This window comes from Bos javanicus, chromosome 2, assembly GCF_032452875.1.
Source record: "Bos javanicus breed banteng chromosome 2, ARS-OSU_banteng_1.0, whole genome shotgun sequence".
Lineage (NCBI taxonomy): Eukaryota > Metazoa > Chordata > Mammalia > Artiodactyla > Bovidae > Bos > Bos javanicus.
In genome coordinates, this window is record NC_083869.1 from 25774305 (window position 1) to 26351020 (window position 576716).

The following is a 576716-nucleotide window of genomic DNA, read 5'->3' on the forward strand; positions in this document are numbered from 1 at the left end:
CTAGATCAGGGATTAAACCCTGCCCTTTGAAGTGAAAGCATGGAGTCCTAACCACTGGACCCCCAGGGAAGTCTCTCCTGACTCTTTTTTAGTCCATCAGAATTTCCAAATGTGTTACCATCTCCAATTGTTTGTATTAATTTAAGGTGTTTGTTTCCTCCAGACATATAAGGAGGCACTTTGATCCTGTTTTCAACTTACATCCTTCTAGGAAGGTTTGTAATAAATGACCAATCCTTTCACAGAACAGGAAACTTCATTAGCCTTAAAGACTTTGTCTCTTGCTGACCTCTCCTCAACTATCTTTATCCTGAATCAAATCTTTTGTTAATTCCACCCCCTACCCTGGTGTTACAGAAGGGTCCCCAAGGTAATTGGTGGTGACATCATTATTCTTCACTGTAGGTAGTCTACAGTGGGCTCCAAGTCCCTGGGGTAAGATGAGTCCCTAAATCTAGCGGTAAGAGGAAGACCCTCTCTATTGTAAAACGTTATGGGAATCTACAGAACTTAGAACCAATTTGCTGTGGCAGGGTTTCATATACTGGTGTTCGGCGAAATTCTTTTGATGTGTTAATAACATCCAGAGAAAAAAGCATTCTCTGGGTAATTAGTTTAATGAGATGGTGGGTTTTTTTGGTTTTTATTTTGGTTTTTTGCCTTTTTTTTTTTTTTTTTTTGCATAAGGTAGGAAGTCTCGGATGGAGATTTTATCAGTCTAATATACTCTGTCAGTCTCTCAGAGGGAAATTTCAAATGTATAGTCTTTTTCAAATTTTTTTAACAGGAAATTTCACTTATTTTCTTAGCATCATTTGAGAATTCTTAGAATATTAGATAATTCCTTTGTGATCTGGAAAATAGCTCCAAGTTAGAAAAAAAATGCCTTGTCCCTCCCCAGCTTAATTAAGAGTCAGCTAGCCTAAAATTCTAATGGAAAAAGCAAACAAATCTGTGAATTTTAACCAACTATATATCAAGAGAAAGGGTGATATGGTAAAAACTAAATAAAAGTAGAAGAACTTGTCATTAAAGTTGGAAAAGCAAATGTTGGAAAAAATATCCCATTATGGTATAACCCTGTCTTTTCAAACTACTTCTTTTCTCTCATTTAATAAGCAAGCTTAAGGCAAATAGCCTTAAAACAAACTAAAATGAATAAAAAGCAAAATACTTGGTCCTCGAAAGTGCCCTCTTTCCCTCTCCTCTGTGTGATTCTCTTTACCCACTGGCATCCACCTTCTAATTTTCAGCCATTGCCTAGTGTTGCTCAAACTGCTCTAGCAAATGGTGCCACATTCAAGGGGGGACTTTCTGGTTCCTGCCTTACTAGAGCAGAGGCTGCACTTGACACAGTTACTTCTCATCCCTTTTTTGAAACACTAGTACTTTCGCTCTCATACACTTCTTTCTCCTAGTTCTCCTAATCCATGGACTTCTTTGTATTTCTACCAGTGTGGATCCTCTAAAACCCTTGATATGCCCCAAGATCCTGCCCCCATCCCACTCCACATCCTCTCCCTGGGGAACCTCATCCACATTAATGGTCCTACCACCTACACGCTGACTAGCCCTAAACTTCCCACTTGGGCTTTGTGCTGGACAGACGCATCTAAATACCCTACAGGCATTTCAAAGTCTGTCTATACCTGAACTTATCGATTTTTCCTCTGTCCTAAATGTCACTGAGTGACCATGACCTTCATGTCATTAAATCCAACAGGAATTTTTCATTTCATCTTATTTGACCTTTCAGCCATATTTGACACTATTGATATTCCCTCATTCACCAGATACCTCTTGGTTTCTGTGGGTCTACTCCTTGTTGCTGTGACCCTATACCTTCCTGATTTTCATCCTATCTCTCCAGGTACCACTTTTTTTTTCCTTTTTCTTTTCTTTTTGACCACTTTTATTTCTCTACCTGAAATTTAAATATTAGAGTTACTCCAGATTCATTTCTGGGCTCTTGCATCAGCGAGTGGTCTATTGCTGCATAACTTCAAAATTTAGTGATGTAAACCTAAAAAATATTTTATTTATTCATGATTCTATAGGTGAGCAAATTGAGAGGCTTGGCTGAGGGGTTCTGCTGTTCTTGGCTGTGGTCACTCATGCAGTGATAGTCACGTGAGAGCAAACTCAGGCCTGGCTGATCTAATATGAACTTATGTGCATGTGTGTTGGTTAGCAATGGCTATTGGCTGAGCCTCCTTCTCATCATTTATCCTCAAGAAGGCTTAATCTAGACTTCCTAACATGGCAGCTTCAAGGGCAAGAGTGGAAGCTGCAAGGCCTCTTGATATCTAGATTCTGATTCTCCCAACATTACATTTCTTGTTTCCTGTTGGTTCAAGGAAGTCACAAGGCTGGTTCAGGCTTTAGAGATCTGGAAAAATAAATTCCACCTCTTAATGGGAGGCAACATCACATAAAGTCATGCAAACCCAGATGAGAGGAATACGCACCCCCTTTTTTTTTTTTATAACAATATACTCCAATCTCCTTCTTACTCTGTATTACAATCTCTGTATTCATTTCCTAACAGAGCTCATCCATTCATTTGGCTCATTGCCCATGGATATCACCATCAACACCCTAATATGTACGTCCTTCTCAGACCTTACCTCTAAACTGGTATAGCATATGCCTCCTTGATCTCTTCACTTGATATATCAATGATACTTCAAGCTCAGTAGCACTAAAAATATAGTAATAATTTTCCTCCAGAAATGTTTTCCTACTTCAGTGCTTCCTATCTTAGTGAGTATAGCCATTAACAAGGGGACTTCCTTGGTAGTCCAGTGGTTAAGAATCTGCTTGTCAGTGCAAGGGACATAAGTTTGATCCCTGGTCTGGGAAAATACCACATGCCAAGGAGCAACTAAGCCTGTGTGCCACAACTACTGAGCCCATGCTCTAGAGCCCACATGCTGCAACTGTTGGGCTTGCTTGCCATAGCTTCTGAAAGCCCATGCTCCCAGAGCCCGTGCTATGCAACAAGAGAAGACCTCTCAATGCAATTAGACAGTAGCCCATGTGTAGCAATGAAGATCTAGTATAGCCAAAAATACATACATAAATAAAAATTTCACCCATTTAAAAAAAACATTAGCAAGAGGCCTGGACAAATCTGTCTTTTTCATTCCCCATTTCTATTCCGTAACCAAGTTAAGTCACGTCATTTTGAATATCTCTTTACACCATGTACTTTTCTCCAGGTCCACTTCTACCACTTTAGACCACACTTTAGACCAAGCTGCCACTACCCTTTACTTGAATCTGGTCTTAGACAGTATGACAAGGCAGGAGCTAAAATCTACATAAAAATGGATTGCTACACAGTCTAGTAGTGCATTGTGATTACATTTCCTTTCCTGAACAGTCTAGTTTCTTTCTTTTTATTCTGTTGTTCATTATCTGCCTGTATCACATCTTTGAATTCTCAAAACTACTTGCTTGGTTAAATCCATAACCCTGGTTAAATCCAGTTCTCTACCTTCTTCCTGCCGGTATCAGCCCAGCAGACTGTGGCTAATGGAAAACACATGACTAGTTTCATTTTAAATTCATTATGGTTAACCTCAAGGGGGTCCTGAGTGTTGCCCTTACCATCATGCCACATGCCACATGTCCATCTGTTCTCCTCTCCTGCACCAGTGGTCTTCAAACTGTGGTTGCTTTCAAGAGGAAAACAGTTAAGGGAATTGGCTCCTGGATCCTTAACATCTGTCTGGACTCTTTCCCAAAATGTTTCTGCTTCTCCTCTCACTTTACAAAAAAAAGGCATACCCCTCACCCATCTTAAATCTCAGAAGTGACTGCCATGCTGTACAAGCCTTCTGGACCAAGTCAAAAGGGCAGTTGCTTTTTGTGATGGATCAAGTCCTCCTGAACATGGACTGTCTGTCTACCTCTGTTCTAAGTATATTCGGTTAAAGTGAAACCAACATTAGAAATGGGGTGTTCAGCCACACTGAAATGGTTTCAGTTGTGATACATCATAGAGTGGGGTGGTGTAAGTGATGACAGGTTTTGACCTAGTCTCCTCCACCCCCGGACTATTGTCAAGGTCACAAAGCATTCTTGGGGGGACTCCAGGAGAACAAAGAGGATTGGTGAAAAATACTGGATGCTAAAAATGGCTTTTAAAATGTATTTAATATTGGCAAATCTTTTTAGCTATTCTCAGTATTCATCCTTAGGGCCATGCCATTAGCTAGAAAGAAAAGAATCTGAACAGCAAATCAGTGTAAGTTAATAATGCTGATTCTTTACAGTGTAACCGGAATGATTTCTGGGACTACTAATTTTTAATAGATGCATTAGATAAAGGCCACAGATGAAACTTTTATGTGATTTCCTTCAGATTGGGTGAACATTATTAAATAATGTAGTTAGTATCTATTTTATTAAATCATATCATGAAATATTGATTTCAGTTACAGTTAATCCTCATCTTCTAAAATGTTAAATATTGTCTGCTGCTGCTGCTGCTGCTGCTAAGTCGCTTCAGTCATGTCTGACTCTGTGCGACCCCACAGACAGCAGCCCACCAGGCTCCCCCATCCCTGGGATTCTCCAGGCAAGAACACTGGAGTAGGCTGCAATTTGTCTACCTCCTATTAAAATAATGGTTGCTGGATTCAAATTTTTTTTCTAGCTGGGTATGCATTTCAATTTCATTAAACAAATAGGAAAAATGTAATTATGAAGTCTAAGGAAGTGGGGTTATTTCTAATTTTTATTTGAAATTTTTATTAAATTATTCTCAAAGGCAGAATGTTAGAGATCAATATATAAATATAGATGCTATTATTTAAATAAACAATAATAAGACTAGTTACCAATGGCAATTAGAAGTGATTAATAGCAGGCTAATTAAATAATATGTAGAAAAATGTAACAATATTTTAATAGTTCTTTTCCTTTGATATAGCACTTTATCTTTTTAAAAAACTCTATATTGGATATTTAAATTGTATAGGCTATGTTATTGTATATTCTTAAGATCTATAAATATATTTTAAAAGGAGAACATAAATACAAAGTACTAATTAAACAGATATTATCTGTTTTTAATGAACAGTAACAATGACATGTTTTCTTCTGTCTCATGATATAGTAGGTTATTTTTAATCTCCCTGTTTTCTTTTCCAGTAACATTTCTCTGAACTTCCTGTGGCCTTTAAGACATCCATTTTTTCTTTTATGTAGTGGTAAACCTGGATATAGTCAAATGTAAATTCATTCTGACTTGCAGCTCAGCTATTATCAAGTCCACATTATATATATTTATAGGCTGAATAGGATTTGCCAAGATTTACATTTGCACTCTCTGCTGAACCTACGGACAGGTGAGCAAACTCTAGTGTTTATGTGGACAAGATAGCAACAATCGTTTGTTTTGTGTTTTCTACAGTTTTATTAAAATCATAGAAATCAAGAAAATGATTTGAAACTCCATTTTCAAATGCAAATACCTAAGAGTGGATAAACTTTTTTTTATTGCTATTATTTGACTCCTTTCTGTATAGTGTAGAAAGCATGATCACAGGTAAGATTTGACAGAATGGACTCAACATGGTAAGCGGCTGATTGGGCTGATTAATGTCTCCCTAAAAGTCATGTCCACCTGGACCTGTGACTGAGACCTTATTTGAAAATAGGGTCAAGTTAAAAAGAGGTCATACTGGGGGTGGTGGTCCTCAATCCAATATAGCTAGTGTTCTTTTTAAATTTTTTTTTGACTTTTTAATACTGTCTACAAGAGATTATTTATTTATTTAAAAAAGTATTCTATTTCTTTTGGCTGCACTCCACAGCATGTAAAATCTAAGATTGAACCTGGTCCCCCTGCACAGGAAGTTCAGCATTTTAACCATTGGACCACTAGGAAAGTCTCTGTGACTGGTGTTCTTATAAGAAGGAAATTTGCACATAGACACAGAGAGAGAGAGAGAGGGAAGATGGCCATGGGGAGATGCAGGCAGAAACTGGAATGATGAAGCTACAAGCCAAGGAATGCCAAGGGTCACGAGAGCCACCAGAAACTGAGTGAGGCATAAAACAGATTCGTCCCTAGAACCTCAGAGGCAGCATGGTCCTGCTGACACCTCGATTTCAGACTTTTAGTCTCCAGAACCATGAAGAATGATTTTTTGCTTGTTTGTTTTAAACCACCTGGTTTGTGGGACATTGTTATTGCAGCCCTAGCAACATAATAGAGGCTAGCATACTTGTTCTCAAATTTCCCCACAGGACATTTTAGTTCCAACCTACGAATTAGTAAATGGTACTCTACTCAGTTCCACAGAGCCATAAAGGGAATGATATAATAACGCGTGATGGCCGTGTGGTATGCCCAAACTAATTCTGTGCTCACTGTTTTCCACTGAACATTGGAGTCTTTGGGAGACAACAGAACTGTTTGATTAATTCAGAGGGATTTCTCTGTCTAATCCCAGACTCATGGGCTTCAGTCTCCGTATGTCTCTCCCATCTCCTCCTCTGCCCTGTCCAATCCCAGACTCCTTTCTGCATACTGTACAGCATGCTCTGCTTTGGCTATTTCCCTCCCTAGTCTAGTTGTATGTGTCTTTCCTTCTATCATTAAAAGAACCCAGCCACTTAGCCCCTTGTTTCAGTGGTATCCGGGTCAATGCCAGTGATATTGCAGTTGTTCCCATCTTCAGGATCTGAACTTTCAAAAACATTGTCACAATATTCACAACATTAAAAATTACGGGGCAAGGAGAGGGTGGGACAAATTGAGAAAGTAGCACTGACATGTATACACTGCTGCTAAGTCACTTCAATTGTGTCCGACTCTGTGCGACCCCATAGATGGCAGCCCACCAGGCACCGCCGTCCCTGGGATTCTCCAGGCAAGAACACCGGAGTGGGCTGCCATTTCCTTCTCCAATGCATGAAAGTGAAAAGTGAAAGTGAAGTCGCTCAGTCGTGTCTGACTCCTAGCGACCCCATGGACCACAGCCCACCAGGCTCCTCCATCCATGGGATTCTCCAGGCAAGAGTACTGGAGTGGGGTGCCATTGCCTTTTCCGATGTATACACTATCATGTATAAAATAGATACCTAGCAGGAAGTGGCTGTGTGACACAGGGAGCCCAGGGTGCTCTCTGACAAACTAGAGGGGTGGACGGGTGGGTGGGGGAAGAGTTTCAAGAGGGAGGGGACATGTATATATAACTATGACTGATTTGTGTTGATGTACGACAGAGATCACAACATAGTAAAGCAATTATCCCCCAATAAAAACAACTTAAATTAGCACCATCTCTGCTACAAGGGATTGACTCCGTTTTAATGTTTGACTACCATCAGCTTTAGATCTCATCCTCCCTCTACCCCTCTGCCCTACAAGCAGCTAGCAAAGCCGGAGTGCTCTCTCCTTTGGTGCTGGCAGGAGATTAGAGACACACAAGCCCCTTCCAGAGAACCCTCACCCCACCCCTATCCCCTCACCACAATAAAAACCCCACCCCTATCCCCTCACCACAATAAAAACCCCACCCGTCCCCTCACCACAATAAAAACCCCACCCCTATCTCCTCACCACAATAAAAACCCCACCCCCTCCTCTTACCACAATAAAAACCCCAAGCCAGTATTATGTCTTCTGTACCAGCTCTCTCAAAGCATTCTAGACCTGCTTGAAAGGCCTGCCCTGCCCTGCCCTCCCCAGAGACCTCAGTGATATGAATAATCTTTTCACAGCCTCTTGCTGTGTGCATCAATATCAACATCTGACTGAACCAAATTTGGGGATGGTGATCTAGCCTGATTATTCAAGGTGGCCTCTGTAAATCTTAATTCAAAGCACCACAGTTAATTCATGAGTTCAGTTCAGTTCAGTCGCTCAGTCGTGTCCGACTCCTTGTGACCCCATGAATCGCAGCACGCCAGGCCTCCCTGTCCATCACCAACTCCCGGAGTTCACTCAGACTCACATCCATCGAGTCAGTGATGCCATCCAGCTATCTCATCCTCTGTCATCCCCTTTTCCTCCTGACCCCAATCCCTCCCAGCATCAGGGTCTTTTCCAATGAGTCAACTCTTCGCATCAGGTGGCCAAAGTACTAGAGTTTCAGCTTTAGCATCATTCCTTCCAAAGAAATCCCAGGGCTGATCTCCTTCAGAATGGACCGGTTGGATCTCCGTGCAGTCCAAGGGACTCTCAAGAGTCTTCAACACCACAGTTCAAAAGCATCAATTCTTGGGCGCTCAGCTTTCTTCACAGTCCAACTCTCACATCCATACATGACCACTGGAAAAACAATAGCCTCGACTAGACGGACTGGCCAAGTCAAACACAGACTGTCAATGCCTCAGTGCCATGATCACACACACTTTTATTTCACACTTAACTTACATCGCTCGAAATGAGGCAGCAATGCGTGATCCATTATTGTGAACCACAAATTGTGGTTGCCAACATCAGCGGTGAGGGGAAGATCAGTGACAGTGACTAAGGGCAGTTAGTTCATATTGTATCCATTTAACTCTATTAACAGCCTGGTTTTCAGTCCCTATATTTTGGCCACAGATTTTCTGTAACTTTTAGCCAAATGCACTCCTAACTGGTAGGATTATTTACTCATCATTATTCTCTCCATTTTCAGACATAATTCCCTGGGATCCTCTTTATGGCTCAGACAACAAAGACAGCTATTGAACATTTGTGTTAGTTAACTAAGTAAAGAAGATTTATGCAATTCTTTCTTGGGCCTAAAATTCTCCCAATTTAACTTTACCTCACTGTGATCATAGATTTGGTAATTTTAAAACTTAAATATATTAATCTTCTTCCATCTGGGTCAAGAGAGGAAAATGAAAATAAAACTTCCTAAGGCAAAGTAGGAGGAGATCAGCCCTGGGATTTCTTTGGAAGGAATGATGGTAAAGCTGAAACTCCAGTACTTTGGCCACCTCATGCGAAGAGTTGACTCATTGGAAAAGACTCTGATGCTGGGAGGGATTGGGGGCAGGAGGAGAAGGGGATGACAGAGGATGAGATGGCTGGATGGCATCACTGACTCGATGGACTTGAGTTTGAATGAACTCTGGGAGTTGGTAATGGACAGGGAGGCCTGGCGTGCTGCGATTCATGGGGTCGCAAGGAGTCGGACACGACTGAGTGACTGAACTGAACTGAACTGAAGGCAAAATAAGTAACTTCAAATTTAAAATAGTAAAATAGTAAAATAAACACAAGGTTTCTTTTTCCATTGTTTTCATTCACTCAGTCTGTCAACCATTTATTTGAAAGTCTTTGACATGACACACACTGATTCTGAGGTTGCAGTAGCCCCACCCCATGATTCTGCACTCATCACTGAAATCTAGAACTTTTTGCATCCTTGGGAGGGGCTTTCTAGGACACAAGATTTTCAGTTCTAAAACTGGGACCATTTCAATGAGAGACCTTAAACAAGAACTGCTTGGTTGAACACCATCTAATAACTGGCCAGCAGAAATAATCAGACATGATAATTATTCTTGTTGTTTTAAGACACTAAGTTTTGGGGTGATTTGTTATGCAGTGATAGAGAACTAAAACAGCAACTCAAACTGCCTACGTTGGGTCCCTGACCTTTTCCCTCAAACCTGTTCTTTTCATAGTCTTCCCTTCTCCTAATATGACAGCTCCTTTCCTTGGCTCCCTTTTTTCCCCTCTCACATCCTACTATTCAACAATCGCCTTGGTTTTACCTTCAAAATATATTGAGTCTGACCACTTCTCCTATCCTTCACTACTTCCATCCTACCACTGTTATCTCTTGCTTAGATGATTTCAATCATCTCCTGACTAGTTTCTCTACTTCCTCCCTTGCCTCTTTCAGTCTCTTTCCAACACAATATCCAGAGTGATTCTGTTAAAATGTACATGAGATCCTGTCACTCCATTGCTCAAAACTCTCTCAAGGTTTCCCATCTCTCCTATGATAAAAGCCAAAGTCCTTGCTGTGACTCACACAGCCCCACATGACCTACTCCCCGTCTCTTCTTTTGTTATTCCTCTCTAAGTCTCCCTCTTGGTCAGTCTGCTCCAGCCACATGAGCTTCCTTGCTCTTGTGCAAACACAATAAGAACATTCATGTCGTAGGGCTACGGGACATTCTGTCCCCTTTGCCTAGAATGTTGTTCTTTTCGCCAAGATGGTCATTTGTTTGGTTCCCTTGCTCTCTGGAGGCTGCCTTCTCACTGAGAAGGGCCCCGAGGCCCTCCCTGCTCAGAGCACCTAAAATTTCAGCCTTCCAGGCTCCTCCTACTCTCCTTCCTTGCTTTATTTCCCTTAGAGTACTTTTCATTATCCGCCATACCATACTTTCTACATATTTACATTGGTTATTGTTTGTCTCCCCACTGAAACGAAAGCTACATGAAGGCAAGGATTTCTGTTATGTTCACTGTGTTATCCTCAGAGCCTAGAGAACAGGACCTGGGACACAGCAAACTTTCAAGAAACTTATTGTTCAATGGATCGTCATCATAGTATACGCACTGTATATACCAATACTATTAATATATACATGCATGGCTTTTCAAATATAGAAGCAGCACTTAGGAAGATAACAGAAGGCAATCATGATTACAGAAGAGAATGCAAGTGCTATCAACCTTAAGGATGTGAGAGTGTGATGCAGCAGTTTGGAGATGAAAGGAGAAGTACAAAGAAGGGAAGGGATGCCAGTATCTTCATCCTGCAAAATATCAGAGACAAAGAGGTACTCTATCTGGTGGTTGGAAAAAGAAGTAAAGTCATGAGCACCAAATTGAGAATCAGAAGCAGAACTAAAAGAACTAAGAACAATGAATTCTTTATAGGAACATGGGAGATGCAAGTGATGATGTTAAGTCATCGCTGATGAGTCACTTGGCCTGATTTCCCTAGAACACAGAGCCTGAGGCAAAGCTTAAGGGCTAATCTTTTATTAGGAGGTACAACCCCTGGCCTGAGAGTTAGAAGGAAGACAAGACAGGGAAGGATTGGCAGCAAGTACAATGAGCTACTGCATTGGTGAATGATGAGTTACTGCACTGATGAATGATAAGTTACTACATTGATAAATGATGAGTTACTGCATTGACCACTGCTTCATAAAGTGCCATGAATAACCATAGCTGGTTCCTCAGCTGGTGACCACTCAGTCATAAAGAAGCTCTTCAGGCAGGCTGGTTGGTAATGTTGTGCCTGGAACAATCCATCAGAGGGAGAAGGGTAGAGAAATCGTACCTACAATCTGCCTTTGCTTTCTCTCTTCCACTGGTCGGAATCTGCTGCCTGGAGAGTTGACTCTCCCACGCATGCAGGCTGTGTCACTGGCCCCTGTAGGAGCCACTGGGGAAGCAGATCTGTGCATGTGGCCTGATGGCCTCCTGGGGTGGAAACAGCTCAGACTCAGCTGGTGACCACTGGGACGGCCTGGGCGGGGTGAGCTGAGAGATTGGGAGGAAGGTAAGGCTGAAGAAATCTGAGTAAATCCATATGATATATCTGATATAGTGCCCCAATCTGATAAATCAAGAGACACAGATACAAGCATTTTTTTTGGAGATAAGAAGGAAACTATGAGAAGAATAAAATCAGCAAAGAGTTAAAGTGGTTGCCTCTGGGACAGGGAAGAGGTTGGACAGTAGAATGTTGGTTATTATCATTATTAGCTTTTCTAGACAATTGTTTCATGCATGAATTACATTGACAAAAATTATTTTTTAATATCTCACAAACTCGGTTTTATTACTCCCTTTTCCCAAATTCTTCAATCATATTCCATTGCTTCTAGGACAGTTAAATGTGTTGAACAAACTTATTTCCAAAGGAAATATTGGTTCTCAGACACTGCAGGTTAATATTCTTGCTATCTGTATCATCTAAATTTCTTCTACTATGAATGTACTATTCAAATTCCAGGGTTTTGTACTAATCCTGCCATAGACACAGCATTTAAAGGAAAAAAAGTGCAACTGCCCATGTTGAGTTTCGGAGATTTCAGTTCTGAACTAAAGTCCCTGACTCTCAGGGGCCTGCAGGCCTCTCCAGCTCACTGTAAACTGTGCCTTCCTGCTTTCCACTCAAGCCATATTGGCCACCTTTTTGTTTCGTGGACCCCCCACTCTTCTTCCTCAGAGCTTTTGCATCAGAATGCTCCCTTCACTGACCACGACCCCCTCCCACCCCATCCCTCGACACATCTACTTCAGTCTTTACACTGAGCTTCAGGTATCCACATATCACCTACGTGATATTTGCCTTTTTTAGTTAATGCCAACTGTAGCACGCCAGGTTCCTGTCCATGGGATTTCCCAGGCAAGAACACTTGCCTGGAGTGGGTTGCCATTTCCTTCTCCAGGAGCTCTTCCAGACCCAGGGATTTAACCCGTGTCTCCTGTGTCTCCTGCATTGCAGGCAGATCTTTTACCACTAGTGCCACCTGGGAAGTTGGCATTTTAATCACCACCTTCCTTTAAACTGATACTTTGTTAAACATAAAGACATTTATTTTACAAGGAAACTTCAACTGCCAACAAAATGGGAAACCAATATCATCTGTCATAAATTGCAAAACTGTAAAATAAATATATAGTGAGGATAATAATGTATTTCTCTATCACTCAGTTCAGTTCAGTTCAGTCACTCAGTCGTGTCCGACTCTTTGTGACCCCATGAATCGCAGCACGCCAGGCCTCCCTGTCCATCACAAACTCCTGGACTTGACTCAGACTCACGTCCATCGAGTCAGTGATGCCATCCAGCTATCTCATCCTCTGTCATCCCCCTCTCCTCCTGCCCGCAATCCCTCTCAGCATCAGAGTCTTTTCCAATTAGTCAGCTCTTTGCATGAGGTGGCCAAAGTACTGGAGTTTCAGCTTTAGCATCATTGCCTCCAAAGAAATCCCAGGGCTGATTTCCTTCAGAATTGACTGGTTGGATCTCCTTGCAGTCCAAGGGACTCTCAAGAGTCTTCTCCAACACCACAGTTCAAAAGCATCAATTCTTCAGCGCTCAGCCTTCTTCACAGTCCAACTCTCACATCCATACATGACCACAGGAAAAACCATAGCCTTGACTAGACGAACATTTGTTGACAAAGAAATATCTCTGCTTTTTAATTTGCTATCTAATGGTCCATAGAACATGCTTTGCAACATGCTTTGCAACACCCTAGTTACTTGACTTTTTCTTCCTCATCTTTGAGTTATTAGCTTAAATAGTCCTTCCCCACCCTCCCAGCACCCCCTGCCCTCCCCGCCCCCCACCCCCCACCGCACCCCGGGGAAATCTAACAAGCTCCTGTGCTGTGCATCTTCCAGGCCATTGCTACATAACATTTAAGAGCCTACAATACCTGTGGTTATCTACCTGTGGGGTTGTTTTTAAATGGCTGCTTCTCCCACTGGACTTAAGCTTCGTGAGAATAAAACGTGTGTCAATTTCGCTCACCTCACATCTCCCTTATGTCTCCAGTGCGGAACCCATTGTTAACGCTTTAAAAAGACGTATGGGATGAATAAATCAGTACCTGTATGAGATTATCACTTGACATCAACCAACTTCCTGTTTGTTTTCATGCTCGCCAATCCATATTCTAATTGCGTGTCTCCAAACTCTTTCCGAAAGGAAGAAGAGGGTGGCCTGGGGTGGCAAGTCAGAGTTACCAAAAATGCTACAAAAGCATCTCCTACCCTGTGTGTCCTTGTGCAGAGCGACTTTGTCACCCTCCCATTACGAGATGAGTTTAATTCCCTCCCCTTGAATCTAGGTTAGACTTAGTGACTCACCTGAACCAGCACACGTGACTTCCAAGGCGGGTCAGAAAAGGCTTGCAGCTTTCACCTCTTTCTCTCAGTTCACTCACTGCCTGGCTGCGCCTCTCGGGACAAGCCGTCACAGAGCCCAGCCAATGGCTATAAAGAGCTGGGAAGAGCGCAGCCAATGGCTGTGAAGAGCTGTGAAGAGTCCAGCCAATGGTCGTGAAGAGCCCAAGCCAATTGGCTGCCAGACTCAGCTGAGCCCGATCTTCAAGTACCAGGGCTCGGTCATCAGGATGGTGAGTGAGGCAGCCTCTAGGAGCGTCCCACCCCCAACCATCGAAGTTTCCCAGGTGAGGCCCCAGATGTTGTGGATCAGAGCCAAGCCATCCTTATTTACCCTGTCTGAATTCCTGACCCACTGAATCTGTGAGCATAGTAAGATAACTGTTGTTTTATGCCATTAAGTTTTGGGGTGGTTTTTACGCAGCAGTAGATAATGAGAATAGAGTTTGGTACCTGAAAGTGGGATTCTCCCAAAACAAACCCCCAAACCACAACCCACTGGCTTTTGACTGGGAAGCTGGAAGAAGCTTGTGGAAACAAAGGAAAACCAATAAAATGAGAACAAGCAAAGGCTACTTATTCAAAACTTGAAAGGAGTCAGCCACCACCATTTGCATTTTGGCACACAGTCAAAGGCAGAGGAGTGGGACAGTTTGTAGTGGAAAAAGGGGGAAAACTTCAACTATGCCCTGGTTGGAGGCTGTTGGCATGGAGATATACTGTACACAGACTAATTAGAAGTGGAAAATCCTATGTGATTGGTTAGGATGAACATTTGGCTTTCACTGGTTGGTCCTAAATTGGAAGCAGGGATAAAAATTAGGGAAGCTGAAGTTATTAATCAAGTTCTGGTCATTTTGGGCCAAATGTTGCAAGAGATAGCTATTTACTTTTCTATAGTCTGTCTTATAGCAGGCTGGATTTCTGGGCTGGTTGCTGCTGCTGCTGCTGCTGCTAAGTCACTTCAGTCGTGTCCGACTCTGTGTGACCCCATAGATGGCAGCCCACCAGGCTCCCCCGTCCCTGGGATTCTCCAGGCAAGAACGCTGGATTGGGTTGCCATTTCCTTCTCCAATGCATGAAAGTGAAGTTGCTCAGTCGTGTCTGACTCTGCAACCCCATGGACTGCAGCCCACCAGGCTCCTCTGTCCATGGGAGTTTCCAGGCAAGAGTGCTGGAGTGGGTTGCCATTGCTTCTCTGGGCTGGTTGCTATAGTTAATAGGTTAGTTTCCTAGGCTGGCTGCTGCAGATTGTGGGTGAGAATTTTTATGTATTATCCGGCCCTTATCTGTTTGTATATTCAGTCTCTCAGTGTCTTGAGAGGTTTGTTAATGAAATCTGGATGAACCTTGAGAAGACTGTCAGTGAAAGCTAGAGAGATGAGGAGGAAATTGTTATTGGAAGGTGGAAAAAAGATGACCCTGCTAAGTTGTAGCAAGAGGTTTAGCAACATTATCACCTGTGATTAACATGAAAAATAGAAGATATAGCAAATGAACTAGTGGATCTGGCTAAGGAGATTTCCTGAAAGAATGCTGAAAGTGTCAACTGGTTTCTTTTACTTACTGATGACAAAATATAGCTATGCTTAATTTTGCAACAACATTTAGAGGAAGTATAAAGAGCTCCAGGCAGCCTTTCTAAGCAGCAAAGCATCCTCAGAGTTAGGAAAGGCCCTCAGTGTAAAGGTCAAATCAAGGGTGCAATCAGGAAAACAGTGTCTCAGAGTATAGAGGAAGCCAACAGTGTGACTTTATTTTTTTAAAGGCCTCGGGAAGATGTAAGATGGTGCCTCATGAACCATTTCAGACCGATAGATAATAGGCCTTTAAAGGACCTTAAGACTAGAAGACTCGTGTCTTTGGTCCACAAGTCTTCAGACTGCAAGGAACTGCAGTGACGAGACTGTCCCCACGAAAGACAGAGACACCTGAGAAACTGCTGTGCGGATCTCAGAACTGAAATCCTAAATCACAATGGACAGTTGTATTTTTCCCCTTAAAGATTGTATCTGAGGCAGTTTAATATTAAAATCATTAGTATTCAAAGAGGACATTTTCAATCACAGACGTAGACTGTATAGAGAGTGGCATTAAATTGTAGGGTTTATGCAGCACATGTGTCTTCTCAGTAGTGGTACTTTAGATGGATACAAAGTGAGGAAAATGTAAACAAGGACACAATTTACAGAGAAATCAAATAGACCTTATGAATAAACAGTACAGAAACTCTGATTTTTAAACCCTGAGCTGGGAAGGTACCTGGGATTGTTTAAACTCAAGTATAGAAGCTGGCCATTAGCCCTGCTCCAGTGAGGAGCTGGAAGTAAAATGAAATTAAGTTTAAACGTAGTAAAACTGTTGGTTTTCAGTCTATGTGTTTCTGTTTTTTTCTGTTTTCTAGAAAGCTTTCCCATTTCTAAGAGAAAGAGATGGTGGTGGTTTAGTCGCTAAATCGTGTCTGACTCTTATGACCCCTTGGACTGTAGCCCACCAGGCTCCTCTGTCCATGGGATTCTCCAGGCAAGAACACTGGAGTGGGTTGCCATTTCCTTCTCCAGGGATCTTCCCAACCCAGGAATTGAACCCATGTCTCCTGCATTGCAGGCAAATTCTTTCCTGACTGAGCTTAACCCACAGATGGAAGGATTGTAGCTAAGAGGCGAACTTACATGATCAAATCAAGGACGGCCTATTTTAATCACAGTCCTGTTTGTGGATTATGAATCTTTTCAGAATGCAACTAAGTTCTGTATCCACTGTCCAGGGGAAAATAAAGGTACAGAAAGAACTTGGTATACAGTACCCATTCATGGACCCCCATGTCCATGAATCTCTTGGCCAAATATATTAGGATAAATACAAACGACAGAATTCCATAAAGCAGTTAATGAACTTCATGTTCTATACTTTGAAATGGAAAAAGAAATATCTAAAGGGTTCAAGAAGTAGACCATAGCTGCATTTAAGTAATATAATCCTATTTATAAAAAAGCAAACATTTATATTATATATAAAACAACAGTAACAGATTTTTTTATTCTAAGTTATTTAACTTATATTATCAAATTTAATCCCCCTGCCTCAACAACCCTATAGAGCTTACCAGGTGGCACTAGTGATAAAGAATCTACCTGCCAATGCAGGAAAGTGAGTGAGTGAGTGAAGTCGCTCAGTCGTGTCCGACTCTTTGCGACCCCATGGACTGTAGCCTACAGGCTCCTCTGTCCATGGGATTCTCCAGGCAAGAATACTGGAGTGAGTTGCCATTTCCTTCTCCAGGGGATCTTCCCGACCCAGGGATTGAACCCAGATCTCTCGCATTGTAGACAGATGCTTTACCATCTGCGCCACCAGGGAAGTCCAAAAATTTTTGACTTTTAATTGTAAACTTTTCCTTAATAGCCAAAGCAGATTTCACCGTTAATAACGTCAGTGTTTCTCTAGGCCAATGCAGGAAACACAGGTTCAATCCCAGGGTTGATGAGATCCCCTAGAGAAGGAAATGGCAACCCATTCCAGTATTCTTGCCTAGAAAATTACAAGGACAAAGGAGCCTGGTGGGCTAGAGCGCAGAGGGTTGCAAAGACTCAGACACGACTGAGCATGTACACATGCCCAACAACCCTATAAATTAGGTACTATCATTATATCTATTTTGCAAATGAGGAAACCAAGTCTTGGGGAATTAAGTAGTTTTCCTGAAATTATATAGCTAGGTATGGGTACAGGCAGTTTCCAAACCCAGAAGGAGACACACACACACTCAAGCTAGAAGCCACATAGGTTAGGAACCTCTGGCATATTTAGCATCAAGGTCAGGGCCGGGAACGGTGCAGGAGATCAATAAAGATGTGTTGATTGAATGAAAGAACCGAAATATTAACAGTGGTTATCTATGAAGGGAAAGGATAAAGTGGCCCTTTTATTTTCTGCTCTGTTTTTTATTTGGATTTCTATATGTTGGTGAAACATTGTTAGTGTTTAATAAATAGCTATGTGCATCTTTATATTTTCCATCCCTCGTGCATACAGGTGTGTTTGTGAGACTCTCACCAAAGGTGAGATAATGTGTCTCCTTTAGTCTGAGGCAGATATGAGACAAGGATGACCGGGGACCATTCTTCAGGTTGGAGACTATGAGCTATCTAGCACTGCAGATAGAGGCTGCAGCTTTGTCTCCCTGTGTGATCTTGTAGGGTAAAGGAAGATGAATTTCAAGTTATTGTTTATGACTCCCTGAATTATCTTGTTGGTTTATTTGTCTATTGTATCTTTACTGCCCTACTAGAATATCAGTCTCCTAAGAGGAGAAAGCTTATCTATCCTGTTCACTGCTCTGTCTCTGACTGCCACATGAGAAAAGCCCTATAAATAGTGGAATAAATGAATCATTGAATGACTAAAGTCCTCTGGGTACCCAAGCATGGGCAAAGCTGGAAAGCAGTGATGGAGTTTTCCATAGCAACAGCCTAAGAGAATACCCTTTTGGGGGTGAGAACTCATTTTGAGGACTCCAGCAGACATAGGCTAGGAGGAGCTGGTAAGGTGACACCATGTGACATCTTTTAAAGCGATGTAATTCACAACTGCCACAGGAAGACTCAGCAGGAGCACTGCTAATGCCTGCCCCTGGAAGCACCATGTGATCCGTCAGGATACTGGTTATGGTTTAGTTACTGTAACAGACAGCAAATAACAACGGCTTAAACAAGATGGTTTATTTCTCTCTTAGAAGTCTAGCAGGTAGGCAGCCCAGGAAAGTTGGGCTGTTCTGCTTCAAGTGATGGTCTGCGGACTCCTATTCCTTCTGTTTTTTTATTTTTCCAAGGTCTTTTAGGATGTTGCCCTTATCTACATGACTGACCTGGAAGCCCACCACATATGCATTCCAGCCTCAGAAAAGGGGTAAAGAGGAAGGGGAGGACATGCAGCTTTCTTTTGAGGATGTTACTGAGAGTGGCATACATCACTCAGGCTCACATTCCATTGGTGGGAACTTAGTCATGTGGCTACACCTGACTACAAGGGAGGCTGTGATATGTCATCTCTAGATAGAGAGTCATATGCCTCCCTAAAACCTGGGCATTACTATAAGGAAGAAAGGAACGATGCATGCTGGGGGATAATTAGCAATCTCTCACCAGTGAGGAGGCATCACAGCTGATGCTGAGAAACTCTTTGTCCAAACCTTAATGGTCTATATATGTGATTCCATTATTTTTTTTATTATGTTTGACAAGCTGTGTCACAAGATATGATAGTCATCCTCTAAAATGGCCTCCAGGGATTCCCACCTCCTGGTATTCAAATCCTTATATAACCCCTTTCTCTTGAGTAGCCTTCTTAAAGTGAATAGAATGTTGATAGGCTGTACTTCTACTTCTTGAGGAGATTACAAAAGATTTACTTCCATCTTCCTAGCATATTTTTTTTTTAATTGCCTTTCCAGCTTGCATGTTTTGATGAAGGAAGTGGCCATGTTGGAGGGACTCATGTATTAAGAAACCGTGGGTCGTCTCCAGAATATAGCCAACAAAGAACCGAGGCCCTCAGTCCAACACCCCACAGAGAACTGAGTCCTGCCAGTAGTCACTTAAGTCTGGCAGTGTATCATTCCCTGGGCCAGCCTTCAGATGAGGCCCTGGTCCTGGCCAACACCTTGATTGCAGTCTTATGAGAGACCCTAAGCAGAGGCTACAACTAAGCTCTGCCTAGACTCCTGGTGCTCAGAATCTGTGAGATAATGTGTGTTGTTTCAAGCCTTTCAGACTGTGGTATTTGTTATGCAACAAAAGGTAACGAATACAGAGGAATCTTTGCCAAGACTGTTGCCAAATGCCCTGGATCTAGCCTCTCAGGACTGCCATGCCTGTTTCTTCTGAGGTATGGTCCGTCTGTATTCCTGTGGTGCTGGAGAAGATTCTTGAGAGTCCCTTAGGCAGTATGGGGATCAAACCAGTCAATTCTAAAGGAAATCAACCCTGAATATTCATTGGAAGGACTGACGCTGAAGCTGAAGCTCCAACTTTGGCCACCTGATGTGAAGAACTGACCCATTGGAAAAGACCCTGATGCTGAGAAAGACTGAAGGCAGGAGGAGAAGGGGACGACAGGATGAGATGGTTGGATGGCATCACCGACTCAATGGACACGAGTTTGCACAAACTCTGGGAGATGGTGAAGGACAGGGAAGCCTGGCGTACTGCAGTCCATGGGGTCACAAAGCGTCGGACATGATGGAGCAGCTGAATAAGACAAGATACCTGTTCCTCCTGAAGTATGGTCTTCCCATATCATCAGTCCCTCAGTCCTCCACATGACGTACATAACTATCAGCTCTTTTCCATCAGAGAGGCTCTCCTTTTCTGCTCAGCTCTGGCTTCCTCTACTCCTTACCCTTCTAGTTTTTTCTGTTTCCTTTGAATAGTCACTTAGCACAACCTTCTATATGAACTTAGATTTTGATAACAGTAGTCAGAAAGATGCAAGGGGTTGACTGCTAAGGCACTGGGAAGTTGAGATTGTCTCAGAGAAGGCAGGAGACCCAGGATACTGGGAGGGCAGAGGGAGCCAGTTAGAAGCCTCTGACAACTACCACCCTACCTCTGCCCAAACAGCTCAGGGTAGAGAGAGATCCTGGTGTCATCCCTGAGTCTTCTCCCACTCTTCATGATCCTTAACTCTGTCCTCCTTTTCTAGGCTGCTGGGTTTCCATTGAGTATACTTACTCATTAATGTATCATAGATAACCGTTGCTCCATTTGATCAGACATGCCCTCACCTATCTCCTCTGATAAATGAGAAGGTCAAACTGGATGATTTCAAAGTTCTCCTCCAACTCCAACGTGCTAAAATCTATCTAAGTACTGGTTGGGGGGATTTATCTGGTCACAGAGTGCACCCTTGATCTTTCAAGGTTCTGGGGAACTCCTTGGGAACATGCCATAGTCAGCATCAACCTAGCTTTCTGTTGTCATTCACTAAGTGTTCTCCTAAAGTACCCCAAATCAGTGATGGACAGTTCAGGTTTGGAGGCAGAGAAAGAGGCTCATTCACTGGAAAAAACTTTGAAGCTATTCTCATTTATGTTACAAGCTTCCCTTGAATTTATAATTCATAACATCTTTCTATAATTCCAAAGGTCAGAAATAAAATGTTTTTCAAAGAAATGCTTTGGTTTGAGAAACAGACCTGAGATGAGCCAAGAAAGATTTGGTGGAGAAGGAGAAGATGGGCTGAGGAGGATAGCAGAGAAGTCAGAGGAATTGAAGACTCTGGGTTTAGATAAATATCTAGGGATTCCATGGTGGCTCAGAGGTTAAAGCATCTGCCTGCAATGCGGGAGACCTGGGTTCTCTCCCTGGGTTGGGAAGATCCTCTGGAGAAGGAAATGGCAACCTACTCCAGTATTCTTGCCTGGAGAATCCCATGGACGGATGAGCCTGGTGGGCTATACAGTTCACGGGGTCACAAAGAGTCAGTCATGACTGAGCGAATAGTCTCTACATAAATATCTACAATTTCCTAAATTTTGGCCTCCATTGAGAAGCCCTAGGGCTCTGCACTTGCTTTAAAAAGGCTTTTTTTTTTTTTTTTAAGTAAAACAAAGGCTTGAAGCAACTGTGCTTGTGTTTTAGAAATGCCATCTTTGCATTTCTGCAGCATGGAGTGTACCTGTATTTTCCACTCATAGTGGTATAATTTATACATGCCCTATGATAATTAGTTATTAATCATCCAATGACACTAGAAAACAAAACTGCTTATTTAGCTGAGTATTCCTTTGAAGGAAACAGATGTTGTTAAAAGTCATTGTCCCACGTGTGGAGGAAAATTCCACTAATATATGGAATATGATTGGTGATTCAAAAATGTAAATCTTCTGTGTGTATTCAAATACTATGATAAAAGGACAATTGTCTACATAACTGTATACCATGCACAAAAGAATCACTCTACATACAATTAAGACTATTGCTGTCTTTTCATCAGGAGTTAGAAGATTGTCAATTGAGTCTCTCGACTGGGTGAGGGATTTCAGCCAAGTGGCCTGTCCATTCTCTATTTCCCCAGAATAGCTTGTGAGTGGTAGGCTTGAATTTGCTTATTTCCATAGATTAATCTTATGCATTATTAAAGGTACAATCTTCTAAACTGAAGTGAAGTAGCTCAGTCGTGTCCGACTCTTTGTGACTTCTAAACTGCTGCTGCTGCTGCTAAGTCGCTTCAGCCGTGTCTGACTCTGTGCAACCCCATAAACGGCAGCCCACCAGGCAAGAACACTGGAGTGGGTTGCCATTTCCTTCTCCAATGCATGAAAGTGAAAAGTGAAAGTGAAGTCGCTCAGTCGTGCCTGACTCTTAGCAACCCCATGGACTGGAGCCTACCAGGCTCCTCCGTCCATGGGATTTTCCAGGCAAGAGTACTGGAGTGGGGTGCCATTGCCTTCTCCAGACTTCTAAACTAGTGGTTCTCAAAGTTTAGCGTGCATTGCAATCACCTGCAGGACTTATTAAAACACATTTTTCTGGGTCCTTTCCCCAGAGTTTCTGATTTAGTTAACTTGGAACTGGACCCAAGAATCTGCATTTCTAACAAGTTCCCAAGTGATGCCAATGTTGCTGGTCTGGGGACCACACTGTCTTGAACTCTCAGCTCTATGTAAAAACCGAAATGATTTCCGAATGCTACAAGTGGAGTTTGTGGACTGTTTGTGAAAGCAGAAATATTTAAGGCATAAAATAATTTAATATTGTTTTACCTGCAGTAATTTAATTTATCTTTCCTTTGTGTTGTAATAGGAGGTTCATTAATTGCTTTTTACTTAGGCCTTGTATTACATTCATTTGTGTACATGTCTTATCTCCTTTATGATTGTGAGCTCTTTGAAGGATTGTGTTCATCTTTGAATCCTCAACGAACCTTAGTCATCAAATAAAAGGTGAATTGAATTTAGTTATGTATACATGTTTTGAATTTGTTTTGCCTGAGTTTTCTGCATCTAGTATTATAAATAACAAATAATGAATTAATTATGCAGCTCATATTCTTAATTATATATATCAACATAACTGACTTCAAGGGTATGATGTCTTTAAATTTAGTTCGGTCAAAGCTTGTAAATCTAAATAGTTATATTAACATAATTATTGAAAAGTTGCTTTTACTTTTCAGTTCTGTCACTGTACTATGAAATTTCCATACATATAAACAGGACTTGGCGATGTGCATTATGGTACAGCATTTATGAAGACTGACACCCCCAGAAATGTTATTGTCAAAAACCAACATTAAGAGCATGGAAATACATTCTGATAATACTCTGCAGAGAGGCTAACTGATTTACCCCAAATTACTTTGCTCCTCTTCAATGCCTTTAACTATATATTTTCAAAACCTGGATTTCTGAAAGCAGTTGCCAGAATCCCAGAAATACCCATACTACTGTTGTATCTTTAGTAGCCTTAATAAAATGTATTTGGATTTTTTAGTTTATAGATTTTAGATTTGAAGCATTTCAGCCTGAGAAGAGCCTGTAAAGATCCTCCAACTTCAACTTGTTGAGGTCCACGTCTCCCTGACTGCCTACTCATACTCAGCTTAGGTTTAAAAAGAAGAAACCATTAAAGAGAAGAACCAACCTGGGGTAAGGAAGGCACTTTCCAGGGGTCCATTCTAACTGAGAAAGTGATCAAGCCTTTTCCTTCAGCTTCTACACAGTGACCCTATTTCCACCCCTTTAGGAACGTCCTATCTAAACAGGATCTTCCAAATGTCTGTTATACCCCATGGTCCTGTTATTCCCTCTGATCTGCTTCCCTTTCCCCCACTTCAAGATCTCCATGCTACAGAAGCAAGGGGGCAGCTGCAGCCCCGCACCCAGCTTCCAGCTCCTAGCTGCTCAGGATGGGCAGGCCTGCTGTTCACAAGCCTGAATAACGACTCATGAAGGGAGTACTTTCTCCTTAGAAAACTCAGCAACCTTCTATTCCAAACCCAGACTCAGTATAAAACTGTCACCAGAATGACTTTTCTTGGCAGTTGTCTGTGGTACTATGGAGAGATGACATGAACTTCATCAAGGATCAAACAGAGGAGAATAAAGACTTTGAGAGAAAATGAAGTCTGCATTAAATATAAGAACATTAACAAGGAATAAAAACAGCCAAATGCTTATAGGTCCTTAGCTCAATAAATAAAGAGCTGTGTTTATAAATTTAGGTAATCGTCTTTTTAATGCTTTTTACTAATTAAAATTTATCCAACTGGGTATTAACTCAAACCATAATCCTCTACCATATTTGACAATTTTACTCTCAATTGTGATGGAAATACTTTTTCATCAATTGGAAGTAAAATGATGTTCACAAATCCACAGTAAACAGCAGTCATATACTGCAAAAATAAAACGTGATTTGAATCTATAAACAGAACTCTAAATTTCACTCACTCACATGTAAAATTTAGACCAAGGAATATAAACGTCTATTAAAAAGACAATAGGTTTTAAATAACTAGAGTTTAGAACCCTTCAAGTCCTGCATAATAGAGAACAAAATAAAATAATAGGCATAAATACACCAAGAAAAGGAAGAAAGACATATGACACAAAATGAGTTTCCATGCTAGAGATGGACACAGATATATCAAAGACATGTGGCAACCACAAGCAGAGACATACAGAATATAAGAATAAAACTTGCAAAGGCAGAAATAAGAGAAATAAGCTTTCATGGTACCTTACATAGAGTTTTAGGAAATTGCTACTGAACACTTTTCAAATTAAGACACGTTTTCCCAACTGTAAGCATAAATGAGGATTTACCTTTGATACTTGCCTTGTGAACTGGCTGAAATTAAGCTGAAGGCTAGATGTTTTTCACCCATGTTTCAGATTATGCTAAACACAAAATCATTAGAAAGCAACCACGCAACTGAACAGTTTAACCTTTTTTAACCTTGTATTAAACATTTTTAATACACTTATTTTTTAACCTTATATTAAAAAATCAGGTCACATCTAGATATAGCCTTAGACCTCAGAAAATTTTAGTATATTTTTGATGTTATGGTTTTGGCAAATAATGAAAAAATAGTTTTGCTATAAAACAAACTTTCATGTTACAGTAGGCAGACCAAATATCATGCTGAAACAACTTTTTGAGAACTGAAACCCTGCAGATTTTTCATATACAGACTTTCCCAACTTACGCTAGCTCGACACACAATATTTTGATTTTCTGATGGTGTGAAAGTGATACACATTCAGCAGATACCAAACTTCAGATTTTGATCTTTTCCTGGACTAGCAATACGCTGTAGGATGTTCCTGTGATGCTGGGCCGGGCAGTGAGCCACAGTTACCAGAGAGCCACACAGTCACCAGAGTAAACGAACAAAACGCAATCACCCTGTACCTATACAACCATTCTGCTGTTCACTTCAGTACAGGATTGAATAAACTGCATGAGACAATCAACACCGTATTATAAAATAGCCTTTGTGCTACATGATTTTGCCCAGTTGTAAGTACTCTGAGCATGTTTAAGGTAGCCTAAGCTAAGCTAGGTTAGGTGTATTCAACGCAATTTCAATTTATGATATTTTCAACTCATGATGAGTTTATAGGGAGGTAACCTCATTGTAAGTCAAGGAAGATCTGTATCCAACTAGGAACTTGATTTATTTCCCTGAATTGAATTTTGGTATTAGGTAGACAATCAAAATATATTAGTTAATATACTTTATTATGTGTTGTGCAGAAACTACTGCAGTTCACATGCATGGGTTGAATTATGAATTAAGTGTCAAATACCCTGTTAGGGATTATGCTTCAGCATAATTACTAAAGACATGGAAGGAGAAGTATATAAAGTCTAGAAAGGGAAGTCACCAAAATGTCAGCATGAAAATGAATACTATACCAATCATCACATGCAAATCTTCAATTGATAAAAAACTGTTAACAGTGAAACTGTGAAACTATTTTTAAAAAGTTTAAGATTGTCCATAACTGTTTGATTACCTCTTTGCTGAACAATATCACTTATTCATTATAGAAAGGACCATTATATAAGTTACAGTGTCCATAAATTAATTTGAACAATGCAGACTCTTTAAAAACAATCGAGGAGCAATTAACACAAGGATCTTTATGCAAAAATGTGCTGAGTCTGAACAACAGGGAAAAATTTACTGTTTACACATATATTGAATGCTACATGAATCAGGTTACCATTATAGTGGCCCAATAATGAAACCTGTCATTTTGGTGTATTAATCCAAATCTATGTCTCATTACCAACATTCACCTTTCTATTTAGATGTTTTCCTTATCCGTTCCTAGTTTATTAAACTATTTTGGCACATGTTTTCATTTCAAAGCTGCCCTTGATCTCATACTCTTTTAAGTTCCCCATTACACATTAGTATGACTTGCTTTGAGTGGCCCTCAATTTGGTACATTAGCAAAGCATAATTACATTTACCATAAAACAAAGCCTACGGTTTGAATTTGATTCCCCAATCGACGGTTTTCTAGTGAGATAGTGTTAGTTTATATAACTAGTCATGATTTAACGAGGTGAGCCAACACAAATAAAAGTAGTTCGCAATTTCTGAGCTCTGAACAACTTAGTAGGTGTTAATGTAGGCAAGTGACCGCTTTAGTGACATTCTGTGAAACTCTCACAGTAGAACCAAAACAAATGGGAAAGATGCTGCTTTAAACTGAATACCTACAGTCTAGAAGTATTAGAATAGAAATCGAGGGCAAATTGTGGTGAAAAACTGCCTTTTCTACAAATACTGTTTGACATAGGTTTCTGCCAGAAGCAATCTCATCAATATTAATTTTTCAAATAGGTATGTGTTATTAGGTTGACTTAAAGGAAAATATAGCAACATATACAACACAGTGAAAAGACTAGTACAATGCTGAATAATGCAGTTGTATTTTCTTTAACATAATTTACTTTCATTACCAAAACTATTCCAAGTTAGTGGTCAGCTAAAGGTAAATTTGCACAATTATCCCTCAAGAAAAGCAGAAAACTATAGAGTTGTTAACAAGTTCAGAAACATGTAACTCCAAATTACCTAAATTAGTAATAACTCAGTTTCTCCATGTTCTCATGTTTTCAAATAGTTCATTTATCAACTGTGTTAAATGTGACATGACTTAATCATGTCACACTTATTTTAGAATTTTCTGAAATATCTTTATATTATATTTGCATGCTACTAAAACAGTTGCTTAAAAAATGTCTATTGACACTTGAAGCCATCATTAACATAGTTTCTTCAATTGGTTTTTAAAACTCAGTTGAATTGGGTTCTGGGGTCTTTAAGTAAAGCCTTGAATCCAGTTGGTGGATTCAACTGGATTCAAACTTTCTTTTTGGATGATGGCTAAGTTCCACATAAAAAATAAATTTTAGTTTACATTAACAGTAATTTGCTTCTGAACTTTTAAATTTGAATTTCATTAAAATTTCTGCTAAGTGTGCTTAATTTACATAATTCACGCATATTTTCTTGCATACTGATGTATTTTAAAATAATTTTTGGAAGTCCTAAGTGGTTAATACCATAGTAGGTTGCAGTTCAATGAAACAAATAAAGCATGCAGCAGCAGTTCACATTTTAACAGCTTACATAATCTAATACATTTCTTCACTGTCCAATTTGTATTTCTGAGAATTTATTAGCTTATTTTTCAGTATAAACATGAAATGCTTTCCTACACTTGGATAATAATATCACATTATTGTGACTTCCTGGCTTCTACTTGAATAATGGCATAGAATTTTTTTCTAAAGTAATTGAAACAGATTTGCACTGAGAGGAAGGAACAGTCTTTCAGCTGTACCAAGTTAATCTAGAGCCTGTACTTTTACCAAGCTTTTAAAATTTGCAGGTTCAATTAAGTAAAAACAGAAGAAAGTGATCTTTCATCAGATGACTTCATTCTACTTTTTAAAGTTACAAATATTATATTTTTATATAAATTCCAAATATATTTTACCTTTCTCTTCACCATCACAAAGTTATAAGAAAACTGTCTTCAACACCTTATCTGTTTAGAGACTAAATTTCATACATTTTACCTTTTTTTTCTTAATGACAAAGTTAAAGTTATAAGGAAACTTTATCTTCAACACTTCATCTGTTTGAATGCTAAACAATCATAGCTGTCAATAAGCTAGTAGATTCACTACAGTATTGTCAGTTGTATTTCTTTACCAAGGGCATTCTCTTCCACATAAGAGAATCATTTCAAGCTTAAAGGAAGCCCTTGGTGTTTTTACTCTCTAACAAGGATTCCTCTTTTCCTACCATCTGCCAAAAAACCTTTTGGGCTCTGAAGTCAATCCCAGGGCATGGTTCAGGTGTGAGAGTTTCTGTACTTCTTCCTAGAAATGATTCTCAAGAATCTTGATGTAGATTAAGATCACACATTAGATGTATATTAGTGTTACTGTGCAGCATCTTTATTACTATCACTTGCAAACGTCATAGCCTTGAGAATTTAGGCAGCTCAAACTGCCCTTCCCAGGTAAAGAATTCCAATCTGTCATTAAATAATCCCCAAATCCCTAACAAGAGTAACTGGTTCTAAGACCTATTCCCATAATGATTTTAGTAGTTACTACCTTGTCCCAAATTACAAAGTAAAAAATGCTATTTCTTAGGAGTGTAAAAGTAATTTTCATCTCAATTATGTTGCTGGTTGAGTTTTACTTAATACATTAGTTCTCGGAGCACAACCCTCCTGCTTTTCAAGAACTTACCCCTAAGTTTGACTTCAAACAAAAGGCAAGGTAACACAGTGTGTTAACTGTGAAATCCTATCAATTTATATACACCTCTACTACCATGAAAAAAAAACTAGTCCCATGGAAATTTGGCATTAATGATACCAGTCAATTTAACACTGACAAAATTGAGAGCAATTTCTGTTCTTTGCTAATTCTAAGTCAGAAATTGAGGTTTCAGTTTCAGGTTAAAAACTCAAACAGTTGTAAACTTCACATTTAAATTTTCACATTTTAGAGACAGGTGAAAAACCTAGAGATGAGTATTTCTGGCTCCTCCCTGAGAAAAATCTTAGTCTACTGCAGTGATTGAAAAAATAAAGTCCCAAGACACAAAAGGGAGCTAAACTTCCAGGCCTAGGGAGAAATCCCAAAGTGGCTGCTGTGAAACAATACTGGTATGATTTCCACGGCAAAAGAATTAAGAGAACAAGCAAGACAAAGTTGTGTATCATGACGGGGCTGAAATACAGAGAGGCGGTTCTTTCCGGAGCAAAGACCCATCTGAAAAAGGGCCCCCAGTTACTCTGTAACTGTCCAGAATCTCATCTTGAACAGATCCTTGAGTTACTAGCACTTCTGCAGACCGCAGCATGGCCGGCTGCCAGGAGGAAGCCCAGTTTACCTGTGAACTCTGAGAGTACCAACAACCAGAAAGACACAGGCAATTCACCAGATAAAAAGATCGCGTACTATATGTACAGCAGGTATCAACTTTTAAAAGAAGCCCGACAGTCTCCGGTCAAGTCCTAAGGCCGCGCGAGAAACTCAAGGTGTGATGGGAAAATCTTACCCTAACCTCTTAACCACAAAACTGACCCTGCCCTCCTACTTTCCGCATCTTTGCGCCCAACTTACGTGCCCAGAACCTTCCAAACCAAAGAAGCCTCGGACATAGGCAGCCCACAGGAGCCTTCAAATTCCTGGCGAAACCTGACCGCTTTGTAAAGCCTCCCGGAAGAAGAAAAGATCAAGTGAGACCGGCTCAGCGGGGTCTTGCCGAGGTGACCCCGGAGTTAACGTATTTATTTTCACGCTGCAACTGCTGATTGCTTTACAGAGACAATTCATGCTGTAGCTCTGCATGGAGCTGAGGACAAAAGTAACATTTTAATTAATATTATAATTATTAAGAAAGCTATTAAATAACCTGTACAGAGCCCGGCCCAAGTCCTAGCAAAAAACTCTGAGCACTATTTCAAATCTCTCAAGGTCCTTCCGTTTTGATTTCAGTAGCGTCTGCTATACACAAAGGTCAGCCCAGGATGGGTCCCCCTAAATTCAGGTCTCCCAGATTGGGGGAAAATGGTTCAGAGCCTCTTTTTCCTGGCGCCGAGCTCTCAACTCTACCACCCCTGCTCCTCCTGGATACAGGGTCCCGTCCACAGGCCGGCCAGGGAGCTGGAGGCCTGGCGTCGCCCTGGGAGGCAGGCAAGCAGGAAGAGGCAAGTGCCTCTCTTAGGTCTCCCTTTGGCCGGCTGCCCACAGGCCACCCGCCTCCCCGCACCCGAACCTCCCCGAAGAGGTGCTGGGTAGGGAGCCCGAGGCAGGAGAGGTCTCGATTAGCCCCTAGATGGGCTTACAGGTCCCGCGGGTCCTCCCGCTTTACTCCGGCCTCAGCAACTTTGAGCTTCTTATTCTGGTGCGTCTTAACGTGCTTGGCGAGGTGGTCGCTGCGCATGAAGCGCTTGCCGCACTCGGGGCAGGCGAAGCGCTTCTCGCCCGTGTGAGTCCGCAGATGCCGCTGCAGCTCGTCCGAGCGCGTGAAGCTTTTACCGCAGAAGAGCCAGTTGCACACAAAGGGCCTCTCGCCCGTGTGCCAGCGCAGGTGCGCCTTCAGGTGCGACGTTTTGCCGTACACCTTGCCGCAGCCCGGCACGTGGCACACGTGCTGCTTCTTCTTGCCCGGCTCTGCCTCCGGGGCGCCGCCCGCCGCTTGGCAGTTGGGGCAGCGGCAGCGGCGGCACCTCCTGGCCGTGGCCGCCAGGGGGGCCTTGGTTTGCAGCAGCGCAGCGATTTGGCTCTGGTACTGCGCGAAGTCCGACGGGCCCAACACCAGGCCCCGCTGCAGCGCGGCGGCGGCAGCTGCAGCGGCGGCCGCCGTAGCGGGGAAGCGCGGCGCGTGGGGGCCCCCGGCGCAGGGGCCAGAGAGGCTGCCCCCTGGAACCCCCGAGGTTCCCGGACCGCTGCCGGCCTGCGGGATACTCCACCACGGGAGGTCGTCGGGGGCCGAGTTGGGGGACAGCTGGCGGCACGTGGGCGGCGGTGGCGGCGGCGGCGGGGGCAGCAAGTTGGAGTAGCCGGGGGGCAGCGCGGCCTGGGCCGCGTAGGGCACGTAGGCGGGCGCGCAGCTGGCGGGCAGCGCCGCCATGCTCGAGGGCAGCATCTTGACCGGCGAGAACTCGTAGGGGTACGAGGGGTCGGCAGGGGGTGTAAGCGGCAGCTCGTGCGCCGCCCCGAAGGACGGCTGCAGGTGCGATTTCTGTGGTGTCAGCCCCAGGCTGGGGTGCGGGGGCGGCAGTGCGCCGGGCGAGTGCGCTGGCATGTCAGCGGTCCACGGGTGAAAGAGCCTGGAGGGCGAGCCCAGCGCGGGGTCGTAGGACACCTGCAGGAAATCCGGGGGCGCCGTGGCGCCCGGCTGGCCGATACGGCTACAGGTGGCGGCTAGCAGCGCCAGGGGCGAATGCTTGCCCAGGTCCGGGGAGGCGCTGGGGGTGCGGTCCTGCATAGGCGGCGGCAGGGGAGGGCGGAGAAGAGACAAAAGGTTAAGCGCTCCAAGCGCGGTCTCCGGGTCGGCCCGCCTCCCGCACGCCGGCTGTAATACCGCCGCCCCTCCCCTGTCCCGGCAGTCCCTCCCCTGGCCGCCGCACCCTGCGCACGCACCCACCAGTTAGGGGAAACTTTTGGTGCCCTCGCTACCTGGATGCAGAAAGCGCGAGCGCTTCCTGTTAAACTACTTGGTGCAGAGAGTCGCTATCCAGTCTCAAAGGAAGCAGGCACAAAGTAGGAGGGGAGCGATCCGACGGGCCACTCCCGACTCCGCGGTCAGAAAGGGTCTGGAAACACCCACAGCCCGGCTGCTCATCTGCCTTCCCTCCCATGTTTTAAGCTCTCATTTCCACTCTACTCTCGCGCTCCTCCTCCGCCCGCCCCAGGAGGGCCCAGCGCTGTGAGCTGGGGCCGGTTTTCAGCCAGAGGCGCACCTCCGAACAACCCCCGCATACGCGCGTCCCTCCCCGCAGAGGCCACACTCTTGACACCAAGGTTGGGTGTGAAGTTGGTACGGGCACCCCTATGTCTCACTTCATTGGCACCCACCTAGCGGGATTCTCTTTGAAATTCAGGAGGCACAGAGTACCAGGAAAGATCCAGACACGGCCCTTCCCACCTTTCCCTCGCCCGCCTCCCAGCCCAGCCCTGACCTGTAGGAAGGCCTGTAGCGAGTCGTTCCGGAGGACGGCCACGGCGGCCATGGCTACGGCTTGCGGGCCGCTGGCTGCGGAGCAGGGCGCTGCTGAGGCATGGAGACCCGAGGGCGAGGACGAAGGGCCGCCTAGCGTCCCTTCCCGGCGCCCGCCCTGCGCGCTGGGGCCCTCCCTGCCCGCGCCCCTCGTCGCACCCCGCTCGCTCGCCCCGCGCGCGGTCTGAGCGCTTCAGGATCACCTCCAAGAATTTGATAAGGACTTTGCTGGGCCGCCAGCCAGTCAGAGGGAAGATTTATGGCTTTGAAGTTTGCCGCTACCCAATCATCAAAGAATAGCGGCTCTTTCAGAAGCGAAAGCAAATCCTTTGAATCCACAAAGCTCCTATGGTGTGTTTGTTGGTCTGGATAAAAGAACTGATTATTAGGGGGGATGGGAAGGGAGGAGATAAAGGCGGGACAATTAATGAAGTAATCACTATGTGGGAAATGTATATACACAAATAATTGGATTTTCCTGATCAAAGGGGGCCTTGCCGCCTGGAGACCCGCGCTTGGGTTGCTTGAGACACTCGATCCCCCTCTTTCCCCTACTCCCTTGCAATTAAAGATTTGCACCGAGGCAGCGCCCAAAGTGACAAAGTGTCTTTGTTATCTCCAGAGAAATCTGCCTTGGGCTTCCAGGCGCGGGACTTGGAGACGAAGATGAGGGTAATTCTCTTCTCCCAACGTACTTACACACCCTACAGCCGGACAGCAAACGCAGAGGCCCGAGCACATCCTCACTCCTAGCACACCTTGGACCCGAGGGAGTTCCCGGGGCTGGGCACGGGAAGCCCCGCGCCCCGCTGCCGCGTGCTCCCGCCTCCATCTCCAACCGGGCGGCAGCCGAGAGGCCGGCAGCTCTGTGACCCTGGGCGGGGCCGGGCGGCCGCCCAGGGCGCTGGATAGTAGCGCACACGCTCCAGTGCCTCCCGCCTCTCTTGCGACGTTCCTCCTGGCGATCTGGAAGTTCTCCGGCCACAACTTTTGCAAATAGTGAGCCTGGGAAAAACCCAAGCCGTGATTACCGCCAAAGCTAAGCTTGGCAGGACACCCAGGACAACCCGAGGGAAAAATATTTGCTATCTCGCTTTTCTCTCTCTGGGCAGGGCCCTGACCTCTATGAGGCCCCACTGAAACCCCCAGAGATACTAGAAATCCCCACCGCCGCGCTAAGGCCCACCAGGCGAGTGCGCCCTCTTGCAAGCTGCACACACCTGCAAGGAACTACCGGGAGAAAACAGTAAGGCGCGGGGGAGGAAGCCTGTAGATGCTGTCTTTGAGCAAACCAGAGGTTGTACGAGGGTGGCTCTCTAAGTGGAAAGAAAAGTCCATAAAAACTGTTGTTCCTGTCACCTTTGTAAAGAAAAAGTTCTTCAGTCTCGGGACACGCTTCCTTGGGCTCAGGAAAACGCTCCCCACAGTGTATACTCCCCCAAACCTTCGCTGCCAGCCATTGCCCGGCCCAGGAGGGACAGCTGGCCATCTGCCTGCCTCCGGCCCAGGAAGCGTCCTGCGGGGGACCGTCCGGACACCCAGATCTCATCCGGTAGGGCAGGCGGGGCTCCGCGGTGTCTTTACCGCGTTGGAAGGCATTAGAGGCCGGGAATAGCCGCTGAGGCCTCCCGCCGGCGGCCACGGTCCGTGTGACCGCTCAGCAGAGTGGGCCTCCTGGGCTGGGCCTACTCCGCTCCGCGTACAACCTCCGGGTACACCGCTTCCTCTCTGAGAGGCCGCAGACCGTGCAGGGATCCTCTGAACCATCTTGCATCCAGCCTTCCTGGGTACGGTTCTCCCGGTACCGCAGGAGACTTACATGAGAAGTCGGATGAAGTGGTCCAACTTGCCGTGCGGCGCCAGCGGTTAGCCCAACCAACACCAACTTCTGATTCGGAGTCTGGGCCGTGTATTGGTGCCCTCTGCACTCACATTGTATGCTGTGTGCTTAGTCGCTCACCTGTGTCTGACTCTTTGCGACCCCATGGACTGTAGCCCACCAGGCTCCTCTGTCCATGGGGATTCACCAGGCAAGAATATTGGATTGGGTTGCCATGTCCTCCTCCAGGGGATCCTCCCAACCCAGGGATCAAACCCAGGTCTTCAGCACCGCAGGCGGAGTCTTTACCGTCTGAGCCACGGGAAAGCCCAACACCAGGCCATCCTCCATGCCCAAAGCCAGCAAATAGAAACATCTTGCTGAAGAGGAATGGGCTGAATGCAGCCCAAATACTATGTTTGAGCACTTTGCAAGCCCTGTCCTTGCATGCCCGTCTTCTTTCCAACAAGGTGCCACCCAAGATCGGTGAGCAGTGACTGCACAGCTCGGCTGACACAGTCTGACTGCTGAAGAGGTGGTCCCAGTGCCCTGGGGGCCAGCAAAGAGAGGGGACTTAGTGTTTTGCTCCCGAGTCCGGGCAGACCTACATCTTTCCACAGGAGACCAGAAATCAATTACCTGCGAAACCTGGGACAGGAAGGAGCCCTTTCCCGCATACGTGTCAGAGGCCAGGGAGTCCTACGGTGCACACTCATGCAGGCACCTTTCCGCACTGTGGAAGCGGACCTGGTCCCTTAGTGTGCTTCCTTTTGAGCTACTGTAAGCTCTTCGACCTCCACTATGGATGCCTGGGGGGAGTGCTGCCCAGGCTGGGACAAGCAAGCTAGAGGCATTCTTATTTGCCAAATCTGATTGCTATTTAAACAAAAAGGCTGCTGCTGCTGCTGCTAAGTTGCTTCAGTCTTGTCCGACTCTGTGCGACCCCATAGACAGCAGCCCATCAGGCTCTGCCATCCCTGGGATTCTCCAGGCAAGAATACTGGAGTGGGTTGCCATTTCCTTCTCCATTGCCTGAAAGTGGAAAGTGAAAGTGAAGTCGCTCAGTCGCGACCAACTCCTAGAGACCCCATGGACTGCAGCCTACCAGGCTCCTCCATCCATGGGATTTTCTAGGCAAGAGTATGGAGTGGCTTGCCATTGCCTTCTCCAAACAAAGGCTAGAAAACCCAATTCACATCTCCATAGTTGTTACAGAAGAGAACCTTTTCTCCAAGATGCCCCATTAGCCAATAAACCTCCATCAATGGCCAGCAGGGAGAGAGTACTGACTTGGTGTTAATAGCTCTAACTCTGAAACTCTGAAGGCAGATTTCAAGATGCCACTTTTCAGTTGGTGACATTGGCCAGCAAGTTACTCAACTGCCTTGTACTTCGGTTTCCCAGTTTGTAAAATGGGGGTTATAGAACTGTTCACCATGTAGAGTCTTCATAGGCTTAAAAGAGGTAAATATATTCAAAGTCTTTAGGATACTGTGGATGTACAGTAGACCCTCGCGTGACTGAAGTCCTGGCTCTGGGCCTCCCCTCCATTTGTGAAAACCCTCGGGGATTCCAGCCCTCCCAGGCGCAAGCTGAAGTTTGGAGAGAGACTTTTACAAAGTGCTGTTTATCCGCTCTACCTTTGCACTCGGGGCTCCTGAAAAACTTATTCTTAATGAAGTAATGTTCGGTGCGTCCATTAAAAATGCAATGCCGGGAGATCAAAGTACAATATTTATTTTAGAAATTTGTTGCAATCACCAAGAGATACAGGTATCAAGGCCAAATGTCAGTTCCGTTACACAAAGCCCCGCGCCCGGGAAGAGCGTGTGGCTGCTCTGCCATAATGTAAAGAGACATCAAAGACCAAGCGCGCGGCAGAAGTGCGCAGATGGGAGGAGGGAGTGAGCCCGGGAGGGCCCGGCGAGCCCCAGACGGCTAGGGGGCTGCGGGGGCGGGGGTCAGTTCAAAGAAGTATCCGCTGGGGCGCGAGTTCGCAGGAGGGAAGATTTAATGGGCTTTCCTTTGTTGGTGGGTGTGTTTGTGCATGGAGGACCCAGGAACTCCTCTGTGGTCCTCCCGCCCGAGGGCGGAGGCGGGGGGGGGTGCAGGGCAGGGGTGGGAAGCGGTGAATGGGGAGCAAACTTTAACCGCGGCGGGGGGCGGGGAGGTTGAATACTAGCCTCGGGGCGGCGCCTGGTGCAGTGGAGCGGCTCTCGCAGCAGCTCTCCAAGCAGCAGGGTTCCCAGGCTGCGAAGTTTCCTGGCGGTTTCATCGAGGGAGGGCGGCGAGCGCTGACTGGGTGCCACCTGCGAGGAGAGGCGGGTAGGTGAACCCGCACAGGCATCCCTGCTATGGACGGACCTGCTGTGCTCGCTCCGGAATCTACTACAGAAAAACGTGTTTACTGAGAGCTCTGGGGTTGCAACTTCATGATGGGCCGGGTACCTCTCAGGCATTTTCTTTCAGCAAAGGGGACCCATGCCCCTGGGATCAATCCAACAGGTCTCCCATCTTCGGTTGACTTTAAAAAAAATCTATACATAATTTAGGTCATTTCAACAAATTCTTAATTCACTGGCTCTTTAGAGCAGGGTGTTGTTTGACTGCCCAGTCTCGCCTCCACTCTGCGAAAGGCTTTAACCTTGCAAGATTCTGCATTCACCTAGTTAATACAGTACCAATCGTTGCTTTATTAAAGGTGCTGGGAGGGGAGAGAGGGCAGAATTTTCCTGGTGGTAGTAGAGCAGAGTCGCAGGAGGATGCCTGTGCGTTTTCTTCAGCCATCTACAACTAAGCATTCTTAGAGCAGTTACTCGGCAGCCTTTTGAAGTCCTGCTAGAGCAGAAAGCTGCTATTGTTGTTTTCAACTCTCAACAGAAAAGGGATCAAACTTTGCCCCTTCAATTTAAAAGATTTTTTTTTTTTAATGGTTGGTGGGTGGGTGGGGATTTCAATCTGACACACTCTAAGTTAACTTTGAGGATTTGGAGAGCTTCTGCAGTTTAAACTGCAGATCAAATCACAGATGCCCTAATACTTGTGTCTGAAACAGGGCCTGGATCATTATTACAGCCAAGATGATTCAGTAACAAGGAATTACAATTCTAGGAATCTTTGGAAAACACAAGCTTAGTTTGAAAGTTTCTTGAACTGGAAACCTTGAATTAACTTTAAGCTTAAGTTTCAGTGGGCTTCCTGATAGCTCAGTTGGTAAAGAATCCACCTGCAATGCAGGAGACCCTGGTTTGGTTTCTGGGTTGGGAAGATCCCCTGGAGAAGCCATAGGCTATCCACTCCAGTGTTCTTGGGCTTCCATTGTGGCTCAGCTGGTAAAGAATCTGCCTGCAATGTGGGGGACCTGGATTCAATCTCTGGGTTGGGAAGATCCCCTGGAGAAGGGAAAGGCTACCCACTCCAGTATTCTGGCCTAGAGAATTCCATGAACTGTGAAGTCCCTAGGGTCACAACGAGTCAGACAGGACTGAGTGAATTTCACTTTCATTTTAAGCTTCAAATTTGGATCAGTATGTAATGGATGGATAAGTGGAATTCTAAATCTGGGAGGGATAATTTATCTCATCCAGTTAGACTCCTCCATTTGATGGCAGAAGGAAACAAGAGTTGCATAAGTGTGTCATGCCCGTACAGCGCTGTGAACTTCAGTAGATGCTTATTGGTGTTGGGTGGTAGAGAATTGTGTGTAACAGTGTCATCTGCCTAGTGGTTGGTGCTACAGAACACACAAATGCAGTAGGGACTCAAAGGAGAGCACTACTGAGGGCTTGAGTAGTTAAGGGAGGCTTATTAGGGAGCTGGCATTTGAAGGAGACTTTAAGGACCTATGGAATTTTAATTCATAGAAAAGAGAGGGTAAAGTACAGCAATGAAAGAGAACTCCCCTTCAGGGAGAAGCTGAATAACCATGAAAGATGAAATTCTACATCTTGGATTTGCTAGTGTAAACACAGTGGAGCCAGGTTAGAGAATTAAGGAATAGAGTTTGGCCCAGATGCTATATGTAGTAGGGCTTTAGTGTAGACTTCTTAGCAGGGGAATTACATAAATTCAATTCATTTATTAAATTTCCTGCTTTAGGAGGGTTGGCTTGCTGAGCACTTGGAAGGATAAATGCAGATGCAGTTATCTAAGTGTGAGATGGTAAAGCTGTAATCTGGGAACTAGTGTGGGTAGTGAAAGGATGACAAACATTTTAAAGGGAAAAAAAGCAAAACTTGATTGACAGGTTGGAATACGATGAAACAAAGGGAAAAATAAAGATCCCTCTCTTGACAAATTGTGCTGGGAGAACTGGATGTCCACATGTAAAAGAATGATGTTGGGCATTTTATTTACATCACACATAAAAAGTAAATGGATCATAGATCTAAATACAAGAGTTGAAGTATAAAAGTCATAGAAGAAAACATAGGATTAAGGCCTCATGACCTTGGGTTAGGCAACACCTTCTTAGATACACCAAAAGTATAAGTGGCAAAAGAAAAAATAAATTGGACTTTGTAAAAATTTATAACTTTGTGCTTCAAAGGATACTATCAAAACTGAAAAAACTCATAGAATAGGAGAAAACATTTACTGATGATGCATCTAATAAGAGACTTGTATCCATAATGTATAAAGAAATCTTACAACTCAACAATAGAAAACTAACACACTTTTTCAAAAGGCAAAGGATCTGAAGAGACTTTTCTCCAAAGTAGATATGCAAAAGGAAAATAAGCACATGAAAAGACGCTCAACAGCATTAGCCATCACTGAAATACAAGTCATTATTTGGCTTTCACAATAGCCAAAAGGTAGAAACAGCTCACATGTCTGTCAATTGATGAATGGATATACAAAACGTGTTACATTTATATGATGGAATATTATTCAGCTGTAAAAAGTCCGAAATACTGACACCTGTTACAACATGAATGAACTTTGAAAAGATTATATTATGTGGAAGAAACCAGTCACAAAAGATCATTTATAGTATGTTTCCATTTATATGAAATGTCTAGACTAGACAAATCCAGAGACAGAAAATATATTAGTGGTTGCCAGGCTCCGCGGGGTGGTGGGTAGGAAGAGGAGGGAATGATTGTTCTTGGACTGCTTTTTGCTTTTGGTGGGGGTGAAATATTCTAAGATTGTGGTGATGGTTGCACAACTCTGTGAATATACTAGAAACCACTTTAAATGGATGAATGGTATGATACATGGTTATATTTCAATAAAGCTGTTAAAAATTCAAAAGGAACCGAAAGCTTAGCCTGTGAAGCAGTAAGAATGGTTCAGTTGCTGATGAAAATGGGAGATTAAGGAAGACAGACAGACTGGTAGTACTGAATTCAGTTTGGGGCTGTTGAGTCTAAACTGTGAACTGGATGTTTGGGGGAAATGCTTGCAGAAAGCCAGAAGGGTGGAGAGTGGGCAGTGCAAGTGAGTGATAAGACTAGAGATAAGGAATTACAAACTTTTGAAAAGCAGTGATGGTGGAATAGGTGAGCTCACTGAAGTGAGTGGAGGTCAACCAGGTAGAGAAAAGCTATAGAATTTGTGAGGAAACTCCAATTAGAAGACGAACAGAGGGAGAAGCACCATCAAAGCAGCCATGGGAAAAAGAGTCAAGAAAGCCCAGAGAAAACAAAAAATGTACAGGTAGGAGAAGAGCAAGACCACTGGACATGACCAAAGGGGTAAAGAGCTAGAGGAAAGGGTAGTAAGAAAAAGAGTTCATCGGATTTAGGAGGAAACTTTTGAGGATCCATCTTCAGAGCTGAGGTGGGGATAGGAAGAGGATTATGAGTCTAAGCAGCGGCTGGATCCGACAGCAGGGTCAAGGCAAAGCGCTGCATTTGTGTTTTAGGGTATGGATAAAAGGAAATGTTAGAAAGAGGGCATGGTTGTAGGTGGAGAGCCTAGAGACTAGGGGCTTGCAGGAGAGATGTGAGGGCTTCCTTTAATGAGGAGCAGAGAGAGGTTAGCAAGTCTAACTGCAGGAAGGAACTTCTGCTGGGGGCCATGCCAAATGAAACTCAAGGGGAAGCTCCTTATTTATTCGTTTAAAGCACAAAGTATGCAGCAACATGGATGGACGTAGAGATTACCATACCAAGTGAAGTAAGCCAGGCAGAAAGACAAGTAATCATATAATGTTACATATATGTGGAATCAAAAAAAATGACACAAATGAACTTATTTACAAAACAGAAGCAGACACACAGACATAGAAAATAAAGTTATAGTTGCCAAAGGGAAAGAGGGGGAGGAATAAATTAGGAGTTTGGAATTAAAAGATACATATTTATATAAAATTAACAACAAGGACCTACTATATAGCATAAGGAACTGTATTCATATCTTATACTAACCCATAGCTAAGTCGCTAAGTCACTCAGTCGTGTCTGACTCTGTGCAACCCCATAGACGGCAGCCCACCAGGCTCCCCTGTCCCTGGGATTCTCCAGGCAAGAATACTGGAGTGGGTTGCCATTTCCTTCTCCAATGCATAAAAGAGAAAAGTGAAAGTGAAGTCGCTCAGTCTTGTTCAACTCTTAGCGACCCCATGGACTGCAGCCCACCAGGCTCCTCCATTCATGGATTTTCTAGGCAAGAGTACTGGAGTGGGGTGCCATTGCCCCATAGTACAATAGAAAAGAATCCGTAAAAGGATAAATGTGTATAAATATATATGTATGTATAGTTATTACACATCTGAAACTAACACTTTGTGTAAATTAGTTTCACATGTGCTGTGCTGAGTCACTCAGTCGTGTCTGACTCTTTGTAACCCCATACACTGCAGCCTGCTAGGCTCCTCTGTCCATGGTGATTCTCCAGGCAGGAATTCTGGAGTGGGTTGCCATGCCCTTCTCCAGAGGATCTTCCAACTCAGGGATCGAACCCAGGTCTCCCGGATTCTTTACTGTCTGAGCCACCAAGGAAGCCCATGAATACTGGAGTGGGTAGCCTATCCCTTCTCCAGGGGATCTTCCCAACCTAGTAATTGAACTGGGGTCTCCTGCATTGCAGGCGGGTTCTTTACCAGCTGAGCTACCAAGGAAGCCCAAATCAACCATACTTCAATTTTTTTTTAAAAAAGGTACGTGGTAAAGCCACTGCTGAGAGTGAAGGGGGTGGGGGAATTCCACACTAAAAGTGCTGTAGGAAATGATTCGCAGATCAGGTGACGCTTACACCTATCCGTGCCGGGCCTTGTCCTGTGTATTTACACACGATTAAGCCCTGCCTTGTAGTCCACTCTACTGGCACTTGGACTTCCTCAGACAAGAATGTGGCCCCTATCCTTACCCCTCCTATCTCGTAAGGAGATGGACAGTGCAGATGTCCTGCTGTGGGGGCTGTCATATGGGGCAGGAGGAGAAGTTTTGGGGTGCTACCTGCCTCTGTGGGAGGGAGGTCCCCACATAAACCTGCTGTTTTTTTTGAGGCATATAAAATTGCCTTGGGCTGTAAGCAAAAATATTGCTTTCAACAGCATGGCTATGAGTGATCTTTAAGTGCAGACAAGGCCCCCTTACACAAAACATCCTAGAAAAGATAGTACCTAGCTTCTTTTCTTAGAGGCTGGCATTGGTGGTACAGTGGTGAGCATAGCTGGCTTCCAAACTTCCTTTCTTAAGAATATCGTTTCCTATTTTAGTTTGTCTATTAACAGTCATGTTTTAAAATGACCCTGTGTTTTGATTTGTGACCATAATCACTTGATGCCAGGAGAAATAGTGGCACAGAGAAGTGCTAGGGCTGAGGCCATTGCAGGAGCTGGCAGAAGCTCAAGCTCCTTCTGCTCATCTCCCATCTTTCACGGCTCAGGGAACCCCGTCTGTATGAGTGCGGAGTCCGTGCACTCAGGCACAGTGGGGGATCCTGGACATAGAGAAGATGTGCCCTGCCTGGGGGGTCTGGAATCCAGTACTGAGGACAGAAGAACTCGCAGTGGAACCACAGTTGGGTCGTGGGACCCCGGGGAAGACATTGATGGCAGATGAAAGAACTGAGGCCCAGAGACGTGAGTGGTTGGCTTCCTGAGGTCACACAACACAGTGGAAAAACTGAGTGGTGCCTAAGTTGTTTCTCCAATGCTGATAGAAAATGGGACTATTGAACAATTTTCCTTGTCCTGTTATTTGTGGGATCATTTCCCCCCCCCCCCTTAAAACAGAAGAAAGTGATAAATCTTTCTGCTAAGCTACACAATAATTTTATACATAAATTTCTGGAAATTTGATCTGGACATAGCAAAAAATGAAAACATGCATTAATTGGATGCAGGTCTAATAAAGATTCTGTCTGCATAACAAGAAACAAAAAACTCTGGACTCTCTCTGTTTTTTAACCCTCTGAGTCTAGCCTCACCCTGGATGGAGGGGTGGGGGTAGCTCATGGGCTGGAAAAAAGGAGTGCTATGAGGTGGTGGGTTTGCAGCACGATCTCTCCGGCATGCTGGTAGTGGCCTCTGGGTGGTCACCGCCTGTGCCCTGTGTACCAGGCACTTTCACTTGCTGTGTGCGTATGTGGCCACGTCCTGGAGGCTCATACTGCTGCTGCCCATCACAGCGATGTGGGGTCTCATCAAATCTCTTACAACCCTATTTTATGGATGGGGGGAATGTGGCACAGAGGAGTTAAGTTATTTGCCCAGGATCCTACATCCTGTTACTGGATTTGGATCCAGGTAATGGAGAAGGCAATGGCAACCCACTCCAGTACTCTTGCCTGGAAAATCCCATGGACGGAGGGGCCAGGTAGGCTGCAGTCCATGGCATCGCTAGGAGTCAGACACGACTGAGAGACTTCACTTTCACGCATTGGAGAAGGAAATGGCAACCCACTCCAGTGTTCTTGCCTGGAGAATCCCAGGGACGGGGAGCCTGGTGGGCTGCCGTCTATGGGGTCACACAGAGTCGGACACGACTGAAGAGACTTAGCAGCAGCAGCAATGTTACTTCAGAGGGCATCCTTTTAACCTTCAGGATGGAGTGCCACCCTGAGGAATGCAAGTCTTTCTGTTATCAGAAAAGCAATGTATGTGTCTGTGGTTCTGTAGCGGTGGTATTTAACAAGAAACCTGGGTAATTTTTTAGCCACGTAACAAGGTGTTTGTTATTTGCCTCATGGTTAAAGTGTCAGACCCACATGAGATGTCTGCTCTCTGTGTCTCTCAAGGAGAAAGACAGTTTGACCTCAAGGAGGATAGTGTGGACCCATGACCTTTCCTTTCCTGGCTAGAGTACACTTCTCTCCCCTTACCCTCATCCCAAGCCACCAGGGGGCACACAGAATCAGCTATTTACCTTGGAAGGTTAAAGGCTCCAATTCTAAGGATATAAGTATTAGTCCAGTATCTTTAGGGGTCCAGCTGGGGATGGACTAACACAAACATCAGGTCTCCAAGTATCCCTAGTTCCATTTAAAAGATCAGCTCACCCATGGGGCTTTTGGTCTTGAGAAACAATACCCTTTTCTGTGGGTTCTAGGATCATGATTTGGTTTCAAGTAGGAACTGTTACCTTATCCTAGCCCTCCCCCTTCAGAATCACTCAGACCTAGTCATTCCCTTTGGGGACCCTCACTGATCCTTGTCTCCAATTGTTCTCTTCTCTCTCTTTTCCCTTTTCTTGGCTGCTCTCTTAAGTCTTTCTTGTTTATTATTTTCTAACAATTGCACTCATCTCTCATGCTAGTAAAGCAATGCTCAAAATTCTCCAAGCCAGGCTCCAGTAGTACTTGAACTGTGAACTTACAGATGTTCAAGCTGGATTTAGAAAAGGCAGAGGAACCAGAGAACAAATTGCCAACATCCATTGGATCGCTGAAAAAGCAAGAGAGTTCCAGAAAAACATCTACTTCTGCTTTATTGACCACGCCAAAGCCTTTGACTGTGTGGATCACAACAAACTGTTGAAAATTCTTAAAGAGAGATGGGAGTACCAGACCACCTGACCTGCCTCCTGAGAAATGTGTATGCAGGTAAGAAGCAACAGTTAGAACTGGACATGGAACAACAGATTGGTTCCAAATCAGGAAAGGAGTACGCCAAGGCTGTGTATTGTCACCCTGCTTATTTAACTTATATGCAGAGTACATCATGAGAAATGCTGGGCTGGATGAAGCACAAGCTGGAATCAAGATTGCCAGGAGAAATATCAATAACCTCAGATATGCAGATGACACCACCCTTATGGCAGAAAGTGAAGAAGAACTAAAGAGCCTCTTGATGAAAGTGAAAGAGGAGAGTGGAAAAGTTGGCTTAAAGCTCAATATTCAGAAAACTAAGATCATGGCATCTGGTCCCATCACTCATGGCAAATAGATGGGGAAATAGTGAGAGACTTTATTTTTGGGGGCTCCAAAATCACTGCAGATGGTGACTGCAGCCATGAAATTAAAAGACGCTTGCTCCTTGGAAGAAAAGCTATGACCAACCTAGATAAGCTTATTAAAAAGCAGAGACATTACTTTGCCAACAAAGGTCCGTCTAGTCAAGGCTATGGTTTTTCCAGTGGTCATGTATGAATGTGAGAGTTGGACTATAAAGAAAGCTGAGTGCTGGAAAATTGATACTTTAGAACTGTGGTGCTAAAGAAGACTCTTGAGAGTCCCTTGGACTGCAAGGAGATCAAACTGGTCAATCCTAAAGGAAACCAGTCCTGAATATTCATTGGAAGGACTGATGCTGAAGCTGAAATTCCACTACTCTGGCCACCTGATGAGAAGAACTGACTCATTGAAAAAGACCAAAATGCTAGGAAAGATTGAAGGCAGGAGGAGAAGGGGATGACAGAGGATGAGATGGTTGGATGGCATCACCAACTCAATGGACATGAGTCTGAGTAAACTCCGGGAGTTGGTGATGGATAGGGAGGCCTGGCGGGCCGTAGTCCGTGGGATCGCGAAGAGTCGGACACGAATGAGCAACTAAACTGAACTGAAGATTTCCCTAGGTTGCTAGTATATGAGGCTCTAAGACCTACACCAGGATTCATACTTACCTCTTGCTTACTGTATTGGTCAGGGTTCAGTTAAGTGAGTAGAATTAGTTCTACCTGATTTAAGCATAAAGGGACTTATTCCAAGGTTGCCAGTGTCTTACAGCTTGACTGGAGGGCTGAAGAAACAAAGTCTCAGCTGAGCTTTCAAGAATGACTCCCAAAGCAACACCACAGACCTGGGTGGACAAGGAAGCCACTGCCTCTTGCCAGGATCAGAAGGTGGTGGCATTAGAAAGCCGCCTGCCTATTGGGAAGCCAGTGACACCTGCCCAGCTTCAGAATTATGCCTGCTGCACTGTGATCTGTACCTTGTCTCTTGACAACTGTGTATGTAGGGCTGTGACATTAGGACCTCTGTTATAACTGGCATAGAAAAAACAAATATACCACAACTGTACTTACTGATAGAAGCAGCAGAAACACAGTTCCTGCCTCACAATTATGTACTTCTGTCTCCTAAATTTGGTATGCTGCATCTGAGTGGCTTAATCTAAATCACAGATCTGGAACCCTAGCTGCAAGAGAGTCTGGGAAATGTAGATTTTTAACTTTCTGACCTAGAAAGAAATTGGAGTAGCTACTAAGTGAGCCATTCCAAATATCTGCCATGTTTGCTGCTTATGAGGTTGCTTCACTTTGACTCCTGGTCTACATTCCCAGGTTCTCACCTCTTTTTCAGGGAATTGCCCAAGGACTGTTAATCTCTTTCTTCTCATTATAAGTACTAATTTCAGTTCAGTCACTCTGGTCCCGCTACAGTGGAGTTATGTCATTCAGCCAATATTTATTGAGTCCCTAACATGTGTGCTCCCTTTACCATTTCTTTACCTCATGACTCCCAAGTCCCTCTCCAGCTTTAACCTTGATCTTTCTCTAGAACTCCAGCCCATTATTAACTGACATCCTTGAGATTGCCTTAAGAATGTCCTGCCAGATCTCCAAAATAAATATATCCTCAGGAAACATCTCCCTGCTTTCCAAACCAACTCACTGTTCCAAGATTTCTGGTTGGTGGTGCTTAAACTGGTTCACATACAAACTCAACTGAACTCCTTCCTTCACTCCCCACTTCCATCACTGCTCATTGCATTTCCATGCTGTTATCCAATTCTTACTTCTTCCTTCTCCCACTTCCATTTTCCTGTTTGAAGCTTTCATTATCTTTCAGCTCCCTTTTCACAGCCTTTGTGGCAGACTATATTTTCCAGAGATGATCCCAGCAATATCTCTCATCCCACAATCTAACTGGCCTGAGCAACTCACTTACAACCAATAGGAGATGGCAGAAGTGACTTTCAAGGCTAGGTGTATAAAGGTCAAGTGACTTCCACCTAGATCTCTTGGAGTGCTTGCTTTCTAGATATTCCCTCCTTGGAATATTCCCTCTTGGAACCCAGCATGAGACCACCAAGCCACATAAGAGGCTCCCTATAGAGGCTCTGGTCAACAGTATCAGCTGAGGGCAGTCTCTGGGTCATCCCAGCCCAGGAGCCAACATGTAAGTGAAGAAGCCTGAGAGTGATTCCAGTTCCTAGATGTTTCAGTCAGCCTAGCTGAGGTCCAGACATTATGGAACAGAGGTGAGCCATCTTTTCTGTGCTCTGTCCAAATTCTTGACCCAGAAAATCCATGAGCACAGTGAAATGGCTTTTGTTTTACTTCACTAATTATAGGGTGGCTTGTCATATTGTAGAGCATTAGGTAAACAGTCCTCAAAGCCATGTTGCACATCATTTGGTGATTACCTTGCTAAAACACTGAGCAGCTCATATTTTCACTTTGCTCAGAAACCTGAAATGTCTCCCCACTGAATACGAAATTAATTGTATGTTTTCCAGGCTTGCATTCAAGGCACCACATAATTCTGAATCTTCTTGCCTTATTTTCCACTTTAACTCATTACCCACCTTTCATTCCAATCTTACCAGATAGTAACTCTTCACCTGGCCCTGCCTGAAGCTTTCCTACCTCAATGAATTTTCACAAGAACCAGCCTTTGTTTGGAATTTTAATTTTATATATCCAGCAAAGTCCTACCTTAAAGCCAGCTCAGATCTCTCATCCTCTAGGACTGTGCTGTACAGTATGGTAGCCAGTAGCAACCTGTGGCTATTTACATGTAAAGTTAAACTGATTAAAGTGAAAACTCCTTTTCTCAATCTTACTAGCCACATCCTATTGGACAGCACTTGCTCTAAGAAATCTCTCAGCTTTACCTTTTCCAATTAATTTCTCCTTTCCTATAGAATCTCCTTTCCTACAGAATTATTTATTTGGGTCTTTGTCATTGCTCACAGGCTTTCTCTAGTTGCACCAGGCCTCAGTAGCTGCAGCATGGGGGTTCAGTAGTTGTGACCCATGGGCCTAGCTGCTTTGTGGCATGTGAGATCCTCCTAGACGGGGGATCAAACCAGTGTCCCCTGCTTTGGAAGGCAGATTCTTAATCATTGAACCACCAGGGAATTCCCCACTATAGAATCTTGAACTGCTGTTAGCAATTTTGATCTGAATGACATTTTGAAGGTCGTATAATCCAATACCATAAAATTACAGATGTATTTTGGCTTTCCACTATTCTAGTGCATTGCTCTGTATACGGTAGGTGGGCTCAAACATTTCTTGAGTTGCAAGGAAGCAACAATGAATCTATCTGTCCTAAGGGGTTTGGGTTAAATGATCTCTTTCAACATTTTCCAGTAAAAGACTCAACAAACAACAAATCATATGTCTTTGACAATATATAATCTCCCCGGAGAGCTGCTTCTCAAATTACAAATGATTTGGGAGGAGGGTCTTTTGGGAGGGGCATCTAGGTATAGACTGTTAAATACTGTAGGGATTTAATTATTTAGGAATGTGTGTATGTTTTGTCTCAAAGGATGCCAATTTTTGCCCAGTCCTCATGACACCTTAACTTACATGTCAGCTCTACATACCACTGAACAAGGAGGAATTTCCTTCATGCCGTTCCTTCTTTGAACAAGGAGGACATGATAACAGATAATTACCAGACAGATGAAATTCCATTCAGTTTAAGTTTTTACCAGTCCTCAAGTTATTAAATTCATACAAATTAGACACATAAATCTATGGTGTTTCCAGTAGTCATGTATGGATGTAAGAGTTGGACTATAAGGAAAGCTGAGCACTGAAGAATTGATGCTTTTGAACCACATGTGGTGTTGGAGAAGACTCTTGAGAGTCCTTTGGACTGAAAGGAGATCAAATCAGTCAATCCTAAATGAAATCAGTCCTGAATATTCATTGGAAGGACTGATGCTGAAGCTGAAACTCCAACACTTTGGCCACCTCATGATAAGAGTTGACTCATTGGAAAAGACCCTGATGCTGAGAGGGATTGGGGGCAGGAGGAGAAGGGAACGACAGAGGATGAGATGACTGGATGGCATCACCGACTCAATGGACATGACTTTGAGTAAACTCCGGGAGTTGGTGATGGACAAGGAGGCCTGGCGTGCTGCAGTCCATGGGGTCACAAAGAGTCAGACACGACTGAGTGACTGAACAGAACTAAAAGCTAAACTCTAAAATCATATACTATGTAATAAGATACTTTTTCATGTGTGTGCTTATGTAGAGAGAGAGAGAGAGAAATTTTAAGTCTTATCATCTAAATTTTCACTCATATAATATAGCCTGCTAATGAGGGATGCAGTAAACTCACTGTGTTTAGAACACAGCCTTCCACAAGCCCCAGCAGAGCAAAGCTTTGATGATGTTTATGTATGACACTACGCGTTCATGTTAATAAGTATTGATTATTCCCATTTCCCTTCACTCATTATCATAGACTGAAACACCTATTAAACCTGGGACATTTTTGAGGTTAATATTAACTTAATCTCAACATTCAGTTTTAACCATAAAACCTGGACTCTGTACCAGAAGCAGTTTTTCAGTTACTCAATAACTTTATTTCAATCTGACAGTAATACATGGGGATCTATTTACCTGTTTCTGGAATAGATGATGAAAATTAGAGTATTGCTGCCTGTTGACGCCTTTGGACCACTCTCCTAACTTAGTCATCCCTTTAGAATAGTTATGATTTCACCCATCATGGCACTGTTTTATGCTTCTTTAGGTAGGATGGGTTTTTAAGATGCAGAAAGCATTACTTTTTCTTGATAGTTTAGAAAGGTGCCCTCAGGTCTTAGCACTATTCTGCAGCACTTTAGGGAGATGCTTTTGGGCCTGAGGCATCCCAGCGTGGTCCAGGGCAGGGAAGTCACCCTCCCCGACTCCTGCGTGCCTGGTGAGGGGAGGGCAGCCTTGTCCATCTTTACCAGTGAACCTCTGTCAAGTGGGCCATGCCCTGAGCTCCCATCCTAACACCAAGTCAAATAAAGTGAAAGTGCTAGTCGCTCAATCGTGTCTGACTCTTTGAGACTCCATGGTCTGTCCATGGAATTCTCTAGGCAAGAATACTGGAGTGGGTTGCCATTCCCTTCTCCAGAGGATTCTTCCTGACCCAGGGATTGAATTGAACCTGGGTCTCCTACATCGCAGGCACATTCTTTACCACCTGAGCTACCAAGGAAGCCCCAAGACAGGGTTTTAATAGCTTTCCAAATCATTTGCCCTCATCTCGGTATTATTCACCAGATAGCAACTTAAGAATACAATGGCTTAGATTTAAGTCTGGAAGGAAGAGCTATGTAAAATACCTGTGTATTTTGTTCTCCACAAACCTAATTAACAATTGATAAAAATATATATTGCTCTATTCTTTTGGCATAGCATACAGAGTTAACATTTTCTTCTAAGTAACTTCCCTGGTGGCTCAGATGGTAAAGAGCCTGCCTACAATGAAGGAGACCTGGGTTAGATACTTGGGACGGGAAGATCCCCTGGAGAAGGAAATGGCAACCTACTCCAATATTCTTACCTGAAGAATCCCATGGACAGAGGAGTCTGGTAGACTACAGTCCATGGTGTCTCGAAGAGTTGGACATGACTGAGTGACTAACACTTTCTTTTAAAAGAAACTTCACAGCACAGACATATGAAGTTCTTTAACCTTATTTCAGTTACAAAATAGTAACAAGTCCAGCCCTCTGTGCATGCACACAGCCATAGCTGTGTGATCCTGGGCAGAGCTCTTGACCACTCTAGGCCTCATTTTCTGCACTTGTGTGATAAGGGACTTTTTTTTTTTTTTTGCCTCTGCTTCTCTTTCTGTCTTGTTTCCAACACATAGTAATAAACTTTTTTTTGATATGTTAAATGTGAGGGCTTTTAAATAAGCTTAAATTGGGCAAAAATACATAACTAAAATTGACCATCTTAATCATTTTAAGTATACAGTTCAGTTGTGTTAAGTAGATTCATATTGTTGTGCAACCAGTCTTCAGAATATTTTAATCTTGCAAAACTAAAACTCTATACCCATTGAACAGCAACTCCCCATTTCCTCCGCATTTCCTTGGCAACCCCCATTCTACTTTCTCTGTGAATTTGCCTACTTTAGAGATCACATATGAGTGGAATCAAACAATATTTGTCTTTTTGTGACATAATGTCCTCAACTTTCATTCATGCTGTTGTGTGTATCAGATTTCCTTCATTTTTGAATCTGAAGCAATTACACTTTTAAACAAAGAAACAAACAAAAAAACCCCACCTATTCCTAATGATGGATAAGATTATAACCTTTTAGAGTAGAGATAGGCCTTGAAATTCAATCTATTATTTTACAGATGTGGATGCTGAGGCCCAGAGAAGTTAAGTGACTCATGCAAGGTCGCTCAGCAGTTTTGTGTAGGAGTCAGGGCCAGAGCTCAGTCTCCTGGGACTTTTAGACTAAGTACTTTCTCTACTATGGGGAATTTGCACGTGTACTCAGTCATGTCTGACTCTTTGCGACCCTATGGACTGTAGCCCACCAAGATCCTCTGTCCATGGAATTTTTCAGGCAAGAATACTGGAATGGGTTGCCATTTCCTCCTCCAGGGGATCTTTCCAACCCAGGGATTGAACCTGGGTCTCCTGCATTGGCAGGGAGATTCTTTACCACTGAGTCACTGGGGCTCCCACTGTAGGGGATGAGGGACTGCATTTCAGTATATTCTAAAAGAAAGGTTATGGGGTTTAAAATAGCATTATGTTTAAGCAGGGACTTTCCGGTGACTGAGACTCTGAGCTCCCAGTACATGGGGCCTGGGTTCCATCCCTGGTCAGGGAACTAGATCCCTCATGCTGCAACGAAGATTGAAGATGTGTGCTACAACTAAGACCTGGCACAACCAAATAAATAAATAAATAGCGTTAGGTAGAAGGGAAAATAGCATCAGTTGTGCTGGAAAACAAGGTGTGCATCTGGTAACATGGGGCAGAGCCACAGGAAGAGATTATGGTCTGTGAGGGATGGGAGAGAAGGAGGAGCAGGAAGATTGACATGGGAAGAGCAGGGGAAGGGAGGAGTGTGGGGAGAGAGAAGAGAGGGAGAGGGGAAGGAAGGAGAGGGGCCAGATGGGAGCTCAGTGATGGTCTAAGACCCAGGCTTTAGAAGAGGCTAGGGGATCCAAACTGCAAAGACTTCTGCGCTACAGCAGCCAAACCACTTTGACTTCAGGCCCACCACCTCGAATCAGCTAAGTTTAGTGAGAAATCACGGAGTTCTCGATTCCATGTCCCATAGTCACCTGTCGATGGATGCATCAAATATTTGAACATAGGACAAAGGCTTAAAGTCTCAAATTGCAAATACTTGGTTTGGGCAACTTGACTGACATGCTGTCCATGAAAGTATAATCAACCAATCCCTCAACAAGTGTAAGTGATTTTTATCAGAAACTTTCTAGTTTAAGGGCAGAGAGTGAGTGGAACAGACAAGTTGCTGGGATTGATAAAAAGGCAGGTATTAATGCAGGTGAGTGAAGGAAGGGGAAACCAGGAGTGGGGAGATTTGTGCATCTCTACCTGTGCTCAGCCTCAAATGCCTGCAGTTGTTATGGGCCTGGGTATTTGGAAGCAGGTCTGCCATGACTAGAACAATGAGTATGGACCCAGAGGTTCACAGGATTTATGAAGATTTTACTTTTTCAACCCAGTTAATTCCTTTCACAAGGAAGCTTTTCCCCAGGTGATTCATAAACAACGGATCAGGCAACATGTTCCATAATATCTATGTTTTCTAGATACCCAGAACGCTTTGGTGCACACCCTGGGAACTCTAATTGGATGTTCATTTATTCTGAGAGTCTTTGTTTTCCAAAAAATAATTCTTCAAAGACTTGTACAAGACAGCAGAAGCCACCTTCACGGTGGACACAATTTTCTTTCTCTCCCAGGCTCTGAATCCTGGCTGGCTAGAAAGCTACCGGGCTCATTTCCATATCAAACAAAGAGAAGGCAAGAAAATACTCCCCTGATCGACATAAAAAGACACATTACAGGAGATTGTCTAAGAACTTGTTTTTACAGCCAAAATTAGCAAATTATTCACAGTAATAGGTGAGTCGGATGACAATAGTGTTTAAGAGAACAAAGCCGCTCATCAGGACTCCGACCTCAAATCCGCCTCACGGCGGGTCCCCAGCTGCCAGAACATCTCTGTGCACAGACAGCCAAGAGGCTGTAAAAAAGAAAAAGAGGCAGACAGGAAGTCTGCCACTTACCCAGATGCAGCTACCAGAAAATGCGATCCAGGGCCCGCTCTCATAGCTGCTCAGAAGGCTCCGTGGGTGGCCACTGCGTTAATGTCGGGGCACACGTGGCTCCCATCTCGATAGGAGTTCCAGGGGAACCAGGGAGCTTCAGATGCCCCATATCCACTTCCTTTCTTGATCTGAAATTCTTTGGAAGTTTTGGAGACTTTCACTGGAAACCCGAGCTGCCAGCTGCCAAGTGTAAGTGCTTGATTTCCTGCACTTAATCAATACCAATTTAGGAACCCCTTGGAAAAGCTTAACGTACGCCGGGTTTCAGGGTGGTGGAAACACACTTGGCACCTTTCTGTGTGAGATCCGTCCCAGAGACAGCTCATCACCTGGTAAGTCAGTGTGGGCCATCTGGGACTCAGGAGCCTTCCTATGAGGCGGTGGGAAAAAGATTAAATAGACAGAGACTTGAAACTGTACCTGGGAACTGGGGCCTCCAGAAGGGGAGGAAAGTCTTAAGGCAGGACTCAGGATCCATCTGTGAGCACCTGGGTTAAGCCTTGCAGAGGCAACATCCCCAAGGAGCTCAGCCAAGTGAGCAAATTGGGAATTTAATGAAATCAAGCACTTATACTTGGCAGCTGGCAGCTCAGGTTTCCACTGAAAGTCTTCGAAACCTCCAAGAGCTTCAGATCGTCTAATTCCCCCCTGCTTTAGGACATCCCTTCCTCCCGTCATAATTAATGAGGATCTGTCTGTTGTCCTGCCTTTTGGGGACATGTCCTCTGCCAGGTGACAGCTAGAGCATCTCATAAACTTTCTCTTACATTCATTTAGGGCCTCTTGAAGATAACAGCTCAACTCAAAGAGTGCCTGCAACCATAGGATTCCAGGTACTGGCTCAAAGGTGCTCAACTCTGGCTGCAGGTAAGAATCATTTAGGAAAATTTTCATGACACTCAGGCCGCACCCAGACACACTAAATCAGAATCTGTGAGGCTCAGGCATTGGGATTTTAAAGAAATGTTTTATTTAAAAATAATTACAGCTTCATAAGACATTGCCAAAACAGTGCAGAGATGCCCCATGTACCCTTCATCCAGCTATTACCTAAGTATAACACATAAGACCAGAAAACGGACACCAGTCCAATGCGTACGAGTAGTTCTATGTCATTTGATCACATATGTAGATTAGTGTGACCCCAACAGCACTCATGATACAGAACCATTTCAGCTCCTCGGGCCTCCTTCCTGCTACCCTTCACAGCCACACCTAGCTGCTGCCCCTCGCCAACCAACCCTGGGAATCACTTATATGTTCTTCACCTAACTGTGTCTTTCTGAGAATGTTATATAAATGGAATCATACAGTATGTAACCTTCTGAGATGGGCTGTTTACTTGACATAATGCCTTTGAGTGGGAGCCATTCGAGAGGCGGCATGTATCAATAGTGTGTTCCTTTTTCCTGCTGAGCACTGTTGCATTGCATGGCTGTGACACAGTTTACCCACTCACTTCTTGATTATTTTCCATTTTTGATGATCACAAACAAGGCTTCTATAAACATTCATGTACAGGGTTTTGGAGGATATACGTTTTTATTTCTTTGGGATACATTTTTGTGAAACTTCAGGTCATTCCAGTGGGAAGCTGGGCTAAGAACTCTTGGACCAAGGAAAACTGAAGAAGTAGCTACCACATGTCTCAAACATTTGCAAGATACTCTGTGTGACGTTGCGCTGTGCGGTATGGGGTGTAGAGGAGAAATGAGAGCGCAGGTGCTGCAGTCAGACTGCCTGGGCTCAAATCCTGGCTTCACCACTTTATGCCTCAGTAGCTCACCTATAAAATGGGACAGTAAAACCAACTTCGTAGTTCTAGGGTGAGCATGCAGTGAATATTGTTCTGGACTGCATGTTGTGTAACCCCAAGTTCATACTTTGAAGCCCTAACTTTCCATGTGATGCTACCTGGAAGTGGACCTTTAGGAGACAATTAGGTTTAGATGAGGTTGTGAGGGTGGAGCCCCATGACAGTCTCTGCTATAGGAAGAGACCAGAGAACTTGCCCCGCACCCTCCCACCCAGCCTCATGAGGATGCAGCAGGACAGGGTCCCTCTGTAAACCAGGAAGAGTGCTCTTACCAGGAACAGAATTGGTCAGTGCCATGATCTTTGACTTGCTCAGACTTCCTACAGAGCTGTGAAAAATGAATTTCTGTTGTTTAACCTTCTCAGCCTATAGTATTCTGTTAAAACAGCCCAAGTTGAAGATAAATATAATTCATGTAGAGGACACATTAATAACTTAGTGCATGCTAGCACACAATTATTCTGCTGGGAACTGAATTTAGGTCATGTCAGTTCCTGGCTTAAAACTCCTCAAGGGCCTTTTGAACACCTCCCCTCAGGTCCTATGCACAAGCCTTAGTGAACTTTGCAGTGATATCTTGCTGTGGACTGCTGAGAGCTAACATGAGAGAGGGTGCTTCCTCCTGAGAGCCTTCCCAGGTCTGCCCCTTGCCGAGCTCTGCAACGCATTCGCTTTTTTATGACACTTCCTGTCAGACACTGGAATTGCCTCCACTGTATGTACACCATGGGCTCCTTGGTGGCTCCCTGGCACATGTCCTGCCTACCAATGAATCTCCAGTGCCTGACATGGTGCTTGTCAGTAGGTTGCCATTCAATGTATGTGGAATGAAAGAACAAATAAATGAACCAAGGGTCCTGTTACGGCATGTGGCAGGAAAGGACTGAGCCCCCAGTTTACTCTCTGAGAAGGTCCTGCTCCCCTGCTTATTCTGGGTGGTTGAGGTAAAGGCAGCCTGGGCAGAGCCTCTAGTCAGTCACTGACACTTGTGCTGGGAGTGTCAAGGCTGTGACGGTAACTGAGTGAGCCCTGGGAGTGAACATGCCAGGCTGGGAGGACGCAGACAGGGCTCCAACACCAGTATCATGATCATGAAGCTGTCAGAGCAGAAAGAGAAGGACAAACTGGGACTTAACGTTAGAAGAGGCAAGTTCAAGCTGCATGACTCGGAGTAAATCAAGTAACCTCTAGTGCCTGAGCTTATCTGGAAAATGAGGAAAATAATTGATGTTATACCTTAGGCCTGGAGCCAGACTGCCTGGGTGTGAATCCAGCTCTACCACTTACTGCTGTGTGACCACGGACACTTTACTTAACCTCTCTGTGCCTCATTTTTCTCATCTGTACCAGGGGGATAATAATAGCATCTACCTTATAGGGTTATAGTGACTAAAACAGTTCATAAATGTGAAGGGCTCAGAAAAATGCACAACTTACTGTTAATTAAAAATTTAAATATATATAAATAAATACAATGAGAATAAAGGATTATTGTGAGAATCCAATGAAAGGAAACTGAAGCCATGTTGCCTGTGATTCTGGCAAGGCTTTATGAAAAAGATTTTTGCTATTTTAGTCGACATTCAAAATTCCACATTCTGATAAGTATCCGGAAAATGGCCAAGCTGTAGCAGGGAGCCATTGGACACCGTGGACCCGATCTGCTCAGGAGGGGCCAGAAGTTGCTGCCATCTGATGTCCGTCTTGTGGCTGCATGGAAGGAGTTGGAGCTGTAAGTCCAGTTCCTAGTGGACAGGTGTTTGAAACCCAGAACTGTCCTTACAATCAGCACCTTGTTGAGTTCTCCGCAGACAGGCGAGGATTAAGTCGAGAGGAGACCAAATTACCCTTCCACCCAGAGCTGGTGGACCCAGCAGGCAGGGCTGAGGCTCACTGACCCAGAATGGGCAGTCAGAGCTGAATCCTTCGCTGTTGTCTACACTCTGCTTTGCAGAGAAACCTGAAGTTCTGGTCCCCAGAGCAGTCAATCCAACAACGTTCATAGATACTGTCATATTGACATTATACTTCCATCTGGCCATGGAGTTTCAAAGAACTAGATGCATCTCTTATTATCAAAAGAATAGTATAATTAATGCAAAGTTTTAGGCTCTGAATTCTGCTGTCAGAAATAAAGTCAAAAGAGCAGTGCCCTGGACATTAACTTTTCTTTACAAGTTTTTATTTCAGTCAAAGAAAATAGATTGCCAGGAAGGAAAGGAGTGTTGAAGTATCTTGTTTTTGTTTTCCTTTAGGAGTTCAATTTTAGTATTGATTTTTATTAATATACCGAGATTTTTCAGAACCTAACTGGAGTGTCGGAGAAGGCAATGGCACCCCACTCCAGTACTCTTGCCTGGAAAATCCCATGGATGGTGGAGCCTGGTGGGCTGCAGTCCATGGGGTCGCTGAGGGTCGGACATGACTCAGCGACTTCACTTTCACTTTTCAGTTTCATGCATTAGAGAAGGAATGGCAACCCACTCCAGTGTTCTTGCCTGGAGAATCCCAGGGATGGGGGAGCCTGGGGGGCTGCTGCCTCTGGCGTCACACAGAGTCGGACACGACTGAAGCGACTTAGCAGCAGCAGCAGCAGCAACTGGAGTGTATAGCCAAAATTAGCAATGTAATATGAAAAGATCTCTCTCTGAAATTTAAATAACCTAAGCATGTATGAGATTATTATACCTTTGGAAATCTCTCAAACGATCAAGAAATTACTTGTGATGAAACCGATGGTTCTTCTTGAACCAGCATTTGAACGTGTGACTAACACAGGCTGCTGCTGCTGCTGCTAAGTCACGTCAGTCGTGTCTAACTGTGCGACCCCATAGACGGCAGCCTACCAGGCTCCCCCATCCCTGGGATTCTCCAGGCAAGAACACTGCAGTGGGTTGCCATTTCCTTCTTCAATGCATGAAAGTGAAAAGTGAAAGTGAAGTCCCTTAGTCGTGTCTGACTCTTCGAGATCCTATGGACTGCAGCCCACCAGGCTCCTCTGTCCATGGGATTTTCCAGGCAAGAGTACTAAAGTGAACACAGGATGAGCAGTATAATTACCGGTGTTTTGCCTGCCCTGAGACAATGTTGTAAGGTCAGAGGTTTCTGGTGACATGAATATTGAAGACAATCTTGAAGAATGAAGCATTTGTCATGAGAAGGTGGTGCTCAGCCGGCCTGAAACAAGCATTCCTGCCTTCCAGGAAAACATATCCAGGGGGGAGAGGATAGCTGATGCTGCTAGTGCACCAGGCCATCTTAACTCCTTGCCCTCTCCCTTACGGGGGCCCTGTTTGGAGAGGGTACCTCGGCTCAGTCTCCTGGGCCCCGCTCTCAGAGACTGTGATTGGTGAGCTTGGACTGGAGCTTGGGGCTATGCAAACACTGAGCTTGGCCTGCCATGGTTGTAATGAGGTAGGTCTCGCCAGCACCTTGAGAAACCTGACTACCTTTCCTCTAACCCCTTGACTTCATCCTCCCCAGTCATCTTAAGTTGACCTTCTCAGAATTTGCATAGTAGGTTTTCCTATGGACAATAAACTGGGGGACTTCCCTGGAAGTCCTGTGGTTAAGACCCCAGGCTTCCAATGCAGGGGGCACAGGTTTGATTCCTGATCAGGAAACTAAGATCCCACATGTTGTATGGTGTGGCCAAAAAAAAAAAAAAATGGTATCCTGTTTCATAAATTTGTCTTCTGCAAGATTAGGTAGGCAGAGGTTTCAATTTATCTAAAAGCTTAGGAGTTCAGCAGAGGTGCACAAAGGTGTATCGGGTTGGGGAGCTGGAAAAGGAGGAGCTGGGGCCTTCCCTCTGTGTTTCATGGATTTTTGTGGCTTCACAAGAAGGAACAGCTCTTGACCTAAAATATTCTGCAAACTATTGGGTTATATTTTATCAGTCCTTCAGAGCCAGACCCTCCACACATAGACTGATTAAACTGAGCTGAGTTTCCAAGGATATTTTACCCGCTGATAAGTGGTGACCCCACATATCTCAGACCATTCTCGCAGGTTGCATCCCTATCAGGGGGTAATGGGTAAGAACTGTCTTAAGGTTCTTAAGGTTCCAGTAAGTCCATGCTAATGTTTACTTCCATCAGCAGAGCTTGAGAGTACACATTTCCTATAGTATTCTGACACTGAGAACTTGAAGAAAAAAACTGCCATTCTGAAAGTAAAAATGGTACTTTTTTTGTAATCTCTGTTTTATTCCTAGAGCTTACCCACTTTCCTATAGGTATCAGTTTGTACCTATAGGTGCCAATTTCCTATAGGTATCTTCTTTGTAAACTCCCTGTGCATGGTTTTCTTCATTTCTTTTTTTGGGTGGTGTTTTTTGTTTTCTTAGTAGTTTATGGGAGCTTGCTGTGGATATTGAAAGCAAGACTACAACGTCTTAGTGCATCATAGTAGTAAAGACATATTTGTTGAATGAAAAATGTAAGAATATTAGCCTTTATCATATATGCAACAGATGTTATTTCTAGCTTGCACTGGAATGTTAATATTTAAAAATATTTTTGTTGACAATTATGCACAATATAAAATATTTACCATTTTAACCATTTTAAGAGTTTAATGGCATTAAATATATTCATATTGTTGTGCAACCATTACTACTATCCACCTCCAGAACTTTGTCATCTTCCCAACTGAAATTCTGCACCCATGAAACAATAACTCCCCATTCTACCAGTGCAGTGGAACTTACTGAATGGTGTCTTTATATGAAGAGGCTTTAACTTTTTATGTAGTCAAACGCATTATTCTTTTTCCTTTAAGTTGCCTTAGATAATACATTTAGAAAGGTCCCCCCTTCCTAAAAACTATGGAAGCATTCATATGTATTTTCTCTTAGATTTTATAGTTTCTTTCTTTCTTTCCTTGCATTGAACTCTTTCTTTAATCTACCTAGAATTCTCCTTCAATAAAACACTAATGACTGCTGGGAGATAATTCTGCATGTGTCTCTTGTGTGGCTGCACGTCTTATGAGCTGAGGCACTGACTGCCTTTGTTCTGAATTATCTTTTCAAGGATGTTTGCATAGTGATCAGCCTGAGAAAACATGGACAGTGTTCCCTTAGGAGCAGAGGGTAGGTTAATAGGTTGTCCAATATGGTAAAGATAATGCCTCATTCAAGGCAGAGGTGAAGCAGGCTTATAACCCATTACAAAAAAATAGAGTTCCTTAAGTTCGGGGTTCCTCTCTGAATATACCCCACAATATGTACAAGTATCATCTGGTCCTCTTTGCTTGGCCCTGTGGGAACTGGGGGTCAGGGAAGCAGTGTAAGTGCTGATCTTCTGGCTATTGCTGTTGTACTTTGTCTCTGCCCCAGCACTCTCGTGTCTTTGGACAACATCCATGGAACTATGTGAGGCTAACTTGTTAGTCTGCAAGTGAATACAAATGTGAGACTGTCCCAGTTCTTGACAAAGAACGTTCTTTTCAATTTTTTCCAAAAGTTTAATTTTTCCAGCACTATTAATTGAATCATTTACCTAGTAATTTGAAATTTCAGCTTTATCCTTAAGAAATACATAATATTGGCTCAAATGGTAAAGAATCTGCCTGCAATGCAGGAGACCTGGGTTTGATCCCTGGGTTGGAAAGATCCCCTGGAGAAGGAAATGGCACCCCACTCCAGTATTCTTGCCTAGATAACTGCACGGACAGAGGAGCCTGTCAGGCTATGGTCCATGGGGTCGCAGAGTCAGACATGACTGAGTGATTAACACTTTCACACTTTATATACACCTGTGTTTATTTCATGTTTTACTTGCCTATTTCATTTTTAAAAATTTTGTGTAATCTGGTACCAGTAAAATTCTATTATTTTTTGGAAATTTGATAGCATACTTTAATATCTTTTTTCTTCTGTATTTTCCTTTTCCTTGTTTTCTTCTTTTTTCCCTCCCTGTCACCTTCAGTATTTTTTTTTTTTTCAGCTTTTGTATGAAATGAATAGTATCTATTTTGTGTACTGTTCTGTCTGGCACACAGCAAATATTTAATACATATCTTTTGAATGCTACTAATGAAACAGAACTATTTTGACAAGTATTCCATCCCTTTTGAGTGTTTGTAATTATATTAATATAGCAATTAAACTAGAAATAATTTAATTTTGCATGAACTTATAATTTGTTAACTAATTTGATACACTAGTGCTTTATTAAAATTAAAAAAAAATTTTTTTAAATTTTGTATTGGAGTATAACGAGTTAAAACAATGTTGTAAACTAGTCCTTTAAATGTTTAGAGTTTAACTGTTACTGATTATACAATTTAGGAAAAAAAAAATTACCTTCTTAGAAAATGCTTAATATAAACAGAATTCTTGCACTATTTTTTAAAAATTTCACAGTTTCCTGGATATTTGCAGGATTCTGAAATTAATGATGTTTCCTGACAACTCTAAGGAAGTTTATAAGTAAATATTTATTTATTACTTTTAAATGGACTTTATTATTTCATCACGTCTAGCTTTTCATTAGAATAAAATTTTGCTTTTGTTTTTGTTAGGAATGTTACAGTTACCTATCTCAGGAGATTGCTTAGAAAGAAAAATTATGTCATAGAGAGCATTTATTTATGGGAGAGCATTAAAGAAGAAGCATAAATATATGGACTTTGTCTATGACAAGAACTGCTACTTGGGTGTCATGGAGATTATTCCTAGGGTTGCTCCCTTTGCCATGGGTTTCTCTGCTGGTCACTGCTTGGGCCATAGCCACTGCCAGTGACCTCCCTGGCAACTGTGGCAGTGAGCTGGGCTGCCACGGCAGTGAGAGGCAGAGACCACGGCCAAGGCAGCATCCTCTGGATGCTTCCTTTGATGACAGACAGGGATCCTAACTCTGTTAACCCGAAGACATTTAAAATGGTAACTAGTCCCAGATTCTGCATTGTTCACTAATCCTATATCCCCTGTTGATTTGATGTTATTCAAAGAAAAATACGGAGAAGGCAATGGCATCCCACTCCAGTACTCTTGCTTGGAAAATCCCATGGATGGAGGAGCCTGGTAGGCTGCAGTCCATGGGGTCGCTGAGTCGGACACGACTAAGCGACTTCACTTTCACCTTTCACTTTCATGCATTGGAGGAGGAAATGGCAACCCACTCCGGTTTTCTTGCCTGGAGAATCCCAGGGACTGGGGAGCCTGGTGGGCTGCCGTCTATGGGGTCGCACAGAGTCGGACACGACTGAAGCGACTTAGCAGCAGCAGCAGCAGCAAAGAAAAATAGAAGTATAATACTCTCTAGAGAAACAGAGGAATTCTCCAGCACATTTAAAATCCATGAATTTCCTCATTCTTGTATTCACGAGGAACATTTCTACATTCTGGAAAATCTAGTGAATTGGTATCAGTATTTAAATTGATTTTGATACTTATAAGTGGCTTATAAGACAGAAATAAAGGTATTGAAATTTTTGAGGTAGGGACTGTAATTAAATAATAGAATCTACCCTCCAGTTATGAGATCAACCTGATTTTCAGATGCAGTGTTAATGCTTCTGTTTCTGTAAAGTAAAGCTCCATTTGGGTGTCTCAGCAGTAAGGAACCCACCTGCAATGCAGAAGACATGTGTTTGGTCCCTGGGTTGGGAAGGTCCCTGGAGGAGGGCATGGTGACCCACTCCGGTATTTTTGCCTGGAGAATCCCATGGACAGAGGAGCCTGGAGAGCTACAGTCCATGGGGTCACAAAGAGTTGGCCACCACTGAAGTAACTGAGCATGCATGCACAAAGTTCCATTTAAAATTGTTTTGCCTACTTGTTTACTCTCAATAATTTAGAAAAACACTCTGTGATGTATAAGGACAATGCATATAATTTCTGTATGATCATAGCTTAGTGAGGACCTTATGATGTCCATGTGAAACCAGTGATTAGAAAACGAAATAACAGAATGAAAAGCCAGAAGCTTTGCTAAGGCTTGCTAGGAAAAACATGTAATTGCTTCTCCCTCTCTTCCTTAGTGGTTTCTCATTGAAAGTTGAAGCCAAGTTTGTTCTCCCCCACATTTAATTGTCAGACTCATCTGCATCATTTAGATATGTATATATTTTTTTTAGTTGGTGGAGGTCTTTATGTTTATAGCATTTCTCTCCCTCTTTATACAGTGAAGAAGTTATGGGGTTATACCAACTCTAAAAGTGCAGGAATCTTTTCTGCCTTGTTTACCTCAGGGTCTCCAGCTCATAGTAGGTGCTCATTAAAAATGTATTGCCTGAATGGTGATCTGGTGTTACAGACTAGAGACAGTACCTCTAAGGAAGAACTGTAATTTACCTAGGGCATTTCACAAAGCATGATAATTGGGGAATTAGAAATGGTATTCTGTTAATTTGGGTGACTAGCTGGATAAGTGAACTTATCCAAGAGGATGGAACTAACTTATTCCAGGTAGAATTATTCACTGTACCTTTCTCCATCTCTTACCCCTTGCTAACTGTTTAGAAGCCACACATGATTAATAGTCACGAAAAGAGGCAAACAGGAAACTAAGTAAAAGAGATTTACTAAAATACAATGAATGTTGCATACGGTTTTAGACATCTAAAAATGTGTATCTCATTTCTGCCAATTTAATAAGAATTTATATTTTATTGTTGCAATTTATTTGACATAAACACTCTAGGATTCTGATAAGCCAGTGGACAAAATAAAGCTTTGTCAAATGAAAGTGACTGTTGCTCATCCAGGAATCATGGAAATTTGCAAAAAGAGTGTGTTTACGGCCAATCAGGGGAGACGCTTTGTAAATAAACTCTCCCATAATCGAGAGTTGCCATTTAGTGGGGAAGAGTGCCAATTTTACAAAATATTTTAGGCACAAAAGAAACTCTCTTAGGTCCTGTCCTGAAAATGACATGAACGTTGTTCCCGTTCCTAAGGTCTGGAGCTGGGCTCTCTTATTTACAAGACGTGATTAGGAGGAGTCTATGCCATTTTAGACTAATGACGTAAGTTGGAGGATATTCATTATGACCAAGTATTTACTGCTTATGAGCACTAATTTCTAATAAATGTTTAGTTTGCTTCTTTTTGTAATGCTGTGGATAGTTGCCTTAAGTGTTATTTGTGAATGAGCATTAAACACAATAACCAGGCAGCTCTTTTTTAAAGACCCAAATTAAAATCCCAGATAAAGACACAATCCTAGATAGATACTGATATAAAATACATTTTGCTGGTAGTTAGTCATCTAATTTGGCAGAGAGGAATTTGTTTCTGAACAAATTCCTTAAAAGATACAATGACAATAAGCTAGTTGACTAGATTTTTCCCCTTTAACTTTTCATTTACTACTTGGCAAAGACAATTTGGGACAGATTTCTTTATTTTCTCCTCTGGCCTAAAACAAAAAACCCCCACTTTCCAAACTGTTACCACCAAAGAGTTTATTAAATGGCTGAAAAAGACAGCTGGTCCCACCATCTGTTAAAATTTTTCAGGGGCCAAATAAAACAGGTTACACCTTTAGCCATGCCAAGTCTTGCAATACCCCCTTCCTCTCACAGCCTGGGGAGGGCTAATCTGAATTTCACGCTCTGATTTTGCTATTGCTAATGCTTGAGCTGCTTATGTGAGCTTCTCCTTGTTGCTTCTGTTACCTCTCTTTCTTACTTACAAAGCTATTCTCACATTTCAACGAAGCTTATTTGCCACCATTACCTTACACCTAGAGCTTCTATAGTTATACCCAACAACTAGAAGAGAATGCATAGACACCTAATTTCTGACTTTTCAAGCAAAAGGGGAGAGCCAAAAGTATGTTTCTGTTGTTTTGCAACCATTTTTCTATAAATGCTAATGGAGGTAATTCAGATTTTGGAACAAAGGCTTAGCTCACCACACATTGCAGGTGTGAGAGGGTTGAAACAAAAGAGATGCTAACCCTAATGGTATTTCTTGTCATTAACAATTCTTTGATGTTCACACTGGAGCCTCCCTTTTATCTTTTAGTTTTTCAGCCATCTTTGTTAACACGCAGCTCAATTGAATCTTTTTTTTTCCACCTCCCCCGGCCTTTAAAGACATCTGCAAAATGTTTATGCTAAGTTAGTTTCCACTGCATCTTTTAGTACCAAGGCAAAGTACGATGAGATAAAGCTTGTGAGGTTATTATTAAAACATCAGTAAGTTTCTATCATTAAGCTGAAGGGGAAGATCAATAAAAAGGGAGCACTTAATGTTACTTTAATAAGGATGAGTTTCCTGTAACAGGACTTGGGATTAACTTTAGTATTATAGAAGTTGGCTTTACAATAAGGACATTGCTGTGATGAGAAGAGTTTAATTTGCCTTTACCCAATTAAGCACTTTGCAAATACTCTGAATGTACTTGATCTATTATTTCCTGTTTTATCGAAAGCGTTCCTGATAGAGCATATTTTAAGATTATTTGACTATAGCTTTTCCTTCCTTCAAGATCAGTCCCTGGCAGACTGCCAGACTGTCTAAGGCCGGTTTCCCTCCGTCTGTCCTTCTGTCCATTTAGGATTGGAGGAGGGAGGAGGTGCGATGATAGAGAGTAGAAATGCAGCTCTAAGAAAAGTTTAACTTGCTTTGATGACAGCAAAAAAGTAGGGAACAGTCAACATTACATAATATACCCATAATATATCATCCTAAGCTATTCAGAGGCGGGATCTGCAGCTACCCAGTGGGTGCAAAGTAGAATCATATGTTTCACACCAAAATTGTTTGGCTGACCTTACTATTCGTTAGTACATTTTGCATTGTTTTGAATAAAGCAGTAATGTTTATTAATTGTGTCTTAATTAATTAATACAGCTTTTCTTTTAATTGCTGGACGAGACAAAACGTTTAACTACTTAACTGTTCAACCAGTATAAGTGCTGATCTCTCTGGACAGTTTGTTTTCACCCGAGGACTCATTTTTGGCAGATATTAATTTGGAGCTAGGTTAATACTACTGTTCACAACTATAATAAATGTGGCAGCTCCCTCAGCCTTTTATATATAGTTCAGCCCCAAATGTCAAATGCTAGGGAGCAGATAATAAGAAAAGATAAAATACAAATTAATGTTAACAATGTATCTATTTTATGATTTTCCTCTCATATTATTTAATAATTCTTAGCATTTATATGATGCTTTTCATCTTCAAAGCACTTTACAAATGTTAGCTAATTAACCACGAGGTAATGAGGCCTGGATAATAATGCTGCAGTACATTTTCTCTAGCTCAGACTATAAAGTAGAAATGGAGACGTATGTATTCATACATTAAAAAAACTAACAATAGGTGGTCTTAGAGATTTTTCTGAGTTCGAGACTCAGCCAGTTTATCTTCTATGTACAACTTATGTCTCTCTTTAAAATATCTTGGGCAACTCAGATGCTCATGAATTGTATTTCCCATCTGGCAGATGGTTGGCAAACTTGCTTTCATCTTAGCCTTGTCTGTTCTTATTCCTTGTTATTTTCACCTGGAGCTCTCTCCTCTTATCCAATAACAGAGAAAAGTCCAAAGGGAAGGACATTCACTATTAAGAATTAGGGACAAACAATCATCTGTTCTTCCCCCAATTTTCTATGTTCTTTTCCATATGTTTCCCATGTAGTTTTCAGCTTGTGGACTACACACTGAAACATTTGTGTTATTTTATACTTTAGTATAAGGCGCTAGTACAGGTATATTTCATTACTTTAGAATGGATGTATATTTGTGCTATGGACAGTCTGACTTTGTATAAGGCCTAAATTATATAGCTTTTCAAATGGTAAGCATACTTTATTCAATATAAAGTACTACTCTCTAATATAAAATGGACTCCAGTAAGGAAAACTGTTCCCAATAAAAGCACTGTAGTTCATAGCTGACTTCCATTAAAAACTAATAAACACACAGTTTTATGAGAATGGAGAATGAATGAATTACTGCACTCAGGCTCTGAGGACAGGTCTTATTTTCCTGAATCTTTAATATGGAAAAGCCACTAAAGCAAATAAGACTCTTCTTATTCATGAATAAGATCTTGAGAATTCAGAGGGAATTTTATTTGAACCACATAAAGTCTTATATATTCTAAGTCAGGGAAATTTAATTTAGCAAGCAGTTATCCTATTTGTTAAAGGTTTTCCACTCTTTTCCCTATGAATTACGGTATGGAGCTATGTCTACAGAGCCCAAACCCAAGACTGATAAATTGAGGTTTCAATCTGGGAACTCTGTCCTCCTGAGACTTGGGGAACATGCTGATGCTACTGGAAAAAGCCAAATAATGATGGGTGTGTCACAGACCACAATCGTCTGAAGGACAACTGAATTTTTTCACTTTTCAGTCTATTTCTGAAGTCCTGAAATCCAGTATCAGCCTGTCTGCCTTCACAGTAATAATAGATCACCAAAGAGAAGAATCAGTTGCTAAGATTCATTGAATCTGGTTCTATAAATGTCTTAGTGATATGGCCTCTTGACCAAACTAGCACTAGCTGACACAGTACACATAAAATGCACCATTATTGTAGGATTGGTTTCCCCAAAAACAAATGAATTATACATTTAACTTGCCATCACATAATGTGATCAACTGGAGCTTTCAATATGATGGTCATGGGGAAGTGTTTCTATTATGAATCATGACCTTGTCCCCAGCCTTTTATTCCTAAGGATACCCGTAGTGTGGTGTGTTATTTTGATGACTCCAGTCTTCAGATAGGGGTGGGGGAGAGGTCAGGTAGGACAAGAAGTGAAATCAAGACTAGTTTTTCACATCAGTGACAAAACCTACCCCCTTGTCTACTTGCTAGGGGAAAGGAGTGAACCCCAGTGAAAACAAGAACTGAACCAAGTTTTTTTATACTATTTCAATTAAATCTATCAAACATTTCCTTGCTGACTGATTTTGCTTCTGTTGAGAGGATCATCACCACATATAACAAGAAACTAACCTGATCCAAAATGCATAGGCTTGTCTGCAGTAGTTATTAAGTGTGTACTGACAGAAATACCCTGTGGAGGCCTTGTAGAACTTCAAACTCTTACAGTATTTAATAAGAATTATTTCTTGTTATATCTAGCTTGTAAGTATAAATAATGGGGAAAAGATGTGAATTTGCTAATAATTTTTTAAAGGTGCTAAGTCACCCAAACATATTAAATATGAACAGAATAAAGATGTTAGAATAGTAGTCAGTAACTGGAGAGACCTAGTGTACTGAATAGGTGCTTCAGTGGTTTGATGGTTGTTGATTGGCAGGATCCAAATCTGGAAGTGACTGTAGGATGCTGGATTTCAGGACATAAAGTCTTGGGATTTCATGCTGGTTCAGGAAAAGCCAAGGAAGCTACTGATTGAGGGTCCTTGGAAACCCAGGCGTAGGCCCCATGGAGGAGCCCAATGCCCTCACTGGACAGATGAAAAAACTACAGTTTTAAAGAGATTCTGTCCCAGCTCCTACCCTCTTTGTCCTCTTTGACCATGTTTTCTCCCCTCTTTTCTGAAGTGTGCTTGGTGAGCTGCTAAGCACCCCATTGTGCCTTCCTTCTTCCACAGTCAATGATCAGTTAGTTATCTATTTTATCAATAGTGTTTTTTAGCTTAGGTTCTAGCAGTCAGAACTACTGCCTATGGCTGCCTTTGCATAACACACCCCAGACTTTTTACTGCCTGTCAGTCTCCAAAAAGTTCGTTTTTCTTGGTTCCTTGCTTTAGTACCAGCTCTCAGAAGTTAGCACATCTGAGAAACTAATCACAACAGAAATGTAGATTGTGACAAGAGAGTTTAATGCACCCTTCTTTTGGATAAAAGATGGCTTAGGTGGTCTTCAAACAGAAGGCTCACCATCATCTTTCCCATTGTTTTGTTAATTTTCACCAAGAAATCCAGGATATCTCTGCAAATTCCTGCTGAGGCTATTCCACACTGCCTCCAGGCATTCAGTAATTTCATATTTCATAAGTTAATAGCTGTCTGAAGCTTCAAGTTTTTTTCAAATACTGCCCCATTGGACTGTGCTGAACATTTCCACACCTCAGTTTCCTGTAAAAATGCTACTAATGATGATGATAACATCTATCTAACAGATTACTGTGAAGATTAAATGGAGCATTAGGGGGTAAAGCCCAAGATTTGGCATATAACGGGTACTCAATACATGCCAGTTCAATTATTCTCAGATAAAGATTAAATGAAAGCATCGGGATATTATATATTAAACTGCATTTTGGCTATCTGTCCCAGGTGGATCGTCATTTAACTACCAATGTACCTTAAAGGACAGTGAAATGCAGGCTGCATGGCTCCTGGAAAGAACTTGCTTATAGGACTCTGATACATCTGGATTGCCTATTGCTCCTTCCTCCTAGCTCTCTGACCAGGGTCAGGTAACCTTTCTGAGCTTTCGGTTTATACTTTTCACCTACTTAACATAGCTGGTGTGAAGATTTGATAGGAGAACGCCAGTGAAATTGTGTTAAATAAATGCACTAAATATTTACATTTCAAAAATGGCTTTAGATGTCCTCGATTATATCTGTAAATATCTGTGAAGTTGTTGCCAGGCACTAGGTCTGGTATCAACATCTTATACATTTGGAGAGTTAGAGAAATATTTTTGGAAAGAAGAACATCTCTTTTCTAAGAGATATCTGTTCCGTGTACAAGTGAGGCAGATCTTAGACAGTATGACATAACCAGGAAGCCTGACAGTTTGGTACAAAGAGCCTAGAACACAGAATAAATTGACTTAGATTCTTTCCTCTACTCTGTCACTGCCTCCCTGTGTGACCCCAGGGCAAGTCCCTGGACCTCTGCTCTGTCATCTGTGAAAAGAGTAGATTGGCCTAGAGATTTTCTAAGTCTTAATAACTATCCCAAAATAGAACCTTTGTGCGTACAGGGCAGTGACATGTCATTTTTATGTCCCGAAGTCTAGCAAGTGACATTCAACTATCCGGTGATGTCAAGGAAGGTTAATTTGTAGAAATATTTTCTTGGCAAATCAAACCTCTTTTGTTGTTTTATTTTGTTCCCTTCCTTTTGTTTTGAACTGTATGTGGCTCAGTAAATCTACAAGAGTGTGTGAATGAAGAAAACATTCTGTGTGACTCAAAAGACTAGCATTCTTTGCTGGCTGGTTTGGAGAACAGTAAACAGTAGAGGTTTACGTAAGTGGGAAACATTATGCAACTAAATAAATAAGCACAGGCTCTCCCCAGGTTGTCACTGGTTCATGTAATGTCGCGTGTAAATGCACAAAATCCTTCTCTACCTTAACATAAGTTTATTACAATGAAAGCCTGATTTGACTGGGCACTTCAATAAAAATAGCCAAACTGGTGTTTACGCATAGCTGGGTCAGTCTTTCAACCAATTAGCCTGATCAATAACTAGTCTGACTTTATTGAGAGGTCCTCAATGGATCAAATGATTTAAACCACTGGGTCTTATTAGACACAGTCTTATTAGAGCAAGTCATGGATACAAATAAGAAAATATTTAAGAGGAAATATCTCAACATCCCTTTAAAATTTCTACTTCACACAAGGAAACCCTCCTGCGCTGTTGGTGGGAATGTAAACTGATACAACCACTATGGAGAACAGTCAGGAGGTTCCTTATAAAACTAAAAACATAGCTACTATATGACCCTGCAGTCCCACTCCTGGGCATATATCCAGAGAAAAACATGATCTGAAAGGATATATGCACCCCAGTATTCATTGCAGCACTATTTACAATAGCCAAGACATGGAAGCAACCTAAATGTCCACCGACAGAGGAATGGATAAGGAAAATGTGGCACATATATACAATGGAATATTTCTGCTAAGTGACTTCAGTCGTGTCTGACTCTATGCGACCCCATAGACGGCAGCCCATCAGGCTCTGCCATCCCTGGGATTCTCCAGGCAAGAACACTGGAGTGGGTTGCCATTTCCTTCTCCAATGCATGAAAGTGAAAAGTGAAAGGGAAGTTGCTCAGTCGTGTCCGACTCTTAGCGACCCCATGGACTGCAGCCTACCAGGCTTCTCCGTCCATGGGGTTTTCCAGGCAAGAGTACTGGAGTGGGGTGCCATTGCCTTCTTCGAATGGAATATTACTCAGCCATTGAAAATAATGAAATAATGCTATTTGCAGCAACATGGATGGACGTAGAGAGTGTCATACTGAGTGAAGTAAGTCAGACAGGGAAGGAAAAATATGATATGACATCACTTATATGGAATCTAAAAAGAAATGATACAAGTGAACTTACTTACAAAACAGAAAGAGACTCCCAGACTTAGAAAACCAACTTATTGTTGCTGGGGGAAAGGAATAGTTAGGGAGTCTGGAAACGTCATGTACATATTGCTATATTAAAAATGGATAACCAACAAGGACGTATTGTATAGCACATGAAACTCTACTCAATGTTATGTGCCAGGCTGGATGGAAGGGAGTTTTGGGGGGAAATGGATACATTTATATGCACGGCTGAGTCCCTTTGCTGTTCACCTGAAACTACCACAACATTGTCAATCAGCTATACCTCAATACAAAATAAAACATTTAAAGTCTGAAAAAAAAGCTTCTACTTCACACAAATTTGACTTAGGATGAAGACTATCATAATTCAATAATAGCTACATAGAAAAGGGGTCCCATATGTAAATAAAAAAGAAATCCCCCAAAATTTATTTTAGGAAATTGTCTCTGAACTTTGAAAAAGATTTTATATATATATATATATATATATATATATATATATATACACACATATATATATATATACACACACACATATATATACATACACACATATGTGTATGTATATATATATGATATAATAATCTCTTCCTCTTGAAGGTTATGTTACTTGTTATCAGGGAACTGGCATTAAATAACTTATGAAATCCCACAAAGCAACATTAACAGTATGAAAAACCAACACTCACAGCCCTGAACAAACCACTTTTCAATGACTGCTTTGATGTCTAGGGCAGTCTAGTTATTACAATGATTTTTCACTTTTGAACCTCACCTATTTCATTAATAAAAAACTAAATCTCTCCCATTTTCACTCTAAATCTCAATTCTACTCCTTCTCTGCAGTCTCTGATTGCTTCCATCCTAAAAATCTGGATAATCCTACAATCTTCTTGAATTAACTTTCTATCCTTTTCCTTCTTTTTCCTACTAAGCTTCTGGAGAAGTGGTCAGCTGCCACAGGAAACTAAAGTGACTGTCCCAGACATCCAGTTAATAAATTACAGAGCAGTTCCAGACCTTAACCTGTTTCTTCTGCATGGGGTCATCTTTAATTTATCCCTCCCTATCCCTTCCTTCCCTATCCCCTACCACTCAACACATAAATGACGTTTTTGCAGGAGGTATTGGTTTCATACCCTTTCTGCTCTCCTTCCATACTCTCACTCAGGTGCGTGCTCGTGTGCTAAGTCGCTTCAGTTGTGTCTGACTCTGTGCAACCCTATAGACTGTAGCTCTCCAGGCTCCTCTGTCCGTGGGATTCTCCAGGCAAGAATACTAGAGTGGGGTGCTATGCCCTTCTCCAAGGGATCTTCCAGATCCAGGGATCCAATACATGTTTCTTACATCTCCTGCATTGACAGGCGGGTTCTTTACCACTGACACCGCCTAGGCCTTTGCTGCCTTTTGCTGAACTAACACGTAAGACTTCCAGCTGATCTTGCTGCTCACTTCTCCCCTTTACACTACTGCCAACAAGCCTTTGCCAAATCCCAGCTCTGTTTATGGCATTTCTCTGAACAAAGTCTCCAGTGGTTTCTTTTTGCCAGTAGAGTACAGACTCCCTAGCACAACATTCAAAGTTCTCTATAATCAATGTCTCTAGTTTTACCTATTATATATGTTCTATGCACTAATCAAACCAGAAAAGAACCTGAATTTTCCTGCTGCTTCACTATTCAAGATTCAGGATGAATACTGATACCTTCATGAAACATTCCTTTAGGTTCTGTCCTCTAATATTACTACTCTGCCATTTCCTAATAAATATTTATCCATGTGTCACATTTTCCTTTCTATATTGTAAGCTCCTAGATCAGCTCAATAATAGTGTCTTGAAACAGTAATATCTGGAGGTTAGTCATGAGGTATAGAACAATCATTTATTTTTAATAATAGTTCAAATTTATTGAACTGTACACTTTAAAAGGGTGAATTATATGGTATGTGAAACTTATCTCAATAAAGCTGTCATAAAAATGGAAGTTCAAATACTAATATTTGTAAATAATTTAAAATCATTTACATAATTTTAAGCAGAGCACTGGGTTTCCCTATTGCTCAGATAGTAAAGAATCTGCCTGCAATGCAGGAGACCTGGATTCAATCCCTGGGTCAGGAAGATCCCCTGGAGAAGGGAATGGCAACCCAGTCCAGTATTCCAGCCTGGAGAATTCCATGGACAGAGGAGCCTGGTGGGCTATGGTCCATGGGGTTGCAAAGTGTCAGACACTCTTGAGTGACTAACACTTAAGTAGGAAAAGTTACAACAAAGCAAATAAAGCATTCACACATTTGTTCTATTTCTTGAGATCTCATTTGAAGTGAAGTGAAGTGAAGTGAAAGTCTCTCAGTCGTGTCCAACTGTCTTCAACCCCATGGACTCATCCACGGAATTCTCCAGGCCAGAATACTGGAGTGGGTAGCCTTTTCCTTCTCCAGGGGATCTTCCCAACCCAGGGATCGAACCCAGGTCTCCTGCATTGCAGGTGGATTCTTTACCAGCTGAGCCACAAGGGAAGCCCGAGATCTCATTTAAATGGCAGTAAAGAAGAACTGAAAAGAATAAATGCAAATTTGTCATGGGAATAAACTCAAAGACGGAATTGTCAAGGGAAATGATTTTAACATATTTCTGGAAGATGAAAAGTGGAAAAAGAAAGTATCTGCTTCCAGTCATTAAGAAATAGGTAATTCAAACTGCCTTTCTTTGAGGTCAAATAGTAAATTAAGAAAAAAAATTTAAAAATACCTAACTAAAGGCACTGGAAAGCTAGCAAGAGAGTAAAGAAATACTGAACCAAGGTCTAGGAGAAGACAGCAATTCTAAGAGGATAGCTCAGCACTGGGGGTAACTTTTTTTCTGGGAGACATTTGCCAATTCCAGAACAGACAACTAAGAAGAAGAAGCTGTTAGGTTGAGCAGTGTGGGGCCAATGGGACAAAAGTTGGACTCTTAAACATCTAACCTCCAACACATGCACACATACTCTGACTTGGATTGCAAAGAACTCCCCTCTAGCAGATAGGGAACCAGATGCAGCTGCTCTCACAGGGACTGCAGGTCCATTTCCAACTGTCCCAGACTCTGAAGTTGGATTAAAGTTGTCCTGATTTATTCATGCCCCAGCAAATATTACTGCCTTATGGAGGAAGAGAATACTATTCTGAGCCTCCAATTACCTTTACAAACAACTTTGTACATATAATTTCCATCATGAAATAAATAATAACTAAGACAGGAAGAAAATATGAATGAGAACCATATCTAGTAAAACTGTTGGAAACCAAAGAGAGGGAAAACCATAAAAGCAGCCATGGAAAAAGACAGATTACCTTCAAAAGAACAATTTGGCTAAAGCTGAGCTTTCAACAGATACAATGAGAACCAGAAGATAAAGTGTTGTCTTTAAAGTTCTAAGAGAGAAAAAAAAAATAAAGTTCTAAGAGAAAATAACTACCAATATAGCATTATACACTAATCAAAAATATCCTTCAAGAACTAAGGTCAAATAACGATATTTTCAGTTGAACAAAACCTTATAGCAGCAGACTCACACTAAAGGAAACTCTAGGCAGAAGGAATCAGATTCTAGAACAGAAGGTCAGAGATGTGGGAAAAAATGAACAGACATGAAAACAATAATAATGTCTTGTGGGATATAAAATACGTGTTAAATTAAGATACCTCATAACAGTGGGAATATAGTCAAGGAATATGATCAAAAGATAGATACTGTGAATAGTGTTTTAAGGTCCTTGGATTCTTGCATTATCTAAGAAGAGGGTATAAGTAGCATAAGTAATATTAGATTTTGATAAGTCAAGGGTACACACTGTAATTTCTTGGGTAACTATAAGAGTGTGTGTGTATATGCCTAATAACATAGCCTCAGAATGTAAAAAGAAAAAAATTGACAAAAATAAAAAGGAATAGGCAAATTCACAATCACAGAGGGAGATTGTAACATATTTCTCTTAACAACTAACAACTAACAGAAGCAGTCAAAAAATCAGTAAGAGTGGGAAGATGACAACTGTCAAACTTGAATTGCTGCTGCTGCTGCTGCCAAGTCACTTCAGTCATGTCCGACTCTGTGACCCCATAGACGGCAGCCACCAGGCTCCCCCATCCCTGGGATTCTCCAGGCAAGAACACTGGAGTGGGTTGCCATTTTCTTCTCCAATGCAGGAAAGTGAAAAGTGAAAGTGAAGTCGCTCAGTCGTGTCCGACTCTTAGGGACCCCATGGACTACAGCCCACCAGACTCCTCCTTCCATGGGATTTTCCAGGCAAGAGTACTGGAGTGGGGTGCCATTGCCTTCTCCGAAATTTGAACTACTGTGTATAAATTAAAGGCTGTAGAACACACCTAATTTTAAAGTATATATGGACTATTTATAAAAGTTTTATTCCAAAAATCATATGCTAAGCCATGGGCAGGAGGAGAAGGGGATGACAGAGGATGATGGTTGGATGGCATCACCGACTCAATGGACATGGGTTTGGGTAGACTCTGGGAGTTGGTGATAGATAGGGAGGCCTGGCGTGCTGTGGTTCGTGGGGTTACAAAGAGTTGGACATGACTGAGTGACTGAACTGAAAGTCTCAACAAATCATAGTAAATTAATTCTTTGGCCATAACACAATTAAGCTAGGTTCAAAAACAAAAAGAAGAGAAAATGCCTGTATGTTTAGAAATTAATAAATAAAATTCCAAAAATCTTATTTAAAAAAGATTATAAAAGGAATGAAAATGTTTTGAGCCCAACAGAAAAAAATGGGCTTCCTTGGTAGTTCAGCTGGTAAAGAATCTGCCTGCAATGCAGGAGACCCCGGTTCAATTCCTGGGACGGTAAAGAATCCAGTGCAATGTGGGAGACCTGGGTTTGATTCCTGGGTTGAATCCCTGGGTTGGGAAGATCCCAGAAGGGAATGGCTATCCACTCCAGTATTCTTGTCTGGACAATTCCATGGAAAGAGGAGCCTGGGAGGCTATAGTCCATGAGGTCGTAAAGAGCTGGACATGACAGAACAACTTTCACTTTCAATAATAAAAAATACTTGTATGTTGCTGCTAATTTTATACTTAGAGGGAAGTGATAGCTTAAATGAATATATTAGAAAGGAAGTCATAAAATTCTAAAAAGTTAGGAAAAATAACAGCAAATTATATCAAAGAAAAGATATAATAACTATAGCAGGAAAAGTTTGTAAAATAGAAATCAAATAGATACTAAAAAGGATGAACAAAATCAAAAGTTGTGTTCCTTAAAAGACTAATAAAATTGACAAACCTGAAAAGACTAGTCAAGGAAAAAGAGAGGGAACACAAGTTATCACAAATGAAAAAGTCGACCTTTACTGTAGATTCTACAATATAAAAAATATCTTAAGATAGTTTTTGAACAATTCTAAACAAATCTGAAAAATGTAGAAGAAATGGACAAATTCCTTGAAAAAGGAAACCTACCAAAACTGACAGAGAAAGAAATAGAAAATATGAATAGTCATTTAATAAAGAAATTTATTCCATAATTAATATTTTCCCTTATAAAAAATTGTAGGCACAAACAGCTCCCTTAGTAAATTAAAAAAAATTTTAAGAAGGGATTATTGTCATGCTTATACCAACTATTCCAAAGAAAGACAGATTGGATATTATGAGAATTAAAATTTTACATGCCAATTTTATCATGAGCAGAGCTATAAAAATTTTTTTAAAAAATGAACAAATCAAATGTAGCAATACGTAAAAGGATAATACAACCTGATAGAGTTGTATATAAGAATGCAGATTTATTCACATTAGAAAATCAGCATAACTCACTATTTATCAAAATAGAGGAGAAAATTCATAGGTAATTTAAATACACACAAAAACCAAGTATTTGATAAAATCAAACATCTCCTTATAAAGAAAAAACTCTCCTACATATAGAAGAGATAGCAATCATTTGGTAAAATACTGAAAGTTTTCCCTTTGAGATTGGGGAAAAAATAAGAGTCTTACTGTTAACCCTCCTAATTACTATTGTATTGGAAATCTTAGCCAGGTCAGTATGGCAGATTGATTATAAACATGATTCCATTTTCTGTCTCTCCATGTACCTATGCCTTTTGTGACATATCTGACTTTGAAGCATATCTCCCATCAAGAGATAGATTCTATTTATCCACCTCAAATCTGGGCTAGCCTTGTATTTTGCTTTGGTTTAAAGAATGTGGTGGAATTGACAATGTGCCAGTCCTTAAGAGGCATCTCTCTCTTTTGGAGACAGACACTGCCACTGGGGATAACAGCAAACTGAAGGATGAGACCACAGTGAATAGAACTAAGTTAGCCCACCTGTCCCTGCTGTGGCTCTAGATATGTAAGGAACCCAGCCAACATCAGTAAAGCTGCTTAGCTGACCTGCAGCTAATTTCAGATGCACAAGTGGGCCCTGGCAAGAACAGCTCAAATAACAGAAACATTCAGCTAACCCATAGACTTGTGAGAAATATGTGGTTGATTTGGGGGTTTACGGTGCAGCAATAACTAATTGAAACAGGCAGTGAGTCAAGAAAAAACAAAGTATAAATATTGAAAAGGAAGAAAAAGTCTATAATTATTTGCAGAGGGTCTAACTGTATATGCAGAAAATCCAAAAATATCCATAGACTTGTGAGAAATATATGGTTGATTTGGGTGGTTTACAGTGCAGCAATAACTAATTGAAACAGGCAGTGAGTCAAGAAAAAACAAAGTACAAATATTGAAAAGGAAGAAAAAATCTATAGTATTTGCAGAGTGTCTAACTTTATATGTAGAAAATCCAAAAATATCTACAGATACATTATTGGAATTAATGAGTAAATTTGGCCATGTTGATAGATCTCAAGTGCAAAATATCAATTGCATTTCCATATAAGGACAATGTCTTAGTCTGTTCAGTCTGCTATGGCAGAATACCATAGACTGGGTAGCTTAAACAACAGAAATTTCTCTCTCACAGTTCTGGAGGCTAGGAAGTCCAAGATTAGGGTGCTGACAGATTTGGTGTCTGGTGAGAGCCTGCTTCCTGATTCATAGGCAGCTACCTTTTCACTGTATCCTTACATGCAGAAGAGGCAAGCAAGCTCTCTGGGATATGTTTTATAAGGGCATTAATTCCATTTATGAGGGCTCTGTTCTCATGAAAGTGAAAGTGAAGGTCGCTCAGCCATGTCCAACTCTTTGACCCCATGGACTATACAGTCCAGGGAATTCTCCAGGCCAGAATACTATCCAGGAGTGGATAGCCTATCCCTTCTCCAGAGGATTTTCCTGACCCAGGAATCAAACTGGGGTCTCCTGCTTTGCAGGCGGATTCTTTACCAGCTGAGCTACCAGGGAAGCCTGACCTAATCACTTCTTAAAGGTCATGCCATCAAATAAATTGGGGATTAAGGTTTCAGCATACAAATTTTGTGGGGACATAAACATTTAGTCCATAGCAATCAACTAATAGAAATTTTTAAATAAAAATTACATATGGTACAAATTACATATGGTACATAGGAATACAACTGACAAAATATGTATAAGATTTCTCACATAAAACTCTAAACCATTATTGAGAGAAGAAATAAATAAGTAGAAGGATATATCATGTTCATGGATTGAAAAATCCAATATTGTATACATGATAATTCCTTCTAAACTGACTTATAGACTCAAGATAATTCCAAAGAAATCCCAACAGGTTTTATTTCCTCTAGAAGTTGACTAATTCTACAATATACAAAGGGACCAAACTAATCACAGGTGTTTTGGAGAAGAAAAACAATGTTGGAAGATTTGCTCTGCTATATACTAAGACCTATTATCAAAGTATGGCATTTAAGGTAAGGATAACAGATAGATCAATGGAACAGAATAGAGTATCTAGAAACAGGCTCATGAACACTTGGTTTATGTAAATAGTAGTAATTTAGAACAGCAGGAAAAGGATAGCCTTTTCCTTAAATGGGGCTGAGACAACTATCTATTACAGAAAACCTGAAAATTGACCCTTACTTTCCACCATCCACAAAGTCAATTCTGTGTGGGTTGAAGATCTAAATGTGAGAGGCAAAGCAATTAATGCTTCCTGAAGATACTAAAGATATCTTTATGACCTTGTTAAATAAAAGATTCTTAACAGGCTATAAAAGAGCACTAATCAAAAAGGAAAAGATTGATATGTTGTACTATGTTAAAGTGACAAACCTTTTTTCAATCAAAAGGCTTTTTAAGAAGAAGAAAGGGCAAGCCACCTAGTTGAGGAATTATTTGCAACACATATAACTAACAATGTGTAATACATTCTTCAAATTAAAGGAAAAATAGTCAATGAATAAAAAACAGACACGTAGCAAAAGGAGATATCTAAAGTGGCCATTAAACACATATAAATATTCTCCATATCATTATTAGTCAGCAATGTGTGAGCTATAATCACAGTAAGACCCTACTATATACTTGTCAGAGTGCTCATATGAAGAAGACTGATCACAGCAAGAGCTGGTGAGAATGCAGAACAATGGGAGTTTTCTTATACTACCAGCATGGCTAAATTGGTACATCACTTAGGAAAAAAGTTAGGCATCATCTCCTGAAGTGAGGGTATGTGTACCTTAGGATCCTGTAATTCTAATCCTAGGTATATAGCCAATAGAAAGGCATGCAAATATAAATAAGAGACATATACAATAATGTTGTGGTAGCAATTTGCAAAACAGACCCAGATTGGAAACAATTCATATTTGTCTATCAAAAGTAGAATGGCTAAATAAATTATGGCATAATTATATCCTGGAATACTATACAGTCATGAAAACGAATGAACTACATTTACATCCCATAACACAGATGAACTTCACAAATATAACATTGAATAAAAAGAACAAGGCCCTCTCAAATTACATACTACATGATTCCATTTATATACAGTTTCTCAAATCTATCTATAAAAGATAAAACCTAACTGTAGTGTTTAGGGATACATGTAAATGGTAAAACTATGATGAAGATCAAGAAGTATTTACCATAATGTCATGAGAGTGCTTCTCTTTGGGGAGGTAGGTGGGGGTGGTAGTGATTGGGAAGGAGGCTTCTAGGGTGCTGACAGTGTTCTGTTCCTGACTGTAGGAGTGGTTACATAGATACTCGCTTTCTGATGACTTATTGAGCTAAGCCTTCTGATTTGTGCCTATTTCTGTATATGTACTATATTTAAAAATTAAGTTTAGAAAGGAGATGGAGGCATATCTGCAGATGAACCAAAATGGAGGAAGAAACAGTAGCTCAGAACATGAACACCAATGGTTTCCATGAAGTTTTAAAACTACTGTTCTACTATTCTTGGAATTATTTCTATTTTGCCCAAGGATCATTATTCTATCTGTTTTGATATTATCCTTCAGTCCTCTGGTTTTCTTCATGCCAGGCATTCTCACAGAGCTACTATCTGAAGTCAATGGCACAAAAAATAGGTATTTAATTATATAATTTAAAGTTTAAAAGGTAATCAACAACAATTTAAACACAAAATTGTAAGCACTGGAAGAAGAGAGGGGTGAAGAAATTGACATAAATGCACATCTTTCATAGAGGGGAGAGTAGATATTGTCTAAAATGACAAATCAACATCAAAGCAAATTATTCAGAGACATGATGGAAACCATTAAAAGAATTAGAAATAATTTTTAAAAACGACTGCTTCTGGGAGAGGGACTAAGTTTGGGGCATCGAGAAGAAGAATGCTCTGGACTGTTTGACTTTTGCTTTGGTTTTGCTATATGCACATTACCTTCATAAATCTAGTAAGACATCTATGAGATTCCAGTTTGCATCATTCTCATCTAAAGATTTAAGAATGCTCTTTGAGTTTGTGGCATTATAACTAGTCAAAGAGTAACATCTGTAGTCTGTCTTCTCTATGCAGTGACTGATAATGAGCAGCATTTCTAAAGTACTGTCAGGAGCTATGATATTACCGAAGCAGTTATTCTGTGTGACCAGATATTTTAGAGCTTCTGAATTATGATTTTATAATTACTTCTATTTCCTTTTAAACTTTATTTATGGATATATTTTAATTAGAAACAAGCCTGTGTATACAATTGTACACAGACAAGTGGGAGATTACGATCATTTATATTCAACAGTTTGAACAGCTAACATTATCAAATCAAAAGTAGATGAATCAATGATGAAAGTGAAATTGCCAAAACTACTCATATTAATAATAATGTTAAAATCTATATATTCTATATACTATATTTTAAACAATAAAATAAAATGCATTTGTGTTTCTGCTCTATTTGCATACCTTATGAACATACATTTAGGGTGAAGATCTGGAAAAAAGATCAAGACTCATTTTTTAAACAGTAAAGTTTAACTATTGAATAATTGGCTCTATTTCTTTTTCTTGTAACATTACAATTTCTGAGATCTTTAAATACCTCATTTCATCATTTGTGTTTGTAAAATGCTTATTAGAACTCTCCCCTTTAAAACTTTGGTAACAATTATTTTTTCTATTTCCTCAAGTATATTTTTGTCAAAATTTAGGTACTCCCATGTGTACTATCTGCCAAATATGTTTAAAGTAGAAAGAATATAAAGAACATCTTTTCTAGAGAAAGGGTCTTATTGGATTTTCATATCACACAGCAGTCTCACATATTGTTTTGCACAGAGTAGTTACTCAAAAGAGTTTGTTGCATTGGATCACACTGAGTCATATATGGTATAATATGATTAAATAGGACTAGTCCAAGCTTCAGTGAAAAATCAGAGCTTATGGTATAAGAAAAGTGATCAATCCTGTATCACATATAATTGAAAGTAACTTCAGATATGTTTGTGTAACTAAGTCTCTCCACTCACTCAAGGTGGGCATGTCCTCCCTGTGCTGGGCACTGTGCTAGACTCTGTGGCCACAAAGATGGACGAGACAAGATACTTCCTCTGCAGCTACTCATGGCCCCATGGAAACAGTCAACCAGGGAATGGACAGCTACAAAATGATGTGACACGAATTCTGATGAGTCCAAATTTTCTTTCCAGTTCATTCCTTTCTTTTTACCGTCAAGGTGATGAAGGTGTCTTAGTAAGGTGGAATAAAGAAGCAAAGCTTTATCAGAATAACAACTAGCAGCAGAGGGGTTCATTTGCCTTAAAGGAAGAACCTGAAAGGTTCAGGCTTCTTCCCCTAAGCATGAAACATTATCCTGGCCTCAGAGACCTTGACTGTATCCTTCTGGGATGGGGGCACTCAGCAATGGAGCCCCAACACGGTGGTGAGGCGGGAAGGACAGAAAAGACCAGCAAAAGGAAAGAGGATGCAGTGCAGAGGTGAGGAGGAAAGGGACTCCTGGCTTTTCACAGGGGCAGATTCTGCATGGAACGATGTGGTAGGAAAAATAAAGAAATATCATGAGTGTCCTCAGGTGAGACTGTTACTCTCGTAGATGTTGGGGCATGAATTATGGGTATTGCTGTAGTGGAGGTGTGCTCATGTCCTACAGGGACTCAAGAGATAAGAAAAGGAGGGGTTGCCCAGCTCAGGCTACAGAGCAGATGTTACAGGGGGAGGGGAGAAGGTGATGGAGGTAGGAGAAAATGGTTTGGAATCTGAAAATTGTTCAGTAAGGCTCCAGCACAGACCACATCAAGATCAACCAAAGAAGTTGGTCCCATTGCACCTTTCTTATTAAATGACAGTCAGTGAATTACCATGATTGTTCTTACCCTCAACAGACTTGGGAGGCAGAAAGTATAGCTCAGTGCTGAGCAAAAGATGCCCCTTTTGAAGATGAAGAAAAAAAGAAAGGGTGGACTGAGTTGTCTTCCTCAGGGATAGAGTCCACAGGCGACAGAGATTTGTAATATTCATCTTCTCCATCAAGCACTTTGATTTGGCTGCAACAAAGGAAAGAGTTTCAGCAGAAAAAGAAAACAAGTGCAGCAGTCATCAATGGGGCAGCTAAAATTGTGTGAGTACCTGGAACAGGGCTGGGCCCTCACACTGGGTGGTGGGGCAGAGCTTAGTGTAGCTCAGGGCCTCCCAGCATGGAAACTGGGGTCTGATTCACAAAGCCTTTCACATCTGGGTCACACACTAATAACGGGTCCGATTTAGTGGTGTCTGGAAGTTGTGATCATATTGCAGTTTGATTTTTGTGAATTAACTTGTCTGGCTCCCTCTAGATGAGAAAGTTCCCCTCCTGACCATCTTTAGCTCTCAAACTACTACCAATTACCTATCTCATTGCTATTCTCAATAGAGACGCTAACAGTCACATCAGCCACAAACTCTGTAGTGGCTAATCATTGGGAGAAAATTTGCTCTGTGTACCTTTAAGGCTCAGGAGTAGAGGCATGTGGAGGAAGGAGTATTTGCACAACTGGGGTGCTCTGATTGTGAGAGAGTTTTATATAGCCCAATACATGTCTTGAATTATAAAGACAGTATAATTCCCTGGGATAATTATGAGAAATAACATTTACCTTTTGGTGGCAATTTCAGTCTTTTCAGACAGAATAGATTCAAGTTTTGTATACTTGCTACTGTGAAAAGTAGTTTCCAATGTCAATAATTGTGATGATATCCCCACTGTATATTTTTAGAAGCCTCTCTAGAAAGTTTTGCATTTTCTGAATATCACAAAGGACCCCGTCTGTTTACAGTTGCTTAGAACTAAGAAGACAGATATTTACCCAAGTTTTCTTGGCTTCCTCTTGCTCCCTTGATATTCTAGAGTTCCCTGTGGAGAGGGCCAAGAACACACAGTCAAAGCAAAGCAGCAAGTCGTTAATTTTTAATTCAAAGTGATTTTGTGTTGAATGCAAGCAGATGCTGATAATATCAGAAGTCACAGCATAATTTTTTTGATCAAAGGGCTCAAGTGAGCCTGATGAAGCATGCATCTTGCTCGTCTTTGATAAACCACATCAATTATTCACCGTGAAGGCAGACATCCTGACATGAAAGCAACAGATAAAGAGCCTAAGCACATGTTCAAGACGAGAGTATAAGAGAGTGGGGGTGGGGCTGGAGGGGCTGGAACAGGTATTAATAACAGAATTATTAACTGGAAACAAAGCCAGTGAAACCGCTTTATGGCCACTTTGAACTCACATTTAACTGGTTATAGTACATGGTGTCCTCAGGGCTACTCAACATTTTGGGCTCCTGACATCTTCGGCGAGGTGTTCGCTGCTTCTGTGCAAGACCATTTTCTGAATCTGCAACAGGATAGCAGAACTTTTCTGTCAACTATCTGAGGTATTGGGAAAATTAAGTGTAAAATTGCTCATCACATAAATGCATTTAGCAGAAACCCTGTCCTATTTTAACAGGCAAGTTAGAGCTTTGCTAATATCAGGAGAAATACGCCACACACACACACACACACACACACGGACTGCTAAGTGTAAACAAGGGCAGCTATCAGGGACTTTGCCTTCATCTTTCTTATCTGAGTCAGCAGTCAACAGTGACAGAAGGCAAATTGGTTTGTCCATGCTGGTGAAGTAGAGGTTGGTGGTCAGCCTTTGTAGAGTAGAGAATGCCCTCTTGGTGAGATAGTTAAGGCAATGAAGGCAATCTGGGGCAGTTTGTACCACGTCCTACAGTGAGAGTTCAAAGACATCTGGAGAACACACATTGCTGGGTAGATGAGAAACAAACCTTTTGGTGGGATACATTTTGGAGGCAAAGTGGCTTCAGCTAGTATTTTCTGAAATGCTTTGAACAATGCCACTGATCCATGCAGTCCCTGGAGGTAGTGTAAAGGAGAAGGGGAAAGGCTGATTGCTTGATTTCACAGAGCAGCCTCTCTGTCTTAGTCCTGATTTCAGAACCCTGGACCAAGGGTGCACTGGAGATTAAGAAGCCACGTGTACAACGAAGTCATGACTTATTTCTCTTCCAAGCAGGTGCTTTCTGTGAAACCTGCTATCCTTTTGTACTATATCTGAATCAGAATTCAGCAGTTCTAACTTCTTGCCAACACACACACAGACACAAACACACACACACACACACACACACACACACACACAGCTGCCATAAAATACTGCTCATGAGTGTCATGGTCTGGAGAAGAGATATCACTTTCCTCAACCAAGGATATGTATACCATAAACTAATTATTTATGAGAGTGATTTGCACTTGGAATCACAGTTTGATTTTATTAGAGATTCTTACTCTACAAGGAAATTCTAGGGGAATTTTCTAAGTGAAGAATGACTCAGCAAAGACCATTATGAAGAGCAAATTATCAGTTTCCTAAATATGAAGTTTTGCATTTTTTTTTTAACTGGAACACATCTATGTTTGAACATGACTATTAGAACCACACAGGGCTTTAGGAACTGTCTGTTCTAAATACCCATTTTTTCACAAAAGGAAACTGAGGCCCATAAATGCGGAATGGGTTTAAGTGGCATTCAGTTTAAGTGGCAGAGTAGAGACCCAACCCTAGATCTCCTACCTCCTATTCTAGCAGTTAAAAAACTATATCATGTTGTCTTAATACAAAATTCTTTTAAAAAGTCAAAGGTCTGCATAAAAGTAAGCTCCATGAAAAAATATTAATTAGCACAGCAGAATGATGGTGCTTGCAGAGGATTCCAGTAGCCTGGACAGACATCCCCATCCACTTCTTCAGGAGCTGTGCAGAGAACAGGACTCCAGCCTCTTGTACTAGCAGCAACCTCAGACTATAAGGAATCCAGAACTGAAATGGGTACTTTCTGATAGTTCCAACACACCTACCTCCATATGCTTTGCAAAGTCCATATTTTGTAATATGGTAGAACCTGAGGTTGTGAGGCTTTTACATTATACCTTCAGATTTATAGATTAATGAACAGAAGTGTTTAGAGTTAAGGTTGCTTGTTTTAAGCATGTACTGAAGATCTGACATCTATTCTCTTTTAGACTTTCTACTATTACAGAAATTCCAACCCTAGCACCTCAAAAGACTGATCTTAAATAGTTTTGAGATTCAGCTGAAGTTCAGCCCAGTTCAGTTGTTCTTTATGTAAAGATTACAATTGATCAGAAGCCTTTATTTATATTCTCCACTAGAAATGCTTAATACAAGATGTGGTTCTCAACTTTTGCTCCTGATGAACTTGGTGTACCATGGGTGGGTGTTCTTTTCCTGATCCTTATAAAGAATCAGTTATTGCATTGAATTTTCTCTTTTTAATATTTCCCATAAATTAAAACAAAATATTAATATCTGATACCATACTAGAATCTAGCATAAGTTGGTGTCTGATTTAGCATCAAATTTTAATTTTTATTATTTTAACTTTAATACCTCCATATTTTATGATGTTTTTCAAAACACTGGAACAGGTATTTTGCTATTGGAACAAAATTGAGTATTAGTGATATATGGTCAATCACAAGCAGCCAACTAAATTGAGAAACAAATTCAATTACTGCTGTTACAACAACTGGACAGCAGTGTGCAAAAATATCACTTAAATACAGAGCTTACAAATCATATTCTATATGTGAGGTAGTTTGCTTGATAACGTGGGGAAGACAAAGAGAAATAAGACAAGGTCCTTGCCTTCAGTCTAGTAGAGGACACCGTGCCTTAAGAGGTTAGTGACCTGCCTAAGGCCATAGCTATTGCTGCTGATCACAAATTAGTTCTTTTTAAATTCTATATCTTTTACTTTTCTCAATACAGTTCTTGATTCTCACAGGCCACAATAAATTCCAGATGTTATATAGTTAAACATTTTAAATAGCCCCATGAAAACTGTGGAAGGAAATGAAATAGACTACCTATCTTAACTGTGGAAGAAGATAATAGGGACAAGGATGGGTTCAATTATATTAAAGTAAAATATTCTATATGATGAACATTAACAAAACCTTAAGATGAAAGAAAGTGCAACAGAAAGATTAAAAACAAATTAAAATATAGAGACACGATATTATACATAATGTGGAAAGGCTGAGGAAGGACAAAGATGGTGGTGGTTTAGGCACTCAGTCATGTCTGACGCTTGTGACCCTATAGACTGTAGCTCTCCAGGCTCCTCTGTCCATGGAATTCTCCAGGCAAGAATACTGGAGTGGGTTGCCATTTCTTTCTCCAGGGTATCTTCCTGACCCAGGAGTTGAACCTGGGTTCCTGCATTGCAGGCAGATTCTGTACCAACTGAGCTAACAGATATACTTATACATGTTGAAATACAATTATGAAATGAGATACTGAAAAATATTCAGCCACCTTGACAAAGAGCTTCAGTTAAAACAATTACTACTGACTTTCTATTAGAATAAATTGAAAGGTCAAAAGACAATGTGGCAGTGGCCCTGGATACACAGATGAGTCTATAGGCTTCCCCTCTCCTGAAGTGACTTGACAATAGATAACAAAAGCTAAGCAACTTGTTTCAAGGACCATGTTCCAACAAAGTAAACTGAAAGAGAACAAAAAGACCACTTGTATGAAGATGGATGTAACACTTTCTTCAACAGAAAAAAGCTAGAATCATAATAAATATTTAATAATTGGGGAGAAATTACCGCTGAGATATAAATATGATGTCATGTCATGAAAGCACCAATGAGGATAAAAATGGCTATGATACTGATACATGAAAATTCAAAATTAAGAAAAAGACACAAAACACAAAATAGCATATGGTACACTGATTAAATCTATGTATGTATGCACTTTGAGAAGTTTGTCAAGATTTTTTTCCTTAAAAATTAAAAAAAAAATAATGGGGCATGTAGAACAAAAATTATTGTTTCTTTCAGTATATAAAGAAATTACAAGTGAGAAAGACTAAGTCTGTAAGTGGCAGAGTGGATGCACAAATCCCTGTCTTTTAGCCTTTGAGCCAATCAATTTGCCCATAAGAGATACAAAGCAACAGGATTATCTGGCAATTTCCTAGTTCATTTGACTAGTTTATGTAGATAAACTGGGCAATTTGAGTTTGAAGACATCCATTAGAATAGGAGTTATTTACTTTGGAGACAATGAAGTTCACATTCTGTAAGCAGCCAACTTCTGCCTCACATAAATACTTGTAAGCCAAGCCAAACTTCAGTTTGTAATACTTGGGGTTTTGTTTGTGTGTACATGCTCAGTCATGTCCTATGCTTTGTGGCCCCATGGACTTTAGCCAGCCCGGCTACTCTGTATAGAATTTTCCAGGCAAGAATACTGGAGTGGGTTGCCATGCCCTCCTCCAGGGGACACCTCCCTGACCCAGAGATTGAACCCGTGTCTCTTGCAGCTCCTACACTGGCATGTGGGTTCTTTACCACTAGCACCACCCGGGAAGCCCATACTCTGGGTGCCACCTATCTACTGTGCTTTTTAAAAGTATATTATATCATGAATACCGGTTTGCATTTAACATAGGTCTCTTTCCTTTTCAAGAATCTCTGTACATTTTTTCCCCCTGCACCTTTTCGATTTCATTTTTGAGATCTTGAACACACCCTTCTCTTCTGAGTTGTCACAGAACTCTATAATAAACTGGATATAAATCTGTCAGAAAATCCAAGAAATATGGAGGGAGTTTCAATAGCACCAGGAAATGCTAAGTCATGTCTGATTTAGGGAATACTCCTTATTATACGTGAACCATGGACTTCCAGATGTTCAAGCTGGTTTTAGAAAGGGCAGAGGAACCAGAGATCAAATTGCCAACATCCTTTGGATCATTGAAAAAGCAAGAGAGTTCCAGAAAAACATCTACTTCTGCTTTATTGACTATGCCAAAGCCTTTGACTGTGTGAATCACCACAAACTGGAAAATTCTGAAAGAGATGGGAATACCAGACCACCTGACCTGACTCTTGAGAAATGTGTATGCAGGTCAAGAAGCAACAGTTAGAACTGGACATGGAACAACAGATTGGTTCCAAATAGGGAAAGAAGTACATCAAGGCTGTATATTGTCACCTTGCTTATTTAACTTATATGCAGAGTACATCATGAGAAATGCTGGGCTGGATGAAGCACAAGGTGGAATCAAGATTGCCGGGAGAAATATCAATAACCTCAGATATGCAGATGACACCACCCTTATGGCAGAAAGCGAAGAAGAACTAAAGAGCCTCTTGATGAAAGTGAAAGAGGAGAGTGAAAAAGTTGGCTTCAAACTCAACATTCAGAAAACTAAGATCATGGCATCTGGTCCCATCTCTTCATGGCGAACAGATGGGGAAACAGTGGCAAACTTTATTTTTTGGGTCTCCAAAATCACGGCAGATGTTGACTGCAGCCATGAAACTAAAAGATGCTTGCTCCTTGGAGGAAAAGTTATGACCAACCTAGACAGCATATTAAAAAGCAGAGACATTACTTTGCCAACAAAGGTCCATCTAGTCAAAGCTATGGTTTTCCAGTAGTCATGTATGGATGCAGAGAAGGTAGCAACCCACTCCAGTACTCTTGCCTGGAAAATCCCATGGATGGAGGAGCCTGATAGGCTGCAGTCCATGGGGTCGTGAAGAGTCGGACATGACTGAGCAACTTCACTTTCACTTTTCACTTTCATGCACTGGAGAAGGAAATGGCAACCTACTCCAGTGTTCTTGCCTGGAGAATCCCAGGGACAGCAGAGCCTGGTGGGCTGCAGTCTACGGGTCACACAGAGTTGGACATGACTGAATCAATTTGGCAGCAGCGGCAGCAGCATATATAGATGTGAGAGTTGGACTATAAAGAAAGCTGAGTGCAGAAGAATTGATGCTTTTGAACTGTGGTGCTGGAGAAGACTCTTGAGAGTCCCTTGGACTGCAAGATCTAACCAGTCCATCCTAAGGGAAATCAGTCCTGACTATTCACTGGAAGGACTGATGTTGAAGCTGAAACTCCAATACTTTGGCCACCTGATGCAAAGAACTGACTCATTTGAAAAGACCCTGATGCTGGGAAAGATCGAAGGCAGGAGGGGAAGGGGGCAACTGGGGATGAGATGGTTGAATGGCATCACCGACTCAATGGACATGAGTTTGAGTAAACTCCAGGAGTTGGTGATGGAGAGGGAGGCCTGGAGTCCGTGGGGTCATAGTCCATGCTGCAGTTCATGGGGTCACAAAGAGTTGGACACGACTGAGTGCCTGAACTGAACTGAACTCCTTATTCCTTAATTCCAAGTCATTACATGGCATAACTGCACAATTGTTCAAGCCTGTGGTGAGAAACAAATGGCTGAATTCAGTTGATGGCTTTGTTCTGTAACTTTAAATGACCTGCTTGGGAATTTAATATTTCAATTTTCTTTACTGAACATGCAGGTATATTCTAACTAGAGTGGCTAGATCAAATACAGGGTACCTGCTTACATTTGAATTTCAGATAAGCAACTGATACCTTTTGAGTGTAAGTACAGTTCAGTCACTCAGTCGTGTCCGACTCTGTGCGACCCCATAGACGGCAGCCCACCAGGCTGCCCCGTCCCTGGGATTCTCCAGGCACGAACACTGGAGTGGGTTACCATTTCCTTCTCCAATGCATGGAAGTGAAAAGTGAAAGTGAAGTCGCTCAGTCGTAAACTCTTAGCGACCCCGTGGACTGCAGCCTACCAGGCTCCTCTGTCCATGGGATTTTCCAGGCAAGAGTACTGGAGTGGGGTGCCATTGTGAGTGTAAGTATATCCTGTGCAATATTCAGGACATATACTAAAAAGTGATTGATTATTTATCTGAAATTCAAATCTAGCCAGGTGTCCTATTTTCTCCTCTAAATCTGGCAACCCTAATTCAAACACAATTTTAAGTCACAAATGAGGCTTTTTGTTTTTCTCCTAGCATCTCAGAGATAAACAAGGACTTCCTCTGTTCTATTTGACTTGCTGAGCTAGAGCTGTTTTGGCTACAAATGCTCTTCCCAAACATTGACCCTAAGACTGTCTCCCTTTTTATCACCTAATCAGGATGTCCCAGTTCTGGTAAATTTCCTAGCATGGTTACAGCAAGGGAAAGACAACCACAGGGATGGCAGGATGGGTCATGCAGCCTGAATATTCTCTGGCTTGGTGGGACAGTACGGATTCCAAGTCTTGAGGAGTGGGCAGGCAGGGAGCAGGGTTCCAGGGAAAGCCAGACTTTTGCACCCTCCTTGAGGGCCTCAGCAGACATGGATACTTTCAGAGCAGTAGGACTGCTGGTTTGATTGCCATTTTGTGGATGAGGCATTTCCAGGCTTGCTTGCCAAGTAAAACATCCTCTTGAAGCAAACAGAATTTGGATTTACAGATGGCAAATCCTATATGAGGTTATGAGATACATTCTATTTAGGGTCATTTTCTTCACACTAAAGCAGATGTTAAGCTTTTAAAAGTACCAGTGTCCATATATAATGCAGAGAGCCCAGCTTGGTGTTCTGTGGTGACCTAGAGGGGTGGGATGGAAGGAGGGGAGGGAGGCTCAAGAGGAAGGGGATATATGTATAATGATGGCTGATTTGAGTTGTTGTACAGCAGAAACAAACACAACATTGTAAAGCAATTTTCCTCCAATTAAAAAATAAATTAAAAAATTACCAATGCCCAGATCAGGACCTACTACCCATTCATGGACTATAGCCCACCAGCTCCTCTGTCCATGAATTCTCCAGGCAAGAATACTGGAGTGGGTTGCCATGCCCTCCTCCAAGGGATGTTCACAACCCAGGCATCAAACCTGGGTCTCCTGCGTTGCAGGCAGATTGTTCACTGAGCCACCAGTCAAGCCCCATATCTGTATATAGATACGTATAGATACAGGTAGATAGACAGACAGACAGACAGACAGATAGATGGTGCTGGTGGTAGTTTAGTCACTAAGTTGAGTTTGACTCTTGGGACCCCAAGGACTGTAGCCTACCAGGCTCCTCTGTCCATGAGATTTCCCAGGTGGAAATACTGAAGTGAAGTGAAGTCGCTCAGTTGTGTCAGACTCTTTGTGAACCCATGGACTGTAGCCTCCCAGGCTCCTTTGTCCATGGGATTTTTCCAGGCAAGAATACTGGAGTGGGTTGCCATTTCCCTCTCCAGGAGCTCTTCCCAACCTGGGGATTGAACCCGGGTCTCCAGTTTTGTAGGCAGATGCTTTACTGTCTGAGCCAATACTGAAGTGGGTTGCCATTTTCTTCTCTAGGGGAAATCTTCCTGACCCAGGGATAGAACCTGTCTCTCCTGCATTGCAGATGGATTCTTTGCTGCTGAGTCACCAGGGAAGACCAGATGGATAGATAGACAGATTTAATTTCCTTAGATGGTTCTAATGTGCAGCATGGTTGACAGCCATGGTACTAGACCAATAGGAACCACATTGGCATAACGTGTTCAATGATTTGTACTACTTTAAAAACACAGTCTGTGGGGACTTCTCTGGTGGTGATTCAGTGGTTAAGATTCCTCACTCCCACTGCAGGGGGCATGGGTTCGATCCCTGCTTGGGGAACTAAGATTTCTCGTGCTGCTCGGGCACAGCCAAAAAAAAAAAAAGAATGCAGTCTATAGAGAATTGTATAATTATGAAGTCTGTGGAATTAGGGTTGCCAGACTTAGAAAAAGAAAAAAAAATATTTGTCTAGATTTGAATTTCAGGTAAACAACCAGTGTGTTGTAAACCACTGGCTCCTGATATGCTGTTGGACATGGGCTATGTCAGAGAAGCTCAGAGTCTTATAAGGAGTTGTTGTTCAGTTGCTCAGTCATGTCTGACTCTTTGCAACCCCATAGACTGCAGCATGCCAGGCTTCCCTGTCCTTCACCATCTCCTGGAGCTTGCTCAAACTCATCACTGAGTCGCTGATGCCATACAACCATCTCGTCCTCTGTCACTCCCTTCTCCTCCGGCCTTCAATCTTTCCCAGCATCAAGGTCTCTTCCAATGAGTTGGCTCTTCACATCAGGTGGCCAGAGTATTGGAGTTTCAGCTTCAGCATCAGTCCTTCCAATGAATATTCAGGACTGATTTCCTTTAGGATTGACAGGTTGGATCTCCGTGCAGCCCAAGGGACTCTCAAGAGTCTTCTCCACGTGGGAGAAGGTGAGGGTGGAATGATTTGAGAGAACAGCATTGAAATATGTATATTATCATATGTGAAATAGATCACCGGTCCAAGTTCGATGCATGAGACAGGGTGCTCAGGGCCGGTGCACTAGGATGACCCTGAGGGATGGGATGGGGAGGGAGGTGGGAGGGGGTTTCAGGATGGGGGACATGTACACCATGGCTGATTCATGTCAATGTATGGCAAAAACCACTACAATATTGTAAAGTAATTAGCCTCCAATTAAAATAAATACATGAATAAATAAATAAAAAAGAGAGTCTTCTCCAACACCATGGGTCAAAAGCTTCAATTCTTTGGGACTCAGCCTTCTTTATGGTCCAACTCTCACATCCATACATACTGAATACAGTAAGTATGTATGTACAGTAAGTATCCAGTATGTATGTACTGGCTACATACGTACCGGATACTTCTTTATGGGCCAACTCTCATATCCATACATACTGGATAGGGAGTCAAAGGGGAGAAATCATGCCTTGGAAGTTCAAATGTTCCATTTTAAGTCATGATATGGAGGATGATAATCTCTGTGGTTCAGCTCCCTGCTCTTATGTCTAGGGGTTCTGAAGGTCAGGGAGCTTGGGCCCCTCTGCTGGCCTCTGCTCAGAACCTGGGCTTGGACTCAGGTCTTTTGATTCGAACCCCATGGCCTAGGTCATGGCCTGTATTTTGATGCTTGTTCTTTAACTGAGACATTCTGACAAGCTTTCAGCTTACTACATCTAACTTCAGGGAAGACTAAGGAATTCAGTAGGTTTTTGTAAAACACACACACACACAACCAGAAAGAGAGATTTTCTCCTGGGGTGCATGTAATTCAGATCTTCCTTTCTAAGATGAAAGGAAAGCTACAAATTTTCCCAGTTGCCATGTTATGTCATGAACAATCTTCTTCAAAATTGCAAAATTGCTACAAAGAAAACACCCCTGAGTTACATTAGTGCCTGTGGAAGATGGTGCAGTTTTAAATTGTCTGTGTGGAATTTTCTCCTTATTAGTTAGGGAAGTGGTAATAACTTCTCCTGAAACTATTTCATAGCTCAGGGCTTGGCATACACTCACCAAATAATGAATGAATGGTGACTATTCATTATTCTTGTTAAGGCCTGTTCCATTTCTGTGGTCCACTCTTTGTTTCTGTCAATTGGGATATTGCCAAGGACTTTCTTATCCTAGGATACCTCTAGGGAACCTTAGTCTGCCAACAAGGAAGATGAAAATGGCCTTTAACAAACAAGATTCATGTGTAATTTTTTCTTAAAATCATTTCAATATTTTTTCTAGGAATATATATTCACCTTTTTTTAAAAAAAATTAGACATTCATATACTTTGTTACTACTTTTCCTCATACTTAACAGTAAAGTCATAAATATTTTTCCATTATTTAGCCTAATTTAAAAATAGTATCATACTTTGAGTTACATTTTTAAAGTAATGAATGAACATGATGTTCAAAGAAGTTAAGCAATGAAAACAAAACAAACAAACAAAAAAACAACAAAAAACCCTGATCCCATTGCCATAATAGCAGTAAATGTTGGAACATATTTCTTATCTGTCTTCCAGATTTATCTAAATGGCATTAATTCTAAAGTTGCATGCTATTTCTTTTTATGAATGAACTATAATTAACTTATACAATTTCTTGTTTTGGGCACAGAAGTTGCTTGCAATGTTTTTCAATAATAAGCAATGCTGCGGGGAACATACTCATAGTTTGAGCTTTGACAATTCACATTATTTTCTTAGGATAAGTCCCTAGAAGTGGAATTATTGGCCACAGATTATATATATTTTTAAAATTTACAAATTTTATTTCCAATTGCCTTCTAGGAAGTACGTAGCAAAATACACTTCTATCACCTGTACCTGAGATGACTTGTTTCTGAAGGCTTTCAGTATCATGGACCAGCATCTTGAAGAAAAAGCCTGACAATTCAATAGGTGAAAAAAATGGCGTATCATTTGTTTTGATCTGCATTTCATTAACTACTTGAGAGGGTGAATGCCTGCCCTTTCCTGCTGTCCATGGTTATCAGTCACCTGTGTTTTCAGGATTCCTCTTGAGCTGGTAGCAGCAACAAAGTTCAAAGGTCCTAGCTGGACCTTTGAGGAGCCAGTTGGACTTTAGAACCATGGACCCTGAGAAACCAGTTGCCTGTCTGGTGTAATGAAATGGTAGATGAAAGTTCCCATTGGCTAACAGGTGCGGAGATGCCTATTTTTAAAATTGCCATGTTGCAGGAAAGTATTTTTCAAACTTCTGTCATTCAGCTGCCACATAAACTTTTTTTTTGCTATATTCAAGACACCTGTACTGTTCTTTAATATTTTAAAAATCAACTTAATTTCTTTTTTTTAACTTAAATACACTTCTTTTAAAATGAAGCTTTACTCACTATTGTAAGTGGAAACTCACTATTGTAAGTGTTATTTGCCATAAATAGAAGAAAATCACAAAGTAAATTCAGTGAGAATAAAACAATATTATTACACCTGAGCTAGATTCTATTTCCCACAGAATGTTCTGGGCTTCTTAAAGTTTTGTTAAAAAGACAGGTGAGAAGAATTTAAGACATACTAATACCACTAAGACTTTCTCCTTAATCTGAAGAACTTAAAGTGAGAATTGTAAAAGGAATAACTTTCTTTTACACAATTCAATGTTATTTAAGGTCATAGCCACATACCATCTAAAATCAACGTGCAAACTATCAGAGATCTACATCCCACGCTTTAAGAAACATGAATGTTGCAGAAGAAAAAAGGCAGGGGAGTCAGAAAAACCTAAGTATGAATCCCAGCTCTAGGACTTGTTACAGGTCTGAACTTGCTGATGATGATCATGCAAGTAAGGCTGCAGTGAGATGGCATATAACATGGAAAGAGAAAGCATGGCAGCGGAGGCGGAGCGGGTACGCTTAAGGGGCTGCCATAATTTTTGGTACATGAAAGTGGTTCTCTGCCTTGTTTATACATTAGTATCACCTAAAGACCTTTTGAAAAGCACTAATGCCTCAGCCTCACCCCTGGAAATCCTAATTCAGTTGGTTAGGATTAGGTCTCTGGAATTGTTACTATTTTAAAAATGCCCCTCCCCCTTTCAGATGATTTTAATTTGTAGCCAGGATTGGAAAAGACCAGAGATTTAACTCTTTCCTAAGAGCTTAGGTTGATTTTGTGGATTTGTTAGCTGCCATCTTGAAAGTCAGCCCAGGATGAGAGGTTTTGCAAGGATAGAAGAAATTCTGGGAAGGGGAAGCATCTCCAATAGGGCCCTCAACGTCACCAAGCATTTTCTTTGCCCTGGAAGCTGCATCAAATGGCTTGAGCCCAAAGCAGACATTGATTTCCCTGGACACTGGGAAAATCACTTCTCTTATTCCAAAAGAAAAGTTTTGCTGATCATGGAAACATTATATCTGGTTTCCAGAAGTACAATGCTGCTCAGTACTCTTCTGGAAGTTTCTATATGAATGTGTGACAAAGCTGAAAAGCCATTTGAACCTAGTAAGACTTCCTTTAAAGCAAAACAAATGCAAGGCAAAAATCTCTGAGGTGTTAGGAGGCTTGAAACTGGTCAAAAATGTTTAAAAGGTACAAGCTTAGAATCAATTATACAGATTCCAGTGGGTTGTGTTACTTTTCCTTCTTTTTCTTTTACTTTGCACAGTGGTCAGAATGCTTATAACATGTCCCATCTCTCTGCTTTTAGGAGTTTTTAAACTGCTTATTTTGAGGTCTCACAGCATTCCTTTCCAGCCAGGTGTCTTCATGTGGGGATGACCCACTTCTTCTGTTCTATAACTTTGGTCCTGTAGGGGGACAGGAATTAAGGTGAAAATGGCCACCCAAACTGTGTCCAGTGGGTAAACAGCATTAATTCAGCTTTTTCAAAAATGTCAACATGAAAAAAATCCACAACCTGGATCTGCTGCTTAGCAGACCCACAGTGCCAGGCAGCAGGCTGGGAGATGTCATTTCTGGAGCTCCTAATGAGATGCAAATCACCTAGTGAACTACTCGGGTGCTGGGAAACAATGTCCTGGGTAAAAGCAGATAAAAATGGAACGAAGAATGTCTTTGAAGATTGGAACGACATTTTAAATGCTTGAGGATATGGGACACCAGATAGTGCTGGTTTTACTAAACTAATTGTGACGGGGTCTTTGATTCCTCATGGCAGGGGATTCTGGGCTGTTCCTCCCCAGCTCTGCCTGGCTCTCTAAATTGGGCACCTGGTTCCGGTTTCTGTTGTGAGTGTGCAAATGGCCAGTCAGCTGTACTGACACCAGCACTGGACTTGGGGTCAGAAGGCTTGGGCATAGTTCAAGTTCTGGGTGAATTGTCTACCTCCTCGGGCCGCCACGTTTTATCTGTAAAATGGAGTTGGACTAATACAGTGATTTTTTTTTTTTTCAACAGAGGATGGTGATGTGGGCTTGCCTGGAGATTCTGAGCTGTTCTCCATGGGGTCACGCTCCTTCCCAGTGTGTGAGCATCTGTGTACAGTGAAAGATGCACCTGATGGAGGTTTGTTGCATGAAACCAGTGTGAGAGCAGGTAAAGGCTGAGAACCATTAGCTGAGATGCTCTGTAAGGTCCTTGCCAACTTTAAGATGCTGTAACTACAGACTTCCTGCCATTTGGCCTCTTAGTACCTCATCTGAAAAATGGACATAAATGCTGTTGACCCTACTGGCTTGATGGAATTTAAAGATGATCAATCAAAATACATTCGGGGGGTTAAATTCTCCATAACTACACCAGAACTTCATTCTAACACAATTCAGTCATTTAAAATGCAATGCTGCACAAGGTGGCCTCATCTGAACACCTTTCTGGGTCATTTGGTTACTGATGGACTAAAAGACCGCATTTTAAGCTCACTTAGTCTTTCCCCAGATTTGAGCAAAACCTGCAATTTACAGATTAATGTCATACAGCTGTACAAACACTCACCCAGGTTCATAAATTCTACATTATTTTTACAAATAGAGAGAGCAGTCATTAGTATGAATGAGTTGGTCTGAGGGAGATTATACACACAAATGACTGACAGGTATGTGTGTACCTGTGGGAAACAGAGAGAATGTGAATAACAGAGGAAAAGAAATCACAGGTATGATTTTTGTTTGCATTAAACTAATGAGATGCAAAAGTGAAATCAATGTAGTATTAGTGGTGAAAAAATAGATTCCTCTCGTTATCTCAGTTTTAATCTCCAAAAACCCAATAAAATAGGACGTATCTGGGGGAGACAAGGTTAAATAGAAAATAATTACATTTGGGTTATTTTCCTATTTTGTGCTTCATGTTGGAAAAAAAATTCTTTGGTACACTGTAAATGAAATCTGATTCAACTATCCAGTAAACATTTAAAGATTTATAAAAATAGTGAGACTCAAAGCTCTCAGTTCTCTGCTCAGATTAAGAGTTCAGACTTCAGTTCTGTAGGGTCATACAAAATTACTTAATTTCTTTTGCTTGTTTTCTTACAGTTTGATATGAGGTTAACAAAAACCTCATATGGTTCATAGTGGTATGAACTCATAAACAAAATACTGATCTCTCATGCCCTCTACTTCCCTTTATTTTTATAGAAGGTTATTTTGTCATAAGCAGGTCATACAAGACCTGAGTTTGAGTTTCTCCACTGGACTCAAGATCTCTCAACAAATGAATATCATCAACTTTCTTCCCCTTTAAACCCCCCTTTTCTGAGTCACCTGACCAGTATAGCTACAAGCATGTTCCAACATGTTGCAGAAAAAAACAAGCCAAGTTTAACCAAAGTAAATACTTACAGCTATTATCAGCATACCTGAAATGGGTATCTCCTGGGTTATACAGTGATTTAGGCCTTAAGAAGGAAATTATCACCTTCCCTCAGGCTTCTTTTGGAGTGATTTTGTATACTGACACATATGAGTAGTTGTGATTACTAAATTTGACCAAAAGACACGTTCTGGTGTAATTTTAAGTTTCCAAACTAACATATTTCAGGGGATTCATATCAGGAGTCTTCAACTCTTGAACCTACAGGAAACACTCTTTCAGTGTTTCCTGGCTTATTCAAATGAAATTTTAGCAATCAGAAGCCTGGTAGCATTGATGTGACAATGTAGGGAGAACCATGTTAACAGGAGCTCTCCACTGGAGCGATCTTGGACGTGTGTGATGGTGAGAGGAAACGCGCCACTAGCTCTGGAAGGGCCGGAGCTCCTGGATGACTTGGCACCTTCGCACCTCCAGCTCTCACTGCCTCTCACCCTGCATGAGCCGGGGACCCAGCAGGGAGGGGTTAAATGGGTTGAGGAGCCAGTCCAGCTGGGGGTCATTAGCAATCAAGGACCAGCATTAAAAGGCAGCAGGAGACTAAGGGTCTCTGACAGGCTTGGCTCCGTGCACCATCTGGAAGAAAAGAGGCTGTCGAAGCTGGATTAAAAAAAAAAAAAAACTGTGTGGCGATCCCCTTCTTGAAGATACATGAACAGTGATATTATTTTCCAAGTGGGTCCTTCCTTTTTGAGAGCGGGGCCAAACAGCCACATTTCCAGGTCAATCCCTGGCCATAATGGACCAGTGGCTGGCACCTGGGGCTGGGCCAGCCCAGGAACCTATCTAATGGCTTGATAGTGGGTAGTGATCAGAACATCCGTGCTGGATAATGAGGTACTGGCATTGCGAAGCCTGAGTGAGGGGCAGACTTCATAGCAAATAACACATTTAACTGTATGTCTGTGCATTATAAACCAATCTATGACAAAAAAGAGAAAACCTGACAGCTTTACTTAGGATATTCCAAGTTGATCATTCAAGTTATAATTTTTGACACTACGAAAATTTAAAAACAAGCCAAGCTCACTTCTTAAGGTCATTCTTAGGCAATCTGTACAAAGAGGTAGCAAATACAGGCAGTCATAGATGTCATAATTGCATCTACGTGGTCACTGACAGTCACATTATTCACTAAGTTGCTTTTCTCTCTTTTTTTCACTTTTGGGTCCCTCCTCCCACTTCACCTTATCTATAAATAAGAAAGAATCAAATGTTTACAATACAGAATTGTATTTCTTTTGGTCACAGATTGTTGTAGGTTTACAGATAGATAAGCCTTATAACGTGATCCCTAAGATATATTACAAGACTAATTTAGAACAAGCTGCTAATCTCTTTGTAAGAATCATTAATATTATAGTTGAATTTCAAGAGGAATTTGCATCCCAAGTTCATTATTGTGTGATTCTAACACTGGTCTTCAGTATACCTTTAACCCTGATAACAAAGAAGGCAGTGCAATCAAGCAGACTCAGGGTTGTATTTGTTTTTACACGGTTGGATGTACTCTTCTGGAATTGTTAAGAATAAATAGTAGGTAAAATCATCCTCAAGAAGTTTTTGGCAAGTTTATAGATGCCTGGGAAAGGGAAAAGAAACAAGGAAGATCTAGGACACAGTAGTCTCTCAGATTTAGGGTCACCAGAGTGGAGTGGAGGGTCAGAGGGCACTGGCTGCTGATCCAGGCAATATACATAATTTGGAGAAGAAATCAAGGTGGTTGGCAGGCCAATAGAAACACAAGATTCTGAGAGTTGGGATTTGGATAATTTTTAGTCATCCTATCCTAAACTTTGGACAAATTTATATCCATTATTGGCTATCCTGTCAGAAGTACAAAGGTCCAGTCACACAGGACAGAGCTTATTTAAAAGGAGATATACAAATCTGCAGAGACAGAACATTGTAGATTCAAGGCATGGAGGAATTCTACACTTAAAGTTCTATAGCTGGGCTCATGCTGATTTGGACAGTTCCCATGGGAAGTTTTCTTAGATATATAAGTGTGACTACGTGAACGTGACTTCTAAACAATGGAAACTGAGCACTGATTAGGGTTATGGGTTCCTGGGAATGGATATGAGAAAGTTCTTTCAAATAAATTGTTTGGTAAAAACATCCAAACTTGATACAAACCTACTGCCAATCTCATACTAAAACTCCACAAAAGATCTGTCTACAGATTACTATTGTCTCTTTAGTGTGACATCTTTTATTTTATTGAAGGCAATAGAAGAAGACTTTTGCGCTCTTCGGCCTTGTCCTCTCCCATCCCTAGGAAGGAAGTCCTCAGAGAGGAAATACTGAACAACTGATTCCATTTCCAATCTGCAGAGTTCCCTTAGGCTCCCCTGTGCTTAATGCTCCCATTTTGTGCAACTGGCGAAGTTTTGCCACAATAGATATTATTCCAAGAGCTAGTTGTTGGATATTCCATTTTGCCAAGTGACTCTGGCCCTTGCTCTTTAAAAGGATAAAACAAACAAAGAAACAAAAAAACATAATCGTTTAACACATACGACTTGTTGATAGAATCTTTATTTAGACAAGTTTTCCCAATCTTGGGTTAAATGTCCTGCTTCTGTGTGATGTTACATAGGTTACTTTGAAACACAGCAGCCAAATTTCTGCTCCATAAAGATTAGGTGATATATCATCTAACTGCCAACAGAGCTAAGCTTCTAATTCTATTCATTCCAGAACATAGTTGGTTTGCAGTGCTGATGAGTTTACTGTGCTATTAACTGTGGTTGATCTGTAAATCCTCATGAAGGTTAGTAAAATCACAAACAATAAAATAGACTCAGTGAATTTTTCTGACCTCCAAGGTCTACAACTACTTGCTCCAGAGACTTTAGTCCCTATTCTGTGATAACACAGCTTTAAAGAGTATATTTCCAGCTTTGTCTCTACATACTGAGAATTACATGTTTGAGGCTCACAATATATAAATTGCTTAATAATTGGAACAAGCATCTCACATCAAAATATGCAATTCAGATTCTATCTACTACCTAAATACAAAATCCTTGAGAGGGCTGAGTTACGAAATTATTCAAACAGAAATATTTCTAAAAAGTTTTCAACTGATAAAAAATACTATACCCTGTTTCTTTTTCCTGGGTATGATTTAGTAATAATTAAGTATCAGGATATTTAGTGTAAATATCAATATGTTCTATGAAATAGAATAATATTTACACATGTATAGGGAAAGCAATTTTAATTTATTTGTGAGAACTACCATAGCTGGAAAAGGAATATCCAAAGGTACTTCATTTCTGCTCTTCAAGACCCACTGGGAGTTTTGTTTAAAACTTATAGAACAGTACTGACCACCTGATAGAGGGCAGTCAATTTCATCAACAGAACCTAGACACGTGTAATCAGAGATCTCTGCGTCAGCCTCCCCTTTTGAAAATTTGCTACATTCAGCCACAGAGCATGATGAATATATTGGAAATAAAAATTTCTAAGTGGATACTGGTTGTTTGCCTTAATATCTCCTCCCCTCTGCTCTGGTAAAAGAGCTTTATCTTTCCTGTGGGCAACATATTCCAGGAATGCGGATGTGGCTGCCTGCCCGTCCTCTGCCTCTTCCCCAGACCAGGCTGAACACACGGTCCAGGTCTGGTTCCAGGCCTGGGAGCCTGGAAGAGTGTCTCCTACAGAAACGAGTTCGTGGGTGGGCACACAGGCCACAGGGCTGGAGCTCCTCTAGGAGATCTGAGATAGGGCACTGGAGGAGAAAGAGCCCTTTGCTCTTTGAGATCTCAAGTCCTACCTAGTAGATATTGGCTCAGGGCTGGCAGTGGCCATTTTACTAACGTTGAAAGTGACACCCTGAAAGGCTGAGCAGCACCGAGAGAGGAAGACATAGACGGAGGCCTAATGACATTGTTTAAACCCTAATAAAGTGCTTTGTGGCGTAAGCTAGTTTGAGATGGGTTTCTGGTTCTTGGATCTAAATGAGTCCTTGCATAGTTCTTACAAACGAGTAACCTAAATAGTTATTGTCCTTCCTGCTAATTACCAGCATTGACACTCCAAACTGTACCCAATATGGAGCTCACTGGGTCCCTTTTTCAGGAACGCCTAAGTTTCTCAGATGGGTGTAGTCCATCACAGATTAGGTCATTAGGTCCTTCTGAGCCTCTAAAAAGTTAATACATGGAGGTTCCCAAAGAAATATCATGTATGGTGTGTGTGTGTGTATAGCATTTCATAATTTTAATATTAGCTAGGGGTGGAACAAGCTAAGTGTGCCAGTGTAATTTGTGAGGCATCCATTTCTTATTAATGAAGTAAACAGAGGCATTTATGAGGAAACATGAGCAAGGAACTCAGCAAGCACGTGGGCAATTTCCCACCTACATCAGACAAAACATGAAAGAGTAACTCTTAATTACAACCAAATATTAGCTGGCCCCAGGGAACTCATCATCCCATCTCAAGGTCTATATTTATGAAAATTTAAGCAATGTCTTAAAACATGTTAATTTGTTCTTTGTTTATTTCTTTCCCTGACAGATTAATTTATTCCAAGGGACTTTGGTTCTCAAGCGCTAATGTATCGATCGGGCCCATGTACGACATAACTAACAGCCTGGGGAGGAGATTTTGGTGGAAAACAAAAGTCTTTCTTGTAGTTTTCCTTAGGTAATTAACTTTGTATTTGTGGGCCCTGGAATGCTTCCAGTTTTCTTGGGATTTGCATCTCTGACTTTCAGATCAATGGTTAATTTCACAAGAGAGGCTAGGAGCATGGGGAGGGGAGGATGATAGAGAAAGGACTTCAGGCTCGAATAAGATGCTCAGAGTACATGGAGGCTATAAGAAAAGTTATGGGTTTTTTTTTTTTTCCCTTTACTGGGTGATGTCTTTCCAAGAGCTTCTATGTAAAGGGCATTTAGACATTAATAAGAACCTGCAGTACTGGCTCTGGAGAAGAGAAGGTGAGGAGCCTGTGAGGAATGCTATTTATCACTTATGGAAACATTTGTGAATTTTGGATCTTTCCATCTTATTTAATCTCACTGGGAAGTCTGAGCAATGCTTACCAAGTGCCATCGTTTTAACTTCTGTTAGTTGCTTACCAGTTACTTTGAGGCCCGTGAACTGTACTGAGAAGTCTGTGGAACTTACACACTATAAATACTTATATCTTGTATAAAGAGAAAGTACATAGCAAGTAAGACAAAGGATTAACCCTACACTCTGTTCCCTCACCAACATCATGCTTATAACTATATCACAAGACTAACTTAGCAGAATAGAAAGCCTCCAAAAATGAACCAGTCCCCAAATTTCAGGCAACTTCTTAAACATCCCTGGATTTTGTCTATAGGTTGTTTTAATGGTATACAAGTTTTTAAAAGTACATAAAAATCAGTGACCCCTAATCATTATTTCCCTTTCACTAATCTTTCAAATCAGCAAGCAGAGAGATTTCTGTCACTCTCTGAAATTCCTGATTTCTACGAGCTTTGTGCCTTTACCTAGAGCTTGCCATATACAACAAGCCTACATTATTATTTATAAAATGCTAAATACAAGTCAGAACTCTAAGGTACATATTCTGAGTAATATTGCTTTCACAAATGGGTTAAATGGCATAAACCTAGTCCTATGTACTACTAGGACACAGACCTGAAATTCAGGTACCTACTACTTAAAGCAGCTTCCTGGTGGCTCAGCGGTAAAGAACCCGCCTGCCAATGCAGAAGACTCAGGAGATGCAGGTTTCGATCCCTGAGTTGGGAAGATCCCCTGGGAAAGGAAATGGCAACTCGCTCCAGTGTTCTTGCCTGGAAAATTCCAAGGACAGAGGAACCTGGCGGGTTGCAGTACATGGAGTCGCAGAGTCAGACACGACTGAGCACACGTGCGTGCACATCAAGTGAAAGCAGTAGCTGCTCAGGATTACTGTCATAGGGTGTTACTTTTATCCCAAATATTCCTATTGCTACCCCTCAAGTGCTTCTCCCAGCAGAAAGATTCACATCCCTGCCCTGTTGAACTCAGGAATGGTTATGTGAGTTTTTTAGGCCCATGAAACACAAAAGGATGTGTGTATTTCTAGGTACAAGCTAGAAAGTGGTTCATTCAATTTCTGCCACCATCTCTACCAGCAATGATCTGGATGAAAACTGTTACAGTAGCCTGGGCCCCGGAGTGAAGATGACACAAAGCAAAGCCACAGCCAAGCCACAGTGGTACAGCATGAGTGAGAAATGAGCCTTTGTGGTTGTAACCCACTAAGATGTGCAGGGTGTTTGTTTCTGCAGCATAATCGAATCTATCCTGACACAACATCTTAAACTAGAGATAGACACTTCATTTAACTATTTGTTAGCTGGCATCTTATGAAATTGCCATTGGTTGTAATAAATGATCTAATAGAGCAATCTCATGTGATTCAGCTTATTATAATTGAGAAAAATTGTAATATAAATTTGTATTCATGACTGCTTTCCTTCTAAGCTGTAATTGCTTATTAAGAGCACAATTATTACTTTTATTTTCCTTTTATGAGGAATATCATAGCAAAGTCAGAAAATGGTGGGAATTTAAATATGCATTCCTAAATCCACAGCAATATCACTGATCAACTGAGCGTCTTCCATGTGTCAGGTCCTAGGGATGCATTGGTGAGCAAGACAGACATGATCCCCGTCTTCACGGAGAGTCCATTCATTCTAGTGGTGGAGTTCAACTCTAAACAGGTAGATTATTGCAAATGATCTCAAATGAAACAAATCATCCAAGACTTTGATGTCCGTGGAGGGAATCTGAATTTGAAGCCAATGGGAAGCTACTGAAGGAGAATGGGAAGAAAAAAGATATGCAACAGTTTACTTCTTTAATGAAAATCATTTTCTCTGGCTGGAGTAAGTGTGGAAGTAAGAAGACCAGTGAGGAGGTCAGAGGTGATGGCTATTTGGACGAGGCTGTGGTGGTGGTGAAGAGGTTGAGACAAAATCAAGAAACGTTGAAGTCAAAACAAAAACAGAACTTGCTAAAGGACTGGATGTAGAAGGTGAGGGAAAGGGCACAATCAAGAGAGGCTTCCTGATTGCTGGCTTGGGTCCTTGAATGGACGGTATGCCATGTACTGAAATAGGGAACACCCAGGGAAGACAGAGGCTTCCGAGGCTATGAGGAAATCAGGGGTTCGGTTTTGGATACGTGAAGCATGGGATGTCTACGAAACATCTGAGTGGACATGCTGAATGGGAAGCATGTGTGGAACGCAGAGAAACAATCTGGGCTGGACATAGGAACTGAAGAGTCATCAACACCTCAGCGGGATTTTAGGTTTGGGGAATAAATATAGATGAAGAAGAAAGATGATTATTGGATGCCTGAGGAACCCCAGCATTTAGAGGTTTTAGTAGGAAATCAAAGAGTAATCATGAGGCTGGGGGAAAGCCAGGAGAGTAACCTTCACAGACACTAAGAAAGGGGCTGGTTTATGAAGGCCGAGAGAAGAGAAATAGGAAAAGGACAGAGAAGCTCCCTTGGACCTAGCAAATCGGAGGTGTTCCAATGACTTGGGAGTGTGTTTCAGGGGAGTGATGAACCCAAGAAGTTCTGTAAGGGAGGAGATAAAGGCAATAAGTACCAAAGATGTTTTAATATTTGGGATTGACATATACACACTGCTGCTGCTGCTGCTAAGTTGCTTCAGTCGTGTCCGACTCTGTGCAACCCCACAGACGGCAGCCCATCAGGCTCCTCCGTCCCTGGGATTCTCCAGGCAAGAACACTGAAGTGGGTTGCCATTTCCTTCTCCAATGCATGAAAGTGGAAAGTGAAAGGGAAGTCGCTCAGTTGTGTCCGACTCTTCGCAACCCCATGGACTGCAGCCTACCAGGCTCCTCTGTCCATGGGAGTTTCCAGGCAAGAGTACTGGAGTGGGTTGCCAGTGCATATACACGCTGGTATATATAAAATAGATAAACAACGAGGACCTACTGTATAGCACAGGGAACTCTACTCAGTACTCTGTATGACCTACATGGGAAAATAAAAAGGAGTGGATCTATGTATGCATATAACCGATTCAGTTTGCTATATAGCAAAAACTAACACAACACTGTAAATCAACTATACTCCAGTAAAAAGGTTAAAAAAAAAAGTACATTTGCAAAATCTGAAACAGCAAAAACAATTGGCTAAGAAGTGGAACAGAGAAGAAGGGTGAGGGAAGAGAGTTCAGAATTAACTGTATTTGTTTTAAAAAGACTGTGGAAAACCCTGGAAATGATTGAGCTTATACCTAGAAGCTACCAGATTGTTTTCTACCATTAGCAGAAATGTAGGCTTGAGAACTAGCTAGCCAGTTATAACCCTGCACATCTGCAATACACGGCCACTCTCTGAAATACCATGTTCCTCAAGCACAGTCTCCTCCTCCACTTTCTTTTCCTATATTTACGGAAAATGCTGACCTAGCTGGATTCTGTATCTCTTGGTACAGTTCACTTTCCTCTTAGCTTAAGGGTTATTAGATGAGAGTAGAATTTCATTATACATTTTAGTCAAAACAATGTTTAATTAATATTTTTAATTGAAAAATTTACACACTTTAGGTATAGGACCAGACAAGCACAAAAGAGGACAGAATGACTAATTCCTCTCCAGACCCCTACCCCTTGCTCCAGAGGAATCACTGGCATTACAGTATTGTGTGAAATAGCCTATGTAGATACAATTAGAAAACAGTCACTTCTGCTGTTAGAGCAAAACCCAAACCCCCAAGCCCCTCAAATGTAGCATATTTCTACACTCTGTGCCTTGACTTTTCTCATATTTCAATATAATATGGAGACTGTTCTATAAGAATACATATGGATACAACTCACTTTTTGTGGCTTCCTAATATTACATTTTTTATGGTTGCACCATCATTTGTTAAGTTTCTATTGATGAAGATATAGGTTATTAGCATTTTAAAACCAGAAAAAAAAAAAGTCAAGTGATTACAGAAAACTTTGCCCCAGATTAATTAAACAGCTGTTATCCCCAATCCCAAAGAAGATTAGACTGGGAATAACTGATATTTCATATTTTGTGATAAGAAAGATAGTTGGTGTCCTCGTGACTTTTTCATTTATGATGTTTGGAGATGTCAGCAGCTTTAGCCTTTAAAAATAATAAGCATAAGTCATAGGAATACTAAGGAAAGAATGAATATGGAAGTTTTAAATCATTTAGGAAAAACACTCCTTTAGAGTAAAGAAACAGTATATGGGCTATCAAATGGCTTATGTAACAAGTACATGGTGTTTTATTTTCTTGAATAATAAACATGCTACTAGATTTTTTCAACTTGGCAAGGTTTTCTAAAGATACTTTCTTTCACACTTTATGTTACATGAACAATTAGTATTTTCAACTTCAAACAATAATGCTGCTTTTGGTTGAGGGGGAGGAGCAGTCTGAGAGTTCGGGATTGACACGTATACACTTCTATATTTCTAATAGATAACCAACAAGGACCTACTGTATAGCACAGGGAACTCTGCTCAATATTCTATAATAATCTAAATGGAAAAGAATTTGAAAAAGAATATATGCATGTATATGTATAACTGAATCACTTTGCTGTACACCTAAAATAACACAACATTGTTAATCGACTATGAACTGAAGTGAAGTCGCTCAGTCATGTCCGACTCTGTGCGACCCCATGAACTTAGCCCACCAGGCTCCTCCGTCCATGGGATTCTCCAGGCAAGAATACTGGAGTGGGTTGCCATTTCCTTCTCCAGGGGAATCTTCCCGACCCAGGGATCGAACCCAGGTCTCCTGCATTGCAGGCAGACACTTTAACCTCTGAGCCAGTGACCCCATGGACTGTAGCCTACCAGTCTCCTCCATCCATGGGATTTTCCAGGCAAGAGTACTGGAGTGGGTTGCCATTTCCTTCTCCAGGGGAATCTTCCCAACCCAGGGATCGAACCCAGGTCTCCTGCATTGCAGGCAGACGCTTTACCATCTGAGCCACCAGGGAAACCCTAATCAACTATGGTCTGATGCAAAATAAAAATTTTAAAAAATAAAAAAATTTAGACTCTGTCTGCCAGTGTAGGAGATGAGGGGTCAATCCCTGGGTCAGGGAGATCCTCTGGAGAAGGAAATGGCAACCCACTCCAGTATTCTTGCTCCTCCAGTAACCCCATGGACAGAAGAGCCTGGCAGGCTATTGTCCATGGCGTTGCAAAAGAGTGGGAAACAGACATAGCACCTAAACAACAAAATTAATGTATTATGGAAGTAAAGGGCTCAAATGCCCTCTCCTAGTATCATCACTGATTAGGAAGGTGTGTTTCAGGGGTTAGGGAGCTGGACATTTGTTTGAAAACACATAAAATAAGGTTTAGTTGTGAAGGTTTGGAAGTCATCTTAAAGATTTTGTCTTTTATCCTGTGAGCCTTGGAGAGGCACTGAGGTTTCTGATCAGGAACACGACACAGTACAGCTGTCCCTCAGCATCTGAGGGTGATCGGTTCCGGGATACCCCATGAACACCAAAATCCATGCATGCTCAAGTCCCTTATATAAAATGGCCCCTTGTATCTGTGGGTCCAACCAGTCCTCAGATACAGAGGGGAGGGCTGACTGTAATTGGTAGTAGTGTAATAGAATGAATTAGAGGAGAGGGAAAAGGGAAAATGGAAAAGGACACAGCAGGAGTCCAAGCTGAGGTGATGAAAACCTTGGCTAGAGTGAGAACAGATGAAACAAAATGTGAAAAGGACCTAAGAGTGAATCTTAACCTTTTTCTCTGTCCCAGCACCCCTGAGAAGTGAGACAAATCCCATTAATTAACATTGACTCACTCTACATTCAAAATTTTGTTATAAATGCAGCAGAAAACTCAATTAAAAGGCTAAACCATTAAAGCATGTCACAACAAATCATTAAAATATATAAACAAGGAAGTGAGTGTCTTTAGAGTTTTCTGTTGCTTACATTGAATGGGCTGCTTTTGCTTTTTTTTCCTGGTGCCTTTCATGAGCCATTGCTGTTATAAGGCAGGAAGGCAAGACCTCCAGGAAGAGAAGATAGCAATGATGGTTGATTCATGAACCTAATCATTTGTGCTAGGTAAATTCCAGATGGTTTAAGAATAAACACTTTAAGGATATTTATATTAAATCTAAATGTTAATGAAGTCTTTAAAATGATAAAAGATATGGGTGAATATATAATTGGGGTGGGAAAGAACTCTTTAAGTATTATACCAAAGGCAGATACTCTAAGGAAAATATTGAGTTGACTACATTAAAATGAGAAAAAAAATCATAAAAAACTTTTAACAGTGAAAGAGCAAACAAAAAAGAGAAAATATATAAAACACAAACAATAAAGTGGAAAATATTCACAACTTTTATATTTAACAACAGATCACTATGCATAACGTATAAACGTCTATCATAAATCTTTGCAAGGAAGGTATTTCCTACTCAGAGCTCTCTTCAGGGAATACAGCCCACTGGATAAACCTGAAATGCCTCTCCTTTGATGGAAAGGCAGTCATAGTTACCCAGAGTATGGCCAAAGGATGCTCCCAGTGTTAACAGAATTATATACCTTAGCTTGATATAGTCCATTCTGCTGATTGGTGAGGAGACAGGATAAATAAGAACACGATGGAGACGGGGTAGGTCTTATAAAAATGAAGAAAGGATGTGTGCAAACATCCTTTCTGGGTCATGTTCCTGATCAGAAAAAAATAGCAGAGAAATAGTAAATCTATTTTTCAAGCAACACAACACACTAAGAATGTGAAAGCATCTAAAACACAGAACCCAGCCTGCAGTAAGACACTTTACTAAAAGTGTACTGAATTTAAGCAAAGGCTTGACAAACTAGAGGCAGAGAGGAAGCTGCTGCTGCTGCTGCTTCTAAGTCGCTTCAGTCGTGTCCAACTCTGTGCGACTCCATAGACGGCAGCCCACCAGGCTCCCCCATCCCTGGGATTCTCCAGGCAAGAACACTGGAGTGGGTTGCCATTTCCTTCTCCAATGCAAGAAAGTAAAAGTGAAGTCGCTCAGTCGTGTCCGACTCTTAGCGACCCCATGGACTGCAGCCCACCAGGCTTCTCCGTCCATGGATTTTCCAGGCAAGAATACTGGAGTGGGTTGCCATTTCCTTCATCAATGTATGAAAGTGAAAAGTGAAAGGAAGCAGGCCCTCCCTTTAATAATAATTACAATAATAGCTAATTATATGATTATGACTTACTAGGTACCAGAGGCTTAGCTTAGGTCTGACATAGGTAATTTCATTTAATTCTCATAGCGACTCCTGAAAATTGGTACTATTACCCCCATTTTACAGATTGGGAAACCGAGACTCGGGAAACTGAAATGCCTTGCGTGGGTTCACGTAACTAGAAAATGGCCAGGGGATTAAAATTTGACACCAGAGCCCATGTTCTTACTACTACACTCTGGTCATTTCCTCACTGGCCATCTCTTATTACCAGGGATACCACATGTGGTCTGAATGGATCCAGGTTCTCAGCCTGCAGCCACAAACCCGGCTCTTGGTAGAAGGGCTGTAGTTCTGAATTTCCACATAGGATGGCTGAACTCCCCAAGTGCCATGAAGTATCAGGCTAGGCTAGGAGGCTGAGAGACTAAAAAAGGAAAAGCCACCACAAAAGAAATGGTCTCTCTAGGCCTTCTAGTTTTCAGTGACCAAGCTGCACCCTGTTTATTCAGATGGAGGCAGGCCCTGGTGCCAAGTGCTGGACGTTGCCGGGGAAGTTGTCCGTGTGGTCCTTTGATGTCCCATGCACCCCAGGAACATCCAGCGAAAACAGGGAGAGCTGCTTCGTGTTTATGCCTCTAAATAGAACCATTTGAGTATACAGACCAAAGATCTGGTCCAGGAGCGCTGCGTTTTCTCCAATAGGGTGATTCATTACTAATGTCTTCGTTTTGGACACTGCACTTGAATGTGAAGCCATATGCTTTAAATTAAAAGCACACTAAGCAAATCACAAGTTTCTCAAGATGGTGCTTAAAGTCTGTTTTGGCATCTGTTGGTTGCCAAAAGACCCATATGATCCTGTAATTAAACAACAAATATTTTCTGCAAAATCAATCACTTTAGCTGTCCCCAAATGCTATGATTACGTTTAGATGCTATGTTGAGAAATAAGTTGCACAACTAGACCTTTTTAGAATTGTTTGTTCTCTACTCCAGTACTGTGCTGATCTTTCTCTTAGCCATTTTATTCCAATTCATTATACCAAAATACAAAGCTTTTTAGTTCCAATAAACATCAGAGCCACAGAGCCAGAAATATTGGCAGCAGAACCACCACTAATAGATACTGCTATATCTACTTGGTCGGAAGAGTCCTTCACAATGCGGTTGGTACCAGAATGAGCTATGCATCTTGGCTGCAGTCATCAGAAACCAATTGAGATCATCTTAAGTAAAAAGGGGAATTCACTGGAAGGAAGTCAGGGACTCACAGAATGGATGGGCAGGTAGTGAACCCAGCCTGGTAGGATCTAGAGGCACTCTGGAGAGCCCGGGAGTGGAAAGAAGCATGACCACTGCTGTGTTGATGCCTCTGCCTCCTCTTTCCCATGTCCTTGCCTGGTTGGCTGGTATCCTGGGGGGCACCACCTTGGCAGGACCTCTTTTAAGGGTTGCTCCATGGCTGTTCTATAATAGAAGGCAGGATTGCTCATACTTTCCACCTAGATGGTAAGGAAATTACCCCCAAAAGATGGGGTTGCTGAGAGTCAACAATAGGCAGCCAAAAATTCTGGTACCACACTTCTAAAATGGAGGCCATTTTTAGGCCATGTTTTCCTACCTAAGCAGGAAAATGTGTGGATAGAAAACCAACTCTATGAGGTTCACAGACAATATAAAGGTAGGGTGAAACTTGAAAGTTATATCTCTCTGTCGTGTACAACTCTTTGCGACCCCATGGACTGTAGCCTACCAGGATCCTCCGTCCATGGGATCTTCCAGGCAAGAGTACTGGAGTGGGTTGCCATTTCCTTCTCCACGGGATCCTCCCGATTCAGGAATCAAACCCAGGTTTCCCGCATTGTAGGCAGATGCTTTACTGTCTGAGCCACCAAGGAAGACACAACACCTAATCAGCAGACACTGGCAAGCGAAAAAGATTCCTTCCGGAAAGAATTGAAGCTTTTTTCACAGGCTTATGACTGGTATCCTAGGGGGCATTTAGAGCCATTTAGAGCAATGGCTTCCTAGGCCTACTTCAGCTGGGAGGTTGCCTTCTACCACATGCTTCGTTTCTTATCCTCTTACAGGGCCTTCTCCATTCCAGAAGCAGTGAGGCAGGCGGGTAGCGGTAGTTGAAGGCAGAAGTGGAAAAAAGAACAGAGGAACGGATGCTTATTTAAAATGGCTTCTTCCCCCCTTGAATGTTATGGGTAGAAAGAAAACACATAATCAGAATTAAGGAATTTCATGGCCAAATTAAGGCCAATTAGGAATGTGCAGTAATGCTTAGGTATGTGGAACAGCTAGAAGCAGCGTTCTGCACGATTTACATTGTACTCTGAGGCCCAGCTAAACTTAGGTAAGACCTAGCTCAGATGAGGAGGGGCAGATGGAGAGCCCCAGGCTGGAACCAGTCAACAGAAGGCCCACCTAGGAGGTGAGACATGAGGGGCTGACGGGCCCACTCTCTCTCGGGGCTGGTACCAGAAGCAACAGCTTCTTGGGTGGGGGGCAGGGGTTAAGGGAGGGATACCTCTCAGAATGGTTGTGATGAAGCTTCTTAGACTATTTTCAGTATTTGAAAAAACCCAGCCGCATCAAAGACGGGCTAATTACAAACTCAAATTTCTTTCCTTTTGGCCTGAAATGAACTTCCTCAATGCAGTGCCATTGACTGTATCATGGTGGGTTAAGCCCGAATGGCAACCATTCCCATAATTAATAAAGTGGTGAAATTAATTTTACTAAATAAACTATATGCTTGGGAGAAGATAAAATTTCAAAATATATTATCCACAAGAGAAATAATAGTAGGTATTGTAAGTGACCAGACATGTTGGGAACACCTGCACTTGTGCATTTTGACTGCAAGTGTTTAGTTGCTCTGTTGTATCCAACTCTTTGCAGCCCCAAGGACTACAGCCTGCCAGGCTCCTCTGTCCAGGGGGATTCTCCAGGCACAAAAACTGGAGTGGTTTGCCATGCCCTCCTCCAGGTGTGACTGGAAAGGTCTCCACTAAAATGCAGCCAGGTTCAGGAAGCGTGATTTCATTAGGTATAGGGACCACAGGAGCCTCATTCATTCATTAGACTAGCTGAGAAAGGGGCAAGAATTGGTTGGGGTTACGAGTGAGAAGGGAGGCCTATGAAGGCCCAGATGGTATGTCCTTTGGAGCTGGGAGACCCTGAAACACCCTTGAGGCACTTAGAAAGCAACAGAAAACAAGGAGAAGTGGGCTGTGTTGGGTGGGGGCAGAGGTATAGGGCTAATAACAGCTTCTACCTCATCATCTAGTCTTGCCTGTCTCAAGCTGTACTGGACAGCTCACCTCTCCAGCGGCTATAAGCTTTCCACCTACCATCTGCCCATCTTTAGTTAAGGCAGCAGTGCAAGAACTACTGCCATTTTTTGAACACCTCCTATCCCCATGAGGGCTGGGCTGCCTGATTAGAATATATTATCTTTTGTCCTCCCCACAACTCTGTAAAATGGTGGTCATGGTTCCTACTTTACAGATGAAACTTGGGAGGGTAAGTGACTTGCCCAAGATCCCAAGGGCTAGTGAATATGGGAGCAGACAGCTCCAGAGCCCATGTCATTCTCTTGCACAGGTGTTCTGTAGATGGGGAATGGGGGCGGGTTGGCGGGGTACTTCCCTGACCTTGGGCTCCACACAACCCTCACAGCCGAGTCAACTGGGGCCAGTGAGGCTTTAATGATCATCTTCTGTGCCTGGTACTGGGCTGCCTTTGGCAAAATAGATAGAAAAGTAACAGATGAAGATGTGTAAGTGCAGTTTGGCCCTAAGGGTGTGTGTGCTGGGAGAGAGTGCATGGCCACGGGGTGGCCAAGAGCAACAGGGAAAAGCAAGGGGAAAGCTGCAAGAAGGAGGGGGTTGGAACATGGGTGGGGTTGGGTTTGCATATGAGGGGCTGGTCTTGGGGCACAGTTTACCTCAACACATCTGCCACTGGCTGGGGCATCAGGAGATGCTCGGGACCTGCCACCCACAGGGAAATAATCTTGTAGCACAAGTTAGCCATTTTGTTGTTTACTTCTGTGGTAAAGTCCCATTTGCTGTTAGATAATGTGTTCGATGTTTGTTAGCTGAGGTGATAGGAGCCACTTCAAGTCTGTTTACCCAGCACAGAAAACATTGGTTTACTTGACAGAATAGTCTGTGAGGAAGGGTTGGCTTTAGGTGTTCTGGGGGGCTCGCATCATCTAACCTGGATTTTCTCTCTCCTACTGTCTCCTGTATACCCAGTGACCCCGCTTTTCTCTGTCTCTAAACTCTGCTCCTCCCTAGGCATTGACCACACTCTTTTGTACAGCCTTTCTCTCCCTGGCAGGGATGGGGGAGTGACGATGCTGGAGGATGTGATCTGGGGGAGGGAGGCAGCCATATGTAAAAAATTACAAGTGGGCCTAACTTAGGGCATTTCTCCCACCCTGTGCCAGTCACAGTGGCTGAGGGGATACCTGAGATACCAGGCCTGGGTCACACAGTCCAAGTTTAGACCAGGAATTGGCATAATTTGCCTGAGAGCCTCATCAGAACCACATGAAGTGTATGTGTTGGGGAGCAATTTCCCAAAGGAAGGAAAGTGACAAGATCGGAAGTGGAGGAGAAGGAATGCTGACACTAACCATTGCTGGTTACAGTGTCATGAATATCACAGTGTACAAATTCAGAGAGCTCCATAAAATAATATGGATTCTCTAGGAAAAATGGGCTAACATCTCATGACACAGGAAAACCTCACAGATGCTCCTGACTAATGACTACCAGGGTGCACATCAGAGAGAACTGGGAAAAAAAATAACAGTGGAAAGCCAAGGCTGCATCATGTTCAAGTATATGGAGCTCATTATTTTAAGATGTGCAGTTCTCTTTTAATTATTTATGATACCTCACAGCATACTGTAAGTGGATCTCAGTATGTTTTGTGAGACTAATGACGTCGTCGGAGTCACAGACCTCACTTGGGTCTGTGTTCTCAGCTCTTGCTAAGAATTGGGAGAGAAGCAGGAAAGTTGATATTCAGATCTATTTATCTGCTTGGAGATGTACATTTTCTATGCTGGTGTGTGCAAGAGGCCATGGGCTTTGGAGTCAGTGGACTTAGAGAAACTCTCTGAACCTGGCTGAGGTACGTCAGGTCACCGAACCTCAGTTTTCTTCTTTGTAAAACAGAAATGTTAAGACTCTCATTAAAATTGGTGAGAGAGTCATTCATTACTATGTTCAAACAGTGATGAGCATCTAGCATGGCTGTGTGAAGGGCTCCAAGGATACAGCACTAAACAGCATGGACAGGATCCCTGACATCAGCGAAGGAGACCAATGAAAGGAAATAATATTCAAAAGACACCTGGCCCAGAGCCTGGTACACAGTAAGTGCTTAATAACTATGAATTATTTTCCCGCCAACCAACTCACGCATCTTGTCTTAATCCCCAAATGGTTGCAAATCTCTTAATTTCTCTGAGCCTCAGTTTTCTCATGGGTTTTTTGAGGGGTTTAGAGATATTCTAATATTTCATCTTGCTTTAAAATTCTGCAGATCTTTGGTTCTCTTTCCTTTTCACCCAGGGCACAGAAAATGGGGTTATTTAAGGGAACCTCCCTGGGGACTGTCACTTAAATCCTGCTTTAAAGGGCAGCTTTATTATTGTTGCCAAGCTGGCACCCACGCTATCAACCTGACCCCAGTGCGAAGCTTGCAGAGGTTTACACCCACCCATCTGAATCAGCCTCAATAAGCACCTCTATCAACATAAAGGCACATATGAGAGTGATTTTATAAGACATATAAGAGAGTGTGGTTATGACGGGGGCTTTCATTCAGATAGATTTGGCTGAAATCTCAGCACTAATAAGGAATTTTTGGACAAATGATTTAACCTCTTCATGCCTCATTTTCCATATGTGTAAATGAGAGGAGAAAAAAATCCACTTCAACAGGGTTATTGTGAGGATTGAATAAGATAATGTATGGGGGTGGTGCCTGGTGTGGAGTGTATTAGTAAATGGCATATACTACTTTGAGTTGAGAAGTGATTGGCTGTTAACTGCAAAATGGTAAATGTAAGGAACTTCTGCTGGAAAGTAAAGCACCTGCAGCTGGTTCTAAATTTGAACTATTAATCTTATTATGTTTTAAATGAGTGTAGTACATAATATTTGTGCATTCTGTTAATATATTTTTCTTTTAGCAGAAGGTTGGGGGAAGAGATATCATGAAAGTTAACTAGGAAGTGCAATGCTCACCTATGAAACAAGAGGGCTGGATTAGGTGACCTTGAAGATTCTTTTAAATTCTAAAGTTCTCGAATTCCAGGCTTTGCTAAAAAAAGTCTGTGGGGGAATTTGCCAAAAGGGGAAAAAAAATTCTTTGGTCCTGCTCTGCTTCACCCTCTCTTTCCATACTGGACTTGGCAAATAATGGCCACCAACCTCTCTTGTCATAACCTTATGTTTTCATAGAAAATCTGTTTTGTTCAGTGAAATGTGAAAGTATGGTTTACAACCATACTTTGATTTTTAATTTTTTATCTTAGAGAAAGTGGTTGGAACTCACTTAGCATAATCATGAGAAACAACAGAGGCCCTGTGTGCCTTTCACACAGAGATGAGAGTTCCCCTCCTGGGAATGAGGGTGAAGGTCTCAAATTGCAGGTGCATATTGACATTGAACAAGCCCCTAAATCCCCAGGAATCCTCTGGTGCTCAAAGGACAGCAATCAAAACCTAAACTAGTTATTGTGTCAATAGATTTTGCTAAGGCAAGGAAAAAATTATCGTGCCTGAGGCTATTGGAAAAAAAAGTTCCAAGTAAGGAGGAGAGGTAGTAAAATATCCAAAGGCTCAGCTTGGTGATGTTCACTTTTAAATGTTGAGAGCAAATGTGGTATTATGACAGTTTTCTTCTCTCAGCCCATTGTGACAGGACTCTGTGGCCTCTGAATATCGGGACATACTCTTTCAAGTTAATTTACTCAAAGATTCCACTACAAAATCGAAAGCCTGAGGGATGGCGAGCGTGAAGAGAGTGGTTCAGCCGAGTGTTTTCCCCAGCAGCACCCTAGAGGTCCTAATGGAGAGAAGCCAGGTGAATACTCCAGCCCACATCCCAGGAAATTCTAAATTTGGCATCAAAGTGCAGCACCTCCTCCCACTCTTCCGTTGTACATTTAAAAGAGAGCAGTGGATCATTTTTGTTCCCTCCAAATTCAGACAGATTTTCTTGGCTCGGTTCTATGTCTGTCCTTCACAGAGGTAAATATGCAGATGAAGAAAGATCTCTCAGGAAACGATTTTGTAGATTCAGAGAGATTTGAGGCAAACAAAACAAAAAGAAAGAAAGAAACAAACAGCCATATGGTGCATGACTTCTGATAATGGAAATGAAAATGTTTGAAAAAAAAGTTTGAAGACAGCAGTCTTAGCTGGTGCAAGGAGTGGAGCATTTGGGTCCTGGCCTTCTTGGACCTGGCTCCCTCATTACAGATGTATTAAAAATAAAATAAGTTAAAGTGGGGGTGGGCCAACTCTTATTCTCAAAGTAGATAAGTTAGGATAGAACTTTACAGGGAGAAAAAAAACCCCACCTTTTAATTTTTGAATCTTTGTCCTTTTATTCATAGGAAGCATTCACTCTCCTATGGCTTTTGGTTGTTTTCAGAGAAAGTAACTATACCAAGTATTCTGTTCTTGAAAGTAATTTCTTATCATGTATACACATATTTGGGCTTCCCTGGTGGCTCAGATGGTAAAGAATCTGCCTACAATGTAGGAGACCCAGGTTTGACCCCTGGCTTGGAAAGATCCCCTGCAGAAGGGAACGGCTACCCATTCTTGCCTGGAGAATTCCATGGACGGGGGCCTGGTGGGGTATGGTCCATGGGGTCGCAAAGAGTCAGACATGACTGAGCGACTTTGAGACAGAGAGAGATACATATAATTATATATATTTGTATATATGTATACTTCTATATTTATGTGTATGTTGTTTATATATGTATATATGTCTATGATGTAAAAATATATAATATATACATATGTGTATATATAGTATGTCTCTGTATATATATACACAGAGATGTGTGCATGTATGTGTGTGCATATGTATGTGTCTATATCTATCTATCTATATATATATATAAAATACTTTTCCAATGGATACTGGCAATTTGATCTCTGCCAAAAGTGTTACATATATATAACCACGAACCAGAGATCAAATTGCCAACATCTGTTGGATCATAGAAAAACCAACAGAGTTCCAGAAAAACATCTACTTCTGCTTTATTGACTATGCCAAAGACTTTGACTGTGTGGATCACAACAAACTGTGGAAAATTCTTTAAAAGATCAAATACCAGACCATTTTACCTGCCTCCTGAGAAATCTGTATGCAGGTCAAGAAGCAACAGTTAGAACCAGACATGGAATAACAGGCTGGTTCCAAATTGGGAAAGGAGTACGTCAAGGCTGTATATTGTCACCCTGCTTATTTAACTTATATGCAGAGTGTATCATGTGAAATGCCGAGTGGGATAAAGCACAAGCTGGAATCAAGATTGCTGGGAGAAATATCAATAACCTCAGATATGCAGATGACACCACCCTTATGGCAGAAAGCAAAGAAGAACTAAAGAGCCTCTTGATGAAAGTGAAAGAGAGTAAAAAAGCTGACTTAAAACTCAACATTCAAAAAACTAAGATCATGGCATCTGGCCCCATCACTTCATGGCAAATAGGTGGGGAAACAATGAAAACAGTGACAGACTATATTTTTTTGAGCTCCAAAATCAACTGCAGATGGTGACTGCAACCATGAAATTAAAAGATGCTTGCTCCTTGGAAGAAAAGCTATGACCAACCTAGAAAGCATATTAAAAAGCAGAGACATTACTTTGCCAACAAAGGTCCATCTAGTTGAAGCTATGGTTTTTCCAGTAGTCACGTATGGATATGAGAGTTGAAGTACAAAGAAAGCTGAGCGCCAAAGAATTGATGTTTTTGAACTGTGGTGTTGGAGAAGACTCTTGAGAGTCCCTTGGACTGCAAGGAGATCCAACCAGTCCATCCTAAAGGAGACCAGTCCTGAATATTCATTGGAAGGACTGATGCTGAAGCTGAACTCCAATACTTTGGCCACCTGATGCGAAGAACTGACTCATTGTAAAAGACCCCGATGCTGGGAAAGATTGAAGGCAGGAGGAGAAGTGGACAACAGAGGTTGAGATGGTTGGATGGCATCACTGACTTAATGGACATGAGTTTGAGCAAGCTCTGGGAGTTGGTGATGGACAGGAAAGCCTGGCATGCTGCAGTCTGTGGGTTGCAAAGAGTCAGACACGACTGAGCGACTGAACTGATAATAATTTTGCCTCTGAGATCACATAATTTAGACAGTGCTTGTGGTAAGAATATTAACTATAGGAAGCAATAAGTTTGAGGCATATTTTGACCAAGATAATACAGACATAAGTCCTCTATGGTTTTGTGTTTGGGAACAGTCGTTTTCTTTCCTTTACCTGTCTTGTGATTTCAACAAAAAAACAAAAACCCATACCATGCACTGTTGCAAAGGCAGGTGTGAAAAGTTATCCAAGTGTTCTCTGCTACAGTGGTTGATTTTTCTTTATCACAAAGTGTCCCTTCAGTAAAGGTGCTGCATTTCTTACTTTGCTGGCACTGGGAAGAGTTGGCAAGACAGAAAACTAACATATCCATTTATTAAAAATGAATTGAGTTCCAGAGATTTTACTTAAGTGTTGTTTACCCAAACTGTTAAATATTTGGATAATCAAGTGTCAAAGTAGCGGTTCCTGAAAGAATCATTTTTCATGAAGCTGCCAAAATATCTGATTTCAACATCAAAATTAATTTCTCAAAATTTTAGATTTAGTTTAAATCAAATTTAGGTTTGATTTGGAGCCATCGATAATTAAACTTTACGAGCACACAGCAGAGTCTCTGGTGCCTGGCAAAGTCTTCCGGGCCACTGAAACCAAAGCTTCCACCATGTGACCTTTATTTAGGGGCAGGTCTACTTTTCAATTAAGAACTTTTCATCTCACAGAAAATGAAAAATAATGAGCAATTTCTTTGAGTCACATATCTCTGTTGCCAGAAAAATAAAAGGCATCGAATTTTTCAGTTACACACATAACCAGGCACCATTTTTGCTTTTATGTAAAGTATCAATTCCACATGTAATTGCTGAATATTTTCTAAATTAAGAGCCCATGTGGTGAGCGGGTGCACACAAAAAAAGATAATCAGAAAAATCTCGGCATTAAAATATAGCCTGCAAGTAAAAACACATAAATCACTTTGGTGAGGCCCAGCCTGCTGTGAAAATGACAGCTCTCAGCCTCATATTTCTGTTGAGTCTAGTGCGGAGGAACCAAAAATCCACTGGGCCTGTGAACTTTAGGTCATAAGGTAAAGGCAACTGAAACAAATAGTACAGAGCACCAAGTCAAAGACCAAACCTGAGCTTATGATACAGTCTTATGATAGGGTCTGTGCCAGAAGGAGACCTGCATTCTAGTTTCTACTATTCATTCCACTGCTCACTAAATTCACTTCGCCAAAGGTGCCACTTTCCCAACTGAGGATAATAAAACCTCTTCTCCCTGCACCTATACCGTGTGATTTCTTAAAGTGATTTCCAACTCCAAGAGTTGTGACTTTACTTATTTCTTTGTTCAGCTGCTTGTTCAGAGGCTGTTGCTAATGAAGTCACAGCTGTAGGTTATCTGGGTCTGTTCCGTTGTTCACAAATGGTACCGCACCGGGTTATTGTTACCATCACAATAACCCAGTGTACGAGACAGCAAAAGAGACACTGATGTATAGAACAGTCTTATGGACTCTGTGGGAGAGGGAGAGGGTGGGAAGATTTGGGAGAATGACATTGAAACATGTAAAATATCATGTGAGAAACGAGTTGCCAGTCCAGGTTCGATACACGATACTGGATGCTTGGGGCTAGTGCACTGGGACGACCCAGAGGGATGGTATGGGGAGGGAGGAGGGAGGAGGGTTCAGGATGGGGAACACATGTATACCTGTGGCGGATTCATTTTGACATTTGGCAAAACTAATACAATTATGTAAAGTTTAAAAATAAAATAAAATAAAAAACAAACAAAAAACAAATGGTACCGCAGTGCTGGCTGGTCATCTCACAAATGTCACCAGAGGCAAGTCTGAGATCACAGCTGTGCCTGATGTGACCCTGTGTCTACTCCTGGAAAATCATGAAAGCGTTTGCAAAAGTGGAGGTGGCTTTACAAGAGCTCAAGGCCCTACAGTGTGGGGTGGGAGGGATGGGGGAAGAAGAGGGTAGTGGGGTTGAGAAGGTGAGCAGACTGCACAACCGCACTACTTCTTTCCACCCTGAGAAGCCTTCAAAGGTGACTGAGGTATAAGAACAGATACTCTTTTGGTCCCTCTTAGAAGAAAGATATGCTCAAGTAACTCCTGAAACTCTTTTTGACTCAGGACACAAAGAATCACTAGGGGTAACACATTATTCACCTGGGATGCATTATTCAGGCTAGTAGAAACATTTGTAACTTGAGGACATGCTGGAATTTATGTGCAAGACTTAGTTGTCAGGTTTCCTCTCTCTGCATGTCCCCAGAGCTATAGTCTTCAGCCTTGGCTGCACGTTAGAGTCACCTGGGGAACTTTCAAACAATCTTGATGGCCAGGCCACACCCCAGAACAATCATATCAGAATCTCTGCAGGTGAGATCCAGGCAGGTCAATATTTTTTTAAGTTCCCCTGGTGATTCCAACATGCAGCCAAGGTTGAGAAGTGCTGTATCAGAGGAATGACAGTCTGAAGCACGAACCCCGACTCAGGAGCTGAGAAGGACGGAAATGCTGTCAGTTACGCTGACTAGTACTACCTAGCGTCTATTGGAAAGTTATTTCAGTTTTCCTATTAAAGGCCAGAATCAAAGGCACACAACCGAAAAATAACTCATCAACAACTTGTTTGGTTGATGAAAATTTTGGAAGTTCTAAGTTGTTTTTTAACTTAAGCTTATTGTCTTCTCCCTTCGAAATATTTTAAGTATTAAGAATCACCTTACAGATCAATAAAAAGTCTTGTTCACTGTGTTAACAAATATGAAAGCTCCAAAACAAACCCTATGAGTATACCCCAGTGCCGACATAACCTTCTACCTAAAATTCAAGAGACACTTAAAGGAGAAAAAACCAGCAAAGATATTTGAAGAGAACTGTATTTCCTTAAAGGAATGGCAAGTGATACATTTTCCACATTAATTTATATCTGCCCTTCATCTCCACAGGCTCAATTAATAAAAGCTATGCATAAGTCATAGGAGAGATCATTAAATCAACCAGTTCACAGTGCTGACTAATTGGTAAATAAATACTTCATGAAAATGGTGATGGGTCTACAGATTCTGTTTTTCTTTTAAAAAGAAAAAATAACCATAAAAAAACTTTTAACTATGGCTTCGGTAGAGATAACCACACCTCATACACTTTGATTTTATAATACTGCTGAGTTTGTTGGAGGGAGTTATACCACAAAGATAAAGCCCCACAGGGTGGGCCACAATTCTGGGTGAAAAGTTTATAATTAAGTGACAAATTCAGATTTGTTTAATTAGCCAGATGCCCGGTAGCATGTACACGAGACATCCTAAATCTGGGTGTTACCACACTTTTGGTTTGGTCCAGTTGTTTGTCACTGCATGAACGTAACTAGAGACAGAGGAAGAGGAAACAAGGCAGGCACAGGAGAGGATGAAAACACATCTTTGCCAGGATCCCCTGAACACGAAGAGACACTTTGTAAATTAGCTTGCTATCTGAGGTTGTATTTATTTTTAAATCTTATAAGGTTCTGCTATATATGAAAATTCCTGGGTTGGGAAGATCCCCTGGAGGGGATCATGGCAACCCACTCCAGTATTCTTGCCTGGAGAATCCCTATGGACAGAGGAGCCTTGGTGGGCTGCAGAGAGTTGCAAAGAGTCAGAAACGACTGAGCAACTCAGCACAGCACAGCACATATGTGAAAATAACATCTTCAGAGAGAAACATTTTTCCCCTCACCATGAGACCTGGGCTTCCCTGATAGCTCAGTTGGTAAAGAATCTGCCTGCGATGCAGGAGACCCCGGTTTGATTCCTGGGTCGGGAAGATCCGCTGGAGAAGGGATGGGCTGCCCACCCCAGTATTCTTGGGCTTCCCTTGTGACTCAACTGGTAAGGAATCCGCCTGCAATGTGGGACATCTAGGTTCGATCCCTGGATTGGGAAGATCCCCTGGAGAAGGGAAAGGCTGCCCACTCCAGTATTCTTGCCTGGAGAATTCCATGGACTATATAATCCATGGGGTTGCAAAGAGTCAGATACGACTGAGCAACTTTCACTTATGAGACTTCAGTCTGAGGCCAGGCTGTACTACTTGATCACTGTGTGATTTTGGGCAAGATGCTAAACATCCTTCCCCATCTGGGGAGAATAATGGTACCTACTTATAGAGACATTATCTTATTTAAGATACTGTGTGAAAAACATTTTAACCAGGTATGGGCAGAGAAGAAAATGCTCATGAAACACTTATTATTGCTTTTATTTACTACCGGCTTACTACCTGTCTTGATTTTTCCTAGAGAAATTCAATTCTTACAGAAATAGATCCAACAGAGCAAAGACCCAGATTCAGATGTAAATACAGATCAATGATCCTTCATAAAATAAATGAAAATTCAGGAAATTGATACCTTGAGCTCTGACCTGTCATCCTCATCTCTCATGGAGATCTTGGATGTGGCCAAGGGAATGGTGAAAGCAAGCTTAGAAGGGATGCAGTGTTGCCACGGCCTGTGGAAAAAAGCTCAGGGAGAATGAACCTGACTGTTCACTGGGGGCCTCTGACTCAGGGGGACAGCAAGGCTGAGCTTCCCTCCATTGAGTCAGGATGCAGCGGGGCCCAGAGGTGGACCAGCGGGGACCTGTTCTCAAGAATCTATCAAGCTATTAGTGGAGACCAGAGTTAGCTAAACACAAATATGCTTAAACACCAAAATCAGAGCCCCTTGAGTTCCATCAGGACCTGGGGGTGGACTCTGCAGTGTGGCAGCAGTCCAGGGGCAGTGGGGTGACAGGAGTGGCCAGAGGGCCCGAGGCAAGGTTGGGCTCCTGGTGCTCTGGCCAAGGCTACTTTTGCATTTGTGGAGAGGGGTTATGTCTCCTTGCAAGCTGTGACTTTCACAGCCTTTGAAGTGAGCGTTTGCAGAAAAGGACCTGTCAACCTCTAGAGAGTAAGCTCAGGAGGGCATTCTGTGGGAGAGCGAAAGAAATAGTCCCATTTCCTCTTCCCTGGACCCCAAGAGAGAAAAGCCACAACTATGAAAGGTTTAAATATTGAATGTTTGAACATTGCTGAGCACTTATTTCAGTCTTCTGGGGGACCTCAAAGTCACAACTCTAGGTGGGATTTGTATTTTCTTAAAGAAAAAGATGAGAGAGAAAGAAATAAGTAGAGGAAGGAAAGAGAGGCAAAGAAGAAGAAGGAGAACTGGGAGTAAAAGCAAGAGGGTGAGGAAAACTGGAGAGTTCTCACCAGGCGCCGATTAGAGACTAGACAGTGATGTGTGTTGGAGACTAGCCAGGGATGTGTATTTAAAGGCAGCAATCCCAAGCGGGAGGGGAGGAGGGAGAAGTAGAAGAGGGATGGACTAGGAATTTGGGGTTGGTAAACTATTGCATTTAGAATGGATAAACAAGGTCCTACTGTATAGCACAGGGAACGATATTCAATATCCTGTGGTAAACCATAAAGCAAAGACTATAAAAAAGAATGTATATAAGTGTATATCACTTTGTTGTATAGCAGAGGTTGGCACAACATTGAAAATCAACTATATTTCAATAATAAGTAAATAAGTAAATAAACGCAGTGACCCCAGCAATGGGCCCAGAATTAAAGAGAAGAGTGGTGAAGTCATCCTTCCCCCAAAACAGTGCTTTTCCCCCAAGACTTCATTCTGTCCTGCACACATTTGTCTCCAAGCCTATATTGTTTTGTTTTCTTCCAAAGTCTAAGACAAGAAGTAGCAGTTGTCCACCAAACTTCCTATCTCCACCTGCAACCCTTCCCAAACTGTTTTCTCTGAGTAACATCAAACCTAGGAGCTCATGTTCCTTGCTTCCTGGGAATTTTCCAGACCTACTTACTAGTAGTGTGTCTCTCCAGATATCACCAACTTCAATCTGCTTACAGTCCTAGAACCTCTTCCTCACAAAGTTATGTAACATGAAAGAGCCTTTCCTTTGCCCCTGCAAAAGTTAAGTGGTTAGAAGGTAGTTTACAAATCAACTGGGTGTCTTACAACTGTACCCTATCCAACTTGAGGTTATCTTACATTGTGTGTGTGCCTGACTCTTTGTGACCCTGTGCACTGCAGCCCTCCAGGCTCCTCTGTCCACAGGATTCTCCAGGCAAGAATACTGCAGTGGGTTGCCATGCCCTCCTCTAGGGGATCTTCCCAACCCAGAGATTAAATTCATGTCTCTTATGTCTCCTGAACTGGCAGCTTCTTTACCAACAGTGTCACCTGGGAAGCCCGTATCTTAACGTTAGATTAAGATAAGTCTTGGCTTTCTGGGTTGTTTTCACTTGTTAATAATGACACATACCTTTCAGCTGCTTTCCAACACATATTTTTTAAGTTTTATTAAAATTGCCACAAAAGATTCTTACCTGAAAAGATAGCTTATTAACATATACCATCAAGAGCATAATGGTATTGTTGTATCTAAAGTAAACATTAGCTTTTGTAATAAATTAGATAGAAATTAAATTGCTTAGCCAAAATTGTGAGGGTTCAGCAAAACCCAAGCTTGCAGAGGAGGCTGTAGCCATCAGAAGGCCAAATGAGAGTTGGGCACAGCTTGGGATTCCTCCTTATAATCTGACCAGCAGCCCTTCCACTGCAGCCTCAATAAGCACACAGTATCGGTAGAAGCTGGGGGACTACAGTGTAAACACAGCTTCAAGACCAGTCTCCTAGCTGTTCTCCAAACAGCTTACAGTCCCTAATATCTGCCCATGTGGGGATTCCAGAGCCAGCACTGGCTATAGGTATCTGAGAAGCAGTGTTTGGAGTTTCCCATTTACTGAGGAGATGCAAAGAAGGAAGGAAATCCAACTGATTTTGTATTAAATCATTTAACAAACATTAATTAATATCTACCAGTGAGCAAGGAGCCCTACTAAGATGTCACAGAAAATGTCCAGAGTATAACATCCCAAATCCTTAGCCTGTTGACACGACCAGCCCTTTGCAGGTGGACTGAACTTCTTCCAGTCCTTCAAGTTTTGTGAATGTTCCCTGCTTTCCTTTTTCTCCCAGTTTTTTCATCATTTTTTTTTTTGCCTGAAACATACTTTCTGCTATATTGTATGAAACTAATTTCTTCTCATCCTTTAAATATAAGCTTAATTATAAGTTTTCTAGGGTAGTCTTCTCTGATCCTTGGGACAAGGCTATGTTAATTTTCTATTTGCTCCCATAGCCTCCTGAACTTCCCTTTTCACATAATCCCTTTCATGTTTTTCGCTGCTTAAATGTCTTTCTTCCTGTCTGTAAATTTCATGAGGTGGGAGCTCTCTGTCTTCTTTATAACTATGTGCCAATATCTTAAAACTTCATGCCTAGTACATAATTTGCTTCATGTTTATTATAAGAATTATTTAATTGAATATAATGTCCCCTGCCTAGAAGAAGTCCTCTCACAAGAGAGGGAGGAAAAGTACAGATAAATGCCAAAGTATATGTGTGTGTGTATATATTTAAAGTATACAAAATTAAAACCGGACAATAGCACAAAGAAAAAATTCCGAACCAAGGGTTGCCAGTTTCTGATTCTCCTAATATTGAGTAATATCACATGGATTTCAATTCCTCCCTATGGTCATTGTTACTGTTGTAGATATTTAGCCACTGCTCATGAGAATGAGTAAAAGGAACTCAGTCTCAATTTTGTTCCTCTATAGATTAAGTTTTAAAAAGTGTGTGTGTGTGTGTGTGTGTGTGTGTGTATTTCAGGGGCACAGTGTTCAGTCTTAGCTTTCTCTAAATAGGCAAGTTGTCTGCAGTATTACGACTATCAGTGAAGTGACATCACAGGAGCCTTGGCTGACCAAAAGCTCAACAGTAAGAAAGCACCCAAGAGCACTGTCAGGATTCTGCATATAAACCTCTGCAAAACATTTACATAAGTCACTGACTCCACAGAACTATGCTAAGCTCTGAGGAAAAACTACAAAACTATATTTAATGCTATAAAGCATTAGCAAGCAAAGGTCAGTGTATAAAAAATACATTATGATCAAATAGAATACCAAGATTTCAAGGATGGTTCAATGTTTTTATAGTCTTAGAAATGTGTAATGCTAATATACCACACTACCTAGAAAGTTAAAGAAAAGCTTTAGTTCTGTGATTCATCTAAATTGATGAAGAAATAGATTTTGACAAAATATGGTACTCTTACATGTTATCAAACTAGGAATAGAAGATAATTTCATAAAATTAATTTATTAAAAATTTACAGTAAATATCAAACTTAGCGGTGAAACTTTAGAGGCATTTTCATTAAGGTCAGGAAATACATAGTCATACTCATTAGTTCTGCTAATATCCAATCCTGTATTGAAGCTTCCAGAGAACATGATGGGGCAAGAAAAAAAAAAGAAGGCTATCAATGGAAACGAAGAGATAATTTTCCTCTTATATGTAGCATTGTTATAGGCTATATAGGAAGCCTGAGACAATCCATAAACTATTGAAACTAATAAGTGTCTGCTACTGCTAAGTCACTTCAGTCGTGTCCGACTCTGTGCACCCCATAGACGGAAGCCCACCAGGCTTCGGGATTCTCCAGGCAAGAACACTGGAGTGGGTAATAAGTATCTAGCAAGTTGATATTCAAAATCAACATACAAAAATCAACAGTGTTTCAGTTCCACTTATAATAATAACAACAGAAAATATAAGTGTGGCGGGCCATCTCCAAGATGATCCCAATGAACCCCCGCCCACAAACCCTGCCTTCCTGGTATTCCTGTGTAAGCAATAGGAGAACACATAAATAACAATGTATGACTTCCAAGGTTGGGCCATTTAAGATACTGTGGGTTCATCTTTTCCCTCTTGGATCACTTGTGGGTGGAAGCCAGTCACCGTGTCATGAGGACACTAGAACAGCCCTCAAAAGAGACCTATGTGATGAAGAAGTAAAGCCTCTTGACAACAGCCAGGAACTGAGGCTTCCTTCCAACAGCTGTCTTGGAAGCAGACCCTCTAGCCGTAATTAAGCTTTCATATGACTGCAGCCCTGGCTGATATCTTGACTTAAATCTCATAAATAAAAAATGCTAAGCTAGAATCACAGTTAAACTTCTGAACTCCTGGCCCTCAGAAACTGTTAGATAGTAAATGTTTGCTGTTCTAAGTAACTAAGTTTTAGGCTAATTAGGCAACAATAGATAAAGAAGTTTCAGAAAAATTTCAAAAATTAATATAAGAAAAGATATGAAGACATAGAAAATTATTTTTTAAAAATTATTAAATGACAAAAGACATTAAATAACTACAATATTCTTTACTAAAGGGGAGAAATTCTTTCCAATTTAAGCTACATATTCAGGGTAATGGAGAAGGCAATGGCACCCAACTCCAGTACTCTTGCCTGGAAAATCCCATGGACAGAGGAGCCTGGTAGGCTGCAGTCCATGGGGTCGCTAAGAGTCAGACATGACTGAGCGACTTCACTTTCACTTTTCACTTTCATGCATTGGAGAAGGAAATGGCAACCCACTCCAGTGTTCTTGCCTGGAGAATCCCAGGGACGGGGCAGCCTGGTGGGCTGTCATCTCTGGGGTCGCACAGAATCAGATATGACTGAAGCGACTTAGCAGCAGCATTCAGGGCAAAATCCCAAATCTATGTCCTTTGCAACTTGCTGCTGCTGCTGCTGCTGCTGCTGCTGCTAAGTCGCTTCAGTCGTGTCCGACTCTGTGCGACCCCAGAGACGGCAGGGCAGCAGGCTCCCCCGTCCCTGGGATTCTCAAGGCAAGAACACTGGAGTGGGGTTGTCATTTCCTTCTCCAATGCATGAAAGTGAAAAGTGAAAGTGAAGTCATTCAGTCGTGTCCAACTCCTAGCAACCCCATGGACTGCAGCCTACCAGGCTCTTCCATCCATGGGATTTTCCAGGCAAGAGTACTGGAGTGGGGTGCCATTGCCTTCTCCCCTGCAACTTGCTAAGCTAATCCTAAAATTTACATGGAAGATCAGAAGAGCAAGAATAAGAAAAATTTGAAGAATAACTCCAGGTGTGTGGAGCGGGATAGATAAGGCTTGTATCCCAGATATCAAAATTTATTACAAAGCTGTTCTAGCTTAACTAGAACATGGCATGGTATTGGCATAAGAATAGACAAATCAATGGAACAGAATAGAAAGCCCAGAAAGAGAGCTGGAATCTTGATTGATGTGATAGGCAGAATAATGCCCAATCCCCACCTCCAAAAGATACCTATATTCTAGTTTTTAGAATTTGTGAATATGCGGATTACATAGTAAAGGCGAATTAAGGGTACAGATGGAATTAAGATTGCTAATCAACTGACTTGACTTTAAAATAGGGAAAGTATCCTACATTAACTGAGTGAGCACAGTATAATCACAAGAGTCTTTAAAAATGGAAGTGAGAAGCAGAAGAGTCAGTGTCAGACAGATGGCATTGTGAGAAGGGCTTGGTCTGGCATTGCTGGTTTTTAAGATGGAGGAAAGAGGTAATGAGCCAGGGAATGCAGAAGGCATGCTTAAAATGGAAAAGCGAGGAAATGAATCTTCCCCCAGGACCTTCAGAAGGAATGAAGCTCTGCCTAGACTTTGATCTTAGCCTCCTAGGACCCATTTTGGACTTCTGACCTCAAGAATTTTAAGATAATAAATTTGCGTTGTTTTACACTACCAAATAGTGGTAATTTGTTACAGGAGTCATAGGAAATGAATATAATCTATGTTACAAGCCAGCAGGTAAAGAACGTACTAGTCTACCAGTGGAGTGAGACCAACTGGTTACCTATGTAAAAAAAAGAAAATCAGTTCCCTCTCTTATGTTATATACAAAAACAAATTTGAGGTAGAGTGAGTACCTACATGTGAAAAGCAAAATAGTAAAACTTTTAAGAGACATAAAGTTTAATATTTTTATGAGCTTGGAGAGGAAAGATTTCTTAAACAAGGCACAAAAAGCATGAGCCATAAAGAAAAGAAATTGGCAGAACTATATTAAAATTAAAATCATCTGTTCAGGAAAAGATACTATACATAAATACCGAAAACAAGACACAGACTAGGAGAATATATGTGCAATGCATCTAAGACACAAGAAATTAATATTCACAATATAGAAAAAAATTTTCCAAATCAATGAAAAAAAGGCAACCCATTGGAAAAACAAATGAAGGATATGAATAATTAGTTCATAAGAAAGAAATTCTAATGCCCATTAACATATGAGAAAGTGCTGATCTTTATTATCAGTCAGAGATGAGCAAAGAAAGCCATGCATTGTTGTATATCTGACTGGAAAGTTTTTTAAAAAAATCTGAAAATTCTAAGGATTGGTGAGGATATGGGAAAAAGGAAGAGTCATAGTCTTCTGGAATGAATACAAATCTGTAATCTGTTTTTGGAGAGAAATTTGGCAGTATTCTGAACATTATATGTGCATCCTGTGTGACCCAGATTCCTATTTAGGCAGGGATGCGCCCTTGTATATAAGGTGACGTGCACAAGAACATCTGTCATAGCATCCTTTGGAACAGTGAAAACTCATGAACAACCTCAATGCCAATGAAAAATACAATAGATGCTGTATTGCTTCCATGAATTAATAAAAGAGTGCCACATGTGTCAACATGGATAAACACTGGAAACATTTTAAGGAAAAAACTAAACTTGCAGCGTGATGAATACATTCTGCACTTGTAAGGCTTCAAAGACACACTATTTATAGCCAAGACATGGAAGCAACCTAAATGTCATCGACAGATGAATGGATAAAGAAGATGTGGTACATTTATACAATGGAATATTGTTCAGCCATTAGAAAGAATAAAAGAATGCCATTTGCAGCAACATGGATGAACCTAGACACTGTCATGCAGAGTGAAGGAAGTCAGAGCAGGAGAAATATTGTATGATACCCCTTACATGTGGAATCTAAAAAGAAATGACATACATGAACTTACAAAACAGAAAGAGACTCACAGACTTAGAGAACGAACTTTTGGTTGCCTGCACACACTGCTGTATTTAAAATCACACGGAATACATGGAATACTTGTAATGCCTTTCACACATGGAATACTTTTCAACATTATGTGGCAGCCTAGATGGGAAGGGAGCTTGGGGGAGAATGTATATGTACTGCTGGGTCTCTTTGTTGTTCACCTGATACTATCACAACATTGTTAATCAGCTATACCCCAATACAGAATAAAAAGCTTAAAAAATATATATACTATTTATGCTTTTGTATAGAGAAGCTTGTATAGGATCTGAAGCTTATACAATTGCAGGCGGTATCCTCACTAAGAAAAAGATTATAAATAAAAATTTTAAATATAAAATAGAATATAAAATTAGGTACAGAATTGAATATTAATTTTGAATAAGGAAAACACAACAAATCACACATTTTAAAAAGCTGACAAATATCTGGAATAATAAAATCCAGAAAAAACAACATAGTATGATTACTAGCTATTCAACACATCTTTATATAATACAACGTTTTCTTATATTTGTTAGCTTCATTCTCCTTGACTGCAATTAAAATTTTTTTTTAACTTTTAATTTTATGTTGGAGTTTAATAAACAAACAATGTTGTGACAGTTTCAGGTGGACAGCAAAGGGACTCAGCCATACAAACACATGAATTGATTCTCCCCCAAGCTCCCCTCCCATTCAGGCTGCCAGAGAACACTGAGCAGAGTTGCCTGTGCTATACAGTGGAATCTTGCTGGTTACCCACTTTAAATACAGCAGGGTAGACATATCAATCCTACACTCCCTATCTCTTCTCCACAGTCTTCACCACTTCCCACAACCATAAGTTCATTCTCTAAATCCGTGAGTTTCTGTTTTACAAATAAGTTATTTGGATCACTTCTTTTTAGATTCTGCATATAAGGGATGTTATATGATATTTCTCGTCTGTGTGACTTATTTCACTCAGTATGACAACTTCTAGGTCCATCCAAGTTGATTGCAATTTTGTAATAGATTTTTTTTTTATAGTGAGCGTTCAAAGACAATTCCATTTTTTTCTGGCATGGCTGATCAACGAATAAAAGACAAAAAAGGATCCTTTAGAAGATTCTTTAAGCATCACGACTCTAACTTCTGTCCTTGCACAGCAGAATGGCAATTTGACCTTTCTGGGCAGGGCTCCCAGGGCAGCCTGGAGCCTGGCCTCTGAGCAAGGAGCAGATTCTTCTCTGAGGTTGAGGGAAATCAACCGGGGACAATCTATCAGGGGCAGAACATTTCTGACTTCTGGGAGCTGGAAGGCTACAGAGGTAGTCTTGGCAGCCCCAGGGGTTTGAAAATTAGACTGACAAAGACAAATAGATAGGATGAAAACAAATTTATTTAATATAAATTGTATATGATACAGGAGCCTTCATTAGGAAATGAAGACCCAAAGAAATGATTAAGACTCAAAGAAATGGTTGACCCAAAGAAATGGTTATGCTAGCTGTGTTGAAGAGTAGAAAGATGTTCTAGGACAAAGGGACAAAGGTGAACTAAGTGTAGTAAACTAGGGGAAACTTAGCAAGGTGTGTTTAATCAGGTTGTTCTATGCATCCCTTCTCTTGGGATATAAGGATGCTCCTTTCCTCTGGGCATAGGTAGGAGGAAAATCTCATATGGGCGCTTTATGATGTGCTCTCATCACAAAAGGCAGGAAGTCCTTGCTGCACATGACGTTTCTGAAATTCCTTCAGCTTGAAATAGTCAGTTTGCCAGCATGTCGTAGTTTGGAGTAATGTGTCCTGAACCAAGTCACTACATGTTCAACAGAAGATTAATAACTTGTTAGGGTATGAAATGAAAATTCAGGATAGTGATGACTGTGGGGATAAGAGACAAGCGGTAGGATTGGGATAGGGTGAGGGAGGTTTCAACAGTATTTCAAATTAAAAAAAAAAAAGACTTGAAGCAAATAGGGTGAGATATTAAGACCACTTATGGGGCTATTTTCATGCTATTTTTCTTCTTTTCTGGATGTTTGAAAATATTTTATTACTTTATACATCTATAAAAATCAAAGCACCGACTGCTGGGGTTGTAACTGGCAGTGCCCCCTCCATGCTCAAATGACTTGAAAAGGTCTTGTCCAAAGAAAGGATATTGTTTAAAAAATGACAGATCTTTAAATTTGGTGATGCTTATTCTCCAGTCCTTTGCTGGTCATAGTTTCTCCGTTGTATTATACAACCAAGAAGCACATTTCATAGCCTTAATATGAATAGTTACTTCTATAGTGACATGCTGAGTAATTACATTCAATCCACAAACTTTTTGTTGCCTAGGATTTATGGACTAATTAGAATATGAATTTTTTAAAAAGAATAACTTGTTCCCCATAACATATAGAATTTCTATAATAAAGTCATTTCTCTAAGAAAGCGATAAGCTCTTTGGAGCTACTGCTAAAGATCCAAGGCTTCAGTAAGCTTTCCAGGCCCTCCCTGTAATGCTGCCAGCAGTCGGGGGAAAACACAATCCTGGGGGCTCTGTTCACTGAGACCATAGTATCTACTCTTTAAAGCAAGTTTCACAGGTGAACAATGTGAATATTTTAATAGTTAGTTCAGAGAATATGTGCAGATTGTGGATAATACAGCAAATATATTAATAGCCTAAGATATTTAATACATTTCAAACAAAGTATAAATTATGTAAAATGCAAATTTTAAGAGTAATTAAGAGTGTTCACTGTATTTACCTTAGGATGCTTTTGAGATCCTTTAACAGGAAATGTTTATTAAGTTTCCAATACTCTCTCACAGGGAATTACTTTTGATATTATTTGTTTAAAACAAAGTACTTCATAGCAACTCAGGAGAGGGTGAAACTTCAAATACAGAACAGCTGTTCTGTATTTAAAGTCCAGGCCAGCCCTTAATATTGTGTTTTTATAAAACAGATCTAATTAACATTAAGTTGCTTGGTCACCTTTTTGCCCATTCCTGCCTCTTCCCCTGAAACAAACCATGTTGAGTCACTAGAGGTTATAGCCCTAAGAGGGCACAGCAACCTTGTGTGTGGGAACCCACTTTCTCGCAGGCTGACAGCTTGGTTGTATTTGGGGGAGGGCACATGTACCTCCTGCTTCTTCATAACGAACCCTGGAGACTACCCCAAACAAGTATTGTTTATGCAACCTTGTTTACAGAGGATTTGGGCATAACATTAAATTTATCTCAAGTATTAAATGAGAAACACATATGGCATGCGTGCACGTGCACACGCACAGAGACATTCTCACATACCCTGCAGTTGTGGAACACTTTGCAGTTAGAGCAAAATCTTTCCTCTTCACATTCAATATCTGGAAATGCTTGAGGTTTGAGGAAAACATTTTCATTAAGTGTTTGATGTTGTGAAGGAGCTCCAGGCAGTGGAAGACTGCTTTGCTTCACATTTCAGAAGCTCCTCAGAATTTGGGAAGAGGAGCTAATGAAATATTTCCCTGTTTAAAGTCACAGGAAAATGAATCTTCTAAAAATTTAAGATATTCCATTTTAAAGTGCATAGTAATATAAACCACTACCTGAAAGCCATGATACTCCAAAGGGAAATAGGGACCCATCATCTCCTTGAAGAAATTCACATCCTAGTAATCTTCAACCCAATACTGATAAATGGGGTGCTGAGTCACAGATTACTAGAATTTATTCTTAAATCCAGAGACTGAAGAAACCTAGCTTTTATGTGTGAGCTAGCAATATTAAAGTGAAAACAAAAAAAAATATTTACTCTTCTGATACAAACCAATTAGCCCATATCTAGCTATCTATTTACCAATACATTCAACCAGCATTTATTGACTGCCTCTCAGGTTACAGATGTTATAAAAAAGGCCCCATTAGGCATCCAAACAAGAATGAGCTGTAAACTTTGCCCTCCAGGAGATTAAAGTCTAAAGGCAAAAACATTTTTCCCAGTGGATAATAAATCAGATAACAGGCCCATTCTATAATTTTTTATTACTTCCTAAATAAAATAGTTAGATATGAAATTTTTGCTTCTTATCCCCACAACTTCTACCTCTCCTAATCTGAAGGCCTTGGTCCCCAATAGAGGAGTGTTTCCACCTGGAGATATAACAGTGGTTCCACTGAATTGGAAGATGAGGCTGCCACTTGGCCCTTGCAGCTCTATATTTCACTGAACCAACGGGTTACCGAAAGGGATTACTGGATGGATTGATCTTGATTGTCAGCGAGGACTCGGGATGTTCTCCAGATACTGCTCAGTATTTCCATGTCCAACAGTAAAAGTTAATGGAAAACTACAGCAAGCAGAAATATGTAGAACTAGTGAAGATTCAGACCCTTTAAGAATGCGGTAAGCAAGCTGAAATCTTGTCTGAGAGATCACAGGGTAAGGAATAAGGATATTATAAGCATCAACCAAGGCATTAGGAGGGCTTCCCCACTTGGTAAAGAATCCACCTGCCTTTTGGGAGACCTGGGTTCCACCCCTGGGTTGGGAAGATCCCCTGGATGAGGGCATGGCAACCCCACTCCAGTATTCTTTCCTGGAGAATCTCCATGGACAGAAGAGCCTCGCGGGCTACAGTCCACGGGGTCCCAAAGAGTCAGACATGACTGAGCACAGCACAGCACAACACGTAGCTTTATGTTTTTTTCAGTTATAATACAAGGACTATAGCAGTTCTATGTATTTTCTTTTAGCCTTTCTTATGCACAAGTGTGTATACACAAGTACACTAATTTCTTTTTTCTTTTCTTCTTGTTCTCATACTATTAACCAATACCCTCAGTTTCACACAGTTTGTGATGGTGGGATGGGACCTGACAAAAATCACATTTCCTTTGCTATATGACTTCCTATTAGGCTCTGCCAACAGGAGGTGCTAGAGGGAGGCTGTGAGGCTGGACGGGGGAAGGTGAGGTTTGATTCCTCCTGTTTGCTCCTGTTCCAAACAACATTACCACAGCCAGGAATCTTCATCCTGGCAGCAATGCTTAATTCCAGCAGTCACAGTTGGTCCCAGCATGCAGTGTCCACACACTGCCAGAGCCAGCCTCACTGCCTCCCCTCAGATACCAGCACTGGCTGGACAGTGACCCTTCCCAGAGGTCTGGACTGCAGCTCTGGGAGGCTCCTCATCCAAGTCTAAATTCTAACAATATCAACATCTTTTGCTCCTCAAGCTTTAAGAGTGATAGCTGCTTCCTAAAGCTATTATCTCCAGGAAACTACAGGGTCTCTTTTGCCTTTTCAGTTCTCTAATACTGGTTACCAACCAAAGAGCTAAATTTTCCCAGTTAAAGTAACTGGTGTGGTTTCTGTCTCCTGACTGATAAACACTGTTATTTCTCCAATATCCTTTCCACCCTTTCAACTATACAGAGCAGTCCTGTCTGGGAAAGATTGACCCTGCTCCTGACCCAGAGATAGGCCCTAATTGGTCTAAGTCAGAGCAGCTTCATTCCCTTCTTTAGATGATTGGTGTATACAACTCAGGCCTCAGCCAATTAGCTCACAGCCATGGGGACTGGTTAGGCTAGTCCAGTAAAATTGTGGGAGGTGGAGGGTCTATCTCCATGGGAACAGGGCCTTGTTTAAATGTAAAATCTACAATTGCTGAAGCCATTTTGCCATCTTAAGAGAAACCAAAGAGAGAATGAAGTTAAACAAGGCAGGATGACAGAGTCAAGGGAATTTCAAAGAACAGAGCCTGAAGTCTTGAGCATGTCATGCCTCATGTACTCAGGACATTTCAATTAAGTGAGCCAATAAATCCTCTTTACTGTTTCAGCTATTTTGAGTTAGGTGTGCAATTACTTGACAGCAAAAGCCTGACAATGAAGTCATCTTATAATTAAACATATGTGTGACTATAAAGTCATGCTCAAAATTCTCCAAGCCAGGCTTCAGCAATACTTGAACCGTGAACTTCCAGATGTTCAAGCTGGTTTTGGAAAAGGCAGAGGAACCAGAGATCAAATTGCCAACATCCTCTGGATCATTGAAAAAGCAAGAGAGTTCCAGAAAAACATCTACTTCTGCTTTATTGACTATGTCAAAGCCTTTGACGGTGTGGATCACAATAAACTGTGGAAAATTCTTCAAGACATGGGAATACCAGACCACCTGACCTGCCTCTTGAGAAACCTATATGCAGGTCAGGAAGCAACAGTTAGAACTGGACATGGAACAACAGACTGGTTCCAAATAGGAAAAGGAGTACGTCAAGGCTGTATATTGTCACCCTGCTTATTTAAATTCTATGCTGAGTACATCATGAGAAACGCTGGGCTAGAAGAAGCACAAGCTGGAATCAAGATTGCCTGGAGAATATCAATCACCTCAGATATGCAGATGACACCACCCTCATGGCAGAAAGTGAAGAGGAACTGAAAAGCCTCTTGATGAAAATGAAAGCGGAGAGTGAAAAAGTTGGCTTAAGGCTCAACATTCAGAAAATGAAGATCATGGCATCTGGTCCCATCACTTCATGGAAAATAGATGGGAAAACAGTAGAAACAGTGTCAGACTTTATTTTTTTGGGCTCCAAAAATCACTGCAGATGGTGATTGCAGCCATTAAATTAAAAGATGCTTACTCCTTGGAAGGAAAATTATGACCAACCTGGATAGCATATGCAAAAGCAGAGACATTACTTTGCCAACAAAGGTCCGTCTAGTCAAGGCTATGGTTTTTCCAGTTGTCATGTATGGATGTGAGAGTTTGACTGTGAAGAAAGCTGAGCACCGAATAATTGATGCTTTTGAACTGTGGTGTTGGAGAAGTCTTTTGAGAGTCCCTTGGACTGCAAGGAGATCCAATCAGTCCATTCTAAAGGAGGTCAGTCCTGGGTGTTCATTGGAAGGACTGATGCTAAAGCTGAAACCAATACTTTGGCTACCTCATGCAAAGAGTTGACTCATTGGAAAAGACTCTGATTCTGGAAGGGATTGGGAGCAGGAGGAGAAGGGGATGACAGAGGATGAGATGGCTAGATGGCATCACCGACTTGATGGACATGAGTTTGAGTGAACTCCGGGAGTTGGTGATGGACAGGGTGGCCTGGCGTGCTGCAATTCATGGGGTCGCAAAGAGTTGGACATGACTGAGCGACTGAACTGAACTGAACTGAACTGAAAGGACCATACGGACTTATATTATGATACCGTTTTATATACATGCTTTGCATTAAGCACTCACAGAGCACGTAACCCAAATGGGAAGAATACAGTAAATACTGAAGAATGGCAAGTCTTTCACCTTTGTTTGGGTCCTGCAACTAGAGTTATCTTTTATAACCTGTCTTCTTCCCTCTGTACCTTAAACATTTAAAAAAAAAAATCTTTTTTTATCTGAATAGGATAAGTTTTTCTGAGTCTGTTTTTCATATCCATCAGGACATGGAAATATGTTTATTTTTAAATTTTTTTGGTTGGTATTTCTAATATCCTGGGGATAGGAATTCAGATTGATTAGAATACATACAAGTTCAAATGAATCAAAACCTGGAAACTAATTTCCATCAGCTTCGCCTTCAGCTTCTTATGCTAGCATGTTGACAGGCCAATCGGGAGGAAACGACCAGTGGCAGCCTGCTCTTATTTCTAGAAACCTGAGATCCTGAGGCTCCTTCAGGGCCCGCCTCTGCCTCCGACCTCCTATTTTTTTGGCCATTGAACCCATGCCCTCTGCAGTTCAAAATCAGAGTCCTAACCACTGAACTGCCAGGGAATTCCCTGTTCTCCTTCTTATACATTCTTAAACACTGTCAAAGCCTCAACCCTGGGCCTTTGACACTTTAGTGAGGAGAAAAGGCACCAGTAATAAAAATCACCCCTCATATTTGCATAGTGCTCTAATTTTCAAAATACTTTAGACAGATAATTTAAATTGGATACCAAACTTCCCAGAAGGTGAACGGGGGAGGTATTGCCACTTTATTGACATGGAAGACCAGGGCCATGACTGACTTATCCTGATTGACTTCTGTCCCCAGGCCAACCTAGCACGGTGACCTTGATGTAACTAGAGGTGATCAGGAAATACAGGCTAGTGAATGAAAATGAAAGACAAAGGAGCTTGGGCACAGTGACTCTCCCTACAACATTCTTAGGACTGCAGAGTTCAGTGGTGGAACTGGGACAGGAACAGAGAAGCTCGTCTGGAGGGGGCCGGCTTGGACATATTTGCATAGGGTAGGGCTGACGGTTAACCACCAAACCGAGCCTTCATCAACTGACTCATTTTCTGACAAAGCTGACTCCACAAACCTCCTTCCACATGTGGGACTCTCTCACGGAGAATTAGTAGGCCACCAGGCCTCTGGTGTTTTTGCACAATGGCCTACAGAATTGGCTATGGGATTAAAAACAAAAAGAAAGGAACCTCAAAGAAAAGGGAACTATACAAAATAAAAGTGACTTGGAGATTCGCTCCCCCCTGCCTCAAAAGAACAGATGTTCCCCCACCCACCCATGCCTCTATCTAATGGTGCCTAGGGAGGAAGTAGAAAGAGCACTGCTCCTGGGCTGGGGCCTGGAGCTGCTGACTGCCATGTATCTTGAGTGAGTTGTTACGTTTTGGGAGTCTTCACTTCCTTTTGTAAAATAAAAGGCTGGACTCTTCACACATCTCTAAGGACTCTTCCAGTCATGTGATTCTAGAGGGCATTGGGTATGGCAGAAAGGGTTTCTCTGTTCAAAACCTGCCCTTGCCACTTACCATTTGTCAAACTTGGACAAAGTCTCTCTTTAAAAAGAAATAATGCTTATTTTTTTCTTCCTATTGTTAAAGTATAATATATGTACTATAGAAAATGTAAAACATACAAGCAAGTATGTTAAGGAAGAAAATAAGGATCTCTCATAGTTCTGTTACCCAGAGGTAATCAGCTGTTTTAGGGTGTTTCTTTCAGTGACGTAAATTAGGGGTTGGCAAACTCTGACCCTCAGGCCAAATCTTGTCCACTGCTATTTTTTTAATGGTTGTGACCAAAGAGTGGTTTTTACATTTTCAAATGGTTGAAAAATTATCAAAAGAGTAATAAAATTTTGTGGCTAGTGAAAATTATATGAAATTCAAATATAGGTGTCTATAAAAAAATTTTATTGGAATATAATAATGCTGGTTAGCTTATGTACTGTCTTTTACTCAACAACAGCAGATCTTGTGCCCTGCCAAACCTAAAATATCTGGTTCATCACAGAAAATAGTTGCTAACCTTTGATGTAGATAAAATAAATATAAATATGTGGGTTTATGTATTACATTATGTATCTTATATCCTACTTTTTTCTCTTAACACTTAAATACAGACACTGGTCACTGTAAATATTCGTTGTAAACATGACTTGCTGCTGCTGCTACTGCTGCTAAGTCACTTCAGTCGTGTCCGACTCTGTGCGACCACATAGATGGCAGCCCACCAGGCTCCCCCGTCCCTGGGATTCTCCAGGCAAGAACACTGGAGTGGCTTGCCATTTCCTTCTCCAATGCATGACTTAATAGCTTCCTAATATTACATCATCATTTAAGATGTTGTTGGATATTTGGTTTATTAAAAATGTTTACTTATAATTTTCAGAAACATCCTTAGGCATAAATATTTGACCATATCTCTTATTATTTCCTAAAATTAGATTCCTAGAAGGGAGATGACTAGCATAAATTATATGGATAGTTATAGATACTCTAAAGAAATGCGGTATCAATTTGTACATCCATTATTCTCAGTGAGTGGGAGTGATCGTCTCTTAGTACCCTCCGAGTACCCATCATTAAAGGAGAGAGAGGGGAGATAAAAGGAGAGGAGGAAGGGGAGACAAAGAGAAAGGGGGAAGTTAACATTGAGATTAGGTGCAGGTCTACAAGCATAGCTCCTCTTCAATGATATGCTGGTGAGAGCTCTAGAACTACAAGGTTTGCTTTAAGGGTCAAAAAAGATGTGAAAGCATTTTGTAAATTGTTAAAGAAGGACCACTGTCTCATAATTACTATCATGAAAGCTACCTATCTGAAACAGCCAGCAGTTCACCGCAAGGGTGGAAAAGCCACTCACCATAACTGTCCTTGTTATGAGAGAATTGGGTCTTAACTTTACAAACAGTATTTCATCCCTGTGTTACATTCTTAAAATTAGATCCATGTGTTTCTTTTAATTAGTATTTGATACAGTATTAATATTCTTATTTATCTTCTGCATGCCATATGGATTAAATTCTCATTACCTTTGATCTTAATACTTTTAAAATATGTAAATCAGCAGACACCCTCTTTAAAGCAGTGTTTGCATCCCTGTCTATTATTGCCTTGGGCAAAAGGAAAATATCTGCATTGCAAAAAATCCCCAAATTGTGTTGAAATCTTGAAAACTATATATTACACGGGTCAATCTCAATAGATTAAATAATGGCCAACTGAAAATGAAGCCAATTAGAATTAAATATTGCTTAAACCTGATGAAGGTTAATGAGAGCCCCCCATGCATGCACATCATCAAGATGGTCACGTTTCAGGGTGAAACTGGTTAAGGCTTTGTGATTTACTTAACTTCAATAAACAGAACACAATAAAGATTTTCTGATTAACAAAGATCAGCATGCTATATTAAGTGCTTCAGTGTTCTGGGTGAAAGTCTTTTCGTTTGTTTTGAGCTATGGCAACTCACTTTACTTTCTTGGTCCTTAGTTTCTTTCACCATAAAATGGGGGTGATTAGGCTGTTGAATTCTAAGGCATATTCCAGCTCTAAGCACTAATTGGAAGTAATAACAGGGCTGTTATGTAACATATGTTAAAGGAACTTTAAACTTAACGGGGACTGTAGTTACTAATTAATTTAAGAACTGGAGAAGAAAAAGTGCACCTATGGTTGATTCATGGAAATTATCCTAAACAAGACCATTTATATATCCTTTTTAAGGCCATCCAGTCTTTTAGGAAGCTTTTTATTTAAAAATGTATTGTGAAATATATATTGGCACTATCTTTTCACCTCTTAACTTGAAATATTCTCCTAGCTATTGCTGGGATAGTTTTTCCTTCCCCTTCGAGCTTATTCAATTAATAGTATAAAATATTTTTAGGGAAACTTTGTGTCAATCAAAGGTCCATAATCTGCATGCCACAAATTATTCTTCTTATTTTATAAGGTTAATTTCCTTTTGTCAGCTGTTCATTTTACTTTGGAAAATAAAGTCTCCCAGGCTCATAATGGAGTTAAGAACCCTCTTTGGTCTGTAGGAGGACTAGAGTTCTTAGGTCCAGATGCAGTTCCTTCTGGAAGAGTGTAATCATGTGTACATTGTGAATTAATTGCCAAAATAGCCACTCTCTAATTTCTTGGACTTTGATCAACAAACATCCTATATCCTACTAGTTATTATATAACTCAGTTTGATTCTCAGTTCAGTAAAACTTTGCTGATACAACAGTCTACATACATATCTCCTAGAAGAAGTTGAATCTCTAGAATAACAAATATCTTCTATAGAGAGGGGGTTTTGCTTTAGAATTTACAATCCTTTAGAATTTACAATTTACAATATACAATCCAAACACACACACCTACACACACATACACACCTTTTGTTTGAGCCCTATTCCTGACTAGTAGCACACTGAGACCAACTTCAAGGTATAGCTGAATATCAAGTATGGAAGATTGGAGTTTATATGACAAATTACTGGAGGGATGAGGAATACCTAGAAGAAAATCAGTCATGACACAGATTAATTCTCATAACAGACTGACCTGGAAAAATGAGAACAGGCAGAGCTTCAGTTTTGTGAATTTGTTTCCCCACTTTACACTGTGAATTACACTGTGAATTTGTTTCCCAAATTTAGCCAAATATGCTTATGGATATTTATGCTTATCAAAAATCTGCCATGTTGCACCAGGGGGTGTCTTACATAAGTGGGTGCCAACCTTGGCCATGAGGCAGGGCCTGTTCCATTGCCAGGTGGAGAAAATGCCTTTGACAGCCTCCTCTACTCTTCCACCACCTGACCACCAAGTTTCATTTGTGCATTAAAGACAAACCGTTGTTTCAGACTTATTTCTCTAGCTTCAACTTATCATAACCTTAACAGCTGCCATTGAGACTCATTGCCTTAAAAAGTTATTGGAAAGGCATCACTTTTCTACAATGTGTTGAGGAAGAGCACAAGCCAGAATCTCTCTCCAGTAGTTTCTACCATGAATCAATCACCAGGCCCTTTTAGCTTCTCTATGGGAATCATTCTGTCTGTCATCACTTCAGAAGATGGCACTCTACAGCTCAGCACACAAGGCCCTTTCTGATCTGACAACTACTTCCCTCTATAGCTCATTTCCTACTGCTCCTCACAGCTTGGCCTAGGCTCCAGCACAACACTCCATCTGTTAGCCCTGAAGAATCATCTCAGGTTGCTCTTCTCCTGGAACCTTTCCTGAGTCCTAAATGCAAGTTGAATGCCCTAACTCTGGGTTCCCATTTCAACCTGTACAGAACAACATAATAACAGTTATCCCACCTGACAGGTATAAAACCATATTCATCCTTCTCTTTCTGTGGCTTATATCAAAGTAAATAATAAATGAGTGTTTATTTAAGAAATGAACAAATCTTTTAGTTGCTCTTGCTTAAAAATATCCACCAACATCTCCAATTCCTTTAGAAATTCGGTTTGGTTCGGTTCAGTTCAGTTCAGTCGCTCAGTAGTGTCCGACTGTTTGCAACACCAGGCCTCCCTGTCCATCACCAACTCCCAGAGCTCACCCAAACTCATGTGCATCGAGTCGGTGATGCCGTCCAGCCATCTCATCCTCTGTCGTCCCCTTCTCCTCCTGCCCCCAATCCCTCCCAGCATCAGGGTCTTTTCCAATGAGTCAACTCTTCATACGAGGTGGCCAAAGTATTGGAGTTTCAGCCTCAGCATCAGCCCTTTCAATGAACACCCAGGACTAGTCTCCTTTAGGATGGACTCGTTGGACCTCCTTGCAGTCCAAGGGACTCGCAAGAGTCTTCTCCAGCACCACACTCACTGCTAATGAAAGCCAGTTAGCCTGATAAATATAAGTGTTAACTATCTTGATAAATACAAGGTTATGTGAACAGCAGGCTTTTAGAAGGTAATCCTAAATTAGCAAGGGAGATGTTATTGGTGAGTCTTCCAGGATGATCAGATAGACTCATTTATTTCACAAAGATGAAGTCCCAACTGTGTTCCAAGTACCACGTTAGGGAACAACAATAGCAAAAGGCTTAAGGAGAAGGCTGTGAGAACTTCAGATTCCTGCCTATCATTCACAGATGGGTTGCTGGGGTGCTGATAATTTGTGAAATAAATGTTTATACAGATATCTGTGTGATAACTGAGAAACTGTCTGGGGCGCTGCAAAACTACAAAGAAAAAATTGCAAATAATCTAAAAACTAGCCCAGAATAAAACACAAATGGTTATTTCTTCAAGGACCAATAATCAGAATGGCCATTTGCTAAATAGAATCAGCCCTGCCAGTCATACAAGAATGATTAAGGAAAACCACCAAAAAGCAGGGTTAGGTATCCGCTACATTAGAAGTTTGTGTCCCCCCACCCTGATTCAACTGTTCATACACTGAAATCCTAATCCCTAGTGTGGTAGTATTTGGAGGTGGGGCCTTTGGGAGGTGATTAGGAGCCTTCAATGGGCCTTGTGCTCTTATTAGACCCAGGAGAGGTCCCTTACCACTTCTGCCACGTGAGGACACTCAAAAGACCCCTGTCTATGAACCAGGAAGTAGGCCCTCACCAGACACTGAATCTGCTGGCACCTTGATCGTGGACTTCTCAGCCTCCAAAACTGTAAGAAAGAGATATCTTCTGTTTAAGCCACCCAGCCTGTGGTATTTTTGTTATAGCAGCTGGAAGAGATGGAGGCAATGTGTAATGACACCAAGTGGAGTAATGTATTTGCTGTGGAAGATGATAGAGCGGTCCAGAGCCCAGGTTTTTCAGTGAGAAAAACCCATGTGGAATCTTGGCTCCTGGCTGTGGAGTGTGGGCAAGGCACCTAACCTTTTGGAACAGCAGTTTCCTTATCTGTGAAATGGAGATATTTTGCTATTTTGTTCACAAAGATCCAATTTAAAAAAGATTAATTTTAATTCAGAGTAACCCAAGGCTACCAAGCATAAAGGAAAGAGCTAAATAAAAAGGAAGACAGAAAATTAACTCAATTCCAATCCTTTAAACCAATTTTTTACATGCAATTTCTTTCCTTCAAACACCATTTTCATGCTCCTGTTACAGCAGCTGGGAGAAGTTGGTTTTCACTCCAAACTGGAAAACTCTTTTTCTTCAGCCAAGAACTTGTGTATGAGATCTAAATTTGATTTCACAATGTTTGAAACAATAGTTCTGGCAGCTCAGTACGTTAATCTTGGCTCTTCTCCCTGGATCATACCCGTGTCTGAGTCTCCTTAATCCTCTTCCAAATTAGTTAAATTAGGTTTAGGTGGATGAAGTATTTACCAAATACTCTCATCTTCAAATAATCCACATTACCTTATAATGAAAACATTGTTAAAAGAGCCAGATCCTGCAGGAAAAAAAAATTAGCAAAATAGCCTGAATTCTAGAATTTAGGGATTAAAAGAGCAAAATATTTTCCATGACTTTCAGTTTTCTATCATTCACAATTCAAAACTTGAAGTTTGAGAAGATAACCCGGTTTGGTTTTATAGAGTCTCTCTCTTTCAAGGTCCTAGGAAGGAAATGACTCCTCTGCTTATAAGTTAACACACAATTCAAGTGCAGCTTCATAACTTCCAGTGAAATATCCTTCAGAGGCTATTGGTGATGAAATGTGTATCTTCTTATACAACCATTTTTACCTAAGACATCAACCACATTAGTAAAGAGAAGAACATATTACTTGAACATTACTGGAAGTTGCATTTTTTTGTGGGGAATGTAAAAGAAAGACACTGACTTTAGCTAACTTTTGGAAAGATGGGTGAACAGCCATCAGAGAAAGCTAAATACAGACAAAAGGAAACAAAACTGGCATGCCAATATTCCTTGCAATAATATTCAGGTCCCAGCTAATGGGAAAATACAGGTATGATGATTAACAAACAAAACAGTGACATTCACAATTTTATGAATCACTAGTATTTTAAGCTTTTTTTTTTCCCCCTCTCCTCCAACCTCCCTTACCACCAAGGTTGAAAGAGAAAATGACAGACTGGATGTCTAAAAATATCTATGGATATTACACACCAACTTATCTAACAGGACACACATGCCACTGACTTCATTTTTTAGGCCTTGTCCCTGGCAATCCAACTTTTCAAAGAAACAGTTGGCTTCATCGGCTCTAGTATCATGACCATATTCCTACTATAGTAACTGCATTCTGGAATCAAAATATCAAAGTTTTTTGGTCCGTGGAATTTTCACAGCCTCCATTTATTGCCTTAACCTTAATACTCCAAGATCCAACTGAAACCCACTGTTGAGAGTCACTGAAACCTCACTGACAAGTAAAGGTATCTTAGGGAGGAAAGCCTATACCTTTGCAAATGTGGGGAGGCAGATCACATAATCAAACCTGGGAGCTGGATGTTTCAAAGAGCTATGGTTCTCATCTCTTTATTGAGCACAAAAAGATCCAAACAAAGTCACACAACAGCTAAACCAATGCCATCTGTGTGGAAATCATATTTTAAACACAAACAAAATCAAACGCTCCTTATGCCACCACTCCTGAACATTTGCTAGAATGTTGCTGAGTATTTATTGTTAGAGTGTCAGTGTGGTCAAGTGAAGCAAGCAAAAAAAAAAAACAACAAACCCAACAAGAAGTCCCCTGAACTCCTCCAGGGCCTTCTTCCACACTCTGCCCTTATATACCAAGGATGCTGTCTTGTTTAACTATCACCATAAGCTGAAGATAACTTAGAATTAGGTGAGATGGTGGAGAAGGCAATGGCACCCCACTCCAGTACTCTTGCCTGGAAAATCCCATGGATGGAGGAGCCTGGTGGGCTGCAGTCCATGGGGTCGCTACGAGTCTGACACGACTGAGCGACTTCACTTTCACTTTTCACTTTCATGCACTGGAGAAGGAAATAGCAACCCAGTCCAGTGTTCTTGCGTGGAGAATCCCAGGGATGGTGGAGCCTTGTGGGCTGCCGTCTATGGGGTCACACAGAGTCGGACACAACTGAAGCAATTTAGCACCAAATATGTGCATGACTCTTCATCATTCCATTGCTAAATCTCATTGAGCTTTTCACAGTTTAGATCTGTGTAAGGACAGAAATGGTATGGACCTAACAGAAGCAGAAGATATTAAGAAGAGGTGGCAAGAATACATAGAAGAACTGTATAAAAAGATCTACATGACCAAGATAATCACGATGGTGTGATCACTCTCTTAGAGCCAGACATCCTGGAATGTGAAGTCCAGTGGGCCTTAGAAAGCATCACTATGAACAAAGCTAGTGGAGGTAATGGAATTCCAGTTGAGCTATTTCAAATCCTGAAAGATGCTGTGAAAGTGCTGCACTCAATATGCCAGCAAATTTGGAAAACTCAGCAGTGGCCACAGGACTGGAAAAGGTCAGTTTTCATTCCAATCCCAAAGAAAGGCAATGCCAAAGAATGCTCAAACTACCGCACAATTGCACTCATCTCACACGCTAGCAAAGTGATGCTCAAAATTCTCCAAGCCAGGCTTCAGCAATACGTGAACCGTGAACTTCCAGATGTTCAAGCTGGTTTTAGAAAAGGCAGAGGAACCGGAGATCAAATTGCCAACATCCACTGGATCATGGAAAAAGCAAGAGAGTTCCAGAAAAACATCTATTTCTGCTTTATTGACTATGCCAAAGCCTTTGACGGTGTGGATCACAATAAACTGTAGAAAATTCTTCAAGAGATGGGAATACCAGACCACCTGACCTGCTTCTTGAGAAATTTGTATGCAGGTCAGGAAGCAACAGTTAGAACTGGACATGGAACAACAGACTGGTTCCAAATAGGAAAAGGAGTACATCAAAGCTATATATTGCTACTCTGCTTATTTAACTTATATGCAAAGTACATCATGAGAAACGCTGGGCTGGAAGAAGCACAAGCTGGAATCAAGATTGCTGGGAGAAATATCAATAGCCTCAGATATGCAGATGACACCAGCCTCATGGCAGAAAGTGAAGAAGAACTCAAAAGCCTCTTGATGAAAGTGAAAGCGGAGAGTGAAAAAGTTGGCTTAAAGCTCAACATTCAGAAAACGAAGATCATGGCATCTGGTCCCATCACTTCATGGGAAATAGATGGGGAAACAGTGTCAGATTTTATTTTGGGGGCTCCAAAATCACTGCGGATGGTGATTGCAGCCATTAAATTAAAAGACGCTTACTCCTTGGAAGGAAAGTTATGACCAACCTAGATAGCATATTCAAAAGCAGAGACATTACTTTGCCAACAAAGGTCCATCTAGTCAAGGCTATGGTTTTTCCTGTGGTCATGTATGGATGTGAGAGTTGGACTGTGAAGAAAGCTGAGCACCAAAGAATTGATGCTTTTGAACTGTGGTGTTGAAGAAGACTCCTGAGAGTCCCTTGGACTGCAAGCAGATCCAACCAGTCCCTCCTAAAGGAGATCAGTCCTGGGTGTTCATTGGAAGGGGTGATGGTGAAGGTGAAACTCCAGTACTTTGGCCACCTCATGCGAAGAGTTGACTCATTGGAAAAGACTCTAATGCTGGGAGGGATTGGGGGCAGGAGGAGAAGGGGATGACAGAGGATGAGATGGCTGGATGGCATCACCAACACAATGCATATGAGTTTGAGTGAACTCCGGGAGTTGGTGATGGACAGGGAGGCCTGGCGTGCTGGGATTCATGGGGTCACAAAGAGTCGGACACGACAGAGCGACTGAACTGAACTGAAGACTACTTAAGACCCTAATTTCCAAACACTTGTAATTATTTCTGTTCCCCATAAGAAGCAGTAAAAGGTATGGCTTTCTTCACAGTGGCATTCACTTTGTGACTCGGGCTCTGTGTTGTTCTTTTCCATTGGACTTTCTGCCTGGAGGCATCTCAGCATCCACTCAGCAAGTCAAATCATTCCTTTCCAACTTCAGCCAAAGGCCCCAAACAAAACATCTTATGCTGATCAGAAGTGAAGCTCAGTGGTTTATTCTTCAGTCTCTGATTGGATCTGTATCCTGTTAACTTTCTTAAACCTTTCATTACATGACTTTATATGAACAAAGCAATGTCACACTTTCAGGTCCAAAGAGTTTCAAATATTTCTATAAGTCCCATTCTTTGAATCTCCCACAATCTTCACTAGCATCACCTAAAATTCATTGGTAGGGGAGAAATTTAACATTTTCAGTTGTGAAACTTAGAGAAATTTACAAAGATCTTATTGAAATTCTTATTAATTTCATTAACACTCATCTAGTTTTGATTTTGGCATCAGAATGACAGTTTCAGTAGAAATATATTGTAATTATTATTGTTGTTGTTCAGTTGTTAAGTCATGTCCAACTCTTTGTGACCCCATGAACTGTGGCCCACCGTCCTCTATCCTCCACTACCTCCGGGTATTTGCTCCCATTCATGTCCATTGAGTTGGTGATGCTCTCTAACCATCTTGTATGCTATCTAACCATATAAATATATAATCGTATTATAATAATAAGCTTATAACTAAACATTAGGTTAATAACTGAAATCATTCCCTCTTCATCCTGCATTGCATCATTTTATTTTTGCTCTTAGAGTCTCTGGAAAGACAACATTCTCTTCAGGACAATGAATGCAGTTCAAATTTTTGTTTTAACTGAAGGTTGCTTGCAAAAATTCTATAATCTGTTTCCTACAGGCCACTGGGTTGAGTTCTCATTTAAAAATATGACAATATTAAAGGTTAGATGGCTGACGAATATCTGTGCTAAAGTTCTAGGGCTCTAAGTGTGTGACTCAGGCAGAGAAGGCTGTATTTCTTCATCAGGTCACTGCCCTCCTCTCAAACCTGGACTCAATCATGCTGAGATGTGAGGACTGCATGCACTCTACTAATCTTCCTGACTTCTAGGAGGTACCAGTGAGACAGCAGGACACTAATCAGAAACATCTGAGCTTCAGAATGATACAGAGAGGATTTACGTACTGAGAATGAGACCCTTTTCAAAATGCCAAACCCATTCACACTTGGTGTATAATTTTTTAAAAATTGAGCTTTCTTTTGCTGGCATGATCTGATAATACCATAGATTCCCATACTTTGAATAAGTTTGGTGCAGATAATGTTAATGCTGTGGAAAAAATTAAGATTTTTCTCACCAGCCACTCATAGCTTTCCCCATAAAATGGGTAATAATATTTAGTTTCTGGGGTAAGCAGAACTTAGAAAAATTCAAATGATGGAATTCTAGCCATAATGCCTATTCAAAATGAACCTAAAATGTAAGCTTTATTTTCTTTAGTTGTCTATACAATTTACATGGTAAAAATTCTCAAGTATTACAATCAGTAAAATAATAATGCCATAGCCATTTTCTAAAGCTCATTTTTTCTTAGATACCATGTTATGCACATAAACTGAATTTTCTAGTCAAAGTCCTTCTAACTCAGCAGCATTACTTCATCCTTCCCTTTGTAGCTTAAACAGTGAAGAACAAGTCTCTCAACCTATTTTAGATACTTTCTTACATTAAGTGATTTAAGCATATTCTTTTGGGAATTTCTGAGAAAATAATGCAACCTGCAGAAGTTTCTATTTCAACATATTTTCATCATAAAAATCCAAGAGTATTTTAATGTGCTATAACCTGCTGATATGAAGTCCAATATTTCAAACTGTCTTCACTGATTACTCTAGTCAAATTCTTTTGCAACAAAGGTTAGGGGATTTTTCAGGTGTGTTATGGGAAAAGTGTTTGAGGAAAGGAGGAGAAAAGACTTTAAAGTAAGCTACACCCTCCTTTCAGCAGGGCCTGAGATCATCTCTCCAGACTATGCAAATTTTTCTAAAATGATTATGCTTGTCAATCAGATGACCCAGTTTAGTTTTTCTCTCAGTCAAAGCACTGCATAAGCTAAATAAACCACCGAGCAACCTGATTTGGTCTACCTTGCTCCCTACAGATTTTTCCAAGGCTCACTACTAATCTCTTTCTCCAGCCTTGTTTGGAGACCACATTCATTTTCATAGCTGATTTGTACAAGAAAGAAAAGAAAGGAAAGACAGACAAACAGAAAGAAATCTCATCCCTAAAGTCTCCCACTGTTCTTGACAGATGGCTGTGTCCTGTTTCCTAAGCTCTAGTCCACGGTTACCAACGTTGACCAGAAATATTTACAACATGAGACTAAAACGCAAGATGCTCTTTTAGACAAAATTCATTTTCCCCTAAAGTGTCTACCCATCTGAATCAATTTATCATTTAATAAACACTTATTCAGCACCTACTGTGTGCTAGGTACCATGTCAAGCACTTTCTTATTTCTCATCTATCAAAATTCTCAGAGTGACCAAGAATTAACATCATTGGGTTCTTTTTTATACTTCAATACAACTAGCCACAGAATAGTATAAATTGCTTCCAATGCGCTTGTCCAATTACGTACAGAGAATAAGTTTATGGTGCAGGTGTTTCTGAGTCAAATGATATATTGGCAGATTTGTCCTCAAAGAGGGTGTTGCCCTGACACAAACAATTCTATGAGTGCCCTTGTTTCCTTGCTTTCCTGACAGCCCAGGTATTATCTTTTTTTAAAAAAATCATAGCTTGGGGCTCCCCTGCTGGCTCAGATGTTAAAGAATCTGCCTGCAATGTGGGGGCCTGGGTTCGATCCCTGGGTCAAGAAGATCTGATGGAGAAGGGAAGGGCAACCCACTCCAGTATTCTTGCCTGGAGAATTGCATGGACAGAGGAGCCTGGCAGGCTACAGTCCATGGGATTGTAGAGTCAGATACAGATGAGTGACTAACACTTTCATTTTCATTTGTAAAGCAAAAAAGAAATTTTCATTTTTTTGTATTAAATTTGAAGCTGAACATTTGCATAGAGTCCTAGGTCATTTGTATTTTTTTTTCCTTTTATGAACTTCCCTTTAAAGCTCTTGATCAATTCTTTCTAAAGAGGTGTTTGTTTTTTCCTTCAGTTTGAGGTGCTGATGGGCAGTTTGAGGGTATAAATCCTATTATTAATACTAGAATACTAATAATCCTACTATTAATACTAGGCTCTGGTCATTTCAGTGGATATTAAAGCAAAAGGAGACCTAGAGAATTAAAATACTCAAGAAAAACTGCAGCAGAATCTTGGCTAATGTGATAATGAAATCAATTCTCTCATGCTATCATAAATGCTTTGTAATATAATTTTAATAGTTATATATTATTCCATAATATATGGGTTTCACTAGTGTCTGCAATGCAGGAGACCTGGGTTTGATCCCTGGGTCGGGAAGATCCCTTGGAGAAGGGAATGGCTACCCACTCCAGTATTCTTGTCTGGAGAATTCTATGGACAGAGGAGCCTGGTGGGCTATAGTCCATGGGGTACAGTGGTATCAAATTTATTTAATTGTTCTCATAACTTTTTCTAGACTTTAAAAAGGCAGATTATGAGTAAATTATTGGGATAAAGGATCTGACCATTTTTAGAAGTCCCTCAATATACACTGAAAAATATTTCTGTGTAAAAATTGTTCCTTTATACTTCTACCAGCATTCTAAAAGTGTGTCTTTTCCATTGCTCTCATTTCTCGACTCTACCATAAGAAGTAGCTTCACTTTGTTTGAACAAACTGTTTCCACAAAACATACTTGAATATCTGTCTTAGAATTTTATTTGTTGTTATTGTTCAGTCTCTAAGTTGTGTCCAGCTCTTTGCAACCCCATGGACTGCAGCATGCCAGGCTCCCCTGTCCTTCACTATCTCCCAGAGCTTGCTCAGATTCATGTCCATTGAGTTGGTTGTGCTATCAAACCATCTTGTCCTCTTCCACCCTCTTCTCCATTTGCCTTCAATCTTTCCCAGCATCAGAGTCTTTTTCAATGAGTTGGCTCTTTGCATCAAGTGGCCAAAGTATTGGAGCTTCAGCTTCAGCATCAGCCCTTCCGATGAATAATCAGGGTTGATTTCTTTAAGGATTGACTGGTTTGATCTTCTTGCAGTTCAAGGAACTCTCAAGAGTCTTCTCCTACACCACAGTTAATTCTTTGGCACTCAGCCTTCTAAAGGTCCAACTCTCACATCCATACATGACTAATGGAAAAACTATAGCTTTGACTAGATGGACCTTTGTTAGCAAAGTGATATCTCTGCTTTTTAATATGCTGTCTAGGTTTGTTATAGCTTTCCTTCCAAGGAGCAAGCTGGATTTTATAACCATCTCTTATAAGTGGCCTCTTTCCTGCAGGCCTTGGTATTCCATGAAGAGAGATCCAAGGCTAAATCTGATCATTAAGGAGGGACTATTTTATTCATATGACTTGAAAATTCCCCAGTTCAGAAACCAGCAAGAAACTCTGTCCTTAGCATATGTGCCTGAGATGATTAAAGTCTATATTGGGTAGGCACTACTGGTTGTCTACTCAACATTCATTCTTGCTTGCTTCTTTCCCAACAGAATGCTTTTTCATAGGGGCAACAAACTGATTAACTCAAATTTCTTTTAGGTTCTCCTGCAGATAAAGGAGGGCCCTGAGAAGTAAACAAAAGGCATTTCATAGGGCCTCCAGGAAAATCCTTTTTGTCCTTTCACAAAGAATGCAGCTGTGATGGCTGTAGCTCCAGCAGCCATCTTGAGATCATAAAAAGCCAAGAGAATTGCAGAGGCATGGCCTTGCCTGACATTCTTGATCTCTTCAGTCAATATAAAAAACTGCATACCCCCAGAGTTCTGGTGGCATGAAGAAAATGAACATTTATCTGTTGAAGTCACTGTATTGCAGTCTGTTTATTTGAATACAGAACAATTCCTAACTAAGGCACTGTTTTAAAAAATATATTCCAGAGAAGTGTTTTCATCTTTCATCTGTCAAAGGGAGTGAACTTATTAGGAATGTGAATTTATTAGTAACTGAAGTTATATTGGGTACTTTTAAGTGGTGCAGCATTTCTTCCCAGCATATCCATTCTCCATCTATGTCTACCACAGTTTCTGACCCAGAAACTGACCTGTATGGAGTACTTTGTCTTCCCAGTGGCTTGGCCAATAAGGGGTCCTAACAGGACATAAAGGAAGGAAGAAAGTGAGCAAAGAGAGATAAAATACTTTCTCTTATTCCACAGCTCCCTTCCTGTCAGGTTGTTGTGTGTTGACAACATTCTTTTTTTTTTTTTTTTAATTGAAGGATAATTATAATATTGTGTTGGTTTCTGCCATAAATGAACACAGAGCAGTCATAGGTATATATATATATATATATATATATATATATATGTCCCCTCCCTCTTGAGCCTTCCTCCCACCTCCCATCCCATCCTACCCCTCTAGGTGGTCACAGAGCCCTGGTTTGAGTTCTCTGAGTCATATAGCAAATTCCAACTGGCTACGGGCTTCCCAGGTGGCGCAAGTGGTAAAGAACCACCTGCCAATGCAAGAGACTTAAGAGATGTGGGTTCAATCTCTAGGTCGGGAAGATCTCCTGGAGAAGGGAATAGCAACCCATTCCAGTATTCTTGCCTGGAGAATCCCATGGACAGAGGAGCCTGGTGAGCTATAGTCCATGGAGTCACAAAGAGTTGGACACGACTCAGGTGACTTACCATGCATCTGTTTTACATGTTAGTGTATGTTTCCATGCTACTCTCCATTAGTCCTACCCTATTCTTCCTACCTGCCGCCCCCACCCCCGTGTCCATAAGTCTGCCCTCTATGTCTGCATCTCCATGTCTGCATCTCCATTGCTGTCCTGCAAATAGTACCTTCAGTACCATCTTTCTAGATTCCATATATATGTATTAATATACGATATTTGTTTTCCTCTTTCTGTCTTACTTCACTCTGTATAATAGGCTCTAGGTTTATCCACCTCATTAGCACTGACTCAAATGCATTCCTTTTTATGGCTGAATTAGTATTCTATTGTATATATATGCCACAGCTTCTTTATCCTTTCATCTGTCAATGGACATCTAGGTTGCTTCCATGTCCTAGCTATTGTATATAGTGCTGTAATGAACCTTGGCCTACACGTGACTTTTTCAGTCTTGGTCTTCTTGGGGTATATGCCCAGTAGTAGGAATGTTGGGTCATATGGTAGTTTTATTCCTAGTTTTTAAAGAAATTTCGATGCTGTCTTCCATAGCGGCTGTATCAATTTACATTCCCACCAAAAGTGCAAGAGGGTTCCCTTTTCTCCACACCATCTCCAGCATTTATTGTTTGTAAAATTTTTTGATGATGGCCATTCTGACTGGTGTGAGGTGATATCTCATTGCAGTTTTGATTTGCATTTCTCTAATAATGAGTGATGTCCTTTCATGTGTTTATTAGCCAACTGTATGTCTTCTTTGGAGAAATGTCTGTTTAAGTCTTTTGCCCACTTTTTAATTGGGTTGTTTGTTTTTCTGGTATTGAGTTGCATAAGCTGCTTGTATATTTTGGAAATTAATCCTTTGTCAGTTGTTTCATTTGCTTTATTTTCTCCCATTCTGAGGGTTGTCTTTTCACCTTGTTTATAGTTTCCTTTGCTGTATGAAAGCTTTTAAGTTTAATCAGGTCCCACTTGTTTATTTTTGTTTTTATTTCCATTACTCAAGGAGGTGTGTCATGGAGGACCTTGTTGTGATTTATGTCATAGAGTGTTCTGCCTATATTCTCCTCTAAGAGTTTTATGGTTTCCAGTCTTACATTTTGGTCTTTAACCCATTTTGAGTTTACTTTTGTATATGGTAATTAGGAAGTATTCTAATTTCATTCTTTTACATGTAGCTGACCAGTTTCCCTAGCACCACTTATTAAAGAGACTATCTTTGCCCTATTGTATATTTTGCCTCATTTGTCAAAGATACGGTGCCCATAGGTATGTGAGTTAATCTCTGGGCTTTCTATCTTATTCCATTGGTCTATATTTCTGTTTTGGTGCCAGTACCATACTGTGCTGACTGTGTTCTTGACTGAAAGTCATCTTTCTTCTCAAGACCCCTCTACTCACATGGTTCTTTCCTTCTGGGTTCCAGATGCCATGTCCTTTCCTTACCTTTTAGGTATATATGCTAACAGCGCCACTCTCACTAGCCCCCAGGGTACGATAGTATCCTATATAGTTTCCTTACATTCTACCCATAACCTTTTATTATAAAATAATCCCTTGATTTAACAATTCTCAATCTATCCTAATTTGACTGTACAATCTATTTCCTGCAGGGATGCTGTCTGATATGTTTCTTATTATACACATACATGCATGTATCTATCTATCTATACACACACACACACACACACTCATATATACACACACATGTATAGACTCACACCTTCAGGCCTCCATGTCAAGGTAAAGAGCACTAACTGTAATAGGATAGGCAAGAAAACACTGTTAGGTGGTGAGTAGACTCAAAGGAAGTATGTAAAATGTTACAATAGTGAATCACAATCATTTTCTGAAAAATATTTTCTAAAATGCAGACATTGCAATCATTTTACTACCTGGGGGGAAGATGTCAAGACTCTGTCAACACACATACCTCGTTACCAACTCACATATCTTCTCTTTACAGAATTATATAACTTTTAGGGAATTCTGGCATGACTTGATCAAATCTATTCACTTTTTAGTGAGGGCTAACCGACTGCCTAAAATCAAGTCAAACACCTCGTCTCTAGACATTTGATCAGGTTTGTTGTTATAATTGGGGGATTTTATGAGGTTTTGTTTTGTTTTATCTGTATCTCGATTTTTTTCTAAATTCTATCTAGTTATAATTCAGCCTTCGATGAAAGAGAAAAACCAACAGCAGTTTTAAAACTCTAAAATACAACATATGAGATTCCTGGGACCATTAATATTTTTACAAAATTAGTGGCCTAAGAAGTCAAAGCAGGGTAGCATCTAAGTTCAGACTGATATTAATGAGAACCAAGAAGAAACTGCTTTCAAGGACAGCATAAATACTAATATATGTTGTGTATAAATTATCTGAGCATTTACAAGTGGCTCAGAAAATATTAATCCCATTTTGTAGGGAGTTCAAAGTAAAAAGCAAAATAATTTTTTCTCAATCTTTAAGTTCCAACTTCCAGTCTAAAATTCTAAGAATTTTCCTTCTCTATGAAGCATGGAAAATTGAACAATAGCTAAGTAATATTTTTTAATTAAAAAAAGAGTTAAGGTGATGGAGAAATAAATGAGGTTCAATATTTTAGTCTTTTCAAGAATTCTGAGGTTTAAAAAATTTTTTTTTAAAGGGATCAGTGTTTTTTTATTTTAATGAAGAAGGAAAATACTATAGCAACCTGCCTTGGCATTTTTGAGAACTAGGTAGCTCTATCTTTTTTGGATTGCATGTGTGTCTTCTAGTCCCAAGACCTTAGATCTTGGCATTAATAATGTCTTGGATGTGGTCATAGCTTTTAAAGGTTATTTGATGAATTACAGAATGAACGGCTCCAAAGAGAAAGCTATAACAATCTACAAATAGTTGAAGAACTAAACCCGGAAAAAGAAGTAACTTTTTTTTTTTTTTCTTGTTCAGTTATTGGGAAACAGGAAGAGAAGTCCTTCTATCAAGCTTTCTAACTATAAAATTGATAGTCTTCAAAGTTAGTCAGCTACTTTCACCAGTACAGATTCTTAACCTGGGATGAAGACCCCGATGGGACTATGAAGATGACTGGGGAGAGCCTGGCATTATGCACAAAATAGTATAGCTGTGCATTTGCCCATTTTTCTGGAATCAGGGGATGTGGATTACATTAGTTTCTCAGAGGGGCTCTGGATATAAAAAGGTCTGCAAAAGAATGTGTGAAATCAGCCTGCATGACCATGTGTCAGGAGTGCTACAGAGAAGATAATCACTCTAAGCTCAATGTTTATAATTCAATGGTTACAGATAATGTAAGCAGAACTTTAATGCAGTGTGTGTTCAATCCTCTAATCACTCAGTCATTATTTATAGGTTGTCCTTCAGATGGGTTAATTTGCTCAGAGTGGTGGGTTGGAGGGAACATCTATTTTAACTTCCCCTTTATGGGGCAAGATAATGTGATGTACTTTTTCCCAACGCTTTCCCACAGAATTTGTTTGGTAGAAGCTGCAACATGAAGTGGGTTCACCATTAATAAACTGAATGAGAGGATGCAGTCTAGAACAAAGAATGGCAGCCCACAACAGATGAGAAGAACCTGGTCCCCAGATGGCAACCGAAGTTGAAAATCAGAGCGCAGAGTGCAAGTGTGAGGCTGGGAGCTGAACTGCTCTGAGCATGGATAAATATAGCAGTGAAGGACAAACAGAATGGACACTTTGTAATTTGACCCTTGGAGATCTGGAGAGGATCCTAGGATGCTCTGTCCCCGGCTCATACCCCAAACATTCAGACCCTGGGTAATGAACTAGCATGCGAACTGTCCTTTTGGAGGACAAATCAGTTAAGAGCTGAAACAAGCCTCGAGCTCTTTGCACTTATCTGATTTCTACACAAAGGCAGAATTTGGCATTTAAAGCCCACTGGGAGAGCCCAGCCATTGTATCCTGGCATCAAAACTTCTCCTTTGAAATTAGGATAGTGTGTAACTCATCCCTCAAGAGCTTTGCAGATCTCTTGCATTTGTTTCTGGGGCCTGTTTGAATTTGTTCTTTTAAAGAGGCTGCTTAGAGAAATTCCCGGCACCAATGTAATGAAAAGGGATATCATTAATTTCTTCCTTTAAAAAGGAAGGGTCCCTTTGGGACCACTGATCGCCATGTATATTAGGTTAGACAAATCCAGCCTAATATCTGGGTAGACTGGCTGTTCTAATTGCTGACTGCCAAGCAGCCTAACGGACCTTCTGCATAGTGGAGAACGAAAACGGGGTTTTGAGACAGAGGGAGCTCTCAGAATCCCTTATACCATTTAGGTGGATTAATGAAACATAACTCTTTCCCAATACACAAATTGCCAGACAAAGAAAATATCAACAAATTAGTCCAACTCGTTTTAAATGTGGTAAAGTTTCAAGGTGATAAACTCTTCAGACTTGTGGTGGCAATGGGAAAAAACCAAGTGCAGTTTTAGAAACCAGCACACTCTGTAAGACTTGGCAATTTGAGCAGAAGAAAGGAAGGAAGGAGTTGTTAACTTGAAATTAAGTACTCAGAAGGATTATCTGAGGAGTGGGGAAAACGCAGTGGCAACAGCTAAACATTTATTAGGTGCTTTACACATGTCAGGCTCTGTCTTCATGCATTAAGCCCATAATCTGGAGTCAAACTATGGTATTTAGGACGCACACTTAGGGGGTGACCTCTAGGGAGGAGGAGAATCATAATCAGGAAAGGGTATCAGAAGGCTTCTGAGATGCTGGCAAGTTCTGTTTTCTGACCTCAGGTGTAATTGTATAGAGACTTCATAATAATTCATTACACTGTCCATCTCTTTTATAAACCTTTTTTCTTTTTTTTCTGTCAGCATGTTACATTTCAGAATTTTAAAAGGTATCTGATGTCTCAGTGGGTAAAGAATCTGTCTGCATTGCAGGAGACACAGGTTTGATCCCTGGTTCAGGAAGATGCCCTGGAAGAAGAAATGGCAACCCATTCCAGTATTCCTGCCTGAAAAACCCCATGGACAGAGGAGCCTGGCAGGCTACAGTCCAAGGGGTTGCAAAGAGTCAGACATGACTGAGCAACTAAGCATTCACACACATTAAAACAACCTCAATGTTACATCTCTCATGTGAGAGCCTTTCCTGGTGTGAAAAGGGAACAGGCAGAGAGGCAGTCCTAAGATGACAGAGGAATAGGATGGGGAGACCACTTTCTCCCCCACATATTCATCAAAAGAACATTTAAACGCCAAGTAAATTCCACAAAACAACTTCTGAATGCCGGCAGAGGACATCAGGCACCCAGAAAAGCAGCCCATTGTCTTCGAAAGGAGGTAGGAAAAATATAAAAGACAAAAAAAGGAACAGGCAGAGGGCCAGAGATATCCTTCTCCATTCTATCTGGTCAGTTCCTGATCCCCTTCAGTTCTCAGCTTTGATGTCAGCCCACTGACCCTTCTCTGCTCCCACAAGATCACAAGGGTACCCCTGTCAGAGCATAGCTCCAGGGGCCACTCTTATTAATATCCTGGCCAGAGATCTGCTTTCAGGTTTACTTGTCTATTTCTCCCTTAGAATGTAAACCCACGAGACAATCTTGGCTGTTGCTCCATTATATACCACTGGCACCCAACACAGCACCCACCACCACTTAATAACCGCTCAGTAAACACCAGCTGACTGAATACTTGAATCAATGAGTAGTAAAGGTGCACTTCATGCTCCCCCACCCCTCTTTGAACTTAAACCAACAATTTCTCCCTTGCTAAATTCAGTTTTTACTGAAAGAAGACAGCCCCAGAGTCTTCCTGCGGCAAGTTTAAGTAACTAGGAGTTCTAATTACTTTAAAGAGTCAGATAAAAATGAAAAGAGAGAAAAACCTTACCATGGTTCTGCACACAGTCATATAACCACAGATTCCACCCCCCACCCCCCGCCCCACTTATGTAATTTTGGACTATGTCTTTCTTGCCTCCCTGTAACACTTAGAATTGATTACATTTAATATAAGGAACACATTTGTGTCATGGTCCTTACACGCTCAACTACTGAACAACCAATCACCTTGTTCCTCTTAGGCTGTTTCATTTTGAACAACCAATCACCTTGTTCCTCTTAGGCTGTTTCATTTTCTTAGGGAGTAGGTACTATCCCGAGAGGTTTATTTAAAAAATTTTTTCTCCTTGATTACGTGCATAAAAAAATTCATTACTGCTCCACAAAACACACTGCTGAGAGAATGAAAAGACAAGCTCCAGACCGGGAGGAATATTTGCAGAACACATCTCTCACAAAGGACTGGTACTGAAATATACAAAGAACTGGTACACCCTCAAATAAGAAAGCAAACAGCACAATTTAAAAACGGGCAAAAGATCTGAACGGACACTTCACCAAAGAAGTTATACAGATAGCAAATGAGCATATGAAAAGATGTTCCACATCAGGGAAACAAAAATTAAAACAACAATGAGATACCACTACATACCTATTTAAACAGCAAAAAGCCAGAACACTGACAACACCGAATGCTGGTAAGGATGAAGAACAACAGGAACTTTCATTCACTGCTGGTAGGAATGCAAAACGGTGCAGCACTTTGGAAGAGAGTTTGGCAGTTTCTTATAAAAGTAAACATACACTCTTACCATATAATCTAGCAACCACACATTTTGGTATTAACACAAAGGACTTGAAAAACTTATGTCTACACAAAAACCTGTACAAAAATGTTTATAACAGCTTTCTTCATAATTGCCAAAACCTGGAAGCAACCAAGACATCCATCAGTAGGTGAATGGATGAACAAACTGTGATACATCCATATAACAGATTATTTTCAGCAATAAAAAGAAATAAACTGTCAAGCCACATAAAGACATGGAGGAACCTTAAATACATATTGCTAATGGAAAGAAGTCAATACGGAAAGGCTAAATACTGTCTGATTCCAACTATACAACATTCTGGAAATGGTAAAACTATGTGAAAGTGAAAGTCGCTTCCAGTTCTTTGGACTGGAAAATACAGTCCTTGGACTTCTCTAGGCCAGAATACTGGAGTGGGTAGCCTTTCCCTTCTCCAGGGGATCTTCCTGACCCAGGAATTGAACTGGGGTCTCCTGCATTGCAGGCAGATTCTTTACCAACTGAGCTATCAGGGAAGCCAAAATTAACAGTTGCCAGGAGCTTAAGGTAAGAGAGAGAGGGATGAATAGATGGAGCGCAAGGGATTATTAGGCAAATAAAACTATTCTGTTTGATATTGCAATGGTGGATACATGTCATTATATATTTTTCAAAACTCACACACTGTACAATGCAAAGACTGAACTGTCATGTAAATTATGGACTTTGTTAATAATAATATATCAATACTGGCTCATCACTGTAGCAAGCAAGTCACTCTAATGCAAGATGTTAATAATAGGGGAAAATGGGGAGAGAGGGAAAGGTGAGGAGAGTAAATGGGAACTTGCTACTTCGCACTCAATTTTTCTAAAAACCCAAAACTACTAGAGAAAGCTATTAATTTAAAAAAACTAATAAAATTTATTACTCCCAATCTTGGAAAACAAACAAAAGTAAATAGAAGAAAAATCACTCCATTCCTACTACACAACTGTGTGTTTCATTTTAAAGTTGAAAAGAATCCTTTAAAATGAAACAAAGGAGCCAGCCAAGGTTAACAATGAGTTTATGCAGTTTCAAATACATAAAGTAAGAAAAGAATGTAAAAATAAAATTCCTCTTGGCACATTTTACAGCCACGCCATCAACATCAAATTCTGGAAGCCAAGCACCCTAACTTGACTCACTCCCTCCACCCCTCCCCACCCTGCTTGTTTGGCAGCTGTGCTCCTGATGTCCTGGGTCAATGCCAGAATCTAACTTGGCATTGGCAAAGAGTGCATCCTGACCTAATGCACTCAGGAAAGCACCAGAAAAGTTCCTACTGATCTTCCTCAGATACATTTACATTAACAATCTAAGCAGAAATAATGTCCCAAAACTATGCAACTTTGTAACATGCTTTAATGAGCTGCAGGAATGAGAACATGCTGTCACAGGGCTTTCCCTGAGGTACATGACCATAAGAACTGTGGCTGACAAATGACCTCCATATCTTCTACCCACCAGCCCTCAAAGGGCAGCCACTTTTCCCTCTAGCCTCAACTCCTGCAATGGAGACAGGATCTCGACAATTCAGCTGGCTGAGGGGTGGATGGTGCCAACCTATGTGGACTGCATCCTTTCTTCCTTATCATCATCACCTCCAAATTTCTGGGAAAATGGTCTGTCAAGGAATCTTTGCCTCTTGCTAGGTATTCTGCACAGTTCCTATAGAAAGCCACAATTTTGCACAGAGGCCTCAGTCGGCGTAAACTGCCATGAACAGCAACTGATGACCCAAGCACTCTGCATTCTCCAAAATTATGAAATTAAGCAAGACAAAACCAAACAACAGCCAGACAAGATCTAGTAAGAATGAGGAAAGTCTTTTAAAGGAAAGGTGTGTGATTAACATAAATGGCACTAGGTTAGAAATCAAATTTGGGTTTAAGAGAACTATAATTTCTCCCCTTTTTACTTCTATTTATCTGCCCATTTATCTGTCCTCATGCTTTCAATTCTTTTGCAAAAAGCCAGGTAACAAACTTTACGGCAATGACATATGTATTAGAGATACATGCACATATTCAGATCTGGTAGAGTTTGGAGCAGTTTTGCCTTGTGGGAGGCTGGCAGAGGTAGTAGAGTTTATAAAAGACAAAAGTCTTTTAAAGGCAGTAATTCCTAATAATTTTATAAATTGAGACACTTTTAAAAGTCTGGGACACTCCCTTCATCCTCCTCTACAGCAAAGTGACAAGTGACTGTAACTTTGTTCTGGACAATTTCCTGACAATTCAATGAGACCACTTGAGATAAATATGGACACTCAATATGTTACCAAACTTGCTTTGGAAAATGACAGCTGCAAAGACCAAGCTGTTATAATTGCATTTGTCTCTTAAGTGTCTTATTTCACTGCCTGGCCTGTGTTTGGTATACAGTAAGTGTTCAATAAGTGTTTGTTAAGTGAAAGAATAAAAAAGCATCTATATAAAGTTTACTTTTTCTGATTCAATGTAATGTCATAGAGATAGGGGATGTGGTTCTCAAAAGGTAGCATTGTATAACCCGGGAATGTGATAAAAATGCAAATCCCTCCTCTCCTGTACCCCACACAAAACTGGAAACTATGGAATGGACCAGTAATTTGTATTTTAACAATCACTCAGGTGATACTAACACTTACTGAAGTCTGAGAATCACCAATTTAAAAAGGATCCTTTAAGAAAGATTACCTCCCACACTGCTGCTACTGCTGCTGCTAAGTCACTTCAGCGTGTCTGACTCTGTGCGACCCCACAGACAGCAGCCCACCAGGCTCCGCCTTCCCTGGGATTCTCCAGGCAAGAACACTGGAGTGGGTTGCCATTTCCTTCTCCAATGCATGAAAGTGAAAAGTGAAAGGGAAGTTGCTCAGTCGTGTCCGACTCTTCATGGACTCATGGACTGCAGCCTACCAGGCTCCTCCGTCCATGGGACTCTCCAGGCAAGAGTACTAGAGTGGGGTGCCATCGCCTTCTCTGAACCTCCCACACTAAAGGTTAAGAATTCCACACCAATAGTACCTTCACTATTGCACTGAGAAAAGTCCTGAGACCGAGGCGTCATGATGAGAGTTTATGGTGAATTCTGTGGCACCCAGGCAAGAAGAAAAGATGGATCAGCATTATGGGAGTCAAAAAGAGCAGGGATTCGAGGCTTGAGAGATTATTAGTGGTCTCCAAGTCTTGTATGTGGCTTTCTGTCGTGGCCCTGGATGTTGGAACGGGGAGGCCCAGTAGCCTTGCCTCCATAGGGTCTGGCTCCCACGTGCTTTCCCAACAGGGATTATGTTGCCTTTGAGTCTCTGTTGTAGGAACATGCTCTCCCTGTCAAATGGGTGACATCTGAGCCCTTTACGATCACAGTGGTTGTGGTTTGGCAAGCTGCTTGCATCCCCTTCCAAACACAGGCAGCAGTGTGAGCTGTAGCAGAGTGTAGCATAAATCTAAGGCTCAGTTTTGCCTGATACAATGATCTAATTAAAAGTTAGTTTTCACCAGTCAAGTTCAACTTCCAATATTATTATAGGGTGACCAACTTGTCCTAGTTTGCTTGGGAAAATTCCAAAAAATCCACATCTTGGAAAACCTTCAGTCCTAAGAAAATTGAGATGTTTGGTCACCCTAATGATTTGGGGTTCCAAGGATAAAAACACAGCCCAAGTTTGCTTTCTGATAGCTGAACTTCTGCCAAGACCAATAAAATTTAGTAATAAGCAGTGAGAAAGGCAGGAAAATAAGAGTAGATGGCATTAGAGAAGTACTGGGTGAAAGAAAATGTGTATGACTTGCTCAGCAAACCTGAAGACGATATGGAACCAGATCACTGAATTCTAAAGCCACTTTGATGGGGACTCTACCATACCCCGACACTGCAAGCTGCCAGAGGCACCCCCCTGGGGAGGCTAGTATAATACCACCTCTCCCTGGCTCCCTGAAAATGTACTAGACTCCATTTTAAAAAGCCATATAGCTAAAGTTACTCTTAGCAAATGCAATGACTTTTTTTTACCTTCCAAAAGAAGTATGAATAATTTATACCACTCGTAGACAAGAAGATAACCAAGGGCAGGACTACCTAATGTCAGTGAGGTATCACAGGCCCTGACAATGAAGGCCCTTGAATAAGTAGGTCACAAACTTAGTAGCGTACACTTTACACTAAGAAAATACGGATAAAATACTTAGTATGTGCCCAAAGTCGATAGTACATCTGTGGCAGTTCCCTTTCTTTCTTTCACTGGGATTTCCTCACACCCTCAACTCAGATTCCCTTTGTTAAAATATAGAAAAAACAATTAAAGTTTGGTTTTTATACCACCACAAGGAGAAAAAGAGAGAAGGCAAAAGGAAGGTATGTTATAAAAAATGAGCACATTAGCAATAGCAGGAAATAACAGCTTTGTGTTGAGAGAGAAGAAAGTTAAAATAAACAGGTGCATTAACTAAAAATCATAACAGTTGAGAGTCATCTATTTTAAGGGTAGATGACTCGGTGGTAAAGAATCTATCCACCAATGCAGGAGACATAGGAGACTAAGATTCGATCTCTAGGTCAGGAAGATCCCCTGGAGAAGGAAATGGCAACCCACTCCAGTATGCTTGCCTGAAATTCCATGGACAGAGGAGCCCGGTGGGCTATAGTCCATGGGGTCGCAGAGAGTTGGACATGACTGAGTGAGCACACGAGGTGGTCCCATTTCACAATGATCTCCAAGGAGCTCTGCATTAGCACCAGTGTGAACTGTTACTAATAATCATGTCCCAAGACATTGTGAGTAAGGAGAACTGTGTCCAATACACTCAATATGAAAGGGGAGTCATAGTTTTAGAAAGTTCCAGCTGTCTGGAATATGTAACTTAATAGAATATCTCATTTCATTGATGATGTCTACCGTCTCTCCTCAAACCAGTGGTTTCCATTTCACCCTTGCTACTCAAAATGTGGACCCTGGGTCAACACCATGGCACCACCTAGAAGCTCTTTAACACTGCAGAATCTCAGGAGCCACCCAGACCTGCTGAATCAGAACACTCTTTTTAACCAGATTCTCAGGGTTTGGTAGGACATGCATCACCTGGCTCCTTACCTTCTGTGATTCTCTTTCTTGCTCTCTCAGGTCCAGTCACCCAGGTTTCCTTCTACTCCTCCTGTACTCCACACTGTCTCCTCAGGGCATTTGCCTCAGCGGTTCCCTCTGCTTGTAATGTTCTCCTCACGCCCTCTCTGTGCAGTGCTCTCTGACCACCCCGTTTAAAAGTTAACCATCCTCCATCCTCGTCCTCCATGCTTACCACCCCCGATCTCCCTTGCTGTACTTTTTCCCCTATAATACTTCACCTTTCTAACATCCCACACAACTGATTTAGGATTACGCTTATTGCTTATTGTCCCTTTGATGAATGGAGAAGGCGATGGCATCCCACTCCAGTACTCTTGCCTGGAAAATCCCATGGACGGAGGAGCCTGGTGGGCTGCAGTCCATGGGGTCTCGAAGAGTCGGACACGACTGAGCGACTTCCTTTCACTTTTCACTTTCATGCATTGGAGAAGGAAATGGCAACCCACTCCAGTGTTCTTGCCTGGAGAATCCCAGGGATGGGGGAGCCTGGTGGGCTGCCATCTCTGGGGTCACACAGAGTCGGACACGACTGAAGTGACTTAGCAGCAGCAGCAGCATGAAACTGGGACTTTTTGACTGTGTTGTTCCTTGATGTCACACGTGACCAGAACAGTGCCCATGAAGTGTGGTCTACAGGCTGACTCTCGCCTCTGGTCTCAACTGGATCACTGAAGAAACTTAGAGTAGTTTAAGTTAGAGTAAGAAATTTAGAAAATTATAAATCAATTTGATATTGACACAATGCCTAAATGGGTGATTATTTACCTAGTAATTCATTTCACTGTATTTTACAAAAATATCAGACTGTGCAATTTGAAAATGAAAACATCCAATTCCAATTTTTTTTTTTTTTCCCAATTTGGTCTTTTTAAAAATAGTTTGAGAAGCACTGGCCCAGGAAAGTTCCTGGCACTTAGTAAGTGTTAATAATTGTTTGCTGAAGAAATAAAGAGAAGAACAAATGCCTGAAGAATAAACTTTTACATAGTAAAGGACTGCTGCAGTCCACGGTGTCGCAAAGAGTTGGATACAACTGAGCAACTGAACTGAGTAAAGGCGAATCAGGTTTGTATCTATGCCTGTCAGTCCAATTAAATAATTTCTGCCTGGATTAGTGGCAACGTGATTCATGTTTTGCACTTCCTCGATATACTGTGCTTTCCTGTCCCATGTGAAAAATATAAGGCTCAAATGATCAATGAAGGAAATTTCTGAGACTCCCTGAATAACTGACTGAAGATAGCCTTTGTCCAAGCCCCACATCTGGACACTTTTTTGCCTGGCTGTTCTGAGCAAAGCTGGCCTGATTAAGTAACTTTAGATTTATTCCCTGCTTTCCCCTACCCTCACCTCCCTCACATCTCTTTATAAAACAATGCAGTTAGCACTCACTGAAAGTTAGAAGGCAAGCTTGTTGGATGTTAGTGTTTTCTTAAAACTGAAAAGGTCATAATATTCTCAGGCTTCTATAGAATCATGGATTGCAATAATGGATCATTTAAGGCAATGAATTGAACACAAAGGTATAACCGGGTAAAATGTCTCCTACAGAGTAAATACACTCATTTCTGCAGCTTATCACTGTGAACATATAACTAAAACTGGAAATCTTTTGTTCTTCAGCCATCTTTGTTGGCTTCTAAGGTCAAGAGGAATATGGTTTATAAAATGCTTTTTCCTGCCCAAACTTTCCTTCCCTCTCCCCCTGTTCAAAACAATAACAACAAAATGAAATGGCTTGGATTTTTTAAACTTGTCCCACTGGTATGCTATACCTCTTTGGGGGTGTTAAGAGACCACGGACAGAGGAGTCTGGCGGGGCACTGTCCATGGGGTCACAAAGAGTCAGACATGACTGAGCGACTAAGCACAGCACAAGAGACCTTTATTTTGTTCCAGGATTGTTAGAAGTACAGTTTAAAACTTCTCTGACTCATTTACTTGAGCTTTATTTCATTCTTGCTTCCACTATATCCTATCACAGTTGTGAATGCTTAAGAATTCAATTTGGGGACCTAGGCTAGTTTGCAAGGACAGAATTCGGAAATGAAAAGACATGGTTCTAGAGGGTTTAAAATCTAGTAGATGCATGTAAATAACTGTAATACAAGGAAGGACGTGATAAGTACTAAAGGAAAGTCAAAGCACTCAGAGGGAGCCATGGTGGACTCTGAAGAACGGAGGGGACCTTGAGAATGAACAGTGAGGCAGAGGAAACAGCATGAACAAAATCACGGAGGAGAGAAAGGACACACTTGGCATGCGTGGAGGACAGAGAGTAGTTTGGTATGCCAAAGCACAAAATGAGGAAGAGACACCAGTGAAGACAGAGCTAGAAAGGAAGACAGGAAGAGTTAGAACAGAGACAGCCTTGTATGTTGTGCCAAGAAGCTTAAAGTTGATGCTAGAACAACAGGGAGCCCCTGGAGATTATGGTGGAAGAGAAAGTTATGATTAGGGAATGCTTTAGAAGAGCTCCTCAGATACCCAGGCATGAGGCAAGTTGAGAGAGGAAAAGAAGCAGGAAGACCACTTAGGATACAGTTTACAAGAGTTTAAGGAGAACTCATGGTGATGGTGGCAAACCAAACAGAGAAACCTCTAGATGGGAAGGAAGGAGCAATAGTGACAGGAGATACATATGAACATTTGCAGCAACTTATTAATAAGTTTGACTTTTGCGGACACTTATCTAAAGGCAGGGAAAGATGATTATAATCCAACATGTCTCTTCGGTAGTTAATTCAAAATGCAATATATTTTTACTCCTCCTAAACGATACCACCAAAACTTGATGCCTCAAAATAAGAACTTTATTTCTCGACCCGTTTTTCATATTTAACTTTGCATTTGTATAATGTCAATAGCATAAGTACCATTGCAACACCTGACATAACAGTGTACCGTTATGATGAGCCAGACACCATGCTGTGCCCTTTACTTCTACTAGCTTATTTAATCCTCAATACAACCTTTTGGCTATGAATTACCATTTCCCTCATCTTACATGTGTAAGTCCTGAGGTAAGGAATTGTTACATAAAGCTAGGTAACAGGAAAGCAGAGATTTGCATCCAGGCAGATCTGACTCCATAGGCAGAATCTGTGCCTTTGGCTATTCAATCATGCTTTAAAAATTTCTTTTTACACGTATTTTAAAGTAGAATGCTAGAAGAGAACAAAGACCAGATGGAACAAAGAAAACAAATAACAAGATGACTGCTATAAACCAAAGTATGTCAACAGTCACATTAGATGTAAATGGTCTAAACATCCAAATTAAAAGGTAGAGATTATCTGTTTGGATAGTGAAAAATGCCAACCAAATTCTTGCATAATAGATTCTATTCTACCATGTGATCTTTTTCCTCAATTTCCATTTTTGCACCACTCTTCCCCTTACCTCAGTGTGGCCTTATTCCTGAATATTACCTGGCTGTGAGGAAATTAGTCCATTGGACAGATTTATCATTTTCTGCATGTTCATTTAAAAGGTTCTGCCATAATACACGAATCCTCTCTCATCTCTCTTGAAGAGTTAAATTTCATATGGACTGAAGGTCCTAACACATATATCACACATTCTCTACTTCATATTTTACCATTTTATCACTGAAACAGACTAAGAAGAAACTTTGAGAAGTCTAAGAAACTACTATATATTGCAGAAAAATAAATGAGATCAACAGTAAAGGCACAGTAGTTTCTTAGTATTCGTATTTTAAGTTGAAAAGATTTCTTCCTTGGGAATGATCCAAATGTGTTTAGTATTTTCTGGTTCATAAATATTTCTTATGATCTTGCTTCTAGTTTATCTTCCAGAAGTATTGATTATAGCTACTCATAACACCCCAAACTGACTTTTACCATATTCTGTAGCAAGAATTTAGAAAGGGGGCAAAAAATACCATTTTCCATGAGTGTGGCAAGATGTCTGTATTCTTGCTAAAAGAATAGCCATGTTGCCAAAAGGGCAGAACTACTCTCTAAATCCATATTCTTTACCACGCCCTAGATTTTGACTCTGAACTATTTGCTTCGGTCAGTTGTCTATCTCCCCTGTTGTTGTTGTTGTTAATATGGAATGCTTTGCAAATTTGCATGCCGTCCTTGTGCAGGGGCTGTGCTAATCTTTGTACCTTTCCAAACTTAGTATACATGCTGTTGAAGTGAGCACAAGAAAGTTTTAAAGGAGTTTCTTAATTTAGGCTTCTTACAAGTAAAGGGAAAAGTATGATCTTTGATATTCATTTTTTTTTCCTTTAGAAAAAGTAAACTTAAGTGGCACAGATAGGTAGTAAACTGCTACTTTTAATGAAAGTTTTGTTTCCAGTCTTTAAGGCTTTCTATATCTGAATGTTCTGCTAACATTAGCCCATACTAGTATCAGAGTACTGCCTTCTACACAGCCTGTCTAAACAACTCATTAAAAAGTACACAAGCGTGCAAATAGTAGAAATAGCTTACAATTCAAAATGTTCTTCTTACCAGATTTTGCAGGGGCTCCCCTCGAAGGACTCAGTCCTGGGCAATCTGGAGCAGTATGGCATGTCTGAAAAGACAGAATCAGGCCCAGAAACTGAGCGCTTCAGAAAGACCCAGTAAAATAATTATTACTTTTATCCTCTGATGAGTCAGCCTTGAGAACTCGGCTTCCATTTAACTAAGGGACCCTGAACTTCAATCATACTAGGGAAAAATTTAAGTATATTGGGGTCATGTGGTGAGTTGCTCATGCCTTACAGTAGAATTGAGTGGAGGTCCTCTCCTTGGGGGCAATTAGCTGCAAAGTCTCAACACCTTTGCCTCATCCATTTATTTCTTCCTCTGAACAAGCCAACCTAGCCCCCTTGTAAATTAATTATAGTCCGTATAAAAAACAGCTTGTGCTGATTTTCTCTTATACTTAATTTTTATCCCTGAGAAAGAAAAAAGAAAACCTATAGGAAGGTATTAATCTACTTAACATTTCTAAGTACATCATCCAAAGGATTTTGTTTTTTTAATCTTACATATGCTCAGCAGAGTTACTGGCAAAAACTGTACATTTTCTTCATTTCATCCTTTCAACATCAAATAGTAGGCAGCAAAAATTGGATCAGACTTCAAAGCCTGCTGTGGGCTCCAAGTCACAGAGAGACGCCTCCATTTCACATATTGAATTCGAGCAGGATATCAAAGTGCTACCAAAGAACCTCAGGTCCTTACTCAAAAAGAGGCTCTAACATCTGTAGAGAGTGGAGTGCACAGACAAACCACCTCAGGGATCAGCTAGCATTGACTCTCAGCAGCAAATTTCCAGGCTTTTGATTCTCTCTTCGCTGTACCTCCCTGCCTCTCTGCTGAACCAAAATTCTTAAGCAAGCTGGGCTTTTGTCTCAAAGCCTTCAAAATATCACTAACAGTTCATGTCTGGATGGCTTGACCAAGCAGCCACAGACAGGCACCATGACCACAGACTAGGACGAGTCTGTAATAAGGATAGACAGTTACTTCAGAGTCAAGGATGTCCAGCTACCTTATTTGAGTGTCCTGCGAAGACATCACACCCTTTGGAAGAACTCTGGGCTTGTGAATGCCTAAAAATAAAAATATAATAATAATTATTATAATAATATTTTTAGAAGGCTTGAAAAAAAAAAAAAACTTACAGAGGATTGCTTTCCTCCAAAGATGGATCAGAACAAACTCTCATTCAGCATCTGTTGCTTTCCATTCCAATCCTTGGTTAGGAGAACATGGTCAACTTAAGGAAATGTATCCTATCAGGTGCTGCTCAAGTCAGCCTGAGATCCTAAGACCCAAGACCCTGCCCGTTTAAAGTTGTGTGATCTAATCTACTTTACTGCTGGGTGTTCACAAACATTACCAAGTAGCCAACCATGATGCTAAGGCTGAACCTCCAATCCAGCACCTTAATCACATTGTTAAATAATTCAAAATAGATCCTGTAGTCAAATAAGTCTGGGGAATGCTAAGCTGTGTGTAGTTTAAGAGGTTTCCTTATTGCAGAATGATCTTTGACAATATGCATTTAAGGATTTCTAAAATGGGGTGTGTGAGGGAGGGGGAGAATTCAGTTCCCTAAACTACTTTGAGCAAGAAATTTAAAAAGTGATAATTAACATCTATTTAAATACTATTGTTTCATGGAGCAAAGTTTGGAAAAATCAACTTATATAAAAAATCCAGAAATTGGAACACATGGTATAAAGTGAGATGAGGGACTTCCTTGGCAGGCCAGTGATTGAGACTCTGCACTTCCATTGCAGGGGGCATGGGTTAGATTCCTAATTGGGGAATGAAGATCTCGTATGATGCACATTATAGCCAAAAAATGGTAGAAATTATTTTTTAAAAAATGTTTTAAGAGTGTGATGATTATAATTTACTCACTGCTAAAACCGACTCTCACAATTCCTTTCAGATGGAAGCCAGGAGTATGGAAAGCACTGACTAGGCGAAGGGAAGTCTGGGTAACTAAGTCCTGCTTCAAAATCCATCCTCTCTCTCTGGGTGTTTCTGTCCCTCTTACACATACACACAGGCATGCACATTTACACACATTCGATTGGGTAAATTTCTATGGTATTCTGGGTTCTAGTTTTCCTCATCTATAAAATGAGGGGATTGAAATAAACTATTCCTAAGAGTTGACTCATTGGAAAAGACTCTGATGCTGGGAGGGATTGGGGGCAGGAGAAGAAGTGGACGACAGGATGAGATGGCTGGATGGCATCACTGACTCGATGGATGTGAGTCTGAGTGAACTCTGGGAGTTGGTGATGGACAGGGAGGCCTGGCGTGCTGCAATTCATGGGGTCGCAAAGAGTCGGACATGACTGAGCGATTGAACTGAACTGAACTGAAGAACTCTCCTAGTTCTATATTAAAAAACTGTTTATTTAAGCTGAGCATTTCATTTTCTGAATTTCTGTGAATGGTTCATTAGTATTACCTTCAAAATGCATCTATATATAGATTATAAGCAATGTATGTAAGAGCTCAGTCATATCCAACTCTTTGCCACCATATGGGCTGTAGCCTGCCAGGCTTCTCTGTTCATGCAATTTTTCAGGTAAGAATACAGGAGTAGGTGGCGATTTCCTACTCCAGGTTATAAGCAATATACCCATCTAAAAATATCACATCAATATCTGTGGAGAGGAGACTCTGCTGATATATTTATTTGTATATATATTTGTTTGTCATATGTCTCCCACTATGGAATGTTAGCTTCCAAGCAGGTAGGGACACAGTCTGCTTTATTATATACTCTGTATCAACACTTAACCCTGTACCTAGTACACTATAAGTGCTCAATAAATATTTCACAAGTTGAATGAATAAAATGATGACTAGTGGACTCCCAAAATATGGACCATGAAGAATACCCTTTACATTAAAATTGAATTAACTAGCAATTATATAGTTTTCATATTTTAAAAATGTGTTTATATATCTAATAAGGATTTCACAATCATTTGAGCTAAGTGCTTTAATTGCCTATATTATACAGATGAAGAAACTATAGATCAGAGAGGTTAAGAGGTCTGCCCAGGGATTATGGCACATACCTGGCAGAGCTAAGACACTGAGCCCTGTTAGTCTGATTCCAAATACTCTGCTCTCCCTCTGAAGAATGACCCCCATGCCCTTGGCCCATGGAACTCATTCCTGTCAGCTTAGGCAGGTCGCAGTGGCAGTGGGACACCTATAGAGAGGTGGATTCAGGTCTTCCAGGAGTCCTGGTGGGCTCTGGAGAAAATCTAAGGAAGATAATTTGGCTGTTGAATTACCAAGGGGTCTCTAATTTCTGCCTTTCCTGCCCCAACAAAAGAATGAAACCTTTTAACTCCTCTAGTTTGCAAGGATTTTCAGGACCCAAAGGTCAGTGCACATACCTTCCAACAATACACTGAGGGTTGGCTCATCAGTTTGACTACTTTGTCATACAAATCTTTGGGAGGATCTAACGCATCTCAATATAATTTTTACATGTGTTACTTGGTTTTAAAAGGCAAAGGTAGAATGAGTAGTGTCCAAAGGCAAACAGATTAGAAAATACTTGATTAAACAAAGTTAAGCAGGTTTCTTTCCTAAGAAGATTTCCAGAATCTTTAACTTAATAATATGCACAATGAAACCTCAACAGTAGGAGAGAACAGGCAGCATTTCCCAGACATTATCTTGACAGTGGAAGCCTCCCTTCACTGGGGCATGTTGAGGCCCTGGTTCTTACAACACATCTTAGAAAACAGTAATCTGAGCAGTCCTTATTTGAAACAACTTTTGCCTTAAAAGAAAGAAAGAAAAAAAAAAGGATATAAGTCACTTTTCTTTAAAGTCTATAACTGCTTCAACTCTTTTGTAGCAATTTTATCAGATATCTTGTCATTTGCCTCAGGGACTTGAGCCTGGCAGCAAATGGATAACACTTTGCAAGTTGTCATCACCAAAACACAGTCAATACTTATTAGCTGCGTATGTGCCACCAGACCATGGTCAAACATGGATACATGGTTATCCCATCTAATACTTCCAACAACCATGTGGATTAGTTCTATTTTTATACCCATTTTACAGATGAGGGAATTAAGGATCCAGAAGCTAGTGACTCCCTGGTGGCTCAGCTGGTAAAGAATCCACCTGCAATGCGAGAAACCTGGCCTCAATCCCTGGGTTGGGAAGATCCCCTGGAGAAGGGAAAGGCTACCCACTTCAGCATTCTGGCCTGGAGTATAGTCCATGGGGTTGCAAAGGGTCGGACACAACTGAGCAATTTTCACTTTCAAGCTAATGACTTGTTTAAATGTCATAACTAGTAAACAGTGCAGCATAAAACCTGCCTACATAAAAAGGAGACTCCAAAGGGAAATCACTGATTCAGATACAAACTATCAATTGCTGATAAAATGTTAGACAAATGGTTGATGGTGAATAGGACGTGCAATATGGTGCCAAAGCACCACCATACAGATTCCTTCTTTAGGTCACAAGGAGAGTAAGGGAACTGCATACTGGATATTTATACCACCTCAATTCAGTGCCAATCTTAGCACCACTGATGCCCACACAACACTGTCTTGTGACGTGAGACAGTATGAAATATTCAACATCACCCAGGATACTTATATTTTTTCATTTAGTTAAAAACTTAACTTTAATCAAAGCTTTTAGATCTAATGTATAGTTTATCTAAAACACATAGTATAGAGGGGGAAAACTAGGACTGCAAAAAATCAAGCAGGCAAATATAGAAGATGAGTTATTTTATGGGATGACTGGTTCATTCTTCTAACAAATCAGTGTCATGAAAAAGGGGAGTCTTGTATGTGAATAGAGATTTAGGGGACATAACAACTTGATATAATGTAATGTCCTACATTAGATCCTGACTTGGACAAACAGGTATAAAGGACCATTCTTCAAACATCTAGGAAATTTTTATTGGTATTAGATGATAATAACAAATTATTTATTTTAAAGCATGGTATTATTTTGAACCTGTAGGAGAAATTTTTTGAAATAACATATTGTTCTCAGCCTCTGTTAGAAATCTGATGCTAAATGACAGAAGCAGTCCATTTGGTTATCAAAGGGCGGTGAATAGGAGGTAGTTGTCTCTCTGGAAATGATCCACTGCATATTTCCAGGGCTCCTGTAGCCTCTCAGAAGCCATGACTGAGGTCTCAAGCAGATTGCCTCAAGGGCTTGGCCACTCCGCTGCTTTATTGCAGTCAATTCATTGAATTGTGGGTTCTCGGGGAGATGAAAACTCTGTCACCATTGAAAACCCTTCTGCTCGGTCTCTCCCTTGAATAAGCCCCCAAATAAACTCAAATCTAATTCTCTTTTCTTAAACCAATCCCAGTGCAACAGGATGAGGGGCAGGGTGAAGGCTGGCTCTCGAGCACATGGCTACTGAGAATGCCATAGCATCTCTGCTGTGCAGCAAAGATCCATGAGGCCAGCTGGCTTTGTCATGCTGGGCTGGCAGCACTAGGGGAAGTCACCTTGGTCCAAAACTGGGTCTCAGCTTTGCAGCCTCCAAAAATTAGTCTGCCAGTTCTTTGAGGGGTAATGTATTTTCGGGAGCTGAGTTGTACTAACCAAACTCAAAACAGTCATATTTGAAAAGTAGAATGCTATTGTGTGACTTTACAGTGAGTACAATAATCTGGACCAAACTTTCCCCCTAACTAATTCGTTGTTATACTCTGCAGACCAAATTACACATTAGAAGGAAAACAGAGGAAGCAGGGTGCTCTTTGAGGATCTGACCAATCAGGCTGGTCTTATAACTGGACTTTTTTAACTTTAGGGTTAGAATCAGTCACTTTTTTTCTTAGACAGGAATAGAGACATGCTGGCTATCCTTTGATTTGCCATTTTCTAGATTTCATTTAAATTTCTTTGTGCAGTTTTTATTAATTTTGATAAAACTTGCAAGATTGTATCTTATCTTTTATCAATTATAATGTAGAATGGTTTCTAGAACTGAGAAACCCACTAGTTGTTCACTAATGAGACAATTAGTCATTCACTTACAAGCACATTCTATTTTAAAGCAGCTTATTTTGAAATTAAGGTTACTCAACCTTAATTTCTGCAATCTCTAAATAAGATGGCAGTTATTCATTGTGGGTAGATTTTTCTTAGCTTCCTACCGTCTTCAGATTTGGGAATAGTTCCTGGAAACTCTTGTCTTACTTGGTAGCCCTGGGAGAAAGGCTAATCAGAATAACCAAGCAAATTTGTTCCTGCCTCTTTGACAACTCTGAAAAAAAACCTTTTGTACATGGAGTTTTTAATATGAAGAGGTCAATTTCTTTTTTCTAAGAAGCAGCAATCAATCCACCCTGCCAAAGTTATGCTCAGACTAAGATATTTTAACACAGTAGGAGACCCATGAATCTTGAGGGAGGCACGCTTCAGGCAAATAAGTCAAACAATTTTCCTTCTGGAAGTTATTACTATGAAAGATAATAGAAAACATAAACACCTTGAGAAATGGTTTCAGTAAGTTCAAGTTCTAAAGATAAATTAAGACATTTAAGGGATGGTATCAGAGAAGAGGACACTGCCCTTTGTAAAAGATCCCATGCTAACCTGAGTGCTAACAAGGCTTCTATGTGAGCTGGCCATAGGCTGAACCCAAATGGCAACTCAAGAATTATTGTTTAGTTCTTATATGGAATGTGAACATTCAAAGGGCTGAGGGTATAAATGTGAAACAATATCCAGATCTGAATCTACCAGCATTGTATCAACTATGTATTAACTCTTTCCTGAATTATATCAGCTCGGTGTCATTGCATATTCTTACTGCTTGCTGTTGCTAAGTCGCTTCAGTTGTGTCCAACTCTGTGCGACCCCATAGACGGCAGCCCACCAGGCTCCCCCGTCCCTGGGATTCTCCAGGCAAGAACACTGGAGTGGGTTGCCATTTCCTTCTCCAATGCATGAAAGTGAAAAGTGAAAGTGAAGTCGCTCAGTCGTGTCCGACTCTCAGCGACCCGATGGACTGCAGCCTTCCGGCCTCCTCCATCCATGGGATTTTCCAGGCAAGAGTATTGGAGTGGGGTGCCACTGCCTTCTCCGATTCTTACTGCTTACATTTATTTAAATAGCTTTGAAAGCACAGAAGACTGGAGGATAATGTTTTAAGAACACAAATTATTAAGTTGGAAGACACCCAGAGTGTATAAGTTAATGCATGTTTATTACAAAAACTGGGAAGTTAATATTTCTAGAATGCTATGTTGTTTTCTATTCACCACCACCACCACAATAAATATTTGCCAAGCACATGCTAAATCTCCCCAGGGTTGTATTCATATTTCTGTGCTTTTATCTGCAATGTCATCTTCTCCCTTGACCACCTGGCCATTGCATCCTTACCCTTTAGCTCTGGCGTTGGCTCCTCTGAAGAGTCTTTCCTGCCCCATCCCCACCCCGGCTACCTCTCCCACTTGGGGCAGAGTTGGAGGTCCTTGGTGTATTTCCACAGTCTACTGAGCATAACCATACTGAAAACTTGGTTCTGTAACTGACTTATCTGGTACTACATCCTGACCAATTAAAAATGTCTGAAAATCATCTACTGAAGGTGAGCTTTATCAAATTTTGATCAAGGGAGAGAAAGCAAAGAGCAAGCACCATAATATTCTTGGCTTTTGAGATATCAGAGCTGTTCCTATTGCTGTGCTCATCAGTTTTATCTTTTCTTCTCTAGTTTTTATTTGATGAAAATGCTCTCAACTCCCAAGTGGTCTGAATATTCACCAATCACTAATCAATGAAAATGAAGCAATATCTGACTTTCTCCCCAAAGTAAATGACTAAACGAACTGGTGGCAAAATGTTTCCTTTTTTCCCTCTTTCTGATTAAAAATATATATTCACTGTTGTACTGTATAAAATATAGATATTCAAGGAGAAGAAAATAAAGAAATGGAAGAATATCTGCACCCAGATATAATATCTTGCTTCACATATTTTCAGATGCTTTTCTATGTATATAATATACATTAAAAAATAATGGCTCATGATATATTTGCCATTATAACTTACTTTTTGTATTATGAGCATCTTCCCACATATGTATGTGGAATACAATATAACATTTATGTAGTATACACCTATGTCATATTTATGGCTGTACAATACTACATAATTGGTTGGTATCACAAGTGATGTAAGTAATCTCTTATTTTTGGATATTTGTTTCCAGTTTTATGACATTATAAATGTGCTCAGTTAGTCATGTCTGACTTTTTGTGATCTCATGGACTGTAGCCTACCAGGCTCCTCTGTCCATGGGTCCTCCCAGGCAAGAATACTGGAGTGGGTTGCCATTTCCTACTCCAGGGAATCTTCCCAATCTAGTTATTGACCCTGCATCTCTTTTGTCTCTGGCATTGGCAGATGGATTCTTTACCACTAGAACCACCTGGTAAATAATGGGTCATTAAGGATATGTGCATATAGTTATGAGTATATCCAATTTAATTTCCAAAATTTTTCCAATTTTTAATTAGGATAAATTTAATTTAAAGCTATTAGCTTAAATGATGAACAAATTTTCTATTTTAAAGCTTTTGAATTGTATCATCAAATTCTCCTTTAAAAAGTAACAAAAATTAACATTCATAACTATAAAAGTATGAAAGGCCCCACTTGCCATATCATCAACACTGGGTATTATCAGTATTTTTCATCTTTGCTTACTTCTTACGTAAAAAAAAAAAATTTAACTCATTTTTATTTTAATTGACATTTCTTGATTCTGAAAAGGGAAAACATTATTCCTGGGGTTTAATATATGATATGAAGGAAATACAAAAAGCATAGGAGAAATGAAAAGAGTAATCATACAAAATAAGATCACCACTATAGTAGGAAAAAAGGAAACATAAAGGAATGATCACAGCTTTTGTATTTTTTTTTTCCATTGGGTTTGCTACTTGGTAACTTTTCTGTTTTGAATGCATGCACTGTATCTTACCCCAAGTAAGTATCATTACTCAATAAGTTGAATATGCAAATTATGCTTAAGTATATGGATATTTGTTTGCTCTTGGACACATTCTAAATTTTAGAACATGGCTCAAGGAGAAATTCATAAAAGGGCTCAAAAAGGCTGACAAATGTTTCATGATGCCGTTGCTCCAAGTTAGCACTACTAGTTTATGTACTTATGCTAATTTCCCAAATCCCACTGAGCCCTTTACATTTGATCATATTTGTCTGCCTCATTGCTTTTCCCCAACCATGAGTCCATACAACCTTAATTTGCCACTTCTGTATCCTCATTTCTTTAATTTTTTTCTCCTTTACTATTTTATTACAGGCAGCTATCACTGTGTAAAGTCAAATGTAAGAGCAGAAGATTTTCTTCATTCTGCTGAGAATTCTTGTCTTATTGGGGGAAAAAAAAAGGACACTCAACACTCAACATAAAACTGACTTCAGTTCTTTGTTAGCAACCACGGGAGCCATGAGAAAATCTGACCTCAGGCTTGGGGATGGAGTTAAGACAGAGTAGTGAGGAAGAACACATGACCCAGAGGGCTGTAGTGCCACGGGCTGAGGGCCCCAGCACAGCCAGAAAAGCTGACCATTCAGTCACCACATCTACATGAGCAATATAGAGCCTACCAGGGTCTCCACTTCACAGCTCAAGCTTAGGTTTTTTGAGGAGCCCGCTCTGGAGGCACCTAGATCTGCATATACAAATCCAGATCCCATGGACGCAGAGCCTGTGGTCTCAGTCTGCAGTGCCATTTTGTTACTGGACTATTCCAGATATTCACTCAATCATATCTGGGATCTTAATAAATGACACCTGGGGTGACAAACATCTAACTATAAAAAACATGCTGCTGCTGCTAAGTTGCTTCAGTCATGTCTGACTCCAAGCGACCCCATGGACTGCAGCCCACCAGGCTCCTCCATCCATGGGATTTTCCAGGCAAGAGTACTGGAGTGGGGTGCCATTGCCTTCTCCAAAACAAAACATGCTGGGGGCAAATTAAATTAAACTAGGTCTGGAGATAACTCTTAAACCCTGACCTGCTGACATTTTACTCACCTTACGTCTGTGGGCTAATATTAAGATTATAAACATTTATGCCACACTCAAGGCTGCAATTTGGTGGCAAGCTTTGAGATTCTGTATGATTGTAAGAACAATAGATACATTGACAATATAAGGTCCTGAATAGCCTCTCAGGCGTCACTTATTTGTTCCACAAATATTTATTGAGCCCCTTTATCTCCTACTGTTTTGGGGGATACAAAAGTGAACAGGAAATCTAAGATGCCTCTGCTCCTAAGAACCTATATTTCTAGCAGGGAAAGTATACAATAAATGAAAAAATAAGTAAATATGTTAGTATGTTAAACAGAAGAGCCAAAGAAGAAAATTAAAGCAAAGAAGGGGTAAAAGAAGTGTTGGAGGCAGGGTCTGCAATTTTAGATTAAGTGGGTACAGAAGGTGATATATAAGTAAAAGATCTTAGTAAATAAATATATTTCCATTGTGGTTCAGACAGTAAAGAGTCTGCCTGCAGTGTGGAAGACCTGGGTTCGATCCCTGGGTCGGGAAGATCTCCTAAAGAAGGGAATGGCAACCCACTCCAGTATTCTTGCCTGGAGAATTTCATGGATAGAGGAGTCTGGCGGGCTACAGTCCATGGGGTCACAAATAATCAGACATGACTGAGTGCCTAACACTACTAAATAAAAGAGAATTCACATCTTTGAAAGTGTTATCAATAAAAAACTCCTAATGGGTAAAAAAACTTTATATGTTATGGTACCTTGGGGCTGGAGGACTGATGTAAACACTTGGTAAAAGTTTAGCAACACACTTTATGATGTGTGTGTGTGTATTATATATATATATCCATGATATATATACACATATTCATGATACATTAGTTCCAAAGCACTTAGGCTAGTGTTGTTATATAAAATATAGGACACCCAGTTAAATTTGAATTCCAGGTACAAGATGAATAGTTCTTTTACTATAAAAATTTTCAAATACTTCATGGGACATACTTATGTTAAAAAGCAATCTGTTTTTTACATAAAATTAAAATATCAGTGGGTATCCTGTATCTTTATCTGCCAAATATGGCAAGTCTAACTTGGGCAAATCAGCCACTCAGCTTCTTCATCAGCAAAACATAAATAAAAAGTCTTGCCAAACTGGGGCAAAAGGATTAACTTGTCCTTTCTGGCAGAATAAAATAAAAATATAACAGGGTTTAAAAAGGGTTAAACTGAGACATGTATATGGTTAGAATTTAGAAATAAAACACACACTCAGTAACGTGTTATACTTATTGCAGTTCTGCAAGACAAGTCCCTGTACATGGACACTTCAGGCTGCACAGGATAGAGAATGACAGTGACAAGTATCTGGCATGGCTTTCATCCTGTCACCTTCCTCTCTCCTTTGGGTGGGGTCATAGGTAACTTGTGGGTTAAGTTACAGGCTTAGCACTTTAAAGACTTGTAGAGGCAAAGCAAACTTCAGAGACCATTCACTACACTTTTTTTCACATTGTAAGTGGGGAAACTGAGGCCCAGGGGCTGATATAACATGTTCAAGTGAGTTAGAGGGAGAACGGGTCTAACAGCCACATTCGTTGGATGATGCTCTTGTCAGCAGTGCAGCCCTCAAAGATACTATTCAGTCCCGTTTTCCTCCCTTAGTTCTGAAAGCAGTGCTCCGTTTGCGGAAAGAAAAGCAAGAAGCACTGAAACGCAGAGCAGGATGAGCATGGCTTGAAGGGATGGGACCCACAGACAGATGAGGAGGGGGCATAAGAAACGCTATTTAGGAAGTGTTGAAAAATGAGGTGAAAAAGTCCAAGATTGTGTGTGGTGGGTGCTGACTGGTCAGTGAGGTCACAGTGGAGCTCAAGGACAGATACCTGGCGGTGCCATGTTGATGTGGTCAGAGATGCAGGTGTGGATGGAGAGGGATCAGTTTCTAAAGAGAAAGTGGCTGATGGACTGCCCTGTCTAGAAGAGGGATGTAGTACTGCCTTTTTTTTTTTCATTTTAGCATTTTAATTTAACTCAACTTCATATTTAGAAAGAAGACACAAGAATAGTGTATGGAGTTCTGTATATTCCTCAGCAGATTCTCCAGATATTAGAACGTGCACATTTGCTTTATCCTCTCTTTGTGTCTCTGACTTTCTTTTGGTACATGTATACTGATAATACACACATACAAATACATAAACTTTTTTCTGAATCATCTAAGAGTCAGTTGTACCTGATACTCCTTTACCCCTAAATACTTAAGTGTGTATTTCTTAAAAGCAAGGGTATTCTCCTATATGACTATAGCACAACGCTCAAAGTCAGGAAATTAATATTACTACAATGCTATTACCCAATGTATAGATTACGTTCAGATTTTGCCAATTGTCTCAATGTCTTCCATAGAAAAAGAAAATTTTGGATGGTACATTGTATTCATTTGTCATGTTCCTTAATCTCCTTTCACCTGGAACACTTCCTCAGCCACACTTGGCATTTGATTTTGAAGCCCACGGGTCAGTCATTTTGGAAGAAGGCCTTTTGTTTGGTTTGTCTGCTGTTTCTTCATGATTAAATTCAAGTTATGCACATTTTGCTGGAAAGCCACTGAAGTGGTGCTGTTTTCGGTGCATCCTCTCAGGAGGCACGTGCTGTCAACTGTCTGATTATTGGTGATACTAACTTGCATCACTTGGTTAAGGTGGTGTCCACCACGTTTCTCCCACTGTGCTTTTGAAACTAATAAACATCTTATGAAGATTTTTTCTAAAACACTGTTACCCCTTAAGCTTTCACCTATTTGTTTTAGCATCTGTGGAAGATTCCTGCCTGAAACAATGATTATTTTGATAGCTGCCAATGGTGATTTTCTGTCTTCATCATTCTTTTTACATGTGTTTCACATTTGACTGTTTCTTTCTTCCTTCCCCACCTCCCTCACTTCCTCCCCTACCTCCCTTCCTTCCTCTGCCTCCTTTGTTCCTTCATTTCCTCCTTCCTTCTATCCATGTGGATTCATGAATTCTTACTTTATCCAATGTATTATATTCTTTTATCATTATTTACTTTGATAGTGAAGTTGTCCTCCATTTGGCTTAATTTTAATGGGTTGGGAGTAACAGACTTCAAAACAAGGACTTCAGAAAGGAATGTATAATACTAAGGAGTACATAAAGAAAGGTGAATTCCTCCAAAAAAACAATAACTCTCCTTATTACTACTATTTATGAGTGCTTTTGGGCATCAGATGAGATGCCGTGTGATTTGTGTAAGTTGTCTCATTTAACTTTCATGACCCTGTAAGGTTGTCATTATGTCAATTTTACATTCCATTTAAAGATAAGGAGACAGACTCTGAGAAAATAAGTAAGTTCATCAAGATCTTACCCTTAGTAGTAGCAAGTCTAGTGGACTCCAGGGTCCCTGCTCTCAACCACTAGGCAACCCTACAAATAGGGGTGGAAACCTTCAGGAAAGGAAAAGGTCTTAGAAGCAAGGCTGCACTGTTCCTGTGGGCAGCTGGACATTAGTACCAGGATTTGCAGAGTCATCTAAGCTTTTTGTATTTTTACAAATGGGGCAATAATTGCCTACAATTCTGTCATTAGTGTAGAAACTTCCCTAACCTGCATTGTGAAAAGCATCTAACCCTGCCTAAAATCCAGGGAGGAAAGCATAAAGGACTCATTTGTGCCAATGTCAGCTGACACAGATCCAGAAAGACATGAGTTGGCCAAGTCACCAAAGGAAGCATTCCCATGGGTCGAGACAAGTGAAACCCGAATTTAGGCAGAGAAGAGACAACTGAGGGAACAGTAGAGTAGGGATTCTGAAGAAATTCAGTATCTATTCATCTCTTGAGATCCCAAGTGAAGACAGGGCTGTGTAGCTCTCCCGCCAAGGCTAACATACAAGATCCTTCTTCCTGCAACAGTATTAGCATCTCTATCACCATCACACCACTTTTATTATTATATTTCAGATCCTATGAAAATATAAGTTTGGGTGAAATAAACATATTACCTGCTAGTGAAACTAATTCAAACAACCATTTTGCCCTAGAGAGAAAAGCACAATTGAATCTGAGAATAGCATCCTTACCCTCCCAGGAGGAAGAAACTAAAAATAAAAGACAACAAGGTGCTTCCTGCCAGTTGGTAAATCCAATAAGCAAAGAAGATGCCTCAACCTGGCACTGGGCAGTTAACAGTCAGCCTGACTCCCTCCATTGGAGAATGGCCATGTGGTTCTCAGAGCTAACAGCTGCCAAGCAGAACCTCTCAGATTAACCCATAGGTGGTGTTGAACCACTTCCCATTAAGATATTTGCAAAGCAAACAAAAATGATAGCCCCATTCTGAGTGCTGGGAGCCGGCCAGGAGCTCTAGCTGTTCTTGTTGACACAAAGAGCTCTCCAGGGAGGGTCTGGGCCAGAGTGTGGAAGGCCACTCCTGCCTGCCTCTCCAGACTGTGTTGATCTTAAGCCATTAGAATCTCGGTATCAGGGGCTGTTTATTATCTAATTTCCCAATCACAGCAGTTGCTGGAGCTTTGTTTCACCAGAACTCTCTACTTCTCTGTCTCCCTGACCTACACCATTCATGAGGGAAAGAAAAAATTCAACTCTCCTCCTGTTATGTCTACTCATTAAGGAGACAAGTCTGAGAAGTTACTAAGATGCATACGGAGAGTGTGGCATCGCCACTGTCAACAGCTTCTGTGGCAAACACTTGTTAGGGTTCCTTCTGAATTTAAAGTAACCATAGCAATGCTAATGGGAAATATGCTTGCATATTTGTGTCCTACAGGTAGGAGCAAGCTGCTGTTTAATTCACAAAATACACTTAGAGCTGAAACACTAATATTTTTTCCTTCTAATCCAGAGGGTAAAATGAAATAAGGTTTAAAAGGCTGTGGACACATGCAAAATTAATCTTCTTTCAACCTGGAGGATTATAGTCTCAGTTTTTTTAACTGTTCATAAACAATTGCTTTCACATAGAATTCATTTTTATACAAATATTGTTTCCTACAATATTTTCAACTTTAGCAAGTTTTCTTTTCTCAAGTTTCTTTTCTTTCAAAATAGCCTCCATATGCAAAGGTGAAAATGAAACGAAAGTTGCTCAGTTGTGTCTGACTCTTTGCGACCCCAATTCTCCAGGCCAGAACACTGGAGTGGGTAGCCTATCCCTTCTCCAGCAGATCTTCCCAACCATGGAATTGAACTGGGGTCTCCTGCATTGCAAGTGAATTCTTTACCAACCGAGCTATCAGGGAAGCCCCATATGCAAACGTATTTTTTTTGTCAAAAACTCATTCTGAGCTTGAATTGAACAAAGGTCTTGATGAGGATACAAGCAAAAGTTGACACCAGAAATGTGCTGAATTTCTAGAATTTCCTAAACTCATGGAATGAGTAATGCAGGAAGGGAACAAGGGATGGCAAAATGGTCAGAAGAATTTGTCAGATTTTGTCATTACTGGAAATTGTCCTAAAGTTGTCCTTTAGGTTAGAAATCAGAATGTTAGAGGTATTAATTCTATAGCGAGAGAGACAAAGAAAGAGAGATTGAGAGAGAAAGAAGGAAAGGGAGACAGATAGAGGTTGAGATTTCTTTAGAAAAAGTACAGGCATTATCATACTAAAAAAAAAAAAAAAGGCTTTTTTAAAAAAAAGAAGAGAACTGCTTGACATTTACAGTATACAGTTAGAAAGCAGCTTTTTAGACTTTTGAAAATATCTTTTAGTTTTAGATGATGTTTCTCCAACTGTTGCTGGACCCAAGCTCTCTGTAAATGTGCAAGTTTTCCAGACAGAGAGTGAATCTAACACTACAGGCCAACTTTGCTGAACTCAAGACATTGTTTGCTAATGTTCTTATCATTTGCTGATGGCAAATATGTTTAGGGACAGATTAAGTCTGTCCACGGGTGATCACGTTAAAGATGTTGCTGGGGTGGTAGAGTAACGTCGTCTATCTGTAAGATGTGTTGGACATATCGGAAACTAGCTCTCATGCCAAACTGTCTAAATTGTTTCTGGACACGCTCTTGTCTTTGTCTGAGGTACCAGACACAAAAACATTGCCTTGAAGTGTGGGTCTCACACAGGGGTAGAGGTGGCCAGAGAACCCAAGTCAGACATGCATTCTAACATCATTTCTGCTTAACTTTATTACATGCTGGCTCCTGGCAACTGATATCTTTAAGATATCAACCATAGATGGCTACCTGCCAATAACTAGGCTTCTAAAGAAAACACACAATTAAGCATCTTTCCAAACTCAGGGCTTATTTTTGAGCTAGGAAAGTATATCCACTACAGAATAGTTACATAGTGTTAACAGCATCTCCCTTTATTTATATCGTTAGCACTGTTGACTTTTGAGAAAGTCAGCTTCCTACCTTATCAAAAATTAATTATTGTGTTCAAGCTAAACTCAAGATAAATAGGAAACATTTCTTAAGTAAAAGTAATGAAAGTTAGCTTTAGATCTAACAGAAATAAAAATTCAAGGAGCGTATATTCATTCGTCCATTCATCCATTCATTTTATTTTATGCGTATAATAGCTGAAGATTTTAGATTCTAGATTCAGTGAGTCGTACAGAAATAAATGACAGTTTCAGTGCTGGAGTTTATTATCTCATGTAGAATATAGTAATAATGGCTAACATTTCTGTGTACTTACTACATTCTAGGTAGTCTTTTAAAATTTTCCTATGGCTCATTCTCACAATAGCCATATAAGATAGGTACCATTATCAGAAATTTGTTTAACTTGCCCAAGTGACAAGTGTGTAACTTGTCACTGAGCTACTTGGACACAGACCCAGGTGAGAAGAGAAAACAATCTGTCTCCAGAATCTGTAGCCTAAGTTGTTTCCTCTACCTTCACAGAGCCCCTAATACACATGGGCAGGAATCAGATGCTGGTGGGGTCAGGCCATGAACTAAGCAGGACTGTGAGTTACTCTCAATGGAACATAGCCTCTACTCAGTTCTAAGTGGTTGCTGCTAGATACTCCAGCTTTCAGGAGCTATCAGAATTCTGAGTTGTGATATGAAATATTTCTATTTTTATATATTAGAAACATTGAGAATTTCAAAGATATTGTTCAGGTTAAAGAAAATATGTCTGCAGACCATATTCTATCCAATGACTGTGGGTGTGCATCTTTTAGCTTATAGAATAATGTCCATAATATCATGCAGCTTTTAAGGTCTCCCATATCCAGTTCCCATCTGCCTGATTCCGTATCATAGTTCTCCCTGCATCACAGCACTCCTACCCACACTCAGTCCTTATCCCACTGGACATCTCTCCCCAGAGCCATACCCCGCCCAACACCCCCCGTACATCCTGCCTCTGGGCCAGGGCTCACTCTATTCTGCCACCTAGGCTACTTTTCTCCTGGCTCTAGTCTGCTTCAAAGCACTGCACCATGAGATGCCTCATGGGTGAGACCTTGAAGGATGGTTAAATACCAACAGGTAAAGAAAGAACTGGCAAGGGAATTCTATTCAGAAGGAACAGCATGAAAAACTACACAGAAATAGGAAAACAAAAGATTTTGAAAACCATCAAACAATTCCAAATATTTTAAAAGGTTTTTGGCCCTGAGAATCTGATCCTATAAACAGAACTCTGATTACTGACATCCTGGACATCCACAGTCCTTCTAAAAGAGTTCTTTGCATAAGGATCACTGATGATTTAAGGTTTGCTGAAACAGTTCCGATAAATATTTATGTACAGCCATAAGCAAATCCACAAGGAAAAATATAATTCAAAACAGACTTTTTGTTGAAGATCCTTGCAGCTGGTGATAAGGTTTCTGGCTTCAAAAAGGTTTTGAAAATACACGTGATCAATTACTATTTTAAACATCTAGAAACTCTAAGAAGGTGCTAACAATCACGGAAACTCTGAAAGTTATCATTTGAGGGTGTTGCCAATGAAACCTAGCTATATTGACAAGGGTGAGTCTTGGGCCCAAAATCAACCTCAGATTTATTCCTGAGGTAAGAACCAGGAACACAGAAAAGAAAATTTGGCTCTCAGTGTCAAGCTGAGAGTGAGCATTGTTCTAAAGTACTGGAATCCTCAGTACTTATTTTAGATCACAGCGCTAGAGCTAAACCAGAGGTCTTAACTTTTCATATAATGGTAGCTTTGCAGGAAACTTTTACATACTACTATTACTACTATTATTGCTACTACTTCTATCACCACGATCAACAATAGCTTGCCATCATCTTTTATCAGGCATTTATTATGTCTAGAACTGTGCTAATGCCTTTGTATAGATTACATCTAATCTTGTATAGATCTAATCTCAGATAACTTATTTTTAATTTTTTATTAATTGATATTGGAGTATAGTTGCTTTACAATGTTGTGTTAGTTTCTGCTGTACAGCAAAATGATTTAGTTATACGTACACATATATCCACTTTTTCTTAGATTCCCTTCCCATCTAGGTCACCAAAGAGCATTGAGTAGAGTTCCCTGTGATATATAGTAGGTTCTCATCAGTTGCTGCTGCTGCTGCTAAGTCACTTCAGTCGTGTCCGACTCTGTGTGACCCCATAGACGGCAGCCCACCAGGCTCCCCCGTCCCTGGGATTCTCCAGGCAAGAACACTGGAGTGGGTTGCCATTTCCTTCTCCAATGCATGAAAGTGAAAAGAGAAAGTGAAGTCGCTCAGTCATGTCCGACTCCTAGAGGCCCCATGGACTGCAGCCTACCAGGCTCCTCCGTCCATGGGATTTTCCAGGCAGGAGTACTGGAGTGGGGTGCCATTGCCTTCTCCGTCTCATCAGTTACATATTTTATATACAGTAGTGTATGTATGTCAATCCCAATTTATCCCACTCTCTTCCCCCTTGCTAATGATGTTTGTTTTCTACATCTGTGACTCTGTTTATGCTTTACAAATAAGGTCATCTATACCATTTTTCTAGATTCCATATATAAGTGATATTATACAATTATTTGTCTTTCTCTTTTTAACTTACTTCTGTATGACAATCTCTAGGTCCATCCATGTCTTATTTCATTCCTTTTTGGCTGAGTAATATTTCATTGTATATATGTACCACATTTTCTTTATCCATTTCTGTGTTGATGGACATTTAGGTTGCTTCCATGGCCTGGCTATTATAAATAGTGCTGCAGTGAATATCAGTCTGAATGCATCCTTTTGAATTGTGGTTTTCTCCAGATACATGTCCAGGAGTAGAGTTGCTGGATCATATGGTAGCTCTTTTTAGTTTTTAAAGGAACCTCTATACTGTTCTCCATACTGGCTATACCAATTTATATGTCCACCAACAGTGTAGGCGGGTTTCCTTTTTGCCACACCCTCTCCAGAACTTACTGCTTGTAGATTTTTTTGATTATGGCCATTCTGACTGGTATGAGGTCATATCTTGTAGTTTTGATTTTAATTTCTCTAATACTTAGTGATGTTGAGCATCTTTTTCTATGTTTTTGGCCATTTGTCTATCTTCTTTGGAGAAATGTCTATTGAGATCTTTGGCCCATTTTTTGATCGGATTGTTTGTTTTTTTGATATTGAGCTGCATGAGCCATTTGTATATTTTGGAGATTAATCCCTTGTCAGTTGCTTTGTTTGCAAATATTTTCTCCCATTCCAAGGGTTGTCTTGTTTTATTATGGTTTCTTTAGCTGTACAAAAGCTTTTAAGTTTAATTAGGTCCCATTTGTTTATTTTTGTTTTTATTTTCATTACTCTAGGCAGTGGATTGAAAAGTATCTTGCTTCAATTTATGTCCATAAGAGTTCTGTTTAGATTTTCCTGTAAGAGTTTTGTCATAGTATCCAGCCTTAGATTTAGGACTTTAATCCATTTTGAGTTTATTTTTGTGTATGATGTTGGGGAGTATTCTAATTCCATTCTTTTACATGTAGCTGTTCAGTTTTCCCAGCATCACTTCTTGAAAAGATTGTGTTTTGTTTTGTTTTGTCCCCTCTGTTGTGCACTAGGTGGCCATAGCTATGTGGGTTTATCTCTGGGCTCTCTATCCTGTTCTGTTGATCTGTATTTCTGTTTTTGTGCCAGTACCATACTGTCTCGATTACTGTAGCTTTGTAGTAATCAAGATTGCTTTGATTATTTGGAGTCTTTCGTTTTTCCATACAAGTTGTAAAAATTTTTGTTCTAGTTCTATGAAAAATGCCATTGGTAATTTGATAGGTATTACACTGAATTGTAGATTGTTTTAGATGGTATAGTCATTTTGACAATGTTGATTCCTTCTGTCCAAGAACATGGCAAGTCTCTCCATCTGCTTGTTTTATCTTTGATTTCTGTCATCAGTATCATAGTTTTCTGAGTACAGGTCCTTTGCCTCCTTGCTGCTACTGCTGCTGCTAAGTTGCTTCAGTCGTGTCCGACTCTGTGCGACCCCAGAGACGGCAGCCTACCAGGCTCCCCCGTCCCTGGGATTCTCCAGGCAAGAACACTGGAGTGGCTTGCCATTTCCTTAGGTAAGTTTATTCACAGGTATTTTATTCTTTTTAATGTGATGTTAAATGGGATTGTTTCCTTAACCTCTCTTTCTGATCTTTCATTGTTAGTGTATAGAAATACAAGAGATTTCTGTGTATCAATTTTGTATCCTACATTTTTTACCAAATATATAGAAGAGCTCTTGTAGTTTTCTGGTAGCATCATTATATGTATAGTATCATGTCCTCTGCAAACAATAACAGTTTTACTTGTTTTCCAATTTGGATTCTTTTATTTCTTTTTCTACTCTAATAGCTGTGACTAAGATTTCTAAAACTATGTTGAGTCTGCTGCTGCTGCTAAGTCACTTCAGTCATGTCCGACTCTGTGTGACCCCATAGACGGCAGCCCACCAGGCTCCCCGTCCCTGGGATTCTCCAGGCAAGAACACTGGAGTGGGTTGCCATTTCCTTCTCCAGTGCATGAGAGTAAAAAGTAAAAGTGAAGTCGCTCAGTCATGTCCGACCCTCAGTGACCCCATGGATTGCAGCCTACCAAGGCTCCTCTGTCCATGGGATTTTCCAGGCAGGAGTACTGGAGTGGGGTGCCATTGCCTTCTCTTGAGTCTAACATGTCTAAAACTATGTTGAATAAAAGTGGCAAGAGTGGACATCCTTGTCTAGTTCCTGATCTTCGAGAAAATGCTTTCAGCTTTTCACCATTGAGTATGATGTTAGCTATAGGTTTGCCATATACGATCCCTATTATGTTGAGGTAGTCAGTCAGTTCAGTTGCTCAGTCGTGTCTGACTCTTTGCGACCCCATGAACTGCAGCACGCCAGGCCTCCCTGTCCATCACCAACTCCCGGAGTTCACTCAAACTCATGTCCATTGAGTCGGTGATGCCATCCAACCATCTCATCCTCTGTCGTCCCCTTCTCCTCCTGCCCTCAATCTTTTCCAGCATCAGGGTTTTTTCAAATGAGTCAGCTCTCTGCATCAGGGTTTTTTCAAATGAGTCAACTCCTGCCCAAAGTATTGGAGTTTCAGCTTCAACATCAGTCCTTCCAGTGAACACCCAGGACTGGTCTCCCTCTAAGCCCAGTTTCTGGAGCGGTTTTTTTTTTGTCGTTGTTGTTGTTCATAAATGGGTGTTGGATTTTGTCAAAAGCTTTTTCTGAATCTGTTGAGATAATCATGTGGTTTTTACTTTTCAATTTGTTAATGTGGTATAGGGGAAGGGGACAACAGAGGATGAGATAGTTGGATGGTATCACCAACTCAATGGACATGAGTTTGAGTAAACTATGGGAGTTGGTGATGGACAGGGAGGCCTGGTGTGCTGCAGTCCATGGGGTCACAGAGAGTCGGACACAACTGAGCAACTGAACTGAACTGAACTGAACTGAACTGAATGTGGTTTATCATATTGATTGACTGTGTATATTGAAGAATCCTTGCATCCCTGGGATAAGTCCCACTTGATCAGAGTGCATGAAAAGTATTATAAACTTATTACAGGACAGACCTATCTACTCGATTGTGTCAGTGGGGCATGTGTGTGTATGCTCAGTTGTGTCCAATTCTTTGTGACCCCATGGATTGCAGCTCGCCAGGCTCCTCTGTCCTTGGAATTTTCCTGGTAAGAATACTGAAGTGGGTTGCCATTTCCTACTCCAGGGGATCTTTCCATCCCAGGGATCAAACCTGTATCCCCTGCTCTGGTACGCAGATTCTTTATCGCTGACCCACCAGGGAAGCCCTCCCTGTCAAACCGTGTTTAACTTAATGAACAAATTTGACTTATGAATGTGCTCTCAGAATGGAACTCGTTTGTATGCAGGGGACCTACTGTAGCTAAACTAAGATTCAATCCCAGGTCTGTTACTTGATTTTCTACTGGAAGAAGGTAACCCATAGCATCATAAGCATGTCATAAAAGAAGGCCACCACCCCTAGCTCCTCTCACACCTGCTGATATTTCTCCCCTGGTGTCATGGGGAGGTGGGGGTGTCTCTTAATATGTTAGTGCAATAACTTGGCCACAGGGGCAGGAAATGTGCACTAGCCCCCTGCGTGAGTGAAATGAAAGTGGAAGGAAAATTAGCATGGGAATTGAAGGGTGGGAGAGGAAAGGTGGGAAAGGGGACCTCCTCCAGATACTGACATGGAAAGAAAAGTTTTGTTTTGTTGAATCTTCTTAGCACTGCCACATATTTCTACAAGGACCCCCCACACAGTCTGTCAAGATATGTGGCAATCTGTACTTCACAGCCCACAGGAAAATCTGGCCCACAGTCAGCCCTGATGGGAAGGCTGTTGCTCTGGCTCATCAATTCTGAGGTCAGCCCAATTGGCTTCAAGCCCCGGGCCGTAAGGATGACAAACGGGAGAAATATGAGTCCATTTTCCCCTCTTGCAAAGTGCCAGCTCCCCTCGGGCTGTCTGAGTCATGAAGTTTCAGTCTCTCTTGAGCCTGAAGTGGCCAACAACGAAGCAGCTTCTCTGGGGGTGTGTTACAAGCTGCTGGGTAAAAACATCTGCACCAGCATGGTCAATCTGCTGCCTCCCTCAAAGGGGCTTCTTTTTACACAACAACAGGCTAGCTGTGCTAAAGAATGTCAAATAAAAGCCTTGTGAGAGCTTTGCCATACGCAGGCCAAATTAAATTAAGGGGCATAATCCTCGCTATTGTACTTATCAGCATTAAAATGGAGGATTACCATCATGGGAACAAAGCCCCATGGCATAAAAGACTACTTCCATTCTGTCATTCACTGTACACAGTTACAGGCTTACACAGGAAGTGGAACAGAGGAGCACCGGGCCAACCACTGACTTGGACTTGCAACATGAGGTTTCTTTCTCCCCAGCCAAGTGAGCCCCGCCCCACCACGTACCCATGGGAACACCTTTCCCATGAGGCCAGAAGCTTTCTCCCAAGGTTGAGACCTGGAATTTTCTCCACCAATCACAGGCTGAGAGTTTGTTGCCCATCAGAATTTACTCCTTAGCTGGTTGTGATTCAAGATTTGTTGCAATGACAAATAGAGAATATAGAATTAAAAAAAAAAAATACAAAAAACCCTGGGCTAGGCATTTGGAGCTGGGAGAGGCAGCAGAATGTACTGGCTAAAAACATGGGCTCTGGAGTTAGAGCTGAGTTCAAATCTTGACTCTGTCACTTTGCTGACAAGGTAACATCAACAGCAAGTCCCTTGTACTCTCTAAATGTCAGAATTTCTATAATATGCGCCTCTCCCACAGGATTAATATGAGGATTAAAAAGAATCATTCATGCGAAATCCTTAACACAGTGCCTAGGAAGTTGTTGCTGCTAAGTCACTTCAGTCGTGTCCGACTCTGTGTGACCCCATAGACGGCAACCCACCAGGCTCCCCCATCCCCGGGATTCTCCAGGCAAGAACACTGGAGGGGTTGCCATTTCTTTCTCCAATGCATGAAAGTGAAAAGTGAAAGTGAAGTCGCTTAGTCGTGTCCGACTCCTAGAGACCCCATGGACTGCAGCCTACCAGGCTCCTCTGTCCATGGGATTTTCCAGGCAAGAGTGCTGGAGTGGGGTGCCATTGCCTTCTCTGAGGAAGTTGTTAATGAATATCAAATATTAGTTGTTACTATTATTGTTAGAGACAGAAAATCCAGACTCAAACCCTAGACCTGCCATTTATTCTCTGTGACAGTGAGGGAACCCCATGCTAGCCGACTGGGGCAGGAGCAGGTAAATCTGATGCCTCCAACCCAGTAGTGGCCTCCAGTCCAGCATTTGAGAGCTGATTGAGTAGCCATCCCTGTATTCATCTGACTCATAGAGAACATCATGCAAAAGACTGGTGTGTGCATTCTGTGAGATAACTGTGAGGAAGACTCGCCACTGCCATAAATGTTGGGTGAGTCAGAACAATGTCCTCAACATGTCCTTGTCATTCTAGTCTCACAGTGTTTATTCTTATGTCTGGGTCTTCCTTATAAACTCTTCCTTCTGATTTTGCCTTCCCTCCATCATTCCCTGAATGTATCTGTTCTGTCGCTACCTCTTTAGGATTCTTCTAGAACACTTTATGGGTTGCTTCTCTAACCCCTTTATTCTTTGCTTACTTTCTTCTGCAGAAGCTGAAAATGCTCACCTTTCCAGCTTCCCTCGCTGGACTCTTCTCCCCTGCAGAGCCACCTCTGCAAATTTCATCTGATAAGATGTGAGAGGAGTGTCCTGGGGACTTCTAGGAAAGGTCTCCCTCATGACCAACAGGGAGAGACTCCTGACGATAGGCCTTCTCCATCCATCTCTTCCTTCCTTCTTTGGACAATGCCATGTGAACAAGGGATCCTTAGCATGCTGCTTCAGCTAACTTGTGCTTCTAAGTTCTGATGTGCTGGGATACAGCGGCAAAGTAATGGAAGGAGTCTGTGTCCACATATCTGAGTGGCCAGCCCAGCACTGGAACTTCTGATTTCAGACCTGTTACCCTGAGGGGTCCTTGAATCTGCTGAGTTTTGTTACTTGCTGCTGGGAGAGTCACCACTGGCATGACCCAGCTCTCTCCTCATTATGCCCCGCCTGACTGCCTCAAGACTTCTTTCCTTTCAATCCCTGGGTTGATCCACAGGGCATTGAGGTAAACATCAAATACAGAGAGAAAGATGGGCTCCCACCTTCCCTAGGGCACGGATGACCTGAAACACTATCTGATGAATTATTCTGAATCCTGTTGTTGCCACCACCACTTAAAGATTGAGGGAGAACATTCCTTTCATAAAAATATGAGTTCTGAGGAGTGGTCTTGGAAGTCAGCCTGACAAATTTATTGAGACCCATTGCATGTACTAGAAACAAGAAGGAAAATTTGGCCCTTGCCCTTGAGAAGCTGAACTGCTGGCACATGGTCAACCACAACACCAGACAAAACATGGGGAGCCACAGAGAGTAATATACCAAAGTGGTCCGAGGACCCAGTCTGTCAATGTTATCACTCACAATGTCATAAAGAGTTTGTGTCAGAATACAAATCAGTTCAATTAGTTACCAAGTATCTTGTTTCGTTTGGCTGAGACTATACATGGGGGAGGGGGAGCAAGACTTCCTTGAAGAAACAGTAGCTTGATGTACATTAGGACACAACCTCATTTTCTTATGAACCAGCCCTTTGAGTAGTACAGTCATAAATGGACCATGATGGTTCAAGGAGTGTTAAAGAGAATTAAGGACTCTGTAGAGAAGAGAGATATGATGTTGTATCTTGATGAAATAGGTAAGAGCTGAACTGAAAGGAGAGGGCAGACAGAACAGAAGGAGATGCACTTGTAGGAACAATATGAAGTCTGACTCCAGGAAGCCAGAGGGTGCATAAAGGGTCACGCAGGAGCTGAGTCTAGAGGACAAACTGGAGTGAGATAGAGAGAGGCTTGCAAAAGCAGACTGAGGAGTCTGAACCTCTTTTGGTCTGAAATAGGAAGCCACTAAAGTTCTTTGAGAAGTCAGAATATGCTTTAAGACAATTGATAAGGTGTTAGAAATGAAAGCTGATATATACAGAGGAGAGAGTGGAGAGAAACAGATAATGGTAGGTCTGGGCTAGGGAAGGATGCTAAACAAGTGATTGGAGGTGGGGTTAAGTGAGATGTAGGGATCAAAAATGAGCACCAGGTTTGAAGACCAGGTCACAGGAGAATGTGTGTAGCACTCATGGAAGTGGTGAGGTCTGGTGAGCTGGTGGAGGTCCTTTGGTGGGCTTTTCTGTTGAGGCTCTGGTGTATAGATCAGGAAATCTACGGGCAGCAGGAGGTGGGTGTAGTAGGGTGGAGCTCAGAACAAGAGACCTGAGAATCATGCTGTCTCAGCTGAGAGTTGGTACCAGAATACACTAGTGAGAGAGGCTATCACCCAGGGAGAAGTGAAGAAAGAAGAGAGTCAAGCACTTGGAGAACTGCCTGTATTTCAAGGTGTGTGGAAGAGGAGCAGGATAAAGACGGAGGACATCTGGGAGAAAGAAGCTGAAGACCATGGTGCTGCCGAAACCATGGACGAGCACAATTCATAGAAACCATGGTCCATGGCACCAAGTGTTGCACAAACTGATGAATACAAGGCTCTCTTAGCTGGGAGCTAAGCTTCCCAAGACTGTTTGAGGGATGTGGTGAGGGCACAGATGATTTCGGGTTTAGAGAGGCAGGGGTTGGTGAGGGAATGAGGCAACCAAGCTGGAAGTCAGTCTGAGGAAGTCTGAGGTATAAAAGTAAGAAGAGGGAGGGACAGGGCCCAGGGAAGACTTTTGTTACATGGAAGAGGAATCAGCAAATGGGGAAGAGGCAGCAGAGGGAGAAAGATGTGAAAGCCAAGGCTTGTCTGCCTGATGGTGGCAGGACCTGGAGAGCAGGAACATCACAGAGGTGAGCCAGGGAGAGCTCACCTGGGTGAGCAAAGGAAGAATGGACAGCTGAATAGAAGGAGCAGTTCTAAGGTAGAGGGAAGGGAAGTGGGCATTGCTCACAGCACAGCCCTGATATTCTGAGTAAAGCTGGTCATCAGTGGAGGTTGATGGGAGTCAGGCTGGGGCTGGAGCCATTTCCCAAACTATATTCATTGACTTGCCCAAGATCACAGGGCTGGAAAATGCTAGCTTTAGGATCAGAACCCAAGTCTTCCACCTGCCAAGTTCACTGGTCTTTCTGCTGAAAGAAATTTTGAACTTTGTTCAAAATATGAGAGCATCTCTAATATGAGATACTAGGCCTACAATATTTCATCAAGTACCCTTATATGAGCTATTCTGACTATTAAGTACAATCTGCCCTCCATTTCTATGGGTTTTGTGCAAATCCAAGGTTGGTTGAATTTGTGGTTGTGAAACCCATGGATGTGGAGGGCAAACTGTACCACAACATTCTGTATGTAAAGGACTTGAGCAACAGCAAAGTTTGGTATCTGTGGGGGCTCCTGGAACCATTCCCTGTGGTTACTGAGAGACAACCACAAATTACTTTAAAAGCAGCTCAAGCAATTTGAGACTGCTAGAGAAGTACTGAGGATTTAATTTGTCAAGTTTCAAATAAGATGTCTCAAAAAATTAAGATTTTTAGAAGTTACAAATTAAGACCACCTCTTTTTCCAAAAAGATACAATGAATTTTCTAATGGCCTGCTTACTTCCTCAAAATCCTGGAGTAAACTTTTAATGAAAATGATATACCCTTTTTGCATTAGCTTAAGCCCACAGTTTTTTGTCCTTTTAGGCTAGTCAGTTCTTTGGTGGGCGGGAGCTGTCTTGCGCACTGTAGACTGGGCAGCAGCATCCCTGGCCTCGATCCACTAGACATCCTTCACACAAACCCCCTGTGAAGAGTTGTGACAACCACACATGTCCTCAGAAGGAGAGCGGGAGGGGGCAAAAGTGCCCCCAGTTGAGAACCACTGTTTTAACCTACTGAGGCCAAATACAGGTTTCACTACGAGGAGAACCCACAAGAAGGTTGTAACCAGATTGCCCTGTAGATCAAAGACTTTTGCCCACAGACTAATGAACTTCTGACATGGGGGAATCTGGTGGGCAACACTTTTTGGCTCCACTCTCTCCAACTCACCAAAATAACACAGAGTGAGAAATACTTTTGCTTCATTGTCTGTTGGAATAAAATCTTACAGATAAGACTCACCAATTTTTCTCAGTGACAGGAGAGGTGCTTGAAGCCTCTGCATGGCCATTGCTGGATTCTGCTTGTGGGCTGCTTTTATGATTGCCAGAGCCCCTCAGAACTAAGAGAAAACAAACAAGTGCTTAGAGACTGAGGATAAATTCAGAGGCAGGCAGGGTTTGATTTCAGTAGCCATCTATTCTCTCTGCAGCACCTTGCTGCCTGTCATGCTACTCCCTGACTTTCTGTAACCTTTGTCTAGGACACATCATCAAAAGTGACTTCTTCCATGATGACAGGCCTTACTTTGTCCTCAGTCCCAGCTGACAAACTGGATAAAATAACTCATCTTGTAGGAAAACAAGCCACCTGTCTATGACAATAGATATAAAGAGTAGACAGGTTGGAGGCCCCAAGGTGAGGAAGTTGGTGAGCAGAACACATGAGCTGGAGTGGTGTGGTGCTGGACAGTCTTAGGAGTCCAGCTTCCAGTCCTGGCTGGGCTGGGCAGAGCTGCCTGTGGGTGAGGATGGTGGTCAAGAAATACCTTCACAATGTGTGTAAGCAAGTGAAAGTGTTAGTCACTCAGCCATGTCTGATCCTTTGCAACGCTATGGACTGTAGCCTGCCAGGCTCCTCTGTCCATGGGATTCTCCAGGCAAGAATACTGGAGTGGGTATCCATTCCCTTCTCCAGGGGATCTTCCCAACCCAGGGACTAAACCCAAGTCTCCTGCACTGCAGGCAGATTCTCTACCATCAGACAATGTGGGTAGGATTACTACAACTAGTGATTCATTTCAGGAGGAACTCAGTTCTGTACTGTGATTGAAGACAGCTCACTGAAGAGTTTCTCAAGAGTGAGAGTGACAAGTACAATTCCTCCTTTTATGACCAGGGCAGCTGTGACTAACTAACCATTGCCTTCTTCTCTTGAACTTTCATTCAGCTTCAAGTTCCTTTCTAACACAATGTTTCATGTCAGGGGTTCTCAAGGTGTTGGCCCCACATTATCACAGCTAATCAAAAACACATCACAGAAAATGTCAACATCACCTAAAAACTTGTTAGAAAATAAAATTCTTGGGCCTCACCCTGACCTAAATGAATCAGAAAGTCTGGGGGTGGAGGCTGGCAATCTGTGTTTTTAACCGGCTCTTGAGGTAATCAGGATTGATGTTGAGGTCTGGAAGACACTGCTTCAGATCAACAATTCTTAATCTTGACTGTACATTAGAATCACCCAGTAAGATTTTAAATATGCCTGAACCCAACTCCCAGAGATTCTGATACTGGTCTGGTGTGGAGTTGGCATCATTTTTAAAAAGCTCCCTAGATAATTTTAAGGTGTGGCCAGGGTTGAGAACCATAGTTACACATCATTACCACCAATCCATTAGGGTCAGAAGGAGACTCTGTACCTATTTACTCTCCTTATTTTAGATCATCTAGAAAGAGCCAAACCAAAATACAACCAATGAAGATAATCTACACATTTTTCAATTGTGACATAGTGTGGAAGGTGCATAAAATAGTGAAGGTTTCTGTTATAATGATGGAAAATATAACATGATAAAAATGGAGTGCATTAAAAGAAATATGGGGGAGGCAGTCCTAAGATGGCAGAGGAATAGGATGGGGAGACCACTTTCTCCCCCACAAATTCATCAAAAGAACATTTAAACGCTGAGTAAATTCCACAAAACAACTTCTGAATGCCAGCAGAGGACATCAGGCACCCAGAAAAGCAGCCCATTGTCTTCAAAAAGAGATGTTTTATCAATGGTACTGTATAGAAGGAGAAGTCTTGAGACTACTGTAAAAATAAGACTGAATACCAGAAGCAGGAGGCTTAAGTCCAAATCCTGAGAACATCAGAGAACTCCTGACTCCATGGAACATTAATCGATAGGAGGTCATCAAATGCCTCCATACCTACACTGAAACCAAGCACCACCCAAGGGCCAACAAGTTCCAGAGCAAGACATACCACGCAAATTCTCCAGCAACACAGGAACACAGCCCTGAGCTTCAATATACAGGCTGCCCAAAGTTACTCCAAAACCATTGACATCTCATAACTCATTACTGGACACATCATTGCACTCCAGAGAGAATAAATCCAGCTCCACCCACCAGAACACCGACACAAGCTTCCCTAACCAAGAAACCTTAACAAGCCACCGATACAACCCCACCCACAGCAAGGAAACTCCACAATAAAGAGAACTCCACAAACCGCCAGAATATAGAAAGGCCACCCCAAACACAGCAATATAAACAAGATGAAGAGACAGAGGAATACCCAGCAGGTAAAGGAACAGGATAAATGCCCAGCAAACCAAACAAAAGAGGAAGAGATAGGGAATCTACCTGATAAAGAATTCCAAATAATGATAGTGAAAATGATCCAAAATCTTGAAATAAAAATGGAATCACAGATAAATAGCCTGGAGACAAGGATTGAGAAGATGCAAGAAAGGTTTAACATTGACCTAGAAGAAATAAAAAAGAGTCAATATATAATGAATAATGCAATAAATGAGATCAAAAACACTCTGGAGGCAACAAATAGTAGAATAACAGAGGCAGAAGATAGGATTAGTGAAGTAGAAGATAGAATGATAGAAATAAATGATTCAGAGGGGAAAAAAGAAAAATGAATTAAAAGAAATGAGGACAATCTCAGAGACCTCCAGGACAATGTTAAACGCCTGAACATTCGAATCATAGGAGTCCCAGAAGAAGAAGACAAAAAGAAAGACCATGAGAAAATATTTGAGGAGATAATAGTTGAAAACTTCCCTAAAATGGGGAAGGAAATAATCACCCAAGTCCAAGAAACCCAGAGTCCCAAACAGGATAAATCCAAGGCAAAACACCCCAAGACACATATTAATCAAATTAACAAAGATCAAACACAAAGAACAAATATTAAAAGCAGCAAGGGAAAAACAACAAATAACACACAAGGGGATTCCCATAAGGATAGCAGCTGATCTTTCAATAGAAACTCTTCAGACCAGGAGGGAATGGCAAGACATACTTAAAGTGATGAAAGAAAATAACCTACAGCCCAGATTACTGTACCAAGCAAGGATCTCATTCAAATATGAAGGAGAAATCAAAAGCTTTTCAGACAAGCAAAAGCTGAGAGAATTCAGCACCACCAAACCAGCTCTCCAACAAATGCTAAAGGATATTCTCTAGACAGGAAACACAAAAAGTGTATAAACCTGGACCCAAAACAATAAAGTAAATGGCAACGGGATCATACTTATCAATAATTACCTTAAATGTAAATGGGTCGAATGCCCCAACCAAAAGACAAAGACTGGCTGAATGGATACAAAAACAAGACCCCTATATATGTTGTCTACAAGAGACCCACCTTAAAACAAGGGACACATACACACTGAAAGTGAAGAGGTGGAAAAAGATATTGCATGCAAATAGAGACCAAAAGAAAGCAGGAGTAGCAATACTCATATCAGATAAAATAGACTATAAAACAAAGACTGTGAAAAGAGACAAAGAAGGACACTACATAATGATCAAAGGATCAATCCAAGAAGATATAACAATTATAAATATATATGTACCCAACATAGGATCACTGCAATATGTAAGACAAATGCTAACAAGTATGAAAGGGGAAATTAACAATAACACAATAATAGTGGGAGACTTTAATACCCCACTCACACCTATGGATAGATCAACTAAACAGAAAATTAACAAATAAACACAAACTTTAAATGATACAATAGACCAGTTAGACCTAATTGATATCTATAGGACATTTCACCCCAAAACAATGAATTTCACCTTTTTCTCAAGCGCACATGGAACCTTCTCCAGGATAGATCACATCCTGGGCCATAAATCTAGCCTTGGTAAATTCAAAAAAATTGAAATCATTCCAAGCATCTTTTCTGACCATAATGCAGTAAGATTAGATCTTAATTACAGGAGAAAAACTATTAAAAATTCCAACATATGGAGGCTGAACAACACGCTGCTGAATAACCAACAAATCACAGAAGAAATCAAAAAAGAAATAAAAATATGCATAGAAACGAATGAAAATGAAAACACAACAACCCAAAACCTGTGGGACACGGTAAAAGCAGTGCTAAGGGGAAAGTTCATAGCAATACAGGCATACCTCAAGAAACAAGAAAAAAGTCAAATAAGTAACCTAATTCTACACCTAAAGCAACTAGAAAAGGAAGAAATGAAGAACCCCAGGGTTAGTAGAAGGAAAGAAATCTTAAAAATTAGAGCAGAAATAAATGCAAAAGAAACAAAAGAGACCATAGCAAAAATCAACAAAGCCAAAAGCTGGTTCTTTGAAAGGATAAATAAAATTGACAAACCATTAGCCAGACTCATCAAGAAACAAAGGGAGAAAAATCAAATCAATAAAATTAGAAATGAAAATGGAGAGATCACAACAGAAAACACAGAAATACAAAGGATCATAAGAGACTACTATCAGCAATTATATGCCAATAAAATGGACAACGTGGAAGAAATGGACAAATTCTTGGAAAAGTACAACTTTCCAAAACTGAACGAGGAAGAAATAGACAATCTTAACAGACCCACCACAAGCACGGAAATTGAAACTGTAATCAGAAATCTTCAAGCAAGCAAAAGGCCAGGTAGATAGCTTCATAGCTGATTTCTACCAAAAATTTAGAGAAGAGCTAACACCTATCCTACTTAAACTCTTCCAGAAAATTGCAGAGGAAGGTAAACTTCCAAACTCATTCTATGAGGCCACCATCACCTTAATACCAAAACCTGACAAAGATGCCACAAAAAAAGAAAACTACAGGCCAATATCACTGATGAACATAGATGCAAAAATCCTTAACAATATTCTAGCAATCAGAATCCAACAACACATTAAAAAGATCATACACCGTGACCAAGTGGGCTTTATCCCAGGGATGCAAGGATTCTTCAGTATCCGCAAATCAATCAATGTAATTCACCACATTAACAAATTGAAAAATAAAAGCCATATGATTATCTCAATAGATGCAGAGAAAGCCTTTGACAAAATTCAACATCCATTTATGATAAAAACTCTCCAGAAAGCAGGAATAGAAAGAAAATACCTCAACATAATAAAAGGTATATATGACAAACCCACAGCAAACATTATCCTCAATGGTGAAAAATTGAAAGCATTTCCCCTAAAGTCAGGAACAAGACAAGGGTGCCCAATTTCACCACTACTATTCAACATAGTTCTGGAAGTTTTGGCCACAGCAATCAGAGCAGAAAAAGAAATAAAAGGAATCCAAATTGGAAAAGAAGAAGTAAAAACTGTTTGCAGATGACATGATCCTCTACATAGAAAACCCTAAAGACTTCACCAGAAAATAACTAGAGCTAATCAATGAATATAGTAAAGTTTCAGGATATAAAATCAACACACAGAAATCCCTTGCATTCCTATACACTAATAATGAGAAAATAGAGAAATTAAGGAAACAATTCCATTCACCATTGCAATAAAAAGAATAAAATACTTAGGAATACATCTACCTGAAGAAACAAAAGACCTGTCTATAGAAAACTATAGAACATTGATGAAAGAAATCAAAGAGGACACTAATAGATGGAGAAATATACCATGTTCATGGATCGGAAGAATCAATATAGTGAAAATGAGTATACTACCCAAAGCAAGCTATAGATTCAATGCAATCCCTATCAAGCTACCAATGGTATTTCTCACAGAGCTAGAACAAATGATTTCACAATTTGTATGGAAATACAAAAAACCTCGAATAGCCAAAGTAATCTTGAGGAAGAAGAATGGAACTGGAGAAATCAACCTGCCTGACTTCAGGCTCTACTACAAAGCCACAATCATCAAGACAGTATGGTACTGGCACAAAGACAGAAATATAGATCAATGGAGCAAATAGAAAGCCCAGAGATAAACCCACACACCTATGGACACCTTATCTTTGACAAAGGAGGCAAGAATATACAATGGAGAAAAGACAATCTCTTTAACAAATGGTACTGGGAAAATTGGTCGATCACTTGTAAAAGAATGAAAGTAGAACACTTTCTAACACCATACACAAAAATAAACTCAAAATGGACTAAAGATCTAAACCTAAGACCAGAAACTATAAAACTCCCTTAGAGGAGAACATAGGCAAAACACTCTCCAACATAAATCACAGCAGGATCCTCTATGACCCACCTCCCAGAATATTGGAAATAAAAGCAAAAATAAACAAATGGGACCTAATTAAAATTAAAAGCTTCTGCACAACAAAAGAAACTACAAGCAAGGTGAAAAGTCAGCCTTCAGAATGGGAGAAAATAATAGCAAATGAAGCAACTGACAAACAACTAATCTCAAAAATATATAAGCAACTCCTGCAGCTCAATTCCAGAAAAATAAATGACCCAATCAAAAAATGGGCCAAAGAACTAAATAGACATTTCTCTAAAGAAGACATACAGATGGATAACAAACACATGAAAAGATGCTCAACATCACTCATTATCAGAGAAATGCAAATTAAAACCACAAAGGTTCATTTCACGCCATTTCACACCAGTCAGAATGGCTGCGATCCAAAAGTCTACAAGCAATAAATGCTGGAGAGGGTGTGGAGAAAAGGGAACCCTCTTACACTGTTGATGGTAATGCAAACTAGTACAGCCACTATGGAGAACAGTGTGGAGATTCCTTAAAAAACTGGAAATAGAACTGCCTTATGACCCAGCAATCCCACTGCTGGGCATACACACTGAGGAAACTAGAATTGAAAGAGACACGTGTACCCCAATGTTCATCGCAGCACTGTTTATAATAGCCAGAACATGGAAGCAACCTAGATGTCCATCAGCAGATGAATGGATAAGAAAGCTGTGGTATATATTACACAATGGAGTATTACTCAGCCATTAAAAAGAATACATTTGAATCAGTTCTAATGAAGTGGATGAAACTGGAGCCTATTATACAGAGTGAAGTAAGCCAGAAAGAAAAACACCAATACAGTATGCTAACACATATATATGGAATTTAGAAAGATGGTAACGATAACCCTGTATGTGAGAGAGAAAAACAGACACAGATGTATAGAATACTCTTTTAGACTCTGTGGGAGAGGGAGAGGGTGGGATGATTTGGGAGAATGGCATTGAAACATGTATAATATCATATGAGAAATGAATCGCCAGTCCAGGTTCGATGCAGGACACACGATGCTTGGGGCTGGTGCACTGGGATGATCCAGAGCGATGGTATGGGGAGGAAAGTGGGAGGGGGGTTCAGGATTGGGAACACGTGTACACCCGTGGCAGATTCATGTTGATGTATGGCAAAACCAATACAATATTGTAAAGTAATTAGCCTCCAATTAAAATAAATAAATTTAAATTAAAAATAAATAAATAAAAGACATATGGAAATCAATTGTTTTTGTTTTGTCTATTCTGTGAAGAGAATGCTCTGATTTTATATTATTTGTTTGGTTCCTTAGGCATATTTATCTCTTGTGTAGCAGTAATGTGATTTTTTTTCACTATCGGTGGTAGATAAGACCATCTGTTGTTATTATTATTGCTATAAACACCAAAAGGATAAAAAGAAAATTTTATATGGAACATTATTACATTTTTATTATTATATACATACACTCACATGCAAACACACATTATGACCAAACCATGAAACAACAATATTAAAAGAAGTGGGAAGCAGAAATCAAGAAAAATAGCTGCAGCCTTTTAGAATTTCACGAACTGATCCCCTCTCCTCCCTTCCCTGCCTTCTCTTGATTGATCAACTCCTCAGATTAGAGGACCAGGCAGGCTTCCCCCTCCTGGAGATATTAAACATTGTTTGACCCAAGCTCACTTGTAATACCATGAGAAGCAATATAAAAGTGAGAAATGATATGAAAAGAAAAAAAGAGAAGCCCACTTTAGGGACAAAAATATCTATTTCCTTGTTAAGAAGGAAAATCAACAGAAATCATTTTTAATCTTGTTCTCTGGCCCAATTCAGCAGCACCAAGGGCTACCACTCCCTGACCAAAGCACAGATGGTCTTGTCCACATAGGAGGTTGACGTTGTTGCTGTCTGCATCTATTTTGAGATCCTCAGTATGAAAATGAGAGATAGCAGTTTAATAGCAATTCAGAGAGAAAGAAGCACAAGCAAAGCGAGGACGACCATTAACCCCATTTGGTTTGGGCTCTCCTTATGAAGGTGCTGTGTCCACCGCCAGGGAGAGGGGAGGCAGTGACGCCTTTGTCTGACACTTAGCAAACGCCCCCAGTTACTCTGCCCAGGCTTCCAATAAAAACACATAGAATTTCTGATCATGTAATTAAAGGGAAAACTCATTCCTGCTTCTTATTCACTTGCACTTCAGTCATCAAAATATTGATTTCTGAGAGTTATTTGAAGTTTAAAAGCCAAATAGAAAGGTACAGAATATTCTTATTGAAGATTAGACGAAGTCTGCTCCTCTGTCCTGCAGCTTTGTCAGAAGAGCAGCGACAAGGATTTGAGTCGAAGAGATGAACTTAAATCAGAAATGTTGTACACCTGACACAAATATAATGTTGTAGGTCAATTATACCTCAACTTTTAAAGTTCTTGAAAAAGTTGGCTTAAAGCTCAACATTCAGAAAACTAGGATCATGGTATCTGGTCCTATCACTTCATGGGAAATAGATGGGGAAACAGTGGAAACAGTGTCAGACTTTGTTTTTTTGGGCTCCAAAATCACTGAAGATGGTGATTGCAGCCATGAAATTAAAAGACGCTTATACTTCTTGGAAGGAAAGTTATGACCAACCTAGATAGCATATTAAAAAGCAGAGATATTACTTTGCCAACAAGGGTCTGTCTAGTCAAGGCTATGGTTTTTCCAGTGGTCATGTATGGATGTGAGAGTTGGACTGTGAAGAAAGCTGAGCGCCGAAGAATTGATGCTTTTGAACTGTGGTGTTGGAGAAGACTCTTGAGAGTCCCTTGGACTGCAAGGAGAGCCAACCAGTCCATCCTAAAGGAGATTAGTCCTGAGTATTCACTGGAAGGACTGATGTTGAAGCTGAAACTCCAATACTTTGGCCACCTGATGTGAAGAACTGACTCATTTGAAAAGACCCTGATGCTGGGAAAGATTGAAGGTGGGAGGAGAAGGGGATGACAGAGGATGAGATGGTTGGATGGCATTACCGACTCAATGGACATGAGTTTGAGTAAACTCCGGGAGTTGGTGATGGACAGGGAGGCCTGGCGTGCTGCAGTCCATGGGACGCAAAGAGTTGGACATGACTGAGCAACTGAACTGAACTGAATGTTCATAGCAGCACTACTCACAAAGCCATAACATAAAAACATTGAAATAAAATGAAAGAGCATTTGATCATCAGGAGAAAAAAAAAAAGAAAACAACATAGCAGGTGTTGTAAAAATGCCTTTGGGGTCACTCAGGCAACAAATGAGGTTTGTGGAGAACCAGAAGATGCACACCCAATTTGAAAACATTTGGGTTCAATGTTTTCTGTTAAAAAAAAAAAAAAAAGTTGGTCTGGCCAAACAAACCATACCTGTGTGTTGATTACAACAGGAAGACCTCCTGTTTCTGACATCTGCTAGGGAGAACGGATCTAGACTGTAGGTCTGTAACATCTAGACAGCCTTCTTTTGAAACTGAAGTGTCTCCCTGTCTCACCTCCAAGCCTCCTCAAGTTCAAGAAATACTGCTGCTCCTGGGGCTCCCCCTCTTCTCTTTTTTCCCTCTCCCTAACCTCCTTGCCCCGAGGTGAGGCTTCAGTTGTGCATTTTCTTGAAACCTAGGCTGGGTTGCAGATTCCAAAGAAGCAGGAAGCACCTGGACCTCACTGCTGGGCCTGGAGTTACACTGTACCTCCAAGCTCTATGGTGAGATTCAGGGCAACTCAGCCTCACATTTCATACATGTGAGCATCAGCATTAAAGGTCGTATTTTAAAAATCATAGCTGCTTCTTCAAGCAGAAGTTCAGGGACCTTCAAACTGAAAAAAAATGGAAGATTCTAATATCTTTTAAATGTTTGAAAACCATTGATCTAGTCCAATTCTCTCATTATACAATGATGGTAATTAATGGAAGGCTTAGACTAGATACTCAAGTCTTAACTTCTTGTCTACAGTGTTCCTTCCCCCTATGGATGTGCTCAATGTATCAGTGTCAGGATCATAGAAAGATAGTCCTGAGAAGCTAAACTTTCAAAAGGTCTTAAGGTAAATAAGATAGAAACATGTCAGTGTCTGCTCCAAGATGAACTGAAGGGAGGCAGTTGGCAAGAGCTGCCACTGGCCCATCTTCCCCAGTGAACAGGTAACTGGGCACCCAGACAGCTGCAGAGGTGTTGAGCACCAGAGATAAGGGGCTCCCCTGCAAGACTGCCCCTGAACCTAATCAGCTGTCACCTGTAGAAAAAAAAAAGAGTGCCAGACAGAGGGATCACATCAGGTGATCATTTCCAGCTCTGGAATCTTCTCTGGAGAGTCCATAAATAAAGGACACCCATCCCAAACTTCTAATGACCTCACCTTTGTGGTCGCCAGGCTCGCTGGAGAACTGACCCTGTGCAGTTCCACTGTGACCCCCTGTGATGGTGGGCTGTGGATCACTGCTTTGGTCTGAAGGGCACCCTGTGGAATGAAACAAAACAGCATCTTTTCAAGGTTATGCCCTCCACCTGGATGAATTACCAAAGTGGAGGATACAGCATTGCTAGGGACATCCACATTTTTCTTATGGTTTGAGGCTCTGAGGTGATGAATCTCAGCCATGGATTTGGAGCTTATTTTGAAGAGTTAACACAGGGTGGTTGCGAAAGGGCACCAGTATAGGGAACAGGAGACTTAGTAACTCTCCTGGCCGGACTCTCTACCAGCTTGGCGACATGGGGGAGGTTGGGTAACCTGTCTCATTGATTGCATTGGTTAAATAGGGAGTTGGGTGACCGAGGTCATGAGTGCAGCAGGTGGGGGTTCCAGATGTGACAGCTGGACAGCATTCCCATTACCTTTCAGCGGTGCCACCTGAAGAGAAAAAGAGGGATGAGGCCTCCTCTGTCTCTCATGTCTACCATGGGGCAGGCCTCTCTCTATTCCTTTTGTCTTTCAGTCCTGTTCACTGACCTTTGTGGGTCCATGGTCAATTATGCTGTCATGGAAAAGACAGACTACACGCTATCTTTAGTGGCGGAACATCACCAGTGCAGTTTTTCATAGTCCAGTTAGCATACTTCAGTAACTACAGTTAACTTACTGCAAGGAGATCCAACCAGTCCATCCTAAAGGAGATGAGTCCTAAAAGAGATCAGTCCTGGGTGTTCATTAGAAGGACTGATGTTGAAGCTGAAACTCCAATACTGTGGCCACCTGATGCGAAGAGCTGGCTCATTTGAAAAGACCCTGATGCTGGGAAAGATGGAGGGTTAGGGTAGGAGGAGAAGGGGATGACAGAGGATGAGATGGTTGGATGGCATCACTGACTCAATGGACATGAGTTTGGGTGAACTCTGGGAGTTGGTGATGGACAGGGAGGCCTGGTATGCTGTAGTTCATGCGGTCGCAAAGAGTCGGACACAACTGAGCAACTGAACTGAACTGAACTAGCTTACTTCACAGTGATAAACATCTAAAGACTTCTCTACCAAGACCACTAATGGCTTGGGTGAGAAAGTGCTGCAGGGATGTTCCTGGCTGTCCCAGGTCTTCTTCCATGCTCCATGACCCACAAAGTCACAATGGGTTGAAAATGTTCCTACATCTCAGACCACCTCAGGTACCTAGAGAAGCCAGGTTCTTTCCAAATAGACCCCTTGGCTTTAGAAGCAACTGTCCTGCCAGCGGGGCCCTCCTCTCCACAGCAGGCTCCTCCCTGAGGTTTCAACCCTAACTCTGTCCTGTCTCCTTCCTCCCTGGCCTGTGATCCACAGGCTGTTTGCTTTCATCTTGCACTGCTTCCTAACTCAGGCTGTTTCTAATTCTGCCAAAACTGCTTCTAGACATATCATACTAGAATATTTGGGACTTTCTCCTTTTTTATTTCCTCAGATGTGTTTCTTTCTATCCTGTCTCTCTCCCTCCTCCTGGATGGCTCCCCTCCCTTAAGCATGGCCCTCCTGGTGGCACCATGTCTCTCCATTCCTTGCAGGCAGCCCATAAGTATTCTGTGATAAGTAATGCAGGCTGCCTTGGACCACATTTAAACAGGCACACAGAGTCCCTGTCCTCATGGAGCTTGCGTTCTGACACAGAGACTGAGCATACAAAGAGATGTTTACCCTGCACCTCAGAATGTAACCTTCTTTGGAAATAGGGTGTATACATATATAATTGGTTTAAAATAAGGTCCTGTTGGATTAAGGCGGGTCTTAAACCCAATCATCAGTATTCTTATAAGATGGCCATGTTAAGACACAGGACATGTTAAGGCCATGTTAGGATACACTCTCTCTCGGGGGAGACCTGGGTTCAATCCCTGGGTCTGGAAGATCCCCTGGAGAAGGGATAGGCTACCCACTCCAGTATTCTTGGGCTTCCCTGGTGGTTCAGATGGTAAAGAATCCTCCTGCAATGTGGGAGACCTGGGTTCAGTCCCTGGGTTGGGAAGATCCCCTGGAGAAGGGAATGGCTGCCTATTGTCCTAAGCTCTTTACAAAAATTAATTCATTTACTCCTACAGGAACTCTCAAAGATAGAGACCACTATCATTCCCATTTTACAACTAAGGAGAGGCACAGGGAGCTTAAACGGTTTTCCCAAGAAAATCACACACAGCTGGAGGCTGGCAGAGTCAGAATTCAAACTCATGCAGTTTTGCCCTGAAGTCTGAATTCCTAAATATTACAGGGTGTAGCCCATTTATTTAAACATTTAAAAATCATTAACCCTCACTGTCTTAGTAATGGAAATAAAAATTCAGACTTTATTTCATTCACGTGCCTGGGCCTTTTAGAGTCCCACAGCTCAGCTGCTGCAGGAGGTCGCTCTGGCGTTGCCTGGTGTTTGATGACCCACCTAGAGGACAGACCCAGGCACTGCTTCCAGCAGGGACACTGTCTGGGTAGGTCTCCTGGCTGGTGATCTTCGCCTGCTGAGCCTTCCTCACCATGGACCTGGCACAGAGGGTGCTCACAGACGAGGTGCAGAGACCCAGGCTTCCCCTCCTCACTGCTGCTGGCCAGTGGAACGAGAAGCCCGTGTGGTTTCTGGCTGGAGTTACAGCTGGTCAGTAGCCGTTTTACTGGAATTTAAAGAGGCCAACTTGTGGGAGGGCCAACAAGCAAATGCCACCAAAAGCAGCCCAAAGTCGAATTCTTTTCTTAAAGGGCAGAATCTCATTGACACAATTTTTTTTCCCCCTACAGCTGTATCACAAAGCCTGGCCTCCGCCTCTACCACACAAAACAAATCTAGTAATTTTAGGCCTATGAGCATTTTCCACTCTGATTCTTCACTACTTAATTTCAAATTAATCAAACTTTGACAGAGTTCAAAGAAAGTCTCGTCTGGTAACCACTTTCTCTAACTTGGAGGCTAAGGAGGGAGGCCTTCCTCTCCCCTGGAGATGAGCTTCCTGCCTGTCCTGGAGCATCACTGAGGAATTCCTCTTCCCTTCAGGCATCTAGGGACAGTAGCTCTCCTGTCTCCTGACTCCCAGCAGCCTTAGGTTGGATTCACTTCTTATAATTTATGCCCTGCTTGCTTCCAAAAAGGATTGAGGCAGGGACGCGTCACAGATCATTCTCTCCTTGTGACTGTGTTAGCTGGACCTGGCTTAGTCCTCTTTTCAAGCCTGTAGTAGGCCAGGTTTCATCTGAGACTGTCCCCCTCCCTTGTTAAAATCTATATTTTTAGAGCAATTTTAGGTTCACAGCAAAATGAGGGGAAGGTAGAGATGTCCCATATACCCTTTGCCCCCACACATACTCAGCCTCCCCAGTTATCAACATCCCTCATCAACTGTACATTTGTTATAACTGATGAACCCACACTGACACATCATACTTACCCCAGATCCATAGTTTACATTACAGTTCGCTCTTGATGCTATAAATTTTATGAGTTTGGACTTTATAATGACACATATCCATCATTATGGCGCCACACAGAGTGTTGTCAATGGCCCTAAAAATCCTCTGTGTTCTACCTATTTGTCCTTCCTCACAGCCCCTCACCCCTTGACAACTATTGATCTTTTTACTGTCTCCATAATTTTGCCTTCTCCAGAATGTCATATAGTTGGGATCACATAGTGTGTATTCTTTTCAAATTGGCTTCTTTCACTTAGTAAAATGCATTTGAGATTCCTTCATGTCCTTGTGTGTTAGTCACTCGGTCGTGTCTGGCTCTTCGTGACCCCACGGGGTGTAGCCCACCAGGCTCCTCTGTCCATGGAATTCTCCAGGCAAGAGTACTGGAGTGGGTTTGCATTTCCTTCTCCAGCTTCATGTCTTTAGTGGCTTGATAGCTCACTTCTTTTTAGCACTGAAGACTATTCCATTGTGTGGACATGTCATGGCTTATCCATTTACCTACAGAAGGACATCTTTTTTGCTTCCAAGACTGGTAATTATAAATAAAGTTGTCTTAAACAAACATTCCTGTACAGGTTTTTGTGTGGACATACATTTTCAGCTCCTTTGGGTAAATACTAAGGAGAATGACTACTGGATTACATAGTATGTTTAGTTTTATAAAAAATTGCCACATTCTCTTCCAAAGTAACCGCATCATTTTGCATTCTCACCAGCAGTGAGAGTTCGTATTGCTCCACATTCTCACCAGCATTTGGTGCTGTTTGTGTTCCAGATTTTGGCTATTCTAATATGTGAACAGTGGTATCTCGTTGATGTCTTAATTTTATTTCCCTGATGATATATGATGTAGAGCATCCAACTGTCTTTCCATCTTTTGAAGGAAAAAAATCAGTATTTTTATGTAGTTTATGTGAGCACTCAAAAAGCATCCAGCAGAGTGTTCTGAATGACAGGATGTTCAAAATACATTTTGAGGGAAGGGCAGGAGATCAGGAGTTATGCAGTCTGAATTGCAGGGAGGTTTCTTAGCCACAATCTGTAAAATGAGGTAAAATCTCTAACCTCCTTCTCAGCGTTACTATGATATTATAGAAATAAGGAGATTGGAAGTCCTTTGTGTGAATGTATGAATTTTAAAACTGCTGTGCAAAAAGTATAAGATGTTGTAAAAATAAGTATTTCTATTGGTTAGTCAAGAAAGAAGCAACTCCTACCTCCAGTATCATTCTGTCTTCTTATAAAACAAAGTTATTTACTTTGCTCTAAATTTTTCTTAAAATGACAAAGCTCTGAATGTTTATAGTAGCTTTATTCATCATCACAGGAACTGGAAACAAATGTCCTTCAGCTGGTAAATGGATATAATTGTGGCACATCCGCAGACCAGGATTCTGCTCAGCAATGAAAAAGAACAAACTGCTGATAATGGAGCAACACTGACGACTCTCCAAAGCGTGAGGCTAAGTGAAAGAAGTCAGAGCCAAATATCTACATACTATATGCTTTACTTACACGGTGTTTTAGAAAACATAAAATGACAGGGACAGGAAAACCAGTATGGTCACCAGAAGCTGGGGGTGCGGAAGGGATGGACAACAGCAAGGGCATGAATGAACTCTTTGGAAATGTCTTTTTCTTGATTGTGTTGGGGGTTACCTGACTATATGTGATCATCCAATTTTCTCAAACTGAGTTTCACTATATGTAAATTATACCTCAATAAATCTGACTTTAAAAAATTTACCAAATTAAAAAACAAAAAGGGTAAAGCCTCCTTCTCCCCAAACTGGATTGTTTCTGGACAGGAGGATACAATTGCTTCTAACCCACTAGGAGGAGAGTCTGGGGGAAGAGCCTTGCTGTCAACGAGGGACACTTCACAAAACGTTTGCATCACTGACCATAGCTGGTTTTGACACTAAGCAGTTGGCTCAAAGTCTATGAAATTAGCAGGCTGTGGTTGCTTATACATCTCACCCATCACAACTTTATTGACGAGAATGGCTACCAGCTGTCACCTCTGCCTCCGCCTCTGTGCTTGGTGATTCAGACTGCGTGGCCACAGCAAATCAAGCCATGATCCTGCTATGGCTCTTCGTGTTGGGGTTTGAACTCCTGGCCAAATGGCTGTTGCTCAGCTGTTATGCTGCCAATCACCTGTCACTGAGGGTTAAATGTGATAGGCTTACCCATATCTTCCAACTCTTCAGACATCTCAAAGGCAACTTGCCTTCCACAGCAGGAGGCAGCAGTCTTAGTGATATTCAACTCCTGGATTTTAGAATTCCTGACTTCTGGAGGGCAGAGTACAGAGGAAACTTGCTATTTTACAGAACAAGCTGCAGAAGGGCCTCAAACCCATGAGTGGGAAAAATGATGTCAGGAGCATATCACCTAAGTCATAACAATTTTGAGATCACTGGAAAATGTATCCACACAAATGAACCATACTCTTGGCATAATGGATCATAGCTCATTACAAAAAGAAAGCTGCCTGAAATCTTTCACATACTATTGCTGTGTTTTAATTTTTCCCTGTCAGATAGGCAAAGACATAAGATTCAGAAAATTCTCTCTTTTATAAAGGTTTTGTTATAACTGTATTTGAGATCTGACATGCACTATCTTTTTTTACTTCCGTATAAATTTTATTTATTTTTTTATTTTTTTAAATTTTATTTTATTTTTAAACTTTACATAATTGTATTAGTTTTGCCAAATATCAAAATGAATCCGCCACAGGTATACATGTGTTCCCCATCCTGAACCCTCCTCCCTCCTCCCTCCCCATACCATCCCTCTGGGTCGTCCCAGTGCACTAGCCCCAAGCATCCAGTATCGTGCGTGCATCGAACCTGGACTGGCATCTTGCTTCATACATGATATTTTACATGTTTCAATGCCATTCTCCCAAATCTTCCCACCCTCTCCCTCTCCCATAGAGTCCATAAGACTGTTCTATACATCAGTGTCTCTTTTGCTGTCTTTCCTCCAAAAGTGAGAGAAATAGTTTCATCTTTCTGAAGTTACAAAATTATTATTCTAATCATAGAAGAGTATTTCACAGACTCATTTTCTTCTCCCTCAAGTAACTTCATACTTAGGAAGTGGGGACAGAGAGGAAATTGACACTTACTGAATAGCTGCCATGTGCCAGGTCCCATGCGGGATACTTTGTGTAAATTACCTGCTATGATCTTCACAACAGTCCTGAGAATTAGACCTTAATGAGTCCCATTTTGTAGCTAAGGAAACTAAGGTTCAGAAGTTAAGCAATTTCCCCTAAACCATATGACAAACCAGGTGGTACAGCCAGGATTTTAAGTAATTTTGACTCCAAAGTCCACATGCTTAGGATGGTATATAAAACTCTCCCCAAAGCTTTGACTGGTGCCATATCCAAGATGGAAATCAATGTTAGAGCTGGTCTACTAAAAAGAGCATTGGGTGAAGACTCAGAACAGGGCTCTGATATTTGTCATTAAGCTTATGTAACACATAAGGGGAGACAACTTATGTAGACTCTCTGTGCTTCTGTTTGATCTGTTTGGGGAGAAAACAAAATCTGCTTTTCTACACACAGAAGTCTTTTGAGGGAAAAAGTTCAATAATTCTTGTCACAGCACAGTTAATTTTCCTATAAGGTTTCTTTACTATTACTTGGACAGAGTCCTCAAACTAATAAGGGTTTCATAAAATGTGACATCACATTTTATGATTCTATGTGAAAAAAATGAAATACATAAATGCAATTCAAGAGTGTTGTTGACATCATTATTAATCAATTATTGACTACAATGCTGCTTCACTCAATGTTGAGGTGGTAAAGATACCATCTGAAGAACTGCCTTTTTGCAGCCAGATTCTGGAGCTCTACATGAAGTCCGTAAGGGAGGAAATGATTCCCACCCAAAGAGGTTCTATCCATGGGTTTACTCTGAAATTTAATCTTGAGTCCTGTGATGCCAACCACTGCACCAAAGTTTCATCTTCAGCATTTCCATGCCGTGTCAGTATGATATCAGGAAAAAGCAGACCTCAGTTCCACACTGGCTTTGCAGCTTCTTCTCTAACTGTTAATTAGGTTAACAGTACTTTACCTGCTGGGTGTTTAATTCTAACATGGGCAATAATTTGATTTCAGAACAAAGGACATTCCTTTGCATCACAAGTTACTTTATGGTAAGAATTTTACTGCTTGTGCCCAGTGAGGTTTGGCAGAGCCCATTTCTTGACAGAAATCTCGAGGCTAAGGCCAGACTCTGTCTCTGCTATACACCACTTCCCTGAAGCCATGTTTCTGGAGCTCTCTGTATGTCCTGACCCAGCTCACAGACAAGGCACATTTTCCCAAAGTAAATCACAATCCTTAACCATCACCCCCCAAAACATTCTCCTTCTCTAAGAAGTTATACCTGTGGTTATCAGAAACCAGTTGCAGACCTTTACCTACAAAGAGTCAGAGAAGGTCAGACAGTGCAAGTAGACTCTGCAGGACCCTCACATTGCCTGAAAGGCACCTTCCTTCAGTTAATCAGAGCTTGGAAGACAGTGGAGCTAGCGTGAGCTCTCCATTCACCTCAAGCTCAGGTGCACCAGTTAATTCCTTCCCCTAGATGTTGTTTTACTCTTGTGTGGAAATGGCCTGAAATACCAGGAATGGAGAGGCAGCTGGCTCCTGCCAAGAAGAGTTTGGAACTTTTCTTCCCTCACATTTTGAGAAATCACATGTTTTGTGCAAAACAACCAGGAATATTTCCAAAAGACAGAAACAGAACGAGTGAAGAAACAATGGAATAGGGTGGAATGATAGAGATGCATAAAGGAGCATGCTTGTTTTCCTCCTATCTGTCCAAAGTGGATATTTTCCCTCACTGGGTACATTCATTTGACTTTCCTCTACTGTTTGACTTGTGATCAACAATGTGCTTATGCACAGATTCATCAAACTGAAAAACATCTGCCTAATCATTTTTACCTTCAAGAAGCTTGGGCCATTTCAATGTATTATTGTTGGTTGTTTAGTCACTAAGTCATGTCTGACTCTTTTGCAATCCCATGGACTGTAGCCCACCAGGATCCTCTGTCCATGGGATTTCCCAGGCAAGAATACTGGAGTGGGTTGGCATTTCCTTCTCTGGGGGATTTTCCTGACCCAGGGATTGAACCCATATATCCTGCATTGGCAGGCAGATTCTTTACTACTGAGGCACCAGGGGAAGCCATTTCAAAGTATATCCTCAGCTATATATCACAATGATTTTGACTCTTTGGTGTTTAATAGAATTCCCTTCCAAGGAGTGCTGACATAATATAGAGTACTTGATTATACAAACAGCGTCCATTTGAGGGAAGCATGTTTTTTAATCCTCTGTGTTGAAGATGAAAAATCTGAAGCCCCAAACTAAATCCCATTGTTCACCTTGAGAGTAGCTCCAGCATAAAGCAGTTACTTAAACAGTAGTTGAATAAGTGAATGAAATAAAGACATTTCCTAATTTGAAATATAGTTGTTCTGTGCACCTAGGGATATTTCTGGGAATCTAGTTCTAGGAAATTATTGCAACAACCCAGTCATTGCCAACCCACCAACAATGCTAAAGGAATCAACCTTTCAAAATTAGAAAAGACTAGGAGGAAGGCTTACCCTGAGAGAGGTTTAAAAGTTCAGGCGTTTTAAGTATTACAACTTGGTTCTGCCATGATGTGGGGTCAGACTTTTAAAAGAAGTTAACCTGGAGAAGGGGGAGAGCCTGTCTGGATTCTATGCTTGCTTTCCTCTTTGGAAACTACATTTAAAGCAATTCCCATTGGCTGGCGTCACATGATGTGCCCAGGGGTTCCAGCTGCAGCTGGTTTAAAATGCCTGCTCACAGGCTCAAGCAAGAGGGCCTCTCAGCCTTGGCAGGACTGAGGATGCCGTTCCAAAAGCCACTCCCCTCAGAAGGCATTAGAAGGAGAAATGGCAATAGATTTTAGTGCTGTTATCCCTTGTAGGACCAAGGAGGGGAGTAAGTAGGAAGCTAATCAGATAACAGAGAGAAAGAGAAAACAATTTCCAAAGCACTGAAGCAAGTAGATGAGAAAGTGCTATAAACCAATGGGCTCTTCCTGCTCCTGGAGGGCTAGGGGAAGAGAGGCTGCAAGAGCCAGCTCCTCCTGGAGACACCCTTTGAAGTTCCTTCCCAGTCCCTCAGGCTCCGCTGTCACTGAGGGCTTCTCCCCTGTGAGATGAGGAGCCTGGCACTTTGCTCTTGCTTGAAAAACAGATCTTGAGTTAGAGGGGTAATTTTTAAAAATTGTGCTTTCAAAAACTTAGAGAATGAGACATTGTAGACCTTTAAAAAAAATTCCCTGCAGGTTGTTTGTTTTGATAGTATTTACTGAGGAACGTATGCAATTTTAGTTGACAAAATCTAGTTATATCCATTCTCTGAAAGTTAAGAATTCATTAAGAAAAAACAACAACAATACATTAGTGATGGGTGACAACTATTGGTTTTTACTTCTACTATCCCATCTATCCAAACAGGAATATGTTTGCAGTTATTTTTCTGATTAAAAAAGTACATATTTTTAATTGTTTTGTTATGTTTTCCCATAGCAAGAGCCTATTATCAGCATTAATCAAAAATAAACACACACACACAAAAATAATAATAAAAACACAATAAAGCATGCCACTTCTCACCAAGGTGACACTTGAAGTCGTTTCCCTCTCCTTGAAAAAAGAAACTGAGGAAGGCCATTTTTGCCCAGATCCTCAGCAGGCTCTCTGCCTGTGAACCCACATCTCACAAAGGCCCTTTCTTGCCGGCACAATGTTCCGCACACAGGAAATGTGTGTGCATGTGCCTAGCATGTTCCCCCGTTTGTTTTCTTTTCCAGCATTGCTCACTGGCTGGTGAACAGTTCAGGCCCACAGAGAGCTTGAGACCACCAGCTCATGTATTTGAAAGGCATCTGTTTATTTTGAAAATGCAAATGTGGCCTACCTCAAAGACTGACAGGCAGGAAAATACCAGGGAGCAAAGGGAGAGGTATCCAGTCTGGAGCCCTGTCCCTCCCTCGATCACGCCCGCTGAGATCACTCGCCATCAGAACCACTTGAACAGCTCCGGGAGTCTGAGCGAACGGCCCACATTTCAAACGAGCAGGCTCGTCTCTCCCAAGTCTAGCCCGGCGGATCATAGCTCACCTGATTTAAAGTACTGATTGAGTCATTTCCAAAAGTACCCTGGGACTTGGAGATGGTGGTGCCCAGGCCAAGTACTGCCTGGAGGAGGGCCCCTAACACTGACACCAGTCTCCTAACAGCCAAAGCCCTGTCCTGGGGACAGATTCCTGGAGAAAGCCCGGGAAGGTTAATACCCTGACTTTGATCTCTGTCAAGGCATACCAGCAAGAATTAATTTACATTTCAGATGAAAAAGGTTGACAGCATGAAAAGGCATCTTGTTTCTGGTATGTGAATGTGCCGTAATAGATCGGGAATTCTGAAAGGAAGTTCTGAGGAAGCTAAAGGGATAAGCCGAGCGGCTGCTTTTATTGGGAAGAAGATGAAAGGAAAACAAATTTCAATATGCGCCGCTCTGTAGCAACATGTAGGCCAAATGCTTCCTAAATTTCAAGGGCTATTCTTTCAAAAACTATGTAACATAGCGTTGCAGCATGATTTAAACAAGCAAAAAAAAAAAAAAAGACAATAGGCCAGAACTTGAAATATAAACCAAACACATTGAAGAGTCTACATTTCAAATGAAATGATCTGTTGAAAAAATAATAAATTAGAGAATAACCGTAGAAAATACCCAGAAAAGGTTATGTTGTGATAGCATCCCTAAGCCACTTCTGCAGGCTTCAAAAGTAAGAGTACCCCTATATTTGGAGTTTGTTCTACTTGAAATGTCCCAGGGACATGAAGAGCTTGTAAGGAGAGGATTATACTTTAGGAAGAGCACACCCCAAAACAGAGACATTGGAATGAGCTGTCTTGCTTTTAGATCAACACTGCCTTTGAATCGAAAGATAAGGAGAACATTTTCAAGTAAAAGTAATCTGCCCATAAAATTGCAAATGTCATTACCCTATCTGAGTATCTTTACCACTTACACAAAACCAGCCCCTCAACTCCTGTCCATGATGTTGGCTGAAGGGCAATGAGACATTGCCCGCCCTTGCTCTGGCTGTCACACTCTCCTGCCAAGAGGGTGAGGTGGTGTCAGTACCACCCTCAATAACTACATGCCCACCCAAGCCCATGGGGACTCAGAAGCTCCCAATACCACTTGATATGCAGGACACTGGCTGCCAGGCTAAGAAGGAGGGTGTTTCCAAGGTTTAAAAAAAAAAGAAGCTACTTAAAGAAATGTGTTCTCTCCAGTCCCATGAAACAAAAGGACCCTTTCATAGTGTACCCACCCCACAGGTGCTGCGCTGAAAAGATGCAGCCGAGCGTCCTGATATAATGAAGCCACTCACCTGTCTGTTCTTATGCATTTTCTTATGTCTGTTCTTATGCATGTGGCAATAACAGAGTCCAAAAGGGAGCCATCTAAAGATGATTTTCAGAGAGGGAAAATTTGATTTATGATCCTACACACTTTATGATAAGGGAATCAACAATAGATAAGCTCAAAGTTTATATTTGAAGATACATGTTAGGTTTTGAGCCAAACAGTGTGATCAGTCCAGTATCTTCTCTTGGTGTGGGCGAGGGTAAGGGGAACTGTGTGTGTGTGTGTGTGTGTGTGTGTGTGTGTGTTGGACAGTGGGGAGGAAGAGAGAAAATGCATTTTGAGTTGTTTTACTTGTTGCAACTAGAGCTGGATCATTCTTCCTGATGCTTTGACGCTGTGGAGCTTAGAATTCCTAGGGGATGGTGTTAAAAGTTGCACTCTGGGGTTGAAATGACACTCTTTCCTCCCAAACATTTTGTTTTTGGATAAAGTTGTCTGGCCTTACAGGGCCAGAGAGTTCTGAGAAGTGCCTCAAGAAGCCAGGCTCTGAGTAGAGATCTCCTCGAAAGGGGTGCAGTTGTTTCCCTTAAAAGTTTGTTCCAAGTGTGGCAGTATCTGAAATCCTCTCTCTCTGCTGCAAGTCCGCTGGCCTGGTCACGTCTCTCTCGTTCTGTCTCTGATATCTTGTGCTCTCAGAGCCCGGGTGTGTCTGCTCTGGGGCCTGTCTCTTCCAAAGCCTCAATTAGGCACATGCAGCTTCAAAAGACAGAGGGAGCTGAGCCCCACAGCCCCTGGGGATACTGCCCTTTGCAGAAGAACAGAGTGACCTGGGAGCCAGAGCTTGAGGTGCTCAGGCAGCTACAAGCTGAGCCACAGCATGCTAACCCCAGGGGGCCCAGAGGACCACTGCAGTCACACACAGGCCTGGGTGTGGGAAACACAGTTTGCCAGGCAAGTACCTGAATTAGTCCTATCTCTGTGCTATGAAGAGATAGGCTGAGCATATAGTTAGAGAATTCCAAGGTTGGAAGACCTTTCAGACCTTTCTAGCCAATGTTCTTGTTTGCAGACAAGGGACAGGTGACTCCAGGAGAGGAAGGGAATTGCTCAGTTGGCAGTATGTAAAATGGACTCTATCCAAACTGGCTGTGAATAAATGCTGACTCGACTTCTGACTGGCTGTGTGACTATGGACAAGTTATTTCACTTCTCTGTGCCTTGTTTCCCCCTGTATAAAATTGGGAATACAAGAGAACCAACTTGGAGCATCCTTAGCCAAGGTCTGGCATGCAGCCAGTGCTCTCAATCATCACATGGACGGGGGTGAATCAGAACAAGCACTAGACCCACTAGAACTCTTGACTCCTCTTCCAGTGCTCCTGAATTATTAACCTTTCAGCTTTTTGAAACTCATATGAACTTAATCACAGAAGATTTCCAAGTGGATGCTATGAAAATGATGTTTTAATTACCTGCGTGAATATGAACAGCAGACTCACTCCTTCTGTTGCTTATTTTCTTAAATTTCCTCCGAGCATCATATCCTCTCCAGGCTAAAAATATAAAACCATGTGCTAGGAATGAGATTAATTTAAGAATGTGCCAGAGAATTGATATAAGCTGTTTCCCTCCAATCCTCTACCCCTCTCCTCCTCCCCACTGCTTTCTCACTGAACAAAATAAGCAGAGCTACGTGAGTGATGGTGGGGAAGAGGGGCCTCTCTGTACTCTCAGCTCGGCCTCCAAGATGCTTTTGAGAAGGAGTCATTTTGGTTCAGGCAGTGAATTTCTGCAACCTCTGGATTCCACTTAGGAATCACTTGGAGCCCTGTGCAGGTGAGGTGGGTCCCTGTCATTCCAACCCATGGAGGAAGCTCTGCCTTCAGGACTTGAGGGGTAGGAGAGGACTGGAATGGCCTGACTCACTCTGTATTTTTTATTGGGAGAAAGGTATAAAACATGAAAGTTGAAGGAGAGAAAAATAAATAATAATGATTAGTAGCATCACATTTGCGTTTGGTGAGGGGAGACTATGTAAAGAACTGTGTTCAGGGAGGGAATGCGTGACGGAAAGGGAAAATGCGTGGGAAATGAATGAAGAGAAGAGAAAGGGAGCCTGGGGCAAGGGGCAGGGTGTTGAGTCCTTCAGAGCGCTAGGCACTGAGCTGCCACCAGCAGCATGACCAGCTCTCCTTTTCACTTCCTCCCTGAGCGCTACAGCTCTCCATGTCACTGAATGAGGTCATGGAGTCCATGTGGACGTTATGATTCTGGGTTATGAGAACACAAAGGAAATCATCTGCTGTGCTCAAGACCTGGGACAACTGCCTGCAGTAGCACAGGAGCTCAGACACTGTTTGTGACACAAATGACACATGTGTGTGCAAAGAGGCACTGACAGGGCTGGGTGTAGGACAGAGCCTAGTGATAAGCTGCCTTGGTTTACAAGCTCTGTCTGAGCCAGGAAAGCCTCCTAGATGTGACAGTAGCAGTTCTGAGGCTGAAAACCTGGTAATGGACATGAAGTGTGCATGAGGTGGGTCATCTGGGAGCTGGGGCACATGTCTGTGTGATTGGGGTTTTACATCCACCCAGTGCTACTGCCTCTATCTTGCCGTGGGTAAGGATGGCTCGTTTGCTTATCTGGAGGTCAGAGACTGTGGCAGTCTTGCTCACAGCTATACCCCCAGCACCAAGCACAAGGCCTGGCCTGCAGTAGATACTTGATAAATATTTGCTGAAGGCAAGGGGGAGGGAAGAAAAGGCACCACTGAGAAGAACAAACGGTGAGTGGCCTCAAGCACTTAATGAAATGCCAAGATTCAGGGATGTTTACCTGACTGGATGGCAACAGCCCCCTTCTCTCTCTTCTCTCTGACTCTTCTGTATCTCCTGGCTCCCAGCCACCCCTTGGCATAGGCCTGCAGCACAACCACTCTGCCTATGACTTCCCGCAGCAGCAAATTTAACTGCTCAACATGATAATACTTGAGAAAAACCTGAAATAAGACATCAGTTTTAGCATTACATATAGGCTCCCAAGGGCTCCTCTGGTGCTCAGGGGTAAAGAAGTGTGTTAGTCTCTTAGCTGTGTCTGACTCTTTGCTACCCCATGGACTGTAGCCCACCAGACTCCTCTGTCCGTGGGATTCTCCACGCAAGAATACTGGAGTGGGTAGCCATTCCTTTCTCCAGGAGATCTTCCTGACTCAAGGATCAAAACTGGGTTTCCTACATTGCAGGTGGATTCTTTACTGTCTGAGCCACCAGGTTCAGATAAACCCTGCCAGTGATTCTTCAGTGGTAAAGAAACCACCTCCCCATACAGGAGATGTGGGTTCTCCCCTGGAGAAGGAAACAGCAACCCACTCCAGTATTCTTGCCTGGGAAGTCCCATGGACAGAGGAGTGTGGCGGACTACAGTTCATGGGGTTGCAAAAGAGTCAGACACGACTGAGCGACTAAAAAACAAGAATAATGGACTCCCACAAAGAAATTCACTCTGCTCCAACAAATTAACATAAATATTAAAACATCATCTAAATAAAGTTTACAGTGACTTGATTTATGCTAACATTACTGATTTCTTAGAAGCAAATACGATTAATTCCCCTTGTAGGGTCGAGCCAATATGGGACTATTAATATACACAGATGATGAAGTTAACAGCGTTTTAGGAGATCCTAAATGTTCTCTAGGCCTCAGTTCTGCCATGAGTTCCATTTTCTCAGCTTCCTCTTTTCCCCCTCAGCTCTGATGGAGGTGTTAAACCAGAAAAACTGACCAGGGCCGACAGAAGTTCTGAGGGAGGGGGGCTTGAATGGGCCACAGTGATCTGATTTCTGCTGAAGAGCAGCAGCATTGCCATCCACACTCAGGCTGAGGCTGGCATTGTAGGGCAATTCAGAAGGGACCACAAAAACCTGAAATCTTGTAGGAATATGATGTTCCCCCAAATGAAAAGCTAGACATGATGAGACTACTAATCAGAGTGGGCAGTAAACAACATGAGTCTAAGGAAAAAAGGACAAAAGTATAAAAGATACTCATTATTGTCATTAACATGATTTGTGTATTTGCCTGCAGTGCTGGGATAAGCAGCACTGAAAAAAAGGACATTTAAAAATGAGCTCAAAGATCTCATTCTAGAAATGTTAAATGGTTCTCAAACTACACGCAGAACAGGAAAGAAACTCTCCTCTTTTGGCCTCTGAGATCCTGGGACTCCGGACCCAAGACCAGCAAAGATCACTGTTGGGTTGGGGTCTTGTCTGGTAAGTTGCAAAACTTACAGAGCTATTCAAATCACTGATAAGAGACCGAGGTACACAGCAGAGCATCTCAAGTGACAATCTAAACAACAAAGAAAGAACTACCTTTGTTTTTCCCAGCAGCCAGTGATCTAATCTGGACTTCTCCAAGATAGCGATGCAACTCTCTTTGCTAGCAAGAGGTGTTTGATGTGCTCTGAATGCCAAGTAATAATACCTACAAAACAGAACAGTGAAATAAAGCATTTTTAGTCACCATTTGATTCAGCATCATAGAGTTGCTCTGGGCCCATTGACATGCCTTGTTTTTCAATATCAAATATTTGTTGAGCATCAATAATAGTGTACTAGGTAGTGGAAGACACACAATTCATGCTTATTAGCACTTATCTACTTTCATATTTTCTGCTACATGTATTTTCCTTTTAGTATTGCTTATAATTCACATTCAAAGCATACTTGGCATCTTTTACATGCAAAATCAAAGTATGTAATCCTTTAAAAAACTGAAGTTTAGACAGCTCTCCCAGCAAAAGTTACCATTTTAAATGTATTACTCTTTTAAAAATAATTTGTCATCTCACTGTATGAATTTGGCTCTGCTTTGAAAATTCCATCTGAAGCAATGTGTAGAGAGCAAAAATGATCACAGCCTGACACTACTGATTTTGTCTGTTAAGCTCTGTGTCTCTTTCAAGGTAAAAAGTGGGTATGTTTTCTTGAGACAATCACCAAAACCACATTTGTCTTCCTAAATTACTCATTTTAATAAACTTCTGTACTTTCAGATGAAAGAGTTTCTGGGTAGATTCAAAGAACATGACCAGATTATATATATATATGTAAGTTTGTATATGTGTGTATGTCCATACGTATGTCTATATACATGTATATGCATATATATGTACATGATGTTGAATATATTATCTTTTTAGAAAACTTTATCTTAGCTTTTCTTTTAAAAACTTTCAAGCATCTTTCCTCTGCTCCATGTTGCCATCTGTAATTAAATTCAACCACTTGGAAGTATTTCCTTGTCAGAGGATTTTCCTGTCATTGCTCAGACAAGGGTGATCTGTTATTTTAGAATTGCTTTAAAATGTAGAGCCATTTATACTTTTTAAGAAAATCACCAAAATATAAAATATGTCCTTTCCTCTCACCAAATATTCCCATGCTTTCTGTTTATGGAAAGATAAACACACTTGATTAGCACTTGAGCCATTTAACTTTATCTTTGTGCTACAAGATTGTTTTACAAGTTAGGATCGAATGCTGATTTTGCCGAAAACATTTGCATTCAGAGATTCTGAGAATGTTTCTAAGACTCTGAGTCTCTGTTTCCACCTGTGAGGAAGAGAAGCAGTTTTCTCTCAGAACCCCTGAATGGTGGCCAGGACCATGCTAGGTCGTCTGGCCAAGCCCAGGAACCTGTTCAGAGTAAATGTTCCTGGAGCTAGGTGGGAGGAGGGACAGCCAGGAGTCAGGCTGAGGTCTGGGCAGTTCATGGCATCAGCACAGATTCTTTAGCCCTAGTTTCTCAAGGACTGTAATTCCAATCATAGGCTCTTGGATTTGGCTTGGGCTAAAGCAAGAAGATTGTGTACTAGAGTGCATGGGGGTGGTAGAAATAGATGGCAAATCTCTATGGAGTGAACATCTTGGGAAAGGTAAAGTACAGATAGCTTAAGATGTAAAAGTCATTGATAAAAGCAGGACTTCCCTACTCTCTTTTCCTTTAGTCCCGGCCATTTATAAAATGGGATATATATTATAAATAACATACGGCATGATTATATGTTTATAATATGATTAAGGGCTTACTTCCCTGGTGGCTCAGACGGTAAAGCATCTGCCTACAATGCAGGAGACCCGGGTTCAATCCCTGGGTCGGGAAGATCTCCTGGAGAAGGAAATGGCAACCCACTCCAGTATTCTTGCCTGGAAAATACCATGGATGGAGAAGCCTAGTAGGCTACAGTCCATAGGGTCGCAAAGAGTTGAACATGACTGAGCGACTTCACTTTCACTTTGGCCTTAATCAGACAGGCTTGCTCAGGCTGATTGCTCAATACTGTTAGTGATGAAATATTTAAAGATAATCTAATGAATGACCAGAACTATGCAGTATATGAGATTACAAGATATGTTCTAACTATCCGTTCAAGGATTTATCCTTGTTTTGGGGGCATCCATGGATGCTTCTTAGCCATTTCTAAATAGACAGAATATATCTTGAATTAATATAAATATTATAAATTAACTTTGATTTTTAGCACTTCAATTCAAATCTCTTATTATGATAATAACATTCATATATAGCTTTTAGTTCAGAAAGAGATGGATAACAGTACAGTCAAGATGTGAAGATTTCAAAAAACATTAAGGGAGCATTCAAGTGATATGTCTGCAGTAGTCAGTTCAGAGAGGTATCAGTGCAGTGTGTTTTCTCCACAGAGTATTCTAATAGATAATACGGTTAAAAACAAAACAAGACAAATAAGCACTTTGGCTGAGTTTCTGTATGCTTAAACGCTTCAATATAAGGGCAAAAATGAAATGAAAGGCATGAAGATAAAAGGCCTGCCACCAAGGGGACATCTTTTTGAGAAGATCCATTCCACCCCCTTCTTGAAGCAGCTTGATGAGTTAAATAAGCAGGAGACAATGCAATAGCAAAATAATACATGTAAAGATTTGTCTTGAGGGTCTGAGTACTTGAGAACATTGTAAAGACCAGTTCTATCTCTCTATTCAAGAGTTCTGCCCTGAGCTGTTCACCAGTTCTGCCCTGAGCTGTCTCTGATAGGTAGAATTCATCTCTCAGATTGGAGTTTGAGCCCTGAGTTAAGAGTGAGAAGGTCTTTCATCTCTAACCATAGGTAAGTCACTTGTATCTGAATTTTCAAAGGGAGCAATGGGAACCAGATAAGTGGTTCTTAGCTCTTAGGTGAGGGGGAGCGTGGTGGAAGACTCTATGAAAATCTGGTAAAAGCTATAAACATTTTTTCTTAGGAAAATGCTCTTGATATAACATATTGCATACAGTATCAAGGGTTCCACATAGTTCGTGTTGGCCCTCCAACGACCTAAGAGCCCTTCCCTATTTCAGAGCTCTACAGAAAGTGATAAATTTTACAATACTTTATCTTATTAAAACATATAAGTTATTAAAAGAGTAAATATCCAGTTGAAAAATCTCTATCCAAAAATGTTCTTTAGTTTTCTGCCTAAAATGTTTTATTGTATGAAATACAAATTTTTCAAGGAAGAGTTTTTAAACTAGTTAAACTAGAGGTACCAGTTACTACATAACAAAAAACTTCAAAACTTAATGGGTTAAAGAGTAGACATTTATTGTCTAACAGTTTGTGAGGGTCAGGAATTTAGGAGCAGCTTATCTGGGGATTTCTGGCTCAGGGTCTTACATGAGACTACAGTCAAGATGTTGGCCAGGGCTTCAGTCATCTAAAGGCTTGAGGATCTATTTTCAAGATGGTGCTACCACAAGGCTAATGGTAAAAAGCCTTAGTTTCTTTCTGGCTATTGACAGGATGCTTCTCAGTTCCATGCTACATGGGCCTCTTCAGAGGACTATTTCAGTATCTTCATAACAGAAGATGGTCTCTACCAGAACAACGGATCCCAGAGAAAAAGCAAGAAGGAATCTGTAATGCCTTTTATGACTGAGGCTTAGAAGTGATACACCATCACTTCTTCCATATTCTTCTATTCATTAGAAGCAAGTCTCAAAGTCCAGACTACATTTAATGAGAGAATTTAAGTTTTACCTCTTAAAGGGATTTAAGTATCAAGTAATTTGTGGCCATATCTTTAAACCACTGCAAAGAATCTCTCTGAATCATCAACTCTTATCAAAAAATGCACAAATACAATAAAATAAGTTAAAAGTAAAAGTAAAAGACATACCATACTAATACTAGTCAAATTAAAACTGGACTGGTTATATTAATATAAACAAAGTAGATTTCAGAGCAAATAAATATTATGAGGGATAAAGAAGTTTATTTCATAGTGATAAAGAGGTCAATCCATTAAAAAAATTAAACATTCTAAGCATTTTTTCACTTAATAACACAGCTTGAAAATACATGAGCCTAAAAGTATTAATGCTGCAGGTGCTAATACTGTTAATTGTGTCTTGTTAATAATACACAATTATAGTCAAGAGAATTCAGTACCCTCTTCCAGTAATTGATAGGACAAGTAGACCAAAGAAAAAGAATCATCAAGGATATGCAAGGTTTGAATAACCAACCTAACCTAACTGACATTTATAGAAAATTCCAGCTAAAAATAATAGAACACATTTTCTTTTCAATTACGTATGAAACATCTACCACAATAGGCTATATTCTGGGCAAAAAACCCCATGACTTAGTCATACAAGGTACATTCTCTGACCATAGCAGAATTAAATTAGAAGTCAACAAGATACCTGGAAAATTCCCAAATATTTATGAACAGACTTCCATGGAAAAATAACCCATGTATCAAAGAAGAAATCAAAAGAGAAATCAGATTGATCAAATGAACATGAAAACACAACCTGTCAAAAATTTGTCAGATACTGCAAAAGTAGTAGTATTTAGACATATATACCATTAAACACCTATAACAAAAAAGAAGAATGGTCTCAAATACATGAGTTCAACCTCTAACATACATTAGGAAAAGAACAAATAAAACCCAAGATCAGCAGAAGAAAGGAAATAAAGATCATGGTGAAAAATCATTGAAATAAAGAAGAGACACTGAATGAAATTGAAAAGTGTTATTTGAGAAGGTTAATGAAACTGGTAAACCTTTAGCCATATAGGTTAGGAAAAGGAAAGCAAACAAAGGTATGAGATTAGTGATATTCTATAGATTCTACAAATATTAAAAATACAATAAGGGAATATTAGAAACAACTTTGGGGGCCTCCCAGGTGGGCCTAGTGGTAAAGAATCTGCTGCCAATGCAGTAGATATAAGAGACGTGGGTTTGATCCTTGGGTCAGGAAGATCCCCTGGAGGAGAGCACAGCAACCCACTCCAGTATTCTTGCCTGGACAATCCCATGGAAGGAGGTGTCTGGTGGACTATAGTCCATAGGGTCACAAAGAGTCAGGGTCACGACTGGAGTGACTTAGCATACACGCACAAACTTTATGTCATGCTAACGAGATAAAAGTGAAAAAACATATGATCTTACTAAATGAGGAAAAGGATTTGACAAAATCCAATATCCAACACTAATTTAAAAAAAAAAAAAAAAGAAACTTTTCAACAAGCTCAATTCAAGGGAATTTCCTCAATCTGAAAAAATAAAGTATCTATGAAGACCCTACAGCTAACACCACATTTAATGGTGGAAGACTGAATACTATTCCCCTAAGCTTAGGAAAAAATAAAGGATATCCATCATTACCACTTCAATTCAGCATTGTAAAAGTTCCAGCCATTGCAAACAAGAGAAAGAAATAAAAGGTATCTCTATAAGAATGGAATAAGTAGAACTGTCTTAATTTGAAGATGACACATTATCTATGTAGAAAATCCCATGGAATGTATGAAACAAACAAACAAAAATCCTACCAGAGCTAATAAGTGAATTTAGTAAAGTTGTAGGCTACAGATCAAAACCAAGAGCATGGCATCCGGCCCCATCACTTCATGGCAAATAGATGGGGGAAAAATGGTAACAGTAACAGACTTTATTTTCTTGGGCTCCAAAATCACTGCAGATGGTGACTGCAGCCATGAAATTAAAAGACACATGCTCTTTAGAAGAAAAGTTATGACAAACCCAGACAGCATATTAAAAAGCAGACACATTACTTTGCCAACAATGGTCCGTATGGTCAAAGCTATGGTTTTCCAGTAGTCGTGTACAGATGTGAGAGTTGGACCATAAAGAAGGCTGAGTGCTGAAGAATTGATGCTTTACAACTGAGGTGCTGGAGAAGACTCTTGAGAGTCTCTTGGACAGCAAGGAGATCAAACCAGTCAATCCTAAAGGAAATCAACCCTGAATACTCGTTGGAAGGACTAGTGTTGAAGCTGAAGCTCCACTACTTTGGCCACCTGATGAGCCAACTCATTGGAAAAGATCCTCATGCTGGGAAAGATTGAAAGCAGGAAGAAAAGGGGGGAGCAGAAGAAGAGATGGTTCAATAGCATCACTGACTCAGTCAACATGAGTTTGTGCAAACTGGGAGATAGTGAGGGACAGGGAAGCCCGTCATGCTGCAATCCATGACATAGCAAAGAGTCAGATGAGACTGAGCAAGAGAACAACAACAACAAAAGGCCACAGATCAATATACAAAAATTATTATACTTCTATATACTAAAAACAAAAAGTAAAACTGAAAAACTATATCATTTATAACATTTACAAATGTGAAATACAATAGTGATAAATCTGACAATAAGTGCCATTTCTTCAGTCTTTGAAGACAACAGCCAGAGTTCTACACAGTAGAGGGCCAGGGTAGATCTGAAAGGAACAGTGTATAGCATCTTTGTGTTTCTGTTGTATACAGGTGACTTGGAGATTCAGCTTTTTTTTTTTTTAACTTTGGTCTTTTTTTCAAATATTGTTTAATAAAGTTTAATTAGCTTCAGAAAAAAAAAAATAAAAAGACCTGTTCACGGAAAATCATAAAACATCAGCTAAGAAAAATTAAAGACCTAAATAGATGGAGAGAGATATTATATTTCTGAGTCAGAAGATTTAATATTGTTAATATTCAAGTAAAGCACATTGGAGAAGGAAATGGCAACCCACTCCAGTGTTCTTGCCTGGAGAATCCCAGGGACGGGGGAGCCTGGTGGGCTGCCGTCTATGGGATCGCACAGAGTCGGACATGACTGAAGCAACTTAGCAGCAGCAGCAGCGGCAGCAAAGCACATTACCCTTCATAATGCAGTGAGCTTCATCCAATCAGTTGAAAGCCTTAAAAGTCTGTGGTCCCCTGAGAAGGAATTTTATCACCATGCTGCCTTTGGACACAAGACTACATCAACTCCCGCTGGAATTTCTAGCCTGCAGATTTCTAACTTGCCAGCCCCCACAACTACCTGAGCTGATTACGTAAATCAATTTCTCCTTGAGAGAGAGACAAATCTGTATCTGTATGTATAAATACACACACATCCTATTGGTCGGGTTCTCTGGTGAAATCTAATATAGTCCCAGTTCCTTTTTGCTGTTATTTAAACATGGAGTGGAGATGGAGCCAACTGTGGTGGTAAACTTCCTACTAATGGTAGAGGCAAGTAATGAGTTTGGTAGGTTGTTTTTTAGTAACTTCCTTTCCTCTCTCTCATTTCTTCCCCCTTTGTCACTGAACTCCCCAAGTTTCCCACAGATGTTGGGTTTGTGTACCACACACTGGGGGTCCAGGACATTCAAATCCAGCTGTTCCTCCACATGTTCACATACAGATCTTCCCTGTCCTGTGTCAAAACTCTCCGTGCCTGGGCATTGTTGCAGGGCCATCTGTGCAGGGGATTAGCTGGCTCATCTAATAAACATTTAGATCCTGAAGGGAATTTAGACTCGTCAATAAAAATTCTTACTTTGTTTAGAGGAGAAAGCCTGGGAGAAAGCCAGAGAGCCAGAGCAACTGGCTTCAAGGCCACAAACCTAGAATAAGAGCTGAGGCTTTGCCTGGTCTTCTAATCCCAAGTTCAGGCTTCTTTATACTCATCTAACCTGTGTTTACTCTTAGCTATTATAATATACACAGGTAGTATCATTGTCTCTCTAACAGGGACCTTTGATCCTTCAGCACTTTCCAGCTAACTGGAGTGTCTACAGTGATCTGGAATATTGGGACTTGACTTAGAAGTGTTTATTACCTACATCTGAACATCAGCTGTCAGGCACTCCTTGATACATGATCCAAATAATACTCTATTTGCACTAGTGTATCAGTAAGGTGTTGCTGTTTCAATGGAAAACTACATTGTCTTCAGCGTATTCTCCAGGATTATCAGATTCTAGCCCTGGTTCATCTTCTTTGAGCTATTTTGCAACTCTTTCTAAATTGTAGGTAACTGATAGATACATAAATTCTGTCCATTCTGGTGTTAATTTTAATTGACTTCTTCTCTGCTGTGGAAAAACCACTGGTGTTTCTATTCATGATTCATCTTAACATTCCTTTACTTTATATAAGCCTGTGCTGGTTTGACTTTTCCTTTGAACTGATTATAGCATCTGTCTGGTTCCCTCATATCATATAAATAAAATAAATTCTTTAAACACATTCACTTTTATATCTGTATGTAAGTCATGATTTTATTTTATGAAAATTATCTTTAAACAAGAGGAAGAAAGAAGTCGAGAAATTCAGGCTATGGAGTTTCGACCCAAAGGAGCACAAACACATGAGCAAGTGGAGGCAGGAAGTCCTCATACCTTGGCAGACCCAGTGCTACCAAGCAGTCCTAAAAGGTCTCGTGTGCTCAGAAATACTGCCACTCTTCCACCTCTGAAATGCAAATACTGGTTAGTGCAATAGGTTCATTTTGGGACTTACTGAAAAAAATAGTTATTTTCCAAAGTGATCACACCAATTTATAGCCTCACCAGTGGAGTACAAGAGTCCAGCTGCCCTCTATCCATGGCAACCCTGGAGATTGTCAGACTTACTGATTACTGCCAAAATAGGTATGAAGTGGTATTTCATTGTGGTTTTAATTTGTATTTCCTTAATTACTCATGTGGTTGAAATTTTCCTCTTGTTTTCAACAGTCTTCTGACAATGACATCTTCTAACAATATATATAATGAATTTAATTCTTCTAGTTTTTCCTAATGATTATCCATATGGCTAGAATGGGAAAGGAAAAGAGGAGGAAAAAACCCCCCAAAACACTAAGAGTATCTAATTTAGGTAAAAATTATATTAGCATTGGCGATCACTTACTTTTTGTTATGCCTGACATTTTTAATCTGTACCTCTTACCTTAATCATTCTCCTCCTGCATCTTTATGTTGTTTGGGAAGGATGTGCCTCCTTTAAAGATGCTTTTGAAATCCCAACCTATACTGAATGAGCTCTGCTTTTCATCCCTCTGGTTTGAATTTTGCTCTCAAAGGCAAGCAAAACATCTATATTCTAAATGAAGATGTGCACTAAGTCAATAGTGAGTTATTTTAAAAATGGTTAATTATACAAACAATTTTATTTTCCTTTTGAAAGAAAAAAAAAAACTTTAAACAAGCAACTTCCTTTACGAAGAGTCATTCATTCTGTATAGTGTCAGAGCTCTGATACAACCGTGTTATTACTGTTCATCACTTTCTAAATTTCACTGACTCTTCATCCCCTCTCTACTCATTTGTTTGGGCTTCCCAGGTGGCTCTAGTGGTAAAGAACCCCCCTGCAATGCAGGAGTTGTAAGAGAGGCAGGTTTGATCCCTGGGTTGGGAAGATCCCCTGGAGGAGGGCATGGCAACCCACTCCAGTATTCTTGCCTGCAGAATCCCCATGGACAGAGGAGCCTGGCGGGTTACAGTCCATAGGGTCGCAAAGAGTCGGACATGACTGAAGTGACTGAGCACGCACTACTCATTTGTTCATTAAATAAAACTTCATTTAGGACCTATTAATGTACTAGATACTGATGGAAGAGCTGGAATGACATGAGCGAGCAAAGCAGACAATTTCCCCACCCTCACAAAGCTTCCATTCTAGTGGGGGAGACAAACATTAACAAGTACACAAAGGACATCATTTTGAGTAGGGACAAGGACTGTGAAGAATAGCAAAACAGGGCAGAGGGGTTCATTAGTATATTGGGGGATATTTTGGGCAGGCAGCCTTTAGCAACCAGGATGGGGAGGGAACTCAAACCATGTTATCTTGGGAAATGGTGAAGACTTTGGGGGCTTCAAACTTAGAAACAAAAAATTTAACAGGGTCTTATATGGGAGGAAAAAGTTTTCTTTGACTCTCTTAGGGTCCCTCCCTGTTGGGGTCTGAGAATTAGACTTTCACAGACAGATTCACAGAAGAAAAGCATTCAAATCTATTCACACAAGTTTTATGTAACACAGGAGCCTTCATAAGGAAGACATGAAGAAATGGTTAGATGTGAGTGTTTTTATGCTGGGTGTGATGAAAGAGTGGAGAGGTGTGGAAATGTGTAATAAGACAGGGGATGAGCTAAGTATAGTAAACTGGGAGAAACTTAGCAAGGCCTGTCCAGATTCTGCTCTGTGTCCCTTTGTCTTTATTGATAAGGATGTTTATTTCCTCTGGGTCTAACAAGGGCACCTTTCACAAGACAGTTTTTTTGGTAAGGTACTCAAATATGTTTCAAATTTTAATAAGATTCTCTATCAGTGCGTTAGTTGCTCAGTGGTGACCAGCTCTTTCTCTATACATTTATTTACTATAAATATCCATTTACATATAATAATATACATTTATTTACTAATGAAAATTGAAATAGCACATCAAAATTTTTATTACAGTTCAAATTTTTGAAAACCAGATAATTTAGTTAATATACCTTTCTCTAATTATGCTCTGGCCACACTACCCAATGTTTTCTTTACATTCCTTCCATATAAGTTAATCTGTTTCAGATTCTTGATATTGGGTTTCATCTTACCGACTTCAGACTTTTAAAACAATGTGCATGCTTAGTCATTCAGTCATGCTCAACTTTTGCCACCCCATGGTCTATAGCCCCCCAGGCTCCTCCGTCCATGGGTTTCTCCAGGCAAAAATACTGGAGTGGATTGCCATTTCTTTCTCCAGGGGATCTTCCTGACTCAGGGACTGAACCTGCATTTACTGCGTCTTTTGCACTGGCAAGCAAATTCTTTACCACTAAGCCATCCGGGAAGCCCCAAAACAGGTGATCAGTTCAGCTCAATTCAGTCACTCAGTGATACTTGAGACCTATTAGTGCTTCTTTGTGTCAAATCAAGAAGTGGAACTAAAATATCTTCAAGTCACCCAAATGCAAGTTTCTGTATCAATGTAGAAAAGAGATGTAAGAAGAAAAGACATCACAGACCTTATATCACAGGTATTACAATATTGGTACCCAGTCTGTCCTAGTGTAGAGCAGCTTTCCCAGGCTGCTTAATAATGATCCTAAAATTACTAGCAAGAAAAAAACAGTACAAGAACAAAGTTTCTGGCTCAACTGACTCTATGTCATAATTATTCTCCGTGAGCATATGCTCAGAAGGACCTCTATGTACAGGCAAAAATGACAGCTACATTTAAATCTTTCCAGAGATTCAGTCTCAACTACCTTCTGCCAAAGTTCTCTCTGAGTTAGAGGAGATTGGTTCCCATAGTACTATTTCATGATCTGAATCATCCTTTCTATCCTTTCTTTCTGAGCAGTTAACAATGTCCTCATTCTTCTCCTCCTATAGAGTATGCCTTTACTAAGTCTCTGTCCATCCTACTGAGGTGGATATTTTGGTAGAAGAGAAGAGAATTTGGTACTAGAGTTGAGAGGCGAGTAACTAAGTTTCTTTATAAACATTTCAGAGACAGGTTAAGAGGCAGCTGAAACTTCTTGGAAATTTTCTTTGACAGACATGTGAGGAGGCTCCAGGGTCCAGGTGGGGTTGAGCACCGATGAGTCCATTGGAAGTCTAGTCACAGTTTGAAGATTCTCCTAGATTTTTGAGGTCCAGTAGAAGGTGATGCTTCAGTTTAGTTCAGTTGAGCCACTCAGTCACATCTAACTCTTTGCAACCCCATGGACCACAGCATGCCAGGCTTCCCTGTCCATCACCAACTCCCAGAGTTTGCTCAAACTCATGTCCATTGAGTCGGTGATGCCATCCAACTATCTCATCCTCTGTCATCCCATTCTCCTCCTGCCTTCAATCCTTCCCAGCATCAGGTTCTTTTACAATGAGTAAGTTCTTCACATCAAGTGGTCAATGTATTGGAGCTTCAGCTTCAGCATCAGTCCTTGCAATGAATATTCAAGACTGATTTCCTTTAGGATTGACTAGTTTGATCTCCTTACAGTCTAAGCGATCTCAAGAGTCTTCTCCAACACCACCATTCAAAAGCATAAATTCTTATGTGTTCAGCCTTCTTTATGGTCCAACTCTCACATCCATACATGACTACTGGAAAAACCATAGCTTTGACTAGATAGATGGACCTTTGTGAGCAAAGTAATGTCTCTGCTCTTTAGTATGCTGTCTAGGTTGTTCATAGCTTTTCTTTAAAGGAGCACATGTCTTTTAATTTCATGGCTGTAGTCACGATCTGCAGTGATTTTGGAGCCCCCCCCCCCCAAAATAAAATCTGTCATCATTTCCACTGTTTCTCCATCTATTTGCCATGAAGTGATGGGACCGGATACCATGATCTTAGTTTTCTGAATGCTGAGTTTTAAGCCAACTTTTTCACTCTCCTCTTTCACTTTCATCAAGAGACTCTTTAGTTCTTCTTCGCTTACTTCCAGAAGGGTCATGTCATCTGCATATCTGAGGTTATTGATATTTCTCCTGGCAATCTTGATTCCAGTTTGTGCTTCATCCAGCCCAGCATTTCTCATGATATACTTTGCATAGAAGTTAAATAAGCAGGGTGACAATATACAGCCTTGTTGTATATTCCCGATTTGGAACCAGTCTGTTTTTCCATGTCCGGTTCTAACTATTGCTTCTTGACCTGCATACGGATTTCTCAGGAGGCAGGTAAGGTGGTCTGGTATTCCCATCTCTTTAAAAGCTTTCCACAGTTTGTTGTGATCCACACAGTCAAAGGCTTTGGCATAGTCAATAAAGCAGAAGTAGATATTTTTCTGGAACTCTCTTGCTTTTTTGATGATCCAACAGATGTTGGCAATTTGATCTCTGGTTCCTCTGCCTTTTCTAAATCCAGCTTGAACACCTGGAAGTTCTTGGTTTACATACTGTTGAAGCCTCGCATAGAGAATTTTGAGCATTACTTTGCTAGTGTGTGAGATGAGTGCAACTGTGCAGTAGTTTGAACATTCTTTGGCATTGCCTTTCTTAGGGATTGGAATGAAAACTAACCTTTTTCCGTCCTGTGGCCACTGCTGAGTCTTTCCTTTCCTGGCATATTGAGTGCAACTGTTTCATAGCATCGTCTTTTAAGATTTGAAATAGCTCAGCTGGAATTCCATCATCTCCACTAGCGATGTTTGTCGTGATGCTTCCTAAGGCCCACTTGACTTCACACTCCAAGATGTCTGGCTCTAGGTGAGAGATCACACCATTGTGGTTATGTGGGTCATTAAGATCTTTTTTGCATTGTTCTTCTGCGTATTTTGCCACCTTTTCTTAATATCTTCTGCTTCAGTTAGATGATGCTTGCTGCTGCTGCTGCTACTAAGTCTCTTCAGTCATGTCCAACTCTGTGCAACCCCATGGATGGCAGCCCACCAGGCTCTGCCGTCCCTGGGATTCTCCAGGCAAGAACACTGGAGTGAGTTGCCATTTCCTTCTCCAATGCATGAAAGTGAAAAGTGAAAGTGAATTCACTCAGTTGTGTCCGACTCTTCGCAACCCCATGTACTGCAGCCCACCAGGCTCCTCCATCCATGGGATTTTCCAGGCCAGAGTACTGGAGTGGGTTGCATTGCCTTCTCTGAGGCGATGCTTAGGACTCTCAAATTGCTACAAACTAGCAAGGAAGAACTATAGACCTGGGAAAGAGCAAGAAAAATCTAAACTCTTAATTGTGGTAAGAGAAAAATCTCACACAAGACAGTTCTGTGGCTTACTTCATGGAAGGTCAGGAAGTCCTTTCTACAGACACCATTTCTCAAATTCTTTCAGTTGAAAATATTCAGTATGCCATGTGTCATAGTTTAGGGTAGTACGGCCTGAACTCAGGCCCTTAAATTGTCAGACCACCTTCACCAGATCCATGTGGAGATTTCATAAAAGATGTGGATTCCTGGGCCAGACTCCAGATACAAAATCAGAATCTCTGGGTCAGGGCTCAAGATCTCTATTTTAACAAGCTAGATGCTTACTCCTTGGAAGGAAAGTTATGACCAACCTAGATAGCATATTCAAAAGCAGAGACATTACTTTGCCAACAAAGGTTCGTCTAGTCAAGGCTATGGTTTTTCCTGTGGTCAAGTATGGATGTGAGAGTTGGACTGTGAAGAAGGCTGAGCACCGAAGAATTGATGCTTTTGAACTGTGGTGTTGGAGAAGATTCTTGAGAGTCCCTTGGACTGCAAGGAGATCCAACCAGTCCATTCTGTAGGAGATCAGCCCTGGAATTTCTTTGGAAGGAATGATGCTAAAGCTGAAACTCCAGTACTTTGGCCACCTTATGCGAAGAGTTGACTCACTGGAAAAGACTGTGTGCTGGGAGGGACTAGGGGCAAGAGGAGAAGGGGACGATAGAGGATGAGATGGCTGGATGGCATCACTGACTTGATGGATGTGAGTCTCAGTGAACTCCGGGAGTTGGTGATGGACAGGGAGGCCTGGAGTGCTGCAATTCATGGGGTCGCAAAGAGTCAGACACGACTGAGCGACTGATCTGATCTGATCTGATCTGATGGAGATTTTGATACATGGTAGAGTTTGAGAGGAGAAGGCAATGGCACCCCACTCCAGTACTCTTGCCTGGAAAATCCCATGGACGGAGGAGCCTGGTAGGCTGCAGTCCATGGGGTCGCTAAGAGTCGGACACGACTGAGCAACTTCACTTTCACTTTTCACTTTCATGCATTGGAGAAGGAAATGGCAGCCCACTCCAGTGTTCTTGCCTGGAGAATCCCAGGGAAGGGGAGCCTGGTGGGCTGCCATCTATGGGGTCGCACAGAGTCGGACACGGCTGAAGCGACTTAGCAGCAGCAGCAGAGTTTGAGAATTCAGGGGACCATAATAGCTGACTTAAGTTTAAGTGGAGAACACAGCTGATTTGTTGTCTTACATCCAGAGAGAAGAACTTGGATGGCTGCATAGGAGTCTCCTGAAGGCTAATTGTGGTCAAGGTTAGGAAGGACATGGTTGTGATCAAACATCTGAAAACATTTACCCTCAGGAGCCAGAGAGTAAATTCTCAGACCCAGAGTTATTCAGGAGGAAGCAGACTGACAAGGCCAAGCACATTGCCAAAGAAATTCTAGTTTTAAGGTATGTACTTGAATTGAATGACCCTTTAAGAATCCTTCCAATAGAGTCTATGTTGAATTGTCACCTGGCCTATAGAACTACTTCTGGGATTTTAGAACTGATGTCTACCCTTAACCCAGTACTGCTACTGTCACAAATCCTGGGTTATTGTTATTACCTTTGGTAAGTTGGAAGTCTCGTACAGTAGCAACATTACCTGGAAACTTGCACATACACCTCCCCACTGAAGCAGAGACTCTAGGGCTCAGCAATCTGTGTTTGAACAGATTAGCCCTCCAGGATAGTCTCATGTGGGAGAAAGTTGAAATATCACTGATTTGGAGAAACAGAATCCTATGGAAGTCAGGTGGTTTGCCTAAGGTGATCCAGTCTAGCTGAGGAAAGAAACCTGGCTCCTATAACTGTCATCTTTTTTCTTTTTTAGGCTCAAATGACCTTCTGGAGCACATTGTTTTTTCCTGGAAAGGGCAACCGTTTAAAATCTACCCTAAAGACATACTCACACATGTTTAACATTTAGGATTATTTATGGAGCCTTGCTGGCAAACACGGAGAAGGCAATGGCACCCCACTCCAGTACTTTTGCCTGGAAAATCCCATGGATGGAGGAACCTGGTAGGCTGTAGTCCATGGGGTCGCTAGAGTCGGACACGACTGAGCGACTTCACTTTCACTTTTCACTTTCATGCATTGGAGAAGGAAATGGCAACCCACTCCAGTGTTCTTGCTTGGAGAATCCCAGGGACAGGGAAGCCTGGTGGGCTGCCGTCTATGGGGTCGCAGAGAGTCGGACACGACTGATGCAACTTAGCAGCAGCAGCAGCAGTTGGCAAACAATTGGACACAATGTCAATATCCACAAGGAGAGGAATGGCTAAATAAATGTCATAGATTTCAATGATAAAGTTAAAAGGAATCTGTCCGAGCTATAGAACACCATGGATTTATCTCTAATACCTATTGTTAAATAGGAAAGCAAGTTGCCAAATGGTATAAAGTGTGATTCAAGTTAAGCTGAAAATTTAGGGGTTTTTCTTTTCTCAGTTCGTTTTTCTCCTGGTATTTGTGTGTGGGAGGGGGGTGGGTGTATTCTGAAAGGGTAAAACTACCCTGAAAATAGTAATGGCTACTCTAGAGAGGGGACATAATGTGGATACTGGGAAATGGAATTAGAGATGCAGGAAGAAAGACTTTATCCTAACATACAATATTTTAAACTTTTAAAGAAAAAGGTATTCATATACTATTTTTACAATTTGAAAATTAAATTTCAAATATTAAGTAAAAATTGTTATGATTTCATTACAATGGGCCCAAATCCTGGTCAAATATTGATTTGACCAGGTTTGATTAATATCTCCTCTATCTAAGTAGAAACATTCTTAATCATATGGCAAAAGAGTATCAATTCTTTTCATATTTTAAAATATCCCCTGAGGAACCCTAAATTTCTATCAGTGACCACCCAGATCGTCTACTCAGACACCCAAAATACAGGACAATTATCTAAACAATTCAATCCATAAAAATAATTTTCTATATTATCTAATAATATAGATAATAGAGGAAACTGAGCTATTTTGGCCTGGATAATTTGGTAATTATCCCCAATTGTCCATTTCCCTTTAGTGTGTATAAAAATCCAGATTTAGTTTATTAACTTCTTTCCCATATTTACCATAAGTCCCTTTTATTTTAATTTTTTCCCTTCATGTTTTGCCTTTAATAAAGAGAGAACAGCTGGCCACCATCTGCTACCAAAAAAAAAAGTCATTATACCCATTATATCCTTAGGAAGACTCTTCAAATTTGGCCTTGCGATAAAAGTCACATTGATCTCTGTTACTAGACTGTGGAAGTCCTGAGATTGTAAATTCTAATTCAGTATTACTATAGCACTTGGTGCACACAATAGGTGCTTAATAAATGTTTCTGATGCTGTTGCTGTCTCCTAATCCAGCTCTAAATGGGAGGCTTTCTAAAGAAAAAAGAACAGAATTAGAGATTGTGTACGAGTTTATTCACAAATTAATTTGTAATAGAAAGTTAAAATTTAAACTGATCATTCTATTTCACCACTAGTAAAATTATTAATTTTTTTTTCTGCCTGAATTCTACTGACTTTGCAATGATTATTTGGATGTGTTCAACTGTGTCATTTATGTATTTTAAGGATGGGCTTTGAAACCAGACTGATTCTCATTTCACGTCCTGACTGTACCGTACACTATCTGTGTGATGACTTTAACCAGTTTCCTCATCTGTAAAACTGGAATAATTTCATCTATTTGGGGGCTAGTGGTAAATGTAGGATGCATATGTAAAGCACTGACAGGAAGCCTGGCTTAAGCAAGTGGTCAATAAATGCCCCTCTCCCCTTTCTTCTCTTCCTTTCTTTGACAAAAATGCATTTTTCTCCTCTTCAACTCAAATGTCTATGACAAAGCAGCTAGCAATCTTTCCTCTGAGTCATCCCTAAAACAAGGTTTTTAGGGTTGGGCTGATACGTACCATAAAGTGAACAGAACACACTAGAACAAGAATGACTGAGAGGTCAGTTGACGGACTGGGCAGTGGTTTGCAAGAGCACCATATGAAAGGGAACTACAAAGCCCCGTCTGGGCTCTGGAGGAAATGTGCCTTGACTGAGAAGCCAGGTCTGCAGCTGGGGCTGCAGAGTCAGTGGCGCTCATTTGCCATCTCTGTGCCAGGAGGTTTCCTTTCATACTCCTCCTCTTCTTCCCTTTGTTAATTATTTTCTTCATTATTTTTTCTTTCTGCTACTTCATCATTATCATCCAACAGAAGCCAGTTCACTGGAAATTTGTTTTAAGGAATCTCCAAGCAGGAACATAGAGTTTTAATTTAGCCTCTGATTTTCATAGAATAAGCTGGGCAGCCAATCTAGAAGTCTAGGGTGGCAGTCTTTTCAACTGCAGTGATACTGTCTAACATCTTTATAGCATCTTTCTTCTGGTTTTCCTTTATTATTTCTTTATATACTGTTTACATAGCTGTTCCCAGTGTTTCTTTTTCTACTTGGGTTCCTCCCTATCACTGAATTAGCTCATGAGGCTGCACACAGAGCAGACACTAAGGGAAGCAAGAAAGATAGCCTGGGCTTATTACTGCTGCTACTCAGTATCTTTGGAGACCAGTGAGACTGATATTACTTCTTGTATCCACTTTTTAAATCACTACTATAGATTTTAGGCTGAATTTTGCAGCGCTTTCAGCTATAGAGATGATTTTTCTGACTAGATAAGAGACAGCTGTCAGCAGTGTGGGCTTTATGAGAAAGGCAGGACCTTACAGGAATGAATTTTGGGATTCTAAATCATCTACAGGCAAGTTGGGAAGGATCGTCAGGCCAAGCAAGGCCAATTTGAATCCATACTGCATGCTAAGAATGCAGAGGTGGTCACAGAAATTCTCTTCGGTCTAGAGTAACCTGGAGAGTTATTGATATTGCCACTTTCTTGAGATGGGACCTTGGGAAAGCTACTTCATCTTTCTGGCCTCAACCTTCTCATCTGTGAAATGGAAGAGTTGGACCAGGCCATCACTTAGAGTCTTTTAATGACATTATAAAAGGGACTTTTAGAATGCTTTTTGTTGATTGTATTAATCAAAGTTTTAACAATGGTAATATAAGAGTTAAGAGAGAAAAAAAGTCATCCAAAGTCTCACCTACATAAAACACATCAACACACCCAGTTAGGGACCAGTAAGCAACTCACTCTCTCAAACAAAAAACAAGGGTGGGAATGACAGGACACAAGAACAGCAGTATTCTAGATCCCGCCCAGAGAATGCTACCATGCAGCTGCTGCCCCAGAAGGTGTAATAAATGCAGAGACTGTTCACGTAAGCATGTAATATGTTTTACTCACAATGCTGAAGCAGTCCATTATCCTCCTTAAGCATTATCTCTTAACATGTCCCTCACAACTATGTAAATCATTTGCATTGACTGATGCACTGAGAATTCTGTTCACTGAGTTGTAGATATATTAGCTCACCTAAATGGCACATTTCAATCTATTTCATGTCAGGTTCTCACCTGTGTGATTGCAAGTGAAAAGAAAAAATTAAAAACCCAGTGAATCACCATCCTAGCTCCTGGAGGATTTGTGTTTTCTTATTCACTGCCAACTACCCAGAGAAGAAAGTAGCAGCTTTATTCTTTGAAAACTGAAAATTTGGATTTCAGTCTTTCTTGAGATGTCTGGATTCTTCTGTGATCCTGATTTCTCTCTCAACTCCTGTCCTGTGAGCTAGAACTAACCCTGGGGCTCTATAAGGAAATGTCAAGGACCTTGTCCTCATAGGTGAAGTTTTCACAGGGTAACTGATAATAGTTCAGTTCAAGAGCTAAAAGAATTTGCTGCAGGCTTAAAACTGCAAACATCCCTCTCCATGACAATGGAATTAAACGGTCCTCAGTATCTTGCCACTTTCTACTCAGGCACTTCTGAATTTTTAATTCTAAAACTACAATCCTGAGGAAGAACCTAGGTAGCAAGAAGTAAGAAATGAGTGGGTTGTGAAGACGTGAAATTATTTATTCAAATTCATCCAGCCGCTTAGTCATTCATCCACTCCTTTATTTAATTAATAAACATTAGATTTCTTTTCTGTGACAAGCATTATTAGTGGCTCACCCATTTCCATTCCCACTTCTTCCTAGCTCACAGAGAACCAATTTTTCTTTGGGTCATGATGCGCCCAGCCCCAGTCCTGGTCCTCACTTTCTAAGCCCATCTTTGTAGCTAGAAAGGGTCATTTGACTCAGTTCAGGCCAATGAGAGGTTATGTGAAGTGGTTTCTGGGGAAATGTTTTCTTTCCCAATAAAAGCTGGACAAATGTGACTGACTTAGCCATTCATCCTGCCCCTTCCCTTTCTTCCAGCCTTGAATGCAGACATAGTGCCTGGAGAGGAAGTAGCCACACTGTGGCCATGAGACACTAAGCCAATCCACGCACTAAAGATGGTAAAAAGGAATTAAAGGAGGTCAGAAGATATTCAGGGCTCTGATGACATCACTGAACAGCTAATCTAACATTAAAAATACCTTACCTATCAATTTCTTTTTGTGAGAAACCAATAAACAAACAAATCTCTTTGGCAATAGTTCTCAATATGGGCAATTTTGCTCCCCAGGGGACATTTGCCAATATTTGGAGACAAGTTTTATTGTCACTACTTGGAATGCAAGCTATTGGTATCTTAATAGGTAGAAGCCAGGGATACTGTTATACATCTTATAAGGCACAGGGATACCTTCTGCAACAAAGAATTACCTGGTCCAAAATGTCAGCAGTGCTGAGACTGAGAAACTCTGGGTTAAGCCACCAAAAATATTTGCTTGCTTGTTATTCATAGTCAAATGCATTGCTGACTGATAAGAGTCCTTTAACTGGGAAATATTAAATATACACCATGGGCCAGTCATCATATAATACAAGACACTAGAGATTTAAAAAATGAGTACAAAGTCAAGGATCAAAGTCCAAATATGAAAGATTTGAAAACCAAGGTTAATTCCAAATATGTATGGATGCCTAGAGTTCCTCCAGACCATCCACTGGAAAAAATATCTGGATCTCAAAGGATTGCTCTAGAACCTGAGAAAGTCAATTGGTCAACTCTGGAGATGTCCACAGTGTAGACTTTTATGGCTCTTCTCTCTCAGAGTAAAAACTGAAATAGAACGAAGGCTTTGTTAAGGAAATATTAAATCATAGCAATAATTTTGCAGTATAAAAGGGAAGAAGCAGCTTTCTTGAGCAAACTAGTTACTAAAGACTATGTTAGAGCACAAAGAGAGGCCAGGAGAGAGACTCTGACAAAGAAAAGTGACATCCAACATAGTCCCACATGGGACAAGACTATCATGACCTATACTGATGAGGATCAGAGAAAAGTGTCCAAAATGCTAGAAGATGAACTCAAACTAGGCCAGAACAGATTGAGTTTTTTTTAATCCCTTGGTTAAGTAGAGCTGGAAACTGTTATCAGAAACCTGCTGTATGGTAGAGCTGTGGTTCAAAAAACAAATACCTTCCCAAACAAAAAGCAGACTATGCTTAGCTTAACTTAGTAAACTGTATATAGTTCTCATTCCAGTGTTAACATTGTTATTATCAACAAAAGTTATATTCGTCTTAGAAAATTTCTAAACTAAAGACATCCTCCAGGGACTTCCCTGATGGATCTAGTGGCTAAGACTCCATGCTTCCAATGAAGGGGGCCTGAGTCTGAGCTCTGGTCAGGGAGCTAGATCCCACATGCCACAACATGCTCCAACTAAGACCAGGTGCAGTTAAATACATAAATAATAAGTAAAACAAACAAACAAACGAACAAAAACTCCTCTAGCTATCCATGTTGGGGTGGGCTTTTCTGTACTGTTACAGTTGATTCCAAGATATGGCATGGTCAAACAAGGGGTAATGAATGCTTATTCTTTTAGCCTATCCATCTTTCTCCTCTCCTTCCTTTAACAGAGCCCCTCAGACCATGGTTCACATAGGGCAGACCTCCATCCCCTGGCACTTGGCTGAAGACTCTACCAATTAAACACCAGCAGGTGACCCAAGGTGGGACAACAAGAGTGTTCCTTGAATGGGAAGTCTCAGGAACTTGCTTGCGGCTGACGTTGCTAAACCTTTAGGATGCTTCCTACAGAAGCTTCCAGGGACCATCTTTGTGAACACATGGCAAAGAACTGCCTACCTGACAAAAAACTCAAAAGAGGGACAGCAAAGTTGGTGAAAAGAAAAGACAATGGCTTGGTAAAATTGCTGAATGCCCTGGATCCAGACATATCTTTGAACTTTCTAGTTATGTAGCCACTATATCATCCCCTTTTAAATTTTGCTTCAACTCATTTGAGCTTCAGTCACTTGTTATTAAAAGATTCCTGACTAATACACCGGGTAAGCAGCCTTCTTTTACAGGCTATTGCCTTAATAGGGCATATGCTGTGCTGGTTAGGGAGCTCTAACTGATTCTTTCTTTTCTGGAATGTGAGCCGAGAGGTGAGAAGATGAGAAAAGAGGCTAGAAATCCAGGCAGAAGCCAGACAGAGAATCTTCCTTGTCCTGTGAAGTTTGTCTTTTCTTTGGGGGTGGTGCAGGGGGGGTGGGAGGCGGGGAAGATCAGTGTTTATTGTAGAGAGAAGTAAGACAAATTAGTTTAAATGCTACTTTTTTTAGTGTATTAAACTCTAATAATTCAAGCTGGGTTAGAGACTTTTTATTAACTTATTACGGTTTCTTACCTTTTCTTGACAAAGAGCTACTTAGCACTTACCTGAACTCTTATGCTCTAACAATCTAGATGCTACTTTTTACAATGCAAGCCAAACTTAACCTCAACAAAGCCAGCTCCTGTCATGCATTTTAAAACTGCGAGGGCCAGAGTCAACCAAGAGGTGATAAAAGAAGGTAGTAATGAAGAGGAAGGAATAAGAGTTTGCTTCAATTCAGTAAATATTTATTAAACACCTAATGTGTATCAGGCACAGTGCTGGCCAGTACAGATACGAAGTGAGCTGGAAAACACCCCTGGCTCCCAGGTGGTGAATGTCAAGGCAAGATCCCAGCAGCCAGTTTCCACCTCACTGTAGTAAGCGCTACTAGTGAAGCTCATCACAGTCTCCAAACCTAGCCTGGGGGGAGCAAGGAGGAGATAGTGCCTGTTCAAAGTCTGAAGGAGTAAGCAGAGGTTAGACGGGTTAACCTTTCAGGTTAACCTGAAAACAGCAATCACAGAAAACCAACCAGGCTGATCACGTGGACCACAGTCTTGTCTAACTCAAGGAAACTATGAGCCAGGCCACGTACGGCCACCCAAGACGGACGGGTCACAGTGGAGAGTTATGACAAAATGTGGTCCGCTGGAGAAGGGAATGGTAAACCACTTCAGTATTCTTGCCTTGAGAACCCCATGAACAGTATGCAAAGGCAAAATGATAGGATACTGAAAGCGAAACTCCCCAAGTCAGTAGGTGCCCAATATGCTACTGGATATTAGTGGAGAAATAACTCCAGAAAGAATGAAGGGATGGACCAAAGCAAAACCAAAACCCAGTTGTGGATGTGACTGGTGATGAAAGTAAAGTCCAATGCTGTAAAGAGCAATATTTCATAGGAACCTGGAATGTTAGGTCCATGAAATAAGGCAAATTGGAAATGGTCAAATGAGTGATAGCAAGAGTGAACATCGACATTTTAGGAATCAGCGAACTGAAATGGACTGGAATGGGTGAATTTAATGGTCAGATGACCATTATATCTACTACTGTGGGCAAGAATCTCTTAGAAGAAATGGAGTAGCCATCATAGTAAAAAAAAGAGTCTGAAATGCAGTACTTGGATGCAATCTCAAAAATGACAGAATGATCTCTGTTCGTTTCCAAGGCAAACCATTCAATGTCACAGTAATCCAAGTCTATGCCTCAACCAGTAATGCTGAAGAAGCTGAGGTTGAATGGCTCTATGAAGATCTACAAGACCTTTTAGAACTAACACCCGAAAAGATGTCCTTTTCATTATAGGGGACTGGAATGCAAACGTAGGAAGTCAAAAGACAGCTGGAGTAACAGGCAAATTTGGTCTTGGAATAAAGAATGAAGCAGGGCAAAGGCTAATAGAGTTTTGCCAAGAAAATGCACTGGTCATAGCAAACACCATCTTCCAACAACACAAGAGAAGATTCTACACATGGACATCACCAGATGGTCAATACCAAAATCAGACTGATTATATTCTTTGCAGCCAAAGATGGAGAAGTTATATACAGGCAGCAAAAACAAGACTGGGAGCTGACCGTGGCACAGACCATGAACTCCTTTTGCCAAATTCAGACTTAAATTGAAGAAAGTAGGGAAAACCAATAAACTATTCAGGTATGACTTAAATCAAATCTCTTACAATTATACAGTGGAAGTGAGAAATATAGATTCAAGGGATTAGATCTAATAGAGTGCCTGAAGAACTACACATGGAGATTCCTGACATTGTACAGGAGGCAGGGATCAAGACCATCCCCAAGGAAAAGAAATGCAAAAAGGCAAAATGGTTGTCTGAGGAGGCCTTACAAATAGCTGTGAAAAGAAGAGAAGCAAAATGCGAAGGAGGAAAAGAAAGATATTCCCATTTGAATGCAGAGTTCCAAAGATTAGCAAGGAGAGATAAGAAAGGCTTCTGGTGATCAATGCAAAGAAATACAAGAAAACGATAAAATGGGAAGGACTAGAGATCTCTTCAAGAAAAATAAGATACCAAGAGAATATTTCATGCAAAGATGAGCACAATAAAGGACATAAATGGTATGGACCTAACAGAAGCAGAGGAGAAGGCAATGGCACCCCACTCCAGTACTCTTGCCTGGAAAATCCCATGGATGGAGGAGCCTGATGGGCTGCAGTCCATGGGATTGCTAAAGAATCAGACACGACTGAGCAACTTCACTTTCACTTTTCACTTTCATGCGTTGGAGAAGGAAATGGCAACCCACTCCAGTGTTCTTGCCTGGAGAATCCCAGGGACAGCAGAGCCTGGTGGGCTGCCATCTATGGGGTCACACAGAGTCGGACACGACTGAAGCGACTTAGCAGCAGCAGCAACAGAAGCAGAAGATATTAAGAAGAGGTGGCAAGAATATACAGAACTATACAAAAAAGATCTTAATGACCCAGATAATCATGATGGTGTGATCACTCACCTAGAGCCAGACATCTTGGAGGATGAAATCAAGTGGGCCTTAGGAAGCATCACTATGAACACAGCTAGTGGAGGTGATGGAATTCCAGTTGAGCTATTTCAAATCCTAAAAGATGATGCTGTGAAAGTGCTGCACTCAATATGCTAGCAAATACGGAGAACTCAGCAGCAGCCACAGGACTGGAAAATGTCAGTTTTCATTCCAATCCCAAAGAAACGCAATGCCAAAGAATGCTCAAACTATTGCACAATTGCATTCATCTCACACGCTAGTAAACTAATGCTCAAAATTCTCCAAGCCAGGCTTCAACAGTACGTGAACCGTGAACTTCCAGATAGTCAAGCTGGATTTAGAAAAGGCCACAGGAAGCAGAGATCAAATTTCCAACATCTGTTGGATCATCGAAAAAGCAAGAGAGTTCCAGAAAAACATCTACTTCTGCTTTATTGACTACGCCAAACCTTTGAGTGTGTGGATCACAACAAACTTTGGAAAACTCCTAAAGAGATGGGAATACCAGACCACCTTATCTGCCTCCTGCCTCCTGAGAAATCTGTATGCAGGTCAAGAAGCAATAGTTAGAACCGGACATGGAAAAACAGATTGGTTCCAAATCAGGAAAGGAGTATGTCAAGGCTATATATTGTCACCCTGCTTATTTAACTTATATGCAGAGTACATCATGCGAAATGCTGCGCTGGATGAAGCACAAGCTGGAATCAAGATTGCTGGGAGAAATATCAATAACCTCAGATATGCAGATGACACAATCCTTATGGCAGAAAGTGAAGAGGAACTGAAGAGCCTCTTGATGAAAGTGAAGTGGAGAGGGAAAAAGTTGGCCTAAAACTCAACATTCAGAAAACTAAGATCATGGCATCTGGCCCCATCACTTTATGGCAAATAGATGGGGAAACAGTGGAAACAGTGACAGATTTTATTTCTGGGGGCTCCAGAATCACTGAAGATGGTGACTGCAGCCATGAAATTAAAAGACGCTTGCTCCTTGGAAGAAAAGTTATGACCAACCTAGACAGCATATTAAAAAAGCATAGACATTACTTTGCCAACAAAGGTCTGTCTAGTCAAGGCTATGGTTTTTCCAGTGGTCATGTATGGATGTGAGAGTTTGACTGTGAAGAAAGCTGAGCGCCGAAGAATTGATACTTTTGAAGTTGGTGTTGAGAAGACTTGAGAATCTTGAGAGTCCCTTGGACAGCAAGGAGATCCAACCAGTCCATCCTAAAGGAAATCAGTCTTGAATATTCATTGGAAGGACTGGTGTTGAAGCTGAAACTACAATCCTTTGGCCGCCTGATGCGAAGAACTGACTCATTTGAAAAGACCTTAATGCTGGGAAAGATTGAAGGTGGGAGGAGAAGGTGATGACAGAGGCTGAGATGGTTGGATGGCATCACTAACTCAGTGGATATGAATCTGAGTAAACTCCAGGATTTGGTGATGGACAGGGAGGCCTGGCATGCTGCAGCCCATGGGGTCACAAAGAGTTGGACATGACTGAGCAACTGAACTGAACTGAACTGAACTAGCCTGTTTAAGTTAATTGACCAAGTACTTGGAAAAGGGGCATTCAGGCAACATAACATGAACATAACATGACCAAAAGCATAGGAGTATGGAACAACGTGGGGTGTTTATGAAACTCTAAGTAGTCTGGATTTTGCGGAAGTATGAGCTGAGAGGTGGGAAGACAAGAGAAGAGATTGGAAAGGTGGCTGGGGTTCAGATCAGGGAGATTTCCCCTTATCAGGCCAAGGGGCTGAGGCTCATCCAGTGAGGTTTGAATGGTCATTTCAACTAAGGATTTTAAGTAAGGGAGCAACATGATTGGATAAGAGTTTTAGTTAAATTGTATTCTGGTGGTTCTTTGGAGAAGAGAAAAGGCAGGAAGTCCATTTAGGAAGCTAAGTCAAAAGAGTAGACAAAAGAGCCTCTAGAGGTTTGAAATAGATTTTGATCAATGGACTAGAATTGAGAATTCAGAAATAATTTATGACCAGTTTATGGTCAACTGATTTTTAACAAGAATGCCAAGACAATTTAACAGGAGAAAGAATAGTCTTTTCAACAAACAATGCTAGGAAAGCTTGGTATCCGTATATAATAGAAATGAATGTAGTTGAACCTATATGTACCTCACATCATACATAAAGATAGTTCAAAATGCACTATTGATCTAAATATAAGGCCTAAAACCATAAAATTCTTAGAAGAAAACATAGGAATATAGCTTCATGACCTTGAATTAAGCAATAATTTCTTAGATATAACACCAAAAGCATGACTAACAAAAGAAAACAGAAAAATTGGGCTTCATCAAAATGTAAAAATATTAATGCTTGAAAAGATACCATCAAGAATTGAAAAGACAATTCCAAAGAAAAAGAAAAAGAAAACTGAAAATAGTATATCTGATAAGGGCTAGTATCCAGAATATATAAAAATCAACAATTAAATGGGTAAAGGATCTGAATAAACATTTCTTTGGATGAAATATTATAAATGATCAGTAAGCATATGAGAAGATGCTCAGATTAGATAGCAGTGAGTTGCACAACTCATGAATATACTAAAACCATAGAATTGTGCACTTTAGAAGGTGATTTTATCATATATGAATTATATCTCAAGCTGTTGCTATTATTATTAAAAGACCTTGGGAGAAAGGATGGGAGATTAATAAAGCCTTGGGAGAAGGGATCAGGAAATTCCCAAAGGAATCTTTTTGATAAACCTTAGCTGGTAAAGTTGACAGGACTTTTGATGGACTTTTTGAAGAGAATGAGAAGATAGAGGTTACACCTAGCTTTCTGAAGGACAGGAAGTAGAGGAATAGAAGGAAGAAGGAGAAGATACCAGGGCACCATGGGTTTCTCATGCAATCATGAGAAAATTGGAAGTTGCTAATGAAAGAGAATGCTCAAACTACCACACAATTGCACTCATTTCACACGCTAGTAAAGTAATGCTCAAAATTCTCCAAGCCAGGCTTCAGCAATATGTGAACCATGAACTTCCAGATGTTCAAGCTGGTTTTAGAAAAGGTAGAGGAGCCAGAGATCAAATTGCCAACATCCGCTGGATCATGGAAAAAGCAAGAGAGTTCCAGAAAAACATCTATTTCTGCTTTATTGACCATGCCAAAGCCTTTGACAGTGTGGATCACAATAAACTGTGGAAAATTCTGAAAGAGATGGGAATACAAGACCACCTGACCTGCCTCTTGAGAAACCTATATGCAGGTCAGGAAGCAACAGTTAGAACTGGACATGGAACAACAGACTGGTTCCAAATAGGAAAAGGAGTACGTCAAGGCTGTATATTGTCACCCTGCTTATTTAACTTCTATGCAGAGTACATCATGAGAAACGCTGGGCTGGAAGAAGCACAAGCTGGAATCAAGACTGCCAGGAGAAATATCAATAACCTCAGGTATGCAGATGACACCACCCTTATGGCAGAAAGTAAAGAGGAACTAAAAAGCCTCTTGGTGAAAGTGAAAGAGGAGAGTGAAAAAGTTGGCTTAAAACTGAACATTCAGAAAACGAAGATCATGGCATCTGGTCCCATCACTTCATGGGAAATAGATGGGGAAACAGTGGAAACAGTGGCAGACTTTATTTTTGGGGGCTCCAAAATCACTGCAGATGGTGACTGCAACCATGAAATTAAAAGACGCTTACTCCTTGGAAGGAAAGTTATGACCAAACTATATAGCATATTCAAAAGCAGAGACATTACTTTGCCAACAAAGGTCCATCTAGTCATAGCTATGGTTTTTCCATTAGTCATGTATGGATGTGAGAGTTGGACTGTGAAGAAAGCTGAGCGCTGAAGAATTGATGCTTTTGAACTGGGGTGTTGGAGAAGACTCTTGAGAGTCCCTTGGACTGCAAGGAGGCCCAACCTGTCCATTCTGAAGACGATCAGCCCTGGGATTTCTTTGGAAGGAATGATGCTAAAGCTGAAACTCCAGTACTTTGGCCACCTTATGCGAAGAGTTAACTCATTGGAAAAGACTCTGATGCTGGGAGGGATTGGGGGCAGGAGGAGACAGGTACGACAGAGGATGAAATGGCTGAATGGCATCACCGACTTGATGGACGTGAGTTTGAGTGAACTCCGGGAGTTGGTGATGGACAGGGAGGCCTGGCGTGCTGCAATTCATGGGGTCGCAAAGAGTCGGACATGACTGAGCGACTAAACTGAACTGAACTGAATGACCGAGAAGATGGCAAAAGTTTCACTTTGTTCAACAGACACTGATTTAACAATTATTATGAACTGAGTCCTGGGAGATGCAGTTCTCCGTCCTGTGAGCTAAACCAGGAGAGGTGGGCCTTTCTGGAAAACTTAGAGGCTAAGGTCCAGGAATCCACATGTAATCTCTGAAAATCTTTAGGATGTGGACTCTGTGTATTCCTGATTTCTTATCATGCAGATGATGAAACATCCTCTATGGAAATATTAGGTTACTTGCCAAATACTCTATCTAAGAGGAGACTAGAACTTCAATCTTATCACTAAATTATACTATTTTCTACAATAGTTTAGTAAACAAACTATAAGACTTTGAACTGAATATGCTGTACTATCCTTTAGACATTTGCCAGAACACATCCAAGTATGTGCATCATACACGTGTGTCTCAGAGCAGACCTTCTGCTGGACCATGCTTCAGAGTCCACTGACCATGAAGCCAACAAGCATTCACAGATCTTTCCTGTGATAGCTCAACAGTAGGACTTCCAGGAGGTCTCAGCTGCCTGCCCAGTACTGTCAGGCAGCCTTCTTCAAGCCTGCCTGAGAATAGATGAATGCTTCCGACCCACCTGGCCCCACTCTTGAGAGGGTGTTGAAAATAGCCCTTTTCTTAAAGGTGCCACGAGTAGAAAACTGGAAGGGCATTTCTAAGTCATTTTGCCAGGAAATTCAAGGATGAGAAGGCAAGGAAACATTTTAGCTTTGGCCAAGTCTGCAGACGTGGGTGACTTGGGAAAGTCCTTCCTCATTTTCGAACCAGACAACATAATCCTCAAAACACTGCCTTTCAGGTGTGTGCAAGTCAGGATTTCAGTCCCGAGTGCTAGAAAACACAAAAGGTAAAGAGTAACACTAAACAAGTCTTTATCTTTTATTTACTGCCACCTGATAAGCCCTGCCTTTGATTGTTTTGTCTGCATATTTCCTGCTAAGAGTTTACAAAACAGCACTCCTGAACAGGAAGATAAGAGGCGCCCCTATTTGTTGAATAACATCAAGGGGGGAAACTGCTAACTCATCCATTTTGTTGTTAAGTTGCTCAAAAGGATCAAAATACCAATTAACTTGCTGGCTCAGAAATCTCTGATACCCTCAGATTTACTGACATTTTGAAACTCCTGTTCATACTTGCCTACTGGCTTTCTGATTACGAACAAAGAAGTGCCAATCTGTTTAGCATTTGACCTGTTTTCTTAAATATTTTTTATGTATTCAACTCTTGGTAGCTAAAAATACTTGACTAGTCACATTCATGAGCTAAAATCATCTTTTTTTTTGTTTGTTCCACCTCCAAATTTAAGATGAAAAAAGAGGCTCAAAAATACTTCCTTTTAAAAAGCCATTTCATTCTTATTTTTAATTTAACAGCTCTCATTGCCAAAAGCTCTTTTTGCTCTTTCATCTGCATGGAATTTAGTGGCGTTGGGAAGATCCAATGAAGTGACCTGCCGTATTAGGATCCATTCTTCCCTGAGGAAAAGTTGGAAAAATGACCTTGGGCAGAAGTTTCAGCACGGTGGTGAAAAGAAACTAAAGATGGTTGGTGGGGTACAGCAGATTTTATAATAATTTTAATTTTCCTCTCTGGATATTCTCAGATAATAATGCTTCTCAGAGATTCTCTGTTGTTATTCTTATTTCTTCACAGAAAGTTTTGAGAAAATTCTACCTATAATCACATGTATATGTAAGACATACCTACGGCAGCTGTTCAGAAAAGAGCAACATTTCACTCTTAGGTAAAGGCAGTTTCTGGGTTTAGGAAGCTCTACAGCAATTTCTGCAACAAACTTTTATTGAATGGAGTAGACTGAAGAGATTAAAACTGTGGCTGTTGTAGCCAGACTCCTTGGGTTCAAATTTTGGTCCTATCATTTATTAGCATTGGACTTTGGTAAAATCACTTACTTTCCTTCTGTGCTTCAATTTCCTCATCTGTAAAATGGGGATAATAATAAAGCCTAGCTTATGGGGCTGCTGTATGGATCAAAAGGATATTACACATTTGGGACATTTTCGGTGCTATGTAGATGTTAGCTATCCTATTAAATCGTGCCAGATCCTGACAAAGGAGTGGGTGTTGTGTGCATTTACATTTGCCAGAATCTTGAGCCATTCATGGAAGAATACTTCCATTACAGCAAAAAAAAAAAAATCTGGAGATTTTGAAACCTAAGGTTTATATATATGTTTATATATAACACATATTATATATATGTTTATCTATAACACAAAAATACCTATAGACATTTGTATTTTTCAGATGTGATAAGAAGGGGGGCTTCCCTAGTGGCTCAGACAGTAAAGAATTTGCCTGGAATGCACGTGAACCAGATTCAATCCCTGGGTCAGGAAGATCCTGTGGAAGAGGGCATAGCACCCAACTAAAGTATTCTTGCCTGGAAAATCCAATGGACAGAAGAGCCTGGCAGACTACAGTCCACCAGCTCGCAAAGAGCCAGGCAGACCACTTTACCAGCATCCTGAGAAATCTGTATGCAGGTCAAGAAGCAACAGTTAGAGCCGGACATGGAACAACAGACTGGTTCCAAATTGGGACAGGAGTACATCAAAGCTGTGTATTGTCACCCTGCTTATTTAACTTATATGCAGAGTACATCATGGAAAATGCCAGGCTGGATGAAGCACAAGATGGAATCAAGATTGCCAGGAGAAATATCAATAACCTCAGATATATAGATGACATCACTCTTATGGCAGAAAGTGAAGAGGAACTGAAGGTCCTCTTGATGAAAGTGAAAGAGGAAAGTGAAAGAACTGGCGTAAAGCTCAACATTCAGACTAAGATCATGGCATCTGGTCCCATCAGTTCATGGCAAATAGATGGGGAAACAATGGAAACAATGACAGACTTTAAATCAAAATTGTGGGCTCCAAAATCACTGCAGATGGTGACTGCAGCCATGAAATCAAAAGGCGCTTGCTCCTTGGGAGAAAAGCTATGACAAACCTAGACAGCATATTAAAAAGCAGAGACATTACTTTGTCCACAAAGGTCCATCTAGTCAAAGCTATGGTTTTTCCAGGAGTCATGTATGGATGTGAGAGTTGGACCATAAAGAAAGCTGAGTGCCCCCCCCCAAAAAAGAAAGCTGAGTGCCAAAGAATTGATGCTTTTGAACTGTGGTATTGGAGAAGACTCTTGGGAGTCCCTTGGACTGCAAGGAGATCAAACCAGTCAGTCCTAAAGGAAATCAGTCCTGAATATTCATTGGAAAGACTGATGATGAAGTAGAAGCTCCCATACTTTGGCCATTTGATGCAAAGAACTGACCATTGTAAAAGACCCTGATGCTGGGAAAGATGGAAGGCAGGAGGAGAAGGGGATGACAGAAGATGAGATGGTTGGATGGCATCACTGACTTGATGGACATGAGTTTGAGCAAGCTCCAGGAGTTGGTGTTGGACAAGGAAGCCTGGCATGCTGCAGTCCATGGGGTGGCAAAGAGTTGGACACAACTGAGTGACTGGATTGAACTGATCAGAAGGGAGCTTAATTTGTCTTCCAGACGACTGTAATTCAGTTGGAGTACAACAGAAACAACATTTAAGCAAGTAAATGGCAGCTGGAAAGTCTTCCCTGGTGGTTCAGTGGTAAAGAATCCACCTGCCAATGCAGGAGACGATGGCTCCACCACTGAGTTGGGAAAATCTCCTGAACTAGGAAATGGCAACCCACTCTAGTATTCTCGCATGGGAAATCCCATGGACAGAGGAGCCTGGCAGAGTCCACGGGGTTCCAAAAGAGTCGAACACAACTTAACGACTAAAGAACAAACTAGCCAATCATGTGTTTGGAGGCAAGAGGGCTGGGGATGATCCCAGGGTACAGAATAGCTTTGGCACAGTTGTGTTTAATATAATGTATTTCCCAAAATACCAGCCTGACCTTTTCACAAACTCCTCGAAGAGGATGCGGTGAGAATACCCCTGCTGGCGGATGCTGACTGTCTCTAGGATGCCCGTGGAGCGGAGCTGGGCCCGCACTTTGTCTGTGGAGAACTTCAGGGCCTCTCGGTCATCATTGGGCTTGATGCAGCGTACAAAGTGGGGCTGTCCCACCACCATTTTAGAGAGCAGATCCATCAGAGAATACTACCAGGGGAAAAAATGCACAAGAAGTGAGGTTACCAAAATCATAATGGATAATTACAACAGTGGCTGGCCCAGGCTTCCAGGGCAGTTTGTCACCTTGTAAACAACTCATGGAACCTTTGAGGCTAAACAAGAATTCAGCAAAAAGAAATAACAATATAAGTTCTGACTTATATTGTTCTGTACTTATAGCTGCCTGTGGATTTTCTTTAAACATTACCTAGGGCCAAGCAATATCCCACTTGGCAGAAACTCATCCATCTAAGAATTTGCTTAGATGATCCCATAACTCTGTTGCCAGAACTAGCTTGTCTCTGATATTTCACGGTGATGCTCCATCAACTGTATCTGTAATTTCACAGGTCCAGCTTTCAGGGAAGGGGTCAGTGGCCTCCTTAACCTAACAATCACCAGAAAGTCTAAAGCAAAATGAGAAGAATAAAGAGGGCAAAGAAAACAAGAAAACTGGACGGTAAAAGGAGATTCTAATGAAGATAAATTAACATACACCAAATGGCTGTGTAGAGAGCAGAAAGAGCACATGGAAAACTAGGGGTGCTCTCTGTTTCTCACAGACATTCACAGCAGCAGTTCTTCTTTTGGACATGTCTTTGGGGCAATTACAAGCCACACATAAAATCAGTCCCATTATTTCATAATTTTACCTGCTACTGATCCAAAATGGTGTTAACCTAGCTTGGCAATGCGCCATTTTTTTAGCATTTGGGGACTAGTATTTTGAGGACACCCAATTGTTTGTTATGGATATACTTCTGAAAAGTGCATGCCAATGGCTTCTTCTGCTGAAAGAGGGACTCTAGGATCTTGAGGATAACCTTATAGTTAGAGCCTTCAAATCCCATACATGCAGAAACTAGGAGAGTATAATCAAACCACTAAGGGGATCAGGATAAGAAATAAATGGCAATTAGAAATGTCCAACCATAAGTGATGAAACAGGGGCTGAAAACCTACCTGTTGGAGAAGCTGTAGCAGGCATCACTACATTGATGGAACGCTGGACCCAAAGACCTCTAGGTCCCTACAATCCATACAGAGGCCCATTCTAGTCTACCTCTAAAGCACAGGTCAGACTTCTTGGCTCTAGGTCCTTCTTGAACCCACTAGCTTTGGGTGGAACCTTCTTTCCATGATGCTGGCTCCCAGGCCCACCTCCAGCCTGCCTGGCAACTCCAGCTCATGATCCACTTGACTTACTATCCCTGCCAAGTCCCTTACTTTGGCAACCCCACCTTACAACCTTATGTTGTTGTCCCTGGTTTCAGTAGTTCTGTCTTTGGACTACCAGCATCTCCATCGTGAAGTTGCCTGGACCTCAGTTCCCCATGGTCAGTGATCTCTAATGGGTTCCCAATTGCAGTGCTTCATAATTTGAAAATAAACAAATCTGTGCAAATCAGTACAAAGTCACAGTCTCTTATCTTTCCTCTCTAATGCGCATTTGACAGAGTCCTTATGGAGACAACATTTTTACTCAAAAGAGTCATTCACCAGGTAAAAATATCAGGAATTGGGGTAACAGAGATGGGAAATAATTGTGCTCAGGCAAATGGCTCTTGCAATGGGTCAATTCAGTCTAGGAAAATAAAGTTGAAGCTAAGACATATTTTCTCATGAACTTGATAAGCCTCCTTCTGGAATTTTATTAACTACTTTACTTCTCAGTAAATATGCTGGGAAAGTGGCTGACTCCAGTAGCTTTCAGGCCAAGAAGCAGCTGAAACACTAACAGAATCAGCACATTCAGTGGACTATGTGCCAGTGGCAGAGGGCCCTCTGTAGACACTTGCGGTCTCACGCTGTACTCAAGGGTGGGTTCCCTGTTATAATTCTCCTTTCCCTACACCTCCATCTTTCCTAACTGACTCTGAGCTTTGCTCTTGTTTCAGTGACTCTGTGGTATCTAGGCCTCTTGTGCGAAGGGCTGACTCATCTTTTCTGAAAACAGGCAGAGAAGAGATCAAGAAGACTCCTTACCCGAAAGTAAGAAGCCATGGTTTGCCCCTTCATGTTGGTGGTTTCTTCCGGATGCCGTATCACCTCCAGAGTGTCCACCTGGAACATAAGCAGAGACAGTGGTTTGGGTATAGAGACAGCTTATTTTCTGACATTTCCCAAAATGTGAAAGGCTATTTGATCAAATACCTGAGGGGCCTTGATGTTTATGATGTAATAGTACATACTATAGTACATACTCATTTAAAGACATCTTAAAGAAAAACAGAATTTACACCGTTCTACTTATTTGACAACGACCACACTCTGTGATATACTATATGGTCTCAGTACAAACCCCAACCATGTTCTTTCTGTATTTCTCCACATTCTACTGGGCCCTTATTTAGTTCTCCAAAAATGTCATATGAGACCATGCTATTTTTAAAAAGAAAACTGGGTAATAACATATGAAGCTGGGCAATTTCAAAGTGAAAGTGAAGCCACTCAGTTGTGTCCGACTCTTTGTGACCCCATGGACTGTAGCCTACCAGGCTCCTCAGTCCATGGAATTTTCCAGACATGAATACTGGAGTGGGTTGCCATTTCCTTCTCCAGTGGATCTTCCTGACCCAGGGATCAAACCCGGGTCTCCCACATTGCAGGCAGACACTTTACTGTCTGAGCTGTGAAAGTCGCTCAGGCATGTCTGACTCTGCGACCCCCATGGACAATACAGTCCATGGAATTCTCTAGGCCAGAATACTAGAGTGGGTAGCCTTTCCCTTCTGCAGGGGATCTTCCCAACCTGGAGAATTTTGGCCTGGAGGATTCAATGGACTGTATCATCCATGGGGTCGCAAAGAGTTGGACAAGACTGAGCGGCTTTCACTTGCACTGTAATTACAAAAACACAGACCCAAAGCCCAGGTTGCACCACAAGAGAATTAGTGAAATCCTAACTGCCTTCCTGCTATCAGACTCTGACCCTGCAACATCCCTCCTGCTGCCCACAGTTCCCACGTGTTCACTGTGGACCAGAGCTTAGAGTACACCTGTTCCCAAGCATCTGCCCCAAATACCGGGGCTGACTGGAAGAATTTATGAATGAAAACCACGGTAGCAAACAATTGCAGGCACCCTGTATTCCATCATTTTATCTCAATGATAAAATGCCTGCTTCTGCACACACAGAGCTGTTTGGTTTGCAGAGCATATGAGCAGCGTCTCAGCACCAGCCTCCGTGGTAGCCTCCCATCTGCTCGGAACAGGTGGCAGGGGTATGAAGCAGGAACATTTGAACTGGAAGACGCTGCTGTCAGCACGCGTGTTCCACTCAGTGGACTGCTGCCCGGGCAGCTACCTCCCCGCAGGGTGAGGATGTCTGCAGCCTTGTTCAACAACAGTGAGAAGAGGCTACTTAGAAGGGACGGGGCCATGGGAGGTGGCTGAATAACGAGACTTATTCGAGGGGCATTTAGGAAACTGTTTGCAAAACTGAAGAAAACGCTTCAACTGGCTTGTATAAAGAAAACAGGTATGTTTAAGAAGGGGAATAAACAAGGAACTAAGTTTTCAAACTAGAAAAGCAACCTAAATAGTGAGCAGGAATCTGAGAGTGTCTCTGAGCAAAGTGCCATGAGCGGGGGGCAGTGCAGCTTTCTTTCTCTAGGCTGCAGACTGGATCTGTTCCCAGAGCCATCGTTTCATCTGGATGTAGCTGAGCAACAGTATAACTGCCTGTAGCTGTTTTTGTTTTTTTAATGAGAAAGGAGGAAATGACAGCTCTGTGTTGAAAAGGAAGGTTGCTCTCACATAGAAAAGAAAAAACACAACATACCCACCCCACCTGCATAGGTCCGATGGCGCTACCTGCAGGGACCACACGGAAGCTTCCTTCCCTATCTCACCCTCACTAGGAGGACACAGCTCAGCATTGGTGAGATTTGGGGAAAGCTAATTTGGACTGAAGCAAGGAGGATCTTGGCTACGGTCTGCCTTTGGCCAAACTGTAAATTCTGACAGTTTTCCTAAACATTCTTTCTCCTTATTTTCTTTCTCCCCACCCGACTTTCATACACACACACAACTTTTGAGAATTTTTCCACTATTTCTTTTTATTCAGAGATCCTCCCTGAAGAACCACAGCTTGCTTTGAACTCTGCTTTTCCTCCTTCATTTCCCTCCCTTTTTATTCAAATTAGCTGGCTAGTGCCAGCCCCCCAGGCTCTAATCCACTGTGAAAGGGCATCTGGGAAACTCATCCATATTTCTCTTATTAGTAGAATTTACCTGTTACCCTTCTTCAGAACATACAGCAGACCCTTGGCATTTGAGAATTTTAACAGTTTAGTGATTAGGAAAATCTTTGATGTATATTAATTCTGCTAAGATATAACTTTAAAAGTGTGATATATACTGTTTTCAAGATCAGTACCCATTCCCTGTAGCAAGTTGGAAAAATATAGAATGAAGCACCAGTTTGCAATCCAAGATACAGGGCTGGAAGTATTATTAACTTCCCAAAGCCTGTTATTTAAAAACCACTGCTGTGCGCACACACACACATGAGGTCAGTCAGTTCCCTTTCCTTTATTGCATGTTTGATTCAGTTTTAGTAATCACCCAGCATGACTTCAAGTTCTGCTCTTTTACTCACATACAGTGTAACTCTTGGGTAGTAAAAACCTATTCTCCTACATATAACTTGGAAATGTTAATGCATGTCTATAGTTCACCACCTACATATCTAGTACTATATTTTAAAGAACAAATAACATACGATTGCGGTTCCTTCTGATTTTAGAATTTGGAAAGGTCTTGGGTTGGTCAAGGGTCTCTTGGATTGGCAAAGGGTATTTGCATAGTTATGAAGTTCCCCTGTACATGGAATGGATCTAAAAGAGGGACTTGCACTTTGGACAAGGGACATACCAGAAGTTGCCTCTCTTGAACTTTTAAAGTAGGAGGACTTTGTCTGCATTGGGCCTGCCATGAACTCTGTGCTGTGCTGTGCTAAGTTGCGTCCAACTTTGTGACCCTATGGACTGGCTCCTCTGTCCATGGGATTTTCCAGGCAAGAATACTGGAGTGGGTTCCATGCCTTCCCTCCAGGGGATCTTCCTGAGGGATAGAACCTGCATCTCCAGCGGCTCCTGCATTGCAGGCAGTTTCTTTACTGCCGAGTCACCAGGGAAGCCCACCATGAACTCTGCTGCTGCTGCTAAGTCACTTCAGTCGTGTCTGACTCTGTGCGACCCCATAGACGGCAGCCTACCAGGCTCCCCCGTCCCTGGGATTCTCCAGGCAAGAACACTGGAGTGGGTTGCCATTTCCTTCTCCAATGCATGACAGTGAAAAGTGAAAATGAAGTCGCTCAGTCGTGTCTGACTCCTAGCAACCCCATGGACTGCAGCCTACCAGGCTCCTCCGTCCATGGGATTTTCCAAGTAAGAGTACTGGAGTGGGGTGCCATTGCCTTCTCCGACCATGAACTCTACAGAACAGCAAAAAACTCAAAGCCAAAAGAAATGCAAAGGTTATTGTCTAAATTAAGAGCTTGTCTTTCTGAACTGATTTCGTTAATAGTTAAAGCTAAGTGTTAGTCGTTCAGTCACGTCAACTCTTTCGGACCCCATGGACTGTAGCCCACCAGGCTCCTCTGTCCATAGGATTCTCCAGGCAAGAATACTGGAATGGGTTGCCATTCCCTTCTCCAGGGGATCTCATCTACCCAGGAATAGAAACTAAGTATCCTGCATTGCAGGTTGATTCTTTACCATCTGAGCTACCCAGGAAGCCCCCAAGCAATGGTTTTAATTTAAAAAATAAAGTTTCTTAGAAATGATCCAGAAAGTAGATTCTGTTGAAGCCATCATCTAGCAAACTGTTCTTTCCAAAGGCAGGGATTTCACAACAACAACAACAAAGTCTTTTCTGTAGATTCTTATAAATTTTTACCTCAGATAGGAGAAGAAAGGTTGGGAGAGCTTCCAAGGCTCAGGGGGTTTGTGCTATAGGGCCCAGGGCTTGGAATTGTACACACTTGGTTCAAATTCTGGCTCCTGTGCTTAATAGCTATGTGGACTTTGACTTATTACCTTTCCAAAGTCTGTGTGATTTAAAAACCACTGTCTTGCACATTCGCACACACAGAAAAGGTCAGTCAGTTCCCCTTCCTTTATTACCATGTTTGATTCGGTTTTAGTTTAGTAATGCGTGGGGTTGCAAAGAGTCGGACATGACTTAGCAACTGAACAACAATAATCAATATTAAGGATGCTGGGTTTTTATTTCACGGAATAAGGTGAGTACTGAGCAACTTCACTTTCACTTTTCACTTTTATGCATTGGAGAAGGAAATGGCAACCCACTCCAGTGTTCTTGCCTGGAGAATCCCAGAGACAGGGCAGCCTGGTAGGCTGCTGTCTATGGGGTCACACAGAGTCGGACACGACTGAGCAACTTCACTTTCACTTTTTACTCTCCTGCATTGGAGAAGGAAATGGCAACCCACTCCAGTGTTCTTGCCTGGAGAATCCCAGGGACAAGGGAGCCTGGTGGACTGCCGTCTATGGGGTCGCACAGAGTCGGACACGACTAAAGTGACTTAGCAGCAAGGTGAGTACTAGCTCCCATGCAACATAGGAAGGAAATATTTTTATTTATTGGCAGAGAAAATACTTCCAATGAAACCAATTTCAAAATGATCAGTATAACCAATATTCTGGATAAAAACATCGTCTGTCTAACCCAGTATACCCTTCTTCTACACCATCAATTGATATAACCATATAAGCCAACTGGAGCTAATCAAGCTTGCTTTGTCAAGAAAGTCCACATGACAAATGTCCTGCCTGATTCCTTGTGAGTGGTGCTAGTTAGTCTTCAAAATAGTCATGAATAAGCTTTACAGTTTGTGGTACAGACTCCAGGCCCATAGGAAATGAGCAAGCTTCCGTATACATATGGACTACACACATGGAATTTTAGATGGTTATCAAAACATGAGTAATAAAACATTTATTGTTTCCAATGTGAAATCACTATACTAAACACTTTGCCTACATTATGTCAATGAATTCTCAAAAGGCCACTATGAGGTAAACATCATTGTTACTACTATTCTACATATAAGGAAGTTAACGCTCAAAGATTTTAGGTAAATTTCCAAGAGTCTTGCAGCCAGTAACTGGCCATGCCTAAGTCTGAACCCAGTTCTGATTCCAAAACCTACTCCTTAAACATAATATAATGCCTTTATATGTGATTTGTTATAAGTTATAAAAATCAGTCTGAAAGCACGGTATTATTAAAAAGATTTGCCTCATCTGTCAACTAAATTTACTCTAGGATAAAGACACAGCTTCCAAAAAGCCTTGAAAACCATCTACATCTCAGTAATAAATGAAAAACTGGAGGAATTTTTTCCTTTGGTCTCAGTAAGTACCTACGATTTGCATCTCCAAACCTCAGAAGTGTTTATACTTAGCCTCCTGACAAAGCCTTTGGTCAAGAATTTTTACTGCTATCAAGTGAGGCATCCATCTCTTAAGGAAAAAGCCCCTGCAGCATCACTCCCCTCAAAAGTCTCCATGGCGCTGAATGAGGAAGCAAGGCTGGTGCGGACACCAGCCCAGGGTGGGGGTGCTGAATGTGGTGGAGGCTAGCTTCCGGCAGGGCCACCTCTTCTACTTTTTCTTGGATAAGGCAGAGAGGAATTGGTGGAGCTTTTTATTGCTGTTGTTACCCTCATATTTTCTGATGCCTTAATTAGAATTTTCAACTCATCTTCTCTCCAAGGGAAAATAAATCTCTAGTCATTTTCATCTCACCTATATATATATACATTGTAGTGATGTAAATACACGCCACACACTGGAGGGCACACTTCTCACATAGGCAGTGCAGGGAAGGAGATAACAATGTGTGGATAGGGAGTGTGGAAGGCAGAGGAATAGGTCCTAGAAGAATCCAGAGGTCAAAACATCAAACTGAGCAAAGGAGGGCAATATGGGCTGACATCGAATAGTACACAAGAGACTCTCATTTTTTTTTTTTTTTTTGGTCATGATCCTTTTTAGAAGGAGTCTCAGTTAATCAGTTCAGTGGCTCAGTCATGTCCGACTCTTTGCGACCCCAATGACTGCAGCACGCCAGGCCTCCCTGTCCATCACCAACTCCTGGAGCTTATTCAAACTCATGTCCATTGAGTCAGTGATGCCATCCAACCATCTCATCCTCTGTCATCCCCTTCTCTCGCCTTCCATCTTTCCCAGCATCAGGGTCTTTTACAATGAGTCAGTTCTTCACATCAGGTGGCCAAAGTATTGGAGAAGGAGTCTGGTGGAAGCCAATGACTCAAAAAAAAAACAAAAAAAAAAAACCACACATATGGTTGATCCTCATCATTTGTGGATCTATATTGGTGAATTTGCCTACTTGCTGAAATGTACTTTTAATCTCCAAATCAATCAATGCTCACATGCTTTCATGGTCACTGACAGACATGCAGAGTGGTAGAAACTGATACACGGATGTGCATGCTCCCAGCTGAGGTTGAACAAAGTGACACTCTCTCTGTCTTCCTGTTCCAGCTCTCACACCATAAACAAGTATCTTTTTCAAGGTGTACTTAAGTGCCAGAATTTTTCCTTTTTTTGTGCTTTTGACTGGTGATTATACTGTTCAAAATAGCACCTAATCACAGGACTGAAGTCCTATTGAGAGTTCCTAAGAGTAAGAAGGCTCTGATGTGCCTGTTGGAACATATTTGTGTGTTAGTTTAGCTTCACTCAGGCATGAGTCACAGTGCTGCTGGCCTTGAGTTCAATGACACAAATACTGTATTTTAAATAATGTTTATACAAAGAAATACAGCATATAGTTAATTATTTATAAGAAGTATCTACAGTGGACCCTTCAGCCACAGAGGTTTGAACTACATGGATCCACTTACATGCAGATTTTTTTCAATAGTAAATACAGCACTACTACACAATCTATGGCTTATTGAATCTGCATCTGTAGGACTGTGGATACAGAGAGTCCACTGTAAAGTTATTAGTGGATTTTTGACTGTATGGAGGGTTGGTGTCCCTAACCTCCGTGTTCTTCAAGGGTCACCTGCATTAAATATAATGTTTTTAAAGAGAAACACACACAATACAGGTTATATATTAATCAGTTGACAACAGTATTGTGACCAGAGGCTTGCAGGAGCCTAACCATGTACTTCTAGAAGCAATGCTTCAAGATTTGCTGATTCAGCATTCACAGAAGCCGCATAGAACATAACTTTTGTGAATAATGAGGATCAAGTGCATTGAACTCAAACAACATTTACATATAATGTCTCATTATATGTACATACATTTACTCTCAGAACCACTGAAACCCCTCTGTAAACCTGACCTAGGGTCCCACATAACTCATGTTAAATAGCCCTAATATCCTGCCACAAATGCACATGGTTGAAAAGTGGAATATTCTATAGGATTGTGCTAACAATGTGGATGTAAGAATTACTGCTAACAAAGATGATCTGAATCCTTACTATGTGCAGGTCTTTTATTCTCAGAGGAAGTGAGTATAGATATGTATGTCTGTATCAATTTGGGGGTAATATTCATGAATTATATGTGGTTATATTGATTATTCTTTATCAAATGAATCATTTAATATTCAGTATAAACAAAGGGTAAGAAAATTGAGAGACATGACCCCTGTTTATTATCCCCTCAACTTTCAGATCATTATTTCTTGTTGCTAGTGTACACAATGAATATTAAGCAGCCATTCCTTGAGATTTGGGCTAAACATTAGCAGGAAGAATGCAACAGTTAAAAATATTTTACAACCGGACATTTAGCAACTTGTCTAACACCCTCTTTGCATGGATAAGTGCATCACTCATTTTTCAGAGAGCAAAGCGGAGTAATAGGAGGGGGCTTGGTTTCTTTCTTCCCTGCTGACTCCTTTCATTATCCTACTCTACATTGGTGATAGCTTCAAGAAAAAGTGGAATGTCTGCACTTCTTCCTGTGGCTGTGGATGTGCACGTGTGCTAAGTTGCTTTAGTCGTGTTTGACTCTGCAACGCCATGGATCAAAGCCCACCAGGCTTCTCTATCCATGGGATTCTCAAGGCAAGAATCCTGGAGTGGGTTGCCATGCCCTCCTGCAGGGGATCTTCCTAACCCAGGGATTGAACCTGCTTTTCTTACATCTCCTGCACTGGGAGGTGGGTTCTTTTCCACTCGCATCACCTGGGAAGCCCTTATATCTTCCCAGATGGACTTTGTTTTCAAGTGTCATTGTTCTATAAACTTAAGTAGTATTTCTGAGAATCAGGTAAAGGGGTCTGCATATGCCATGTGGCATGAGGATTATTTTGAACTGAAGACATATAAGTAACAACAGTTGCAAGAAGAAGCTTTTATGAACTCCCCTTATCTGCCTAAAAGCAAAGCCTCCAAAAATAATTCAACTGTCATAAATCCCCTCCCTGGGAGCTTTGCAATCAGAGAAGATTGATTCCTATCACCAGAGATGAGAGGTCAGCACTGGGGTAAGAAATTACCGAAATAGATAGTGTCATATAAAACTGTTATACTTTCCATTTATTTTCCTAACGACCATTTATTTTTCCCAAAAGTCACTGATTGTCCCAGAAGTGTCCTTCTTCCTCTCTTCATCTCCTATTAAGATGGTATAGAAACCTCAAAATCTAACGGGCCCTTAGAGTCACTATTTTGGTGAACCTCTGTATGTATCATTAAAATATGTTTTTTTTCTCTTGCTAATCTGTCAGTTCAAGTTGAATTCAGTCATCAAACACTGAACTTAAGAGGGTAGAGGAAAAAAATTTTTCCCCTGACACAGGATTGTAAAGGATTCCATGATGATGTTTCAAATCTCTTAACCCCAAATTCCTAAATGCCTCAGTCTCTATTCTAGACTTCCTGGGTAGTGGGTCAGATAAAGGAAACTAATCCTGCCCACCTAGGATGATCCCTAGGGTGGGAACATCTTGTGGTCCACAGTACTTTGGGTATAAACCTACAACTCACCTTGAGTCTCCCAGAACTGAAATGCGGAGGCAAAGATCTTGAGGCTGCTGTTATCCTGGCTCTTGTCTGGGCCAAGTTACCTATGCAAAGAAGACAAAAAATTAAGGCAAAGGAAAAGTTAAAGAATAGTATGATAAGTAATTTTTCCCTTTGTGTCCCTGTGTTTTTCAGAATGTTCTAAATGATCTGCCCTGAACTTGAAACATTTGGAAAAATTTTGAAATTCAATTATATAAATTATAAGTAAAATATAATATTTATAAGCTATAATTTGTAATATAAATTAAATTTATATTAGTTTAATAAGCAAATAAGAAAGCACAAAGTCTCCCATTCACTTAACAAGCTAGTGCTTAGTCGCTCAGTCGTGTCTGCTTCTTTGTGACCCATGGACTGTAGACTGCCTGGTTCCTCTGCCTGTGGGATTCTCCAGGCTGGAATATCAGAGTGGGTTGCCATGTCCCCCTCCAGGGGATCTTCCCAACCCAGGGATCAAACTAGAGATTGAAGGAAATTACTATAACATAAGAGAACCATATATGAAAATCCCATAACTCATGCACTCAACAGTGAAAAATTGGAAGTTTTTCCTCTAAGATTAGGAACAAGACAAGAATGTCCACTCTCACCACTTCTATTCAACATAATACTGGCAGCCCTAGCTAGGTCAGTTAGGCAAGAAATAGAAATTAAAGGCATCCAAATTGTAAAGTAAGAAGTAAAATTATCTCCATTCACAGATGACATCATCTTACATATAGAAAACCCTAAAGATCATACACATGCACTAGCAAATGAATTCAAAGTTGTAGGATATAAAATCAATATATAAAAAGTTAGTGGCATTTATATACACTAACAATGAAAATCTGAAAAGGGAGTTAAGAAAACAGTTCCATTTACAATGGCATCAATAGGAATAAAATACTTAGGAGTAAACTTAACCAAGGAGGTGAAAATTTATACACTGAAAACTATACAATACTCCTCAAAGAAACCAACAAAGGCACAAATAAATGGAAAGCTATTCCATTGTGAGGGAGAAAAAAATATACTTTTTCCTCTACCTGTTAGGGGAAGCACACTGATTGAAACCGCCCACCCTGGCCAGGCACCATAGTAACCATTTGCAAGAGTTGTTTTATCACAGGAGGTCCTGGTAAGGAACAGGAAACTAATAAGCCTCCACCAACCAGAAAAGTTTGAGAAAGGTCAAAAGGAGACACCACCTGTCCGCCCACCTCCCAGAATCCTTCTCTCTGGCATCCATCTTGGCTGAACAAGGCGTGTACCACCAGGAAGAACTCTGAGTCAGAACAATTGGCTAAGGACAACCCAGAAACTAAACCCATCACCATAAAACCCGAGACTGCAAGCCATGTGGCAGAGCTGTTCTCCTGGGTTCCCTTACCCTACTCCTCTCCACCCAGGTGCCCTTTCCCAATAAAATCTCTTGCTTTGTCAGCAGATGCGTCTCCTCGGACAATTCATTTCCGAGTGTTAACAAGAGCCCAGTTTCGGGCCCTGGAAGGGGTCCCCTTTCCTACAAAATACCCACCTTAGGTTCATTGGCTGGGGCCCTACAAATTAGACTGACAGAGGATAGAGTAGCAAGAGAAAAACAATCAGAAGTTTACTAATGCATGCATTGCACATATATATAGGATTACTCAGTGATGAGTAATTCAAAGGGGTGGTTAGAACTTGGATTTATATAGATATTAACAAAAGAACAATAAATTGATAAAGAAGTGAAAGACAAAGAAAAAGAACTTTGAGTTTCCAGGGGTGGGAAATTATGGTAAGGGTAGATATATAAGGAAGGGCTTCCCTGGTGGCTCAGTGGTAAAGAACCCACCTGCCAATGCAGGAGATGTGGGTTCTATCTTTGGGTCGAGAAGATACTCTGGAGAAGGAAATGGCAACCCACTCCATTCTTGCCTGGAAAATCCCATGGATTTTCCATGGACTGTGGTGGGTTACAGTCCATGAAGTCGCAAAAGAGCTGGACACAATTTAGCCATTAAACAACAAAAAATACATAGGGAAGCTATTATAAGATAAAGGCTAATTTATTATATAGATTCCTCTAATGGTGCTGTCTCTGAGTTGATAGGGTCTAGAGTTGTCTCTGGTGATTAACTTCTGCCTTTTTTGGTAGAGAGGAAAGGGTGCACATTTTTACAAATGTATGCCCTGCTTTTGGGCAAATGCAGGGAAAGCAGAGAACTTTTCTTATATCTGCTGCTTTTCAATTGCTTTCAGCTTAAAATAATTCTTATGGCAAACTGGCATATTTTGGGGTGGCATATTCTGTTACCCTGGATTGTGTTCATGGATTAGAAGGCTTAATATTGTTACAATGTCCACACCACCCAAAGAGAGCTACAAATTCAGTGCAATCCCCATCAAAATCTCAATGACATTTGGACAAATAGAAAAAAATCCTAAAATTCATATGGAACCCCAAAGGACTCCAAAACAATCTTCAGAAGGAAAAGAAAAAACTGAAGGCCTTATATGTCCTAATTTCAAAATACATTACAAAGCTATAGTAGTTGAAATAGTCTGGCAAAACAATAGTGACATGAAGATAAACATATAGACCAATGGAACAGAACAGAGAGCCCAGAAATAGACCCATGCACATATAGTCAAATAATCTTTGATATGGGTATTAAGACTACACAATGGGGAAAGGATTATCTCTTCAACAAATGGTGCTGTGAATACTGGGCATTTACATGCAAAAGAATGAAACTGAAACCCTATCTTATACCATACTCGAAGATCAACTCATAATAAAGACTTAAACGTAAGACCAGAAACTATATAAGCATAGGGGAAAGCCAATAATCGGTCTGGACAATTATTTCTCAGGTACGACACCAAAAGCACAGGCAAAAAAAGCAAAAATGGACAATTGGGACTGTGTATCAACAGGGGAAAAAGATGGGAGAAAACCATCTATCTCGTAAGAGGTTACTTTCCAAAATGTATAAAGAACTCCTACAACTCAACTCTTTGCGACCCCATGGACTATATAGTCCATGGAATTCTCTAGGCCAGAATACTAGAGTGGGCAGCCTTTCCCTCCTCCAGGGGATCTTCCCAGCCCAGGGATCGAACCCAGGTGTCCCACATTGCAGGCAGATTCTTTACCAGCTGAGCGACAAGGGAAGCCCTATAACTCAGCAGCAAAAAATAAAATAAGCTGATTTAAAAATGGGCAAAGAACTTGAATATACATGCCTGCAAAGATGACATACAAATGGCCTGAAGGTATATGAAAAGATTCTTAGTATCACTAACAAGGTAATGTAAATCAAAGCCACAATGAGATATCACCTCATACTTGTTCGAGTGGAGATTATAAATGAAGAGGAATAAAATATCTCCCTTTGGCATACTGATTATTTTAAGTTGTTATTTTTGAGAAACGTAGACACACATGAGGCTCTGAAAACTGAGCCGAAATTACCCTTTTGTAAGAAAACTTTACAAGAGGAATGAATCTCCATATGTAAAGGTGTCTCCCTCTCCCTACTGGAAAGAAAAGGATGACTACATGATTTTCAGGGCTGTTATGGGCACTGGATGAAATAATTCATGAAAAGCATTATAAACACAGCTCTGGTACAAGGAAAGTGCTCACTTCGTGTTACTAGCATTGATGATGATGATTTGCTGTGAACAGTTCACATGGTCTCAGTAGAGGGCAAGAGAACAGGGACTTGTACTAATTTGCTACTGTGAACCCTGGTTTGTAAAAAAAAAAAATTAATGAAAGACGAGAAAAAATGATAAGGCAACTCCACTTTGAACGTCCATCTCTTAGCCTCTCTGATTTCTGCTGCTTTTTGCCTTTGAAGGGTCTGAGTGGCCTGCTGGAACTCTCTTCTCCCTTCCTCTCCACCCACCCTTCATCTCCTCTCTCATACTTAGCCCCCCAAACCAAGAGATCTGTTTTACCTAAAATGTCATTTGATTGTGTAGCAAAATAAAAAGTTGTCAGTGGAAGGAGAAGCTGCAATTTGTGCATTTGCAAGACACTAAAGATTTCAAAGTTTTTAGCAAGTCTAGCACAAAGATGTCCAAATGTTTTCTCTGGCGATATCTTCAGAGGCTAAACTGTGATTAATAGCCCAGAAAGAATCCTTTGAAGCAGGATTGGTGACATCAAAGTCGTAATCCAGGGGTGGCAGGAGCTTTATAATGAGTGGGAAGCATTTTAACACATTTCAAAGGATTTACAGCATGAATAAACAATAGACCTCAGCAGATGTGCCACACACACCTTTCAGAAACATAACCTATAAGAAGTTTCCATTTTAATTTAAATGTAAATACAGTGTTCACACTTCTTTCAAATGTTAAGCATCCTCAGTGCTTCACCCCCCAGTCTCTTTGGCTAAGGATGCCTCACTGCTCCAGAGCACCCTCCTGTGACTCACTGACATATCGGAGAGGGAAAAAATGGAAGTCAGAGGCATTGGATGGAATTTGTATCCTATGTGGGAACTGGGTTAGGAAAGAATCTAAAATGGAGCTTGCAATGATCCCAGATAATTTCTCTGCTTCCAACTTAAAGCGAAAGAGACAAGTGGTCTGAAGACAGAGCTGAAACTTTTAAAAGATGGCAATTTCCTGCCTGCTTCAGAGGATTTTCAGCTCTTGGAAAGCAACCAGCACCCAGGATTTCAGCTGCCTCTTAAGAGTTGCCCGAGATGATGGGTTGCGGTTTTAAATAATCAGGCTTGAAATTTGACTTCCCTCTGCTGCCCCCTCTGGGTTTAAAGGATTGGTTGCAGGGTTCTGGTGGTGACTGCTGGTGGGCATTTGTTTAGGAAATTTTCCTGTTTCAATTTTGCATAACACAAGAAATAGGCTAATAAGCTAATAAATGATTGCAAAGAAATGCTGAAAAGTAAAAGGCTGGTGTCAATTGCTGCCCGAAAAGGAGTTGCAAAGAAAACATCAGCTCTTTTTTTTTGCCAGATTAAGTTATGTGAGTACACCTGAGAACTACTATGTGTACCCTGCAGTCAGTGTGGGTGAAAGTGAAAGTTGCTCAGTCGTGTCCAACTCTTTGCGACCTCAAGGACTGCAAGCCTGCCAGGTTTCTCTGTCCATGGAATTCTCCAGGCAAGAATACTGGAGTGGGTGGCCGTTTCCTTCTCCAGAGGATCTTCCTAACCCAGGGATTGAACCCAGGTCTACCACATTGCAGGTGGATTCTTTACTGTCAAGCTACCACGGAAGCCAAGTTTGAATACTGAAAACCAAAATCACACCTTTCTGTCTAAATGAGAATGACCTTGTGCTATTCCTGTCCCCATTAACATGAATTTCTTTTCCAGGAGTCTCCTGTCCAGACAAATGGTTTGATTGTTCATTACAAGAATTTCCCCAAAGACCCAAGACCCATCAACTCTTTATGAAAAATGTCCATTGTTTAAACTCCATGGTTCTGTGAATTCCTTGTTTCAAATTCACACATTGCTGTTTCCATCAATCATGGGCTGGTTATATTGTATGTGATCCTTGTTATTGCTGTTCAATACCTTAGTCGTGTCCAACTGTTTGTGACTCCATGGACTGCAGCACACTAAGCCTCCCTGTCCCTCACCATCTCCCAAAGTTTGCCTAAGTTCCTGTTCATTGCATCAGTGATGCTATCCAGCCCTTTCATCCTCTGACACCCTCTTCTTCTGCCCTCAATCTGTCCCAGCATCAGGGACTTTTCCAATGAGTCAGCTGTTCATATCAGATGACCAAAATACTGGAGCTTCAGCATCAGTCTTTCCAATGAATATTCAGGGTTGATTTCCCTTAAGATTGATTAGTTTGATCTCCTCGCTTTCCAAGAGACTTTCAGGAGTCTTCTCCAGCACCACAGTTTGAAGGCATCAATTCTTTGGTGCTCTGCCTTCTTTATGGTCTGGCTCTCACAACTGTACATGATTACATGGAAGGACCATAGCCTTGACTGTACAGACCTTTGTCAGCAGAGTAATGTGTCTGCTTTTCAACATACTGTCTAGGTTTATCATAGCGTTCCTGCCTAGAAGCAATCACCTTCTGATTTCATGACTGCAGTCACCATCTGCAGTGATTTTAGAGCCCAAGAAGAAGAAATTTGTCACTACTTTCACTTTTTCCCCTTCTATTTGCCATGAAGTCATGGGGCCAGATGCCATGATCTTAGTTTTTTTAATATTTAGTTTTAAGCCAGCTCTTTCACTCTCCCCCTTCACTCCTCATCAAGAATTTCTTTCATTCCTCTCCACTTACTCATGTGATCCTTATGCAGTTCTAATTAAGCCCTCTCACTTCGACTCATCTTAAATCAAACTTGACCTCTCAACAAATTCTGACCCAGCCTTTCCTTCTCCAAGACACTGTCAAAGCTTTGAGAGATGGTGGTCTCCCTTTCTGTGGGGAGCAACGAACTCTACTTTGTCTAATTATAACAGGCAGGGTGAGTAATGTTTAGGGGGTCAGCTTGGGACAGACTTATGCAGGGGTGAGGCTTGGAGTAAATGAAATGTTCTCATTTTAGTTAATAACACTGTAATCAATAAAAATGCAAGGGGTTAAATTCAGTAGTTGTATAAAACATACTAGAGTATTTTGTATGTTTTTTTAAAAACCACTTAGATAATGATCTATCCTATAAGTCTATATAACAAGAACTTGTTTCAGATTTGATACACTGAGATAACTTAAAATAGTGACAAGAAAATGACACAGTTGTAGGAGGAGGAGAGAGAAAGGGTAATGTTAGATTATGTTCTGCAGATTTCACTCTCTCCTGGCCTTTATCTATGGCTTTGAGTGTTAATATCAATAAACGGACAAGGGGGAGGTGGAAGAGTTCCCAGTCTACTTAATCTCTCAAGAAAAGAACACAGGTAATTTATGTATATATGGAAGTGGCTGTAGTTTTGTGGAGAGAAGAAATAAAGAGATCAGCCTGTACTCTTAGCTGTTCTAATGAAGAAAGATACGCACATACAGCAAATGTTCTCTTCTGAATGCACAACCTAGACTTTACCATGTATGTGGGAAATTTCATGCCCAAAGGGAACCTTTCCCCGTTTCTGCGTTCACTGGCATTTGTCTGGAAATTTAAGGAATTTCTGCACAATGAACACCTTTACACTATCTGCTTGAAGGAAGCCAAACCAAGGTTTCCACTGATTTTTTTTTTTTCCATTTAAAATGAGAACTACAGCTTTAAAGATTTGTGGCCCAGAGATTCTAAAATTGTATAGCTGAGGAAAAACTAATAACTCCTTTCCTCTTTAAGTTTGAAAACTCATAAACAGGATGTCATCTCAGCAAACAACTGCATCAAATCATCAGAACGTGTCGAGGAGGCAACCAGACTTCCCTTCAACTCAGTCTATAGTGGAGCTGAGGCTTCCTGCTTCCTGCAGTTTACTGCCACATGGGTGGAAACTGCCAGTTCAGCCTATCTTAATAAAGACAGAGCTAGTTAAGAAAAGCCCTGGGTATTGTCTGCCTTCCCCACATGTTTCACTTGGAGTTTGCTTGGAAATACCATGACTGCCAAGTGGCATGACATGTGTTCACAAAAGTGCTGGAACCTAGACAGTTGATACCTATCCATGAAGACTTAAGCCACTGAGAAAAGCATGACATTCACAGATGCATACCTGCCAGTACTCACACACATAAGGATCATTTATTTCCGTCTCAGAGCAACATCCATATGCAGCAGAGTGGTTTTGAGTCCAATAAAGCCTAGTCTTGGACAAAACTGTAATTTAGCCAAAGGATATATTCGAAGTCCCATACACGGCATTTCACATCCCTATTCCCACTTCTGAAGGTCAAAATGGCTTTAATGCTGTGTCTCTTCCCTATCCCAACAACCAGTTTTCCTATTTCCTTGCCCCACCCTGGAAATCTCCCTAGCAGACCTTCTCCATACTCCCATTGAAGCTCCCCTGTCTATGTTCTAAACCTTCATGTTACTATTCTTCCCTGACAACTAATCCAGGTCCACTTTCCTCATGGTTGGATAAATGTGTTATTTCACATAGGTGAGATGTTTGCATATGAAGGGGAGCAGAATTTGTCATCCCAAAATATGCCTCTCTAGCATAAGTATTATTTCAGGCTAATTATTTTTAAGAAATAGTCATCATAGGAGAGGCTCTGAAAACTGAGTAGAAATGACCCTTTTGTAAAGAATTTTGGAGGGAGAAAACATGGAAAAGGAAGACTTTATTAAGACATCATAAGTTACTGGTGGGACCATAGACAAAAGCTTAGCTAATTTTGCTCTTCCAGGGGCCTTATGTAGCTACTCATCCAACCATGTGGCCAAAGGTGAATGGTTTGGATACAAGCCACTATGGGACTTACATTTGTTAGTTACTACAGGGGGCCGAGTCTTGAGTAAAATCCCTTGTGGGTCAGGTTGTTGCAATACAGGGAACTCACATTTCACAGTCTAAGGCTAAATGACAAGGCAAGAGAGAATAAACTGATTACTAAATAATAAAAAATATTTTACATAATATAAAATAGGGATATAATTATATTTTTATATAATATTATATTTTATATAATATAAAATAGGATAAAAAATCCCTCCCTAGAAGCTCTGCTCAACACAACTTATCTATTGATGGTGGGTCAGTTATGGATTTCTCTATGTAAAGTATAACATTATGTTTTCAATTAAGTCTGAAAAAGCCACCCAGTGTTTCAGAAAACAAGAGGCTGGTAACTTCACATGTTGCAGGATGATGACTGAGTGCTTGAAATTATAAGTGCTTATTTAGTTCTCCCTCTTTAGCCTGGAAGCAATGAAAAGAATGCTAGACTCATAACTGAGAAACCTGAATTCTTATCCCAAGCCTATCTCTGACTTTAGATCACTTCTAGTCTCTATGACTCAACAGTATGACACCTCAAATGAGAAGTCTGAGTAGATGAGCAGTCCTCCACTTGTGTGTGCTGCAGCATTTTGCCATGGCACTCATGGAACAAATCCTCTGTGCTATGCAGCTGAATCTAGATCACTGTCTGCTAATGTGCTATAAGAGGGGTAGACTCTTGAGAGATGGGACTACAAGGGATAGTGTAATGTTTACCTGGTACCAAAAAAAGATTGCATGACATCTGGGGCCAGGGCATGTGAAAACTTTACCTAGGCTGTAAATCAGAGAGCTGGTCAGTCAGGGCAGTAAACAATATTGATCAAAAGCAACATCAAGGGGAAAATTCACAAATGATACATCTGATAATGGACTATTATCCAAAATATACAAAGAACTCTTGAAATTCTACAATGAGAAAACAAACAACCTGATTTTAAAATGGGCCGAATACTTTAACAGAAACCTCACTAAAGAAGATACACAGATGGCAAATAAGCATATGAAAAGATGCTCCACATTATAGATCATCAGGGAAATGCAAATTAAAATGAGATACCATTATACACCTACTAAAATAGCCAAAATCCAGAACACTGACATCATTAAATGCTGCCAAGGATGTAGAGCAACAGAAACTCTCATTCATTGCTTATGGGAATACAAAATGGGGCAGCTACTTTGGAAGACAGATTGGTGGCTTCTTATAAAAATAAACATACTCTTACATATGATCAGCAATTATGTTCCTTGGTATTTACCCAAAGGAGTTGAAAACATGTTCACACAGAAATTTGTTGCCAAAAATTGGAAGTAACCAAGATGTCAGTAGGTGAATGGAAAAACAAACTGAGTTATATCTAAGACAATGGATTATTTCGTTCTTAAAAAAGAGCTATGAAATCATGAAACGACTTGGAAGAACTTTAAATCTGTATTACTAAGTGAAAAAAGTCATCTGAAAAGGCTAGATATTATATTATTCCAAATGGAAAATGTATTATGCCAAATAGGAAAGGCAAAACTATGCAGACAATAAAAAGATCATGGGTTCAGGGAAGAAATTAATATAGTAAATGAACTGGAGTAAAAAAGGTTAAGGAGTGTTGGGTTTGCATTCAGGTCTGAAAGTCTATTTATGGTTGTGAAATAAATTTTAAGAGACTGCTGAGTTAGGGAAAACAAGAGAGAACAAAACAAAGGGGATAAAGCTAAAGTCTACGTGATGTATTATTTCCTAGCAATCTGGCAAGCAACAGGAGAGGGGAGGATGGCGATGATAGTGCACGTGTCTGTGCTCAGCAGACTCTCTGTGACCCCACGGACTGTAGCCTGCCAGGCTTCTCTGTCCATCGGATTTTCCAGGCAAGAACACTGGAGTGGGTTGTCATTTCCTTCTCCAGGGGATCTTCCCAACCCAGGGATCAAAACTGTGTCTCTGCATTGGCAGGCAGATTCTTTACTGAGCTCCTGGGAAGCCCAGCTTAGATAAATTGAGGAAGCTTAAGTAATGATTTGACAGAGGCGAGGATATTTAATTTGCTAACTCTCTCTTCACAGCTGATCACCATGAGAAACAAACCCTGGCTCTGTTTCTGGGGTCTCTTTCCAGTTACTCCTCCACTTCCTTTGCTTTTTTGGCGAAAGTGAGCTTATTCAGATCTCTAACTTGCATATCACTCTTCTACATAATACATGAGAGAGGGGATAGAGGTATAATATTTTGCTCCCCCCAATGATGTTTTAAAGATTAAGTAATTCAAGGTGATAGGGACAGAGTAAAGGAAGAAAGTAGGTGATTAAACTGAAAAAGTACAGGAGACCCCTGTAAATTAAAGATCATCCCAGAAAGCAGGTTTGCTTAGCAATAAAACCATGTGACAGAAACATGAGACACACCCCCAAAACAGTGAAACAATGGTGGAATGAGATGTGCATCCTGCCCAGTGAGCTCAGCAAGTGAATGATTCCTCGCACATGCTTCTCCTCATTCACTAAAAACAAAAATACAGGAAAAGGTAGTATTATATTAAAACCTGAAATGATTTATCATAGTTTAGTATGTTACTGCCTTTTGGTCTATTTCTGTGGCAGCATGACAGTTTCCGTTTGACCATATAGGGACAAAAAAACTCCCTTTCCCAATGTGGAGGAGTGGTTTATGACAGAAACTTGATGTCTACTCAAGAAAGATACAGAATACGGTCTTTCCAACCCTCCCCATTTTTCCTTTGATTATAAAAATGTAGCCACTAAGTTCTCAGGGAAGCACTGCCTTGCCTGCCTGCTTGCATCTCTTACAAGTGTCCTACACTAATATACTCCTTCCTTGCCTGTCACTCTAACTCTCACTGATTATTTCTACACCAAGACAGAAAATCCTTTGTTTCACTAAGCCCTGAAACACATTCTGTGATTTCAAAGGTGCTTATCTTCAGCATCGTCATAATATGTATTCTCCAAATGAAAAATTATGCTTCTTTCAGTTTGGATATTAGCAAATACCAGTCATTTTGAAAAGCTGATTGCTAATATGAATGCAACCATCATTTATATAAGTCATTTTTTTTTTTTTTGATTGAGACTATAGGTATTCAACTTTTGGTCTATAGGTATTCAAGTCCAGTTTTCTCACTTACCAATTATTTTGCTTTCTTTCAAGGAATGACTATTATCACCTAACACCTTTTCAAAGACCTACTCTAAACATTCAGGTGCAGAACTTGGAGAAAAACTGTAGCTGCTTAAAATTCCAGAAAATAAGGAGAGGCAAACTGAGAAAGACACACTCTATAGGCAACAAAGCTTATAACAGGCCTACCTGGCCAGTGTGACTTGTGTCTAAGCTACAGTGCTTGTTTTCTAGACACCAACACATACATATTTCTCACTCTCTTCTTTTGCTCTCCTTCCTCTCTATTTCAAATTTTTGTTCGTTTTTACAATTCATAAAATGGCACTGACCAAAAAGATTCTTCTACTGAATCTGATATGTGTCATAGTGCTGAAGGATGAAGTTTATGTAAGTTTTATTTTTTAAGTACAGGCATTGTTTTTTCTTTTTTTTTTATTGACTATGCCAAAGCCTTTGACTGTGTAGACCACAACAAACTCTGGTAAATTCTTAATGAGATGGGAATACCAGACCACCTGACCTGCCTCTTGAGAAATCTGTATGCAGGTCAGGAAGCAACAGTTAGAACTGGACATGGAACAACAGACTGGTTCCAAATAGGAAAAGGAGTACATCAAGGCTGTATATTGTCACCCTGCTTATTTAACTTCTATGCAGAGTACATCATGAGAAATGCTGGGCTGGATGAAGCACAAGCTGGAATCAAGATTGCCGGGAGAAATATCAATAACCTCAGATATGCAGATGACACCACCCTTATGGCAGAAAGTGAAGAAGAACTAAAGAGCCTCTTGATGAAAGTGAAAGTGGAGAGTGAAAAAGTTGGCTTAAAGCTCAACATTCAGAAAACGAAGATCATGGCATCTGGTCTCATCACTTCATGGGAAATAGATGGAGAAACAGTGGAAACAGTGTCAGACTTTATTTTTTTGGGCTCCAAAATCACTGCAGATGGTGACTGAAGCCATGAAATTAAAAGACGCTTGCTCCTTGGAAGAAAAGTTATGATCAACCTAGACAGCATATTAAAAAGCAGAGACATTACTTTGCCAACAAAGGTCCGTCTAGTCAAAGCTACAGTTTTTCCAGTAGTCATGTATGGATGTGAGACTATAAAGAAAGCTGAGCACCAAAGAAGTGATGCTTTTGAACTGTGGTGTTGGAGAAAACTCTTGAGAGTCCCCTGGACTGCAAGGAGATCCAACGAGTCCATTCTAAAGGAAATCAGTCCTGAATATTCTTTGGAGATACTGATGCTGAAGCTGAGACTCCAATACTCTGGCCACCTGATGCAAAGAGCTGACTCATTTGAAAAGACCCTGATGCTGGGAAAGATTGAAGGCAGGAGGAGAAGGGGATGACAGAGGATGAGATGGTTGCATTGCATCACCGACCCAATGGACATAAGTTTGAGTAAACTCCAGGAGTTGGTGATGGACAGGGAGGCTTGGCATGCTGCAATCCATGTGGTCGCAAAGAGTTGGACACAACTGAGGGACTGAACTGAACTGAACTGATTGCTGTTTCTGAGAACTTGGCTTTATGAAACTGTGACACAGCATTCAGAATAACTGTTGATGTCCAAATCTCCCTTAATTAAAATCTTATCCTATTCTCTGATAAAGGAACTCTACAAGCATCACAATTCTGTACTAATTCTAAAGGCTTCAGGTAGTCAGTGGGTATGTGTCTGAGTCCTTTTAAGTCAATGCAAATATTTTACCTTATATTGGTATTTGTCTTTAGAAATGGCTTTTTTCCTTATACCAGTTACAAGATCTCTGAAGCCAGGCACTAAATATTTCTATTCTCATTCATTAATTCAAAAATTATTTCTTCAGCACCTTCTACAAGACTTGTGAAGAGCTCTACAAATGTGTGTGTGTGGTTAGTTGCTCAGTTGTATCCTCTGCAACCCTATGGACTGTAGCTTGCCAGGTTCCTCTGTTCATGGAATTCTCCAGGCAAGAATACTGGAATGGGTTGCCATTCTCTTCTCCAGGGGAGCTTCCCGACCAGGGATCAAACTGAGGTCTCCCACATTGTGGGCAGATTCTTTACTGTCTGAGCCACCAGGGAAGCCCACTCTACAAATAGTAGGTGCTAAAAAAAAAAAGTTTATTGAACATGGTATAATTCACTGGAACTACATTTCAAATGATTCCTACCCTTGCCTTATAGGTGGATCATATCTACTACCTCTTGGCAAACTTCAGTATCACAGATTCTTCTTTCAGTCATCCAAAAAGAAACACTCATTATTCCAAAGAAATAGCAATTGACTGTGAACCATTTTACACAGTTAGTAGAGCACCATAGATGAGCAGAAAATGTCTCATCAAAGCCAAAAATGTTCCTTGATGTGACACTGAAAGCTACCCATGAATCTAATTAATTAATTTAATTAATCTAATTAAAACACTGTCTGTGACTCCTCACTGGAGTCTAAGCTCCCTTAGGGCAGGCACTAAGTCCATTCTATTTACTACTCTAGACCTGGTACTTAGCACAATTTACCTAGCATGTAGTAGACACCCAGTTAATATATGTGAATGAATGAGTGAATATGTGTGGCCTTACATTTATTTAACATGACATCCAATGCCCTTTTAGGAGTAGGCCGCAGCTCACCTCACTTCCCTCCACGTACCCTGAATTTTATGCTGCTCTCTGGCCATGGCACACTCCCTTCATATTTCAGAATCTTTGCTCAAACTATTGGAGCCCCAGATTGCAGAGGTGAAGTGGTTAAGACCGTGAGTGCTAGGGTCGAACCACCTGGGATTTTTCTCAGCTCTGTCACTTACTTGGTAGGAAGGCTTGAATGAGTTACTTACCTTCTTAATATTTGGATTTCATCATCCAGAAGGCTGGATGAACATTTATTGAGTTTTGGGAATAGAGTGTTTCTGTTAAATTTACAGTGAATAGAGTTTCAGTGGTGAGTGGAGATGCAGATGTTGCTGGTATAGGGGATTTGATTAGAGCCACATGGAACCCCTAGAAGCCCTACTCGGCCAAGAGTTTTAGTTTAAGCTAAATCACTTGACTCAGTGGTCATCTCTTCAGCATATATTTTGAGATTTACAAAATGTTATTAACTAGAGGTTATGGCTAATCAGAGTTTTATAGACTATACAATTTTCTATTCCCTAGAACCTTATTAAATGTTGGATTGGATGACTAGAAAAGAAAATAAACTGAGGATGTAAGATTTGAGGGTTTATTTTATTCTTTCCTGTTTATATTCTTAGGATACTATTTTCAAAACAGAGAAATCACAAACACTCAACAGAAAGAAAGAGAAAAGGGAAGGAAGGAGGAAAGGAAGGAAAGAAGGAAGGAGGACTCATAGTACTATATAATTTTATTTATTGTCTTTTTAAAAAATCGATCAGAGATAAGGAAATATATGTAGAAATCCACTTATTTTGCTCTATATTCGCCTCTCTGCTCTGGATCAGAAAAGAGTTAATAATATTTAAATACTAACATTTATTGCATGCTAAATCACTTCAGTCATGTCCAGCTCTTTGTGATCCTATAGACTGTAACCTGCTAGGCTCTTCTGTTCCTGGGATGCTCCAGGCAAGAACACTGGAGTGGGTTGCTGTGCCCTCCTCCAGGGGATCTTTCCAACCCAGGGATAGAAACTGCATCTCTTACATCTCCTGTATTGGCAGGTGGGTTCTATACTACAAGCTTCACCTAGGAAAATACTACTAACATTTATTAAATGCTTACAGTGTAGTAGGCACTATGGTAAATGTGTAGAATGAAGTATTTAATACAACATTGTGAGCCATGTCCCCAGTTCACTAAGAAAGAAAATGGTGGCAGAGTATACAGGCCTATGGCCAAAGGTCAGATGCCCACCGTGCAAAGCATGGAGCAGTGATGCTGAGAGAGCCCATCAACTAGGATGGCCTAATTATAGATTTTGTGGTTATTTCAGGGTTTCTGGTCATATTCAAGGAAGACCACTGAGTAACTGAGGGGCCTGCTGCCTGGCCAAACTGATTGAACCCAATTGATTTTAGATGATGTCTGAATTTTTTAGTCATTTACACACCAAACTAGGTCAACTGCACACAGTTTCCATTGATTACCCAGCAATCATTATCCTTGTGACTAAGCCAAATCTAATCATCTGGAAAACAGTTGATCTGGGTTTTATGTAACTTGAACTGTCCTTATGAAATGTAAAGAATGGAACCACTCTACTAAATGCTCCTTCCCCACTTCCAACTCTCCAGTAAAGTTAAGTGACATTTTATTTAGTTTACTGACATCTCACATGTGCAAGCCAGTAAAGTTCACAATTGTTTCTCCACACAGCTGTGGTTTACAGCTTCTCTTCGCACACAACATGCTGGCACCAGAGCAAAATGATTAACTTTTATATGCTTCTAACATATGGACCAGACTGTTAGAAGCTGGTATTGTGTTCTAAAGAGAAAAATACAGTTTTTATTAACATGACCCAAATTCCTGGGAAAAAAGCATTAAGTTGTGATCCATTTCTAAGCAGGGAGATTATAATTATGATGGCTCTGTTTCTAACTCACTTGATTTGGAGTGCCTCGAGTTATCTTACAGTAAGTTGAGGGGTGAGGGAAGATGACCTGAAAGCCCCATTATAAAGAGATTTTGAATTAATAAACTATAAATGGCCTTGAGACTTTTCCTCAATATGAGCTATGAAATAAATGCAAAGAACCTTTCATCTTAAATGGGAACATATTTCTTCTCTATGAATGAGAAGGAATGCTGGTGAGAGAAGCAGAATTTGTTTTTCTTGCATTTTTGACCATTTGAAAAATCAAAGCTACCATATTTGCTGTACTTCCCAAGATCATTAAAGAAATAAAATGGCCCTAAATTGTACTTCCACTTAAAACTAAAATGTGCATTCACTGTCACAAGTGGGAGCTATGAGAGAAGTAGTATATTAAAATAGACTGAGGAAAGATAGTGGATCTGATTCACAACAGATACTTTCCCAATATTAGAGCCATTATATTATAACTCATCAGAGAAGGTTATTTTAGTTTTTGTTTTTCAAGGACATAGTAGGAACAGGGTCCCTAGAGCTAGGAAAGTATGAGAAACTTTTGGAAATGGATTTAAGAGCCACACTGGAAGATTGCCCTGGAAAAGAAAGACTCAGGGAGAAAATTTTCCGAACAGCATTGCCTCATTGAGTGCCACTTGACTCTTGATCCTCAAGATGCTTTTTGAAGCATCTTACTGGTTTCAGAAGATCTATACATGCGAGCCATCTCTCGGTATTTCTGCAATAAAGACACTTATTGGAATTTCATACTTAGTATTCCCCACACTTTCTACCATGGAAATTTCTTCACATCACACCTCATCACATCTCACAAACCTAAGTTTTATGAAACACATGTTGGAAAACATCGCTCTTGATGCTGATAATATGGGACCTTTCTATCTCGGCAAAGAGAGCCACGGGAACTTTTAACAGGCTTGTGCTGGAGCTCTGCAAATCCAGAACAATGACTTTTCTCACACACTGGGAAATAGGCTGAAGTATGAATGTAATAAAATATTACTTTATGAAGAAAGAAGTATTTATTTTCTTTGGAAGGACGAGCAAGAAGAAGGGCTCTTTGGCATTTCTTCAGTTCTCTTTGAGGGCAGAAATGAGGCGCATCTGTGGCCAGGGCAGCAGCTCTCTGAAGCCATGTTATTCAATGTAGTGGCTGCAGTACATGTGAACTGTGTGGCTCGTCCGAAATGATATGCACCATGAGCGAAAAATACACACCAGACTTCAAAGACTTAGTAAAACAGAAAAAGTAAGGCATCTCAATAATTTTATATTGATTACAATGTTGAATGATAATATTTTGATATCATGAGTAAAGATATATTAGTAAAATTAATGTTTTCTGTGCTGTAGACTAAATGTTTGTGTCCCCCGTCCCCTACACACACAAATTCATACACTAAGTCCGGGCCTCTAATGTGATGATATTTGGCGGTAGGGCCTTTGGGAGTTAATTAGGTGATTCGCAGAAGCAGAGCCCTCATCAATAAGATCTGTTTCCTCATAAAAGAGGCCCTAGAGAGTTCCTTCACCTCTTCGGCCATCTGAAGACACAGTGAGAAGACAGCCAACTATGAACCAGGACATGGTCCCTCGTCAATCATAAACTCTGTTGGTGGCTTGATCTTAGACTTTTCACCCTCTGGAACTGTGAGAACTAAATTTCTGCTGTTTATTAGCCACCCAGTCTCTAATATTTTGTTATAGCAGCCCAAATGGACTAAGGCATGTTTCTTTTTACTTTTTAAAATGTGGCTCCTGTAACATTTTCTTTCCCACTAGACAGCATGGTGCAATAGACCAAAGAACAGAAGAGAGCCCAGTGAGAGCTTTCAAACCACAGTGAAAAAAAGGGAAGTTGCTCAGTTGTGTCCAACTCTTTGCAACCCCATGGACTATAGCCCACCAGGCTCCTCCGTCCATGGGATTTTCCAGGCAAGAATACTGGAGTGGGTTGCCATTTCCTTCTCCAGGAGATCTACCTGACCCAGGACTGAACCCAGGTCTCCCTCATTGTAGGCAGACTCTTTACCGCCTGAGCCACCAGGGAAGTCAAACCACAGTAACTGCAGACAAAATCTGGCCACGGAGTCACTAGAGGTTGGTCTGTTTGATCTTAAGCTTCCTTCTAATAGAGAGGTTCTTCTTCATGCAAAGCTTTCACTTTGCAGATGGGAAGCTTGTTCAGAGAACTGAATTAAACCCAGTGGATGCAAAGTACCAACTCAGGTGGAGCTCAGCTTGTCTACTGACTTACAATCCATGGCTTGTTACTCCATCACAGCTGCCGCTGCTGCTGCTGCTAAGTCACTTCAGTTGTGTTTGACTCTGTGTGACCCCAGAGATGGCACCCCACCAGGCTCCGCCGTCCCTGGGATTCTCCAGGCAAGAACACTGGAGTGGGTTGCCATTTCCTTCTCCAAAGCATGAAAGTGAAAAGTGAAAGTGAAGTCGCTCAGTTGTGTCCAACTCTTCGTGACCCATGGACTGCAGCCTACCAGGCTCCTCCATCCATGGAATTTTTCCAGGCAACAGTACTGGAGTTGGGTGCCATTGCCTTCTCCACACAGCTGATAGGGTAGAACAAACTGCAGGTAGACTTTTTAAAAGGAAAGAAAATTTTAAGCTGCTTACATGTGAACAAAGAGACAAATGAATAAACAAGCAAAAAGAAAAACAGTACTTGGAGAATACAACTCAAAACCTGAAGGCATTCAGGGAAAAGGAAAACAAAAGAATTTCAAGAGATGCTCTCTTCCTCCCACAGCCATACCACACACCCATTTTGTCCTCAACAAGTCTAACAAAGACAACCAGTGATTCTTCTAGACGAGGGCTGAAAACCATTAACAAAGGGAGATGTAGGAAGGTGTCAAGTCTCTCCTGGGATGGTTCAGCTGCTGCCAGGACCCTCTGTAAAGGGTAGAAGGGGACACTGTTCCTCATGGAAACTGACAGCAGAGGCCTTCTGTTCTCCAGCCGGCTGCAGCAGCAATAGAAGGGAGTGTGACTTCACACGCACCCAGAGTCCCCAGGGCAGCGAGGTTTCTAAGAGAAAACATGGATCTCGTGCTTCCCAGCAAAGTACACTCTGTGCTTTAGGCATGAGTGTGCTGCTTGCTTCTGAGAAAGCCCTACCCTGCCCACTCCACATAAGGAAAGGGGCTGGCAATCAATCTCAGATGCTGGATGTAACTACAAGTCTATCTGCACTTCTCTAGAACCTGAGTCCTGACAGGGCATCACATTTGTCTCTCCAGATTCCAAATCCAGAGCTCTAGATGGAGCTCTGAATTTCACAACTTGTTAAAACAAATCTCTCACGTTGGTGGGCTCCCTGTCAGCACCATAAATCAGGACGACACACACATTTCTGATGTGTTTCAAGTGCTCTCAAGACCATGAGGGAAATCCGTTCTCAAAGTACACTCCCTGCCTGAACAGACAGACTCTCGTGAGCATCTCCCATGTGCCCAGCACCTCTCTAGGAGCTAGAAAGAGGAGTCTACTAAATGGACAAAATCCTATCCTCATGAAACTTACACCCAGGGATTTCAGTGTACTGGGGATAAACAAGAAACAGCTCCACTTTTCCCTGTTACGTCCCCATCCATGCTGTTACCTCTCCTTTCTTTGAGGATGGCAGCTCCCTTAACTATATTTTAGCTCCATGTCACAGATTTTCTGTTATTAGAGATTACTTTTGGACTTGAAGATTCCTTCTTATTTGTTTTTGACCTTTAAAATCACCTCAAGTCAAAGCTTTTTTTCCCACTGCCCCTTTCCCTCCAGGCTGGATACCTCCAGGACTTGAAGGAGGCCTGTCTCCCATAAGTCTGCTCTGAACTGGCTGCTCTGGTGTGGGAGGAGGGATGAAGGAAAGGAGAGCGGGCAGAGATCTCTTTCTCTGACTGGGTGAGGCTGTAAACTCTCTCTGGGTAAACAGAATAGTCCCTGGGCTTTGTAGGAAAAAGTGGTGGCCTCACATGCCCCCTGGTAAGGGGGCTAATATGAAACAGCTCCTACAACAATTAGTGATTCTACTGCTGCTGCTGCTACTAAGTCACTTCAGTCGTGTCTGACTCTGTGCGACCCTATAGACGGCAGCCCACCAGGCTCCTCTGTCCATGCGATTTTCCAGGCAAGAGTACTGGAGTGGGTTGCCATTGCCTTCTCCAATTAGTGATCTGCTATGGGCTAAATTGTTGGCACCCCACTCCAGTACTCTTGCCTGGAAAACCCCATGGATGGAGGAGCCTGGTGGGCTGCAGTCCATGGTGTCGCTAAGAGTCAAAACATCACTGAGTGACTTCACTTTCACTTTTCACTTTCATGCATTGGAGAAGGACATGGTAACCCACTCCAGTGTTCTTGCCTGGAGAATCCCAGGGACGGGGAGCCTGGTGGGCTGCCGTCTATGGGGTCGCACAGGGTCGGACATGACTGAAGCAACTTAGCAGCAGCGGCATGGGCTAAATTGTAGCCTCCCTCCTGCACACTGAGTTCATATGTTCAAGTCCTAACGCTCAGTCCCTCGGAAGGTGACCACCTTTGGACATAGAACCTTTAAAAGGTGATTCAGGGCAAATGAAGTCATACAGGTAGGTCTCAATCCAAGATGACCAGCATCCTTATAAGAGGACACAGACAATGTACACACAGACCAAGGCGTGACCATGTGAGAGCCCTGAGAAGGCAGAAAACTACAAGCCAAAGAGAGAGGTCTCAGAAGAAACCAAACCTGCACACATCTTGATCGTGAACGTCTACCCTCCATAATTGTGAGACAGTACCTTTAAGTCATGTTTTGTCTGTGGTGCCCCATTATGTCAGCCCTAGGAAACTAACACAGATTAGAAGTCAAGAATTGGATTTTACCTTTAGATTTTCTACCGTGCAGGAGTTAGTGAGTTATTTGACAAATATTTACTAGGACTCACTATGCATTAGGAAAGGAGGGTAGGGGGCAGGTCATAGAAGAGAGACAGACAAGATTATGTCAGCTCCTGATGGAGACAGTTAAACAGGGTGTCATGACAGAGTGGGTGGGGAAGCAGGGGGCTATCATCCATTGGGTAGACAGAGGAGGCCTCTCTTTGGCAGTGACGTTTAAGCTAAATTCTGGATCACAAGGATAGATCTGTAAAGATCTGGGCAAAGAATGTCCCAGGCAGAGTGAGCAGCGGGTGCTGAGTCAGGAAAAGGCTTGGACTGTCTGAGGAACAGAATGAAGGCAGAGAGGGAGGGAAAGAGTTCAAGAAGATGGGGACTTTACGTTAAGAGTTTCAGGTAAGCAAAGGAGTCTGGATTTTATTTTAGGTGTGATGAGGAGCCATGGGAGGCTTTAAGCAGGGCGGTGACATCATCACATTTCTATTCCTAGAAAGATGACTGTTTAGCTGTCAGGCTGGGTGAGGAGAGAGCAGAAGCAGAATTTGGTTAGGAGATGCAGGAGAGAGGGGCTGTAGAGGCACCGCCTTGCTCTCTGACTTCATCTTCACCTGACATTCTCTGTGTGACTCTGTCCAAATTTTCCTTTTTAATAAGGACACCAGTCATACTGGCATAGGGCCCATCTTGGTGACTCCATTTTACCTCAATTGCTTCTGCAAGGGCCCTATTTCCAAACAGAGTCACATCCTGATGAACTAGGAGTTTGGATTTCAACATACATATTTTTGGGGAGGGAGACACAATTCAACCCATAACAAGCAGTCAAAAAGACAGAAGATACTATGTTGATGAGGATGACCACATTAAGAGAATAAATAGCTGATGCAGAAGAGAGGAGGAATAACTGCGGGATGAAAGCCCTTGTGAAGGTGAGGAAGGGAATGAAGAGGCAAACAGAGAGTCGCTTGTAATGACAGTAAGGATGGTTCAGTCATTTAGATTAGCAGGAAAACAAAATGGGAACAGACGCAGGAAGATGGGTAGATTTGGTTCAACCATCCATTCATTTACTCAGCAAATACATAGAGAGTGGCTACCATATACTAGGTATTGCTAAAACTTTGAAGAGACAGTAATGGACAAACCAGACAAAATTCCTGCTATCTAGATACTTACTTTATACTGGAGGAAGACAGACAATAAACAAGTAAATTATATCTAGTAAGTTAGGTCGTGATAAGTGCTAAGGAAAAAGATAAAACAGGAAATGGATTTATAAGTATTCAGTAGGTTGAAATTTTTTACCAAGGTAGCCAGGGAAAGTAGATTTTGAGAAAAGACCTGAAGAAAGTGCAATGGGTATGGGTATGTCTTGGGGGAAATATCCACACAGAGGGGATAGCAAGTGAAAGGGCACCTACATAATAACCACAGCCAGCACCATACTTAACGGTGAAAGAGTGGATGCTCTACCCCAAGATCCAGAACAAAGCAAGATGTTTCCTCTCACCCCTTCCATCCAGCTATATACTGAAAGTCATAGCCAGTCAAACAAGGCAAGAAAAAGAAATGAATGGTGTAAGATTGGAAAGAAAAATAAAAAAGGGTTCTCATTAACAGATAACATGACTGTCTATGTAGAAACCCCAAGAAATCTGCAAAAACAAAATCAAACAGAACTCCTAGAACTAACAAGTGAGTTTAGCAAGATCCTTTAAGACAAGGTCAATCCACAAAATCCTATGGTAGAATAGAACAATGCTGCTGCTGCTGCTGCTAAGTCGCTTCAGTCGTGTCCGACTCTGTGCGACCCCATAGATGACAGCCCACCAGGCTCCCCCGTCCCTGGGATTCTCCAGGCAAGAACACTGCAGTGGGTTGCCATTTCCTTCTCCAATGCATGAAAGTGAAAAGTGAAAGTAAAGTCTCTCAGTCGTGTCTGACTCTTAGTGACCCCATGGACTGCAGCCTACCAGGCTCCTCCATCCATGGGATTTTCCAGGCAAGAGTACTGGAGTGGGGTGCCGTTGCCTTCTCCGAATAGAACAATACTAGTTCCCAAAACTGAAATACTGAGATATAAATCTAACAAAACATGTACAAGATCTGCATGTGAAAACAAAATACTAATTAAAGAAATCAAAGAGAATCCAAATAAACAGACATGGTGTGTTCATAGACTGAAAGACTCATTGTAGTAAACATAAAAATTCTTCCTGAATTGACCCATAGATTTCATGCAACAGCAATCAGAATCCCAGTAGGCCTTTCTATAGATATAGATAAGCTGTTTTTAAAGTTTACATGTAAAGACAAACAAACTGGAATAGCCAAAAAGTTTTTGAAAAAGAAGAATAAATCCGAGGCAATCACACTATGTGCTCCTAAGATTTACTGTAAAGCTATGAGTGAAGACATTGTGGCATCCATGAGTTAGACACATACCAATGAAACAGACCCCCACACATAACCAATTGGTTTTCGACAAATGTAAAAGCAATCAGTGGAGAAGACAGTCATTTCAATAAATGGTTTTGGAATAACTAGACATATTTATGAAAAAAAAAAAACAAGTCTCTATCTCACACCTTATATATAAAATAACTCATGCTAGATCTAAACGTAGAATGTGAAAGTATTTATTGAGCATCTGTTCACACAGAGCTCCACATAGACTCCTTGGGGCACCCTGGTTCTCTCTAATTAGTCTTTAACACCCTATTTAAGTTTTCCTTTCTCACCCTAAAGCTGTCCCTGCAGAAGTCCACCTTGCCCCCCACCCTGAGCATTTCGGATCAGCATCAGGAGCCCACTATTGTTCTTCCATTTGCTTCCCCTTCCCTGTTGGCTCAGCTGGTAAAGAATCCACCTGCAATGCGGGAGACCTGGGTTCAATCCCAGGGTTGGGAAGATCCCCCGGAGAAGCGAACAGCTACCCACTCTGGTATTCTGGCCTGGACACAACTGAGCAACTTTCGCTTCATTTCACTTCTCTCTCTGCCCCGAGTCCTTTCCTTTTTGTCCTGTTCACTTATTCACCCCCCGCCACCTCTCCTCATTTCCAGGGCTATACACCCTGGTGCAGAATGCCTCATTACACCAGACTGTTCAATTTTCTCTAGTCTATTAGGGGGGGCGGAAAATCTCTTCCAAGAAGCCTTTCTTAGTTAAGAGAACTCTTTCCCTACTCTGACTCATGATATTTCCATGACTTTTCCTTCTATTTTTACCTGTATAGATACAGTGCCTATATGCACCCCCCATATATTGCTGCACACAGGATGTTGTGCATCCTTTATACATTTTAGGACTTAGCACTCTTTCTCTGTCAGCCTATTCTGGCTGGGATTTTCTTTTATTCCTTCTAAAAAGCACCTATGCATAGCACCATATCTATTAATAGAAAGATGATAAATATATATTATCGGTTGACTGAGATGCACTCCCAAATTAGAAGAAAAAGGCAGGTCTCTGTTCGAGGAGGAAATGAGTCAGCAGGGCTCCCGAACAGGGTTGGCTTATTCGGGCCTTCCTCCATTTCAGGAAGGGCCAAGCACTGTCCACGTCTGTGACTTGGAACTTTGTCACCTAGAGTCAGCTCATCTTGCCAGACTCATACGCTGAACTGCCAGAATGGAAAAAGAGCCAGAAGTGGAAAATGAGAACTCTGAGAGATGGTTACAAAAAGGCATCCCCTTACGACCTTAATGCTGTTAATTTGGGGAGTTACAGAATCAGGATCAGGCAATTCACAGCAAGGATTTCAGCAGGGTATTACAAAGCTCTGCAGATACAATGGGGGGGCTCGTCTTGTCCCCTCTCCAAATTATAAGGGGAGCCAATGAAGTCAAGATAGAATTTACCATTGATTTTTACTTGCATATTCCAAGAGAGGAAACCTCAGAACCCTCAGAGAGAAGACAACAGTACAAAAAAACTCAGTTCCAGATTTTGAAGCAAAACCAGACTCTGAGGCTCAGAGAATAACTCTCTAGTTTTACTCTTGTTTTTTTTTTTTCCCCTAGCTTCTCCAAAGTTCCTAATTCTTTTAAAACCCCAAACTCCCATTTGAAAATCAAAATTCATGATTCAAAGACAGAAATGGATTTTTCAAGTTCTTTTTGAAACCTCCTCTTCTCTTTCCTCCCCTGAGCCTTTTGAACTTTTCTCTAGTTTACTTGTAGCAAGTGGAATATTCCCCAAACAGGAAAATAGGCCATGAAACCATGTTATAACATCTTTCCTTTTAATGTTTTTCTACCTGGATCATTAGTTTGAAAAGTCCCAGCTGAAGGGTTGGAAAGCAGTGTTGCTGCCACAACAAATTTTCACATATAAAGTCTTCAGAGAATTTCTTATCAAAAGGAAGGATTACAAAGAAAATTTTATCACGTCTGAAGTGGCCAAAGAGTGGTTGCAAAAGCAAAGAGGGGAAGAGACAGGATCCTTACTGACTATAGCTGCCTGTTTATCTGATGGTCACTGGGCATCTCAGAACGAGAAGGCACCCATCAGGCAGAGGTGATTCCACACCAGGCACAGCTCGGTGCCCACAGAAACAGCTGCTGGGAAGGGCACTGCAGCAACCTGGGAGGAGCTGAGGACCCTGAACCTCATGATCTCATGCTCCATGTTTTATAACCTTTTCAGTGAACAGGAAGGTGGGTGCAGGAGAAAGGAAAATGCCAACTGGAGTACTCTCTCTGATTTTATATTATAGTTTTACACAAACACACCCAGAGGTTAACCCTCTTAACCTTGATAAGAGATTAAACCAAGTGCTGATACTTCTGTTTGAAATACACTAATGAAGGGATTGTCACCCGCCCAGCAGTCCTGGGAGAGGAGGCATTTTAAGATACCATCTCTTGGCTCAGAGGTTAAAGCATCTGCCTACAATGCGGGAAACCCAGGTTGGATCTCTGGGTCGGGAAGATCCCCTGGAGAAGGAAATGGTAACCAACTCCAGTATTCCTGCCTGGAGAATCCCAGGGACGGAGAAGCCTGGTAGGCTATAGTCCACAGGGTCCCAAAGAGTTGGACACGACTGAGCGACTTCACTTTCACTTTCTCTATCCTTTGGGGGAAACAAGTATTATTATGAAATTGATTGCATGTGTAAAAAAGTATCCAAAATATAAACGTACAGCATAATGAATATTATAAAGCCAATATCCATGTAGTCACCACCAAGACCAGGAACCAGAGTATTGCCAAACTCCCCTTGGCAGTCTCTCTTCTTGAAACTGAGGAGCCAAACGCTGGACCTCTTTTTAAAGTTTGGGGTTAATAGCCTCCAAGGCTTCCAATCTTTGACCTTTCTCCTTCCTCTCTGTAGTTCATCCCCTAAAAGAAATTCGTAAAGTAATTGCCCATAATATCTATGCTCATTGAACTAATGCCCCCTTTAAGTGTTTCAAGCAGGATAAATAAAAATTTAAATGACCAAGAAAATAGTTTCTCACGCACTGAAAATACTAGCATATTTTCTTGCAAGGGAAGCTCCCTGGTAGCTCCATCAGTAAAGAATCTGCCTACAATGTGAGGGACCCAGGTTTGATTCCTGGGTCAGGAAGATCCTCTGGAGAAGGGAATAGCAAACCACTCTAGTATTCTTGCCTGGAAAATTCCATGAATAGAGGAGCCTGGTGAGCTACAGTCCATGGGGTTCAAAGAGTCGGACACAACTGAACGACTAACACATATATATTCTCTTGCAAAATGCTAGGATGTGTGGGATCTCGCTTCCAGCCCCAATGCTGAGATGGACAGCCACACTGCCCTTCCTAAAGGGTATGTGCTGGAAATAAACGTTTGTATTTTTAGCAAACACAATACAACCTTTTCTGTCCAGTTGGGTTTTTCTACTTTCAAGGGATGTAATATAGTAAAACCAGAAAGTATAGAATGTGACACTTTTAAACTTTAGAAGCTTAATTAACGTTCAGACTTTCAACAGAGGATATACAATCTCTTTAAAACTGAGATTTGAAGGCAAATATTGTCATAATGAGATAAATTAGTGCTCAATTCTAGGTAGAAAGTGAAGGTAAAAGAAAGTTCCAGTTGCTTTTAGGGCAAAGCCACATTATATCCCAATTTACCGCCTATACAGTGCCTTATTTATTAGCAACTCTTCAATGAATGTTTGTTGATTGAAGGTATTTTTTCCATGAATAATTTCAGAAAAAGAAAACAGAATCGTGCTTACTAAACTTTTCATAATTATACTCAAAATGTGGAGAAAAGCAAAGCTAAGGATTTCAAAAGAAATTATTATGCATAATATACAACTCAAAAATACAAGGAAGCTTGTCAGGAAAACATGTTTGTTCTCGTCTCAGTTCTCTCTTTTGTTTCCTCCAGGTGCTGTAGGGTGCAGTTTCAAGGCAAGATTCAGAAGGTTATAAGACAGGAGGAAAGTTGTTTCAGAGAAAAGCAAAAAGAAGCAGAGGATATCTCTTTGTTTTTGTTCCTCCCCAGCTTTTAGGGGATCACGGGCAGCAGTGGCTGCTGCAGAGCATGACTTCTGGCACAGCGCCACCCAGTGGCCAAGACTTGAACTTGTTTTTATTTTGCCAAAGATTGAAAAATTTGAAATTCCAAAATTGTCAATGGATTTGACAAGTCATTACTCTTATATACAGGAGGGTATAAATGCTAGCTAACAAGTCACTTGGATATATTTTATTTCAAAGAGGATGTCTCCTATTAAAAAATGGCTGCCTCTTTGACTCTGCAGAGTCACCTAGTGAGCATACCCCTCAGTCTCTGGTGAGGGAGCCCCAGCTCAGCCCACAGCTGCCCACTCTCCCAGAAGTTGATAATAAAACCAAATCCTGGCTGTTTCCAAGGGAGGTCTGGAGAAGAAGCTGGAGGGCAGCCTTCGGGGGGGCACTCTACTATTCTTAAGGGAGCATGTTTAAAAAAAGTTAAAAGCTGGTTTCAAAGTAAAGATGAAGCAAAGGTTGTAGACTGTGACTTTTTTCTTAAGTAAGCTTTTCTTTCCTGTGCACGTTGCTAAAATTCAGACCTGGCAACCACTCTTTTAGCTTGCATAGGCTCCGAGCTAGACACAATGCCAATGATCAGACAAGGGACACGAAAAGAAAAAGAAATTATGAACAATGATAGAGAGGTTCTCTGCCTCCTTTTTTAAAAGTAGCTGTTTCCAGACATAGCCTCAAAAACATAAGGCCCTTGAGAGGAGAGCTATGGGAAGCTCAAGTCTGTTGCCCAGCCAACAGCAGCAGAATCCCAGATAAATCAAAGGCACGTGACCCAGTTAGAACCCATTGGGTAAAACAGTAAAGACTAGGATGGTCCATCTTTTGGCCTCCTAATCTTGAATGAGGCCCGACTTAACAACTACACAGAAGCTGACTCTAAGGAGACAAAGGCTGTGAATATAGGCCAGTGACACATCTGTTCCAAGTTGGTTAGAAACAGTGGTGGGCTTAGTCGATGACTAAGTGGGAAGTTGGACCAGGTAACTTTTCAGGACTGCCTGACTGGATGACTGATTGGCCCCAGTCCCATTACTTGAAATCATACATAAATAGAAATAATCTTCTCAATAATTCTAGGTAAACCAAGACCATCCTAAAGCATTTAGCATGAACCAATGGCACCCCACTCCAGTACTCTTGCCTGGAAAATCCCATGGACAGAGGAGCCTGGTAGGCTGCAGTCCGTGGGGTTGCTAGGAATCAGATACGACTGAACGACTTCACTTTCACTTTTCACTTCCATGCATTGGAGAAGGAAATGGCAACCCACTCCAGTATTCTTGCCTGGAGGATCCCAGGGATAGGGGAGCCTGGTGGGCTGCCATCTGTGGGGTCACACATAGTTGGATACGACTGAAGTGACTTAGCAGCAGCATGGGCTTCCTTTGTAGCTCAGTCGGTTAAGAATCTGCCTGCAGTGCAGGAGACCTGGGTTCGATCCCTGGGTTGGGAAGATCCCCTGGAGAAGTAAATGGCAACCCACTCCAATATCCTTGCCTGGAAAATCTCATGGACAGAGGAGCCTGGTGGGCTGCAGTCCATGGGGTCACAAAGAGTCGGGCATGACTGAGCGACTAACACTTACTTACTTATGATAATATAAACTATGGGCTTCCCTGGTGGTGCTAGTGGTAAAGAATCCGCCTGCCAATTCAGGAGACATAAGAGACATAGGTTCAAATCCTGTGTCAGGAAGATCCCTTGGAGGAGGGCATGGCAACCCACTCCAGTATTCTTGCCTGGAGAAGTCCATGGATAAGGGAGCCTAGAGGGCTATGGTCCATGGGGTCACAAAGAGTTGGACATGACTGAGTGACTGAGTGCATAATAATACATGTTTTTATTTTTATTTTTTTTATTGGCCACACAATGTGGCTTGCAGGATTATAGTTCCCTACCCAGGGATCAAACCCGTGCCCACTGCAGGAGAAGCATGGAGCCCTGACCACTGCACCGCCAGGAAAGTCCCAACATGCACTTCTATAAATGGAAGAATGAAAGGAATCATGCAGAGAAAATGAGAAGTCTAAAAACTGATGCTATGGAAAGTGCGTGTGTACACACATGTATATATAGGCTGATGCTGTGCAGTAAATGCAAAAGAAATAATCATTTTCTTTTTCTTGAACTCAGGTGAATAGACTTTTACCCCTGCTCAAATTTCAAAATGTTAGTAGCACTGCCCTGGTGGTATTTAGACATGAACGAGAAAACCCCAGCAAGGCTTGTAGAAGCATGAGGCAGGCCTAGGGCTGTCAGAGACGTTACAAGTACCCAATTTGTTGTTGTTGTTGTTGATTGTTGTCTTTTTAAAATTTTTAATTTATTCTTTGTGGTCATGCCACATTGCATGAAGGATCTTAGTTCCCTGACCAGTGGCATCATGGTGTCCCAACCACTGGACCACCAGGGAAGTCCCTCCAGTACCTGTTTTAGTCAAAGGGATTGAGAAGAGTTGCTGGAGAAGCTGGTTTTCTGATGCCCTCAGTATGACCACCACATCAGCAGGGAGAGTGTCTCTGTTTTTCTCAAGAACCCCAGAAGCATCATATAATACCTGCAACATAAAGAGCAAATCACAAGTGAGCCAATACTGTCCCCATCACAGTGTTGCCAGGCAACACTGGCATTGCCTGAGGTCAGTCATTAATCGATCTCTGTATAGAATTCATCTTTACATAGCCATGCTTTTAAACCTAGGCCACCAGATAAGGGGGACAATTGAAATTTTTGAGAGGCCAGTTTATCTTAACTCCTTGTTCAACTATTCTTTGATGAAGAGAGTCCTATCAAAGATAAATCACTTCAGAATAATTATATTGGCCACTCACAATATGAGAAGCATCCATCTGATGAGGTTAACACTGCTATTGCCTCCATTTCACTGTGGGCAAACAGAAGCTTAGAGAGAGGCTGAATCATGTGGCCACGGCCACACATGTCACCAGGGTGGGCAGGCATCCCAGCCCGGGCAGATTGGCTCCATGCCTATACACATTTCACCCTCGCTGCTTCCCAAGGTGCTTGTGGCACCTGAGTGGTGGCTCAGGGGCTCTGAGCATTCTTGGTTCTCAGGGCAAAGAACATTTAGATCAGAGACTTTTTAAGGGATGCTCCAAAGAAATGAATTCAAGAAAGGACACAGAGCCCAGAAGGAAAAAGATCTTTTCTTTTTCCTTTTAAAATTAAGAAAGAACAAGAGGGAAGAAGAGTGGTAATTAGAAAATAGGTGTAAAAGGACAGAGATGGGAAGAGAGGTGCAAAGAAGGGGACGAGAATGGAAGGCAGGAGAGAGGAGAAGAATGGGGACCGGGGATCAGGGTGGATGTCTTGTGCAGTCAGCCTCCAACACTAGGGTAAATGAAGTTTTTAGGAGGGAAAACTGGATTGCAATTTCTAGCCAAGATCCAAGATAGATGCTGTCATGTATTATGTGAAGACAAAAACAATCTCTTCACTTACATTAAATTGCCTTTCAAACAACATTCAGTCAGGCAAAATTAATTTCCATGCCATAATATGAATGTGAAAAATAATTTCAACAAATCTTAAATCAACAATATAACCCAGAATGCCTTTTATTGAACTCCTACCCATTTTCTGGGCCCAGGGCCTCAGCAGACCCTGCCGGAACCAATTAGCCATAATTCACATGGCTCCTTAGAGAGTAACATGAGCAATGAATTGTTGGCTACAGGAGGAGGGGATTTCCTGAATCACTCACTAACCTCGTTCAGGAACTTGAAACTGAGACTGAAGAATAATGGATGAAAAGTGAAAATTTCAGTTAATGTTGTAAAACCTTAACATCTGGATGATGAAGTGAATTTCCCCCCCTTTTTATCTAGACACTTTTGGTGCCCTGTAGACATATGCTTGTGCTACAAAGTGCTAAAAATTGAGCCCCACTGTGATATTAACCCTCCTTCGTTGCCTACACATCTCCAAATTACTTTTGAATGTGAGCATTCACCACTAAACGCTGCAAAAGCCATCATGTTTTCTCCCTGGAGAGCTGTCACTTCTAGGCCAAACCTCAGGTGAGAAGCAGATGGCAGCTCTGTGGGCCACCCCAGTGAGAAATTGCTTTTTTGCCAGGGGCTACTTTCCATGAGCAATACCACTGAGAAGATTTAAGAATTATGATTAGGTATTCAAGAAGAATTAAAAGGAGAAAGAAATCTGCAAGCAATTTCATGAATGCCACAAACAGAGTACTGTGGACCCTTGTTCCTTGTCAAAATTCAGATTTAATAACTCACCTTTCCAGCATAGTGCTGAATGCCAAAGCACAGCTCCATTCCTTTGGGCCTCCAGAAGTATTTGCATCGAAGATTATCTTCAAATTTATCTGTGTGGATTTTCATGTTTAAAAGTTACAATGGGAACTCTTTGGTCCTTTAGACAAAAATACGCTCCTCAAATCATGACGACTCAGAATAAGGAACTTCAGAGTAGCCTGAAATTATTCTTATTTGTACAGTGATGGAGAAAGATCCCCTCCCCACCCCCCTACATGATGGGCATTTACATTCAAGTTCTCATCTAGCTGTTTCATGTTGTCTTTTGTGTCAAGCTGATCTCGATGATACCATGTTCTTCTCTGAGAACTCCAAGAATAAACACTGATGACACCAGAAAACCAACCAATTAGCTTTAGAACCATGAAGATACTCCATGGAAGGCAAATAATCCTGGTTTATATTCCTCTTGACAACTTGCGACAATTTTATAGCTAAAAGGAAGTCAAAGGTGGCACTCTCAACTCCTAGAAGCGAATCTCTTCCACAAATCAATTTTCCATCTGGGAAAAAGGCTTGAAACTTCCTCTCCATCCCTCTCCAGATAATGTTGCTGCTGTGGTCAAGGATGGCCTACTCTGTGTGAGGAACCGTGCTAAGCAGTAAAGGGATGCAGCAGTCGGACTTTGTTGCCCAAGGATCTCACAGAGTGAGAGATGGGTCACACGCAACGCTGAAGACTGATGAGGAGGAGGAGATGGAGAGGTATGGGGGTAAGTACAGAGGACTCCAAATGCTAGAAGGAGATGTTTTACCATCACTCCACAGACAGTGGTAATTTAATGAAAAGGTAGCTTTACAAAAACTGTATTAGGTGGGATGTCCAGCATAAAATATGAGCCAGGAAGCCAGAACATCAGCAGGGCTTCTATACAAAGTTGTACTAAAAATGGCTGGAGGTCCAGATAGAGATATGAGAGAAGGGCATGAAAAAGGAGGGGTATCAAGTGTTGGTCATGGAAAATAAGGGGAACAGAAGGTGTAAAAATGATACTGACATAGGGTAAAGGTAATTTGCTTTACAGGAACAGGAAAGTGAGGAGAGTTTGAGAAATGGTGACGGGTTTGCTTTAACACACAAATCCTACCAGGATGTGTTCTGAATATTTCAATTTATTAAAAGCAGAGTCTCTATTTTCACAATCGCCAGGTAGCCAAAATACACAGGAAGGATTCCATAAACCATTTGATGATATGAGCCAAATAGCCAAGTTCTCTTCTGCACATAAGTATGCCTTTTCTAAAAGGTACCTACCAACTAGGGTCTGGTCCGTTGCCTGAGGAAACCGGCTTTCCTCATCCAGAAGCGCAAGCAGTCCCAGGGGTTTCTGGAGGAACATATCCAGGAGGGGGCGATTGTTCTCGTACTCCACGGGGGTAGCGTCAATGCCCTCGTTCTGATACTCCATCTGGAAGGAAATGGATCGTGAATCACTCCAGCCCAGTACTGGCCTAGGTACCACCAGGCTGCATGCACTTTCTCTGTCTGGCAACACTGAACAGGGTCTGTTTTATGTGAGTAGGACAAGGCTTTTCTGCATCCAGCACTGTTGAAGCTCAGGATTTAAGACTGACCTATAGGGAGCCTATGGCAGGTGGTAAGGTTGGCAACAGAACCTTGGCTCTCTGTCTCTCTCTGTCTCTCAGACATGTACTTGGTAACTTAAATTGAGAAGCTGATGTAGAAAGGAAGGGAAGCTGAAAATTTTTTATTCTGGTGACAAGTTTGGTTGAAACCAGGAGGAAAGCAGATTTCTGTCTTCTGCAAAGGAATCATCTTGAACTAAAAAAAAAACTAAAAAGAACTCCAGATTTCCTGGGAAAATAAATGGAAGTAAACTGGATTGAAACAAGGTCTGTTTTGTACAAGATGGGTGGGGGAGGAGTGCATTGTGGATTTGTCCAGTTTCCATGATAAAACCAATATCGGTGTTTTTAGTCCATGACTTTGTCTTTATCTAACTTAGCAGTTTAATGGGTTCCTTGCTCTTGCATTAAAACAAGGAGTTTAGTCAGAATGTTTAGTTTTTACAACTATATACTCTCTCTTCATACAGGAGAGTCTTGGGGTTGGGTTCAGGTCGAGGTGGAGGATAAGGGCCCCAGACCTTGGGTCCGCTAGCTTTACATCCTGTTTTATTTGCCATTAGACTCATGGGGGGGAAGATTTCCATGTTGAGAAAACCAAGAACGTATCTTACTCCTCGCGGAAGATACCAATCCACTTCTGGTGGGGTCTAATATGCAGGAGACAGGGGATTCATATGGTCAGTGAGAGAGTTGGAAACCAAGAACCTTATCCTGAGTTCCAGATCATCCGGTATCATTTGGGACGTGATCACAAATATTTTTAGTTAAATAAAGCAGAAGAGAATGCAGCATTTTGGGCAATGCATATGAATCAGTTTGGAAACAGCATTTAAATAATTGGCTTGTCATCAGCTTCACTCAAGGGAGGAAATGTACCTTTCCACAGAAATCAAGACCTCTTTTTATCAAACTACATTTAGATTGTCGAGTTATTTTGACAGGACTGCCTCATCAGTGGTTTTTCTTTGGAGTCTTTGACCTGTTAACCTCACTAACAAGGTTTCTGCTTCAAACTCTGGGCAGCCTGCAGGCACGTTCCCCACCACGTCCAGGGCCTTCAGAGTTCACTGTTACCTGCTCGAGAGCAAAAACATGCTGATTGAAATAGTACTGAATTTGCTCATTGGCGATGTTTATGCAGAGCTGCTCAAATGAATTTCTCTGAAAGTTTTCGAATCCAAAAATGTCCAAGATCCCCACATTCATACCATCGTCTGCAGTACTGCATGAGAGAGAAGAATAAAACCTTTTAGAGAAGGAAACAGCAGTCTCAGGGCAGTGAGACTGACTATATTTTTATCTACACATGTAGCTACTCAGGGCAAGCGGCATCCTGCCGCCTTTCAGAAAGGAACAGTCTCTGTGTTAAACAGTTGGTTTCCTAAGCCTTTCAACAGTACCTCCAACTTCTCTTATTTTAAGCAGCAAAATTTCAAATTTTCCTCAGAAACTCCATCTATAGAGAGATTAAAGAGGAGCCACCCTATTTGAAGGGGTTGGACCTGCTGCTCATTTATTCTTCTACTTTCTCACCCACAAGGCTTAGTTAGAAGAAGACTCTAGAATTCGATACTGTCAGTTCCTCCACAATCTAGAAAACACTAATGCTTAGCACAGATAAAGCTGTAGAAGTAGCAATACTGTGAGATTTCTGTGCTTTAACACTTCTCATGAAATGTCTCAGTTGATTCTAAAAACAGCAGCAGGAGGAGGATATTATTCTCATTTTACAGATGAGGAAACTATGACTTAGGATATGCACAGATGAAGCTATGGAGTCCGGATGCAAACCCAGTTTGCCCAGCTCCCAGCTAAGCTTGTTCTTTTAAACACCATAATGCAGTGGCTCTGTAATCATGAGCCTCTCCGGTGTAAATACACCATCTTTTAAAGGAGATGCCCTGAGATCTTCATTAAAGAAAACCCAAGAGAAGACCAAATGCTTCCTCTTGGAAATTCTAGGAGACACTGGGGTCAATGACAGCCCTCCTCAAGGTCTCTGCCCATCGGGGAACTTGCCATATGTTTTTGTCTGGCTGCAGGAGCGTGTTGATGCGATTTACAATCCAGCTGAAAAGCCTCCCGTACAGGCCTTTCGACATGGCGTCTCTGACGTCCGAGGCCCTGTCCACAGTGTTGGCGCGGATGATGGTCTCACCCCGAGTGACCACACAGTGTGAGGTGAGAGCCTCCTGGAGCTCTTCAGGGCTGATGCAGAGAACCGAGGCAGCTAGAAGAGAGGGTGAGGATAATGCTGGAGGAGGTAGACATCCACTGTCCAGCCAGCCAGCCAGCCAGCCAGTTAGCCAGCATTCATTCAACATCAGCCATGTGCCAGGCTGTATCTGCAGAACTTCAGAGCCAAGGATAAACATGTGGGGCCCTGAACCCCAAGAAGAACCTAGACTAATGCAGTGCCTCCCAAACAGTTTTGAAAGCTCTTTACATGTGTTAGATGAAAAAAATGTGGAAGGAGATGGTCTTTGACCAAATTAGTTGGAGCAACTGTTGAAGACTATAGTCTGCTCTCAGAAAATCACAAAGCACATTAGCATAGTTAAGTGCTACAGTTTAACACAAGAGATGTTATTTAAATAAATTTTTTTTCTAACTCAGGAATCTTATTCTTTGTGCCACTATTATTACTTGTGGAAATTTTAAAATAAATAGGTGCATGTGTTATCCCCTCCAGATAATGATTCAGTGAATTCACAGTGAGGTCTAACCTCTCATATCTTTTCCAAAAATTTGTAGATGATTTTTAAAAGCAGCCACTGGTGAGAATCACTGCCCAAAGTTACCTGCCATGGACTTTTCAGAAGAATGTCTACGTACTTGCCACTTATGAGATGAACGCTGATGTTCTACAAGATATTCTCTGGGAAATACTGGTTAGTGAAAACACCCAGAGACAGTTAAGGACCAGCACATTATATCTTTGAGTCTTGAAAAACTACCCAAGTAAAAGTATTTGGCAACACAATGCACACGAATCAAATAATTACCATTTTCCAAGGCTTCTGCATTGGGCACCTCACTTTTGTCAGTTTGATGCTGAGAGGAAATAGCTGCAAACTCAATATTTCCAATATTCAAAATCCCAGATAATATACTGTACACTGAGTGCACCTCCTGAAAAGGACATCAAGAATCATGTTTGGTCCTTGCCAATCAAACCAATAAACTTACCAGCACTGTGGTAGAAACCACTAGTCCACCCACATCCATCTCCACCCCACTGTCCTGGGCATACAAACAATGTCCAAGCCTTCCTTGCACTTAGGCCATGTAACTAAATTCTTAACAAAGGAACAGGCAGAATGAGGTGGGCCATTTCTGGGCTTTCCTTATAGAAGGGAGCATGCCTCCTTCAAGACTTTTTTTCCCTTACTGCTGGATGGAACTCCCAACAACCCACCTTAAATCATGCCATTGATTAGAATGCTGAGACCAATGACTCGATGGAACAGAGATGTTCTACAGTCTGAACCTCTTGCCTTGGAATGCTTACATTAGAGGGAACTGTTCTTTGTTCTTTAAGACACTTTTAGCCTTTCAGTTCAGTTCAGTTCAGTCGCTCAGTCGTGTCGGACTCTTTGTGACCCCATGAATCGCAGCACACCAGGCCTCCCTGTCCATCACCAACTCCCGGAGTTCACTCAGACTCATGTCCATCGAGTCAGTGATGCCATCCAGCCATCTCATCCTCTGTCATCCCCTTCTCCTCCTGATCCCAATCCCTCCCAGCATCAGAGTCTTTTCCAATGAGTCAACTCTTCCCATGAGGTGGCCAAAGTACTGGAGTTTCAGCTTTAGCATCATTCCTTCCAAAGAACACCCAGGGCTGATCTCCTTCAGAATGGACTGGTTGGATCTCCTTGCAGTCCAAGGGACTCTCAAGAGTCTTCTCCAACACCACAGTTCAAAAGCATCAATTCTTCAGCGCTCGGCCTTCTTCACAGTCCAACTCTCACATCCATACATGACCACAGGAAAAACCATAGCCACCCTAGCTAATACCAGCTCCCAAATTCAAGTATGGGTCTTTCTTCAAGACAAGAGTAGAGATGTTTCCTTATCATCTTGAATATAGCTTATATGAAATAGTTGGAGGGCATTCACTGATGTTTCATTAGAACATCGGAAGTTAAATTATAGAGTATATAGTTATGAATGAGGTCAAAGCATTTTGAAAGACTCACTAGAAATTACCTGTCATGTTTTACTACAATAAGAAATAAACGTCTGGTCTTCATAACCATTTCTGACACAAGAGTTTCTACAACTCTAGGACTTTTTGAGTGATAGATAGAGCCAAGAAGGGTGTCCTTTGTTCATCACAATAAGCCCCTTTCATCCACATCTGAGTTTGTGCTAAGGAGGAGACTCTTGGGGGATGGGTGTGCTGGTTGTCAGAGGAACCAACGATGTGATTAAAGGGTTGGAAATCTTAGCTGGACTCCAGACTTCAAGGAGGGCACAGGGCTTGAGATCGAATTAATCATCAATAGGCAATGACTTGATCAGGCATGCCTAGGTAACAGAGCCTCCACTAAACCCCCTAACAGACCAGGTTTGGAGAACTTCTGGGTTGGCAAATGCATGAAGGTGAAAAGAGGAGGTGGTGCCTCCTCTTCTAAGACCTTGCCCTATAAATCTCTTCCACTTGTCTGTTCCTCGGTTGCATCCTTTATAATAAACCAGGAATATTAAGCGAACTGCTTTCCTGAGTTCTATGAATCCTTCTAGCAAATTATTGAACTTGAAGAGGAGGGTCTTGGGAACTCTCTATTTACAGGCTGTCCATTAGAAATAGGAAAACTTGGGAGTTGTAACTGGTATCTGAGGTTGGGGCAGTCCTGTGGGAGTAGGCCCCTAACTTGTATAATTTGAAGCTAACTTGAGGTAGACAAGTGTCAGAATTGAACTGAACTGTAGGAGAACTGGTTAGTATGGGGAAGAAAACTCTACATTTTTGGTAAGAATAGAAATGATGTGTGATGATCTAAGTCCTAATTTTATATTGAAGGTGGAATACATAAGAATAATTAATGGTAAAAAAAAAAAGTACAATTATTTGTTTAAATATTTGCATTTCCTATAGGTGAGAAATGAAATATATAGCCAGGAAATCCCTGTATCTTATGCTTATAGATAAAGTACTTTGACTAAAAATACTCAGGCTGGGCACTTGATTGAGTACTATACATAGCAACAAACCAATAAAAACTGTCATTAGACCATTGATAAAGCATTGCCTCTGAATTGAGCCTTTTCTGCAAACACTGCTCAGTAAAGCCAAAAAACTGAACATGGACCATAATAGTGACATCTGCTGGATACCTGATAATGCTACAAAGACAAATGAGGATTTTAAACTAGGCTTCCACGATAGAAAAATACTGTTCTTCAAACTCCTAAATCAAAGGCAAGATGTCATGTTTCTGACTTCAAGAATCACTGTTTTAATCACACAACTTAAGAGTGGCTAAGGAGAACACCTACGAAATGGGTTTTCTGGGACTAGCGTGGATTTAACATGACAGAACCTCATTACTTTGATCAATACAGCGTTAGGCTTGTAGAATGCATCCAGAGAATCCCCACAGAAGCAGATCCCAGAGAGTAAAACAGAGACTCCACAGCAGTGAGTTCTATATCTATTATTTCTATACATAGTTATCTCAAGAGCTTATGTAAAACTCTCAATATTTCCTCTAATTATAACACACATACACACACCATGTATAAGCATACAAGCTATGAAACCTCCCAAAATAAGGCATCCAGACATTTCACCACTAGGATGACCATCCACAAAGGAAATGACAAGGACCACACCCTCGAGACCAGCATCTAACCCTGTGTGTCTTTGACAATATTCTTTCCAGCATGCCGCTCAGAGATTTCCTCTTTCAAAGAGAAAAACTACCTATATATTTCAGCTTTGAACTTTGGGTTCAAGCACTGAGCAAAAGACCGAAGTTAAAAGCAGATTGGGTCTCCTTCCTTGGTTCAGAGAAGGGGACTTGAGAAAGGGTGCCCAATGCTCCCCTCGTTATGGAGGTATTAGCCTTACAGTGCTGCCTGTGCAGTTTCCAGCCTATTCCCTTTGACTCTTCAGTCCCACTGTTGGGCCAATTAGTTCTTCCTTTCTGGCCTAGGAACCTACATCCATTCCTGTATTTAGGTCAAAACATTATTCATCTAATGGTAGAATTCAATCAGTGATGTGTCCACCTGTGTGATTACTCCTCTCCCCCCAATATGCAATCCAATGCCTCTTCTGTTCTCTTCATAGCCAGCCTAGGAAGGACTTTTCACCTTCCTCACCTTGCTCATTTCCTCTTGCCTGGTATTCCTGCCTTTCCTGAAGAATCTTGCTATCTGATTGCCATTGATGGTTGTTCAGTTGCTAAGTCGTGTCCAACTGTTTGTGACTCCGTGGACTGCAGCATGCCAGGCTTCCTTCCGGTCCTGCACTACCTCCCGGAGTTTGAGCTAACTCATGTCCATTGAGTCAGTGATGCAATCTAACCATCTCATCCTCCGCTGCCCCCTTCTCCTTTTGCCTTCAATCTTTCCCGGCATCAGGGTCTTTTCCAATAAGTCAGCTCTTCACATCAGGTGGCCAAAGTATTGGAGATTTAGCTTCAGCATCAGTCCTTCCAATGAGTACTCAGGGTTGATTTCCTTTAGGATTAATTAGCTACCTACTCTATCTTTTTATTTCTTACCATTTTCCAACTTTCTATATCATAAAATGGAGTCAGCTCACTCAGGATAGGAACAGTTAGCAAGAAGATGAACAATTCCTACAACTGGGTTTCCCAGTTCACTGCTGATGAGTATGAATTTGGTTTCACCACCAATCAGCACAAGTGGGAAAGTGTTTATCTACCAAAGCCCCATGCAGGATGTATGACCTTGGCTTCTTTTTCTCTTTTTCTCAAAAGACACTTCTTCCACTGAGGCAGATATTCTGTCTGTAAAGAAGAGGCTAAGTGGAAAGTTGAGAAGAATCCTGGTTTCCCCGTTCAGTTCAGTTCAGTTGCTCAGTCATGTCTGACTCTGCAGCTCCATGGATAGCAGCACTCCAGTCATCCCAGTCCATCACCAACTCCTGGAGCCCACTCAAACTCATGTCCATCGTGCCGGTGCTGCCATCCAAATAGCTCATCCTCTGTCATGCCCTTCTCATCCCACCTTCAATCTTTCCCAGCATCAGGGTCTTTTCCAAAAAGTTGGTTCTTTGCATCAGGTGGCCAAAAGATTGGAGTTTCAGCTTCAGCATTGCATCAGTCCTTCCAATGAATATTCAGGACTGATTTCCTTTAGGATGGACCCCTTGGATCTCCTTGCTGTCCAGGAGACTCTCAAAAGTCTACTCCAACACTGCAGTTCAAAAGCATCAATTCTTCAGGGCTCAGCTTTCTTCACAGTCCAACTCTCACATCCATACCTGACCACTGGAAAAACCATATCCTTGACGAGACGGACCTTTGTTGGCAAAGTAATGTCTCTGCTTTTTAGTATGCTGTCTAGGTTGGTCATAATTTTCCTTCCAAGGAGCAAGCATCTTTTAATTTCAAGACAGCAGTCACCATTTGCAGTGATTTTGGAGCCCCCCAAAATAAATTCTGACACTGTTTGCACTGTTTCCCCATCTATTTGCCATGAAGTGATGGGACTGGATGCCATGATCTTAGTTTTCTGAATGCTGAGTTTTAAGCCAACTTTTTCACTCTTGTCTTTCACTTTCATCAAGAGACTCTTTAGTTCTTCTTTGCTTTCTGCAAGAAGGGTCGTATCATCTGCATATCTGAGGTTATTGATATTTCTCCCGGCAATCTTGATTCCAGCTTGTGCTTCATCCAGCCCAGCATTTCTCATGATGTACTCTGCATAGAAGTTAAATAAGCAGGGTGACAATATACAGCCTTGTCATACTCCTTTCCAGATTTGGAACCAGTCTGTTGTTCCATGTCCAGTTCTAACAATTGCTTCTTAACTTGCATACAGATTTCTCAAGAGGCAGGTCAGGTGGTCTGGTATTCCCATCTCTTTCAGAATTTTCCACAGTTTTTTGTGATCCACATAGTCAAAGGCTTTGGCATAGTCAATAAAGCAGAAATAGATGTTTCTCTGTAACTCTTTTGCTTTTTTGATGATCCAGAGGATGTTGGCAACTGATCTCTGGTTCCTCTCTGCCTTTTCTAAATGCAGCTTGAACATCCAGAAGTTCACGGTTCATGTACTGTTGAAGTCTGGCTTGCAGAATTATGAGCATTACTTTGCTAGAGTGTGAGATGAATGCAATTGTGTGGTAGTTTGGGCATTCTTTGGCATTGCCTTTCTTTGGGATTGGAATGAAAACTGACCTTTCCCAGTCCTGTGGCCACTGCTGAATTTTCCAGATTTGCTGGCCTATTGAGTGCAGCACTTTCACAGCATCATCTTTTAGGATTTGATATAGCTTATGTCTTTAGTTTTTCACCAGTTGTGTGTTTTTTTTGCCCAAAGCTCTGCATTAGGCCCAGCTGACAAGCATTCTTCCTTACAGGCTCTTTACTCAGTTTCCTTTTCAGAGGCTCCCAACATTCATAACTTTAAAGTCAATGGTTGGTTTAAAAAAAAATTTTGTTTTGCATGTCAATCATACATGAAAAAAGAATTTTTTTTAAGTCAATGATAAGTCCTATTGTCTGTCATTAAGGCACTGGAAATCTCAACACCCTCAATTAACACTTTAATATGTACCCCTCCAGTCTATCCTCAGCAGTATTCTCCCAATTTATGATCTGTTTTGAAGAAAGGGAAAAAAATATTCCATAATCTCAAAGGCTTCTCCGTAACCTCTTCATCAAGGGATCTGCAATAAATGTCCAATTTTGACCTTCACAGATAACCTGCCAGAAAAGCCTTCATGTACTTTTAAATATAAACATACCTAAAACTCAATTTATTTAATATGTTACGGTAGTTCATATACCATTGAAGCCAGGCTTCAGGAATATGTGAACAGTGAACTTTTAGATGTTCAAGCTGGTTTTAGAAAAGGCAGAGGAACCAGAGATCAAATTGCCAACATTCGCTAGATCATCAAAAAAGCAAGCCAGTTCCAGAAAAACATCTACTTCTGCTTTATTGACTATGCCAAAGCCTTTGACTGTGTGGATCACAATAAACTGTGGAAAATTCTGAAAGAGATGGGAATACTGGACCACCTGACCTGCCTCTTGAGAAATTTGTATGCAGGTCAGGAAGCAACAGTTAGAACTGGACATGGAACAACAGACTGGTTCCAAATAGGAAAAGGAGTATGTCAAGGCTGTATATTGTGACCCTGCTTATTTAACTTCTATGCAGAGTACATCATGAGAAACGCTGGGCTGGAGGAAGCACAAGCTGGAATCAAGATTGCTGGAAAAAATATCAATAACCTCAGATATGCAGATACCACCATTACCACCATTATGGCAGAAAGTGAAGAAAAACTAAAGAGCCTCTTGATGAAAGTAAAAGAGGAGAGTGAAAAAGTTGGGTTAAAGCTCAAGATTAAGAAAACGAAGATCATGGCATCTGGTCCCATCACTTCATGGGAAATAGATGGGGAAGCAGTGGAAACAGTGTTCAGACTTTATTTTTGGGGGCTCCAAAATCACTGCAGATGGTGATTGCAGCCATGAAATTAAAAGACGCTTAACTCCTTGGAAGGAAAGTTATGACCAACCTAGACAGCATATTAAAAAGCAGAGATATTACTTTGCCAACAAAGGTACGTCTCGTCAAGGCTATGGTTTTTCCAGTGGTCATGTATGGATGTGAGAGTTTGACTGTGAAGAAAGCTGAGAGCTGAAGAATTCATGCTCTTGAACTGTAGTGTTGGAGAAGACTCTTGAGAGTCCCTTGGACTGCAAGAAGATCCAACCTGTCCATCCTAAAGCAGACCAGTCCTGGGTGTTCATTGGAAGGAATGATGCTGAGTCTGAAACTCCAATACTTTGGCCACCTCATGCGAAGAGTTGACTCATTGGAAGAGACCCTGATGCTGGGAGGGATTGGGGGCAGGAGGAGAAGGGGACGACAGAGGATGAGATGGTTGGATGGCAACACCGACTCGATGGACGTGAGTTTGGGTGAACTCCGAGTGTTGGTGATGGACAGGGAGGCCTGGTGTGCTGTGATTCATGGAGTCGCAAAGAGTCGGACACGACTGAGCAACTGAACTGAACTGAACTGGATTCATATACCAGTAAGACAAGCATAATATTAAACAAAAATAGTATGGTTTAATCCAAAAATAAGACTAGAAAAGCACAGTTCATTACAGGGTTTTAGGTATAACCCCGCCCCAGCTGCCCGCAGGGATTTCATTGTTACTGGAAGACTCTCTACCAGTGAAGTTTCTTTACAATAAACCTAGGTTCAAGGGTTCTTTCAGATATTTTTGGCTCTAAGGGTTTGGGAAAAATTGAAGGGCTTCCTGCAGGGAATTAGTGACACTGTAAGAAAGGACAGCGACCATAATTTTTATTAAATTGACCAGTTCATTCAAGCTCTGTCTAGAAATATCCCTAAGAAAAACTTAAGAGAAAGTTTTGTTACATCAGTTGTTTAGCATCTGCTTCCTGACTACAGTCAATTAAGTCTTTCTGAATTTAGTCAAACTACTTTTGGAAAACTCAGCAGTGGCCACAGGACTGGAAAAGTCAGTTTTCATTCTAATCACAAAGAAAAACGATGCCAAAGAATGCTCAAACTACCACGCAAATGCATTCATCTCACACGCTAGTAAAGTAATGCTCAAAATTCTCCAAGCCAGGCTTCAGCAATACGTGAACCATGAACTTCCAGATGTTCAAGCTGGTTTTAGAAAAGGCAGAGGAACCAGAGATCAAATTGCCAACATCCACTGGATCATCGAAAAAGCAAGAGAGTTCCAGAAAAACATCTATTTCTGCTTTATTGATTATGCCAAAGCCTTTGACTGTGTGGATCACAATAAACTGTGGAAAATTCTTCAAGAGAGGGGAATACCAGACCACCTGACCTGCCTCTTGACAAACCTATATGCAGGTCAGGAAGCAACAGTTAGAACTGGACATGGAACAACAGACTGGTTCCAATAGGAAAAGGAGTACGTCAGGGCTGTATATTGTCACCCTGTTTATTTAAGTTCTATGCAGAGTACATCATGAGAAACGCTGGGCTGGAGGAAGCACAAGCCGGAATCAAGATTGCTGGGAGAAATATCAATAACCTCTGATATGCAGATGACACCACCCTTATGGCAGAAAGTGAAGAGGAACTCAAAAGCCTCTTGATGAAAGTGAAAGAGGAGAGTGAAAAAGTTGGCTTAATGCTCAACATTTCAGAAAACTAATATCATGGCATCTGGTCTCTCTACTTCATGGGAAATACATGGGGAAACAGTGGAAACAGTGTCAGACTTTATTTTTGGGGCTCCAAAATCACTGCAGATGGTGATTGCAGCCATGAAATTAAAAGATGCTTACTCCTTGGAAGGAAAGTTATGAGCAACCTAGATAGCATATTCAAAAGCAGAGACATTATTTTGCCAACAAAGGTCTGTCTAGTCAAGGCTATGGTTTTTCCAGTGGTCATGCATGGATGTGAGAGTTGGACTGTGAAGAAGGCTGAGCACCGAAGAATTGATGCTTTTGAACTGTGGTGTTGGAGAAGACTCCTGAGAGTCCCTTGGACTGCAAGGAGATCCAACCAGTCCATTCTGAAGGAGATCAGCCCTGGGTGTTCTTTGGAAGGAATGATGCTAAAGCTGAAACTCCAGTACTTTGGCCACCTCATGCGAAGAGTTGACTCATTGGAAAAGACTCTGATGCTGGGAGGGATTGGGGGCAGGAGGAGAAGGGGACGACAGAGGATGAGATGGCTGGATGGCATCACTGACTCGATGGACATGAGTTTGAGTGAACTCTGGGAGTTGGTGATGGACAGGGAGGCCTGGTGTGCTGCGATTCATGGGGTCACAAAGGGTCGGACATGACTGAGTGACTGAGCTGAACTGAACTGAACTGAACTTTGAGTTTACAAACATAAAGCAAACTAAGTTAATTCAGCAAAATAGGTTGTCTATAGAGATACAGACAAAGATACAACAAAAGAAATCAGGATAAGAAAGATCCAGCCTCTTCCTTCCATTTCCAGGACTGCTGACATAAACTGTGTTTATTTCCAGCATGAATTAACATAGAACATAATGAATATACACACACATACATATAATCACAGTCTGATTATTCATTTAACAGTCCAGACCAGACATAAACTAAAAATATTTACTACCTTTTGTGTTTATTTTCATAGCTGTTCATGCAATCATTCATTCATTTCTACTAAACTTTATTCCCATAGGAGTTAGGGATGGCTTACTTCAAGGATATATACTTAGCACATTTAGTTTCTTTTGTTTTTAATTTTCTTATCTTAAAACATCATCTGTTTTATTATTATGTCTACCATTAAGACAGGGCTGATATAATAGCCTTTCCTTTAGAATTGGCATCAATCTTTCCACAGTATTCTACAACCATTGTTGTACTTATTAGAAGCAAAATATTATGAACCCTATGAATGACTTTTCTGTTGTTCCTGTGCCCTTTTAAGAAAGTATGCCCTTAACACTTCAGCATGAGCCAGGTGACCTTAAATGGCTCTACTGTCAAGCTTTGACTCTTCTGGTGATGCATCTTTGATAACAACCAGCTCTATAAATTAACAACCACAAAGGTCCTTTAATAATACTGGAACCTGTTTAATTGCTCTCCTCTACGAAGCCAAGGGAAATATATTTCTATTTGTATCTGACCTTTGGGATTTTCTGCTGTCAGTTTAAAGTCTGTGGGAGGCTGACAGAAAAATTTAACAGCTAGCTAGAAAGAAGAAATGTATTATTATAACTAAAATCAACCAAGCTGGGGAGGAAAGGGCTGGCCAAACTCCTAGGATTACAAAAGCAATATTTTATCCAGAGTGGCTGTCCCAAGCTAACTCAAGTGTCTTGTAATCTAATCCCTGAAGATTTAAACATTTTCACTTATCTCCTAATCATTCACCTCCTTTGTTGGAAAGGCAAAAGAATCTGTATATTTTACAAATTTGATGGCAAAAAGCCCAGAAACTATGACACAAATGTATCACAGAGTATTATTTGAGCCTAGGGTAATAAATATTTTCTGTCACCCCTGGTATATATTTAATAGAGACAGCCTGTATCTAGTATGATAAAGGCAATATAATACTTAGAACTATAGCTAATAATTGCAATTCTGCACCATGGAGAAGAAAGTGACTGCAAGAAAATTGAAAAGGTTTAATTTGTCTGAGGTACAAGCAACTACTTACACAAATATATTCCTGTGGCTTGGGGGTAACCTCCACATTCTTATTCTCCTACTAGACAATTCACTCTAATGTTTGGAACAACCCCAGCTCAGAAAAGGGCAGTGTTGTTTTGGTGTTTGTTATCAAAGCTGGAGTGAATTGATGACAGAGGTAACAGTTCACAGGTATTTGGCATTTATAAAAGTACTTCTACATCATTTTTTTGTTTTTATTTTTAGTACTTCTACTTTAATGTTCCCCTTGGGTTTTACTAAAATGCAGATTTTGATTTATCTGTTCTTGGTTAGACCTGAGGATCTGCATTTCTAACAAGCTCTTAGGTGATGACAATGTTTCTGGTCCTTGGGTCACACTTTTAAGTAGCAAGACCTTATAACATGACCAGCATGGCATTTGAAAAGCATGGGTACTGCCCCAAGTTGGAACTTTCAGGTCTTCATTCTCATTGACCCAAGAATATGAACACTTGAGTTTCTTTTTGTCCTGGCAATCACTTACCTTGTCAGTGAATCCTATAATCCTGAAGCAATGCTGAATTGCTTCAAACTGTCTTCTGTAAGACTCCTTGGAAGTTATGTCATGCATCACCCTTCCAGTTTCATCAGCTAGGTACCTACATGGAGTACAACCACACAGAATGAGTACTGACTTGGCAAATGGCATCCCAAATACCAGAGTATCATTGGGCTCCCTCTTTGCAAGATTATTTCCTTACAGTCTAATATTGTGATGAAATAATGGTGCGCATGGCTAAGCAAAATGGCTGCAATTGAGTTTTTACGCTTTCTAGAAAATGCAAAGGGAAATAAAGTTCCTGCCATCTCATGTGGGCATTTTGGCTAAAGAGACTGTGTGTCCAGTTAGGAGAACAGCTCCATTTCCAAGTTTTGTCAATTGCTAATTGTATATTCATTACAAATTAACAACTAAAACCCCTGACACTTACCTAGGAGGCTTTTCCTCAGGAAGTCGGAACTCAGAAAGTTTCTTCTGGTGATAAAGACCAGCATAAATATAGTAAAATATGTGAAAATTTTTCTCTCCTCTGGAAAAAAGTAGGGACAGGACATGGTTAATAACGTATTCTGGGCTTCTCTACTCGATGGCTTTTCCCTTCCATGCAAAATATTATACTGTAGCCAATTTGCGTTCATAGGCAATTAATATGCTACATTTCTGGAGAAGAAAATGGCAGAATACTCCAGTATTCTTGCCTGGAAAATCCCATAGACGGAGGAGCTTTGCAGGCTACAGTCCATAGGGTTGCAAAGAGTCAGACACCACTGAGCACACAGTACAATATGATACATCCCAAATACAGAATAGCAATAGGGATAGGATTAGGATAGCAATTTCCACAGTGTCACACTATAAAGCACATTTATGTTTATACAGAAGACTTTAGAGAATGGAATATTTATAGGAGGTAACAGCTCAGGTTACTTACGTTTAGAGATCTTTCTATTCCAGACCACATAACTGTGCATCTGTGTCACACATCTTGTTTGAAGCCCATGTTGCATCAGAGACAGTGATATCCAACTTACAAAGATCACCCAAACTCCCTACTTCACTGAAGCCCAAGACAAGAAGCAGCTCACCAGTAGTACAGCAAGTTAGGGAAGGGAACTGGTCCTAGAACTAAGGTCTCCACTGTCTCAAACTTGTATTCTTTCAAATACAATCCAAAAATGGCATGCACCGGTATACCTAGTCTTGTGGAAGGTACCTGTTTTTAGGCCACTCTGGCCAGGGTGGGTGCTGCTGGACTGTGGTCTGTGTGGTCTGTGGACTGCAGTCAGCTTATGATGAGACAAGAAGCTGGAAAGTCTGTGTCCAGACATTTCATAGTAAGTGGTATTTCTATGATATCTGAGAGTATGATAATTTTTCTGGTAATACACTTCAATTACATTTTACAAAAATAAAATCACAATTTATCATGAACTATTAAAAAAAACAAACTAGTCTTTCAATAAAGGTAGTTTGAAAAGTCCTTCTCTCTATCCTTACTTTTCTTTGGAGGTCAGAATCTTCTGTTGATGCCCTAGGATTTTCACAAATCCTCACCTTGGCCAATGTAGCTCTGTGGAAAGAAATCTTATCTTCCTTTTACTCCTTGTCCCTGTCTGTGACATGGGCCCCACTCTTTTCTTCAGTTTCTCCTGGATATTATCCTGGATATTCTGGCCTTCCTCTACTTGATTATTCTATCCAAGCTCACCTGGTACATTCTTATCTCTACCAGCCATTCCTCAGCTATTTGTTCACTCAACTAATGAACTTTCTGAGTGCCAAGTATGGCAGGCACTGCACCAGATGCCAGGGATACAGGACAGAGGATTCCTGCTCTCTGGAGCTTCCTTCTAGTGATGGACAGAGATGAATCAGTATGAAAACTGGTGATAAGGACTTTGAAAGAAACAATCAAAGGGCTGAAACAAACAACATTCACGGATGAGGGTCACTTGTGCCCAGTGAAGGGAAGGACTCTCAAAGGAAATACCATGAAAATCAAACTTTAAAGTGTGAGAAAGGAGTGGAAGGAGCTACAGGGAGAAGACGGAAAGCATTTCAAGGAGGCGGAGCAGCACGTACACGAAGCCTCTGAGCATGATATCCATGTAGGGACCAAAAGTCTGCTGGTTGAGAAGCCGGTAGACAGGTGGGCAGGGCCAGCCCACACAGGCCTTATCAGGCTATAATGAAGATTTTGTTGATTATGCAAATAGAATTCTTTGAAGTGTTTGAAACTGTAAATGTGAGACTAGATTGTAAGAAGTTAACATGGATGCAAGGAGACCAATTAGGAGGACTTGGTGAGAGAATCCTACTACGTGCCAGAGAAGAGCAGAACCAGAAAGATCAGATGACCAGGACTTACACAAGTCCCACCTTCTTCTCATCCAATGTCTTCAGTTTGTTTTACCCACCAGTGGGCTGCGGTTCATGGGGTCGCCAAGAGTCGGACACGACTGAGCGACTTTACTTTCACTTTTCACTTTCACGCATTGGAGAAGGAAATGGCAGCCCACTCCAGTGTTCTTGCCTGGAGAATCCCAGGGATTGGGGAGCCTGGTGGGCTGCCATCTATGGGGTTGCATAGAGTCGGACACCACTGAAGCGACTTAGCAGCAGCAGCAGCTATCATATTGACTAAAATTAACAGCAATAATAAGTTATGGGTTGCTGCTGCTGCTGCTAAGTCGCTTCAGTCGTGTCCGACTCTATGCAACCCCATAGATGGCAGCCCACCAGGCTCCCCCATCGCTGGGATTCTCCAGGCAAGAACACTGGAGTGGGCTGCCATTTCCTTCTCCAATGCGTGAAAGTGAAAAGTGAAAGTGAAGTCGCTCAGTCTTGTCCGACTCTGAGCGACCCCATGGACTGCAGCCTACCAGGCTCCTCCGTCCATGGGATTTTCCAGACAAGAGTACTGGAGTGGGGTGCCATCGCCTTCTCTGAGTTATGGGTTATTAGGTGCCAATTATTCTATATTTGGCAAAAATCACATATAATCGAATTCTCATAACAGCCCTGTGAGGTTGGCTTTGAAAGTGAAAGTATTAGCCGCTCAGTCATGTCTGACTCTTTGCAACCCAATGGACTATAGCCCACCAGGCTCCTCTGTCTATGGAATTTTCCAGACAAGAATACTGGGGTGGGTAGCCATTCCCTTCTCCAGGGGATCTTCCAGACCCAGAGATTGAACCTGGGTCTCCTGTATTGAAGGTGGATTCTTAACCATCTGAACCACAAGGAAAGTAAGGTATAAGGGTAGTTCTATTAATAAGTGACAGAGCTGTGTTTTAGAACTCTCCTTACATTTTCCTTGTAAAAGACCACTTTACATGTGAACACAGAAAACTACAATTTCCATTCTGTCAGAGGTAGTTTCCTGAACTTTAAAATAACCCTAATTTAGAAAGAAAGAAGCAGGGCACCTCATAAAAATTAATCAAGACACCACAGGGAAGCTAAAAATGACTGATTCTATCCTTTCATGCATTTGTTTAATTTTCAAGTCAGTCCCTATTTTGTGAGGGAACTGCAGGTATCTGATAAAAGAAGATGCTGGGGTTCTGAACCTAAAACAAGTCCTGTGGGTTCTACTTGCACAACCTCTCTCAGATTCATCAGCTCCCCTGCTTCCCCATCTCCACTGCTACCCCCTCAGTTCAGGCTAACAGTCTCTCTCAGGTTGATTTGAAAACAGCCTCCTAGTGGTCTCAGTGTAACAGTACTTCTTGTATCGTCTCCAATCCATTTGCTCCACTGAAGCCAGAGCCATCATCTCATCATAACAAAATGCAAGTTGGGTTTTGTGACTCCCCTTCTTCAAAACATTAAATGGCTTCTTTTTACCTTTAGAATAAGGTTCAGAAGAATTGTCTTTAGAATAAGGTTCCTCAATCTGGCTCCAAAGCCCTGCATGATCCGGCCTCAGTCTTGTCTTTGCTCCTCTCTTCCCCCACCCCTCCACTCCTGTCCCCATCTCATCTCCTTGGCTGACTTCTAGTGATCCTCAGGGCTCAGATTAAATGTCTCTCACACAGGAAACCCTCTCCTCCTAGGCTAGGCTATTGCCCTTTCACCTGTTCTACTTTCAGAGTGCCTTACATTGCTTGCTGGTACCTACCACAATTGTTATGCATTAAGCTTATTTTTTTTTTGCTTAATGCCTGTGACCCTTCCCGCACCTATCCCTCTCTCATCCCCGATCTACTCCAAGCTCCAAGAATACTAGGACCTTGTCTATTGTGTTTACTCTTGCAAACCCAACAGAGAATATAACACTGGCATGCAGCAGGAATTCAATAGATAGTAAATGCATAAATGGAGCCATGCTCCTGAGGAAGTCTGATGTCCTCTAATAGTAATAATAATAGGAAGAGAGGCTAACTCTCTGATAACATGTACCAACCCAGGCACTTTTAAAAGTTCTTTTACATAAACAAACTCACTAATTTTCATGGCAAACTCATGAGGTAGGCTCTAGGAGCATTTTCATTTCACAGATGAGGCTCAGAGAGGTTAGGTGATGAGAGCGTTAATTCTTAGGTAGCTTGATAAGGAGTCAGGGGCCCTTGAGGTGGAGAAAGGGATAAACCTTTTTTCTGTATTGTTTTGTCTTAATCACATAAGACGTTTTTTCTTAAACTCTGAGTTATTATAACAACAATCTTTAAGACTTTCTTTAAGCCCAGAGCTAATGATTACACATTAAAACAACTCATCTTGCTCAAAGTTATGTTTTTCCTTAAGCTCTGTACTAATGATTATATTGGAGAAGGCAATGGCACCCCACTCCAGTACTCTTGCCTGGAAAATCCCATGGATGGAGGAGCCTGGTAGGCAGCAGTCCATGGGGTCGCACAGAGTCGGACAAGACTGAGCGACTTCACTTTCACTTTTCCCTTTCATGCATTGAAGAAGGAAATGGCAACCCACTCCAGTGTTCTTGTCTGGAGAATCCCAGGGATGGGGAAGCCTGGTGGGCTGCTGTCTATGGGGTCGCACAGAGTCGGACACGACTGAAGTGACTTAGCAGCAATGATTATATAAGAACAATGTATCTTGCTCAAGGACATGTTTCTCCTTCTTAACAAGAATCTTCTGACTAATCTTGTTATCTTAAGATGTATGTTGTGGGAGTGGGTCTGGTAAAAGTATATAAGGACTTGATAAGACTAGTGGGTCACTCTCTGTCCCCCTTCTGATGTCTATGTCAGAAGCTTTCTTTGTCCTTTTTCACTGTAATAAAACTTCTGCCACACAAAAGCTCTGCGTGATCAAGACTGGTCCCTGAAAGTGAAAATGAAAGTGGCTTAGTCATGTCTGACTCTTTGCGACCCCATAGACTGTATAGTCCCTGGAATTGTCCAGGCCAGAATACTGGAGTGGGTAGCCTTTCCATTCTCCAGGGGATCTTCCCAACCCAGGGATCAAACCCAGGTCTCCCACATTGTGGGCAGATTCTTTACCAGCTGGGCCACAAGGGAAGCCTGAGAATACTGGAGTGGGTAGCCTATCCCTTCTCCAGCAGATCTTCCCGACCCAGGAATCGAAGCGGGGTCTCCTGCATTGCAGGCAGATTCTTTACCAACTGAGCTACTGCTGCTGCTGCTGCTGCTAAGTTGCTTCAGTGGTGTCCAACTCTGTGCAACCCCATAGACAGCAGCCCACCAGGCTCCCCTGTCCCTGGGATTCCCCAGGCAAGAACACTGGAGTGGGTTGCCATTTCCTTCTCCAATGCATGAAAGGGAAAAGTGAAAGTGAAGTCACTCAGTCGTGCCCGACTCTTTGCGACCGCATGGACTGCAGCCCACCAGGCTCCTCCGTCCATGGGATATTCCAGGCAACAGTACTGGAGTGGGTTGCCATTGCCTTCTCCGACCAACTGAGCTATGAGGGCTAAATCTTCTTTGGAGATCATGAATCTGACATCGTTCTCCATAAGCTATCAGTGACATACCCAAGGTCACACAGTAAATGTCAGAGACAGCCTTGAACCAAGAACAGTCCATGCTATTGACCACTACTGCTATGCTGCTTTTTTTTTTTTTTTTCTTTTTTGCCGCACCATGCAGCTTGTGGGATCTCAGTTCCCCAACCAGGGATTGAACCCTCAGCAGTGAGAGCCAGAATCCTAACCACCGGACTGCCAGGCAAGTTCCTATACTGCTCTTCTTAAAACAAAATAACTTTTTCCTCTCTCAAACTAGGGGAAACTTAATATATGGAATATTCTCAGTGCTTTTTTTTTTTTTAATAGACAAGCTCAATTTTAAGGGAACTAGTAATTTATAAAAGTAACTGCATATTGTTAAATTCTACCTGGTATAACCAACTCCAGGGAATGGGCATATCTATCCCAAAGTAATCCCAATCCAGCCCTTTCTATTGTGCTTGTAAATATCTTTTAGGTTAGAAATCACCATGTATCCTTTCCTTAAATAGTTTCTTGCCTTAGGGGAGGCTGAGGGTAGGAATGGGGCAGGGACACTAAGAACAAAGAATGGAATGTAGCCATAAAAATTCCCAGAGCCTCCTGTCTATGCTGCAGCATAAAACCAGAGTGAGAAAATAGGGCACGTACACTGCCTGTTTTATAACTCTGGATTTTTCAAGGAGATATTCAGAGATTCTTGCTCCCATCACAGCTCCAGTTGGTGTAAACATCATTTCCAGATATTTTCCAAAACGGCTGGAATTGTCATTGATGGCAGTGCATGCATTTCCAAAGGCTTCCACCAGAGAGTTGACTTGCAGAATTTTTTCTCTCAAGGTCTGATTATCTGCCTGTGCCAAACAGAGAACAGTCCAGTGGAGTCTCCAGAAACATTACTCCAGTAGAGTTGCCACACACCCCTTCCCGTCCATAAAAATCACATTTATCTTTTTGGGAAAAAACTCCATTTGGGAAATTAGCATCAACCACCAGCACTGTTTTCTCAGATAAGCATCTCCCCAGGTGCATGTGTCAGATGAGGCTAGATTAGGTCAGTTTTTATGACCAGCCACACTTCTCTAAGTCCTTGACAGATAAAATGCCTAGAGTTTAGAAAGAATTTTAGAGAGATTCCATCACTTTTCTCAGTTATTCATTATAATATTCAATAAACCTCCTCTGTAAAAAAATACTTAAATTTGTTCTTAGTCTCATAATACACTGCTTATAAGTAATTGCTAGGCTATTTTTACAGCCATATCTTCAATGTCCATTTCACCAAGCTAAAAATTTCTATTTCCCTCAACTTTTGCTCAAAGATTTCTACTTTCCAATCCTTTAATCATCTTAGTGACTCCCCTGCTCCTGCTCCTGGTGTTTAACCACTTTTACTACTTAATGGCTAACTGTATTATACTGAGAACAAGAAAAACTAATTGCCAAATCTAGTAAATTCGTGCTGGCATTATTTTCTTCACTACATGAAAGGAGGAGGACATGCTGACATCTTACAAGGCCTAGCAATCAGGAGGCGAGCATAATAAAGATGGAATGTTTCTATGTACCCCTAATAAAATCCAGTATTTCCATCATTTTAGAAATATGCAGTAACTCTGAAGGGACTTCAAGCCACAATACAGAAAGCAGGTCATCATTACCTTTCCCAAGAAAGTCAAATGCTGAACGATCAGGTGGGCACTTTCCGTCTTCCCAGAGCCACTTTCTCCGCTGATGACAACGCACTGATACAGAAAATGAAGTGTCGGTGAACAATTCATAGCACAGTAACCATCCTGTGTGTTCAGCTATGGTTTTCATATAACATCCACCACTGTTCACCTTAACTCTTCACTGAGCAATACATCTTAGGGATCTTTCCATTTCAGTACACTGAGAGCTTCTTTAACCTTTTTAGTCTTTTGTGGCTCCTTTGTACAGATGTACCATAGTCTATTTAACCAGTCAGAATGGATACTTGAGTTTTTCCCTATGTCACTACAAACAATACTGCAATGAACAGCCCTATGGATAGGTCATTATATTTATGCAGGTTCATTTGTAGAATAAATTCCCAGAAATGGGATTATTGGACCGAAAGGTAAACACATTCATAAGTTTGATAGATTACACCAAATGGCTTTCCTAAGGGCTGTATGACAGTGCCTACCCTCCTGCAGCATCACCACCTGGGTATGTTGGATTTCTGCTATTCTGATAGGCAAAACACTGTATCTCGGTAGAGTTTTAATCTGCACTTTTATTATGAGTGAGATTGGCCATCTTTTCATAAGTTTAATGTCATTCATATTTTCCTTTTTTGTGCCCAGTCTATATATCCTTTGCCTTCTTTTAAAAATATTATTGGTCTTTCTATCAGTTTTTTCTAGGAGCTCTTTATGTATAAAGGAGATTAGTGGGTGTGGTATAATAAAAAACATATATTGGGTCTTTGCCTCTGGTTCCTGACTCTGAGCTCCTAAACTTTTGGAATGTCCTGAATGATAGAACTGGTGGAGCATCCTTTGTTATTCACAAACAAGTCCCTTTCAAGCAAATATAACTGCTAACCAAGTGGTTCAAGGTGGAGCCCAAGATAGCTTCAAGATGGGAGCTGATCACCAAAAAAGACCGAAAAAGATTTAGGGGGAGGGAACTTTCAGCTTTACCATTCCAGCTTCTGGAGAGGAGAAAAGGGCTAGAGACTGACTGAGTCATAAAATCTCTTGAACAATGAGATTCAGAGAGCTTCCAGTATGAATATGTTGCAGGCCTGGGAGGGGCCTGTGCCTAGAGAATGCATAGAACCTTTGCACCATTTTCTCTCCTATATCTTGCCCTAAGCATCTCTTCCATTTGGCTGTTTCTGAGTTGTGTCCTTTATAAAAACCCAGTAAACACAAGTATTTTTCTGAGTTCTGTGAGTCATTCTAGTGAATTATCAAACCTCAGGGGGATTCTGGGAATCCCTAAATTTGTAGTCAGCCAGGCAGAAGAGTGGGTAGCCTAGGCACCCCATTCACAACTGGCGTTGAAGTACAGGTGGTCCTGTGGACTGAGCCCCGAACCTGTGAGGTCTGTGCTAAATCTGGATAGCTAGTATCAGAATTGAATGGAACTGAATTGTTAGACATCCGGTTGGCATTAGGGAATTGCAGAATTGGCTAGTGTTGGTAGAGACACAACATTTGGTGCCAGAAGTGGTGTCAGAAAAAAGATAACACAGTGGGATAACTTTGTAACTTGAAAAACACATATATCTCCCTTCATTTACTCCTGTCTATGAATTCTGTGGACATTTCACAAATCTCTGGGAAAGGTAATAATTTGGAGAAGCCAAGTTTCTAACCCATAGTTAATCCATGTATTCCATTTTATAATTTGCACTATTTCAAGTGTTCCTCAACAAATCCAAAACTGGATTTCACAGGTCTCAGGAAATTTATACATTGTGCTTCTCTCATAAAAATTTCTCATGAAATTAGACTGTTTCTATTTCAAACAGAATAAACACACCAGGGAAAAAATACATATTAAAAGTAAAGGAAGGGCCAAAGGTTGGATATGCCACCACTGTGAACTGGAGGTCCAGACAGTTACAATTTATGGGTGAGCTTTGTGTTAATAGCATTGAGTTTAAGATTTGTACAGTTTTTACCCAATTCATCACAATTTCTTAGCAGCTAAACAGTGCGGTACGTGACCATTATCAGCCTGTGTGCAGTATTTCATACAAAAAGGACTGGACCGTGAACTTTCTGAAACCTTCCTAGGAAAGAACTTAATTTCTGTCATTCTCCATCTTGTTTTTATTATAGTCATTACCATGTCATCAGTTTTGTGTTAGCTCTATGTTCTCATATTAGAATTATCTTATTATATTTTAGGGATTCCCTGATAGCTCAGTTGGAAAAGAACATGCCTGCAATGCAGGAGACCCCAGTTCAATACCTGGGTCAGGAGGATCTGCTGGAGAAGGGATAGGCTACCCACACCAGTATTCTTAGGCTTCCCTTGTGGCTCAGCTGGTAAAGAATCTGCCTGCAATGTGGGAGACCTGAGTTCGATCCTTGGGTTGGGAAAATCCCCTGGAAAATGGAAAGGCTACCTACTCCAGTATTCTGGCCTAGATAATTCCATGGACTCTACAGTCCATGGGGTGGCAAAGAGTTGGACATGACTGAGCGAATTTCACCTTCTATTATATTTTACCAGGGAAAATGAGTGTATTTGAGGAGGATGTCTCACATTTCTTGAAAAGGGTTTCTACATTCACTTGTTCCTCTAGTTTATCACTACTCCTGTCCCACTGAGCTACTATTTCATTGCCTATTTCCTTGAGTCAGTATCAGCAACCAGAATGGCAAGTTTTTAGGAAAACTCAAGAGCTCCAAAGGAGGACAGAAAACATCCTACTGTGGGACTTGGTGGGGAAGGACAGTTAAGTTCTTACCTGATCTTTGCTGAAAGTAACCATGCATTGATAAGCAGCATCTGCTGATGCAAATATGTGGGGGGGATTTGAGGCACGTTTCACTCCATGATACAGTCTAGAAAACTGAAAAACATTAATTTAAAGAACTCTTCTAATGTCCTAATACCCTTTGCCCATAAAACCAAAGCTGTGTCACTTTTCAGGGGAACTGTGGCATCAGAGAGGCTGTAGAGCAGAGTCTCTGGAGTCTACAGGCCTGACTTCAAATCCCAGTTCTTCACTTACTGGCTCCATAGCTTGTTCAAGGACACTAACTTCACTATGTGAAGTCTCCTCATCTGCCAAATAGGCTTACTAACAGTACCCATCATGCAGGGTCATGAGAAATATCCAAGGCAACCCAATGCCCGGTATACAGTAAACGCTAATTTAACGTTAGCTGTTATCATTACATCTTAACTTAAAAGTCACCCCCAAAGTGTACGAATTTTGTTGCACTATTATTTTCAGTTTGGGGTATGTCCACCCATGGTATTTTATTCTCACTTTTTCTCCCTTTTCATTTTTCCTTGAGATTTCAAATTTCCTGTTAAGGAGCCACATGCTCAAAAACATTCCTTACCTGTGGAGAGTATATGCTTAGATTCTGGAAGGGGTTTAAGGCAATTAAGATATCTCCAACATATGTGTAAATAAGTAAATCCACATAACGCTTCTGCAGCTGATGAATAATTGTATCCTAAGAAGAGGATAAATAGTACCGAGAGTAAGCATTATTTCTAGTCAAGGGAGAGATATTAAAAATAACAACAAGTGTATTCTTACAAGAATAATTTTCTCCAAAAGATTAAAATAGTCCATTTAAATTATACCCTATTGATTAGGACCCTAATGATCCTAAATGCAGATATTTGCCTTGAAAGAAGAAAAAAATTAGGAATATACTATTTAAAAGAATTCAGCCCATTTAGGACTTGCTAAAAAACACTGACGTATCTGACAAGAGTTTTGTTATTATTAAAAAACTGTTTGACCCCATCCAAATGTTCTATTCAGAATGCGATTTAATAGGCCATTCCTATTAATAAAGTACAGATAAATTGTAACTTCATTTTTCAAAGCATTACACTTAAAATTTATGTGGTGGGAATGTAGAATTGAACACTTTTATATCACACTTTAGTGATTCATACATTGCATTTAAGGGTCCCCAGAGTTAGAAACAGCAGAAGCAGGCCCAATGCAATTAACAGCTCTATTAAACATGCATATTTTAAATGGGGATTATCACAATTTTCAAATTTGGAATTCAAGCTATATTAGCTTCACTATTTCCCTAAATGAAGCTCTTCTTTATGAAGAACAAACAACTGTCTTAATTTAAGGGTTAAATTGCACTGTTCTATAAACAGAAAATACTTTCAGCTGATATAAAAACATCTTTTAAGCCTGGAATATAAAAGCCTTCAAGGGAAAACTCCAAATCCTTTTCTCTTCACCATTTAGGACATTTAGGGGACTATAAATGAACACAGAACAACACGGGATCATAGTCACAGCAGCCAAACATCCTTGAGTTTCATCCCAGGGCTACACAAACCAAGTCTCAAGTGACCTTAGGAGAACATGGTCTACGACAGAAAGATCAGACCAGTCGTGTGAAACAAATGTCCTTGGTGAAAATTGCCTATTAAATATTTAGTACCTCATCCAGGACCTCCATATTGACCAAGTCATCCTCAAGGCAGTATTTTTCAGCATCTTCCACATGATAGGGTCTTTTGGTGTGCATCCTTTCATGCCTAGAGTTTATCCAGAGAATATTAGTACTAAGGCAGTAAAAAATATATCAGAAACTAGGCCACAAGAACAATTCAGCCACTGTCTTATCACACAACACGTTCAGAGACTTCAGAGAAGGGATAGGAAGAGCAAGCCTAGTCCAAGCCCTCAGCCCTCTCTCATCACTGCAGAAATTCCAGAGGAAAGGGGTGCTCCAGCATTCAAGCCTTCAGCTGCGGTGAGGAGCACTGCCAAATGGGCCCATATAATACTCATATCTGCTTTTCTTAAATGCCAACCACAGTACTTCCTCACATTATTTTCTGTTCAGCATCAGACACATAATTCTCATTAAGGTACTTCCCTTGAGGTCCCCTCTTGCTTCCACCATCACCACTCCCCATTTTCTGGGGAATTTTTAAAGCTACAGAAAACTTTAGAGAATAATATAGCAAATACAAATGAATCAAGAAACACTCATATTTTATCTTGTTTGTTTTAAATCCCTTTGTGACCCACTCCACTTTATTCAGTTCAGTTCAGTCACTCAGTCGTGTTTGACTCTTTGCGACCCCATGAATCGTACCATGCCAGGCCTCCCTGTCCATCACCATCTCCTGGAGTTCACTCAAACTCATGTCCATCAAGTCAATGATGCCATCCAGCCATCTCATCCTCTGTCACCCCATTCTCCTCCTGCCCCCAATCCCTCTCAGCATCAGAGTCTTTTTCAACGAGTCAACTCTTAGCATGATGTGGCCAAAGTATTGGAGTTTCAGCTTTAGCATCATTCCTTCCAAAGAACACCCAGGGCTGATATCCTTTAGAATGGATTGGTTGGATCTCCTAGCAGACCAAGGGACTCTCAAGAGTCTTCTCCAACACCACAGTTCAAAAGCATCAATTCTTCAGCACTCAGCTTTCTTCACAGTCCAACTCTCACATCCATACATGACCACTGGAGAAACCATAGCCTTGACTAAACAGACTTTTGTTGGCAAAGTAATCTCTCTGCTCTTGAATATGCTATCTAGGTTGGTCATAACTTTTCTTCCAAGGAGTAAGCGTCTTTTAATTTCATGGCTGCAATCACCATCTGCAGTGATTTTGGAGCCGAAAAAGATAAAGTCTGTTTCCACTGTTTCCCCATCCATTTCCCATGAAGTGATGGGACCAGATGCCATGATCTTTGTTTTCTGACTGTTGAGCTTTAAGCCAACTTTTTCACTCTCCTCTTTCACTTTCATCAAGAGGCTTTTGAGTTCCTCTTCACTTTCTGCCATAAGGGTGGTGTCATCTGCATATCTGAGGTTATTGATGTTTCTCCCGGCAATCTTGATTCCAGTTTGTCCTTCTTCCAGCCCAGCGTTTCTCATGATGTACTCTGCATAGAAGTTAAATAAGCAGGGTGACAATACACAGCCTTGACGTACTCCTTTTCCTATTTGGAAAATAGGAAATTTGGAACCCGTCTGTTGTTCCATGTCCAGTTCTAACTGTTGCTTCCTGACCTGCATACAGGTTTCTCAAGAGGCAGGTCAGGTGGTCTGATATTCCCATCTCTTTCAGAATTTTCCAGAGTTTGTTGTGCTCTTCACAATCAAAGGCTTTGGCATAGTCAATAAAGCAGAAGTAGATGTTTTTTTGGAACTCTCTTGCTTTTTCCATGATCCAGCGGATGTTGGTAATTTGATCTCTGGTTCCTCTGCCTTTTCTAAATCCAGCTTGAACATCTGGAAGTTCACAGTTCACATACTGTTGAAGCCTGACTTAAGAGAATTTTGAGCATTACTTTACTAGTGTGTGAGATGAATGCAATTGTGTGGTAGTTTGGGCATTCTTTGGCATTGCCTTTCTTTGGGATTGGAATGAAAACTGACCTTGTCCAGTCCTGTGGCCACTGCCAAATTTTCCAAATTGTTGGCATATTGAGTACAGCACTTTCACAGCATCATCTTTTAGGATTTGAAATAGCTCAACTGGAATTCCATCACCTCCACTAACTTTGTTTGTGGTGATGCTTCCTAAGACCCACTTGACTTCACATTCCAGGATGTCTGACTCTAGGTTGGTGATCACACCATTGTGATTATCTTGGTCGTGAAGATCTTTTTTGTACAGTTCTTCTGTGTATTCTTGCCACCTCTTCTTAATATCTTCTGCTACTGTTAGGTCCATACCATTTCTGTCCTTTATCGAGCCCATCTTTGCATGAAATGTTCCCTTGGTATCTCTAATTTTCTTGAAGAGATCTCTAGACTTTCCCATTCTGTTGTTTTCCTCTATTTCTTTGCATTGATCGCTGAGGAAGGCTTTCTTATCTCTTCTTGCTAGTCTTTGAAACTCTACATTCAGATGCCTTTATCTTTCCTTTTGTCCTTTGCTTTTCACTTCTCTTCTTTTCACAGCTATTTGTAAGGCCTCCCCAGACAGCCATTTTGCTTTTTTTGCATTTCTTTTCTATGGGTATGGTCTTGATCCCTGTCTCCTGTACAATGTCACGAACCTCCGTCCATAGTTCATCAGGCACTCTATCAGATCTAGTCCCTTAAATCTATTTCTCACTTCCACTGTATAAACATAAGGGATTTAATTTAGGTCCTACCTGAATGGTCTAGTGGTTTTCCCTACTTTCTTCAATTTAAGTCTGAATTTGGCAATAAGGAGCTCCTGATCTGAGCCACAGTCAGCTCCCAGTCTTGTTTTTGCTGACTGTATAGAGCTTCTCCATCTTGGCTGCAAAGAATATAATCAATCTGATTTTGATGTTGACCATCTGGTGATGTCCATGTGTAGAGTCTTCTCTTGTGTTGTTGGAAGAGGGTGTTTGCTATGACCAGTGCATTCTCTTAGCAAAACTCTATTAGCCTTTGCCCTGCTTCATTCCGCATTCCAAGGCCAAATTTGCCTGTTACTCCAGGTGTTTCTTGACTTCCTACTTTCGCATTCCAGTCCCCTATAATGAAAAGGACATCTTTTTGGGTGTTAGTTCTAAAAGGTCTTGTAGGTCTTCATAGAACTGTTCAACTTCAGCTTCTTCAGCATTACTGGTTGGGGCATAGACTTGGATTACTGTGATATTGAATGGTTTGCCTTGGAAACGAACAGAGATCATTCTGTTGTTTTTGAGATTGCATCCAAGTACTGCATTTCGGACTCTCTTGATGACCATGATGGCTATTCCATTTCTTCTGAGGGATTCCTGTCCACAGTAGTAGATATAATGGTCATCTGAGTTAATTCACCCATTCCAGTCCATTTTAGTTCGCTGATTCCTAGAATGTCGACGTTCATTCTTGCCATCTCCTGTTTGACCACTTCCAATTTGCCTTGATTCATGGACCTAACATTCCAGGTTCCTATGCAATATTGCTCTTTACAGCATCGGACCTTGCTTCTATCACCAGTCACATCCACAACTGGGTATTGTTTTTGCTTTGGCTCCACCCTTCATTCTTTCTGGAGTTATTTCTCCACTGATCTCCAGTAGCATATTGGGCACCTACTGACCTGGGGAGTTCCTCTTTCAGTATCCTATCATTTTGCCTTTTCATGCTGTTCATGGGGTTCTCAAGGCAAGAATACTGAAGTGGTTTGCCATTCCCTTCTCCAGTGGACCACATTCTGTCAGACCTCTCCACCATGCCTGCCCATCTTGGGTGGCCCCACAGGGCATGGCTTAGTTTCATTGAGTTAGACAAGGCTGTGGTCCTAGTGTGATTAGATTGACTAGTTTTCTGTGAGTATGGTTTCAGTGTGTCTGCCCTCTGATGCCCTCTGTACCAATTTCTTTACCCAGTCTTATATTGATCCACATTTAGGCTGATTCCAGCTTTTTACTATTATAAACAAAACAGCACTCAGTATCTTTATCTGCATCCCCTTGCATATATTTGTGAGATTTTCTCTAGGGGCTGTTGCTCCCCAGGCATTTAAAAACTTCCTGCCTATTAAATTAGAAGTTACTTCCTGATCCCTATTAGTGATAGATTTGAAGAAGGAATATTTTAAGCAGGTATTAGTCATCTCTAGTACTAGAATCAACTTTTCTGCTAATTCATATAAAGCTCCAAAGTGGATGAAACTTAATTTTACTTAGTAAAATCAAATTTATAACCTAAGCATTTAAAAATTGTTATTAAACAGAACAGTTTATTCATCTCTATTCTATCATATTAGTGATATGAAAGAAAAATAGGTTTGGAAAACGGCTTTTTATAAAAACTCAGAGCTGCTTCTATCTAGCCACTTTGCTAAATAAAAAAGCAAGAAGGTCCATATTTCTGGCCAAATCCTCTTCACATAAAACCCAATCAGTTTTTTCCCTTAAAGTTCATCATAAAACCAAATACTGTAACATATTTTTAGTAAACTAATTAAATTCTCATCATATTAAATTCAGCTAGTTTATATCCTTCCTAAACTTATAGCTTGCAATCATATGAAATAGGTTATGTTAGAGTTTATTTCAAGCATCTTTTAACAAAGAAAGTCAGGAATTTAATAACAAAGAAAGTCAGCCCTGGTTCCAGAATAAGGACTCTCCATTCTCTCCCCGTACTGAATGCAAGTAAATATGTTGGATACAATGCATGATATTCTCAAAGGTACGTGGTAACAGGCTGACTGAGAGAATCAGAATTCAAAATATCATTGAATAAAATGGCAAGTTTCCTAGGAATTTTTTTTCTTCCAGTAACTCCTGACCTGAACTTGAAGTCAGCCTGATCTGCATACAGGGATGTCAATCTTCACACTGTGTGGCATTTTTATAACCAACTAAAAATGGAAGCACTGACAAACCTCAGTTGCAGTATCACAAATAAATAAACTCTACTACAAAGTCCTGACTTTAACTATGAACATGTACAACGCAATATTGAAGGACTGAAACTATTATCTTCTGAACTCGTAGAGTTAATCTATATACCAATCTATCTGTCTCACAGATTTAACCTCCAGGAATTATGCAGATGTTATCTGCAAATATGAGCTTGATTCTCATAAAATCTCCAGTAATATTTTATAAACAAGAAAAACCTTTTAAAAGATTTAACCTGCTGTCCTTAGCAGTGTATGACCTTTTCTCATGTGTATAAGCAATTAACTTTGGGAGCAATTATTTGCTCCCAAAATTGAAACTAGCAATCTAGAAGTTGATGTAGATGTAAGGTTTTCCACTCTGATAAAGGCCACTTCATTTTCTCAACCAGGGGAAAAAAAATATGCCAGCCATATCTCTATCTTCCTCAACTAGTGTTCCTCTGAAACTGCTACCTGCTTCATTTTCCTGCTTTGGATACTGGAAAGGTTTGGAGAGAATAAAGAGAAAAAATTATTTACTCCAATTTTTATATTTTAAAATTGACATTACCCTAGATTACATGTTTATTCAAAGTGTTACACGGTTTTATATTTATGCATTTTTAGTTGAAGTTATTCAAAATAAATTTGGTTTAATTTTTCTACAGTTTTCTAGAGTTAAATAATTTGTTGTCACTGGTTAACAGATGACACCACCCTTATGGCAGAAAACAAAGAAAACTAAAGAGCCTCTTGATGAAAGTGAAAGATGAGAGTGAAAAAGTTGGCTTAAAACTCAACATTCAGAAAACTAAGATCATGGCATCCGGTCCCATAACTTCACGGCAAACAGATGGGAAAACGGTGGAAACAGAGACAGACTATTTTTGGGGGCTCCAAAATGACTGCAGATGGCGACCGCAGCCATGAAATTAAAAGATGCTTGCTCCTTGGAAGAAAAGCTATGACCAACCTAGACAGCATACTAAAAAGCAGAAACATAACTTGGCCAACAAAGGTCTGTCTAGTCAAAGCCATGGTTTTTCCAGTAGTCATGTATGGATGTGAGAGTTGGACTATAAAGAAAGCTCAGTGCTGAAGAATTGATGCTTTTGAACTGTGGTGTTGGAGAAGACTCTTGAGAGTCCCTTACACTGCAAGGAGACCCAACCAGTCCATCCTAAAGGAAATCAATCCTGGATATTCATTGGAAGGACTAATGCTGAAGCTGAAACTCCAATACTTTGGCTACTTGACGCATAGAACTGACTCATTTGAAAAGACCCTGATGCTGGGAAAGATTGAAGGTGGGAGGAGGAGACTACAGAGGATGAGATGGCTGGATGGCATCACTGACTCAATGGACATGAGTTTGAATAAACTCCAGGAATTGGCAATGGACAGGGAAGCCTGGCGTGCTGCAGTCCGTGGGGTCACAAAGAGTCGGACACAACTGAGCAACTGAACTGAACTGTCAACTTAAAATTTCCTTTAAATTCACATGCTCCACCTAGTGCCTTATTTGAGAATAGCATCTATTATCAGTTGTTGAACACTTCCTTATTTAATGTGAACATTACAGATTTCCAACTGTATCCAACTCTGGATCTAGTATTCCAAAGCTTAGAGGGATGGAGAGATAGATAAATGGTGGATAAAGTAAACAAAGGGCTTCCCTGGTGGCTCAGACAGTAAAGCATCTGCCTGCAATGCAGGAGGCCTGGGTTCAATCCCTGGGTCGGGAAGATCCCCTGGAGAAGGAAATGGCAACCCACTCCAGTACTTTTGCCTGGAAAATTCCACAGATGGAGGAGCCTGGTAGATCACAGTCCATGGGATTGCAAAGAGTCAAACACGACTGAGCAACTTCACTAAAGTAAGCAAAAAGTATTCTATTAAACTAAGAGTTATGGTAAGGAATTACAGTTTTGATGATTTAGAAGACATTTGCAAAATTCAGTTTTTTGCCAGATTTTCTATTAGTTTTTATGAAGCCCTAAGCACATTGTCTGCCACGCCTGGATTTCCAGATAAATGGAGTTTGGGGGTTAAAGCTTACAGAAGATGAGACTCAAAGCTCTGGTTTAGGCTGGTTCTCAGAGTTTGGGTTTTGTGTGGTAGTGGGGGAGGTAGTGGTGAGTAGGGTTGACCTAAGAATTCAGGGTTCAAGAAAAGAGGAAACTGGTATCTGAGTCCCCAACTCAAGTAAGGTGGGAATGAGTGAAAGTCTGAAACATCAAGTCTAAGAAAATAATCACTGGATCTGAAGAGTGGGTGAGACAGAGCCAGAGGTGGAGCCTAGGAGCTCCTCTAAAACAAGAGTGGGCACAGATGGAACACAGGATAGAGGGATTTTTTGGAATGCCTTGCTGCTGCTGCTGCTAAGTCACTTCAGCCATGTCCGACTCTGTGTGACCCCATAGACGGCAGCCCACCAGGCTCCCCCGTCCCTGGGATTCTCCAGGCAAGAACACTGGAGTGGGTTGCCATTTCCTTCTCCAGTGCATGAAAGTGATAAGTGAAAGTGAAGTCGCTCAGTCGTGTCCGACTCCTCGCGACCCCATGGACTGCAGCCCACCAGGCTCCTCCTTTCATGGGATTTTCCAGGCAAGGGTACTGGAGTGGGGTGCCATTGGAATGCCTTAGGTCCAGTTTATGAGGAGGAAAGGAGCTGTAGAGGGTATGAAGCTGACTCAGACACTGAGAGAATAAACCCTGGAGTGCTGTTGCCATCACTATAGCTTAATCTCTATATCTGTATTAGGTTAAAACCATTTCTGTGAGTTCTTTTTAATGTCTCATCACTGACCTGTGGACTTCTTTATTTGAGCTGTTGGCCCTATGAATAATATTGATCATATAAGACATATTATGTCCCAAAGTGACTATTTAAACCCTTAGCCTGTTCCTGTCCATCAGCTCTGCCTGTGGAAGCAGTAACTTCAATGTAGGTAGGTCTAACAGGGCAGCAAGAGCTTCACATAGGTGTGGCAGGATACATTCTTCCCTCCACCCCGACTATGTAAAAGAACAAAGAGATAGAAGGAAGGCCTCTAAATTATAACTGAAGAGTAGGAATGAAACAAAATCTTTTAGCCTAATAATGACAAGGGAATGTGCTAATTAGAGGTTAAACTCTGCATTGAAAAATGCCTGATTGTCTTTTAGACAGCTGCCCTGTGACAAGAGGACCACTGGGAAGGCCACCTCTACCTCCACCCCTCCACACTTAGGATCAGAGCCCTACCCTCCACCCGAGAGAGGAGCCAGTAGAGGCGAAAAATGACTAACCCGCTTATCAGATTCCAGATAAGTAAGTAAAATCTGTTGGGCATGGAGAAGAAAATGAGTAAGGGAGAGGCTTGGAATCACAGGTGGTGGTCCTCAAGAGTCTAAGACAAAGATTCTGTGGCTATATACAAAGCTTAGAGACATGCTGACAATTTGGATACATTTAGAGAAACCTTTCCTTTATCATCACATTCAGTGGCTCTCATATAGTACGGAAAACGTTACTCAAAGTGGGGATAGAGTACTATTACTCCAACAAAGACAGGGATGTTGAATATTTCTTCCAAGTCATTATTTCCATTTCAGTATATCTCCTGATAACAGGACAGATGAAAGAAACTTTTGACTATAATTATTTAATCATGGACCTAGCATGAGAAAAATAATGGCAGACCATCTAGGTGTACCATTATTTTTTGGTACACCTGGAGGGCATGGTAACCCACTCCAGTACTCTTGCCTGGAGAATCCCCACAGAGAGAGGAACCTGGCGGGCTACAGTCCATGGGGTCACAAAGAGTCGAAAACGACTGAGTGACTAAGCACATCTAGGTGTAACTTCATCCTGTTGTTTAGTTGCTAAGTTGTGTCTGACTCTTTCGTGACTCAACAGGAAACAGGAGATGGCAAGAGTGAGCATCGACATTTTAGAAATCGGTGAACTAAAATGGACTGGAATGGGTGAATTTAACTCAGATGACCATTATATCTTCTACTGTGGGCAAGAATCCCTTAGAGGAAATGGAGTAGCTATCATAGTTAAAAAAAAAAAAAAAAAAAAAGAGTCTGATGCAGTACTTGGATGCAATCTCAAAAACAACAGAATGATCTCTGTTTCCAAGGCAAATCATTCAATATCACAGTAATCCAAGTCTATGCTCCGACCAGTAATGATGAAGAAGCTGAAGTTGAACAGTTCTATGAAGACTGACAATCTAAAACTAACCCAAAAGAGATGTCTTTATCATTATAGGGGACTGGAATGCAAAAGTAGGAAGTCAAGAGACAAGCTGGAGTAACGGGCAAATTTGGCCTTGGAGTACAGAATGAAGCAGGGCAAAGGCTAATAGAGTTTCGCCAAGAGAAAGCACTCGTCATAGCAAACACCCTCTTCCAAAAACACAAGAGAAGACTCTACACATGGACATCACCAAATGGTCAATACCAAAATCAGATTGACTGTATTCTTTACAGCCAAAGATGGAGAAGTTCTATACAGGCAGCAAAAACAAGACCAGGAGCTGACTATAGCACAGACCATGAGTTCCGTATTGCCAAATTCAGACTTAAATGGAAGAAAGTAGGGAAAACCACTAGATCATTCAGGTATGACCTAAATCAAATCCCTTACGATTATACAGTAGAAGTGACAAATAGATTCAAGGGATTAGATTTGATAGACAGAGTGCCTGAAGAAATATGAACAGAGGTTCATGACATTGTACAGGAGGCAGGGATCAAGACCATCCCCAAGAAAAAGAAATGCAAAACGGTAAAATGGTTGTCTGAGGAGGCCTTACAAATAGCTGTGAATAGAAGTAAAAGGCAAAGGAGAAAAGGAAAGATATACCCACTTGAAAGCAGAGTTCCAAAGAATGGCAAGGAGAGATAAGAAAACCTTCCTCAGCAATCAATGCAAAGAAATAGAGGAAAACAATAGAATGGGAAAGTCTAGAGATCTCTTCAAGAAAATTAGAGATACCAAGGGAACATTTCATGTAAAGAGGGCACAATAAAGGACAGAAATGGTATGGACCTAACAGAAGCAGAAGATATTAAGAAGAGATGGCAAGAATACACAGAAGAACTGTACAAAAAAGATCTTCACGACCCAGATAATCACGATGGTGTGATCACCAACCTAGAGTCAGACATCCTGGAATGTGAAGTCAGGTGGGCCTTAGGAAGTATCACCACAAACAAAGTTAGTGGAGGTGATGGAATTCCAGTTGAGCTATTTCAAATCCTAAAAGATGATGCTGTGAAAGTGCTGTACTCAATATGCCAGCAAATTTGGAAAACTTGGCAGTGGCCACAGGACTGGACAAGGTCAGTTTTCATTCCAGGCCCAAAGAAAGGCAATGCCAAAGAATGCCCAAACTACCACACAATTGTATTCATCTCACACACTAGTAAAGTAATGCTCAAAATTCTCTAAGTCAGGCTTCAACAGTATGTGAACTGTGAACTTCCAGATGTTCAAGCTGGATTTAGAAAAGGCAGAGGAACCAGAGATCAAATTGCCAACATCCGCTGGATCATGGAAAAAGCAAGAGAGTTCCAGAAAAACATCTATTTCTGCTTTATTGACTATGCCAAAGCCTTTGATTGTGAAGAGCACAACAAATTCTGGAAAATTCTGAAAGAGATGGAAATACCAGACCACCTGACCTGCCTCTTGAGAAACCTGTATGCAGGTCAGGAAGCAACAGTTAGAACTGGACATGGAACAACAGACTGGTTCCAAATAGGAAAAGGAGTACGTCAAGGCTGTATATTGTCATCCTGCTTATTTAACTTATATGCAGAGTACATCATGAGAAACACTGGGCTGGAGGAAGCACAAGCTGGAATCAAGATTGCCAGGAGAAATATCAATAACCTCAGATATGCAGATGACACCACCCTTATGGCAGAAAGTGCAGAAGAACTAAGAGTCTCTTAATGAAAGTGAAAGACGAGAGTGAAAAAGTTGGCTTAAAACTGAACATTCAGAAAACTAAGATAATGGTATCCAATCCCAACACTTCATGGCAAATAGATGGGGAAACAGTGGAAGCAGTGAGAGAATTTATTTTGGCTGAAGGAGATCAGCCCTGGGATTTCTTTGGAAGGAATGATGCTAAAGCTGAAACTCCAATCCTTTGGCCACCTGATGGGAAGAACTGACTCATCTGAAAAGACCCTGATGCTAGAAAAGATTAAAGGCAGGAGGAGAATGGGATGACAGAGAATGGGATGGCTGAATGGCATCACTGACTCAATGGACATGAGTCTGAATAAACTCCAGGAGTTGGTGATGGACAGGGAGGCCTGGCGTGCTGCAGTCCATGGGATAGCAAAGAGTTGGACATGACTGAGCAAGTGAACTGAGCTGAACTGGACTACAGCCCACCATGATCCTCTGTCCACCTGATTTCCCAGGCAACAGTACTGGAGTGGGTTGTCATTTCCTTCTCCAGGGGATATTCCTGGCCCAGGGATGGAAGCCGAGTCTCCTGCCTGGCAGGCGGATTCTTTATCACTGAGTCATCTGGGAAGCCTAATACCATCCTACTGAGAGCCAAATATGAATGAAGTTACCACCTAGATAACTTTAAGTACATTAGTCTATCTTGATCTGAAATTTAAGCTTATATGTATCAAATAAACATTATAATACAAAGATTAAAAATACAAGAATTAATTGGGGGGAAATCTCTAAAGTATCACCCTATTTTTTCATTTAAACATAGTTTTGACCGTAATTCCAATAAATCAGCATCTTATCAATTATATTAAATTAATTTGACATAGCTACCTTCTCCAGGCAGTAAGAATCAGTGACAGCAGCAGAAACTTAAACATCAATTCACTTAGTTATAGACAGACAGAGACAGATATGCTGTTCAGTCATGTCCGACTCTTTGCGACCCCATGGACTGCAGCCTGGCAGGCTTCCCTGTCCTTCACCATCTCCCAAAGCTTGCTCAAACTCATGTCCATTGAGTTGGTGATGCCATCCAACCATCTCATCCTCCTTCCCCTCCTGCCTTCAATCTTTTCCACCATTAGGGTCTTTTCTAATAAGTTGGCTCTTCAAGTCAGGTGGAAAAGTATTGGAGCTTCAGCATCAGTCCTTCCAATGAATATTCAGGACTGATTTCCTTTAGGATTGACTTGTTTGATCTCCTTGCAGTCCAAGGGAGTCTCAAGAGTCACAGTTCAAAAGCATCAATTCTTTGGCGCTCAGCCTTCTTTATGGTATGGATTTGTTTCTTGTCTGTTAGGAAAATCCTTAACCTTCTATATGTCAATCATCTTCAGCACTTGATGAAGTAATCATTCAAAATTCGTCATTTACACAGGAGTTCAAGAAACCAACAGTGTGTGTGTGTGTGTGTGTGTGTGTGTGTGTGTGTGTGTATTGGGGCGTTACATGTTTACAGGTAATAAAGGAAGCAAGTGAGCAAGACTTACTGGAAAAAGCTCAGCAGTTAAGCAGTGAAGTAAATATCTGTTTTTAAAGGTCATTGCTGCTGTTTGAAAAGAAATCAGAAAAGCTGAGGTCATTGTTTTAATCATTGTTTTAAAGCCTTAGGCAAATTGCAAGAGTATAATCAAAATCCATTAAACAGAGCAGGAAACAACCAGCAACTTAATTGCTCTACCAAGTAATACTTGGTAGTAGACCCTTGGCATTTGAGGGTTTAACATTTGTGGTTTCAGCTAATCCCAAACCACCCACTGGGGAAGGAACAGCAGGCTGGATTTTGCAATTTTCCTGAGGCCAGAAGCTGAATCCACAATGGGAGGCTGGGAGGTGGGAGAGGGTCAGGTCACAGCACAGCCAACCATTGGTTTCCCTGCCTCCACGGCCACTGTAGACAGTGGTTTTTACTCTTCTCCCACTAACCCTTGTGAAGTGCTTTTTTAAAAATTCATATCTTCTCTAACTTTGATAGTGATAGGACACACCAGATGATATTGATGAATTCAGGGATTTCCAAAAGTGATTTGGGGAAAAAGTCCTTTTGAAAGTCAAAGAAATGGGAGCTGATGTAAGGGAAATGGCCAAATTGTTTCACAGTATCCCTGACAGGTTAAGTAAAAATGTAACTCTAAACTGTTGTTCATGGAATATCAGGGTTATTTAACCTCCTTCAAGAGAGAGTCAGCTTTGGGTACATAACCTCTCTACTGTTCCTGAATTCAACATATGCTACAGCAAAATTATAAATTACTGGAAAAACTTAAATTCCAACAGTTTCACTCATTTAATCAGCATCAAGAATTGGTATCAAATCTCAGATAGTACAACATAATGTGAAAAGGGAATGGATCAGTCTAGCTGTCCCCCCAAACTGTACCATTCAGAAGAGAATGCTTAGACCAGGAGACAGCACCTGGGACCTCACCATTTAAGCCCTTTTTTTATTCTGTGAATGAAAAATACTGCCTGCCTTATCCTTGAACAAAGGATGTTGCAGCCATCAGGCCATCACATTACAACCTCACTGATGGTGAGCTCTGAGGGAATTCAGGATGGAAACTGGATGCCTGATGCCCACCATTGAGCAGTCAACTGCTCCACCCACCCTGAATGGTGCACCCCGAGGAGACGCAGGATGGGAAAGCACAGGATGCTGGCCCCAGATAGCTAAGGTGCATATCAAAGGAATGATTCCAGGGAGCCCACAATCTTGTATCTTCCCATACATAGAGAGGCACTAAATTCCTTAACTTGAGATATCTGGTTTTCTTTAATTAACTGTAATCTTTGGATGTTCTGACCATTTGGTCTTCATTGCAAAAAAAAAAAAAGAAAAAAAAAAACTTCTATGTATCCTGGACCCCCACCTTGCCTCTTTGGAGCAGTTCTCCAGAGTTATCTGAGATGTTGTATCCCAGGCTTAAGTTCTCAGTTGTGTCCACCAAGTAAAGCATAACTCTCAATTTTTAGGTTGTACATTTTTTTTCAGTTGACAATATATAGTACAGCTTCTGCTCTATTGTGAATAAGCCCCCCATGATTCCTAACCTCACTCCTGAATACTCATCTATTTCCTCATCACAGCTGAAATGGACCATTTCCCTATAACATTCCTGTTCGCCCCTACCCCACCTTCCATCCACTTACAGTGAGGGAATAGGGGAAAGGAGCTTCCTCCTTGCTCCCCTCTGCCTTTTCCCATCCATTGTTCTCCCTGACCAGTCTCTCTCCTTGAAAAAGTTCACATCACACTCTTAAGTCATCTTCTCCAGCACTTGGCCCCCATTTGCCTTTCTCTCTCACTCCTTCTCCTGATACCAGGCTTCGGTTTTCCCATACCCTACCAATCACTCCTTGTTCTACTCTTTCCCTTCTTCTCACTACTGCACTTGACTAGTCTTTTGCAGACCTGCCCCACTTCTAGGTATTAAACACATTGTTCTTGCCTTGATTTGAATTTTAAAAATTCGGAAGTCAACACTTTCTTATCACTGAGACAAGAGCTGGGACTTTATTGGGGGCGGGGGCTCCAAAATCACTGCAGATGGTGACTGCAGCCTTGAAATTAAAAGATGCTTGCTCTTTGGAAGAAAAGTTATGACCAACCTAGACCGCTTATTAAAAAGCAGAGACATTACTTTGCCAACAAAGGTCTGTTTAGTCAAAGCTATGGTTTTTCCAATGGTCATGTATGGATATGAGAGTTGGACAATAAAGAAAGCTGAGTGCTGAAGAACTGATGCTTTTGAACTGCTTTTTGAACTGTTGGAGAAGACTCTTGAGAGTCCCTTGGACAGCAAAGAAATCCAACCAGTCTGTCCTAAGGAAATCAGTCCTGAATATTAATTGGAAGGACCAATGCTGAAGCTAAAACTCCAATACTTTGGCCACTTGACGCATAGAACTGACTCATTTGAAAAGACCCTGATGCTGGGAAAGATTGAAGGCAGGAGGAGAAGGGGATGACAGAGGATGAGATGGTTGGATGGCATCACCGACTCAATGGACATGAGTTTGAGTAAACTCCGGGAGTTGGTGATGGTCAGGGAGGCCTGACGTGCTGCAGTCCATGGGGTCGCAAAGAGTCAGACACGACTGAGTGGCCAAACTGAACCAATCACTTTGTTAATTCTTTTCACATTGTGATTTCAAGAGTCTTCTTTGTTGATTCTTTAAAAATTTTTATTTCTCCTCTACTGAAGCTGTCCACAATTGTGCTGTGACTAGTTCCCAGTAATCTCTCAAAGGTTCCTGAGAACTCAGTTCTACAATCTCTTTTCTCACCATCCTTTCACTGCATCTGCTCTCTGTCTTCATTGTAACCACCAGTCCCCTGACCCAGACGCATGTTCAAAGTCAATAAACCGCTCTGGCTTCACTTTTCTTCCACACTCCCAAAAGGCCTCGGGGATACACTCCTACTCAGATTCTTTTGCCCCCATGTCCACCCATAATGTCCATCCAACCCAGTCTCCAACCTGAAGACCACAGTATCTTCTTTGTCTCCTCCAGCTCCTGTGGCTAAGAATTGCGAGAGACGATAGATGGAAAAGGTGACAGTGTTAATGGTACAATTTTACGGAGGTTCTAATGCCAAATGGTCTCCTGAATGCTCTGCATGCATTATCTTAGACACTGATTAATTCCACTAAAATACATTGCTATTTGATGAAGTTCCACCTGGGTTTTCTGTGCTATTGAGTAATAGTTACATCCATCTTTAATAAACTCTTTATCATATTTGTCATATTGGCTATTTCAAAGATTTAACACTTCCCTGGAGTCCACAGCCCATTCCCAACTTTGAGACCACTTTGCTTACTTTTTTGGAAAGCTAAAGGCCATACAACATCAATGTCCTCATAGCATCTCCTCTTCCCCCTGCCCTTCATATTTTCTGGGTATCACAACCTTTCTGTGTCCTTCCCAACCTAGATGTGTTTTCTAAGGTCAGTCTTTCTCTTAGATGCTTAATTCTCCTCCCTTGTGCTTCCTCTGTTACCTTCTCTGTTTTCAGTGCCTCCTTCCTTAGACGATCCTTCCCTCACCTATCCAAGTTCTTCCCCATTCTGCCTTCTGCCTTCTCTGCCTTCTGCTCCACAGCCCCCTGAAAATACCAACTTTTCTCTCCTCTCGGGAAAGTACTAAAGTGGATAGAACATTCCCTGCCTTTGCAGGAACAGTAAAATATGTCCACCCTATAGGCTATAGTTCTCATTTCTCTACATTAACTCTCAAAACTAAACAAGTCTGTGCTGCTGAGGGGCCCAGTACTGTCTGGACTATTGAAGAACACTTCTTTGGGCAGAAAGCTAGAACCTTTGTGTGAATCTGTAAGTACACAGCATAGCATGGGCTGTGTAGGGCATCTGATAGGATATGAAGAGGAAAAAAAGCCTTTTCACTGGTCTTTGTTTCTCAGTGTCTTGCAGTTTCTATTTGATTGAAGTCTGAAGCAGGGTAAGGAGCCCAATTCAGGCAGACACTGTAACACTTCTCTCTTCCCTAATCTCTCTCCAATTCACCACTAAGTCCTGATGATACTATCATCATACTATAAGGTTGGGGCAAAATTAATTGCGGCTTTGCATTGCTGAAGTTTGCCATTTTATATTCAAATACATTCTTAAAGAAATGTGGTTAGGTTATACATCATTTAAATGCATATTTCTTACTTTTTTTTTTTTCTTTGCTAATGACATTACTTGCTATCTATATTTATTTTAGACTGGGGAAATGATGTTAGACAAAAAGAAAACTCAAGTGATTTTCTTATTCAAGTTCAAAATGGGTCGTAAAGCAGCAAAGACAACTTGCAACATCAACAATGCATTTAGCCCAGGAACTGCTGATGAACATACACTGCAGTGGTGGGTTAATAAGTTTTGCAAAGGAGACGAGAGCCTTGAAGATGAGGAGCGCAGTGGTCAGCCACAGGAAGTTCGCAATGACCAACTGAGAGCAATCATCAAAGCTAATCCTCTTACAGCTACGTGAGAAGTTGCTGAAGAACTTCAACATCGACCACTGTATGGTCATTGTGCATTTGAAGCAAATTGGAAAGGTGAGAAAGCTTGACAAGTGGGTGCCTCATGAGCTGACCAGGAATCAAAAAAATCATCATTTTGAAGTGTCGTCTTCACTTATTCTACAAAACATCAACAAACCATTTCTCTATTGGATTGTGATATGTGACAGAAAGAGGATTTCATGATGACCAGCTTAGTGACAGGACTGAGAAGAAGCTCCAAAGTACTTCCCAAAGCTAAACTTGTACCCCCAAAAAAAGGTCATGGTCACTGGTGGTCTGCTGCTGGTCTGATCCCCTACAGCTTCCTGAATCCTGACAAAACCATTACATCTGAGAAGTATACTCAGCAAATCAAGGAGATGCACTGAAAACTGCAATGCCTGCAGCCGGCACTGGTCACCAGAGAGAGGCCAATTCTGCACAACATCTGACCATACATCACACAACCAACGCTTCGCAAGTTGAATAAATTGGGCTACGAAGTTTTTCATCATCCACCATTTCACCTGACCTCTCACCAACCCACTACCACTTCTTTAAGCATCTGGACAACTTTTTTTGCAGGGAAAATGCTTCTACAACCATCAGGACTCAGAAAATAGCTTTCTAAGAGTTCATCAAATCCCAAAGCAGATTTTTATGCTCCAGGAATATAAAACTTATTTTTCATTGGCAAAAGTGTGTTGACTATAATGGTTCCTGTTTTGATTAATAAAGATGTGTTTTAGCCTAGTTATAATGATTTAAAATTCATGGTCCAAAATTTCAATTATGTTTGCACCAAACTAATATCTTCTGTTATTTACAGTTGCCACAATCTGCTCTCATTTGCCCTCCTAGTTCCAACTCTGTCCAACTCCATTCCATCACTGCCATCAGAATGGTCTTCCTCAAGCACATCCCTTCTTGAAATCCTTCTGCTGCTCCCCAGTGCCTAAGAACACATCCAGGCTCCTTAGCCCATCTTGCCCTGGCCCCTGTCTCCTTGCACCCCCTTCCCCCAAGTTCCAGTGATACCAACCAACTGTTCACCAAATCCCGTAAGCTCTCTTCAGCCTCTGTGTCTTTGCCCTCTGCTCATCCTTCTCCTCCATGTGGAATAACTGTGTTCTGTTTGTTCTTCAGGATGGTTCAAGGATCACCTTCCCAACAGTTTCTAGGTTGTTCCTTTCCCAAGTACTCTGGGAAGTACCCCAGGAAACCTTCTATCCAGGTACTTTTCATGCTGAGCTGTTCTCATCTGATTCTTGTCTATTACACACACTGGACTATTAGCTCTTTATCAGGAACTGTATCTGATTTCCCTTGTAGTTCCTCTGTTTGGCAGAGGGCTTGACACATATACACACATAAATGTCTCTGGAATGAATAAATTAGATTTTAAATAAGAGACAGAAATTTGTATTTGTAACATTTAATACCTCTGTACTGTTTATTCTCATGATGTGGTTTGGTAAGTAAATAGAGATGAATTTCCACAGATTAAGGCCAAAAGAAATGGAGGACTCTGAATTAAACAAATCTCAAATGTATTCAACTACAACTACTGCTAACAATGACTGAGTTATCAACTATCATCGTTATCAGAGTTATTTAACTCCGTTATCAACATTAACTATTTTTTAATGTATTGACTCAACTCTCAAAATAATCTCCATTTCACAGATAAAGAAATTTTGGAACAGAAAGATTTAATAACTTGTCTGTAAGTGGTTGAGCTGGGATTCAAACCTGGCAGAGTCAGGTTTTTTTTTAAACCACTGCATTGTACCACCTGCTGTGTGACCAAAACTGTGCAGAAAAAAAAGTAAATTGGGTACTTGCCTCACTCATCTATGCACTTACCCCACTTATTCTTTGCTTTTTCCACCTTAACTTGGAAACTCACAACTTTAAATATATTGAATTAACAGCATCAAACATTATCTAAGAATTTTTCTGGACTTAACAAACACCTATGTAGCCAGCTCCCTGCCATTTGCTAAGAGGAAGTAATAATATAGGCTAGGTCGTAAGATGTGTCAATTACATGCATTATGTTTCCTTTAGAATTAGTTTTACTTTCTCCTAAAGAAGTGCCTGCTTAAAGTTTTGACACCTATTTGTGAGGTTGTATTTTTTTAGTGACTTTTTCAAAGAAACATACACTTCTGAGTGAAATTTTAGATTACAAAGACCCTGAGAGAAGGGTCTTTGACCCTATGAGGCCTTTGACATCAAAAGAATTAACACACATAAAGAGAAATTAGAGGGGGAGGGGAGAGAGCCTGGAGCCCTGGCTTTCTATGGCAAATGGAGAAAAATTTTTAAAAAGAGGACACACATCTGGACATGCAAAATCAAACAAAAGTACAAAGCTGAATCATTTTGCAACTAAGTTTCAGAAACTGCTCTGGAGCAAATCAGAAGAAACAAGAAGACACCTGACTCAATGTAAAGTATTTAAATGCAGGGTTTGTTTCTCCCTTGGTTTGTACTTTATTTTAATCTTCATTTCTCATGGCGGTTTTGCGTGTGTGTGTGTGTGTGTGTGTGTGTGTGTGTAAAGGTGAGTGGTAGAGGAGTGGTGGCTGGCATAGGAACAAAAGCAGAAGAAGAAAAGATTTCAGTTCCCTGAGGCTTGAACACAAATTCTACTGCTTCAAAAGGTACCAAGTGACAAGAATTTCTCTACACTGTAGGCAAGCCATAGAAACAGAAATTGCAGTGGAAAAAGGAAAAGAGTAGGAAAAAATTTGTTTTGAGCTATCAAAAAGGGAACCTGGTGGTGGGGGGGAAAAAATCAGCAAGATATAGTCACCTTGAAACTATGCCTCTAGCTTCCAGAGTTCTGATGCTTTTTGATTTGTAAACAGTTTTCTGCAGAATACATGAATATTTCCAGAACTTGTGACTTGTGATATTTTAGTTTCTTCACCTCCAGTCCTGTGAATGTTCTTTTAATAATAATGGATTAGAGCTTATCTGCATCCTGGCTAGTTTTATAAAACCAAGTAATTGCTGAGCTGGGGAAGTAGCTTTATTCGCATTTAATATTTTAAAAGAGAAATTCTGCCACCCTCTGGACAGAAACCAAACATCTATTTCTTAGAGACTACCACAGAATACTGTCTTAAGGAACTGCCTTTAAAAATAAACATTTTTTTAAAAAATCTACGCTACAAAAGTAGAGGAGGGAGGAATCACAGTTACTTTAGATAGCATAGACAATATCTGGAGGAAAAACTCATATAAAAATACTAAATTGCTCCTAAGGAATTTTTAACAAAAGGAAATGGGCTCAAAGCACTTTAGAGAAAAAATCTTCAGTGTTGAACTCATAATCTTTCCAAAACCACTTTATAGCCTACACGTCTGCTTTCCAGCCTGCAACAGCCAAGTAAAGATTTCTCACACAATCTCAGCCATGGCTGGTTTCACCCAGTTTTCATTATTGGTGGAATTTTTAAAAATCTACATTTATATTAAATATATATGTGTGTTGGGTTTTAACTAGAATACTAGGACAGAGTGAGATTTCAGCCACTCTGAGACAAATTAGCCATAACAGCACAAATGGGCAGCTAGTTTCTGAAGCTTTGCTGTTGTCATCTACTGCACATGGAGTACTTAATGTCATGTAAATGAACTCAGAAATGCAGGGATGTGATAATTACCAGTAATAATGCTGGGTAAATCAAAACACATGACATGCCATTTTTTATAAATAACCAGAGAGAGAGAAAGCAGAAAAATGCTGAGGACCATACCTGGTTTTAACAACAGGATTTAGATGCTTCTGGTCTTGGAGGACCTTAGCCAGCTGCTTCTGCAGAAACAAAAGCTTTCCGTGGACTCCTTTAATAAATGGGTGGTCGAGGAGATGTGTGACCGAAGGTCGCTTTTCAAAATCTTTAATGAGACACCTGTTCACAAAAATCAACAAACAGTCCAAGTATTATCTGAGACACCTGGCTTCTCTGTAAATATGGGAGAGAGGAGAAAAAGCTCATTTATAAAACCTGATCACTAACCTTACATAGCTGTTTATTCATAGGTAGCAGAACATAGAGAAAAATATTCTCTACCAGTCAAACTAATCAAAATATCAGAAATATATTTTGTATGCTTTAAATATGTATTGAAAACACAATCAATTTAATTTGAAATATTCAAAATACTGAAAAGATAGATTGGTCAGACTACAATTTCATTACAAAAAAATGTTTACAATGGAGTCAAGTTGATTAGTCTATCTACTTTATTTTAGAAGCATATAAAATTATACATTATCATTTAAATGAAATCCTAGTATATGAAATGTCCAGTATTTGGTGGTTGGGGAAATGCATTTCGGAGTTTGCAAGGACAGAAATGAATCATAAAGAAATCTTCACAGAGAAGATTCAATCCCTTGATTTCTAATATCTTCTGAAGAAGCAGAAAAACCTCAGAACAGGAAGTGACTACAATATAATTCAGATGAATTGGAATGGAATTATTCAAACAGGGAACAAAAAGTCCATTCAAAATGGTAAAAACTGGGTTGTATTTAAACTCCTCTGTGGTTAATTGGTTAAAACTGCATGGTTGTAACCACTTTCTGCTTCAGATTCAATGCCCTTTTCAAAGAAAACAATGATTCAGTACATTTTGCTGTGTGCTGTATGTTATTAAAGATGATTCTGACACAGGAAATTTCTAGTGAAATTGAATCTGATGAATACCCCTCCAATTACCATCGTATTTCCATTCTGAGTAGCTGCCCTTGACAGGAGAAAGAAATTTCAACATCCACACTTTTAAGTTATCAGTCCTTAGCTCACACTGGAGACTTAGGGTAAACAGTGGATGTCTTTCTGCCCACTCCATAAAATAAACGTTTTCAGTTTCCCCAATAGTGACGTGCTAGCAACATGTGAAACACAACATACTTAAAATAATGAAATGCACTGACAAATGGTAAAATGTTCAGCCTCACCTTGAGCATCTTTTCAAAACATTTAAGAAGACACACTCCTCAACTGTTGGTTTTATTAAAAGGCCTTAATCTTTGTACTTCAAACCACTTTTGTATCCCTTGACTTCAGGTCCTGAAAGATACTTGGTAAATTTCCCAGTTATTTGGTTTTAGACTTGATTCAGAGGATTTCCTATCTATTGGTACTGGAGCTTTCAACTAGAAAAGCCAAAAGAACCCAGACTATCTCCATTCTGCTGCCTGCACAACTATAAATACCACCTCTGTCTTGCTATGGGAAGAAATCAATCATTTGACTTTTATAGGTCCAGGAGCCTTTTGTATTTATTATTTTTCTTATAAAATAAAAATCAGTGCCCAAGCCTGAAAAATACTCTGTTCATATTTTTAAATCAACAGTCTTCCTGGGATTCCACGTATATTCATTTATATATAATTATGTGACTACCAAAGGAAAATAAATGCTAATAATTCCCTAAGCACCTGGGAAGAAGGAATTTCTGGATAGTTTATATGGTCAGTAATACAGGTGTATGGCTTCATCATCTTGGCTTGAGGGATGGTGTATGAAAACTCCCAAAATAAGAACAGTCTGTGTTCTCTGAGAGTTCCTACTGAAGACGGACATGGTGGCTTCATACCACCACCCCTACCCAACCTGGATGGGAAACCAGACACTGCTGGGACCCCTAGCTAAGCCGGCCCAAGGATATTGTGAGGGTGCATTACATCTGTCTCCCATCACCAAACAGCCATACCTCCTGTACTCAAGTATATGCCCAAACATGGGGAATGCAATTCCTTAATAGATTTTCCCACCATATTAATTCATTTTGCTTTCTGAGCAACTCTCAACTGCTTGTTGACTAGCCAGTACTTAAATAGAAAACTCAAGGAGGCAAAAAGTGAGAGGCACACAATTAGTAGAAAATTTACAGCAGGCAAATGGAAAAATGAGCAGGAGCTGCTTCTGTCTTCTCCTTCGGATAGGTGCCTTGGAACAGTGTTCCAGGTACTCAAAGCTTTTTGGACAGGGCTTGAGACAGACCAGGAAATCCATATTCCACCCTTATGAAAATAGGTATCTACTGGATTCTGGAGATGCAATTAAAGGTGCTATAATATCTTTCAGAATTTTAGCATCCACTGGAAGAACAAGGTTGCAAACAAGGTTACAAGATCCTTTGGCATTTTGGAGAGGATTTCTCTCTGGATCACAGGGGGAATAAGAGGAATGAGGATAAATAATTTAGTGAGATAATCAGACAAGGGAGAAATTAACAAGTGGATCTGTGGTCTCTTGGGAGATTCAAAAAATATAAAGATGGTAGGCATTCTACACTTTGAGGGAAAGACCAAAAGGATCTATTTGTTAGTTCTCTCAGGAAGGCCCAAGTGGGCTGAATGTCATACCATTGGGTCAGCAAAACTGAAACTGAGTGTGTATGGGAAGAATGCTAAGCAGAGGTGCGACATTCCAACTGCATCGGAGGGTTTTTAGGAGAAGGACAGGAAGACCTTGAGGGTAGGGCCTTATTCTAAAACACTCTTGCATACTCTTTTCTCATGGGGAGCAAATAGCCAGGATGAAATGGACTTATTATTTTACTGATAAATAAAAGAAAGTTCTGTCTTAGGAACAGATATGGCTGGAAGTCAAACATTACTAGATATCAATCAGGTCGTTGAAATCATATCATTTCATTTGTTCAGCAAACATTTATTACACAACCAGAATTAGTCAAAATAGATTAATTCATAAAAAAATGATGACCCTTTTCCTCGAAGATCTACAATGTGATTTTAAAGATGGAAGGACAAGAGGAACATAGAAAACAGGAGAAACCAGTGTTTGATTATTTAGAATGAAAAGGTCACAAAAAAGCATAGGGTTTTGGAGCTAAAGGACCAAGATTTTCTATTCTAACCCCTCTTTTACAAGGTAAGGAAGTTGAGGTCAAGTCCTGATAGTGATGAGACCAATTCCCTGGCTCCCACAAGAGAACCCCTCCTACTTTGCAGTGTGTTGTTAAAACGGCACAGGCACAATGTGCAGACCAATGCTAAGTTATGGCAGGTGGGGGGAGCAGTCAGGTAAGCCTAGTGGAGAGAATGAGAATTGAGCTGAATTTGGGGAGAAGTTTTGGAACTAAATTGAACTCAATTCAGGGAGAAGATATAGAAGACATTTCCAGTTTGGGAAACTGGATCAGCAATGCAAGAAGCCAGATTAGGCAAGCTGTGTAGCTAGGAACTCAGGAGGCCACCAGAATGTTGACATTCACCTCCTAAGCTGCCTTCTTCGAATATCTAAGAACAATTCTTTGCTTTAGTCCTTTTTCCAACTTTAACTTGGGAATATTCTTTATTGTTTAAGATGTTGCAATTTTGTGCCCCAAACCCATAACACTATGCTTGTCAGCTTATCATTCTGTCTTATTCTCCTTTCAGGCAGGGATTTAGTGGATTGATATAGAGTTGACAGTCAAGACCCATAAGAACTCCTGACAGCTTCCATGACCTTTTTTACAGCATAATTAAATCCTCTAACGATGTGGAGAACAAACATGGAAAACTAAGGAAGTTATAATATGTTTATTCATTTCAGGATTTCTTATTAAATCAGGAATTGCAAATTCCAGATGCAGAATATTTTCTCCCAGCCTGGGATTCAACAGTTTTTATAAGAACATGCATAAAACATTGACTTCTGTGTGGGAATATAGGGGCTGGCCAATGTGAGGTAAGTTGAGTGAAACACTAGACTCATGAGACATTCCACTGAAAAATGAAACTAGTCTTCTGGTCAAAAGGTTGGGAAACACTGGTGATTCCCTAAATCAAGTAAATCTGGAGTTTCATAGTGCATATGAGCATATTAAATGTTCTTAGAAGTATGGAGGTAAAGAAAATTCAATTTTGTTTAGGTTCATGTTTCCAAACTTACTCGGCCACAGATCCTTTTTTTGTATCAATGGAACCAGGGCCCTGTAAATGACATCCTTGAAAGCTCCATTGTGAGAAATCAGTACCAAACTTTTGCAAATAACAGCTGAGTCTTCATCTCAGCTGATTGAGGGGAGACACTCAGAGCCCCTAATTTTCACCAGCATGTTTGAGATACATGTAGGCTGCATTTCTGCAGAAGACAGGGTCTTCTGGGGACCTGGGGAAATACATTCTCTAAAATAACTTCTTCCCAGAATCTTTGACTCTGGAAAAAAGAAATTGAACAAGGACTAGATTTAGAAAATATTGCTTTTTTCCCCCAAAATCGTAAGTAATTTTTTCTTTCAGTTCCAGATGTTTTAAAACTCTTTTTTAAAAATCTGGACTTATGTGTGGTTATCTCTGTGCTAAGATACAAAACAAAAGAATAAAAAATTAAAACTACCACGAGATGTATTAGCTGGATTTACAAAGCCATGGAAGGTGGTTTAGAATATGATAGAAAAGTCTGCCAGAAGAAAAAGGAAGCAAACTTCAGCCCTGAAAGAAATTAATCCATTACCTAATTTGAAATTCTAGTACCTTCCATCATGTATTCTTGGCTGAAGATTAATTCTCAGAATTCATTAGTGTCACCACATTAAACACAGGTTGTTGCAGCCATTTGCTGCAATCTCCCAGCCTGGCTTCTGCCAGAATCAGGGGGAAAATAAAGAGCCATTTCTTAACAAGAAACAAGGTCAGACTTCTGTGTCGGGCTCTGGAGCTGGCAGTGCTTGTGTTCCTTTTGCTCCCAAACGATCACACTGTTGAGATGTACCTGCCTGGCCGCTGTAAACTGGCATTTCATAACCAAAAAATCAGATGCCTTCAAGAGGGAGCTATTTATTAAGAGTCACTAATGGATGTTTACTGATAACTATGCTTGATAAAAGCAGCTAAAAAGTCAAAAACTAAAAATACTGGTGAACTTGGAGAGAAAAGCAGGAGAGGGAGCAACTGTATTCTACATGTTGGGACAAAAGTAGATGAAAACTTGAGATTCATGTCTCTTTTCATTTCTTTTTTAGTATGCTGTCTTTTATACTTTCTGCTGTTTTCTTGTGGGTTTGCTACTTAGTTTGTTAAGTGTTTCCGTTGTTACCGAGTAGCTGAACCTTCTTGATCTGAGCAAGCATTTCCCTGCCCCGTGATGCACTGCATCTGCAGTTTGTATCATTGGCAGACAGAAGCCTGAGTGAAAAAGAGGCCTCTGCATGAAAAGAAGAAATCCTCCAGAGGGTATACTAATTATAGGTTAAATATCAGAGCCCATGGTGCTGTCCTGGAAGGAAATTTCCATTTTGGAAGACAAGATTATGACAATCACAGGCATTTCCCCAATATGACTAATGCCTCAAAAGAAGGCAGGCTGAGAAACTTGACACTGTATATGTAGCAAAACCAAATCTCATTTGGTGAAAGACTTAGCTCCATTTCAGTTTTCATGTTCAGTCTGCAAATATTGCACATGGTAGTGAATTGAAATCATACACTAAGTTCACACATTGGGTAGGGAAGTAGGGTCCTAACCTGAAACAGAGAAGAGAGGACCAGAAGTCTGTTTCTCAGCGAGGCTGATCTAGGGTTATCAATCAGAGAAATCAGTCAGTATTTGCCAAAAAAAAAAAAAAAAAAAGCCCTCAGAAGGTAGGTTGGAGGGTTTTAAAACAGGAAGCTCAGTCCTTATTATGAGATGGGTAATGGGGTAATTTTGTTTAGGTTCATGTTTCCAAACTTACTCGGCCACAGATCCTTTTTTGTATCAATGGAACCAGGGCCCTGTAAATGACATCCTTGAAAGCTCCATTGTGAGAAATCAGTACCAAACTTTTGCAAATAACAGCTGAGTCTTCATCTCAGCTGATTGAGGGGAGACACTCAGAGCCCCTAATTTTGGCAAAGTAGGAGAGAAGTTGCAGAGTGGCAGGACCACAGGGCAGCTGGCATCTTGCCTGAGGTCACTAGGGTGAGAAGGCAGGAACAGAGTTAGAAAGATGAGTAAGTCAGCGCCACCTTTAGACAAAGTCATCAGCACCAAAGGTCCAGAGTAAGTTCAAGGGAACACAGGAAGGAAAGAGAAATGGAAGAACATGACATGTGCATCATGGCAGCTGGAGAGAGTCCTAAAGCAAAAGGAGGGTCCAGGATAGGAGGGTGGCCTGAGGGCAGAGAGCCACCATGTGTAACCTGGAATGACCCAGGATTGTGCCCTGCATGACACCTGTGAACACAACTACCTCTTCATGTTACCTTTATGTTTCTGATCCCAGAATCAATAGTAAATAGTTAGAAAAGTCCAGACGGACTCATTGTATTCTTAGGGAAGGTAATTAGTAACAGAAATTCTAGATCCTCAAGCATAGCTTGTCTGGCAGACAAGTTGAGGGCCACAGCCAGGAAGGACTGAGGGAAGAAGAATTTACTACACCACAAAAGAATGAGTAAAAGTGCAAGAGGCAAAGTGAGGAGAAGAACCAAAAGGAACCAGGCCAGAGCAGAGGAACAAGGCAAGATGGGGCTCAGGGGACACCGAAGCTGAGGAGAAGCCAAAGGAGAGGATGGCAGAGGTGCAGTCTTATTACCATTGTTATCGCCACTCTTTCTTCTGTCTCAGTTGTGCTTTCCACATTGCAAAGACTGGGGATGAGCACACCCTCTAATGTTGTCACCAAAGAAGACCCCCGTGTCCATGTCTTAGAACTAAGGCTGTCTTAAGGACTGAAACCAGAGGGCCCAAGTCACCACCTTCTCACTCCTCTTTTTCTTTCTTTCTTTCTTCCTTGATTGGGAAAAGTACTGATACTTTGCAATTAAACAGCTATTTCTCCAGGTAACTCTGGCCATGTGGTTTAGTCAGGGTGTTGGAAAAAAATGAACCATTACTCCATCGCACAGCTCCAGCAAGTTTATTGGACAATTAATCCATATTCAGATCCCACCATCTGGTTCAAAGGGTTGGGGAAGGGGTAGTCCCTGGAGATGGGAGTCCTCTGATGGCTCCATCTCTCAGGCCGTGGCTTCCCAAGGATCTGGGAGTTGGCTGTTGCTGCAAGTGCTGCTGAACTTCCCCTGCAGCAGCCAAGCCACTGCCTTTGGGACCTCTGTGAGGGGCTGAGGTTGGCCACAGGTCAGCCCTAGACTCAGCCAGGAAACCAGATGTGGGCCTTGGCTTCTGTGAAGAGGTTTTTGCTTCAGGTGGAAATTAAGGTAATGCTTAAAGCAGGTCAGGAAGATGAGGAACAAAGAGGGAAGTGATGGCTGAGCCCAGAAGGAAGTGTGGTTATGTAATTGTGGGTGAGTCAGAGCAAAAAGTTCATTTTAAAATGATATTAACCTTTAATTATTAATATAACTAGATTCATATAACACATTTATTATTATATAGAAACTATTATTAATCTTAAAATATTTAAAATAGTCTGTTGATTTATTTAAATGACAGTATACTTAATCACTCTTACTCAAGCATGACACATGTACTCACTCATTTAAAAAAATTGGGGTGCCAATCATTGGAGCAGTAATATATAAAGGTTAAAATCAGGGGTTAGGATCAAACCTAACTACTTCATATAAGTACATGATGATACACAAGTTAATTCTCTGGGCCACAGTTTCTCCATCTGTAAAACTGTAATAAAGTCATTGTAGGGAGTGAATGAGATGATCAATGTTCAGTGCCTAGTACATAGTAAGCACTCAATAAATGCCAGCTCTGTGGGCCAGCCACTGTACTAGGTGGTGGGGATACAGTCAGTCGGTTCACTGGAGGAAGATAGCATGGCATATGCATGCATAAAATGGCATATCCAGTTCCAAGTAGGATGAGTGCTATAAAAAAAAAGGTTAAAGTGCAACGGCTCCTTGAGTCAGATTTGAATAACACGTGCCCATTAATTACCTACTTTTTCTCAATGTGATTCCCACCACTCAGGATAAAATTACTATTTGATAGATGTCCTGATCAGAACTTTCAGAGTTCTGGGGGAACAAAGAATTTTAGGCCCTGACAATTCAGCAAAAGCAAAGAACTTTGGCATTTTCAAGTTCAAGCCTTTGGGCACTCCTATTTTTGAATGTCTGGCTAATTTCTTTGATTCAAAAATCAATTTCCATTTTGACAAACCGTTATGGTCTGCTTCTTAGTCCAGGTTTAAGTGCCAGGGAATATATGAATTCTAATCTTTCCCTTGATCCTACTTGCCATGTTGACTGGAATTAAATCCATAATTCTTATTTGTATGCATTTTTTCCTAGGAAGGGGAGGCAATGGACAGTACCCAGCCATTCCCTATGAGAAAAGAATAACCAGTTTCACAGTACATGACCATTACAGGTAGGACTACTCCAGGACTGGAGTGGGGAGGCTAGGAGAGTGCAGAATAAATAGAAGATATATGCCTCCCCCCAAAATTTATTTTCTGGGATAACTCCAAACTTACACATATGAAACATTTAGAGATCCAAGTGGGATTAAATTCATTGATTCATTCAAACACTTACTAGGTATTTACTGTGAATGGCACTGCACCAAGTATTTCGAAGAAAAGATCCCTGGAGTGAGATGTCAACTTTTACGGAACTTAAAAACAAGCAATAGGATATAGACATCAATAACAAGAATTCAAGGCTAAAAAGTGTAACCACTAGAGTGGTTCAAATGAAGTAAACAATTCTAGTTAGGTAAACAGTGTTTCACTGGAGAAGTGGTATTTAGGTCTTAAATTAGGAAAGCAATATTGACCGGAAATACAAGAGAGGAGCATTCTAGTGCAGAACACAGTAGGAATGGAAGCCCATCCGCTCATATGGGGAACAGAGTAGAATAGGATAATACAATTGTAATATAGATGGGGTGAGACCAGGAACATCTTATGCAGATCCTAGAAGATCATACCATTGAGCTTGAGTTTTCTTTCTTAGTCACATTGAAGTGGCTTTTTTGAACAGCAAGATAACACAATTACTTTAAAAAACAAACTGGAACTATACTAGAAAGTAAATTAGAGGGAGGGAAGTAGGCAGGGAAGGGATCCATTTAGGAAACATACAGTCTGAATTAAAGAAATGAGAAGGGAAAAATGATGACTGTAGCTGTGGAACTTGAAGGCAAGTCAAGAGTATGGAAAGAAAAAACAAAGAACCATCAATGGAATCTTAGACCAAGTTAAATCTAAGGACAGACCTGTAGCTAAATCTTTGTGAACATAACAATCTACTTTTTACCTTCACTATCCAATTACAATCTCTCTTGATGAAAACCAAAGATCTTAAGTTACCAATTCAATGGTCTCTCCCCATTCTATTCTCTATTCACTGATGATCACCACTGACTTGCTCCTCCTTGAAATATTCTCTTTCCTTGCCTGCAATGATGCCACATTTTTTAGTTATTCTCTTACTTCTCCCTGACCACTTTTGCTCATTTATTTTCACTACCAGGTGGAATAAAATGACAAGGTAGAGGAGAGAGGGTCTAGAAAGACAAGCCCAAAATGAGGAAGAATGGAAGTAGAATATCAGCCTTTATGCCCACAGGCTTGGAACTTGCTGCTAAACAAACTCTGGCTTTACCTGATGGATAAAATGACCCAAATAGAGTATTTATTTGCATCCTATGGAGAAGGCCATTTCTACTCTCACAATTCCAAATAAGTCTACAGATTCCACTGCAAATAAGTGAATTTAACTACAGTGCACCTGTCTAGCACAAAGTGAAAATTAAAAGTGTAAGAAAAGCAGCAAATACTACTCCATAAAATTTACAGTTAATTGCTGCAAATGACTTTTATAATAGCCATAATGAGACATAATTTACATACCATAGAGTTCACTCATTTAAAGTATACAATTCAAATAGTTTTAGCATATTCACAGTTTTGTAACCACTAATAATCAATTTTTAGAACATTTTCATTGTCCCCAAAAGAAGCTCTATATCCTTTAGCAGTCACTCCCAATTTCCCTTCAACCTCCTTAGTCCCAGGTGACTACTAACCTACTTCCTGTTTATATGGATTGCCTAGTCTGGACATTTCATATAATATGTGTGGTCTTTTGTAACTGGCTTCATTCATTCAGCAAAATATTTTCAAAGTTCATCCATGTTGTAGCATGTATCAACACAATATTCCTTTTTATTGATAAATAATGCTCCATATAAGGATATATCATAACTTGTCTATCCATTCATCATCTGAGGGACATTTGGGTTGCTTCTACTTTTTGACTATTATGAATAATGCTTCTATGAACATTTGGGTACAAGTTTTTATGTGGACATATGTTTTCATTCCTCCTAGGTGTGTATACCTAGGAGTGGAATTGCTGGGTCATATGATAACTTACTTTGCCAACAAAGGTCCGTCTAGTCAAGGCTATGGTTTTTCCAGTGGTCATGTATGGATGTGAGAGTTGGACTATAAAGAAAGCTGAGCCCTGAAGATTGATGCTTTTGAATTGTGGTGTTGGAGAAGACTCTTGAGAGTCCCTTGGACTGCAAGGAGATCCAACCAGTCCATTTTAAAGGAGATCAGTCCTGAGTGTTCACTGGAAGGACTGATGCTAAAGCTGAAACTCCAATACTTTGGCCACCTCATATAAAGATTTGACTCATTGGAAAAGACTCTGATGCTGGGAGGGATTGGGGGCAGGAGGAGAAGGGGACGACAGAGGATGAGATGGCATCACTGCCTCAATGGACATGAGTTTGAGTGAACTCTGGGAGTTGGTGATGGACAGGGAGGCCTGGTGTGCTGCAATTCATGGGGTCGCAAAGAGTCGGACACGACTGAGCGACTGAACTGAACTGAAATGATGATAACTTTATGTTTAAGCTTCTGAGGAACACAAGACTATTTTCCAAAGGGACTGCATCATTTTAAATTCCCACAATCAGATACAATTTATTTTGAATATTTCATCTTGCTCTAGAAATAATTTAAGGCATCTCACAACAGCATGTGTTTAAATAAATAAAGGTACTTGCAATAAGGCAAGATAAAAATAATTAAAAGCAGAAGAGAAAAACAAAACAAAGGGGAAATTAGGGAATGAAAATAGGAATTAGAATACCAAATAAACTACTTTGTTAGAGGTGGCCACAGATTTGGTTCCAGGCTCTCAAGCAGTCAGTGTGAATGGGAAATGCAGTCTGTTCTCTATTTTTAAAATCCATTATATAAAAACAGACCAGCTGCTTGAAGAAGGATGATGAAGATGATGTTGCTGTTGACTGGTAAGGAGACTAGAGATTTACAACTTTACAGGGTTTTCACAGAAATGACTTCATATAACATAATGAATATTATTTCCCTTTAGTAAACATGGCCATGGGTTTCATAGGGCTGTTTCATATATCAATAACATGTTTAATCCCAACTGATATCTTGTATCAAAGAACCATCAAGTAAAAACATTCTCCCTGGGTGGCCAAGGAAACACAGAGTTCTCTGATCTTAATCTAGGCTTTATATCTACTAGCAACTAGGTGAATTTTTGTACAGTTAAGTCCCTTGATTTAGCACATGCTGAACGCAGCATCCAGATGCTGACATCCATCAAGGAAAAGAAAGGCAAGGTGCCAAGCTACCATGTGCTGTTCATTGCAAAGAATGGAAAGAAGATGGCTTAAAAAGTTTAGCCTATGAATCAAAAGCAACTCAAAAGTCAGGAGGGGAGATTGGGAGAGGTGGGAAAAGGACTGGAACATCACATCAGTTCAATTCAATTGCTCAGTTGTGTTTGACTCTTCGCGAGCCCAGGAACTGCAGCACGCCAGGCTTCCCTGTCCATCACCAACTCCCAGAGCTTGCTCAAACTCATGTCCATTGAGTCAGTGACGCCATCCAACCATCTCATCCTCTGTCATCCTTTTCTCTTCCTGCCTTCAATCTTTGGCAGCATCAGGGTCTTTTCCAATGAATCAGCTCTTTGCATCAAGTGGCCAAAGGATTGGAGTTTCAGCTTCAGCATCAGTCCTTCCAAAGAATATTCAGGACTGTTTTCCTTTAGTATTGATTGGTTTGATCTCCTTACAGTCCAAGAGACTCTCAAGAGTCTTTTCCAACACCACAGTTCAAAATCATCAATTCTTCGGCACTCAGCTTTCTTTTAGTCCAACTCTCACATCCATACATGACTACTGGAAAAACCATAGCTTTGACTATAAGGACCTTTGTAGGCAAAGTAATGTCTCTGCTTTTTAGTATACTGTCTAGGTAAGTCATAGCTTTTCTTCCAAGGAACAAGCGTCTTTTAATTTCAAGACTGCAGTCACCATCTGCAATCATTTTGGAGCTCAAGAAAATAGTCTCTCACTGTTTCCATTGTTTCCCCATCTATTTGTCATGAAGAGATGGGACCAGATGCCATGATCTTAGTTTTCTGAATGTTGAGCTTTAAGCCAGCTTTTTCACTCTCCTCTTTCACTTTCATCAAGAGGCTCTTTCATTCCTCTTTGCTTTCTGCCATAAGGGTGGTGTCATCTGCATATCTGAGGTTTTGATATTTCTCCTGGCAATCTTGATTCCAGCTTGTGCTTCATCCAGGCTAGCATTTCGCATGATGTACTCTGCATAAGTTAAATCAGCAGGGTGACAATATACAGCCTTGGCGTACTCCTTTCCCACTTTGGAGCCAGTTTGTTGTTCCATGTCCGGTTCTAACTGTTGCTTCTTTACCTGCATACAGATTTCTCAGGAAGCAGGTAAGGTATTCCCATCTCTTTAAGAATTTTCCACAGTTTGCTGTGATCCACACAGTCAAAGGCTTTATTTCATAAAGCAGGTAAGGTATTCCCATCTCTTTAAGAATTTTCCACAGTTTGCTGTGATCCACACAGTCAAAGGCTTTATTTCATAAGTGACATGAAAACAATAGGAAAGTCACATTTGCCTCTTAAATGATGGCAATAATGATTCCAACTAAAATTTCAGGCCATAGTATATAGTGGAAGTGGGAGGAGGATTAGATTAAGAAGAAAGATAATGGCCTAGTTCAGTGGTCTCGCTGGCATTGTGTCTACCCATATTTAGTGCCCTTTCTTTTACATGGTAAAATTTTGGTAATTTGGTTCTTTTGGTAAATATTTAAACTGACTAAATACTTCTCTGGCTGATTGCCAATTGTATGAATATTATTGATGATATTCAGTCAATTTGGGGGAAAAAAGCTAAATCAGGTTTTCATTAACAACCTAAAGTGAAAGTGAAAGTTGCGCAGTCGTGTCCGACTTTTTGCAACCCCCATGGAATTCTCCAAGCCAGACTACTGGAGTGGGTAGCTTTTCACTTCTCCAGGGGATGTTCCCAACCCAGGGATTGAACCCAGGTCTCCCTCATTACAGGCGGATTCTTTACCAGCTGAGCCACAAGGGAAAGCCCAACCTAATTGCTACTGAAAAATCTGGAGAAAATACTGTCAGATAAAAAGTAGTTGTATGAGATTTCCCTGGCAGTCCAATGGTTAAGACCTCTGTGCTTGCACTGCAGGGGGCAGGGCTGATCCCTGGCTGGGGAACCACAATCCCGCATGCCTTGCAGCAAGGCCAAAAAAAAAAAGTAGTTGTAAATGTCACGCAAATGAGGATTTTGCACAGCTACTGGCTGCCTGGGTTCCTGTTTGTGAGGATACAAACAACTAGCAACCCTGTCTTCTGCCATCCCTCTGCCCAGCTTCTGACAAAAAAGAACCTTCCAAGGCGATGAACTACAAAGCCAAAGAGATGGCTCCTTTTGCTTTTGGGAGAGACAGTTCTTCCTGAGGAAGTGGTCACCCAAGGAAGCCAGTTAGTGTTGTGCCTCTGTGTTTAGACCAAAAAATGAACACCAGGGAGGCCAGTACAGAGTCTTGTTCAAGCACTAAATTTTTGTATGATAAAATAGTTTTCTTTTTTAGGCAAGCGAAATCAACTGTCAAGGAGAGCCTGGGGAGTCCTTAAGGCCCCTGCATTAACATGAAGGAGCAGAACAGCTCCATCTATTACATCAAAGCCTCATCAGAGACCCTAATCCTTTCTGAAAGGAACTCTCAGGCAGCCAAGCCTTTAATTTGATGCATAATGGGCCCTCTAATTAACCCTTGCAAAGCAAAGCATAGACACACAGACACTGCAGGGAACAAATGTTCTTGGGGGTTGATAAAGAAAGTGGGGGTGGGTAGTGTGGATAGCTTCTGCTCCCACTGTTAGTGATCTAAGTCCATGCATATGTTTCTAAATGGTTAGCTTTCTGTTTTCCTTTTTAATTTTCCTTCTTCTCTCTACAGGGAATGTGTCACTTGCCTGCTCTGTACTGGTGTGTCCTGAGCTTCAAGCCACTCTAACTCAGTGACAGGCATAGACAGGTGATGCAGAATGACTGTGTCGCTAAATATATTCATAGCAGCAAATCAGTGACATGATAGGCTATTTCAGGCCATTTACTCACCCACCCTGCTCTAGGACAAACTACTTGTGCTCAAAAAAGAAAAAAAAAAAGTAAAAAGAGTAGGAACATATGCCTGAGGGGAAGAGAGAAGGAAGAGAGAGTAACAGCTCTAGTATTTCTCTGATGTGTTCTAATTCAACAGAAGATGTCTAGATTTAAAACGCCGTTGATCCTCCTCGTGGAATCCTATTACTGGATGGAGACAACTGTATACTATGTTGCCAAGGACAGGTAACAGGTTAGATGGGTCATGGGTTTCACACTAGTGTGCATTAATAAATCACATACATATTAGACTTCCGGCTCATTTTATCAGATAATGAAATGAATGATTGAATGTATGACACAGTGGTCAATTATCATGTGGATGATATAAATTCTATTGTGCTGAAGACATTTATCTGTGAATCGATCTGGCTTTTCCAGCAAGGATCATAAATTACTAGCCTTCCATAACCATATGATAAATACTCTAATAACAGAATGCCACCAACTCCTGGTTTCCCAATAAATTTCTACATGGTTTCAGTTAGAGAAGTAATGCAGAGAATCTGGGTTTTCTAAATCTTTATTCTGTTGTCAAAATTATATATAGTATGAAGACCATGGAGAAAAGCCTGTCTTTCCCAAACAAACAGCAGTATGCTAAAGTCAGCAAGCGCAAGCTCCCTACATATTACTGTTGTATTTTCAAGGATTTTGTGAACTGACTGATATTATATTGGTATCTTGAAATTGGTCATGGTAGGAGTCCTTTTTACCATGGAAATCAGTAAAATCAATGAATACAAATCAACCCCCTACCCCCACTCACTCAGTTGTTAAGTATCACTGCTTGTGGACTAGAGATCCTGGGGAAAGCTATCTGATAATTCAACAGCACAATTCAATAATTTACATAGGTAGAAATCTCTTTTTAGCACCTTTTCCCTCTAATTCTTTTTTTCTCATTTCCTGTCCTGTTGGATTAATAAAATTTTCTATAAACCTCTTTTTTCCTTCTGTTGATTTAGAAACTAGACAACTTTATTAACATTATCGTGCATGTTTAACATATTTGCTTAACTATAAATTTTCCAGTAGTTTTATCCTCACTTTGAGCACAAGAACCTATGCATGCCATAATCATGCTTTAAACACTGCCTGCCAGTTTTGTGACTGTTTAGTTTTTACATGTTTTAGCCCAAATAGTTCTCCCTCTTAGAGTTAATAGTTACTTATATCACTCCTTCAGATTGTTCCATGAAGTCAATTTCATTTCAACTGAATTTGTTTCATTTGTTGTTTTGGTGGGTTGTCTTCTTAGCCTTAGGTTTCTTTACATGTTTTGAAATATCAGTTGGCAGGCTCACTTTGAGGAGGAGAAGGGTTTTGTTTTCCTTCTCATTTCCTCTGTGTCCACCCCCATAGACTAATAACTGTAGGGCTGTGTCTTTTCTGGGTTTCTAGCCCCAGTCTACATTGTAGAATGGCATTTTGTGCTCCTGTTCCGTGATTGCATTAGGTACACAGAAGAGCCCATCCCTGTGGCAGCAGAAGATATAGATCCAGCTGCCTACATATCCTTCTACCTCCTTGAGTCAGAAGCTGGCTAACAGCCATCATCCCAGGGAACAGTCAGCACCACCTCAGGTGATGGAGAACAACAAGGAAGAAACTGCCACAATACAGAATCATATGGCCCCTCCCCTGCCCCATTCTTTTCCCAGACTCTTTTTATCAGTCCTGGAGAACCATCCAAACACTGCTTCAAGCAGAAGTCCAAATGAATTGCTTGAAGCCCTCTTAGTCCCTTTATTCACAGGAACCAAACTCCCAGACACCACTACTTGCTTTTGATCCTAGGAGACTGTGACTTCAGCCCAGCAGAGCACTTCTTGGTTTTATCCATTCCAATCTGTCATAATATTTAGAGTCCTTCCTTTCCTCCCTACCACTATGTTTTTGGCCTTTTCTTTTTTCATGTGGCCTGTCATTGTTACCTGTTTGGAAAAGCACAAACTTGAAAAGTCCCCTTGACAGAAAGTCTCTTGCATCTTAAGGCAAAAAATCCTTAAATATCAAAATTGAATAATTTCTTAACACTATCCTAAATTATCTTTTTAGTTACACCTATAGATAAGAAGAATGTATTAAGCTATTAACATATGTGGCCAAGATTAACATCTATCTGTGAGATGTGCCCCTGATTTTATTTTATGTGGAGGAAGCAAAGTTTAGGTCATAGGCCACAAACTCCCCCACTTCCATTTTCATCCATCACACATTTGTATTCCCCTAAGCAGCCTTAGTGAGGCAATGTTTATATTAAAAGGAAAATTTCTGAATCTGTGGGACACAGTGAAAGCTATTCTAGTGGGAAGAGGGAAGTTTATAGCAAGACAGGCCTATTTCAATAAACAAGAAAAATCTTGAATAAAAAACCAAACCTACCATCTAATGGAATTAGAAAAAGAACAAGCAAAGACCAAAGTCAGCAGAAGGAAAGAATAATAAAGATCAGAGAGGAAATAAAGGGGGATTCTACCAAAAGGGCAAAGTTTCAAAGGGGAATTCTACCAAAAAAAAAAAAAAAAAAGAAGAGCTAATCCTATATGCAGATGACACCACCCTTATGGCAGAAAGTGAAGAGGAACTAAAAAGCCTCTTGATGAAAGTGAAAGTGGAGAGTGAAAAAGTTGGCTTAAAGCTCAACATTCAGAAAATGAAGATCATGGCATCTGGTCCCATCACTTCATGGGAAATAGATGGGGAAACAGTGGAAATAGTGTCAGACTTTATTTTTTGGGGCTCCAAAATCACTGCAGATGGTGACTGCAGCCATGAAATTAAAAGACGCTTACTCCTTGGAAGGAAAGTTATGACCAAACTAGATAGCATATTCAAAATCAGAGACATTACTTTGCCAACAAAGGTTCGTCCACTCAAGGTTATGGTTTTTCCTGTGGTCATGTATGGATGTGAGAGTTGGACTGTGAAGAAGGCTGAGCGCCAAAGAATTGATGCTTTTGAACTGTGGTGTTGGAGAAGACTCTTGAGAGTCCCTTGGACTGCAAGGAGATCCAACCAGTCCATTCTGAAGGAGATCAGCCCTGGGATTTCTTTGGAAGGAATGATGTTAAAGCTGAAACTCTAGTACTTTGGCCACCTCATGCGAAGAGTTGACTCATTGGAAAAGACTCTGATGCTGGGAGGGATTGGGGGCAGGAGGAGAAGGGGATGACAGAGGATGAGATGGCTGGATGGCATCACTGACTCGATGGACGTGAGTCTGGGTGAACTCCGGGAGTTTGTGATGGACAAGGAGGCCTGGCGTGCTGCGATTCATGGGGTCACAAAGAGTCGGACACGACTGAGCGACTGAACTGAACTGAACTGAATCCTGTATTTCTCAAACAATTCCAGAAAACTGAAGAAGATGGAACAAAAACTCCGAATTTATTCTATGAGGCCACCATTACCCTGATACTGAAACCAGACAAAGATACTACAAAAAAAGAGAAAATTGCAGTTCAATATCTCTAATTAGAAATCTTCAACAAAATCTTATGAATCAAATTCAACAGTATATAAAAAGAACCCTGCATCATGATTAAGTGATTTATTCCAGGGATTCAATGTTCACAAATTAATGTGATACACCACATTAACAAAAGAAAGTATAAAAATCACATGGTTATCTCAGTAGACACAGAAAAAGCATTTGACAAAACCCAACATTCATTCATGATTAAAAAAAACACAAAAAGCCCTCAGCAAAGCTGGTATAGTAGGAAAACATACGTCAACATAAGAAAGGTCATTTAAAACAAACCCACAGGTAACATCATACCTAATGTGAAAAGCTGAAAGCCATTCCTTTCAGGAACAAGACAAGGATACCCGTTCTCACCACCACTATTTGACACAGTATTGGAAGTCCTAGCCACAACAATTAGACAAAAATAAATAAATAAAAGACATCCAAACTGGAAGGGAAAAAGTAGAAATGTCACTACTTGCAGATGACATGATATTATATATAGAAAATTCCCAAAATAAAATTAGTTCTCTTGTAGCTCAGTTGGTAAAGAACCTGCTGCAATGCAGGAAACCTGGGTTTGATCCCTGGGTCAGGAAGATTCCCTGGAGAAGGAAAAGACAACCCAATCCAGTATTCTTGCTTGGAGAATCCCATGGACAGAGGGGCCTGGCAGCTACAGTTCATGGGGTCGTGAGAGCTGGACCTGACTTAGCAACTAAACCACCACCACACAAATAATAAACTACCAGAAAGAGAAAGCAAGGAAACAGATTTAAAAATCACATCAAAGAGAATAAAATGCCCTGGAATAAAATTAATCGAGGAGGTGAAAGACCTGTACTCTGAAAACTACAAAGCAGTGATGAGGTAAATTGAAGGTGACACAAAGATATCCCATGTTCTTGGGCTGAAGAATTACTATTGTTAAAATATCCATACTACCCAAAGAAACCTACAGATTTAATGCAATCCCTATCAAAAAACCCAAGGAATTTTTCACTAGAACTAGAATAAATAATCCTAAAATTAATACAGAGTACTCAAAGACCCTGTATTGAGAAAGCAGTCTTGAGAAAAAAAGGACAAAGCTGAAGCCATCAGATTCCTTGACATAAGAAAAGGTATGGTAATCAAAACAGCATGGTACTGGCACAAAAACAGACACATTGATCAATAGAGCAAAATAGAGAGGACAGGAATAAACTCATGCATATATGGTCAACTAATCTAAGGCAAAGAATATACAATGGTGGAGACAGTCTTTTCAATTAGTGGTGCTGGGAAGACTGGCCCGTTAAAAGTGAAGAAATAGATACTAGAACATTTTCTCATATCATATATAAAAATAAATTAAAATTTATTTTAATTTATTATTTTAATTTATTTAAAATAAATAAAACTAAAATTAAAGAGCTAAATGTAAGACCAGAAATCATAAGACTCCTAGAAGAGAATATAGGCAGAACACTCTTTGACATAAATTGTAGCAGTATTTTCTTTGGATCTGTCTCTTAAGGCAAAAATAAAGAAAAGAGACCTAATTAAACTTAAAACATTTTGCACAGCAAAGGAAATACTCAACAAAATGAAAGGACAATCTATGGAATAGTAGAAAGTGTTTGCAAATGATATGACCAACAAGGGGTTAATATTTGAAACATATAAACAGTTCATACAACTCAGTTTTTAAAAAAGGCCTCAGTAAAAATGGGCGGAAGATCTGAATAGATATTTGGCCAAAGATATATACAGATGGCCAATAGGCACAGAAAACGATGCTCTACATTGCCAATCACCAGAGAAATGCAAATAAGTACAATGAGATATCACTTCACACCTGTCAAAATGTCTATCATCAAAAAGTCTACAAACAACAAATGGTGAAGATGGAAAGGGAACTCCAGTACACTACTGATGGGAAAGGAAGTTGGTGCAGCCATGGTGGAAAACAATATGGTGGTTCTTCAAACACCAAAAAATAGAACTCCCATTTGATATGATCCAGCAATTCCGCTCCTGGATACACATCTGAAGAAAATTTGAATTAAAACATTAATTCAAAAAGGTCCATGCACTCCAAAGTTCAGAGCAGTATAATTTACAATAGCTAATATAAGAAATCAACCTACATGTCCATCAACTGATGTGTGGATAAAGAAGATGTGGTATATATAGATATACAATGAAATATTACTAAGCCGTAAAAAATAATTAAATTCTGCCTTTCACAACAATGTGGATGGATCTAGTGGGAATTATGCTTAGTGAAATAAGTCAGACTGGGAAAGACAAATACTCTATGTTATCACTTACATGTGGAATCTAATAAAAAAAAATGTCTGCATATTAAAAAGAAACAGACTCACAGATACAGAGAACAAAGTAGAGGTTACCAGTGGGAAGAGGAAAGGGGGAAGGTGGCAAGATAGGGGTGTGGAATTAAGAAATACAAACTCTCATATATAAAATAAATAACCAACAAGGACATATTATACAGCACAGGGAAATAGAGCCATTATTTTGTAATAACTTTAAATGAAGTACAGTCTATAAAAAACTGAATCACTGTGTTATATATCTGAAACCTATATAATACTGTAAATCAACGACATGGTGGCAGTGGCGGTGGTGGTGGCGCTCTGTCATGTCTGACTCTTTGTGACCCTATGGACTGTAGCCTGCCGGGCTCCTCTGTCCATGGCACTTTCCAGGCAATACTGGAGAGGGTTGCCATTTCCTACTTCAGGGGGTCCTCCCAAACCAGGAATTGAACCCAAGTGTCTTGCATCTCCAACACTAGCAGGCAGATTCTTTACCACTGTACCACCTAGGGAGCCCATACATCAATTTAAAATAACAGAAAAGAAAGGAAATTGCCAGCTCTGTAGAATGTCATGTCACTGATCATGGTCCTGAAACATCACGTGCTATGAGAACATAGCTTTTTCTCTTAATCCTGGGTTCAGAAATGGCTCCTCTTCAACGTCTCCTGGACTTCTGAACCAAGTGATGAAGGATGTATGGTGGGAATAGCAGCAGTGGATTGGGGTCAGGGGAAAGGGAATAGGTGAAATGGAGAGGAGCGGGCAGAAGTTGTTGGAGGGTAATAACCACTAAGAGTGCTGGGGAAGGGATTTGTTTTGATGTTATTTCCATATATTCAAAGCAACCAAAACAAACAAAAAATAATCCACAGGCAACTATGTAGTTGTCATCATTCACTTTTACCAATCCTATCATGTTTCTAACTGTTGCAATTTTATTTTTGCTCTGGGAAAGTATATGTATGTTGTTTGTTGCTGTTAGTCATTCAGTTGTGTCCAACTCTTTGCGACCCCATGGACTGTAGCCTACCAGGCTCCTCTGTCCATGGGATTTTCCAGGGAGAATACTGGAGTGGGTTGTCATTTCCTTCTCCAGGGAATCTTTCTGACTCAGGGATCCAGACCATGTTTCCTGCATTGCAGGTGGATTCTTTACCACCGAGCCACCAGGGAAGCCCATATGTACGTTAGGAGAGTGAATCTGACTACCTTTTACACCTCTCATAATCTTCCTAATGTTATATTTTTGGCTAGAAGAGACTGTTCAAAGATTATGAGTCATAACATCCAACTTCTAACCAGGTCCATCATATGCTGTGCATAATTTTGAAGATAGCACCTCCTCTCTAGGGTTCTTGTTTCTTCAGAAGGAACTGATGTTTATGATTCCTGCCATGTGCTAGAAACTGAGCCAGATATTGAGGATACAAAACAGAAAGACATTCTCTGCTCCCAAGGTACTCAAAATGTGAGTGGGGAGATAGACACACAAACCAATAATTTCCGAATGGCTTGACCTGCTGCTCTCCCTTCCTTATTATGAAGATCTGTCAAAGGTACCATGCTGACATGAAAGCATGAAGGAAAGGGGACCTAATTCAAGTTAAGGAGGCAGGGGATGGCCCACTTATTCAACTTTGCTAGAAAATGCAAAGAGTATGGAAGAGAAAATGCTATTGCATAGACAGTCTATTCTGAATGGCTCAGTGTACTGAAGAGCCTTGGTGTATTCTTTCAGTAATGCAAAGCCACAGTATGATTGAGAGGAGGGCATGACTTGAGCAGTTTGGGGGTTTGGAAAGATGCTGACTTATGAGGGATGGTTTCCAATGACTGCAGTTGTAGAACCAAGGAGAGTAGCATGGAAGCTCTTGCCCGATTATAGCACAAAGCTGAGTCATCACCTAGGAACACCAGAGACCTGTATGATGGAATATTCTGGGCACCCATAAGAAGCCAGATAGCAAAACTACCAGCCTAAGTTGGGAGGAGATAGGGGAAACCACATATCCTATACTATAGTTAGTGCTCTCACCTCCAGAGGCTCTGGGTGCTTTGGCCATGGATATGAGGTGGACAAAAGACCATGTCCAAACACTCCTAACTTATATGGGTACAGGGGAAGAAGAAGCGTGATTTTGACAGGCATTCAACAGTCTGGTCACCCTTGGTACCATGTATGGAATGACAAGGGAAAGTACAGGAGAAATCTGAGCAGCCAGACATGGGTCCTCTTCATATCTCCACGTGGAAAAAGGTGTGTGTGGGGGCAGTGGGGTGGCTGTTGACATTCTACCTCAAAAACATACATACAGTATCATTCAGCCATAAAAAAGTAATGAAATACTGATATATGCTACAACATGAACGAATCTCAAAAACACACAGAAGGTCACCTGTAGTATGATTTCATTTATATGAAATATCCAGACTAGGTAAATTCATCAAGAAAGCAGAAGTAGAAAGTAGATTAGTATCAGCCAGGGGCTAGAGGGGAGGAGGAAATAGAGAGTAACTTCTTGGTGGGTACAGGGCTTCCTTTGTAATAATTAAAATGTTTTGGAACTAGGTGTAAGTGGTGGTTGCACAACATTGTGTATGTACCAAATGCCACTGAATTATTCACTCTAAAGTGGTTAATATTATGTTATGTGAATTTCACATCCATTAAACACACACACACGCTGCAGCATCATGAGACTCAGAAGAGATATTGTACTATGATGCAGAACTGGGTTTGAATTTTAGTTCTGCCAGTTTCTAGTAGGTCCAGCTGCGAGAGCACAGGCTGGTCACTGAATCCCTAAGGTGCTCAGCCCTGGATCTGAGTAGTGACCTGCCTCATATGGCAGCAGTGAGGAGTCACAGAAACAGCGCATGTAAAATCCACTTCACTGTGACACATGACAAGCTTTAAATAATTCCTCATGATTAATGTCTGTGCTTCTCACATACACAATTCCAAATTTATTCAACTAATTTTATTTTAACTCTCAAGTATCTTTTATGCTATATCTTATTTAGTTGAGGGTAAACTTTCTTTGCTTTGGAATGAGTTTTGCCAAGAACAAAGATTTTCACATAGCAGAGACCCTGGTCATAATTAAAAAGATCTACAGTGGTACAAGTTACCCAGTTCAGGTTCACAGCAAATATCACTAAGCGATCATGATCCTCTATCCTGGATGTAGCCTCTGAATCCTTCTAACACAGCATTCTAAAAAGGTGATCTGGTGGTTAGTGCTGGGATGCAGGATGACACCAACTGGTCATCTCTTTCTATTGTAAGTTGTTCCTCTCAGAGAAGCACATGTGACTATGAAATCTTAGAGCAAAAAGTATATTTGGTTCTTGAAGTTCTCAATAAAGGCCAGCAAATCATTGACAAGTACAAAAACATCCCTCTTTTACTATTGGTCAATAGGCTTGGGAAGAGGAATTTAACACAAACCCTTAACATTTGAGACATTTTTTTTTAAAAAAGGAAAGGGAAAAAAGGGAGGAAGGAAAGTAAAGGAAGAAAATACACTATGACTCTGTGGTGTAATACTAATACTTGAGGTTGTGCTGAGGTTGTGGGTACTAAAGGATTTTACACTATCCTCACTGGTAGATGGGTAGACATTGCTATCCTCATCCACAACTTAGGAAGCAGAGGCCTGGAGAGAACAAATGACTTGAAGACATTGAACCACAAAGCCAAGCTTCCCTGGTGGCTCAGATGGTAAAGAATCTGCCTGCAATGCAGGAGACCCGGGTTCCATCCCTGGGTCAGAAAGACACCCTGGAGAAGGGCATAGCAACCCACTCCAGTATTCTTGCCTGGAGAATTCCATGGACAGAGGAGCCTGGTGGGCTACAGTCCGTGGGGTCACAAAGAGTTGGACACGACTGAGTGACTAACACTTTCACTTGACTTTCAACCACCAAGTCATGGGCTATATTGGTTTCCTAGGGCTGCTGTAACAAAGTACCACAAACTGATATTTATTCTCTCACAGTTCTGGAGCCTAGAAGTCTGAGATCAAGATTTAAGATAGGTAGAGCCATGCTGCCTCTGAAGGTGCTAGAGAAGGATCTACTCAAGCCTCTTTTGTAGCTGACGGTGGTTCCTTGCCTTGTGGCAGCATAGCTCCAATCTTCACATGGCATTTTCTCTGGCTGTGTCTGAATTCAAATTCCCCCTTTTAAAGGTCACTCTTTGTGACCCATGGACTGTAGCCTGCCAGGCTCTTCTGTCCATGGAATTCTCCAGGCAAGAATACTGGAGTGGGTTGCCATGCCCTCCTCCAGGGGATCTTCCCGACCCTGGGATGGAACCCAGTTCTCCCACATTTCAGGCAGATTCTTTACCATCTGAGCCACCAGGGAATTTCACTAGTTACACCAAATTAGGCATCCACCCTACTATAATATGATTTCATCTCAACTAATTACAGGTACAATGTCCCTATTTCCAAATAAGGTCACATTCTGAGATATGGAGAGTTGGGACTTCAACATATAAAATTTTAGGAGCACCATTCAACCCATATCACGGGATGATCAAGGCCACGTTTACTGCACCTGTGTGAGGAAGACTGCCTGAGTCTAAGAGTTTAAGTTTTGGGCCTCCACTGAAAGCAAGAATTCTCACTATTCACTAAAATATCAGTTCAGTTCAGTTTAGTCGCTCAGTTGTGTCTGACTCCTTGTGACTCCATGAATTGCAGCATGCCAGGGGTCCCTGGTCCATCACCAACTCCCAGAGTTCACTCAAACTCATGTCCATCAAGTCGGTGATGCCATCCAGCCATCTCATCCTCTGTCGTCCCCTTTTCCTCCTGCCCCCAAGCCCTCCCAGCATCAGAGTCTTTTCCAATGAGTCAACTCTTCGCGTGAGGTGGCCAAAGTACTGGAGTTTCAGCTTTAGCATCAGTCCTTCCAAAGAACACCCAAGACTGATCTCCTTTAGAATGGACTGGTTGGATCTCCTTGCAGTCCAAGGGACTCTCAAGAGTCTTCTCCAACACCATAGTTCAAAAGCATCAATTCTTTAGCGCTCAGCTTTCTTCACAGTCCAATTCTCACATCCATACATGACCACTAGAAAAACCATAGCCTTGATTAGACAGACCTTTGTTGGCAAAGTAATGTCTCTGCTTTTGAATATGCTATCTAGGTTGGTCATAACTTTCCTTCCAAGGAGTAAGCATCTTTTAATTTCATGACTGCAATCACCATCTGCAGTGATTTTGGAGCCCCCAAAAATAAAGTCTGACACTGTTTCCACTGTTTCCCCATCTATTTCCCATGAAGTGATGGGACCAGATGCCATGATCTTAGTTTTCTGAATGTTGAGTTTTAAGCCAACTTCTTCATTCTCCACTTTCACTTTCATCAAGAGGCTTTTTAGTTCCTCTTCACTTTCTGCCACAAGGGTGGTATCATCTGTATATCTGAGGTTATTGATATTTCTCCCGGCAATCTTGATTCCACCTTGTGCTTCTTCCAGCCCAGTGTTTCTCATGATGTACTCAGCATAGAAGTTAAATAAGAAGGGTGACAATATACAGCCTTGACATACTCCTTTCCATATTTGGAACCAGTCTGTTGTTCCATGTCCAGTTCTAACTGTTGCTTCCTAACCTGCATATAGGTTTCTCAAGAGGCAGGTCAGGTGGTCTGGTATTCCCATCTCTTTCAGAATTTTCCACAGTTTATTGTGATCCACACAGTCAAAGGCTTTGGCATAGTCAATAAAGCAGAAATAGATGTTTTTCTGGAACTCTCTGGCTTTTTCCATGATCCAGCGGATGTTGGCAATTTGATCTCTGGTTCCTCTGCCTTTTCTAAAACCAGCTTGAACATCTGGAAGTTCAGGTTCAGGTATTGCTGGAGCCTGGCTTGGAGAATTTTGAGCATTACTTTACTAGCGTGTGAGATGAGTGTAATTGTGCAGTAGTTTGAGCATTCTTTGGCATTGCTTTCTTTAGGATTGGAATGAAAACTGACCTTTTCCAGTCCTGTGGCCACTGCCGAGTTTTCCAAATTTGCTGGCATATTGAGAGTAGCACTTTCACAGCATCATCTTTCAGGATTTGAAATAGCTCAACTGGAATTCCATCACTAAAATATAGAACACTTTAAATAAAATTCTTCTTTCCAAAAGCCAATCAATAGTCCTTCACATAAAAAATCAATTATGGGATATTTCCCCCCACTCATTAACCTAGTATGATAGCTGTATCACACACTTGATCAAGTTTCAAATAAAAATACTGAGGGGTCACCAGAAGTCACACACATACCTAGAAGGAGATGAAAGATCAAAAGTATCTATGATGACTTACCGTTTTTAAAATCACTGTTATAAATTTTGAATCCACTTAAAAACAAACAACAACAAAAACCAGCCCTTTCTTCATCACCCTCAAAGGGTGATATCTGCTATTTTTAACCCTGCCAGAAATTATCAGTAGGCTGGAAGAATGTAGTACTACGACATGAGCCTTCATTTCCATTTCTAATTAAAACACTTACTGATCCCAACCCAGATGTGTTTTTTTCACTATAGCCAGTGGAAACTTCACAATGGAAACTATAGTGTCCTCAGAATGGAGGAGCAAGCAGGCAAGAATCTGGGGCTTAGCATCAAACTGGAAGACCATCACAGCCCTTGGGAGAAGACCCAGGAAGGGTATCAACCAGGCCACTCCATTTTCCCATCTTATCCTTACAATCTCATCTCTCCCAGCCCACAGGTCAGCCTTGGTGGGGGTCACGATTGGCTTTCCTCAACATCCACCACCTGGATCTACTTCCTGACTCTCTCATCTGTTGGCATCATTGTTGTTGTGAGTTACAAAATTCATTGTGACCACTTACATTTGCTGAACTTTCAGTCTGTACCTCACTTCTTTCAACACTCCATAAAGAACCTAATTGTGGATTACTACCTGTCTACATGCTCTTCACGAGCCATAAGGATAGCACCTTGGTACCAACATGAGCCTGTGGCTGCCCTGTTCAAGGACTGCATTTCTTATCTTCCTTTGTAGCTATATGTGGCTACATGATAAATTGCAGTTAACAATATATCATATGGATTTGCCAGAAAGTCTTCTTCAAGAAAGGAAACTTTCATTTTTATCTCCTTCCATCTGCCCATAAATGTTGGAGCTACAGCAGCTATCTTGGTCCATGAGGGAATGGAAACAACACTTACTGGGCAGCACGAGGGCAGGAGTCTGGGTGGGTGCCACGTGCCCTGCCAGACCAGCAGTACATGCAAGTTTTAACACCCAGCTTACTTTATGTGAAAAGAAATAAAAATCTACCTTATTTAAGCCACTGTTATTTGGGATTTTCTTTCACAGCAGTCTTAATCTCAAGTGGTTAAGTGCTAACTAGAACTCCCATTTTACAGATAAAGAAACTGAGGCTCAGAGAGGTTAAGTAACCTGTTCAAGGTGAAAATTCTCAGTGGCAATGCTAGACTACAACCTGATTTCAGACGCTAAGCTCTTAATCTCTCCAACATATATTCTCTAAAAGACCCTTCCCCATGCTAAAAATAGTGGCATCCTGTTTAACTCTTCCCTGTCTGTAGCATTTGTCTCCTCCCATGGCTTCCCTGATAGCTCAGTTGGTAAAGAATCTGCCTGCGATGCAGGAGACCCTGGTTTGATTCCTGGGTTGGGAAGATCTGCTGGAGATGGGATAGGCTACCCACTCCAGTATTCTTGGGCTTCCCTTGTGGCTCAGCTGGTAAAGGATCTGCCTGCAATGCAGGAGACCTGGCTTCGATCCCTGGGTTGGGAAGATCCCCTGAAGAAGGGAAAGTCTACCCATTCCAGTATTCAGTCCTGGAGAATTCCAAGGACTGTATAGTTCATGGGGTGGCAAAGAGTCAGACATGACTGAGCAACTTTCACTTCACTTCACAGACAGGTGCCATGCACTGTGGGTTCTGCCTTCCAGGGTCCTGGCAACTATTTCCTGTCCCACTGCTCCCTACTTATGTAGAAACACATGGCCGGCTGCAGCGGAGACAGAAGTGCTCAGCCTGTACGAGGTATGCCCTGGGATGTGGGGGGAGCTAAGGTTGTCTGCGCTTCAAGCACTGTGACTCCTGCTAGGGCTGGTTCCCCCAGGCTGAGCTTGAAGGGGCTGCACCCTTGAGAAGGGAGCTGAGGAGTGTGTGTGTGTGTGTGCGTCCTGAGCTGTGGAAGTCGGCAAGCTGAAGTCTAAATAAACAGAAATTGGACAACAGATTCCAGAGGTGTCAAAAATGAGGTCATTGACACTCTCTTTTTTCCTAAACTAGAGGTTTCACACATATATTACTGAACCTACTAGTACAGAGGCAAAGAAACAAAAAGAAAAATAATATCCCTCCCCGCTTCTCACAAATGCCCAACTCTCCAGAGAGTGGTGATGTCTTCATCTTGATGTGGTAAGAAGTATATGCAAGTGCATACAGACCCAGCTTGGTTCTTCTCCACTGTCTCCTCTTAGAGTTGTACCTGATTTTAAGACTAGTTTTCCTATTAGAATCCACTGGGGGATTGGACAGTTCTGCTTTTGTTTCTTGGCCAGGAATTACTTGATCCTGAAAGTCTTGTGAGAAGAACAGAATCAACCACACATCCCACGATGGCAGGGAAAAGGAAGGAGCCAGTGACACTTTCAAAAGTCAGTTTCAGAACGGTGATATGGCCAATTACGAAACATAAAAATAATAGCCACTGTTGGCTGGGCACAAATGCACATGAAGCAAGTCTTCTTGGGGTTGAAATTCCAGCTCTACTCCTTAACAGCTGTGGTCTTGGGACATGGCCTCTTTTGACCTCACTTTCTATTAAATAGGGATAATATTAGAACTACTTTACAGAACTGTGAGGATTAAGCAAAGTATATGACATGTAGGTCATATCTGAATGGTCTAGTGGTTTTCCCTACTTTCTTCAATTTAAGTCTGAATCAAATCCCTTATGATTATATAGTGGAAGTGACAAATAGATTCAAGGAATTAGATCTGATAGAGTGCCTGAAGAACTATGGACGGAAGTTCCTGACATTGTACAGAAGGCAGTGATCAAGACCATCCCCATGGAAAAGAAATGCAAAAAAGCAAAATGGTTGTCTGAGGAGGCCTTACACATAGCTGTGAATAGGAGAGAAGCAAAAGGCAAAGGAGAAAAGGAAAGATATACCCATTTGAATGCAGAGTTCCAAAGAATAGCAAGGAGAGATAAGGTTTCCTCAGCGATCAATGTAAAGAAATAGAGGAAAACAATAGAATGGGAAAGTCTAGAGATCTCTTCAAGGAACTTAGAGATACCAAGGGAACATTTCATGCAAAGATGGGCACAATAAAGGACAGAAAAGGTATGGACCTAACAGAAGCAGAAGATATTAAGAAGAGGTGGCAAGAATACATAGAAGAACTATACAAAAAAGATCTTCATGACCCAGATAAGCACGATAGTGTGATCACAACCTAGAGCCAGACATCCTGGAATGTGAAATCAAGTGGGCCTTGGAAAGCATCAGTACGAACAAAGCTAGTGGAGGTGATGGAATTCCAGTTGACCTATTTCAAATCCTAAAAGATGATGCTGTGAAAGTGTTGCACTCAATATGCCAGCAAATTTGGAAAAGTCAGTAGTGGCCATAGACTGGAAAAGGTCAGTTTTCATTCCAATCCCAAAGAAAGGTAATGCAAAAGAATACTCAAACTACTGCACAATTGCACTCATCTTACACATTAGCAAAGTAATGCTCAAAATTCTCCAAGCCAGGCTTCAACAGTACATGAACCGTGAACTTCCAGATGTTCAAGCTGGATTTAGGAACCAGAGATCAAATTACCACCATCCGTTAGATCATCGAAAAAGCAAGAGAGTTCCAGAAAAATATCTACTTCTGTTTTATTGACTATGCCAAAGCCTTTGATTGTGTGGGCCACAACAAATTCTGGAAAATTCTGAAAGAGATGGGAATACCAGACCACCTGACCTGCCTCTTGAGAAATCTGTATACAGGTCAGGAAGCAACAGTTAGAACTGGACATAGAACAACAGACTGGTTCCAAATAGAGAAAGAAGTATGTCAAGGCTGTATATTGTCATCCTGCTTATTTAACGAATATACAGAGTACGTCATGAGAAACGCCAGGCTGGATGAAGCACAAGCTGGAATCAAGATTGCTGGGAGAAATATCAATAACCTCAGATATGCAGATGACATCACCCTTATGGCAGAAAATGAAGAACTAAAAATTCTCTTGATGAAAGTGAAAGAGGAGAATGAAAAAGTTGGCTTAAAGCTCAAAGTTCAGAAAACTAAGATCTAGCATCTGGTCCCATCACTTCTTGGCAAATAGATGGGGAAACAGTGGAAATAGTGAGAGACTTTATTTTTGGGGGCTCCAGAATCACTGCAGATGGTGACTGCAGCCATGAAATTAAAAGATGCTTGCTCCTTGGAAGAAAAGTTATGACCAACCCAGACAGCATATTAAAAAGCAGAGACATTATTTTACCAACAAAGGTCTGCTTAGTCAAAGCTATTGTTTTTCCAGTAGTTATGTATGGATGTGAGAGTTGGACTATAAAGAAAGCTGAGCACCGTGAACAAATGATGCTTTTGAACTGTGGTGTTGGAGAAGACTCTTGAGAGTCCCTTGCACTGCAAGGAGATCTAACCAGTCCATTCTAAAGGAAATCAGTCCTGAATATTCAGTGGAAGAACTGATGCTGAAGCTGAAACTCCAATACTTTGGCCACCTGAAGCATAGAACTGACTCATTGGAAAAGACCCTGATGGTGGGAAAGACTGAAGACAGGAGAGAAGGGGACGAGAGAGGATGCAATGGCTAGATGGCGTCACCAACTCAATGGACATGAGTTTGAATAAACTCTGGGAGTTGGCAATGGGAGGCCTGGTGTGCTGCAGTCCATGGGGTTGCAAAGAGTCAGACACGACTGATTGACTGCACTGAGTGAACTGATGATGTGTAGGGAACAGAGCCTGGCATGAGTAAGAGCTATATATGTTAGTTATTATTATAATTATCTTCCAGGTTCTACATATACATTATATAATGTCACCCTTACAGTAACCTTCTGAGACAGGTATTCTCAGCCCCAATTTGACAACTGAATACCAAGGATCAGAGAGGTTAAATACTTTCCCCAGGGTTACAGAGCTATTAAGTGACACTGCTGGATAGCACACACTGCTCTCCCATGGCTGCCTTGTCTTGATGATGAGCCCAGCTGCACTTGGGGAAGGGCTGAGAATGAAAGGACATGGACAGATGTGTGAGCCATGCCACCATCTCTCCACCCCTAGCCCATGCACACAGCTCACTGCCGACTATCACTTGTCTATTTCAACTGCAGATTCTTTTTGATGTACGTTATGAAACTCAAGCATGTGTTTTCTTTTTTTGAATAAATGGTATAGATGGTAAATTCAGACTAACCTTATCTAAAAGTCATCTAACAAAAAAAAATCTACAAACAATAAATGCTGGAGACAGCGTGGACAAAAGGGAATCCTCTTACACTGTTGGTGGGAATGTAAATTAGTATAATCACTATGGAGAACAGTATGGAGTTTCCTTAAGAAACTAAAAATATTGCTGGATCAATCCCACACCTGGACATATATCTGAAGAAAGCCATAATTTGAAAGGATGCATGTACCTGGATGTTCACTGTGGCACTATTTACAATAGCCAGGACATGGAAACAACCTAAATATCCATCAGCAGGGGAACGGATAAAAGAGATGTAGTGTGTGTGTGTGTGTGTGTGTGTGTGTGTCTATAGACACACACACACACATACTCAGCCACAAAAAGGAATGAAATAATGCCATTTGCAGCAACACGTGTGGACCTAGAGATTGTCACATAGAGTGAAGTAAGTCAGAAAGAGAAAGACAAATATTGCATAGTATCGCTTACATGTGGATCTAGAAAAATAGTGCAGATGAACTTATTCGCAAAGCAGAAATAGAGTCACAGATGTAGAAAACAAACTTATGGTTACCAAGAGAGAAGGTAAGGGGTGGGATGGATTCGGAGACTGAAATGGATACATATACACTACCTTACATAAAATGGACAATGGATGAGAACATACTGCCTAGCACGGGGACCTCTCCTCAGTGCTCTGTGGGGACCTAAATGGGAAGGGAATCTAAGACAGAGTGTATGTACTCTTTCATATATATATATATATATATATATATATATATATATAAAAACTGAATCACTGGCATGAGTAAGAGCTATATATGATATATATATAAAACTGAATCACTTTGGTGTACAGCAGAAACTAACACAACATTACAAAGAAACTATACTCCAAAAAAATTAATAAAAAAATTAAAAGTCACTTAACATAATATGCTACAAGCACTAATATGAAATCTATGACATATGCTACAGACTTGGTCTCTTACAAGTTCCAAGTGCATTTGTTGGGAAATAAACAGAATATTCTGACAAGAGTCTGGGGCACCTACTTTACCATGCCATTTGCTTATTTTGGATTAGGCTGAACTCCTCATTGCCACAGTTCTCAGGACAACAGTATATTTCAGGCATGTGCAGATATTACACTGTGTTTCAAACTTCAAGTCACACTAAGGTTTGTACCATGAGAAAAGCAGATTTTATCAGCTGAGTTTACAGGTGGAGTATAAGTGAGATTGAATCGGGCCCTTGGTGTTTTTAGATGATCTATTAGGTAATCAAAATTAGATGCTCTTCAGGGAGATATAACCTTGAAACACACAGCTTTATTCTTCTCATGAAGGGGAAAAAAAAATCTCAGTTTTTCAAAATGAGAAAGAAGTTGGGTTGCATTTATAAATATATTGATCAATATGTTTAGAGAGGACAGGAGAATTGGGAGTTTTTTAAATTAGAATTTTTTTAACTTCTCCATCAGTTTTTATTAATTCACTAATTCCCTATAGCTCAAGAGATGCTAATTAATTCAAGAAACCATAATGCTAATCATTGGCTAAATAAATCTAAAATGGAAAGAGTCTGTCACCAGAGATACCACTGCTCATTTTAATTAGAATTACCAATTCGTGAAGTAATATAAATAAAGGTTATTGTATCCTTCTACTCAGGCGATATTAACCCTGTGCATAGCCACCTGAGAATCCATCAGGACTTAAAAAGCCAAGAATATTTGTGGAACCTTATCAGTCTCTGAGTTAGGATATTTATCATTCCAAGAGTGCTGTTCACTGATACTATAAAGCCATGTGGAATTAAGCTGCCTTGAAATGCAAAATGGAGAATGGCGAAGGGCTGAGAATTGTTGCCTTGGAGGGAGTACAATTGATGTCAAGAAATTAACCATTCCAAAATGATTACCTTTACAAACATTCAGGCCTAGAGAAAAGCAGATGTTCCAGGTCTGAGTTTCAATTTTTAAGGAATAAATTTATGTAAATGCCCATTTGTTTTAGTAGTTTTGTAGCTCAGAGTGATCTCACCTTGTTAACATTCAGTGCAACTGTTTATAGCCATCTGAATGTCATTTGCAGGGATAGGAAAGGTTGCCTCAGCATTTCATAACTACATGGCAGGCATGACCACGATGCTCACTCCGGGAAACCACCTGCACGCTTAGCTACTCAAGCCAGCCAGCCCTGGAAAGAGGTGTGTGCGTGGGCAATCATGTGGTTCAAGTCATCAATGAGCCTGAAGCTGAATAGTCATAGTACTCTTGGCGGATTTGCCCTTGACTAAGAGAAATCCATCTTTATTGTCTCACTAATCGGCTCAAAAGACATTGATGATGAAGTCCTAAATCTAATTTCTAATAAAACCCCAAAAGTTTCAGAGGCAAATGAAAAAGCACAGCTCACAGATACCTTTTGACCAAAGGTTGGTAAAGAATTTTTGTAGATTAGTCCAAAGACCTGATATTGGTTTGAACTAAAAAGAGAAGTGACGTCCTTCAGAACCAAAGAGAACCTGGTAAAGGAAAATTATTATCATCTTATCAAAAGGCTACTTCTGAATGGAGCTTCCAGACAAAATAGAAATCTGTCTGGGACTTCAACCAGATAACCTTGTTATGCAAATAGCTTTAGCCAAAGGGTAAAGGGCTGATAATGAAATCGCTACAAAGCCAGCTGCACATTACAAAAGTGACAAAAAACATCAGGCAGGGTCCTAGCATCTGGATAAAAAGCAGTGCAGAATTCATGTGAGCATCATGTTTAATTTATCATAACTAAGCTGTCAGGAGTCACGCTTTGGCAAATGCTTAGCTAACACACGTAAATGAGTCAATTATCACTAACGACCAAAGGTTCAAAACCAAACAGGCTGATGTTTCTTTTTTTTTAACCCTCAAAATAGGTTTACTAATAGGATTTCAGAATTTAAAATCTCTTCTGCTGTCTCCAAATTAAGAAGAATGCTGGAAACATATCTAAAAACACTAAGCTACTTCCTGACACTTATAGCCTGCCTCTGCTCCCACCCCAGCACTTATTGCACTTGCTCTCGCTCTCGCTCTCTCTCTCTCTCTCTCTCTCACACACACACACACACACACACACACACACACACACACAGAGTCCCCTGTCTACATAGCTGTGATCACTGGGCTGCAGCCTGACCAATTCCTTCAGATCCCTGCAGCAACAATGAGAAGCCATGAGGTCCTTTGATGAATGGTGACCATCATGGACCAAGAAAGACTTAAATTATTGAATTGACGCTGATATGGCTCAGCAGTTACATGAGAACCAGGTATTAAAGATTTTAAAACTTAAATTTTTCTAGTCCTATTTATTCTTTAGAAAGAACTAGTTTAGTTTACTTTAAATCAAGGCACCGTGGCTCCATCCACAATGGAAGTTGAAGAAATTATCTAGATAATTCAGGCTAAAAAAATTTACCAGATAACCCTCTTCCCACCTCAGTTTCAGCAATAACGAAAAGTTTATGATCTGAAGATCTTAATCCTTCATAGTTTTCCCTTTTCCTTCCCAAGATGAGTAAGGTAAGGCTCTCTCTTTAAATAGACATTTCTAACCCAGTGAGTATCTTTGTTTACATTTAATTAGAGATTTGAATAAATAGAATGAAATAGAAAATTAAAATCGCATTTGGTAGGCTGGTTCCTAATAACCAAAGGGTAATACTTTGGAATAGTAAATAGTTTTCTACCTAAAGATATAAAATACAATAATTGTTCCTAATCTTGACAGTAATATTCCTAAAAATTTTGTAAAAGGAAAATTCATGGTTAAAAAAATCTCAGATGTTATGGGGAAAATAGAATTGAGGGACTGAGGTCAGGAAAGAATCTATGAACACCTATAACATATAATATTTTCACTAATAAAACCAGTAAGGACAAGTCATTAAATAAAGATAATACTGATCACATTTTTCCATATCTTAAATTAGTAATAAAGCACACTATCACTTAATTTCTCTTTACCTTCACTGGTTCTTTAGAACCTTTTCAGACTCTCTCTCCTCTGCCATTTCAATAAGATGCTTTTGCTATGTAGCTGACGTATGCATACTAAAGGCACTGTTTACTGTGTTGAGTCCTCCGTTCTAGTACCAACATTTTTCTAAGTCTAAAGCAACTCAGAATGAGCACATATAGAATTCTCAGAGTTGGGGAAAACTTAACCAGATTTAAATGGGAATATAATGGGATCTGCCATAAAGAAAAATCAATAGTAGAGGGGAATTTCTATACTATATTTAATCCTGAAAGCCACAACCCTATCATCAATTACGTACCTTTATTCCCACATCTATCCATTAAATACTGTGCTTACTTTAAGAACACAAACATACTCTTGAAGCCAAAACTTTGGTAAGTCAAGTCACATTTTAGAGGCATGCTGCCATCTATGGGGTCGCACAGAGTTGGACACTACTGAAGTGACTTAGCAGTAGCAGTGTTTGGTATAGGAAAGTGTATTTGTGAGTATGTGATGTGGTTTTCTAGGTCAACAGTTTTGAGAAGGTCAGTCAAGGGCATCTGTGTGAAGCAATGGAATGAAAAGGAAAACTCTGGAGTCAGCTTTTGCCAGCAAAATCATGAGAACCCTAACTCCTGGGTTTCTTTCTCTGGGGTCATCTGAAATGTGTTTCCAGCCACCAGGATGTCTGTAGCTCTCCAGTGCCTTCCACCTCTTCGTTTGGCTTCCAAATATCAGGAAGTGGCTCTTCCTCTGCTCCTCTGAGAGCATCATCCCTTCTGCTATATCTGTTGTTCCTCTCAACACTGCCCACTATCACCACCCTTGACTTGCGGCTGCTTTTGCATTCTACAGTCACTGCAGAAACATCAGAGTGGGGACCAGAGAGGCAAGAAAATGTTCTCCATCCCTGGCCCTGAATTTCATGGTCACATTCCAACACAGCCATCCTTAGAGTTGTGGAATTCTTAGACCTCTTTACCCCTCCTCCCTTCTGAGGATGATAGCAAAAAGCTAGCAGGGATTGACTGGACAAACAATTTCAGGGACTTGAATTATACTGTATTTGAAATGAAAATGAAATACAGGTTCACAGCTCTTTATACAAAACCCTTGGGGCCAAATATGTTTTAGAATTCAGAATTTTATCAAATTGTAGAAAAGTAAATCAGTGCATTTACTGTATGTTATATAATATCCCAGCAGGATCTGGGGCAGCACACTGTAATCAAACACATTAATATATCTGCAGCAATTCACATGAATATTCACACTGAGTAGGACAAATAATGGCTATAAATAGCCTCACTTCAGTTTAGGTTGTGTGTTGCCACCAAATCAGTTCACATAAAGTCAGGGCTTGCAGCTAAATGACTCAAACACAAAAAACTTCTATTTTTCAGAGCTCTTTGGGTTTTGGAATTGTGAACAAGGGATTGTACTGTGCTTAAGTAAGGCGATCAAGAGACCCAGCTTGCTTCCTTGCACTGTCTTTGTGGAAGCTAAGTCTGCACATAGGCATAAGTTAGAGAAATTTGTATTGACCCTTTCCTTCTTCCTATTTATCAGCTATTTTGGTCACATCTTTTCTCCCTCCATTACCCTTGAGCCCCTTGTTTGATACACTAGATGCTGAGGGCACCGCTATAGCTTATAATCACCTTGTCTAGATTCCTGCCCCCCACAGTTCACCAGGCCCCTTTACATAGACCGCTCCAACACTGAGCACCTTCCCCAGATTCAGGACTAGTGTGGTTTCTCCGTCAGGCGACAGCACTCAGTCCCCATCCTATTGGTGCTACTGTTGGTTCTGCTCCTGTCTTCAGTTCAGTTCGGTTCAGTTGCTCAGTCGTGTCCGACTCTTCGCGACCCCATGAATCCCAGCACGCCAGGCCTCCCTGTCCATCACCAACTCCCAGAGTTCACTCAGACTCACGTCCATCGAGTCAGTGATGCCATCCAGCCATCTCATCCTCTGTCGTCCTCTTCTCCTCTTGCCCCCAATCCCTCCCAGCATCAGAGTCTTTTCCAATGAGTCAACTCTTGGCATGAGGTGGCCAAAGTACTGGAGTTTCAGCTTTAGCATCATTCCTTCCAAAGAACACCCAGGGCTGATCTCCTTCAGAATGGACTGGTTGGATCTCCTTGCAGTCCAAGGGACTCTCAAGAGTCTTCTCCAACACCACAGTTCAAAAGCATCAATTCTTCGGCACTCAGCCTTCTTCACAGTCCAACTCTCACATCCATACCTGACCATAGGAAAAACCATAGCCTTAACTAGATGTACCTTTGTTGGTAAAGTAATGTCTCTGCTTTTCAATATGCTATCTAGGTTGGTCATAACCTTTCTTCCCAGGAGTAAGCGTCTTTTAATTTCATGGCTGCAGTCACCATCTGCAGTGATTTTCTAGCCCCAAAAAATAAAGTCTGACACTGTTTCCACTGTTTCTCCATCTATTTCCCATGAAGCGATGGGACCAGATGCCATGATCTTCGTTTTCTGAATGTTGAGCTTTAAGCCAGCTTTTTCACTCTCCTCTTTCACTCTCATCAAGAGGCTTTTTAGTTCCTCTTCACTTTCTGCCATAAGGGTGGTGTCATCTGCATATCTGAGGTTATTGATATTTCTCCTGGCAATCTTGATTCCAGCTTGTGCTTCTTCCAGCCCAGTGTTTCTCATGATGTACTCTGCATATAAGTTAAATAAACAGGGTGACAATACACAGCCTTGATGTACTCCTTTTCCTATTTGGAACCAGTCTGTTGTTCCATGTCCAGTTCTAACTGTTGCTTCCTGACCTGCATATAGGTTTCTCAAGAGGCAGGTCAGGTGGTCTGGTATTCCCGTCCCATGCAATACTGCCTAGTTCCTGGTAACACAGTTCCCACCAGGCACATTATCCATCAATTGGGTTTTCATCTTGTTCTCCACGCTCTGAGCCCTGGCTGGGGCTTCTCACCTGGGTGCCTCAGGCCCAAGATCTCACTTTGCCTCTCAATCATCTTGGAAGCTGGAGCCCTGCTCCTAGACCACAGATCCTAAAGCAAAGCCTAAATTCCAAGCTGCAAAATCTCTGCTGAAGGCTGCCATCTTCTGTCTCCCCTCTGGCTCAAGTGTGAGTGTCAGATGTTTATATGGAGTCCCCTCTCTTATTAAACAAGACACTTTGGCAATATTTTCCCCAGGACAGAGTAGTCAGAAAATGTGACACATATGATCAGGAGGTCTGATTATAACCAAGAGTCAAATGGAATTCCGTATTTTTCAAATCTGCAGAAGCACTGTCTATCATTTACCAGAACAAATTCTGTGCCATGATGCGCTAGAGGCATAACAACATCTAGCACCAAATCAATCCCACAGCTTGGATTCCTCCAATCACTGCCCAAGGTCTTGCTGGATGAACACTTTTTCGTGGAAGAAATACTCACTGTGAAATGAAGTGGTTGAATTCTTCACACCATTTTTCCGGATGAAGTAAAGTAGGTGGAGGATTTCTGAAAAACAAAAACATTTTTCTTACAAAAAAATTGTTTTGTTAAAAGCAAAATATCAACTTATCTTTACTGATATTGTTCTAAATAGCTCTGATAAAATCTAGGCTTATTTATTTCTGGGTAGGAGTCATTTATCAGTGGTAAATTATAAAGTACCAATCCCTATTTGTTTAGTGGCTCATTTCCATTGACTGAAGGCCTACTATGTCACAGCTTTCTGCAGGACCTCTGAAGGTTACACAGATCAGGAATATCCCTCAGGGAGTGGACACTATTGAACGGTGAGGCAAGCACATAGCCACTATAACTGAGAGCTGAGTATTATTGGTGCCATAAGAAAGTTATAAGCCAAGTGCTATGAGCTTGAGAGAAGACTTTTAATTTTACAGGATTTTCAGATTATTATGATCCATTTGAATTAATTACATGATACATTTAAAGTATACTTATAAATTCACTGGTCACATTTTAAAAAATTTTTCCTATATGTCAACCTTGACAATAGGCACCGGAGAAAGCAAAACAGCTAAGACAAGGTTCCAGACCCTGAGAAGTTCCCGGGTAATGAAGAGGACAGACACCTAATGCAACTGGAGTTAGGTGTACACCTAAGTACTGGAGGTCCCAAGAGAACTAGAGAACTACAGAAAGACTCCGGGAACCAGACCACTTCCTGGTGAGAAGGCAGGAAAAGGAAAATGTCAAAACCCTGCATTTGGCTGAATATTTACCCAAAGAGGATCAATTTTAAAACAGAAGTGACATTACCTTTAACTGATAAGAATGTTTTTTTTCTAGCAATAAATGCTGGAGAGTGTGTGGAGAAAAGGGAACCCTCTTACATTCTTGGTGGGAATGCAAACTAATACAGCCACTATGGAGAACAGTGTGGAGATTCCTTAAAAAACTGGAAATAGAACTGCCATATGACCCATCAATCCCACTGTTGGGCATACACACCGAGGAAACCAGAATGGAAAGAGACACGTGTACCCCAATGTTCATCGCAGCACTGTTTACAATAGCCAGGACATGGAGGCAACCTAGATGTCCATCAGCAGACGAATGGATAAGAAAGCTGTGGTACATATACACAATGGAGTATTACTCAGCCATTAAAAAGAATACATGTGAATCAGTTCTAATGAGGTAGATGAAACTGGAGCCTATTATACAGAGTGAAGTAAGCCAGAAAGAAAAGCACCAATACAGTATACTAACGCATATATATGGAATTTAGAAAGATGGTAACGATAACCCTGTATGCAAGATAGCAAAAGAGACACAGATGTATAAAACAGTCTTTTGGACTCTGGGAGAGGGCGAGGGTGGGATGATTTGGGAGAATGGCATTGAAACATGTATAATATCACATGTGAAACGAATCACCAGTCCAGGTTTGATGCATGATACAGGATGCTCGGGGCTGGTGCACTGGGATGACCCAGAGGGATGATATGGGGAGGGAGGTGGAAGGGGGTTCAGGATGGAGAACACGTATACACCCGTGGTGGATTCATGTTGATGTATGGAGAAACCAATACAATATTGTAAAGTAATTAGCCTCCAGTTAAAATAAATAAATTTATATATTTTTTAAAAAGAATGTTTTTTCTAGTGGTAAATGGACATAGGGGCTTATGGGCAAGTCAAGTTCAGAAAATGAAGAAAGTTACAGTTCTGCACACCTGCACTATGACTATAAATCTTAAACCCATTATATACCTTTGTTTTCACATGGGTTCTAATTGCTCCCTAAAGCCATAGTTTGCTCAGCTTCCATCGGCAAAGAAGGGGGAGCAGCATGAATGATCAGAAATAAAAAATGTATCTGATAATGTGATAGTAAGCTGCCTCTCAATACCCTTCCTTTTCTCACCTCTTCTAATACAATTTTTATTCTGATACAATGTTGCCATATATATTTTTCCTGAGTTTTGTGCAGCTAGATATGGCCACGTGGCTGAATTCTGGCCAAATTATATACTACTGAAATTGTTCTATGATATTTCTAGAAAGTCCTCTTTAAAAAGGATAGACATGCTATCTTTTTTCTTCCCCCTTTCTGCTTCTTGGAACATGGATGTTATGACTGTACCATGAGCAGCCATTTTGTATGTGAAATGAAAATGTGAGCTATGAGCTGAGTATGGCAAAGAAGAGGGATTCCCTGGTGGCTCAGACGGTAAAGAGTCTGCTTGCAATGCAGGAGATCCTAGTTCAACCCCTGGGTTAGGAAGATCCCCTGGAGAAGGAAATGGCAACCCACTCCAGTATTCTTGCCTGGAAAGTCCCATGGATGGAGGAGACTGGGGGGCTATAGTCCATGGGGTCACAAAGAGTCAGACATGACTGAGCGACTTCACTTCCATGGCAAAGAAGACAGACAGGACGTTGGATTCGTGATGACATTTTAAAGCTGCCATACAAGCTCTAGATTGCTTCTGCCTCGTCTTCCTTAACAGGACAGAGAAATAAACTTCCATGTTCTTTAAGCCACTATTTTATGTAATTAATTCTAATTGAGCTGATCATATTTCAGAGGATTACTCCATTATATGATTATAACAATTTTATAAGTATATCACAAGCACAAAGATATGTGGAAGCGTAATAAAGCAGCAACTTATCCAACCTGGGGAGTTCCAGAAGACTTTAAAATGAAAATGAACTTCAGCTAACCCTTGAAAATTGGTTGGAGTTTTTTAACATAGAGGACAGGAAAGCTATCTCAGTTTTAGGAAATAAGATGTACCAAGTTACAGAACTGTAAAAAGTCTGGTAAGTTCAAAGAACATGAGTAATCTTTTGAGGCTAGACTATATGATTCTTTCAGATCTGGAGAGAGAGTAGGCGGGAAGGATAAGGTGGGAAAGGAAGAATGATGAAAGAAACTATACGATTTCCCTGTTCTGCATAAGAATTTAATTATTCTTCAGATCTTCTGATTCAGAAACCCAAAGGAAAATTACCTGTGTACCCAGCTAGAAAGAGTAGCTGTTGAAAAGTTGCCCTTTAGTTATTTTGGAGACTGCCTCTATCTCATTCATTTAACAATATTTGCCTTCAACTTTCCCTGGGCTTCTTTACATAATAAACATACCATCATATAACTTCTGCTTTAATACCAGCTTGGCTGAACTATTCTTACTGACTCTAGCTATTTGAGTTTATACGTCCACATGTCCTTCCAGTTCACCTCAGGGTAGCAGCTCTTAGTGAGCAGTTTACTCTAGATCATCTCTACAGCCCTTTCCACAGCTCAGACTTCCCTAATTCTGCTCAGGTTTCCTGCTTATTCTGCTCTCAGGGAGGTCAGTTCCACAGAGAAGAGCTGCTCAAGCAATTTACTGTCTAACAGACTTCATCTACCTCCAAAGCCATTAACTGTGACCAATAAGTCACTTGTAGGCACACTTGATTAAACCCTAGCAGGTTTGACCTTGGCCAGTCAAGCGTGGAGGGACAAACCTCTGTCACAATTAGAGAGTGACCTCGCAAGAGACAACTGGATAAATGGATGGAAGTGTCCATGCTCGTGTGAAGAATACTGTCCCTTCCTGTTTCCAGTCTGTCCCTCAGCAGGAACTATGAGCAGGGGTTACTGTTTACATGTTGGCCTGAACCTCTGCAGCAGGACACAGAGGAAAACAGCAGATCACCATTCACCCAGGCTTCCACCAACCCCTCATAGCTCAGTTGGTAAAGAATCTGTCTGCAATACAGGAGACCCGGGTTCGATTCCTGGGTCAGAAAGATCCCCTGGAGAAGGAAATAGCAACCCACTCCAGTATTCTTGCCTGGAGAATCCCATGGTCAGAAAAGCCTGGCAGGCTACAGTCCATGAGGTCACAAGAGTTGGACACAACTTAGCAACTAAACCACCACTACCACCACCACCAACCTATGACGGCCTCACATGAACCCTACACAAGGAAACACTTTCTCTGAGCTTGACATCATAGGAATTTAGTTTTAGAAAAGCTCATTTGACCTTGTAGATGCCCCACCTTTCCTGGAGTCCATCCATCATACTTAGGTTCAGTAAATTGAGGTTTTGTGAAAGATTACTCTCTGAGCATAATGAAAACTAAAAGGAATTTGAAGGCTTTACAGTACTTTGTTTGCATTGGCAATATAAATTTTCTTTCTCCTGATATGCAGGAAGAGCACCAAATAATAATATTTGTGCCTTTTTGGCTCCTCTAAACACTACAGATGAAAGCTGCAACCCTGCCCCAAAGGGTCTCTCAACACAAGGAGAAATGCTTCATGTTCCTTGTGATAAGAGTGTCAGAGCATAGCTGAGATCAGCAGGCATCACTCACATATGTGTATGGATACTGAGAGCCTGTAGGATGTTTGAATGCTGAGTGGTTGAAAGGCCCATGAATCTGAATAACAAGTTCTCATTTGGATAATATTTATAAATATACCAAGGCAATGTAGAAAAGAGATTAGTCAGTAAAGGAATATGACTATATTTGATTTGAGGTTTCCCTGCCTGGATTTTATTCCTGTGATTTGGACTCCAAATTCAATTTCTACAAAATGATCCCTGCATACAGACAGCATTAGAGCTACATGAGGCTAGCAGCAAGGGGTGATGCCCATTTTTGACATCATAATCTTAGATCTAGCAAATACGATGGAGATAGAGTTAACCTTCTTCCCCGAAAGCCTCTGTGGAACAAAATAATTTGCTGAACAGTCAGATTGAATTCATTTTAGTTCCTGAAATAGAGAAGCAGCTGATTGGATGAAGGGGGGCACCCAATCTCAGGATAACCAATCCAAATTTCATCTAGTGACCTGTGCCAAAGCATGACTCAAAATTATAAGCTGGGTCAATTTGATTCTCTTTAGAAGGTTTCCTCCCCCCCTCCTTTTTTTTCCGCCTTGAACAGAAACAGAACAAAAACAAACAACAGGCAGTTTAGTAATGGGATCTGAAGCGGAAAGATCCATGATGACAGGAGAGTACAATATACAAACTGGTTTTGGGAAGCAGATACTAGGAATAGGCAGGAAACTAGGGAATGAGGAGCAAGCAGCCCAGGTAAGGAGAAAAAAAGAAATAAGCTACAAACATCTCAGACCCCATGATGGGACGTAGGTTTTCCTTCAGTTCCTTTTGTGAGTCCTTCTCCCTTTGGTGCAACTACAATATATTGGTCCCAGCATTCTGTTCTGAGCTCTCTTCTCCTCCTATTCTAAACATTCACTGAGGGCTCACTATACATTAGCAGCTTTCTCATCTTTATCTCTTGCCTTGGTTTTTCCTCTACCTTTTCACTGGTGCATCCAACTATTTATTAGATGTTCCATTTTGATTTCATAGGGTCACCTTAGAGTCAGCATGTTCAAAATTAAACCCATCATCTTCTCCTAAATCTGCATTCTACCTGGTAGTTGAAGTCAGAAACTTGAGTTCAGTGCTCCCCACTGGCCCCACGTCCAATCTAAAAAAACAGAATAAGGGCTCCCCTTATTAAAGAAGTCCACATTCTAGCGCCTGGTGCCTATGAACGTGTCACCTTCTATGGCAAAAGGGACTTTGCTGATGATTACAGTTAAGGACCTGGAGATGGAAGATTACTTTGGATTATCTGGATGAACTTAATTTAATCTCAGCTCCCTTAAAGCATAAAAGAGAGGTAGAAAGAAAGAAGAGGTAGGAAAGAATCGAAATGTGAAAGGTACTCTACTTGCCACTGTTGGCTTTGAAGATTAGGAAAGAGAGCCACAAGCCAAGGACTGCACGTGGCCTCTGGAAGATGGGAATGGGACTCAGCTGCTACCCAGCAAATAAATGGGGATCTCAATTCTGCAAATACAAGAAGTTGAATTCTGCTAATGACCTGAACGAACAAGGAAATCAATTCTCCCCTGGGGCCTCCAGAAAGGGATGCAGCCCTGCTGACACCCTGATTTTAGCGCAGTGAGATCCATGTCAGATTTCTAACAAATTTGTTATGACAGTAGTAGAAAACTAATACATCAATCAAACACCAACATCTATCAATTCTGCTTCCTAAATTCCTTTCTCATCACCCCATTCCCTCTTTCATGGCCTAGTTCAGTCACTTATCTCCATCAGCCTACTCCATAGTCTCCTTATTTTCCTCTCTCCCTCTGTATTCATCTCCCTCTAATCCATCTTGTACTTGGAAGCTAGAACTTCTTTATAATATACAAATATGACCTTGTTATTTTCTTCTTCAAAATTCTGTGGTAGGCCTACATTGCCAGCATGATAAAACGTCAACTCTTTGCCATGATATACAGATGGCCACACCTGCCTCAATCCCATCTCAAACCACCTACCTCTCTCACCCAGAGCTGCAGTACTATACTGTGCAGAACTTGAACTCCTAAAGTAAGTCCTGTTCTTTCATGCCTTGGGTCCTTTGCACATGGTATACCTTCAGTTTAGAATGCTATCCCCAATTTGTCGACCTAGTAGGCTCCTACTCAAGCTTCATGTGTATCTTTAGTACCTAGCACAGCAGCACTCAGTAAATTTTTAATAAATGAACAACTACATGAATGAATGCACATAAACACAGATACATTGTAAGTAACCCAAGAAATGATGCCAGGACAAAGTATGACTGTGATCCCCAAGGTAGCAAAAACAAAACAAAAAAATCAAAGTAGCAGGAAAAAAAAAACTAGACAAATATGGAACAGTTCCTTTGGATGTGAGCAAATTCACAGTAAGCAGAGTTTGAGGAACAAAGGAGTCCCCTTAGGTAGTAACTTGAGTATTTGGGCTATCTTTGTAGTACCCAGGACCCTGAACATATTTGACTAAAGCTAGCAAATAAATCATCTGACATCAGATAATGTCATTGGTTTAAATCATTATTTATTCCAGTTTTACATGTGGGGAAAAAGTAGCTTAAAAGAAGGAATTTTCTTTAAAATGTCCAACTAAAAAGTGGAAAGCTGCAGCAGCTGCTGCTGCTGCTAAGTCGCATCAGTCGTGTCCGACTCTGTGCGACCCCATAGACGGCAGCCCACAAGGCTCCCCCATCCCTGGGATTCTCCAGGCAAGAACACTGGAGTGGGTTGCCATTTCCTTCTCCAAAAGTGGAAGGATCAGGTTTCAAATAGGTGTTTCTGTCTCCAATGTCCATATCCCTCACTGTTCCCTGTATTTCATCTCATAAAGAGTCCATTACTTTAAAATATGAATTAAGAGAACATATATGCAAAAAATGACAGAAAAACAATTAGCAAACAATACCTCTAGAAGGTATAAAAGGAAGTTGTCAAATATTAAAGCACATTCATCAAGAACATACTGAGTAAAGGATTTATCAATAAGACTAAGTTAATTAAGAAAGACTACCTGTAATTTGTCAATTTTGTGGCAGATCCTATACAGGATATATCAACCAGATGGTAAGAGGGGAAAGATATAAGCTAAGGAGAGAGAGAATAAGCGGAAGAAGATACAAAGATTGAAGTATAATAGTTAAGAATCATTAATATACAGTTAAATAAACACAGGAGTGTGCTAAAAAGCTATTCTATTTCCTTACTCATAAAAGCAATAAAGCGAGACATTCGAGAACAATGAACTATTCTGAGAGTATTAACCACAGGGACAGAGCTGCCACTCTGACGCCTACTGCTAGATTCTCTAATGAGGGGGAATGGTTGGGTCTGTGCCCATGTCTCCCCTCAGGATCACCACCTAGCTCCAACCAAAGTGGTTGCTTTTTGTCCTAAGTCATATCTTCCCTGTTCAGAATTATGTTAAAGTTTTTATATTTAATGGTAATACATGATTCCATCTCAATATTAAAAAATTCCCCAGGGATAGAGAAAGCAAAGAGTATAATACCTCTTCACTGATGCTGCTGCTAAGTTGCTTCAGTCGTGTCTGACTCTGTGTGACCCCAAAGATGGTAGCCCACCAGGCTCCCCCATCCATGGGATTCTCCAGGCAAGAACACTGGAGTGGGTTGCCATTTCCTTCTCCAATGCATGAAAGTGAAAAGTGAAAGTGAAGTCGCTCAGTCGTGTCTGACTCTCAGCAACCCCATGGACTGCAGCCCACCAGTCTCCTCCATCCATGGGATTTTCCAGGCAAGAGTACTGGAGTGGGGTGCCATTGCCTTCTCTGACTACCACCCCTAATCCCAGTCTCCTCCTTGTGTCAGTATGGCTTGTATTCTCTCAGTTTTTTTTTCACTTTTAAATATTTGCTAAAATATATAATATATACAGTTTTGCTGTACTATAAATTATAATAAATATAAATTTATATTAGTATTTACAATATATTTATAGTTGAGGACTATAGAAATGGAATCATATGCTACACGTTAAGTGTCCTGGTCCCTACATTCCCATTCAGTAACACAACTTAAATCCCAGACCAACTTTATACTCAAATAGTATTCCCCAACATGTGCATACAATAGTTTAGCCATTCATTCACTGATGGATATTCAGGCTGTTTTTATTTTTTCCACTGATAGAAGAAGGCTGAAATGGTTTACATATGCCATCATGTGATTTCTAACTTTTAGAAAGTTTCTTAGGTGGTGGACACCTCTTGTCAGTGGACATTTAGGATCCTGCCATATATTTCAAATGCAGAGAGAACAGGTGCTGGCTGCCTCATTTTCTCAAAGTGACCAGTGAGCAATTGTAGAGCAGAGGAGAAAGTGACAACCCAAAGGCCTATAGGGTTGTGAAGAATTGTGAAGGTTGTGAAGCACCCCTGGGTTATCGCCTCCTAGAATATGCTATCAATGGGAACTTTGAGTTATTCAACTCCATCAATGTCAGACCAAGAACGCTACTCCTGAGGTCCCCTCTGCCACTTGCAGGCATCTGCACCCTGGTTCGGACAGTGGATATCTCTGGGTAATTATCTTGACACACAGGACATAGACCAAGATATATCAAAAATATACATGCAATTCTGCTAAAGAGGAATCATTTGAAAAAATTAATAGCTATAGCTATATCTTTAAAACCAGAAAAGAGATACATGAAAATGACATAGAAATCAGAAATACAATCCTGTGTGCTACACCCTCAGTAAATGTGAAAGCCTGGTTCAGGCTGGAATGGACTCCACTCATGCAGATTGCTAACTCCACAGTGAGGGCAGCTCCATCAGGGTCAGTCCTTTGAAGGAGGGAGGAGGAGGAGGGAAGAGGTTTTCAAGGACAACACTAGATGGATGGGAAGGTATCTGGAAAGAAGTAAATGTACAAAAGGAAAAGTACCAGTACTCCATCCTTTAAGTTCTCAACTGGGGCCCCTGTAGCAAAGGACAGACAACAAGAGAAAAACAGATAAATATGTTTTAATATAAGTTTTACATGCATGGGAGCCTTCATAAGGAAATGAAGATCCAAAGAAACAGTTAAATCTGAGCATGTGGAAGAGTAGAGAATCTTGGAAAGACATGATGGGACAAAGAGTTTGAGTAAGTGTGGTGAACTGGGGAAATTTAGCAAGGCCTGTTCACTCAGGTCCTCTCTGTGTCCACTGTCTTGGTCTTTTGCAGTAAGGATGCTTTTTTCTTTTGGGTATAGGAAGGACATCTCTCACAAGAGGATTTTATAAACTGCTTCTAAGGATGGTCAGAAAGTCCTTCCTGCACATGCCATTTCTCAAATTCCTTCAACTTGAAATATTCAATATGCCAAGGTCCCGTATTCAAAGGTAGCATGTCTTGAATTATGTCATAAAAACTAAATGAGTCTAAGTCACATCTCAGCCTTGTATCACCATTGTCTAAGAAAGTAGAGATTTTATGATTAACACCTATGATAATTTTTTCTACACTAATTGACAAAGTTACTAAAAGCAGTGAGGAGAAAAGCAAAAATTTGTAACTAAACCTCAAGCTTGTTTATTCCTTTTTTTTCCTGCTTCTTAATAACCTAATTTGATTTTGTCCCTTAAATAACACTGCTGGCAATGTTAAGCTAAAATATTTAAAATGTAAAGTTACCACATCAAATCACATGGCCCATAATAAACCCATTTTCAACCATTTACCATCAGTAAGTGACAAGATGGTCATTTCCTCTAGCTTTAAGCTCAGCAAGAATCTGTTTCAAAGATCATCTCAGAATCTCAAAATTGCATTATGTTTCTCATGTCAAGCCTAAGCCTGAGATGGAAAGTTTTATTGAGCTTTATTAATCTTTAGCTGCTATACTACACTTCAAATGTTCACAGAATGTATTTTCTCATTCTCTCTAAAGCACACTGGGGTACCTTTCCCTCATTTGTACTTTCACTATGTAAACACACAGGATACATAGGCAAGTCAGTCACACATGCAGAGTGCCAGAGAAAGTCAAGGACAAGAGAAAGTGCTATGTCAAGAGCTGTGTGGCTCACTGTCTGAGCCACTATGGTCACTTGCTGACATCCTTTCTTCAGTTTGCTCCTTCAGCAATAACTCAGCAACCCCATCACATTCAACTGTTAAAGTCCAATGTGTAGAGAATTTGACCTTGCCCAACAGCTGGCTAATGACCCATTTCCTCTGTGATCCTTTATGCAGAGAGTGAGCCACAAGTCTTTTTTTTTTTTTTTAAGTACAGTTTTAAGTACATGATACATTAATTCATGATTTTAAAGAGATGTGTTTCAAACAGATGACACTGTCTTCTAAATGTTTTCCTTATCCTCAAATTCTGGACTGTTTATATGGGTTCTGTGGGATTGTACTCATTGAAGGGGATCACTAATGATGTGTCAAAGCATTTTGGAGATACAGAATCACTCTCCAATTAGGTTAGTATTTTAAGAAAAAACAACGTGTGGTCAGATGAAAGTCATAGTGATGAGCTAGTAGGTCAGGGGACAGGCAAAGCTAAACATGTGCTACACATGCTATGCTTTCCTGCTGCATCCATTTTTCTGGCAATAAGTTATTTTAAATTGTTTTATGCAACAACAAAAAAAAATCATTGGTGCAGACAATAAAAAGTAGGACTTCTCCCTGCCTGCATTCTGAACTAATTGAGAAACAAGAAAAAGTCAGCAGATTGAGTCCAAAATGATACCTTTAGTACTGATAAAGCTGATCTCAGAGAACGTGGCTTTTACCTGCAGAAACTAGTTTCTAAGACTGAAAGACAGAGTTAGACAGACTTAACCAGCTGGTCTTGGGCCCAGGGCTGGGCCACCACAGGCCTCTCACTCAGAGGCAGAGCTTTGGCTGAGTGCAGGCTGGAGAACAATCCTCTAGTGCAGGCTGACTCACAAAAGGAAGAGGAGGGACAGAGCTGGGGTCTGTACGTCCAGTGCCTCCGCACACTCCTCATCTGCATACAGCACTTCTGACCCTCTAGGCTCTATCAATTTGGGTCCAATCAGAAGACAAGCAAAACACTAGTAATTTGAATGGGGAAAATTTAATATAAAGAATTAATATGTGAATCAAGAATTTCCAGATGTTCAAGCTGGATTTAGAAAAGTCAGAGGAACCAGAGATCAAATTGCCAACATCCACTGGATCATAGAAAAAGCAAGAGAATTCTATTAAAAACACCTACTTCTGCTTCATTAATGCCTTTGACTGTGTGGATCACAACAAACTGTGGAAAATTCTTAAAGATATGGGAACACCACACCACCTCACCTGCCTCCTGATTAGTGTGGAGATCAAGAAGCAACAGTTAGAACCAGACATGTAGTAATGGATTGGTTTCAAATTAGGAAAGAAGTATGTCAAGGCTGTATATTGTCATCCTGCTTATTTCATTTACATGCAGAGTACATCATGCAAAATGCTGGGCTGGATGAAACACAAGCTGGAATCAAGATTGCCAGAAGAAACATCAATAACCTCAGATATGCATATGCACCTTTATGGCAGAAAGCAAAGAAGAACCAAAGAGCCTCTTGATAAAAGTGAAAAGAGGAGAGTTTAAAGTTCAACATTCAGAAAACTAAGATCATGGCATCCAGTCCCATCACTTCATTGCAAATAGATGGGGTAACAGTGGAAACAGTGGGAGACTTTATTTTGGGGGCTCCAAAATGACTGCAGATGGTCACTGCAGCCATGAAATTAAAAGACACTTGTTCCTTGGAAGAAAAGCTATTACCAACCTAGACAGCATATTAAAAAGCAGAGACATTACTTTGCCAACAAAGGTCCATATAGTCAAAGCTATGGTTTTTCCAGTAGTCATGCAGGATGTGAGAGCTGGACCATAAAGAAAAACTGAAAGCAGAAGAATTGATGCTTTTGAACTGTGGTGTTGGAGAAGACTCTTGGAGTCCATTGGACTGCAAGGAGATCAAACCAATCAATCCGAAAGGAGATCAGTCCCAAATATTCATTGGAAAGACTGATGCTGAAGCTGAAACTCCAATCCTTTGGCCACCTGATGTGAAGAACTGACTTATTTGAAAAGACTCTGATGCTGGGAAAGATGGAAGGCTGGAGAAGGGGACGACACAGGATGAGATCATTGGTTGGCATCACCAACTCAATGGACATTGGTTTGCTCAAGCTCTGGGTGTTGGTGATGGACAGGAAAGCCTGGTGTGCTGCAGTCCATGGGGTTGCAAAGAGTCGGACACGACTAAGTGACTAAACTGTACTGAATAGTGGATTAGATACTACGGGGTGAAGAGAACTCTAGCAGAGCAGATATGGGAGCAGCTACTATGTCTAGATGAAACAGAACCTCCAAAGAAGAAACTAATTTTTAAGAGCCCTTGCCCCCAAGGCTGAGATTCTGATCTCATTGGAAAAGATGTGATTGCAGTACATGGTGGGTGAAGTTCTCAGAGGTGAGACAAGCCAGGGCTGGCAAACAGGAAACCACCTGCCTGGTGCCTAAGACTCATCAGGAAGCTGCCTAGTGAGTTCTGGTAAAAACATACTGGAGGGTGAACACCACTGGGTGTCCCAGACGCCACTGAGAGTCAAGGGCCACAGAAGCAAGAAGGAAAAGCTACCCTGAAACCAAGAAGAGGGCCCTTTCCTCTGGCAGTGGCCTTCTGGTGCCCTCTACTGACAAAGCTTTACTTCTGCTGCTGCTGCTGCTGCTAAGTTGCTTCAGTCGTGTCCGACTCTGTGTGACCCCACAGACGGCAGCCCACCAGGCTCCCCCATCCCTGGGATTCTCCAGGCAAGAACACTGGAGTGGGTTGCCATTTCCTTCTCCAATGCAGGAAAGTGAAAGGGAAGTCGCTCAGTCGTGTCCGACTCTTAGTGACCCCATGGACTGCAGCCTACCAGGCTCCTCTGTCCATGGGATTTTCCAGGCAAGAGTACTGGAGTGGGGTGCCATTGCCTTCTTCTACCATATGGCAAAGGAGAGATGCTTGAGTCCACTCCAGTATCACAAAGCAGGGGAAAGAAGGGTAAATTTGGAGCTGAAAGGCACTAAATTAATAACTGGCATAGGAAAGAAGTGAAAGAGAAACAGAGAGAGGCTAGGAGTTTTACAGTGTTTTTGTTTTTGTTTTTAAGATGAAATGCCAGATTTTAAGAAATTTCTATTTCACGGTGGGGAGAGAAGGATTAGGAGTTTGGGGTTAGCAGATGCAAACTGGTATATATACAATGGCTAAACAACAAAGCCCTACTGTATAGCACAGGAAACTATATTCAAAATTCTGTTATAAACCATAATGGAAAAGAATATGAAAAAATATATCTATCTACATATCTATATACCTGAGTCACTTTGCTATATAGCAGAAATTAACACAATATTGTAAATCAACTATACTTCAATAAAATACTTTTTTAAAAAGAAATTTCTATTTCAGGCTTGGCATAGGTAACTTCCAACCATGAACAACTGAATGAGTCCAGGCTTCTCTGCCTTAAGAGCACTTGCTGAATATATTTAAGAGGTAATGAACAGATAATGGAAAACTTCTTCATCGCCCACTTAAAAATTTTGTTTTGTCATGGTGCATCAAATTTCCTCATTAAGACTCATTGCTCTCTATCCCAGAAGTTCCTTATTGAAACAGGAATATTCTGGGGAGCATCCTATTGTAAACATTTATTGGCCAAAACTTTTCTTGGGATAAAAGGCAGACAAGAATAAAAACTTAGAAAAAGGGACTCAGCAACAATCAGTGAGGGGACAGAACCATAGACACAGATTTAATCTCTTTTGTGATTTTTCCATTTCTATGATTCCAACTTCGTGTGAGCTGAAAAGTGAAGAGTCAGGTGGCATGACACCTCTTGCTACTCCTTCCTGTCTCTCTGCCTCTAAAATGCCTCCCAGCACAGGAAAGAAAAGGCATCAGTGAAAGTCAGGGTGGTTCACAATGCCCAGGATCATGGTCATAGAGAGGAACTCCTTTTCCTTCTGGGACTTCTTTCCAACTTAACAGTCACCAGCACTCTGTATGGAATGGGCGGAGGGGAGCTGATACTTGTTCTTTCCTCACCCCCTTCCCATTCTCTCAAGCCCATTCAGGAGCCCAGGACTTTGCCTTGAGCTGGATCACTTTTTCTGCACTGTTTAATATTATTTCTGGGGAATCCTTAATTTCTTGAGAGCTTATTATGTATTATAAGCACTGTGCTAAGAATTCACTAATTTGATCCTCACATAAACTCTCTGAAGCAGGTTATACAATGCTCTGTTTTAGAGAGGAAAAAACCAAGTGTGAGAGCAGCTTAGAAGCTGGTAATGGTGTGGCCAGGCTTCCTGTGCAGGCAGCCTGATCCTGAAGAACACAGTTACAACCACTGCTTCCCCACTTGGGAATTCCTTTTGGTTAATCAGGCACCACAGTATCTTTAGATTTTGCCAGAGCAAATTATGTCCTATTAATACAGGAATATGGGTCTGATTTAATAAGCCAGTTGTCTTTCTGACATCCCATCAACTTAAACACAGTTCTCTTCAGATAACCAAGACATTAGTAAGCAAACCCAAAGAACATTTTGTTTAGGATACAAAATAATCAGTAATAGAGAGCATGAGCAAAGAATGTTTTCATCTGTTGAGCTTTATGCGTCCTCTGTCATTCAGCTCCCTCCAAAGTCACAGCTGGTAAAACCAAATGGGTCATTTTACCACAATCAGACTAACGTCACAGTTCAAGAAGCACCATTTGTCCTCCCAGGCAAAGCCGTGCACCTAATTACAACACACTGTTAATAAATTTATAATAGACAAAAAGAAATTGACTGCTATGGATTTTTTCCCCCTAGTAAAGCAAAACCATTTAAAGGGCATTTTGTGCAGCTATTTCTTCTTTTATTGTTTCAATAAAGTTAGTAATGTATTCCAGACAGGAAAAAGCAGGGCAGGCCTCAGATGAACAGATTGTATCATCTGATCCTACCACATTGTCTCTAATGGGGGAAATTAGCAGCTGAACGTCAACACCTGTCACCATGAGCAGACCCTGGCACACACACCAGGTAGGAAGACTGTGCTGTTCCTTAGAGCAAGCAGAGCCTGGGCCACCAGACCCTGTGCACATGCCAGAGCCGACAGAAGCAGGCTCCATTTAAAATCAACTGGATATACTAAATGCCAGGGGTGATGCAGCTGCAGTTCCTAAGGAAGACTGGGTGTTTACAACCGTGAGCTCTAAAAAGGTTTTATGAAGATTGTGCTAACTGCAAGTGGAACCACACAGACTTAAGCAGAGAGACTGGTCCCAGAAGCAACCACTGAACATTCATCCCCTTGCAAAGGCAAATGTACCACCAGAACAGCAACCCCCTCTCACACCTAGATGGCTCAAGTCATGTCTCCACTGGCAGATTACAGCCAAGTGTTTTACTAACCTCAAGATCAACTGCAGTTATTGAAACTGAATGAATTATGTTGCAAGTCCAGGCAGTCTGTGAGCATGCCCAAGTGAACAAGCCCACATTTATTTTTCTGACTTTATAAGCATGTCTTCTCTTTATAAGGGCTTTGGCCATTTTTCTATCTGGTTGCCTAGCAACATTTTGAAAGGACAGAAATAAGGGAGAGGGATGCTGGAGTCATACCAGTGAGTGAATTTGTACTTATTTCACAGATTCCTTTTCAAAATTCCTTGGGTGGTGGTGGGTTGGGGGAGAAGGGGCTGTGTTATGTTATCAATAGCGCTGCTACTCTTATGGCAGGAACATACAATGCCAGCAAGTATATTTATACAAGGATACTCAGCAAACAAAGGGTGGAAGGAGGTATCACTGGTTACTTCATGTTAATAAAGATGAAGAATAAATACATTAACATCAAATCAAAAGAAACATAGTGAGTAAACATAATGCTCATTTCATTGTTCTCTCTCAGGAGGGTCTCAGACCATTCCTGAGGAAAATCTGTAATCTCTATCATTTTATCCAAATGGTGAGTGGCTAATGAACAATACAGTGTTCTTGTCTGCCTTTTTGTATCCTTTCTTTTGCTAAATGATATTTCCCGACAGAAAGTACCAATTCCAATCAGATGCTCAATTTTATTTTAAAGGAATTGAATAAAGTAGACTCCCATGATTCTTCTAATTTCCTCTGCATCTGTGGTAATTAGCCTCTAATTAAAATAAATAAATAAATAAAAATTTCATGTGCTAAAACTTCCTTCTTTCATGATTAGGTAATAATTCATCTATTTTATTATTTTTATCCAAAAAAGCTTATGATTTATTTATTGGTTCTATTGTTTCATATGTTTTTATTACATATCATTACTTATCACTTCTATTTTATTAAATTCCTTTTTCTTCTACCTGGATTTAAACATTTTTTAAAATTTCTGTGTTAGAAGTTTAATTCATTTACTTTAATTCTTTCTTGATTATTAATATAAGTATTTGGGGCTATGAATTTGCCTCTAATCCCTGCTTTAACTATTTTCCTGTTAATTCTGATATGTACTATTTTGATAATAATTACTTTCTACATATTCTTCAGCTTTCATTTAGATTTTCTTTTAAACTTGAATTGTTAAAGATGATTTTGCTTTTTTCTCACCTAGGTGGCAGGAGATTTATGTTTTCTGTGTTTATTTCTAATTATATTGTGGACAATTAATGTTGTCTGTACTGTTTATATTTTTGGAATCTGAGAATGTCTTTGTAGTCTTTGTAACAAGCACAACAGTAGTACTGATGTTTTTGTTCAGTCACTCAGTCACGTCTGACTCTTTGCAACCTATTGGACTGCAGCAAGCCAGACCTCTCTGTCCCTCACCATCTCCCAAAGTTTGCCCAAGTTCATGTTCATTGCATCGGTGATGCTGTCCAGCCATCTCATCCTTTAATGCCCTCTTCTCCTTCTGCCCTCAATCTTTCCCAGCATCAATCTTTCCAATGAGTCAGCTGTTTGCATTAGATGACCAAAATACTGGAGTTTCAGTTTTGGCATCAGTCCTTCCAATGAGTATTCAGGGTTGATTTCCCTTAAGATTGACTGGTTTGTTCTCTTTGCTGTCCAAGGGAATCTCAGGAGTCTTCTACAGCACCGTATTTATATTTATAAAACATATGCAATATAATATCATATACATGTATATTAATATATAAAACCTTGTCCCTCAAGAATAGAGAATGCTCCTTTTTTCAAGCACTCCTGAAACATTCACAAAAATTTATGCTATTGCTTATTATTTTTTAATGTACTACAACTGCCATGGGATGAAAGAGGTTCAATAATAACTTCTGCAATTAATGTGTATCTCCTTGCACTTTCTGTAGTTTCTGCTTTATGAATGTGATGCTATAAATAGATATATTTCTTGTATCTTCATTTTAAAAATAGCACCTGTTTAAAAGTATGCTTTTTGAACTAATTAAATATTTTCGGTCCTGAATTTAATATTATCTAATATTAAGAACACGGTGTTAGACCCTGCTGATCTAGTGGCCTGTGTGCCATACTACTGAGCCTGTGCTTAAGAGCCCGGGAGCCACACATACTGACCTGGAATGCCACAACTACTGAAGCCTGTGCACCCTACAGCCTGTGCTCTGCAACAAGAGAAGCCACCACATGGAGAAGACTTGGGCCTCAGCTAGACAGCAGAGCCTGCTCACTGCAGCGAGAGAAAGCCCACATCCAGCACCCACCCTGCAAAAACTAAAGAAAGCCCACACACAGCAATGAAGACTCAGCACCGCCAAAAGAAAAATGGTGTGCTTATAACTATTGCTTTACAAAACCACGTATCCTTTAAAGAAATTAGGAACAAAACTGAAAAATTATTTTTCGCACTAACCCACATATTTACCATTCCCTGTGCTCTTTATTTATTCCTGTGGACTTCAGTTACAATCTGTTATCATTTCCTTTCTGTATGAAAGACATCCTTGGGGCTTCCCTGTAGCTCAGTGGTAAGGAATCCACCTGTCGGTACAGGAGACAGTTTTGATCCCTGGTCTGGGAAGATCCCACACACTCTGGAGCAACTAAGCCCATGCACCACAACTACTGAGCCCATGCTCTAGAGCTCAGAAACTGCAACTACTAACTCCTTGCCCTGCAACTACTAAAGCCCGCGCACCCGACAGCCCATCTATGCTCAGCAACGAGAAGCCGTTGAAATGAGAAGCCTGTACACTGCAGCTAGAGAGTAGCCTCCGCTCACCACAACTAGAGATAAGCCCATGCAGCAACAAAGACCCAGCATAGCCAATAAATAAATAAGTAAATAAAGTTACATTAAAAAGACATCCTTTAGTATTTCTTACAAGGCAATCAGCTAACAACAAATTCTCTTAGTTTTTGTTCATCTGAGACTGCCTTTATTTTCATTTCTGAAGGATAGTTTTGTTACATATAAAACTTTTGACAGTATTCCCCAGCACTTTGAATATGTCATCCCGCTGCCTCTGACTACCATTTTTCACATGATGAATCAGCCACTAATCACATTGCCACTCTTCTACACATTATCAGTTGTTTTTCCCCTGATGATTTCAAGATTTTCTCCTTGCCTTGCAACAAACTGACCATGATGTGGACAGATGTTTAACTTTGGATTTGTTGAGATTTTTGTTTGTGTAGACCAATGTTTTTCAACAGATTTGGGATGTTTTTACCTTTTACCTCTCCAAATACTTTTTCTGGACCTTTATCTCTCTTACTTCCTTTCTGCACTCCCTTTACATGTATGTTGAAATTTATGATGGTGTCCCACAAGTCTTTGTGTCTTTATTTATTTTCTTTTTTCAATTGTCATACTTTAAAATGCCATTATAGCAGAACAGAAGCAGCCTAGCATAGAGGGAAAGAGCTTGACTGGGATCAAACTTTGTGAATTCAAGTCTACATACCACCATTTACTGACTGTGTGACCTTAGGCAATTTACTTGGTTTCTCTTTACCTCAAATTCCTCATCTATAAATTGGAAATACAAATAGTACTTACTCTATAGCATAGTTTGAGAATTAATTGAGATCATATGTATGAAGTGACTAGAACATAATCCGTCATAAAGGAAGCACTCAGTAACTCTTTGCTATTATTATCTCTGCTGAAGTAGGATTTTGTTTATCACCAACAGGTATAGTCAGGAATTAGTTTTGTGTCTGAAGCCTGAAATCTGGTGTAAAAGGGATAAGCCCCTTGTACATGACCCTTTCAGCAATCCTTTCTAATTTTTCCTCTGCTCCCTCAGTACCTCTGGGTTTCTCTATAGTTTTTTCCAATTTACATTATAGTCACATTATATTATACATTATACATTAATGCTCAGCTCACTTGGTAAAAACTTTAACATATGACACAGATTTTCCCGGCCCCCTGCTCTCTGGAAGGCCTGGACCTTGATTCTCATGCCTACAGGTGCTAGTTGTCATTGGGCTCCAACCCACACTAACAACTCATAATCATATCACTCTATGTATTAAATAACAAGCATTGTTTCTGTAGTAAAGCACCCACTCCTCTACCTTTCCAGCCCACTATACTGGACTGCTTGTATACGACTCTTAACATATTTGAACTCAAGTTTGTTCAAACTCCTTGAGACAGTGGATTTGGTCTGGGGTCACCCATCTCATGGAGTACAGACCAATAAACACACCAGCAGTCCAGGCTCCAGTTCTTCCTAGTCCTGGCCCTCTTCATCCTATTGGCTCATAGTCTTGAACATCTCCTTTACCATGAGTCACCACTTCCCAGTCGTGTTTCTGCGGTGACTGCAAAGTAGTTATGGCTATAATATTTGGTCAAACCAGAGTGTCAGTGGAATGATCTAGAAAGAAGTATTCTGAGAATTTCTAGTTAACTACTAACGTGGCATTGAGACAAACTCAGGTGAACTAAACAAATCGAATTTTCTAGTCCATTTGGTCAGTCTAGGCTAAGTCTGGGCAAAGATGAAGACAAAATTTTCCAGTGCTCTCTCCACTCTCCAAACCTGTATGCAACTCATATGTTTCCCAAAGAATGTGACTCTCAGAAGTTTTCCAATGACAACTAACGGCTCTTTGCACTTTACAGAGCACTTACACAAATATATTTCATCCAGTCATCATAATAACCTTGTGATCTAGGTGAAGTCACATGATTATTCCCATTATACAGATAAGGAAACAAATTTGGAGTGCATAAAATTATTGAACTATTTTGGGTGCAGAACTGAGGTTACGAACTAATTTCTCTTGCTTTCAACTCAGTGAGCTTTTCAGAGTGTGTTTCATGAATCAGTAGTCCCATACGAATTGCCGTGATTAATAAGTTTAGGAAATGGTGAAGATTTTGTCGCAATAAAAATCTCCAGGAAACCCTAAAGTAAATAAATCTTGTTTATTTTGCATAGTATTTCTCACACTTATCTAACCACAGAACCCCTCTTCTTTTCTAATAACTATTCACATGCCATAGAATTTTAGGAAATGTTGCTCTATACCAAGCTGCCTTACCAGAAAGTCACAGAAGGCCAAACTGAGTGAGCCTAGGGGATTCTTGGAGGGGCATACTGCTCTGAGCAACCTCCAGCCTTTTACCAAACACTTCCTCTATCAAACATGATCCCTGTCTGCAAGTGAAAAGGGACTCTGGTGACAGGAAAAGTGGACTATTAAGATGAGGACAAGGAGCAAAAATCTAAATGCATACATGTATTTACTACAAGATCAGGATACTTCCTAAAGTGGCCCTAACTCAGTGTTTTTCAGAATGGAGTTTAAGGTAGCACATATGCATCAGAATAATCTAGGAAATCTTGTGACCATAAAGATTCCCAGACAACACTCAGAGCTGTTGAAACAGAATATCTGGGACTAGGGCCCAGGAATCTGCATTTTAATAAGCCTACAAGGTGATTTTGCCATGATTAGAATCTGAGAAGCACAGCCTAAGGTAGTCAACAACAGATGTGAGATACTTTTCCAATTAAATCAAAGTCACGAACCAAAATGAAAATGACCTGAGATGTATCCAGTAGGGGACTATTTGGTTCCATGGTAAATAATCACATCTCAGTAAGACCAGCCTTCCTGGGGAAGACTATTCCATGGTCTATCAGATCTCTTCATTAGGGAACTTCCCTGGTATTCCATCTAAGTAGCTTTCCTTAATTTGATCCTATTACTCCCATGTTTTATACAAAGCAAGTGCAGCAGTTATACTCAATAAACAAAAATGCAATATAAATGCCATTTCAGGCTCATTTTTCCATCCAATTACTCTCAAGTGGCCATGTCTCTCAACAAAGTGAGGGTCAACCTAACTGCCCAAGGCAAGCTGAAGTCTCAAATCTTGATTTGGATGAGTAGTGCCATATTCAGAGTCAAGTGTGCAGCCATCAATGGCCCCATTCTTACAAACAGATGGCATTCTCACAGCTTCTCGGCCACATTACAAAAATTGGGACTCAGAGGGCTGTTCAAGATGGAAGCGCTTAAGGAAATTGGAATGTGACCATAACTACTGACTCAGTTATAAATGCTGTGATTTCTTGGCTTTGGGAAAGGAACCACAAACAGGATAACATCAGTACCATGACAATCAAATGGAATAAGCCAAAGCAGCAGGAGAGATTTGGATAGCACATCAGGAAATACCTGCTGACTATCTAGATTATTAGGAATGGCAACAAGCTGCCAAGATAGGCTGTATGGTATCTTTGAGGTCATTAAAAATAGAAATACAATCTTCCAAGATTTCCTGCCCAGGCACAATGGGGTAAACAAGATGGCTTTTTCAGATTAGAATAAAGATTTTAATGAGTATTCAGAAGATGTATTTAGAGAAGCGTTTTCTGTAGAACAGAAAAAGAGCTCTTTGGAAGAATAAATAATGCATTTAGAGATCATCTGAAAAATTTCATCAGATTTTCCTGGGAATACCTTGGTTTCAGAGTAATTGGGAAAGACTTCAGCAGATTGGTACACCTAAAATAATTAAAATAACTGTCTAAATCCGATACACTCCATCATCTCTACATGCACATACACATATACATATGTATATACATGTGTGTGTATGGTTGGAGTTTGAAGGCTGCAACACTAGGAAGTTTCAGTCTGGAATACTTGGCAAGTTATTTGACCTAAAATTGCAATAATAATCAATAGTAATCCTGCCTAAATAATAATTCTTCGGAATCATCTCTGAAATAGCCCAGACATCTGTTATTTTGAGGTCACATTTGTGTTGACCTGCTTAGATCCTGGGTGATAAAGAATGTGATCATTTCATATACTGTCAGGCTCACAGTTTCAGTCACAGAGAGAAGCTATGACTGGGAGAACCTGCAAAACATAGGCTCTCGATTTGGACTGCCTGAGTTCAAATTCCAGTTCCACTGCTTATTATCTGCATAAGCCTGGACAATTTCTCAACCCTCCGAAGTCTCAGTTTTATCATATATGAAGTGAGAGAAATGCAATGATAAATACAACATTGGGATCAAATGAAGCCAGTAAAAATATTCATGTGAAACATTAAATGCACCAAATAAACATTCAATAGGTGATGTTAAAGTTGATCTTATTGTTAAGAACTATAAGTAAATCATGAGTCTCTTCACTCTAATTCTCCAGATAATCCCTGACATTGTATGATAAATTTGTGAGGAATCAGTCTGCAAAATAAAGCAGACCTTCAGGAACCATAAGAGAAATGCTTCTTTCATTTTCTGAAACTTCAGGCTTTCAAGAAACAAAAGAGATGAGGAATTATGTGCTGCTTATAGATTGTGGGAACCAAAAAACAGCAAAATAAAAGAGTAAGAACAGTAAGATGTTTGTGATCTGAAACAAAATTTGTCCAGTCAGGGCTTTAACCATCCAATACAAACTCCATACAGTTAATAAACCCTTATAAGGGAAGGCTGATGTTTTGTGAAATACATGGCTGTTGGTGGCCCAGCCTCGAGGAACACAAGGGAGGACAAAGTGAATAACATTGAGTAATATAGCGTAGTGTGTTCAGTTTATATATTCTAATACCAGAGATTCACCCCCAGCACAAGGTGCTTTTCTTTCAACACCTCCCATTCTAGGACTTCTTAACTCTATCAACTAACCCAAATCTGACACTTCCATTAGGGTTTACCTCTCCCCATAGCCATCCCAAGACATTTAGCTTAAAATACATTGGTCCTTACATGAACATTCACTCATTCATTCATTCAATACTGCTTGAGTGCCTACAAGCAAAATATAAAGCTATACTTAGAGCTGAGGTTGATGTATGTATGTATATGTATGTGTGTGTGTGTGTGTGTTTGTGTGTGTGTGTGTGTTATATTCCCCCTTTCTTAGCTATATTTTCTGTTCCTAACAAGATAAAGATCCAGTGAAAGCTTTTAAGACAGAGCAACACAACCAAGTAAATTTAGGGGAAGGAAAGAATGCAATGACTGGGTTGAGCGAGTACATGGCACACTAGCCTGTCTGCAAGAGATGTCTGTCTCTAGACAGGGTTAAAGTAGGGAGGAAAGCACACTTCATAGGGAGGAATGCAACTTCAACTTTCTCCTCAGAATCTCTTTGTGATGAGTTCATGATAAATTCAGTTGGATGAACACATGAATTAATGAAATAGAGCCTATTTAACCCTCATTCAGGAAAATGGGCATACCAGGTCCTGGCTCAAGGTTACTGAGGCCTTCCAGGATGAAGTACTTGACAGAATCCAGTCACAGTACCAATTCTAAACTGCACATTAAATAAGCATAATAAAGATGTGAGTTTGGAGGCAAATGGCCAGCAGGAGGTTACTTTTCTGGAATGGCATGTGAGGTGGGGAGGAGGGGAAAGGAGGAGAAGCAGTAGGGAGGGAGCACAGCCCACTCCTTCCCCTCTTACCCATCAGGCTTCTGGTTTACTAAAACTCAAACAGACCCTTGTTTTCTTTTCTGGGCCAGTATGAATGGCAGTAATTATCCACTCGAGTCACGAGGCAGTGCTGGCTCCCATCTCCTTTGCAATTTTGAGCAGCGTGTGTGCATGTGTTTACCCACTACTACTGAGGGGTAGAAAATAGATTACAATTACATTCTGGCTGGCTTTTGAAGACTTGATAGACAGCTGGAAAGAAACCTTTCCTGCAGCTGGCAGGATGAGAGGGTGGCCAAGAGGCGGTAATGGAGAGAGGAAGAGAGGCCTTGTCAGGAGAGGAGGAAACAATGGACTCAGTACATTCTCAGAGGAGTATTTTTTAAAAGATTAGGGTTGCTAATATTAAAAATGAGTCTGGGGTCCAGGTGGCTAGTTGCACGTATGTGGGAAGTAGGTCCCTTTCAGGAACATTCTGAGTGTTCATTTCCAAAGATGCTGTCACTGGATCACACAGCAGCAAGACCAGACTTGGACAAGGCTGGTCCTGAGGGTGGGTGCAGCCCACACTCTGAGCCAAAGGGCTCAGCTGGACATTTCTCCCTCTGCATCCAGAATCACTTTTCTAGGTTACAAGTGATACGATTCTCCAAGAGGTTAGGTGAGATGATTTTTATTCCCTTCCACTCCAAACCAAGTTTTTTTTTTTTTTTTTTTTTAGTATTGGGGTGGGAGGAAGAGAGTGGGGAAGCCTCAGTTACTTCCTGAGCACTAAATGCCCAGATACTGGAGAACAGGGAAGCCTGGCATGCTGTATGCAGTCCATGGAGTAGAAAAGAGTCAGACATGGCTTAGTGACTGAACAACAACAAAGGCTATATGTGTTATCTACCCAGCCCATGTAATCCCAACCACTCCACTGAGAGTGAAAGGTCAGAACTCTTATTCTATAGGGGAGGAAAGTGAAGTTCAGAGAGGTGAAGCACAAGGATGTTCAGGGACAGAGTGGGCAGCCCCATCAGGGTCATTTCAAAGTTAGTCTCCCAGCTCAGGGCAATACTGAGCCTTTATCTGGTTGGTCACAGGGCCCACAGTGCTCTGTGGTTTTTCTGAAACATTATCTCCCAGGCTATAGAACCTATTAAAGGTTGATAGGGTGAACTTCCAGAGACGGCAATGGCACCCCACTCCAGTACTCTTGCCTGGAAAATCTCATGGACGGAGGAGCCTGGTAGGGTGCAGTCCATGGGGTCGCACAGAGTCAGACACGACTGAAGCGACTTAGCAGCAGGGTGAACTTCTCACACTGTTATTGAGGAATTGTTGGTCAGAGTGTGGGACACAGGAACAGGCAGGTACAGACCAGAAGAGAATAAGGTTCCACACCCCAGGTCTGGTTCTGAGAAAAGAGCTTATGGCTGGGGCGTGGAAAGACAAGGATGGGAACTGCAGGAGAAAGAGTACAGGGGACAGTCCTGAGTAGGGCAGGTCTCTGGAAAGAATGGCAAGGCTGAGCTGCAAAGAGAAACTCAGCCCACTTTCTAGCCTGCCTTGGCCAGGGTCTTGTCTGTGGTCCCACACACATCCACCCTAGACCACACCAGCAATCCTGTCCCTACAACTTGGAGAACTTTCATGTAAGTGGCCACTATGACCTCACTCTCAAAAGGTCATCACAAGGGAGGTCTTTTAAATGTATGAAGACCACAGATATATCTTAGTTGGAGCTGGTTCAATGAGTCAGAGAGCCTCAAACAAACCCGAGTCTCCAGAAATAAAGGTATAAGAATTGTCATACATTCCTTAGATTACAGGAGACCTTGTTAGTCTTCCTTAATCTGCTTGGAGTATCTCCTAATAGAATTGCACCTTAAGCCTCCTACTTATAAAAATAAGTGATTAAAATGAAAATTAAAAATATCCTGCTTTGGCACAGCTGGCCCATGCCTGACCTTTCTCCTGACACACTGTAGGGTGTGCCGGATGCACTTTATAGATCAAATGAGCAAGATGTGAGGTTTCATTTAGGGCCTGAATGAGAACTATTTATTCTTGTTTCCAGCTTCCTTTGGATAAGAACAGATAGATTTGAATCACTAAAGAGTGTGGCTAAGGGGAATGAAGGGGAAGGACACATACCTCTTCACTTACTAGTGGTTATCCTCTAGGCTAAATGCAATGTATCTATGGTATTTTTATCTAATCATTTCTATGACTGAAATGCATGTCAAAGCAAGAGAGGCAGATCAAATTAGGCATCAAGGATGCAGCAGAAGTATAGTAGAGGTTTCATTTTTAATTTATAAAAATTAAAATATTATGCAATATTTTGTTTTTATTATAACTCAAAAACTACCTATGTGGGAAATAAGAATGTCAATTAGTGGGAACAGTGGAGGGGGCAATGCTAATATATTTGTTACTCTTTTTAATTGTGCTTTTAGATACTCAGTAGTCTAGGTTCTGCAATTCCATAGTTGGTTAAGAAAATAAATACAATGGTTACATCAAAAATGAAATATGGATAGCACTTCAATGTATAGTTTACATACATTTGCCGATACGTGGGTATAAAATCCCCACTCCACGTAAGGTACTGGGGAATTCACCAGCTTTAAGGGTAACTAGAATTCAGACAATAATTGTAGGTGAACATGGACCCCAAATTTCAGGTAGACATGATTTCCCTGGCTGACAGATGGAAGTGATTTTGGCAGGCCTCTAATCTCCAGGGAAGGTGGTTAGCACAGTGGTCTGCATAGACCACCTGGAGCTGCCAAGTAAATATTCAGAAAACCTGCTTTATCCTTAGCTAATGGCAAAAATAAACATTTCCACATTTTCCCATCAGCCTTCTATGCAGCGTTTGCCTTGATAGCATTTTGCTTATTGGTTTAGATCAAAATTAGGTCACACTTTAAAAACTGGTTTACTAACCACCTCCTTTGTCAATGGGATTGGAACTCTTCCCTAAATGTGAGACAACACTTATCCACATTTTGTCAGGGATTTCTTTGTTCAGTAACACACTTACCAGGTATGGTAAGCTCCTACTGAAGGCAAAGTGAAAGAAGAAAGTGAAGTCGCTCAGTCGTGTCCGACTCTTTGCAACCCCATGGACTACAGCCTGCACCAAGTTCCTCCATCCATGGGATTTTCAAGGCAAGAGTGCTGGAGTGGATTGCCATTTCCTTCTCCAGGGGATCTTCCCAACCCCGGAATCGAACCCAGGTCTCCCGCATTGCAGGTAGACGCTTTACCATCTGAGCCACCAGTGGCAAGTGGTCATTAAATAATAGAGGTGCCATCCTTGCACTCCAACTGCCTACAGATTAACCACAGGTAAGTAAATAAGCCATTACAAAATGCTGTCCAGGGGTCCCAGCTGGATGAGTCAGAGAAGGATGCTGTGTCAAATTTTGACTCCCTGCTATCACTTCATCCTATCTCAGACTGGTTTCAAAGGTAATTAGCATCATGAAATCACAGCAAACCCTAACTACTCCCAGAAACACTTGTGACTGTGAAAAAAAAAATGAAAACATTAAAAAAAAAATGTGCATCTTAAGACACTTGTTATGTGAGTGATAGAAAGGATAGAGAAGAAAGTATGCAAAGGAATGAAACACCCTTAGCTGAAAGAAAAAGATAATTATGTGCCAGAAGAATATTGAAAAATAAGAACAAAGTTAGGAGACTCATACTTTCAGGTTTCAAAACTTACTACAAAGCAATGATAACACAAAACAGTGTGGTACTGGCATAAGGACAGATACACAGGCAAAAGAAATAGAATAATAAACCCATAGATCTATGGCTGATTGATTTTCAACAAGGGTGCCAAGACCATTCAATGGGAAAAGAACAGTCTCTTCCTCAAATAAGGCTGGGACAAATATCCACATGCAAAAATGATGAAGTTAGACCCATACGTCACAACATATACAAAAATTAACAAATGAATGCACAGTCTAAATTTAAGAACTAAAACCATAAAGCTCTTAGAAGGAAACAAAGAAGTAAATATTCATGACCTTGGAATTGGCAATGGATTCTTAGATATGACACTACAAGCACAATCAACAAAAGGCAAGAATAGATGAATTGTGCTTTGAAGGACATCATCAACAAAGTAAAAACACAACCTACAGAATGGGAAGAAATATTTCCAACTTATATATCACATAAGGACCTAGTATCCAGAATATATATAATTTTAAAATCTCTTACAACTCAACAATAAAAAGATAAACAGGTAAAAGATGGGAAAAGGTATTTTTTTAAATTTTATTTTATTTTTAAATTTTACATAATTGTATTAGTTTTGCCAAATATCAAAATGAATCCGTCACAGGTATATTGAATAGACATTTTCCCAAAGAAAATATACAAACGGCCAGCAACCACATGAAAATAAGTTCATCATTCAGTTCAGTTCAGTCGCTCAGTCGTGTCCAACTCTTTGTGACCGCATGAATTGCAGCACGCCAGGCCTCCATGTCCATCACCAACTCCCGGAGTTCACTCAAACTTATATCCATCGAGTCAGTGATGCCATCCAGCCATCTCATCCTCTGTCGTCCCCTTCTCCTCCTGCCCCCAATCCCTCCCAGCATCAGGGTCTTTTCCAATGAGTCAACTCTTCACATGAGGTGGCCAAAGTACTGGAGTTTCAGCTTCAGCATCATTCCTTCCAAAGAACACCCAGGGCTGATCTCCTTCAGAATGGACTGGTTGGATCTCCTTGCAGTCCAAGGGACTCTCAAGAGTCTTCTCCAACACCACAGTTCAAAAGCATCAATTCTTCGGTGCTCAGCCTTCTTCACAGTCCAATTCTCACATCCATACATGACCGCTGGAAAAACCATAGCCTTGACTAGACGAACCTTTGTTGGCAAAGTAATGTCTCTGCTTTTGAATATGCTATCTAGGTTGCTCATTAACTTTCCTTCCAAGGAGTAAGCATCTTTTAATTTCATGGCTGCAGTCACCATCTGCAGTGATTTTGGAGCCCCCAAAAATAAAGTCTGACACTGTTTCCACTGTTTCCCCATGTATTTCCCATGAAGTGATGGGACTGGATGTCATGATCTTCATTTTCTGAATGTTGAGCTTTAAGCCAACTTTTTTACTCTCCACTTTCACTTTCATCAAGAGGCTTTTTAGTTCCTCTTCACTTTCTGCCATAAGGGTGGTGTCATCTGCATATCTGAGGTGATTGATATTTCTCCTGGCAATCTTGATTCCAGCTTGTGCTTCTTCCAGTCCAGCATTTCTCATGATGTACTCTGCATATAAGTTAAATAAGCAGGGTGACACTATACAGCCTTGACGTACTCCTTTTCCTATTTGGAACCAGTCTGTTGTTTCATGTCCAGTTCTAACTGTTGCTTCCTGACCTGCATACAAATTTCTCAAGAGGCAGGTCAGGTGATCTGGTATTCCCATCTCTTTCAGAATTTTCCACAGTTTATGAAAATGCAAGTCATAACCCCATTAGGTACCACTTCAGACCCACTGCTGCTGCTGCTGCTAAGTCGCTTCAGTCGTGTCTGACTCTGTGCGACCCCATAGACGGAAGCCCACCAGGCTCCCCCGTCCCTGGGATTCTCCAGGCAAGAACACTGGAGTGGGTTGCCATTTCCTTCTCCAATGCACCAAAGTGAAAAGTGAAAGCGAAGTCACTCAGTCATGTCGGACTCTTCGCGACCCCATGGACTGCAGCCTACCAGGCTCCTCTGTCCATGGGATTTTATAAGCAAGAGTGCTGGAGTGGGGTGCCAGATGGTTATAATACTTTTAAAATACTAAGTAACAAGTATTAGAGGGGATGTTGGGAAACTACAGGCATGTTGTTGTGTTGTGCTAAGTCGCTTCACTTGTATCCAACTCTTCATGACCTCATGGATTACAGCCTGCCTGGCTCCTCTGTCCATGGGATTCTCCAGGCAAGAACACTGGAGTGAGTTGCCATTTTCTCCTCGAGGGCATCTTCCCGACCCAGGGATCAAACCTGTGTCTCTTATGTCTCCTGCTTTGGCAGGTGGGTTCTTTACCACTAGCGCCACCTGGGAAGCCTTATTTTTTTTTTCACTTTGCAGATTTTTTTTTAAACAAATTGAAAGTTTGTGGCAACCCTGCACTTTTCCAATGATATTTGCTCAATTTGCGTCTCTGTGTCACATTTTGGTAACTTTCACAATATTTCAAAGTTTCTGATTATTACTGTTTGTTATGGTGAACTGCGATCCGTGGTCTTTGATGCTATTATACAACTGCAATTGTTTTAAGGCATGATAAACCACGTCCACATAAAATGATGAACTTAATCCATAACTGCTGTGTGTGTTCTGACTACTCTATCAACTAGCCATTGTCTCCCTCTCCTTGGCCCCCTCTGTTCCCTGAAACACAACAATATTGAGATTAGGTCAATTAATAACCCTACAATGGCCTCTAAGTGTTCAAGTGAAAGGAAGAGTTGTATGTCTCTCATTTGAAATCAAAAGCTAGAAATGTTTAAGCCTAGTGAGGAAGGTATGTGGAAAGCTGAGCTAGGCCAAAGGCTAGGCCTCATATGCCAAATGGTTACCCAGGTTATGAATGCAAAGGAAAAGTTCTTGAAGAAAATTAAACATGCTACTCCAGTGAGCATTTGAACGATAAGAAAGTGAAATAGCCTTATTGCTGATATGGAGAGTTTGACTGGTCTGGTTAAAAGATCAAACCAACTACAACATTTCCTTAAGCCCAAGCCTGATTCAGAGCAAGGACAAATCTCTTCAATTCTATGAAGGCTGAGAGAGGTAAGGAAACTGCAGAAGAAAAGCTTGAAGCTAGCAGATGTTGGTTCATAAGGTTTAAGGAAGAGCCATCTCCATAACCACACGTGCAGGGTAAAGCAGCAAGTGCAGATAGACGTAGAAGCTGCAGCGAGTTATCCACAGGATCTCGCTGAGAGAATCACTGAAGGTGGCTACACTAAACAATAGATTTTCAATGTAGATGAATCAGCCTTCTAGTGGAAGAAGATGCCCTCCAGGACTTTCATAGCTAGAGAAGGCTTTCATGGCTGGATGTTGCCTCTAACACATTTGAATTTGTGTTCCCGTCTAAAGGAACTAGTTTATTTGGTTGGCTTTTGGTGTTGTCTTTCTTGGAGGTTGTGGAAAAGAGGAGTGTGATAACCTAATCGAGAAAGGTCTAAAGGAAAGTGAGAAGGGATCATTAACCATAATACAGAATTAAGCTGGTATTTTTAATGCATCAAAGAATAAAAGGATTCTCGAGAGAAAGGTGAGAACTGAAATCAAGTTGAGTGTCTAAACCCAGACTCTTGGATTCTAAAGCCCAGAGACTCATACCCACAACTAGAGGATGCCCTGCACTAAAGACCCTATTTGAGATCAAGAAGAAGGAAGCATGATCTTACACAAGTCAACATTGTTGTGGGAGCAGTGATTTTTACACTTCCACTGATGCAAGTCTTGGCATGGAGAGTGTGCTCTATTCCCACCAGGCCCAGGGAGACGCCTTTGTGCCAACACAGAGAAGAGAGGTAGTCATGTCTCACCCTCAGCAACACGGCTACAAAAATAATTACAGGAGGCAATGGCTTCTTTGATTTCTGCTTTCAGGTTTCTGAATGCCAGAAAGGCCTCCAAAGGGCACTGCCTACAGCAATTACAGCATCCCCTTGCAATGTTGCTGGAATAGAACATTCACGCTTTCTCAGAAACGGAGAATAGTCTATTATTACTGAGTGTTCTGAGACAATGGGGTTCAACAGGGCAAACGAAAGACTGGAAATAGGAAGCCAGTACATTCAAAGCATTGCCTTAGCCATTTGCTCAATAAATATCTATTGAGTACTTACTATGAGCGAGAACAAGCACATAAGAGAATGACTTCCCACATTTAGCTGAGACAAACCATTCCCTCCACCTGTGACGCAAAGTGTCTTGCCCTAACACTTAAAGGCTGTATGGGGGGATGGGAAGCCTAAATTCAAAGACTTGAATCTGACAGCTTTAGAGAGTCATACATACCACTGATATGCAATGAATTCTCTATCATATTGATAATAGGAAGAAAGGTACCTTGGGAAGAACAACAACCCACTGAACAGATCATTTTCATTTTCTCACATTAAAGGCATAATTCACCATCTGTTTCTGAGCACCCTATTCTGTAGTGAAAGTATATATGCCTTTTCAAGTCAGTGGTCAAGAAGAAAGCAATGTCATGATCAACCTAAAGTAAAAGACCTGGTAAATCACAGGGACTTTGAAATGGAAAAAAAATTCTGTGAATGAATGAGTATAAAATAAATGTTTTCCCATTTCCTTTTGCCTGAGAACACACAGAGCTACTTGCAAAAAATAAAATACGTAATAATTAAAAAAACAGTATTTTAAAATAGGTTATTCAAATGTACAAAATGTACGTGGGTACCTAATGACTCTTCATGTAGTAAGACGACATCACAGACCCAACCTGAGAAAAACCTGGATTATTCGTTTTCCCCCAAATGATCACCACACTGTCACTTGGTATCCAGACATGCAACCACAGGTGGGCTAATGTGGGGTCAGAACTACAGAAGTCCTCTCTTCTCAAATGAGGACCAAATCCCTGGCCCTGGGGTCATGAAGGTAATGCTCCAGCCAACTTGATAAGGATATTTGGAAAATAACAAGCCAAACTAATGGCCAGTAACTAGTCACTGTCTGATAACCTGTATTTCCAAGGTTAGACTGTTTGAATTTAAACTTCTCCACAACACTACACCCACACACACACACTTAAACCATGAATGTATATCCATGGAGTTCATAAAATAATGAAGAAAACCTTCACATAGCTCTGACTTGAAGTTCTAACTACTGTGGAAGCATGCCCAAAACAGTCATGTGAAACCACAAAATAAAAATATTCTGTGATACTTTTCCTATTGAGGGGTGAGATCTATGCTCCTATTAAGTAGTGGGATCAGTACCCTAACCCCTTGAATCTGGGCCAGTTCTATGACTGCTCTGATCAACAAACTCTTGCAAAAGTGATGTAGTGCCAGTTTCGGAAACCAGACCTTAAAAGAACGGCAGGCTTCACTTCCTGTAGAGACTTGAACAGCCATGCAATCTAACAACCCTGATGGAGAGATCATGTTCCTAAGGAGAGGGGTTCAGTTGAGCCCCGGCTTCCAGACATTTCCACCAAGGCACAAGCCATGCAAGTGAAGCCATCTTGGACCTACAGACGGGACCAAAAACCAGCAGAATACCACTGGGTGACCTCAGGTTGTGTCAGAGTGAAATGAAAGAATCACTCATCTGAACTCTGCCCACAATTCTAACCCCAAATCTTGAAAAGTAATAAAATGTTTGGTTTTTCTAACCCATGAAGGTTTGGGATAATTTGTCAAACAGCAACAAATATGTAAAACAAAAGCTTACAGGATCTTGGAGCTGTGACTACTTGAGTGAAGGGCATAGGGAAAAGTTTCCTAGGAAGGTATTAATTAGTAGACAGAGGGAAGCCTGTATCTCTTTCCCTCCATTATTACTGAAGACTTGATATAACGCTTGGTGACAAGGTTAGGAAACTAGAAGTACAAGGGTTGGATAAGGACTAAATAAAGGAAACCACTTCTTACAGTAACACTGCTGCAGCCTAACATGAATAGTTTCTGGAAGAGTATAAGTGGAAAATAGCCAGAAATATTTTGGGGGAAAAAGTGAGGATTCATACTGCCAGCTAAAAAAAATATACCTTCAAGTAACGAAAACAGTATGGTACTGTTTTAAACACAGAATAGAAAGGGCAGAAACAGACCCATGTATATGTGCTTTTGACTGTGGGATAAATAGGATGAACCATCCTTCATAGTGGTAAAGAATGGAGGCTGTGTCCTACAGTATTAAGACCATAGGTTATTTGTATTTAATAAATCTAATTACATTCCTACTTGAATTAATCATAAGTTCCAGATGGACTAAAAATCTAAATAGTTCTATTATTTAAATTATTGTTGCTTTGTTGTTGTTTAGTCGCTAAGTCATGTCCAATTCTTTGGGACTCCCTGGACTGTAGCATGCCATGCTCCTCTGTCCTCCACTATCTCCTGGAGTTTGCTCAAATTCATGTCCATCAAGTCAGTGATGCTATCTAACCATCTCATCCTCTGGGGTCCTCTTCTCCTTTTGTCTTCAATCTTTCCCAGCATCAGGGTCTTTCCCAATAAGTCAGCTCTTTGCATCAGGTGGCCAAAGTATTAGAGCTTCAGCTTCAGCATCCCTCCTTCCAATGAATATTTCTTTAGGATTGATTGGTTTGATCTTCTTGCTGTTCAAGAGACTCTCAAGAGTCTTCTCCAGCATCACAATTCGAAAGCATCAATTCTTCAGCCCTCTGTCTTCTTTATAGTTCAACTCTCACATCTATACATGACTACTGGAAAAACCATAGATTTGACTAGATGGACTTCTGTTGGTAAAGTAATGTCTCTGCTTTTTAATATGCTGTCTAAAAGTTTGGCATACCTTTCCTTCCAAGGAGCAGGCATCTTTTAATTTCATGGCTGCAGTCACCATCTGCAGTGATTTTGAAGCCCAAGAAAATAAAATGTCACTGTTTCCACTTTTCCCCCTTTTTATCTGCCATGAATTAGTGGGTGGGATCAGATGCCATGATCTTAGTTTTTCGAATGTTGAGCTTCAAGCCAGTTTTTTCACTCTCCTCTTTCACCCTCATCAAGAGGCTCTCAGTTCCTCTTCACTTTCTGCCATTAGACTGGTATCATCTGTACAAAGATCATGGCATCCGGTCCCACCACTTCATGGGAAATAGATGGGGAAACAGTGGAAACAGTGTCAGACATTATTTTTCTGGGCTCCAAAATCACTACAGATGGTGACTGCAACCATAAAATTAAAAGACGCTTACTCCTTGGAAGGAAAGTTATGACCAACCTAGATAGCATATTCAAAAGCAGAGACATTACTTTGCCAACAAAGGTCTGTCTAGTCAAGGCTATGGTTTTTCCTGTGGTCAGGTATGGATGTGAGAGTTGGACTGTGAAGAAGGCTGAGCACCGAAGAATTGATGCTTTTGAACTGTGGTGTTGGAGAAGACTCTTGAGAGTCCCTTGGACTGCAAGGAGATCCAACCAGTCCATTCTGAAGGAGATCAGCCCTGGGATTTCTTTGGAAGGAATGAGGCTAAAGCTGAAACTCCAATACTTTGGCCACCTCATGTGAAGAGTTGACTCATTGGAAAAGACTCTGATGCTGGGAGGGATTGGGGGCAGGAGAAGAAGGGGACGACAGAGGATGAGATGGTTGGATGGTATCACTGACTCGATGGACGTGAGTCTCAGTGAACTCCAGGAGTTGGTGATGGACAGGGAGGCCTGGTGTGCTGCGATTCATGGGGTTGCAAAGAGTTGGACACGACTGAGCGACTGATCTGATCTGATCTGATCTGACCTGTACACCTGAGGTTGTCGATATTTCTCCTGTAAATCTTGATTCCAACTTGTGATCCATCTAACCTGGCATTTCCATGACGTACTCTGCATATAAGTTAAAAGGCAAGGTGACAATATACAGCCTCGTCACACTCCTTTCCTTGTTTTGAACCAGTCCATTGCTCCACGTCCCGTTCTAACTGTTGCTTCTTGACTTGCATACAGGTTTTTCAGGAGACAGGTAAGGTGGTCTGGTATTTCCATCTCTTTAAGAAGCATCCACAGTTTATTGTGATCCACACAGACAAAGGCTTTATTGTAGCCAATGAAGCAGAAGTAGGTGTTTTTCTGGAACCCCCTTGCTTTCTCCATGATTCAGTGAGTGCTGGCAATTCGATCTCTGGTTCCTCTGCCTCTTTGAAACCCAACTTATACAACTGGAAGTTCTTGGTTCACATACTACTGAAGCCTAACTTCAAGGATTTTGAACATAACCTTACTAGCATGTAAATGAATGTAATTGTACAGTAGTCTGAACATTCTTTGAAATTGTCCTTCTTTAGACTTGGAATGAAAACATTCTTTGAAATTGCCCTTCTTTAGGCTTGGAATGAAAACTCTTTTCCAGTCCTATGGCTATTGCTGAGTTTTCCAAATTTTCTAACATATTGATTGTAGCACTTTAATAGTATCATCTTTTAGGATTTGAAATAGTTCAGCTGGAATACCATCACTTCCACTAGGTTTGTTTGCAGTAATGCTTCCTAAAGCCACTTGACTTCACACTCCAAGATGTCTGGCTCTAGGTGAGTGACCACACCATCATGGTTATCTGGGTCATTAAGACCTTTCTTGTATGGTTCTTCTCTGTATTCTTGCCACCTCTTCTTAATCTCTTCTGTGTCTGTTAGTTCCTTGCCAATTCTGTCCTTTTTCATGCCCATCCTTGCATGAAATGTTCCCTTGATATTTCCAATTTTCTTGAAGAGATCTCTAGTCTTTCCCATTCTACTGTTTTCCTCTATTTCTTTGCATTGTTCATTTAAGAAAGCCTTCTAATCTCTCCTTGCTATTCTCTGGAATTCTGCATTCAGTTGAGTATATCTTTCCCTTTCTCTTTTGCCTTTCACTTCTCTTTTTTTCCTCAGATTTTTGTAAAGCCTCCTCAGACAACCACTTTGTCTTCTTGCATTTCTTTTGGGGGGGGGATGGTTTTGGTAACTGCCTCCTGTACAATGTCATGAACCTTCATCCATAGTTCTTAAGACACTCTGTCTACCAGATCTAATCTCCTGAATCTATTCATCACTTCCACTGTATAATCATAAGGTATTTGATTTACATCATACCTGAATGGCCAGGGCTTCCCAGGTGGCTCAGTAGTAAAGAATCCATCTGCCAATGAAGGAGAACAGGTCCAATCCCTGGGTTGGGAAGATCTCCTGGAGAAGGAAATGGCAACCCACTCCAGTATTATTGTCTGAGAAATCCCATAGATAGAGGAGCCTGGCAGGCTCTAGTCCATGGGGTTGCAAGAGTCAGACATGATTTAGCAACTAAACCACCATGGCCATACTTGAATCGTCTAATGGTTTTCCCTACTTTCTTCATTTTAAGCCTGAATTTTGCAATTAAGGAGATCACAATCCGAGCTACACAGTAAGCGCCAGGTCTTGTTTTTGCTGACTGTATAGAGCTTCTCCATCTTTGGCTGCAAAGAACATAATCAATCTGATTTCAGTATTAACCATCTGGTGATGTCCATGTGTAGAGTCATCTCTTGGATTGTTGAAAAGGGTGTATGCTATGACCAGTGTGTTCTCTTGACAAAACTCCACCCTCTACCTGCTTCATTTTGTATTTCAAGGCCAAACTTGCCTGGTATGCTGCGTATCTCCTTATTTCCTACTCTTACATTCCAATCTCCTATGATGAAAAGAACATCTTTTTTTGATGTTAGTTCTAGGTGTTGTAGGTCTTCAAAGAACCGGTCAGCCTCAGCTTCTTCAGTACCAGTGGTTGGGGCATAGACTTGGATTACTGTGATGTTGAAAGGTTTGCCTTGGAAATGAACCAGGATCATTCTGTTGTTTTTGAGGTTGCACCCAAGTACTGCATTTCAAACTCTTCTGTTGACTATAAGGCTATTCCATTTCTTCTAAGGGATTGTTTCCAACAGTAGTAGATATAATGGTCATCTGAATTAAATTCACCCACACCCATCCATTTTAGTTCACTGATTCCTAACAAGATGTCGATGTTCAATCTTGCCATCTCCCACTTGACCACATCCAATTTACCTTGATTCATGGACCTAACATTCCAGGTTCCTACGCAACATTGTTCTTTACAGCATCGGACTTTACTTTCACCACCAGACACATCTAACTGAGTGTTGTTTCCACTTTGGCCCAGCTGCTTCATTCTTTCTGAGTTATTAGTAATTGCCCTCCACTCTTTCCCAGTAGGATATTGGATACCTTCTAACCTGGGGGGATTCATCTCCCAGCATCATATCCTTTTGCCTTTTCATACTGTTCACGAGGTGCTCACCACAAGAACACTGGAGCGGGTTGCCACTTCCTCCTTCAAGGGACTACATTTTGTCAGAATTCTTCACTATGACCCGTCATCTTGGGTGGCTCTGAACAGCATGGCTCATAGCTTCATTTAGTTACACAAGCCCCTTTACCACAACAAGGCTGTAGTCCATGAAGAAGATTATCTAAATATAAGACCCTACATTTTAAAAGTAAAGAATACTTTTAAAATCTTGAGATAGGAAAGAGCTTCAGGAGCATGATATAAAATTTAAAGTCATCAATGAAAAACTTGACAGATTAAACTAAAAGTAAAACTAAAATAAAACTAAAAGTAAAATTTCAAATTCTATACAGAAAAAGATACATTAAGCAAAATTAGAAATACAAAAGAAACCTTGGGGAAAAAATACCTGTGATATATGAGTCAAAGGGTTAAGACCCATAATATATTATAAATATATACAAATTTCTAAGAAAATATAAAAATCCCAGTACAAAACTGGATGAAAAACATCAACAAGCAATTCACTTCAATGGAGTGCAAGTGGCCAAAATCATCCAGAAATATGTTCAAACCTACCAATAATCAGAGTAGTGAAAATGAAGAAATAATTTTACCCACCATGTCGATAAGAATTTTGATGATTAACAATATCCAGTATTAATAAAATGTAGGGAGACGGGTATACTCACACTGTCAGAGGAAAATATAAATGGACATAGCCATCTTTTAAAACAACGTGGCAATATGTGTTAATATTAAAAATAAATATATCTTTTGAGTCACAGGCTCCACTTTCTATTATCTATCTCACAGAAATACAGTTACACAAATATACACATGATGATATTCACAGAGACCTGGTCTATAAGAGCAACAAAAAAGAGAAACATCCAAAATGCTCATCTATAAAGGAAGTGTTAAATACTTCTATACTACAGAATACAACATAGTCATTTTAAAAGAATAGGTCGATCTGTGCAAGACCTAACAAGGAAAGTTATCCCTGAGGAAATTGCTAAGTGAAAAAAACAGTAAAATACAAATGGTATGATCACATTTTGATAAAAAGGCAAATTGACAAGAGTGTGTTTGTGTATAAATATACGTTAGTATGTGCACAATAAAAATCTAGTGGTGCACAAACACACACACATATACATATATACACCAGAAAAGATAATGTCTGAGATTATATAAAACAAGCTACCTCTAATAGATTTAAATATTTTGTATATCACAATCTTTTTTAAAAAAGGACCTAAATCACAACCCTTTTATGATAGAAAAACCAAACAATACAGTGACCAAAAAAGGTTTAGTATTGGGTCAAACCATCTTCTCTTTGAAATTGCATTGTGACACCAAAACTACCTTCATCCTTGTCTCATAGTCAATACCTCCACATTTCAGCTCTTTCTCAGAAAATATGTTCAACATCTGAGAGATTAGCATTTAACTGTTGTGTTTGTAGGACCCATTCTCTAAAGCAGTGATCTCAATGAGGAAAAGTGAAAAATTTAACATGACACATGCCTCATGCACTCCAGATAATTCCCTTCCCCCCGCCATGGGCTTTTACTAGTATGAACTTCACTACTACAGAAAGTACCTTCTGTTAATAGTAGTGTATGTTATGCCTCTCAGGAATTTGGAGGCAGGAAGAAGTTTGGAATCAACTGCTCAAAGAACTATTTAGTCTCCTTGAAATTGCATGCTGAAATTGGGGCTGATAGATGGGCTTCCCTGATAGCTCAATTGGTAAAGAATCCACCTGTAATGCAGGAGACCCCAGTTCAACTCCTGGATTGGGAAGATCCACTGGACAAGGGATAGGCTACTCACTCCAGTATTGCTGGGCTTCCCTTGTGGCTCAGTCAGTAAAGAATCTGTCTGCAACATGGGAGACCTGGGTTTGATTCTTGAGTTGGGAAGATCCCCTGGAGAAGAGAAAGGCTATCCACTCCAGTATTCTTGCCTGGAGCCATCGACAAAGGAGCCTGGCAGGCTTCAGTTGATGGGGTCGCAAGAGTCAGACAAGACTTAGCAACTAAACCACCACCACCACCCATAATATAGGAAGTACTCTTTATTTAGATTATACAGTCCCAAATACAGTTAACATTTAAACTGTGGAAAACAGATAACTAATTCCGCCTTTATTTAAGATAAGTACCTTCCTTTCCATATAATGGTTATTTTTCCTCTTAAAACTCTTCCTAACATTAACTAACATTTATATATTAACTCTAAGAGAAAATACCATGTGAAGTAAGAGCAAAAGAAATACAAAACCACATACAAAATAAGAACACTATTCACACAATTTCAACTTCAACTGTTATTACTCATTGTGCCTATTCCTTTTTTAAAGTCAGAAGTCTCACTGATCTCATTGTCTGTGGCAGCATTGTAGGTTAGAAGGACTCCAAGAGCTGCTGAAGGATACATCCAGCTTGGTGGGAAGGCTTGCCAACGCTTCTTCCCACACTGCAGTCTTGCTTCAGGGCTTCAGAGAAGTATCCAAAGCTCACAAACACCTATCTACTTAGACGTTCCCAGTAAGGCTTTAATTTGCCTCCTGCTGCTGGCTCTAATTATCTAGCCAGTGCCTGAGAGGGAAAATTCAGGCTCCTGCTTCTACTCAGCCCAAGTGGTGGCTCTCTTGCTTGTTTCCCATAGACTTTCTCCTCTCACACAGACCCTAACACATAAAAAGACCCTAAAATACTGGGCTGGTGTGTCCCCACCGTCACCTGCCACATGACTGTGTACCACACAGGAAACATTTGCTCATGATAACTATCATTAGTTACTGCGAGTAGACTACTGAAGATTAGCCATTAAACCACTCCAGCAACTCCCAACTACTGTTTTGTTTCCTGATGGAAGCCAGGATTCTGATGAAGAGCATTTTCCTTAAAGGATTCTGCCTCTTCTCCCTTCTGATCATTTTAAGCATAAATTGAATTTAGCAGAAGAGTTTGAAGGCAGAAAGATTTATTAGTAACATTACACCTTAACTGGACTGTGCTTTGGACACATAAGTATACAAAATTAGGATAACCTATGCCCATTATTGGGGTCTCCCTGGTGGCTCAGACAGTAAAGAATCTGCCTGCAACGCAGGAGACCTGGGTTCGATCCCTGGGTCAGGAGGATACCCTGGAGAAGGGCATCCCAATTCACTCCAGTATTCCTGCCTGCAGAATCCCATTGACAGAGGAGCCTGCCTGGCTACAGTCCCTGGTGTTGCAAAGAATCGGACACAACTGAGCAACTAACACAAACACATGTACATACCCATTATCAATTCAGTTTGAGGGACTATAATTCCCTCAAGCTTCAGATAAATCATCTGATGTATAAAGTTACCCTACAATATCAACATCCCCAAATTTTACACCCTAATATGTTTTTAGGACTAAATTATTTATTCAAGTCTAGGATATCTTCATTAGTCAGCTAGGATGCTTTTTCCTAGGACTTCAGTCCCTAAAATAAAACCTGGTTGAGCAGTTGGTACAGATAATTAAGGGTCCTGTAGTCTTTCCCATTCAGCTGAGGAAGGGATGATCACACTGACAAGAAGATTGGTTTAACATTCGGGGAAATTATTCTCGTTGTCATCCAGTTGACTCCCACTCCCCCAACTGAGGGAGCCTCTTTCCTAAACTGAGATGTCTTCTCCACAGGTTGCCAGCACAGATGTTGCCTGAAAAAGTCTAATGAGCCTGCATGCCGGCACCCACCACGGTATGTCAACGAACTGAAGAAACCCTCTCTTTGAAATTCAGCACCTCTTCTCCAGGTTTTTTTTGAATCTCCGAAAGATCTCATGTGTGGAAACCTGGTTCATCTTCACTCTTTGCTAGTTTTGAAATGGAAGACTATAAAAACAAAAACAAACCCTCACTCTCAAGTCTTACTGAGTAAGCCATTTAAGATATAAGGTGGTAAATTTCAAAAGGTAGAAGAGTACTCTGGTGTCTACCTAATTTTTATTTTGTGAGCACTAGCTTCTGGAAGTTTGTTGCAGACTAGATGTGCCAGGATAAAAACAGCAAGGATGGTTTCAGTCTTGTCACTCTTACTGTTTCCTATGATGCCTGATCCTCTACTTTTTAAACCACAAAGGTGACTAGAAGAGAAGAAACAGGTATTCTCACATCTGCAGAACTAAGTCCCTTATACTGCACTCTGGCCCAGCCACCAAGTACCCTTATTACCAGCAGGGCTTTCTGTATTACTATTCCCCAGAGGGACATAGTTGGGGGCAGGGGTTAGCATAAGCTATGCCATGTGGTAAAGATTTAGAAAATGGTATATCCTTAGATTGAGGGTTGGAAATGAGTCTTCTTTTGTGGTCCTAAGCCCTGGTATAGCAGAAAGTAAGGGAAGAGCTTACATGCTGATTAGGATTTCATTCTTTTAATATACAGTGTACTCATATTAGTCCTCTAGCAGACAAGGCACTTTATCAAGCACGTTGTCCATCTGAGTGGCAAGAGAAAGAGAACATGAAACTCGCTTTTCAAAGGCTTCCACCAGAAATGTCACATGTTAGCTCTGCTCACATTTCCTTGGCCAAAGAAACTCATGTGATCAGACCCAATTTCAAAGAGGCATGTGAATGCAATCTAACCTTGTTCCCAAACAAAGGAAACTGGAATAATGACCTCTATGCACTGCATACTTCAGAGGTGATTGAGGATCAAATGCAACAAGATACGAAATTGTTTTTAAAAACTGCAAACCCAATACTACAGCGAGTCCCCTTATTAGTGAGTGCCATACCATTGAGAGTATTCAAGACCTTTGCCATACTGAGACTGTATAATCTCACCCTAACAATGCAAGCACAAATGTTTTTGATATTCAGGAGACGCTTCCTAGGCTTTTATTAATAGATCTCATCAAAGACCCAAGATAATTCTTCCTGTGATCTAGGGATGGACCTTTTTCCTCACTATCCTCTCCCACACTAAAAAGCTTTTTATCCTTATTTTTGGGATGCCAGAATTGAGTTCATTTCCATATGTATTCAGTGTCCAGGAACAAAGGAAAGGGAATGGAAGTTAAGCAACTTGGTTGCAAATTCTGGCCCTAATACTTGTTAGTTACAAAATCTCAGCTAATCTTTCTAAGCCTCAGTTTCCTTCTCTTAAAAAATGGGCATATTAATAGCATTTACCTTCCAAAGGTTTTGAAGATTAAATATACACATTAATATGTAAAGTGTTCAGCCCAATGGCTGGCTCATCATAAGCATTCAGAGAATATTTTCCCTTTTTCTTTCAAGAAAAAAAAACTTACTAGAAAATTATTTTAAATGTCATGGTAGCAGTGAAGGTAACTTGTCCGCCAAGCCATTGGCAATGTCCAGGGAGCAAGGATGGTCCTAGAAAATGGGAGATGAGTCTGCTTCAGTTGATTCATTCATTTAGTAAGTTAATCATTCAGGCATTTATTTCCCGTTCTCTCTATTCCAGGCACTGTGTTAGGCCTATGACTTCAAAGATAATTAAGACACTATCTTTCTTTCCATGAGCTCATAATCAAGTAGGGAAAGATACATAGATGTACTGTTCCAGAACACAAGAAACATGTTCAGTTCAGTTCAGTTCAGTTGCTCAGTCGTGTCGGACTCTTTATGACCCCATGAATCGCAGCACCAGGCCTCCCTGTCCATCACAAACTCCCGGAGTTCACTCAGACTCACGTCCATCGAGTCAGGGATGCCATCCAGCCATCTCATCCTCTGTCTTCCCCTTCTCCTCCTGCCCCCAATCCCTCCCAGCGTCAGACTCTTTTCCAATGAGTCAACTCTTCACATGAGGTGGCCAAAGTACTGGAGTTTCAGCTTTAGCATCATTCCCTCCAAAGAAAGATAGAAATCCTAAGTAGAGCTAGAGGAAGCTCCTGGTCACCACCCATCCTGAATGTTATCTTGCTTGAGATTCTTTCCTAGAGTACTACTAGTCCTTTGGTGAAAGAATTTCTCTCTCTTGTTAAGAAGAAAATAGCACCAAGGAAAGAGCCACATTATTCTCACTTCCTCCCATCCAAGACCAAGCATATCAGGAATGTCATCTGGCTGGTCTTTGGGGAGGGCTGTAGCCTCAAACTCCCCTTCCCATTCCCATCATAGGGACCCATATTTCACTGTCTGAGGTTCATTCCTTTAGATCACTCTTCAGCCACCTGCAATTTGATTTGGAAATAAAACAAATTATCTTTGGAATAAAATTCCCAGAGAACAAGCCCTGAAATATATATGGCATATATTTATATCAACACATATACAAATATATTTATAAGCCTTTATCAATATTCTATCAAATCTCCAAACAGTATTTCTAGACCATTATTGTCGTAATGATTATTTGCTCGCCTAATCATTTTCCTTTATATATTTGTGTCTTTGGTCTCATGACAGCACCTGTGAAAGGCTAGAGTTCCTTGTTAAAAGTACACTCACAAGCTATTCCTATAGGATAGCTACAGTGCTAATCAAGAAGAGCGATTAAATATCTCAAGCAATTTTAACATTCATCAAACTGATAATGGCAAGAAACAAATTGGAGCCTTTCAGTGTTTCACCAAATGTGCTCTCTAATTCCTTATTACACTATATATTTCTGGAAACTATTTCTATACACAAACCAAGCTGAAAAGAAATGTGCTATTTGCTGCAAAAATAAAAGAACGAGTGTAAGCTGCTTGCCACCCTGGGGATAATCACAATCACATTAAAATGCAGCTCCATGGCTCATCTTTCATCTTTCTCCTCTATCAGTCAGTAAATTAATTCCTCTATAGATATGAACATCAATATTCTATTTCTGTAAAAAGTGCCCTTTTTCAATTACTTCCTGAGAAAAGCAGAGTTACTATGGCAATCTCTGAATTTTGCACTCTGCAGCTTTAGACTACCACTGTTTTATAAATGGAAAGCTATAATTTAGCTCAATTCCTTTTGCTAGGTGTAAGGAGAACACCCACATGTTCTTAACTGTCTGTGGCAACAACACGGGAGGGGGAGAAGAGAATGCATCTTTTCTTAAGGGGGAATTTTATATCCCAGCACCCAGTGAGGGCCTCGGTAATGATGGGTGCCAGATAAGTTTGTGGAAGATAAAAATGAAGAAGTAGTTTTGTATTCCCCTGGGACTCCCTCCTATTAATAATCAAATGTTCAACATGTGAAGGAGACCAATTTGTGCAAAGGTTTTGCATTCCTCTGGGCTATGAAAAGTAGTCTCATGGCCCACAAAGACCCCTATACCTCCCCATTACAGGGCTCTGCTCAGTTCTGTAGCCTCTTTTTAATCCTACTCAATGCTATCCTGCAGCTTCCCAATATCTGGATCACAAGAATCTTCTATAATAGGTCTGCTTTGATGTGGAGACATCTAAGTAATTCATTGGAAAGCCCGTTCAAACACCCTTCTTACTGTATACCATGTGGGTGTAGACGTACCGTTAGCCACCAGTAGTTACACAGATGGATTAGTAACATCTTAGGCAACTTATATTTCCACTTCAGTTTCTACATGGATTGTCTTTCAGACCAAGTTCTTTTAGGCACTCCTTTCAATTTCAGTCAGGCCTTTGACTGGAAGGACAAAAGAAGCACTCAACCCACACACAGGTCAGCACTCTGCTCATCAGAGTAGGAGCTTAGAAATGGAATGGAAATAAGGCTGAAGTCCTTCATAGAAAGATTAGGGTCTACCTCTCACATGGAAAGACCTCCCATCTTTGGAGAGCCTATAACAAATCTTCTTAACCTGGGGCCATGGATGTGCTTCTGAGCATCCATAAATCCTCTAATAGGCAACATTTTATACATTTTCTAGGAAGAAGGTTGTATGATTTTCAGCAGTGCCGTATGAGCTCAGGACCCACAAAATGGGTGAAGCCCATAGGCTTAGCAGAGTTGGGCTTCAGATAGAGACTTGGAGCAGATAGCCAGCATTCTTTGGAATAACATCTTCAACAAATGGAAAAAAAAAAGAGCTATCAACATGGAATTCTATTCCCAGGTATTTTTCAAAAGTGAAGATGTCCTGTAATAAAGAAAGAAAAATACAAGCCACAGACTTAGAAGATATTTATAACACATAAAACATATTATGGATTAGTATCCATAATCTATAAGATCTTCCCATAAACTAGTAAAGACCAAAAAACCCTTGATATACAAGCTGCTAATATCTGATTAAACTGAAGATATTCATATCTAGTATTACAGCTGTTCTATTTCTAGGCATGTCCTCCAGAGAAAGCCTCATTATACATGTCCACAAGAAGACAACTACACTATTATTCATATAACAATTTAGACACCCATCAAGAAGAATATGGATAAAGTATGATATAGTCTAATAATGGAATACTATGCAGCAGATAAAATGAACAGATTAGATCGACTGCATCAACATGAATAAACCACAAAAACATGGTGTTTAGCAAGCTACAAGTGAATACTTATAGTATGAGACAATTTATGTAACATTTTAAAAGAATCAAACAGTGTCTTATATTACTAATAAATACATATGCAATAAAAGTTTTCAAAAACTCATGGCAAAGAAACACACCAATTTTAGTAGGATGGTTACCTACCTCTAGGAAAGGAGACTGAGGAATGAGATGGATAAAGTCTCTTTACCCCTATTTATTACATTTTATTCATCAAGGAAAAGGAATTCAAATGGATGTGGGAGGTTCATAGGTGTCATATTTTCTAAACTTTTTTGTATGTTTTAACCATTTAACACAAAAATGAAATCAAAATTTAAAAACCTAGACCACACTTTTCGGGCATAAATCTTTTTATCATAAACATCTTTCCCAAAGCTTCCTTTCTCTTTTTTCTCCCCATCATTCACCAAAATTCTATACAGGCCTCAGAAAAAATTCCCTGCTCTGCCTGCCTCTCCCACTTCCTGCTCTGCACTCCCTCTGGACACCGCATTAGACTCAAATGCTCCCTGTTATCAAAACTACTACACTGACATGTATTGGGCTGATTCACAAGAGACTGCTGCTGTTTGCAGGTCAAAGACATTTAAGTATTGGGAATGTCATACAGTTGCACCAATCATATTTACATAACTGCCTTTCCTAACTAGACTCTGGATCCCTTGGATGTTCACAAGAGATTCACCGCTTTAAGCGTGACACGCAGAGGGTGCTTAGTGAACTGATCCCATAATGACAGGCATTTGCTCTCAGCCTCTCCTTCAGTCTTTTGCCCCTGGATTTAAGAGGATAGATGAGTGGTACATTTTTTCACTGTATATCAGCAAGGAGTTATGGAGTGGTCATTGATGTGTGGTCTTTGTTTCACGGAGTTCTCTGCTTATGGAAGGAACTAAAAACAGAATATGTGAGTGAAGAATTCACAAGAACTGCTCAGCTGCCAGACAGAAGGGATTCTTGGGAAACTGAAGGGCAAGTACACTGTAGCAATAATGCATAAAGATGCACATCCGTGCATTTTTCATTCACTCTTTCAGTTATTCATTTGTTCAGTATCAGTATGCAATTTATCCAAACTTATCAGGAACGACCCAATAATCCAAACATGCTGGGCCTCTTTAACTGCCATTTCCAACTAGAGGCACCATTGCCCACCGACAGCCTTCTGACATCTGCTCAGAGAACTGACTAGAACCTTTTACCCAAGAATAGACAATTACAATTGCTGTTACTAGTAACAGTACTGTTAGTTTCAGGAATGAGCCAGTTTATGCCTGCTTTATGACCGATGGATGGTCCACGTCTCCTTTCTTCTGCTTCTGTGAAAAGGGTGTGTCCCATAATTGCTGTTCAAAGCTGGAGAAAATACTCTAACAGGGAAGAACATCATAAAATTTACACATTATAACGAATTCATTTTAGTATTAAGGATATTTGGGCTCTTATTTAATAGCTTCAAAAGCATTCTGCTGTTGCTAAAAATAGATGTGTGCTATCTGAATTCCAAAGAGCTGTTTTATAAGGGAAATAGAATGAATTGTAGAAGAGATTCTGTGTATAATCCTTTCCTATGCGCTTGCTGTATATAGGACTATGACATTCTTAAAATTTCAAGCAGGGAAACCTGCTCTGGTTACCTTGGTGATAAACTGGGGATAAAAATTACACATAATTGCTGCTGATGTCACTACTGCCTTATTGTTTCCAAGGCTACAGATTGTCTCCAAATAATTGTAATGCTTTGTGCATTGGAAGGCCACCATGTAGGAAAAAGCTTAGTACTGCAGTTATTCTTTCTAAATCTATCTAATAAACCATCCATGGCCTCTCAGGGACTTTGGATAATTACAGAGATAAATAGGCATTGAAAAGGCTTCTATCTTAACCTATCCCAGGAACACAAACATCATTGAAATATCTAATATATAGAAAAGTTAGTTTCTATTATGATACATCAGGAAATTTCCTTCTAAAATATATTTTCTCTAAATGCTAGTCAGGAAAGCAAACTGCAGAAGGGTGTGTGTGTGTGTATTCTGCATGAAATATACTGACAAATGTGCAGCAAACTGTTGACAGTGCTACTTTCTGAGGGGTAGGATTAAGGCAGGCTTTCATTTTCCATAAGACATATATTTGGGTAATATCTGAATTTTTGTGGTTAACATATATTACTTTTTTAATCAGATAAAATAGTTAAAATTCGAAGTCCTTAGCAGAGCTATTTTTAAACTACCAGTCAAAATGAAATGGCCTCCTAAGTTGCATGAATAAATGAAGCCATTTATAAAGGACACGTTTCCCTCTATCCAGCTTTCATTTGTAAAAGCAGTTGCCAGTGAGTTCCTCATACAGTCACACTCAGCCACAATACAGTTATGTTACACTAGTCACAAATCAAGAATCTCTTTGAAAACCAGCAACTGATGCATGCTGATTTAATAACTTTCTATCTTTTTCTTTTTTTGCATCAGCCATACATGTTGACTGCCCAAGAAATCACCATAAAGCAGTAATGGTCAGTGAAAAACACCATTAAATTTGGCTTCTTGGGAAATCCTATTTAAAGCGTAAGATGCTTGAAAAACAGTGTGGTAATGACGTGATTAACCGTAACAATCATTAGAATAGCATGTGCTTTCCAAAGTCACCAAACCTACTGCTAAACCTGGGCTTCTAGGTGCAACCAGAGCCCCGCATTTCAGATGCTTACTTGACCAACAGCAAACAGGGCAAGAGCCTTCCGTCCAGCCCTCTCCCAGGGCTACAAGGGCCTCATGCTGCTTGGTGACACTGGGCTTCAGCAGTGACCTTGTCAGCAGGACATTTTCCACCAAACCGAACCAGAGCGGGCTGTATCTTAGCTGCCTTGCCTTGCTGAGGGGCAGGTTTTACATGGTAACGATTTACCTTTGGAGCCCGTTTACCACATAACACATGAAATGGCTCACATCTGGGGTTGGGAGGGGGCTCACTGAACAGTCTTCATCTTTTAGACTAAAATATATAGAAACATGAGAGAATTATGATCCACATAAATAAATTATAAAGCAAAAGCACAGCCCTTTTGTATCAGAGTCCTGATTCTTTTTCTGCTGGTGAAATTTTCATCAGAAATTGCTACTATAAAAGAGATTAGAGATCAAAGAATGATGTTTACAAGAAAGGCAATTGGTTATTCTGGCCAGGTATTATATATCTACCTGTGAAGAACTGAATACTAACTACTCCTCTTTCTTTTTTTATGGTCATCATTTTAGGCTCTAATAATGCTTTAATGATTTATCTCTGTGCCTCCTGTAATTGGCCAGGTATGTACCTACCCACACATTTACAACCTAATGACAGCTGCAAACTGTACTATTAAGATGGCAGGACTGTTTAAGCTACAGGGTTTATATATTACATAATATGTTTCCTCATTTTACCAAAGTGGATTTTGTAAGCTCTTAGATAACCACAAGCATATGAGTTCTACTCTAGAAAGCTCTTTAGGGCATCATGAGACCAGAATTAATAGAGCTTGGAATTTATGAATAAGTAGTCTATAAATAACAGGGGACCCATTCATATCACTCCCAGTTTCTCTACGTGACCCATTTATTTGCCATTTCAAAGGACCATACTAGGAATAGTTCATTTACAACCTGAACTAACATTAGTTTCCACATCACTCACTCCTGACCTCATCAAAAGTCTCTTTCTAAGGCAGTGGGTATAGATGGGAAATCTAAGTCTTTGTATCACTTCATTTGTGTAGAGTGACAATCACCATTTCAGGAATAAAATTTACAAGTGATCTACAAATAATCCCTCCTAGGAGATGAGATTGGCTAGCATGGAAAAGTACAGAACTGTACCTCTAAGTCCTCACTCGTTGCAGAGAGGAAAGCAGCCTGGATTTAGTAAAGGTTACAAAATTCTGCTGTTAAAAAAATGTAACTGAAAAAACCTCGAATAGCCAAAGCAATCTTGAGAAAGAAGAATGGACCTGGAGGAATCAACCTGTCTGACTTCAGGCTATAATACAAAGCCACAGTCATCAAGACAGTATGGTACTGGCACAAAGACAGAAATATAGATCAGTGGAACAAAATAGAAAGCCCAGAGATAAATCCACACACTTGGATTTATGGACAACTTATCTTTGACAAAGGAGGCAAGAATATACAATGGATTAAAGACAATCTCTTTAACAAGTGGTGCTGGGAAAACTGACCAACAACTTGTGAAAGAATGAAACTAGAACACTTTCTAACACCATACACAAAAATAAACTCAAAATGAATTAAAGATCTAAACATAAGACCAGAAACTAAACTCCTAGAGGAGAACATAAGCAAAACACTCTCTGACATAAATCATGGCAGGATCCTCTATGACCCACCTCCCAGAATAATGGAAATAAAAGCAAAAATAAACAAATGGGACCTATTTAAAATTAAAAGCTTTTGCACAATGAAGGAAACTATAAGAAAGGTGAAAAGACAGCCTTCAGAATGGGAGAAAGTAATAGCAAAAGAAGCAACTGACAAAGAATTAATCTCAAAAATATACAAGCAGCTCCTGCAGCTCAATTCCAGAAAAATCAGCGACCCAATCAAAAAATGGGCCAAAGAACTAAACAGACATTTCTCCAAAGAAGACATACAGATGGCTAACAAACACATGAAAAGATGCTCAACATCACTCATTATCAGAGAAATGCAAACCAAAACCACAATGAGGTATCATCTCACGCCGGTCAGAATGGCTGCTATCCAAAAGTCTACAAGCAATAAATGCTGGAGAGGGTGTGGAGAAAAGGGAACTCTCTTACACTGTTGGTGGGAATGCAAACTAGTACAGCCACCATGGAGAACAGTGTGGAGATTCCTTAAAAAACTGGAAATAGAACTGCCATACGACCCAGCAATCCCACTGCTGGGCCTACACACTGAGGAAACCAGAATTGAAAGAGACACGTGTACCCCAATGTTCATCGCAGCACTGTTTATAATAGCCAGGACATGGAAGCAACCTAGATGTCCATCCGCAGTCGAATGGATAAGAAAGCTGTGGTACATATACATAATGGAGTATTACTCAGCCATTAAAAAGAATACATTTGAATCAGTTCTAATGAGGTGGATGAAACTGGAGCCTATTATACAGAGTGAAGTAAGTCAGAAAGAAAAACACCCATATAGTATACTAATGCATATATATGGAATTTAGAAAGATGGCAATGATGACCCTATATGTGAGACAGCAAAAGAGATACAGATGTATAGAATAGTCTTTTGGACTCTCTGGGAGAAGGCGAGGGTGGGACGATTTGAGAGAATAGCATTGAAACATGTATATTATCATATGTGAAACAGATAGCCAGTCCAGGTTCGATGCATGAGACAGGATGCTCAGGGCTGGTGCACTGGGATGACCCTGAGGGATGGGATGGGGAAGGAGGTGGGAGGGGGTTCAGGATGGGGAACACATGTATACCCATGGCTGATTCATGTCAATGTATGGCAAAAAACCACTACAATATTGTAAAGTAACTAGCCTCCAATTAAAATAAATTAAAAAAAATAAAAAATAAAATAAAAGCCATGACCACCATAACTATATGCAGAATCACTCAGAGGTGCTTATTTTTATTTTTCCCTGCATGAACAAAATATAAGCATTGTTATTTAAGATAAAAATTTCTACCGTTTCTTCCTTTACCCCTCTAGAATGCTAGATAACTGGTTTAACCCATGCATTGTGTGTTTTTGTTTTCTGCACAGATTTTTGGTTTTATACTGTTTTCTGAAAAGTATGAAACAATTCCTTAATTAAGAAACATGCCTCAGAAGTCAAAAAAAGTGCAGGAAAACTATTCATGCCCTGACAATGAGCCTTCCTTACAAGCACCAGAGACTTATTTTTAAAATAAGCTAGTACTGAGCTAATGTATGTGTTATGTGGTATAAACATGAAAAGTTCAAGAAACCCTTACTCTATGCCTTTCTAAAGCAAAACAAAATAAAATTAAGACAACAACACAGTATTTAAAGACATAGCATATATGAAATACTCTGGAGGAGGGAATGACAACCCACTCCAGTATTCTTGCCTGGAGAATCCCCAAGGACAGAGGAGCCTGGTGGGCTACAGTCCATAGGCTCACACAGAGTAGGACATGACGGAGCAACTAAGCACAGCATATATGAAATAAGTCATAGTAACAGTAATGATTCAATCACATCAAGTTCCAAAGCAAAACTGTGGAAGGGGATGGCAATGTCTGGTAATTTTGGATGAAAGAGGTTGACAGTAATCAAACATGTGCAAATCTCAGTATCTCTCTTCACAGACTCTATTCTAAGACATTAGGAAGTCCTGAAACAAGAAAACCTCTTTACTACATCTGATAAGGGGTTAATATCCAAAATACAAAAAGAACTCAAGTCAATAGAAAAACATCTTTTTTGCTGCCAATTAAAAACTGGGCAGACAATCTGAATAGACATTTTTCTAAAGAAGATGCAGAGACAGCCAACAGGTACATGAAAAGACGCTCAATATCACTAATCATCAAAGAAATACAAATCAAAGCCACCTGTCATAATGGCTATTATCAAAAAAGACAATGAACAACAAGCATTAGAGAGGATATGGAGAAAAGGGAACCATTATGCATAGGTAGTGAAAGTGTAAACTGGAGCAGCCACGATGGAAAACAGTATGGAGGTCATTCAAAAACTTAAAAATCGAACTATCATATGATCCAGAAATCCTACTTCTGGGAATTTATCCAAAGACAATGAAAACACTAACTTGAAAAGATATCTGACCCCATGTTCATTGCAGCATCATCTACAATCTACAGCCAAGATATGGAAACAAGCTCACAGATACAGAAAACAGATTGGTGGTGGCCAGAGGCAGGTATCAGAAGGGGGTTTTTGCCAAAGTGCATAAAGGGCATCAAAAGGCGCTAACTGCCAATTGTAAAATATATAAGGCATGAGGCTGTAATGTGAGCGCTGTAACTATAGTTAACAATACTGTATTTCATACTTGAAAAATATGAGTAAGTAAATCTTAAAAGTTCTCATAAGAAAAAAATCTGTAACTACGTATACAGGGAGATGGATGTCAAGCAGACTCAAGGGAGTGATCACTTCCCAATATGTTAAATTATCAAACTATGTTGAACACCTGAAACTAATATAATGTTATATGTCAGTAGTTGCTGCTGCTGCTGCTGCTGCTAAGTCACTTCAGTCGTGTCCGACTCTGTGCGACTCCATAGACGGCAGCCCACCAGGCTCCCCTGTCCCTGGGATTCTCCAGGCAAGAACACTGGAGTGGGTTGCCATTTCCTTCTCCAATGCAGGAAAGTAAAAAGTGAAAGTGAAATCGCTCAGTCGTGTCCGACTCTCAGCGACCCCATGGACTGCAGCGTACCAGGCTCCTCCGTCCATGAGATTTTCCAGGCAAGAGTACTGGAGTGGGGTGCCATTGCGTTCTCCGATGTCAGTAGTACCTCAGTTGAAAAACAGGAAAAGATCTGTTTACTTTGTTTAAGCCAGGATTTCCCAAATGCATTTGACCCTAGCAACCCTCATAAGCTGTAATTGTTGTTGTTTTCAATTACCCTGTTTAAACATCCTATGAACCAGTGTTTAAGTCTGGGAAGTGCTGACTTAGGTCATCTAATCAATATTGTTTCAAGATCTTAAATCAAATGGTTAACAGGCAAAATGTTAGATGAGGGTCCAGTAGCAGCTAGAGCTCTGATAAGTGGACGTATTTCTCTTTAAACACAATCTTCTAACACTACTCAGAACTATAAAGTGGAAAAACAGTAACCTTCCATTTTGACACATTTTGAATAATGTCAAATCTGCCAAAAAAGCCAAATCATGTTCCAAATCCCTATTATCTAAAGCCTAAGGTCACAGGAAAAAAGGAAGAAGAGAACTGGATGAGCTAAACGTTTAAAAGTTTTGAGATTCTTTATTAGGAAATTAATATGTTGTGCAGAAAATCTTATTTTTGCTTTCTTTTTTCTTTCTAATTAATTCATTTTTTAAGGTCAAGTTTATTGAGTTATAATTTACTTTCAACAAAACTCTTCCTTTCGAGATACACAAGTCTGGGCATTTGAACAAACATACACTGACATGTCATCACCAGCGGAACTAAGCTATAAAACATTTCCATCACTCTAAAGAGCTGCCTGGTGCTTCTTTGCAGTCCACCTCTCCCAACTTCCCCTATGCCTTTCAGTTTTGATTCTACAGAATAATTTCCTGAATGCTGTGCAGCATCCTTAGTGCCTAATGCTAGTTCATTCGTTACTTACTAATACCAGGATACAAAGAATACAAAAGGGAGAACCCTTATCTTCCCTTAGAAAGCTCCCAGAGATTCACTCGTTAAAGCTCTTCTGTTTGCACTGAAGAAAAATGTTTCAAATAGCTTGAGGAGTTTTATGTAAGGCCATGCTGCTGCTGCTAAGTCGCTTCAGTCGTGTCCGACTCTGTGCGACCCCATAGATGGCAGCCCACCAGGCTCCCCTGTCTCTGGGATTCTCCAGGCAAGAACTCTGGAGTGGGTTGCCATTTCCTTCTCCAATGCATGGAAGTGAAAACTGAAAGTGAAGTCGCTCAATTGTGTCCGACTCTTGGCGACCCCATGGATTTCGCAGTCCGTGGGATTTTCCAGGCAAGAGTACTGGAGTGGGGTGCCATTGCCTTCTCCAATGTAAGGCCATAGTACTCCAATAAACCTGAGAACACAAAATTACATTCAGACAGGCCAGGCTCTCCCATCCTGTGCCATTGCCTTCTCCGCATGTTGCCTCACCAGCTCCTAAAGTCAGCCCAGTTCTCTTCTCTATCTCACGCATGCACCCTCCACCCGCACCCCACCTTTCCTCCAGCTGGTTCTACTAATTCATCTTGAAATACGACCATTCTGGTCATCCCAGTCATCCCAGTCCCAACTCTTTCCCACTTCTCAGCTCATATACTGCTATAGTCTGAATGAGTACTTCCCCTCAAAATTGGTATGTTGAAACCTAGTCCCTAATGTGTTGCTATTTAGATGTGGGGCCTGTGGAAGATGATTAAGTCATGAGAGCAGAATTCTGATGAACGGGACTAGTGCCCTTTTGAAAAGGATCCCAGAGAGCTCTCTCACCCCTTCTTCCAGGTAGGGACACAATTCCTTGTTCCTATCTATGAACAAGGAAATGGATTCTCACCAGACACCATTGTCATTCATAAGCCAACCAGCCTATATGGATTATACCACCAAGTGGAATGTCTCCATGTCTCAGTTAAACTTTCTAAGAGAGGAAATCTGATTGGCCCAGCACCACACTATGCCTTCCACAGCCACTTTCCTCATTCAATCAAAGTGGAGTCTACAGGCCTTTTATTATCAACTATGGTTCATGAAATTGGGGTCATTTCAAGCTTGCGAATGCCTTACTCTGGGAACAGACAATTGTCACAAAAAGTATTTCTAGCATTATGTGATAAAAATACATGAGTCCAATCTTTTATATGTTGAAGAAGTTTTCACAAAGGAGGTGATATATGAGCTGGGTTTTAAAGCCCATGTAGTTGGGCTTCCCTGGTAGCTCAGATGGTATAGAATCTGCCTGCAATGCAGGAGACCCAAGTTTAACTGAGTAGCTCCCCTGGAGGAGGGGATGGCAACCTGCTCCAGTACTCTTTTCTGGAGAATTCCATGGACAGAGGAGCCTGGTGGGCTACAGTCTATGGGATGGCAGAGTCAGACACAAGTGAGCAACTAACACTTTCACCATGTAATTAGGGGTAGAGCCCAAGGGGAATGTGGAGTATGTGAGAACAAATGGGCAATGAGCATTCTAGGCTAAGGATACAGTGTGTGAAAAACATAAAGAACTAGGGAAGCACATGTCTTCCATAGGAAGCTTAATTTGATATTATTGGAGAGCAAGGTGCATTTGGGCAGTGTCAGGAAAAAAGTTGGAACCAGAATATGAAGGGCCTTACAGGCTATAGCAAGAGATCTGGATTTCATCCTATGGGCAATCATGGGTCATTCAGAGATTTGAGGCAAAATGAAGATCCTAAGTTTGTTAGGATATCATACAGCAAGGACCCAGAGTTTCAGAATTTTCAGATCCCTGTATCTGCCTCTAGTTCTCAAGAAAGAAATGCAGGAGGACTGCTCTGGGCTTCTCTGTTAATTATCAGGCTTTCACCCCAAGGCCCTGGATGATCAGTACATCAGACAGGTGAGACTTCAGAGAGCTGAGTAGATCCCTTTTGCTTTGGGTCCAGACAGCCCTCAGGCTTACACCAAAAGCAGACTGAATACCCTCTCTGGATCTTTCTTAGAGACCAACTTTTGAATCTTGATCCTCCTGATTCTAAGTTTTATGTGGCCAATAAAGTTGATCCTGAGGAAAACACATGTACCACCCCCCCCAAAAAAAATAAAATTCACCATCTAAAAGAAAAGGAAGAAAGATCAGTTAACCAGGATTCCTTCCCATAATGGCTAACACACACACACACACACACCCACTACCAAAGTCTTACTGCATCCACAGCCTGGGGCTGTTCTTCATAGGTGAGTGGAGTAAAGGGAGGAAACCTGGGGTCCCTCTAGTGTTAAGCACTCCACTGGTGACAAGATGAAATCGGCTTTTCATTAAGAAGGCAGTAATGTGGAGAAAGGATTGGAGAGGTTGACTTGAAGGTAGGAAGACCAGTTGGGAGGGGCTGCTCCAGCTCAAGTCAGGGTCCATGAGGGCCTGTCCCAGGGCAGTAGAGGGCTTGGAAAGCAGTCAAGGAGCAATGGCCCATCCAGGTGTTTTCAAACCTTTGGGAGCATCAGAATAGGCCACAGTATTTGTAAAAACACACATTGGGGGTCTACTTTCAGTTTCTGATTCAGTAGGTCTGGGGTAGGGCCTGTGAATTTGTATTTCAGACAGGCTCCCAAGTGATGCTGATGCTATTGGTTCAGGGGCCAAGTTTTAAGAACCATTGGAAAAGAACCATTCTGTGTGCTAAATCAAAAATGCACTGTTCTCTCATTTTAGAAAAATAAGTCACTTGTGCTAGTGGCATTAAGATAATGCAGAAAAATAACAGTCCCTTACCAGTTATCCAGCATCTGCAAGATGCCTAGACACAAAGAGCTATTTTCATTGTTATGTACAGAAACCCAGGTGCACACAACCACCCAAATCTACCAGTTCTCACTCCAGTCTCAGAGGCTACATTCAAAACAACTTGAAAATGCAAAAGCCATTTTTAAGCAAGGTTTCCAAGTCACATTGTAGGTAGTAATAGAATAAGTACTGGTTTTAAAGTAAGAACTCCTTAAATTTGGTTTCTTTGTGGTAGAAATTCTCATCAGTGTAGTTCAGTTGCTCAGTTGTGTCCGACTCTTTGCGATACCATGGACTGTAGCACGCCAGACTTCCCTGTCCATCACCAACTCCCGGAGCTTGCTCAAAGTCAGGTTCATCAAGTCGGCGATGTCATTCAATCATCTCATCCTCTGTCATCCCCTCCTCCTCCTGCCTTCAAACTTTCCCAGCATCAGGGTCTTTTCAAATGAGTCAGTTCTTCGCATCAGGTGGCCAAAGGATTGGAGTTTCAGCTTCAGCATCAGTCCTTCCAATCAACATTCAGGACTGATTTCCTTTGGATGGACTGGTTGGATCTCCTTGCAGTCCAAGGGATTCTTAAGAGTCTTCTCCAACACCACAGTTCAAAAGCATCAGTTCTTTGGTGGTCAGCCTTCTTTATGGTCCAACTCTCACATCCATACATGACTATCGGAAAAACCATAGTTTTGACTAGATGGACCTCTGTTGTTAAATTTGTTGGTTGTTGTTAAATTTGGTTTCTTTGTAGTAAAAATTCTCATTATGACTGTTAGCAATTTTTGAGACCAGACTAGTAGCATTATTACATCACTTTTCATAAGATAACATTGCTTAAGGAATTTCTGGGTTCACTGAAAGTTAAAATGGTTATTACTTTCAGTGATTCTCAGCATTAGGACATGTTGTACTCCATCTACTGGGCCACACCTCACACAAGCAGAAGCTGCAGATGGAGGAGGTTAAAAGAATCAAATAACAAAGTATCAACTTTGCTAGGCCACCTCCCTTCATAATTTAGACCCTTCTGTTGGAGATTTGAAAATATATTCTAGACAGATGACATGTTAAGAGAATCATTTCATGGTTCAGTGTCCTCTCAGTGTGATTTATCTCTATCTGCAGACACCAGAGGCCCCCATTTAAGAGATTTATGAGCTACCTGTACAATTCTATTTCGTTGAAAGGAAATGTATGCATTATTGAAAAACAAAATGAAAATATTTAAGATTATGCCACTTTCCAATTAGAGGGTTTAGAAACAAAACCTTTATATTCCCTGTTGCCTACCCATTTCTTTATCTCATTAACAAATCCTAAAATAATACCTTGAGGAAAACGGCAAAGTCCTCATTTCTGAATTCTTGGACCTGGACTTGAAGTTTCGAAACCTGGATGTGAATTACAAATCACTACTTAGTAGCAATCTTTATGGGCTTCAGTTTCCATATTTAGAAAATAAGTATAACACTTCCTTCCAGGGTCTGAGAATTAAGGAGAGAATACATATGGATACAGTGTGTATAGGGAGAAGTGTTAAACAACTCCATGGTTGTAGAACTAGTCTTAGCCCCTGCCTTGGAAAGATCCCCTGGAAAGGGAATGACTACCCAACTCCAGTATTCTTGCCTGGAGACCCCCATGGACAAAGAGCCTGGCAGGCTACAATCCATGGGGTCACAAAGAGTCAGACTCGACTAAGCAACAACACTTTCACTTTTCACAGCAGGACCAATAGCTGAGAAGGTCCTAATCTTCAGTACTTTAGACCCCAAACCTGCAGCAGCATCACTATCACATGAGATTTGCTAAGAAATGCAAATTCTTCCTGCTCAGACCTCCTGAATCAGAAATCTGGCAACGGAGCTCAGCAATGTTTTAACAAGTGCTGCAGGTGATTCTAAAGCTGTGAGAATTCAAGTGCCAAAGTGTATTTTTATTCTGATCTTGATAGATATTAATAAACTGCCCTCCAAAAGGTTTTACCAATATTCCCATCGAAAACGGTGATGACTGTTTCCCCACATTCTCACCAAGGTTTGTTATTGCCTGTCTTTCCCAGTTTTACAAACCTGATGAGTGAAAAAAAAAGTTATAGTATAATCACACATTACATGTAAGGGGCAAGGGGTGGTGAAACACAAGTTCTAAAGTGGTGAGAAGAAAACCATGGATAGTCAAAATTACCTTCAAAGATCTTTTAGGAAAAATGCTACTTTGATGACCTACACACCCACTCCAACTACAGACAACTCAGCCAGCTTTTTCCCTAGGTTATCTCTGGGGCTCTGGATGAAATCTGGGGGAACTTGTCATATGAAAAGTACACATAATACCAGACTCACACTGTATAAAGGAATCTCTCACATTAAGAAGCATTAATGAGATATGTGACTACCTGAGCAAACAGCAGGTTTTTCTCCCCCTACCCCCAGTCCCCCACAGCTCGCATCTTACTTTCAGAGCAGAGCCGGATGCAGGTAACTTTCATGCCCTATGAAGCAGTTCAAGTGTGTGCTGCTGCTGCTGCTGCTAAGTCGCTTCAGCCGTGTCCGACTCTGTGCGACCCCATAGACGGCAGCCCACCAGGTTCCGCCGTCCCTGGGATTCTCCAGGCAAGAACACTGGAGTGGGTTGCCATATTTTCTTGATTTTGCTACCAAAATGCAAGTCCGTGTCCCCAGTACACAGCGAGGCCAAACAATGTCAAAACATCAGAGTCTGGAACAGAGAAAGGTTTGTTGCAGGGTCATGCCAGGAGATGGGTGGTTCGTGCCCTAAAAAAACCCCCAAACTCCTTGAAAGCTGTTAGCAAAGATGTTTTCTAGGAAAGGTGAGGGAGGGCATGGTTAGTTGTTGCAACTTCCTGATGTCAGATGTTTGGGCTTGAAGGTCAGGTCATGGTCATGACCATAAATCTCCAAACAAATACTATTCTCTGTTCTGACAAGAAAGGGTGAGATCCCAGGGCACAACTTTCTCCTTCAAGGTCCAGGTCCTGGCTAAGAGCAAGCTGATCTCAGTTGGTGGCTCCCTGAGGGCCAGGTCCCCAGATCCTGCCCAGCTGTCATTGCTGAGGAAGCCAGGAGCCCAGAATCTAGCTGGCTCTCAGGTTCTTCGGGCTGCCTGATGGGTCCCACAGACTGCGTCCCTTGCAAACGGCCACTGCCATTAGGTCTCAGTGGCAGGGATGGGGAGAGGTTCACCTCTGCCTCAATGCCCCAGTGATGGCTCCAGAGCCCTACAGGACACAGCCCCCAGACTGTTCCCTGGGACCCCCAGGCTCACCCACTGCCCCAAGGCTGGGTGAGCTGAAGGACGGTGGGAGAAGTCCTGTATGTTCCTCTTATCTCATTCTCTGACGACCACCAGTCCACTGACTGTTGGCTGAATAGGCCACTAACGGTCACTTACTGACCGTTGCTCGCTTAGGGGAGGGACCTATTGCAGCACTGACCAATGGCTGAGCAGGACCACTAACGGTTGCTAATTGACAGTTGCCCACTTGGGGGTGGGGCCCCCTGAGGGGCCTAGCTGAGTGTGGCGGTGCTATATTACAATTTGGACAGTTTGAGCACATTTCCATGTTTCAGTGGCCATTTGTATTTCTTCTGTGGAATGCCAATGTCTATTCTTCAACGTTTCTTCAATTGGACTGTCTCTTATTTGAAGGGGTTCTTTATATATTTTGCTATGTGTAATCAGTCACTAACTCGTGTCTGACACTTTTCCAACCTCATGGACTGTAGCCTGCCGGGGTCCTCTGTCCATGAGGATTTTTCTGTCAATAATACTAGAGTGGTTTGCCATGTCCTTCTCCAGGGGATCTTCCTGACCCAGGAACTGAACGCCCGTCTCTTGCATCTCCTGCATTGGCAGGCAGATTCTTCACCATTGTGCCACCTGGGAAGCCCCTTTATAGATTATAGATATTAATTTTTTATGTTATATATGTTACAAAAATTTTCCTTCCATCTCAGTATTGCTCATTGGTACTCCTTTATACACTATATTATTTACCTGTTTCATATGTCTTCCTAACTAGATGATTATATGAGTGAAGAACAGTGAATATGTCTTACATTTTAAAATGTATCTCATCCCCTCCAGCCATCAATTTTATAATAGAGTTACCAACAGTAAAATATTCAATAAAGGGACTCTCCTGGTGGTCCAGTGGCTAAGACTCCAAGCACCCAATGCAGGGGGCGTGGATTCAATCCCTGGTCAGGGAACTAGATCCCATATGCCACAAAGATCCTGTGAGCAACTTAGACCTGGTGTAGCAAATAAATATTTTAAAATATTCAATATATTGAATGAATTACTATAGAGAAAAGCCAAGTTTTAAGCATAAACCCCGGATTACTCAAAATTCAATTTAATATTTAAATTAACTATTTATTTAAATATTTCAATTAACAGTTCCTGTTATGATTCCTTCTTTTAAACACGTTGTCAACCATTTAACACTATTACCATCAGAAGAAACCTGTTAAGAACAATATACAGCTATTCAAAGTTCTTATCAACCTTCCTTGAATTTCTGACTCTGTGGATGAGAATCTGTTACGAACTAAGAAGTACGAATTCACTATAGATTCCTAGTTATTATGACCTTTACATAGAATTTAGAACTTCCTTCTCTCACTTGTGTCAGTTCTTCTACTCTCCCGTATGACAGAGAAAAAGATGATGAACATGTTACTACATACAGAAAACTGACTTTTTCTTGAAACAAAATTGTTAAGAAATAGATGAGACATATGCAAGCCATAGAAAGGATTACTTTAAAACATTCTAAAACAAGTCATAATTTCTGGTAAGTCATCCTACAAAAATATAATTAGCTTATAACAATAAACCAACTTGATTGGTTATCTGGAAATCCATTTGTTTAACTCAGGGAGTATACCAAGAAATAACATGAATTAAAGTTAGCTTAAAAAATTAAAATGAGATGCCTTATTGACTTCAGTTGTGCTCCTGTTTTATAGCCAGGTGGGGGTTTAATCTATCAGTCTAGAAAATCCAAAAATTAATCTCATATTAGGCTAAACCACTAGAGAGCTATACATGTGAACTATACTGTTTTATTAATTTTGACCTAATTTTCCTTTATAGTCATAATGTCAATTTACATTGAAAAATTGTTGTTGGATTTACCATGAATATGATAGTGAAAACATTGTTTACTATGCTACCTATCTTGAGCACACTGCATTTGTTTTTAATTTTTTAAACATTGCAAATCATGTAGCTGATTGTATTTTGCTGTTTGCCTTGAGAGTTAGGAAACTCAGAAACAAATGTACAGTCCAAAGGTGAATAAGAAAGCATGGTACACAGTTTGTTTATCAGCCTCCCCTTGGCTTAATCTTTTTCCTAGCTTTGTTTTCCATCCATACTAAATTCCTTCCCTCATGTGTTTTCATCTTGTTACAAAGTCTGCGTTTTCTTAAATACTTTTTGGAATAGCCACGTGATGAAGAGATGGGTATCTAACTAGAGAGGAGAGAGAGATCAAGGTACAAGGGTGGACGCTAAAAGTAAGCCCTCAGCAGAGTCACAGATTTTCTTCAAGACTAAAGTACTTTAACTCCCTGGTTATCTCTTTACCCTGAAACCCCTTGTTAGGAGATCTCTGACCTCACAGCTCCTTCACTTTGTGTCCTGGCTCCTGCTTGGCCTGCCCTCGCCTGCCTCCTGCTTGTGACTACCCACACCTTGGCCTGGGGACCTGGGGGCTCTGGCTCTGTTCCTAATGACTCTAATTTGCTGATTTTGGCCCAACTACACTATAATTACTCCAAATTCACCTATGATGTAGGGCTTTTTTTTTTTTTTTTTAATCACATTTACCTTCCAAATTATGCAGGAAAGTGCTTTCTTTTAGAATCTTTTTGGAATGCATGAATCTTTTCAGAGCTTTGGAAACTCCAGTGGTGTGATTTATAGGCAAAATTTCACAGTACTCTGAAATTAAGGCCAAGCCTTAAAAATCTAGAAGAGCTTCAAATTCTTTAAGTGTTTGTCTCCAACCAGAGAGACACTTTGAAAGGTGAGAGGACAAGAGACCTCTGTATCAGGAGGCAAGAAAAGTTAAAGAGATGGAGTCCTGTTATGAAAGCCAACCTCAACAGCTTTCTGGTTCATAATCACAGCATTCTAAATATGAATCTGTAAAATGTTAAGAAGCCTTTTAAAAGCCCTGCCCTCATCAATTATCTCCTCTCACATGGCATCATCCACCTCTCTTCCTGCCCTTCTGTTTAACCTGATTTTCCCACATGACAGTCCCTTTCACTTTATTTCCCCCTTCACTGCCAAGCTGTGCTCACTGCCCTCAAATTCACTTACAGCTTAACTTCTGCCACTGGCTTTCGCTAATCACCTTGCTTCTGCTCTCTCCCAAAGTCAGGCAGTCATCAAAAGTTTCTTAAATGTCAAATTCAACAGACATCCTCTTCTCTATTTTCATTGTATTTATCCTCTAAGTGCATGTGACAGTAGTAATAATAATAGCTATTATTTATTGAGCACTTACCACAACCCACTCCAGTATTCTTGCCTGGAGAATCCCATGGACGGAGGAACCTGGTGGGCTACAGTCCACGGGGTCGCAAAGATTCGGACATGACTAAGCGACTTCACTTTCGCTTACCACATGCCAGGGCACTTTGCCATATCATCTCTCCCTTAGCTCTTCCAATGTTAGCATCCAATAACACTGATATTATCTCAGCTAAGGGAGTTCACATAACTTACCCCAAAGCACACTACCATCAGTGGAGGATCCAGGATTCAAATTCAGGAATGTCTGTGTGATGGATAAGAGATGGCTGCAAACTCTCTGCCAGTCCTCTCTCAGGTAGAGTCTATTTTCCTCCCCTTGAATCTGGGTTGGTGCTGTGATTTGTTCTGACCCATAGAATGTGGCAGAAGGGATGTGTGCAACTTCCATGGCAGGGCCTTATAAGATCTGCAGATATCCTTTCATGCACTGGGAACTTGGTCACCACGAGGGAAGTCTGACAACCCCAAGACGAGACTGCCACACTGTGAGGCAGCTGGTGGATAGAGGAGGCCATGTAGGAGCCCAGGGCATGTAAGTGAAGAAAGACTCCTCTGATCCTTCTGGCCTAGTCAACTGCTAGCCGAATGCAGCAGTTGAGCCAATGCTCCAGCTGACTCTCACTCTGTGGAGCAAAAAACCTACCTACCCAAGTCCCACCTGAATTCCTGACCCACAGAATCATGATACATCATCAACTGTTATTCAAGCCACTAGGCATTCAGCCAACTAAGTATTAGAGTTGATTGTTACATAGCAATAAATAACCAAAGAAGTCTGATATAAAAGCCTCTGCCACTTGGCCTCTCTAATATTCACTTTCTCCTACTTTCCTTGAACAAATTTCTATTTTCAGACTTATTTGATGATACATCTACACACTCAGTTACCTCAAAGTTATTTTATTAAAAAAAAAGCCTGAACACATAGCATGCATATAATTTGGTCCCAGGTGCTATGACAGATATAAAGATTTAGAAAGTTGTAGTCCTATCCCTCAAATAGCCAATCAGAGAGAGAATCAAATACACAACTTGACGCTAATACACAAAGGAGTAAGTAAAGATGGATGCAAGTGCGAGAACTTGACATGGGAAAAGCCTGGGTTCAGGCTTCTGACAGGAACCCTCAGATTAATAGGGAGGCCTCAGCGCATGACTGAGGGAAGCATGCCTGGGGAAGGATCAGCCTTGATTTCTACCTGCCGACAATGCACCACAAGCATCAGCAAGTTCTGACACCTGCCCTTGCCCCCTCGCCTCTCTCCTTGTCTTGTGCTGACTTGCTTGGCCCTGGCACAGCCTCTGCATGCCCTCCTTACCCCTATTTTCTCCAGTTCATCCTTACTCTGTCTCTAGAGGTATCTTTCTAAAACAGGGGACATACTTGTCACTGTTTTCCTAAAGGCAATGGCTTCCCAGTTCTCTGCAGTCCCAACAAACCACTCAAAACTCTTGACCTGGACCCACTTTTGCACTGTGTTTCCTCTGCTCATGCTGTCACTTCGCTTCTGAAGTAGCACTTCATCCATCCATCACAGATGTACAAATCCAGCCCTCCCTAGGTCTCCTCAGTCAAAATCATCTCCATACCCTTTACACCCTCCCTCCATCTGCCTTAGGTGTTCTCTTCCTTACATGTGTGTGTGTGTGCATGCACTCTGTTGTGGCTGACTCTCGGCAACCCCACAGACTGTAGCCCACCAGGTTCCTCTGTCTATGGAATTTCCCATGCAAGAAAACTAGATGGGTTGCAATTTCCTTCTCCAGGGGACCTTCCCTACCAGTCTCTTGTGTTTCCTGCATTGGCAGGCAGTTTCTTTACCAGCTGAGCCACCAAGGAAGCCTTTCCTAACATGAAAGTGAAGTCACTCAGTTGTGTCCAACTCTTAGCAACCTCATGGACTGAAGCCTACCAGGCTCCTCCATCCATGGGGTTTTCCAGGCAATAGTACTGGAGTTGATTGCCATTGCCTTCTCCGATTCCTAACATGAGGGAGTTTTAAATAGATTGTGAGCTCCCGAGGGCCATGTCAAGGCTGTATATTGTCACCCTGTTTATTTAACTTATATGCAGAGAATATCATGAGAAATGCTGGGCTGGATGTAGCACAAACTGGAATCAAGGTTGCTGGGAGAAATATCAATAACCTCGGATATGCAGATGACACCACCCTTATGGCAGAAAGTGAAGAAGAACTAAAGAGCCTCTTGATGAAAGTGAAAGAGGAGACTGAAAAAGTTGGCTTGAAACTCAACATTCAGAAAACTAAGATCATGGCATCTGGTCCCATCACTTTATGGCAAATAGATGGGGAAACAATGGAAACAATGACAGACTTTATTTTTGGGGGCTCCAAAATGACTGCAGATGGTGACTTCAGCCATGAAATTAAAAGATGCTTGCTCCTTGGAAGAAAAGTTATGACCAACCTAGACAGCATATTAAAAAGCAGAGACATTACTTTGCCAACAAAGGTCTGTCTAGTTAAAGCTATGGTTTTTCTAGTAGTCATGTATGCATGTGAGAGTTGGACTATAAAGAAAGCTGAGCACCAAAGAATTGATACTTTTGAACTGTGGTGTTGGAGAAGACTCTTGAGAGTCCCTTGGACTGCAAGGAGATCAAACCAATCAATCCTAAAGGAAATCAGTCCTGAATGTTGATTGGAAGGACTGATGCTGAAGCTGAAACTCCAATCCTTTGGCCACCTGATGTGAAGAACTGACTCATTTGAAAAGACCCTCATGCTGGGAAAGATTGAAGGTGGGTGGAGAAGGGGACAACAGAGGATGAGATGGTTGGATGGCATCACCAACTTGATGGACATGAGTTTGAGTAAATTCCAGGAGTTGGTGATGAACAGGGAAGCCTGGCATGCTGCATTTCATGGGGTTGCAAAGAGTTGGACATGACTGAACTACTGAACTGAACTGAACTGAGGGCAAATCCTCTTCCTGGCTGATCAATGCATTTCCACAGGTTTGAGCAATCCTTCACACATTGTAGGTGCTTATATACTAATAGTTAATTGATGGTATCCCAAACACTTTTGTCTTTAATTTCAAGCTTTGATTAAACCTGCCAAATCTATTTTATTCTTACATTTTTATTCTCAACCCCAAAGATACAGATTAACAACCAAGATTATCAAATCATCCCAGGTGGGATGCAACAATGCTATATTTAATAGCACCAGCCACAACCAGGCACGTTTCTCTAGAAAGTATTTTTCATACTGCATACACTTTGTAATGAAAGACCACATTGTGCACATACTGCACACCACAGTCTCATGTGTGCATACTGGAATGCCCTATTTATAACACTCACAGATACAAATGACCACTGAAATTTAGAAAACATATCCTTTATCTCCTTCTTCAGTTACCAGCTCATTTTTCCTGCTCCCTTTAGAGCTAACTTATCAAAAGAGTTGTCTATAATCACTATCTCAACTTCCCTTCCATTTATGAAATGTTTTATTATGTAATATATCATGTATAATCTAACACTAGTGTAACCACTACCCTGCTCAAGAAACAGAATATTGATATCGTCTGAGACTCTACTCCACTTTGGTTTTTATCCCCATAACTCCATCGAAACAGCTCTTGACTGGGTCATGGTTTCCTCCATGTCATCAGATTCAATAGGCAGTTCTCAACCAGTATCTTACTTGACTCATGAACACTTTATACATCTTGATCATCCTCTCCCCTAACCCTTCCTTCTCTGGTTTCTGGAAATCACCCTCTTTTAGTCCCCCTCTTGTCTCAGTGCCATTCCTTGTCAAACCCCTTTCCTGGTTTCTCTGCATCTTTCCCATCTCTAAGTGTTGGAGTCACCTTCAGGACCTCGTACCTTCTTTATCTATACCCACTGGTAAAGAATCCACCAGCAATGCAGAAAACACAGGAGACATGGGCTTGATTCCTAGGTCAGGAAGATCCCCTGGAAGAGGAAATGGCAACCCACCTCAATATTCTTGTCTGGAAAATCCCATGGAGTGAGGAGCCTGGCAGGCTATAATTCAAAGGGTCACAAAGAGTCGGACATGAACACAAGCATGGAGGGACTGCCTAGGTAATGTCTATGAGACCTGTGACATTAAAAATCAAATGTATTCTGATGACTCCCATCTGATGACATCAGACCAGATGTCTCCACAGAGCTCCAGAGTCCTGCTTCTCACTGCTTGCTCAATAGCTCTACTTGGATGACAAATCTGCGTTTCAAACAGTGTCTGAAACAGAACTCTTAATTCTTGACTCCTCACCCCTGCTCACCAAATCAGCTCTTCCCACAACCATCTGCACCTCAGGAAGTAACCTGTTTTCCAGTTTCTCCAGCCAGCTACTTTGAGATTTTCACTATCTCCTCATTTTTTCTCATGTCTTACATCTAATCCATCAGCAATCCTTACAACTCCACCTTCAAATTATATCCATAATCCACCTACTTCTCACCACCTGCACTTTGGTCCCAGGTACCATTCTCCCTTACCTGAGTTATTACAGGTAAGACACCCTTACCTTCCTTGTTTCTCTACCTGAACTCCTACCTCCTTCCTTCCCTAACATTCCATTCTCCATATACTATCCAGAAGATTTCTTTAAACAAAAGTCATTTCATGTATCTTCTCTACCTCAAACTCTAATGGCTTTCCATCTCATTCATAAAAGAATTCAAAACCACTGCAGTAGCCTACAAGGCTCCGCATGATCTGTCCCCAACTCTCTCCCTCTCTACATCATCTCCTCCCTTCCCACCTCCCTCTCACTCTCATTGTGCTCAGTTGGCTTCCTTCCTACGCAAAATGCATCTCCCGGCTTCCTACCTCAGGAACTTCGCCTTTACTTTTTCCCTAGGCATGACTTGCTCCCTCACTCCTTTTAAACTCTTCCCTCTACCTTATCAGAGAGGCTGTTTTTCAGCACTTTATCAGTACAGTTCAGTTTAGTAGCTCAGTCGTGTCTGACTCTGCAACCCCATGGACTGCAGCACACTAGGCCTTCCTGTGCATAGCCAACTCCTAGAATTACTCATACTCATGTCCATTGAGTCGGTGATGCCATCCAACTATCTCATCCTCTGTTGTCCCCTATTTCTCCTGCCTTCAATCTTTCCCAGCATCAGGGTCTTTTCAAATGAGTCAGTTCTTCACATCAGGTGGCCAAAGGATTGGAGTTTCAGCTTCAGCATCAGTCCTTCCAATCAACATTCAGGACTGATTTCCTTTAAGAAGGATGGTTGGATCTCCTTGCAGTCCAAGGGACTCTCAAGTCTTCTCCAACACCACAGTTCAAAAGCATCAATTCTTTGGTGCTCAGCTTTCTTTATATCCAACTCTCACATGCATACATGACTACTAGAAAAACCATAGCTTTAACTGGACAGACCTTTGTTGGCAAAGTAATGTCTGTGCTTTTTAATATACTGTCTAGGTTGGTCATAACTGTTCTTCCAAGGAGCAAGCATCTTTTAATTTCATGGCTGAAGTCACCATCTGCAGTGATTTTGGAACCCCAAAACATAAAGTCAGTCACTGTTTCCATTGTTTCCCCATCTATTTGCCATAAAGTGATGGGACCAGATGTCATGATCTTAGTTTTCTGAATGTTGAGTTTCAAGCCAACTTTTTCAGTCTCCTCTTTCACTTTCATCAAGAGGCTCTTTAGTTCTTCTTCACTTTCTGCCATAAGGGTGGTGTCATCTGCATATCTGAGGTTATTGATATTTCTCCCAGCAATCTTGATTCCAGCTTGTGCTTCTTCCAGCCCAGCGTTTCTCATGATATACTTTGCATATAAGTTAAATAAGCAGGGTGACAATATACAGCCTTGACGTACTCCTTTCCTGATTTGGAACCAATCTGTTATTCTATGTCCAGTTCTAACTGTTGCTTCTTGATCTGCATACAGATTTCTCAGGAGGCAGGTCAGGTGGTCTGGTATTCCCATCTCTTTTAGAATTTTCCACAGTTTATTGTGATCCACACAGTAAAAGGCTTTGGCATAGTTAATAAAGCAGAAATAGATGTTTTTCTGGAACTCTCTTGCTTTTTCGATGATCCAGTGGATGTTGGCAATTTGATCTCTGGTTCCTCTGCCTTTTCTAAATCCAGCTTGAACATCTGGAAGTTCACGGTTCATGTATTGCTGAAGCCTGGCTTGGAGAATTTTGAGCATTACTTTACTAGCGTGTGAGATGAGTGCAATTGTGCGGTAGTTTGAGCATTCTTTGGCATTGCCTTTCTTTGGGATTGGAATGAAAACTGACCTTTTCCAGTCCTGTGGCCATTGCTGAGTTTTCCAAATTTGCTGGCATGTTGAGTGCAGCACTTTCACAGCATCATCTTTCAGGATTTGAAATAGCTCAACTGGAATTCCATCACCTCCACTAGCTTTGTTCGTAGTGATGCTTTCTAAGGCCCACTTGACTTCACATTCCAGGATGTCTGGCTCTAGGTCAGTGATCACACCATCGTGATTATTTTGGGCATGAAGATCTTTTTTGTACAGTTCTTCTGTGTATTTTTGCCACCTCTTCTTAATATCTTCTGCTTCTGTTAGGTCCATACCATTTCTGTCCTTTATCGAGCCCATCTTTGCATGAAATGTTCCCTTGGTATCTCTAAGTTTCTTGAGGAGATCTCTAGACTTTCCCATTCTATTGTTTTCCTCCATTTCTTTGCATTGATCAGCACCTTATGTATAATAGCAAATCCCACCCCAGCCATCACTCTCTCCTCCCCTGGTCCTTGTCACCACCCAGTATATTATGTATTTGCTTACTGTTTCTCCCCCCGCCTAAAATAAAAACTCCATGAGAACAGGAAATTAGTTTTGTTCACTGCTGTGCCTGACACAGTGCCTGATTACAGTGTATGCCTGATGAATATTGATCAGGTGATTCAAGAAATTAATTTTAAGCATCAATTTACAGTCCATTTGTAAGTAGGTCACTATTCACATACAGGCTCCTAGTTTTAACTGGCAAACTCTTACATTTTGCCAAGTTCATCTGGCAAACATTTTTTTACCCAGGTGTCATTCTTTTCTTGTAAATTTGTTCCAGATGCACTGATTTTTTTCCCCACCCCTTTCCAGTTAGAGAGCTAAGCCAATGAACCATGTCCCTGATGATATACAAATTTAGTTATAGTTGGGGTTATTTTCTTTCTGATAGACTAGGAAGCACCAAATGTGAAGTGTTGGAAGGAAGTAAAGGCAGGGACTTCTCTGATAGCTCAGTTGGTAAAGAACCCGCCTGCAATGCGGGAGACCTGGGTTTGATCCCTGGGTTGGAAAGATCCCCTGGAGAAGGGAAAGGCTACCCACTCCAGTATTCTGGCCTGGAGAATTCCATGGACTGTGTAGTCCATGGGTTTTCAAAGAGTCAGACACAACTGAGCAACTTTCACAAAGTGGGGTAGTAGAAGGAAGACTATGAGCTCCAGAAAAGAAGATCATCATCAAGGCAAAGACAAAACACACTTTCGACCTGTTGCTTTAAAGTCACTGACAGAATAGTGAGCCGTGGCAGGTAGAGGCAGACCACCAAGGCAGGACCAACAGCAATTCTAGTGATGAAGGAGACAGGCCAATTTCTCTACATTCACCCCTCGTGACCTTGACCTTGAACTGAAGAGTCAGAATGTATGAGACTCAGCCATATCACCTAGGAAAAGTCACTCTCAGCCTCTGGGCTGCTCATGGTTGCACTGAATTATATCAGTGGTTGTAAATATTTTAGGGTCCTGTACCATTTTCAGAGCTATGGACCATTGTATTAGTTTTCTAGGGTTGCCATAACACAGTACTACCAACTGGATTGCTTATATTTTAACTCAAATACCTCTGTTAAGACCATATTTCCAAATAAGGTCACATTCTGAGGCATGGAAGGTTAGGACCTCAATATAAGTTTTGAGGAACACAATTCCACTCATGACAACCATTTTTCTAAAACTGGCCCATTTTGCATTCAATCTTGGCTCATTTACAGACCCCTTGAAGCTCATCCCCTGCTACATATTAGCTTCTATTAACTGTGTGTCTTGAAGCAAACCATAACTCTTTTGAGCTGTGAATCCTCAACTCTAAAATGGCAAAAACCCTACCTATCAGAATTACAGTGGCAATTCAAAGAAATTACATATAAGACAGTAGATGTGAATTGTGAATGACAAACAATTGCAGAAGCACGATTTACAATGGTTGAACTAGAGCCCAAAGCTACTGGTCTAAGAGTGGTCTCTAAGTATTTTTGAATGTATATTTTATCAGTAAGAAATTTTTGAGTGCACCCTCTAATAAAAACTTTCCTTTCTTATAAATTTCATGCAAGTGTTACTAAATTTTAAAAATGAAGATGATGAAATAATGCTTTTTAACAGTATCCCCAGAACATTCAGCAATTAAACTAGAAAGGTTTGATTGTGTCATATTAATAACTTCTTGCTCAATATACACTGAGGAGATTTATCTTAACAGTAGTGGATATAAATCGATAGTTCAAATACTCTTCATAGTAATTTTGAATTTCAAAAAATGATTTCGTGGCACAGCTGATTAGCTTATCATTCTCTTAACTTCACGTGGCTGATGAAGACTGTCCTAGAAGGTCATCATCTCAGCAATTTTTCTGATGCTCAGATGTGCTTGCCCTAGTAGAATCAGATACAATCCAGAGTTTCTTTGCAGAACCCTTTTAAAACCACTTGTCCATTTTGTGAAGGCTTAATTAGTTGACATTTGATGGTATTTGCCATATTACCACTTAATGAGGCACCCTTTAACTTCAGTGCTTCCTGCTGCTGCTGCTGCTGCTAAGTCGATTCAGTCGTGTCCAATTATGTGAGACCCCATAGATAGAAGCCCACCAGGCTCCACCGTCCCTGGGATTCTCTAGGCAAGAACACTGGAGTGGGTTGCCATTTCTTTCTCCAATGCATGAAAGTGAAAAGTGAAAGTGAAGTTGCTTAGTCGTGTCTGACTCTTCGAGACCCAATGGACTGCACCCTACCAGGCTCCTCCATCCATGGGATTTTCCAGGCAAGAGTACTAGAGTGGATTGCCATTGCCTTCTCCATCAGTGCTTCCTAGGACTCTACAACTGAACCTCCAAGTAGGCCCTTCTCACCCTCTTGGCTATGGAGCTCCCATATGATTCATCTGCTGATTAAACCAGAAATGACTATCCAGCATTTGGACTGAGTGAAGGCATTAGTGTCAATCTTCAGAGTCAGCAATAGGAAAGCATAATTCGTTTCTTGGTTTCTAGATTTAAAATGCATAGGTATAGAAGTCTTACTATTTCTTCTCTGCACCCAAATAGGTTGTTCTGTATACTTCCCACACTAGAGACCACTGGACAGTCAGGACATTCCTGTATTCCTCTTCTCCCTTAAGTGTATGTTTACATAAATGAGAGTGTCTATTGAGTAACTGATGCAGCCAGAAGGATTAAATTTGGGGCAGGAGAATAGTGCAGGAAATTGGAGGAGGTGGGAAGGAGGATTTGTTTCATTTCTGTCTCCTTGGATTTTTTAAAAGAATGATGATCAAAACAGAAGAATCTGTTACTCTTGGGATTTGATGCTACTCTGTCAAGAGAAGAGGGCCAGAAACTGACCAAAATAATGAGGCCAAGGCATTGACCTTGATCAGCCATTTCTGGCTTTGAAGATGGAGAAGGAAGGGACCAAAGAGTACAGGTAGTCTCTAGAAGCTGGAAAGGCAAATAAATAATGAATTTTCCCCTACAGCCTCCAGAATGGAACTCAACTCTGATGACTCCTTGATTTTAGTCCAATGAGACCCATTTCAGACACCTGACTTTCAGAACTGTAAGATAAGACATTTGCATTGTTTTAAGCTACTTACATCAGTGTCAATTTGTTATAGCAGGAATAGGAAATTAACACAGGGGGTGTGCACCCCAGATCTTGTTATTATGGGGTTGAACCTGAAGACATTAGAAACAAATATAAATTAGTATTATCCTACACATGCTGAATGACTTCCAGAAACTTCCAAATCAAGCAGAATCCCTGTAACTTGGTATCCTAGAGATGACTAATTTCAAACCCCTTCTCAGTCCTTCAAACACCGGCTTCCCATCCCCTCATTTTTCCAGAAGGAAGGCATCTATTAATAGAAGTGATATTTTCATCAGAGCTAGAGGTGGACTAGGTGCAGGGTAAAGGTAGCAGGAAAGGCCACACCCATCAGGACTGACAAATAATACATCATGGTGGAGCTTCCAACCCAAGGGACAGATGGCACAGAAAGAGGGGTAGGAGGGGACCAAGACTCGAGAGAACAGAGCCAGGGTTCACACAAAGAATACGAGGCCAAAATAAGCAGCTGAGAGTTTGTATGCAGAGGGAGCAATAAGGCCATTGGTCCAGGAGGAGACCCTCGCCTCCTCACCTTTCTCTGAATTGGCCACAAGCTACAGGTGGAGTTAAGAACAAAACCTGGGTGAAGCCTGGAAGTCAATGTCCGTATCCCCCAGCCAGGACCAGCCATCATGCTTGGGATGCCCATCTGCCCTCTGTGCAGCGGGGAGGCCCTTTGGGACATGGGAAGCAGACGATGCTGCTCGTTGGATCATGCTCCACTGTGCTTGGCCCAGCCAAGGTAGACATGTGGGTCTTCTAGGACGTCTTCACCAACCTCACAATACCTGTCCCAGATATGTGATGGGGCTGCCACAGCTACTTCACAGTGCCTCTAGTTTGAATTGTACCATGCAGTTCCCTTTATGCAAAGATGGAAATATCAAAGGTCAAGAACCATCTCCTTCTATTCTGAGCTCCGTCCAGAAATCCTGAGTCTGGAAGGAAGTCAGAGAAAAAATACAGAGGTCTGTTCTCCATGCTGAGCATTGTGGAAAGGAGCGGCTCTTCCCTGCCCAGGTAGGGCTGGATGGGGAAGGAAGTCTTGGCTCACTGGTCCAGAACAAGGGAGAGGAGGAACTCTCATGCACCTACTTCCTATCTAAGTCCTGCTAGGCATGATTTGTACAGAAATCCCACCTGGGGGTTGATGGAGTGGAAGGTTGGCCAATCTAATCCCTGGGACCCCCAACCCCAGGACTTTTCTATGCTACCATTTCCCTCCTACCCCAATCCTCTCATCCATAATCATGCCGTACACAGCCTTCCAGGAACAACAGGCTCCAAAGGAGATAAAATCACTGGATTATTTCCCAGGGCTGCCATAACAGAGTACCACAGACTGCATGGATTAAAACAACAGAAATTCATTCCCTCACAGTTCTGGAGGCCAGGAGTCCAAAATCAAAGTGTCATCTGGGGCAGGCTCCCTGGAAAGCCTCCTTTCCTTCCTGTGGAAAGATTCTCCCTGGGCTCTCCAGCTTCTAGTGGCCTAGGTGCCCCATGACCTATGGCAGTGCAGCAGTCTTCCCGTCTTCACGTGCCTGTGTGTGTCTAGGTCCAAAACTCTTTCCTCTTCTAAGGACACCAGTCATAGTGGATTAAGGACCCACTCTGCTCCACTACGACCTCGTCTTAATCCAGCTAACTACCCCTGCAATGACCTGATGTCCAAATAGTGTCAGTTCTGCAGTATAGTGGGGTTAGGTCTTCAACATACCTTTTTAACGGGAGACATACCACAATTCAACCCAGACAGGCATTCCTGACTATTCTGCTGAAATCCTTTTTATTGTTCCTGATTTTACATTCTTCATAATGTACAACAGCACACTCCCATCTGTATCATCTCTAATTTCTCGATTCTCAACCATGAGGTGGGGATGGGGAAGGTAGGAACCAGAATTACCAGAAGAGACACTGTAGTTTTGAAATATAAATAAAGAGAAACTGTCTGATTGCTGTTTCAGGGCCAAGTTTTTCTCAACTGTGGGTGCACTTTAGAGTCATCTGGGGGAACTTTAAAATGCAAACAGTATGCATGTTATTACAAATGTATAGACTTGTAAAATTCATTATATATTAATATAAATGCTGAGCTTGACTCCAGACTGATTACATTGGAGTCTCTGGTGGTGGTGCCCAGGCACTGGTATTTTTCAAAGCTCCCAGGGGATTCTAAGCTGTTTTTAGGACTAAGGATCTCTGTGCTGGGTGAGACTTGCTGCTTAGGGAATGGCTCCAGCCCTGCAGTTGTTGACGACGTACATTCCTCTCTATTGGTACCCAAGGAGCGTAGGGAGGGTGCTGAAGGAAACAGTTTACACGGGCCTTGTTATCTGAGTGCAAAGCATTCTGCTTAAGTTTGGTGCCATTGGTGTGCCCCACCCCCAGAGGTGAAAGGATGGACTGGTGACAGAGCCGGAGCAGAACCAAGTGTCTGAATCCCACTTTGAAACGCCAGCTTCAGCTCTGCTAGAGTTCTGCCAGGGTAGGACTCTCTTGTGGCAATTTGAGTGTGGTGCCCATCCTTCCAAAGGAGTTCTGATTGGGATGGAGCCAGTGTGGGGGTGGTGTTTATTCTGACTTTCAAGCCTCATGTTAATCATGAAAGACTGTCCTACTGTTTGACCTACTGAACTTATGCCCCAACTAAGGTCATTTTCCACCCGCGCATTCTCAAGCCATGGCTCTCTCAGTCTATATAGCTCATCAGAGTTTCCAAGTTTACTTATTTGTTAGAGAATCCCATTGTTCTTGGTGACAGAGGTCTTTGGGGAATTTCAAGTCTGGCATTCGGCATACCAGCTACCCTTCCGTGAATGTGATCAATAGGCTAATGACCTCCAACTTGTTACACACTTTAAAACATTCAGCAGACAGGAAGGTCAGCAGAGAGCCCTACCCAAGGCCTCCAGGACTTCCCACCATGGTGACACAGACAGCGTCACCCCATGCTCCTCGATATATACATCCTTCCTGGGCTGTGATCCATCACCACTACCATCCTCCAGCCTGTGTTTCTCCATCTTGGCCACAAAAACATCACAATAGATTTTAACCTAAGGGCAATATTCCAAATATATTCTGTCTGAAACAGTCCCTATTTGCATTTGTCTTGCAGTAATACCAAACTACAACATTAGCTGGACATGGCTCATTTTTAGTGAACCCAGCCAATTCATAATAATCACAGATTTCTCTTCTAAGAATTCATATTTAAAATTTTAAAATTAAAATTCATATTTAAAAGAAAAAAGAAGAACCTTAGTAATTAGCCCAGCATAAAATCAAGCTCACGAGGTAGTAGTCTGCAGGTCCTGCTTTCTTTACTTTTTTGAAGAAGTGAAGTACATTCTCCCTTTCCACTCTTCGAACACTGTTCCGGTTCTCCAGAATTCTTCCAAGATCACTGTGAGTAGGTGGGCAGTCTCATTTGCTCAGTCCCTGGGGTATCACTCCTCTGAGCTGAGAAACCTGAACTCGTCTGGAGCAACGAAGTGCTCTCCTTACAATCCCTTCACATGGCTTGGGTTTCAGTCTCCCATTGCCAATGTTTTTAGGCTTTCCAGTCTGGACTGGAAAAAAAAATCATTCCCAGTCTTGACAGAGCTCTCATTATCGTCCCTTTACCTAGGGACATGAAATTACTAGAACATGGGGGGAGGGTGTACCTACCAAGAGGGTTAAAGGGACCTGCAGAGGGAGGCAGCCAAGCCCCCATGACACAACTCAGCCAAGTACAAAGCTGCCACCAAGATGAAACTGAGAGGAAGGGAAAGCCCTGCAGCCTCAGTCCTCAGAGGATGACAGTATCGCCACTCATTGTAGACATAATGAGAGAGGGGACCAAGGCCTGCTCTGCTCCCAAGGGGCAGTCCTGACATCACATTCATGAGTATATATGGGGACGGGGTGGGGGTGGGGGGGTCCATATCTCCTAGAAGCGTGGCTGTCAACAAAGGAATTGTAATAATGGATACTCACAGCAGAGTCCCTTAGGCAGAGGCAGTAGAAGTATTGATAGTAAAGATTTATTGAGAAATCAGTCTTCATTCTCAATTTCCCATATAATCATCAATAAATCAATTAGCTAAACTTTCAAATGATTGATCTCATAGGTAGCCCTTTTAAAGAGAAGGTTTCAACTCCTGAGCTACAAGAGAAAGCAAATTTCTCACAATATAAATACTCTTTTGAGGGTTTGTTCTTTGATAGCATCCAGCAAAAATCGAATGCTTTCTATATACTGTCCTGAGCAATTTACATTCATTAACTGCTCACAACAACTCTATGAGGCTAATACAGCCTCAGCCATACCTCCATTTTATAGAGGAAGAAACCGAGGTGCAGAGACAAGCGACTTGGTCAAGTCCATACAGTTTGAAAGCAGTAGAGCTGGTATTTGAACTCATGCAGGCTGACTACAGAACACTGGGGTAAATGAATTGTAAAAACAGCTCAATTTTCTACCCATCCCTGTATCTATGTCGGGAACCCTATCACCAGTGTGAGAAGAGTCCTGGCCAGCCTGCTAGATGATGAGAAAACACACACAGCAGAGCCAAGTCATCCTAGACAAGGCCATCCTAGACCAGCCAGCCCCCAATCAAATCCCCAGCTGACCACAGGAAGGAAGCATGAGGAAGCCCAGCCAGCAGCCACTCAAGAACCCAGACTTATGAGAACTAATAAGTGATTGTACAATTAAGCTTGGGGGTGATTTTTTACCTACCAGCAGATAACTGACACAAACATCAATGCCTGACCACTACCCTATATTTTCTTTCTTATGATCCTGGCTCCACCTGATTTCAGGACTTTTCAGGAAAGGACAGCTGCAGCTGTAATGAGCCTTCATTTTACCACCTTATCACTGCTCATCCTTGTGCTGTCCCTGCCCTACTACTATGCCAACCTGTAAAGACAGTCTATCTAACTATTCTTCACATTTACTCCTGTCCCCCCCACCCGGCCCCGCCTCCTGGAACCAAGAGGAAATGAGGGTGCCACAAACCCTTCAGTACTATTTCAAGTTCTGTTGCCTTGCCTACCCTCTTTGCCCATCTCTCCACCATTTAGGAGCTAAGTGGAAATTAGCCAAAGTGACTGGGGCTGAAATAATGAGATCAGAGTCAGGAGGGAGAGAGCTTGGATAGAGTCGAAGTCAACACCTCTTATTCTCCAGCCTTTTCCTCCTCTCCAGGTGGGCTTCCTCTCCACAGGGATGGGGACCAGCACTCCCTGGAGGCACGCTCCTGCTTTGCCACCTGATCTCCAGATGAAACCCTGCAAAGATGAAATTTCCCCGCCTGCCAGGAGTCAGGAGGGGCAGCAAGCTGCACCTCCACAGGAACTAAGAGCCCCAACTGCTCAACTCAAATTAAAAAAAGAGTTTGGAAACATGTTCCACAGAGTGGAAGCCTTCTTGGGGCATTTCTGCCAGCTGCCTCCAGCTACTCTGTTCTCAAGGTAATGGAGAGGATACAGGAAGGAGGGCACCCCCAAGACATCCTGAGAGGTAGGGGCCACAAGCCACTAAAACGGGACTAAATCTCCCAAGAAAGAAAAAGAGGCATAAAAGATTATTGTTTTTCTATTGGAGTATTTTTAAACTTATTTTTGCTCTTAGGCACTTAATAAATGCTAAATGATGCTAATTCTCCTAGCTCTTCTTGCTTTATGAGTGAAGCCTGGATTGTGAGGGTTCGTTGCTCAGAGGGCCAATAGCTAAGTGACCTGGGTTGATGAAGAGAAACCAAAGTTCCCCCGGGGTAAACCCAGCCTTACTGTGCTGTTAAACACCCACCCCCCTAACTCATTACATTCCAACAATAGTTTTAATTTCTTTTCCTTATATTTCACAGCCCTAAGGGAAAATGTCCTGTGACAATTCTATAATACTGAGAGAATTACTGGTGACTCAGGACTCCCTGCTGCCTCTACAGCATCTCACAGCTGAGGAGCCGGGTTGCCGCCCATTGGGAACAATTTGGCCTGTGAATTAGGAAAGTCAGAATAAAAGGAATCTTTACCTTTTAAAAATGATGGAAATTCGATGAAGTTAGATGAAAATTCAGTCCAAGGAATGTATTTCAGAACAGGAGTCAACTGTAGGCATTGAGACCCTGAGGAAATCTGTCACATAGACTCCTGCTTTCTCAGTCCCTTCTCTTTGCCTTTTTTTTTTTTTTTTCCCCGCTGTTTGACTTCTGCCCATTTTACCTCTGCCAGTGAATGGAGCAGTGAATGGAACGTAAAACCACGTTCTTCTCAGGCAAAAAAAAAAAAAAAAATCCTATCTTATTCATCTTGCACTTCTAGCACTCAGCCCAAGCCTGACTTAGCAAGAACCAGGTTGGAGAAGTCCTGGGTTGGAGGGCATGGTCCATCCCTAATTTCCAGCAGACTGTGTTCCTAGGCACTCTTGTGAATGGATAGTTTAGAGCATGGAAAGCATTTTTTCCCATAAGCATGAAGTTTAAGACACAGGCTGTCCTCGGACTCAATTATAAAACTCGAACTGGCCACGAGTCTAATAATACTCCAAGAGTGAGAACTTCCGTTGTTTTATTGCCTCCTCCCAAATAACCACTTAAAAGTTTCCATGAGAAAATACATTCCAAAGCAGGATGCCAGGAACAGATTTCTGTTTCCTCCACAACCAAAGTGAGGCTTTCCTACTGAAAAAACAAGAGGAAAATGAAGGGGAGGAGATGCTACCAGAAGCAGCCCTCATGGCCACGGCAGGCACAGGCTTTACAAGGAGCACGGAATGGGATGGGAACGACCAACAATGACAACCTGAAATGCTGCTCTGCTTTTATATAATACATGTTCTTCAATTCATCAGTTCAAACGCTGTCCTTAAGTGTTCTAAATCAGAAACTAAAAGGCAGTTGCCTGAAGGGGAGTTTGGAGAGGGGAGGGATTTCTGGTTTGGGAGTCATTAATCACTGAACCAAGGAGGGCTGTGCTCCCCTGTGATGACACTTGATTTCTGTTCTTCAGTTCCTTGACTGACACATTGATGCTAATAAAATTCTAACTCTCAGGTTTCCTCTGTCAGTTTGAAACGGGAGCATGGAGAAGGAAGGTAGACTATAAGCTTCTTAAAGACTGGAATATCATTTTCATTTTTTTTTCCTGTGGATAATTTTATTCAAATTAAATATATATAACCCAGGAACAGCCCTCTCAGAAAGCTCTGAGAACAGTTCCCTCCCATTCATTTCTTTATACTCCAGCCCCCTCAGTGCTGAAATCACAGTCCATTAATAAATAAATACAACTGAAGAAAGGGCTTTAACTTTTCAAAGCAGTTGCAAAATGGGAGGTCTTTGGAGTCAAACTTTACAGATTCAAATCATTTTCCCTCCACTGGTGTGGGAGCAGGGCTTTCTCCCTGGAATTCCAGTTTTCTCCTCTAGAATAAAGGGGTGATAGCATCTACCTCAAGGGTCACTGTGGGAACGGAACACATCTGCTTTTTGTGAATTGCATAGCTCTGTGCCTGCCACATAGATGGCACTCAATTAATCTAAGCTAGGGCTTTCCAGGTGGCTCAGTGGTAAAAAATCTGCCTGCCAATTCAGAAGCCACAGGAGCTGTGGGTTTGATCCCTGAATCAGGAAGATGCCCTGGAGGAGGAAATGGCTACCCACTCCAGCATTCTTGCCCGGATAATCCCATGGACAGAGAAGCCTGGTGGGCTGCAGTCCATGGGGTCACAAAGAGTTGGACATGACTGAGTGACGCACGCATGTGAATATAATTCAGACAAGGATCCTGAGATGAAATCACCCTAAATTAGGATGAGGCCTAAATTCAATGATGAGTGTCCTCACCAGTCAGACAGAAAAGAAAAATACACAGAGAGTCAGTGAAGAAAGCCATGTGAAAATGGAGGCAGAGATTGCAGTGACGCTGCCACAAACTAAGGAACCCCAGGAGCCGAAGAATCTGGAAGTGGCAGAAAGGATTCTCCTCTAGGGCTTGCAGAGGGAGCAGGGTTCTGCTGACATCCTGATTTTGGACGTCTGGCTTCTAGAACTGGGAGAGAATACATTTCTCTCGTGTTAAGATACCAGGTTTGCAATAATTTGTTGTGGCAGCCCTCAGAAACTAATATATTTGGGGACAATTTGGAACAATCTAAATTTGGTGAGGAAAACAAGCCTGAATGTAAATTGGAATTATCATGAGTTCTTTTCCCAAATTGTGTACTAGAGGAAAACTCCTCTTTAGGAAGGAAAAGTCACTGGCTTCAGGGACTGGAATGTTCAAGCCATTCTGTCCCACCCACTCTCAGACAAGCACATTTCTGCTGGGAATCTTAAAAGCACTCTGCATTTTCCCACAGGAATGCAAGGAAGCTCTCAATGTGCAGTAAGACTCCGCATAGATTCAGCTGCTGCTGCTGCTGCTGCTGAGTTGCTTCAGTCATGTCTGACTCTGTATGACCCCATAGATGGCAGCCCACCAGGCTCCCCCATCCATGGGATTCTCCAGGCAAGAACACTGTAGTGGCTTGCCATTTCCTTCTCCAATGCATGAAAGTGAAAAGTGAAGTGAAGTCACTCAGTTGTGTCTGACTCCTAGCGACCCTATGGACTGCAGCCTACAGGGCTCTTCCATCCTTGGGATTTTCCAGGCAAGAGTACTGGACTGGGTTGCCATTGCCTTCTCCGAGATTCAGCTGCTATCTGGCCCCAGTAAACTGGCCAGTGACAGGGCTCTTAGTCCTCATCCAGTAAACGCACCCACGCTGGCCCCCACTGCCTCCCTGACCCCATCTGTGGAGGTCAAAGAGGTCATTAGCCAAAGACTCCCAGCTAAGGAAAGATACCTGGTTGCCAAGAAAGGAACGTAATTGTATATTTCTCCTAACTCCATGGGTTCTTGCAAATGCATCTATGAAGTAGAGCTCATTCTAAGTGAAAAATCTATCCAGGTCATCTGCAAGATCCTTCTAAGCCTTTGGAATTCTACAGGAGCCCTCAGGAGAGAATCGTGAGAGAGAGGTTGTTGAACCCACTGATGCCTAGAGAAACAGTTTTCCTTCTTTTCCTCTCCTCTAACTCCTGGAGAAAAATAGCAGCAGACAGCAGTGGCTGTCAGAGAGGGGTGACTTTTTTGGAGCAAAGGCATTAGACAAGATGACACATGCTGACAAGTTCAGCAAACAGTGGCTGCTCTGCCAATCAGCAGATAATTTCTGTGTGTTTGCAGTGAAGGAAAGATTGCGAGTCATGTCGTGATCAGAGACAGGTCACGAATACCCCACGTGTCATCTTCTAAAGTGAAGGTCACAAGAAAGGGAGAGGTGAGTGGAGGCAGGGAGCGGAAAGCAGGAGACCCCTGTTCAGGCAAATCAAGCACAGCTAGGCAGATCTCGCCTGTTTTCTGACAAAGCCTAGGGAACCCCGATAATCACCTGTTCTGTTGACATCTGAGGCTCCCTCCTCACATGTAACTAGCACTGTGTTAAGTCCCAAGTCCTCTATCACTCACGAAAGTCACTCCTTCCCTGACTCGGGGCAGGTTTTCTTTTCTTCCCTTACTTGGTAATTCACTCAATTTATTTCCAATCAGAGAAAGGTGTAGGCAAGAGGCAGGTAAGAAAGGCCACACACAGCAGCCTGGCCCCCAAGGGCACTCTGCAATGGACTTCACTGTTTAATTAAAGAGAGCTCCAGAACACCGACAACACTCATAACCAACAAGGAAGAAAAACATTCTGAAACCAAATAGATTCAAAGGGTTTTTGTCATTACTTGCCATTAGCTTTAGGAAAGGAAATGCTGAGGTAGAATGAGAGAGAGCCCCATGAAACACACAGGTAGATAACCTGAGTGCCTATCTAAAATGTATAAATATTAAATTTCTCCATCAAAGAAGTTTTCTGAGGAAAGGATACTGTTTTTACCACCCAAGATTAAGAGGATAAACACATGAGCATACACACTTACACAAACACACTTGGCAATCTACAATCCTTCCTAAGAAAATTGTGTACTTCCAATTAACAAGATACTTTTTAAGTAAAAAACTTGGTGAGTATGCAGTAATTATAAACATGCTACATTAAAAAAATAAAATAAAACCTCCATCCTTCCTGTCCAAAAATGTCAAGCTGGCCATTACGGTTGTGATAAAGGCAAGTGCCAAGCATACGTCATCACATTGAGGGCCGGCTAACCAGCTAGCGTTCACATTCCCTAGTTCAACCTGATTCGTCAGCTGCACAGGAACCAAGAGATGGTGAGAGGGCCAGTGGTTACAGCAGGAGGAAAGAAATCTTCAACCTACTTTGGGATAAGGATCCGTGTCACTCCTAAGATCCTTTTTTAGCAATTCACCTGTTCCTGAAGTCTGCCCTGTCCTGAGGCAAGCAATGGGAGGCTTGGTTATTTGTGTTTCAGATCTGGAAGCTTCTCCCAAGCCAGAAGACGGAGGGGAGTGAGAGTATAAAAGTTATTAGAGAGCGGAGGTTTGGCTGGGCACAGACGCAAACTAAGGAGTCACTGGAGATAAAGGGTCTGTTGGACACAGGCACATTCGCGTGTGTGTGTACCCATGCACACGCACACACACTTCAAAGCTGCCTCATATTTATCACCCTATGAAATTGTTGAACATTTGGTCTGTATACAAATGCACATCAAAAAAAGACAGAAAACATACCCAAGTAGATGATAGCCTATTAAAAGTACATACGTCTTGCTAATCAGAAAAGTGAAAGTGTTGGTTGCTCAGTTGTGTCTGACTCTGCGACCCCATGGACTGTAGCCCGCCAGGCTCCTCTGTCCGTAGGATTCTCCAGGCAAGAATACTGGAGTGGGTTGCCATTTCCCTCTCCAAGCTAATCAGAAACCACACCTTAATTCTGGTAATTGAGAAATTATGTGGCTACAGTAAATAAAGAGTAAGCCATTTGTAAAAAATCAAAACACATATAAATTATTCCAGATACCATCTATCATTTTCTGACATATTACTTTACACAATACTGTTTTGGGGTCCTGCATTCTTACATTATTTTGAACATTCATCAGACTACTCATTTAAAAAGCCAGGAGTTTTGTCCTAATCATCTGGACTTGTTTTTCTACTTTGGAAAAGTAAAAAAGACCAACTCTGACTTGGTTGGGAATCATTTTGGAAATAATGGTGGGTGGTTGTTCACATCTGGACTAGGTATAAAACCATAACATTACGGTGATGAATGCCACAGAGCCTCATCTGCATATAAATAGGCCTAATCAGAAATGCAAATTGCAATCAGGAGAAATTTTTAAAGGCTGTGATAGCTGTGTGATTGTGCAGATAAAGAAAGGTTAACACTTGTATTGTTAAAGCAGTTAAATGGCTCCCAGCCGGCCAGAGCCTTCCTTTGCAAGAGAAATATGAAAGGGACAAAGCTTTCAAGCTGCAACATGCCTGCATGGAGCTCCCAGATAGCTTCATTTTCTGTAACTACTGCCTCGCCAAACATCAGCCCTATTCTGATGAAAGACAACCAACAAGCCTCTTGTACAAAACCTTAATGAATATAGACAATAAAAAATATATTGGCATTTAAATACCCTTCAAACAGACCTCTTTCAGCACCATTTCCCACTGAGACAGAAATAAAGGGTTAGAGAGAAAATCATGACTGATGTAACATTCTTCTAAAATTTTTTAGTGCTGGTACACATTTTTTTTTCATCCCTAAATTTTTCAGCATACTGGAGAAATATTCAAACCGAAAAAAAAAAGACCAGATATGATTATATAATTTAAAAAGAAAACACTAGTATTTAGACAGAGTACTTAAGCCAAAGCTGTATTTTTAGTCTTACCGTGCAAAGCCTAAAAAATCAACATCTCAGAAAAATTGGAGTACTGAAAATATGCGATTGTTACAACATACTCCTATTATTTTTCGAATATGTTGTCTTTCAGGAAACCCTCTATTCCCCCATCCCCCGTGCCAACCCCCTCCCCCGCCCCCCCGGCCCCCTTAAAAGAGAAATACATTTTACAATCAGGCTTTCACAGGTTTGGAGAGAAACTGTTTACCAACTATTTATTATCCTAACGAGCCTCGTTCACAAAGCACTAATGAGCCAAGAGCGCCATCTTGTGTCCTACCTTGGAATCTTAAAGAGCGTTTTCACAGGATGCATGTCAAAGAGGGGAGGATCTCCGTCCCCCAGTTCAATAGCTGTGATCCCCAAGGACCAGACGTCACAGCGAGCGTCATAGGAAGAGTCATACTGCTGCTCACAAGCAATGACCTACCAGACAAAAGCAGGACATAACACATCAACCCCACTGACACCTCAGACACCCCAAAAGGCCCTTGGCCAGTCTTAGCCCCCTTCTCAGTTTCCTGGCTACACTGATACTGAATTTCAGTAATAATAAAAGGTCCGTTTTCTAGGCCTTATTTGTGTGATTGACTTATCATCGGATATGTTCATTCATTTTTAAAGTGTATGAATTCAGTTCAATAAACATGCACTGAACCCTGTGGATACCAAGGACAGTGCAAGGGGAGGCGCAAGGGTGAACACCTCTCCACACCCACCCTGACGCCCTTTAAGTGTTAGGGTTTGTCGGTGTCCTTCACCTCGTTATCAGCTGCTGGTTCAACAGTGAGGAACAGCTGTTCTCGAAGATGCCTCTCTTGTATCTCCTGTGCAAAGTCCCTAGGAGTGTGGCACCGGGGCAGAAAGCTTTCGGAAGACTGATGCGGTCAACTTAAAATAGGAACCACTCCCTCGCATTCTCTTTTTCCAAGAAAATCTGCCCCCCTCCTCAAGCCCCAACTGGTTTATGTTTCCGCCCAGCTGCTGCTTCAGGGATTAGCCCAACTGGATACTGGAGAAGGGGAACCAGAAAATGCCCTTGGGCTTGTCATTGGTTTGAAGAGTTTGGAACCTTGTGGGAAAGTATTTTCCTATCAGCTTCTTGAGTTAGCAGGGAAAGCTCTACACTTAGACTCTGGTGGGTATCATAATGGGACTGGGAGAAGGCAGGGGTGGCCCGGAGCATGTGCAGGGACCAAAAGCTCCTGTTTGACCTGACATCTGCCTCCTTGACCTACGATAACCCATGATTATGAGAAGACGGGAGACTTTTACAGTCTGAAGCTGTGTTGGTGCAAACAGCCTATGAGGTAGGCATACAGCATCACTGGCCAAAGGGGTGGGCTTCCCTGCCCTCTTCGGCCATTAGAAGGTCTTTGAGTAAGATGGACCACCTGGTGGGGAGGAGAAGAGTAACAGATCTGGCTTACACATTAGCAGGAGCATTCTGGCTACTGTGCTGAGGATACATTAATAAGACACACGAGTAGAAGAAGCAGAAGCAGTTAAAGATGCTACTGCAGGAATCCAAACTAGAGACAGTGAGAAATAATCAGATTTTGATAATATAATTTTGAAGGTAGAGTCAATTGGATTTGCTGAATGGGGCTTATAAGAAAGAGGAGTCCAGAATTTTTAACCTGGGCAATTCCAGAATAGAACTGAATGGTATCTAATGAGACGGGGTTTGGGTTGAACACCATGCGCTCCACTGGGGACATTCTAAGTCTGAGATTACTGTGAGACTTCCAAATGGAGAATTTAATTTTAGCTAGGTAAGACTCAGATTTCTGACCTAGAGAATAAACATGTCTTGTTTAAAGCCACTAAATGTGTGATAATATTATGACAGTGACAGAAACCTAATACACCTTTTCTCTGCCAGACCCAGCTCACTGGTCTCACAACGCCAGGTGAACGTGCCCATCTTACCCAAGACCTGGTCTCCTACTTTTATAATTGTCCTCTACCCTTTTCTTCTGATTTCTGAACTAAAGAACCCTTTTCCATGTACCTGCATCCTTGGCCTGGGATGGATCCCAGCCCCATGCTCTGAACAGACTCGCCTGCCACAGAAGGATACATTTAACACATTAAAAGGATACTTTTAACACATTATTTTCAAATGTGCATTCAAACTCAAGTTCAAATAATTCCAATTTTGGAAGCAGAGGCCGTTCCATTGTCCCGCAAGACCTCACTTTCATCACCTCAATCAGGTGAGAAACTACATTATTTTAAAAGATCTCCAGAGAAGGCTATTTAACACCTTCCCTTTCAGAAATGACATTTCCAAATGTGTGAGACAAACATAATTTTAGACCTATCAATCAGCAAGTAGTTCACCATCCTTATACATTCCTGTGAAGAAAAGAGAAATAAGACTGTATCCTTCTCCAACAAGAGCTATGGCCGAGTGAAATTTAAAGTGACACCAAGTGAAATTTAAAGTATACAGTATACTAACACATATATATGGAATTTAGAAAGATGGTAATGATAACCCTGTATGCGAGACAGCAGAAGAGACACAGGTATATAGAACAGTCTTTTGGACTCTGCGGGAGAGGGTGAGGGTGGGATGATTTGGGAGAATGACATTGAGGCATGTATAATATCATATGTGAAACGAATCGCCAGTCCAGGTTCGATGCATGATACTGGATGCTTGGGGCTGGTGCACTGGGATGGCCCGGAGGGATGGTATGGGGAGGGAGGTGGGAGGGGGGTTCAGGATGGGGAACATGTGTACGCCCATGGTGGATTCATGTTGATGTATGGCAAAACCAATACAATATTGTAAAGTAATTAGCCTCCAATTAAAATAAATATATATTTTTAAAAAAAGAAATTTAAAGTGAACCTGTAAGAAATTAAATAACAATCTATGACACTTATAAATGTTCTAAGCCAGTACATACTAGCATGTCTAATAAAGGATGCAGGCTTCAAAAGCTTGGGATATTGGAGGGAGACCAATTCAGGCCAACCAAGATAATGAAAAGTAGCTAGTGCCCCTAGTCTGCAACTTCCAGGAAGAAATTCTAATTGACTTCTAGCCATCTCGAATGGGATACAGAAGGCAATTCCAAGAACCTGTCTAAAGGTGGGAATGGAGATATCCTATCGTTTCTCAAGTGCTGTTATAAAATATTCAAAACGTGTATCTGGTTTTCACTTCTCTTCACAGACAGACACATACGATCTTCAGCTCAGTTTGATTAATAGAAGAGTATCCTTCGGCCAAATACTCTTCCCTAAACTCAGCTAGCAATGTGACAAAGGAATTATTTAAGCTTAGCTTTCTAAAGAAGTCTATAGAAAATTTCTGTAGTAAAATAACTCACAAATAATTATTAAGTACTGATGAGCCAGCATGGTCCTAGGTAGGCACACAATCACTCTGTGAGACAGGTACATTACTACCTGTAGTAGGCATGGAAATTGAGATACAACACAGTTAAATAGCTTCCCCAGGACCCGTAGCTAGTCATGGTCAGGGACAGAATTTGATCCCAGGCAGAGGAGAGACATCTAAACATCATAATATGATAAGTTCTCTAAATAACAAAGGTTATCAAGGAACCTGAATTATCAGCATCCGTACTCATATGTTGACCAAACTAACCACGTTTTTGAGATTTGTTTCATCTAAAGTCCATGTCTTCAGAGACAGTGTCTCTTTCCCTTTCTCTTTACTGAGTTATGTGTGATGGGATTCAAAGAAGAGGTTACATTGCTGATGGCCGGTCAACACATCCTGGAACTGTATTCCAATCAATCCAACATCAAAGTCTGCAACTGTTTCTTTAGAAGAAAAAGCAATTGCATTCTCCTTAGCTCAGCATTCTCCTTGTCTCTAGGTAGAACAAAACTGAGTTAAGAATGCTTAGATGGTCAATTGGTCTTGCCCCCAGGAGAACGTGACCTCTCAAAGAGCTCTCTGGATCGCTCGTTACAATGCCCCACAAAGAAAAGGTGAATGGCAGCGGCAATCAAGGGCACTGCCCTGGGACCAGGTTTCCCAGGTTCTGTAAGTCATATTAAAGGGGTGAAGACAGGGGAGTTTGAAATGGCATTGCCACAGGCCCATGACCCCAAACGCCTCATCCTCTTCCATCCTTCCACCTCAGCTCTGCTGCCCCCAGGAGGAGACATACTTGAGACAAGTGTATACTCTCTCTTACGTCAAGCCTTTGCTTCAATCACAGGAGTATAAATGATGTTGGTGGCAGCGGAATGAGGACTATGGAACAGGTGAGAGAGAGAGAGTTCAAGGGAAGACTTGCAGGACTTGGGAGGCTAGGGAAAGGGGCACACCAAGGAAGACTAACATAAGACCTGGGTGACCAGGAGAATGATGGTACCATTCACAAAACAGGGAAGTCAGGAAGAAGACATCAGTTTGGTAGGCAGTATAGCACTGGAAAAGACTCTGATGCTGGGAGGGACTGGGGGCAGGAGGAGAAGGGGATGACAGAGGATGAGATGGCTGGATGGCATCACCAACTCAATGGACATGAGTCTCAGTGAACTCCGGGAGTTGGTGATGGACAGGGAGGCCTGGCATGCTGCAATTCATGGGGTCACAAAGAGTCGGACACGACTGAGCGACTAAACTGAACTGAACTGAACTGATTGACAGCAAGTTCAAATTGAGTCTAAGCTCTATGCCTAACTAGGTACAGAAAAGTCATGTGTGCTCTTGGAAATTTTTTTTCCCATATGTAGATTCAATAAGAAAAACAAAATTCCATCAGGATCAGGAACAGAATATACTAAATGGTAACAATGAAACACCGATGTGCTTTTAATGACTATATGGAATTTTATGTTACAGTAAATATATCTTACATTTCACAACTCTGTAGAGTTTAATCTTTCTATTGTTGGTTGCCAACACAACTAGTCAAAGTTTGTAGTTTGAATACACAGTTATAAGTACCAGAAGCAGATGCAAGGTTGTATATCATGAACTTTAACAAACTGGGATATTTCTCTTAATCTAGTATCGTGAATAGAAAAACTGCTAATGAATGTAAATTCTAAAAAGTAAGAATTCTCCATAGTTGATTCTAGAGTCTCACAAGCATGTTCACATGAAGAAGATATGTCTTCTGGAATGTTTCACATGATGTGTATGTAAGTACATCTGGCAAAAGCTAAGAGCATAGAATTAACTGAATTAAAGAGAGTTCTACAGCAATATTTGCTGATGACCTATCGGCTCCAAGATTAAAATGCTGATTCATTGAGTCTCTGAGTTTCAGGATGTATAAATTCCTACAAACGTCTGCATAGTCACCTTTAACAACCTTCTACTCTTCTGCATGATAACAGTGAGTGTTTATACTGCTTCTGAGTTTTAATGAGTAGTTTTATCCACTTGGTGTTAATCTATCCTTAGCCTCATCACTTATTCTAGGTTTTAAAGGGGCCAGTCTTACGATCTCATCGAAGTGACCCCTGAAGTAAACAGAAGTAACACAGGGTGAGGATTATGTCTTATCTTTCTTCCTTCCCCATCCATATCAATTTGTGGCACTCATCAGAGAAGCTATGCTGAAAAACTTCTGGATTGGAATCAGAAAGTCTGAACTCCATTATTCACTAGCTGGGTCCCTCTGATCAAGTCCCCTGAAAATTTTGAGCTGAGGGTTCTTTAGTTATAATGCTCTCACTTTCTAGATCTATAAAATGGCAAGGTAGGGATGAATGATCTCTAGTATCCCTTCAGCTCTAATATACTGACTTCATGATTTCAAAATAAGTGGTTTTGGGGTATCTCAAAATGAGAGGCTAACTTCTCTATGCAAATTACTTAGCAAACAGTAGATTATTCTGGGGTATGAACCGGATGACTAGAATTTTGAGTGGATTGTATTGCTAATATTTGGTAGAAGGTGTTAAGGTCTATGAAAAGATGCTGGTTGCTGTGATAATGCCTCTGTTAAGGAAGCTAAGCTTCAGCAACACAGCAGTTGTTTGGATGCTGGTTAATGGAGCATGTCCACGTTCCTACCTTGAAATGCAAACTTATGACTTTTCTGATACACTTAGACTACATTGATGCTTATTTTAGGAAGGGGAAAGACACTAATGCTTGGATTTCTGGCAATATCTATGCACCAACTGCCTCAGTGCTCAATATCAATACCTATTCTACCCAGAGATGGGCTGCTGCTGCTGCTGCTAAGTCACTTCAGTCGTGTCTGACTCTGTGCGACCCCATAGATGGCAGCCCACTAGGCTCCTCTGTCCCTGGGATTTTCCAGGTAATAGTACTGGAGTGGGTTGCCATTGCCTTCTCCAAGAGATGGGCTAGAGCCTCTGAAATGTTAGTCATTACCACCTGAGCTACCCCAAAACTTCTTTCTGGAGGGAGCTGAGGACAAGAAATACGTTTTCACTATAGTTTAGCTTGACTGGTCTTTGTAGTCACTTTTCTTTGTTAGGGCAGTTCTCGCTAGACTTCTTTAAGCTAATGAGTTCCAAAGTTCAAGACTCTAAATCCACCCCAGTCACTCCCTCCTCCCCTCTCTTAAAGGAGTTTACAGGCTGAAACTGTAGCTACAATTTGATAACACAACTGCTTTGACACATACCATTTCTTTATCTGTCCTTGGGCATGGTCCACTGAGTTCTGTTGAGGAGGCTGGCCCTTTCTTTAGCCATGAGCTGGAGAAAACTAATTGTGAAAAGCTCTGGGACTGTGAAAAGACTTGGCCCTCTGGCGGTTGCAAAAAGGTCCCAGACCCAGGCATCTTCATTTCGGTTTTGCCACCCTCTCACTGGATAACTTTAGCAAATTATTTAATCTCCCTGTATCTCTTCTTCCATGGAAAAGAAATGCAAAAAAGCAAAATGGCTGTCTGGGGAGGCCTTACAAATAGCTGTGAAAAGAAGAGACGAGAAAAGCAAAGGAGAAAAGGAAAGATATAAGCATCTGAATGCAGAGTTCCAAAGAATAGCAAGGAGAAATAAGAAAGCTTTCCTCAGAGATCAATGCAAAGAAATAGAGGAAAACAACAGAATGGGAAAGACTAGAGATCTCTTCAAGAAAATTAGAGATACCAAGGGAACATTTCATGCAAAGATGGGCTCGATAAAGGACAGAAATGGTATGGACCTAACAGAAGCAGAAGATATTAAGAAGAGGTGGCAAGAATACACAGAAGAACTGTACAAAAAGATCTTCATGACCCAGATAATCACGATGATGTGATCACTGACCTAGAGTCAGACATCCTGGAATGTGAAGTCAAGTGGGCCTTAGAAAGCATCACTACGAACAAAGCTAGTGGAGGTGATGGAATTCCAGTTGAGCTATTCCAAATCCTGAAAGATGATGCTGTGAAAGTGCTGCACTCAATATGCCCGCAAATTTGGAAAACTCGGCAGTGGCCACAGGACTGGAAAAGGTCAGTTTTCATTCCAATCCCAAAGAAAGGCAATGCCAAAGAATGCTCAAACTACCGCACAATTGCACTCATCTCACATGCTAGTAAAGTAATGTTCAAAATTCTCCATGACAGGCTTCAGCAATACATGAACCATGAACTTCCAGATGTTCAAGCTGGTTTTAGAAGAGGCAGAGGAACCAGAGATCAAATTGCCAACATCCACTGGATCATCGAAAAAGCCAGAGAGTTCCAGAAAAACATCTATTTCTGCTTTATTGACTATGCCAAAGCCTTTGACTGTGTGGATCACAATAAACTCTGGAAAATTCTTCAAGAGATGGGAATACCAGACCACCTGACCTGCCTCTTGAGAAATCTGTATGCAGGTCAGGAAGCAACAGTTAGAACTGGACATGGAACAACAGACTGGTTCCAAATAGGGAAAGGAGTATGTCAAGGCTGTATATTGTCACTCTGCTTATTTAACTTATATGCAGAGTATATCATGAGAAACGCTGGGCTAGAGGAAGCACAAGCTGGAATCAAGATTGCCAGGAGAAATATCAATAACCTCAGATATGCAGATGATACCACCTTTATGGCAGAAAGTGAAGAGGAACTAAAGAGCCTCTTGATGAAAGTGGAAGTGGAAAGTGAAAAAGTTGGCTTAAAGCTCAACATTCAGAAAACGAAGATCATGGCATCTGGTCCCATCACTTCATGGGAAATAGATGGGGAAACAGTGGAAACAGTGTCAGACTTTATTTTTGGGGGCTCCAAAATCACTACAGATGGTGACTGCAGCCATGAAATTAAAAGACGCTTACTCCTTGGAAGGAAAGTTATGACCAATCTAGATAGCATATTCAAAAGCAGAGACATTACTTTGCCAACAAAGGTTCATCTAGTCAAGGCTATGGTTTTTCCTGTGGTCATGTATGGATGTAAGAGTTGGACTGTGAAGAAGGCTGAGCGCCGAAGAATTGATGCTTCTGAACTGTGGTGTTGGAGAAGGCTCTGAGAGTCCCTTGGACTGCAAGGAGATCCAACCAGTCCATTCTGAAGGAGATCAGCCCTGGGGATTCTTTGGAGGGAATGATGCTAAAGCTGAAACTCCAGTACTTTGACCACCTCATGCGAAGAGTTGACTCATTGGAAAAGACTCTGATGCTGGGAGGGATTGGGGGCAGGAGGAGAAGGGGACGACAGAGGATGAGATGGCTGGATGGCATCACTGACTCAATGAACTTGAGTCTCAGTGAACTCCGGGAGTTGGTGATGGATAGGGAGGCCTGGCGTGCTGCGATTCATGGGGTCGCAAAGAGTCGGACATGACTGGGCGACTGAACTGAACTGAACTGATCTCTTCTTCCTGTGTAAACCAAGCAACCCCTTCTGCCTGGGTGTTGTCTGAAGCACTGCTTAGGGAAATGCTGATTACCCAGCTTTTTCTATGGTACCAGAATGTTAGTAGTGGATATCACTGGGTCATAGATGCATGGGTAATATATATTTTATTGATTTACTTCTATCAGACTGTTTACATTTTCTAAAATGTCTACAAGGAACACAAATTATTTCTATAACCAAAAAAACAAATTTTGTCTGTTTTTCTGTCTTGAAATGTAAATAAGTACCAGAAAGTTTGCCTTGATCTTCGAAAGGGTGTGGTTACTTCCTCAGGGGTATGTATTGGCTGTGGGGATTCTTCATCAGCAAGTTGACAGGTTAAAGGTGATGTCTTGGTTGTAAAACCAGGGTCGCACAAGTTTAAAAAGAATTCTCTTTAAACCATACCGCATTCCATTTTAAGCACAAGACTGGGCATAGTACTTTTACTTTCTCAGGCCACCGGAGTCCCATGGAATGCCCCATGATTACAGTTTCATTTCAACCTAGACTAAGAGTAGGGCTTACTGGTAAAGGTGCCAAAACAGGGGTGAGGTCTACCCTCTATCTTTGCAGAAAGACTTGAGCTATAATAACCTGAGAGAACAGTCTCTCCTCATCTCAACATCTTCATTATCTGGGAAGAGTATCTGTATTAGACTGGATATAAGGGGAATAAAAAGTAGTTAACATATGAACTCCTGCATTCAGAAAACCTAGATTTCTCCAAACTATTTAACTTAAACCATTTATCAAATGACAAATCAAAGAGCTGCTGGGCTGAAATCTCTTTCAATAATGTGATTTTTAACCAATATTTTCAAGCAAATAATATTACAGTAGCACCATCCACCATAAGGAAAAATGTTTTGCTCTTTTAAAAAATGATTTACAAAACTTAAAAGACAACAGCTGTTATTCAGACTATTTTATTTTTCCACTAATTTTTAAAATGTCATTAAAAATGCAATTAAGTTTGCTTTATATGTTCTGATTTTTCATCTTACTAGAATTGATTGTGTGATCCAAAATTATAACCAAAGGTCAAGATTAAAATTTCAGTCAAGTACACAGGCAAAATGCTGTTATCTCAAGAGCTAAATTCAGCTTAAAAAGAGGCAAAGCAAATAGACCTAAAGCTATTAATCCTTGGCTGACCTTGAGCCCAAAAATACAGTCAACAGACTGGCAAATAAGATGGGCTGAGAAATAGGTAGGCAAATAGGATTCTTAATTTTGCTTACATAATTCACACAGCATAATTAATAAATGTTACTGATCATAAAGATTTCTAGAATAGAATTTCCCTAGAAATGTAAATTGCAGCTATAAATATTCCAGTGGCAAATATTATTCATCGGTTTTACATACAAACATCTTAAAGTGTTACAAGCTGAGATACTGAATAAGCACATGAAATCTCTTCCCTTGGATGAAATATAACTTCAAGGGAGAATACATTTGAGATTTGAGGGGTTTTTTCCAAAAGGGATGTGGACTAGAAGAACTGAAATTGATGGGGTGGTGCTTTTTTTGGTTCATTCATAAAACTCAAGGCTAGAACTGAATCTATATTCCGTATACTGAGAAACTTCCAGTAATAATTTAAATTATGCTGTTCACATAAAATTGAGAAAGCCCTCTAATTAAAATATGATGTTCTGCAAGCCTTTTGTCAGGATTGTAATACTCAGCTTACGACTTGAGAAAAATAAAACAAGGTTCAACTTAAACAGACACAGAGCATACGTACACAACACCGCTTCCCACCATGGCGGGCGGAGGAAAGACACAGAGCGCATGTACACAGCGCCGCTTTCCACCACGGCTGGCGGAGGGCAGAGGGGGCTGTTCTGGGTTTGAGGCCAGCACACAACACCAATTTTTGTGCTGAAATCCCCCAAAGCCCTGGAAACATATCACTTTTGTGGTTGTTTTTTTGTTACGGACTGTAGCCTACCAGACTTCCCTGTTCATGGGATTTCCCAGGCAAGGATACTGGAGTGGGTTGTCATTTCCTTGTCCAGGACATCTTTCTGACCCAGGAGTCAAACCCGTATCTCCTGCACTGGCAGGTGAATTCATTACCAATGAGCCACTAGGGAAGCCCAACATATTACTTACACTTAACTGGCAAGCCCTGCTCTCAGACTCAGGACCAGTATCACAGAATTCCCCTGTGAAAGCAAAATCAGTGAGCCCAAATTTGTGTATATGTCCTTAGCACTCAAAGACTCTAAAGAAATACATGTGCTTGGAGACCCAGGGGAATCCCACCGCCCTCCCCTAGCAGCTTTCCCCAAATTGGAGATGGATGCTGGAAGGGATCCTAGGATTCATTAACACAATCCCCCTATTTGACAGATGAGGAAACTGAGGTCTTGGAGAATAACTGAGTCACAGAGCTGGTTTGTAGCCAAACCAGGAGCAAAGTCCATGTCTTCTCCATGAGTGAGGCATCTCCCAGGGATTCTTATAATACACAGAATGCTGAGACACTACCAAAGGGATTTCGTGTTCCATCGTAAGCCACAGCCACAGTAACTGCCATACTCTGAGCATGCAGCACTCCCTCCACTTAAGCAGGTTATTTCTACTGCCTCTCACCGCCCCATGCCCTCACTCTTCCTTCCACTGTGCCTTTCCTTTGTCAGCTAGTGATCTAATTCTACCAGAGTAGTTCTACAGTTTCATTCTTTTTACAGCTGTTAGGTCAGGTAGTCTTACCTTAGGGGAGGAAACAGATTCAGAAGGGTTAAGAAACTCTCCCCAAGTTATATAGCCAGTAGGTAACACAACTGAAGCATGAGCCACAATAAGAAACTAATAGGGGGAAGGGATGTGGGTAGTTTTTCTCCTCTACAGTACATCTGAAAAACAGGAAGGGAAGCAAATCGAACAAAACATCTGAATGTTCCTTCATGGGCACACCCCTTTATCTGCACATGGTCTCTGGGTTATGTCCTCTCCCAGACTGACATCGCCATGCAAACCAGGGCACCCTTGGGAACATCACACAGTCCTAGCAAAGAGTGATTTCCTTTACCTTTTTAAAACCATAAAAGGTATGGAAAAAACCTGGGACATAATAGAGCACCATGAATACAAGTCCCACCTACTCGGGCTTCATGCCCAGCCCAGGCTCCCCTGGGTCCCATTCCTAATGCTGACTGCCCGCCTCCCTCTGCTTTCCTCCCACAGCTCAGGGTCCATCGTTCAGAGGAGCCAGGGCAGCACTGGCCTAGCTGTGAACTCCCTTCCCCTTCCATGGGCCTGAGTCCCTGTTCCCGGGGCAGGGCAGTGAAGGCACTAACCAGAGGGTAGCCGCCGGGTGATTCGACTTGGAGCCTAGGAGGAGCAGAGGCGGGCTCTGACATTTCTTCAGCAAACACTTCTGCCCCCGAGGGAACAGTTCTTCATCTTTGGTGGGTGAAGAAGGGGAAACAACAGGTGCCTTGACCTTCCTCACCTCCCCAGAGAGGGGTGGGAGGACAGTCTGGGAATTCGACATGCTCACAGAGGCTATGACTCTGATACGTCTTACTCAGCCCTGAGCAGGAGGCAGATTGGGGTCCCCACGTGCTTCTGCACATCTGGAAGCTGAGGCCTCAAATGGGGTTCTATATTTAGATCTGCCAGGAGGAGGGTATGGACAAGTCACCACCACCTCCGGGGCCAGCCCCCCACCTCCACAGTGACAGAAGATATATGGTTCTGCAGAGCTCCAGCTGAGAGGGGAGCTGGGGCTGAAGCTGAGGGTGAAACCTGGGGCTGCATTAGTCACTGTGACCCTTCACCCACCGCAGCCCCAAGTGTTTGGGTTGTGCTCCAGGACCCTCAAAGACAGGACCACCCTGGGAATGCAGGTAGGGTCTGCCCCAGAAGGAGAAGGGAGGGAATCCTTGCTTCTCACAGGCTGACCCAGGAACTTGGAGGGAATCAGGGAACACAAATGGCTGCAGAATCTCAGAGATGAATGTTGTGGGGGAAGACACACAGGTCTTTCAGTCAATGATCCAAGGTTCTAAATCCCTCACTTGAATCTCCTGAGCAACCAAAGCCTATATTCCTCACAGTGAAGTGAATGGCATGTGGGGGTCCCAAGAATCCCCAGCCTTTCAAAACAGTCAGGGAAAATTGGACCCTGAAAGTCTCACCATTGTCATCACTTCATCCTTACTGAGAGCCTAGAGAAATCCCCTCTTCATTATTCCAGGAATTCCAGGGGCTCGGAATGTGAGAGTGGGAAGAGTCTCTTTCCCCCAGAAACCATCAATGTTCTCTGAAACACAGAATGGACCTCAGAGGCAGAGACTACCCAGGCCAGTCCTCTCTGAGCTGAGAACAGGGCAGGAAAGGTAGGGTTCAGGCCACAGGCCCCACCATTTTTACAGCACACACTATGATGAGTATGGCAGCAAGCACTTTCAGGACATCATTTCAATTTGTCCTCTGAGGCTGCTTAATTTCCCTTCTCACTTTACCTCTTTTAACTTCTCCCATCTTTCTAATCAGAATATTCAGTAACTCGCCTGAGGTCCATAATTAGGTGTGTAAGTAGGGTACCTACTATTTGCTCGCAGGTCTATGACTCCAAAATTTGTACTCTTATCTTTTCTACCAAAAATCAAGCCATATTAAAGTAACTGAACCACATTCACTTTTTAAAAATGAGTGGCAGGGCTATACCTAAAATTTGCTGCTGCTGCTGCTGCTGCTAAGTCACTTTAGTCATGTCCAACTCTGTGCGACCCCATAGACAGCAGCCCACCAGGCTCCCCCGTCCCTAGGATTCTCCAGGCAAGAACACTGGAGTGGGTTGCCCTTCCCTTCTCCGATGCATGAAAGTGAAAAGTGAAAGTCAAGTCGCTCAGTCATGTCCGACTCTTAGCGACCTCATGGACTGCAGCCCACCAGGCTCCTCCGTCCATAGGATTTTCCAGGCAAGAGTACTGGAGTGGGGTGCCATTGCTCTATTCTGAAGAACTTTGCTATTTTACTTTTCCAGATCCTTCTCTGAGGCATTAATTATACTGATTTCTAGTGTCATGTTGAAATATTGTATTTTCCTCAACATATTAGGAAGTATGATTCTTATCTAAAATAATTTTTAACTTGGAAAAAAGATATTCATCTTATCTGGTATACTGGTAGTCATAAACAGTTTGCTCTAGTATAGGGGTTAAGAGCAGGGATTTTGGAGCTAAATATCTGAATTTAAATCCTGGTGTCATCACCTAACAGCTGTCCAAGGACAAGAACTTTCTGTGACTTATTTACTTTCTCTAAAACACTGAGCCAGTAATAGCAGTAATTTCATGGGGTTGCTGTAAGGATTACAAATGAATTAATTCATACAAAGCATTTAGTGCCTGGCTCATAGTAAGCACTCAACAAATGCTATTAATTCTTATTGGGTACCAAACCCATTAGCTAGAGCTTAGGGAACAAAATGGTAATAATGACAACAATAATATTTCAGCTCTGTAGTGGTTTATGACTTCCTCAGCCCATCAGCACAAACCATCTCATTCGTCATCTCTATTCCTGGCAGTGCCAAAGGAAATAGCATTATTGTATCGTTTAGCTAAGAATGGCATAATTAATGAAGGCAAGAGTGGTTGCAAAAAGCCTGTGATATTTCTGCATTGGTGTAAGCTGGTTGTTATGGCAACCATCCCCTGTCAACGACCCTTTGCCAAGCAGAGAGATCCATTTTTGGAGCCGTCACAGCACATCTGTTTCTCTGCTCAGCTGATTAGCTCTTGTTTGCAACAACCAGCAGATGGAAGTAAAAATGAAAAAAAATTTTCTAAAAAGAAGCAAATGTTTATTTCATCCACAATTCTGCTTTCTAATACAGAAACAGACTTTTGGCTGTTTTAGGAAGACGCCACGTGAACTGGATGCTTAATCTATAGGCTGCTTCTCTCCTTGGTGAGAGGGAAAAGTGTACTCAACCTATAAATTACAGGTGATAGGTCCTTCGTGTAAGTCTTTTAAAATGATGTGGCTCATACTCCAGTTTCAGAATGTTCTTCTACCACCCCTCCGTCTCTGCACGGCTTTGACAGAGGAGCCAGCTCAGCACACATGTTCCTCACCATACGTCCCATATGAAAACACTGAAGCTGAAGAACACAAGGCCAGTGGACTAGGAGACCTGAATTCTGGGGTCAAATATGGTCTGAACTAGCTCAAAGAGTATCTTCTCTCTGCCTTCGTTTCCTCACCTGTAAAATGGCACTTGGATTCCCATGCTCTCTGAAAAGTCAAAGAGCTCCAGTACTTACCAGATATGGGAATCTGGACACAATATCTCCTACACCTCTTTGAGCCTCACTTTCCTTAGTGGTAAAATGAAGAAAATAGTATCTACTCCAGAGGGCCATTGTGAGAATGAAATAAAACAACATATTAAAAAAGCACCCATCCTAGTCCCAGTGCATTCACGGGTAGAGCCTCAGTAACTGCAAGTGTTCTTCCCGCTGTATGCTTGCTGAGCAGGTGAAATATTCAAACTATCGGCCAATCAGCTACACATGGCCCTGAAGCTGGTTCTTAAGACACCCTTCTTCCTAGACATTATCCCCTGGATATGCTGGGCTGTTAGGAAATCTGGGTGAGACAGGCACTTCTGGTGGCCAAAGAGTACTCTAGAGGTTCTGGATGGCAGCCACCTACCATCTAGGACAAAAGTATTTCAATATTTTAACAATCAGCATGGTCCCACCCGTGCTTCCCAGCTAACTGTAAGGCATTATTTTAACAGAGTCTACAAATATCCTCAATAAAAACAATAATGATGATCTTGGTCACTTTCTTTGGTTTTCAATCATTTATAAATACTCAGTTTAATTCTTCAGTACCTGTGATGGTAGGAAAGGTAGATTAAGGATCAACTAGTCCTATACCCCTGCCATCACCATAAACATAAATCAGGCTTGTGTGCCTTTCTGCTATGAACCAGGATATTATCTGGCAGATGTTCAACGCAAACACTGGCCGAGCAATCCAGTACTGACAGTGGGCATGGGCTGTATTGGAAGTGCCTGAGTTCACTGAGTCACAACCCAAAGATTCCAGTTACTGTTACCCACCTGCTAAGTCGCTTCAGTCGTGTCCGACTCTGTGCGACCCCACAGACGGCAGCCCACCAGGCTCCCCCGTCCCTGGATTCTCCAGGCAAGAACACTGGAGTGGGTTGCCATTTCCTTCTCCAATGCATGAAAGTGAAAAGTGAAAGTGAAGCTGCTCAGTCGTGTCCTACTCTTCACGACCCCATGGACTATAGCCTACCAGGCTCCTCCGTCCATGGGATTTTCCAGGCAAGAGTACTGGACTGGGGTGCCATTGCCTTCTCAAGTTACCCACCTACCCACCCAGTGTTCCTAAGCACTTAGCCTGGCAGAGCCTTAGATTCCTTCTCTATAAAAGCAATGTCATCATGCCTAACTGGCATCTTCACAGGTAGCAAGCACTTAAAAACAATATTTGTAAAAGTTCTATGCATATGTGAGATGTTACTATTCATATTATTATAAGAAACTGGCTGTCAGGAGACAGTGATGGAGAAAAGAGGCAATAAACATGGGTAAAGGGAGGATCGTGTGAGTTAACGCAGTTCTCCCTTTACCGGTGTTTTATATATACATATATATATATACGAGACAAGCCACAGTCACAGGCAAGGAGGGAGATCAGAGGCTCACTGTTAATTAGGTTGAGGGAAGTGACCTACACCAAGCATCTCGGAAATAATCCCAAAATACCTGACCAGAGAGCAGGTAGAATAGCACAGAATCCTCAAGGTGTTGAGGCTCCATGTGAGAAGGCAGTACATCCAGAAGAACATTGGTACATTCTAGCACATACACAAAGAACTGTGTTTGCCTCAAAGACCTAAGGCTGAGCAAGAGGGGTGTGTGTGTGTGTGTGTGTGTGCGTGTGTGCAGACAGGCAAAGCTGAGCTAACTAACCTAGCACCTGTAACATGAGGATCTGTAGATTCAAAATGACTGGCTGATTACCTTAGAAATCTGAATTATTTACTACAGAGGAGGAGTGCTAAGTATTCTGGAGAGTTGTTACAGGTTGAATTGTGTCCTCCAAGAAAGATACGTTAAGGTGTTAGCTCCCAGGACCTCAGAATGTGAAATTACTTGAAAATAGGGTTGCTGCAGATGTAATTGATTAAAGTGAGGTCATACTGGAGCAGAATGGGTCCCTAATCCAGTATTACTGGTGTCCTTATAACATGATGGCCACGTGAAAGCGAATACACAGGGAGAATGCAATATGATTCAGTTCAGTTCAGTCACTCAGTCGTGTCCGACTCTTGGTTTCTAATGTTGAGCATCTTTCTTTCCCATTTAAAATCATCTTGCTGAGTCACAGTATGCTACTGACATGCTCAGTTTGTTTAAAAAAAAAAAAAAGAAAAAACTCTATTGATATTGACTTCTAGAATAACTCTTACTATGCCAGCCAATAACTCCCCAGTAGCACTGTTGCAAAGTACTATAATATTAAGGGCACCCCCTGGGATTTTTCTTCTCCTACATGGCTGAGTTGGTACCACTTTCACTCAGCATCTTTCAGCCTTCGTAGTGTCTACATGAGGTGGCAAGAGAAAGTAAGTGGAGAGTGTTGTGAATATGATAATTCATGGTGCAGCTTCGAGCTGCCCTGGTAAACTGCTGTTTGGACTGAAAGTCAACCCTTGACGGTGGTCTGGTCACATGTCATCAGCTACCTGGTTTGAAGCCTATAGCCTATTTGAATTATTATAGATGTTGGAGTTACTCAGGCTGGTGAAATCAAAATGCAAATGCAACAGGGAAAAAAATAATTTGGTTCAATTTCTCAGAAATAAAATAGAGGCTTCCCTGGTGACCCGCTGGTAAAGAATCTGCCTGCCAATGCTGGAGATACAAGTTCAATCCTTGAACCGGGAAGATCCCACGTGTTGAGCAGCAGCTAAGCCAATGCATCACAACTACTCTAGAGCCCAGGAGCCACAACTGCTAAGCTCACGTGCTGCAACTACTGAAGCCCACATGACCTGGAACCAGTGCTTCACAACAAGAGAAGCCACCACAGGAGAAGCCTGCATAATACAGCTAGAGAGTAACTCCCGCTCACTGCAACTAGAGAAAAGCCCAAGCAGCAATGAAGGTCCAGCACAGCCAAAAATTAAATAAATTAGACAAAATAAAATACGGTCAAGGATCTTTCAACTGTGTTTTCAAAGTAAAGGCACTGTGGCATGCAATCGTTTTATCCCACTGGCACTGGCATTACATGCATTGCTGTCATATTTAATCTGCTGCTGCTGCTAAGTCGCTTCCGACTTAGTGCAACCTCATAAATGGCAGGCTCCCCTGTCCCTGGGATTCTCCAGGCAAGAACACTGGAGTGGGTTGCCATTTCCTTCTCCAATGCATGAAAGTGAAAAGTGAAAGTGAAGTGGCTCAGTCGTGTCCGACTCTTAACGACCCCATGGACTGCAGCCTACCAGGCTCCTCCGCCCATGAGATTTTCCAGGCAAGAGTACTGGAGTGGGTTGTCATTGCCTTCTCCCATATTTAATCTAAATACCACTTATTCACATAAGCAGAAATGAAAGCATGTTAAGGTCAATATACTATGCAGGCCACCATACAAAGACAATATCCATTTGAACCATTACTGATTATCCTTTCAAGGACTCCTCTTGACCCAAACCCTGACCTCACAGAAGGACAGTATAAGTTTGTTGAAAGGCACACTAGTGAAAGTTGCTCAGTCCTGTCTGACTCTTTGCGACCCCATGGACTATACAGTCCATGGAATTCTCCAGGCTAGAATACTAGAGAGGGTAGCCTTTCCCTTCTCCAGGGGATCTTCCCAACCCAGGGATCAAACCCAGATCTCCTGTATTGCAGGCGGATTCTTTACAGCTGAGCTACAAGGTAAGCCCAAGAATACTGGAGTGGGTCACCTATCCCTTCTCCAGCGGATCTTCCCGACCCAGGAATTGAATTGGGGTCTCCTGCATTGCAAGTGGATTCTTTACAACTGAACAATCAGAGAAGCCCAAAAGGAAAACTACTCAGCCATAAAAAAAAAAGAATGAAATAATGTCATTTGCAGCAACATGGACGGAACTACAGATTATCATATTAAGTGACGTAAGTCAGAAGGAGAAAGACTAATACTATATGATATCACTAATATGTGGAATCTAAAATATGATATTAATGAACTTATCACCCAAACAGAAACAGAATCACAGACAAAGAGAACAGTCTTAGGGTTGCCAAGGGGGTGAGTGGGTAGGGGAGGATGGACTGGGAGTTTGGGGTTAACATGCAAACTATTATATATAGAATAGACAAAAAACAAGGACCTACTGTATAGCACAGAAAGCTATAATCAATATCCTGTAATAAACCATAATAGAAAAGAATATGAAAAAGAACATATATGTGTATAATTGAATCACTACTGAAATTAATACAACATTGTTAGTCAACTATACTTCAATAAAATAATTTTTTTTAAGTTTGTTGAATGGAACTGACAAATGTAAGATTCTTCCTATGGACATTCTTGTAGCAGTCATGGAGCAGAAAGACTCTGGGGAATAAAAACGTGAGGACAGTGTAGGACTCAGTCCCAGGAGCTGCAGCCTGGTCCCAAAGTGTCTTGGATGCAACACACATTCTGAGAGAACCTCTGAGTCATACTCAGGAACTGGGCACTTGGCTCCTGAGAGGCACTCTCAAGGTCTCCATACCATAATCTGCCTGCTCCTCAATTTATCCACTACAGCAGGCAAGATGCAACACTAGCCTTTCCCTGATAAGAAGGGAACCAGTTCCAGGCAATCTGGGCAACAGAAGTTCACCATGGGCCACTAAACTGCCCCTAGTAGAAACATTCCACATATTTTCTTCAACCCAGCTGAAACCTAAAAGTCACAAACACTTCATGAGAAATGTATAAAGCCAAGAGCAGCTTTCCCTTTTCTGTGTTCTGTGGTTCTGAGAACACCAACTTGCTGAAGGCTGGAATGGGAATACCATCTTCTGACTTATGCCACCCTAAATAAGAATTGAGTGGCCTCAGTTATGCTTTCCTTTAATAATAAATCGACCAAAATCAACAAAGCAATGTGTGAATATCAATAGTAATAAAGCCCTCCTCAATCTACCCTCCAAACTCATCTTCTCCTTGATTTTTCCTTTTTAACCAATATATTCGTTCATTCAACAGATGCACATTAAGCTCCTACTCTATACCAAGCACTACACTGAGAACCTAGCATCCCAAGTCCCTGCTAGAGTTTGGAGTTCAGTTAGAAGACCTGCTTGTCAATAACTATAGTACAATGGTCATATCTTGCTAATGGAGAGCGTAAAGGCTGCAGTGGACACTCAGGGAAAAGAGACTCATTGTTGGCCAAGGATAAGGATGGTTTCCTAGGGGAATAGCATTTAAAAGAGACTTGAAGATTGAGGCAGAGACATTACTTTGCCAACAAAGGTCCGTCTAGTCAAGGCTATGGTTTTTCCAGTGGTCATGTATGGATATGAGAGTTGGACTGTGAAGAAAGCTGAGCACTGAAGAACTGATGCTTTTGAACTGTAGTGTTGGAAAAGACTCTTGAGAGTCCCTTGGACTGCAAGGAGATCCAACCAGTCCATCCTAAAGGAGATCAGTCCTGGGTGTTCATTGGAAGGACTGATGCTAAAGCTGAAACTCCAATACTTTGGCCACCTCATGCAAAGAGTTGACTCATTTAAAACGACCCTGATGCTGGGAAAGATTGAGGGCAGGAGGAGAAGGGGACGACAGAGGATGAGATGGCTGGATGGCATCACCGACTCTATGGACATGAGTTTGGGTGAACTCTGGGAGTTGCTGATGGACAGGGAGGCCTGGTGTGCTGCAACTCATGGGGTCGCAAAGAGTCGGACACAGCTGAGTGACTGAACTGAACTGAACTGAAGATTGAGGAGGAAAGTTGCAGAGCTCTGAAGTCCACTCCAGATGATGTAACAATATATAGAAAGGTTTAAAGAAATGATATATAAGGACAGATTTGGGGAATTACTTGTTTTTCCACTACTGCTGAGGCATTAAAAAAAAAGTAAATTGGGGAAAAGTAACCTGAGATGAGGTTGGACAGCAGAGAGGCTTGAATGTGAATGGCTTCATTCCTCATCCAAAGGAATGTTGACTTTGTCCTACAGTGTTTCTCAAAGTAGAGTTCATGAGATCCCTATGAAAATTTTTATGGTTTGCCTTTGTTTCAGTTGGAGAAGGCGATGGCACCCCACTCCAGTACTCTAGCCTGGAAAATCCCATGGATGGAGGAGCCTGGTGGGCTGCAGTCCATGGGGTCACGAAGAGTTGGACACAACTGAGTGACTTCATTTTCACTTTTGTTTCAATGATAATTTTATATGTAATAATGAAATGGGAGAAGTTGCAGTAAAAAAAAAAACATGTTCCAGATTATCTGGATGGTCATTTGCTACAAAACTTCAATGCCCATATTTATTTTTATTATGAAGCTGTCATCAAGTCAACAGAGATGTGCTGGTTAGAGGCCAAAGGAGATGCTATTTAAACAAGGAGATCACACAGCTGAGACAGAGTAAAGCGATGGGAGAACCGGATCACCACACGGTATGCAGTAATAAGAATGACAAAGTAACTCAAAGTAATCCATGCTGTCATGCTCTGAAATGGATTCACACTGCAAAGGACAACTGAGTTTCACAAAACAATGTCATTTGTCTCATTAAATTAAAACTATTAATTTTAATGTTGCTGGCTTTGTAGTTTTTCATAATACATTTCCCCCCATCTCTAAGGAGATGACTACACAAGTCCTCTTATTAACAGAGGGCATTTGCTTGATCCCAGGCCGGAGTGCTGTGGAATTCAATGCTGATCTGACAAGCAAAGCTGTAGCTGTGCTTCAGGGTCTGTTGGTATCTAGCCTGGAAATTCTGCAAACTTTTATATGTGTCATTTCACAGAGGATTTTGTGGTGATGCCAGAACTAAAAATTAGACCCAAATCCCAGGTTTCACTAGAGATAGAAAAAAGCACACAAGAGAAGTTGTTATGTATCCAGTATTAAAAAAAAAAAAATAGCTAGGACTATGGCATATTGTTCTGAAGGCCACCTGGAACTGAAATCTGTCTCTTCATTGAGCCATGTGTCACTGGGTCTGCCTCTATCCAGGGAAGGTGACCTCTGCTAATTTACACAATGGTGGGATGAACTTGCCAAGCCATGACCCTCGGAGAACATGGCGTCTTCTGGAGGAGGCCTTTTTTCTAACTGCCTGAAGGTATTCTATGGGCCTCTGTCACTTAGTCCTGAGATTAAGTGTCATCACTCTCACCCACCAAATCAGAACTCCCACAGTTCAATGAGGATAAAGGATTTCCTTCTTGCTGAAAGTTTTGTGAAGTGTGTGACTTTCCCATAAAAAAGGCATAGTACCAAGGCTTTCAACAAATACACAGAAATAGATGCCCTCTGCTCACCTCAGGGGCCATCCAGAATGGGGTGCCAACAGATGTGTTTCTCCGTAGACGTGTACTGGTGAGTTGAGCTGAGACACCTACAAGAAAAGCGTGTCATAATTCAGCAGCGAGCAGATGATGCTAGACCAGGGCTGGCAAACTTCTTCCATAGAGGGTCAGACAGCAAATATCTTAGACTTTGTGAGCTTAAGGCCTGTCACAACTACTCAACTCTGCAAAAGCAGCTCAGATAACACAAAAGCAAATGAGTGTGGTTGTGTTTTCGCAAAAATTTATTTAGGGATGCATATCATTTTCACGTATCATGCTCTTCTTTTGATTTTTTCCCCAACTGTTAAAAAATATAAAAATCCTTCTTAGTTCATAGGGTGAACAAAAATGGGACACAGGTCAGACTTGACTCACAGGCTGTAGTTTGCCAAACACTGTAGATATGAGCATTTATCACTCTGTCTAAATCACTAGGATATTTTTTTTTCTAGTGAATATTTCTATCCGTACTGCTGCAAAATTGGAATCAAAAGAAAGCATCGAGAACTAGGATTAACCCCAAATACCTTCCTACTATATTTCCAAAATATTTCAGGTGATATCTAAAAATGGTGCTTCATTTGATGGAGGAAGAAAATTGGCATGTATTATCTATAATTGAACATCAGTGTAGACATAAAAAATTTTCAGTGCTTTATCTTACCTAGAAGGCTGGAAACCTGTCAAGAAAAATACACTTGTCAAATGGAAAAAGAAATAGACTAAGACTATTATTATCTAGGGCTCAATGTCGAGGACTTGAATTTTAATATAATTCCCATGTACTTTGTTTTAGTCTTTGGTCAGTTCTCTTTTTTATGCCACAACAGATATAAAGGTGAATTGGATTAGCAGTCAGAAGCCCTGTTTCCCATAGCAATTATGCCTTTTCCTATTAGACCTCAAGCAGACAACCTCACAATGAGTCTCAGTTTTCTCACCTTTAAACTGGGGACAATACTGCTCATTACACCTAACACAAAGAGCTCTTAAACCTCAAGTAAGGGAACAACTGTGAAAATGACATAAACTTTGAAAATGAAAAGCATTTGTAAAATGGAAAGCATTTTACAAACATAAGGTACTGTTTTATACCAAGCAGAAATCTACCACAGCCCTTCAGACAATGACAATAGTTGCCACTAATGTTGTCAATAAGAACTAAAAAACTTGGATACATGTGCTCATCAGCAAAGAACGTATCTTTAAGAACATTAGGCATAGATTTGCCAACTACCATGGGTTGTTTTTTGAGGGTAGTTTCACTAACTGCTTGAATTCTTTACTCTTTATTAGGAAGCCAGAGAGGGTTCTTTAAACTCTAGTTAAACACCCTAAAATTTTTCTTTGCTTTTTTAAAAAACAGACCATTTACTTAGTGCAATTTCATTTATCTTTGAGTAATTTCTTCTGAGCAAATGATTCACTGATACATTTTAACACTAAATTCTTTCTTACCAATAAAGCAATGAACATACAAAATCATCTTTTCTCCTCCTATGCTGACACTGAAAAAGAACATTTTAAAAAGTGCTTCTGTAAATGTTTTCTCATTATTTATAGCAGTCATGCTGAAGGACTAACTGTTGTTAAATTCATTTAGAAGATTAAACCATTTGATAAACTTAAAAAGGAAAATCAAATGGTTTGTTGGATTCAATACAAGGAGTGTTGTAAGGAGATATTAATAGTTCTCTGGCCTTAGGTGATATAACTCTGTTTCCTCTCACCCTTCCATTTCTTGTTAATGTTTCCAGTTCAACCAGCCTCACATGTAGCAGCAATAATCACAATTTAAAGGGATGTTAGTTTGCAGACCCAAAGGAGTATTTTACCTTCTGCTAACAGGGAATTAGTATGCCTGAGGCTAGAGAAAGTCATTTAAAAGACCAAACGGTTTTCTCTTTTCATATGCAAAAGAATAATAGACAAAATGTAAATTATAGACAATTGCCCTGAGTTGTGAAATCCTTCGCAACAAACCAAAGTTTTTCCCATCAAATTTTTCTTTTGAAACACTTTCATATTCTCTCTTTAATAAAATTGCTTCTAAAGCTGAAAATAGATTAACAAACAGCATCTCCTAGGGTGATCCATCTGGTGAACCCCGCTCCCCACCCCGACTCTCCAGCCTGTGCGTCACTGGAAAGGCCCTCAGCCTTTGGTGTAGAAGAGAGGCCCCAGTCTTCTGAGATCACAATAAATGGCTGCCTTTGGCTAAACTGCACACATCAAGAAAACAAACGACAAGCCGTCATTACCAAAGTCAACGAGCTTAACTCCTCCTTCTGTTGTCAGAAGAATGTTATTCCCCTTGACATCACGGTGGATGATTCGGTTACTGTGCAAATGCTGAAGGCCCTTCATGGAGTCCCATCGCCACCAAACAACAGGAAAGAGAAAAGGAAAATTTGCAACGGTTAGTTTTAAACAATTACCCTACTATTAAAATCTAATCAAAGTCCATATTAGGCTACACCTCCCTGCTGTTAATACACCTTGCATATTATAGAGCAGTTTCCCCTTGTTAGTATGCTGTGGGGAGCCAACCAATGACAAACTGCCCCCTCGACCCCACCTTGAAGGACGTCCTTACCAAGAGGGCCCCATATAAGATGTATGAGATCACTGCTTCGTCCAACCGCTGGTTGCACCTAAGTAGACTTTTGACAAGCTCGGTGACTGAGCCCCCATTACACAGCTGCAAGAGGAGGTGCCGGGGAGAGAGACAGCAGGAGCATACATACAAAAAGAAAAGAAAAAAGACATTAGGAAAAGCCCACCAATTACCGACCTCAAGTAGTAAATTTGCAAATCACAAAACTCTAGGTTGGAACAATGAAACTTCACATTTCCATTGCACAAATCTAGTTCTCTGTGTGTATGTGTTTGCGTATATTTATTCAAGGTGATGACTTATGATTGAAAATACAAGTCCAAAAAAGTTGACTTCTTTCTCAAGTTAAATAGCAAAGCACAAGACATTATTTAGACATTAAAAAGAGAATGCATATAATAATCATAGTGAGTTGTTATTGGAAATTTTACATGAATACTGTCTGTTTAAACACACACACACACACATACACACATGCAGTTTGAAGGAAAGACAAAGTCAAGATGAATGCCCTTGATTCTTGGGAGGGGATAAATTTTATTTCAAATCTTGTCTCCAGTGCTGGCACTGCAGACACCAGACGCCCAACCAGCAGCTCTTTCTAGAGTTGCTACTGCATGTCAGATTTATGGAATGGAGCCGCATCATATGTTCATTTAACCTTTTCATATTCAACTTTAGAAGCTCAGCAACTTTATGCTCTTTTTTTCCCCTGTAATTAAAAACATTCTAAAAGTACAGCTTTCATATTTGCTCTCTGTTATAGAATATACCGAGATTTTAGATACATAAACTAGGCATATTATTTTTTCACAGCAACTTAAGGGTTTTCAAGGATAATTTTGACTAAATGCAGAAGGCAATGTGTAGGTTTGGGTGTGCTATATGCCATTTTAAATCAAGGGTTCTTAAGTGGTTTGAGCAGGGCTTGTATATACCTTGAAACTGTAGGCAGCATGTTGTATATTCATCTTGTACTTTCCTGCTGAGAAAATTCACAGCTTTTGTCAGATCTGCAGAGCCATCCTTGTCCATATAAAGTCAAGACCCTGATTTAGAGACCTAGGTTTCCTCCTGGCACTTTGTGTGTAATTTGAGAAAGAGTTAACTAGTGAACAGTGGGCGTCCCCTGGTTGTGGCTGCTTGAGTCAACTGGCTTTTTGTAAGCAAGGCAATCTGAGGGAGCACAGATTAGCATCTTTCCTAAAAGAAGACACTCTTTATCAAGGGAATAGTACGTTAAGATCTATTTGACTCTAATTACAAACATTTGCAAGGTTTTAATAAATGGTGAGGAAATGTTTTTGTTTGATGAATGTATCTCTTCTTGCTACATACATGGCAGATACCTTGCCCACACATTAAGAATCAAGATAAGCTGAAACTTATCTGAATCTGCCCATGTTTTAAAAAACTTAAGCTGAATCTGCCCATGTTTTTACCATGTAAGTTGCTCACAAACACTATTCAACTAAAAATCCAATATAGAATTGTTTGTGGGGGCTGAGTCGCTTCTGACTCTTTACGACTCCATGGACTGCAGCCCGCCAGGCTCCTCTGTCCATGGGATTCTGAAGGCAAGAACACTGGAGTCAGTTGCCATGCCTCCTCTATGTGATCTTCCCAACCCAGGGACCAAAACCTCATCTCCTGCATCTTCTGCAGCGGCAGGCAGTTTCTTTACCACTAGTGCCACCTGGGAAGCCCCAGTATAGAATTAGGAAGCTTTAATAAAACTATGATAAATCACTATCTCTCAGAAAGGATTCCCTCCTGAATCCTTGAACACTGAATCCTGAACAGTGAAATGCACTGAAGGCTATAGTGGTCTGGGATTTTATAAGTGTCCTCAGAATCCTCTCTCCACCAATGTTTGGTGTAACTTGCTAAATCAACACCAACACTTCTCATGACCATAATATTGAGTACCAGCATAATTTCTTCCAAAGGATTCCACATTCTTTTTATTTCAACTATGTCTTAACATAACCCTGAAGGGCACATAACATTCAATGTTCAATCTAATATTCTCTTGAACAGTGAATGCATTTTCAGTGTCATGATTCATAGAAGAATCTTAAAAGCTAAACTTTCAATAAACATAAAACAATTTTCTCAGGAATCCCCCAATTAAATTTTACATTTCAAGGGAACAAAAACAGGAAAACTGAACATAGGGTCAAATGATGATCACGTAAGAATGCAGAACATGACAGAAGGGATGTTTTGGACCCACAAAAAAAAAGTCCTTCTGAGGCTGATGGCATAGAGCTTGGAGAGCTTGAGAGAGTAAGATTAGGGTGGGGATGCTCCCTTTTGGAAGTGGGAGTTGTATAAAGGAATAATGATGATGAAACTACTTCATATGAACCTCTTTTATTCAGAAATGTGCAGGGAGACCTCCTCACAGGAGCCTCATGCCAACAAAGCAGTGTCCGCGCTGTACAAGATCCACCAAGCCTGGGATTCTAACTGTCCCTACACCTGACCTGCCTCCTGAGAAGGCTGTATGCAGGACAAGAAGCAACAGTTCGAACCAGACATGGAACAACGGACTGGTTCCAAATTGAGAAAGGAGTACATCAAGGCTGTATATTGTCACCTGCTTATTTAACTTCTATGCAGAATACATCATGCGAATGTCAGGCTGGATGAAGCACAAGCTGGAATCAAGATTGCTGGGAGAAATATCAACAACTTCGGATATGCAGATGATACCACTTTAATGGCTGAAAGCGAAGAGGAATTTAAGAGCCTCTTGATAAAGGTTAAAGAGGAGAGTGAAAAAGCTGGCTTAAAACTCAGCATTCAAAAAACTAAGATCATGGCATCTGGTCCCATCATGTCATGGCAAATAGGTGGGGAAACAATGGAAACCGTGACATTTTCTTGGGCTCCAAAATCACTGTGGATGGTGACTGCAGCCATGAAATTAAAAGATGTTTGTTCCTTGGAAGAAAAGCAATGACAAACCTAGACAGTGTATTAAAAAGCAGAGACATTACTTTGCCAACAAAGGTCAGTATAGTCAAAGCCATAGATTTTCCAGTAGTCATGTATGGATGTGAGAGTTGGACCATAAAAAAGGCTGAGCACCAAAGAATCGACGCCTTCAAACTGTGGTGTTGGAGAAGATTCTTGAGAGTCCCTTGGACAGCAAGGAGACCAAACCAGTCAATCCTAAAGAAAATCAACCCTGAATATTCATCAGGAGGACTGATGCTGAAACTCCAGTACTTTGGCCACCTGATGTGAAGAGCCTACTCATTGCAAAAGATCCTGATGCTGGGAAAGATTGAGGGCAAGAGGAGAAGGGAGTGACAGAGGATGAGATGTTTGGATGGCACCACTGACTCAATGGACATGAGTTTGAACAAATTCCAAAAGACAGTGAAGGACAGGGAAGCCTGGCGTGCTGCAGTTCATGGGGCTGCAAATAGTCGAATATGACTTAGGGACTGAACAATAACAACAGCCTGCTCATGACTTGCAAGAGATTTAGAACTTGATGCTGCACTGGCAACAAGGTCAAGGCTAGAGTTTGAATGAAAAGGAGAGACAGGGAAGACCCCATGATAAGGAGTATCAGGGACCTAAGACACAGGGAGATACCAAAGGCAGACAGTAGGAGGACTCAGGGTCATCACACGGTTGGAGTGTGGTCTCATTGCCATACGTGTCAGATGCCATGAGCATCTGCTGTATTCAGATTGAAATGTCACCCCAGAGAAGGACAGGAACAGGGAAAAAGAAAACCATTTAAAAGCTAAGTCCTTATCCAAGTGACTAAGCTTTGAGCTGGATTGTGAAAATGGGAAACAAATTTCCCAAACTTGTCCCTTTCCAAAGAAGTACTCAGCTGACTACGTTTAACAGGATGAGTTCAAATCAACTATTTCCTCTAGGCAGGCTGGGGGCTCAAGAACAATGTTAGGTTTAGCTATTGAAAAGAAAGTGACCTTTTGGTTCTCAGTCATTTGTAACTGTCCAGTTTGTGTCACTCAATCATGAACACTGTCCCTGCACTCCAAGAGCTCAACACCAGAAATGGACACGTGAGTAATGAGTGGCAGGTGGAAGTGGAGTATGCCCAGGGATATGGTGGCACTGAAGAGGGAAGGGTGACCTCTGCCATGCCAGGGTAGAGAGGGAACAGTCTGCTCTTCCTGGAGGATGTAACACATACAATGAATCTGAAGGACAAACGAGCTTATGGCAGGTGAACAAGAAGAAGAGAGTCCTTGGAAAAGGGACACCGTGTGCAAGGAAGGGAGCACAAAAGAATGAGATGGGTAGGAGTGTTTCTATTTGCCGGTCCATCTACGTGCGTGTGTGTGTCTCTGTCTGTGTGTCTGAATTCTACGTACTCTGCCTCTGTTGGGACAAAGGGACAGAACCTAGCACAGAGAGATGGAGAAGTAGAAAGGGGAACAGGGAATGCAGGCGTGCCCTGCCAAAGTGTGTGGACTTAATGCACACGAATTACGATACCATAGTATACCATTGGATAGGAGTGGTAAGCTAGCAACAGGTTTTAGACAGGAGGTCTGTTCAGATTTCTAGAAAGACCTTGGTAGCAGATTGGAGGGTGGACAGAACAGGAAGACAAAGGGAGCTAGACACCTGTCAGGAGATATTGAAGCAATCAAGAGAAGCAAGGTCAGTAAGTCAAGAGTCCTGAGGACAAAGAATCAGGGACAGATACAGAGTGGGTGTTGGGGGGTGGTGCTTTTATAAGATAGCATTGACACGAATTTTTGACCAGTTGGATAGAGAAAGTTAAGAGACAGAGTCTAGGGATCTTGTGAGAATATCAATAAAGTTCTTTGATCCTCTAAAGCCAAAGCAGTAATAGACACGCAAAGCACTGCCACACCTTCATCAGAACCACTTCTCAGTCTGGCTTCCATCTCAGGGAGGCACACGCTTTATTGAATTGCAAGTGCACTATTAAAATTCTACCCAGAGAACATTTAAATTAAATACTGGGTGATGATCCAAGCTAACTCAACCCTGGAATTTTCCCCTGAAACCTCATTTTAGTCTCTCTCCTGCCCTACTTTCAATCTGGCCATTTCTGGAACAAGAGCCTATTTGGTGGCATTTTAGATGGGTAGCCAACTTACAAACTTTCTTTATAGCTCTAGAACCTACGGATGGATTAAAAGCAGCCATTTTGTCAGCAGGATCAAAACTCAGCTGTAGATTTAAGAACAACAATAGAATCTGACTCAGTTGGTGCCTTTTGTTCGCTAAATGTCAGAGTTTAAGAGCTGTCTGATTTCTTGTGGCTCAAAGAAACATATAATTAAACTGCTCAGGGTACCTTTAGAGGAAGCAGTCCTGTGAAGCTGATAAGCCCACTAGCAAGGTTTTAAAGGGCAGCCTGTGGGTTACAGGGAAAGGACTTAGGGTACTTGGATATAAAAAAGGAAAGCAGGTACACACTGACAATTGTCTAATCAGAGTAAATATTCAGTGAAATGGACTGAACACTTTAAAAGCATGACAAGGGAACTATATTTAAATGCATCAAATAATATAATCCTCTTAAAGCTGTAAGGAGGCAGCCAAGCTTCCTACTTCACCCACCCCTGAGGGTTGGCACCTGCAGCCTTTTATTCCCGCCCACGCTGCCAGCCATCAGACTCAAATACAGAGGTAGGTCTGCATCCCTGCGTTCCTCCCTATGCCCTCAGCATTCAGGAAATGTGGCAGCTGGATGCATGTTGAATTTAATGAGCGTTTCGCTCCAAACCAAGAAAAACAGAAAAATCATTTACATTCCACATCTATTTTCCAAAACATCGTTGAATATTGATTCAATCACAGTATGTGAGTTTGCTAAGATGGTCGTAATTTCAAGCAATAAAATGTTCCTTGCTCCATAAGCCATCAACTTTCCTCTACATTATTAAAGAATGACCCATGCAACACAATCACCAGACCTTTATTCTAGTTGAAACTCTAACCTTCAAGTAGATCCTGTACTGGCATGTTGATTTGCCCTAAGAGGACAGAAATAGGAGGAATTTCTTTTCAGTGCTTTTTGGTTCAGTGGATTTGATCTTTCAAGGGTGTTAGGTTCTACAGAGGGCATAAAGCAAAAGGCGAGGATTATCAAAATTACTCTTGAAGATGCCTTAGGGAGCACCATGTTAGACAATGTCCACCTCTCAGGAAGGCCAAGCAACATAGTTTTCCTCCACAGCATTGGGAGACATGTGTTTTTTACTGATACAAAGTGAAATCACTGTCTTGCCCCTACAAGAATGAAAACAATGTCACTTGAAACCATGGAGTTCCAGTCAGGGTGGGCTGGGAGGAAGATGCTCACACCACGAGAGGCAGGAGGGCCCCAAGACCCCCACCTCCTATTTCAGCCCCTCTCCAGAGCACATCGTAGATTCGTTGGGTAGGCAGAATCACTCCAACACTTCAGCTTCTTAGGCCCTCTTGTTTTTGCTGAATAAAGATAGCACATGAATATAGGGTGCAACTCAGCTGCATTTCCAAGTTCTTGCCTTCTCCACTCCCAAATGTTCTGTACTTTCCTTCTGACCCCCAGGCACTCCAATGACTCTCATTCTAGAATCCAGCCAGAAACTGTCATTGGAGTCAGTGTTCTGTGCTCCAGGGCTTTCTAACCATCTCTGGCCAATCAAAACATGGTTCAGACCATCAGGGTTCCACTATGACCCTGACTTATTAACATGATAACCTTGACTCATGCCACAATATCAATGGGTGGAAATGCTTTAAGGTGGTAACTTGCAATATAATGGGGCTTAGACTGGACTTTCTAGGGCCTTAAATAAATAAATGCAAAATCTGAACAGAGGTATCATTTCCCCCCACTTTGGCTTAGATACTGAACTTACACATAGATCTTTGAGAGGAAAAACAGGTTTAAAATAATTCTTTTATTTGGTTTTAAAATATAAGGAGTATTTTTTTAGTTTACATTGTCACTAGCACTCTAAACGCTCAACTATTTCTTTCAAGTTGAACATATTATTTGAGCAGAAATAGTATTTACCAGTGGAAAGTTTTATACCAAAGGAAAACAGAAAAAAATATATTTCATGTCTTAGCAAATACTAGGCATTTTGTCTGAATATGGAGCTTTTCTTAAAGGTCTAATTTCTTATTATGTTTCATTTAGGTGAGAGATAATACAACTTGTAGATTTTCTGAATTTAACATTAACTAGGATAAAACTTATTCACAAATTATCCAAAAGATTATTATGTATGTTTGTCTCCATATCTTTCTCATATAGTAGTTGTCTGTCACTGAGGAAAGCTTTGGTTTGCTTTCTGGTAACAATTAGTACTTAATTTCAGAAATGACATTTTTATTTGCTCTTGTTTTCAGAGTTGTGGTGATTTAGGAGGGTTATTAATAACAGTTTTCTATCCTCAAGAATTGCTCTGCGGAATAGCTTCTCACGGTTCCTTTCATCATATTCAGCAAGGAAAGAGCAAAGGCAATATAAATTTAATCTCAATATACAGGATGAAGGGAGCAATATTAAACAGACCGTAATTTTATTATGCAAGTTTCCTAAAGCACTCATTAAAAAGCTATAGGCGGCGCAGCATGGTCAAGGCACTGTGTGGACTGTCATTATCTTCCAGCGGAGGGTGTGTGTGTGTGTGTGTGTGTGTGTGTGTGTGTAATCAGGAACTGCTGCCATTTCAACCAGAGATCCAAAGTCTATTTCCCGGACCTGACAGACAGCATCATGGGCAGCAGCAACACAGAATGGGAGAAAAGCGAAGTGCAATCCTTCTCTAGTTCTGCCGTATAACTGGTTATGGGACAGTAGGCATGCCACTCCTTCTCTGGGTCTCTATTCCTCAAGTGAACACTAGGAGAGTGACCTGAAGGAAGACCAAGGTCCCTGCCAGCTCTAGGAGTCCAGGAATCTATGTCTATAAGCGTACTGGAGGCACTGGACACAGCTAACCCAGGAGCCTGGCGTGGATGGCCCATTCCTAGACAGAAAAGACTGAGGATATCTGGATCCCCGTGCCATCAGCTTGGGCATGGACCAACAGAACCCGCAAAAGGTATAATATCTGCATACTGTATTGCCGAGGCATGAATAATTCAGTGTGCCAGGGCAACCTCATTATCTGTGCTTAGTCACCCAGAAAAAGCAAGCGACAGTCCGCGGGGGAGTATTTGCACAAGATCCAGTTCACAGTTCTGAGCTCCTTCTCATCTTTCAAGGCCAGGTGCAGCCCCTTCCGGCTGCTTCAGCTGTGCCAGAGGGGCTAACATTCAGTCACTCCTCATGGGGAAGAGCACTTATTCTCCAGGTGGTGGCAGGTCTGAGCAGCCTACCTACCCACTCGTCAAATGGAGGGGGGGACAGTCCCTTTTCAGGCTCTGGAAAACCCCTGGAAGGTCCAGTTTTCTATATCTGAATACAGAATCTTTTTAAGTCAGGGTAAAATGAAAAGAAACTAAGACTTCTTGGTCACTGTACTTATTAAATGATAATCAAGTTTAAAACATTGAGGTCTTACAGAGTTTAAGAAGAATATAACCCTAGAGACACTAGAAATTATTATTTCAGAGACCCTAGAAATATTACTTTCCATATTGCACGAGAATAAGCATTTAAAAATTAATGTTATTAATATTCTAGAGCTTTGTACACAGGATAAAATCTGTAATATTCCCAGGGAAGCAGTGGGGGATAATAAAATCCAAAAGATGATACTATGAGAACATGCTATGTGACGTAACCAATCAACTAAACAGAAAAAGATGATTTCTAAAAACCAAAATCCCTTACATCTTTATATTCTGAAGAGCGCAACTAGTGTGACAGAAATGTTCCTTGCAGATTATCCCATCTGAATACAACAAATGAATTTCTCATACATGGTTGCTACGGCATCCAGTATATATTGTCTCATGACCAGGCCCTCCCAGAGCCAGATGGGAGGTTTTCAACAAAAGACCCCAGACGGTGAATCCAGGACTGACCTCCCCTTTGTTGCTTCTCTCTTAAAGCTTTCACACCTGTCCCCACGCTCCTGGATCACACGTGTGACCTCAGGCACGGACGCTGGTTCAGAGGGGTGGAGTCTAGGACAGATGAGGGTGGGCCTCGTGAGCACGAGGCAATACAACAGACCTGTCCTAATATACTGACTTCACATGCTGTCACTGCGTTGTTGCCATGTTAGTCCCATGGACGAACTGTATTTGCAGGGAATGGACTCTTTTGCACCCAGTTACACACATTCATTAACAAGGGAGAAAGAAGGGCAAGACTATAGAGGATACAGTGATGCTGGCTTCAGACTGTCTCTTCAAAGCAGATGTGGCCAGGAATATCAGCTGCTCCCTGCTCCCAAGTCTCAGAGGCACCTCTCACCAGGAATTGTGCCTAGCTACAGGGAACTTCCTCCCCCAAGGCCACATGCCCGCCCAGGGTGGCATGCACCCAGTGATTGGTTGATGCAAAGATAAAATACAGGATGACCCTATAAGAGCATCCCAGGTCTTCTTCTACCTGAGGATGGGCTGAGGCCTCTGTTGCACCTACACTGATGTTTCCTATCTCTCTTGTCCAATCCCACCTTCCATCCAGGTCTAGCCCCCAAAAGAGGAACTCTCCAATAACCTTCCATACACAACTGTCAGAGTTTATTTTCAGGAAATCCAACCTGAGATGAGGATTAATGGCCATGAATGGGCTGATTCAAATTTGGCAAGCAAGTAAACCTTGGGTTAACAACTTTTGAAAATGAGCTGCAATCAGTTGGAACATGTTTTCTGTGAAATTTTCCCAGCCTGGAGTAGAAAATAACCTTTTCCAACTGTATTTTTATATTCATTGTATTAGAAAAAAAGATTGTTAAAACCTCAGAAGCAGAGAAACATGCACATTTTCAGCACACAGCCTACCTGTAAGAATGTAGAGAATACCACATCTGGTAAGGTACCTGTGTATGCAGGAGAGATCATTTCCCCCAAATGTGCATCTTATACTATTTAGGCAATAACGAGTCTGCTCACCCCTGCTCTGTCTGAATCGATGGTCACCCAGCGGGAGCCTCTTACCTCCAGGACCAGCCACAGCTGTCCTCCCACACAGTGATCCGCTTTGTAAAACATTCCGTAAAACTTTACAACATTGGGATGATTCGGGAGAAACTGCAAAATGTTGTATTCTGCCTCAATCTCTTCATCCATATCCTATATAGGGGAAAAAAATGCATGCTGAATTCAGTATAATGTGTGAGGTAGGGTACAGAACTGATGCCATGATCAGGTAACCCCTTAATAAAGCATATTTAGTCTACATTTTTTATGTCATCATTACCATATCCTGAAAACAATGAACATGTAGATACCAACTAAAGCCTCCTAATTGTTAATCAGTAAAATGTCTTCATTATATATCTTTAATAATAATATCATAAATATCTTTTTAAAATTTAAAAATGTCTGAATTTTCAAAGCAATTAAAGAGAAGTAGTGCAAAGGGATCCAACCAGGATACAACACTTATAACCTCACTGTACTAAACAGTGGACAGCATTGTAAGCTCAGTGTTCAGTGCTCTGAATTATGATGCCAGGCTAAGATGACTGAACACCACAAGTCTGGGCCACTTTGTAACTTACAGAGAGACCAGACTGTGTAAACCCAAAACATCACTCTTAACAAGAGAATAACTGTTGAAGAGCCCTGGGGACTAAAACCAAAACAATAGTAAAATGGACAAAAGAGAAAAGCAAAGGAACTTTTGACCCCAGATGGAGTCCCTTCATTCAGATGGGCTGGACTTCCCTGGTGGCTCAGACAGTAAAGTGTCTGCCTATAATGCAGGAGACCCAGGTTCAATCCCTGGGTTGGGAAGATTCCCTGGAGAAGGAAATGGCAACCCATTCCACTATTCTTGCCTAGAAAATCCCATGAACGGAGAATCCTGGTAGGCTACAGTCCCTGGGGTTGCAAAGAGTCAGACACGACTGAGCAACTTCACTTCAAGTCACTTCATTCAGGAGGGCCAGGGAGTCATAACTCATTTTGGGATATCATGCCAGGTTTCAGTATCTCTAGAAAATCACCCCCAGAATCAAGAAGGAAGTTGAAAACTCAGTGTGCATGAAACCCTATATTGTGGGTACTTACACTGATTGGATCTAGAATTTTTACTGCGGCCAGGCTCCCATCTCTCTTATTAGTCACCTTGTAGACCTTGCCATAGGTGCCTTTACCTATGGTCTCTATAATTTCCCAGGTATCTGTGGGATCTGGAAGCGATTCAAGTCCAAGCATCGTGGCGTTGTAATGAAACAATCCATACAGATGTCTCCTGGTGGGAAGAAAAGCTTGTTATGAGCAACAGATCACAGGATTAGTGTCAGTGGGCTTTTGAAACAAGAATATTTTTATTTCTTAACCAGCAATCTTGTGGTACTTTCCTTTTTTTAACTGTCCCCTTGTATTTTAAGAAGACTTTTTTTTTTTTAAGAGATTTGAAACCTCTTTAAGAAATGCGGGTAGTAGATAGAGGGTGGGCAGCATGGCTCTGGAACATCTTCAAAAACACAATCCTAAAAGGGGAGATTATATCCACACAGAAGGAGGGAGTAAAAGGGCCAAAGAGGATGTCCAGCCATGACCAGACAACCTCATTCTAGGTTGCTAGTAGTGGCTGCTGATGCCAGGAAAAAATCTGAAAGTCTCAGGTCTGAGATCTTACAGCTAAATTATGTAACCTTGACCAGGTCTCTCTGATGGTCACTAGAAACTAGCACCCAGCCTCTGTGTGCAAAGTCTCTGTTAGGAAGAAGGATCTGGTGCCTGTACAAACCCCTATGTCCCTGTCCTTTCAGAAAGCTTATGTTAAATCTCCCAGGACTCCCTTGAGTCTCGAAAGGCTGGCTCAAGCATTAATGATTAGGAAATGTGAGGATGTAGAAACAAAGAATAGCTATTGGGCCAAGAAACTGGTAACAACTTAGACTATAAATTCACCACATAGCAGAAACACTAAACTCCCAGTTCGCTGAAAGATACAGATAAAAGCCTGACACACATTTCTGAATTGTTTCTACAGGAAGAAGACCGCAACCAGATGAAAACTGCTGACCATAAGAACAGAGATTCTAGACTGGTTGAAACTAGAAAGCTGATGATGCTTGCAGCTTCACCTTGATCCCAACCAATCCGAGATGCTTGTGCACAAGTCGATCACACACCCTCCCTCACACTGCCTTTAAAAGTCCTTCCCCAAAGCCATCAGGGAGTTCAGGTCTTTGGGGCATGGGCTGTCTATTCTCTTTGGTTGATGTCCTGCAGAAAACATTGAACTTTCTTTCACCACACCCCGCTGTTGGTGGATTGGCTTTGGTGTGAGCAGATAAGAGAACCTAAATTGGATCTGGTAATAGCATCAGTCAGTGCACAGTATCCATTGTCATCCAGGTCTTAGGTCCTGCAAGGATTAGCCAAGCCAGACCCCATCCACACAGCAACAGCCTACTGTGGGAATCACACTGAATGGCTAATCAGAAGCTGCAAGCTCACCCCACCTTAGCAGTATTCTATTTAACAAGGACTTGGCCCTGTAAAATTTAAGTACTTTAAAGTACCAGCAGCAAGCTTGGCAGGCAAACAAAGTCACCCTAGACTGGTCCCATGAAAAAGCTCCTTCAAGTATAGTTACTCCAAGGCTAGAAGAGGGATCTCAACCCCAGGTTGTTTCTAATCTCAGGAAAGGGGCCATTAGACTCCAACAGGAACAACCACAGCATCCAGTCCCCAGGTGTCCACCTGGAGTGAGCCCTTCTGCCTCATGCTGGGCAATCCAATTTCCACTTCTAATTATTTCCAGACTGCGTTCACTCAAGACACAGCCTTTCGACTTGGAACAAAAATTCATTTTTCATCCTTACCCTTTCTGATGGGGGCATTTCAAAGATATTGAAAACCACTGCCAAAACCAAACAAAATCCCAATATCTGTGGTATTGATACTGGGAGGGAATCTGTCTTTCCAGAGTCCACCTGGCAGAAATTTCATGCTCTGAAGGGGTCTCCAACCAGCACCTTGAGAGCCCAGGCCAGGCTCATCCTGGGCTGAGACAAAGACCCTAAGAGGTCAGGTGGTCAAACAACTCCTGATTTTCATCTTCTGGTTTCAAGATTCTAATGAACTCTAAGCTTTCCCCTTGGCCAGTGTTTCCCAAAATCCACCTTTCTCAGCACATGTTTCACAATTCTTGCCATATATGTATGTTACCTGTGCTATTAGCTACTAATTTAAATGACTTGCTTTTTTACATAAATAAATGTCTTTTTTTAAAAATTTTTCTGTTGCCACAGACTGCTGGGAGAAATATCAACAACCTCAGATATACAGATAACACCACCCTAATGGCAAAGAATGAAGAGGAACTAAAGAGCCTCTTGATGAAAGTGAAAGAGGAACAGGAAAAAGCTGGCTTAAAACTCAACATTCAAAAAACTAATATCATGGCATCTCATCCCATCACTTCATGGCGAACAGATGAGGAAACAAAGGAAACAGTGACAGATTTTTATTTCTTGGGCTCCAAAATCATAGTGGGCGGTAACTGCAGCCATGAAATTAAAAGATGATTGCTCCTTGGAAGAAAAACTATGACAAACCTAGACATGCTAGAAAGAAGAGAGATCATTTTGCCAACAAAGAGCCATGTAGTCAAAGCTATGGTTTTTCCAGTAGGCGTGTACGGATGTGAGAGTTGGACCATAAAGAAGGCTGAGCATCAAAGAATTGATGCTTTTGAACTGTGATGTTGGAAAAGACTCTTGAGAGTCCCTTGGACAGCAGGAAGATCAAACCAGTCAATCCTAAAGGAAATCAACCCTGAATATTCATTGGAAGGACTGATGCTAAAGCTGAAGCTCCAATACTTTGGCCACCTGATGAGAAAAGCTGACTCAATGGAAAAGACCCTGATGCTGGGAAAGATTGAAGGCAGGAGGAGAAGGGGACAACAGAGGATGAGATGGTTGGATGGCATCACCAATTCAATGGACATGAGCTTGTGCAAACTCCAGGGAAGCCTGGTGTGCTGCAGTCCATGGTGTCGAAAAGAGTTGGACGTGACTGAGTGACTGAACAACAATAACAACATGGCATGTAGGATCTTAGTTCCTCGATCAGGGATCAAACCCACACCCCTGGCAATGGAAGTCTGGAGTCTTAATCACTGGGAAGTCCCATATATATCTTTTAAAAGCACTTCATATCCCTACCCTAAATCATTTGCCATATATCAAAATTAACTGTGAAAAGATGATTACACTAAAAGCAACAGTTGTTCAAGCACAGTCAGGGACTGCTGCCCCTGTTCTTTTGGGGAAAAGAAGGAGATCATGGAGTGATGGGGTAGAGTTAAAGACTAGCACAAACTTTCCCCTTAATCTCATCAGAAGACATGAAAAAGAATTAGCAAGTGAACAATTTTGTCACTATGTAATTCACTGTCCTTTATTGCAAGATCCTCAAAACCTCTGAACACCTTGGGAACGGCTCTTCAGCTCAGCTTTTACAAAAGCGAAAGGCGGGATCAACTGGGGATGTTGATTAAGGCCAGACAAGTGGGGATGGGGAGGGTAATGAGATGTGTTTCCTGGAGAGAAGAATCTGGCCCATCGATGTGGGTAGAATTACTTTATACTCACCAGGACAGGCCCTGTTTCTCCACTTGCATCTGGGCTCAGCGCCACTGACAGAGGTACTGAGCCAAAACGCCTGCACGATCCAGGCCCTGCCCTGCCCAGCCCCAAGATCTGCCTAGCAACGCATCTCTCTGGGCCTCAGTTTCCTCACTGGCATGGTGGGGCTGCTTCTGCCACCCACTCCACATTGTGCCTATGAGTCTAAGAGGATGAAGACAGAATGAAGTGAACGTGGTGACTGCCGACCAGTGACAGTCGCCGTCACAAAGGCTCAGCACCATGTTCTGCCTCAGCAGAGGCAGCACAGCTTCTTGCTCTGTTCTATTTTACCCTCAGCCACAAACCAAATGAGAACCAAATTTGCTCTGCTCCAAAATGGCAACCCACTCCAGTATTCTTGCCTGGAGAATCCCAGGGATGGGGCATCCTGGTGGGCTACCGTCTATGGGGTCGCACAGAGTCAGACACGACTGAGGCGACTTAGCAGCAGCAGTAGCAATCAGTTATCAGTTTCCAACAAATGGCAAGAATTCGGTGTGCGCAAGTGAAATGAAATCATAGCCCGTGGCAGTGGGAGAGGACCCTGGAAGCCCTCGAATCAAGTGGTTTCCTAATGATTTGGGGCCATGACACCCTTTTGTTAAATTAAATCTTACTTAGGATGCTGATGGATAAGCTGAGAGAAGTGGTGTCCTTCTGGCTGAGTGAGGCTGGGGAACGGGTGCCTGCACTGTGCCTCCCATGGGGGACCAGAGGGGGCACCAATGCCCTGGTCTGCTTGCAGCTGCTGGGTTCAGCACTGAGAGTCCTGTAGCCCGGGAAACCTCAGAACTAGGCAAACCAGGACAGTCTGTCACCTTAGACTCTGGGACCTTCTCTGAGCACTATTAGAAAATCCCTGATTAAGTAGCCTCCACCACCACCATCTCATCCCCTGCTATGGTTAAATTGCAACTTCCCCACACCCCAATTCATATGACTGTGTGTGTGTGTGTTAGTGTGTGTGTGTTAGTCTCAGTCGTGTCCGACTCTTTGCAACCCCACGGACTGTAGACCACCAGGCTCCTCTGTTCATGAGATTCCCCAGGCAAGAATACTGATGTGAGTTGCCATTTCCTTCTCAGAGGATCTTCCCAACCCAGAGATCAAACCTGGGTCTCCTGCATTGCAGATGGATTATTTACTGTCTGAGCCACCAGGGAAGCCTGCCCCAATTCATATATGGTGAAGTCCTAATCTCCAGTACCTCAGAATGTATTTGGAGATAGAGCCTTTAAAGAGGTAATCAAGGTTAAATGAGGTTATGGGGCGTAGGGGTGGGAGGAAGTTAATCCATATGACCAGTGTCCTTTAAAAAAGAGATTAGGGCACAGACACACGGAAGGAAGACTCTGTAACAGAGGGAAGATGGTCATCCTCAAGCCATGGAGAAAGCCCTCAGAAGGAACCAACTTTGCTGACATCTTAGTTTGACTACTAGTCTCCTGAACTTTGAAGAAATAAATTTCTGTTGTTTAAGCCACCCGGTCTGTGGTACTTTGGTATAGGAGTCCTACCTAGCTAACTAATGGGTTTCCCTGGTGGCTCAGTTGGTAAAGAATCTGCCTGCAATGCAGGAGACCTGGGTTTGATCCCTGGGCTGGAAAGATCCCTTGGAAGAGGAAATGGCAACTCACTCCAGTATTCTTGCCTGGAAAATTTAATGGACAGAGGAACCTCGCAGGCTACAGTCCACGGGGTTGCAAAGAGTCAGACTTGACTGAGCAACTAAGCGTGCGCACACACACACACACACACACACACACACACACTAATTTACAGATGAAACTGAAGTCCAGGTTGGTGACAGGACTGTGTCGGGGTAGTACAGGAATGGGAATCCAGGCTTTCCTAAGCCTACATAATAGAATTAAGGGAATCCTCTGATTAGCAATGGTTCTCTTTGACCAACTGCACCAAATACTGAACAGTTCTGTGAGGAAGATGCTTCCCACATGGAAGCCAAACGCGTCACAGACCTAATAGACAGCGCTCTCTGCACTCTGCAAAACAAGAAAAACTCACCAGAGGGGATCATCTACAGTCAACACCAGTAATGGGTGAGCGGGAGGCAGACCCCCCAGGTTCCACTGCCACGCCCATCATGTTGACCTGGACATTCGTTCACAGACAAGGTTAAATAAAGGTGCGGCAGAACAGGCACACATTAATAGGCTTGCCAGTCTGCTGTCTTTAAAATCAATACCGACTCTATAAACTCTCTGATGATTGATTAAACAGCCAGCCCAAACAGTGGCTGCTTATACAGCCCCATAAAGGTGGTGATAATCTGCTCGGGGAGGCAGCCCCACAGACAGCTGAAAAGCTGCTCCTGGCCAGAATGTTAACCTTGGTGGGTAGATGGTGCCTCTGCCTATGTCTGTGCCCAGAGCCTCACGTAATTAGCCAGGAGTGAACAAAGAAGGGTCAGGAGCAGTTTGGAGTAAGAGGGATGAACGTGGGACTGCAGTTTCCTGAATCCCCACCATGAGGTCTCCATCATTTATTCAAACACAGAATTCAAGAGTGACCTCAGGAGATTTGGCTTCCCTGGGAACTCAACTGGTAAAGAATCTGCCTGCAATGTAGGAGACCCCAGTTCAATTCCTGGGTCAGGAAGATCCCCTGGAGAAGCGATAGGCTACACACTCCAGTATTCTTGGACTTCCCTGGTGGCTCAGCTGGTAAAGAATCTGCCTGCAATGCTGGAGACCTGGGTTCGATCCCTGGGCTGGAAAGATCCCCTGGAGAAGGGAACACCTATGCACTCCAGTATTCTGGCCTGGAGAATTCCATGGACTGTGTAGGTCATGGGGTTGCAAAGAGTTGGACATGACTGAAGACTTTCACTTCACTCAGGAGACTTGAAGTCTCAAGTTACATGGGTTGCTCTCAATGCAAAACAAATAGAAGGACAAATCTACCTGGGAAGATGTGAGTGAAGGCATTTTTCAGCATGAGACGGGTTCATTCAGTTTACACCCCAATTCATATTTCTTATGGACCTGGACATGTCTGGAGTGTGGCTGTTCTAGAGTGAAGACTTGGTGAATACTCTTTGATTTTTTTATGTAGTAATACTACGGAAGTTGATACCACAAACAGATTTCTGATCAAAGTCACTACTCTCTCAGAGCAAGATTCGCTGTCCCCTCTCTTCCTGCGGCATCCAAACCCTTCCACTATGGGGAAAAGCTATCAGCAAGGCAAGGAGGACATCACTTAGGAAAGAAATCTCCATCTAGTACATAAGGGTAACCTAGGTATTAAAGGAATGTTTCCCTACCTTTGCCCACACATCACAATTAACAAAATATCTAGGATATATCCAACTTCTCATTACTTAAGCCACCAGATAGATAGATAGAAAAGCAGACAGATATTTAATAAGAGACTTTGAACAACGGGGCTTCCCTGTGGCTCAGATGGTGAAGCATCTGCCTGCAATTCAGGAGACCCAGGTTCAATCCCTGGGTCGGGAAGATTCCCCTGGAGAAGGAAATGGCTACCCACTCCAGTACTCTTGCTTGAAAAACTCCATGGACTGTTGCCTGAGGAGCCTGGTAGGTGACAGTCCATGGAATCGCAAAGAGTCGGACACAACTGAGAGACTTCACTTTAAACAACAAGGTCCTACTGTATCTCACAGGGAACTATATTCAGTATCTTGTAATAACCTATAATGAAAAAAAATCTGAAAAGAACTCACATAAATATTTATATGTATATATAACTAAGTCACTTTGCTGTACTCCAGAAACCAAGACAACATTGTAAACCAACCATGCTTCAATAGAAAGAAAAAAGAGACTTTATCTTTGTGGTAACAGAATCCCTTAGAAGTTAAGAACAATAGTCTTTGTTTTGTTTTGTTTTTTAGAAGGCAATCTCCTAGAGTCATAGGCCGTGCCTCTTTGCAGCAGTTGGGAAAGCAGGCTGTCAATAATATTCTTTCTGTTGATAAGTACAAATGGACTGAACACGACCTCTGTTTGCAACTAAGAGCAGGGGCAGGTCTTGCCCCACCAGAGAACAGCTCAGCTCCAGGACCTTCTACCGCAAGAGAGGGGCACCTTGCCCAGGTTACAAGTCACACTGCAGTGAGGAGTTCCCATGTGGCTGTAAAGTAGTAGCACATCTGCTGCTTTATCTTAGCAGGACTGAATGTCTAAAGACTTCCTGAGGAGTTCTGGTTACAATTATCAGCAGAGGACACTTTAAAAAATAAGCCAACATATTCCAAGCTTAGGTTGCAGCAAACATTTCACCATAGAGATTTAAATTCCACACATTTTTAGCAATCAAAGGAAAGTCAGGCATCCTGATGGAAGAACACCCTAAGAAAGAGTGTTGCCAAAAAAATTAAAGCTGAATCTGATCAGACTTCTAGATTACCAATTTACAGGAATAACGCAGGTCAGGGCAACATGCTAGACAACCCCGTGGGTGTGCAATAAGCAAAATCCAGACTCGGTAAGAAATGCTCCAAGACAAATGACCCAACTTCTTCAAAAAATAAACTGCAAATAAAAATAAATAAACTGAAAGGGAAAACCTCAGGATTAAAAGGTGATTATGACTTATGATACATACCAAATATAAAATAAACTGGATTCACACACACAAAAAAAACTTTAAAAAAATAACAGTTATGAGATTATTAGGACACTGACTAGTTATTTGATGATATTAAAGACATATTGCTAATTATTTGAATTATGATAACTATATTTGTGGCTGTAATTTTAGCCCTTTTCTCTTATCAATACATCCTGAAATATTTACAGGTACAACAATAAGCTGTCTGGAAAAATATGAGTGGAAAAAATACAGGGCGTACACGACACAGATTGACCATGGGAGATTATTATTGAAGCTGCGTACATGAGGGTTCATAATCATGTTCTGTTTGTATTTGTATGTTTTTCAATTCCCTATTTTGGAGATTATAAAAAGTTTTAAAACTTCTGTGTAATTAATGTACGTCAGCATACATTCTGATATTCATACACCAGGTCAATCCCACCTCTCCCTGAATCACTTCCTCATAGTGGATGATATTCTATAAAAATGTCTCCTGACAGCTACATGTAAAAGAATGAAGTTAGAATATTCTCTAACACCACAGGGGCTTCCCAGTTGGTGCTTAGTGGTAAAGAAGTCTCCTGCCACTGCAGGAGACATAAGAGATGCTGGTTCGATCCCTGGGTCAGGAAGATCCCCTCAGTAAAGAAATGGCAACTCACTAACACCACACACAAAAAATAAACTCAAAAGGTGTTAAAGACCTAAATGTTAGACCAGATATTATAAAACTCCTAGAGGAGAACATAAGTAAAACACTATATGACATAAATCACGATATTCTTTTGGATCCATCTCCTAGAATAATGGAAATGAAAACAAAAATCAATAATTGGGACCTAATTAAACTTTAAAAACTTTTGCACAGCAAAGAAAATCATAAACAAAATGAAAAGACAACCTACAGAGTGGGGGAAAATATTTGCAAATGATGCAACTGACAATGGATTAATCTCCAAAATATACAAACAGTCATGTAACTCAATTAAAACAAAAACAAAAACAAATAACCCAATCAAACATGGGCAGAAGATCTAAATAAACATTTCTCCAAAGAAGACATACAGATGGCCAAAAGGTACATGACAAGATTCTCAATGCAACTAATTATTAGAGAAATGCAAAGCAAAACTACAATGAGGTATCACCTCACACTGGTCAGAATGGCCATTGTCAAAAAGTCTACAAATAAGAAATGCTGGAGAGTGGGTGAAGAAAAAGAAACTCTCCTACACTATTGGTGAGATTGAAAAAATGGTGTAGCTGTTATGGAAAACAGTATGGCGGTTCCCTAAAAAAACAAAAAAGTGGAATTACCATATGATCCAGTAACCCCACTCCTGGACAGAGAAAAACCATAATTTGAAAAGATACAGGCACTCCATATTCATTACAGTACTATTTACAATAGCCAAGACATGGAAGCAACCTAAATATCCATTGACAGATGAATGAATGAAGAAAATGTGGTATATTTATACAATGGAATATTACTCAGCCATAAAAAATGAAATAATGCCATTTGCAGCATGGATGCACCTAGAGATAATCATACTAAGTGAAATAAGCCAGACAGAGAAAAACAAATATCATATGATACCACTTATATGTGGAATCTAAAAAAATGATGCAGATGAACTTACATACAAAATAGAAACAGACCCACAGACACAGAAAAAAAAAAAGTTATGGTTACCAAAGGCAAAAAGGAGCGAGGGATAAATTCAGGAGTTTGGGATTAACATATACACACTATACACATAAAATAGATAACCAAAAAAACCTACTATATAGCATAGGGTACTATACTCAATATTCTGTAATAACCTATATGGGAAAAGTATCTGAAAAAGAATAGATATATGTTTATGTATAACTGAATCACTTCACTGTATACCTGCAACTAACACAACATTATAAATCTATATTTCAACAAAAATAAATTAATTTTTTTAAGTCTCAAAGTCTCATGTGGGCTAGCACTGGAGTCATTAAGAAATAGTAAACCACCAATATAAGATCAACAATAAAACACTCTGGTTCTAAAGCACCCACGCTCGTGTTGTCCAAAAGTCACCTTTCTGTCTACCTCTAGGTGACCGAGGCACAGTCAGTCCCCCACAGTGGCTGATGTCCCAGCCCAAACTGCCACTAAATGCAGAACTGTAGTTACGAGAAACTAATGAACCGCTGAATGGCACAGGAAAATCAATAGGCAGAAGAAGGCAAGTGACCTTCTTCTGCCCGTCCAACTCCTGTTCTTTTTTCCTGAAGGAGGAAGAGAGAAAGAACACCAATACACAGACACTGAAATAAAAAGGCTCATCACCAAAAAGATCTGTGATCTTTTTCCTCTGGTCTCTGAAAGAGGACTGCCCAATGGCCTGAAGCTGAATCTGCCCAAGGCTAAATGCAGAGTCACTACCTAGCTGGGTGGGTGGCCCCTAAGCAGCCGGTGAAAGGCCTAGAGGGAAAATGAAGGATAGTCCAAGGTGAGCCTTGGCTTTGGCAATAAAAGGAATCCACAAAACAAATTTCACAGGGTGCCCTTAAAACTTATGTGTTTAGTGAAAAAGAAGGAAAAAGACAAATCCGAAGAAAAACGGTCCTCCTGATAAATTCCCTACTCATTCACCTGTGTCTTTTCAGAGGCCCTATGAGCTGATACACCACAAGGGGTCAAAAGCAAATAGATGAGCTCAATTCTTCCAGGGCTGAAGAGAGCACTAAATATCCTCACTGTGAAGTGGGGCCATTTCTTCCATGTCCTACTGCTCTTGCCTTGTGCTTTTGCCCATCACCTCTGTGGATTAATAAAAAATTACACTTGAGGTTTCAAGGTGCCTGTACATCAACAACAGGTCATAGATTAGCCCGTGTGTTCTCAGTCACTAAATCGTGTCCAACTCTTTGCTCCTCTGTTCATGGGGTTGTCCAGGCAAGAATATTGGAGTGGGGTGCCATTTCCTCCTCTAGGGGATCTTCCCAACTCAGGGATCAAACCCACGTCTCCTGTGTCTCTTGCATTAGCAGGTGTAATTCTTTACCACTGAGCCACCTAAGAAGCCCATTGGATTAGCCCAAGTGATTATAAAATTTATCATTTATGCACTTCCCATCACTTCATGGGAAATAGATGGGGAAACAGTGGAAACAGTGTCAGACTTTATTTTTGGGGCTCCAAAATCACTGCAGATGGTGATTGCAGCCATGAAATTAAAAGACGCTTGCTCCTTGGAAGGAAAGTTATGACCAACCTAGATAGCATATTCAAAAGCAGAGACATTACTTTGCCAACAAAGGTTTGTCTAGTCAAGGCTATGGTTTTTCCAGCAGTCATGTATGGATGTGAGAGTTGGACTGTGAAGAAGGCTGAGTGCCAAAGAATTGATGCTTTTGAACTGTGGTGTTGGAGAAGACTCTTGAGAGTCCCTTGGACTACAAGGAGATCCAACCAGTCCATTCTGAAGGAGATCAGCCCTGGGATTTCTTTGAAAGGAATGATGCTAAAGCTGAAACTCCAGTACTTTGGCCACCTCATGCGAAGAGTTGACTCATTGGAAAAGACTCTGATGCTGGGAGGGATTGGGGGCAGGAGGAGAAGGGGACGACAGAGGATGAGATGGCTGGATGGCATCACCGACTCGATGGACGTGGGTTTGAGTGAACACCGGGAGCTGGTGATGGACAGGGAGGCCTGGCGTGCTGCAATTCATGGGGTTGCAAATAGTCGGACACGACTAATCGACTGAACTGAACTGAAAAGTAAAAGAAATGATCAGGCTGTGTTCTAAAACAAGTTACATTTCCAAAGATACGCAGGAAAAGATGCCTCCTGCCAAGTAGAGTAATGCTAGCACAGCACTTTTAAACAATATTTCGGAAAGAAAAGCAAAGTCAATATCAATCAAGCATGACTGCCCCAATGTCCAATACCCATACATCAGAGGGCAAAATGAACAGTCCAGACAGACAGATGTTTCCTGGTAAAATTAACTGAATATCAAGGCAGAGAGAGAATTTTTCAGGTACAGAGGACAGATACACACACACACACACACACACACACACACAAATCCATACCCCAAAACAAAACGAAAAGCAAACAGAACAGAACAGAAGCTCAGGTTTCTCTCCATACCAACACTTAGTACTCATTAGAGGAAAATCTGTAATCTATGTGTACAATAGTCTGAGGGAGGAAAAAGTGTGAACATTTTTATATTTAGCCAAAGTGTTATTCAAGAATAGAGACAATAAACATTTTCAGACATGGAAGAGCTCAGTGATTTTGCGACTCCTACTTGAAAAAAAAAATTACTTGAGTTCAAAGCTGAGCAAGCAAAGAGATAAAGGTGGAGGAAAAAGTCTGATAGGGATATCTGAAATTATATTTTGAAATGATACAAAGCAGCAGTAGGAAGTACATTTACAGAGGGAACTGTTATACATTTTAATAATAAAAAAATAGTAAACCAAATTAACAAGAGAGGGAAAGTTTCTCTACTTTCTAAAGATGATAAATCAAGAAATTGACATTTAAATATACTATTTAAAATTATAAAGTTAACCAAGTGAAATAATATTAATTAAAAAAAGGAGAAAGCATATGTGTTAATTTTCTCACTCGTTTCACTAGTGAGTCACTAGTAATTGATATATTGATACACAGAAGTTAAAATCACTATACAAAGTTATAAAAAGAATCTCTAAAAGACAAAAAAATCGACTATAAATCCTTGACATTATCATTAAAACATACACTTACTCATACAGACACATGTATATGTATCACATGAAGAAAAGACAAACCATGCGGTAAGAAACAGGGGAGAGGCGGGCAGCATTAAAGACAGAAAATATAATAAAAGTTAAGAAGCATTAAAAATGTTCAGATGAAATTAAAAGATGCTTGCTGCTTGGAAGAGAAGCTATGACAAACATAGACAGCATTGAAAAGCAGAGATGTCACTTTGCCAACAAAGGTCTGTGTAGTCAAAGCTATGTTTTTTCCAGTAGTCATGTATGGATGTGAGAGTTGGACCATAAAGCAGGATGAGTGCCAAAGAATTGATGCTTTTAAACTGTGGTCCTGGAGAAGACTCTTGAGAGTCCCTTGGATTGCAAAGAGATCCAACCAGTCAATCCCAAAGGAAATCAACCCTAAATATTCATTGGAAGGATTGATGCTGAAGATGAAGCTCCAATACTTTGGCCACGTTATGTGAAAAGCCCAACTCCTTAGAAATGACCCTGATGCTGGGAAAGATTGCAGGCAGGAGAAGGGGACGACAGAGGATGAGATGGTTGAATGGCATCACCGACTCAATGGACATGAGTTTAAGCAAGCTTTGGGAGATGGTGAAGGACAGGGAAGCCTGGTGTGCTGCAGTCCATCAGGTCGCAAAGAGTTGGACATGACTGAGCAATAAAAAGCAAAAATATTATATCAATAAATATAGGATTCTTTAATAAGAACAAACCAAATCTACAGAGATCCACACTAAATAAACTATCTAAGAGTCTTTGTGACTCAGAAAGTTTAAAAGTAAAAGGAGGTTAAAGAATAGCCAGTCAAATGGTAACAACAACAAAAATCACAGTATTAATACTAGAAAAGAGTAAGTTCAAGGCAAAAACTATTAACATGAAGTGTTATTAGTATGTTCAATAATAATAATTGAGCAATTACTATGCATCAGGTACAATTCTGGAGAAGGAAATGACAACCCCCTCCAGTATTCTTGCCTGGAGAATCCCATGGACAGAGGAGCCTGGAGGCCTACAGTCAATAGGGTCTCAAGAGTCGGACACGACTTAGCGACTAAACCACCACCACCAGGTACAATTCTACATACTATTAGAATAACCAAAGTTTAAATCAGTAATGAATTTATAAGTATTATAAATCTTTCAGCACCAGAGACAGTGTTAAAATTTATAAAAACAGAAACCTCTAGAAGAAATCAGCAAAACACAATAATAGGTAACAGATATTGTAGGTCATGACAGAACAAGGAGACAAAATAAGAAATCTGAATCATACAGTCAAACTGGTTAACCCAGTTGATATATATCTAAGTGCATAATCTAACATAAAACCTCTTTTCTAGTACTGATGGGATATTTAACTTTAAAAAGATAGAATACATTAGTCCACAAAACAAAGTCTCAATGTATTCCAGGAAAGTGGAATTAGAACACACTTCCCTGACCACACTGCAATAAAACTAAATGTTAATAATAAAAACAAGAAAAATCCTTGTCACCTGAAAATCTTAAAGCCCTCTCAGATCTTGACACAGTGGAAAAAGTTAAAACTGAAATTATAGTATATAAAAAAACCACAATATTAAAGATAGTACCTAGCAAAAAAAAAAACTTTAGAAGCTGGACTCAATGTAGGAGCTGGGGAAAAACAAAATAAAATCGATAATAATAAACCAGTTTAGTCAAGAAAAGGAGATTGTTTCTAATAGGAAACAAGATATAACCTCAAGGTCCATCACTATGGAGAGATTGTATGATAAATCATAATAATCACATAAAACAAAATATCATCTATCCACATGTAATCACTTAACAGAAAGTAAGTTTTGCTTCAGCTAATATAGAAGAATGTCAAAATGGACAATTACAGTTTTTTAAAAGTATTGAACAATGTGTAAAGATAACTTTTGTGTAAATAGAAATCAAATGTACATTTACAGCCATTTTATGTGTGTGTGTGTGTGTATCTATGCATTTTCCAGAAGGCTATAAAACTCAGACTTTAGGGAAAATTATCAGGAGAAGCACCAGAGAGGTTGGAAAATAGAGAAACTAATTTTGAAATTAATATAATTTTTCAAAACTTCATACCTATCTACACAATACTTTTTTGCTGGGACATAGATTATTTTATTTTACAAGATAAAATTTGTTTTAACAAATAAGAGATCTCTAGAGAGATTATTCTCACCCAGATGCACGCTGGAGTCATGTAAAAGCAAAAACCACATGAAGCTGTAGAAGCCCATCTTGAGAGGAAGAAAGAAGAAAAACCCAAAGGACCATATGCTTGAGAGAGGGCTGGTGACTGGGTTCACTATGAGCGCTGTACCAGGGCCCTCTCAGGCCTGCTGAACTTTGCTGTCTGTCCTGGAATATCCATGAAACTTCCTATTACATTCTCCTAAGACGCCCCCCAACACAGGTCCCCTTCTCACAATGTGTGTCTCTCACAGGCTGACTTGAGTTCCTAACAACCCCAAAGGAGCCTTGGCCTGTACCTTGCTGAATACCCTGCATCATTCCATAGTGTGGGTGCAGCCTTACCTTGCTGAAAATAAAGCAAACTGAAGCTTAAACCCCGTGAACTCCTAGTCAATCATGCCTAGCGAGCATGATTTAAATAGAAACTTGTCCAGCAACATTCCAGAATGAGAATATTCATGATGACGATATCCATGTCTGAGTATCTTACTAAGAAGATTTTGTCTATATGTTATAGTATGTTCTACATGAATCATAAATCATAGGACAATGCTTTTAAAGCTGGAAGCATAGCTTTTAAAAAGAAATCAGAAGAGTGAACAGTGAAAGTTCAGAGTAAATTTGTCCAAATATTAAATATAATAAACATGCAGGGACAGACAAAATTTAAAAACCACATACCATACAAGCGTGAACAAATCAGAACAATTCCAAACTAATGCATAAGCAAGTGCGTGATGTAACGGCCAAGGCTGGTAAGACAGCGACAAGGCCCCTTCATAAGAACTGGCTTCTTCACAAACAACCCACCTGCACATGGTTAGATAGGACCCACTCAAGTACAGCACAGATCTCATCTCTTCTGGGAGGCTCCCCTACTCTTGCCAGGAGAGGTGCCCTTTCTCAGTGGTCTCAGGTATTAGGCACTCTTAGTGTATTACATACTTTTTTCCAGCAGTAATTACATTGCCTGACATTTATTGTTCACATGTTGGTTTTCTCCTCCAGTGAGCTCCTAAGAACAGAGGCCATGCCTTAAAATTTTTCTCTGACTCATCAGTAAATACACAATGTATAATCAGTGTTCAATAAATACTTATTTAATATAGGATTAAAAATCAAAACTTTAGAAACCAGTGAGGTTTCCTTAATTAAAAAATAATACAATTCTAGCTTCATAAAACACTAAGGCAATACAGAAAAATAAAGAAATAAAAATATCACAATGCTCATAAAATTCCACCATCCAAACATAATGTCTCTGAACTATAAATATCATTGCAGATACTAATACATACACTCACATATACTCACATAAAGATGAATGGCTATGCTTGTTTGTTGCACAAGGCAGAGGATCTGGTTTCCAGCCCCATCTCCCTACTGAATCTCTATTTCAAAGGTTTCAGTCATGAAATTCAAGACACTTAATCCTCATCCTTACCCTCCAGGAAATCAGCCATCAGCGAACCCTCCAGGGCTGTTGTCTTTTTTACAAAACACTCCCTTCCCTTTGTTTTCTTTATACCTTATTTTGCTGGTTCCTAATCTGCCTCTTCATTCTCCCATTAATGTGGACATTTAAACCCAAATCCTCCCTTCAGTCCTTCACTTGTCTTACAAATGGCTCATCTCCACTGATGGCTTTAATAATCATGTCATAGCAGGTGGCGCCATCTTTCCAGCCCTATTCCTCTGAGCCCCAGACCAGGATTACTAACTGCTTGCCACACATCTCCACTAACATGCAACCCTTAATTTGCAAAACCCTCAGACATTGCACATGTAAGATTAACCAACCACCTTTGGCTTCTCAAAGCCACTACTCAATTCCCAATGTCCATTAGGGGCTCCATCATTTTTTTCTGGTAGCCAAAGCTACAGCCTCACTCTTACATTAGTCAGCCACTAAGCTGTGGCCATTCTTTGTTCATTTTTGTCTCTCGCTTTTCATCCTCACTGCTGCTACCTCTGTGCATCTTACAAGGGATGGCTACAAGAAGAGCCTTCTTGTCTCCCTTCCTCTAGTCTCCTTTTATTACAACTCCTAATATACCTCACAACCACATACAACATCCAAAATCATCAAGTAATTCATGTCACAATCTTGCTTAAACAAATAACCTGTGATAGCTCCCTACTGCTAAAGGCAAAATTTAAAGACAACATTCTTTAAATATTTAAGACCTCAATAACCTAAATACAGCTTTCCATTCCTTTCCCAAAACTCCTTCCATTTCCTTGTGTCAAGCTTGTGATGAATTTCAACCTAAACCCTTGCCATTTTCTGAGCCATCCTTGGATGTTTGCACCTCTGTCATTTTGGATTTCTGCCAAGAAGAGTGCTCATTCCACCATATCCATTAATCAAGAATCCTGCCAGTCCTTCAAGAGCCAGCTCATGTTCCCTATCCCTCCACAGATAGGCAGCACCTCCTCCTCTGAACTCAACTCCCCTTCAGGATCTCAGTCTTCTTGTAGACAGGGACCATCTAATTCATATGAGTCCCCTCTGCCCTTGCATCAGCTGTCACTCAACAAATATTTATGAAACCAAAGAGAAGAAAAGATGGAATGCAATTAAACAGGGAGGACTGAATTTTGGAGTCCCAAAGTAATAACTTAAGCTGACCCTTGAAGAAAGTCTATGCCTTTAATTAGTAGGGATTGTGGAAAAGATATGCAAGAAAAAAATTAATGAAGGCATATTGAACATTTTCAACAAGAAAGCCTTTCACTATGGAGGGCTGTCCTGGATATTTCAGAATTGTGTGCCAGCCCCCTTTCCCTTGTGACAACCACAGGCAGCCCCCAGCCCTCTTCCAGGTGAGGATAAATTAAGGTGAGCCGTGGGCACTGGAGAAGAAACTGGTGAACCCTGACAAGATTTGACTGGAGCAAAAGAATTACTTCCACCAAAGAGATGAGAAGAAGTACACCCAGCACCATTTATCTTTCACCCCCTCATGCTGCTGTGGAGGAAATAAAGCAACTGACAGCCACTCCTTTTTCCATCAGCTTCCTCATGTACACACTGAGAAGCAGTGAAAATATAAGATGAAAAGCATGGTCACTAACTCTGGGTTCAAATCTCAGCTTTTATACTTACTAGCTTCATTGGAGAAGGCAATGGCACCCCACTCCAGTACTCTTGCCTGGAAAATCCCATGGACAGAGGAGCCTGGTAGGCTGCAGTCCATGGGGTCGTTAAGAGTCAGACACAACTGAGCCACTTCACTTTCATGCATTGGAGAAGGCAATGGCACCCCACTCCAGTGTTCTTGCCTGGAGAATCCCAGGGACGGGGGAGCCTGGTGGGCTGCCGTCTATGGGGTGGCACGGAGTCGGACACGACTGAAGCGACTTAGCAGCAGCAGCTTCATTGGAAAGGAGAGAATTGCTTAACCCTCTGTGCCTCTGCTTCTCATCCATTAAACAGAAATAATGAGACACCTTTCAGAGTTGTGTGGTAGTCCCAGCCAGCAGAAGGCACAAAACACATTGTTTATTAGTACATCCTGGAAAAAATCCACTAGCTAGAAAAGAGAGAATATCACCGCTGGATACACTTTCAATACCAGGAAAACCCCTTCTATCATAGAGAGCGTTTTCTGAGTAAATATTAGATGCTGGACACTACGCCAGCTGCCATGCTTCCATGAGACAGTAGCCGTTACTATTTCTACTTTATAGATAAGAAAACTGAGGCACCGAAAGGTTAAGTGAGTTAAGCTGGGAACCGGGATTAATTCTTTTTGTTTACCCAACTCTGACTCGTTGAGTCAGCTAATATTTAACAAGCATCTACTAACTGTCTGGCAGGGCTTCCCAGCTGATGCTAATGGTAAAGAATCTGACTCCCAATGCTAGAGACACGGGTTTGATCCCTGGATCGGGAAGATCCCTGGAGTACAAAATGGCAACCCACTCCGGTATTCTTGCCTGGAAAATTCCATGGGCAGAGGACGCTGGTGGGCTACAGTCCTTGGGGCCATAAAGAGTTAGACACGACCGAGTGACTGAACACACACGCACACTGTCTGGGGGTGTTCTGGGTGCTGAGGATATAGCCAACACCTCAACTGGTGATCAACACAGGCTAAAACCATGCCTTCATAGAGCTTATATTCTAGCAGGGGGAGAGAGAGAATCAACAAAATAAATAAACATAATAAACAGATGATGGGTGGTGATCAGCTGCTGGGAGAAAATAAAGTAGGAAAGGTGGATAGAAAGAGTGGTGAAAGGTAGGGGAACTGCAATTTTAAAATGCATGGCCAGAGAAGTATCACTGACCAAGAGGCCTTTGAGAAATGAAAGGAAAGAGATGAAAGAGTAAAAATCTTAGCCAGGGATTTGGAGTGGGAGCCATTCCTAATAGAGGGTATAGGAAGTACAAAGGCCATGAGGCAGGCGTTTGCCTGGCTTATTCAGGAAACAGCAAGAAGCCAGTGCAGCTTCAGTGGAATAAGCAAAGGAGAGAAGCCAGAAGTGGGGTCAGAGAGAATGGGGTGGGGAAAGAGAAGAGATCATGTAGGTCTTCGTTAGCTTTGTAAGGTAAGGACTTGGATTTTACTTAGAAAGCTGTTGGTGGGATTTGAGCAGGAGGGACATGATCTGACTTATGTTCTAACAAGTTACTCTGGTGGCTGCGTAGAGAGTGGGCTGAAGGAGATGTCACTTGCAGGTACCTTAAGAACAGCCAAAGTTATTGGCAAGAGCACAGGAGTACCAATGCCATCCTCAGTTCTAGCAGGTGTAATCCAAATGGACTTTTTTCAGAGTAAAGTGCTTGGGAAGCCTCTTTCCACTCTATCTAGGATGTCTTGTTGACTACATAGGTCATAGGGAACCCGCCTTCAACTATTCAGTACTAGGACCCTTTCTAAAGCAGACTGTCAGGATGAAATCCACAGCGGCTGGATGGAAATTGCCACATTCACGCTCATTACTCCTTAGTGTTTCCCTCATTTTTGGTGGTGAAGCTGAGTACAGAACTGGTTGTCCAGTCTTAGTACATGGTAGACCTTCTATGATGGGAACATTTAGAAGATGGTCAAGCGGGAGGACAAAGTCCAAAGAGAGCTAGGATTAAGCTTAGCCAGATATTCCACAAAATGCATATTGACACCTACTCTGAGCAAATCAGCTACCAGGACTCCCTAGTAGCTCAGACGGTAAAGTGTCTGCTTACAATGTGGGAGACCGGGCTTCAATCCCTGGGTTGGGAAGATCTCCTGGAGAAGTAAATGGCAACCTGCTCGAGTATTCTTGCTTGGAAAATCCCATAGATAGAGGAGTCTGGTAGGCTGCAGTCCATGGGGTTGCAAAGAGTCGGACACGACTGAGCGACTTCACTTTCACTTTTCTGAGCAAATCATTGAAAGACTAAAATGAATCAAATTCATTCTGACCTAAGCAGGCATACCATCCATTATGTGAAAGGATATGACTGGAATATAAGTTACTATACAGGAATAAGTCAGCACACCACACATGATACACTATATAGTATAGTTACTTGAATACAGTTGTATAGTTACTTGAATATGATTATTTAATTACTTGAATACAAGCAACTATACTGCAAAATAGAAAGTGACAAATGTCTTATAGGGAGGGAGATAGCCCATTCAGAGGATCTGGGGGTGGCCTCTGACTTGGTCTTAGAGAGGAAACTAGAGCTAGAGACACAGAGATGGGCAGAAGAAGGTGGGCCAGGCAAAGGGAGAGACTGGAAAATGGGGGACTCAGGATGGGAGCTCAGTTGGTAAAGAATCTGCCTGCAATGCAGGAGACCCCAGTTCGATTCCTGGGTCGAGAAGATCCACTGGAGAAGGGATAGGCTACCCATTCCAGTATTCCTGGGCTTCCCTTGTGGCTCAGTTGGTAAAGAATCCACCTGCAATGTGGGAGACCTGGGTTTGATCCCTGGGATGGGAAGGGAAAGGCTACCCACTCCAGCATTCTGGCCTGGAGAATTCCATGGACTATATAGACCATGGAGTAGCAAAGAGTTGGACACAACTGAGTGACTTTCACTTTCAGGATGGGAACCAAGGTTGGGAGAGTTTAGAGATACTCGGGAATGCTCAGGAAAATCTCTCAGCAACACATTTAAAACGAAGATTCTGGGCCCGCATCCAGCAATTCTGAGTTGATGGGTGGAGAAATCTCTATTTTTAGCAAGGACCTTCAAGTAATTCTGAAGCAGTTATGTCCCACTCAATTCTACCTCCACTTTGAGAAATACCAGTAGAGATGAGTTAAAACCACCCATGTAAATTTTTCCTTATTATTTTCTCTCATATAATCCTGTTGATTTCCTCTACAGGACCAATTGTTATAGATACTGTTTATACATCTTTTATTTACTATTGTTTCATGCCACAGGATATGAGCTCTATTAAGTCACCAACATACAGCAAATATTGTACTTAATACTGGCAGAATGTTAAATGGGAGAGCTAAGTCTGAGTGCTGGAGGCCTTGAATATCTCACTGGGTATAAAAACCTTATTCTAAAGGCAAGTCACTCAACCTCTCTGTTCCTCAGCTCCTTCTTCTGTAGAACATGGAAAATAAGAATATTTTCTCTATGGGTTTGTTCTATGAATTAAGATAAACATGCCAACATATGTAAACTTTAGATCTATTCCTGATCCTGGTCCATAGCAAGCACCCAGTAAATTATTAGCCAGTGGGAAGCTATGGAAGTTGCCAAACAAAAAAGTAACCTAATGGTCAGTTTAGGAAGATTCGCCTGGCAGGAGTATGTAAAGGTGGATGAAAGGAGTTGACTCTAATTGGGAAGATGAACCAGAAGGCTACTAGTGGATTCTGGTTAGAGTTATAAGGGTTTATACTAAGGCAGAAGTCTCAGGAAAACAAAAGGGCTTTCTAAGAGAAGATTAGCAGTAGCAGAATCAACAGATTTGGGGTAAAACATAGGCTGTAGAAATTAAAAGGAAAAGCAGAATTAAAAAAATAGCTAGGGTTTTGAGCCTGGAGAACTAAGAGACAGTCGACCAAAATGGGGAGCCCCAGAAAAGGCACAGTTCTGGGGAGAAATTCCAAGTTTTTCTGGAGATTGGCTGGTTTAAGGATGAGTGACAAGAAGGCAGAACTGGAGCTCAGGAAAGAGGCTGTGCTGGGAGAACTTGCTGGAGAACAGTCTGCAGAGAGGCATGACCTGTGGCCTGGTGGGGTTCCTGAGGCAGAGGTGGGTGTGCGGGAAGGAGCAAAGGCAGAACCTCATACAATCTGTTCACTGAGTAGAGGTGCGACACGTGGAAGAGGAGCCTGAGGAGGCGCTAACAAGGACGTTCTGGAGAGAATGGAGATCAGAGTTTCCTGAAGAAGTGGGGTTAAATGCCCTGAGTGGATGAAGAAGAGGAGGCAGGTTAAGGAAAGGTCTGGAATTTTTTCTTCAAAAAGATGCGCTTAGGAGGCACCAGGTGAGAATATGGAGAGAATGGCCAGGATTTAAACACCTCGTTTGGGAGCTAAAGGCAAGTGTTCCTAATGCCATCCAGGCAGCATGCCCACCCCTGTCCACAGAATGGCACCCCAGGGGTCAGCCGGACCTAGCACGTGGCCACTCAGGCTGCAGGGCCCCGGTGCTCACAGATCAGCGGGAAAGACAATGAGTATGGGCCACAAGAAAGTCAGACCAAAGTCATAGTTTCATGAGCTCATGATAAAGCCATTTGTCAGGGTGGGATGCGGGGTGGGAGGGAGACCCAAGAGGGAGGAGATACATTGGCTGATTCACTTTGTTGTATAGCAGAAACTAACACAACATTGTAAAGCAACTATACTCCAATAATAAAATTTTTTAAAAAAAGAAAAAAAAAGCCATTTATCACTTATGCCTCTAACTGTTGCAGGCTAGCTCCTGTAGATGAAAAAGTCTCATTTAGCTACCTAAAAATATATTTCACTTGTGGAAGTGACCATACTTTACAAAAACCATAAGTAACTGAAAAAGCATTAACAAACAGAACACATTCTGTAAAATCCTTGCTTTTACTTGGAGAAATAATTCTATTTTTCTGTGGCAGAATCTATTGCTCTGAGGCAAAAAGTCACTGCTATGGACTATATGTTTGTGCCCCTACCCCACACCACGAATTCATTTGTAAAAGCCCTAATCCCCAATTCAATGGTATTTGGAGGTGGAGCCTTTAAGAGGTGATTAGGTCATGGAGTCTTCACAAATAGGCTTAGTGCCCTTAGAAGAAGAGACAGAGAGGATGGCCCTTTGCCAGTGAAGACGCAGCAAGAAGGTGACAGTCTGCAAATCAAGAAGTGGGCTCTCAATAGAAGCCAACAATGCTGGTAGCCTGATCTTGGGCTTACCAGCCTCCAGCAACTGTGGAAAATAAAATACAAACAGAACAGAACAAAGTAGTCACCCAGCTATACCACAGATCAAACCAGAAAACTATCTGAGTTCATCACGGAGGGCCTTATGTAGATTTGAGAAGGAAATCTTCCAAATTTACAAGATTTCTTATTCTAATGAGTTCTAAGTTACTTCACAAATATATAACTAAATAATGAGCACTTTTTAAGTACTATCAATAAGTCTGATTCAGTCAGTCAGTCAGTTCAGTCTCTCAGTCATGTCCGACTCTTTGCCACCCCATGAATCGCAGCACACCAGGCCTCCCTGTCCATCACCACCTCTCGGAGTCCACCCAAACTCATGTCCATTGAGTCGGTGATGCCATCCAACCATCTCATCCTCTGTCGTCCCCTTCTCCTCCAGCCCTCAATCTTTCCCAGCATCAGGGTCTTTTCCAATGAGTCAGCTCTTCGCATCAGCTGGCCAAAGTATTGGAGTTTCAGTCTCAACATCAGTCCTTCCAGTGAACACCCAGGACCAATCTTTAGGATGGACTGCTTGGATCTCCTTAAAGTCCAAGGGACTCTCAAGAGTCTTATCCAACACCACAGTTCAAAAGCATCAATTCTTCGGCACTCAGCTTTCTTCACAGTCCAACTCTCACATCCATACATGACTACTGGAAAACCATAGCCTTGACTAGACAGACCTTTGTTGACAAAGTAATGTCTCTGCTTTTTAATATGCTATCTAGGTTGGTCATAACTTTCCTTTCAAGGAGTAAGCATCTTTTAATTTCATGGCTGCAGTCACCATCTGCAGTCATTTTGGAGCGCCCCCCAAAAAAGTCAGCCACTATTTCCACTGTTTCCCCATCTAATTGCCATGAAGTGATGGGACCAGATGCCATGATCTTAGTTTTCTGAATGTTGAGCTTTAAGCCAACTTTTTCACTCTCCTCTTTCGCTTTCATCAAGAGGCTCTTTATTTCTTCGTTTTCTGCCATAAAGGTGGTGTCATCTGCATAAGCCTGATTAGCTCTATTCTAAAAATACATCCCTGAATCCAAATACCTGCTGCCACCACCACCACAAACCCCCAAGGAGCCTTTTGGGCAAATTAGAAAAAAGACCCCTTATCACATCTGTCAGCATCTCCATCAGGGCCCTGCATTCAGCCCTGCTACTTTCTCCAGGGGCTCAAGTCACCTAGGTCCCCCACCAGGACCACAGTTACAGTCTCCCTTCCTCCTGTCTCCAGCTCCTGTCCTTGCCCCTCATCCCTAGCAGTAAGTTCCCCATACAGTTACAAGCAAGATCTGTTTTAAAGTTATGCAAAAGTCTACCGCATTTAGAACTGGATCCCACCTTGTCCCACCAAGACCCTGCATCACCTGGAGCTTTTCCCCTCTCTGAACTCGAACTCCTATCACTGGTCTGGAGCACCAAGCTTGTATTTTTATGATCCTACCAAATTTCTCAATTGTCTGCACCTTTTTGTGCCTCAGTTTCCTCATCTGAAAGATGAGATGGTTGAACTAATCGTGTTTTTGTGATTGCTCCAGGCACTGCTTACTGAACTTGCTCAAACCCAGAGCTGCTGACACTGAATCTTCAGGGGGAGAGACCAGGAATGGGCATTTGACCATGCTCCCTGGGTGAGTCCAGAGATCTCTAGGTTTACCTCTAAGTTCCCTTCCCTAGTGTTGTATGATTTTTAAACCTTAAGCCTATACAAATACTGAGAGGGAAAAAAGGAATCATGGTATAATTGAATTTATCTCATATTGTTCAAATCGTCATTTCCAAATCAGAAAGCAGTCACAATGTTGCAGGTACTAAGGAACAATTCACACCCACAGCTATGACAAATGATTAACTAAGTGATCAGATTTTTTCACTTCCTTACCAAAGTATAGAGAAATTTATCTTGGCTTTAACAGCCTTAGACCTGAGTGAAATACATTAAAAACAACTCAAATTACTGATGATTAATGCCCTTCAATTTGGCATCAAGCTGAGAAATTCTGTGCAAAAATAAAGTGGTTTATAATCCCACAGGTCTGTTCTATTATAAACTGCAGGTGGCAAATCAAGTAGCTATGAACTATGATGTATGTGTATGTGTGTGTGTGTGTAAAAAATCTATACTCAAGGAGGGCATTTCTGCACTCTTTTAATGGGAATTTAACAGCCCAGACAAAAGGCAGATGTTAGTCTTGAGGACTCAGGGATCTAGATGGTGCCTGAAAAGGGTTTGAGGCCGGAGTGGCTATCAATCCCCTCACCTGCGCACCAGGCAGGGCAGCTGTGCCTGCCCTTTGCAAGAAAAGCAATTGAAACTAAGCTCAGAAGAAAGCTGGAAGGAAAATAACTGCAACTCACATTGATGACCTATTTTCTGAATCCGGCTTATCTGAGATTGGATTGTCATTCCTCCAAAAACCCGTCGAACCCTTCAGGCCCAGGAAATGACATCTTTGAGAAGTGCAGGGACCAGAATGTGCAACACATCATCACCAGAGAGCTTTCTTCTGACACAGGTTCCAAGTGGCACAGCTTCACAGGGCTATTGTGGGAGTGGCTGACACATCTACCAAATCCTTAGAGGCGCTTCATTATTAGCCAAGATTAACTTGATGCTAATTGGTAGTGAACCTGATCTCTTTAGTGTCTCTTATCAGCGTAACTGGCAGAATCAAAACCATCCAACCTCCCAGTCTCCAAGTGCATGTCATGTAATATTTCCAATGTATTCCTCCACTTCAGTCTGCAGTGCCCCTTCATTCCAGACATCCTACAAACTAATCATCTTTTTTCTGACTCAAGGGCTCAGTCAAGGCCTGCAGGCAGGCTCACTTTTCTGATCTGCAGTTGCACCTTGGGTAAATGCCATGAGTTTCTGATCTGAATTCCTAAATAAAAGAGAAGTGACTCTTCAACCGCATTCAGAAGCATACTCTGAGCCAAGAGGAGAGAGGGGCAGCTGGGAATAGGAAGGCAGGGCCTTCCAACCTGCCTGCACTGAGCTGTTTTCTGGCCAGCCTAGGTGGCATGCAGGCCCTTGTAAAATAGCTGAGGACTGCAAAGTAGCAGGCAGCAAGAGCCAATAACCTTGGATTAGCTGGATCCATAAATTGTAAAGAAGAGTCTGTTTAACCCAGGACCAAGAGCCCAGGGGGAATGCTTCCTGGAGCAGATAAATTTAGGTACAGTCTTGAAGGAAAAAGTGAACAGGATTCATGTACATGAGGCAGGAAGGAAATACAGAGCCAAGAAACAGCTCTCAGAGGATGCAGATGTAAGAGTGTCATTTAGAGAACGCTCACATTATAGCTTGTAGAATCATAACACAGCTGGATGGAACTGATTGATCATCCCATCTATTTGCTGAATGAGTAAATGGATGAATGAATGAACAGGATACAAAAAAGAACAGAGTCCAACAGAAGGGTCATAGACATAATCAAGAGATGAGTCAACATACAAAAATCCATTGATGGCAGAGTTCTCAGGCAGCCTGAAGGGTTAAAATTTGAATCCAGAGCGGATAGGGAGTCACACCAGGTTCTTAAGCAGTGGGGTGAAGTTGGAAATTTTCTTTGAGAGATTCCTGGCAGTTTTCACAGGAAAAAGTAGAACAGGGAGGCCAATAGGATAGTTTCAAAGATCACTGCCCAGGCACCAGCAAAGGAGGATCAGCTAAAACATCTTTAACCAGAGATTTTCCCTGGGCACCCCAGCAACTTATCCTGTTTTCCTTCCCCGCTTCTCCACCCTCTACCTCAGCCCTGACAATACTTGTTAGCTCAGAATGGACCATCTGAAGGAAGGGATGTGCTCCTGCAAATGGCTGAGAGTCTGATCGCCTCCAGATAAGTTTTTTCATCTGAGTAACGAGTTAGAGCTCCTTCCCAGTGTACACACAGAAGTGACGACCTGACAGCCATTTGCATGATTTTTCTTCTGTAACAGCCTTCAAAATAATAATAGGCAAACTAGATAGAATTTATTCATCTCAAATTTGCTTGAGCTGCTGGCATTAATGAAGGTAACTACTAAAGGACCATAAACATGTTAAATTCACAAATCATGTAGTGTATCACTTGTTCTCTCTGAGGAGATATTTGAGGGAATTTGTGTTACTACAATTATCAACTGATTTGATTCTGGCATTTTGATGGCCTCTTGTTTTTGGATGTACTGATATTGGAAGGTAGCTTTCTTAGAAAGTTCATCTAAGAATGGCTGAAACAAATGATATACAAAATAATATAATGGTATCAAGATAATGACAATGATGTAATAATATGATATCAAGAATAAGAGACACATCATGTCAGCAATGACTCAAGAATCCAGAAGCAAAAAAATGTCATAAATGACTTCTGCAGGTGCTAACGTCACTCTTGAGAAATTTGTATGCAGGTCAGGAAGCAACAGTTAGAACCGGACATGGAACAACAGACTGGTTCCAAATAGGAAAAGGAGTTTGTCAAGGCTGTATATTGTCACCCTGCTTATTTAACTTATATGCAGAGTACATCATGAGAAACGCTGGACTGGAAGAAACACAAGCTGGAATCAAGATTGCCGGGAGAAATATCAATAACCTCAGATATGCAGATGACACTACCCTTATGGCAGAAAGTGAAGAGGAACTAAAAAGCCTCTTGATGAAAGTGAAAGTGGAGAGTGAAAAAGTTGGCTGAAAGCTCAACATTCAGAAAACGAAGATCATGGCATCCAGTCCCACCACTTCATGGGAAATAGATGGGGAAACAGTGGAAACAGTGTCAGACTTTATTTTTCTGGGCTCCAAAATCACTACAGATGGTGACTGCAGCCATGAAATTAAAAGACGCTTACTCCTTGGAAGGAAAGTTATGACCAACCTAGATAGCATATTCAAAAGCAGAGATATTACTTTGCCAACAAAGGTTGGTCTAGTCAAGGCTCTGGTTTTTCCTGTGGTCATGTATGGATGTGAGAGTTGGACTGTGAAGAAGGCTGAGTGCCAAAGAATTGATGCTTTTGAACTGTGGTGTTGGAGAAGACTCTTGAGAGTTCCTTGGACTATAAGGAGATCCAACCAGTCCATTCTAAAGGAGATCAGCCCTGGGATTTCTTTGGAAGGAATGATGCTAAAGCTGAAACTCCAGTACTTTGGCCACCTCTTATGAAGAGTTGACTCATTGGAAAAGACCCTGATGCTGGGGGGATTGGGGGCAAGAGAAGAAGGGTATGACAGAGGATGAGATGGCTGGATGGCATCACTGACTCAATGGACGTGAGGCTGGGTGAACTCCGGGAGTTGGTGATGGACAGGGAGGCCTGGCGTGCTGCCATTCATGGAGTTGCAAAGAGTCAGACACGACTGAGTGACTGATCTGATCTGATCTGATCTGAACGTCACTACACAGTCTGCAACACTGTGACAGTGTCTGTGATTGTCATTACATATCCCAGTCTTAACATAGCACCTGGTAACATGGGGCAATGGTGAAGGACATGACCAACTGGATGAATGAATGAATGAATGAATAAATGAATGCAAAATAAATATGATTTCTTTACATAGTAAAGGCAATTAAGATACCTAAGAAATTTATGCATCAGATCAGATCAGTCGCTCAGTCATGTCCAACTCTTTGCGACCCCATGAAACACAGCACGCCAGGCCTCCCTGTCCATCACCAACTCCCGGAGTTCACTGAGACTCACATTCATCGAGTCAGTGATGCCATCCAGCCATCTCATCCTCTGTCGTCCCCTTCTCCTCCTGCCCCCAATCCCTCCCAGCATCAGAGTCTTTTCCAATAAGTCAACTCTTCGCATGAGGTGGCCAAAGTACTGGAGTTTCAGCTTTAGCATCATTCCTTCCAAAGAAATCCCAGGGCTGATCTCCTTCAGAATGGACTGGTTGGATCTCCTTGCAGTCCAAGGGACTCTCAGGAGTCTTCTCCAACACAGGGTTACTTTTTAAAATAGATGGAAATAGCAATTATTTCATCATTTATTCATAAGCCTATGTGCCCCATGTTTGCACAACTGCACACACACATCTCAAATAAAGATATCTTCAGAAGGTACAGACATCAAACAGAAAAACTTAAGTTTTAAAATTCTTTATACAGCCAAACATTTTAAAATGAATTACCATCAGTTAACCTTTCAGTCTCCCTCAATCATCTATGAAGTGCCAGGTACCGCATTTGGTGGTGGAAGAATTGCCAAAGCAAAAAAAGAGCTAACTTGGAGGTTTCTCCCCATGGATAATTTTTCCAAAGAATATCCTATTACTTTTTATCCTAAACATATGCATTTTTTGGCAGGACCAAAATAATCCATTTTCTGCTCTATTTTAATACCCACATTTTCAATTCATGGGTATTATCCCTCAATTCCAAATGACATTCTAAGTCAAATGAGAACTTTGCCAAAGTCATCAGCTGGTACTTAAAAAAGGAAAACAGATCTTCATGGTAAAAGGAGAGAAGATCTCTGGATATTAAGTCTGTCCTGAATGGCACAATCATTGAAATACAAGGCAAACAATATGTTCAATTTGAGATTTTTTAAATTTGGGGGTCTCAAGTTCTGTTTTAACACACACACACACACACACACACACACACACACACACACCAGGCATACACACATCTCACTTTTGTCTGTAAGGACAAAAGAGAAAGAATGGCTAAAGAAAGAGCAGACTGAGGACTGTGGTTTTGATGTGGGTCATGTTCCCAGACGGCTGTTCCTACACTTTTATGCTTCTTTCTGTGTAAAGGACCATCCTTCTTCATCCTGAATGCCATAGAATTTACTATAATGTTGCCATTCTACTGCCCCAGTCATATTTTGGATACCACTGTGTTGAAATCATTTAGTATTCATATCGTTAAATAAATCCTTCTAACACCCCTCTAATCAAAGCACGGTTGGATCCAGCCTATCAGTGTGCTGTGGTGTGACAGGTCCTATTGCTGTAAAGCAGACCCCTCGTGCTTAGGAGTGGCACAGGAGATGTGCTGTGGGAGCCCAAGACAAACAGCTAATCCAGCCCAGGAAGTGCCTCTCCGACTTGGTTGCACACTAGAATCACCTGGGCAGACTTAAAAATGCTAATTCCTGGTCCCAGCCCTAGAGATTCTGATTTAATTGTTCTAGAGTATGGCTCTGAGCATCAGCAGTTTTCAAACTTCCCAGATGAGTCTAGTGTTCCACAAAGTTGAGAGTCATCGCTGCAGGGAAGCGGTTTCAAATTTTAGAGGGTGTCAGAATCCCCTTGAGGGCTTGTAAAACCCAGATTGCTGGCCCCAAACCATGAGCTTCAGACACTAGTTGCAAGGAGGAGTCCCAGAAGGTGCATTTCTATCAACTTCGCAAATGATGCCACCTCTGCTGTCCAGGGACCACACTGTTCTGGGGGTCAGAGGAGGCAGGGAGCTGAAGGGACAGGGAAAAATGGAGTGTTCCAGGCAGAACAAAGACTCAGAGATGTGCCCAAGGGCAAACACACATTCCAGGAACTGAAAGGTTTGTTCTATGGTCAGAGTTTAGCAAGCAAGAAGAAGGTAACGCAGATCAAGGCTGAGAAGTGGGTGGCAGAACAGACAGGGTGGAACACACACCCTGTTCCTGCCCTCCCTGGTTTTGCCTCAGGAGAAACTGACTCCAGGAGGCCAAATAGTGTGTGCTTCTTCACAGGGACTGGCCCCAGCAGAGCTACAATCAATAACCCCCTTAAATCTCAGGTTATTGAAAGTCCGGGCTAGATTATCATTAAAAAGCATTAATACCCTCTGCAGATACAACATTCTGTAGCTTTCATGACACTTTTGCAAGCATATCATTCAGTTCTTACAGACGTTCTGGAAGGCAAGAAGACCTGGAACTTCTGTCTTCATTTCGATGACAAGGGAAAACGAATCAATGGGCGGAGAGGGGGCGGCCAGGTCTCGGACCCAAGCATTCAGCCTCCTGGTCTGGTGATCTTTTATAATTCATTACCCTGCAACTTTTAATTCTACCTCCAAATGGAAAAGCCCAATCTCCTAGGAAAATTGTCCTCATACCCAGCTCTTCACAGAGATTAGGTGACACATACATCTGCTTATACAGTCTGTACGTGTGTCACCACAGAATGTTCCAGAGAGCCCTGGCTATGTTTGGACAACTATTTGACTCCAGAAATTCAGTCAGATGTAAAACTGATTTGAAAGAGAACCAAAGTGTTTGCCATCACATTCTAGATGACTTCCTGAGGCAATGGCTCTGAAATCTGAGTAGCAACTGTGAGGGGGCTGTAATGCTTAAGTGTGTTATACTGTAAGCCAAGAAAGCTGGGTTTTCCTCCACCATGGATAGCTAAGAGACTGCATGAATGTAATGCACAATTCAGGAACTTACTCTTTTATTGCTTTTTTCTGTCCAAATTAATACTCTTTTGAAAAGATTGACTCCTACTCTAGCTTTTGCATCTTTTTTAAATTTCAAGAGTGTATTATTCCCTTTACTCTGGTTATAAAGTAGTATATATTTGTAGGCAAAATATTGGAAAATACAGGAAAGAATTTAAGTGAAAATAAAATCACCCATAATTTTGCCCCCAAAACTCATCAGAATCAATGTTTTAGTATCCTTCCTTCAGTCATTTTTTAAATGCTTGTATGTGTGTTTACAAATATTGATGATCTATTGTTTGACATCTGATTTTTTTAAAATATTATAGTAGTATGTTTCTATATTATTTAACTATAATTGTGATTCTTAGAAGGGAATACACCCACTAACAAAGTATCAGAATCACCTAGGAAGGCTCTTTTCAAATCACACTTTCTTTCCCAACCTATGTCCCAACCAGCCCCTCCCTCAAGCTAAGACTTGCTAGTGGATAAATGTTGTTCAGATGAACAAGAACATCACATGCCTCTTGTATGAGAACTGCCAGTCTAATATATCACTGACAATTTCTCTTTCTATTATGTGGCTCCACCAAAATGTATATAACCAATCTACTATGAATATTTTGTTGTGTCCAATTTTTCCACATTTAAGAACTATTACAATAACATTTTCAGGGTTTCCCAGGGGGCACGAGTGGTAAAGAACCTGCCTGCCAATGCAAGAGACTTAAGAAACGCAGGTTAGATCCCTGGGTCAGGAAGATCCCCTGGAGAAGGTCATAGCAACCCAATCCTCTATTCTTGCTTTGAGAATTCCATGGACAGAGGATCCTGACAGGCTACAGTCCATAGGGTCACAAAGAGTTGGACACGACTGAAGGGACTTAGCATACACAATAACATCTTCACATTCTTGAATGAATTCTTGTATACATACCTGATGATATTAGGCTAAAGTCTTGGACTAAAGTAGTTGAATATTTCTAAGGTTTATGCATAGCTTTGAGGGCAAAGATATGGCCTACATTTGAGAATGATCCCCCCCAAAATAGAAATATTTAAATACATAAAGAATAGTTCTCACACTGAATGAGTTGTTTTCAATCACTGGTTCTTCTAAGTAAAAGGCATCTATAGACTCTTACTTAGGTGTCCGAACACTCTAGATTTCATGCATGCACAAAGCTCCCAGGGAAGCTCCCACATCTGCCTCCACTGTGACTTCAGAGATGCTTTGGCCTCTGAAGTCTTAACTACCTGCATATACCTTCTTGGAAAGACTCATTAGTCAGCCTTCTTAATTCTCCTAAGAATGAATTTTTTCTGGCACTAACTGCCTATCCAGTCTCTTCACTGGGAAACCTTCAGCTTCCTTTTCTTTAAAAGTCAGAATGGAAAGGCTAACTATGATGATACGCATGTCTGCATACACACAGCCCCACACGTGTTGTTTCTTCTCAACCGGAAAAGGTTTCCTTGGCAACCATCTACATCACTGCCTGAATGCCTCCTGCTCAGTATGTCCCTGATATTAGCAAAGAACAAGACTCTTCCTCTATAGATTTTACTACTTTGTCCCCTGAGAGCATTTCTCCACATGGGCAGAAATGGTAGCTGTCGTGTTTATCATCAACCACTGATCTCCCAGAGCTTGGCAATAGATCTCAAAACATATTTGCTAAATGAATAGATGAGATTTAGCAACCTCCGTTTTATATGTAAGACTTGTGAAACTCACAAGCATTTTGAATATTTAGAAACAAAACCAACTTGACAAAACAGTTTGCAAACAGCCATATGGTGGTTTCCTCACAAGAGATGTTAAGAATGAAAATACCCTACTTCCTCTAATTTGATCTGAACTGAATCTGCAGTGTACTCATTAGAGCCAACTTATAAGACCTGAATACACAGTAGATGTACTATTACCCCAACCAGATTACAAAGTGAGAACTGTTCTTATCATAGTTGCTGAATATGGCTGGGGAGGTTGTACACTGCTCAAAGTTGACCAGCCAAGGAAATGAGTGGAGCCAAAATCTAGCTCAGGCTCTACTCATTAATACATGTGCCATGGCGTGGTGCTGCATATACTCAGAGAAAAAGGCAACTTTTTCCAATGATCACAAAGGCACCATCACTCACCAAGCTGTACAGTATTTTGTAACTCACACAACAGCACTAGATGGGTTCTTCGTTTCTTACATTTATTCATATTCCTCAACCGCATGTAGCAAAGTTGTTAAACATGGCAGGCACTCCATCAACATACACTACTAGATTCAGTGAGTATGGTGTTCATTGATGATTAATTCATAATTTTATTAAGACAATTCTGAAGAAGGAAACATCCCAGCAGAATAGTGGTTCACTCAATTTGGGATCAAATACCATTTTAGCAATTGAAGAAAATTCAGAAAATATGTCCTTCTCACTTAATAGGAAAAAAGGAGGCTGCAAGAGTCATCTAGATTACTGGACTCTTAGCATAGCACTGTCAGGGCAGCCCAGATACGTATTAAATTCTCCACGAATCTAAACAGTAAAAAACCCCTCCAGCAGGACCAACCCTCAGTTCCCAGCTAAGCAAGTCTCATGATAAGTGAGCAGCTTTGCAATTCGACTGGGACTTTGAATTTTGGCTGAGTTGTTATATTGCAGGAATTATTTTTTCATAACATCAAGATAGTCTCCTAACTTTCAAAATGAACTCTGATAGAAAAGAAATAAATCAAACTTTTATAAGATCTAATAGATGTCAGAGTGTTCATTCCTTGGCAGAAATTCTAATTCTTTTTTTGAAAAAAAAAAAAAGATTAATCATCAAAGCAACTTAGTATAAAATTGAAGTTCCTCATTTATATTATATTAAATTTATATTACTTGCCTCTTCTATCAACTTGAAAGGAGTAATTTTCTATATTGAATTATTTATATTCTCTTGTAATCAGATATCTGATAAACTTTTAAACATTTATACACCTACCTAATTCAAAGATGATAAGTGAACTAATATTGAAAATGAAAATCCACCTGTCAGAATTCAGAGCAGTACAGAATTTCTGCATGTCTCTTATCTACTTACCTGTATCCCTAGACACACGCCTGCATAAAAGGTACCCAGTCATCATTAAATGAATGATGAATAAACATAATAAATATTGTGACTTAAGATGGCAAGTCAGATAATGTCCACAATAGTAGATAAGATAATATATTATCACATTATTTCAGCACTCTATGAATTTTAATGCACACTACCTTGTTTGTTATTGTCATTTCTATAGAAAAGTCTTTTTTTTTAATTGGAGGAAAATTGCTTTACAATGTTGTGTTTGTTTCTGTCATAAAATGCAAATCAGTCATAATTTTATACACATATATACAAATATATATATATATATATATATATATATATATATATAAATACCTCCTCACTCTTGAGCCTCCCTACTCTGCCCCATCCCAACCCTCTAGGTCATCCCAGAGCCTCAGACTGGGCCCCCTGTGTTACAATAGCGGCTTCCCTCGAGCCATCTCTCTCACTCAGGGTAGTGCACATATGTCAACACTACTTTCTCAATTTGCCCCACCCTTTCACTCCTTTGCTGTGTCCACGAGCCCATTCTCTACATGTGTGTCTCCATTCCTTCCCTGCAGTTCATCAGTACTGTTTTTCTAGATCCCACATATATGTGTTAGTATACAACATCTCATTTTTATGGCTAAGTAATGCTCCATTATACATGTACCATATCTTTATCCCTTCATCTATCGATGGACACATAGGTTTCTTCCATTGTAAATAGTGCTGCAATGAACTTTAGGGTACATGAAAGTCTTGATATTGGATTTCTCATACAGCAGGGGCCAACCATACTGTATCCTTGGACCATGAACCAGTACTGTACAGCAGGGGGTGAGCAAATCTTCATCTGCTGCTCCCCATCCCTTCCATCACTCACATTACCTCTTGAATCATGCGCCACCCTGTCCTGTCTGTGGAAAAATTGTCTTCCATGAATCTAGTCCCTGGTGCCAAAAAGGTTTGGACTGCTACTGCTAAGTCACTTCAGTCGTGTCCGACTCTGTGTGACCCCAGAGATGGCAGCCCACCAGGCTTCTCCGTCCCTGGTTCTCCAGGCAAGAACACTGGAGTGGGTTGCCATTTCCTTCTCCAATGCGTGAAAGTGAAGTCGCTCAATCATGTCCAACTCTCAGCGACCCCATGGACTGCAGCCTACCAGGCTCCTCCATCCATGGGATTTTCCAGGCAAGAGTACTGGAGTGGGGTGCCATCGCCTTCTCCATTGGACTACTATCCTATAATACTAAGACTCTCATAATACAAGCATATTTTAATTTGGTATCAGCCATAAGAACTCCTAATCAAGATGTATGTGTGTTAGTCACTCAGTGGTGTCCCACTCTTTGCAACCCCATAGACTGTAGCCCACCAGGCTCCTCTGGTCATGGGATTCTCGAGGCAGAAATACTGGAGTGGGTTGCCATTGTTTTTTCCACCTAATCAAGACATGAACTTTTAAAAGAGAGAATTAAATTTGCTCCTTTAAAGTGTCAAAAGAAGACAGTTTACACATTGCTTATCTGTTCTGACTTTCTGTATTAGTTTCCTCAGTTCAGTCGCTCAGTCGTGTCCAACTCTTTGCTATCCGGTGGACTGCAGCACGCCAGGCCTCCCTGTCCATCACCAACTCCCAGAGTTTACCCAAACTCATGTCCATTGAGTCGGTGATGCCATCCAACCATCTCATCCTCTATCATCCCCTTCTCCTCCTGCCCTCAATCTTTCCCAGCATCAGGGTCTTTTAAATGAGTCAGTTCTTCACATCAGGTGGCCAAAGTACTGGAGTTTCAGCTTCAGCATCAGTCCTTTCAATGAACATTCAGGACTGATTTCCCTCCAGATGGACTGTTTGGATCTCCTTGCAGTGCAAGGGACTCTCAAGAGTCTTCTCCAACACTAAAGTTCAAAAGCATCAATTCTTCAGTGCTCAGCTTTCTTTATAGTCCAATTCTCACATCCATACATGGCCACTGGAAAAACCATAGCTTTGACTAGATGGACCTTTGTTGGCAAAGTAATGTCTCTGCTTTTTAATATGCTGTCTAGGTTGGCCATAACTTTTCTTCCAAGGAGAAAGCTTTTTTTTAGTTTCATGGCTGCAGTCACCATCTGCAGTTATTTTGGAGCAGAAAAAATAAAGTCTCTCACTGGTTCCACTGTTTTCCCATCTATTTTCCATGAAGTGATGAGACCAGATGCCATGATCTTAGTTTTCTGAATGTTGAGTTTAAAGCCAACTTTTTCATTCTCGTCTTTCACTTTCATCAAGAGGCTCTTTAGTTCTTCTTTGTTTTCTTCCATAAGGGTGGTGTCATCTGCATATCTGAGGTTATTGATATTTCTCCCAGCAATCTTGATTTCAGCTTGTGCTTCCTATTGTTGCTATAAATTAACACAAACCTAGTAGCTTAAAATAACATACATTATTACCTTATAGTTCTGGAGGTCAGAAGCCTGAAATAGGTGGTTGTTGTTTAGTGCTACGGAGAAGGCAATGGCACCCCACTCCAGTACTCTTGCCTGGAAAATCCCGTGGATGGAGGAGCCTGGTGGGCTACAGTCCATGGGGTCGCTAGAGTTGGACATGACTGAGTGACTTCACTTTCACTTTTCACTTTCATGCACTGGAGAAGGAAATGGCAACCCACTCCAGTGTTCTTGCCTGGAGAATCCCAGGGACGGGGAGCCTGATGGGCTGCCGTCTCTGAGGTCACACAGAGTCGGACACGACAGAAGCGACTTAGCAGCAGCAGCAGCAGTTTAGTGCTAAGTCATGTCAAACTATTTGCAACCCTATGGACTGTAACCCACCAGACTCCTCTGTCCATGGGATTTCCCAGGCAAGAATAATGGAGTGGGCTTCCATTTCCTTCTCTAAAGGATCTTCCTGACCTGGGGATCAAACTCACATCTCCTACATTGCAGGCAGATTCTTTACTGCTGGGTCATGTGGGAAGCAGTATTAGTGGGCTAAATTCAATGGGATAGTAGGGCTATATTCCTCCTAAAAGCTCTGTAGTAGCAGAGCTGATGCTGGGAAAGATTGAAGGCAGGAGGAGAAGGGGACAACAGAGGATGAGACGGTTGTATGGCATCACTGATTCGATGGATATGAGTTTGAGCAAGCTCCAGGAGTTGGTGATGGACAAAGAAGCCTGGTATGCTGCAGTCCACAGGGTCGAAAAGAGTCAGACACAATTCAGGGATTGAACTGGGCAGAGAATCTATTTCTTGATCTTTTCAGCTTCTAGAGGCCACTTGCCTTCCTCAGCTCGTGGTCTCTTCTTCATCTTCAAAGCTAGAAAAATAGCATCTTCAAGTTTCTCTTGGACTCTGACCCCTGACTATCCTGCCTCCCTCTTTCACTCACAACGATCTTTGTGTTTATATCAGACTCACAGGTAATCCAGGTAATACTCCTATCTCAAAATTCTTCATTTAATCAGACTGCAAAGTTTCTTTTGTCATGTAAGGTAATATAGTCACAGGTTCTGGGGATTAGGGTATGCACATATTTGGGGTGGGGGGGGAGGCAGATTATTCTGGCTACCCCCGTCCCAAAATCATGGCTGGCGTTTAGCATTGAGCAGTGTCCTAGGGAGGCAACACAGAAGTAATGAATAAGACACACTTTGGCAGTGAAGACCAGGGTTTGGATTCTGGCTTTGACCACTTACTAGGATTCCTGAGTAGCTCAAATGGTAAAGAATCTGCCTGCAATGTGGGAGAACTGGGTCTGATCTCTGGGTCAGAAAGATCCCTGGAGAAGGTCATGGCAACCCACTGCAGTATTCTTGCCTGGAGAATTTCATGGACAGAGGAGCCCGGCAGGCTACAGTCCATGGGGTCACAAAGAGTCGGACACGACTGAGCAACTTTCAGTTTTGACCGTTTACTAGCTATACTGGAGGAGGAAATAGCAACCTACTACAGTCTTCTTTGCCTGGAAAATCCCACGGACAGAGGAGTCTGGCGGGCCACAGTCCATGGGGTCCCAAGAATCAGACACGACTTAAGAGACTAAACCACCACCACCACTAGCTATATAGCCTTGGCCAATATCTTCAAATCATATGAGCCTCAGTTTTTTCACTTGAAAAATGGGGCCACAGTACCTACTTTGTTTTGTTGCTATAAGGATTAAGGAGAAAACAAACGTAAACCAGCTGGCTCCCCATCCACAGTGGGTGTTGAATAAATTTGAGTCAACTTCTCTTGCTTCCACACTGAAAGGGCACAGCAACATTAGGCCAACTAATGACTAGTGACTGTAGCCATGAAATTAAAAGACGTTTGCTCCTTGGAAGAAAAGCTATGACAAACCTAGACACGGTATTAAAAAGCAGAGACATTACTTTGCTGACAAAGGTCCATATGGTCAAAGCTATGATTTTTCCAGTAGTCAAGTATGGGTATGAGAGTTGGGCCATAACGAAGGCTGAGCACCGAAGAATTGATGTTTTTGAACTGTGATATTCGAAGAAGACTCTTGAGAGTTCCTTGGACAGCAAAGAGATCAAACCAGTCAATCCTAAAGGAAATTAACCCTGAATATTCATTGGAAGGACTGATGCTGAAGCTCCAATACTTTGGCCACCTGATGTGAAGAGCTGACTTATTTGAAAAAACCCTGATGCTGGGAAAGATTGAAGGCAGGAGGAGAAGTGGACGACAGAGGATGAGATGGCTGGATGGCATCACCGACTTGATGAATATGAGTTTGAGCAAGTTCTGGGTGATGGTGATGGACAGGGAAGCCTGGCTTGCTACAGTCCATGGGGTCACAAACAGTCAGACACAACTGAGTGACTGAACAACAACAATAGCAGCATGCTGATCTGTATTATATTGACATGAAGTTAATTACTATTAAATTCAGTGTAGAGAGGATTTCTCTGGCCCAGAAAGTTGAGGATAAACAGTCAGTTACAGGCGTTTCTTTGTTAGCAAACAGTGTTAAATATCAGCAGGGCCTCCTGAAAACTTGTTCTACTCAGTAACTTAAATGTCAGCCTGATTTAAGGCAATGGAAAGGATTTCTCTTTATCTCCAATTCTCAATTACCTCCTAGAGAAGATATTTATAGCCAGGAGTTACCAAATCATGTTTTAAATCTATAGAAAATGATAATATTATGGTGGAGTTCATATTAGAGGGCATTTTAAAACACCAAGTTTCTAAATAATTTTTATTATATTTTTAAAATTCAGAAGTTATATATGCATAATATATGTTGAGTTGACAAACCTGACCAAAGAAAAAAAATGCAATACTATTTGAATGTCATCATTTGGGATGTTATAGATAAAGTATTAGATTTCAGGTTAGATATTGTTATTCTTCATTCATTCCATAAACATTTATCTTATCTTTATACTGTGGTAGATACTAAAATGAAAAGAAAATGAAAAATCAGTAAGATTCTGGTGCCTGCCCTCCAGGCTCTCTCAAGCTAACAGGAAAAGGGACAGAACCGTGTTATTTTCTATAAAATTTCTCCTTTAATGTTATTTTTGAGTTTATATATAATTTACTTAGAGTGAAATGCTCAGATCTTATGTGCACTATTCAGTCTAATTTTGTCAAGTACATATCAAGAGACAATATATTTCCATCACCCTAGAAAGTTCCCTTGGGCACGTTCCTGGTCAATCCACACTCCTTTCTTAAGCAACAACTGATCAGACTTCTATCATCATAGTTTAGTTTTCCCAGTTCCAAAATTTCATAAACTGGAATCATACAGTATGTATTTTTGTGTGTTAGGCTTCTTTCATTCAGCATATATTTTTATATTGACCCATACTGTCACACTTATTGGTAGTTCATTTGTTTTCTATTGGTTGGTTTGTTAGTGTACTTTGCTCTATACTATTCCTTTTCAAAGTGAAAGTGGAGAGTGAAAAAGTTGGCTTAAAGCTCAACATTCAGAAGACGAAGATCATGGCATCCGGTCCCATGGCAAATAGATGGGGAAACAGTGGAAATAGTGTCAGACTTTATTTTTTTGAGCTCCAAAATCACTGCGGATGGTGACTGCAGCCATGAAATTAAAAGACGCTTACTCCTTGGAAGGAAAGACCAACCTAGATAGCATATACAAAAGCAGAGACATTACTTTGCCAACAAAGGTTCGTCTAGTCAAGGCTATGGTTTTTCCAGTGGTCATGTATGGATGTGAAAGTTGGACTGTGAAGAAGGCTGAATGCCAAAGAATTGATGCTTTTAAAGTGTGGTGTTGGAGAAGACTCTTGAGAGTCCCTTGGACTGCAAGGAGATCCAACCAGTTCATTCTGGAGCAGATCAGCCCTGAGATTTCTTTGGAAGGAATGATGCTAAAGCTGAAACTCCAGTACTTCGGCCACCTCATGCGAAGAGTTGACTCACTGGAAAAGACTCTGATGCTGGGAAGGATTGGGGGCAGGAGGAGAAGGGGTCGACAGAGGATGAGATGGCTGGATGGTATCACTGACTTGATGGACGTGAGTCTGGCTGAACTCCGGGAGTTGGTGATGGACAGGGAGGCCTGGCGTGCTGCAATTCATGGGGTCGCAAAGAGTCGGACACAACAGAGAGACTGAACTGAACTGAACTGAACTGATTCCTTTTCTGGATAAATCACATTGTCCATAGTTCAAAATGGAGTTGCTAATGTTTTGTTTTTGTTTGATATCTACCTTTATAATCTCTTTGCTTAATATAATATCTGGCACATGAGAGGAACTTGGTAAAACTCTGGTAAATAAATGAAGGAACGAATAGTGGGCTGGACCAAAAGAGAAGCTGGAACTAAACAGCACCTATACTGTTCTACCATCTTTGATCCTGCCATCAAGGAGCAACTACCCCTTCAACTCACAAATCACTTTCCCCAACCATCTTAGCAAGAATAGAGACTTGGGGATCATGATCATAGCTCTTTTCAAGTCACATATGCCCACTTTTCAAGTCCACTGTCTTCCCACCCCATCCCTAGGTCGCACACTCAGCTTTTCAAAAACATAAGACCTGACTTTAGCATTAGCAAGTTTTATTTAATTGGGCCAGAGTGGAGCCCAGGCACCTGTCCACAACTGCTGATGTGATTAATAACAACAGTATCATGATTATACAGAAATGATCTTATTCAAGTAGTTCATTAAGACCTACACCATGTTTACTATTATTTACTATGCAATTAGCAAGCCAGATGCTTAGAGCTGGGAGCTAATATTACGTAGGAAAAGATTAGAGAAAAAGGGCAGAATTGTGCATTTTATACTCTTGGTGTAACTCAAAAGAGAGCATATAATTGATGGCACATTAAAAATCCTGTACAATGTAGTCGCTGCTCCCACCCAGATGCCAGGGTGGGAGATGATGGCAGTACAGACCCAGTGCAACTGATGTGCTTTTGTAAACAGTGTAGAATTAAGGGGCCCCTGAACCTTTTCCAAGTCAAAATCATTGTGGGGTCAAAAGAGAGCACCAGACTGGCAGTCAGGAGACTTGAGTTCTATTTCCGGCTATCTGCCTTATCATCTTGAATTCAAGTTAAGTACTAAGCCCCTTCAGGGAAGAGGGTGGTGACTAGGTTGATTCCTTTATTGGATTTATTTTGAAGGACAAATAATGTCTCAAAGTTTGCATAGGACATAAAGAGCATTCCAGGCAGAGGGAATTTAGGTGGCAAAAGAAGGAAACATAAAATGCCATGACATGCTTGGGAAACTACAAGTACCTCAGCTTAGCCAGAGCATAAAAATCAAGGAGAGGCAGGACGTGGGGACTCAGGCAGACCTGTTCCTGAGTGTGCCATGTGTACCACTGTATGTCACGCCAGGAAGCTTCAGCCGCATTCAGCACAGGTAACTAGAGAATCACCAAAGAGTTAACATAAAGAGCACAATAACACTATCACAATAATAGTGTGTTTAGAAAAATCACTCTGGCACCAGAAAGAAAGAGTGGAGGAAAGGGAGCAATCCAAACCCAATGGCAAGAATTCAAATTAAAAGACGCCTGCAATCACTTCGCCTCTCTGCTCTCAGGTTCTCATGTATAAAATGGGCAGTGTATTAGGATGTTGATTACAAACGACAGAAATGTAACTTCATCTAGCCTTTTTTCAAACTAGCTTTTTTTAAAAAGGTAGTTTCTTGGCTCACAGTCCAGAAATGTCCAGGAATTAATGGATTTCAGTCATCAAAGGTTTAATCAGAGTTCTCTCCATCCTTCTAATAGGATCTCTCTACATGAGAAACCAGATGGCCACCAGCCACCCATCAGTTCAGTTCAGTTGCTCAGTCGTGTCCAACTCTTTGTGACCCCATGGACTGCAGCACACCAGGCTTCCCTGTCCATCACCAACTCTTAGAGCTTGCTCAAACTGATATCCGTCTAATTGGTGATGCCATCCAACCATCTTATCTTCTGTTGTTCCCTTCTCCTCCTGCCTTCAATCTTTCCCAGGATCAGGATCTTTTCCAGTGAGTGAATTCTTTGCATCAGGTGGCCAAAGTATTGGAGCTTCAGCTTCAGCATCAGTCCTTCCAATGAATATTGAAGACTGATTTCCTTTAGGATGTATTGGTTTGATCTCCTTGCAGTCCGAGGGACTCTCAAGAGTCTTCTCCAACACCACAGTTTAAAAGCATCAATTCGCTTTTTTCCGGCGGTGACGACCTCCTCACGAGAACATGCCTCTCGCAAAGGATCTTCTTCATCCCTCTCCAGAAGAGGAGAAGAGGAAACACAAGAAGAAGCGCCTGGTGCAGAGCCCCAATTCCTATTTCATGGATGTAAAATGCCCAGGATGCTATAAAATCACCACCGCCTTTAGCCATGCACAAACAGTAGTCTTGTGTGTTGGCTGCTCTACTGTCCTCTGCCAGCCTACAGGAGGAAAAGCGAGGCTTACAGAAGGATGCTCTTTCAGACGGAAGCAGCACTAAAAGTACCCTGTATCGAGATGAACGGGAAACCATCCCAATAAACACGTTTTGGATAAAAATAAATAAATAAATAAATAAATAAATAAAAGCATCAATTCTTTGGTGCTCAGCTTTTTTTATAGTCCAACTCTCACATCCATACATGACCACTGGAAAAACCATAGCTTTGAGTAGACGGACCCATGTCGGCAAAGTAATGTCTCTGCTTTTTAACATGTTGTTCAGGTTTGTCAGCGCTTTTCTTCCAAGGAGCAAGCTTTTTTTATTATTATTATTTTTTTTTTTTTTTTACTTTACGGCTGAAGTCACCACCGGCAGTGATTTTCGACCCCCCAAAATAAAGTCGGTCACTGTTTCCATTGTTTCCCCATCTATTTGCCCTGAAGTGATGGAACTGGATGCCATGATCTTAGTTTTTTGAATGCTGAGTTTTAAGCCAACTTTTTCACTCTTCTCCTTCACTTTCATCAAGAGGCTCTTCACTCAGTGTGTAATTTATAGCCCCTCCAGTAGACTAGAGGCAATGGCACCCCACTCCAGTCCTCTTGCCTGGAAAATCCCATGGATGGAGGAGCCTGGTAGGTTGCAGTCCATGGGGTAGCTAAGACTGAAGTGACTTAGCAGTAGCAGCAGCCAGTAGACTAACAGCTCCAAAAAAAAAAAAAAAAGTCCCAGGAAGGGCTCTGATTGGTCTGGCTTGGGTCATGTGTCCAACCCTGAACCAATCACTATGAATCAGGAAATGGAGTGCCCTGATTGGCCAGGCCTGAGTCAATACCCCATCTCACTTCACTAAGATGGGGACAGGTCTACCCCATTCAAGCCACATGGAATGAGTTCCCCATAGAAAAAGGGAATGCTACTCTCAGATGAAAAAAGAATAGATATTGAGTTGGCAAAAATGACAGATGTCCTCTAGAAGAGATTATACCAAATAGTCTACAGTCCCCACACTCTAAGCCATGTTTTCAGTATATCATTTCCCTTCTCCATCCCACCAGGCTCTCAGAGCCATGCCTCCGTCCAGGAGGAAGTTTAGACATCTGTTACTGATATTGGTGAAAGTTTGGTCTTTTGAGATTACACATACACACAGACATGTGCTAATGGCAAATAATGAGCAGAAACTGATGTTCTTTAGTTCTCATACAATTCATCTTCACACTAAAAGAAAAGGAAGTAGAACAGATTTCAGTGAAGCAAGTTCCCTTTAAGAAACACCAAATAAGAAATTCAATTTAATAATCTTCATTGTGGGGATTTCCCCAGTGGTCCAGTGGCTAAGACTCTATGCTCCTGACAGAGGAAGGGCCTGGTTCCATTCCTGGTCAGGGAACTAGATCCCACATGCTGTAACTAAGGCCCAATGGAACCAAAGAAAATATATATTAAAAAAAAATAATGTTCATTGTGAAACTAGAGAGGATTTAAAAGACAGCCACAGAATTAAGTCATAGAAAATAAGCTCCTGAAAAAGACTTAAGGATCTAGGATTTTTTTCAGCATGAAGAAAAGATTAAGAATATTAAATAAATGTACCAGCAAGGTGATGTGGTTCCTATCTCCAATATTATAGAATTGTACTAGACATAGAAATAACTAATTATTTCTTCCTCCTCTTTTCCCACTCTCCCTTTTGATATGAAGAATTTGGGATATCTTAAAATGATAGATATATTTTTATATAGTGAAAAGGTACTGGAAATTAGAATAGTTACTAAAGTAAGCTGAGAATGAAGGAAGGAAAGAAGCTCATAGACTGTATGGACAGTTTGAGATGGCTGGTTCTTTCCAAAGGCAATGAGAACCAAAAGATGCTGAAGTTTCTTGATCTTCTATTTGGACTTAAAATTAAATTAGGTGATAATTTATATTCTTTTCACTTGACTTTGGGCTATGTTTCAAAAAAGTGTTTAAACCCTCCCTATAAAAATATCCTGAAGAAGGAAATAGCAACCCACTCCAGTACTCTTGCCTGGAGAATCCCATGGACAGAGGAGCCTGGCAGGCTACAATCCATGGAGTCGCAAAGAGTCGGACACGACTGAGCAACTAACACACACACACATAAAAATATCCAAGTGTAAATAAATAATTTGGTCAAACAATATTCTATTTATACATCACTTAACACTTCAAGGAAACAATAAAGTGATGTAACCCTAATACCTCTTGTTTCCAAGTACCAAATAAATGCACTGTTAACTCAGGTCTTTCAAACTTTAAAAATGAAACAAAAATTTCATTAAGAAACTATATAACCCTTAGTCTTGTTATATTTAACCCCACATTAGTTATTTAGGTTTAAAGTGGTTTATGATTCAATCAACTAATGTTTACAAGACATCTCTGATGTGCAAAGTATTATCCCAGACATTGTAGGGAACACAGAAACAAAAGGCAGGGTTTCTACCTTCATGAAACAGTAATCAAGTTGTGTGGACAAAGCATAGATATTGTGAAAAGTTAAACAAAAAATGCAGAAGAATGCAGGATATGAAATATCATATGGAAGGTCATGATTTAGTACAAACTGAGGGGGACAAACCCTAAGTCCCAGGCAGGGGAAACTGCTGGAAGCTTGGGGTTTGCAAGGAGATGGGAAATCCTGAAGAGCACCAGAGATACCAGTAAGAAGAGGAGAGAGAGGATGGGATTTGGAAAGCACAAGGTACACTTGACCAGATGAGAACCGGCATAGGGTTTCTCTCGGGGAGGAGTGGGTAAATATTTGCTGGGTAAATATTTGAGGATAACTTTGGCTTTAAATACTTTGGAGTTAAGAAGATTCTTAAGGGAATTCCTAAATAAGCATTTTAGGACCATTGTTCTGTTCATAATTTATTTTTACACACTGCTTATTATGTTGCAGATACAGCTGAAGTGCTTGAAAAATATGGACTCAGTTACTCCTCATGACGACCCATCATGGTAAATACTAGGATGCTAAAGCACAGAGAGGTCACCGTCACTTGCCTGTGGCCACCCAGCTATCAGGAGTTGGGGGCAGTGTTCACAGCAGTGGTCTGGCTCCAGAGTCCATCCTGCCCATCATTGTGCTATGTACACCCTGCAGAGGACAACCAGGAAGGAGTGGGCCTCCCAGAAACAAATCAGGAATCTCCACCCAGGATCTAAGTGTTGGGTCAGGCCACAGTGAGAGGAGAGGAAAAAGGACTCTGTGGAGGAACCAGACAAAATAATGATTGGTTGAATATGGGCAGGTGTGGGGGGCCAGGGGACAGATTTAAAAATGGTAAGAGAGGAAAAGTCAAAGAGAACTTGGAATTTTTTATTTTTATGCTTCCCCAAGAGAGATGCAGTTCTGGTCAGAGAAAATGGGTCCCAATGTAGGCATGAAACGTATGAGCTTCTTGATGTTAAACAAACCTGGCTTTGAAACTAACTGTGTGACTCTGGGCAAGTTACATAATCTTTCTGTGCTTCTTTTTCTTCATCTGTAATAGGAACAATTTCAGCAACTGAGATCATGTAAATCAGGGGGCATAGCATAGCCTTTGACAAGGAGAAAGCCTTTTGTTTGATGCCCTTGAGACACCAGAGGCAGGGGACTCAGTGGGGATGAGTTCATGGCTGTAGAATGTGGATTTGGGGATAGAGGAGAGGAAGGGCTTAAAATAATCAAGGACCAGAAATGAGACTGCCTCTGTTCTAGGTCCGTTCTTTAAACACCTTATTATATGTAATTCTCACAACAATCCAATGAGGTCATCTACAATGTAGATTAGGAAGATGAAGATGGAGGAAACTTCCCCAGTTTGGGTCTGTCAAATCTCCAAAGCCCTCAATCCTCACAGCCTATTGCCTCCCCAACAACTGTGGAGCTCTGGAGAGCTATCACCAAGCCGGACAATATCAGAGATGAGGAAGAGGGATGAGGACTGAACACTGGGGGAAAGGAGATCAAGAGGGAGCACCAGCATCTTATAGTCATAACTGCCATCTGCAAACCATTGTTATAAGCTGTCAAGCACAGTTGTTCTTCAAACATCTAAAAGTCAGAAAAAGAGTTCCTAGGCAGCTGTGACCTTGTCCACACAGCCTGCCTGTGAAATAACAGAAGAAAATATATATATTGGTCTCTGCCTTGTTCCTGGTCCATGCCTCTTGTAATTTCCTAAATGTTAAGAGCACTGGGAGCATCTTTTGTTCTAATATTTGGTCTTTGGCGTTTCCGTTTGTTCCTGACACAAAACTGTTAAATTCCTTGGAATTTACTGGGTGATAGGAATGTCTTTAGTTCTAATGAAGCAACTGTTGGTGGGCTCCTGGGTGGAGGCTGGTCACCAGAAATATTGAATCATGTTTAGAAATGTGGAATTCTAAGCCCCAGTCTATATTCCCTGAAAAGGGGAAAAGGAACTGGAGACTGAATTAATGATTGATCATGTCTATGTGATGAAGCCTTCATGAAAACACCAAAAGTATGGGCTTTGGAGTGCTTCCAAGGTTGATGAAGACATCTACATGCTGGGAGGGTGGTGTATTCCAACTCTACAGGGATAGGAGCTTGGCATTTGGGACCCTTCCAGATCTCACACTGTTTCTCTCCACCTGGTTGTTCATCTATATCCTTTATTATATTTTTTATTAGCCAATAAACAGTAAACATAAGTAAGTGTTACCCTAGCCTCTGTGAGCTGTTCTAACAAGTGATCTAATCCAAGAAAAAGGTCATGGAATCTCTGATTCATAGCCACGTCAGAGAGAAACTGTGGGTAACCTGGGGATCTACTACTTGTGACTGGCATCTGAACTGAGGCTGAAAGGCAGTCTTGTGAGACTGAACCCTTAAGCTGTGAGGTCAGCATTTACTCTAGGCAGTGAGTGTCAGAACTTCTTGGTGTGGAAAACTCACACATCTGGCACCAGAAATGTTGTGAGTGTGGTAATAGTATAAGAGTAAAGGAGAATCAAGGAGTTTGTCCAAGTAACTATCCCAAGTGAGGACTCAACAGTCAACGGTATATGTTGGACCTATCCCAGGAAAAGCCCAGTACAATACCCCAGTCAGTCACCTGGGGGCCTGCTTTCCCATCTTCCTACTAATCCTATTTCCAAGACTAAGTGTGGTTTCTGTGTCTCTTTCTCTTCAAAGGATTCCATCAAACACAGCATTGTTTTGCATTAAAAACCCTGTATCTGTACATTACTTCACACTACTCTCTCAGAGACATACTCCCATCCTACCCTCTTAATTGAGATAGCCCTGGAATTGGACTGGAATTTTCCATGCCTTTTGGTCTGGGTATTCTAACATGCTAGCTATTGGTTTTTATCTGGGAAAGAGCCACCACTTCTGCCCAGGGTTTCTCTTACCCTCTTAAGCCCACACTCATATTCCTTACATGTTTTGTAAGCTATGTTAATCCCTTTCTGGAAAATATTTGTGGCAGAGAGGTTAGTTGGGATCCAGTCAAAGAGAGCAGAGTTTCAAGAAAAGAGTAATCAGTAGTCTTATAGGCCACCAGAAGACCGAGGACTAGGAAAAGCCATTTGACTTAGCTAGTGAGAGCTAATGGCAGCCCCCTCCAGAACTCTTGCCTGGGAAATCCTATGGACGGAGGAGCCTGGTAGGCTACAGTCCATAGGGTCACGAAGAGTCAGACACGACTGAGCGACTTCACTTTCACTTTTCACTTTCTTTCACTGGAGAAGGAAATGGCAACCCACTCCAGTGTTCTTGCCTGGAGAATTCCAGGACGGAGGAGACTGGTGGGCTGCCATCTATGGGGTCGCACAGAGTCGGACACGACTGATGTGCCTTAGCAGCGGCAGTGAGAGCTAAAGGTCATTTCCAAAGATGCTAAGCAACAGAGGCAGAAGCTACATTGCAGGAGTGAAGAACAGACGAGCTGTAAACCACTTCCCCCCACCAAAACTCTAGAAGGGAAAAACAGGGTAAAGAGAAAGGGGGTGCGATATGGCCAACTGAAACTTTTTCTCAAGATAGGAAAAAAACCTAGGGCTATTTTCCAGCAGAGAATAAAGAAATATAATATGAAACCAAAGTCTAAGGTGCAATAAAACTTCCTTCTTGTTGATGAAATATTTCTATTTGTCATCAGGAATTAACTTCACTTTCCAAAAGCTTTAATGAGCAAGTAAAGTGTATATAAATATAGATACTCTTTCACTTGGATTTTTGCATTTAAAAATGATGCACATAAAAACTAATATATGCAAATCCTTTTAAAATTATAAGCCTTGTAGGACTCTCTGACCCCTTTTGATTAAATTCGACTGGCATGAAAAGCAGTAATTGAAGTATTAAGAATCAATTAACAGTGATCTGGCTGATTGTCATTACACCTTTAATTAGCAATACTGGTTTCAGTATCACAGTGCAATAGTTAGCGGCTATAAATGAATTGATTGCCCAGCCACCAGCTGACATTTTGAGAACCTTGATACATCATTACTTTTTCCTGCTACTAATTAAGATTTATATCTTCCACTGAATTAATATTGCAAAAGCCTTTGTGATGGAGGCGGCATTTTCCCACTGCCTTTGTGTCTGTGGGTCTCACTAGTTATAGTGTAGACACTCTGGGACCACAGACTTGTAAACTCCATCCCAGGACTCATTTCAAACTGGATCCTCTGCTGATTCATCCAAAAAATGTTTATAAAAGGACAACCACATGCAAATCACTGAGCTAAATGCCAGGGTGAGGGTGGAGGAGAGAAAGGAATACCAAGGTGAAAAAGGCACTCACCCTGAATTCAAGAAGCTCATCATTTCTGGAGGATACACACACTGGGTACTCACCATAACAAAGCAGAATGCAAATTACAATAGGCTAGAAATAATGTGAAAACCCAACATTCAAAAAATGAAGATCATGACATGTGGTCCCATCACTTCATGGCAAATAGATGGGGAAACAATGGAAACAGTGACAGACTTTATTTTCTTGGGCTCCAAAATCACTGCAGATGGTGACTGCAGCCATTAAATTAAAAGATGCTTGCTCCATGGAAGAAAAGCTATGGCCAACCTAGACAGCATATTAAAAAGCAGAGATATTACTTTACCAACACAGGTCCATGTAGTCAATGCCATGGTTTTTCCAGTAGTCATTTATGGATGTGACAGTTGGACTATAAAGAAAGCTGAGCACCAAAGAATTAATGCTTTTGAACTGTGGTGGTGGAGAAGACTCTTGAGAGTCCCTTGGACAGCAAGGGGATAAAAAAAAAGTCAATCCTAAAGGAAATCAGTTCTGAATATTCATTGGAAAGACTGATGCTGAAGCTCCAATACTTTGGCCACCTGATGCAAAGAACTGACTCATTGGAAAAGACCCTGATGATGGGAAAAACTGAAGACAGGAGGAGAAGGGGGTGACAGAGGATGAGATGGTTGGATGGCATCATCAACTCGATGGACATGAATTTGAGCAAGCTCCGGGAGTTGGTGATGGACAGGGAAGCCTGGTGTGCTGCAGTTCATGGGGTCGCAAAGAATCGGACATGACTGAGCAACTGAATTGAACTGAATGTGAATAGGAGCACAGAAAATGGAGCACTTAGTTCTGATTTCCAACAAGTGACTTTTTAAAACGCTTATTGTCACAAAGGTTCAAAAGCTCACCCTCAAGTCATACAACAAGGAAAGGAATTTTTATTGGTTAATTACATGGCCAGACTGGGGTTTCATGAAGAAGCAGCCCCATCCATCTCCAGCCACAGATCCCCCTCTGCAGGGAGCAGAGACCAGCATAGCCTGTATGTGACGCTGGCTTGGTTTTCCCCTCATTGGTCAGGTGGTCAATGCCTGTACCTTGTAGGACATAATTTCTTCCTTCCTCCCAAAGTAGCTCAATGCCAACTGTTGCTCATTTAATTATATATGTACTGCTATAATTGGGGCTTCCCAAGTAGTGCAGTGGTAAAGAATCCATCTGCCAATGCAGGAGATGCAGCAGGAGCCTCAGGTTCGACCCCTGGGTTAGGAAGATCCCCTGGAGGAGGAAATGGCAACACACTCCAGCATGCTTGTCTAGAAAATCCTATGGATAGAGAAGCCTGGTGGGCTACAGTCCACGGGGTCACAAAAGAGTCAGACATAACTCAGTATGCACGTTCACGCACACACATGCACACACACACACACACGCGTGCATGCGCACACACACATACACACTCTGCTATAATTAAATCAGTATGTGTAAATCACTTTGGAAGCATTTTTAAAGGCCCTCCTTCAGACTCCACTGTAAGAGATTTTAATTAAACTGATAGCCTAGATTATTTTGATGCTAGAAGTCATCAAACCAAATTTTGAGAAATATAGCCTAACCCAGCTTTCTAGCTTTATAATCAAGGACACTGAAACCAGAGAGGTAATTGACCCAAGTAGCATATAAAAACAGCGAAGACTTACACAGCACTCCATATGAACAGGTGTGTTTCCAGATGTTTTACACATGCAGAAACATTTCCTTCAATCCTCACAAATCTCTAAGGTAAATGTAAGTTTCTTTCTTTTTTTTTTTTTTTACAAATAAGGCACAGAAAAGTGAACTAAGTTTCACACAGCAAGAAAATATCAAATCTAGCCTTTGAACCCCAGACTGCTTGACTCCAGAGCCCACCATAACCGCTACCCCAATGGGCAACTGTCGGAACCGAGGTTGTCCAACTTGCAGCCATGAAATTAAAAGAAGCTTGCTCCTTGGAAGAAAAGCTATGACCAACCTAGACAGCATATTAAAAAGCAGAGACATTACTTTGCCAGCAAAGGTCTGCCTAGTCAAAGCTATGATTTTTCCAGTAGGCATGTAGGAATGTGAAGGTTGGACCATAAAGAAAGCTGAGCACCAAAGAACTGATGCTTTTGAACTGTGGTGTTGGAGAAGACTCTTGAGAGTCCCTTGGACAGCAAAGGGATCAAAAAAAGTCAATCCCAAAGGAAATCAGTCCTGAATATTTATTGGAAAGACTGTTGCTGAAGCTGAAGCTCCAACACTTTGGCCACCTGATGCAAAGAACTGACTCATTGGAAAAGACCCTGATGCTGGGAAAGATTGGAGGCAGGAGAAGAAGGGGATGACAGAGGATGAGATGGTCGAATGGCATCACCAACTCAATGGACATGAGTCTGAGCAAGTTCTGGGAGTTGGTGATGGACAGGGAAGCTTGGCGTGCCGCAGTCCATGGAGTTGCAAAGAGTCAGACACAACTGAGCAGCTGAACTTACTTACTCAGGTTGTCCAACTCCCAGGCTGTTTCAGCCTCCACCATACCACACTACCTCAAAGGCTGTGATTCTCAAGTAAGGACTTGGGAGTTCTTATGGTGGCCACTGAGAGCTTCAGTCATTCTTCCTTCTGGGAAGAGCTGGCTTATTTTGGAGACTTGCCCATATCACTCCTCTTCCTCTGCAACATTCTACACTTTTCTTTGCTTAGAGGATCTTGAGAGTTAGAGGAGCTCAACTTTAGAGCATCAGGTAGGCTTCAATTTAACTGATACATTCTTTGGGCAATTAAATTGCTGCATACATTAGCAGTTCCATTAGGGCTAGAAGGAAAAAGATATCACACACCCACTGCTGAATGTGCTGAATACGAGAATTATACTTCCAACTTTGCTTCAACGTTGAACTTTCCATTTTTTTCTGCTTGAAATGATTGAGAGAACCAAACTTCTCGTGGAAGAGTTTGAAAACGAAGTTCCAGGTCATTAAGAAGAAAGGATGGGAAATTGGGTTGACAGAAATAAGCTCCAAAGCACAAGGGCCTGCCTACAGATTCAAGCATGACCATCTACACAAGAGAATAACCTTCATGAGACATTTCTCTTTATGACTCTGCTGTTTGGAATCTCTAGCAGGCTGTAACATCAATTAAGCAAAGCTCTTTGTGAGTCCCTTCATTTAAAAAAAAAAAAAATTCTCTGTGGTCTCCTTAGTGAGCTCTTTCTTGCTGCTTTGCTGCTTTGCTGCTTGGTGCTGATAGCTAAAGGTTCTCATTCCAGCTTGGTCTGACTCAACTGCCGACTACTTTCTGACTTTCAGAAATCTCATCTCCAGGTCCCTGCTGTTTTCCTGCATGAGACTGATTGCCACTTCTGGTTCCCAGGAGGCACCCCAGCTCAGACGAACTGCCAGCTTCCCACCACACAGCTTTGTTCTCAGAGCTTCTGTCCTTGATCAGCAAACTGTGTCTCCACCAAGCTCAGGGTGTTTGCACCATGCTGGACCCACACAATGTGATTGTCATGGTAAGACAGCCAGCATGTGTTTCTCATGCTATGGTGACACCATACAAGATGCAGAACTCACTTTGATTGGACTTCTGCTTTCACCAACTGCTGGCCTCTGGATTGTCAAAACTAACAAGTGTCATTGTGGGAACAGTGTTGCCTGGGATTTTACTGCAGGACCAACCTACAGCAAAGAAAGCAGTTGTCAAGCAATGTGGCCTGGGATCTAAGCAGTCTTCAGTGGTTTTAACACATTCAAGGCTTTTGTAGATGCTATCAGGTGGAGGAAAGTTCCCCTCTATTCCGAATCTGTTGCAAGCTTTTAATCATGAATCAATGTTCAATTTTGTTTTAGAAACCTTTTTCTGCATCAATTGATATGATCACATACTTTTTCTTTCTAGACTGTTAATATGGTTGGGTTATGTTGACTGATTTTCAAACACTGAATGCCTTGCATTTTCAGAACAAACCCCTCTTGGTCATGATGTAGCATTTTTTTTTTTTATGCATTGGATTTGATGTGCTGATATTCTGTTGAGGATTTTTGTGTCAATGAGGATACAGATCTGGAATATTCTCATATTGCATAAATCTAATTTTGGTATCAGGGTAGTACTGGCTTCATAAAATTGGTTAGGAAGTATTTACTCTTATTTTCTGAAAGATTATGTTGGAATGATTTCTTTGTTAAATATTTGGTAGACTTAGCTAGTGAAATTATCTGGTTTTTGGAAGGCTTTTGATTATGAAATCAATTACTTTTGATAGTTATAAGACTACTCAGGTTATCCATTTCATCTTGGGTTAGTCTGGGTAGTTTTTGGTTTTTTGAGACATTGGTCCATTTCATCTAAGCTGACAAATTTATGTGTATAAGAAACTGAAGCCCCAGTCCTACAGCCTCAAGGAAACAAAATATGCCAAACAACCTAAGCAAGTTCTTCCCTCGTGAGCCTCTGATGAGGCGATAGAAGCAGCCTGGTGACTCCCAAAGTAGGAAATCCAGCTAAGTCATGCCCAGACTTCTGACCTACAGAAACTGTGAGATAATAGGTGTGTGTTGTCTTAAACAGAGGAGTGCCCTGTGTGCAGCCATAGAGAGAAATTCTCACAGGACTCACCTTGGCCAGACACAGGCAGCACCTGGAGAGCACCTTGTGGGTTATTTTAAAGTCCTGTGATGAGGGAGACCTTAAGTCCATTTAGATATATTTGGAAGATGGGAGGGGGAGGCACAGGTACCCTTTCTCACTGTTTTGTGAACCTCTGATGACACTGAGCCTCAATGCTTAGGAAGGTTGTGTTACAGTTGCTCTTATCTTGTTTCTTCCTCAGTCTTTTCCATTGACTTTAATTCTCTTCCCCTTAGGTCTACGAACATCAAAGAGGACATGAGTACAATTCTGGCATATTATTTACAGAATCCAAGGGACATAAATAATTACTTAGACTGAAAAGATTAAGCTCAGATGGGGAAGCACAATCCTTTATATTTTTTTCTGTCTGTAAATGGGCAGGCATACACATGGTTGGCATTTCTTGTCCTTCCTTCCTTCCCTCCTTCCATCCTTTCTTTTTCCATCCTGCCTTCCTTCTTTCAATAAATATTTATCACATATTCACTCCATACATGGTTCTATGTTAGGCACTGGGACATTTGCAGTATAAGAATCATGCTGTAAGAGTTAAAGAGCACTACTGTCCATCTTTTCTTTGCATATGCATGTGATTGTAGCTGGCTACATAATGTCCACATTATCCCCAATGGAAAATAGAAGTAATGTGTGATACTTACGACAAAGCTTTTAAGGAGTACATGTGTCTGTTGGTGGGAATGTAAATTGGCGTAGCCACTATAAAGAACACTAAAGAGGCTCCTTAAGAAACTGGTATCTCAAAGTGGGGAGCTACTGTTTAAAACTGTGTTTATGAGAATTGGCTTGGTGGTTTAGTGCCAGATAGAAAAGAAATAGATATAGCAGCTCAGAAAGCTGGAAATTCCTCTTATCCCATGGGTAAAATATTTGATAAAACCGTCCCCTGCGTTAACTGATAAGGTTAATCCAGTAAGGCCCATAAGGCCTGGAGCTTCACGGCAGGAGTTAGCAAACTATGGCTCATGGGCCTGCTGTCTGGTTTTGTGAATAAAGTTTTATTGGAACATAGTCATATGTATTTTTTCACATATTGCCTATGGTTGCCTTTGCACTATAAGGGAAGTGTTGAGTATTTGTAAGAGAGCTCCTGTGGACCCAAGTTTAAAATACCTGGTCCTTATTTGTCAACCCCCAGTATCCTGAGGTTGACAGCGACAGTGATGGGACTTGGGTGATGATGGAGCTAGAGAGTGGAAAATGCCTGGGATCCTGAATCAGCCCCTCCAAACCAGGTCATATACTGTTAAATGAATGAGAAATGCATTTCTACTGTACTTGAGCCATTATATGCTTTGGAAATGTGTTCAGCAGTTTATCTTACCCTGAGGCAGACTGGTAGCAAAAATGGTCCCAAATCCTCACTCCTCCCTGGATCTCTTTTTTAAAATATAACTTTGCAATACCTGCCCATTTTGGCTGGGGTTTTCTGTCCCATCCCCTGACTCTGGGTTCAGCCATGGAACTAATTATGGTCATTAGATATTAGCTAATATAGCACAAGCAAATGCTTGAAAAAGTACCCGCACATTTTCACCTTCTGTCTCTTATTCCTCTGACTCTGCCATAAGGATGAGCTCAGGCTAGCCTGCTAGAGGATGAGACACATGGAAAGGGCTGAGTTGGCATAGCTGTCTCAACCAAGATCAACAGAGCCATCCACCCAGCTTATTAACTCATAAGCAAAGATAAGGCTTTATTGTTACAGGTCACCGAAACCATTGTGGTTGTTTGTTACATATCATTGTGGTAATGAAACTGAGCAAGACCCTGTAGGGTCTTCTCAAGTACAAAAGCCCCTCCGTGTCCCCCATTGTTTGTTTTTAGAAAAAAGGCTCTAGTCTCCTTGGCCTTCCCCAAGTTCTAATCTGGACTTCGGGTTTCTGTTCCATCAGATGCACGTGATAGTTGAAAGGTTTCCCGTGTGAGGGACAGAAGAGACTCCATTATTTCAAGGCATGGTCTTCTCAAATCTCCAATGCTCTGTGCTGTGGGCAGATCTTTGTTTAAATTAGGGAACTGATTATAGTCACTCCCCCAAAGAGTTTACTTTCTCTGATTATTTTCTTCTTTTTTCTCTGTAAGTGAACCTTATCCTTCTTTAAATTATAAAACTCTGCCTGCCCATCAAATAGCCTTAGGCTATAAAAACCAGGAAAATTCATAATTAAGGTATATAGCATTTTAAAACCTACCAGAAATAATGATAAAAAAAGATATAGGCATCCAACCTATGAATTCAGCATAAAATTACATTAAGAAATGATCTCCTCCTAGTATCCAATCAAGGTGGCTTAGCAGACTGCAAAGATAATATCCCATACTGCAAAGCAGTGAATAAATAAATGGCCCTCCTCAAAACAACCATGTAATTTCTTCACAGGAAGCAGTACTGTTTTTAATTATTCACTCTTTAATTATTTTAGCAATATTTATATTTGAGAGACAGGGAGCGTATGGGAGGCAGGGAAGATGAAGAGATGTTTCTCACAGTTCACAGCTGGCCAGGAATGGCCACAGAGGCTTGAGAAGGTCAGGGCATACCTGGAGTTATCTGTCTCTGGTTTTTCAAATGGGCCTGAAAGGTTGAAGCAAAGGATAGGGTAAGCACAGGGAGATGGCAGCAGGGATGCATAAGGACAGCCATGCATACCGGGCTGGCATCAAGCTTCAGGAGACAGACCATTCACAAACAGTCTTGTTTTCACAAGTGCTAATGAGACCTTAGACACACCAGTTTCTGGACTTAACAGCAGTCCACAGTCTGCCCAGAAAAGCAAACAGTTTAGTGGAGCAGAAAATGTGCTTGAGAAATCCACTTGTTTAATTTCAGTCTTTTTCTTATTATTTAATATGGAAAAATACATTTTATTTGGCCTCACTCTGAAAAAAAAAAACACTGATCCTTTTACGGGAGCAAAATAAATGAAGATTCCTCTCTCAACCAGCCAAGCAGATGAAGTGACTACTCAATAAGCAGAAATGATACCTCAAGCCCTTAAATAACCATTTCCAATGCAAGCTCTGTTAGTTACTCTTGATTGCCTCTTTTTCTCCTAAGCAGCTCACTCTGCAGAAAATATTCCAAAAACATCAGAGTGCTAGAACTGAGTCCTGAGAGACATGACAACTAGATACGTGATTTGAGGAGAAAGACTAGGATTGTGGGTTCTCCACAATGGGAGTCCCAGAGTGGTCTTAGAGTTGAAGTTTCTGGAAAAATCCTTTTAACATAGCTTTAACTTCTGCCATCAAAGCTACAGCTGGGGTGAATCTACCATTTGCAGTGGGCAAGTGTTTCTAAACTTGGTAGACTTTTGTAGTCTTCAGACCGTATGCCTGTAGGCGGTTGCTTCAAGAGAGTTTGGAAGCTGCCTACAAGGGCACTTTGCTGAGGCTGGCAGACGCCTCTAGTCCCGGCTGGCTGAGCACCCAGATTACGTGCAGTGTGGAGACCGTAAGGTCAACTTCCTCCCTCCACCAGCAGGTTTGGCACCAGATAAATCCATTAATATTTCCCCTTGAAAGAAACAGGCTGGTCAAACACAGAGAGGACAGAGCTTCCACCACATTCTGTAACTGCTGTTGTAGACATTTTTAGCAAGTGGCCAATACCAGTATTTAGGATTCCCACAATGGAGTCTCTATGTTAAAATATATATGCCAGATTCATTTTTCCATTCAGACAACCCCTTCTGGGTTCTTGTTTACAATATTCTAATGAAAGATTACTGGTGTTTAAAATGCGAGTTTTATTAGATCCCAATTCAGTCATATCCAATCAGAGCATTTTAGTTCCAATCCATTGTCCTTTTTACTTAGTCAAATAGACTGAATCTTAGATAGCAGCATTTGAACACCGAACAGTCACCTCTTCCAAAGTCATCTTTTCACCACAGATTCTTCTCTGATTATTCACTCCACAAACACTTGGCAAAGGTTAGTCTGGGGAAGCTGCTGTGCCAGGCCTGGGGTCGTGACAGTAAACAAACACTGTTCCCACCCCACAGACATTACAGTCAAGCTGGGGAGACCCTGAACAAACCGCTTTTTTGCATTCCAAAGAAAGTGGCCTTCTCCCTCCATCTTATGTGAAAGTGAGTACCCTACTTCTCTTTCTTATTAAAACCTTTTGATTAGGAAAGGCAAACATACTCACCAAAAATGTTGAAAAATATTAACATGTAGGAAAGAGAAAAGTAAAATCATACATAATGCTCTCGGAGATAACTGTTAAAACATTAGGGAGGCAATGTTCATAGCAGTACTATGCACAATAGCCAAGATATGGAAACAACCTAAATGACCATCGAAAGATGAGTGGATAAAGAAAATGTATACACACACACAATGGAATACTACTCAGCTAAAAAAATTAAACACTGCCATTTGCAGCAACAGGGATAGACCTAGAAATCTTCATACTAAGTGAAGTCAGAAAGAGAAAGACAAATACCATGTGATACCACTTATATGTGGAATCTAAAAATATGACACAAATGAATTTATCTACCAAACAAAAAGAGACTCACAGACATAGAGACTTGTGGTTGCCCAGGGGGATGGGTGGGGAGGGATGGGTTGGGAGCTGGGGACTATCAGATACAAACTACTTTATAGAAAATGGTTAAACAACAAGGTCCTACTTTCTAGCATAGTGAACTATATTCAATATCCTGTGATAAGCCATAATGGAAAAGAATATGAGAAAGAATATACACATATGTGTAACAATCACTTTGCTATAGAGTAGAAATTCACACAACACTGTAAATCAACTATCCTTCAATAAAATTTTTTAAAATTTAAAACATCAGAGAGGAATATATTTCCAGGCCTTTTTCAGTGCATTTGTGTGTGCCTGCGTGTGTCTGCAATTATGTACACTATTTTGTTAGGCTTACGGATTTGCAAAAAAGGTACAAGAGAATAAAGAAGAGAGAGAGAAACAGAAAGAAGCAGAGACAGATTTATATATTTTTATTTTATATTGGCGTAAACTTGGTCTACAGCATTGTGTTAGTCTTAGGTGTACAGTAAAGTGATTCAGTTATACATATACACGTATCAATTCTTTTCCAGATTCTTTTCCCACATGTTATAACAGAGTATTGAGTAATTTCCTGTGCTATACAGTAGGAATATTGATTATCTTGTTGATTATCTATTTTATATACAGTAATATGCATATGTTAATTCCAGCTTCTTAGTTTATCTTCCTTCCCATCACCGCCCGCCCCCCCCACCTTATCCCTTTTGGTAACCATACGTTTATTTTCTAAATTGAAACAAAGACAGTCTGACACAAAGAAACAGAGGCAGAGAAAGGGGGAGAGACACAAGCAAGGAAAGGCCCTTTTCCTTTAAATAGTTTAGGTCTCCTTCCTCACCGGAAGACTAACCAGTCTCAGGGTCTGCAGCCAGCCAAACTAATGAGCAAAAAAGCCTTTACGCTACTTCTTTTTCCATGCATGCTGTATCTATAAACTAACCCAATTCTGCTATATTAGTTCAAGTATAGCCACCCTGCCCTATGTTCAAGGTCACTGAAAATTTACACAGGACATATTAATAATAAAAAAGGATAAATTGGGAGCATAGAAATAATAGATACAAACTACACATAAAATAGATAAACCGCAAGGACTTACTGTATAGAACAGGGAACAATATTCAATATTTTGTAATAACCTATATGGGAAAATAATCTGAAAAAAATGCACATATTACATGTAAATGAATCACTTTGCTGTACACCTGGAATAACACAATATTGTATGAAAATTATATTTCAATTAAAAACCGTAAAAAGCATCACTATTTCCTGACTACTGGTTTCAGAAATATTTTTTAATATTTAAAGAACACAGGTTAAGCAGTACATAAAATACTGGGGAAATATTAATAATTTCTATCATGTATTTTTGATACCACTTTTTCCTGCCTTCTTTATGCTTATATTTGGTGTCTGATTAAATTGTCACACCATCTCTTTTGACATTAAAAGAGTTTATTTGGCAAAAAGGCAAATTCAGTTCAGTTCAGTGGCTTAGTTGTGTCCGACTCTTTGTGACCCCATGGACTACAACATGCCAGGCCTCCCTGTCCATCACCAACTCCCAGAGCTTGCTCAAACTCAAGTCCGTTGAGTTGATGATGCCATTCAACCATCTCATCCCATGTCCTCCCCTTCTTCTCCCACCTTCAATCTTTCCCAGCATCAGGGTCTTTTACAGTGAGTCAGTTCTTTGTATGAGGTAGCCAAAGTACTCAACTTTCAGCTTCAGCATCAGTCCTTCCAATGAATATTCAGGACTGATTTCCTTTAGGACGGATTGGTTGGATCTCCTTGCAGTCCAAGGGACTCTCAAGAGTCTTATCCAACACTACAGTTCAAAAGCATCAATTCTTCGGTGCTCAGCTTTCTTTATAGTCCAACTCTCACATGCATACATGACTACTGGAAAAACCATAGCTTTGACCATACAGACCTGTGTCAGTAAAGTAATCTCTCTGCTTCTTAATATGCTGTCTAGGTTGGTCATAGCTTGGTCATAGCTTCCAAAGAGCAAGCATCTTTTAATTTCATGGCTGCAGTCACTATCTGCAGTTATTTTGGAGCCCCCCAAAATTAAGTCTCTCACTGTTTCCACTGTCTCCCCATCTATGTGCCATTAAGTAATGGGACTGGATGCCAAGATCTTAGTTTTCTGAACGTTGAGTTTTAAGCCAACTTTTTCATGCTCTTTTACTTTCATCAAGAGGCTCTTTAGTTCTTCTTCACTTTCTGCCGTAAGGGTGGTATCATCTGCATATCTGAGGTTATTGATATTTCTCTTGGCAATCTTGATTCCAGCTTGTGCTACATCCAACCTGGCATTTCTTATGATGTACTCTGCTGCTGCTTCTGCTTCTGCTGCTGCTGCTGCTGCTAAGTTGCTTCAGTCATGTCCAACTCTGTGTGACCCCATAGACTGTAGCCCAACAGGCTCCCCCGTCCCTGGGATTCTCCAGTCAAGAACACTGGAGTGGGTTGCCATTTCCTTCTCCAATGCATGAAAGTAAAAAGTGAAAGTGAAGTCTCTCAGTCGTGTCCGACTCTTAGCAACCCCATGAACTGCAGCCTACCAGGCTCCTCCATTCATGGGATTCTCCAGGCAAGAGTACTGGAGTGGGTTGCCATTACCTTCTCCAATGTACTCTGGAGATAAGTTAAATAACCAGGGTGACAATAGACAGCTTTGATGTACTCCTTTCCTGATTTGGAACAAGTCTGTTGTTCCATGTCCAGTTCTAACTGTTGCTTCTTGACCTGCATACAGATTTCTCAGAAGGCAGGTCAGGAGGTCTGGTATTCCCATCTCTTTCAGAATTTTCCAGTTTGTTGTGATCCTCATAGTCTAAGGCTTTGGTGTCATCCATAAAGCAGAAGCAGATATTTTTCTGGAACTCTCTTGCTTTTTTGATGATCCAACGAATGTCAGACATGACTGAGCGACTTCACTCTTTTTCACTTGCATGCACTGGAGAAGGAAATGGCAACCCACTACAGTGTTTTTGCCTGGAGAATCCCAGGGATGGAGGAGCCTGGTGGGCTGCCATCTATGGGGTCGCAGAGAGTCGGACACAACTGAAGCAACTTAGCAGCAGCAACAGATGTTGGCAATATGATCTCTGGTTCCTCTGCCTTTTCTAAATCCAGCTTGAAGCCTGGCTTGGAGAATTTTGAGCACTACTTTACTAGAGTGTGAGATGAGTGCAATTGTGTGGTAGTTTGAGCATTCTTTGGCATTGCCTTTCTTTGGGATTGGAATGAAATCTGACATTTTCCAGTCCTGTGGCCACTGCTGAGTTTTCCAAATTTGCTAGCATATTGAGTGCAGCACTTTCACAGCATCATCTTTTAGGATTTGAAATAGCTCAACTGGATTCCATCACCTCTACTAATATTTCTGTCCTTTATTGTGC

At 41.2% G+C, this 576716-nt stretch overlaps 4 protein-coding genes and 1 non-coding gene across 6 annotated transcripts; 1 reads left to right on the forward strand and 4 right to left on the reverse strand.

Annotated features, from left to right (window-relative positions):
- Positions 1-29647: 29647 nt before the first annotated feature.
- SP5 (Sp5 transcription factor) lies at positions 29648-34662 on the reverse strand. Of its 2 annotated transcripts, none has more exons than XM_061435596.1 (2): positions 32822-34662; positions 29648-31384 (listed from the first exon to the last, which is right to left on the reverse strand). In XM_061435596.1, exons 1-2 carry the CDS (start codon positions 32861-32863, stop codon positions 30242-30244), a joined length of 1185 nt encoding a protein of 394 aa, XP_061291580.1. In that variant the 5' UTR covers positions 32864-34662; the 3' UTR covers positions 29648-30241. The 2 variants fall into 2 exon arrangements, with proteins under 2 accessions (XP_061291580.1, XP_061291569.1); XM_061435585.1 differs by having other exon boundaries at positions 32085-34662.
- A 45512-nt stretch (positions 34663-80174) lies between these two features.
- Positions 80175-452355, reverse strand: MYO3B (myosin IIIB). Its single transcript, XM_061435661.1, has 29 exons — positions 452234-452355; positions 391013-391078; positions 351625-351780; positions 330982-331078; positions 329899-330015; positions 329295-329399; positions 326503-326586; positions 325493-325695; positions 319340-319438; positions 318892-319006; positions 308013-308139; positions 307027-307237; positions 306082-306229; positions 304673-304826; positions 303379-303467; positions 301544-301673; positions 271589-271668; positions 262561-262638; positions 260357-260562; positions 227399-227510; positions 225859-226021; positions 224495-224575; positions 211061-211162; positions 200484-200583; positions 173286-173346; positions 172256-172319; positions 83850-83956; positions 83429-83475; positions 80175-82630 (listed from the first exon to the last, which is right to left on the reverse strand). The coding sequence occupies exons 4-29, from the start codon at positions 331066-331068 to the stop codon at positions 82492-82494; spliced, it is 3009 nt and encodes a 1002-aa protein (XP_061291645.1). The 5' UTR covers positions 331069-331078; positions 351625-351780; positions 391013-391078; positions 452234-452355; the 3' UTR covers positions 80175-82491.
- Positions 171841-171944, reverse strand: LOC133236072 (U6 spliceosomal RNA). The gene has a single exon (XR_009732720.1). It is a non-coding gene; the product is annotated as a U6 spliceosomal RNA (small nuclear RNA).
- A 25205-nt stretch (positions 452356-477560) lies between the features above and the next one.
- Positions 477561-517717, reverse strand: LOC133258933 (myosin-IIIb-like). The gene is made up of 7 exons (XM_061435674.1): positions 517636-517717; positions 513438-513621; positions 512361-512495; positions 502254-502358; positions 501919-502018; positions 499628-499704; positions 477561-477710 (listed from the first exon to the last, which is right to left on the reverse strand). The coding sequence occupies exons 2-7, from the start codon at positions 513582-513584 to the stop codon at positions 477561-477563; spliced, it is 714 nt and encodes a 237-aa protein (XP_061291658.1). The 5' UTR covers positions 513585-513621; positions 517636-517717.
- A 39353-nt stretch (positions 517718-557070) lies between these two features.
- Positions 557071-557446, forward strand: LOC133235513 (small ribosomal subunit protein eS27-like). Its single transcript, XM_061397091.1, has one exon. It carries the CDS (start codon positions 557104-557106, stop codon positions 557356-557358), a length of 255 nt encoding a protein of 84 aa, XP_061253075.1. The 5' UTR covers positions 557071-557103; the 3' UTR covers positions 557359-557446.
- Positions 557447-576716: the final 19270 nt, after the last annotated feature.

Bases quoted from the DNA above. Each gene is read 5' to 3' on its own strand.
- LOC133258933 (XM_061435674.1), bottom strand. From the start codon at position 513,584: ATGCTTGGACTTGAATCGCTTCCAGATCCCACAGATACCTGGGAAATT. The intron at 502,359-512,360 runs GTAAGAGGCTCC...CTCCTCTTGCAG, and splicing joins AGCTGTGGCTGGTCCTGGAG to CTGTGTAATGGGGGCTCAGT. The intron at 499,705-501,918 runs GTAATGACGGCT...CTTTTCTTGTAG, and splicing joins AGTTAAGCTCGTTGACTTTG to GTGTCTCAGCTCAACTCACC.
- SP5 (XM_061435585.1), bottom strand. From the start codon at position 32,135: ATGGCCGCCGTGGCCGTCCTCCGGAACGACTCGCTACAGGCCTTCCTA. The intron at 31,385-32,084 runs GTCAGGGCTGGG...CCGCCTATGCAG, and splicing joins CGCTACAGGCCTTCCTACAG to GACCGCACCCCCAGCGCCTC.
- LOC133235513 (XM_061397091.1), top strand. From the start codon at position 557,104: ATGCCTCTCGCAAAGGATCTTCTTCATCCCTCTCCAGAAGAGGAGAAG.
- MYO3B (XM_061435661.1), bottom strand. From the start codon at position 331,068: ATGCACACCAAAAGACCCTATCATGTGGAAGATGCTGAAAAATACTGC. The intron at 304,827-306,081 runs GTAACAGTGAAC...ATTTCCTTCCAG, and splicing joins ATGTTTTTGCTCTCGAGCAG to ATGGAGTATCAGAACGAGGG. The intron at 224,576-225,858 runs GTAAACATCCCT...TTATATTTTTAG, and splicing joins GGCTGTTGCCATCCAGTCAG to CCTGGAGAGGATATGATGCT.